The sequence below is a fragment of the Achroia grisella genome, unplaced genomic scaffold, assembly GCF_030625045.1.
Source record: "Achroia grisella isolate CSIRO2021 unplaced genomic scaffold, CSIRO_AGI_Agris_v1 utg1576, whole genome shotgun sequence".
In the NCBI taxonomy this organism is placed as follows: domain Eukaryota; kingdom Metazoa; phylum Arthropoda; class Insecta; order Lepidoptera; family Pyralidae; genus Achroia; species Achroia grisella.
The window spans coordinates 1,264,975-1,841,690 of NW_026712658.1; the positions used below are offsets into that span (position 1 = coordinate 1,264,975).

The following is a 576,716-nucleotide window of genomic DNA, read 5'->3' on the forward strand; positions in this document are numbered from 1 at the left end:
TTGATGGGGCCCATAGTTAGCTACCATGTCTCTGTTCCGTAAGTCATCAATGGCAACACACATTGGTCGTAAACCTTCGTCTTGAGACACTGCGGAAATTTGGACGAAAAGATATATCGGAGCTTCCCGAAAGCTGCCCATCCGAGTTGGATTCGACAATTGACCTCTTTCTCGAAATTGGATCTACCTAGCTGGATAGTTTGCCCTAAGTATACGTAGTGATCGACAATTTCGAGTGTAGAATCTCCGATTTTTACGGGAGCAGGTACGACATGGACGTTTGACATAATTTTCGTCTTGTCCATGTTCATTTTAAGACCCACTCCTTGTGAGACTCTACTGAGGTCTTCGAGCATTTTGCTAAGGTCTTCCAGGGTCTCAGCCATGACCACGATATCGTTGGCAAATCGAAGGTGATTGATGTACTCGCCGTTAATGTTGATGCCCAGCCCGCTCCAGTCCAGAAGCTTGAAGACATCTTCCAACGCAGCGGTAAACAGCTTTGGCGATATGACATCGCCTTGTCTAACACCTCGCTGCAGTTGGATCGATCGATCGAATCGATCAAGATCCTCATACAAATTCCTTTTATGTTTATAATTCTGTGAATAACTAAACTATGATTCATTTCCTATATGTATTAGGAAACATATTCATTTGAGTTTGTTCGTTAGCAACATATAAATTGGCACGATTATTATGAAAATATAAATACCTATACCATTCGAAAATTTCTGGTAAATACTGGCATATACATCAGTTTAGTACTGTAACAATAACGTTGCAGAGCAATAGTAATATAATATATAGTATAGTATAAACAGTAACAAGTAGGTATAAAGCCACAAATCCTCTGTCTGAGGAGCCACATATTCCACAGGAGCAGGGAAATGTTGTTTAATTTATTTATTTTTAGAACTCTCAAGCAAAATCACCTCTGATTAATTTGTCATATCTCTTAGAACAATTCCGCCACAGCATGAATTACACGTCGGTGTGAGTATCCGTCCATTTTATAAGACTTCTGACATACAGTAACGCCCTAACGAGGTGCTAGTAAACCAATTATTAAGGGCAGTAAACGCGAACCGAGAATTTCGGAGAAAAAAAACCATTTAATATGGTCTTTGGAATTTCGTTAAGAGTGGAAGTTTGAGTAACTTCAAGAGGGTTCTCTATTAATCGACAGAAGAATATGGTACTGTGCTTAGATATTAGATATATACTAGTATTAACTTTGAGTTAATCATAAAAGTCATTTCTGTGATAGTAACCCAAGCTTGATTGCTATCAGATATACCTATTTATTAGTATCTTTATATTGTCAAAAATTTAACATATAATAAACTTAGAACCAGTTAGCCAGCAATAAAATTTAATGGATGATGATGATGGTAACGTTGGCATTGTATGTACTAGGGCAAACTTTGTTCAATGTCTGTAAAATATAAGTACATTTCTGTGGTTTGCTTTGTAAGCTGTGTTTCATTTCAAGGATACGATATGATGATAGTGATATTACATGGCATTAAGGCATGATACCATAGTCCTCCGGAGTAATAATGCATGGGCGTGACGTGATGATTGCTGTTCATGTGTATTAGCATCCATTGCCACTTATCATCAGGTGTATCGCCATCCTGTTTGCCATTCCAGTAAAATAAAAATAAGAATAAAATATTTATAGTTTTAGGCAAATGTATTTATTATTCTTATTCTGTAGTGAATTTGCTTCTATATTTTTCCGGATAGACGTTTAAGAGAAACATGTTACTGATCTCTAAATATCCTGACTTTTATTACTTTTGCGGGTTATAATTAAAATTCGTGGTATACCTAAAATTTAAATGCACCGCTAAATGTTATCTGTTAACGACTTACAAATGGTTTAATTGTTCCTTTAACTATTTGGTTAGGGTTATTGTATGGTTTGTAGACATAGTTCTATTTATGGATCTTAGGTTAATAAAGTTAACAGTATCTTGAAATTAAATGGCTATTCTTTGTCTAAGGATGTAATTAGGTATTCCTTACAACACTGCAAAGCCAACTGCTGCATAATAGTTTTATATGATTATTTTTATGGTTCAATGTTTTTTTGGTTTAATTTAGTACCAGTTTTACTTTTAAGGGTATTTATGGTTAAAATGAGTTTGTTTATGAGAATTTATTATTTATTTATTCTATTTATAAATCTACCTTGGTATTACTTATACATACAATTTTGAATATAAAGAAGCAGTAGATTTCTTAGTCTGTTCTTAATTAACCAATCTACTCTATCCGTCAGAGATAATATTTTTAATAATATCAACTATACACAAAATTTATCCAATAATTATACGTACTTATAGTACCTAACATACACAGAACATGAGAGAGTAATATTCAACCCATAGATGCTTATTTTTATCTATTAACAATACGTTCTTACAATCCAGTTCCTATATTATAATTATCTCGTCCAGTGAAACTAGGTGAAGCATATGCTGTTTAAACTTTGACTATTTGCTCAATAAGGAACAATAATGATGGGTAATGCGCTCGGTTTCCGGTGAAAAGTCATATATCTAGTTAACTGCTTGGTTAATACAGTGACATACGGTCGAAGAGATAAAAGACACATATTTATGATGTTATCTTGTATTTTTTTTTAGTTTGATTAATTCTGAGCAGTAAGAAGAAAAGTACGATACCACGATAGCAAGACTGAACCCCAGTTATCTGTACATAGTATATACTATGTAATATTATGTTATCTGTGGTATATACTTACAATATAGTTTTACATTCTACTTTTAAAATACACAGTTCCTGATCTCAATACAATGTAACGTCGTTTAATGGATAGAGAGATTACTCTGAAATATTAGCTAAATAATTAGTCATTCTTAGACTAATTTTATCGAGTAGAAAAAAAGCACATGTATAATAAATTTGCCATTGACATTACAGAATACTTATGGGAGCATGACATCTTAGTCCTAACTAATGACTCTATGTCTGTAGAACTATATCGTATATTGCAATTTTCTATCAGGTGGGCCGTAAACTTGTTTGAGATTTCAGTTATACTTATTCAAGATTCTAAACTATGTTATACGTTTGTCCTTTCCCACCACTATCCATAAATCGCTTTCTGTTCATACCTAAAGGTTAGCTGGTAGAGAATGCCACATACTAAGTGCCTTGCCAAATTGTACTATATTATAAGTGCAATAAAGAATAAATAAATAAATGTTCTCTGAACATCATATCCGTGTGTCCACGAGCCGGGAAGGCTCTCGTTCATTTCATTAGCGATCGTGAGCAGATATCGTTATTGCGTGGCGTTCACTCGCACAAGATGTATTATCAAAACAAGCAGACAAAACAAATTTAGATAATATAAAACCTTAAACTTGATAAAATAAAACGTTTTAAAACACATTCCAATATTTTTAATAAATTACATATTTCAGACATATTTATAACAACAATTTAAATTTCTTTCTTATAAGTACAATTAATTACTTATAACTGAAACATAACAAATATAATACTAATTTATAAAAACTAGATGGTACCCACCCACAACTTCGTCTGCTTTTTAGACAAATGTCCAAATATAACATAAATGAGCCCTTTTGATACAATCTTAATAAGATCCGTACAATTATTAATCGTTAAAAGGTAATAAACTAAATAGCAGAAACTAATATTTACCTACTAGTATTAAATTATAGCATAAGAGGCATGACATCTTGGTCCTCCAGACTGACAACCGTAGTATATACAATAAAAATACACGTTAACTATACGTATATAGTTAACGTGTATTTTTTTATCGAAATTTATAGTTTATGTATATAACGATGTTTAACCACAAACAATCAGGTGGATCGTCAACATCTTTGCCATTTCAATAACATAAAAAACAACAATTCCATCTGCAAAAACATGTAATAATCTACTTATTACGCATATACTGTATACAAAACACACTCGCCTCTAAAACATAAATAAATAATTACATGATTATGTTGAATGAACCTTAATCACCTGCTAATCACAGCTCTTCGTGTACAGCGTTCACTAATAACATAATGATGAGAGAGCAAGACCACGCTATACGATAGAGCCAATCAGATGTATATTCCAACGGTCCCATCTGAATTGAATTAACGGCGATGCGTACGCGCAAATTCGGGTGAAAGTAACTAATTGAGACTGGTATCGACTCATTTATGGGGTCATAATTTTTAATTTGACTACGGTGAAATTCAATATTATTATTCACATCGTATCATATTACATCACATAATATTCTTACGTTAGCAAAAAAACATACAATTATATTTAAAACTATAAAACATATATATGTATATAAACTATATACATACAAACGTGTCGCTACACGTTTCTATGTACTCTGTGTCTGTATTTACTCGCTAGTAATGAACAGGTGTACATGTAAAATTATTCTTATTATTCAGATCGCAATAATTTAGTAAGTAACTAAGTACCTAGTTATCCTTAATATGTTTCAGTGTTGATAAAGGTTTGAAATTTATTACACAAATAACCGAGCTACTTAAAGCAACCTATATCACTTAGTTTTAATGCCCCATGGAATCATTCCAAAGAATTAAATTAATAAATTCCAATTTAACTGGTATAATAGTTACATCATAGCCACGAGTACATTTGATCGATTAAAATATAATTGATCAAGGCGAATGTTCACATTGGATTTTACCACTATACGTACCTACTTGGTTATTACCTATATGTGACACCTTAAAAATGAAAAAAAATTAATTATACAAAGCATGCTGTAGTAATATATTGTAAATATGCACTTATATGCATATAATACCTATTGCATAATTATAATATAAGCACAGGTATAAGTAAATAATTAGAAAGTGTTACCCTACATAAAAATGTATTTATAATTTGCCCATATCGAGGTTTCAATAAATCTAGTTATAATAATTGTACTCAATATTCGAAACATCATATAGTTATATCAAGCTATAAGTAAGACCAATAGATATACCGAATGCCATTAAATTGTTTTCCAGAAACTTTTTGCCACAATCACATTGTACAATCATCTTCCAGCAATGGTATATTCGATATGAAATTGAAAAGAGCTTATATCTTCTTAACTGGCCGGCGACATCTTGCAATTCCCTTAGTGTTGCGGGTGCTCATGGGCGGCGGTAATCACTTATATCATCATCATAAAATTATACGTTCCATAGTAAAATAAATATATAACGTATAACGTATGTTGGTGTAAAAGATAAATAAAAGACATCTTGTGAGCTTGATTTCTAATCTATACATGAATCGAGTCGCGAGTACAGAGAACTATTTTTTTTAATTGCATATTTCAATCCATATTGGCGTTCTCTCTTGATTATTTCTAAATCTGCTAATCATCCAGTACACGTTCCCAGTGACTTACTGATGGGACATTAGAAAGACAGAATGCACGCATTCAGAATCTAAATGAATGGATGACGTGCTATCTATTAAAGGAATTATCGAGACTAGGTCGCTAGTTGATGACTCAATCGTTTCGGTAATTCGCGAACGTACTTACAATGCATAAAATCACGTACATTGCTACTGTGTTGGGAAAATAATTCCACACAGTCTCTTTTATGTACCTAACCATTTTGATAACCGTAGATGCCTTTACAGCTTCACCATACGAAAATTGGGGGCACTTCTGCACAGAAGTTACTCCAAATCGGAATGAGGACTTATAGAGCGGCTGATGTCCAACTCTTGCCTGACGGATACGATTTTAGTTTAACGGCAACATCGTATAAATGAGACATGGGATTAATTTCTTCTGTTAGTCAGGATTTATAGACAGTAATAGGTAGCAGCACTCGCATATTGAAAATCTTCATAGACAATCTTTTTAACGCTATTCATGAACGACATTAATGTGATAGATAGATAAATATTTTATTTGCATCATTAGTACACAATAGAAAAAAAGACATATAACAGAAATAGTAATGCTAACCTTACTGTTATTATTATTAATTATAGAATTAATCATTGGATTAATTCCATTCATTTCCAGAATATTTAAGTTGACGAATTGAAATCAAAAGGTATTAATTAACAACCTATTCCAACTTAAGTTGAATACAATACTTTATAAAAAATAGAACATTAGAAAGTAGTTTCTATACAATATTACTTGATTAACAGTGAAATTAAGTTACATGGTTTAAAAGCAATCACTACAGAAACAGATGCATATAGTATCGTTGTTATACTACATAGATATTAGGGAAGACAATAATTAAAACTCCTATAAGACATGATTTACCACTAGCATTATGCGAGCAAAAGCGAGACGTATTACTAGGATAAAAAATATATTTTTATACAAACAAAGTCGACAAATATTGTCATAGGGATCTTTATTTCATTATAATCTGTAAAATAAAGTCATTTAGCGAATAACTAGCCACAATAAAACTCTACAGCATAAGCAAACTGTCGATGCTTCACACTTCTTTTCATATGTTGATTTAATTTTCATAGCAAAGAAAAAATGGGTAATATCTAGTATATTGTCTATGGTCAGAGCTTGGATAATCTATGGTTAAGCGCCATTACATCATACATTCAACACACACCCACCCACCCTGCTCGCAGGAAGAGGCATCATTGCTCAGACGTGTCATTAATTTATTATGTTTAAACTTGGCGAGAATTATAATTGTCTGATGCAAGTTGATTTAGTAACTAATAATTTAGAAATATACTTGACATTTATATGTTGTCTATAGTGTATTAAATATTTAAATTGCTCTGAATATCAAAAGCACACTACAGAAAAGACAAGATGAAAATTAACAGGCTATAGAGGCATGACATTGTGATTTCTGTAATGTTCATATGCGACGGTTGGCAATTGCCAAAGGTGCAGGCGAGCCATCAACTTGGTTTTTATTATCGTATTTATAGGAATATAAATAAAATTCTGCAGCGGCATTTGCAACTGTTCATCAGTTTCAAAGCATTTGACAACATTTTAAATATATATATAAGCATTTTATAAGTATTGTAATTCAATTACAAATTAAATATGACACACTTCCATATTACTATAGTATATTAAGTCGTCGTATTAATCGATTTTGCAATACTTATGACTTCAGTACCATGGGTCCCAAACTTCATAAATTATATATATCAAAGTAAATAAAAATACAATTTTTAAAAATGTTTAGAATGCTTAAAATACTTAAGTTAAGATAAGTTATAACAGAGGTCCGCTGGAAATGAGTAAACGTGGTTTTTGTATACTCCAACAGATGAAGAACCTTCCCTTATATCCGTATATTTAACCTTGGGTATGATCGTATCATCTATTGAAAATGACCAATAAATATACAATTTCATGTTGGTGATATGTTAAATTGTTCGTAATAGAAAACGATTAGACACATAAATCTTCTGTGGTAAATGTGTGACAAATGATATTTACTTCATACCTGTCTAATTATTGTTATGCCTACTTTAAATTTTAGATATAAGCAGAGATTATAACATATAAGATAATATTAACATAACAACAAACAGAAAATTACTATATCTCTAACATAGATTTTTTATTACATTATGATATTTGCATGCATTGACTCGGGTGAAACAGAAACTTTTGTTATGGTTTACCCGTCTGCGGTCACGGTTTACGCTGGCTGGGTACCAGTAGAGGATGATAGGATGAGCATGAGCTCAGGTCAGTTAGCACATTGTGGTAAATTCACCAGGAATTTATCACGATGGTTTGATTAGCCATGTTGATATAACAATGAATGAATAAGGTAAAAAAACAAATTATTCAAGTACGTCATAAATCAAGTGTCTAATTATTAAAGAAAACGATGTAAATATGTTAATAACATTTACATTTTGATTATAGACTATTGTTTTATTCCGATGACGGAAAGATATTTTTTGATAACCACACCTCATTTCTAATAATAAAACGTTAAAAGTATACTATAGGGATTCAAGTTAAACAATCGCTTATTCTGAACGCACAACAATAATAAACAACGTTGCATTCAATTCAAAACATTACAGGAACACACCGTGTGGTCAAGTAGGGCCTACTTATGCAGTTCATTCCTACCAGATAATATAACTAATTCGATTTATGCTCGTTGAATTTGTAAGTGTTATGTAGTTTTTTTAGTTTAATTTTAGTATAACGAGAAAAGGATATTTTCTACTCAATTATGAATTATATAATTTTTTGACTGTTACGCCGTTGGTATTTTGTATAACATATTATTCACATACATACGAATATAAAGTATATAATTACATTATGTTACCAAACGATAAAAAATAACTAGTAGATATAAGTTTTTTTGTATGGATGATGATGGAACGGTGCACCCGTCTGCTCTACCTCGTGCTATATGCGCTGTCGGAGCACTAGTGACAGACGTCAGATCCTTCGGTTCATAGTGGTGATTCATCAGAAAATGAGATTTTTTCCAAGCAGTTTCACAGGTCATGTGCTACCAGTTATATGGAGACTTTAGGAGCAAACACTATGCCAGTATAATTAATTACATATAAGATAAAACTGCAATATAATCTAGTAATAATACATATTAAGGACAGTATTTTTATTTGGAGATCTATAGAGGTGTATTTGTAATATAAAGTAAAGCAAATAAAAAAATACAAACAACAATACTCACTATACTTAACTATCTAAAATAACGCCTACAATATAATAGTAACAAAAAAATAAATGTTCCAATGCAATTCCAAGGCGATGTGATCTATCGACGTATTAGTTACCATCACAAAAACATTTGCCAACAAAAACTGTTATTTTATCGAATTAAAGAGGGCGTCACTGATACCCTGTCAGAAGCGATCCCGGTAAACTAAATTGCTATTTTAATTGGCCGTTTAAACGTTATTTGGATTCGATTTTCAAAATTCACCATCACGAGTTGACAGCATGCAAAAAATAAAATAAAAAATTAGGAAGAATACACATCTGTCACAAAACGGGTGTCAAATCGATCATTTAAGAATGGTTACACAAGTATCGAATAAGAAGCCCATTATTTTCAAGTTCTTTGAAGATAAACTTTTAACCACACTCACACTACTATCTTTATCAGTTGTTATCTTTTCTTACGCGGGGCTGAGTAACAAATAAATGAAAATTCCTTAAGTAATTATACATTTATGTACAAAAAGAAAATACAATTGATATGTTTTATTTTTGAAGTATTATTATTGTAATTACGTATTTATATTATATTAATTAGATAAGCGTAAATAATTTTAACCGTATATAAATAAACAATTACTTAATATCAAAAATTCTCTCATCTTAACACAAAATCTTCAAATGTTACTTATAGACAATATGATTACCGACGGATTAGGTCAAACTGAAAACATTTTTATCATACTCGTGAACGGGTGCTGCTTGTGGGGTTATATACTGGCCTGTTCGAGTTACGAATACTGATTAGACTATTTGCTTTTGCAATAGCATATGATATAATAGACCTACATGAATAAAAATATTTTGAATTTGAATTTGAATTAATATTTATAATTATTATCTTAAATACTACCTAGTAAATTCTCCATTTTGTTATCAGTTTTATAAGTGTTAAATAGAGACCTGTTAGTAAAAAATCACGCTGGTCAACGAATAGCAATCAAATAGATAAGTAAATTATGACGTTTGAATTAAAATATCAATAAACTATAGTTGTTTGTACCATAGTGTTTGATATTTAAATGAGTCATCAATACCATCCTTAAATCGACCTTTATTTAGGCGCAGGCCTTTAGGATTAAGAGGCGATTACACTTTTGGCCACCAAGGTTTCTCACTTAAAATGTATCTTAGAGACATCTAGACTAAATTGCACATGAATTGATTAACTAGAATTAATGCCGTTTTGAATCTTAGACGTATGAAAATAGGAACGATTGAATTTAAAGGAAAATGAATGGTAGATATCTAATTGAATCAAAATTCATCGACAGTCATACTCAATTTAATGCCGATCAGTAGACGATAAGGGACCATTGTACGGTAGGTCGTAAATAAAGCAATTATAACCTAGTCATGTGTGAAACGCATAAAATATGTCCCCGAATTGGAATGACTTCCGCGAACTTAAGTTTAAACGCATGTCAATTTGACACATCTATGACATAGGGCTCAAGGTGGCGCGAAAGTTTGGCGTCAAACATGCCGATTGTGCGGTTTTTTCATTATGTCCCCAATTCGACTCGTATTCGCAGCGACAGAAATATTAATTTTATATTAGCGTATCCGTGAAAAGGGATTGACACATTGACTGTATCGTTTTCCACTTCATCTAAACGCTATTATGTTATATTACAAAGTTAAATGTAACATTATAAAAACTTCAGAGAGCCCTTATTATCGAGACGTACAGTTTAAAATTTGCAAATACATCTCTGTGAAGAAGAAATAGTTCGTAGACAAAAAGTTTTTATACAAAAGAGGAGAGAAGGACAGCGAAATAAGTATGAAAAGGAGACCATGAGTATTTTCTTTTTTGTTATAACACGCTGTGCGCAACTGCCAGCTTCCAAGAAGGTGTAAAGTGGTCCTTATTTTGTGTTATTTGTTATTTATTTTATTGTATTGTTAATAAGCATGCTAAGGGGACCGTTGCCGCTTCGTAAACTATTATTAAATGGTTATTTGGAACTAAATAGAATATAATGGCCGTGAATAATCGTTGAATGGGAGCGGAGCAATCAGTGGGCATTGTTGTCGCGTTCAGGAGTTTGACTCTTGACGTCTCTATTCTATGTGGCATTGTAACATTGACAAAATTTGTCTATCCATCCTGACTTGTGAAGTACCATAGTTATATTATCGTAAAGTCTATATTCGTAAAGCACAATAGGTATTAAAGTTTATATGAGAACAGATGGACAGCCACTATCAATTTTAATGCAAAAATAATTTAACAAGCATTGGCGCCTTCGAAGAATCTTGTGATAATTTGTTAAATATAAAATTCTTTATTGATACTTTGTATTCGAGGGTTTTGTTATTGAATAGGACAATTATAGTGGAGAGGTTTCAACATATCAACGGAAGATTTATCTAGTGTGTCCACGGGTTTATGGTTGCGTAGTTTTATTGTTAAATTTATTGATATTTTTACAATATCTGAGTATTCTATCGATCTATTATTATTAGGTAAATATTTTTTTTCTTTTTGAAAGATATCGTGGATAATATGTCGTTTAATTAGATGATGGTAGGTATATTAATACTATATTATTAGACGACTATTGTCTATGTAGATAGTATAATGATTATTGACTGAACTGACTGAAACTTTTATTAATAACGTTTACAACAAATCAAATTAATCTAGAAAACTCTCCTAGATTGGTCTCCTGTTACCTAGGTGCTTCTATCCTACCTGCTCAGCGAAAAGTGGGCATGACTTATATTGAGTTCACTACGATGTCAAGAGTTAGGTACCTAACAATATCTACTAACTAAATTTTATTACGAATATGTAAATTTAAATTATTACGAATCTACAAAATAGGTATATTCTCTTATAAAAGACTAATCGTATCCATCGTGTCGTTGCCCGCTTGAATTCGAATAAAAAGTATCTATCCTTATTGATCTAGAACACATTTAATTTAAATCTGCCAAAGCGTTTACGAATAATTGAGACATAAACTTTACCATGTATAATTAATGTGGGATCAGTGCCCTTAATTGCAGAACCCTAAAATTTGATTGTGGGAGTCAACCGTATAACTGTTAGAGCAAAATTAATTGTATTCGTGTCAAATAAATTACACTTCAATTAAGTGTTTGGAGAAAGTATGGTATAGGGGAATTCATCTGACTATAGAATTACTAACGGATGTGGTCTTAATGCTGATATAGTATATAATAAAAGTAACGCAATAATGAGAAGAATATTTCAGGGTTTTATTTATATTGCATATTTTTTTAATTTTTATTATCACAAAATTTTATTATACCAATAAGTTCAGCCAACTGTTATTATTATACATATATTATATTTTTAAAAACAAATTTTAAACATAATATTCACATATCTATTATGTTGAATACTTGAGACGCCTGCGACTTTGTACATTTGTAAACCGAAATATTTTGATGATAATCAGACGAGAACTACAAATAAAGTATGGATACCACGCTATTTATTATTTCATTATGAAATTATTTATTAAAACTGTATCTGGTGTATTCAAGTAGGGATTTAAAAAGAATATACATCCTTTTGGGAGTATATTTTTCAAAATTCCATAATATATTTTTGACCCATAGATATTTTAAATAACAACATATTATCCCAATCCCATCCTGCTTTTACGTGAAATCTTAACACACAAGCAGACTGTTTTGGCCTTTTTAATTATGAATTTATGACTATATATATATATATATATACATATAAAGATATGGGAAGGAAACCGGGATTGCAGGTCGGCAGGCCTAAGGACCTCTTGCTCATCTTAAGCTCTCCATAGTGGTGCCCGGCCAGCGCATACCGTTAGTACACGTGGGTGGTATCATTCCATTACAATCATTTAAAAAAACATATTCAGTATATTGAACACATCTATACTTGCGTTCAAAATTATACCTATATATAATCAAAATAATTACCTAATTATGTTAGTGGCATTATATTAGGGCATTTTTGTAAATTTATGAGAACAAAATGGGCTAGTTATATCAAGATGCAAAGATTACGTTCTAATTCCAATACATCTGTGTACTAAATTGGCGGTAAAATTTTGTTTATCTAATCAATAATCTCAGTGTATCCGAACACAAGTACGGTTTGACATAGAGCTTCACGGTCAGTCGGACCGACCCCCCGTTGACAACGGGCTATTTCGACCAGAGTTGCACTCGCAAAGAAGAAAATAGTATATTCACCCTATATATTGATTTGATTTGATTTCAATGTATAATGATAAGCAAACATTGAAATAACAAGTATCTAATTGAGATTCAAATTGACTAGGTAATATAACTATATAACTTACACCAGTACACAGTACATAGCATATAACTTAGATTGCAAAAGATTTTAGTTCTGGTAATTTTTTAAATGTTTTTAACATAAATTTATCTTCTTAATATCAAGTAGATACACAAAAATTATGTTATTTATTCATATAGTGTATAATTATAGCTTATAACTTGTTACCCCCAAAACATCGATTGGTAACAAAAAGACTCTGAAAGTTAAGTTAATAGAGATGTTACTATTTTTTTAATCTTTAATTTCCGAGTATTTAATTAACGAAATTATACTAACTCATTGAGTAAAACTTATATAAATAAAACGGGATTATATAAAAAAAGTTATTGTTTTAAGAATGTTAAATTTTTATTCGGAAGAAATTCCAAATGCGACCCTGTACAAAGTCGGCCATAGGCAGAACCGATTCCCGGACAAAAACCATCCCTAACACGGCGCTGCTAATTATTTCCAAAATAAATGGACTCCTAATTTATGGTATGGCCTTAGAAATATGGTCTTTTAATGGCTTGTCAATAGCCACAAATGGTTCTCTTTGTTTCGTTACTGAGTCGGTTTTGTGGTAGATAATTTGGCAATAAAATGTGTTTGTTCTTAATTGTTGGCTGTTTGAATTATGAGTATTTGCTTCTACAATGGTTAACTATTATTACTTTATTGTAGACTTCATTGATACTATCATTATTAAACACTCAATGGTATGGTTAATTTTTTTTTAATGCAGGTCAGTTATTACAGCATCACCTAATCTCGAACTTACATTTAATTCGAAGATATGGCTACTAAAAAGTGATGGAAAAATTATTATATATATTTCTAATTCTAGTCATTTCTATATTACTTACCTGGATCGTTTCACGATTGGCGTTTCTTTTAATAGTTATAGCAATATGTATATGTATAATAACACGTAATGAAGGGTCGAAGGGTTTGCGATGATTCCAGGCTTCAAAGGCTTGCTGACAAGAGACGGAAGCGCCACCTAGCCGGCTCAGTACAGACTACTGCCAATAGTTTCCCTTGTCGGGCCTATGGTAGGCCATGCCGCTCTCGTATCGGTTTATACAGCCACGAAAAAAGCTGTTCACGGACCATTACGTCATAAATCGTCTATAAGAGACCCATAGGCCATTATATATATATATGTATAATGAATATAGAGTTGAGAAGAAAAAGGAAGAGTTATTATTATTATTTATATGTATGTCTAAATTGTTTGTATAAAGTAAATATAAAAGTTTTATTTAATTTCACTATTACTTTACCGTATTTAATCCTTCTAATGTATTAATTTAGAATAATAGTTTGCGTATGATATTACTATATTTTATTTATTTATATTCAAAATATATTAGATCGTTGTAGGTACTCATAAATGTTAAAAGAATTATCAATTAAATTCAGTCAAATAGAAAATCCTTTAATTAAATATGACATTTTACACTACGGTTAAAAATAAGTAGTTAAAAATAAGTGGTTCGACGTTATTTATTACTACCGCTCATATCAGTTTGACAATAGACAATACACTAACATTTTTATTAAATAACTGGAACAGAAAAAAGTTGATATCCCATCTTATGGTAAGTAGTAACCGTTGCCTATATATTATATGTGAACTGCACACCTGACATTAACTCAAAATGCAAAGTCTGTGGTAATACTAATGAGTTGCAATTTTGGAGGATTGAGATGTCATGCCTCCATATTCACAAAGATCCATCTGTCCATACATCCATCAATCTATTACTACAGTCTTACAAAGCCAGCTGCTTAGCAGCTAAAATAGACTGAAGTACCTCGTACCTACGCAGACGACATCATATAGAATCTACCTCTGTGTCAATTGGTATATGTAAGTATTATTGCTGCCAAATAGTGACATTTATAAATCCACTTTAACTAACAAAGAAAATATGTTTTTTCTATACAATTAAATATCTAATGTGACGTGTCTAATAAGTTTCCTTTCAGCACATTCCGTGCAACAAGAAGCAAATTTGAACATCAAAATTTTTATTATACAAAGGTATTTTGCAAGTGGTATTCAGGTATATTATATTTGAATACTATGATGTAGTCATTTTAAATATTTTGACGTAGATAGCACCTACACCTACGTAAGAAATAAGAATACAGTACTACGAAACTACAGTCAGCTAGATATATTTTTAAACAATGCAGGGGACTTAAATAAATTAGAAGAAAAATAGATTATTTCAATTACAGTCAAATAAATTCTACTGAATGAGGCATTTCTGAATAGCTTTTGCTTTATTCTAACACCAAAAATAAATACTCAGTCAAGAGTAGTAAGTAAGTATTTTTGTTTGTTGCTCTTGTAAACAAATGTTATACAACTTCATATCTTGAGAGTTAAAGTATTAAATATTAGAATACGTAATGCAAAGTACAAATTAAGTATAAGAGTTTAAGTTTAGGTGTGCATTCAAGCACTTACCTACCTTGTTACTCTGCAACTCAAACATATTCAAGAAGGATAAACACACACAAAACTAAAAACTACACTGAGTACACTTTAAAACGCAGGATTTTAATATTTCTTTAGAGTAATCCGCACAAACGCGCTGAGCAACCGGTTAGGTTTTTAATTGTAACGTCAGGGTAACAGAGGGTACTCAAAATATAAATGAATACTACCTAATATAATAAACAATATAGTTGGTTTAGGTACCTAATAAAATAAATTAGTTGTAGTGATCAGAGCAGATATCCTAGATGCAGCATTGACGTGTACAACGGTTGAACGAACTATAATTGTGCTCAACCATATTTTAAACAGATCAATATTTAGGGATTGATTTAATTAATCTTACTAATATAAATAAATGCGAAAGTTTGTGAGTATGGATGGATGGATGTTAGTTACACTTTCACACCAAAATTACTTTACAGTAATATAACTTATCAGAATAACACATAGGCTATAATTAAAAAAATAATAATTATTGTGCGAAATATAATGATCAATATCAAGTACCTAAGCGTGATGCAGATGAAGGTTCGTGAGTCAGCTAGTGAAAAATATTTGTAGTTTACGCAAGCAGTCACAATAAATTAAGATGGGTGACTGTACTCTCGTCCACACATAGTCACATACGAGACGTGATGATGCAACCTGACACCAGCTGTATCCACCACGTGCTGGTTGAATACCACTAGTTAACATGTGTTCTACCAACTTAATATGAGCCTCCGAGATTTGGGCGCCACTTTGATCTTATTTTTTTCATACCACGTAGATGGCAAACTGCCCATCTGATGGTAAACGGTTACAGTAGCCTAAAGACGGTGTCACGTGCGTGTTGCCGACCCGTAAGAAACTTAATGTACCCTTCTTAAAAACCCCATGCTGTAATCTCGTGAGAAAACCTCGGCAGGAAATTCATTCCACAATCTAAGTCTGAAACCGCGCCGAGACCACTTAGGTTCTAGCGTGTGGGCATGAATTTTCTGTCGATGGCGAGCGGCATCTATTTACCATCATACCACCCTATGTGAGTCCAGAGCAGAGGAGGTTGAGGATAAATGGGTAAGTGGATTGAATGGCATTGTTCCGTGTTCAATCGATATTCTGGAAACCGGATAATTCCTGGTGCACAGATTTGAAAAATTTCTTCACTGTTTAAAAGGTATATTATTCTAGAGTGTTCTATGTTCATATATACAAAACTCAAAACTACCCGGCGAAGCCTATGGTATGTAAAAAATTACATAATTAGAACACACAATTTTTAATGAATGATAATACTCATGTTACTCGCTGATAATAAATAAATAATTAGCTGTCTATAACTAATTTTGAGTCTACAATTAGATACGAATAAAAAATCCAACCTTAGCTATTTGCAATAATTGTTTAGATTTTCACCGTGAGCTTTAAATTCAAAACTTTCAGTTAAAATACAAGATATTTTATAATCATTACCCCTTCAAGTACCCTATGATACCGTGTAGGTCCGCTTTAACTGGACAATACAATAGAGACATCACAAACGAGATACAACGACAATAACTTACGCTACGAGTACGTAACATGATACTCGTCCATGTGTACGTGTCTTTATTGTCTGATCTTTGTCAGTTTTGGGTGTTTTCCTTTGCCTCTTTTATTTTTATATAAAATATATACACTGCTTTATAATAATTATTTACTATAAAAAATACATATTCACTTTATTTCCATTAATTTTATTTAGATTGAAACTTTGGTGAGACCCACACTCTAATGGATGCTAGAATGTATTAAAATTACTGTATAATTCGAAAAGAACCTATATCAGAAATACCCTGTTCAAAATCGTCTGTGTCACAGAATTCCTCCTGAAACAGTAAGATATGATATGAGAATCAAATTGCAGTGTATCAACAACTTGTCTATCACACTAACTATAGAGTGTAAAATCGTCTGCATGGATACCCCAGTCTCTTCTTTCAGCCGTCAAGCCCCTTGCTTTGTAATATGGTTTTTGGTTTACGGCGCGGTTAGGCATTGAAATTACTGAATAGTAAGCATGACATCGTAATCTTCTGAAATGGCAATGCGTGAGTGGAATTAAAGTGATATCCGCAGTGTTGTCCATGTTCATAGACGACGGTTACCATTTACCATCAGATCGGTTGCCGGCTTGTTTGTTATTGCAATTTCATAAATAATAAATATAAAGCTTATGGTGTTGTCCATGCATGTAGGTGACTGTTACCTACCACTTACCATCAAGTGAGAGGTCAGCTTGTTTGGCATTCCTTATTTTATATTTACGATGGCTAAAAAGTTCATCTATTTCTATTAAATTAGGTACGAATAAAATTAATTATATTAGAATAGACTATACTATTCGAGTTTGCTTTAACTTTGCATTTGTATTTCAAAATCTACAACATATACACTAGAACGAGATCCAACTGCGTACCAATAACCTCTTAATCAGTCACAAAAACCGTTTTATTCATAGCACCATGACGTTTGTATAGAAAATTAGAATATATTAGATTATTTAGATACAGTCTGACGTCCCGCGGCGTAATGGTCACCATTCCATTGTATGGTAGCTGGTAGCTACCTCATTTCAATTTTTATAAAGAAGACATTCCCATTTTATATGGTCTCTAACCATAATGATATTGAGCTGCGTTTGTCTATTTTAAGTTATTTATTGCCTTTTTCTGGTTTCCGTTTGGTTACAAAACTGCTTTTTTGTCCGTGAGGTCGGCTATAAATTATTTAATATGTTGAAAATTAAATAAATATACATAAAATTATGGACATTTAAGTTTATTTTAAGGATTGTTGTACGGTAATATTCCAGTACCAGCCATATTAATATTCTATTTGCTTAGTATCGTATACTAGGTTCAGTATGAGGTAGCAAGCGGTTCTTTTTCTTCTTTCTTGCTAGCATGCTAACATCTAGTACATACCGGGCGTAAACTTTCTTTCTTTCGGACAACACCTAAACGATTTAGATGTGCAATCCGGATAGCTCAGTTTAGACATCCTGCGATAGGTAAAACCCTGTACCCTAAACTCTTGTGAATTTTTCTAGTTTCTTATTTTATATTCCAAGTAAGTAGATTTTGTACAAAGTCTGCATGGAATCTTTCGTTTCCTATTTAACCAAGCATCTTACATATCTACTAATATGTGGTTCATGGGAAGACAACGAAACAACAGGTTGCGGAGGCATAACATCTTAGTTTTTCGGAATGACATGAATTGAGTGACACCACACCATCACATGATGACGTGATATTTATGATGTCGCGGTTACATTTACTATCACGTGGGCCGCCATCTTATTTGCCATTCTTATTGTATAAAAGCAAAGCGTGTCGTTAATAATAACAATATTTATTGACACCAATTTAAGTACAGTTAATTGGTATTTTTATAAACTTTTACATTTTGTTAAATATGCCTCATACAGAGAATTTACTAGTAGTATCTATAGTAGGCCGAGCGTGTATCACAGATATCTACTATATATATATAAATATTATCTTCCAGGGACAAATGGGTAAACATTAAAATGTTGCAATTGCGTTATCACATACTTCTCATACAACGTGACCAAAATCTGCTACCTAATACTGCGAAATAAATAATTAGAGATACTTATTGCTTTTGTTTTCAGAGTGCAGATGGAGAGATCAAGCAACTACGACATCTAGTATATAAATAGGTCACGCTAATATTTACCTATCTAGTGTTAAATCTACTCACACATTATTTCAAACTAATAATAATAATATTTAAATAAATAAATAACTTTAATGCACGTCATACACAGGTAAAAAGTACATATGGCGGCATAATATATATATTTATTGACACCAATTTAAGTAGTTACAGTTAGTTATTCTACTACTAATATTTTTTCATTTCGATCATTTCATACATACAATTAAACAATATCAGTTTACAAACTAAGTCTTTACAGAGATTTTTTCAGAACTGTAATAGATATAAATAAAAAAAAACGTGAAATAGCAATGTAAACCACTCCATTAATTTCATATAACAAGCTTATAATTGTAGTCATTGAAGCAACAAAACCATATTGTAATAAATTATTCGGTTGACCGGTTGCCCATTGTACTCTATATTAACCAATGGACTGCACTTCTGCAAGTAACTCTCACTAATTTACGGGTATAATGATACAAAAGTCACTATACAACTGTAAAGTACGAATTCGTTATAATTTATCGGGTTCATTATATAAAAACAAGGAAACGAGGGAAACATACAAATTCAACCGAAAAATAACTCATTACAATATGTTAATTTATAGTCGAAGTTTTGATGGACTTTATCTCAACGATTAGGATAGATTTGTTTCCGATATAAAAGGGTTTTTATGGTTCCGTAGAAAATTATCAGAAACGGCAGGGAATTTTTTTGAGCATGTGTACCTATGGATTTATGGAATATCGCAGCGTCTTAAACTTTACAGCACAAATTAATTATCATTAACAACTCTCATCTTACAAATCTATAACAAAAATTGGACGTTTTCATATATTAAAAATACGGTAGTTATCTTTACTAGATAGGTACTATTAAAAAGAGATTACTATTAAAATTGATATGATATTATATTTTTTTTTAATTTTTTTCTCTGTCAGTCAATCATTCGAATAGTCAATTTAAGAAAAATATAAAAATAGAATTAAATTGTTGACTAGTAGTTGAGAAGTAAAAAAATAATAACTGTTTAATTTCTCTATATAAATTTTTCTTCATTATCGAATCACGACGTGATTAAAAATAAACACTATTTAATAGAACGTAATAGATCCCCTATTCATATTAATAGTAGATAAACATATGAAACTCGTACGGAACTCCAATCCCCACAGTTTGCAACACCTGGCCGCCAAGGTGGACAAACACCATAAATTACATTGACACCAACCGTGCGCCGTGTCCAAGCATTCTTGATAAAGACATTTTTTATTTCACCTCTATGGTCAATAGATTTTCTCGTCCATAAATAGTTTTAGATTAGATTCTAATGTTTCGTCTCGTGTTCTGTTTCCCATGTTCAAATTGGAAGAGATTTGTTGTGCGTAGAGAACATAAACATTTTTACATATTCCTTATTAAAATACACAAGTGGGTGGTTTTTTTTGGCCTATTAATTAGTTAGTGTAATTTTGAACTAAAATAAAAAGTTAGGTAAATATTCTGTAACGCATTTTTTTACTAATCTTATTGACGTGAATTTAATTTATTTTGTTGGTTGGTGTCTTAATACTACAACTAATCATCATACCAGTATAATATTTCTAATGGAGAATTTTAATATAGACTGGGTACTACTAATTATTGCGACACGATTTCCTTACTTAAATTGTTATCTTATGAAAATTGAATCGGTGACCACAATTTAATAAACGATCATCACACCTCGAGCCGACCCGGCCATCCATTCAAAGGGAATAAAAAAATAGTAAATAATTGCATTTGTATCTTTTACAATAAAACCCACCACTTCACAACCATGTCGAATAAAGCATTCCAACAATAAAATAGCTGTAGCATTCTATGGCCCACAATTCCACAATGGTGTTTAATTGAAATCTACACTCCACTTTATTGAATGGCAAAAAGTCAGTGTGTTCAATTTTACGCCGGTATAGAGTTGTGACACAAAAAAATATGCATCTGCTAAATAGGACGTTACAAGCCACACGACGAAATAACGTGCATCTTTTAAAAATTAGATGATAGATTTATTTAAATTCATGTTATGGGCAATAGACATCAAATATGCCAAAACGTACACCACTAAAATAGCTACATAACTCCGCTTAAAATAAATCGTTTCTTAAATGGACTCCACCGAGATTCGAACTGGACATTACAAGAGCGAAGCGATTGATTTACATATATCTAAATTATCTAAACTGATTATTATTGACATATCAATGCGCTAATTATGCGCTTATTTTAAGATTATTCACTAATAGAAGTTTTGAAGATTTATTTATTTTTGGCGGTTAGAGTTTGCGAGGTTTACAGTTGGCGAGCTTAAAGGGCAATAATGGGAAAAGGCATACTATAGTATTTACCTAACTTAGGCAAAGGAGTCAATACTAATAATATAGTTTACTTTGTGTATGTTTGTATAGTATTTTTTTTTTAAATAATAAAAGTTGTATGGTTTTCATTAGGTATAATGTATAGTTTATACATAAATATATAACACCAAAAATTTGGATTTGTTATCAACAACAGACCACCTGGATATAACCTCAACACAGTAAGGTTATAACAACTGATTATAACGACTTGCCATCCATACCGACCTTGTAAAGTTGTAATTAACGATAAGACAAATGTTAACTCGTATAAAATCACACTGAAAGTTTACATTGAACATTTAATTCCCATAAACTTAAATGACGTCCATGTTATTTTTACATTTTCGGCAATTGCTTCAAAATGTTAACGATATTTACCATATACGTAATTATGGTTCATACGTAAAATAATTTGCACTATAAATAACTGCGGGCGGATGTTTAAAATAAAATACGACGTATCCAGCGCGAACAAATGATGATTACAAATATACTTGTTCTCGTTCACTTTTGGAACATTTCGGGGCTTTATTATTTATTCAGATAATTGTACATAAAGTAGAAATATCTTTTTTAAAATACACATCAAAAACTAGTGGTGCTCGTGACTTCGTGTACGTATATATAGGTACGAGTAATTTTTAGGAAAACAATAAAAAAGTATCTATCTATAGGAGGCCATCTATTATTTAATAATTAATTAAATAATACAATTGTAGGTTAATTATTTCTCCCTTTTAGGAAGTGTTTTCTCAGATTTCTGTAGCCTATATCGCATTTAATAACATATTCTTAAAAAATTATCAACAATAACACAGAAACAGAAAAAAAAGTTTATCGGTCTATTTTTACCTCGACAAGATTTATATAGATTTTATATATATTACATATTTATATTTATATAATATATATAGCTATATATTCATATTATATGTCAAGATAACACATCTCTATATATAATTATTTCATTACAATAAATAAACACCAATAACAATTGCTATAACTACAATGCCATTAAGTGCGCACCATAATTCAACGTATGATTATCACACACTAACAGCAATTTGCGAGCAATTGAGCGTGAACTGCCCCTAACATTATAGTGTACCCTTATGATGCGTTACGAATTATGTCCTTGCTTATTGATGGGTCGCTGTAACACCGACTTGTAACCAGAACATTTGATTTTAATGTAAAGTATTAAACATTCGAACAAGTATTAGTAGTAGCAGTAGATCTAGATGTCTATAGTAGGTAGGAAATGATTGGTAGTAGATAATGGTCCCATTCTCAAATATTTTCACAGATTGTATAATAGTTGGTTTTTTGCAAAGATATAAAAATAAAATGTATTTTAACGTCGTTTTTATCAGTTAGATACATAAATTGTCTTTGTCTGTCGATAAGTATATTTCATAATCGAACGCTTTATAATAGGTAATTTTTTTTCTAGGTTTGCAACGTAGGAAAAAAATTGCGCTTTTGAAAAGTATGTAGATAATTCAATTCTGAACTTTGCCCACAATTGTATTATACATTCAATTGTATAATAAAAAATATAAGTTAACAAATTCGATACGCACCTTCTGTACTAATGAGAAATAAAATATTATAATCATATTTATTTTTATGGTCATAAAATTTTAGTCATAAACCAAATATTGAATGAAAAATAACCGTTCATTACACTTCGGTGTAATAGCCAGCCATATTATTATGTTAACGACGTCTGTTTGCATTTAATCACTGTGTGACAGGGGGAGGACAGAGAAGTCATTCTATTTCCCATATATCGCAAAACTTATTTAACGGCTTTTAAGAAAAGCTATCGGCACTTTTTGTTAAATTTGTATATGGACAGAGCGTGACTAATAATGTTGGTATTGTACAAAAAAATTGAAGAAAGAAATTTTAAAACTTTTATATTTCTACAATATTGCTTGGTTGATATAAAATATTGGTTTACTCGCTGTATATATAGTAACGTGTAGTAATGGGGTATAAATTAGATATTTTCTGAACACAGCTACTGCTTACCCTGGCTACTAAATGCTAATATGAAAAACCTTCAGTAATTTTAAACATCGTTAACAAAATTAGAGTTAATTAGTTAGGTCTAGTAATAAATTTGTATATTTAATTTTATTTACATTATGTTATATTATAATTGTTGGTGAATTTGGTTGAATTATTATAGTAATTAAGTCTCTTAAATAATATGTAAGTCAGTAAATTATTAATTTCACTTTCATTACAATACCTATGTTATATTTGTATCAAAAATATAATTTGCTTGACTATTAAACAAAAATTATCTAGTTCAAATAAATGCTAATACAAATCAGATAATTAAAATAATCCAACCATTCACGTCCTCGCTGATATAGCAAGACCAATATTATAAAATCTAGACAGGTTACTAAAATGTCTGGACATAGCTTCAATAAAGCGCTAATCAATTATACGAATTAATAAGATTCTCATGTTACTTTTTAAATACACGGGAGAAGGTACAAGAACAATCTAGTTTATTTGTAAAAATATTCCTTTTAAAAACTTTCTAGTGTACAGTGAAAAAATACTTTTATCTAATCGCATACATATCTCTGTAATGAAAATAAACACTATAATATTATACCTAAGCACTTCTCCATAAGACTTTACGACTCATCATCTCAATCTCTCCATCAGAGCGAACAATAAAATCTCGAAATCACCGTAATACACAACAAAATAGCTACAAAACCGCGTTTTATACAATACTATACGTTTCCATAAAAAAAGCACGGACTTTAGTACGTGTTTACTGACTAGTTCCCTTGTGAATAGTCGATTTTGATGTAAAAATGTATTTTTGTGCCACTAATAGTGGTTATAAAGAATAAATGGTGATGATAAAGCTGTGTAACGTGTTCCTGGCGTTTTGTGTCGATGGAGACCTTTGAACTGTACGCGGCAGGCTTACATGCCGATCATATAATTAGCGAAAGTTTCTTGTATATCTAGAAAGTCTGAGACAGGTAATTACAATAATTTACCCGCATAATAACGTTGAACTTTGACTGATACTTCTGAAGTAAGGTAACTTAACAAGTCAGGCCTAAAGTATAGATAATCCAAGCCTGGAAGCAACAGAGCGTCACTTACTATAATAAGATATTACTATATTGCCTGCATTTCTGCATACTTAAAATTTGGCTTTAAAATCTAATAAATACGAAATGAATAGGTAATAGTAAATCTAGCTAATAAACTGGTCCTATGGGTTATGTATTACTCATAATGTACTATTGTTTAGTTTTAATCTGTAAATTGACAACATCTCAGTCTTTATGCTCTGGTTAGTATACCTACTTATGAAATAGTTCTCACTTTAAATTGGCATTGAGCTTTATAATATTTAGACAATACCGCGTAACACATTTCACTAAATGTTGTGAAAAATTAGATTTAGCACATCGCCATTCCTTGCACAATATTAAAGAGTATGATTGTTTGTGTCAGTCTGGGTACTTTCTACATAAGTATATTATGTGTGTATTTACAAAAAAAATAAGTATTTCTGTCAGTTGTCCAGAACACATAACGTAAGCTCTGATTAGCTTAGAACTAAATGGCCATATATGGGTTATTATTATTATGGTAAAAAAACTGTTAATATTTGATACCAAGATATCTCCATGTAACCCCGCACACACGGAACTAGAGGTTTACCATCAAATGTTGTCACACGCCACACAATCCGAGCGGTGGCTTTCCATTTGTGTCGACACGATAGTGATGACTTTAATACTGCACAATCCTAGTATAGGATAAAGTTTTATTTATGGGATAAAGTCGGGTTATAGAAACCGAAAAAAGATTAACCCAATCCAGTCATTCAAACACCTAATTGGCTTCCTTGATAGAATGACACAGATAAAAATTATAGTATATTAAATATTTTTGGAAACTGTCACGTTTGCAATAATAGTAAAACTAGCTATACTCGGGAGTTTTATCCGCATGAATTTATATAAAAGTACTGTATACATAAATCTAGGACATGGCTTATTTATGGGCCAAATATCAATCGACTCCATTTCGCTGCTTAAATAGAACATGTTCACAAATTTTTAAGACAACATTCGATTTGTGTTAGCCGCGTGTCGACTACAATGGAAATCTACTACTGAAACAAAGCAACGGTGCTTATCTAAATAGTTTCCGAGTACGTACGTGTCATACGAGATTACAGACAAATGAGCCGAGTCTCCGCTCGTGACCTACGTGTGAACCTGCCCGTATATGGGTTTCTCCTGAAAGTCCGGGTTACAGTAGAAATGTGCTTCATTAGACCTATGATATTATATTAACGGTATTGGGTTCAACCACCGTGTTGAGCAATCTGATATGAGTCTTTAAATCTATGCATATAATACAAATATCATAATCATTGTACTTAACTACATATACGTAGGCGACGATCGCCGCTTACCACAAAGTAAATTGCCAGTTTGCCATTCAAATTATTTAAGAAAAATCCAATTCCTATGTAATAATTTTATTGGTTTTTCCTCCAGTATTTGGAAAAGAAAACAAACGTAACCGTGTAATGGGAGATATGTGAGAAAAACTATCATTAGAGGACTATCAACTAATCCACAACATTAATTGATAAATTTTAATTAAAATAAATAATTGTTAAAAGGAAAGTTAAATTAATCCCAGAAAAGGCTTTACAGGTTTTGATTCAGTTTTCAGTTATATATTGTGCTTCACGTAAAATTTTGTGATTATTTTATTGAAATCGGTTTATTGTTGTTATATTATATAATTTATACAAACCACCAGCGTAAACCTCTAGCGTAAGCGGGTGCGTCAGTGGTCAGACTATTATCATTAGTTAAAAAATATAAATGTGTTCTTGAAATCAAACCAGTGCCACCGGCGTTGCAGTATATTAAACCAACCACCACCAAGGATGTTATTGATATAGTTTAGTTACAAAAATTTTAATAGCGTTTCGTGCGAATCGACAATTAATAAACAATATTTTTGCTGTCAATTAGCACGTGTCGTGCGAGTTTTATTAGTGTTAGTTGGCTGTGAATAAATTTCTCTTAAGTAAACTAGATTACACGTGCCTATTAACATATAAGATAATGCTATTAATAAACATGAATATTTGTTTTCCATCAAATTTTAGTGTAAGCAAATATTAAAAAGTTATACATAGACATAAGATTAGCAGGATATGGTATATTTTTAAGTAGTTATCGTTATTTGCATGCATTCAACCCCATTAAACGATTTAAAAATTTTGTTTGTTATTATATATTTATTTCATTTGCTAATTTAATCATGTTCGCGTCCTTTATATATTGTACAGAGTTAAAAGTTTTTAGATAAACAAATTAGATTTTGACCAATTGAAATTCATTTGAAAACTCAATATTATGGACTAAAAAATAATACGTAGGAGTCAGTCACCAAGAACAAGACTTTTTATAATTTTGACTTTGTACCTACAAAATCTTAGTCTCACCTATATTAGCCACCAAACTGCAGTGAAATTACAGGATTCTGAGGCATAACATCTTAGTTCTTCGGAACAGTAAAGCATGACTGGTACCAATGGAGTAACATGATGCTGTAATATCCTAGATACTGTTTATGTATATTGGCCACGGTTATCGGATAAAAACAGGTGGACCATTAACTAATTTGCTGTTCCTGTAACATAAAAAAATGCAGTTGTAAATATTGTATAATAGTAAAACTAACACCTAAATACAATTTTAAGAAAGTATCTATAACTTTTTAATTATCTGTTGCAAGCATGTATGTCGTATAATAAAACTAACCCTTTCCTAAAATAGATTAAACATTAAAATACACGACTTCTGACGAAATCGTCTAAAACAAACACGCGTGAACAGATTTTAAGTGTTTTCTCTCAATATTATAATGATCATATTAATATTCCGAACCAACACAAAAAACAAGTGACAATTGACCATTTACAACACAACCATCATAATAATAAGAAAAGTAACAAATGCTGAATATCAAATTTCTTTGTTTATTATTCTAATACATACTGAGCACAATTTAAATTCCATGAAGTAAATTTTATTAGAACTATTTCCATATAACTATTATAATTTAAATGATAGCACTGTAGACTTTGAACTAAAGATACATTTTATTAATTATTAATACATTGCTTAAATTAGGAACGAAGGTGTGAACAAAATCTAATGACTAGGTATATTATTTATAAGTGTATAAAAAAAGAGTGCTTATATCTTGAAGTATTTATCGTTCTATAATTATGGTCAAATATACAATAATGTATAGTGGGCTTTATCTTCAAGTTTTTATTACCGTTTATAATGTTAGCAGATTTCATTAATTATTTACTTATTTAGTCATTACAAGTTGCTCTTTTGCATTAACTTGAAATCTTAATATCATTTTAACAAATAGCAGTTATTTTAATAAATTTCTTTTTATATCAGAAAAGTTTTTTGAGATGACTAACTGACGCATATATACATATATATACTTCTACTCTGAATACTTCTTATGACTTTTTTAATTTGAAGATTTATAAACAAACATTTTCAAATCTGTAAACTAATATAGGTAATAAGAGGTAATAAGTTTTCAGAAGCACTCTTCTGAAAAGTTTTTACCAGGCTTATATTCAGTGGGAGATGAGGAGGATGATGAGATAAACCTATATTTCTGTATAATTTGAGTTACACTGATTACACGTTCTGTTTCACTTTTGTAGTCAGTCGTTATAAACATTAGTCTTTTATCCAAACTTGTTTGCATTAATATATGTTTTATGTATTCCCTATGATCTTGATCCATATTAAACAATGAGCTATATATATTTCATGTTATTTCTATTCCTTCGCAGTTTATGTAGTAGTAGTATACATTTGAGGAACTAAAATATTCAAATTAACTAAATGCCCGAATTGTGTTCGCTTCTTAGAACGAAAGTTAGAAATCTAATTGCGTTTCTTTGCGTACAGTTTGTTGTCAATCGACAGTGCTTGTCGTCCATAATAAGCGAAGCTGAATAATGTTTTACAATGTTACTCTTTATTTCATTTTCATACTGTCACAATTTTTGATTCAAGTGTTAGATTCTGTATCCATTTTTGTTATGTTACATAATATATGATAATTAACCTCTTATAGACGAATCCACATAGGTATAAATGAATTTTTAGTTCTTACTATTTCAATCTCAAATAAATTTATGTCAACTTCAATACTGTACGTTTATCTGTATAAAGTCAAAGCTAGGTATGATGGCTAATATCTTTTAAATTACGCAACGGATTTTAATGCAGTTTCCAGCAATAGAGAGAGTGATCAAGTTTATATGTACTATATAATACATGCGTGTTATAGTATAGAATAAGCCGAGAGATTCAAATAGTTATAATGTATCCGTGTGAAGCCGAGGCCGGTCGCTAGTGTTCTATAAATGGACAAAAACTTTTCATCCATCTACGGAAGAATTTAAACTTTAAATGTCATGTTATATGTAATATAGTAAATAATAAAAAAATATTTTGACGAAATGATTAGCAGACCAAATCATGTAATATAATTATTTTACACATACAAAACATTTTTAGAACACAATTTTTTTACAAATACTTACATGAGAATAGCATCGTAATATGAGATTCTACTACAGTAGGTGAATAGGTTCCTAGGTATGTAATACGTTGTTACAGTACTTAAAAAATTGCATAACTGCATCTACGCTGCGTTATATCTTGGCTTATTATACACATACCTTAGTGTTTACTATGCGTGACGCTCATTCCCTATTGCCTGCTACTAAATTGTCGCGCGTGCACTGAATGACGTATTGTTTAACGGTCATCAGAGTTGCGCACGGGACAATTAGTCAGAGGTGGTCCCACATTATGTCATATAGCTAACGAACCTTCCCGACTTTGCCCGGGTAAAATTATCAATGTCTTCTCCATTTTTATAATTAAATACGGTCCATTTCGGATGTTTAATTTCTAATGACGGTCTCGGTGGTCTAGTAGTTTAGCACATCGCTAAGTTTCCGATGGTCGCGGGTTCAATTACTCGCACGGTACAAACATTTGCAACCTTTGTACCGTGTACTGTTATTTGACAAAACAGGCGATATCAGGTAGATATAGGTTCTTAAGAGAAGAATATAATATATTATTGCAAAGCAGATCATACAGCTTCTTACTTGATGACGGTAGGTAGGTACAGTTATAAAAAATATGACTCGCACAAGAAGCCGAAAAAATCTGTGTGAATTTGAAATGATCACTGTCAATGTTAAAATGATCTATTATTCATATATAAGGGTTTTTTGTTATTTAATTTTTTAACACTACCATCCAGATCCGCAGCTACTTCACTTATTGGAGAACTGGCAAGAAAATCAATTACAATTTTTTATAACATGTTTTTAACATAATATTTAAGGAGGTGTATTTGTGTGATATATTTATTGTATTGACCCGTGTCTGAATAACTAAACCCATACACGGTGGTTACTTTACGTGCGAAGTTAATTAAAATATTCTTTGTAAAATAATTTGTTTTATGTCCGCTAAATTATTTAATGACATTAATAACTACTTAATTAGAACATCCTTACACTATACGTACTTTTTTAATGTGACCGTTATTTTAGAAAGCTATAAATTTTGTTTCTGTATTGACTTACAATAAATAAGATGAGCTGGTGTTTCAAGTCAATGTACACCAATCTTTATTGACCTGTCAAATTTTATAGGAACCTGTCTAACAATCCGATTGGGTACCGTAGACCCCATAGAAACAAGTATTGAGCGACTATTGTTTGAACAACTTAATACTGGTAACCAATAAAAATACATTTTGGCATCCTGTACGCGTTTCCTTCGTGCGTTTAAATTGGTTAATTTAAAAATGCAAAGACAAATGTTATATTTTCGACTTTAAATGCTTATTCTTAAGTATCAACTATGTATATAAATTTGTTGTTTAAACGTATAAAGAGGTATCATTATATAAATGGATTATATAAATGTATTTATGCAGTTTCATTTGAATTATCTGAAATATATCATATTGCCTTGATATATGGGTGAAAATGGATTGATATGTCAGATATGTAGGACACGAAATGTCTACAAATTTGCTATTTGCAACAAAATGGAGCGATTTGTATTCGTATGACAAATTATAGTATGTCTTCGATTTGGGAGGGTGATGATGTCATAGTCATAGCGGACATCGAAATAAAAAAACAGTCAAAACAATACATTTAATATATTTATAAATGTTAAGTACCTATTTGCGACTTGGAACAAAAACAATAGTTTTCAGTCATATACGAAGTTGCATAACAATAATGTAAATAATATCTAATAACAATATCTCAGAACAATTCACACAACGCCATCTAGTCCCAAGCTCAGCAGAGCTCGTGTTATGGGTAGGTACTAGATAACTGATATAAATGCATTCTTTTATAAACAAATACATATTATACATAGAAAACACTCAGACCAATACAAACAGTCATATATATGAATACAAATGTTTGTACCATGCGAGGAATCGAAGCCGCGACCATCGCATCAATAAAGCGGTATGCTAAACCACTAGACCACCGAAGCTGTCAATGACATGACATTGTAATTGACATGCTCATGAGTTATTTATTTATATATACTCGTATACCGTACATATGTATATTGTTTTGTTTTATATCATACTTTAAAGAAACAGTATACGAATAATAACTTATCTTATTAACTTTTATAACCCTCGAAATGTAACCATCGGCAAGCAAATCGATACCCAAATGACTTCATGTCTACTACTAGTAGATAAGTTACAATAAAATAATAAAATTATTAGATTCAAACACGCCTATAAAGTGGGCACCATAATATAACCGTATATATTGTAAATTAATTCAAAGCTACTGAGGTAAAACAGTAAAGGCGATATAAAGTTGCTTAGAGTTAACACTTGATGCAGACCGGTGACTTTAGGTCGCTGACATAAAATACAGCAGTGTTATTTATTTATGTAACTTTTGCTAACGCATGGCAGTTATATCACTCCAAATATAATAAGAAAGACACAGGTCTTAGAATAAAATAGCGTTCAAATAGTACAATTACATAGGTAGGTATAATATCATAATTTTCCTCTTTGAGAAATATTTAGGTAGAATATAATAATATATAAATTACTAATATTTTTTTAAATCAATGCAAATAATATCTATTAATATCTGCTCCATAACATTAACTAATTACTATCTACCTACTAAATATATAAACCTATTGAACTATTAGACCATGATATTATAATTTATGAATATACAGTAGATAAATTACAAGCTCTTGTAGACTTCCAAACACGACTAGCTTTATAAAAATCATGTACTTAGGTATTTACTGTCCTCATTTATCAAAAAATATATCTACAATAATTACATGTTGGTAGGCTTCTGTATAATTAATATAATATATATAAACATAATATTACATAGTAGAAGTATACTAACTAGTCTAACTTCTCAGCAACTATAAATACCTCGTCTGTATCGATCTCCTTAAAAATAAAGACATTACTTCGCTACAACGGTAGTCAAGGAAACAGCCCCCATACTGGGCATTTTATAATAATAATATAAAAATTCCAATAGCTATAATAAAAATGTAATTTTGTATTTCTGAATGTAAAATGAGACTGTAAAAGGAGATGGTGTGTTATTTATTGAATATACTGAATTATTTTATAATAAACATAAATTGTTAATAATGGCCCTAAACTTGATTGTAATATAAGGATTAAATGTCATTTGATAACACATTAGTTCAGATGTAGATATATTTATAGCCAATAACCACAATATATACTACATATCTACGTACCTGAAAATATTGTACTATTAAATAGAGATTTTCAATTTCAGTGTATTTTATTTGTATAATAAGCGATAACTTCACGAAACTAGAGCAGATTATAATGTTTCTTTTGCAATCAATAGGCTGAATTATCTCTTTTTTGAAGTTACCATGTTCCCCATAAATAAAATAATGTCAAAGATTCATTTTGCAATACTGTCTTATTGGATTATGGAATAATATATAGTCAATAATATAATAAGAAAGTTGTCATAAAATTAAGCAGGAAACATTTGGAAAAGTTACTTACTTATAGTATGTAGTAATTTTTCCCAGTCGCAAAAAGAAAATAGAATGCATATATAAAAAAATGCTATAATTACCTTCTTAGTAGGTATATTGACCACAAGACTTGGGAAGGAAATATATGTCAACGGCAGCTTATTATCCACTTTTCTGTAACTCATACTTCAGTCACTAGCTCGCTAGTATAGCTGAATACAAATATTTTCTACTCAACGTTCTCCGATTGCTTAAATATCCATCCATAAGTAACACAACGTGAAAATCTATGTAATCCTAAAAAGAAACATCGGAAATCATTGCCGATACCAAATACTGCATATATTTATGACATAATACAAAATTATGCGGTGTTTTACTAAAATCCCACATTTTATAGTACATTAACATCCAAATATGCATTTACACGTCGTAATAAATATATTTAGAGTCTACAAACATGGTGATATTATGAAAGCAGATTGTAACAAGATTACCGAGATAACACTGTGGGCTAATCCGTGAGAAAGAAATGAAACCTCATCGGTCTTGTGACGAAGGTTCGAGCGTGGTTTGTGTTATATTTTTTATGAGATCCATATAAAAATGTGACATTTTTTGCAAAATAGAAAACAAGTTTTAAATTATTGTGTTGTACAACTACAATTAATAGTTATCTATTTGCAGAAATGATATTTCACGTATTGCATGTTTATAACCAGCTAATCATATAAACTAGATAAATTACAACGTAGTATCTAAATATTGATTGAAAATTCTAAAATGTACCTGTCTACTTTATAAACTTGCTTTTTTTTTATATAGGTACGCAGGTAAATGTACAGATATCTTCAAACAAACATATAATAAGAGTAGAACAAATCTGGGTAGATACAACCCTATTAGCCGATGATTAACACGCGTCTCTTTTGAAACGACCATAAATGTCTATAATACGCATTAATAAGTCGTAAAACGACATTAATTATACAGAATGGCCGCTAAGCTGACGTGATGGTGCGTCGCATGTTTTTTATTCGCTAACTAGGTCCCACGGGTCACCTCGTGATAGATGTGAAGTGTTTGGTTGAATTTAAGAAAAGATACACATGTTATTTATACTGTGACCATAGCTAGTGCAACCTAGTCGAAACGTTGAGAGAGGTAAATATCTTTATTTACCATTAAATTATTCGTGTTGTTATAAAGACCCGATTCACAATATAAATAATGTATAACTGGAAGGTAAGTGGTAACCGTCACCTACAATATATGAACACCACAATGGATATCGCATTATTATATATCACCCATAACACTGTTCATGTATTGTCATTTCAGAGGAGTAAAATGTGATGTTCTGTAATTTTACTGAATTAACTCATCATTTAATCGAAACATATCTAACAAAGCAGCCTGCTTAAATTAGTTACATAGGGGTTTTACAAAACGACAATTTTCTAAAATTACATCGGTAATGTAGTGAGAAGGAGTGTAAAGATAAATCATTATAAGAGCAATACAAAAGAAAATAATACAATTCAAATATTTTTATTTCTATAGAATCTTAGCTAAATCCTGAATTTGGTCAGCAAATACTCATTTTCTTCAATTTAAATGAAACAATGGTAAAGTTAGAATGTAATTATTTATAATGACAATCTGACAAAATTAGCAGTTATAGGATTGACGATGATTGACCTGGCCACGAAAGTCAGCTGTATTTAGAGCCTTTTTGAACCTCTAAAAGTTGACGAGTTTTCCATTGTATAATGAGGTTATCTTCCTATCTGTGGGGTCTAAATATCTACAAAAGTATCAAAAGATCATGTATTTTCTTGGCTTCTACGTGTCTTTAAAAGTATAGAAAAATCATTCTATACAGATATACCTGTTTACTAATAAAACATATGAAAGATTTATGTTTTTCATCTACAGACCATAACATCAACTCCCGTGATACTGATTTTATTTATCTATAGTTATTTAATAATGTGTATTATAATATCCAATTGATATAAGAAGTCACAAATGACAAAGTAAATAAACACCAGTATGGAAAATACTTTATAGTGTTTCTTACAACAACATCTCTTTGTAACAAAATATCGCTCTAGTCTCCATTTCTGCGAAACACTTTGCTTTATTATTATGTACTAAAAACACACTAAAAACCGCGTAAATGCTATATTCGAAGTATCAGGTGTCAACCTTCAATGATCTACAAATTATAGAGAAGGCAAGTGTATAAACCAAATTAAAAAAGAAAGAAATATTTAACATCCAAAATATAATTTTTGACTTTGAACCCAAAATATAAGTGGTGAAATATATAGCTGGGAAGTAGATGGATCAAGCATTCTTTATTATAGTTAAATTTTCAATAGTCTTAATTGAAAGGTTTTGTTTTTATGAGGTAATTGTTCGCTAGATTTTTAAAGGTAAAACAATACTTAAATTTGAGAACATTGCAAGTCATTAAAACATAAATTTTTCGTATTTTCTTTTACGTTTTCTGATTAAAATGTATTAAAAGTAGTATTTGTTAATTCGTTTGTTTGTTCACAAATAAGAAATTAGTCCTGGGTTATCCACGTCTAAAACATCGATTAAAAATGTCCCTTCAAGCTACGCTGTCAAAACACTACGTGAACAATAGCTAAACCATTTCCTACCCACACGTTAAATCTCTATCATATACACAAATCATATACACCTTTATGGCAATAATGGATAAAGTTCACAATCGTTATCTCGATAACTTTGTATGGTATGAAACATACCATCATTTGAAGTGATAAATGCGATGTCCGAACATAAAACACAATCTGCTCGTTTTGTAAGGACGGTAACACAAGTAATTTAACACGAGAAACGTCATTTGACGTCGGTAATTTATTAATATTGTTGTAACTTTGAACGGCTAAGTTGAGAACGTAAAAAGTGGGTGGGTATGTATTGCAGCATAAAAGCAAACGCAGTGTAAGGCGACCCCAGACTAGATGAATTGCGGATCTTAATTGCGTTGGAGTTAATGGATGCATGTTGGTTAGGGCTGTTCTTTAGGTCAGTATAAGTGAGAGCGGGTCCACATTCATAAATGAACAATAAATGACTACAATTGCAATATTGACGGGAAAAATTATATCCTACTGATCCGGGTTTTGTTTGTGATATTTCATACATTAAAAATATAGTATATCTAAGTAATATAATTATAAAACATAGTATACCATATATTACAAAATTATATATTTATATATATTTAGTAAAAATAGCTAGTTATACAAAACATAGTATAACTAGCTATTTTTACTACTAATAGTATTATTATAATATTTTTTCAAGTAATTTTTAATCTAAGATCTTTGTTGTCATGTATAATAAACCAATAAACCCGTCGTTCTATTCAAAATGTATCCAGTACAAATAAACAAATATATAACTTTCACTATAGATATGCGAGCAAAACCAATGCTTGGCATTAGTGTAAGCGTATAAGCGAGGCCAATTATCATGTAAAACAAACTCGAGTTGATACGTCACTGGACACCACACCTGCTTATTGTATGTCTGTTTGTTGGAATAATGTGGACTTGCATAAATTCATTGTATTATCTTAGTTATTACTGCATGTTTATGACATTTTTAAACCATATGTCTGTTGTAATATATTTCTTTCTATGACAATTGTCACATATATGTACCAGGTATCTATGTGCAAAAGTAATATCCATTAAGCTCAGAAACAAACCAAGACACTTTCACATTGTTTAATAAAATACAGGATGGACGATTTTATAAAATTTAATATTAGACAAATACAATTTTCGTCAATAATTAGAAGTTATTTTTATATACCTAAATATATAAATACAAATTGTAATTAGTACGGAACATTTTCAAATACACATAAACCAATAAATAAGATAATGCATTTTGTGATTCATTTTAAAATATCTTCAACATGACAAACCCGCATTATTTTGGGTATTCTCTGCAATTTTTAATGTTGGCAATAAATATTTAATCAATCAACATACGTATTAATTGATTTACAAATAAATAACTTTTACAAATTTTCGCACTTTAAATATAACTGGGGTTCTTTAAATTTCAATCGATCCATCCATAGATTACATCAATTTTCTCAATACAAATCGATCTATTGTATATAAAGGTGGATCCACACTAATGTAGCCCCGCGCGACTGTCAGACGTTTATATTAACTCGGGAATAAGTTATCACGGTTATCATAATCTAACAAAAGATCACAATAGAGTGTTACAGCATCATCAATATATTACCAGCGTAATACAGAACGAACAGTCTTGGTACTTGAAAAAATATAAAAGATATAATAAATATAATATCTGACAGTACATTTTATTTAATTTAACTTTTAATACTAATTCATGAGGCAAATATCGTAGGTAACAAGTTTATTTATAAACTTTAAATGAAACATAACGGAGGGATGAAATTCTGAATTCAAATATATTACAATAGTTTATATGCCAGATAATAAATTAGCAGGTTTTCTACTTGGTTTATTGAACAGCCTACTTTCAATTTGAAAAAGAGTAATTACGATGCGATAATAAATATTTTGACATTAAAAGTAATTACTTGAAAATTACTTCATATCTAGTTACAAAAAATACAGTGGAATTAAGATCTTGCTGAGGATAACACGCGTCTCCTGGAAACCTGGAGATTTCGCCACGATGGGTTAATTGCCAAACTATAAAAAACTCAACTCTTTACTTAATAAGTATCAAAAGCTATCAAGTGGTGTACACACGCACAATCCCGGCTCGGAGGTGTGAGCCGCGTGAATTACCGGCCCGACGGGGGATCGGATCCCCGCTGCCCCCGCCGGGGGATCACGGGATTCTTAGAACAGATGAGCCGATAGCCCCGGATCGCGCTGGCATGTTGATGATGTGTACCCACCCTTACATGTTTGTGTTACATATTAATCATAGATTTCACGCTTTGATTGTTTGTTAATACGCAAAGTGATTTTTAACCGATTTATAGAAAAAAATACGTATCATTTGCTGAAACATAACAATTATTTAGCCATAACTTCAATAACGGATGAGATGCAGTTATAAAATAATAAGTAGGTAATCATAGGTAAAAATACTTTTCTCGTAATACGGTATGGTTCAATATCTACAATTTAACGACTTCGGTGGTCTAGTAGTGTAGCATACCGTCTTTCTTCCGATGATGGTAGGTTCGATTCTGCGAATCATACAAACATTTGTATTCATGAGTAGATATGATTAAGTGTATTTGTGTAGGAGTTATATGTATTACAAATCTATTTAAGTAGGTATATCTATTTTCTGTACTTGTTTAGTAACGATATAACTCTTTATTATTATTAGCTCTAGATTATTAGTTCTGCTTAATTTGAGACTGGGCAGCAATTTATGAGTTATCCTATTATTAATAATAATAATTCATAAGTTTCACAAGTTTCTTATTTCACTTTCTTATTTTCATATTTCACAAGTTTCTTACTTATTCTTCTCGTGATGAATCTGCATTCCGAATAAGCGGTCGAATAAAAAAACTTGACTATTCAAAAGTGCTTATATTAAGTTTATTTGAATAAAGATTATTTCTATTTCTAATAGGAAAGTGTTCTTCTCGTAATACATGGTTGGGTATCTATATGGTTCAATAGTCCTGTTTTCATCCCACATTTTTACATCATCAACTTAAGTGACGACCATCGCCTACATAATGAACAGTACCCTGGGCACACACACATCACATTATCATGCGATGCCCGTAATGCAGTTTACGTTTTACCAAATCGGCGGACAACTATGTCATGCCTTTGTACCCTTAAATTTCACTGCCATATCAACCGAAACCTTTGCTTATAAAGCAAAGTTGGCCGAAATTGGTAAGACAGAGTTACTCACATAGACGATGTTGAACAAAATCAGTTAACAATACGAGTGATAATAATTTAACAAGTTTAGGGTTTGTTCTAATTAAGGACCTACATTGCGCCATTTGTTGATCTATGTAATGAACAGTAAATGAATTCTTTAAATTTATATCTTTGTTACTAAATTTAAATAAAATTGTGACACTATTTAGCAAAGATCGCATCTAGAGGTAGGTATATTCATTTGTTTAACTGTCTCTCCATGGATATTATACCATAGGCAGACATGAACGCAAAGGCTTAAAAATTGTTAACATTTAGAACACAACTAACATTAAATAAGAAGAAATGGAATTTATGGCACTCGAAGTAAAACAAGAATATTCATAAAAAAACACTAAGTAACTAAGTAATTAAGCCACAATATAATATATATAGTCAGGTACGTAGGTAAGTATAATATTTCTGTTTATCCTTTACACACATAAAGAACTAATAAAACATTACAGTAACTTTATACTTTAACGTCTTCACTGTTAAAATAAATAGGCAACATCATTACTGATAATAAATTAGGGATGTCTTAAACGGTAAAAATACGCATTTATTTACACAATTCCCACAATACATCCATTGGACACAGGAATGCCTGGATAAGTCAATCTAACACTTGGGGACATGGCAGCGATTATAAAATACCAATCTTATAGCCATGTTGCAGGAAAAGTATAAAAGTAGACTGAAATGTCTGCAATAGTTTACTTTGTTTATTATAATTATTACTTTATTTGCTATTTTACTATTTTTTAATTTTCTATTGTTTTATATAATTAGGTACCGAATATTTTATCATTTTTTTGCATGCCAAATTGTGGTGCGTCAAGATTGTCCTTTTTGTGAAATTGTGTATCTAAAAATTTACCGTGTTTGCCATCAAATAAACAATTAATTCATTAATTCATTCATAAAAGTGGATGGTGTTTGCACCAGTAGCACTGCGACCTATATAGGTTTATTATGCTCGTCCTTTTTGGAGTTAACTACTCAGACTCGTCAGACAAAAATTAAAGGATATTCTTAGGAGCGACGGTTTTTATCTCCTCAAAATAGAGTAAAATGTAGAAACCAAAACATAGAAATACTTGATGTTGTTTATAATTTATTTATTTTATATTTAAATGTGGCGAATAAGTACACAGACCTCCTGATCGTCAATAGATTCATTACAATAATTGTTATACAATAAGAAATATTTCTTCTGCTACTAAATTTAAGAGTAAGTCTGTTCTCATTCTTTTTGAAAAATTGGCAGTAGCTTGGTAGTCTATTAGGATAGCTTTTACTCATTAAACAGATTAAATAATTCAAGTAGTAAACTGTTTAAACTCATACTACAAATTCAAGTTGCATGCATTCAGTTTTATTATATGAAAAATCAGTTATAATGAATAACTACTGTTGACCTACGAAAATGTATTTATTCATAATTTAATACAAAAACATAATTTCTTCAGTCAAAAATAAAGTCATATAAAAATTAATTTCATTTTCACTTAGTATTGAAAGTACCGTATAGATTTTAAATAAGCATTTTTCAAAATCTATTCAATTTAGAAACATTACAGAATTCCAAGTTGATATTATTAACTGTAGCCACATAGCTTAGAGTGGGCGTGAACAAATTGTTTTTACGAGCTTGGGTTCCGTGATTCGATCGCGTAAGCAATTAATCTGGCTTCGAGAGATATTATGAGTTCGAACCGAGCTAATCTGATCTTGTTGATTAGTTAAGTAATTTTATTACTTAAATATTTGAGACTTATCTTTGTACTATATCTGAAATAATTTTATTAAAACAATAAATAGAAATATAAAAATACTATTCTATAATAAATATTATACTATGTATATTAATGTTATAAACGCGAAAGTATCTATCTATCTGTCTATTAATTTTTCAGGAAACGGCTGAATAGATCTTAATAAATTTTGACAATTTGATAGACTGTAGGTATCACAACTAACAGACGTAGTCCATATTTTATTTAAAAAATAGTGTGAAATAGGAAATGAAAGTGTATGTAAACAGAGGAAGTCTACTAACAGATGCTAATGTATACATATCGATGTAATTACAACTGCAGTTTAGAATTAAAACGGATGAGACAGTTTTATAAGATAGTCATAGTACAGCTATAACATAAATTCAATCGAGTTTCCGTTTTGAACTCTAATGTGACATTAAATAGAATTAAAAGTTATTGAGTCCAAAAAACAAAGTTTACAATTTAGGTCAGAGACTCATGGTGTAACTACATATAAACTCGAGAATACAGAATTTAGAGTTTAGTAGACTCTATATACCATTCGTATATGTGATATGTACCACTACTATAGCGATTATATTAGTACAATAACCTAGGTAGACTTTGAAAAAACTCGTCTGTTGGCGACTGAATTCTACCTATTTCAGTCGACAAGCAGTTTGCTTAGTAAAGTGTGTCTCGGCTAAGAGGTAAGATAAAATACAAATAAAAATTCTTATCTATCTATCATACATAAGTCAGTGAAATTACAGGATAAAAAACATGAGATGTCAGTCTCAGTAATAGCAGCGCATGAGTGGTTTATAACAGGCGTCATTCTTGGATAAGCCGTTAGCTTCCGTTACTATTCCAATTACAGCCGTTTACTATTCCAATTACATAAAAACGAACAGCTATTGATATAGCTCTTCAGAAAAGGGTCAGTCGTATAGCAATAGAAAAAGTTTATCATAGTAATTTTCATTAGTCCAGAGAAGTAATATACATAGAGAACAGTCACCCCGATACCAACAATCATACTCAAAAAAAAAATTTTTGTACCGTGTGGAGAATTGAATCTGAGACCATTAGAAAGCGGTGTGAACAATGAAAAATAAACGATAGGATATGTTTGAAATTGTGTTTTTCATTTTATCTGTATAATCAATTTAGGGGTTTTAGGAATACTATCAAAGATTGTTTTAACGCAGTAAAGAACATAATACCTTTAATCAGTATAATAACCAAAACAGACGACACTTTATGCCAGAATTCACTCAGCCATATAGTAAATAAATTTGTAAAATGTGACCATTTTTATAATATATCTACCTAATACAAATTTGTAAACATGTAGGTATAGGTAAATCTCTCTCTCAACTGAGTTGTATTTTGCTAAATAAAATTTTGCAAAATACAACTTGTATTATGAAATAGGTATACTAAATATAAAATGGTATACCTACATATTTAAATAAACAATTGAACGTATTTGAATGAAATTTGGCTCACCCTAAGTTTTGAAATATCACCTGATACTTAGTTATGCGGATAATTCCGCGGGATACACTAATATTTAATGATAATATAGCGACGTTTCAGTACCCACAAACGCGTCATTAAGTCCCAAAATCGAATTCAGACCGTAATCACGAGTGAACCCCAATAAACAACAAACGCTAAGCGTCGCACGATGAGCCTCAAAAGAGGCATAGGTATCACATTACTGATATATTAGTCGCCGTGTCCGTAAACTGTGCGATACACATCTCAGACCGGGATGGTAGTTCGGTATAATTAGACGGGGTATAAAGTTATAAAGCTGTAACAACTTTGTTAAGAAAACGTGTAGAAATTACGCTCTCAAGGAAAGTAATAAAGGCTGATCTCATTGTAGATTAGAAAAAGTATTTGAAATAAAGTTGTCTATTTATTTTAAAATGGATAGTATTTAATAAGCATCATGGATAGATGTATACAATGATTAACCAATGTTATATGTAATAAGACATAAATTAGAATTACTATTATAGATTTAAACACATAAAAGATAAAGCTGATTTAATTTTAAAGTTTAATGTTTTTTGTTTCTTATCAAAATTAACTACAACCATTATTTCACAAACTTTATTTATTTATTTAGCTATTTGTCATTTTACAATAAAAAGTATAATCCATCACATTTAAAATTTGGTTTCTTGTGGCTAAGTAACAGTTATGTCTAACGTGCAACTGTGATAAAACCAGATTAAATTATATTTACTGCTGTATACCCACTGAATATCTCCATCATTTGTTGCTGCTATCAAAAACTAAATAACTTAAATAGTAATACACAAATATATATATATAATATCATGTTCGTATCCACATATAATATACTTGAAAAGACCATGGTCATTATCATTTTGCTTTATTGTTAATTTACCTTTCTGACTATATTACGACCGGTAATGAGACTGGACCAGATTGACATTGTGTAAAGTAATTGTTTCGATGTGTGGTGTTAGAGGTTTCTCTAACTGCAATCGTGTGTATACGGCAGCACCTTTTAAACTCAGTCATAACGAATTAGATAGTCAATAAATAAATACGAGACGCTTGACACCGTGGGAAAATCAAAGGTCGATTCTAATTGGTAACCCCTGTGGCGCGGTTAAACACGTTAATTCTTACAGACAAGGTGTCAGATTCGATTTCCGATTGGTTCATTTTACTAGTTACTGTGTAATAATAATTTTAGTATTTTACGGTATCTTCCGATATTATGGTCATGCCAGCGTTATCTATACGGTCAGCGTTATGGATAACTCGAGTCACGACAATATTACTGTATCATCTTATTCTGAGCTAAATTTGAAATCATCTTCATATTTTTAGGGACTGGTCTGCTCTGATAACTATGACTGATTTATTTTGTTATTCAAATAACTATTCATTTATTTATGTGAACCTTTCTATGTGGCAGTACTCGTAGATATATGTATTCACACAAAATTCCTAATATTGTAATATTAAACAACATTTATTTAAAAGATCAACACGCAAGATTCTTTCTCCTTCTTTTGCTGATGAGTCTGCGTTCCGAATGAGTGGTAGGATAAAAAATAGACCTATTCCAAACTGCTTATATTAAGTTTCTTTGAATAGAGGTTATTTCTACTCTTCTATTTCAATTCTCTTCTATTCCTATTAATACAACAATATTAATATTTAAACATTTCAATAGCATCTTTGCATGTTGCTTTTGATTACTAGGGTTAATATTCTGGAGGCAGGATTCAGGATTATATGGACTAGATTTGAGATTCATGATTAATTTTTTTATTAACAAATCCTTTAAACCTATATCTATATCGCCCTGAATATCTACTTTTCAACATCCATATCAGATAATGCTCGTGGAACCCTACGTGCGTTGCCATTCTGGGAGACTAAAAAATCATGGTAGCCATTTTAATGGTAGGAGTAGAAACAACGAGGTAACATATATAGAATTTGGTTTTATATTTTTGAATAGAGAATACAAAAAATAAATTTTAATTATATTAAAAGAGTTTCTCAACCATATTCACTGCCATATCTCACGTTTCTACCAAAATATATCTTACATCAAGCAGCTGGGCAACTGAAATAGGTGAGATAGCCGTAGACGATATTAAACAAAGTCTATCTCAGTCAAAAGTTTCGTACCTATCTTAATCCCCACGAGATAGAGCCATTACCATCACACTTAGCAACATGATACCCCGACAGGGAGATAGTTAATGTGTATATACATTGGTAACTTGACTCTGTAGATATGTTTAACTGTTTGATTAATACCATGTAATGATCAGAGTTCCGTATAGAATAACTAAACTGTACATGTACTTCATGATGCTTTTTTTACTAATGAAAAAATGTGTAGGCAAAGGTGATAACCGCTGATACCCCACCTGATGTAGAATAGTAACTGTTGCCTATATATTTTTTGTTTGCACAAACTTGCAATTCATATCGTACACTGTGATATCATACTACTAAAGATTGTAGTAATTAATGTAAAAGAAATTAAAATATAGAATAGTAGCAGTCACTAGTCATGTTAATAATCTCTAATAAGAAATCTGTTGATTATTTCCATCAATTATTAAATAACACACTCATTATATTCAACAGTAGGTACCTTCCTAATTTTTCTTAATCTCTTCATTTCTCAAGTAAACATAATCACTGAAACAAGTAAAAAATTATTAAAAATAATGAATAAAATACATTCGTTCCCAAATTAAATTTTTACTTACTTTTATTTAGCATTTTTTTTAATTGACATAAAACAAAGAAATACAGTAAAAAAACTGATCCCAAAATTAATTCCCCACATCATTCTTTGAAATTTAAACTGAAGGATCATCACTTATTACATGTTGATTCTATATAAAAAAAATACCACGACAAGTCTATAGCCTAACTCGGACGAAAGCATTAAAATACAATTTCGAAATCATTTAACATTAACAAGTGAAATAATTCAGTTGGCGTACGATCTGTTTAGAAGGCAATAGTTCTGGAGATGCGCGCTCTGCGACAGACGGACAAATTTATAAGCAGGCGCTAACGAGATGTATAGGGACACAGACACGATGGATATAGTCGAAAATGGAATTTTCAATCGACTTTAAAAACAAGGATGCTCTCAATATTAATTTTTGTAAGTTTGTAATGACTATTGGCTTATCATTTGGTAAGAAGTGTTTTTTTAATAGAAGGTGATGGACCGATTCTCTTTTCTTGGAAATGAAAATGGAATAAATAATGCGATAGTGGTATATACAAGTCGAATAGGATGAGAATGAAGAGAGATCAGTTAACCCATGCATCGTAGCGAATTCACTAGAAATTAACCATGATGGGTGCCAGGGAGAACCGCGTGAAAACCTTACCTGAGAATATATTTTTTAATTTAGATAAGTAATTGGAATGGCAAACAATTTATCGGCCCACTGATGGCTGCTAAACGTCACCTAACAACACTCAGCCATCATGTTTTTATGTTGCACCCGCGATACCTAGATATATTTAATGCTTGTAATTCGACTGCCTAACCTACACGCAACTAATCTTTCGTCACAAATGTCGACGCAAAAGTGTTGTTGTTCCGATAATTAGATGCTTGTCTCTGAATACCATTGTAATGAATATATCTTATAAATGGATAAATGCAAGTATTATATATCTAACAATTTTAATATATATCTTAATATTGTTGTTTTTTATTTATACGTCCATAGAAAGTTCCTTTATCAGCAAATAACACGAGTTATACTTCATAGAAAAAAGAAAAATAATGATTCCTACAATTGCAGCTATCCGAAGAATCTATATTATATTATTTTTAAAGGAACAAATAATATAATAAATTAAATAATTCTCGCTGTCCACCATAACTCTGTCGCTGCAATTAACATCTTTTAATATAACAAACAAAAAATCAGTTATGGTCATATACAAAAAACCTATAACTAACAAGTCAGTAAAACAAGATTGTTTCCACTTCAAACAAATAAACAATCGGAATAATGCGCAGGTGTGAATGGACATCGGCTGCTGATGAGCAGGACAAAGATATACAGAACTGCATACGACTGAAAGGAACAGTTATATTGAGCGTTGTCTGTGATCAGTAAGCGTGGGTCAACATTAGAATAAATAGAGTTCTGTATAATAATGTAAAAAAAAATAATGAATGTTTTATTCCAATACGTAGAGGGAAGGTAACAAGTTCAATAGTACCTACATAAAAACCAATGAGAATTTCTATCTGTATGCTGTCTACTCATGTATCACATAGAATATCTTAGAAGCCATATTTATTATTGTTTCATTATTCCCTAAATATAAAGACTCACATTCTATCAGCATAAGGCGTAGTTATAGCTTATAGATAAAAGCAACAAAAGAATTGTTTTCAGTATTTTGTTTTATTTTTGTGGACTTGGAATGGCAACGTAGCCGATGCAGGCAGCAGTGTATCACTACATTGGTTTAGCCAAATAGGACAGAAACCGTCCGTGCCCAGTAGTGGGCATGAATGAGTTCATACAAATCTTTGACACAATAATCGACTCCTACGGAGCCCTAAAATAGCTTTTTAATGCCATAGACAAAGGAATAATGGTATAGTGCGCTAAAACATTAATCATAGAGCGGTAGTCTATAAATCTATCACTAGGAAAATATATTCATTTCACATACTTTTTACCGCCGTATTTCAGTTTCAGTGATTGCTGGATTATTAGGCTTCTTTTATTTTAAAATGTTACATATTCTCTTTGGGTATAATAAATGAGGTACAGATTTAGTTTAAGTTAACATTGTTTTTTCAAATTTACTATTATATTCTAAGCTGTACCTAGTAGATTTTTATTGTCTAATATATGTAAGTACCTCTCCGATAATATGTCGTAGTGCTATAGTGAAGTTTGCAATTTGTGTCAGTAAAAATGAAAATTTCAGTTTTAATGATTGGGCTTTTTATCGAATACTTTGTCGTAACCCATTGGTTATTCTGTATTAGAATATGTTCCACACAACACTTCATCAGAAATAGACGAGTTTGAATGTTGACAATTCTTTTATCAATCACGAGGCATGTATTAATAGTTAGAATGGAATCAGGTCAAAAGCTGGTTGACATTATTTTTAATGGTTCCAAATTTTTATCGAAATCTCATAATTTGGACACTAATATCAAGTACCCATGTATAGTCATACCTAAAGAAAATTGGAATATTATAAATTCCTCATGTTTCAGATATATTGTATCAATATTATCCAAATTAAAACTGTGATTTATAATAATTATAATACACACACACACACTAATAATAATTTATTTATGTTGCAATCTCAGTAGATAATCCTATGTCCCACATTTGGTGTCATTAACAATTAAACCACGCGTATACGTCAAATGGAATGAGCCATTTTGTATTTTAATTGTGATGATAAAGTCATAGAAAAGCGTTTTTATTACGTCTATTTTATTTTATAATGTATAATTAGACATTTTAATTTCAACATTTATTACAATTTGATGACTCATTTGATGATTTTAAATATGTTTTCTGTAATATCTACCTCGAGATGGTTAATATATTGTGCTATTATTATTGTAAAATAACCAACGGTTTTGAAATCTGAATGCTTTTTGTATAGGTAGGTATATTCTATTTGATGTCTAATTACTTATCAATAATTATATATATATAATACCAAGTGTCAGCTCTATCAATTTTAAAAAGAATTAACGAATTGGAGGAAATGCCATGTAATATGGTTATAAAAAATACCTACACTTGAGTTCGTTGAGAATAATAGATTTATCATTTTGTTATGACATGAAAACAAAGATTTCACTTACGCCGTTTCATAGCGGAGCAGCCGTCACACCTCGTTTGAAAAACTATTTTTATCTGATCGAGTTCACGATTTATATGTCATTATTTGTATTGTCTGTCCGTCTGTTGTAGGCGAGAACCGTTTTTTGCTCCTATTAGCTAGAAGTGGGACGCGGTGTTAAGTTTTTATTGTGTTCAATACAAGTCTGTATCTGTTGCTTTACGCGTGAGTTACTATATAATTATTTTTCCTAACGGACTGTTTAAGTGTTTTCACTAATTTGTTGTCAGTAAATTACCTTCTTGGTTTTCATAAATAAAGTTATAAATAGTGCAAACAAGAAGAGGAAGAAGTAGATGTCTGAGATAAAACACTTAAAAAAGAAATGAATATTTTTGCTATCCATACCATACATATATCTATACTAATATTTTAATATTAAGTAATAAAATTTGCCACGACGACTGAAATATGAAAGACATGACATAATAATATGAAGTTTTTTTTAATAATACATACATTGTGCTTATTTGTGCAATACAATGAAATTAAAATTATTTTTAAATGACATGACGATAAATATTATATATGTATGATACCTACTAACAATTTCCCACGATTTCATGCGCGTCAACCCCTTATATCCTAGCGAATTAAATAATGAGGCGTACAGATTCACTGTATGTTAAACTATTATTGTTGATCTATTGTTCAATTTATGTATCTAAATTGTTGTTGTGTACTTAGACTATTTTTATTTATATATTTTATTTATTGAATGGCAAATAAGCTATAATCTAACTAATGTAAAATAAGTAATTATATTTAGGTAATAATATAGATTAGTCTAGCGGTTTAGCACACCGCCTTACTTCCGGTGGTCGTGGAATTCGATTCGATTACTCGCGCGGCACAAGCATTTGTATTCATGAGTATGATGGTTTATATCGATCTGAGTGTTTTCTATGTATAACATCTATTTACATATTTACGAAAATACATATGTATTTGTATTAGTTCTAGTCTAGTACCTTTAACAAAAGCTTTAGCTAGCTTAACTTGAGTCTAGATGGCGCCGTGTGAGTTGTCCTGAGATTGTTATTACTATTAATTATTTCTTATGTGTTTACTTATTACTTATTTCTATTTACCGATTAAATACTTAACTACTTCCCACTCTTGCGAGACGTTTGTCGTGATGCCCGTTGTAGCTTTCATGCCTGCTTTTCCTAATGTATTTGTGAGGTTGTGATTATATTGCCACGTTATAGAAATATTGAAGATTTTCAAAGGACCATACATATAATTCTTAGTCCTGACTGCAATGACATCATTTTCTACAAAAACAATACCCAAGATAAAGATACCGTTTTAATATAATTTCGAAGAAGACATTTGACAACACAATTGCAGTTTTAATAAGTCTTAACAGCCGATATTGTTACACGATAGTGTGCTTTTATTATTTAATTATTAATACAAATAAATGTTAGCATTTAGTTTAATTAATGTAGCCGTATGGTTAAATTAATGTCGTGAACTTACCTGAACAATAAAGTTGTGGTTGATTATTACGTCCTTGATATTTAAAATTTTATTTTGTGTTATAAATAATAATAACAATAATATTTCAGGACAATTCACACAGCGCCATCTAGTCCAAAGCTAAGCAGAGCTTGTGTTATGGGTACTAGAGAACTGATATAAATACATCGATACATTTTTTTTGTAAATAAATACATATTATACATAGAAAACACCCAGACCGATACAAACAATCATACTCATGAATACAAATGTTTGTACCGTGCGAGGAATCGAACCCGCAACCATCGCATAGTAAAGTGGTGTGCGAAACCACTAGACCACCGAGGCTGTCATAATTTAACTAATCATTCCTTCTTGAATGTATATATACTTTTAATATATATCTACTATTTCAGACTTTTATTATGAATATGCAAGTGAATATGAATGTCATTGTTTAGCGTATAATTAGGTAAAACTGACATAATAACAAAACAAAAACTAGACTCAGGAATAAACCTACATAAGTCCCTCAAAATCAATAACCAGTTTATTTTTTAGACTGTATGTGATACTTCATACAAGCAGTCTGAAAATAAAAGTGCTTATAAAATTTGTATCGTATAAAATTGCTAAAAACTATAAACTTCGAAAACCAGGCCCTCACACTGTAAATTCCACGCATTCACACCTACCTAATGGTTTATAATGGGTGTCCTATTTTCGAAGGTCTTGGTTACCAATTTCATCTTACATCGACGAATAATATTAGAAACCCATCAAGAACTGTAAAAAAAACAAGAAATGTATCCGAATATATGCTACTGTCATTTGATTTCCGCTGATAAAGTTCTGATCTATGTATAACCTGATCCATAAATAAAAATCTTTTATATTTCATGCTTGTAGCTTTACTAACCTTAAATCCTGGAAAGACTGTCTTTCTGCGTTTATATCCTACATCCCAAAGGAATATTAAACTTGAATATAAGAAATATTAAACCACTCGTATATTTAAAGTAGGTACCTACCTAGTCTTCACATAGGTACATTAGGTGAGAGTAGTGAGTCTTTTTCAATTAGAACAACTTTAAAATCTAATATCTCACTTATACCTACTACAGTTACAAACTTCTTCACACTGACGTTTAGACTATAGGGCAAATTCCCCTCGTCAATCAATAAGTTACTTAATCATTACCATTACCTGTACGTACCTAGAACATATACAGTGTTAGAGTAACAAATATTTATTCTTATACATATATATTGCACATTTCTTGTCACTTATACATGTCAAAATTATATATCATTGTTTCGACTGTCCTCTTTAGAAAGCCTTGTTTAATTAGAAGCGCTAGATAATCAGGTAGGTGCCTAGAGGACTTAGGCTAGTTACATTTGACACAGTTGTAAATATACTGGATTCATCTTTGAAGATTAAGACTTTTATTTCCACCGTACTAACCAACAAATTAAATAACAACAATATGTCCTAATTCTCAATTAGGCGCCCACGCGAAACCCATCTGTGGCAACCCTAAGCGTTGAATGAAATTCGATACGTGTGCATCTTTTGTGTTACCATTTGATAAATTTATTGAGAATTCTTTATATTAATGGTTATTTCATGGTAATTACAGCCGCACCGACACCTACGTCCCCTGTTTGTGTGGACCATAACATTTATAACTTTGTGGATACAACATAATGTGACACACTAGTATTTGTTCGTGGTTTTTGTCATATTGAATTAAATTTTAATACGAAATTTTCTAAATGTTCTATTCTTTTTTCCTAACTAGTAAGTAGTACTAGTATTATTTTATAGTATAAAATAGTACTAGTACCTACTCTCATACTCATTCAAAACCAAAATATTCGTTTCGTTTAAATTAGTTATTGCCATACACGTTAGGTAGCAATACTATAGAAATTAGCAAAACGCACCTACACCTTGCTCTATGCTTCCTTCTGCTATAGTAGGCGGGCTGTATGCATATTTGAATGTTTTTTCATTGTCATATTTACCTAAATCATGAATTTCACGAGGACGAGGAGAATATTAAAACATATTATAAATACAGGCATCACACAAAAATACGCAACCGCAAAAAAAGGTCTGAGTCACACAGCGCGGAGCAAAAAGATCGCGTCAGGACACTAAATAACACATCCCAATCGTTTAATCTCGATGGAGCGTATAATGCAAAAATTAATTTTCTTAAAGGGTAATGATAAGAACAAAAAACACGCGAGGTAATAAACCGAAGCTCACCTCTCGCTATAAATGTCCGGAGTTGTTTACGAGTCGCGCGATATTTATTTGCGCCGATACGTCACGGCCGCGATTCTGTTTGCTTAATGTATTGATTCTCGCCTCGATCTCAGATAAGGTTCCTTTCAGAGTAACTGCAGGGCAAAGAAATATATCGTAATTATCTATCTACTTAATATTTTAGTTATTATATCTCATGAAGTCATAACAGACCTAAATTAGTAGTTTAATCTAAGTAACAAACTACCACACGACACATTAAGTAACACAAATTATCCATTTATAAACATGAAATTAAATGTTATTTTTTTGTTCTACTACTCTTTTACGTATAAGAGTACTTAGTATAAAAGAATACTAGAGGAACAAGAGAGAGCCTACGTAGGCTCTTTAATGACTAGATGTATGTGAACACAATTTGGTATACACGTAGCATTTTGTATAACTAAGGATATATAAGGTACTAAGCATCTGGATCAATAATACAATCGTAGTGGGGTAAATGCTTGTTGGGTATACTTTATCAATATAACAAAATTTATTATAATCCATTAAGCTCTTCAAAATTTATTTATATCAGTATATCAGAGAGTACTTACATATTTGTAGAAATAGGATGTTTTTTATAAATGCATTCATTAACATGTGAGCAAGTAGTATCATAATAGCTGATTTCTTTTCATACCAACTAATGTTAGATAATTTTCGTCGATCTATTTTTTTCTAGTCTGAGGATACTGTAACAAAAAAGTTCTTTTTTATTGTATGTTTTATTATACCTATTCTATTAAAGGTATAAAATATAATGAATTGTTTTGGTTATAACATATATTATATGAGGTGCGGTCCGGTTAATTTAAATCTGTCCTAAAATAACATAATTGAATAAATTCACCAATCCTTAGGTAAGTACAGGCGAAAATAAAGTTTCAGCACATATTAATGTAATACCTATATGATGGTAGAAAGGGATTGTTAGTTATGTGGCTAGCGATGTTACTCTCGACCTGATGTCACACTACAGGAGCCACGTGATTAATTCCTAGTGAATTTGCCACGATGGACTAACTGACCTGACATCATGCTCATCTTATCATCCTCCACTCATGCCGCACTAGCGTACAACATTAGCGCAGGTATCCTGCGTTAAAGGTTTACACTGGCAGGGCACTATTTTATTATAATCAATTTTAAAAAACCCTATACGATAAATATAGAGTAATCTAACTTAAAAGAAATAAGTAATTATACTATGACTATACGAGTACTTAGTAACTGACAAACTGACGACCCACCAGAAAGAAAATAGTAAATAGTACCATAATAGTAAATATCATGTGACGCCCGTGGTACCTGTGATTTGTTGCCGTTCCTAAAAAATAAGAATATATGTCATGTCTGCGTATTCTTTAATTTAGCAAGTTGCTTGGCAGTAGGAATCGTTCAGCAGAGTCTTTGCCTATTCCATATAGCAACACTGACAACTGTGCATAAAGCCTAGTTTGGTAACCGATTAACCGATACAAAAAGTAGATTTTATTCTATCCCAAATCATACTAAATGATTATGACATAATAATAACTATGACAAAGTCCACGTTAATTGTTTGAATCAAACGCTAAGAGATAATAAATATCTACATATATGCCTTTCTCATTTATTTAAATTACTCAGATTCATAAAAATATTGTATAAAATTTAATTATATCGATAAATAGTCTTGCAATGCAATTCAAAATTAGATATAACCACTGTGGCTGAACATCATAAAATGGCACGGCATCGTATATAGACTATTTCTTGGCGGCTGTATACACTATGTACCAGATGAAGGAGAAGGAAACGATATATCAACCTGAAATCTAGTAAACAACTTCATTCACTTCATACTAAATGAACCCAATGCTCACGCATTTAGTTTGAAAAGTTCAAATATTATTTTCAAATTCATAAGTGTCATCACTGGATTTCAGATCGTAAATAGCAGACCGTCGTACATATGTAGCTACATTTAGAAAAGTATCAGCTAATAGAGAATAAGCTTGTTATATAAAAGCATTGGGTAATATAAATGTTTACAGTAAATTTACATCCGTTCACTAGTATGACGGATACAATCATACGTACTCATAAATTCAAGTGTTTACACGTTGCGAGGAATCGAACTCGCGACCATCGGAACTAAAGCGGTGTGCTAAACCGCTAGACCACCGAGGACATCTAATTTTAATTTACGTATTATATTAGATTACATTTATAAAAACATAACTAGTAAAAATGTAAAGCACAAAACTCTAAAATGAAATGCGTAATTATAGATACACACCTACTAAGTAAATGGAGGATAATTATTCATAATTAACATTTTATTGGTCAATTATAATATATGATTTATATGTTATAACCGTAAAGATAGTGAATATAGGTATATAGGCTTCGCCGTAAGCAAAAGGCCAGTTGGTAACTGTGATCAATGATTTAAATACTTTTATGAACAGTATACGTCGACTGCTTAGCCATTTAAATTCATAATATATTAAAATTTAAAATGTTATCAAATAAATTTACTTTTCGTCGAATGGCAAAACTAGTAATTTTCGAAAAGATTTTTATTATAAATAGATTCTAATGAAAGCTATAATTTATTTCGATTTTAATTTATAATAATACAGGTTAGAGGTATTTAGGTACTCGTAACGAATATACATATAGATATGCCTACAATGTATTCTATTCTAAATTAAATATCATATGATTTATGTATAAGATTTTGCTGTATGGTTGAAATTCCTGTAAAATTTTATTATAATAAACATACATACCTACCAATTTTATACCTAATATTGTTTAACAAAATTAATTCAAAGTAATGTTCCATACCAATCGACCCCTTAAACAAAAATAATCAGTCTTTAAAATAAATATTTCGCGTTCGCCACTGCGTCGCAGGTCGCTACATCGCCATTGTGCCGTCCGTTCTCTTCTGGACTGAACTTCCCATTGCTTTCATCTCTTTTCTACTTACATTCCCACTGGACTATTGCAGACATACCCATCTCTTTCTACCAGCATGGCAATTTGCAGTCATGTTGTTAAGTTGCAATCAATTGCCGAGCGCAAACAGACGCCTATGATAAATCCAATTATGTTGTACACAACAATATGGGCATAACTGAAAACTTTAAAAGTGTTACTTAATTTGATGCATTAAAATTATATATGAGACTATAACGTAAAACTCTTTGATATTAAACGATATATGAATATTTATTAATTTTCTAAGCCATTTCCTACAGGTGAATATCAATTTAAGTTTATAAGAAAATAAGTAATTTATTAATAACTAGCTGTACTCGCGACTTCGTCCGCGTGGAATTTAACAAAAAAAGTTAACTAGAGAATTCTTCTAAAATAAAAGTTGCCTTAGTCACTCCTTATTATATTAGCTACCTGCCAATAAAAGTCCCGTCAAAATAGGTCTAGCCATTACAGAGAGAGACAGACGGACAAAAATTGTAAAAAAAAATTTTTTTGTATACCTAATTACCGTATTTATATTCATATGCATGTAGTAACAAACGGTTATTTCAATATTACAAACAGACACTCCAATTTTATTTATATGTAGGTATAGATGAACTACATCCATCATTTTTCAAAATATTCATTTTTGATTCGAACATAATCTCGATATTTGGTAATGTCTCAAGATCTTTATTCCGCGTCGGAATATTTTCTGCGACAAAATAGAAAAATCTACTTCCAAACGATTTAGTACCTACTTGTAAAGTAGGTATTTCAATATTCTGGCAACAAACAATCAGGTTGTCTACTTAAAAATCGGTTATATACAAAGTGTCTACATAAACAAACAATAAACTTTAACATTCATAATGCAACTAAAAAAAACCATTGGAATTAATTTATAATTACTAAAACTTTTACAACAATACAATATTTCTTTCCAAATTTTCCTACTACATCCACATTCATCAGAGCCGTGGGCTAAGGTAACGTAAGAAATTCACTGTGTATTAAATCTCTGAACAAACAAGTTGTTCGCGCTTACACACACACACACACACACACACACACGGGCGCGTCTTGTTAGTAACATGCAACCACATACAAAATGTAAGGCTTTATCTCCATTATGAATAAAAAAGGGTGTCTTTGCTCGTTATGAGTTAGGACCTGTTTCTGTACTAAGAGTTAGGTACTACGTAAGTACACGTAATTTAATTCTTTCCTTATGGGACATTTTGAAACGAAATTTAAGGTACATACAAAATCATATCCAATATAGCCTGCATTGTTACATTTAGATACTATTTCTTTTTTTTTGTTTAATCCAGACGTGAAAAGAGGTTTGTCATAAATTTAACGTGTCAGTATCTCTCTGTGGTATCGTAGCTCCTAAAAGAGTGTACCGATTATGATGCATTTTTTTCGTTTGACAGCTGTGATCGAGATAATTTAACTACGACATATTTGAGACGATTTTTGAATAGAATGGTATTTAATACTTTTAGTTTTATAATTTTCACAAATTTTACAAATTGGACTCAGTTGTCTATTACTCTAAGCACAAACTTTGTATAGTTTGGGATTAGATGACGCTGTGTGAATCGTACTTTTACTTCACTTATTATTATTATGTCTGTTGTATTGGTCTTGTATTGATTTCCATGTTGGTAATTGAATACTCTCGATATTCAATTACCATACATTGAAATTAATAGACTACTTACACTTCGTAAGAACATTTCTACTAATCAGTAGGTCAAGCCTATATATATATAGGATATATACCGCAACCTTTAGTTGATATTAATATTCAACTCCTTTTATCGTTTAACTCCCGCCAAGTCCGAATAGGCTCATCAATCAACAATCATAAACAAACAATCCGAAAAACTAAGGTGTTATTCTACAAAATTTCCGTTACTGATTAATGACTTTTCCCAGTTTTGTTTTTTAGTGAAAAACTAGTAAAAAATCTCAAATCTGAAGATATTAAAAAAAATTTAAGGTGACATGCATCCGTCGTCTGTTATTCAACAGGACACAAAGTTACAAAGTAAACTGCTTGACTATTGAAATGGGTGAGATGACAGGATATGCCGGCGACTTTATTAAAAGTCTAGCTGAGTACCTACCTAAATAATATCATAATAAACATTACAGTCTTACGTTTTAGATTAGAAAATACTGAACAAATATTAAAATCAACACTTGGTCAACTAAAAAATGAATTTTCAAATTTCTTCATAAATTACAATATTTGAGCTTCGACCACGTCAGGTCTTAAATACAAAAATGTATCAAAATCGGTCCATCCATTTGGGAGTTATTATACCACAGAAATGGATAGATACATTAAACTTATAAAACCCTCTTTTTTATCAAGGGTTAAAAACCGCAAATTGTCTTGTCAAATGCCGACAACAAATAAGTAATAAACCAACCTGCAAAGCCGAAAGCCTATTATACATTTAATGTAATTAAAAGACAATTCCATAAGCGCTTTCCAGCTTAAAGGAACAATACAGAAATTACGACTTAATACACCTATTGTATTACTTACTGTTATTTCATTAGAAAAAAAATAAAAAGGGTTTTCTCGTTAAACACACAGGCAAATCATCATTACGTTTTGCCAAAGATTATTATACTTAATACAAATAACGGTCCTTTAGAATTTACCTAATTGTTTAGTTTTTTGTGGTTGCAATAAAACTTTGAGTTTTAATCTATGTTTTTGGAAAAAGTACGGTATTGTTTGTGATAATTCACGACAATATAGAGTCGGTACGATGAAGAGAATATTGCTGCAATAATAAATCATGCTATTAAATGTGTCTACTGACATTTCATAAAACAACACGAGAAACACGTTTATCTTTTTAACGCTTAAATAATTGGCCTTAATTTTGTAAATAGCGTCAATTAACGGCTTAATTTTACAAATTTTCTCACGACCATCAGCCGATTTCATAATTAAGATGTCGTTCGTAAGAGACTTTTATTTGCACTTGATAATCTTGGGCTTAAAGAAATTTTAAACTCCACCCACGTTTTTAATAGTTTATTTTATCAAACTTATTTTGTCAACATTTTAAGAAACAATTGAAATAGAGAAAGCATCTTGCCATATTACCTATTTAATCAAAATGGTTTTAATAAAAATAAAAAGTAGTTATATCACCAACCTACAATTTCATCTCTACTTTTTACATCAAATACCTTACATCATCCTATTAATTTCATCACAAAAACTACCACAAACTTAAACGATCACCAAATACGAGGTAGAACACAACAAATAAATAGATTCTTTCAAGCAACATCTTATTGGTATAGTTTTAAAGTCGAAATATGGATGTAAACGGTATAACTATTTTTGTTGTTTATTAAACGCACCTCTCACGAAAGCATAAGGGGCGTATTTAAAGAAATTACCCCCGAAATGGGGTTTTAAACACCCACTTAGCCCATCAACGAGTGCTTCTCAGTTAAATGGGATAACGCCATAGGTGCGTTTTCAATATCACACGTCATAAGTAGAATGCGCTACGAAGGTATTACCTCCGCTTTTTTATATTTTTCTATTACGTTTAACTTTACACTTTCTTTTTTAAATGATGCATACCGATATCTACTCATATCATTTTAAAAATTGTAGGTAATATAAGAAGATACTGTTGTAGACAATTTTATTACTGCAGAGATCAAATATTACTTGCCAGTATTTGAATATGGTCCTTTACTATAGTCGAATCATAGTATTAAAGAATATATAGAGTTTACAAGATTTTTATGGACCGGAATGGTCATGAACTCTAAATCTAATAAAAAAAAATTTAAAGTTCTTCAGTTTAATAACTTATACAGTTAAAATAGTCAAATTGAGAACTCCAACTTTCGTTTGAAAACTTTTATCATAAAGAAAAATATATTAAATATTAAAAATTATGTAAAATCAGCACTAGTAATTTCATTCATTCATTTTGAAAAAAAATTAAATTTAAATTACGATTAAGTGTCGTATACGTCAAACTATTTTTTTTTAAACTATAAATAATTATCTCATGAATACCTTTATTAAAGGCATTAATAAACTTACATGCGTACTTTTTTCTAACAAATGTTTATAATATTTGAAGTGATAATGGAAACACGCCCGGCGAATTGTTTAGGCGTGCTCCATTTATATAAATATAATCCAGTTCCTGCCCATTTTATAAAAGATAATTTGTACCATCATTAAATGATAATTTATTACGTAATGGGGCTCGTTTCTTACAATACTCACTTTTGTTTTATACGTTTGACAGATGTTTTGTGGTCGAAATGTGGTTGAAGTAATAAAACAGAATAACGGATATAATAACACAAGTCAAAACTTTCCTTTATATAATAAAATGAAATTAGATAAAGGGCATTTAGTTTTAATTAAAAAAATACAGGTTGAAGGGGATTGATAGTAATGATTGATAGTAATAGGGGCCCAATTAATAACAATAAATACTTACGTAGCTAGATTCGCCACACTAAGCTAACTGATCTTACTTGACCTTCGGCCCATATCATGCAATTCCAGGTTCCACTGGTGCCCCGCCGCTGCAGCGCTATTAGCGCAGGCGGCTGCACCATACTATAGTAGATATTAACTAATAAAAAGAATTTAGAGAAACACAGATACCTATAAGGATACGCTAAATATACGACTATTCAATTTAGATACTATATTGTGAGAAGTGTCATAGTCATAGTAAACATCTGTACAACTGTAAATGCTGAAGCTTTTGTAAAATAAGTCAAGAGAGTAGAATACAGAAGTAAAAGAGACCGCAATTATGAGTAAGTAATATAATAAATATTTATATTTTAGAGATAAATTTATTCTGCGAGTGTAGTGGTTTACTATACCAACTTAGACAAAGTGTAACTGATATTTCTAACTGATTCTCTGATAATAGACTTTTGATAACAAATTAAATTAATCCCATTTAAAATGAAAAGTTCACTTCTTAACAGAATTCAAATATACTTATTCAGATAAATGTGAGCATGTTTGGTTGCATTCACCACGATGTCTACAGTTCAGAAATATCTCTGTCTTCCCCATGGGAGCAGTCGTGATCATATATTTTAAATACAAAAACCATACTGGTGCAAATTTACATATCGTATCGTTAAAAGTAATTAATTATCAAATAACATATAGTTTGTGAAATCAAAACAACTAGTTAATTAATAAAGGTAATCGGCGGACATCACATGTAATTTATGCAAAAATAAAATGAGTGATAAACAAGAGCACTTCTACTTTACGACGTAGAAGATAAGGTTGATAATGTTTTGTATTTGTTGTCGACAAGTTCAAAAGTAAGTTGGTCGTATATGGATGGTGACAAGAATGACATATGTCGGTTCTGTGAGCGAATTAAAATTAATTATGGTCAGGAGCTATCAGTGTAAGCGGGTCGTTAAGGCGCATGCGGGTATAGTTTGAAAAAATAGAATCACATACTAACTAAGCCAAAAGTTTTTGTAAAGTTTTTGAAGCGTTGGTGACAATCATGGTATCTATATAATTAAGTAGTATGTAGTTAGTATCCGTACTAAATATAAATGTCTGATTGTCTGTTTTTCTATTTCACTACTAATCGGATGAATAGATAAATGAGGTAAAAGTTTGGGCAGACGAAGCCATCGGTAACAGCACACCAAATTAGTACTATTGGGAGAGGGAGGCAATTAGTAATGTGGACTAATAACCTCATTGCTAGCAATGTACCATGTCAGGTTGATCTCCATGCGGTTTTCCCTGGAAACCATCTTGATAAATTCCCAGTGAATTTCTCATAACGGGCTAACTGAGCAAACTTCATGCTCATTTTATCATCCTCCACTGGTGCCCCGCCTGCGTAAACCGTTAGCGAAAGCAGGAACTTCATTCCATTATCAACCTCAAAAAATAACTGGATAGGTAGGTACTATTATTACAAATGCGAATGTATGTCTGCTTGTTTTTTACCTTTTATAGAAGTAAACGGAGGGACGGATCTGAAATCTACCTCAAAAAAGTTGATGAAGTCTTGCGTAACAACAAGTTAATTATATACACGTAGGTACCCAAGAATGGTAGACAATGGTACGTGACACATTATGGATTTTCTTCTCAAAAATGGCAACGCTTATACAAAAGTACGAAAACGCATACTTTGCCACACTATAGCTTCTGTAGCTTACTTGCTGGCACCTGGGCTGCAGTATGCTTGTTCAGTTACCAATTCAGTGAGTAACAACAACTGAGGACAAGGATCCATGATCAGCTCATTTACTTATGTAAAAATACCATAATAAATACATAGATAAGATATGATCGACCATAAATTATAGAATAATTTACGATATTAAAATATTACTAGCGCTTATTTTTTTTTAAGTAATTAACAATTAATTGTTTTTGTAATTAAGTACCTATATGATTTTGTTCGAACATAGTTATGGTCTATTCTGTAGTATTTTGGTGTACCTACTTAGGCAATTCCGTGTTGATAATGAGTGTTCAAAGGAAAAAGTAATAAGTATTATAATTACAATAATATAATTATTTCATAATAACCTAGCATATAATTATTATCTATATACGATAAATAACTAATCCTTGACAAATATACCATTCATCATTACTATTTTCAGTCATTTATTACTATTTTTCTATGACATTAATTGAGTACCTAAGTAGAGAGTAGGTAAGTAATGTTTCTTTAATTACAAGAAATAAGTATATTTCTTGCATCAAAAATAAATAATCTCGATTGTCAGAATCACTGAGCAAGTAGCTAAGTTATTAACACTGTTCTATGATAATTTATTTCCATTTTCTTGTCCAAATGTCCTATTAAATACCATAACATACTTACGGTTTATTAAACATTAAACAAACAGAGACGTATTTAATAAATAAAAATAGATACAAAACTAATTTAATCTCACAATTCGCCTTAAGAACTAACAAAGCGCGCAAACCACTGTCAACGGCCCATAGATGAAGTGATAAACATGAAAATGTACAAACATATATTTACATTCTGAGACAACCAATTGAACACTTATGGCATGGTATTAAGGTTAATTTTAATATTAGGTATAGATTAATAAGAGTAAATAAAATTGTAATTATATACTCTCTATTTAAAGTCTATAATTTGATTATGGTTATCGCGATGAAGCTGTCAATCGCCATTAGATGGACGCCATCTTGACAGGCCGTCTGCCAATCGTGGTTCGAGATTTGAATTTCGATCGTTTCGAAATCTAGGTTCATATGAGAGATAAACAGGTTGATAATTTTGAATTTATAGACCTTTGACCCTGGTTAAATATTTATTATACTTACAAAATGTTAATTAGAAAATTTACGTTCAAAAGATTTTTTAAGACTGGTGAAAGAAATATTATTGGTGTGGAATTGACTTACTTAAAGATAATATGGTTCACTATATATAATTATTATGAAATTAAATAAGAAGTAATAGATGGCTAATCACTGTTACATTTTAATAAAAAAAACAATCAGGTAACCTAGGTAATAAAGGATTCCTCATTTTGAGGCATACCTAGAGCTTTTTTTATAAATCTCATTCCGACTTTAAAATTAATTTGAAAATTGTATGTATTTGGTGGATATACCTACCTATTATTCTCATTAGAGATATTTCTGCATATTTATAAGCAGATTACCTATTGCACCTGGGAGTTCCTTGCATGGATTTATGTAGAAAGTATTCTTTAGGTCAAATGTATGTTCCATTTATATTTCGAAAAGTAATGTAATATTCCTAAATATAATACTAGCTGTTCATCGCAACTTTGTCTGCTAGTTTGACTAAAATAAGTCTATCCTCATGTATCTTTACGTCAAATTTCGTTAAAATACGAGATGCAGTTCCAGACTTCGAGTATATTATAACACTATGAGTTAGTTGGATAAGATTAACTATTGTATATCACATAAAAATATTTCTTTGTCTAATCAGTAAAGATGTTAACCAACTTAATGGAATCTAAAACAAATTCAGTTATCTCTCGAATGGTTAAGTTATCTTGTTTAATGGTTTGTCAGTCGATAAGTTTGTCTTAAAAATGTTCCGTGCTTGTTTTTTGTTCTCATTTACAATGTGTTTAAGTCATAAGCGACTACAGTTTAACAAATATAATTTAATCTAACATTACCTACAATGATTTTTTTTATGTAATTAAGTAAGTAGTTGTAGGTATATACCTATTACTAGATAGATAGACACCAAGTATACAAAAATATATGTTTTGATATACCAATAGATTGTCATAAATCGATACATCGGATAATTGTCACCTTAATTCAAAAAGATAAAGCGACGATATCACAAAATAGAAACGTGATAAAGTCAGCAACATATGTTAGGGGAGGATGGGGGAATTACGGACGCGGGGTAAATACGAACTAACATATACCTACTGGCAGTACATATATTTATGTAGTCCCATATTATATTGCGTCACTTTTAAATTGTTCGTAGTTCTGTTTACTTCCCAATATTTGAACCAAATTCTAAATTTAAAATTTTATAAATGTTAAAGTATTCGTAAAAGCTATTCGTATAAAAAAGATGGTTTATTAAACGTTTCGAATAACTCTCTCAGCTTATCTCTTGTCCCTCAAACTAACGGTGTTACAACTAGATCGTGAGATGACCCTACACCGATAGGTACACGTATACAGCGTGAACTTTTTTATCTGTTTTTGTAAACCAACACGAACACGTCTCTGACAGCTTAATAATCATTGACACTGATTTTGCTGATGTTACTAAACTATATTATGATTAGAAACAAAACAAAATGCCATAGATATAATATAATGATCGGGCAATCATTGTTAACTATGACATTATGTAATTGTAAATATGTCAGCGCCTAGTATTAATTTAAATGATTATTTACTGAAAACCTCAAAAAAATTAAACGCGTGATAACGCGTTTATAGTATTAATAGGATTAAGATTAAGATTGATGTAAGTTCACTGAAAAATGCTGAGACCTAAATGAAATAGACTTTGTACAAAGTGTCTCATCTATTTCTACCGTCAATAAGACAGCTTAATAAGATGTGTTTCGATAGATGTCTCAGGGCAGTGAAATTAGTGGAAACAGCTAGAGTTGTAGACACTGCGGGTATTACTTTACACATGATGACCGAGATGCTGTTGATGTATGTATATAATAATAATAATAATAATAAAAGACATTAATTCAGCGTTACATCAGTATTAGTATTTACAATAATGTCTACATAACATAAAAATTAAAACATACTGGTTGCCTCCCACAGCATTTCTTCCCGGATGTCAATTTCCAAGTTTTCTACTTTTTTAGAGACTATACTAATTACACAGATTGACTGACTAACTATACCTACTAATTTACATTTTCGACCTAATTGAATATACATTCTTTTATCTTCTAACTTATTGCTATATTTATTCTTTATATATTCCAGTTATACTAGTAAAATCGATTAATTTACGTAGATAATTCAAAAAAATATATGGACTATGTGAAAGATGGTATGGCGAATAATAGGGTGAATGCCAAGATGGCTGTAAACGCAGATGAATGGGAGAAAAAGCATTTTACATCAACTCTCATGATAAGATGAAGATGATGCGTTTGTACTAACTTGAAACTATATATGATTAATTTTTTTGACATTTTATATATGAAGTAAGTGTGTTTATAAAATGGCAACTCTAAAATACCAATTTCCTCAGATTCCCACCGTCTGTCATAGGAAGTGTGGAATGTAACAACGTGGTACACATCGGGTCAGGGGTCAATTTGACCCGCTTATGTTTAAGTCGAATACTGAGTGTGGTTTGTCGAAAGAGACGTCACTTGACCTTTAGATAATCGTGGAAATTGACACGTATTTGATGCGTTACTGTGTCTGGTACATAGAAAAATAGCAACAATAATATTACATTTATATGAAACACCTAAAGCTGTCCTATTTCTTTGTCTAAGATATAATATATCTAAACTTTTAGACAAGGAATCGTTTCTTTTATTAATAACCAAAACGAGGTAATCAAGAAACAAAGATTACCAATGGTAATTTCTTTACAATTTGGTCTTTTTGAAGTTGTTTAAAAAACGGCATTAATAAATTCTAATATCAACCTACAAAAGCAACCCATAAGCACATATTATAAAACCCTATCCCAGTAGGTTACACAATGAGATTAAAGACAGTATAATACCAATTCATATTTGGCGGTTTTAAGATACCGCAACATAAAAACAGTTATAAAAAGTAACAAATTTAGCAAAAATTAGTTAACACACCGGCTTCATTGATGCGCAAGAAGTCAAAAAGCTAACAGGATTACTCAACTAAGCAGGTAGCGGCTTCGGTTCCCGGAGACGGTAAGTTAATATTCCTAGAAGCGACGCGGGTGGGACTTAACGACATTAAAGATTTTCAAACATAAATAACAGATAAGCAATGAGAAATTGGTTTTATATTTTTTCACAAACTTTTTGTTTAATATAGTCTATATATTATCTTCCTATTCTATTCCAATACTGTAAGGCCCATATTGGTCTGTTCAATTTGTATATGCAGCAAATAATCTTTTCACGAATCAACGACTTTGGTGAGGCTGAAAAAAAATAACAAATAATTGATACTTCGCCACTAAAGGTGTTTTAACAACGTTTGTATTGTTACCTAGTTAAACACCGACATGATCCGGTTCTTATTTAATGGAATTTGCTTTTGGCGGTCTTTTAAAATATATAGCAGTAAAATAGTTGTTGGTAACTATACCTTGGTACTAACCAACAACCCTGATTATACCACTAATTACTACTTCATAAATGTCGTCTCGTAGATTGCACAGTGTATTTTCCAATTGTTTTATTTTTCATATTACAGGAATGGCAATTATCCCAAAATATAGCAAGTGGTCGCCTATATATAATACCTACTTGATGAGTAGCAGTAAAGACATCACGCCACCATGTGACTCTTATAGTAAGTAGTCGTCATACATTGCCTTTCAGGAAGACAAAGATGTTATGCCTTCGTATACTGTAATTTCACTGGCATTTCTCTCCTTCAAGCTGTAACAAATAACAATAAAGCTGCTTTGCGGCTGAATGAAATAGGTGAGAAAGGGGTACCTACCCAAGCAAGCAACTTTATACAGTTTTTCTTTCGCTTGTGAGTAGCGAAATTTTCGCTTGTGTTTTCTTGTATATTTTTATTAATAAAATGGTTTAATTCCGAACTACTAAAAAACAGTACAAGAAGAAACTCTAACATTTTTGTTTATGTAGGTATGTTTCAAATTCTGTACAGGTAGGTACAGGCCTATAAAAATAAAAAGCTTCCTCTTAGTTTCGTAAGGCGGTGTGACACAAATGACACTATAATAATAATCAATACCTATAGTGTCGTCAATAAGGCTTGTGTACACACCTGTACCTTTATGGGCGATAAACGTCGAACCTAGCCGAGAGTTATTGGCGCTGACAGCAATATGTCACGTACAGTTGAATACAGAACTGATGTGGCAATGTTAATTTTATACCCAGGCAACTGATTAATACAACAAAGTTTGCACCGCTGATCAAATAATCATAGTAATAATAGTACTATAGAAATTTCCTTAAAAAGTCGTCAGTATTTTGATGACTTGAATCTGTTGCTGATATTATTCTTTATCTCATCTTTGCCTGTCGCTAAAGTTATTAAAAATAATAATTTGAACATTACACAATTACTTAAAATAAATATTTACCTAATACTTCATGAGCAATTAAGGAAAATCTATTCCCATTACGAAACTCCTGTACTGATTGAAGTCACTCCATAAGACTGTATGACATAAGATACAGTCTTATGGAGTGACTTTGACTAAAAGTATTAAACTAATAAAGTATTAAATATTTATTTTAAGTAATTTTGTAATGTACCAAATATTATTTTTGCCTATACCTGATAATTTTTATCAAAATCAATGGTATCATTACATAGTATAAAACAAAGTCGCTGTCGCTGTCTGTCCCTATGTATGCTTAAATCTTTAAAACTACGCAAAGGATTTTGAAGCATTTTTTTTTATAGATAGAGAGATTCAAGAGAAAGGTTATGCGAATCCGGGGCGAGTAGCTAGCATATAATAAATCAATATTTAATTTTAAAAGGAGCTCTAGTTTTCTTCTTCTAGGTATAATATTTATTTTAAGTACCTATTATTTATATAGCATATAATAATAAATTTATCTATTACCTTCTTCTTTTGTAGAACTTCATTAGAACAGGGGTTTCTATTGAAGATTGATAACTTATTTTTGTTTTACCGCTATTCTGAAAATAGATGTGGTAGTGTACAATTTACTAATTATATATTCATGTATATACGAAATTCATCTTGCTTAAACATAATTATATATGGGCACAAGCGGAGGGTATTATTAGTAATAATGGGGACTAGTGGCCTCTTTACTATTAATAAATCATAACAAGTCAACCTTCACGCGGTCCCTCGTGGAAACTATTGCAATATTAGTGAACTTATTATTCCTGGTGAATTGTAACAACGAACAGTGAGTTGGAACTTGGGCTTCACTTCATACAAATTTTAAAATCCGCTACTAATCTGGTGCTCTGACAGAGAATGACGTTAAGCACATCAGGCTGAAGTACCTACCACAGCATTTATATAGGTAGGTGCTATATCACAATCATATTTTAAACAAATATAGATATTACTCATAAAGAATCAAAAGAAATACATTAAATATCTCTATTCTATCTGTATTTAGAATTTATAACCCTATATTTTTACTGATGAAATCTATGCACGTTCATTCTAAGTAAATTTACTGTAGCCACAATTTCATTGAGGTCAACGTTTGATTCGTTTCCACAAATTAACTAACAGCTCACATTCTTATCGGTAGCACAATCGTGGGCACTTATAATAACTACAGAAAAAAACTAAAGTCTGATAAACAGACAATAAAAGAGCACTTACCAAAATCAATGCTCAAATCTTCCATGCGATACGATCTGTGCTCGATTTGTAATCACGGCACGTCACTATTTGACATTCACTGGTGGTGCGCTAGTGTTGTCATCGCGGTGCATGACGTCATTGGTGATATGTGTGGTCTATGGTGTGGAAGGGCAAATCTTGAAGACATTATTATTATTCGTTTGACTTAATTATTGGAGACATGGCAATGACAAATTCTAATCGTGTTTCATTATTTCCCTTCCTTTACAGTCCACCTCTTTTTACTTATAACTTTCATTTCACCATGTCAGTTGGTTATTTTTCAAATTAGCTGTCACAGACTAGTACAGATTAATACAAGTTTTGTATTAGTATTTGGTTAAAGTTCATTTTTAATTTTCAATTTGGCATTATTGATAAACACAGTTAGCAAATCTTATCTCATATTAGTTTAAATATTTGAAACAATTGTAAGTAGGCACCTTTATTAAGTGACGATAGTCTACTTATATTAATCGATAGAGTGGAATGACTCTTATTTTAGAAATTAGTATAATCCGTTTTAATCTAATATATGGTATATATAGGATGAGTTTATGGTCACTGAACTGTATTCACATTGGAGTTTTAATATCTACTTTAGTATGTATGTATGTATTATAATTAAGTATGTCTACAATTTTTACTGATTATGTTCAATGAAAATAATGAGGAAATATAATTGAAGAAAAATTTACTGGAAAGTCAGGGCATCTTAAATGAAAACTACATTCCGAACTGAACTGGTAAATTTAAATTTGTATGAAATTAGATCTACATCAATGAAAATTTTTCTAATAAAGGTTTGATCTATGTAGATTAACAGACACCCATATATCTATATATTATTAATGGTTGTAAGTTATTTATTATACCTATTATGTAAATAAAACAAGATACCTAGTTATATTTGTGACATGAACACTTAATACTTTTATCTTAAATAAGGTAGTAAATGCAGTGTGAAAGAAATGATTTAGTCCTGTGATATTATAGAATTAAGAACAATTTGTGTCAGGAGCAACAAGCCTGCTATCGTCTCTTGTTATATGTTTTGGTTTCATTATCTGTGTTTCCTATATATTCCTATTGACATAAAGTTTTTTTTTCCTGTAGGCGAGATTTGAAGTCACTATTTTTGAGTTTAAGTCGTAGTAGTATACCACTACCACATAGCCCTCTCTTGTTTCTTATTAATTTAATATCTATAAAGAAACATCGAAGCAATTTTTACTTAGCAGCTAACAGGTATGATAATAAGAAGACCATTATTAAATGAGTAAAAACATATATTTTATATCACTCGTCTTTTAAGTAACTACACTTTCGTACGATGTTAAGGAAACGAGAACTCACTGCGTACAGTCGTGGAGAAAAGTGTAATAGCCGAATATACACACAAATATACTTAATACATAAACTATGTATACTAACACACTCATATTTACACTGTCACTAAACAATTAAACATTGTATTAAAATGTACAATTTATTGCTAAACACTACTTCATAGTATCTATATTTTATCTATATTTATAAAGTAAATATTTACAACCTGTTATCTATGGCATACAAAACCCACGAAGAAGGAACAATATTTTTTAAAAAGATTTACAATACATCGAAAAATGGAAGTTCCTTGCCTTGTTTAAGTACGATTTCAGAAATAAATATGTTTTTATTTACATTACTTTTTATTATAAATATGACTTCCTAAACAAATATTACATAAAATCAAATTGACAAGTGCTGGTTTAATCAGTCTACAATCAAGAATTCTTAATAGATCATACATCAAATTAAATGTTTGCGTTAAAAAAATATTTTATATCCTGCGCGTCCACAATCTATTTATGTATTTTGACTGATAACCAAAATATCTTTTCATAGTATAATTATCAATATTTTGACATTTTCCATGCAATTAATTACATTGAGATTATTCGCAGCTAAATTACATAATATGTATCGTTATATTATATATAATACTGCATAATTATATATCGTTAGGTGATTAACTCACTTTTTTATTCTAAAGGAACTGACTTAATAAAACTACGTTAAATTGAGCGAATCTTTAACATTACTTTATGAAACTTGATATACAGTAATTAGATCAGTTATTATTCTTGTATTTCATAGAAAAACACTTTTGACTAAATATATTGTAGGTAGGTATACCATCTGAAAACACGCATTGTCATTTTCATATACAATTTAATTAGAATGTAGCATATGTTATTATAAAAGGAACTTTAAACAAGAAATTTATGATTTCTTTAGGATTCATCTATAAATGCTCATAATTGTTCGAGGTATACACTCATATTCAGATATTTTCAGATGGTACAAAACTAATTTGAATTTACTAAACAAAATAGACTTATAATAAACAATCAAGAAAGTAACCTTGCAGTACCTAATAGTCTATTAATATTTTATGCCGCGTACTTTATTAACATGTCATATTACAATTTACGCTTTAAGGATACATTGCGAATGTAATAAAAAATAACAAATTGGATTAATAAAGTTAAACTACATTTATTTGGCCATTATTATTAACTAATTAATTCTGGAGTGATATAAATAAAAATGTAGCAGTAAGCATTCGATTGTGATGATTAGTGATTGTGTTGGAACAATTTATAATTTTCCAATACATTCGATATTGCATCTTTAGTTAATGTAGGATTTAAGAAAAAAAATACATAATACAACGGCACAAATTAATTTAAATTTCATTATCAGTAATAATCCAATGACTCCAATAACGAATATTGTCGATTTATCAACGAATTAGAAGCAATCAATGGGCCAGTAATTAAAATCAGACTTCGTCGAAGAATACGTCGTAAAGTATCGACATGCTCGCTAATCGCAAACACTTAATGAAGAAAATCGATAATTAAAAGCGACTGGCAGTTAATTGAGCTGAAAATGGAATCTAGACTTATACTGCCATGATAAAGACAACCGTTTTTCCTTTTTCCAATTACACCATTTAATTAAAATTCTCCTAAATTGTTTATGCTATGGCGTAATCACTTTTTTATTAAAAATAATTTTCAGACATGTACATATAAAGAATATAAAGTCCCTTGAGACAGCTAATATTGTAGAATTTTAGTTATTATTTTATAAATTATTTCTTAATTGTATTAGATGACATTTTATCCAAATGAAATTTTAAGAAATTATATTATGTTCTTGGCACTTTGTACAAAATATAGGAATAATTAGCTGTAGGTAGACTGCGACAAACCTATGTGTCATATAATCTAGAATACGATCTGTCTGAGACATTCAAATACATAATGTATTTTTTAAAAAAGAATAACAGACATCCATACATCCTGGCAAACTTTAAGTTTTAAATATTAAAAAAAAGATTATTACCAACAAAATAAAAATTTAATATGTCTGTACGTGTACCTGCACATCTTTAAAACAAGGCATTTTGCGAAAACAAGTTGTTGCTGAACGGATAATAACTAAATACGTTGTTTTTGAATCGATACTCTCTGTAAATCGACACGACAGGAATTCGATACTCGTAATCGTAAATCAATCGAACAAAAGACGGAAAAGCAAATACAAATTAGCCTTATAATCGCGTTTTAAAGGGTTCAGCTCGATTTCAACCTATCGAATTCACTCAGGTATGTACGTACTTATTAGAAAATATGTAATTATTTACATTCACTAATTGCTAATTGCCTCTTTTTTAGCTCAAAGCATATCAGGTAGGAAGTAAAAATAAAAACAATATGGATCTTTTTATTACTACCAGATATTATGTGATGATGAGTTGATATTTTCTTTTCTAAGTACCTAAATAATTAACATTTAATTTGTATCTCTCATTGAGTAGGTATGACCAAGTATTCAAATGTAACATAAACTACTACATTACTCAAATCATTTTGAACTAGACCTGCTAGTAATAAAAAAAATATGAAAATCACAATATTTGTGAATTTATACGAAATCGTAATGAACGACAAAATCAGACGATTAATAGAATAGCAAACGAGCGTGTCGAACGGAGTTGTAACGGCTAACATTTTGCTTTTTAAAGTTTATTTTACGAATATGTCATTTAAAAACCGATTCTAAAGTTCCTAATTTTGATCTAGAATGTGGTCTAGTCTGTATTCCAATATAATAGGTATCATCTAAAAATAACAATAAAAAATATTACATATGTTCAATAAATATATCTACAAACTGTAATTCATAATATTGTTATGTATTGAGATTTAAAAAGCGTAGTTCGGCACGTATTATATTAAAATACTCTAATTATAAATAATAACATATTATACGATACTATGCTATGTAGGAAATTTTATGATATTATTTTTTTTGTTACAGAACATCGAGGGAATATTAGGAAAACTGAACAAAAGGCAATAACAGCGTTATAATTGTATGGAGCACTGCGAACCGTGACTTTTAGTGTGAAAGCACCAATCAGACCATAGATAGATCTTAATCATAAAGTCAGAAACCATAGACAAATGGCCGTTAAGAACGATCGTCAACAGTTTAAAATAATTTGGAGCCGTCGCCGACAATTATTAACTAAATGCGATCCTGGCCCATGATAATTTTGTAATGCATTTTATTAGAAGTCAACAATGAAGTAGGTATATCTACTCAATATTAATCAAAATTCTGTTAGGTAATTTAAAAATATCATACCTGTAAGATAAGTGCAATAAATTATGTAATTGACATTAAAAACAACCTATAAGCTTTAATTTAAGATATTTCTGGAGTTATATATATATATATATATAATTACAGTCCAAATTCAGTTCGTGGTCTGTAAGTATGTAAAAGCATGCCTAAGTATTTGCATTTGTTTTAAGTGTCAATTAATAATTGTCATTTATATCGAAACGTTTAATTTTTCCTTCTAAATACATCCTTTCTCGCTATCAGGATATAAATCGTTTCTCTTCAAGAATTCTAAGTTGACACTCGAATTGTTCCTTTTTTAACGCAACTTTAACCCCGCCTATCGGAATTTTAAATCTAAATGTCTAATTATACCCACATCATTGGAGGGACGCCCAAAAAAAAGAATTTTTAATTAATTTAGCCCCAAAACTATTATAATACGGCCAATTTCGTTATCTAATAATTCATGAAGCGCTAACAAGATCTCGTAACGCCATTTTGAAATGTGCTCCGTTAATTTAATGACATGGTTGCCACATTTTTAAACTCTTATACATGTTTACAAATTGATCGCTCGACAATGTATTTTAAATTGGTGCCATTGGATTGGTCGCTTCTTACAGCTACAATATAAAAAGAAATAACTTTGTTTGTTGAAGTTCACAGAAAAGTATTAATACTAACAAATTTTATGAAATCTAGTCACGCAGTTTTAAACTGAATTAGAAACGTGGCAAAAGAATAAACCCCTATTCAGACCCACAAATAAATAAAAGATATTGCTATTTACTATTATATTATTTACATTTAAATCACTTTTGTCCAATCTAAGTCACTAAAATTATGTCTCATTTTCACTTTCACTTAATTCATCCATGTCCATATCTATTAATTCTTCATCTTCATCTTCATACGAATTATTAAACTGATTACCGTCATCTGGTTTAGAGTTAGAGGAACCCGACTTCGTACCAGTCTTTGCTTCTTCTTCTTGCTGCATTCTTTTATGTTTCGTTCTTCTATTTTGAAACCATACTTTAACCTGGAGACAAAAACAAATATTTATTTTTATAATATTTCGTGTATCACTAAACACTAAAACAGTACCCAAATAAATAATGTAAGGCTATTCAAAAAAATACCTAACATTTCTACTACGCATTATTCTAAAACTTTGTACGTAAAATTGGGGTAACAATGTCATTTTTATACACGCATCAAATCCTACGCCCAGTTAACCAAACAATAACAAAGGATTAACGGAAAGAGCAATAAAACTATTCACATACCTACGTCCCCTCATCATATTTCACAATCTATTGAAAGAAAAATCGATGTCGAAAAATTTTTCTAGCGTAGTTTCCCGCGCAAAAAGTGGCAGCCATTTTGTGCAACGATTTGTCACATGTTTAATGGCTCGCGAAATCTATTCATATCGCATCCACCGAATGCCTTTGCATTTGAGAAATTACAGTAATAAACAAGAAGATCGTTAGTTCGTCGATGTGCTACAGCAGTATACTACGCTATGCTAAAATTACATTATATTCCAAGTATGTACCTATAAAATAAAGATGTATCTATCATTTGTAAAAAAAACTTGAATTTACTATGTAACTTTTAAGTCGCAAGCAACACACTACGGGCATCAGAATTACTTTTTGGCGTTTGTAGCGATGGCCGTACAGATGACCACTTTCCGTCAGGTCAGATTGTCAACTTATATGGAATACGATAAAAACGGTTGGCCTTCACATAATTATAAAATTAATACAATTCATTCTATTATTCTATATATAATGATTCTATTATGAAAGTATATCTATCTGTCTGCTTTTCTTTTCTTGACTATTGACTAAAAAGTTAAATTGATTTAATGATATTTGATGTGGAGACAGTTAACATCACGAGATCCGCAATAGGCTACATTTTATTTCATAAAGAGCATATTAAGTCGCGGGTAAATGTTTTAAACTTTGTGAATTAGCGTAACTCGGGGTTCAGCAATATAGAGACGTAGTGTTCACGCATGCTTTCGCTACGCTCCATACTTTCTGATTTTATCGGTTTTGTTTAAAAATCAGCAAATTGATTATTATGCCGATTGTATTATCGCTTGGCATTATCGGCAACAAGTAAAATATAATTTATAACCATGTTTGATATGTAAAAGCAATAAATATCGTCTGAACGCATACAATTTCACGGCAATGGAATACGAGTTACATATTGAGAGTGTGTTTTGCGCGATATTGACTTCGTAATGGAAAATTTAAATCTTATTACTGTTTTTAATACTTTAACTTTATTTGTTTTGTACAATCAATTTGAATGAAGATTTTTTATACAGAACTTGTATTATTTTGTTATAAGGGCTCTTCATATGTATCTAGGCCCTAAATTCTTTGTTTTCTTCAGCGGAAAGTCAGTCATATATAGATATATATAAATTGACATACAAACTTTTGTTTGGGGCCAGTCAGATTTGAGTCGCCACCTTCGGGGTTGAAATGAGATAATAAACCACTAGGTTACATCGTTCACTAGGTATATTTTTATAATACCTACCACTAAATTATTTTAAAGTATCTTCTGTATTACATAAACTCCTTTCACAAATCAAAAGAATTTAAAAATTCGTAATGATATAAGATATAAATAGATATCAATAAGTATAAACTCCTTTCACAAATCAAAAGAATTTAAAAATTCGTAATGATATAAGATATAAATAGATATCAATAAGTAGGACCAATCCGCCGAAGATAAATAATTCGTACATAATAGTCAAATTATGTGATACAGAGTAGCGACCCTAACACGACGATCCGTTACTGATCATCACCCTGCTTCACGGTACATTAGTACATCATATATCGACATCAAATATCAATCAGGCAATACCACCCTTTCTGAGGGTAATGGTCCGTGGTAGAGGGAAAGCCTATTGTAGAGTGAGACGGGTGACGTGCGGATTGTCATTGATCGAGGCCTGGGTGCAGATGACTATACCAGTTAGGGTTGTTGTGGCATTCTCGACGTAGTTCCCGAATATTATATTTCAACCCACAAAAAGCAGGAAAAGAACGATATCTTTAATCATCGCAAACTATAAATATATTTTCAAAGAAATCTTCAATCTGCCTGATGAGACTCTACGAGTACACATTTTATTGTTTTTTTTTTATTATTTTAAGCACCGAATTTCCTATACAGGTATAAAAATTAAATAAAAAATAAAAATATACAGGTATACTTATACTTTAAATGTCAGATATTTACTAATTTGTATGTTCAGAACTTGATGATAACTTTTTACATTATAATAAAATTTTGTGTAGATTATAAGTTATGTTTCAGAATAGGAGAAAACTCTTACGATGCTATAAATGAAAGTAGCAAACATCAAAAGGAATTTTAATAGTTAAGCATTATTATGAATGAGATACTTTAAAAATACAAATATTATGATCTTTCAAAATCCATAAATACTTGAGCATGCCTACAATTAGACCTTTTTGCGTCTAGCAATACAAACGGTTGCATACCAATAAGACAGAACATGACAATGTTGCCATTAATGAATGCGTTTCACACATACACACTACAAATGAAACAAATATTCTCAATGACATTGTATGCGTCCGTAAAATGCTAGTATCTAGTATCTTTATAGATAATTCTCTAAAGGTATTGCAATAAAGTTGAAAATACTTTGCATTTTGTGTCTTTTCGAAGAGTAATAAATATAAAGTTATTACTACTAAATACAGGTAAGAGAGTACAAAAGAGTTGGTTATTAAGGTGTAAACTTACAAATATGAGATTAAATGTTTACTAAAACGTGAACAACGAGTGAACAATGTTGCCGTAAATGATATATTTACATGCATTTAGGTACCTGCATTTCAGTATGTCAGTAATTATAATACTTAGATACGTTAAATGTGCAGTATAAAGGATTTAAATATATACCTACTATATCTTAATTATAAATAAATTATATTAAGGACCCTCATTCTTCGTTTTCAAGGTTAAAGCCTTTATAAGTAGGCATATAAATAGATGGCATCTAAAATTAATTTTGCTTCTGTCGTCAAAATACGAGTAGTTCAGAGGATACAACAAAAATATAATAAATATTATCCCTATTAAATATAATCCTATTTTGGAATTGGAAACCTATTTTATATAATACGAGTATTGGAAAAAGTAACCCAACCACAACCCAAATTTTGAGTATGCATTTCCCATAACGGCTATTTACGCCCATACTGTTCACAAAATCATTCGAGCAGAATTACATTTATTTAAAAAATAACCCTACAAATAATTGACCATAAATAACAGTAGGAAATCACGACATTTACAATACGAGCAATCTCTCGTCTCCCACAGGAGCAGTAAGGTTAAGGGTCCGAAATACCCCATATATGACGAATGTTCAACGTCGCTTAACAACATTCGTTCAATTCTGAACTTTATTCTCAACATTATAGGGGTTTAGACGTGAAAGTGTTGTTATTTATTCGGTACAATTCAACCCGTGCGACGCAAATGGGCCTAAGGGACCCGTCGGATCGTTGTCCTTCCATAATAGAGCTTTTGATGGGTTTCCCTTGGTTTATCATGTTACACAATTTGGTAGTTTATTGCTTGCATTATTTAAATGGGTTTCATTACTACTGGGCTGCGAATACCCTTGAGACTATATAATTGTTAAATATGTTATTATTATACGTTATTATCTCTTTTTTTAAGAAAGTACACGTTTTTTTAAAGATTTAAAAACAATTATTAAATTACTTAACAAATATTGCAATATTAAATTTCATTACATCTTAAAACTGATACCTCAGTATCAGTTTTAAGATCCCTAACACGTTAGGTTCCTTATTAATACAAAAAGGTTTCAAAACTAAATAATAATTATTATTATTAACGGTGTGAATTACTAGACTTTGCCGGGATAATTATAATTTACATAGTATGAGCTCTTTTCGAACTCATTATTAAGGTATCCTAGGCTGTTTACTTAGGAAACACACTGGATATGCTTGATGGGATTATCTAAATATCCCATTTTATTACCTACACTACAAAAATATTAATGATTAAGCAGCCTATACACTTACTACCACTATATTACTACTTATTAACCAATGAATGAGTTTTCATAAAAAGAAAGTTCAAACTCAAAAACGTACCTAATGTCAATTAAAATATCTTCAACCCAGCCAACCGAACGATTAAACAATTATCACATTTCGATGCAAATTTAATGTTCAAAAACTACTCCCTCTTAACACAACAATAAACTTTAATTTACATGGAACAAAGGCCCATCTGCCAACACTGTTATCCTACCGTTACAATAGACCCAACAGCCCTCACAAACGGTTAACTACAAAGGACCTAGCACAATTGGTCGTATAAAAGTCATAAGTTCCCGCAAACAATCGCTTTAACAGTGAAAAGGGAACGAAATCTCACTTCATAACGATACCCGCACTAAATAAATAGAGGGTACTATTCAAACATGCCCCGAAATGCGATTAAGTACTTATGTACGCGATTATACTACTCACCCACGGATTAACGACGGAAAGAGACAGATATACGATTAGGGGCATGAGCGAGCGAGATGAAAATAAGAAGGGGAGATACGCAATTAAGGGGTACAGCGTGAATTGGGCCAAAATTTAAGCGGAAAGCTATTTATCTGTATATTACTTTATTGTCGATCCATTAGTGTGCGAGCGAGATGGCCTAACGCGAGTGAGGGGGACGTTATTATGCGACAAATTGGGGTTGTTAGGCATTTGCAATTTTTGCGCGTTACCCCGGTTTCCCTCGAGACTATAGATTAATGTGAAATATAGGTAGAGTTTCTCTCGAGCGAGAGAGAGATGGATAGATAACATTTAACACGGCAGTTACCAAAGATCAATTGGTTGTTAATAATGGAGGCCTTTGTCAGTATAATTGGAACGGGTTGGGTAATCTATCTGTTGATTAATGTTTGGTTAAAAAAATACTGGTAGCAATTATTATGTATGCGCGTTATGTCTAATAATTATAGTTTTAGTAAGCTAATCGTGATTTAAGTTCTTATTATGTTTATATTTATACCGAGATTGTATCTATCTAAGATAATGAAGATACTCTTTACTAAACCAATCTACCTACTTTTCTACAATGTTGGTAAGTACCTACATGGTAAAAAATGTAGAAAGTACACATATTAAAGCGAATAACATGACAAAATTACTACAATGAAATACGAAACCTAGCTTAGCTTAGAATTAGTCTAGCCATTCAAAGGGGGAACGCTGCTAGTATCTTCGGAACCTTGCCTAAAGGTATTCCTTTTAATAATATATTTTAGTTATCATATTCTAAAGTTTTTAATTTTAATTTCTTTGTTGTATAATTATAATAATAGTAATAACCCTGGACAATTAACACAACGCCATCTAGTCCCTACCGTGGGACTTGATGGCAGAACTTGTGTTATACATAGTTCTCTACAACTGAAATAAATACTTAGTATATATATATTTTTAAATAAATACATAATAACCTATAGTATGCATTTATTTAAAAAATCATACTCATGAATAGAAATGGTTGTACAATTTTGATTTAACAATTAAGTTATGTATATATAGTATTACAAAGTAAATATATAATAATTTATATGTAGACAGAGGATCGATTTCCGATTCGATACCGGAAGGCATATCGGTTTACTGTATGAAATTGGTGTAGTAATTATTCAATCGACTATAAAAAGGCTATTGACCCTTTCATTCAGGAAACGTTATAAATGTGACTAATTATTGGGAAGACGACGGGTTCAATGGCTAGATATGGAAGAATCTAAATGTAACGCTAATATTAGCGTCTATTTATGTATTGGGAAATGTTACAACTACAGATTTAAATTTTAGGTTCTAATATTTTAGATACTAACTGTTACCCGCGACTTTGTCTGCTTTTATCGAGATAAAAGATAGTTTATGTCCGTCCTCGTAATATCGTCTATCTTCACGTCAAATTTCATTAAACTCCGTTTAGCCATGTGGTAGTGAAAAAGAAAACAAACAGGCAGTACAGGTTAGTAAGGATATTTAGTTACCTATTGAACTTCTAAATTATGTAATAATCTATTTTTTTTTAATTAAACACTTGTAATTACAGATAGAAAAAGAATAGGCGAGTACTACATTTTTTAAATACTGTAATTATAACAATTTAGGCACTTTTTGGCGTAACCTAACATCTAACATAACACTTTAGAATAATTGCACGTAGGTACTCCCCCTTTAAGTTGCTTATCGCATTATTTTATCACTGAAAACGGCAAAGCATCATTACGGCGCCCGTCGACCGGACGACTGTAATCACAACCGGATACCGGGCGTAAGCGAGTGCCTTTCCATTTCCGAATTCAATTCGATTATCTGAATGCGTCTATACGATTCGATACCCCGATATTGGGTTCCATCAATAATCCAAGTAGGTACTATGAAAATATTTCCGCGCCTATTAGAAAATAAATTATGACTGATGTACGAGTAAGCCAAACAATCTTGAACATTCTTGCTAGAACTAATATGGCTAACGAATAGGTACCTACCTACCTACGTATCTATCTTTAAATTTTACTGTATTTTACAACCTATATGAACATTGTTCAATCTAATCTAAGAGACTAAAAATAGTAATATTCATTCAGTCTCGTGTATTTCAGCCTTGCTTGACAAAAACCCTAAAATAAATTTAGATTAAAAATAAAAAGCATTGCTTGCTTTAATGTGTGTTTCGGTTGGAAGGTGCAGATAAGACTTCATTCGATTAAAATTACGTGTTAAGAGACACGGCATCTTACCTCTCTGGAATGGCAACGAATGATAACGTGATATCCTTAGTGCTATTTTTATATACAGACGATGGTTATCGTTCACTATCAGTTCAGTAGTACGAATATGTTTTATGCACTATACGGTAAGCACATGTCGCTTGTCAATAACGACCCTAAAAAATTGGCCCTGACTTCATTACACATGAAGCTGTCTAGGAGGTGATACAGGGTGCTGCTCCCTACCACTGCTTCGGTAATGACTCTAATTAGTGCCGTCTGTAGCTCATTTTATAATAACTAAACCATTCAGCGATAACACTCCATCCTACTTAATCTATAGTTGGTCTCCCTTTATCCAAAACTTGATTAATTATTACTTTCAACATTTATAGTACAATATAATAACAATAAAATTATATTCGGGCCACAGTAATACAACTCGATAAAATTTAAATCGATAACCGTTTATCATATTGATCTCTCAAGTGTAAACTGTGCTTTTATATCGCGATAAAAATTTGGGAATTTCATTCACATTTATTTTTAGGTCTTTATGTCTCTTAACTGCCAATTAAGAGGTACCGAATACTCGGCGGTGTAAGATTACTACAAGTACAAAATTCTCACATACAATGTAAACGTACTAATTGAACCTGTTCTATATGCAACCGTGTAATACCGGATTCACATAGGAAATTTAAAACCATATATCTGAGTACTTCGATTTTAAATCGTTTTTACATATGTGATATTAATAAGTATAACATTAAATTAAATAGGTAACGGTTAAAGCGGCGCAGGGGGTTAATTTCAATTTAGTGTTTTAAAAAAAGAACTCAAAAGGCCAGACTTTACTAGGTTTAAACTTTGTACTAGTCATTATTATTTTTAATTTATTACTAACTACAGATTATTTGTTTTTAGTATTACAGAAACGGGAGTAAGGCGGGGGGCATAATAGGCAGGGCAGAGTCCGTACTATTTGCTAATATTGCTACTAGGCAAATACGGCACTGGGAGAGAAGATAGAAAATGGCAAGTGACGCACAAATAGAAGAAAAATGTCAGACCTATTTTTAACAATGCATTTTATATTACAACATAACATATATTACAATTATATTCACAACAAGTTATATGCAAAAATCGATATGAATATGCTTCGAAATACCTATAAGATTCAAATTTCATCTTTTACCCCACACTGCGGGTGCTCCCCAGTTGACTAGGTGTTAACACGACGCGCCCCGCGGCTCCGCCTACTGTGAGACAGGGGGGACAAGATTAGGGGAAAGCGCGCCTGCGTTCTAGTATAGCTATGACGGCATATTTGAGAAGAAATATCAAAATATCAATATGTCAGAAAATAGAATCTGCGTAGATCGGTCATTCATTTTACTGCATGATAATATTACAAATGTGAAAAGGAGGCTATTTATATGTGACTATTTATTACTTCCACGGTTAAATGACTGAACGAATCTTAATAAAATTATACAGAAGGTTAACTTTTGTTTTTATGTTATGTATAATAGAAGTGATAAGTAGGCTGACAAACTATGGTAGTTGGTAGTTAAAATAGGAGATAGGAAACTCTTCCTGGAAGATCACTGGAAGGCGAGGCTACGGGTGAAGATCATGAAAAAAGCCCAAGAAGGGTTAACGTCAGGCAGGCGGCCGGTCATCAAAAACTGAAGCCAAAACCATCCCCTCGTAATATGAATTTGAGTAAGAAAATTGATAATAGAAAATGAAACTATATGGTAACTAGTATATTTGAGGAGAAATATCGAAATACACGTTTGCAAAATATGATTATTACATTATTTAAAGGAATATTTATAATATATCGTATGTACAACATATATAGGTTTATCGACACATCTGTCATATTCATACGTATATTTATAACCCACACACATTACCAAACATTACACGTAGGCGGTGCTACCTCAAAATAAACTGATTATGTCCATTAAATATAACTTTACTCTATGATACACCGTGTCTTCATACATCATGCACATCGTTAACGGTCTCTCTTCGAAAATTAAACCGCACAAAAAGTGAGAAAAACGCCCCCAAGCTCAAAATGGCGTTTTCCAATAATCGAATTAAGTACTGTAAACATTTTATCTTAATAGCCCGGTACGAATGCTCGGACACAAGAGTAATTTACTTAATAACGCTAAATTATCAGGATCGTGTATAACCAGTACGGTGGATTCGTCGAGAAATTACAGCAGTGAAGCACTCCACGTCAGTCATTAATATACATAATGTTTTTAATTGACTTTGTAATGTGGTCATTCTAGTTCCGTAAACCTAATAATCATCTAAGTTTAAACATACATACTTACTATTTGTAACCTGTGGTTTTCTAGAATCATTGACAAAACGACGCCAATAAAAAAATAAATGGGTTCTACTCGTGTGTAATTTAAAAATTATTTACACTATCTTGACTATTAATTACGACGACTTCGGTGGTCTAATAGTTTAATACTCTGAATCTCCTTCTGATAGTCACGGGTTCGATTCTCGCACAGTAGGTACCTACAAAGTTTTATATCCCTGAGTAAATATTATATATCTAATTATGTAACACTGTGTAACACTATTCTTATTGTACAATTTTAATTCAATAATAAAATGCCGGAATTGAAAGAATTAGTCTACCTAATAATTAATATTTTAAATATAATGTCATCAAGCAGCTTCTATATAAGCTATCTTGGTTGAATCTAGAGATTAAATAGTAAAATTACAGAATAATTGGTATGACATAAGTCCTATGGAATGGCAACGTATGAGTGGTATCACGGGCGTTACAAGATACCGTGATGTTCGTAATACTGTGCATGCTATATCATATTCGTAAGCGACGGTTACCATTTATTATCGGTGAAAAAACAGCTTGTTTGTGAACCAAATTGCATTAAAAAATATATAAAAAAATAATAAATAAGACTAGCAAAGACATCTCTAAACAATTTTCCACCATTGTGTTAGTAAGGCAATATTCTTGTAACGGTAACATTACAAAGTCGACGGAGCGTCACTAAATTTCTCATTGCCGAGTAAAATCACACACCCGCTTGAGTGATTAGCAAAAACCTGCAATAGTCCATCAAAACGTAATAAATTAACTCAATTGATGCACTATTACACTATAATTTTATATGGTAATAGACTAATTATAAACAATAGCGTTCAGAGTACTTTTCAGTCGATAATTGTGAGCTGGCACGATAAGTTAACTTTGTGTTAGGTTCCGTAGCATTGAACATTGTCTCTACAGAATAAAGTTGAAAACTGTCTTTTTACCTATATAGTAGAAACATCTGAATATTGAATCTCTAGGGGAGGATTTAGAGATTTTCATACAAGTACAACTCTAATATACAATAATTTGTAAAACGTAGCAAATTATTGTTAATACGTTAACATTACAAGCCTAAAGACATGTAAATGGATTAGGTACCTACATATATATACACACTAATAGATACCAAATATACAGTTTCAACGAATACTGTGGCTGAAGCGGTAACACCCATTTTTAAGTTTTTTTTTTGTTTTTTTTAGTTCTTATCTCTTATTGCTGTTTTTTAAAGGTTAAATTTAAACGGAGTAATTGCATTTATTAAGAATATATTTTTATATAAAATAATACACAAATTCCTATCATTAACCTAACATATTACTACATCTAATAATATGCCCTGTACGAGGGAATGCGGATAATCTATTAGCCGCCTATATATCGTCTACGGAACCCTGAAAACTGTAATTCAACTAACAACTGCTTCAATATAGCTCGTTATTAATTATTGTTATTAACACAGTTAATCCTACTCAGTTTATTATTTATAATCTGTTTTTATGATTTTCACTAGCATAATAAAGACGTTACAGACATTTATCAAGTAATTATCAATATAAAAATCAGTATTTCCTTCTTTATACACGTATATAGCCACACCACTAGTTCCACTATGTGGTTTTCTTGAAGCAGTAAATAATAACATAGGTAAATATTACAGAACTATCAATAATAAAATAATAAAAACTCTTTATTTATCAAAGAGTGTACCTATATCCTTATTTTTCTTTTTAACATCAAATATATGCAATAACAATAAGTTTTAATTTTTTTGTTTGTATTACAAAAAATTGTCGTATATATAATACCTACTTAAGTAAAAAAATCATACAAATGGGTTAAACCGTGTCTGAGATTCTGCACATTGCGTGACCTCGGTTACTTTTAAATTTTATTAGGTATATGTATGATTTTAGTTCATCAAACCCGCTTTTTAATGTCAGAAAGTATCGTCACTGACCACAATGCAAACAAGTAGGTACTTAACCTAAGTAACTAATACCTAAGCGTCAAGTTAAGGTTAAGGTATAAGCGTTATCATTTCATTTGACGGGCTCTTATTTCCACATACGATAATGTCATTATCATCTCTTTGCCCAATTCCAAATTAATAGGTATTAACAATTGAGGAACTTAGGGAGAGAATAGAATAGAAAATCGATTATTCGAATTAACTTAATTTAAGTACTTTTGAATAGACACAGTTATCCTTCTTTTAATATACCGATCATTCGGAAAACCGTCATCACAAGAAGAATGTGCAAGAAATTTGCGTGTTGTTCATTAGAAGGGATGGTATGTTTAAAAGAAATATCTAATATATATACAATATCGTATATTTATTAGTTATCAATGATATGATATGATAATATTCGTATTGAGGATACTACTATGTCGAATGTTGATTGTATTCATCCAATTAGCACAATGAATTAATGATACACTTCCTGAATATGCACATTACATTAGTTGTTATTACGAAAAATAAAACGTTTAGAAACTAGGCCAGGCCACACCCGAACATGTACACACCCGAGCTGTACAGTCGGAAAATAAGACTATTTACAAAAAGAATTAGGTGTTAATATGACATCGTCTATAAGTAATATTGTAAAATACAGTCTGTATGGGTACCTCAGACCATTACCGCCGGTTGGCTATCAGCTCGATTGCCACTCCAATTATATAAAAAAATACTTGATTTCATTTGAAATACTACTTTAACTTGTAGATATCATTATCAACAAATAACAATATTAATATTCAACGCAGCCCGCGTTCAAAAGTATATGTGTATAGTATATTTTCATTTTTTCACGTAACGAAAAATACATACCTACATAAATATACTTTCTCCCCCTTTTAAACTAGACTTAAATTTAATTTAGCATTATCAGCATAGAAATATTATACTGTAGGAGGTAGTAGATGCATAATTGTTGTCAAGATCTTATCACTGTTCTTACATAGACTATTAAAAATGAAATTGCGTTACGCATCTATGAGCATAGGGTAGAGAGGATGTCTAAATAGCATAAACTTTATTATTCTGACCTTTAGTAGCTGTAGTAGTGTTGGGTAAAATGTAATAAAGTTATAAAATGAGAATAGGAAATTACAAAATCTGAAAAGCTATATAAGCTATATCTAAAATTATGTACTATAAGTACATAATAAATAGATAAGTACAATATTTCGATATTAAGTAAAATACGACAATATAAGGTAATAAATACAGTTGGCTAATTTGGATAGAAAATAAGAAATAAACCAACAATTAAATAATTTCAGAAAACTCTTAAAAATATAGTTCAATATTTTCTCTTTCAAAAGGTGTTAGTTAAAAGCTATTAACTAGTTAAAGTAGCTATTAAGTAATTACATAAACAAACTACAAAGTGAATTACTTGAGATTCCATTGTAAATAGAGTAAATATTTATGTGTTTGTAAATATTTATAAATAATAATGTATGCTTAAAATATTTTAAAATATATTGAAAAATATATTATGGATATATTACATTTGCATATAACCTAGCCAAGTTTATAGTTAGCAATCCATAGAAGCAAACCTTATCAATTGTAATAAAAATAATTAAAATCTGATCAGAATTGAAAATATGTTGTATTTTTCGCAGTTCATTGATAAATATAAGCAAACAATAACACATACATATACTTATTAAGTACCTTGTAATCAGTAAGTAGTGTTTTAGCTTATTAAAAATATCGTGTTAGTGTTACTATTTTTTGCTGTCGGTACGCACGGCGCAGCGCACGCTATACACACCTAATGATCCAGTAATCAACTTTTTGCTTCCAACTGCAACTAATTAGTGACTGCACTGATACATTTGAAGTTATTTCATTGTTTTAGTTGCTAGGCATGAGTTGGTTTCTTATCGCCTTTTTTTAATAATTGAAAGTTATTATCGTTAAACGGTTTTTAAGTATAGAATTCGCGCAGTTATGCGTACTTTTGCATAGTTACTTGACGCCATGCAATTAACCATAGCTCCTGTCATCTTTAATCTATAATAAAAATCGACTATGTTTATGTTTGGTCGTATTATACGTATACACAATATTACATTTTTTATAGATGTTACATACATTATTACAATTTACATTGGTAGTTCTTACTATGAGAATTTTTGGTGTTAGTCCAAATAGGTATATGAGTACTAACATAATATGCATTGACATTCAATACAGCCTACAAAATAGTATTTCTACTATTTTTTTATAGACTACTTAGGTATTTTAAATGTACCTAAACTAAATATGTAGAAAAACACAAATATTTCGATAATTTAATTAATGATTTACGGAATCATCATCTTTTCATAACATAAGCAGGTATCTACCTATGACTGTCTTATAATTTATTTAGGTACATCTTATAATAATTTCATCCTATGTACTACTGAGTATGTATACTGAGTTGTTAATAAAGTGATTATACTGTTGTATAATAACAATACCCATATTAATAAATCCAAAGACATGTGATCGTTCGAATAATGTTGCGTTTAATCAAAACATTAACGCGTCTGAATCTTGGATATTATAAAGGTATAGGTATTTTTTATTTATGTTATTGAAATATATCAATATTTATTTAAAAGAGCAACACACAAGTTTCTTGCTTATTCTTCTTGTGATGAATCTGCATTCCGAATAAGCGGTAGGATAAAAAAACTTGACTATTCAAAAGTGCTTATATTAAGTTTATTTGAATAAAGATTATTTCTATTTCTAAATAGGACACATGCTACCTGAAGTAAAGTGATAACCGGCGCCTATGTACATGAACAACATCACGTGACACCTGTCATATCACTCATACTTTGTCTATCCAGAACACTAATGTTGACATAAGAGGCCTCTTATATTATTTTAATTTTTGTAATTTATTTTATGTTTTATATTTTTAGATTCAGATTAGAATTAATTCATCTAGTTTTGATACAAGTTGTAAAGTAAACTTGACTAACCTGCGTTTCTGTGAGACTTAATGCCTGTGCTAGCTGTTTTCTCTCCGCCCCGACCACGTAATGATTTTTCTCGAAGGCGTGCTCCAATTTGAGAAGCTGTGATGGAGAGAAGGCGGTTCTAATTCTTTTCGGTTTTCTGAATGGTTGCAGGAGGAACCCAGGTATATCTGGACCTAAGACAAAGAATGCATCAATTAGAACATATTTTTTAATATTTTTATAAATTGTAAAAGTCTCTTACAGAAGTTAACCAGTAACTTATCTAAACGAAGTATAAACCTGTATTTTAGGTACCAACCTAAAATACAGGTTTATACTTCGTTTAGATACCAGGGAACAATGTAAAATATGAAAATTGCAAGAGAAATAAAATTAGAATAATATTATTATTATTATTATTAAGTTTCTCCTAATATACATCATAAACAAATAGACAGTCTGCCTAAAGAAAGTCTTATCTTATAGTGGGATGATACTACCTATCTACTGCGAATGGTAAGCGACTAGACGTACAAGTATAAAATAATAATTTTATACCAAAAAGGTATTTTTAACGATCATACAATTGTATTTAATTAACACAATTTAAGGAAATCTTTAACGACATAAATGATTTGTTTTTTTATTTATTTTCCTCGAGCGATATGTGAGTATCTCATTTAAATGTAGTAATAAATCCAAGTAAGTGAAAAAAACTACAAGGCAACCTTCACTGCGAGAATATATTATCTATGACTATTGCGTTATAAAAAAAATCCTTTTATCACGAATAAATCTATGTCAATCACGACAAAATGAATATGGAACTGTCACTTTAGGAATAGCCTATTTCTTATAAATATTTATTAAATGAAACATAACGCGAATAATATAATATTTCTCACTGACTTTTAGGATATGGCAATACTAATAACAAGCTAAATGAATCCAAGAGACTTCAGCAAAATTGGTCCACTTAATTACCCAGCGAAATGTGGGCATTGTCTCTGACTAATCCCTGCCTGGGATAACAATCTAATATATAATACTACCACTCGGCCCGGCTTCGCACGGGTATACATGTACAATATATATAAACCTTCCTCTTGAATCACTCTATCCATTAAAAAAAGCCGCTTTAAAATCTGTTACCTAGTTTTGAAGATTTAAGCATACATAGGGACAGACAGCGACAGCGACTTTGTTTTATACTATGTAATGATGGTGATGATAATGATAACAAATAAAGGTATATTTTTCTATTAGATGATTTTTAATCTAATTTACTGTGCTATTAGTTTTGTTACTAATACATTTTTAGAAAATATAACTACAATTGACTCGCTAATTAAACTTGGCAAAAACACTATCGTTCTAATTGCCACATTTCAAAGGTACAATTATAATTTGCTTAGAATTTTTGACCTATCTACAATCGGGCACAGATTTATTCGCGTGTCAATCTGATAACCTTTGTATTTCATTTGATTTATTGTTTACAGACAACTTGGCTATTTTTGCTTAAAGATAAATAAGTGCATAATTAGACTGACATTTAAGTTTCTGTATAATAATACCATACCATGACATGCAGTGCTGATAGGGGGATATTAGCCTACTACTAGGTGTACCACACTGGGACTGAGCGGCTTGGCTTATGCTATTGGCTTTTATTTTATACTTAGCCGTATTATATATATATTTTTATTGTATTGCATTTTTAGATGTAGATATTAGAAATAGACAGACAGACATTGATAAAAAACCAATAATTCAATTTATATAACAGGTCTATTGTCTAGTGCTTTTAGTATTTTGATGTTTCTAAAGCACTATTAATAGCACACTCGCAGATAATCACAAGGAACGGTGTAATTATAAATCCTAAATATATATTTTATATATGAATTTTTGGTTACTCAAATCGAAAAGAACGAAAATCCGCACGAACTATCCTTGAACCTACGTGCCGCCTATTAAAATTAAATTAAACAAAGATTATACCACTAAACGATCGTACCGGCCCGAGAGGGTAATCTATCAACCACTTATGTTGTTTCACGTACGTTTACTAAGAATTATGAAGTAATGAAAGACCACAAATTATATACAGCTATTTCGTTTTAAATTGTTGCTTGCCTAGTAGGTTCGAGTTGAGTGACGTTTATGAAATATACTATTATTTTATGGGTCATTAATATTCGTTAAATGTTACTTAGATAATTATACGATTGAAATGTTTCGGCTGTTTCAGAGTATATATTACACTATACAAGCTACCCTGTCCTAAATTAATAAGAAAAAAAAGAACTAGCTTAAATGTGACGAATAGTAGATAAGCATGTATGTATATTATTATCCTATCCTATTTTTTTCTTAGTTTAGTTCACTGAGTAGGTAGTATACCTATTTGTAATTTTAATTACTGCTGTCTGTATGTGGGTATACTAAACTTTTTATTTAATTGCTGCACTAATAAATATTTTTATTTTGCTAAGTCTATTAGCCTTTTTTATTAATAAAAATGATGAATAATTAAATTTTAAATAGTAACCTACCCATTGATATTGAATTTAAAATTCCTCACGTCGTTATTTTAATTAAATTTCACATGTTTTTATAATGAATTATATTCATATAATATTGTAGAAAGTCGATTTAATCCTAAGAACGCTTTATTCAACTGTTTTGATGGTTTACATTTAAATATTATTACAGATAAATTTCATAGCTATACATCCTTATTTAATTTTTTTATTAATAGGTTTGTAGATCACAGAGTGTATTCGGTTAATTAGATAAAACAAATTAGTTCATTTTTCAAACTTCCTAATAAACTGTTACGGAAATTGCAATGTATTAAACGTGGGTGGTAAACGCCAGCATAGTTAACTGTAGACATACTGGTTCTATGCGTAGTGGCCTTGTGCCGTCGCCGCGTCGTCCTGATATATACTAATGACATTATAATTGCACGACGGAGCAATGTATGCCTTTGAGCAATATAAGCGAATGATTATATATAGATTGACAATAACAGAAGTTCTTGTCAATTAAATTATTACATAATATTTAATTATGTTTGCCAAATCGCATTATTAAGAGAATTATAAGTTATTAATTTGATTTACAGATTCGGTAGATTGTTAGTCTGTATATAAAATAAGGCCTGAAAAATAACGACAGTCATGACTTCATGATGGCAGGTGTGAGCGGTAAGAGAATAAGACAAATAGACTGCTGTTTAAGATGGTGACTATTGTAAGATGTATTCTAGGTGACGTAACGAGGAATTGTAAAAATATTTAATTGTAAAAGGCATCATTTGATTGTACCTATAAGGCATCTAAAAGTCTGCACATATCTACTATGAGTAAATCAGGTTCAAATACGGGTAAACATAAAATTGCAATTCGTGTGGAGTGTTCAAACACAAATACGTGCTTTAAGAATTAGCGTGAAGGTATTTTGTTTGGTTTGTCATAATCGTCTATTGATATTTCGTTTTGACGCAATAGATAGAGCTATTAGATTGGGTGAAGCTACGGTAGTGTGCACAAATGCAAGTAATTTCACATAACTATAAAAATACCTATTTAAACAGCATAGAAAACAATTCTGTGAATACTCAAAACATTTTTTTAACTCACCGTCAGCTAAGTAAGTTTGGCATAATAAGTTACAAAAAAAAGAATATTAGAAGTGATGCCCATCACCTATTGTGACCTCATGACAACTTGATGTAAATGATTGAATCACGTCATCATGAGAAGCCTCTTGTGGCCAATGCGTTGTTAAAACTTAGTAGCTCGGTCAACAAATAGAATAATTTTTACTACGTGTAAAATTGTCATATATGTTGTCTCATTTCCTTGGGATAATAAAAAAACCAGCACGAATACGAAGGTGTGGGCACAACTGGTTTTTAATAAACTCGGTACAGCTTTCCACTGACGTATGTAACGTGTAAAGACAAACTTGGAAACTCACAATATACCTATAAAATAAAATACAACAACTACATAATATAAGAGATATATTTAAGAAAAATATTCCTGATAAATTCGTAACGATGTGCTAAATAACCAAATAATACAGCCTACGAGTATCCCACAATCCTATAGATTGGCTGGTACATAATGTTAGCATTAAGCCGATCTATGGTACAAAATTTCAATAACTTTAAATAAATAAATAATAATAATTAACCTGGACAATCGTCACAGGGCCATCTAGACCCAAACTAAGCAGAGCTGATATTATTAGTCTGTCATGTATTCAGTATAGATCTGTTATGTCAGTCATCAGTTAACTGATATAAATGCTTCCATTTTTTAAATAATAATAATATACTTAGTATACAACCAGACCAATACTGTTTGTATCAAGCTTTAACTGCCTGTTGCACCGTACATGCAATCGAATTCGCGACCATCGGAAAGTAAGCCGAGTGCTAAACCACTAGATCACCGATACGATGATAGTATCCACTGGTGCCCCATCAGGCTAACGTCAGAGAGTGCGGGTGAGCCATTCCATCATCATCCATTACAAAAACATAATAAGTATAATATTTATATCGTATGCATTATTTTTATTAAACTGTGTATTGCTACTTAAAATTCCGTAGATGAACAACCGTCCATATAAAATACAAAGACTTTCATTGATAAGGTTACATTTTATACAGAAAGTTTCCAGCTGTCCCTTACAATGTCTTCTTTCTGACAATAATGATGATAATTATGATCACACGGACTCACAAGAGACGACTGACTACTTACTCGTACATAGTTACCATGCAGTTGCAAATTAAACAACTCAATCAGTCCCTAAAGTAACTCTAAAGAAAAGATAGTTATACGTGCATCGGATTTAAATAACGTGGGTTCCGTTTTGTATATTTTTTACAATAAAATAAATTTACAAATTGTCTTTTTAACATTTACAAAATAGTTTTTCATTTAATTGTGTATGATAAAATTTATTTAAATAAATCAGAGATTTTATTACTTCAATTATTATTTTTTAGTAGCTAATCTTAAGAAGATTAGAAAAATTTCTTAATTTGTTTTTATTTTAAGAGTGAATGATGAAAAAGTTAGTGATTTTTTTTTACTTTTAGAAAACTGTCGTAATATGAATCAATAATAATCATTCAGAATTTTATCACTTCCTAATTGTTTTAATACAACTGAACTAATTATTATTTGGTCCTTGACTGATATAATTAGCAAGGGCTAGTTACAATTACTAACAATCTGCTCCTCTACAGTATGTGGTTATTAAAACGTTTAAACAGATTAATAGATGAAAGGATCAGTTAATCTGAAGATTCCATATAACTTGGTATTGATCTCTAAAAGAGTTATTATTTTTCATTTATTACGAGCACTGCATTTAAGCTGCATTATAGTCTTATTTTCAATAAGGATCATTACATTTTGCACATTAAGTTGCAGGTAATCGTCGAGTAACGACAATTTAATTATTACTCTCGCTGCTGTCAACATAAATGGGAGTTTCGCGTGATATTATTACTGGTACGCATTGCAAATCGCACCAATTTACTTCACTAATGAGTTTCACACATTTTTTTACGACGTTCAAAGAAGCTATATGTTGCATTTTATGGCTTCCAAAAAATTAAGCGAGTATTAATATCACTGGGAAGAGATTATAATGTAAATTACCTACACTTCGTATACATTGTATTATACAACAATATACACGCTCTTCTTACTCACACTATGTCAAAAAAGTAGTCGATATAGTGAGAATTAACATCTCTTGCGTTCGAAATAGCATTGACCTTAAAGTATCCTTCAGACCGAAATAAAACGTAGCACGCATTGTTGATTCACTGTTCATAATAGAAATACACTTGATAAGGCTTATAGGATAATTCCAAAGTCTATTACAACGTTGAACTAATAATAGTTTACACGGTGAATGAAGAAATAAACCAACCACTCTTAACTTAACTATACTACAGGTACCTACTTTATTATTTATGCCTATAATATGTAGTTTCATCATGATATCATCATTCATCATAATCCAGATACCTGCATTGGCAAGGAAACTGACCTTACACGGTGTATACATGAACAGCACCGCTCAAGTTCAACCATTCCGAAGGGCCAAAGAGACAAACACCCATGCTCTCACTGCCATATCTCACCCAGCAACCGCAACATATCTTACAAATCAAGCAGCTTGGCGACAGAAATATGTGAGATAGAGGTATCCCTCGAAGACAGTGTACAAAGCTACCTCGATCTAACGTAGCAAAAAACGTAAAATTATCTCAATCGAGAATCGAACTGGGAACTTAATTTATCTGCGGCATAATTCAAACTCATAATTATTAGTTCAGATAACGATATGGCGTAACATTTCATTTTGTTATTGAAATACTTTTATCGCGAAGATAACCCTAACAGTGTCACGAAAACTATAAAACCAGAGTTTTATTACGACTGATAATTTGTTTTTATTGTTAGATCTATAATATTGTTAATTTATTTTAGTGTCTATTGCCTAATAATTACACATATAACAATATTTCTAACAATAATACAATTATTATTTAATGAACGATATACATTCGATTAGCAAATAAAATTGATCAATTAATTTTTAATTTTATCTGTGTGATCTTTACAAAAATATTTATAAATAAAACATACATGAGATACACAAAGATATGCTCCAAGTATTTATTATTAAGTGGATATACGGTGTTGGTATAATTACCTACCTAGACACGTTTATTTTACTTGGAGAAAATCTTCATGGAGACCCTTCTGTGAGACTCCTATTCAATAGAAACTCCAAGATTCCTGTTCCTCATCCAACGCCATGTGCCGGATTGCGGGATTGAATGGCAGTCAACCACCGCGACACCAACCTAAATACTAACTACTACGATTATAAATAAAAATAATTATGTTCTAGTCTAGATGATCGGATTGTTTAATGAACTGATTCTGTAAACACCTGAAACCACGTGAACGTATGTCCTTAAATGTATAACAATCATGTCATGTGCTTTTAATTTCGCGAGATAATCTTTCAAGTAAGACTAAATTATTTTTAGAGTTGAACAAACGTGAATAATAGCGTTTGTTAAAGTATATTTTAATATTAATAAATATAATTATGAAATTAAAATTTTTGAAATTGTAAATTATCCATAAAACTGTAATATTAATGATTTTATAGCAGTATCACTGACTAAAAAACAGCAATAAAATGTAATTTTATCATACAACGAAGAATGAACAATAAAAAAATATAATCAAACGCAATTTATCTACAATTGATTGATATAACGGTTACGTTATGAATAGATATGAACACCATAATTAGTGTGTATCCAAGTATTGACCGTTGATAGGAACTTGGACTATAGTTGAGATTTTAATTATAACAATTTCAATAAAGTAAATGGTTTATTACATTATACATTTAAATTGTTTTCTTTATAAGTAGGTATTAAATAAAAAACTAATTCAAGAAAACGCGTTCAAACAGACAGTTATATAATATTTTATGGGTATATGAAACTCACAATAAAGTAATTTAACGATTATCCGTAACTTTATATTCGTTTTTAACAAAAACTATGAGTCTTTATGGGCTATTAATGCGAACATTTCACACCATAAGATGTCTAATGGTCGTTATTCAATAAAGATTCTATTAATTGGCTATTGCTAGTAGGTAAAGGCCTACTGTGTTAATGTTTTGTCTATGACTACTTCTGTAATTTTGTTAACTTCTTTTTATTAAGTTTATATAGGTATTATAAAGACACTATAATAGGTATATTCTAAAAACAGTTTATATAAACTAACTTGGTCACTTTGGAACTTCAGTATTTCATTAAATAACGAGGGACATAAATTATAAAGTTATCTACAATAAGGTGAATTTGATTATAGTATGTACAAGTTTACCTATCTTAACATCAAAAAAACGGCAACTCGCAACTACTATAATAATATATTCAATAGTCTAGTCTTTATAAACAGTTGACCAACTACTTTTTCCAAACAATAACAACTCCGATTAATTAATCATAATTTCCGACTACCACTCAGACTGTGGAGTCGACATTGTAAATCATTTGTCTAAACTACCGATCACATCACTAACGAAATGGCCGAGCAGTAGTACCAACGTAACAGCCATTATAAATTGTTGCTTTAAAACGCCAGTTAATCGTCCCACACCATCGCTCAACAACAAAGTAGACTCAAATTACATCCAATTATAAGCCATTCAATCCTTTTTAAAGAAATACTATAAAAAACGGAGCCAACAATCGTGGTAATTAAGAAAAAGGCGCGTAACGAAATATGTGACTTTCGGGACTACCATGATTTTTATACAAACGATATCTACAAGAGTAACTGCATACCTAATAGTTAAGTGAAGTGTCGACAGAACGTTCAATACATTCTATAGAACTTGGTTCTTAAAAAATATAGGTATATGTAGGTATTACAATCGCTCGTCTAATTAATTAGGTAGCTACTTACCTATATATTAGGTGGAACTGATTTTAGCATCTACCTCAATAAAGAGTGTTATATATACCTATAGTTCTTATTCATATTAACAATAATATCTAATATCAACCTAGTTTACTTGTTTAATACATTATATAGTTATGTAAAGTTACGGTAAAAGAATTTTTATTCCTTTTTTTTAATTTAGAATATTTTCCTTATACACTCTTATATTATTTTTAAAATTAAGCATGAGCTACGGATATCGATAGTATCACCTCCATCACTGCCCTAAAAAAACAATCAAATTTCAAACAACAATACATCCGTTTATAATCGCTGACGTTGAGTCCCCGTCTCCGTGACATAAAGACTCTTTGTCAAAGTTATTATTTTTTTATTTTTGGCTACTACACCATAACCCCTCCATGTGACTGACACAATAAACTTTCACACAGTTACAACTGTAACTTGCATTAATTTGATGTTTTATTAAAAGAATACCCCACGAATTCTTAATACGCTTTAACGGGTTTTCAACTAGAAATTAACAGTTATGATGCAATATACATACCTATATCGAATAGGTATACATACATACCTACACAAAAAACTACAAGCACTTATAATATTCAAAATAGTTATTGCCAATAAAGAAGCAAATAATAAAACGACAGATGATATATCCAATTTAGTAGATACGTAAATTCCTATGACAGATATAAAAAATATACTTAGTTGTATTTTTTGCACACATCAGAATAAGTGACAACAACACTACTTGTTACGGTAGCCAGCATTCCAATTATTTAATGTTATACCAAAGAGAATTTTTACATTATATTTTGCTGCAAAAAAAGATCACGAAAAGCCGGTTTAATTAAAATTAAATTCTTTGACGCGGGTTCATAATAATATTATTGTTATTACACAAGGGTGGCAGTCAATTGAAGGGGATGCGTTATTTACCAGCAGAGCTTATTTGCTCAATAATATTTTGTTTGAAGCGGCGAGGGATGAAATAGATAGGTTTTTTTGTTGACGTTGATAATGGAGCAGGGGTGAAGCTACTCCCGTTTTTATAGTAAAGAGCATCTAATCATTATAGTATACTATTGGAGTCCGGATCGCCGGAACAATAGGGATCTAATTGGCGTAAGCTCGTTCTGTCAATTTTTTTATTATATTTGACAGGACATTACCACTTAAAATTGGGTGCCGACCGAACTAAATAACGCAAAATGAAGCAGCCATTGTAATTTTAAATCATACTTTAATTATTAATAATACCTATACCTTAACAATTCTCACAATGTTGTCTAGGCCCAAGGAAAACAGAGCTTGGTTTATGGATACTAGACAACTTATAGGTAGGTATAATTACATAGATTTTTTTTGTAAATTCATAACAAATAATAAACATAAAAAACACACAGAACAATTACAAAGAAACATACTCATGAATACAAATGCTTGCGTGGTGCGAGGAATCGAACCCGCGACTATCAAAAGTAAAGCGGTGTGCTAAATCGCTAGACTACCGAGGGTATCATTGATTGAATTGATCGACTTGTTGAATTAAGTATGTTTAAGTACTAATACACCACGATACTTGTCTCTCATAACTATTTTATTTGACAACGGCTAACGTCAGTGTTTTAAAGATATACCTACAACATTCCGACCTAGGGTTCGGTTGATAAAAATTTCTTGAATTAAACTATGTTTTACATATTAAAAAGCAATTGACCTGTAAACTGTACAATCATTTCAGTTTATTGAAATTGTAATCTTCAAAGATAGTCGAGTCCAAGTTCCATTCAGCGGTCAATACTTACTAATTGCGAGAGGTAGAGGGTGGGATTAGTCAGATTGACCTCCTAGTAGACTCTACCCTGGAAACCAACGTAGGTACATATAACCACCTTAATTGAACAAGAATAGAGTCAGTATCAAGACGCATAAAACTTATTTAACAAATCAAACAATAAAACAAGTTAAACCTGTGTAATAATACTATATTATGTAGAATATGATCTATCAGATATGAGATACTTATAAAATCCCGTTTTTTAAACCAACTTCCAATGAACCAGAACCAACCTACTACCTTTATTAGGTATTAGAAATTAGTAAATAATGAAACCAGTGAAAAAATACAGTTCTCATTACCAACATACAATTCCCTACCCCTTTCACTTAATAATAAATTCATTTATCGCTTTAATAATTGAAAGACGAGGGCATACCAAGTAGTTAATAATAAATAAGTATATTAAAATCAAATAAGCATTCAATGTCGTATATTATCTAGCAAAATTTAATAAACATCTACAATGTTGCACTAAGTACCAGTAATAAGTCTCATTGAATTTATCATTGTATAATTAAGATATCGGATTCATAATTACGACTAATGGGCAGCTACATTGTATGAAGTCAGAGGGTATCACAGCAGCCACTGGTAATTATGAAATGTGTCCAAAGAGGTTAGCGGTTAATGAGACATTTTTGATGCTGATGGATGATTGTCTCAGATTTTTTTAAAATAAAATTTAAAGGTACCTAAAATTTAAACATATGTTACACATATGTATGTACATGATTTTTTTATATTTTATAACTACACATTTCAATTACTATAAATATTATAGGTATTATAATGATTTAAATATATGATATTTCAACTATTGTATTTAATGTATACCTATGTATGTATATATAAATATACTAACTACCTATACAGTATACAAAAATCTATTAGTTCATTAGCCTCCTTAATAACTATAAAAACGTGTCTACTGGTTATTTTCTTTATATTTATCTATTAATTAACATTCCATATAATTAGGTATGCCAACTATCATTTTTACTTGTCTATGCGCCAGGACAATGGGAGTCGTGTATCAAAAATTAAAGAGCATGATGGAAGATTGCGGAAAGTGGCAAGAGCTCCTCCGACAAGAGGATAGCTCTTAAATTATGAATGAATGAACATGCCTATAGAATAGATTAGAAAAGTTTTTTTTAAATAAAGCATGTATCTTAGTAGAAAGTTTTAAACGGTAATTACTTCATATTTTCCTGGATTTCTTTTCTATGGCATGTTTTTTATAATAGCAAGTTTCTAACTCGGTATATATACGCACCCATATATATGTCTGCATGTTGTGTTACAAAAAAACACACAGATATGAGCTGAGCTATTATGACGAAATTTAATCAATAAAAATGACTGACTGCTTAAAACACTATCTATCTAATAAAAAATATCATTAGAAGTGTTACAAATACAATACCTACTCATTAGACGCTCCGTTAATTATCTAAAATGATAATTATATTTAATACAAATAAGTACAATGTACTTATCATATAAATAAATTATTGCTCATAAATATATCAACGCAATAATTTAAACATATTATTTACTAAGTATATTTTAATCGCGAATACATTTGCTTAACAAATAGACAGGTACAGAAAGTATCTTATGTCCTTTTCTATCTGAACCGCTAACAAAATACATAAATAATAAACTATGACTAACTAAATTTTAACTAACTTGAAAAATATAAATTAATATTGTACATATATTTCGAGCGGGGAAAGTTATTAGTAATAGAGCCCACCCACTGCTAATAGTGTATCACTTCCCTCCACCTTATATCTATAGAACCGCCGCCATTCTATTTTAACCCATAAAAAACATGTATTACAATATATTTTTGAAATAAGATCATAAGATATTGAATCGGAAGTTGAAGTATTAATAAATATAATCTAGGTATTGAAGCATGCGTGCGTTTTATGTCAATGAACGCTTATTTATAAAACTAACATATCCATCTTTTAGTGGGTACATATACCTAGGTATTTATTTATTTTCTGTAAAAAAAAAACGTAAGCACATATTACAACCAATTTAATGGATAAGCATTTAGTATGCTTTGATTCGACACTATTAGTCAAACACTTGACTTTTTCTGTCATCAAACTCAATAGCAAAATAGTATCAATAGGCACTTTGTTTAGTTCCATTACCACTTGCCAGTACAACAAAAAACGTGTCCAAAGAAAGACAAGTTGTTTAAAGGATTAATATTTTAATTTTTCTTTTGTTTTTTTCAAGTGCCGACAACGATCTCGTTGTGGCGAGAGATAACGGGTCTTTTTATCATAATGTTCTCGTGTTTCAAGATAAGCTACTATGTTTTTTGTTGAAATTATTCTGTCAACGGGACGCTGTTTCTTAATATTCAAACCGTGTTGGACATTTGATATTTATATCCAAGTGAATAGTGACACGCAATTATATTTTGTAGCTTATGTCTGGTAAAGCCTAAGTAGTTATGAATTGTTTTACTAATAATATAATACCTATAGGTAATAAATATTTGTAGAACTATATACAGGGGTGGAGCCGAGGCAACCTAGGCAGAGCCTAGTGCCTATGGCCCGAAAAGATTTAAAACTACCACAAGCAAAGTGTTAGTTAAGACTGAAAAATAGGCCCGGTATTACAATGTTTACGTATTTTACTGCACCACGAAAATAGTTTATTCTTATCGCCATGCTATAACTGATAAATACGAACATCGTAAAATACAATAATTAACATATGTCCAACTTTATTTTATATTAAATCAACTTAGTATAGAATAGTAAAGAAAAACATTGTTAGGTGTAATTAGACTCAGATTTTCTCACGAGACTACTGCACGCGGTTTTTCATGAAGTGTACTTATGGTTATTTAATAATTATTAAGGTTTCTTAAAGGTCTACTCTGCTACACGCACGTGACACCCCTGGTGTCTTAGGCGTTCATAGGCTATGGTAACCATTTACCATCAAATGTGGCGTATGCTTGATTGCCACCATCCTAGTATAAAAAAACCCAGATATGTACGTAATATACCTATTAGGTAATCACGTGTTACAATAGGTTACCTTTATTGAAATATTAAATAGTTATCCAACTTGAAATAATCATATGGACTTATTATAAACAATAGCGATAACGACAATGTTGCATACAAAACAACATAAATATTATACATACATATTTGTATAGCTAATATATTACTTCATTATTAATTGTCTTATGATCATGAAATAAATTATCACATTTTAAAATTCAGTCATTTTTTTATATATGTAATTGTAATTTTCTACCAGCTTAATAAACAAAATTCAGGACGAATTTGACGAGTATTTATTGTATATGTTACACAAGAAACGTGGAGATACACCATATTTTCTACTTATGTTTATAATTGATAAAGTTCAATTTCCTACTTCAAGATTAGACATAAAATTCAAATTTCAATGTAGGTTTATACACAACTTGATATGACCAACATCTCGGTAAAAATCTTTGTTCCCAATTTTATTTCTCCTGTAGTAAACAAAATCAATCACTATCTATGTGTAATTAAAAAACATGTGGCATCACAATTTTTTGAAAAAAAAATGTGATGAATATACGTACATTGCAATAATTTTATCAGATTAACTATTACCTATAGGTATAGGTAGTTACTACATTAAAATTAAGATGTATAAAAATCTTTCTTCTTCAACACCTACATAGGAATTACTCATCTTTTCAGTTATATCCAAACCAAAAATTTTTTCAACATTGCCATATAGTTAGTTATAATGAAAATATTAGTTTTTGTGTATTATGTAAATAGACAAAGCCACTCAAACTCAACAACGCGTAGGTAACCGACCGTTAAAATCTGTTATATGTAAAATATGTCAAAAATAATGTTATGGAGTCGAGGTAGTTTTTCATGATGGTGATTATTCAGTTTAATTACATAATTAAATAAGGAAATAAAGACATCAGAATATATAGTAAGCTCCAAAAATGTAGCTATTTTGGGAACATAAGTAGCATAAAGTCATAACATAATAACCACAAGTATAGCCATATCAACAAATGTAGATAATATATTTGCAAATAAATTTTGAGATCTGTGCTGCTGATTATTACAAATAGGAATATTTTGTTTTATAATTTTATATCTTTGGTACGCTTTTTAATTACACATTTATATTATACCTAATGCTAATATACTCTTAATTTACTACCATCTTTACTGATACATATATCTATCTACAAGTGTTTTAAGATTGGGTCATTATTCGTAGCATACTTAATTGACCTTTCAATCATTATTTTTTGGTAAACATCCATTTAATTAAGCGATAACTTACAGAGTTGTGCAAAATATAGATATTAAATTGGATTATAATTTATTTTAATGACATTTTTATTAGTTTACACTTTTATTACGATATAATGAGTACCTGCACATATATTTCACAGTACAGATTTACCCACAAAATATATACCGCATTACGAACCTACTACTAGTTCTACTACCGGCTTCGCACGGGCGTACATGTATTGTACATATATGTAAATCTTCCTCATGAATAACTATCTATTGCTAAAAACTGCATTAAAATCCGTTGCGCAGTTTAAAAGATCTAAGCGAACAACGGTAGCGGAAGCGACTTCCAAAGATGCCAATTGATAATAATATACGTAGGCAAGTAGGTGCTATCTACCTACTAATAGGAACTGCTATTTGTGCATACCGTTATGACATATTTCTACCATAAAATTTATTTATTAAACTTCTGTTTAAATTGAAACAACATATTTACTCTAGAATGTAAACAATACAAACGAATTTCACAGAAAAAACTTTGTTCTGTGATTTTGATCATGTACCATGCAAATAGATAGGTATACCTACATTAGGTACCCAGCTCTCTCACTTAAGTACTTACATCCCTCACGTATATCTTATAAATACCTACCTTAAGTACATATAGATAGGATACACCACGCACATCTTATCAATGCGAAACTTTGTATGTATGGATGTTTGTTACACTTTTACGCAAAAACTACTGAACGGATTTTGATGAAACTTTACTGGTAATATAGCTTAGATATGCGTCAGAATAACACATAGGTTATATTTTTTATTGAAACCGCGGGCACTTATAGTATTTATACAATACAATAGATCTGCTGTTTTGAAGAGTTCTAGCGGCTTGAAAATTAAAATTTAATTCCTTATGTTCCGTCAACACATGTCGGTACATATATTTAAAATTAATTAATCTTAGGTATAACAAATATAGAATGTAACAAAACACAAAACAAGACACATAATATAAAATAAATAAAAGGAAGTAAAATGATTTCGAAATCTTTTATTGATCCGAGATTAAGTACATCCGAAAATGCCGTACACAAATCATTATGAGTATCTCAGATTGTGATAGGTGAAAATAACGAAATGTCATATAAATTGCAGTATTTCAACAGACCTTTACATTTATCAATCTATTCATATAAGCGCTACAGACAAGAGTTCTTTTTCAACATGCATATGCATATCTCTAATTTAGCCGATGTTGATATAGATATAGGGAGGCCCTTGCCGATAATGTAACACTTTCGCTCGATATCTCTCGAATCAATAAATATTTAACAAAATAGAATTTATACAAAGTCTTCTGAATATGTCTATCTCACCTATTTCAGTCTCCAAGCCCCTTGTGAGCAGTTTTTCGGTTTAAAGGGTAGAATGAACCCTTCGTCTTCCGGAATGGAAAGACTTAAGGGGTACTACCTACCATCACTCTTATGACGAAGTGATGTCCTTGGTAGGTCCATATAGCGACAGTTGATATTTACCATCAAATTGGCCGTCGGCTTGTTTCCTATTCAAATTAAATCTTTCAAGAATTTTTCTTCCACATTCACTCACATATATTTCCTCATTTCATCAGTACTCTAATCCATATTTATTATAGCCTGTAGATATCGACGATGGTGTTAGACAGATACTCCTGGAATAACCTATGCTAAAGCAAAATTTCCACTCTATATTTTTCGTACCTTACGGTACATATCTGAACACCATTCCCTCTTTGTTCTTTTCTCTCATATTAAGGTACTTATCACACTAGCACAGAACTGTAGATATTAATACTTGCATAGGTATTAATGTTGCTGTATTAATACAGCGTCAAAATCATCAAAAGATAATATGCGATGTTACACCTTTAGTGAATTTCATGATAGAAAGCATAAAGCATGTCTACGCATTATCCCCAATAAGTGTAGCTATAATTGGATTATACCCATCGCTTATATAACTAAGGTAAGGCAAACTATATGTCTAGCTTAAAGTAAAATTGTAGTATAAAATTCTTACCTCCAGGAAACCTGTGTGGAAATATTCTCCCGTGCCTGTTGATTAGCCATGGATATAATTGATAAGATTCTCTCGGCACTGGAGCGGCAGGATGAGGTGGAGGGTGTGGTGGAATAGGGCCTCCAAACCCTTGCTGCTGATGAGCAAGTGCAGCGGCTAACGCGGCGCCTTGAAAGTGCGCAAGGAACTGGTGATGGTGACTCTGAGCATCCAAGTATGGTAGCCTCTTCAAGTCAGGAGTCGGAAAAACTGCTGGTAAAGCACTAGGCCGTAATAAAGGGCGCGGTGATGGACTTCGAGGAGAAGCGACCGGAGAGGGCGATCCAGGACTGGCTAGCGGCGGCGACGCATGTTTTGCTCTCTCTGAGCCGCCAACTATACTGTCTATACTAAATCCTATTTTCGGCTTCGATGGCACCGCCACCACAGGGGTCGGTGCGAGAGGCATCATGCTTTTGCACACAACGGGTCCGTCACAAAAATATTCACCAAATCTCAGAAGCACATGTTACACAGAGCACAATCCATTTTCGTGACGCGAGTACGCGATACGAACGCCGTGGTGGCGCGCGACCGAATGAGCCCTCTACACTCAATTTTCGCCCGACCAGCGAGAAAAAAAAATAACGAACATGGACGGCTGTGCGCTGATTGGTCGACTTAATCCAATGGGTGTTGACACATCGTTGAAATGCACTCTTTATTCGGATATCTGCGTCGCTATTGGGCGAAAGGCGTGCAGAGGTGTTATTTGAATTTGGAACGCTTTCCGAGTGGGCGGTTTAAGTTAAGAACTTGTGATTTAACCAGTCAAATGGGGTTTTACATCACATTTGTCCGCGATGATGGGGATGTTCGTGCTTTTGAATTTTGTTGGATGTGATTCAATTAAGGCACCGATTGGGTAGGTTAGTATACCTTGGTTTGCTCGTTTTTGATGTTTCGTACGCGCGATGCCCGTCCGTATCGCTCGAGCTCCGTATTTGGAGTGTAATACTTTTTAATTGACTTTGATGCTTTATTAGCTGAAATGTCGCGACTCGCGATACAGACACTTAGGTATATAAAATCCCGAGAGATTCCGTCGGTGAAAATAATTTATTTTGCACAAACGGACCTCTTATCTTGTATCAATTTCTGTAATTATTTTGTTGATATTAAAATAATTGTTGCCGTATGATTACTTTATGTTGTTGATTTAATTTTTAATGAAAACCGATAAGATTTGAATTTCACGCAAATTTTACGCCATTATAAACTAAACAGTGTTTGGTAAATACTTTGATTTTTTAATTAAAATTGGTATTGCTCACCATTTGAGTGTGAAAATGATTGATTTTTGTTCTTCAAAAAGGTTGTTACTGGATTCGTATTACAGGATAGATATCTTTGTTACCTAAATAAATAAATAATGTAGTATGAAATTATTTATTGAAAAGGTTGAAATTGATATGTACCTACCTACTAGCTCCCGCCAACTCCCGCATTAGTTTTATACTTACCAACTAGGTACCTACTATATACCTACCTATATTTAGATATGTAATCAATTAAACTATTTTAATTTAGCAAAAAGAAGACATACCTACATATAGATAAGTACCTAAATAGGTGTAAAGTAGTTATCTAAGTAGATACTACCTATACCTATATCTACCATTTCGTAAAATATTTAATCAAATATTATTAAGTGTAGTAAATTTCAATAGTAAAGTCTAAGTAAATTTCAAAAGCAATTAACGTATTTTTAGTACAAAACTTACAACAAAAGAAGCATTCTTTTTATAAGTAGGTAGTAGGTAACTCAAATATGGATAACAATTATTGAAGAAATAAAAAAAATCACCTACAGTTACTTGATAAGAGATTAATGAAATAACTTTATCTACTTTTTAATGACATTATAAAACGCCCCACATAGGTACTAACTACAGTAAAATCTGGTAATAGGCAATACCAAAATATTAATAGGCATATCGCGTGTTATGCCTAGACTTTTTTTATGATTAGGTATATTTGAACAGATAACAATTAGGTATTCTCAGCTCTACCTACGATTGACTAGAGAAATACCGCATGGTTAAGAATCTACAGAAATGGGCCCAGATATTTGATATTTATTTACCTAAGATAGGTATAATTTAAATTTTGCGTTAAGTATTTAAGTACCTACCTAATATTCTGCTTTGAAAAGGTATTACCTATTCCTTGACATCATTTAGATCGTCGTGACCTAGTCATTCACTACTCTGACTTACATCCGTCGTGAGTTCAAATCTAGCCGCCATCAAAAACATTTTTGTATCAATTTATATTTCGGATTAACTCTCCGATGAAGGAAACACCGATATCAAACTACAAGAAAAATTCGAGCGACGGCAATGGGGTCACCACCTTCCATGTTTAATTCGAATGAGAGCATGTCAAATGTTATTGTTTTTGTCGTTCATCATAGATAATATTGACAGTTGACAATAACTGTGACTACCCTATCTGAGATAAACGTCGTAATAGTGTATGATATTATTGACATGGTGAGGTGCCTATAATTATTAGGTATAGATAGTCTATTTTTATTTATATCAGAGATTCTAAAATAAGCTATGTTGCCAGCTTTTTGCGATTCTTAAATCAATATTGTGGCACTATTGTAAATTAATAGATAGATATTAATTACCGATTTATATTGGTTTCGTTGTCATATGTAGGTAATAGATACCATGTGAGTTTTCATTTAACACGCATTAACATAAATAAATAAAGTAGATACTACCTACATATTAGGTATAGATTCCAGGTATTTATCAATATCTATAGGATTGTGTTGTTATATCAAATTAGATTTATTTTAAAGACACATCCTATGTATTTCACTAAAACAAAGACTAACTACATTTTTTATGAAACATATGATCATATGATTTCATTTTATAAAACGTAGGTACAGCTAAGTATTTAAAATATTTAGCCGTTTGAAAAAAGTGTTTGACATTTTTTGGCACCAGTTATTGTACCCACTCAGAAGGTACCACCTATGCCAGGTATTAGGTTCACTGGAAGGAAGTAAGTCCACCTTTGCTCACATTAACTCTAAATAATAATATCATTGTATTATCTGTGAAATAAAGATTATTTAAAAAAAAACTTAATTGGTTTGTAGCCTTTAGGTACCTACCTAACTACTATAATATATCTACCATAAAAATTACACTATGTACGGAAACTAGAAAAATGTATTTTTGTGTTGTTTAATACAAGGACAGTAATGAAAACAATAGTAGGTACCTACCTAGAGAAAGAGTGACGCCAAGCTTAGCTTAGCTTATTTTGCATATCTAGTGGTCTGCAGAGAAATTATTGATTTTGGATTAGACTTCATAATTATTAGAATCATTTGTCCAAGCCCCCCTTTTTTTGAAGCCCCCCAAGACACTTTTGGAACACTAAGTATATCTCGGGAAGGCTAAGGTCACCAGGACAGGCACTTGGAAAACGAATCTACTAATTACAAAGCATATCCTAAAACCAATAATTTCACAGTAAACCACTAGGTACCTACCTATGCGAAATACGGGCGAAATTATTGGGAGACTTTGGCGTCACTCTTTTTAAAATAAGTTAATAAACTACGAAGAATGTTTCTAAAATAAAAAAATAAGATGCAATAAATCAGTATCGTCAGCCAGTACTACCCCGCTGGTAACATAAATTTGACATTTACCTACACCTGTCAATTTAGTCTCCGAAATTTAAAAAACTGGGCATAGCTCCATTTATTGAAGTCGATAATTAATGACACGAAAATTGCAAATTCATATTCTACATACCTGGACAATTAGATAACACAGCGCCGTCTAGCCCCACACTAAGCAGAGCTTGTATTCTGGGCATTTAAGTACTAGACATCTGATATAAATACTTAGATTTTTTTTGTAAATACATACATGATACATAGAAAATACCCAGACCGATATAAAAAATCATACTCATTAATACAAACGCTTGTACCGTGCGAGAAATCGAACCCGCGACCATTAGAAGTAAAGCGGTGTGTTAAACAGCTAGACCACCGATGCCGTCATAATGGTTAGCTATCTATTTACCAGCCCGCAACAAATGCTCAGTTACTAAACAATTAGGTATCAAAACACGCCCTCAACCGTCAGTTTGTTCAGCAGACCTCTATTCAGTTATTCAAATGAAGTCACGCCTGTGCCAGATCAGGCGATAATGTGCGAGTCGGTAATCTTGTGAAATGTGTAATTCTTAAGGTCTTGGGCTTTGTTTGCAAAGGCTACCATAGATCACGTTTTCTTAATGTAAAGGTAGGTTTAGGTAGATACTTGTTTATTGTAATATCTATGTATATAGGAAACGGTACCTAATAGTGTGTTTATTAAGATTAAGGTTACCTAATTTAAAAACGGGTAGTGTCCTGTTTTTTATTCCAAAGTCAAAGGTTCATCTACGTAATGGATAGATATAACTCGTGTACCGTTTTTGTTTGCAAATCCTTTGGAATAAAGCAAACACGAAATTTAAAGTAAAACCCACCACATCATCTGCGTTAGTAAAAACCGAACCCAAATCGGTTAAGCACGGACAAATTGAAATTCTAACAATTACCTATTGATTTGGTGTCTTTATCAAAAAGCCTATCCATGCATAGATATCTAACAGTTTTATGTACCTATAGATACCTACCTATTCATATACCTACTTCCATTATCTTCCATATGGAGTAGGACAGTCAGAGTTCAGTTACATTTTTAGTAAGTAGATATACCTTTACAGTTTTATACAATACCTATACCTACCCACTTAAGTTGCTTTATATTCTATGTTGGTTATAGATTCTTCTAAACTACAAGTATAAAATATTGATATCACAATATTGCTATTAGTTTTGTGCCTCTCTTAGTGTCAACCGTACCCAGTCTTCGCTATTAGAGAGAGTTTACTTATCATTCAATCAAAGTACAGTACAGTAAAGTACAGTAGGTAGATATAGATAACTACTCTTGGTATAGAATTTTAGAAATTATATATAAACGTACATAGTATAGGTATCTACTTTAACTGTTATGAAAGATATTTTATTTTATTTATTTATTCATTTATATCAGGCAACTTGGCCCATATTATAAATACCTTATAAACTAACATACATATAATATAATATTTAAAAACGAATACATTGATATTGTCTGTGTGATCACGGCATTGAAGACGGTAATCTGCCACGGTAGCGCCGATATACCACACCTTTCGGCCTGTAGTCCTCTTTCATAAAGGTGGGCAGCAAGTTAATGGGGACCAGGGCCACAAACGCTTTAAAACTCGCGTTGTGACTCGACTTCAGCTGCGTCACCCTCAATGTCAGGTTACTCTTGGTACGGATATATCTAATCGATTCCTTACGTACATTATCGTGGTCGGTGTAGCAGAAGAATGTAATATTACCTAACAGAACTATCCAATACTTAGATGAAAGATTTGAAGAGGTTTTATAATAATATAAATAATAGAAACTAATTACAATACAGAGGGTTGTAACACAAATTAGTTATAGATGCTTACTTAAGTACCTACCTAATAGTCTGTTTTATCTAAACACTAGGTATTGTTTTGGATTTAGATATCAAATGCTACGTTCACAACTATATAAATGCCCACAAAATCCATCTGACCAGACCTGACACCCCAGGTTAGACTTACAATAAGTACCTATTATTGACTAAATTTATTTATTGGAGAATAAAAAAATAAGAGTTACCTATCTACCGAAAAACAATAGACTTAAGCGGCAAAAAATACAATCGTTATTTAATTTATAACACCTGGCGCGGGTCTTTGGGTTTATGTAGATACTTATAGGGAGATTATCAGGCCTAAAGCATCAGTCGAAAAATGGTTGGTTACTTACTTAATATGAAGACGTAAAATTAGAATAATATGTACAAATAGGACTTTATCTATTCTTGTAGAAGTAGGTACATCTATCCTCTTCTTATGAATATATCTAATGTATGTATATATCTAAAAACTATATAAATATTATAATACCTATACAGACATGTTGTCTATTGCATGTCAGAAATTACTAATGTGTCGAACTAATATATGTTAATTGTGTTAATGCATCAATGTAAAACCACATATATCTAAGCAATAAATTTCATTTCATTATGCGGGAAATTCTTGCTGAATTTGTAACCATAGGCTAACTGATCTGACCTCATGCTCATCTTATTATCTACCCTCAACTGGTGCCCCGCCAGCGTAAACCGTTATCGCAGACGGGTGCACCATTTCATTATCATACATAAAAAAATATACACGGGATGGTCAGAGTCATTGTCGACAGACAATGTCGTGGTGAACGCAAACTATTTGAAACCAACGCGACAGTCGGCGAACCTAACGCCATCTTCCGGATTATTTGGTTCTTTATCATATCTAAGCTACTCCGACTTAAATCGAGTTCAAATTTGGACATCACTAAAAATCTTTCTGTATGTTATATTTCTGTTCTTATATTTCTGACGGGTTATAAAATATCTAAGGTAACTGTCATAAACTCATGTTAACTCTTGTTAACCTAGGTACTGTTATTTTATTCTTCAAACTTTAATTTAAACTTGGGTATCTACTTAGGTACCTATTATTCAAATCTTAATGAGAATAACGAAACATGCCAATAGTTAATACGAGTTCGTAAGAAGTTAAGAATAATGGGGGTTAATCAATAATGCCAATTGTGGTGAACAAAACTGATGTTATTTGTCTAACCTACCGCATGTTGTAATGAAGTACAAAACATAACATTACTGCGGTAAAAGTGTCGTGCTGAATTAATGGCTCGTGTCGTGACGGTTCGATTCTTGTCGATTACCTGCGTAGTGATGTACCTTGGAAAGAATGAATGAAATTCATTCATTAATTTACGAAACATCACTATGCAGGAAATCAATAAAAACTGTTAACCGTCCTATCAATTAGAAATTAAAATTACATTTTAAAATATTATTTAAGGATTAAATTTTTTATAGCTTGGTTACCAAAAAAGTTATGTCACTACTGAAAGAGACGATACGGTATCAAAGTAAAAAACATAGGAGGTATGATTTGGTAGCGATATAAGATAAGATCCGGTACAAAAGAGTTGTTGTTCCTACCCAGAAATATTATTAACAACATATTGAAGAAATTTTTAAGACCACTGGTGTTTCAATATTCCTAAAATACAAATTCTATAAGTTTTTGGATTTGATATAATCTAATAGAATTGAAAGGAAATAAATATCATTACATTTTAGATAAAAATTCCGCTTTCTTACATTGTACAAATAAAAATAAAGGTATCAATTTATATAATACTTACCTTATACACCGCAAGTTATCCCTTGCTCTACCTATTCATATGTAAATGACTAAACAAAAGTCTATATACCTAGGCATTAAAATAACCATTAGATTAACTCTATAATTGGTCAAGTACGTATATCGAAATAAGAATCTTGTCGATATAAATCATTTAATGGTTACATCACTAAGAATCAATCATAAAAATGTGGTTGCGGAACAATGGCGGTGTGTGGGCGATGCGGGCGGTCCCACATTAACAGTGTAGGTTCGACTCCTGTTTAGGTCATAATTATCTATCGATATGGGAACTAATGAGTGTATCGCAGCCATAGAGCTATTTAATTGTGCCAAATAACAAATAATACTGTGCCAAAATAGAAGAATCTCTCTACATAATAGTTTCAAATTGATGTATTATGTTTATAATCAACACTTAAACACAAATTGATCAAATAAAATCACCTAACATAATTTTAATACTTTCGACCAGGTGTCTAGAATAACAATGTAGGTAATTTGGTTTTTTTATGTAGGTTTCTAATTAGAATAGCAAATAATCTGATGGCCTACTTGATGGTAGTAACCGTTGCATATAGGTATTAGGTACCTACATGAACAGTAGGTACCACGGACATCACGTTATCATGTGAATCAAACGTTGCCATTACTGAGGACAATATCTATATCATGCATGTGATAACACTGCCTAATCTCACCCTAAAACCTATTTCAAATAGTTACGTGTAGGTACTGGACGATACATTAATAAAGCGATCACTAACTATATATTGTTCCTTTTCAAAAAAATATTTTACCAATTTTTACAGTAAGTAGGTAAATAATTAATTTTCAATATTGCCACCTAAGTAGACCACAGATAATCTGGTTGATGTTGATGGATTATATAGACACTTGTATCTAATATTTTGAATTTTTTTTTCATTGTTATGTGTATTGATTCAATAGTCATCAAACTGAAGTTTTAAATTTATTCACTCTAAGTCTAAGACATCTACCTACCTATTCCCTGCCTATTTAAGCATATTATTTGTAGTAATTGTATATTTTAGTTATAAAATTGAGACAATAAAACAAAATAAACCTATATTCGGATTATATATGTATACCTACCTATTTTATTATTGCACAGATATACATATGTAGGTACCTATAATATCTCAGGACAATTCACACAGCGCCATTTAGTCCTAAGGTAAGCAGAGCTGGTGTTATGGATAGGTACCTACTAGACAAATATTATATATCTATACATTTTTTTATAATTCAAACATATTATACATAGAAAACACCAAGACTGTACAAACAATCACTCATGAATACAAATATTTATCGTGCATGGAATCGAACCTGCGACCATCAGAAGTAAAGCGGTGTGCTAAACTGTTGGACCTATATTGGATTATATATTAGATATAATAATAATAAAGCCTTTCATTCCGAAATTTCAATTAGTTTAACTATTCTATTTCTTTTTTTACAATACATCTCTAATTTCTTTTGGCATAGGCCTCCTGCAGCGACTTTCATTGATTTCTAACTGGTAACTCTTCACCATTAGGTAAATTATATATTAGATAACTCTATTTATATTCAAATACATTATAAATTTGTATTAAGATAAGCGCTTTTTCTGAAGACAAACTGCTGAGCAGTACCTATTGCAGCTTGATATTTATATTTTATATAAATGTGTCTGTAAATAAATTATAAAAAAAGAACATAATGAAGGGTTAAAATTCTTTAAGTACTACCAACAGTAGAATAAATTGATTATGTTAATATCACCGCTCCGAGGTGCCCTTATCTACCATTCAGTAAAAGCTCTCTTTGTCAGTGCAAATGAACACGAGCGCCAAATAGCTTTATCTTAATTGCGTCGAAAAAGGGCGCAGACACCATTAACATTAACCTTTGTAAGAAATAGTAGAACCCAACTAATTATTAACTTATATCGGTACTCTATCTACGAGTATCTATTTTGATTTAAATTGACTCTATCTGCTCTAATTTAAATAAACTTGATATTTTTATGTAAATAGAATGAATATTGTAATGGCAACAACAAGTGCAAGGTACCCACCTACGAAGACTTAGAAGAATGTACCTAGGTATGTATATAGATATGCGTCACCATTCCAGTTACTTAAATAAAAAAAAATACAAACTCACAAGTCACCTGTAATTTCACAGCTGTCTCTCCCTTCAAACTGAAACACGGCTTACAAACCAAGTTACTTGTTAATAGAAATAAGTGTGATATAAACACTACCTACCTTGGGTAGGTAGGCACCTACCTTAGTTACAACAGTCTACCTCAGTTCGTTTACATGTTATATAGTTCCTCCGTAGTAGCTATGTGTATTTATTTAAAAACTTAAGTATAAACCCGTAGGTAATAAAAAAATAAAAATAAGAATAATTGGGTAACTAATATCGACATCGATTAATTTAAAAATCGAATACTGCGCGGCCATTTTGTTAAACATGGCATTTATGAGCGGCTGCACACCGCTCTCGCCGTTTAATGTGTTCGAGATTAATTTAATATTTTGTAATTGCTATTTTTACTTCCGTTGGTGGTTTTATGAGAAATTATTTTCTCTTTGTACAACAGTGTTTAATTATTAGATATATTTCATTTACAAACAAAGTCAGTATCTATATAGCTATGTTTAAAAAGAAATAGGTACCTACCAAGATACTACACCTAGATGCAGGTACTTAGTCACATGTAGAGTTGTAGATAATTCTCCGATCGATTCCCCGTTCAATTGAAATGGGGATAAAAATCACCCCTGTTGGTGCCCTCAGAACAAAATCCCATCCTTCAGGCGGGAGTTGGTCCTCAGACGCTCCATAAGTCCTTCCGGGTGTTTGGTTTGGAGTGCCATGTAGGTATTCTCGCATGTATCGTCCGGTGAAGCTGTAAAGACCAGCTGCCACCAACAACATTAGAGTCGTAGGTACAAAAAACATACCTACAGTCTCTTCGTGTGGTGACTATATTTCTACCACTTCTTGTCATTTCAAGGATATATAGGAACATGCTATTAAGGGAATAAATCAAGTAAAGTAAACAGAGAAGGAAAACTCGAAATAAATCCTTTTCGAAAGACGCCGTGGTAGTTCCTTTAAATAAAAATATTGTTTTAAATTAGCTCACACACGACACTAAAATCGGTATCCAATTCGATACACATGAGGAGATCTAAGTAACAGTCCAGGGAACTCGCCTTTTGGATATTGCCCCTTGATCTGAGTTTGTACCGTTTAACGTAATAACTTGTATGAGGAGAGAACAATACCCATGAGAGGGGGCGTTATGAGCTCGAATACTGAAAGGGATCTGCATGAACTTCATTCTTATGTGCCTACTTCAATATCTACCTATTTATGAAACATGTAGATTACCAAACACAATCAAAAGTTATATTTTTCCTATATAGAAATATCCATAGATAAAAAATACCTACTAAGTATAAGATAGATAGATATGAGGAGGTACCTATAGCTGACTGATTTATAACAAGATTCGATTAGTAACTTATATTCACTTGAAATAAAATAAATAATTACCTATACCTACCTACCATCTAGCACTTACAGAGAAACAACTTTTTATCATCTTGGCATGTTAAACAAGAATGTATTATATTATTTGCAAGTATAATTTTATATTCACTTGTCAACAAGTCATACGAACAGTAATTATGAGCTTTTATTAATCGATATAGCGATAAACGATCAGGTTACTTTATAAATTGTAAAACGAGTTGCAAAACCAACAGTCTATAGGAAATTAAAAAATTAAGTTAATACCAGCATTTATAATCTGTATGTGGTCTATGATAAATTTACGCGAAGAAAATTTACCATACTATTCCGTCGGAGTTTCCTGATCTTGCAATCTTGCTTGCTAGGTAGATGTCTAATAGTATATAACAAAATGAAGAGATTAGGAATTTTTATGGTGTAGATATGCATCTGAGCTCAGAACCAGAGCCAAACTTAGACAAAAATAGTCTTTGTATTCTCTCTTAATACGACAAGACTAGTACAACGAAGCAGTAAGGAGGGTTATGATGACCGGTACATTTGAATTTATATGTGTATGTACTTAAACACACATACACTGTGTTCTGTATTGTATCTAAGTTTCAAATTACTCCCAGTCAACAAACTTTAAAGAGTTAATAGGTAATTTATCAAATATTTAATTCTTACATTCTACCTATCTCCTGATTAACATTACCACAGATGAAATAAAATATTATTTTATTTAGGTAATACTACGGAATAACATAGTATTACCTACAGGTAGATATGGGTAAGAGCATGGACAATAGGTACTCCAATAAAAAAAAACTTCTTTACCTCATAAATATAAAGCAAATAACCCTTCAAAGCTGCTTCCTATTCATTAGTTGTTATTATTACCTCTTCACCTACGGAATTCTAATGGTACATATAATATGACGAGCCACAAAACGCTCATTATAATAAGCCCAGGCCGTGGGCTATATATAAATAACCCAGTCAACATTCCCCTACTTATTCTGTTTGTTAATTCCTTTAATTACTCCCAGCCAACTCGAAACCGTCAATTATTATTTGAAAAATAAACAAAGAAATGCCAAACTACGAGGTCTAACTACTTATTCTTAATTACTTTTAACTGAGACGTAACTCAACGTTGAAAGTCGGTATTTAGTGGACTTATCTTTCCTTATAGACGTTGATGTATTGCTGCATGGAAAGGAACGTATTTTTTAACCCACAATGGCTGTTTGACCAAAGTTACCGGTACGGTCATTTGTCGATTTACAATGTGAACACATATTTTTTTACAAGTATACTAACATAATAGTATTTTTGTAACAAATAATATCAGTGTCTCGTCGCACATATGAAAAACGAAGACGAGACTCCTAAATAACAGTAACACCTATAACTTATAAACCTAACAGGATTCGCAAATAAGCTGACCTGTTAAATAGTGATATCTAAATTAGAAACTTTACCAAACGGCGTCAAATCATTTTACGTCGTAGGTAAGTCGAAAACAAAGTGATAGAATATAAATATCTACAAAAATAAAAATAATAGATATTTGTTTGTGTATAAATTAGTAAATAGATATCTATCTATATTAGCTACCTACCTATAACGAATAGATATGAATGATTTTTAATATTACTTACATATATGTTGTTACGTTTTTACTCCCCAATTATTATAAAACTTTGCATGATGAGAAAATCATGCATAGGTCTATTTTTATTCCGGCAATGATCATGTTAGATATCATGCGAACGAAACCGCAGGCTGTAGTTAAACTCACAGTGCGGTAAAACCGACCAAGCATCAAGCAGTTAACTTTAAACCATCCAAGACTGTATTAATAATGTTGGCTTACACCGCGCTCGTCCGAGCCCGAGCACACCGTGTAATTAGGTGGTTATAAAAAGTTTAGGCGATTAATTTGTGGTACATTGTGTACTGAAAGTGGTGTGTTAGTGTGCGTTAAATTAATATTTATTGTTGACATTCCGTGCCGTGAGCCTGGCCACTATTTAGTATTTATACATTGTTAATTATTATTCATTGTAGCATTTGGGGTTACGCAGGAACGCTGTGATAATTAAGATATTATTTAGGTGTAGGTATGTACTTAGGTACTAGAGAAAGACTTCTTTTCTTAGAATTAATTTGAAACAGATATTTTTTTATTGGAGACTTATATGGGTTTATTTTATTGTAAAGTCATACCTAGTCTAATTTAGAAGTAGGGTTCGGGGAACTATTCCCATAAAAGATACTGACTGTTATAGGTAATGGACATTTTGCGAGATTGAGTGAAGAGGAATATTGCCATTCAACAATTAAATGAATTTGACAGCGGCAGGCGCCTAATGCCATTTTCATTACGGCAACATTGGTATATCTATATATCTCTTGCTGTTTTATCTGATCTAATGGTAAGTGATAACCATAGCATATATGTGTGTATACCTAGTAGGTACATGAACAGCGCTACAGACATTGCGTATGTAATCACGTGACGCCCGCGATATCATTCATTCATTCATTCAGGAGAACTAAGATACCTATCATGCCCCTTATCCTGTAATTTTATGTCTTAAATCACACTTCAACCGAAACATAGTTTACGAAACAAGCTGCTCGGCGACTGGTACCTATAGATAGATATGTACAGAGGTAGGCATCCACGCAGACGATTTAATAAAGTATATCTTGGTAAAAAATATCTCATCGAATTCATCACAACAGTTTCCAGGTTGACCGCGGTGTAGGTACACCTACCTAACCACAATACAACTTCTTGACTTCATTACACGTAATCCTAAATGGAAAGTAATTTAAAAGACACATTTTTTAGGTCTAGATCTTTTATTATTAACAACAACCAAGGAATAGAAACTAGATAGATATCTAGTGGTCATATGAATCGCGAGACCTTGGGCACTTACAACGAAAAGGTACTAGGTACATTACCATGTTCATAGTGTTATGAAATAATTATCCTCATACATAACCCATAATTATCCCTATATCTAACAATAAAACAATAACAAATCACAATAACGTATTACAATAATTAGCCCCTTATATTTCGTGACCCCATATGGCGTGCTTGGCGGCCATTGAGCGACGGCTAATTAGCAATTCAAACAAATTTAGCTTAATAACAACGACTAAACTTGGTACCGATCACGTTTAACAATAATTAATGCCTTCCTAACTATGGTTGCATGTAGTTAGGTCAATCAATCCCTAATATTTTCGATCTCTTTTCGAGGTTCCGTATTAGAAATTACTGAAACCAGGACGTCATGTGGCTATTGTCAAATATAATAGATAATTAAATATATAGGTATATAGGTAGGTATATACACTACACTACCGTACACAGTTTTAAAAAACATCACAAAGAATACTTATTAGAAAAACAAATTTTAGGCATTCCACAGAAATTTCTTGGCTAGCGGTTGTAATCTCACGTAATGGTTTTTTAATATTTTTTTTTTCTATGTTACTCTTATTAATATTTTCTTTTTTTCTTTTTGTTGATCCTTACCACTCAGTTAAAATTATATCAAATTATACTCTGAACTATTTACATTATTTTTATTATAAACACACCGCACAGACAATTACTTATAATATTGCTCCTTTTTATTTTATATTTATTTTAATTATTATTTTCACGTACCCTCAAATGGGTAAAAGCTGAAAATCAGTGTTTTGTTCCCTGAACAATGTTCCACGCTGAGCTTCGACCTTTTTGTATTGCTACAGATCACACATAATAACACAATTTTATAAATCTTATGTTGTATTATGTATTTTATATTCTTATGAACATGTTATGTGTGCGACTAGTAACAAACAAATAAACGATATATCTATCTATCTATCTATCTATATTATCGTATTTATCTACACATACCACTTAAGGTATAAAAAATGGCTCTTAAAACATCCAGGCGAAGTTAAAGGACCGATACTTAATGCTTCTAATTTTCTAAGTAGGTAGGTAAGTACCTACATAGTTTCTAAATTAACTAGGTAGGTACCTACCTACTTGTTCATTTTCAAAAACACAATTTCAGCTTGCTTCACGCATTCATTCAACAATAATATTCATAAAAAAATGTGCTTAGTTAATATGGCCTGCGGGCCAGCAACAGGTCAATGTGACCAATTTCCTCGCTGTTGAAAACTTCTATAGATATCTAAATGATAAGGTAGGTATGAAGTCTAGTGTATGACCTAGTGTACTTTATACTTAGTGATAGAGTTTTGAATAAACTTTAATGTCATGTATTATGGTCTACTGTATCTACAAATTCCAAACCCTTACAAGTCAGGTGTTCCTGTGTTTTGAATTTGTACAACGTAATATCTACAATATTTTCATAATTTAATTTGTGATTCATCCAATTAAAAATAATTACGGTTCTCATTTAAAATAAGGATAGGTATATCTATCAGGCTTTTAAAATATTAAGCGAAATATAGTAACTAACAAGACAATGATAAGACAATTGATGTTATTTTATTTATTTAAGAAATATGTTTGAATACCTACTTAGTAAAGAATTTACTTCTGTCACTATTTAAGCCTTGTTATCAAGATCTAACTAAAGACTAAATTATTAGAAGTTATTGAGATAATATTTAGGCATTACAAAACATTAACAAACTTTACTGTCATTGTTATATATAAAAAATCTAAATAAAAATAATGTTTTTCATATTTTATAATATATCTACTTATTTCTTATAAATTACAATATACCTCTGCACTAATTTACTTAATATACGAACAGATTCCACTGCACGTAACGATGGTACAATATTCTACTGCGCGAAAATCGAATTTCAATTGAATTCATTCTATAATATTCTATTAAATACATACCATAAACCATTACAGCGAGCCAGGGGATTGACAAGTTTTACTTCTATCATTCAAACTGTCAGATGTCAATGTCAGTCATGATCAACATTTTGCCGTGTCTAGTTTTAAGCAATATTTATTATGTTTTTATAACTAGAACATCATATTTCTAAGAAAATAATGAATATACTATATAGTACTGTGATTAAATGACATAACTTTAATATTAAAAAGTTTCAATTCAATGGGTTACCGGCTCACTTGCTCAAAATGTCTCATGATATGTTTAGGAGCAACATTTATCATTGGATGCTATTTAGCATCTTTTCCAATTAATTCCGGTAAGAAACAGAAATTTTCCATATTAATCTAATGTATTATCCCACAAATTTATTCTTTCTACATTCTTTTTAATTTGCAGACTATCCAGCATTGCCTAAACCTATTAAATATCAAGTAGGTTCAAACAATTGGCACAAAAAACGCTTAGCTGTACTAGTGCCATTCAGAGATCGTTTCGAAGAGCTACTGGAGTTTGTGCCACACATGTACAATTTCTTAAACAAGCAGAAGATACCATTTCATATATTCATCATTCAGCAAAAAGATAGTAATCGTTTCAACAGAGCATCACTTATAAATGTAGGATTTCTTTTTACAAAGAATGATTTCGACTACATTGCAATGCATGATGTTGACCTATTGCCAATGAATGATAATTTAAAATATGATTATCCTGAGAATGGACCATGTCACATATCATCTCCAAAAACACACCCAAAATACCATTATGACACATTTATAGGAGGTATTTTATTAATAAAAAATGAACATTATGAATTAGTGAAGGGAATGTCAAATAATTATTGGGGATGGGGATTGGAAGATGATGAATTTTATGTGAGATTAAAAGATGCTGGATTGATTGTGAGGAGACCAGAAAACATTGATACAGGACCTAAGGATACTTTTAAGTGAGTATAGAATATCATCATCATTCCGAACTGATGGTAGATTGACATATCATAAAGAGTCTGTAATAGACCTACATGAATAAAGATATTTTGAATTTGAGTTTTGAAAAATTTGAATTGGTTTTAGTGAAAATTCCATTCATAAGTTCAGTATAAGGCTATGTATAAGTATTATTATAAAATATAATATCTGTGTCTATACCTCATAATGAAGTGTTTGTGTTTCCACCTGTAATCTATATACATAAAATATAATAAATTACAGGTACAATAGATAGATAAGTCTAATTTGTGTCTTTTCAATTACAACTCATTTTCATAGCTATAATACATTAAAAGAGGTTTCACTGCGAAGAGTGTGTAAAAATACTTGTCATGTACAACTTATCATCTTTAATTTTTCAGCAGCGGCAGCCTTCTTAATACCCATGTGACTAAGTTGCATGCATAACATAGTTTGAGATTACCATAGTTTAATCATTATTGTTCTAATTTTAATTTTATCCTTTATATTTTTCAGGCACATACATGATAAAACATATCGCAGACGTGACATGCGTAAATGCTACAATCAGCGTGAGGTAACCCGACGCCGCGACAGAGTCACAGGAGTTCACGACGTCGCCTACAAGCTGTGGGGTAGACACAATGTGACAATAGATAGCCTGCCCATCACAGTATTAAATGTAGAGTTGTTATGTAATAAATCTCTAACACCATGGTGTCAATGCCCGGACCCAGTAAAAGCGAAAACTAATTAAATTGAACTGAAATAAACACCTTACAATACTCTCGATATGATGCACATCCTGTGATAAAACTTAGCAATTGGGTAATCTTTAAATCACCTCAAACAATATTTTTTTCTAAATATACTGAACTGACTTAAAACATAACATTAATGTAGGTAATCATTATTGTAGTTAAGACTGAGATTATATAATTAAATAAAACAGTACTAATGTTTAAATTGATCAAAACGGATAAGGAAACAGTCTAAGGATAGTTATTTTCTTCCTGTTTTGTCAATCACAAATCTGTCTCTTTAACATGTTAAATACATATTTAAAAGGGAATGTGTAGAATGCCTAATGTGCCTATTAACTCTATTTATTACATATTTCCCTAAATACAATAGATACAACAAAACAATAGATTCAGTAATTATAGTCCATTATGAAGTATTCCCGCAAAATGCAATTTTTAAATATACACATCAAAATGTTCGTTCATAGACACTAAGTGGCAGTTTCTATGCAAATTTATAACCAGAATTTATAAATAGTACATGACAGTTGTAAGCAATACTAGTCAATAATTTCATTGTAAGTCTTAACTGTGGATTTCAGTGTTTTTACTTTTAGCTGTACTTTTTGTTTCATGGAGAGTTGTTTCTTATAAACTGCTAGTCGAAGGAGAAGTCGTATTCTGATTTTATAGTTTGATGCGCGACGTTTTGTATAGCAATAACATATTCTGGTATAGCCTTTGGCAATAATAAACACTAAGATATTTTTTTTAAATTTCGAGAATGTATTTCGAATTTACACTATGGCTCTATATATAATAAAATAATATTTAAAAGTTCATTTTAGTTTTTATATGATTTATTTATTTAAGCATCAAATACCTATTGGTATTAATCTATAATTGTTCTGCCAAAAATAACACTGTTATAATCTTTTTTTAATCATAATTCATGCATATTTATTATTTAGTTGTAATGGAGTTATAAAAACGTGTTACGTAACTACTTATTTGGTTTTTGTCTTTTGAGAGAATCGGAAATTTGAGTAATGTCTTGTACACAATTATTATTTGTAGTAAATTTAGGTAAATAAGAAGTTATACGTAACTTAAAAATAAATATTTAATAATATTCTTTTGTACCAATTAGTTACAATTTACGTAAATCACACACTTTCAAATATTAAGTATAAATTTTCAATCCTATTGTTATAAAATTGTTGATAATAAAACAAATTATGAAAATAAAGTTTTAATAAGCATTTCAGAAGCTCATTTATTTATTACATTGTTATATAATATGTAATGAATGAATTCTATTGATAATAAAAATTTTACAAGCAGACACTATTCAATTTTTATAAGCAAACTTGCTGTTTCCATCATATTAAAGAATTAATTCTCCTGTGCAACCAAATAAAGTATAGTATAGGTCGAAATTCATAAATATATGATTATTGTGGATATGTAATAGACATATATTTCGATTAAACGCTACAATAGCGTTTGTCAAATGGATATAGTTGAGTATTATGATGCATCATTAGCTAAAAGGTGGTGAATACTTAGTCTATGACACGAATACTGGCTTTCACGCAATTTTATTTTCTTGAAATAAATAAAACGGCCAAAGTTCATGGTTACATAACACAGCGAATAAGATGCACGCACACAAACCATGCGTACAACATACATTTTTGAAGAAACGCTATTATTGATACATTAAATTTACCTACACAGATTCATAAAAATGTATCCAATTACATTTATCTAAACTTAAAAATAGCATATATATTATTTCTCTATTAAACCCATTTAAATTTAATATGTAATTTGATAAATTATATAAATTAACTACTAATGCTACTTAATAGTCATAAAAATAAAACTATTCATTATACCCCAGAAACCTTAACAGATGTATAAGGAACATTATCCCATTCCAGATTACAAAATGGTTATACTACCCGATAATTTTAACTGGATTAATGAAAACTACAATAATAATGACATTCAAGTTAGGGCTGACAATCTGATATTATTCTTTAAACAGTCAAGTAAAAAACTTTCTTGGTTCACTCAGAATGTTTTTTACTTGACTGTTTAAAGAATAATATAAGATACATAATCTGTAGCAAAAAAAAACTGAACAATCAGACTGGCTAAATCCGACTGGGCTATAAATTCCAACATTTTTACATTAATAAAATTCATAATATATTGCTGAATTTCATCATTATATATCTCAAAACCTTATAACCAGACAGACAATAACATCTAGTTGTTTTATATCTTCTAGGATAGGCCAGTAAGGTCTACACGACAGACTGATTTGCTTTCTAGATTTGCCAAAGAGCTGGAATATTTAACCCATTGGAATATATTCATAGTTTGCGAAAAGGCATTTGTTAAATCTAAGATAAACCAGTCACGTAGGATTTACATGTCAATCTGTTGTCTATTAATCTATAATTATGTTTTGTTTTTCAGAGTTAACTCACCGTAACATGATTAAACCCTGAATTTATTGATTTTATTCCAGTTAAAATATCTGAGATTATAGTTTATGTACCTAACACATATTACGTCAAAACCTTAACCTAAAGTAAGTACATATTAAATATGTATAAATGCTCCAAGATATAAAATCACATAAGTACACGTCTCGCCATAGATATTATGAGGCCAATATATAATACAAGTCTATACGTGTAGGTAATAGGTAGACACATAGACATAAATATTTGTCTACTTCTTTTAATTAGCAGTACCTAAATACTGCATTGACTGATACAAAAGTTTAGTAACAGAAGTAAATAAGTATACCTAAAGTGACCTACTACACAAAAAGCTGTATTTACATATTAGAAATTCTCTGTGGCTATTTCGCTAGTTAAGAACTCCAAAAAGCACATTATTATCTCCAAAATATTTTATCCAATTTGCTTAATTCTTACTTAAAATTATTCAAGATGTAGTTTCAAAAACTAACTGAATTTATGTATACGTAATGGACCTGTGTGCGAATTCGCAAAGTTATTTAGCTAGATACAGTAACATTACACGAATTTTACAAACAATAAAAAATAAATATTTAGGTCAAACAAACTATAATTTTCTGAATGCATTTAAGAAATGCAGCATCAGTATAAGTAGATAATAATAATTAATGATTGAATACTTTAATATTCAAGATACATATTAGAGTTTTGTCTTATTTTACGATCATACAATTCCTTAGATTAAAACCAAGTAGTAGTTTGGTATGGTTAGTTATATTGCAGCAAGTACTTATATTTTATAGGGTCAGCCCTAGGCTGCATGTTTATAATTCCGCAGGTTTTTCATCGACATTTGCAAAGCATCACCATGAAAGAACAGAGATAAAACGCGTTCTAATAAGTACATAGTTACACTATTAGTAGGTATAACAACATCGATAAGCATGCATGCACAAGAAGAATATGCTAAGATCAACGAAGTTTTATAGTAACAATAATATAATAATTAAAAAAATTATCTATCTATCAAATAATAATTCAAGGGTAATTCAATTTTAGAAAGAAATTGATATACTAGCAGCTTTGATAGTTTATAAATATCACAAAAATCATATAAGAATCACATTACTTAGAACAATTACAATAGACAACATAAAATCTAATAGGCATCAAAGATCTATATCTAACAAAAATTTAAATCAGGCAACAGTATACTCCATACATACGTGTCACTAAATGCCACTTTACATTTACAGCAACTAAAATATACTCATGACATAATGGGAGCCACCTCAGTATCTATGTATATTCTATTTTTAAAAGAATATCAGACAACATACATCTTTACACATTAGATATTAAATTAATATGTTTGAAAATAACAACTATATTATTAGTCTAACTAATAGTACGAAAGAGGCCCATAGCTAGTCTAATAAAAGCAGGAATGATTACTGAATCAACAAGACGATTGATTAAATTAAAAATATAAGTAACAAACAATTATTCATGCAATTTTTATTAAGCGGTTTCATACAAATAACAAAGTTTAGAATAGAAAATGATGATCAAGACCTCATATCCACACATAACATTTTAAAGAAAGTATCTATGTCTGTCTGTATTTCAGAAAGATTACCAATATATAAAACTAGTACCTATATAACATAACAAAATATATCTCCACTTATTAGAAAAATATACACGAGTCTTCTCTAAACTAAGAATCTACATTTGTACAGAAGCATAGAAGTAAGGGGGGCGTTAATAGAGAAACAGGCTTCGCTTTATTATACACGCCACCTTAGACTCGCTTAGCACGAAATTAACTTGTTTTGGCATCTGCCTGAAATACTTACAGATACTTAAGGGGCTTATTACACTATTATAATCCTAATTGATACAGAAAAGTGATCTCACTATGTTATTCCTATGCAGGATATTTAAATATTGACAATTAAAATCGATTTATAGATATTCTAGATTACGATTATCTACATTTAGTAGCCCAATATGCCCCTAAATACGTATGCATTGATTAATACATGCCTATAGAGTTTCACAATTATAAATTTATGAAATTAAAAAAATATGGTAAATTATATACATACATGGTTTACTGCAAACAATTTAACAGAATGGCCAATAGAATGTCTGACGGATAATGTCCCAATTTAAGATATTAATATTAAATTAATGATTCAAATACGTGAAATATACCAAATAAATTGTTACATTAGTCTTATATAATCGTTTCAATTGGCGTCGCTGAAAAAGTATTTGCAGACTTTTAACAACATATAAGTCACTACTAAAAACTATTAGATATATTTCAAAACTAAATGCAAACAGTTACCGTATGTCCACATTAAAGTATAAATTTGCACTTGCGTTGTTACGTCGTTTTAAAAATATTGCACATTTACAAATTAAATAAGTATGTACACTAAGTATTTTAAGTACAAAAACGACGTTCCTATTAATATTTGTTAATCTCACTATACGGTGGACATATGGCACACATAGAAAAAGTGTAAATAAATTCTGTAGTATTCAAGAGTATTCAAGAGAAATAAGTAAATCTTTAAATAGATAACGTGACAAAAATAACCACATACTAAACATAATATAGTCTGTTAAATACATGCTAGTCATATCTACCGATGACAGACTCATGCACGGGAACATTTTATATGGAGGACAAAAACTTATTTACATATATGTTCTCCATACGCTTTACTAAGAAAATATTAAGCCCGCGACTTCGTCTCTGTATAAATTTTGTTTCTAACCCTATTGGGATAAAAGAACGACAACTTTTTTATATCATGTAGTGTAGGTGGCAAACAAGCATACGGCCCCTCTGATGGTAAACGGTTACCGCAGAACTTGTCATACATTAATAAGAATGACAATCAAATATGTTAGCTGTTTCTACTATGTACAGACAGCGATTATATACTGTTTTAAATTTGATGCGGTCATTATGTATACGTATAATTAGGAAAAATCACGGGATCTTACCACGTTAGGTTTCTTTTTAATAAGATTTTTTAAAACAATTGTATTTATCGGGAACTCAATAAAAATAAATAAAACTAATTATACGTATAGACAGCGATTAGTTACATGTATAAAATGTATAGATAATAATTTTATTTACACTTCCCCTCGATTCCAGTTAATCGAATTATTAAATACTAAAAATAAAAACGTCAACGTCAAGATGGCAGCGCGTGGGACCCACTATGGCGACTGGCCGTCGGTTCTCGCGCAACACGTCAGCTACAACGGGCAACCGCTTCCCTACGCATACAACCACCACATTAGCAACTAAAAATAAAATAGGAATTAGGGATTGGGTGGAAGGAACTAGTTAGACAATAACAACAATATATTACAAATATCATAAAGGACATATAAAGCTATAAGCCAGGATGAAAAGTATATATTTTTTAATATAAAAATGAACCATTTCCACAAAGGAACATTGAAATCCGAAAACATTATTTTTAAAAATAAATTAAACACATGACAAAGCAGTTCGCGCAATTTCACTTTATTTATTGAGAAAATTTTCAATTTCCTGATTTATAGCTTGGTATACCGTTACGATGAAACCATGTAGATAAGTATTATTAGCTATTATACTTCATTACCGATTAAAAATCTTTTGTGACCGCTTTATACCCAGGTTGGAACATTATCAAATTAGCTATGGGGTGAGGGGACTTAGCTGCTCCTTCTTAAAAATTATATGCGTTATAATATACTATGCACCCTCTCTGAACTAGGAAAAACGGAAAGACGACTTGCTTCTTGTCCAGAATCAAAACTGACTGCCCAACCTGGGTTAGAATCTAGGTACGCCCATGCACAAAATATTTGTAATACATGTATACACATTACACTACTTGTCAAAAATTATTTAATTAACTACACCAGCTAATAAAATATACAAAAATTACTACTACCAAGATGTATATCATAAACAATTACTACTAACAAATGCTCTCCATCTTTAGTCAGTTATAGATGGCTAGCTTGGATGATATAAACTACTTGCTTACTATTTTACACATATAAAGTGGGGGTTTCTTGCATAAATCTATTTTATTCAGTCTTAAGGATATTTTATGACATGCGCGAGATTCGATTATGAAAGCAGTACTATAAAAAAACATGGTCGTGATTTGTAATTTATCTCACGTCAGTATTTATAAATATTAAATACTTGTAAGTCTGATCAATTGCGTTCAAGGCAAAATCTTTCTTATATGTATCTATTTTAGTATTGAATAACGAGTTTAATTATTTTTAAAGGAGGTTGTATATTTTTTTATTTCAATATCAACATTATTTTAATTAAACAAATCACGATCAAGTTGATTAAATCCAGAACACAATCACTACTTATATTTATTTAAATTACTTATATGGAAGACAGAAAACACAGGTTTAATTCAAAGCATTGAATTTACAAATGATAGATAAATATTCGAGGACCTTGTAAGATTTTTTTCAGACTTTTGTTATCTCGTGCAGACTCAAAAATATAACACGAAGAGAAATATTCCAACACTTTGGGATACTAATGTCTGAAAAAATATCGAGGGCAATGCTATAAATAACTACCATTAGCCAATAAGCACAGCACGCAAAATAAAAATTAATAAAACAAATAACGGAAATTCTAATATACGCACAATACTCAAGTAAAAAGTCGACGTCAGTAACAAATTTAAATAATTATTCCGTTTCCTAATATAATTTTATCAATTTTTAATAAACTTTCCAGACTAAAGTAGGGATAAACGGAAATTTCATGAAAATTTTATTAATTAAATCAAACCAGATAAGTATTGCAAAAAAAATGTGTTGATCTACAAGGAATAAACTATGATCATTTATTTTCATAATTTCATTACGTATGTATTAATAATGGCAACACATTCTATCTCATACATACATTTAGTTTATAAATTAATAGTGTTCCATCTATATTTTTTTGTTGGTCTGGTATATTACGCAACACTTAACAAACCAATAACGCAATAAAATTTATTTATCATACTTAAAAGAATTTCTGTACATGCCGAGATACATAAATGTCGAGAAATCGTATTAAATTATTTTATGCGTACGATACAATTATTAAAGACAAGATTTAAAAGTAAGTTGGTATTATTAGAGTATTAATAAAAGTTTCGAAATACTATCACAGAGGGTATAGGTATACATTAGATAACGATTATTAACATTCAAATTGCTCTAAATATTTGCAAAATTCTCTCAATATCACTACTAGAGTACAGTTAAAATTTTAATATGCATGTATTTTTTTTCAGTAGGCCGAGTGTGAAGCTCAGATAGAACTTACAATAAGTAAGAACTAGAGATGTCACGAATAGTAATTTTATTGATTATCGAATATTTGGCTAGGCTCTTCATCTTATTCTCATTCCTTTCTTTTCTTAGTACATTTGTTTAATTAGCAAGTGTTACGCCGTGTCTTGTGAGAAGACATATACGATTTAGTTACTAACTGTGTTATTATTAATAATGTAAAAAATATAACTAGCGACATGAGCATCCACGACATTTCAGCCATAAGCCATGTGAGTATAATAATCAGTTTTTTTTAAGTTTTACTGCGCATAGAATATATCTCCATAATTTATTCTTAAAAATAGTTTTAGAGCCATTATTATTATGCGTTTTTTACATTAGTTTTTCTTTGGTTCTATGTATGGTTTGGTCTAACTTAGGTTTTGTTTTCCGAATAGAAACCAAATATTTGTGACACCCCCAGTAAGAACATTAATGTTTTCACAATTAAGTCAACAAGTTACCATGTATATTTTCGTAAATTAGGAAATTATTAACAACTTTGCAAGGAACCAATGTGGGTTAATGCTAATAAGCTACCTTTTGAGGACGCTGTGTTTTATATAATTTTATTTTATATAAATCTTATAAATACATTTTGCTCATTAATTTTATCAAAATAATTTAAATTGATATTTCACACAGGTTATGACTGCGTATTGGGGTTTATATTTACTTTTAAGTAAGATAAATTAGTCTCCACATGGACTGATTCTCCAGATTAACTTATGGCGCAAATTTATTATAACTAACTAGGCGCTAAACATTAATGTTTTTATAAGCTACGTAAGTTTTAAGTATATTTTTTTTTAATTTTTCATTTTATTTATGAATTTAGTGTTATTCCTCTATAATTTATATAGTTAAGTAAAGGAATCCATTAATATTTAAATTGTATACAGTCACACATAATAATTTAGTCAATAACTTCATATTATATTATCAATAAAAATTTCAATATTTTCAGTTTTAAATAATCCGATAAATGTGAAGTATATAAAAGCATATCTACAATAATATAATTAATTAGTTTATGGATATATCCTATACTAATTGACATATATAGTAATCTTAATATACTCAATATACTTTTACACTATTACATCTTCGCTACTTGTATATTTTGGCAAAATTTGGCAAATATAACTTTTATTATACACTACCAATTTTTTCATATACAACATGTGATTGTATTATTACCAAGCATACCTTACTACCTAGGTCTTGACAAACACCATTATTTGTGTAAATACTATTTATACAGAACATATATTTATGTATGGTACTACAATTTTCATTAGAAGATACAAAATTGCAATGATATTCTTAATTGTTTTCTTTTTAATTGCATTAATATTTTAAACAACGCAATTTGAAGTATAACGGCTAATTTATAATTAGTGATTTGTATCAGTTAAATCCTACAACATGAATACAAAGTTTCATAATTTTAATATTGTTAATGTGTTCGCTGTTTAAACAAGAACAGACAATTACTAATGTAAAATTGTTACACCTGTATTTCTATATTTTCCTTACAAATATGAAAATACTTGTCTTCAAATACAAAAATGAGTAGAAATACAAAAAAAATAACATCAATCTATACTATAGCTTCTGTATCGCTTATAACATGTATTCCATGTTTAGTAAGAATCAGACGTACAATATCATTACAACTCCTAGTTTTATAATTCCTCGAATCTTTATCTTTCAGCTTAATGCTTTTTACTTTATCACACAACTTACTTACTTCAGACTTACTCTTCTTCATTTCATCCGGCTTTAATTTCCTTATAGTTGATGAACAACGTTTTTTTACTACGTTATCAATGTTTAGACTCTGCTCAACATTACTCTCACTTACTCTCCTCTTATAAATATCCCAGTCTCCTTCGTCTTTCTTCAAATAGCTGTCTAAAGAAGAATATGTTGCCTCATCTACACTTACCTTCTCATCCTTCATGACATGTTCATTCACATCGCTGACTATCTTTACTGCTTTCCCAGGTACATACGTTGACGGTACCTTGTCTACATATGCCATTTTAGGTTTTATTGTGTCCATAATGGGGCTTACTGAATCTGTGTGACTGTTTGGCATTAAAAAGTTCGTTTTCTTTGCTCTTTTTACGGTTACTGTCTCATCTACAATTGATGGTTTGTCTCTGATAGATATTAGTATGCTTTTGAAACTAGCTTCTTCCGGGGAAGCCATTATGACGTCTTGAGGTGATTTTTTGTCATAGTTGGCTATAAGGTCATTAAGAATGTTATACTCACTGTTTCCATGTAAGCGTGGAAGAGAAAGTCCTTGTTAGATATTCTCACTGTATAAATTATTTTAATGTTAGTTGTATATAATACAATAGTGAAAACTTTAATTTAATTTCTATAAGTAATATTAAATTATATATAAAACAAGTATTGTCACTTGTTTTAAATATAATTAAAAATTATTTATCGTTTTCTGACTGTGACCTTATAGCTACTGCTACTACCTACTACCTTATACTACGTAAATAGAGTGCAAAGTCTATTCTTAGTTAAGTAGCGATTCAAAGAATATTGTGTACCCCATGTTTACTTGTACTCATACATTACTACCGGTTACTCATACATCACTGTCTACCATCCCCCAACCTGTATAACAAGATACTCACGTGTGTGAGGAGGTGGCACCATAGAGACGGTGACTCCGCAAGTAGGCGAGCACTGCGTCGTCCGTGAGGTACTTAGCGCTTTCACCGCGTCGAACCAGCCGCCGGATGACCGTCGAGCTCACCTCGTTCACGATGTAATTCGTCACTAAAGTCACGTTGTTCTGAAATTATCAAATGAATCTTTAATACATTATAATTTAAATAATATTTTTTTTATTTTATTTAGGCTTTTAAGGAAATTTTGTAATAATATTTCTTTGTAGGATAAATGATAGAGTCAAGCATATTAAAATTCATTGTCATATTTAAGTCATGAGCCTGTAGCCAAAGTTATTTTTCACAACATAGAATATTTTTTAATATCAGTAGCATTTCCTTTAACACTAATCATATTTAAGTCATATGTACTGCAGTACATATATAATAAACCCACTTGATAACACCACCATATAATAGGACGTTCGTACCAAATACCACACATGCGATTTCGGAAGACTGTCATGCATCTTATTCTGTAATTTTCCTGTAACCTCTGTATCTCACCTTTGAATCGAAACACATAATCCAAGCTGCTTGGCTGAAATAGATTAATGACTCATCCGCGAAGGTTAATCATATACTACGTCATTACGCAGTAATGTGAGCATTCTTATATATTGATCTTATATATTGGTCTAGGTAATAAAAGCTATAATCTAAAACAGCACGATGGACCAAAATCTTCGACCCTATAAATGTGCTATATTGTTGTTTATGTCTATAGGTTATCGCTTATTATCACGTGACGATGACGAGCATCGTCACCGTGTTTAGTAATATTAAAAAAGGTGGTAAGATTGTATGACAATGTTATCGATGTACGTTCAGCTTGACGTTATTACTCCCGTCTACAATATATATTCCATATTATATAACGGTGACTTCGACAAAACAAGGGCCTCAATCTGCCGTCACTTAAGTTTACAATACCGAACATCTAGCTTATATTCATCTGGATGTGATCTAATTAATTATTTTGCAAGTTTTTTTCCGACATTACCCTGCTCTTACACACATTGTTTATTTATAACATTAATGTAGATCTACTTACCCTGTGTTTATAAAGCATATCGGATTCGTATATAAATCGGCCAGGGTCGCTACCCGCTCTAGATACCACTACTAATCCATGACGCCCCACTATTGTTTCCAACTGAAAACATATTAAATATCATTAATTGTAAACAAAATACCAAAAAAATCAATGTATAGTATAGTAGATTTAAATCATAGTAGATTTCTGCGACTTCCTACAGAGAGTTCTACAATCTTAGAACGAAAAACAGAAAAGGTAGGTCGGATAGAGAAGATTCATTAGACAACGTAACACAGGACAAACATAACAGCCATTACCACTTAGTCCCCAAGAGCAGGTCATTTAGAGGAATTACAACCGCAGCACATAAAATCTATTACCATAATATCTAGCACATCCTGGATACAATGTATATTTTATTACCAATAAGTAACGCATGACATTTCGCCACTTCTAAGGAAAAATGTGTTATGCCTTATACTGGTATACATCCTCAATACAGATAAATATAATTTGCCGACTGTTATGTATGTCAGATTGGGTAGTCAGAAGTAATGGCAACTACCAACGTCGGTATATTTTAATCCAACGTGGACATTTGATCCTGACGTCGTCTCTTGAGTTTATTAGTTTTGGTTTGCTGTCGGTCTTTCCATCACCGTCTATAAAAAATGTAAATACAAAATAAACAAAATTTTTTTTACGTCGGCCAAATAAAAAATCACGCCTGTTCGATGTGAGCCGGAATGCTAAACCAGCAGACGAGTTCACACCTCTCTCCAAATATAGTATTTTATAAAAACATTTTAGTATGTATACTCACGTCCTCATCCGACCACAGACCAGGAGTGGCAAACGACTCCAACAAATCAGCGCCGCACAGCAATTTCACAGTGACGCGTTCATTGTGGTTGCCATTCAGTCTTTCCATTAAATTGTCGGGCTCGTCAATACTGTTTGCGCAATTGATGTTGTTCACATTGAGTATATCATCTGGCAGCCAGTTAGGGCCGTCAGAATCGTCTATAGTAGCTACATGTCGGTTGATTGTGTCCTAAAAGAACCAGATATATTGTCAGCCGTGTGTTTCTTTGTAATACTCTGATTATGAGTATTACAAAGAAACTCTTGTGCAATAAAACTTAGTATTTATTTGTATATATAAGGTACAATGGCAGATTTATTCCAGAAAAGGAATTTTACGAAAAAAAAATGTAGTACAATATGTTGTAATATTTATGAGGGTATATATCATATATATGTGGGTGCATTAATAATAAATTCAGTCTTGGTCACACTGCATTTTATTTACAACACAATAGCTAAATTGAAATGTTTCCATGGAAAAATAAATTAAACATTGATGTCATTATACCATCTTTAACTCTGTCTCCCTACTAGCCTTTTTGTTAAGTGTTAAGTCCACCTTTTGCCTTTTGTTTTCAAAGATATTATTTTATTAATTATTTAATAGATAATATTGATGTTTTATTTATTGTCGTTGTCCGGTTAATTAACTTAATATATAGCGGCTACAAATGTACAATAAATTGTGGGCACAACTAGTATAACATAAAATTATTAATAGACTGCTTATTGACTTAAATTGGACTAGACGATTAGACCAGATGTGCTGACAACTCAGTTGAATTATCGTGACGACGTCGACGGCATGGGCCGTCCGACGGACTCTTACCTGGTGATATTGTAAAGATACTCGGGTCCTGGTCCAGCCATTCTGCTGTGTCTCCCAATCAGATATCTTAATCCATGATGATGACCGTAGTGCCAGCTTTAACATTGCTATTCTAAATATCAACAATAATCTAATTACTATTTAATTACAAAATAATTACAAAACAAATAATATTATTGACACCAAAATAAATGGAATCATTAATTAAGTAGATAAAATGACCTTAATGGTTTAAAGAAATGATCAAAATGTAGATAAATTTATTTTATTCTTTGTTTCTCTGTCTGTATATTTATTGATTATTATAATGCAAAAATATCAAAAGAACTCAACTGAGAGTCAATTACTGTTTTATTTTTTGCAATAAGCTTATAGAAGATAAATGTGCATGTACTAGTGCCTTATTAAGTGTACACATAATAAGGCACTAGTAATTTGTAAATGCTATAAACTTCAGTGTAATAAGTTTAGGCAAAAATTTAATTTAATATTGAATACAATCATTCAATCATACAAGTATCAAACCAACAATTGTACATCTTGACTGAAACACAATTGTCAACTCCACATGATGCCAATGTTAAAGTTGTTATAAGCAGCATCAAAAAACATAAGTAATTTAAATTATCAATTAATCACCTAAATGTTAGATAACACTTTAGTTAACACAAAATTTAAAGATAAATAAATTATGCCAACTTACCTATGTTGGGCAGCCACTAAATCTTTTTTTCCATAGGCATCATGAACTGGTGATACTATGCCTCCTATGACGGTAGCTAAACCCAATGAGTGTAAGTAATCTTTAGCAATTTCTGTAAAAAAAATAATTGCAATCTATACTAAGTTGTATGCACCTTATCAAACTAATGTTTTGTCCTTTCTGGATACTGTTCAAGCTCTTATTCTCCATTGCTGCCCCACCAAAGTGAATTACAGAATTGTTAGTATTTATTTATACTTATACTCTTTGTCTTCATATAACAAAAAAAGGATGACCGACAGAGAAAAGCCCACCTATCACTGTCCCAAAAAAAAACCAGGAAATATAATATTATTATTATTAAAAAAACAATAAATTCGTAATCACGTCCGCGAATAACTAGATTAGGTATACACTAATCAAGTGTGGTAAATGAAGTGTATTTTTTTATTGAATATACTATAGTGAGGTAACTAAATATCATCCTCGTCCTTTGATCATCATTGTTACCCAGCAATTTTTTTCTAATAACACAGGCGAAATTGACTCGGTCATCAACAAAAAAAAAGCACTTCCAAAATCAATCAACGTAGGAGAATTTATAGGGCCTTTAATATTCACATTATTGCTTGGAATTTTAGAAGCCTTCCTATTAACATACAAATAAAAATGTTGAAAAATAAGCACGTACCAAACATGCGCAAATGCATATAAGTTGGTGGACTAAAACTTCCACAAGCCATCAAAACAACTTTTCCTTGAGACATTTTTATTAATAAATTATCACTTGACACTATTAAATAAATTAATACGCCGTATTTACATACTATCGCAATTTTTGAAATAGTAAAATCACAAAAACATAACTGAATGATAGGTAATGATGATTGATTAGTTAACAGAATACAGAAAAACAAGAAATATTGAGTGTCTGTGCTTCTTATACTCACACATAGAGTTTTAACTCTATGGTAGTGAAATTGTCAAAATTGACAGATAGTAGACATTAACTCACATTTTATTTTCATTTCACAACAATGCCTGACGTTGCTAGTGAAAGACTTGTGTACTTGTGTTATACCAGGCTAAGCGTTTTTTGATGTTCTGTGGAATTATATAGTGAGATAAGTCACCAGTCCATAATTTTGTAAACAAATAAATCTTAAATTGAATATATAATGTGGGTATTAAGAACATAAAGGCACCTTTAAGCAAAGAATATAATATGACATATATATTAATATGACAAGAATAATAAATGATCATCTGTTTGGAACGTGGTATTGATAACACCAATTAATTACGATACGATCCACAAATAAAAATTATTCAATTGGCGCTAAGTGTCGGGTCCGTGATATATATTTCTGAAAATATACTCTTAACGTATTTTTTATAGTTTTGTATAGCACAAAGTTCTTATTATAAAATGAGATTAACTTTAGGTTTATTTTCTTCTGTTGTTCAGAAAAGACCGTTTTATATAACTACGCCTATATTCTATGTCAATGCAGGTAAGTAATTCATTTTATATATTGTTTACAAGACTATAAAAGTATATTTCATTGAGATAATAATATTTTTATCTCATTAGTTCTGTAAAGTTTTATAGCAATATTGCAAGAGTATGTTAATTTGAAATTAAGATTAGGTTATCATTGTATTTACCATACTGTAATCTTCATGTGAATTTGTTATTTGTCTCTAAGATGAAGAAATACTAATGCTGTATTTTTTGTTATCATGCTATTTGAATATTCAATATTCTGGAAAATATACAGTAATAAGACAATTGAATACTTCAGACTTTACATATGTTCAACTTATAAGATACACTAGTATCTTATAAATTGAACATTGATAAGACATGAAAATGCAAGATGTATACAGTATATAAAATAGGGTACTACTGGAGCATAAAAGGATTAGCATAAAGTCAGATCAGTTACCTATTTTGATTAATTTACCAGACATCTATAATAGTTACTAAGGGATAACATAGGGGTTATTGGGAATACATTACTAACAATCCCTCCCTCATGTAAATTGTTACTTATATGTTACATCTTAGAACTAATTACATTCATTATTCACAGCTCCACATCTGGGACACTTGTACACAGCCGTGGTGGCAGATGCAATCCAGAGATTTGAAAAGCTTGTCAACCCAGACTATGATATTATATTCAGCACAGGTAAATAATATTAATGAAATTAAGCAGACAAGGTTCCACAGTTGCATTTAGTATAATTACATATTTTCATGTTATATTTAACAGTAAGTCTGTATGATAGCTATGTTTAGATACATATAATAGTTATGAAACACTGTATATTAAGATTAATATTCATAGCTACAATTGCAGTTAAACTAAAAAGCTATCTTTTATTTCAATATGTTTTTTATTTTAGTGGTTTGTTTCTTGTTATTAGCCTCCTTTAGCAACTTCTACTGGCTTCTACCATTTACAGCTGTTCTGTTGTTGTTATTTTTTGCTAATTTATAGTTACCCATTTATAATATTTTCCACATTCAATTGAAATCTGTACATTTTTGCTTGTTAATCTAAGAAATGGCTTAATAGATTTGGTTGCAGTTTTCACTAATGTATTGTGGTTAGATTCACTGAAAGTATTGTGATTGTTTTACCTCACTTAGTTTACAAATAAGAAAGTTATAGGGGTATGAAGTTGTGAGCCCAACTAGTTATAATTTGTGAAATGTATTTTCACTTGTGACACTACTTAAGCTTAGCTGTCTTTTTTTTTTCTTAGAAGAATATTAGTAAGATTACACATTGCATTACTTTCTTTAGGTACAGATGAACATGGCACCAAAGTACAACAGGCAGCTGCGAAGGTGAACCTCTCTCTATCAGAGTACTGTGGGAACATCTCCAATGAATATCGTTCTCTTTTCAATGAATATGAAGTGGGTTACACAGACTATATAAGGACGACTGAGGAGCGCCACAAGAAGGCGGTTGCACATTTCTGGGTATGTTGTAATCTGAATGATATACAATATACAATGCTTATTAAATAAATAACATTGGACCATTAATACAACGCTATCTAGTTCCACATTAAGCAGAGCTTAATGCTAATATTAGCTTATGGCTAATAGACAACTGATATAAATATTTTTTTTGTAAATACTTAAATAATATACACTCATCAAAAAAGTCTAAGCAATACATACTATTTCAAGTTATTATATAATTTCTTACCTAGTAGGTAATACCTTGTCCTGTACCTATTTTTGATCTAGAGGACATTCTGGCTGGTCGCAAAAAAATCGAGTATCATTTGTTTTTTTTTACAAATTCGAATGCATTTGTTCGAATTTTATACAGTTTTCTTTGCTTATTAAAATTTAGTATTCTGTAATTTTATGATTTAAACAATAATTTGAAAATGTTTTGAACAAATCTGGATTTTGAGACATTTTTTTCGTCATGGAGCGACTTCATTTGATCGCAGATGAAATGCAAAGAGCTGTAGGGATGTTGCAAGTAGGAAGAAGTCAATCTCAGGTATCTCAGTATTTTGGTGTCAACAGAAGCGTTACACTAACACGGGAGATCCTGCTGAACAGCACCCAGGTCGAGGAATGTGTACAACCACACGGCAAAATCGATACATATAACGGACTGCAAGACGCCAGCCGATGTTAACTGCCCAAGAGATAGGTTTAAGGCTACAAAATTCAAGTGGTGTTGTTGTTAGCTGCCTAACTGTGCGAAATGGACTGCATGAGTATGGCCTACCAGCACGACGGCCAATTAGGTGCTCACCAATACGTCACGGGAATCGCGCTCGTCAAACTGAATGGAGTAGGGAACACATTACATGGACCCAGGAAAAATGGGATACAAATTTATTATGCGATGACTCTTGATTTGTGTACAAGCTTGACACTAGAAGGGTAAGAGTGTACCGTCTCGGAAATACTGAAAGACTGAGGTGCGTTCAGGAAGTGCATCCGTACAACGGCTTAACAATTAGGGAATGGGCGGGTATTATGAAGAACAGACGAACTGAGCTCGTTTTTGTAAATGGTAACATGAACGCTGTAAATTACGTTGAGGATGTTCTAAGGCCCTATGTCCGTCCATTCGCACAAACGCTTGGCTCCGGTTTCACGTTGATGCATGACAATGCGCGTTCGCATACAGCTTTGCACACAAGGGAGTGCTTGGCAAGGGGAAACATCCTGGTATTGCCTTGGCCTGCACAATCGCCAGACCTCTCCCCCATCGAGAATGCATGGAACATGCTCCAGAGATGTGTTTAAAGGACTTGGATGGAGTGGCAACAACCCAACAACTGATGGACTTACTAAAATTTCATTGGGAGCAGTTGCCGCAGGATAACATTAACAGTCTCATCGATTCTATGAATAATCGGTGCCAGTAAGTTTTCCATAACAGAGGAGGCCACACTTTGTATTAATTTATGCAATTTGTGTACAACCATTTAATTTTAGTTTAAGTTTAGCTGATTATGCACCTTACTTTGTACTACGTACATACAATATGTGCGTAGTACAAACTTACTCGTAATTATTGTTAATTAAGATTATTAAAACTAAACAAAAAAAATTGTTGTTTAATACCAAAAAAGCATAAAAAAATAATATAAATAAGAAAATACTAAGTATTTAATGCGAAAACATATTGTAAAATTAAAATTTGTATGTGTTGTATAGACTTTTGATGTGTGTATATAGAAAATACTCAGACCGATACAAACAATCATACTTATGAATACAAATATTTGCGCGACCATCGCAAGTAAAGGTGTGCTATACCGCTAGACTACCGAGACGGAGATATATTTATATATTTATCATCAATATGATACCTGTCAACAAGTTGTCGTTTTGTGTTTGGTTAAATTTGACAATATAAAAATTATAATAATGGTTTAACATTTTAGTGATGTAAAAGTATTACATGACTAAAATGTTAAACCATTTTACGAAGTATCAATTCTAAAGTTTTACACAACATACACATATATGTAGGTACCTATGCAGAGGAGTTTTGAATGTGCAGTTCAATGTTATTGTCGTCATATTTTTAGAGCACAGATTATTGAGTATTTACAAAAAACATTGCAATGACAGGAAAATATACTTGATTCGACGAACGGGGTAAATACGTTGTTGTAGTCTATTGTTATTATATTTTCCTTTATTACAAGTTTGCGACTGTTTTATGAGGAAAATCTTTCAATTCTGTAGGTACATATAGATTCAATGATTGCCTGGTATTTCTCTAACAGAAATTTAATTTATTAAACGTCAGTTTCTGGCTAAATCTGACTGGGCAAAATCAGAGTAAAAGATTCTAATATCCATTTCGCTGAGACTTGGAACTCGGTCAGTACTATCTGTTTTGACAAAGATATGTTATTTCATTCTGACAGGATTCACGTTTAAAACAGGGTAATTGCCAATATTTAAGGTTTTTTTTTTAATTTCCCACAGAAAAAATGATAACTAAGATACCAATCCATCTTAGTATTAGAGAGCACTTGTGGCACATACTTAACTAATAGATTGCTCTGGGACACTGAAGAAACAGTAATAAGACGATTACAACTCACATTTCTCTTTGTTGAACACCATACTTCTTTACTTTCAAATACAACCGATCTTCTTTAGAAATAAAAAAAATGGAGCCTGAGCTCATATTGTCTTGCCATGGAGTTATATGATCTTGTTTAAGACGTATTACAGGGCATCTCTTTTTAGATAAGTTATTCTGGTAATTTGTGTTTTACAGAATAAGTTAGTAAAGAAGGATTATATATATAAAGCGAAATACTCTGGCTGGTACAGCGTGAATGATGAGAGCTTTGTGCCTGAATCGCATATTAGAGATGAAATCAAAGATGGGGAACAGGTGAGTTATAATTCGTTAGTACACTTCAAGTAGGTATAATAGACATTGCAAATTGTCAGTATATATAAATAATATTAAATTAATTAAATTAATATTTGTACCTATATTTTGGCAGTACAGGTACAAATATTTTTTATTTGAAGGAACAGAAAATACTTATGGTGTTAAAGTTTACTATAAATTTGCAGTAAAACCATGTGTAGCATTCGCACCAATCCGAAATAGCGGTGGCTTTATGCTACATAGGGACTATTACGTATACGAATAAATCGATGTTCTAAAAAACTCGTTGACAATAGCAAATATAATGCACACACGTACCTTGTTCTGCTAATGCCTTCGATGAACATCCACCTTCGGTAGATCCGGTCTTTGAAGACGTGAGGTGAGGTTGAATGCAGAGATAATTTTCGAAACGATAGACATACACTCGCGCCGTAGTCACAGATACAACTGGGCGTGGTGCATGGCAGCTTGTACGACTGCTATTGCTAAGCGTTGCGAGTAATAAACATCGATATTGAGGGTATATATAAAAAAAAACTAACGATAAAATTAATCTAGAAAGTTCGCGACGAAACATCCCGCCTACCAAAATGCCTATGGTATTTTCTGGTTAATAAAAAAAAAAATGTAACATTGTTAAACAGACATCTTAGAAACGAAATGACGATGAAAGAAACTATAACTATAAATAAAATAAAGATATAAAAAAAGAAATCTAAAAGACAACGATTTTGGTTAATCCTCTATAGGTAAAGGACATAACTTAACTAGTGGTCGTTGCATTGTATGATTGTTCGCGGTTCGGATTATGGCAATCCGAGCGATTCCGTCGGCTCCTGGCAATAGATTAACAACTCGAGCTAGAGGCCAATGCAATGGAGTACGATTATCGTCTTTGATAATCACCATCGAACCGATACTTAACGGTTTAGAATTTTTGGTCCATTTGGCTCGTTGCGTTAAAGAATTAAGATATTCGTGCTTCCATCTGAACCAAAAATGTTGATGAAAAGATTGTAACAATTGCCATCGATGAAGCCGAGTAACTTTAGTATTTGATAGATCTTCATCAGGAACAGCTGTTAGAGGTTCTAAAGTGAGAAAATGTCCAGGTGTTAAAACTGATAAATCGTTAGGGTCAGAGCTAATGGGACATAGTGGCCGTGAATTCAATACTGATTCAATTTGTATAAAAAGAGTAGATAACTCTTCGAACGTTAAAACTTGATTACCGACCACACGATATAAATGAGATTTGGCTGCCCGAATTTGAATCTCCCACACCCCGCCGAAGTGCGGAGCTGATGGTGGATTGAATTTGAATTCAATTTTTTGTGCACTAGACGCTTGCTCCATTAAAGTTGACAATTGGTTTCTAGCACCAACGAAATTAGTACCACAATCCGCATGTATTACATTACATCTACCACGACGTCCTATGAAACGACGCAAAGCAGCTACAAAGCCTTCAGTAGAGAGTGTCGACACCACCTCGAGGTGTACCGCTTTAGTGGCCAGACAGATAAACAAGCAGAGATATGCTTTATCTATCTTAGCACCCCGATGAGAACCAAGCTTTATTCTAAAAGGCCCACCAAAATCCACACCGACGACCGAGAAGGGTTTCACTTGGTTAACACGGTAAGATGGAAGATTGCTCATAAAAGGTTGTAGAGGTCGTGGATTAGTTCGGTAACATTGTATACATTTCGCTAATTGACGACGTATGATACGTTTTGCGGAAACGATCCAAAACTGTTGCAGTAATAAAAAATTTGTAGTATTTATACCTGGATGTAAATAGTTACGATGGATAAAATCTATAATCAATGACGTTAACTGATGATTGGATGGTAGAAAAGCAGGGTGTCTTTGTTCATATTCTAAACCAGATCGCGATATTCTTCCGCCCACCCTGAGGATACCTTGATTATCGATAAACGGATTGAGTTTCCGAAACGGTTTAGGTAACGATTTTTGAGATTTAAGGCATAAAATTTCATTAACAAACGATTCATTTTGTACGTGTTTAACAATACGCATTAATGCATTATGTCTTTCGACGTTATTCAGGTAACAATTACGATTGGCCTGATTAGGATTGCGAGTATTATTGATAAATCGATAAATATAGGTAAAAACGTTAATAAGTTTTGACAATGATGAGAAACGATTTAGCGAGCTATTGATTATATCTTCAGACTTTGTAGGATCAATGATAGTGTTTGACGTTAAAGCAATGGATTTTCGTGTTTCAGTTTCCATAACACTTTTATCTTCATATGTTATTGTAATTGATGAAGGAGGCCAGAATGTGTAATCCTTCGATAACCATGAAGGTCCCGCCCACCATAACTCATTGCCGACAATTTCACTGGGAAACTGTCCACGGGAACATATGTCCGCTGGATTATCTCCAGGACACATGGTGCCAACATTCAGCAGGTGTAATATCTTGAATATGACTGACACGGTTAGCTACAAACGTGGCCCAACGAGAAGAATGAGAGCGCAACCAAGAAAGAACGACTGTCGAGTCAGACCAAAAATACGTAGCATCAATTTTTATATTAATTATGGACGCGTCATGTACGAATTTATATAAGTCCGACAGAAGTACAGCTGCACAGAGTTCCAGTCGAGGTAACGAGGTACGTTTTAAAGGTACTACACGAGCTTTAGAACAGACAAGAAATACATTGATTTTGCCTTTTGAATCAGAAACACGTAGATAAATAACTGCTCCATAAGCCGCCTCTGAACTGTCACAGAAGCCGTGCAGTTCACATGATCTCGCATCAGTACATGTAAATCGCCGTGGAATCTTGTGCACCTAACAATGGTAATTGCTCGCGATAGGTATTAAGTTAACAACTTCAACAGGTGGAGTTTCGTCCCAACTGACGCCGAGAACCCAAAGTTTCTGAATCAAGCATTTAGCTTGGATCGTAACAGGAGAAAGAAAGCCTAAGGGGTCAAAAATACGAGCAAGCTCGCCAAGAATCGAACGTTTGGTACATGGTCGATCTAAAGACTGTATTTCAAAAAGGAAACTGTCAGACGAGGGATCCCATTTGAGACCTAAAACCTTAAAAATGCCACTTTCTGTGTTGTCAAGCGATACGGAACCCATTAAACAATCTTCTTTAGGAATATCCGACAGTAAATATCATTACTTATCCACTTCCTAAGTTGAAAACATCCATGACTAAAAAGAGCAATGAGTTGTGATTTTGCTTCTTGAGCAGCTTCTAGTGATTGAAATCCAGTAGCAACATCGTCAATATAAATATCCGATAAAATGATTTGTTTAGCAAGCGGGTATGAGTTTCCCCAGTCTTTAGCCAACTGTCGTAAAGTACGGCATGCGAGATATGGAGACGAAGCAAGCCCATAAGTGACTGTGTTCAAACGATACTCTTGAAGTGTCTCATTCGGCGTATTTCTCCAAAAAATGCGTTGATAGTGTGTCAGGGGATATAAGAATTTGTCGATACATTTGTCGAGCGTCAGCCATGAAAACTATTTTATGTTCCCGGAGATGCAAAAGAATTGATACAATATTCGGTTGTAGTTTAGGCCCGATGAGTTGAGTGTCATTCAAGGACCGATGATTTAAATCCTTTGCCGAAGCGTCGAAAACAACTCGAAGACGAGTAGTGGTAGAATCAGGACGTAAAACGCAATGATGAGGGATGTAGTATTTCCCTAAACCTACTTCGTTTGCTGGGACAAGTGACATGTGTCCACTATCAATGTAATCGCTCATAAAGTATGTGTATTGAGAACGCAAGTTGGAATCTCGAGAAAGTCTTCGTTCGATTGCATAAAATCTTCGCAAAGCGAGATTTCGAGAACCTTCAAAAATAGGTTCCGTATTTTCCTTGAAAGGGATGCGAACCATGTATCGTCCAGAGATGTCTCGAGTGTGATCATTAATAAACTTCTTTTCGCATAACTCGTCGTCTGGAGTCAATCTTGAAGAAGACGGTAAGGAATCCAGCTCCCAGAAGCGTTGAACGAGAGAATTTAAATCGATATCTATATTTGGAACTGAATGCAAAAGCGTATGAGATGACAATGAAGTTTTACCTAACAGTAACCACCCAAAAATAGAATTAAACGCCGTAGGTTGATTAACACCACCCTTGATGTGTTGATCGAGAAGCGAATCTACAAATACGTTCGCAGCAAACAAGATATCGATTGGTCCTGGAATATCGAAACCAGGATCGGCTAACGGCAGCGATTGAATGTGTGACCAATTTGATGTATTTAAATGAGCGATTGGTTGATCACCGCAAATTTTTCGAATCACGTACATGTCAGTATCAAATACAACACGATCGTTAGTAGCTATGGAACACGTGATACCTCCAGTTATAGAAGTTTCTGCTTCTCCCAGTCCAGAAACGCTCACGTTTGAATGACGTGGTTTTAGCTTTAACTGATTCATGGCCGATTCCGTTATGAAATTGCTTTGACTTCCCGTATCGAATAAGGCTCGAAACGATTGCAGATTACCTGAAGCATCTCTAACCTGAACGATTGCAGTTGCCAGTAATACAGTTGTATTTGATTCAGACCTTGAAACCAAAGATGAGATAGGATTTGATTCGATAGTTTTATCGCGATGGAGTAAGGTGTGGTGTTTACGTTTGCAAGTGCGGCACGAGAAAATAGAAGTACAGTTTTTTAATTGATGAGAGGGCTTCAGACAATTAAAGCACCAATGTTTGTCATTGGCAATTTTCATACGTTCCTCAAGTGATTTTTGAAGGAAGTCGGGACATGATGATATAGAATGTGTCTCATTGCAATATGAACATTTTGCATAGTACAAACCGCTTTTGTTGTCAGCGGGTGTGGCATCAGTTGCGGCGATAAGTGTATGTGACACGTTCATCCGTTTGGGCTGAAACTGCATAGGCGTACCGGTTTTGAGAAAAGATTTATTTGTTTGATGCAAGTCCAAAAAATGAGTATCGCGCAGTAATGCTTCGCATTTAGATTGATCATATGATGGTAATTCGATGTCAGAGTATTTTTCTTCAAAACTTCGGCGTAGGTCTTTATCTAATTTCGACAAAATGTGATAAACTAGAACGAAATCCCAATGTGCAGTTGGCAAGTCAAGTGTTTTTAAAATACTTAAATTCTCCTCAAACTGATCTAATGATTTTTGAAATTCATAGGCGTTAGTATATTTAAAGTGGATACTGAGAATATCTCTCCAACACGTGAAAGCTAAGGTCCGTTTACACTTATAACGGGCAACAAGTGCTTCATACGCATCCCGATAATATTCGTGAGACATAGGAAAAGTCTTCACTACAGCCAATGCATCGCCGCTCAGAGAAGATATCAAATAATGAAACTTTTCGGTATCCGAAAGAGAAGTAGAATTATGTATCAATGCGTTATATGTATCAATATACTCGGGAAATAATTTAATATTGCCCGAGTAATTCTGAGTTTAGGTAAACGAATATTTGATGATGAGCCTTTTGGGATATGGGACGAGTCATTTTTAGTTAAAGAACGATGTATTGACAACACCTGAAAATATATATCATCAAAAGATTCTTGTATTTCGTTATCATCGATTTCCTCGTCATCCAATAAACGAATAATTACAAAATGAGCGTCTTCGAAGTTTAATGCGATTTGTTTAACTTCCTGATGATATGATAAAAACAAATCAAGCTGAGAATTATCACTTAAAGCCAATTTACCGATTTCCAACGCCTTAGACAACCGTTTATAAGCAATAGTCCGTTTTCTGCGCAATGACGCTAAGTCCTGTACAGTATAATCATTATCGATAGATTTCCGATTTTTTCAAAGTACCTACTTTACGAGAAGTGTGCTTCGTTAAAAGTGACATTATTATTTGTATTATATAAAAGAGTTAATTAATAAAAAAAAAAAAAAAAACACGATTTAATTAAACACGATATAAAATTAAAAAAAAAAGATTTTGAAGTCTCTGTCAATAAAAATCTAGGCGTGAATAAAATTGTTATAATATCCCAAATAAAACAGTTAATTAATTTGTCCGCTCCGAAATAAAATAAGCGTGATATTATAATATTAATTATAATTAGTTAGCGCCTCGGTCTATCTCTAGAGTATGAGCGTGAATATAAAACGATAAATAATAATTGTAAGATATACTCATAGGAAATGATAAGTAAAAAAAGAAATTAAATACGATAAATTGTTAGATGAATAATAGAACAAATACCGGTTTTCGAGCTCACACAGCTTTGAAGGTAGGGTGAAGATAGGATAGGTATCGATTAGAAAATAAACACAAATTAATTATCTATTTGTGTAAACACAAAGAACACGGTTTATACCTAACCTGTGCGGTAGTATAAACGAGCGTATAAATTGATCACAGGATATTTATATCGATATATATATTTACTTTTATAGCGATTATATGCCTGTAAGATTAAAACCTACACTTTAACCAGAAAATACCACAACAACCCGAATAGGCGGAATGTCCCGGGTTTCGGCACCAGAAAGATGTAGCATTCGCACCAATCCGAAATAGCGGTGGCTTATATGCTACATAGGGACTATTACGTATACGAATAAATCGATGTTCTAAAAACTCGTTGACAATAGCAAATATAATGCACACACGTACCTTGTTCTGCTAATGCCTTCGATGAACATCCACCTTCGGTAGATCCGGTCTTTGAAGACGTGAGGTGAGGTTGAATGCAGAGATAATTTTCGAAACGATAGACATACACTCGCGCCGTAGTCACAGATACAACTGGGCGTGGTGCATGGCAGCTTGTACGACTGCTATTGCTAAGCGTTGCGAGTAATAAACATCGATATTGAGGGTATATATAAAAAAAAACTAACGATAAAATTAATCTAGAAAGTTCGCGACGAAACACCATGCGTAATCAATTAATTATCATACACAATAATATGCGTATAAAATATTACCTGTTTAATATTTGACTGAATATCACGTCACGTCACTTAATAATATACTTGTTTGTTTATCCCTCAGATAAAAGTATCCGTCGAGTCAAATCACAAAGTAGAATGGACAGAGGAAACAAATTATATGTTTAGGCTGAGTGCCTTCAAGACACACCTACAGGAATGGCTTAAAAATGGTTTGTTAATCAAAAATTATTATATTTAAACTTCATTACGAAATTAGTTTCACTTCATGTAAAAAACTTAAAAAATCACTCACATTATTGAAAATACTTTGGGCCGTCAAAACAGTATTATTGCGTAATTTCAGATGGTGTAATAACTCCGAGTAAATATCAGAAACAACTGCAAGATTTTCTAGAAAATGAACCATATTTTCCAGATATATCAGTCAGCAGACCTTCTTCCAGAGTGCATTGGGCCATACGTGTAAGTTAGTATAAATAGGCGACACAGTGCATTTGCAATCCTAGTACGGAAGTTTCTTACGCGATATACGTCAATATGCATTTTATTATAGTTTATTATAATATATCAATAATCTATTATATGTAATGTTTAGATATTTATTCTAATCTAATCAAACTGGTGATCTCTCTTCTCCTAAATTAAACATGAATCTGTATTTTAGTAATTATGTACAAACTTAGCTGAAAACAATAAGAGTCCAGTTTCTTGTCACTTTTTAGCTCAAAAGCACTAAGCTAGATTTTTATCGTGACTCAGTGAGTGAGTGATAGTAGATCTATATGAAAAAAATAATTTGATTTCACATTCTTGAAAAATATTGCTTAAGAAGACGTAACGAGTAGAAAATGTATCGTTTTTGGTTAAAATTATAGAACAATCATTTATTGACTTAAACAAATTACCGACATTTCTAATTAAGAATACAAAACAATGCACTCGCACGAACTCGTATGATTACTATTTACTATACATTATTCATATTTTTTAAATATATGTATTGTGATCAGGTACCAGGTGATAAGGATCAAAGCATATATGTGTGGCTGGACGCTCTGATCAATTACTTAACTGTAATAGGGTACCCAGACACTGATGACATGATGGCCAGGGGAAGGCCTTGGCCGGCAGATGTACAAGTCGTGGGAAAAGATATTCTTAAGTATGTTCTTCCAATTTAACTTTTTTATTCATGGTTGCAACCATACCGACATGGCTCATTTGATGGCAAACAGTTATCGTAGCCCATGAACGAAAAAATACATGTATTAAGTGTCTATAATGTTAAAACAGATTTTCTTTTTCGAAAAAGAAATAAAAGCAATCTTTATTCAAATAAACTAAATTTAAGCACTTTTGTATATTCTACCATTCATTCGGAACGCAGACTCATCACACAAGGAATGAGCAAGCAACTTGAGCATTGCTCATTTGAATAAATTAAGAAAAAATTTAAATATAATTGTTAGAAAGATAAAAGGCATGTGACAATCAACATAGAAACCGCTACACTCTCAATATTTGTGCAATGAGATAATATTGTTAACGCTATGAATTTTAGTTAAAATTTTCGGATTATTATCAAATATTCTTTGCCAGATTTCACGGTATCTACTGGCCGGCGTTCCTTATGGCCATTAAATGGCATCCACCACGTAAGCTGCTGTGCCATGCTCACTGGACCGTAGAGGGCAGCAAGATGTCTAAGTCGTTGGGGAATGTCGTCTGTCCAAGGTCAACGGGAGTGTCGCCTTCCGCTCTGAGGTACTTGTTGCTAAGGGAGGCGACCATGGCTTCAGACGCTAGTGAGTATTAGAATATATTGCGACACTATTACTATTACTCTATTTAGTTCTAAGGCCAGTTCAGCATAAAGTGTATCCAGATAATTTGTTTAATTAACTAATATCGGTCTTAGACATTTTTATCGAATCAGACATGATTTTTTTTATTAAAAATATATTTTACCAAAAAACATATTGTTGCAATTATCTTTTCCGAACTGTTCGTTATTATTATACTTATCAATTCATGAAGGTTCGATATGACGTAACAACTAATAGAAATATACTAAACTAATCAAATTGAATGTTAATACATTTTTCTAAATTACTATTTAAATATTAATATTGCTATATTTTAGTTCGCTAAAATAAATATGAAATTATACTAATAAAGATTAAATTTATAAAAATATTTTTCTTAACAACTCCACCTTATTGAGTGAGTGTGTCTTTATTCTTCAGACTACAGCGAAAAAAAGCTAATAAACGTGGCAAACTCCGAGCTGGCTGACACCCTAGGTAATCTGGCTAGTCGGTGTTGCGGCGCGACGCTCAACCCTCGCCAAGAGTTTCCCGCCCTACATGCCGCTGAGCTAATGGCCTGCAGCCAGGAAGAGGTTACCTCACAGCTACTACTACAAGTAGAGAAACTACCCGGTCAGTCTTCTAAATTACATTAGAGTTACTACTTAAAATACCTACAGAATATGTAGCCGTATTACCTTATACTAAAGATAGAGAGTTAAAAGGAGATGGTGGACTGTGTGAAAGATGATAGGATGAGACAGCGATGCCGGAATGTCTAATGACAAAAACATATTTATAAATTAAATATAGTATTATTATAGTATGCTTAAGGCAGACTAAAGCAATAACAATACTATAGTTGCAGTGACAAAATTTATAAAACAGCTGTGGATGCATGAAAGTAATCGCGAAAGAGGATAAAATAACAAACGTTATGGAAAAACAGAGTATTCAAACTACTTAAAGTATTTGCTAAAGTACCCAATTACTGTTACTTGGTAACTGTCAGGTATTCAAATTAACACATTAATTTATTTTATATTTCTACAGACATATGCTACGACTACTACAGAAATTACCAGTTCTACAAAGCAGTAGACGCTGTTATACACGTGCTTCATTTAGCCAACCTGTTCTTTGAGACACAACGACCCTGGGAACTTCGTAAGCAGGTGGAAAACCAAAAGAAACTGGATGTTGTTCTCCACATAACAATGGAAACCCTGAGAATATGTAGTATAATCCTACAGCCCATAATTCCAGACATGATGTGCAAGTTGCTAGACAAATTACAAATTCCTAAAAATGCTAGAAATTGGCAACATTGCACGACGCCATCTTGGAGGATCGAGGGAGCTATATATGAGACGAAAAATATACAAAGTGGTAAATTCGTACTTTTCCAAAGAATATATACAGATAAGAAGGATGTGCACAAGAAAAAAGCAAGTGTATAGAATTTAAATCATTTTCCAATAGAATTTTGTCATGCTAACAATTATTTTAACCAGATCGGATACAGCTTTACTTCATTGCTAAATAGGAGTGACTTGAATTAGTTTTTTAGAGCAAGCCAGTAAACATTGTACTTATAATTATAGGTTGCGCCTTTGGTCTGAAACTAACAACTTTATATATGAACCCAAATGAGAATCGAGAATTATAGATGTTACCTCAATTTTTAAACCCGCAACCAAGGAGAATGATGTAATTTTTAAAAATTTGTCGTTAGATTTGTCGTAACTGTGAAAGTGTCATAGGTTAGAAAACATTAATATAATTAAGGTGGTAAATCGTCATTATAAATTATTAAAATCTGTAGAAGATTATAAAATATGCAATCGAATTTTTGTCATTCTTGACTTTATTCATACAAAATGGAGTACATTTTCGTGTCTACTTATTTTTTTGTGTTTGTGTATTACACGAAATCTTCGTCAGTTTGAGTTTTAGAGTTATTTTTATTATTCAATAAATAATCAATTTGATATTATTAAAAAAGTTTTTAAAATCTGTTGTTTTGTTAGTAATAACGTTATTTATTATATTAATAATTTATTTAATATTATTAAGTTATGAACTTCTGTCTACCCTGTAAAGGGCTTTGCGTGAATATAGAGTTTTAAGTTTATGCGTCCTATTATTATAACAATATAAAACAAATTAAATTATCAACCACTACAACACTGCCAAAGGTATCACAGAGAGAGTCAAAAGGATAAAGTTTTGCATAAGCCCCTTACTAAATAAACCTAACTGGGACTAAAAGTAAACACATGTAAGATTATGGCTAAATTTCGTTTTGGGCTATTCAATGACAAGTAACTGTTTTTAAACTGAATTTGGCACAAAAAAATATCAGTTTCAAATATAATTAAGTATTTAATGCCTAATTTGTGTAAGGTGCAAAAGGGTATGAAATTAAAGTCTTCCCCTTACAGCGCCTCACATGGCTGTATGATTATAATCTATAACTATTCGACGGCTTTACTCTTTTATATACAAAGGCAGCCTATATCCCTAGAATTTACGAGGGAAATGTAGCAGAACATTTAAAGTGTTTCCATTTGTAAATTTAGTCAATACAGTAAATTTCTGATGATACATTGTACAAAAAAATGTTTACCTCTGTAGAATATTGGTATATAATTGTCTTATATGTATAATGTCGTATTATATAAAGAAACTATTTATACTGAATTCGATCCAATGGTTCTTTTGGATCTTATTAGCCATTCATTGTACCATCAACATGTTTTAATTTGCGAGACTCACAGAATTGAACCATTTTAATTGTTTCGTCTTTTTTTTAAATAGGTTTTAGCTCGAATGAAAAAGAAAACAATTTAACAGTTAAAGTAAGTTTATTAAACTTTCGGCGTTTTAATTATTTAGTGGTAAGTCTGTTGCATGGAGATTATTGCAATTTTATTAATAAAGACTTCGTTATGGTGCATTTTTAATCGAATGTTATTAGATAATTGATGTTTGACTGATGTTAGGTATATTTACAAATAAATTCTGTTGATTTCTATTGTTGTTTTTTTAAAATACACATATTTTATTTACCTGGTGGTGTTAAGTCCGCCATATGCACCTTTATTTATGTATTTGTACATTATGTTTTAATAAATAAATAAAACAATTTATTGTTATAACTAACACTTGTGATTTGCTTGAAGAATTACAGTAGCAGTAGCTCAGTGTTTGCTATTGTCTAATATTTGACTGATATGTGACCATGATTTAACAGCATAAAACATTATGGATGTTCATTTATAATGTTAATTAGAATTATTCTTTTGTTAATATTCACTTTATGATGTTTCACTGACCGAGAATCAAACCCGGGAGCCTATTAATACGACTTAGGTCTGCCGTTTATAAACCCAGATAGGCTCAGGGGTGATATTTTAGTTCTTCATAAATTGGTAACATGTATGATATAATAATAATAACAAAAATTACGCAAAACAATGACTTCAGGACTTACCGTTTTATAATCTTTTCTATAATTGAAAACATTTATATGTATACTCCTAATACATATCTGATCCTACTACATACAAGAGGTTCTTCAACAATATAAATAGGTAGTATCAATAAAAGTCAGTCTCTATATCGGAGTCAATTTATTTATGAATACGCTTAAATAATATTTGCATCCAAATACTGCATAACGCCTAACGTTCCAAAAAGCTAACAATACACTAAAGCTACGTACAGCCGGACCGGTTACATTGTAAACGGCGACATGTGGTAATAATACGTTACAATATAATGTGTCCTTCACAAGCCATGCGATGGAACTATGCACAAATTGAATATTCAACAATACCGCACTATGTAAAAGATATCACTGAAATGATAAACAAGATAACACGCACACTGATGCTTCCACAATATAAATGAACAGCACCACGGACACCACGTCGTCTCGTGGCACTTTTGATGGCACTCATGCGCATCCATTTTGAAGGACTAAGGTTGGACACCTTAGTTCTCTGCACCTACCTATCTCACTCTTAACACAGCTTACAATGCAAGCTAATTAGCGCCTGAAATAGGAAATAATAAATTCAAAAGACAAAAATAGTCGCAACAATAAATTTAAGACTGTTTTTGTAAGGCACCGATCACCCACTAGACGGGCGTATTGACAGTTATTTTGCATTTCACATTTCGGTGCTTAATAGTTCTTAAGTTGGTAAACAATTTGTTTATATTAGTGTTTAAAAGTAGCTACAATAATCTTGATGCGATTTAATATAGATTTTCCTTAGTCAAAAAATTAAAGATGGATATTTTTTAGTTTAAAGCATCATGAAATAGCACTAAAACTACTAAAATTCTAGTATAGTACAGATAATATCCTTAAACAGCGGGACGGACAGATATCCAAATTATACTCATTACAAGCTGGCTTAACTATGGATCCTTAAAATAATACTGTTCTGTAGTTTAAATAACACGAATGATTATAATTATTTACTAATTACAATTACAATGAAAGTAATGTTCACATATATAACGTGCCTCATATAAATTAATTTATAGCATTACAAATTATGCATTATTCAAATTCATTCATAAGTAAATGTCAGACACACCAATTGCCGAATTAAGAATACCCTGTATTAAAAAAATCAGGCAAGTAACGACTGAGCAATAAAAAGTTAATTTTCTCAATTAGCCCGAGCAGTAATTGTGTATATAGGTACAACAATTACTGCAATAGAAAATTATATTAAATTAAAATACTTAAATAATACTATTAGTTGATAAAAAGCCGTTGCAGTTAGAGAGTGTTCCATCGACACAGCGTATGAACGACACAATATCACCACACACTTAATCGAAATGCATCAGTGAGTATGATACAGGTATATGCCCGTCTATTATAATAATATAATAAACAATGTATATGTAAATTCATACAAAAATTCGGTGACAAGTACTTTCTAAATGCTTAAATGTATTTTCGGCGATCAAAGGCGGATTTTGGAACATCATTTTGTTCAAAAATTTTAAACAGGTTATGGCCCCTTGTCCGCCATGATATTTTACTATAGAAAAAACCACTTCAATATGCTTGTAAAATTATATATTTATGCTCCTAACGAGTGGCAAACGTTAGGTCGCTGAGGTTACAAGCACTTTCACATGTTCGACTGAATACGTACATACTTTTATGGCTTTACGCTTCAACATATCAGATGATACGGATTTAGATCGGCTTCCAAGCCAACGCCCACGTAGTAGCCACGCATCTTCCTACATCAAAATTTATACAATATGTGATATAGACACTAAATTGATAGAATGACAGGACGTCACGATTAACAATGTTCTTAGGCGAAAGGTCACTTAAATAAATTGCCGTAATCTCCAAGTTCGGATAGTCACTGAAGGTAATTATAAAACCATACCTATTTTAATTATTAATATTAATACGGCACCACACTTTAATAACAACTACCGATTCAGTAACATCCGAACATAGATCAGACCTAATTCCACAAAATTTGAAGCTTCAAAAAGGCCCTAAATGACGTTACTATTCAGTCAATACATTAGTTGTATATATTTTCTTTATATTACATGGCAATTTCATTTAGAATGGACGTAAATGATGAAACAACAACATCCATTCAACCATAGACTAAAGTGAATCAAAAAAATATTCTTGTTCAACAGCATTATATCTTACACAAGTTACCCTTTGACTTAAAACACCGCAATGCTCAAAGACAATATAATAGGCGTTTGAAATATTAAAATACAATAAAAGTAAAGATACACATCCAAATGCATTAATACTTACACACTAATATAATATGGAAGTATGTTTTTGATATTGGCAATGTACAAAAATGGCGATTGCGGACATTTTGTGCGGGGTTCACAATAAATAATGACAACTTACTTACACTTACATCAGACGTTTTGGGAGTACATAAATTTATAATATTTTAATAACTCGACATAAACCATATAGATTTTTAAAAATTCATTATACACCATAGACAAAAAGATACATAGACAATTCGTTTCCTTATTATTGCTCAGTTACCTAATGTTTTTATTTTAAACTGTGCAAGTCAATATTTTACAAATACTAGTATTTAATTTTCGTGCCTTCAATTTTAAGTTTATCAAAGAAAATCTTCTGAAATCCTCACATAAATTAATACACCTATTTTTTATATTTTGTATATAAGAACATTTTACTTTATTTAAATTATTAACCGGGTCTTAACACGAATAATAAAAGCTGACTGTCAGCTCGTGACCACGGCTAGTGCAACCTAGTCGAAACGTCGAGAGAGGTAAATACCTTTATTTGCCATAAAATTATTCGTGTTAAGACCCGGTTAATAATTTAAATAATGTATATTAAACACGAAAGTTTAAAATGAACATTTTACTGTTTATAAAATCGTCAAGAAATTAACATTTTTAACATGTAATATGTAGAAAATGAGTAATAAAAACATGCCTTATACTTCCTTCTAATAAACATAAAGTACTTTTATACATTTATATTCTTTAAATAATATCATTCAAAAATTCACAAATATTTATAGGAAAAGGAATAAATAGTACAAAAACAATTTGTTCATTTAATACTCGTTAGGTCGTTGGGCATTCAGCGGCTGTGATTTATAGTCATAACGTCTTCTGCCACTTTAACCGTTCATATGTTACTGTAAAACTCTGAACATCCCTAAGTCCTAAGATGTTACAATTAAAATTCGGATTTACCTATTCTTAATAGTAAAAATCCGAACTGCTCTGGGACCCATGTTCATTTCGAACTTTACCACTAATTTCTTAACAACTGAATAGTAGGACTTACACGTTGGTAAATCCCTGTACAATATTTATAACAGGTATAAGATTTATAAATAAAAACGTTACAAATATACGGACTTTTACAGTAACATATTTACTGCGAAAATTATGGAATTATGTTTTAAATTCCAGAAAACATTCAGGCCATTCCAATACAAATGCATCGTCGATTATTATTACATATTCTGAAGCAGATTGTACGAAAAATATATCAATTTAAAAATGTAGGGTGTTTCAATAAATACACAAAATCCTATTTTTAATGCATTATTTTAAAAGGTAACTAGCCATGTTAAAATTGTGCGCTAAAATAAAGATAAAAATGTATGCTAAATTAGACAAGGAAAAAGCAGTGTAGTATTATAACTTATATGCGTGATATTTGCACATAATGAATTTACACACAGTTATATTGTTACCCAATTCAGACTGAACTTGCAAACTTCATTATTAATTTTCATACATATGATATTGTATGAAAATTAATAATGACTAGAGAGCTTGTGCAGTAACAGAATCTTACTAATAAGACAGACAAACTGGCAAAAGAATTCTAGAATTTGATGTTTTTTCCCAGTAGCTTCACCCCGCCTTGAAAATTTGCAAAGTTTGTAACTAATTAACCACAGACAGATGAAGATGGACGTCTCAAATGACAATCTTTGCGAAAAAAATATCAAGAACTTTGTAAATCTTATATCAAATATACATCTGTTTTTACGTGGTCAAGGTTTATTTAGGTATTCCGTGTAACTTATTAGACTAAATAACTAAATTGAAAATGTAAGCAAATAGCAAATTAAAGTACTTATTTAAATTTGATATAGCGTTGGATAACCAAGGAGTATCTCAAAACGTAACAGGAAATCGCGACGATGCTTTTGTAATGGACGCTTATCGATTTATCTAAATACTAAGTCAAAGCCGCCGAATAAATAACGACCAGATACATACACATAATAATTTGAGCGAAAAATGTAAAATACTCGTAGAAAATATACACTTCAGTCAACTTACTTAACTTATAAAACTTGTTTTCTCGTTAAATACCTACTAATCCCGCGTGGTAAAATTTGATCATTATTAATCAATATGTATATTTCGTATTATAAATTTTGTACAAAATATACATATACAAATATTTTTAAACAAATTGAATGCAATAATTTTTAATGTGACCAACTGACAGGTTTGTATTAAATTATACATATGTAACAAATAAAAAATGCTATTAAAATGCACTGATTGTGATGTGACACAAAAGGCAATAGGGAAGGTTTGACGATACCTCAGATTACCCCATCTCAACCAAAACAACCGGGAACTATATTATTAAGTCTCTGAGTTTATAACAATCCAGAAAGCATTATGGAGCAGCAAAAGCAATAAATGTATAAGTCGAAAACGACCATCTACCAATCGTCAAACACAAAGAAAAATGTATCCTGAGAACAGTACATACTGCTTATAATCGTGCAACCAGGATCCGTAACGTCTAATAGTAAGATGTTGGTGATTATGGAACGTGGTAGCGTTAAAGTCACATAGATTCCTCGCTGCAGATGCGTTCCGGGAGTGATTATGTTATTCACTTGAGGCTTTGCAAAATTGGTAGTTATCGACTTTTTCTTATCGTATTAATTTCAACTTATTATAAATTCAATGCTAACATATGTACAATACAGACGAAATACTGATTTTAGTTGATATTAAAAAAAAACAACGAGTTTTTACATTCACACAATAATATTACATCACTGTTTGAATTCTCTACATTCATCATTGTAAAATGCATATATAAGGGAAAAACATGCACGACAATAATTTGTCATGTTTGTTAATGGTAGTTTATATATAAAACATAAATAGCATGCACTGTATACCAAAGTAAATTCCGCAGTATAAAAAACTAATAGGTATTTTAAATAGGATATACAGCAACAGTCTTATTTGACGTAAGGAAATATTACATCCTTTAAAGAAAATCAACACACAGCATAACAATGAAACCTATTTGAATTTGAATCAACATGATTATATGAACGGTGAGTCGAGATTGTGCGTGACTCTATTTTCAAGTAGAAATATTTCTAATTCTATTTCAATATATCAAGTAGACAACATTTCATAAAAAAAATTATGTATAGCAAAAACATTTCTAAAAATCTAATGTAAAAAATCCTCATAATAAAAATTCATTTAATTTTACCATAGAATGCCATTCTTCCAGAAAAACGAAAAATCATGCATGTTCTCTCTTTTGTTTAGGAACAATAAAAAGTAACGAAAATCTTTTTGAAAACTTTATAAAAAGTAATTTGTAGAATTGAATTGATGCTGCCATCTGAGAGTAATTTTCAGTTTAACAGTCTATTTTAGGGTTCCGTAAAAAATGAAGAAACTTTTCTCCCTAGTCAGTATTAACGTTGGTCAGTTAAAAATTATTGATAATACACAAAAAGTAACTCCATTTCATATTTGACAACCAAAAACAGAAAAATAGTCTAGTGTTTATGAATTATAAGTAATCGGTAGGTGACCAAATTGATAACTAAATTGTATATTTTATGACTATACGTTCATTTTTTTATTAATTTAGTGACATTTAAACATTAAATCACAGACTGAAACAAAAATAGGATTTTATTGTGGACGCCTTTAGGCGATACACCTTACAAATATTTTCCCAGTACATAGAGAATCACTGCTAGCTAAAAGCTGTTTTAATTGCGGACGACTTCCTTCAGACCACTCGTGGCTTCGTTCAAATTCTTTAACGGGTCCGATCTAGAACTCTAAAGCTGGGCCTAGTCAGACTAAAGGTTGTAAAAATCAGTAAGAGCGGTACCTCTAAACGTGTTAGGTTATGGGCCCAGGGCGACGGATCTCGGTGTGGCGCGGGACTCCGAGACCCCCGAGGGCGCGCGGGACTCCAGTGGCGTGTATACATACAAAGACGTTATTGTGCATCTGACGGTCAGCTGTTGAGCATGACGGAGGCGTCCGCGGGCGGGGGCTGCGGTGCGGGGGCGGCGGGGGCGGCGGGGGCGGCCGACGTCGGCTGCAGCAGGTGCTCGGGCACGGGCACGGGCCGCAGCCGCGGTGGCACCTTCTTTTGGGGGCACAACACCTGTAAATGATACAGCAAATTATTCACTAAGCCTTTAAAGATACTAATATAGAGAACGACAAACATACGTAGTTTAATTATGAACTTTAATTAATTACTGTAATGTAATTGTATATAGTTTTTACATTATTATAATGTAATTGCGGTGCCCCTCCGAGTATCATGTCTTATGTTCTTTCATGTACCATGTGAGAAGGAATAAAAAGAAAAATTTCTTTGGGCTAGTACTCAAGTGAGTACTAGCCCAATTTGTAGACTAATAAAACATGAGCAAAAACATCATTTAAATTTCAGTTGTCAAATTATGTAGCCATATCAATCAACAGAGTCACCACACATTTTCATTCACAGATTTCAGCCGTTATATCGATAACGTTGCTCACAATCACCACTCATATACACTACCCTATTTGAAGCTTATAATCTGATTGTGATACGACTGGGAGATCATGAGCGTGACAATACAAAATATGTACTAGAGTATAGATAGATATTACACAAACGCGCGAAAATAAAACCGTTGTGAGGTTCGATTGTAGGTGTGGCACTACTACATACAAATAATAGTCGTAAAAGTAGTAGTAGTACAAATGGTCACTGACCCGACGAGCAAACACGAAGCAGCCGCGCGGTTCGTCTGCAGGAACGGCGTCCGGCGCCAGTTGAAGGTCTCCACTGCGTGTCTCCCGGCCATCCTCGCCTGGCAACAAAAACGTAAATATTAATTTGGCCGTTCCCCCATTTCACAATACAGAATAAGACAAAGTGTAACAATCCACCCATCCATACTCACAAACTTTCGCGTTCATAATATTAGTAAGAATCACTATAGTTTACTACTATAATTACCAATCACACCATTTTATAATCATGTAACCAAATCATGATACACTCATAATAACGTTCTATAAAAAATTGTGAGAGGTACTTTATTTTCATTTAGACATGAACTTGATTCACTAACAAGATTACAATAAAGGTTACTTGTAACACGAATAGAGGGTCTTGCATTCATTAACTATACTAACATTTTAGATGTAAAGTGTAAAACAATTTCTAAAAACCTTCATTCTTAAACATTCTTACAAACTGTAATTACATGTTCATTTTAATTTGAAAATTAGAAATTCCTGATATTGTTTCTTGGTGGAAGTTATTCAGTTTTATAAATATAACTGACTTTCGTCTTCGTATATCAATTAGCGCTGTATATTTAGAGATAAAAAAATACCATAAAATGCATTCACATATTACTGTAATACCAACAAAATCGACGTCCACAATTATAATAGTCTAACAACATTCTACATTAAGGATGAAACTAACAATAAGTGTAAATTTTATTACAACTTAAATTCTGTACTAGTGATGTAGCCACCGCAAACAATAATAGTCTCAGTGTTTGGCCATAATTATAATCCAGTCAGTACGGCTATTAGCACTATAATTTGTTTTAGTATAATTTTTTTAGGTATAATTTTACCTAAAATATATTTAAGAAAATGTGTATATATACTAATGTAACTTTTAAAGTTCGAGGTAAATGGCATTGTTATTAATGTTGAATGTTGTCCACATTGTTAGCAATGTACCATATCCCGTTGACATTCACGCGGTTCCCCTGGAAACCATCATTATAAATTCTTGGAGAATTTGTCAAGATGGTCTAACTGACTTGGCTTCATGCTTATTTTATCATCTTCCACTGGTGAGGCACCAGCGAAACCATTAGCGCAGGCGGGTGCACTATTCCGTTATTAGACAAAAATAAAAGTGTTAAAGATCATGTATTCAAGTAAAGTAAAATATTGGTTTGTAATGCCAATTATTTCGTATTTATATCGGTATGATCTTTGCTTGCTCACCTCTAGAAAACACATTGAGCTCAGTGAAGCAGCCGGTCTCGATCATCTCCGTCTGCCAGGGTATGCTCACGGAGCCCGTGTTAAATTTCCCATAGAACGTATCGTCGCCCGCGTCCAAATTCACGCCTTTCACCGTTGAGAACTGCTCGATGTCTAATACGTCTTTAGCGTACACTGCGTGAGGCTGTAATGTATAAATCCTTGGTTTTAGAGCATATGAGATATGAGTGATTGAATTTTAAAACTTAACACAAATTTGAGAAAGTGTAATTCTAACCAATTTTTAGTTTGTAAGGCACAGCTACATCAAACAAATTAAAGACAAAATGAGAGTCGTATCGTATCAACATTTAAAAAGCATGATGGAAAATCGCGGAAAGTGGCAAGAGCTCAATCGATAAGAGCGTAGCTCTTAAATTATGCATGAATAAAATTATCATTTTGTACTTATACAGAGATTAGTCACTGACATCTTGGTTTTGTTAATGAGACTCTTAGTGGTCCCATTACTATTAATATATACACTAATAGGTTATTCTCTATAGGATCACCCCTTGAAAACGTCGTGCTAAACTTCTAGCGAATTAACAAAAAAAAAATATTATAATATAAACATTATATTTATAACATAACATTTATTTATTAAATATATTTAATATGTATTATTGTTTTCTAATTAGTTCCATATTTTAGTAAGTAGTTAAGTCTATATTAGTTTTTAAAAGTATACATAAGAATATTGTAATTATTATACTAAAACTCGAGCACTATCGTTGTACGCTAACTACCACCTCTGTGACCTCTGTCACAGCGTTAGGTTGGCTGGAATCATCTCTTTCAGAGATAAGCCCGCTCTTGATCACATTTTTGTATAACAACATTTAATTTTTAATGTTACAAGTGTAATAAAGTATTTTTAAAGTAAAATATAAATAAATTTTTATAATAATTCACTACTTACATTGTATTAGCCCGCCTACACATTCTAAATTTAATATACGGCCCTTTGTAAAATCGAGTCTAAGACCTGCGATGTAAACTCACGTCAGGCACGAATGGCGCGTCGACCATGCCGGCCTCGAGGCGCGCCCAGTTGAGCATGGCGAAGAACCGGTGCTGCTTGACTCGCGCCGCCCCGCGTCGTCCCGCGCCGCAGCCGAGCCGCGCCGCCGGGCCCTTGGCCAGCAGTCCCGCGCACAGCGACCGCGCACACTCGCTGAACTTGCTCGAGTACTTCTCCTGCTCGTGCTGCGCCGCCACACAGCAACATAGGGTTAAAGGGGAAAGGAAATTGTTAGTAATGTGGACTGATGACCTCATCGCTAGCAATGTACCGTGTCAGGTTGACTGTCTGATTGATGAGTATTGAAGTGTAATTATTCACAGGTACCGTTCCATCTTTGAACATCTCGAAGGGAATAAGGTGTCTCTATTTTTACGAAAATTTAATTGAAATAAGGAAAAATTAAATCTAAACTTTTAATCCCTTCATAAATAAACATAATATAAATCCCTGTTGTGTCACGTGCAGGGCGTCAGGTAAATAAATTGACTTACGTAATATATTATGTGACTTCATAAAGGCCAAATAATTACCATAAAAAGTAAAATCTTCACATCTTTCAAACATAATTCTTAATTGCAGTGAAGATTCATTTTCAAATTGATTATTTTATTTGTGTACTTATTTTAACACAGATATTAATGAATGAAATAAGTGAATAGACTAATCAGAAGCATAGTTGTCACAAGCTTCGTCAGAGTGTAGCAACTAACCTTCACTCTGCGATCGACTTCTTCCCTCTTGACCTTCTCCTTCCGCGCGCGGAAAGGCGCCCGACCCTCGATCATCTCGTACACTAGACATCCGAACGAAAACCAATCCGGACTAAAAGTATATCTCTCGTTGTCTATCACCTAAGAAAAATAGATCATTTTTGTATTATATATACATGTACACTTACATCATAATAACCTAACTCGCTTACACACATGTTCGGCAGTAAATAATTGAAACAAAAGGGGCATTGTGAATTGTACGTATCTATACAAAAAATATTAATGTAAGTATAGTATACCAGAATACATAATTTTATACAATCCAGATCTACTTTTTGCTTCTGCAATAGCATATGCTGGTGGTCACTCTATTCTCTCAAGTTGGAATTTAAAACTGAATCTGTATTATTATAAACATGTACAACATTTATTTGAAAAGAAGACGAAATAATAAAACATTTTTAAATGGTCGAAGACGAGACTACGTACACTATACTTACATTCCAGTGGTCCGGTGTCACAGGTTCTAAGAAACATGTAGTAGATTAAGTATAGAAATACCTCGGGGGCCATGTAACCGACGGTGCCAACGCGACCTCGAACACTGCCGTCGATGGGCACATCCACCGCCAGCCCCAAATCCGAAATCCGAACGTGGCCCGCGTCATCTAACAGTATATTCTCGGGTTTGCAGTCTCTGCAATGAAATAAAGGGTCACTATATAATAAATATTGTAGTTCAAATATTCTATCCTTGACTTTATGTATGTTCAATAAAGTTTTTTTTAGCCACCAAGCAGTTATTTAAGCAATATTACAATTAGCAAGGTAAGATACGCTAGTAAAATTACAGCGTACAACGATGTGACAAATTTATTCTTATGAATTTCAACGTCATTTTAAGACGACATGATGTCCGTGTGGCTTATTATGTATATATATTCGTCAGTTACCACTTTTCATTAAGCTTACCTACCATTCAGTTACCATTCCAGTTACAAATTGTATAAACGCACCTGTATACGATACCCATCTTGTGCAAATGCTCGAGCCCACAGGCGACCTGCGCCGCATAGAACCTTGACCGCTCTAACCCCAACCCGGTGTCGGCGCCGCACATGTTATAGATGTGAAATTTAAGATCGCCGCCTAGATAGAAGAACAAATATTAATTGTAGAGAGGGAAGGGGGTTGTTATTATATATATATATATATATATATATATATATATATATTACATACGAGAATGTATAAGATAGACCTTAAATTATGTCAAATAAATCAAGTCATAGAATTTTGCAATTTATCGACTATTCTATCGATATGATATCGATTTGATACTGTTAAAGCCGATTTGTAATTACAATTATCCAATACTAGCAGTGGCCGCGGTTTCACCCGCTTTAAATTTCAATAAAGAAGTTTGTTCCATATGTTATTATGCTACATAAGTTACATTACTGTAAAGTTTAACCAAAATCCGTTTCGTAGTTTTTGCATGAAAGAGTAACAAACATCCATACTCACAATTTTCGCGTTTATAATATTATTAAGATTAATATTGTGAGGTTTCAGAACTGAAAATAAACCGACAGCATTATAAACCACTACTCAAAACTGGGTTAAAACGAGAAGCCTAAGAAAACGTAAGCGTAAAATAGAGTTCACCTAAAGGTTAACCGTAGAACAAAGTAATCAACATTGTTACATCCTATCTCAATCATGTTCCTAGCAGGTGTACCGTATATATAAATAATAATTAAACGGATGTGTTATATTGCGCATACACGGCTGTTACAGTTATGATAATATGACTATGAAATGAAATTATTGAGTACATAAGCTTTATACTTTTATCCTTAGGAACAGCGAATGACGTAAATATATTCTGTAATGGCCATAGTGCTATATATTTATAGGTAGATTATGTACAAAAAAACAATGTGACCTAAAAGACTATACTGACAATAAGGAAATATATTTTTTTAACAGAATTTCCCTTAATATAAGTTAGTAATAAACTAAAATTAAATTAAATTCGCCAACAAAGATGGTTGCGGTTTAATTTATTAACCACCATTTTTCTATATAACTAACTGCATAAAATACAACATCCTGACAACCTAACATAGTACATACAATTTATTTTTTACATATAACATATTTTTGTATCAAACTTTTTTTACCTAGTAGGTATCTATATTGTAGTAATTGATACCAACATTATCAAAAGTGTTTCTGTCTGTCTGTCTGTTTTGTTTCTTTTCATGACCAAACATACATGAATTTCTGTTTGCCTAATGCTTGACTGGAAGAAAATGTCTGTGAGAAAAGGTGTTAAGTCCGTCATACGCATCTTTATTTGTGTATTGAAGTTTTAATAAATAAATAAACAGCTGAACGGAACTTAATGAAATTTGGGTTGAAGACAGACGTAGTTCTTTTACAAAAAAGATAAACATAATTTATTTCAGATAAATGATCAAAATCTAATTTTAAACATTCTGAGGTTTGTGCTGATATTCTACATATATTATGAAGTCTGAACCATAGTCAAGCGTTCGACTAATATGTTTGTAATACGACAATGTTACAACTCTATATTTACTTATTTACGTATATTAATTACTACTATTTTTCTCGCCATTAAGTAGGATCATGGTATATTATTATTGATATGAATTGTGTACTGCAAAACACCTTTAAGGAAAATACCAGGTAAATACGTATTTAATACAATTTGCCGTCAGGTAAATTACGGTAATAATAACCAGGAATCGTTACTTTCCAAGATGGCTTTAGAATGTTGGAAACGTGAAAACTTCAACGCCATTATTATATTCAAAGTAGACAGATTTGGAAAGTTAGGCGTGAAAACTTAGGTCATGAAAAATTTAATTGCAGTGTTACCTTTAATGTGAAAATGCAGAATATTCCTATGTTGGTGGAAAGGAAGTCATTTGAAGAGATAAAATACGAGGACCTTAAAAACGAGACTCACAGTGAATAAAAAAGATTTTATTTTGATGTTGCGCATAAAAGGATATTCAGTAGAAATTCAATTTATTTTTAAAGTACGTAAAAATATAATTATCATAAAAATGACACAGACAGTTGTGAAATGTAAAATTATTAATTAAAAATAAGTAGGTATCAGATATAATAAAATATTAAGTGTAAATAACAAACAGATAAAACTGAGATTTTAACTACTAGAAATAATATGCAAGGTGCAGATAGAAGTTATCATGGTGCATATACATTTAATAATGAATCCGAATTTCGAATACATCTTTTATATACTGCCACTTCTGGGGTAAAGTACTCACTTCAAAAATAAAGACTAATTTAGTCACTTTTAAAATATGGGCATTTTTACGAAAATACTAATAATAATACATATACTAAAGATTATGATGATTCAGGAATCTTTTTATGCTCATCCTGATTCACACGACCCATTAATCCTCAGCCAGAATACCATTTTCTTAGAAACACTTCCTAGCAATCGCTTTTGCGCGCGATAAAATTGACCAAAAGGTACAAGTAAGTATAAGCCTATTACAAATGCTACGTGAATGCTAAATTTCATAAACATAATAAAATAAGCCATATCTGACAATATCGCGCACAAACGCTAATATAAATATTCGAATAAAGTACCCCAATAATAATTCTCACATATCATCTTCTATGTACAGACAGGGGACACTTTATTATATGTATGTATAGATTAGGAAGCGAGTTCCAAGACATCACGATACATGATTCTAACGACTGCCGCTGTTCAATTATTGCTGTATATGTATATATGATACGTACCATTCATGATAGTGAGCACTAAACACAGCGCGTCCTTAGTCTCGTACGCATAAGCGAGGTTCACCACGAACCTAGAGTTGATGCGCTGCAGTATCTGTTTCTCTATGAGTACCATCGCTTCGCCCTTGCGTTTTTTTATCCGCTTCTTTTCCAATTTCTTACACGCATACATTTTACCTGTCGCGCGTACCTGGAATGTTAATGTTTTTGTTATAATGGACAGCGATAAGTGCCGGCTAGTCACTTTTTGTTTAAGTCAACAACATTCAGCGATTATTAATGTATTTTATGTGTTTTGGTGGTATATGTAATCGTTTTTACTAATGTATGTAAATGAGGAACGCTAGGAGCATGGACATGCCCATCTTCTTGCCCAGAGGGAAGGGGAAATTAGATAGATACTTTTAGGATGATATTCAGTTCTTTATAATTTTGTCATTTATATTGTAAAACTTTAAGTTGGACTAAAAAGGACTTGTATCCAGAGCCGTAAAATATATTAAATAAAAAATATTATTTTCGAATAATGAATGAAGTTCACCTGACACGCGCAGACCTCGCCGAAGCCACCCTTTCCTAAAACTCTGTACATCCTGAAGGTGTGCTGGGTGACGGGCTGTGCTTCCAACCATTTCCATTGTAGATACCGGTGAAAGTACATGGACCTCTCGAACTCCGCGAAAGGAGTCCCCGCTAAGAAGTTCTTCACGCATCGTATGCATTCTGAGAATATGTCTTTGGAACCACCTGTAACAACAGAATTAGTACAACTTTAATGAAAGTATCAGTATGTGATGGGAAAAATCTAGATATGACTGTTATGTTCATTTGGTGAAATATTGGTATCCGAAGACCAAAAGGAAAATCTTTAATTATATCTGAAATTTTTGAAGTAAAACTCAACTGTGACTGACAGAAATTTAGATTTTGTGTTTAGGAGTGCAGAAGTTAATAAAATAATGTTAATATTACTAATAGAAATATAAACGTTACACACACTACACACAATATATTTACATACAAAATTAATTATAGTCGAATTTCCATCATCCGGTGATCATATACAGAAATAAACACTTAAATATATATACGTTTATAGACCCGTGACTGTAAAAACCAGCAGTCATAGTTTATCCGTGATTTTAATAACATAACAACTACTTCCTTTATAGAAATTGGAGGAAACCACCAATAATTCTAAATATATATATATATATATGTATATAACATATATGAATGTATAATTAATAATCTTTTTTTTATATTTAATTTAAATGAATAATGTTAGCCCTAATGTTTTTGAATGTTCAGGAAAAAGAAAGTTACGATAATGGTTTTTTAATGTATACATATATATATATATATATATATAGCAATAACATCACATCTTTATGTGAAATGGTATATGTGCGATCATATCTTTAATACAAACAAAGTTACATGGCGGGAAAGGATTGTTAATAATGTGGACTGTTGACCCCATTGCTAGCAATATACCATCAGAATGACCTCCACACGTTTCCTCCTGGAAACCATCATGATAAATTCCTAGTGAATTTGTCGCAATAGACTTACTGACCTGACCCTGTGCCTATCATATCAGCCTCCACTGGTGTCCTGCCAGCGTAAACCATAACCGCAGGCGGTTGCACCATAGCATTATCGTCAATTAAAAAAACGAAAGTTTACAAAGGAAGCTGTTGCCGGCTGAAATAGATGAGAAAGAAATACCCAGGTAGACGAATTTACCCAGTCTACCTCAGTTAATAGATTGAGCAATAATGATGGATTTGTTCCGTAGAAAATTGAAAACCAATTGGTCATAACACGTTTAAACTATGAGAAGACATCATCTAATATTATCAATAGATTATCTATAACAGGTAGGATAACTTGTACTATTCTAAATATTTTAATTATATATACAAACATAACGTGAAAAGTCTGTTTTGTCCATCCTAATATTAAATGTGAAAATGTGCCCGTCTACGTGTTTGTTATATTTTCACGACTAAATGGCTGAACGAATGTTAAAGAAAGACGCGAAGATCAGAAAAAGCCGAAAACGGATATAGGTTGTTTTTATCACAAAAAACAGATAGTTAACAGCAATTATTTATAAAGTGGAACTCGTTCTGAGAAACTCACGGATCTGTCAATACACAGATTAAACGGCTAAGAGTACTTTACTATATTTTGTATATTGTGTGCATTGAAGTTAAATAAATAAAAAAAATATATCAAAGGTATTTTCTATAACTTGATTTTATTAAACTTAATCACTCTATAATACATTTAATCAGCAGCTATTTATATGCCGCTTATAACATATGGGATAATCATAAAGTTTTATATCTACCTTATGTTGCTGTTTCTTATCTCATAAATATTGGATGTTGGCGACCCTATAACTTACACATTCTGTTTGGGTACGTGCCCATATATATAACCTCCATAAAATACGTCACATGGGCCTTAAATGGGCTGATAACGTATAATAAGAGGCGAGAGCTCCTTAATTTGGTGACGTCATATTTCATCTAATACATATAATTATCAAAATATATGAACTATTAACGAAAACTAAAATATATTTTCAACTTTATCGGTATAAACATAAAGTTTAAATTGTTTTGTTAACGAGTTTTTACACACAGACACAATTGGAAAATATGTAACGTCATATAAGAGAAGGGTAAGTCTCACTAATGACCAGCTCCGGAATGCAGCTGTAACAAGGACGGGGATAGGAGTAAAAAATCATGAATATCATGTGACACAATATACGGATAGGCCCTTGTATCTGTTTTAGGATTGGCACTCGCGTATTTGTAATCGTGACATATTCATTATTATTATACTAACCAACAGTATAAATAAAAATTTCCTGTCTCCATTGGTCAAACCATTTGTATTACTATATATTAGCCTGGTTCATTATCGTCCAGACAAGATATATGACACCATGACATTGTCATTGCTGTTATCAAGTTCATGGTATTCCAGTCGTCATATCGTAAAGTACACGCATCTACATACAAAATCATAAACAGAACTAAGTAAATCATATGACAAACAACTGTTTCAATAATATAAAACATAAATCGCAAATTATTATTACAAACTGTTATTTTGTGGCTAAATTTATAAATATTAGTATAGGGTAGTATTAATCTTTGTTAATTCCCTTCAGTTCATACGTAAACGTTGATGCAGAAATAGTCTTTTATTTAACACAAACTACCACGGTTGTTAGGTACATTTCTAATAAACTAATATTATAAAAATAATGCGCAATATTTTTTTTCGCAACCATCTTAATTCTAAGTTACTCAAACCCTACAGAGATAATCAGTAAATGTATCTTATTGTGTTCCAGCCTGTATTGACTATTTTACTTAATAGAACTATAACAAAACTGCTTCATGCTTCAAGTACAGTAGAATTTATTAAAAAGGTATTTTTATATATTTTATTTTAAAAATATTAGACGTTAATTAAAATTGCTTATTGAATGTATGAAAAATTATTAACGATGATTATCTGCAAAGATATGTAGAACTGGAAAAAATTTCTATAAAAATATTAATAATAAGTAAAGATAACAAACAGTATAGATATTATTGAATAAAAATTAATATATTATTTATAATACATATATTATACGTATTATATATAAATTATGATTCAATTATATTTTATATCATTTGTCATTATTAAATTAATTATAATTCATTATATAATTTAGCGAAACAAACCAAACGTTTAATACAATAAGTATTATCATTACTTACCTACCTACTTAGAAATTACAGCATCAATCTCAGGGCACATTTGTCATAATCATACTGCTAAATATAGTGCCAATTAACAACTTACAAATATCATAATGAACGATCCTAAGCCACACGCATACTTTGATTCCGTGCAATATTTTTAATTATTGCTTCAGCCAACTAGTAGTACCTTCAAGTAGTGCGCTGGCGTCATCGATGACACGTGTACTGACGACGTCTGTCACTGCTTCGCCGTCTTCAGTCTTTAGGTAGCGTCCAAACACTTCAGCAGCGAGCGCCACTCTGGACTCGTCCACTTCCACCTCGTACCTCTCCGCCTGCGGACAATCGTGTAATCACTTTGTAGTGACTAACATACTGATAAGTTTTATGACTGCTACCACTAGCGATTGACTCCAGTAATGTACCCTGTCAAGTAAACCTCTAGGCAGTCCCTCCTGGAAACCATCGTAGTTTATTCCTGGTGAATTCACTGGGATGGGCTAACTGATCGTTCTATACTTCATGTTCATCCTATCATCTTTCACTGATGCCTTACCAGTATATACCGATACCGTACCATTCCATTATCACCCATTAAGGAAAACAGTTACCATTTTGCTGTTAGGTGGGCTGTCAGCTGGTGTACCGTTCCGTTAGTTATTATATAAAAGTGTCTTTGTCGCAATAATACTGACATCTTCTTTAATGTTATACAAAAAATCAAATTCAATCAATGTTGATAAAGTAAGTAGCCTTTCCCTTACTTAAGTTATGATATAGGTAATTTAATTCTACTAATATACAAATGATATACTGACCACATCTAGGAAATTGTTGTACTTATGGTAGTCAGGCCGAGTCCTCTCACAGAATAGGCGAAAGAGAATCTTGCCTATGGGCTGCTGATCTACTACGTAGTCGTAACCTACATCTGAAACAAACAAAATACAAGATTTATAACATCTATTCTTGTATTACACGGAACTTATGGATGGTCCCATATCTTTATCAGAAGTGAGGCATTGTATGTATTTAAATCAAGATCTCAATGTTAGACCCGAATATACCTACTTTGTTGTTGTGTGTAATAGAATACAATTACGTACTAGTAAATAATTAAGATATCACTGTTTAAAAACTGGAGTAATTCCACACCTGTCAAATTAGAATTATTCCACACTAGATTCCGCAAATAGATTACACAGTAGATTAATCCAAATGTTCCTTAATAAACTTTAATTAAATACAACGAAGGCAAGTCACACTCCAGTGAAAACAAAACGAACTTTCTCTAGCGCAAACAACAGGATGAAAATTTGTAAACAATTCACGTGAACGTCCGGATACTCATAATTAAAAGATATTTGGTAATACAGGTGGTCACAGTCATTCAAACAATCAAATATTTGATGGAATAAAGTAATATGCAAAACAGAATTAGTCTAAAAGCTTACGAGTTCTTTTAAATTTAATACTTCTTAGAATGAAAAACTGCAAAACATAGCGCTTTGTTCATTGGTCTACATGTCCGTACTCGTATATAACACAAAAAAAATCTCTCTCTCTTCTTTTACAAAAGGGCCCGTCATTTACGCGTTTGAACAATTACATACTAGCTTATGTAACAATTACATACTAGCTTATTTAAAGATGCTAAACAATGGCACAGATGGATATAAATTATTTCTTGGACAGTGGTAGCTACAATATAATATATACTTCTTCCTTTCTACAATTGGTTGAAAATAATAATACCAATAAAAACAATATGTGAATATATAGATAGATATAATGATAGATCGATGGAGTATAACAATGTGATAATGCTGATAGTGCCGACGACTCGATATTCAGTTTAATATTATATTCTTGTACACGTAATATACATTTACGTACACGATATAGAATGTCAAAATATTACTTTTGGTATGGGTTAGATTGTCAGTTTCCATTACCACGGAGAGAAAACTAATGCGATTTTCATTGCATGACGCGCATTTCTTGAAGAAGATTTACGAGTAGGTACGTGCTACACTAGTTATAGTTATTTTATTTTTAAGATAATTGATAATTAAATCATTTATACTTTTAAACACATTACGCGTTATTCTATCAAAAATATACAGATCTTTTATGTATTGATTGAACTATATTGTAATCCATTAAGGTATTATGGTGAAATTGATTAGAAATTTAGATTAATTTTAATTTTAAAGATAAATACATAGGTTCTAAGCCATAGACATTGTATTTAAGGGGAGTGAGTCAGTCCACGCAATAAAATTAATACATAGGTATTCTTCAGAATTCATTCTACCTCTATTCAGAGATATTGAGTCTCCCCCCACCAAAGAGCGATAGCAATATTTTCAATAGAAATTTTGGTGTAAATATTTACGATTCACTCCACTCCCCTTATTCTGTTATTACTACTGTAAAACTGTATTATTATTTTTGTTATTCGGAAAATTCATTATAATTACATTTTTATACGCTTGCATTTTTTAAACAAACGTAGATCATTTGTTATTTTTTATGGTCAAAATCGAATAACCAGTTACATGTACTGCTAAAACTAAGTTGTTTAAAGAAAATCTAAATAGTATAAAACGTTGATACTATTTATCGTATCCTATGAACAAAAATGCATGGAGTTCATTTATTTATTGAAGAAAATTTTCATAGTAGCACGCAGAGATGTCGGGAAGGGAAGACTATAAAGTCTCCCTCAATAACTATAAAGTCCATTGGGATAATCATCCCCTAAAATGTTGACATCGGGGGGTCAACCATTGAATGTATGTGAGGTCCAAACCACGAACCTACCGCACCGATAGTTTCAAAGAATAACTAACCATAACTTAATAATCATACATATAATTATATACCTATTAATAATCCTTCATAATTTAAGACATTACTGTTATTCAATATTGAATTCACTATTTATTAATTGTCACACAATTTAAATGAGCATAATTTTATTACATTTAAAATAACAAGTATCTTTTATACAATATATTTCTTTATATACTCAAACATATATGAACATACAGGAAAATTCTATTAAAAACTTTGGAATTACAAAAATAATAACGTTTATGACGACAATATGATATATAAGGACTTATTATTATATTAGTAACAAATAAACATTTGTTGGATTACTTAAATATAATTTTAATTAAAATCAATGTCGTGTGATCATGACAAGATATATACAGCATTATATGTCTGCCTAATTGACATACTAAATGTTTATTGATACTAAATATTATAAATACGAAAGCGTACTTGTATCTGTTTAAGTGCGAAAATCACTAGCATCATATATAATATAATAAATAAAATAAAACGAAATATCTTTCGTATCCAATACAACAGTTACCTAAGCTATAACCGTTAACTCCTTGACTGTCAGCTATAAACACGATCCCATATTTGCCGAAAACACTACATCTTTAACTTTCCCAATAACCAACTATTGGCATTGCGGGAAACATAGAAATATATTCAGGACGATCCTTACTTACTTAATGAATAAGTAACAGTTAATATCTTGTTCTTATACAGTAAGAGTGCCAAGAACCATACGACTGGTATATGTATTAACGATACTGACAGAAATTGTAGCACCTATTCATAAAAGGATTCTCAGTCACGGCATCTTTCTTTTTTTATACCACTCATACACACTAATCTAAGCAATTTCACAGTAGATAAGACCCATACTTACAATACCTACTATGGCAGCTCTTTAAATTAAAGAGAGAGCCCTTTAAATCTAAACAGCTTGTATGCTGTTTCCTGTATAGAAGCCAACGACTTATACAGAACATTGCAAATTAGCCACTGTGAATACAAATTCTGCGCTAAAATGTGAATATAATAATAGAATAACACACCTATTTAACCTATGTAAGGATAATTCACTAGCAGATTATGCTTATGAACGGTGAGCACTATCAGATTATTTACTTTTCCAATCTTATAAAAAAACAATACCATCGAATTTCTAAGATTCCAACATCAAATCATATTCATTTTAGATTTTAGTATAATTTTGAGTTTTTACAAGAATTTTTACCATTATAATAATAAGTACAATCGACCAGGAGCTGATTTTTAATATCAATATCAGTTTTACAATTAATTTTAACCGGTTAGCGATATGTAGTATCACACACATAACTTCGCGACAGATAAGATAATAACGAATAACGCGGATTACATCTAAATTATTGATAACAGAATTAACAATGATTTATTTACTTAGTACCACGCAATTTCGGCAGTGTATGCCGCGACATACTGATATAACATGATCATTAATTGGTGTTGGGGATAAACCGACAAAATTGAGAAATGAAGAAGTATCGTCGTCTGTGCTGAGTTAAGCAGTCTCATATTTCTTATGAAACATTATTTCATATAATACTAGCTGTCCCGGCTAACGTTGTATTGCCATAAAAAATGAGGTACCTACGAATATCGCTTTTAAAAATTTGGTTTTGATAGTAGAAGGGTCGAAACTTACGGTTGTAATTTTTGACCCTTGTTGTGTGTTGTTGTTGCCTTAGACATCAATAGAAGTCAAGAAGTACAGTTCGGAGACCTTCTCTTATTATAATTTTGTGTACATTGACATCTATCCTACACACTAGTCTAATATCACTAGCAGAGATAGCTGTAAATTTTTATATCCATATCCACCAGTAGGGGTAGTTTATTCACCTAACCTATATCGAGGTCGTTATACTAAAACCTTTGTTGTTATCTGCTCACAGTTCCCTCGACTACATCACGTGCTATTTTAACGCAAGCCAAGCTTAGTCGCAGCTCAATAAAAAAGGAAACTACCCCTAACGAATAGCTTAGTGAAACAATGATTGAAGTCGCGGAATAATGGCACAATAAACGTTGATGAAATCATCCGCCCGCCAGCGCCCTAGGGATCAAATGATACGTTAATGAAATACCTAGTTCTAGTTACAATATCGTTGATTAATATTTAATTTAGCGCAATTGTGCCGGGACGACGGTTAATTACAATTATTTACAATGCAAATTTCATTTGACTACACGCTGTACATTAATTACTTATGGTCGAAGTTAATGTTCCCTCGTTTAGTTCAATGAGATTGTTAAATATTAATTGATTTTATGTCACGTTTGACACGTGACAAAGGTCACATAGTAGATCAATTCAGGCATAGGGTATAATGACATATGTATATACTCCAAACCTAGTACTACGCAAAGTAGATATCTTAAATGATTTCACTTTCCATGGACCGATGATTCTTTTACTCCAAAATTTATTCCCACATTGGTACCAAACTAATTGCGTCACGCAATTAGTTTGAATAAGCATTTTTTGTAGAACTCTCTCTACATACTCGAAAACATAAAAAAATTTTAGATACAAGCATTTTTTGCGACACGTGCTCAAGACGTTGAGCTTACCGTGCTGGCATGCCATTGAATCCATTTTATTTATCCTAAATGGTTATTCAACATCGCATAAAACTAAACTTATTTCAATATTCTTTTCTTTTTTACTAAAATGCACAAAAACTCATGAATTTTACCGTAACAGAAAATTTTACATGCATAGTCTGTAATGTTGGCATGATCATAAGTTACAGTCGTTAGGACAGATTTGATAATTTATATTAATGAGAGTAACGGGATTAATTTAGTTTATTTCGCGAAGTTTATATGCGTTACTCGGCAGCCTAAAAGAGATATGATAGCAGTTTCATTGAGAGCAAAGTTACGCCGTTATTGTTTTATTATCCAGAATCCTTATTATTTACTATTATGATAAATGTGAAAGTATGTATGTTTGTTACTACTTGGAGCCTTAGCGGCTTCCATTCATTATAAATAAAAATTTGGCACACACGCAGGTTATATCCTACATAAATATTACAGATTTCATTTTATCCTGTTCAATGAGCATGCCCTTATCACGTTGATGAAATATTTGGGTGAAAATATTTAAGACAATAATTTTTAGGAGATATTAGTATATATATAGTAGTACTTTTGGAGGGGATTATTACTAGTCATCCCATTGCTATAAATGTACTATATCATTACGACATCCTCGGGGTCGCCAGTGACAATGGACTACCCGACCTGACCTGACTTCGTACTTATTCTTTTGTCTTCCACCGGTGCCCGGACAGATATAGTTATAGTCGGCACATATAGTATTTAATATTTATCCATTAATAATAAAACACTATTATCCGTAACTTAGCTCCGATATTTATAAAGGACAACTTTCTATTAAAATAAATTAATCTCATAATTATAATATGTAAGGAGATAAAGAAAGAAGGAAATATTATTCCAATACTTAATTAAATTAAAGACTTATTTTCAGAAAGTATACAATAAAGTAAATATCCATCAAAATGTTCAATATTGCCTCCATCATACCTGAAAGGTGAATGCTACGTCCTTGATTCATACCCTCGTAAATAACAGCACCTTCCCACTTTATTAAAATTGTACGCTAATTTTTCACACATAAACACATACCTACATATTATTGTATAGCTGGTAGTTATATTATTCATCATATTTATTAAATATGGCCAATCCAGAAGATTTTCACCGTCTCAAATTATCTTATTTATAGTCCATTTATTTATAAAATGGTTATGCTAAATGAAGAAGTATAAGAAACAGATATTATATATATATATATATATATATATATATATCATAATTAGGCTCCTGTTACATAGATATTATTAGCAACACATATCTTAACACAGAAAACTCTTCATCCACGCCATAAGGAATTTCATCAAAGAAGAATGATATATTTCAAATATCGTCATAAGAGGCATGGATTTAACCTTGACCCTTCTTTCATAACGGGTAGGTATGATGCTACGTAATTCAACTGGCGTTACAATAGGTTTGCCTTGTGTGAACTTATTACGGTAACCTTTCGTGCGTAACCCTAAATTTGTGTAATATAACCGTCATTTCTTACATACTAAATATAAGTTACGAACATAGATAGATAAAATCTTTAGTCGTAAAAATGCTACAAACAAAATGCTATAAACCATATACCTACGTGAAAGAAAATTGTCATTAAGAAGAAAAAAAACAACAATACACTTACACTACACGTAAAATAAAAACATAAAACAAAATATAGAAACTAAAAGAATTATATATACTTATAATAAATCTGTAGAGAGGTCAATTCTGTACATGAAATATATTTCCAAAATAACTGTCGGGGGTCACCCCCCGATCGATCGATAATGATCGATACTAATGCCAAAAATGCAATCAGTAAAATTTTTTTCTGTCTTTCTGTCTGTATGTTCGTTATAGAAACAAAAACTACCCGACGGATTTTAACGAAACTTGGTGCAATTATTCTTCATACTCCTGGGCAGGTTATAGTATATATTTCATCACGCCACGATCATTAGGAGCAGAGCAGTGAAGGGAAATGTTCGGAAAGCACATCAAAACCACTTAACCGTGAGGAAGGCAATAGGCTACTTATTTTACGAAAAACAAGGGAAATGTAGACGAAGTCGCAGGCAACAGTTAGTTTTAAATAAAACAGGAAAAACGAGAGTATTGGGATTTTTTTGTGAAAAACTTTGCAGTCTTTAACTATGGTTAGTAAATCAACTATTATGTCTGTATACGTCAACAAAATCTTGATGCCTGAATAAAATCTTACTATCATCAAGACAATACACCCCTTTTATCAAAGTTTCAAACGCAAGTAATATGGACAGGCTATTAAACGTATCCCGAACATACCGGGAATAGGTATAATTCGAAAGTTCCAGAACAACCGAATACCCTTAGAGGACGTAAGATCATTAAACTTAAACTGATCTCTTACATAAAGTTTGGACACTTTGAAAATTAGGCAGTAAAGTGAATATTACCGAAAAACGACCATAAAGTGACAAGAGCAATAAAATTTGCAACTGAGAGCTTTGAATTAGTAGGCAGTTGCTACCCTAGTTTTAGCTTAGATATATTTAAAATACATATTAAAATGCAAAAGTAATTTTGCAAAATTTTATTCATCTCTATATATCTCTCTCGGTTCCATAACCGAAACGTTAGTGGCCAGATAAGTGGTTAGAGGTAGGTATTTGAGAGATAATTAGGGGTACCAGGGACTAGTTATGATTGCTAGCAATGCCCCACATTAGGTTGACTCCTACTCCTCTCTGGAAGCCTAAGAATTCACTAGGAATTGGCCCTACAAAAAGGCTGACTAATTTCTAGTGCTAACTGGTTTCCAATGGTTCTCTGCCAGCTTATTGTATAACTCAAGTAATGCAATAAGCTGGCAGATCTTTGACACATTCATGTTACTTCCGTGAAAGTTCTGGTATTATGGTTGTTCGTTGATCGAATAATGGAGGCTGAAGTTGCTCATTAAAACTGTAGAACAAAATTATACATTTTCCTAGATATTGTGCTTATTTGATTTTTCTGAATGTTTACTTGGCTGATTGGGCATTACTTTGTCTTAATAAATGGAGTCATGAAGAAAAATCAGTATAATATAAATAATTGATGATGACATATTAGGCGACGCCACACCGACGCTAAGTGCTAATTACCGTCTATTAACATATATAAATAATAGTATTGACGAGAAGGAATAAGGTGTTTTGGATTAACCTTTTACACCAAGCACTAGCACTATCACATAGCACTAGGTAAACATGAAAAGTAACCACATGTTGATTATTTCACACAGATTCACTGAAAATTTTCCTCTAAGGTTTGTTACAAGACCAGTCATCATCATCATCATCATCGCAGCCCGGAAGACGTCCACTGCTGGACATAGGCCTAGTAAGTATAAAGACAAGTATCTAGGATTAATTAAGTTTCTTCGTGTTGATCAAAAATTAGAAATAACCTACTGAAAACTTTTTTATTCCGTAACGATACTTTGACAATATCATTTTGTAAATAAATAATTATCGATTTATACGCTAAGATTATCATATTCCCACATTTATGTCAACAATCCTTTTGTAGTAACGAGCTTAGTCACTTGCCAAACTGAGACAATACGCCAACAGTTGGAACATAACCAACAAACGAAAACAATTGTCCTGTCAGCATTACAACTGTGTTTATCTCACATAACGAGTTTGATACTTTTGTGAATAAAGTATAGATCTGAATATCAATAAACACTAAAACATTAAGTCAAATATTTATTTTGTTTGCTAAGTCTCCTAGAAGAATCCTTACAGTGAAATTCTGTATAGGTTGTGGTTTAGTTTACTATTACATATTAATTTAATTAATGATAATTAGGTAGCCAGTGGTGGTAATTAAAGAATAATGAAACACATCCTAAGAAATTATCGAATGTAAGAATTAGGTATAGTACTATATGTTTACTACTTCAGAAACCACTCAGTCAGTTTCACCTTTTGAAGAGACTCGAGCAATTACAACAACTAATAACTGTAAACCATTATACATATGCATTTTCAAAGAATTATATTGTAATACGATAACTTTGTATTTTTCAACCTGATAAGGCGTTAATATTTTCTTTTATATTCTGTTCCACGTTCCACATGTAATCGCCATACATGTGTATGGCGATTATTTTCTTTACACAACAACGTAGGTATTACTGCTTCAGAACAGGTATCAGTTTTGACTATTGTGTTCCATCTTGTATCTACACATACAAGTAACATCTTTACTAAAAAATGAGTAAGCTCATAAAATATTTATTACTAGCTGTACAAGCTATATTACTGTAAAGTTTCATCAAAATCTGTTCGGTAATTTTTGCGTGAAAGAGAAACAAAGATCCATCCGTACTCACAAACTTTTGCATTAATAATATTACTAAGATAAGATGGATTGGTCTACCGCTAATATTTATGAGTCTTTTAAAAATCTGTTTAATTAACAAATAAATAAATATAGCAATCTTATACTTCAATTTAATTGAATATTTTGGGCGTGACGGATGACCAATTTAAACAACTTTGGTTATGACTGGGTGACGTGTGTACACAGACGTCAGTTAAGTAATTTACTAACTACTCAAACAATTAACATCGGTACTAGCAACAAGAATTTTCCAGAGACACTTCAAACAAAACAAACAAACACACGCAGTGAATCGATTTATCTACAGCACATAGTTATTCACGTCGCGATTCGGCCAAAGCGAGACAGACATCTACAGTTTGAGTGTAGAGCTGACAGCGGTTTTAGTTGGAGCTTTAAATATGTATAGAAATAATGATTAATTAATTAATGATTCATTACAGTTCCGTCAGTCATAATATTTTTAGAACACACACAAATTTCAACTAATAACATAATGTGTTTTGAGTATAACAAGTACTCAAAACTCAAATAATGCAGTATACCTATCATGAAAAAAAACTACGAGTAGATAACATATACATATTTTTTTCAAGGTACTAAATTAGCTTTGTGTGCCATGAACAGGTTAGAGAAAATTTCGTCACAGTTAAATATTTTTATGGAATGCCTTATAAATAAATAATTCTGCAGTTAATGTGTTATTTCCATCAATATCAAGCAAAAATTATTTGTTACATAATTAAAAAGCGAAGTAGTCTTTTTTGTATATCACATTGGTCTTATTACTTGAACCATAAACAAGTCGTGCCTGATACCTTAAATTTTATTGACTCTATGGTTCGGTAGCTTTAGAATGTACAAGAAGTTCCTTATATTAAAACTCATTGTAAGTTTATATAAAATAGTAACAACGGTGTATACAATTTATATATATTAGTTATTTGGATATGAAATTGTATCCATTTGTTACCCAATATACGGCATTTCAATAGAAGGTTGAATATAATAAATGTCTGCAAATGCTTCACGTAAAGACAGTAATAAAAACGGCGATCATTTAACTAATGCAGAATAAAAACTCGTAAATGTCAAACACATATTATACTGTAGTAACAGTCGTACATACATCATGGTTGTCAGAAAAAAACACTGTGATTGATGCCAGTGGTACATGGTGATCCGTGTTCAAACGTTGATTACCTATAAATTTAGTAATTCCATATCTATGGACGATTAAACAGCTATATACTGTCCATGAGATTATCGTGTCTAGTATCAAAGATTATATTGACTATCTTAAAGTCGAATCATAGCGACAAAATGTATTATAAGGCCTACTTTTACAATTTGCAGGCTATGAACTAATATACTACGTACACATAGCAATTGATGAGATAACAAGAGCCCGCATCGCTGCCTTACAGCAGAAATAGGATGCGATCGATATAAAAGGACGTTGGACTCTTTGATCGTATTCGTACTAGTATATTATTATGTTATCCTGTGCCATTAGTTACCAACCGCACTTCGTTTATTTATATTGGTTGTTTACTTCAGTCCGCCTACACTTGTTGGCTTCAGTCATGCCGGTCAAACTTGTTTCACCAATTATTTGTTTCCACATCTACTAGCATTGGCATTGATGTTAAAGTTTGTCTATTACCAAACACTAAGATTTCTTTTTCTTTACAGGCTAATCTGATTTGGAATATTAACTAGTTTACTGATCGAATCACTAGTTGACTGTTAAATCATGTGAATAAGAAGTAATCCATCAAAAACAATAGACAAGTGTTTCTTTCTGTTTAGTAAATATCACGTATTCTTGTTCTAAATATGAGTGTGATGATATGAATATCATCTGAATTAAAGCTGATTAACTCGCCATATGTCAATACATTGAGATTTAATTTGTGGAGATACCAAAAAAATTATATATAGGGCTACGTCGGAATGTTTGCTGTTAATGAAATATAACAGTGTTGTATATATAACAGTTTGTAATAAAACTCTCATAGATAGTATTAAATAATTTATAGATCTGAAAAACTATATTAAATATCTAATAATAATAACAGAAAACGCGTCTGATACATTTGGTTATGCACCGGCCGCTATAATTAGTTATTAATCTATAATTAGAATTATAAATCTTAATAATAGTTTAGAATCGGTGGTTTTGTGCAAGTCTCATATTTCAATTATAAATTGAAAGTAAACAAATAATATTTATGGTACGCATCTGAAACACTTTGAAAATTGTTTATTTCCAATAATTTATTGTACGATTAAGTTACAATAGATGAGACATAATGAAGAAAACTAGCTGAACTGACAATGGATAATTTTTTTTTCAGCAGACAAGTTACTTTATTTCTGCAATGATTAAATGATCTTTTTTGCAATCGATATTTACTTTCGCGTTAATTTTAATATCTACTAATTTTGTTACAAACGTTTTTGTTGAAGAAAATATACTTATCAAATCTGTAGTATATAATAATTTAGTACTACTGTCTCATAATTTCTACTATTCATCATCATACATAGGTAGTACAAAAAGCATTTTATGTAGAAGTAGTGTTATATATTCAGTTACTGTATAATACCTATACATTGACACATTACTGATAGCTGTGCTGCTGCTGTACCCGTAATATAAAACAACAGTTACGCGAGGGTAGGGTATAGATACTAAAAATAAACCGTAATCACACGCTTCCGTCCCTTGAGTGGGTCCGAGTGAAGTTTAAATGCACTTATCGGATTAGAAGTCACATGTTACAGCTCCAAAAATTAATAGAACAGCAACAGCTGTGATATACAAGTATTGCATACCTCGGTTCTCATATTAAAATAACAATGTTGAAATACTAATTTATTTATAGGAGACAGTTTCAAGATTTATTTCATTAATAGAAACCACAGGCAATAATACTACCTTGCCAAAGACAAACTCGGTTGCCCTCGAATGAAAACAACACTTTCGACTTTCGTCTTGATTTTCAAAATCTTTTACTGATTATTATAATAAATAAACAATCTTATCGTACAAAGTTTATAATTCGTTGTTAGTTGTTAGTAGATAGAAGACTATCGAAGGCCTGTTCAGGTCCTAGCTTTCCCTAATTGTACTCAAATCGGTTCACCTAAATTGCAATAGATAAACCAACTTTCGCATTTATATAGTGTAAGTATAATAAGAATACCATTCTACTGACCTCTGTATTGGCTACAAGAACCTCTATTACCAAGAACTATGTTAATACAGTTATTTTCCTCAACAAATATCTATTTCACATAATGTAATCAGAGAGAAATGTGCCTAAAATAAAGAGATGTAGCGTGAAATGAGCTGTATAATGTAACAATGTAACGTCCCATGTGACACGATTGATCTATCTGGACAGTACTAGATTCTATATAGTAATACAAATACTAATTTTCGAACATTGTCAGTCGACTGCCCAAAGGAATAGAGACTTTTCTTATTTTGTGTGTATTTATTTAGTTATATTTTGGCTAAAATTGAATAGATATCGATATTTCTTTTTACATTCATACATTAATGAAATGAATCTGTAGAAAACTCGTATGAGTTTTCTTCAGATAGTGACTGTATAGTCATCAAGATTGTATATGCCTTATAAACTCCATATTTCACGCTATACTGCCAGGCCAAACTCATCCAATTGATCTCTTAGACCTATCGCTGATCTTTTTCTGTCTTGACTTCCACACTGCACTAGTGCGTATTATGTTATATTTTGGCTAAAATTGAATAAATTTCGATAATTTTTTTTACACCCATACATTAATGAAATGAATCGGTAGAATACTCATTCAGTCGTCAAGATCGCGTACGACTCGTAAATTACATATTTCAAGCTATATGGCCAGGCTAGACTGACTAATGCAATTGATCTCTTAGACCTCTCGCTGATGCTTCATCTTTTTCTGTCTAGAGATCCGCACAGTAATTTGAGAACATTTTATTCTTCGTTATTATATATAGCATTATTCTTAAAAAAATGATTGTGACTTTAATAAATTTATTATAAACTAAACAAAAATATCAAGTTAAAATCATTATCAAGTTTCAGTAGAGATGTATAATGATATTCATCCTACAGTTAAGCACAGTAATTGCTCGAAGACACATTTATTTATATAAGTCTAGCAATATATAATATTATACATCAAATATTTTATATATTTACATATAGAAAATCCCGACGTGTTCGACAGAATATGCCATAAAGCGGAGTAGAGCCGTGTCACTGCCTATATGTAGGTACGTAAAACCTCTTTTTTTTATTTGTTGTTTTTTTAAACGAACTTGACGCTCAAAGTGTGTGCCAAAAATTTTCTGGAAAAACGCACGGTTGAGGTTTTCCATTCATCTCTATAATCAGAATGAAATTCAACTGCTGGTACTAATCATTACAGTTGTAGTAGGTATACTTTGTTTTCGTAAATAATAAAAAGCATGGAATAAATATTTTTTTCTTTCTATATAATATAGTCTCAATCAGTAATAACGTATTTTTTTATAAATTCATAAAACCGGCGAAGCTCTGTATATATCTAATTTCCACTCGGACATGACAGTTTCTTACGAGCTATATAGCATGTCATCGCTATAATTAATTATTCTGGTTAGCTCTCTTGATTTAATGATACGGTAATTTAATTTGACACTGGCTAGGGATGCATGTAAAAGTATATTGTACTGATTTATCGTGTTCATACCAAGTGTATATTATAGTTAGGAGTAGATACAGAAAACTAACAAGTCACATAATTTTTCTATGATTTTAAAAAACATGCTTGTTTTTTATGGATGATAATGGAATGGTGCACGCACACGGTGTAGGATGATAAGATTAATATTGGTCAGTTAGCCCATCGTGGCAAATTCACCATTAATTTATCATGATGGTTTCCAGGGGGAACCGTTGAGGTCAACCTCACATAGTACATTCCTAGCAATAGGATCATTCACTTACTAACAATCCCTACAATTCCCCTAAAGGAAGCCTGGTCCTCGTAACAGCGCGATATTTCCAAGAAAATATGATATAAATATGATACGATTCTAATAACTATTACAACCTACTCGATTTTCGGCGTTCATCATTAAAAACTATATTGTTCGTATTAATATTTACTTCAGGCCATACAAGTGATACCTTCAAGTTTATTGTAATTAGAAACCATTGTCTGGAGATTAAAAGACCTACGTTACACCTAGCTATCAGCCTTTAATGAGAGTAAAGCTTCAGAGGTTTGCAAACATAAAAAGTAAGGAGCAATAAGCTACTAAGGTTTTCTTGGCAATTTTCCTGCTTTCTCTCTCGGTTGGATTAACAGAAACAGTAATAGGTGAGCAATAAAATGTAATGTTATCGACCCAGTTATAATACGAGATATGTATTATATACCAATAATAGTAAAATTATATAACACACCAGCTGTCCAAGAATTTACTTAATTGTTCTCTAGAAAATATATTTAATGAACATTATATTTTCCACTAAGTGCCTGATGCGTAACCTATTAATTTACTGGATTCAAATATATCCAGCGAAATATAGGCACCCAATAACATTAACACTGTTATGTTCACCACGATATCGATCGTTGCCAATGCTTCTGACTGCCCCATCTGGGATAATAAGTTGTGGAGGTATATTTATTTATTTATATATCGAAATTTAATGAGAATACATATAAACAGAAATTGAAGTCTGCTTTATATATTACTGAAATAATTGAATACCGTTGCTTATATACATGATGATAAAAGTAAGAAATAATGATTCTATACCACTCATAGCACCGTTCACGTGTTGCCATTCCTGACATGTTATTAGACAAAATCTTTATAAGTTCCAGGAATCTTTCATTATTCAGCTGCGAATTTGTCCGTTACCATCCGAGCTAGATCAGTATAGGGCTGCCATTTACCAGTTCTCTCCTGATTGCTAAGGGAACTAAGGAATAATAAGGACATTTTCCGCATTTACAGTTATTGTTTGAAATATTTACAAACCATTAAAATAAAAAAAAATAGCCAAGAGCAATGCAATGGTATGTAACAGTCGATTTGATTTTTAACTGGATAAAACGAAATCCGTAGTTTCTACTAAGTAAGTTGTGGACTATATAACCTGTTAAAATAATTATCTGGGTAACAACCCTACGTTTGCCCAATATATTTTCCTGTAATATTGTATTGTTCTGGAATTCGTTGAGCTTCAGATAACAAGTTTTCCGTTCCGTGACCCTCATATAAATATCTACTTAGTTTTATGTGAATCTGGGTTCAGATTGCGATTTGGCTCATAAAGACATCTGCCCACTGAAACACAACATCATATAGATTTTTTGTTACATTGACATACATTACAATTTGTTGTATTGACATTTTATTTTACGTAGAATTTTATATATTTCCAAATATATCAAATAAAATGTGTGAATAAGTGAATTACTTTATACTATAGAAAATAAGTGTTATAAATATTGAAAACACCAAGGAATAGTTTCCTGACATATTTCGATTTTTAGACTATTATCTGATGTCTTATTGAATAGCTCAATAAATTGTTATGAACTTATTTAAAAACATCTTCAGCAATCATCCTAAATGAAAAGGTGCCTCAAGGTGAATCAGGCTTATTTAGATCAAAGATAGTAAACTGGAGTATGTTCTTCTTTACTAAAGAAAGTAAATTATATTATGTATTTTTCATAGTACTGATTACTCGATTTATTGACTCGGATACGTCTAAAATTAATTTAATCCCACTAGTACTTTGTAAATGGAAGGTTATTAACGAGGTTTGAATATATTACATGGAATTTAAACGTCTAGACTGATTATATAGGAAAACGCTACACTACACACTAGTATTTTTCGACATTTCACGCAGAATAAGCCAATACGTCTAAAGCTAATTGCAAACTCTTAAAACATCATAAAGCAATAGGATTAGCAGCAACAGCTAAATCCTCTGTTCATTTCCTTACTCAATACCACTGAAATGAGATGGGTGTATACAAGGATTGAAAGTTTTTCGGTACACCCATGGGAATAGACAGAAAAGGATACTTAGTGCGCAAGGCAAACAGAAAGATTCTTTTGAAAATACCCACATGTACGATAAGTATTTATTGAATACAACAATACTATCATTAGTATTTGATTTGAACCTCTAATATGTCGACCGTTCATTTAACGAATTTTAAAACATGTCGTATCGTAAGAGCACTATAAAACCATGTGTCAAAAGTGAACATGCAATGATAAACAGCGAGGAATATAATTAAATATTACGACAACAGAATTCACCAAATCACCTTTAACCTCATGTCAATAATACGTTCTTACAAGAATGACAATCATAGAAAGAACCATAAGTATGGTATATGAGATAAGTTAACTATAAAATAATAATTAACTGATAAATTTTAATAACAAATATAATGAAAACTGGTGAGATTTATGTATTTTATAAAATACATTTTTTATTTATTATGATAAAGAATATATATTTCGTTTAAACACAGACGACATAGCGATTGCGGAATAGTGAATAATGGTTCGGGGTTTGACTAATGACGTCAATTCAGCATACCAACCAATATCTAGGACACTAACACACAATGGCAGTTACTCTTTTACACTATAGGAAATTTACCATCTAATAAACTTTTCAAAGGTTGATCTTGCAGTATAAAAAAACTTAACTTTGAACGTTAAAAAAACCAATAACTGTCACTGAGTTATGTCTGGTCCTCATACAGAAGTTAATTCATTCCAAACGACCAATGTTATCGGCAAGTTTGGAGATCAAGCTATAAACAAACAGATAAACGTTTCATTCTTTAAGTAAGTAGTAACTGTTTACACTTAGCAACTGTTAGAAGGGTTGGCGTGCAATAAAAAAAGGTTTTTACGGCGACCAGCAGCTGTTATTTCCAATGATAGGAAGAGACTCGGGATAAGACACTGCTTGTAATAGAATCCGTGGATTACCAAAACTAGTTAACATATTAGTTTTTATGTTAGTTGTATTAGAGAATGGGAAATAATTTATATGAAATTGAAAATTGGCAATTGTTGACGAACATGGACTTCAGATACAGATATAGACACAGATATAATGCTTACTATTCCCTTTTATCATACCAATAAAACCGCTAGGTAGAACCACATAAGATTAATTTTACAGTTTTCAGGTATACCAGCAATATTATTCATAAAAATGATTCAAAGAAATTAATTTTGTAACTAAAGCTAAAATATAATTCAACGGATAAACTGATAAAAAGCTAATTTCTATAACGCCAGGGACGTAATAAAATCTTCCCTCTGGAGTTAATTTATAATAAAAAAAGTAAATTAAATTCAGTGAACATGTTGAAAATTCTCAGTAAGTAAGAAACATCTTGTTTTTTTTATTAAGTGCTCACCATACCTAAACAAACTCAGAGTTATACGGCCTACGAATGGGCTACCTCTAAAGTGTTGAAGTCAATTGGTTGCAAATGCTTCACTATTAATTATGATGAATGATCTTTATATAGATCTATATTCCAGTCAGGATTAAGTATAGTACGTAGTAAGTGCAAAAGGACTTAAATAATATAGTACATATTATAAGAGTAAACTCAAAAATATTATAGATGAATCTAAATTTAAAACCAGCAAAAAGATTAAAACTTCATTGCCACTTTATAAAGCAGTCATTGAGTTCGCTACAATCTGAGTATAAAACATGTCAGTCAGTTATTCACCGAACTATTATGACACATGGTGCCGGGAAGGAAGTCATATTCTTGAAAGTATTAGAAATATTTGGATATGAACAACATCAACATAGAAGACACACTGTCTTGTAATTATAATATCCCTGACCTTGTACTATTATATGTACTAAATCCGTTTTTTAAGAAGCTGTCTGTATTTTAAAAAATCTATAATGTAATGTATTAAAACAGTCAAGTGTGCTAACTCTACCTCTAACACCGAGGTTATATATAATTTGTAGACAAGTTTTTGTGTTGTTTAGAGAATATACATACTTCAAAGTACAGGATAATCTATAACTATATTCACAAATATATAGTTATTTTGTATGCTAAATAATCATAGCAATAGACTTTTTTTATTTATAATGATAATAATAATAGTATTAAATATGTAATTACTGGCGTACAACCTGGTATCGCCATTTCTATTATTTTTTACTTTTAATTAATCTTTCGATTCATTCTCCAGTCTGGTACATACCTAAAAAATCGTATTAATATCGTATATATCAACGTTTCGTATAAATAATTCGTACAACAAATCATATTTATACTTGCATTACATTTATTACTTTGTTCTATTACAATAGTAAAAAAAATGTCTTAAACAATCATCTATCTTCAACCATTGGCAAATATACCATCAGTCATGAAACAATATCTACTGAAGAGAACAGAGTTGTGGGCGTTCGTATCAAACATTTGGCATTTAATAAATATTGTAACCTTTACGATAATTCATGATTCAGTAAGTACATGTTTTATTGGTTATGTTTTCGCAATCAAGGACATTTAAAAATTTACGCGCAATCCAATAGAAATAAAGGATTCTATATTCAGTACATTAGCAATAAGAATAATAAATATTCTGGAGTTGTATTGAACTAGCTACTCGCCCCGGCTCCGCCCGGGTGTACACGTATAATAAATGTATGTAAAATAATAAAATAAATAGATAGAGTGATTAAAGAGGAAGGTTTATGTATAACCTTCCTCTTTAATCACTCTATATATTTAAAAAACCGCTTCAAAATCCGTTCCAAAGTTTTAAAGATTTAAACATACATGAGTTGAGTTGAAGGATAGTTTTATACTCTTAAAATTAGCAAATGATATATGGATTAGATAGTTAGACACTTGTAGTCCAATCCAATAGACCATATCCAATCGCTGGTGATTGCTTAATAATCACGAAATTAACAAATATCGACGACACAGTCGGCAAACGAAAATACTTATGACACAATAACATAATAAGATTAAAAATCGAACGAACGATTTACGTATAAATATTGATTCTTTAACTTACAGGCATAGTGTTTACAGAGGATGGATTAACTTCAATAATCTCAAATCCTTAACTTTATATTTTTCAAAATTTATTTACCTATAAACCTTATGGTATATGATCTAATGGTAATATAGTGTATACAATTTAAGACTCTATTAATAAATCTGTTCTTAAACATTTGAATTCAAGAATTTCCAATAATGAATGTTATTAGCAAGTATTTTGTACTAGTTTTCATTATGTTCCCAAGTGGCAAATAAAAGGTTGTATGTAACAAAGTATTCAAAAGAATTCAATTATTTCCTAAATAAGCCTATGACTAATAGTATTACTATCATACATAGTTACATGTTTTTATTTATCTACATGGCCATTATAATTGTTAAATCAAATAAACTATTGTATTTTATCCTGCGCAATCAAAAAACACATTACATTACATTTACAGACAAACATTGTACATGTAGTGTACTCACAAGCTTATCACATAAAAGGAACTATTTTGCAATAGTAAATTGAACCTGTGACCTCCTAGTCATAAAGTTAACATACCAGTAGCAGTTGTTGCAATATTATTTATGGAATATTAAAGAGTGAGAGGCGTGTCCAATCTGCATACTTAACAAACGATCGAAGAGGCTTTTAACCTTTATATTGTTTATACATAGATTTTAATGAAACATGAGAGTTTAACGATATTGAAAAATATTACCTTCATAAAGATATATATAAATCTACTAGTGGTCGAAATTCGAATCAAATTAATTTAAATTATAAAGCGGACATTATTAAGGTTCTAATTGAGATTACTGCTACAGAACTTTCTTTTTATATTATTATATATTGTCCCGGCTTCGGCAATAGATAGAGTGATTCAAGAGGAAGGTTCATTGTATATGCGTGTTATAGTATGCATGTGAAGCATCTGGTGAAGTGTAATTTAAAAGATATTGTAATAAATGAATTTGTTATACTTATATTTGACATGTACGAGTACAGTAAGACTATAGACAAATAATATTAATGACAAAATATTATTCCGTTCTTAATTAGACACACACTTTAACAATAAACAAAATAGTATACATGTGTGTGTGTCGAATACATGGTAGTGTGTGTAATAGTTCCTTTATAGATTTAATGTTTATTTATAAAAATATTAACATTTTGCACACCTTCTTCATATAAACCATAAACGTGTGCGAAATTTCATACTCCGACCGCACAATTTTCGTAAAAAGGTGTATGAAGTTTTTTCTTCACGTATTGATATACAAAGCCGACATCAGAATTATTTCTATATACCATTATATCAAATACGCAAATCTCTACAAAATTGCAATTATATTTTACTGTTTTGTATTTGAGCGTACAAAAGATTATCTGTGCATAACATGTTCGATTTATGCAAAGTTCAGTGCAGAGTGAGGGGTCAGTACTATAGGTGAATATAAGTATTTCCACCATGTTTGCAGCACGTCTAGCAGGTATGTACGATTTTCGTCACTCTAACATGGGTTCAAATAAGTGTGGAAAGCTTTGAAGTTGTTGAAAACCATCACTGAGTATGTCTTAAAAGAACAGATTACCAAACTTCCACAACGTCTGCATCATTAATAACATTCTCATTAATTACCACTAATGAAATCTATTTAAATGGTAAAAAAACTTTAAAGTAAACAATAAATTAGACATTGTATTTCTGTGTATCTAGGTACAATAAGATTAAAGTCAAAATGAAGTAATTGTTACCATAATATTTTCGAAATAATAAAAAGAAAATATATTATGAATATTTTTTTTTAAATATAAATATAAATGAATCCAATTTCTTAAAGCATCGTACATTGTTGACGGGGCATGACGGCGCCGTGCGACGAAGCTGCGGTTTTAGTAGTTTTAATCTATTAATCAGTATGAGAGATGACACAATCACGACTGTCTAGTTAGCGTCGTGCCACCGTCCTGCTCCATTGACAATATGGTGCTGGCAAAACCTTTGCAGTAGAAATGTGTCGTTGCCTCTTGTAACTTTAATAAGGTTTTTATGGATGATATTGGAATGGTGCACCGACCTGCGCACGGTTTACGCAGGGCACCAGTGGAGAATGATAAGATGAGCATGAGGTCAGGGCAATTAGACCATCGTGACAAATTCATCCAGAATTTATTCACAACGGTTTCCCGAGGTAACCGCGTAGAGGTCAACTTGATATTGTACATTGCTAGCAATAAGATCATCAGTCCATATTACGAACAATCCCCTTTTCCCCACTTTAACAGGGTGGCAGGCAAAATTACTACTATAGAGGGATGTCAGAAAATTGTATTCAATCAAGTTATTATTTAGAAAATGTCGTAATAAGACTTTAAATTATTGATCACTAATGTTCAAACGAACTTAGTTTTGGACATAAATGTGTGCGTGATTATGTACATTACATATATTTGATTCAGCATACATCAACATGATTTCACTCTGTTAGTACCTATGTATCGCGTATTGGCTCATTTATTTGCTAAAAACTATTTACAGCTTAGGTAAGAAGTTCAGAATTTTGGTTCTACTTGAACTAAGGAATACTTCATTAAGGAATTGAAGTAGTCATTATTATATAATCTATGCTAGAACTACAAATCAAGAAGCATGTATAGCAAGTTATACGAATTTACATTACATCCCTTTTGCTTAAACGCACCAGGCGGTAAACTAACTGAAAGAAACACATATACTCATTAACAAGTTACGGCTTGATGAATAATTTGATAACTATAAAGTTACTTAAGATTCTTGACATAAATGCAGCTATGGATTCAAATGAATACCCGTGTAATTTACACATAAATGGTAAGGACATTGTATCTTACCTATAAGCTTGTAAGCTTACCTATAGCTTATGCATCAGATTAACACATAGGTTATATTTTTTATTAAAATTTAACGCTAGTGAAACCGCTGTCACATCCATTGTACTATAAATGAACGAGGCCAGTACGTCAGCAACATTTACCATAGACATAAATATAGGCTTCATTTTCCCACATAATTAACAATTATACTACTACTACTTTATTTTCTCTTACTACAACTTTACTGTATTATTTTAGAAAAGATAGATCAGTATTAAAAGAGGGGGGGGAGCAAATGTCAGTAGGTAATTGGGATACTGTCCTCCTCTGGCACTTAAAATATTTTTGACACCATTCCTACCTACCTCCAAATCGGCGAGCTACTTTAGTTGAGAATAACTGGCAAGAAAATAAAGTTCCACATTTTATTATTACAAGGAATTAGACAAATATGTTTTCCATTGTTTTATTTATAAATGGGTGATAATGGAAGATGATAGAATAAGCTTGAAGTAAGTGATGAATGCACCAATAATAAGCGCGTTGTTTTCCAGGGCGGACCACATGGAGGACGCCCTGATATATCGCTAGGAATTGGGTCACTGAAGTTCATATTACTACTAATCCTCTCCATCCTTTTTTCTCTTATTTAACTCTAGTATAAGTTTGTCATATCCATCATTAATAAAAATTATATTACGTCAAGTTCTGCAGTTTTTAAAAAAAGTAAATCTTTATAGATTGAATACTACAACGTAATCGTTTTTCAAAGTAATTTGCTAGAACTTCGATGCAAATCAAGAGTTAATCGAATGAGCTCATTGTTATCAAGACAGCTTCGATTTCAAGTCTGCTTCCCTTCCATTTCAATGCAAATGGAGATTAATCGATTAGCAGACTAGGTCGGGACGTCTGCGCCAATAACAGATATATATCGACTGAAGCTGAAATTAATTAGGACTTAGAGGTATAAACGCCTTGTACCGAATTAACGTATTTTATAAAATGTAGGAAAAGACATGATTAAATATGAAAAAATCCAATATATTTTTGTCATGAAATCTATGCTGATTTTTCGTTTTCGACGGAAATTATATAAGAAAGTATATTATCAACATGATTAAATTGAACCACGTTTACCGATTGGCGATAAGGTATGATGGATATAAAAGCCCTGGTGAAGGCTGGGTTTCATTGAAAAATATTATTATATGTAGAAAATATATTCTGATTATTGGGCTATTTTAATAAACAAATTATTTAATGTACGATTATTATTTAACAAATTATTATTAATTCGCTGAGTCAGAGCGTCTCTGTGGGATTAGTTATATTTTTATATTATAGGACTCCCTCTAATATACAAAATAACTAATAATAACTTATTTTCAATAGATATATTTACTACTATAATAATATTGCCAATGTATCTCTAAGGGCACACGGTGACGATCATGAGAGCATAGATATAACGCTGGAGCCCCAATATTTTTTTATGGCATTTAAAAAGCTGACGGCCCACCTTATGGTAAGGATGACCAACCGTCCTCTTTATACATACATTACGGATGACTAACATGTCATGCCTCTTAACCTATAATTTTATTGACTTATCATCCTTCGTTGAAATAGCCGAGTCTGAGTTACCCGCGCGGACGACTTGGACTAGCCTAGCTTGCAATAATATCCAGCAATTTGTTGTTCAGCTATTATTTCAATGTTCCTGAAAGTCAATTAACAACATTGCATTTCATATCAATCGTAGATTGATAACGTTAATCCCCACTAATTAAAAATACAATTTAGCTATTAGCACTTCAACAATGTGTTTTGTTGAAGTGCTAATAGCTAAATTGTTTCTTAAACAAAAACATATTACCTTCAATTACAGAAACGGGAAAGGCGAAGCAAAGAAAAAGTTTCGATTACTTCAACTTTTGTTACAATATTTAGTATCAGTTTTCCTGTATAACATACAGTGATTTAATTATATCGTCTATATAAATACTGAAACAAATAATCAAGAAGAAATAATCCCTACATATTGATAATTTGATATGAAAGTTAAGCGTATATACATTATACACATACACATATGCTTATTATGATATAGGTATACCTATGGACTTATTCTAAATTTCGAAAACATTTGGCAGGTTCCATAAGAGCTGAAAATATTTATTGAGCATTCCTTAAGTAATTTCTAAAGAAAATAGTGTTTTTGAAACAGCAACAGGAAAAAGCAGGTCAGTCTATGAAACAAACAGAATACCGCTAACAATTAACGGCTAATGGCATGTATTTCTCGCACAAAACTAAACTGTTGTTATTCCAAATCCGAAATAAAAAAGTAGTTGGCCCTAAACTAAATATTAATTCTGACCTTGAAAGGACTATTAAATAATGCTTGTATTCTATGCTTATTGTTTATCAGATTTGAATCTTCGGGAACTTTGAACCATAAGACATTCTTAAAGACAATGTTTTTGACATAGTTTTCTCATGAGTATACAAAACGTCATAATTTTATATGAGTATATAAAACTACTAGTAGTATATAAAAATACTACGTAGTTTTCTGTGAAGAGTTCGGTGATTGTTTTCAGAATGCAATCGCTGTTTGAGTATCCGGTAACAGTGTCAGCTGTCGAAATTCTCAACATCTTAGTTCGAGGGATAAAAGAATAAGTGGCGAGTTATCTTTTTTGTTTTACTAATGGATTTTTTATCAATTCTATTTTTCTTCTATTCTATATGTTTATTCTATGGTAAATAATTAAAGCAGGGATTGACGTCTTCCAACCAACTGCAAGGATTTTTTTAAGTTCACCCAATTCCAAGTTGCATTTAAAAGATACTCAGTGAAACGTGGCCAAGAGAAGTGTTACATTCGCCAATACACCCATTAGTTGTCAGTGCCTCTTATTAACCTATTTGGAATTATATTATACTACAATGCTTTTACTCAAACTCACAGACGTCTATAAGATTATAGAACCAATATTGCACTTAGTCAGAAAATATATTTCATGATTCTATATATAATTTCAAAATCATATAGGCATGACTCAAGCGTTTTTTTTTAATAATATCACCAGGAGAAGTATAGACAACGGAAAATAGAGACATTACTAGACTGGCTAAAGCGCGAGAACAGCTAATATTCCAGAAAAAATTACTAACGAACAGTAACCTTTAAAGTTTGACAGTATCATTAAATTCTAGGCTATAACATTTCACCGTTTCATTCCATTTTCAACGAGAGTAAGCACGCGATGAATGCTACAATATCCCAAGAGGGGGAGACTCATTCCCCTCGTCGAGGAAATACTCTGGGTCCCTAAGGTACAAGGTGACCTAGTATGCTTTTTGGGTCACTCTGTATTTATTATAGGACAGCGTAACGCAAGCGTACATAGCGATACTATTACTTATTGATTCGTTTATAATTACTTGGAGGGTTGAATAGAACTTAACGTGAATATCACGATAAAAATTTCTAACAGGAATATGTGTTACAAATTTCGTAGGAAAATTAAAATTTTATTTAATAGTAGAACTAGCTTTAAACGTATGCTTCGGTATGATATGACAACTGATCAGTGGAAGAATGACATGTTGGACTGATGCCATATAATAGCATAGAGACATGGCGTTGATGACGATGATGGACCGGCTATCCCGGCTGTATTAATGTTTACATGCATATTAGGTGATATCGACATAGTCACCCGGTAACAGTAACGGTATATGATGGCGGGGACCAAGGAAGGATGATAATCAAGTTAAATCACTTAGCCTATCGTGATGAATTCACTTGGAATTTACCACGATGGTTTCCAAGAGGGACCGTGTGGATGTGTTCCCAGTTACTAATAATCTTCTCCCGCCCGCTGTATTAATGTTATACGCTGATGAGCCACCAACGAAGGATCAATTTATATATTTCATACATATCATTTGATTCCTTCGTTGGTGCCTTATCCAGTGTCGTTTCGTGACGAATTCTATAGGGGTTAGCCACGATAGTTTCCAGGGGGCCTGTCTTCAAGGACGGAGAGTATTAGATTTATAAACGAGGCCTTTTAACAAGGCTTTTTAATAAATACCGACACATGTACCAATAAAGATGAAAGAATATACAATGATCGGGCAACAGGAACCCGATGTACCTATGTAAAACAGCGGAACTCGTGATCGAGATAAGCAGGCAGAAGTGCCATTACTCCTACGTTTGTAAGCGATTACCCAGTTAACAATGTGTAGTGCGATAAATACTCACCCGGTTTCGAGTACCTATTTGCATTTTTTGTTCATCTTTAATAGTTATGAATTCAAAATCAAAAGAGAACGCAGTTATTACATATAGCTTGATGAGACCGCGAAATATTATGGAATGGGACAAGTAATGAAATATATTACAAATTGCAGCCTTATCGAAAGTAGTTTATTAAACAACCATAGTTTGCCGAAATGCAATAGATATATTAATGTCAATACTGTACCGATTTGAAATAACTATGTAGATTTTTAACCAAAAATGTTGATAATAGAATTGCACTTTACGATTTTTTATTAATAATTTGCCAATTATATGTTATTACATATATACATTATTTATGTTACATACAAATATATTGTAACAGCACGTATTAGGTAATGCAACAAATTTCTAAGTCGTTTCCAATATAGTATCATGTCCGCAATAGACGGGGCCTTTGCGAATATGATACTATATTGGAAACGACTTAGAAATTTGTTTGGTGGGTCCTAACAGCTGACCTATGCATAGACTAAGCTAGATTCCAAACTTATTTTACAATTATAGATTTCTTAACTTCACCTTTAGTGAAACTTGCTTTACCACTGTAAGTTGCATTCGCGACTTGGTCTGTTCAAATCAATTGTAAATTATATTTTGATTACATTTTATATAAAATATAAGCTAATTATTTTTAAATGGCTGATAATGGAATGGTACACCCGCCTACACTAACGGTATGCGCTGGCTGGACAACAGTGGAGGATGATAAGATAAGCATGAAATCTGATCAGTCATGTATTTTAAAATATTCTACAATCAGTAGCCGCATCTTTTGATATGATCTAACTGTAGACCAACATTCCATGTTATGACGTAGTAACAAGTACAGAATATTGTTTCTTTTATACATAATATTTGTTACACCTACAATGAGAATCACTAGCAGTTTTATTAAAATTATATAGTAGGTATCTACTATATAATTTTTTTATATCACTTTTGTCACTGCACTCTGCTGTAATAAACTATGTTAGTTGTGTAAGGCTGTTTAGATGTGAGCTAATATAAGGTTAGGTACACAAGTAGACAATGTTATAAGATGTCCTAAATAATACAGTATTGAAAATGTGCAAATAGTATATAACATAGTAAAGCAACATGTGAGGAGAACAATGAACTCTCTATTCAAAGTTCAAAGACCAAAAATAGAGCCTTCATTAGATGACAATAGTAAGAAAAACAAAAACAACCAGTTATCTACTTGATTGTATAATAAATAACCGATGTGTACAACGGCACACAATACCAGTTATCTACTATGTAACGACAGCTTAATAGTGTCAAGTTAATTTACGACATAATTACTATTATAAATACTGACCTATTTTTGTTTTTATATCTAAACATTGTGATATGTGTGGGAACTGGAGGATCTTCCGCCACTTTTTGCTTTTGCCCTTGTTGCTATCGGAACCGCCTGGAAAGAAAACAAAACCATATTATTAATCATCGCTAATGAGTAGTAATACGTATCCAAATCTTATATATAAAATTCTCCTATCACAATGTTAGTTAGCATACTCCTCTGAAACGGCTTGACCGATTTTTATGAATTTTTATATGCATATTCACTAGGTCTGAGAATCGGCTACTATATATTTTTCAAACCCCTAAGGGTAGTCCACCCCTAACATTATTTTTTAAATTTTTGGGCAACATTTTTATTTATATTTTTTTATTATGTGTCATTAAAAAATACATACTACCCTAAATTTTCACCCTTCTATCAACAACGCCTATTTTTTTATAGCGTTATTAATTTATATGGCAAAACAACGTCTGTCGGGACAGCTAGTAATAAATATAAGGCTTTATCTCTGGCGGCTAGTATAACAATTACAAATAAAAGGGAGAAAAAGAAGAGAAGGGGAATGTGGCCTGATGACTTCTAGCAATTTACTATTATCATGTTAACCTACACGTGGTTCCCCCTGGAAACCATCATGATAAATTCCTTTTGAATTTGTCATGATGACCTAAGATCATGCTCATCCTATCATCCACCATAACTCGACTTTTCATATCTTACAGATAATAAATACTATAATATTGTAATAGAAAATTGGACCTTGTCAAAATGAAATATCAATAAACATTTATAAGACATCAGGTAATTAACAAAACAGACTAGATATACATTTAAATCTATTACAATTTAATAGCTACTACATCAAAAGGCCATAAATGGCTCGTCTTAATTGGATTTCAATAATAAATTGATGGAATTTATGTGCTGATTATTACCAGATAATTACAGACGGACCAAAACTTTATTAATTATCCGCATTAGAAGACTTTCACATGATCTTATTGGACGGCTAGCTCATTCGTTATTATTAATATTTGTCTAGGAGTTAGTGTGAATACAGTAGACTAACTGTTACCCGCGACTCCGTCCACGTGAAATTTATTTTTTTTAAATAAATACATTTTGTATAAAAAGTAGCCTAAGTTACTCCTTCTAACATTAGCTATATGCGAGTGAAAGTCCGGGAAAATCGAACCAGCCGTTTCAGAGATTAGGGTTAGATTGAAAATACAAACAAAAAATAGGACAATTTTTTTTTAATTTAATTTTATGTAAGTACCTTAGTAATATTTTCATGAACATTAAGCAAAAAATTGTGTTAATATGGAATTACAAACAGACATTTCTTTTATTTATTTGTATAGATAGTCATAGATATTGGTAACAAATCAGTATATAGAAGTATAATAAGGGCGTGTTATCAATGTGTAAGATTGAGATGGGTTATAAAAGTGGATGGAGCAAAATATATATTATAGAATAAAGTCATGTTGCATCCGGTTGTATCTTGCAAAGCCCGTAACGAATATTGCGTATAGTAACCGGTAAAAGTGTAAAATTACTCAGTTTCTGATATTCATTCTGTTTTATCTCAGAACATACAAATATAAACACAAGATACAATAAACAAAAACGATCACAGTAATTATACATGAATACCGTTTCGACATAAAAAGGCTCTCACAGAAACAGCATTTAAATTACCTCCCAAGCTTTTAACTTTCAGGAATTGACAGACATTTTATATAGATAGGTTAGGTAGTCAGCATTAGATACATATGTATAGTGTTAGGGACAGTTGGCTTACAAAGAAGTTTCTAAATGATCAGTGTTTATAACATAGGATAAAAACGCGATATAATGATATTTCAGAATAAATCACACAGCGCCATCTAGACCCTAGTTAACCAGGCTCGAGTTATAGTTACTAACCGACTGATATAAATACATATATTATACTTTTTTTGGAAATACATACACAGAAAATACCCAGACTGTTACAAACAATCATACTAAGAATAATAAATATCTGACCGTGCGAGGAATCGATCCAGCGCCATCGGAAAATAAGGAAGTGCGCTAAACCGCTAGACGACCGGAGCCGTCAAAATTGTGAAAATAGTTTCTACGCTTTTTCATTATATTGCCGTTCATTCTTTCTTCATGAGTGAATTAATAAATGAATATTTTTTATTAGTGCATTATCTACTAAATATTGATTACTAACGTGTATGTTGATTTAATATACAAATATATTTTAATATATAAATAAATATTTTGACAAGTTGTTTGTAGGTGCGGTATAAATTTCCCTAAAACTCACATTATTCTGATCCATAAAATATCGAAGATAAGTTAGCAAACAAGGAGAACACAGTACAGGGAGTATCTTATGTCGAGAGCCGGATACTAAAACTTCCACTCCGATATTATTTTTTGACGAGGTCAATGACAACTGTATAATAGGAAAAGAAATAAAGTTGGTAAGTAAATAAGCATTCAAGTTATTAGATCTGTATTAATTTATTATTGAATCTATAAGAACTAAAAATTCTGAAAGATTAAAAACAATGCAAACTTGAAATTCCAAAATGAGAAACAAAGTTATTCGTGTAACTGTAAATATAAAGAATTTGTGTTTAAGTCTTCTAAATTTCTAGACTTAAATGAAGGAAATACCTTGCTAATTTTAACGATTTAATACTAAATAACCAAGATTTTGATTTTTCTGGCATGTTTTATTTTACCAAGTAACAGGGCATCGTCGACAATATTGGGACCAAAAATATTGACATTGAGGGTGACGCAGATAGAATCGAGTCACAACGCGAACTTCAAAACGTTCGTGGCCCGGGTCCACCAACATGTTGTCCACGTTCATCAAGGAAGACTACTTGCCGGAGGGAGCTGTGTACCGCCGCTACCGTGGCAGATTGCCAAGTTATTATGGTGGCCACAAAGTCTTTATTAATATTTTATTATTTTCGGTATATGTCAGTCCTTAAGGTAATATACTAAGGGCTAACATTGTTATATAATAATATATTATATATTCGTCATTGCACTTTTAGTAGTAAGTAATAAACTAAAAAGTATACAGAGTGAGCAAAGGTGGACTTACTCGTATCTTTAAAGAGATCTCTACCAGTCCATATAATAAAGTACCAGATGTAAATAATATTAAATTGTCTGAAATAAATAAATAAAATACTCATACCATTTACGTGCTCTGGAGTAGGCAGAGACCACAATTATAATGCAACAATCATTAAAATTGTTCCCGAATATTAGAATTTCTTCTATGTTTTCAAACTTTCTTTAAAACTCACGGATGAGATGTTATTTCTAAAGAAGCACATAGTGTTGATGCAATAATAGTCGAAGTAGAAGTCTGAAAGTCTCTATGCTCTTCTATTTCTTAAAACGATAAAAAGTGTGTTTTCTAATGTTTCATGTTAATAAATAGCAAATACAAAAGGTTATTCTTATTTTCTTTACCTACCATATTACCTTTTCATGCTTATATTAAAAATAACAATAGGTAGGCAAGGTAGTATGGGTGTAATAGGCAAGGCGGGCAGGAAAATATACAATAGGAAGCGCAAATATTAATATAGGGGAAAACCTGGACAATGTATTGACATAACCACAGTTTAACCAATAATGGATTTGTGGACTGTACTTTTTATAGAGCTAAATACGACTAATTTGTACATGAATATGTTAAATAGATGACAGATTTAGTTCGTTATAACATGTTGGCTTAGTAATGTTCGACAATTATGAACATAATAAAAAAAATCAAGTTACAATATCAATATTATAAATGTGAAATTGAGTTTTTTTCTTGACGGCTTAATCCAATAGTCAATTAAAAATAATAATATTTGTAATAAAGACAGTCTGCTTTTTGTTCCAGCTAATCCAGGTCCCTCTGATGAAGTTGTGGGCAAATAGTCGTAAGATTAAGTACAACGAAAGAAGCGAATTAATAAATGTTTTAAAGGAGTGTATTTGTTAATAATGATAAATATAATACAACCCACGCAGTTCATCCTGGTAACGATTGGTGTAACGAATAAAATAAAACGAATAAATGAAAGAATGGTTAATTTCTAGTGAATCTGCTACGATGGGCTAAGTGACCTTACTTCATGCACATAGTATTATCCTACACTGGTGCTTCGCCAGTTTAACCAACGGGTTAAGAGTTAGTGCAGGCGAGTGTTCTATTCCATTAGCATTAATAATTCGTTTAGCATTTAGTCAATTGTGTGTTCAACGTAATGGACATTCGTAACATAATTCCATTTTGTTTTACATTTAAGTACGATTATAATATGATTGTCAATTTTGTACAATAGAACACTTTCCTTCCGTATAATTAATTACGCATCACATGGCTATATATATGACATATGACTATAATTCAATCGTTAGCTACTAACGTTTCTAAACACATTTATCGAAAAACAACCCTACGGAGCACCTGGTAATAAAAGCAGTGCAATAGAACTGTAAATGGTCGAGGAACCCTAAGGGGAGTTATTGCTTAGTGGGGATTTTTGTGTCTCAACGTTTATTTTTCTATATATTCACCTCAGATTTATGGTTTCTTAGTTGGTATCATATACCGAGATGCTGATACAGTACCTACCTTTTACCTTTAAACGTCGGATAACTAATTATAAGTTGCAAAGCCTCTAGATTAGTTCAAACGAATATAATACTTTCAACCTTTTTTACAGTACCTAAGTTTTTTTATATTAGAAAGTTTTTTATACGTTTACTAGTATTGCAACAACTACGATGAAGGATGAGGGCGTAATATCACTTTAAAAAATGCTGAAAGCACCGATCACAAAGGTATGATCGACCACATATGTGGTTATAAATACTAGATTGTGCTAATGAATTTGTCTGCACTAGGAGAAAAGTAAGCCACTTTCTTCTTCTTTTTAATATGTATCCCGGTCATTTCTCGAAACGTTCTTTGAGATATAAAAAAATCGTTTCCCATTCTCGTAATATCAAAAACTCATAAGGTAGATAATCGATCTCATATAAAAATATGCTCTACGACTAGATTACTATAATACATAATTAGGTCAGTAACATGAATCACCCTTACGTAGTTTAAACTGATTTGTTTACTGTTTTATACTGAGTGACGTATTAACTTTACAGAAGTTTTGGACGTGTTTCCAAACAAAAGTTATATAATAAACAACAGACCAAGTGTGAATTGGTATGGCTCAAGAGAAAACCAATACTACGGTATGGGGGAGTTAGGGATTTTAAGAGGTTCTAATAATGACTTATCAGGCACATCAGGGCTTTGATTATTTTAATTTCTATGACTAATCCTAATCCGATCATTGAAAGTGTTACTCGGCCTTATGCGAGTGAGAGAAAATAAAGGTCGGTAATTAAATTTATATATATGTGTAGGTATTGTCTATGAAAATAAAACTTTAATAATTGCATAAATACTATAGTGTCAGAAATCACCCCACGCATCGTGTTTAATATCAATAAGCCTGTCATATAATGTACTAGAGGGTACTTAGATATATACAATGCTGATGAAACTACATTATAAGGTTTGAATTTAGTCTTGAAATAAATTAAGTAAAGAAGCATGCTAAACAGGCGAATTTATTAGCATTATTTAGTACAATTCGATTTCTTCACTGATAGAATAAATAAAATTTCACAATCAGAATCAGAGAGATGAAGAAAAAGTTCGTGATTATATTGCTATCTTGAGAAAATTGACAATTCAGTGTTATTTTGATAATGAATCCACCTTGCGTGATCGATTAATCTGTGGAGATAAAGCATTGTAGAAATGCTGTATCGCCATCTAACGCTAAAAATATGAATTAATTCCAAGGATATCGTAAACAATGCAATGATATATATATACAGTAGAATTAATTTATAACAACTTTGCTTATAAGGACTAACCTATTATATATATATAACTTATTATAGCGACGATAATGTTTAATCAAGTTTAGTTTCATAGTCAGCTACCAAGAAAATATAATTAAACCAACTCCAAATTTCCTTTTTCACTGTTCCTATTTCAAGGTGCTCGTGGGCTTCAGTGTTAGTTATGTACCATGGCACTTGTGCAATGGTTCTTAAGATATGGTTTTGTTGGCACTGGAGTATTGGAATCACTTGTGCTGACCCATAGATCATACGTCCAAAAAATAGATTTCAGGATAACTTTATAGATGAGGAGTTTGTTGTCCATAGAGAGTCTAGAGTTCCTACCTAGCGTCTAATATATAGCTCTTGCTTTTTGCTATGTCTATAATCTATATGGAAGCCAAGGACTCTTACATGGTCACTGTGTGGTATAGTAGATTGGCCTAACTTAACAACTGCAGTCTCATCTACAAATGTAGCTGTGATTCTCCAAGATGTAAATGGTAGCTCAGCAGTATACAAAGTATAGGTCATTGGGCCAAGAACAGATCCTTGTGGTATTATGTCAGACCTTATTGAATGGTTATCTGAGCTTATCTAAGGTTATCAGCTGATGAGCTGAAATCTCATTATTGAAGAGTCTTTCTTATGACGTCACATACTCTGTGGGCTTATTCTTCTTTACCATGGCTCTCTCTGAAGCCGAACTATAGGTATTGGTATTACTTTGCGGTCTAAAAGGCTGGCATAATTCTACATAGCAACATTTTCTCTAGTATAAGTAGTATAATCTCATAGAGATTCCTATAACCTGTTTTATTGACATAAATAGGAAAATGACACTTTCGCATTTAATAAGTCTGTTATAGTTACACTAACCAACTTTGTAAAATATAATTTTATTATTCCAATAAATAAATCCTTACTAATATTATAAATGCGAAAGTAACTCTGTCTGTCTGTCTGTCTGTCTGTCTGTCTGTCTCGCTTTCACGCCAAAACTACTGAACCGATTTAAATGAAATTTAGTACGCAGATAGTCTAGACGCCGAGGATGGACATAGGCTACTTTTTAATGCGAAAAAAGGGTTGTAAGGGGTTCAAAATGGAAATACAAGGTTATCTTTATGCGGTTGAATCCTTATTCGTCATATTTTCATTTCACTAGCTAACAACCAATCAACACATCGCGTGCGTTTGCGCCATTCGCCATCTTTTCATTTCACTAGCTAACAACCAATCAACACATCGCGTGCGTTTGCGCCAATAAGGTATCCATCACAGAGAACAAAACCACAGATAACATAATGTAAAACGAAAGATCTTGCCGGAAACATGACGTTGACGTTTAGTGAAAATATTGTTTTTGACACTTTTTTATGATAAAATCGTATATCGTGTGTATGTGTTTTTTCTTTAAACCTGAAATTGGCCGATTGCGAGACAAATTTGGCGATTTTTTTTATCAATTTGTTTTACGGCTCTGGATACAAGCCCAGTTTAGCCCAACTTAAAGTTTTACAATATAAATTACAAAAATTAAAGTCAGTATCCAATGTTAAATAATAATAAATGTCAAATGTTGTTTCCCTGTTCTGAACAACTTAAAAAAAAACTATTAAGTTTTCTTTTTAAGTTGTTCAGTACAATCACAATTTCTTCAAATTTTATTATTTACATTTTTTAAAGAATGTTGTGGTGTGGCACTATCCGAAATTAAATTATTTACCCATTTTTGTAGGTTATACAGAAATAATGTGTGGGTGTTTATTTAAAAAGCATTAACACAAAATTAATAAAGTATAGGTATTAATAAATATATGGTTGTTGTATCAAAATAGAATTTTCTTATTTTTCACTAAAATAAAAACTAACTGTCTTTTTTATAAAATAAATGACCTTTTCATTATGCCATATATTATGGAACTATTTAAATTATTTAGCTGATTGTAAGAAACAAAATGTTGGTTTGTAGATTAATACTGTAAAATTATTATTTGTACGGAAACGAAAAAAATATATTTTTGTTCTGCGACAAAAACTAATATTATAAATGTGAAAGTAACTCTGTCTGTCTGTCTCGCTTTCACGCCAAAACTACTAAACCGATTTGAATGAAATTTGGTATACAGATAGTCTAGACCCTGAGAACGGACATAGGCTACTTTTTAATGCGAAAAAAGGGGCGTAAGAGGTTAAAAGGGTGGATGAAAGATTGTATGGAAGAATCGTCATTTGTTGTCATCGTCGTGAAGCTAGAAGCTTGAAACTTATTTTTGAGACTGTTGATTAAATATAAATAAAAATGACATTCAATGTTTGTAAAAAATTACCCTTAAGGGGGTAAAATAAAATAGGGGATGCAAGTTTTTATGTAAATTCGTCATTTTTGAAGCTAGAAGCTTGAAACTTATTTTTGAGGCTGTTGATTAAATATAAATACATATGACATTCATTGTTTGTAAAAAAATTACCCTCAAGGGGGTAAAATAAAATAGGGGATGCAAGTTTTTATGTAAACACGTCATTTTTGAAGCTAGAAGCTTGAATCTTATTGTTGAGACTGTTGATTAAATATAAATACATTGACATTCATTGTTTGTAAAAAAAATACCCTTAAGGGGGTAAAATAAAATAGGGGATGCAAGTTTTTATGTAAAATCGTCATTTTAGAAGCTAGAAGCTTGAAACTTATTTTTAGGCTGTTGATTAAATATAAATACATATGACATTCATTGTTTGTAAAAAAATTACCCTCAAGGGGGTAAAATAAAATAGGGGATGCAAGTTTTTATGTAAACACGTCATTTTTGAAGCTAGAAACTTGAATCTTATTGTTGAGACTGTTGATTAAATATAAATACTTATGACATTCATTGTTTGTAAAAACAAATACCCTTAAGGGGGTAAAATAAAATAGGAGATGCAAGTTTTTATGTAAAATCGTCATTTTTGAAGCTAGAAGCTTGAAACTTATTTTTGAGGCTGTTGATTAAATATAAATAAATATGACATTCATTGTTTGTAAAAAAATTACCCTTAAGGGGGTAAAATAAAGTAGGGGATGATAGTTATTATGTAAATTCGTAATTTTTGAAACTAGAACGATGAAACTATTGTCATTGGTTCTTTTGGGGTAGATTTTTAAAAACCCCACTAATGTTATAACTGTGAAAGTAACTCTGTTTGTCTTTCTGTCAGTCTTACGCTCCAAAACAAAATAAAAATTTAAATGAAATTTGGTACACAGTTAGTTTACACCCGGACAAAGAATATAGGGTACTTTTGAATGTGAAAAAAGGATTGTATGTTAAGGAAGGTTGCAATGGTAGGCTGTATGGAAGAATCGTCATTTTTTAAAACTAGAAGTTTGAGACTCATTTTTAGGCTGTTGTTTAAATATCAATAAATATGATATTCAATGTTTGTAAAATGTTTACTCTTAGGGGGTGGGGGGGGGGGGTAGTAAAATAAAATAGAGAATGAAAGTTATTGTGGAAATTTGCTGTTTGTGTGGTTGTGGAAGCTAGAATGATTAAACTTTTTTCTTTGTCTTTTTAGGGTTAGTTTATTAAATACCTTACTGATATTATAAATGTGAAAGTAACTTTATCTGTTTGTCTCGCTTACACGCCAAAAATACTGAACCGATTTAAATTGAAATTTGAAACAGACATAGATAGACTAGATCCTGAGAAAGGACATAGGTTACTTTTTAATGTGAAAAAGGGTTGCAAGAGGATTAAAAGGGTAGATCCAAGGTTATATAGATGTATCGTCATATTTAAAGCTAGAAGTTTGAAATTTATTTTTTAGCCTATTGATTAAATATTTATTTTTACTTTTTATCATTTTTGAAGCTAAAACGATGAAACTTATTTATTTGACTTATATTGTGTTAATTGAGTTAAATATTTTTTCATACAGCTAGTATTATATAAAAGAATAATATGTAAGTATATGCATTCATAAGTTAGGTACATATGTATGTATATGTATAATAGTATATGTCATTGGTTAGTAGATATTGTATGTCCATCCCTTGAAGGTCTATCTGAATTCTAACATATATTTAATCAGAAATTTGTCATTTTTATTATAATAATATTTAAAATGCAAAATACCTAATTCTAATCTATATTTAAATACCTATCTTGGAAAACCAATTTGTATTTTATTGCAGAAACATTAGAACTTGTTTTGTATATGAAAATGTAATTTTTTTTTTAAATTTGTTAAAAAAAATTCAATCCAATCATATGCATTTATGCTTCCATAAGGATAGCTAATTTTTAAGGATGTTTTTTTGATAACACTAGATAGAATCTATTATTCTTTCTGCAAAAAAATATAATCTACTAATATTTGTATTTGTAGGTGTATAATCTGTACAAATTTCATCACAATTTAATAAATTAATGTCGAGAACTTACATTTTGGAACAAAATCTTAGTTTTTGTCCTTTGAAGATATTTCTAAAACTAGAACAAGTAAAGCAATATTTCTTAAGTACAAAATCAAATAATGTTTATTTATATTATAAGACCTTTAGCCTCATATGCATATAGTAGATAAATACTTTAATTGAGAAATAGGCTAGCTACTTCAGTTGAGAAGAACTGGTACATTTTCTTATGGTATTTTTACTTTAATCAATTTCAATCTTTGAAAAAAAAACAGTGAGTCTATTTTGTATTAAAATATAAAAAATCCTTTATATAGTAAAGTACTGTCTTTTGACCTTAATATATTATTACAAATATTAAATGATAAATATACAGGTGTATAAAAACATAGGTAACAAAAGAAACTATTACTGTAATTAGTCATTTCAATAATAGTTTCTTTTTCATTTTAACATAATATTGTTTTAATAATGTAATCTAAATTAATGCTTTAATATGTGAAACTATATGTAAAATTATAATTTTATGTTACATGGCTTACAAGCCACCACAGACTCACAGCAGGAAAGCAGGAAAATGTCTGTGTCTGAGAGTTCCATGGAAAGCAATGTTAAACAGCAATTGTCCCAAATCAGCAGCTTGGGAAACAATTGAATGAAGTTGTAGAAGGCCTTTGCCAAATTAGAGCAAATAGCTATAGCTGTCATTGTCCATATACTTATCTATTTTGTAACCTAATTTATCAAAAGGTTATAAAATTTTATATATATCAAATTTAAACTATTTATAATTAAAACTAAATGACTGTAAATCTATATATGTTGACTATAATATTCAATTATTTATTGGTTACTAATTTTTCGTTTTTAATCATCAATTAGTACAGTCTATTATCATTTTAGATGGCTAATCTTTCAGATATACCTATACCCAGAAAGGCCTGAGTGGTTGTGATCTTCATTTTATTATGCCTGCCTGACTCATGTTTAGAAATCAAACCATGTGTTTGCCTAGTAGTATAAACTGTCGTCATTTAATCAATTTGAATATAGTATGTAGGCAGGCGAGTCTTCATGAATAATTCTAATCGCTCGCATAATTTTAATTGTAAATCATGTACGTACCCTCTCTGGCTTTCAAGTAGACAGTGTTGGCAACGATGTTCTCCAATTCCATCAGTTCCAGTGTGGCGGATTTTAACGTAAGCCCTCCAGGAAGTTAGACCCCGCCGGTGCGGCTCCGTTGCCGCCTTCCGTGTGATATTACAGCCCATCAATGTACGTCCGATATCCACAAATTAAGCACTGCACACCATTAGCTGAGCTAACTTTCTCACAACACAGCACAACATTCACAGAAGCACAGATTCAGGCCAGCCACCAGCCTGGAATACGGTCTAACATATAAACACTTAAATGCTCGGGTGTGGTAAAAACGACAATCGCATTATTGATCTAGAAAAAGTAACAAGGTAAACACTTTTAGACCTCACTAACACGTTTGAAAGACCTGTTTCTTTCAATTCACGCGTAAATCAAGTACACGCCCGAATTACGCTAGTTATCGATGACGGAAACTGACGGAGAACAACCAACCAATACGCTATAAAAACTGCTACTATATGGTAGAATTTAGAATCCAATTGCCTACATCCAGTTATATAAACTACTATTTACAAACGAATAATATTTGAGGATTACAGTTTTGTTGAGTTTTATATATATTATGTAGTAATTCTTTTAGAATTTAGAGCATAATTTAATCTCCACATTAACGTTGTCACTTTATTATTAATACCTGTGAGGCAACGTTACGCCGATTACGCCGACCCCAAATAAATAGAATAAGCAAGAAGCATTATAATGATATGAAGAAGATGATAATGATATGTGAGGCCACGTATATAAACAAACGTAAACGTATATAATGAATTAAACTAGGGTCTGATTAGAATATAGTCCTTTTGCAATTAATTATTTTGCCTACATCTGATTAACTACATTTTTTTAAATATCATTGAATGTCAAGTTACATGCAAAGAGAGAAACAAGAAGATGTACTTTCTCTTTAACATATTGGGCCAACGATTATTCTGTCTGCACAGTAGTGGAAAAGATCCTTGACAGACATTTTCCTAGGCAATCTTAGCAAGAGACTAGAAAGCTCGATATCCTGATGAAAGACAGGTCAATCTCTTGTCAATCTAGAACTCTTGAAGGACCTGGAAGGGGAATTATAACAAAGTCGGAAGTCGGTGACAGATGCAGCTCTTGCATCGGGATCGTCTAGCGCTAAGCAAATCCGCCACCTATGGGTGAGATGAAAAAAAGTTCGTAATTGCTAACTTTTTAAAATTTTTCAAAAGCAAACATTTTTAAAAGTCAACAAATACGAAATTTTTTTACGAAGTACCAAATTTTGCGTCTCCTTAAGGAAAAGTAAAACCGGCATCGCTATTTTAGATGGTGATTAATCAATCTTTAGGTGGTGTTAATTAATCTTTAGGTGGTGGGTTTCGGATACTCAGGGCAACCTGAGTGCCGCCACACTTAGGTACTTTACACATTGGTACAGTCTCTCAGGAGTGAATTCTCCAGCAACGTAGTCATTGGTACCACCCTGAGATAAAATATATCTTTTGTATCATGGTAAAGTAAAAAAGGGGTGTGTAGGGAACAAAATAAGGAGAGGTTTAAGGGGGAGGGGAAAGGGCGTCAGACACCTCAACTCACACTAAACACGAAAATGCCTAACGTCGGAATCCTGCAGAGATGTGGATGTGTATTCCCTGGTCCATTCGTGCTGCAACATGTGGTCATAAACAGTGTACTCTACCACTTAAAAAAATAGTTTTATTTCTTTTCTTTTAGCTTCGGCTATATGTGTTGATAAAACTGATTAGTTGTAGGAGTTCAATAACAAATTAATATGAGTCGGGAATGGGGGTTTTAAAGGTGCTAAGACATTGTACAATAACGAATGGCCGTACAAAAGAAAGACAGACAAGAAAAGAAAAATATGGCTCAAGTCTCCGATATCAGTTCTACAGTCACAGATGGCACTATCTACTACATATATGAAATCTAGCAGGATGTACTGGCTGGAATTTCATTTAAAAAAAACATGGTTTATTAGGTATATTGGTTTGAATATAACTATATATTCTACATTTCGATCTATTGTGTAGAGATCATTCCAAGTGTCTTTAAGGATATCTCCAGGCAAAGACAGGAAGAGAATAATTTTTAATAGGAATAAGATCGCCAGAAACGAGTGCTTCATTAGCAGAATGATGTGCTCTTTCATTCTCTCTTATATGTCAGTGGCTCGGGATCTACAATAGATTATATAAAAGTAAAAAAATTCTCAATAATTTTCAAATGATGATTAAACTTTTATATATCTATGGTTACTTTTAAAAGATCAAACACTATTTTGATTGACGGCAACAATATCTAAACCGTTTTATTTAGGGCTACTAAAAATACTTAATTTATGGGAAAACTATTATAAATTTAACTAGTAACACCAAAAAATTCTATGCCGTTATGTAATGTTATCTGTATCATATTTTTAATGCACAAAAAATATACAAGAGAGCTTTCTTGAGTATTTTTTGAATTTGCAAATTTAGCAAGTATTTTCAACTATGGTTGGTTTGGTACTTATCTTATCTGTGGTACCGCTAACATTTTAGAATGTGTTCCTTTGTACCAGCCAGTGGAAAGAACATGAGTGATACAAGTTGTAGCTATGTACATATTTATATTGTACAAGTAGATAGTTTAGATGACAAAAACAATACAATAATGGGAACTAATATCTTATTACTACCAATGTCTGTTAGGTCACATCCATGCGGTTCTCCCTGGAAACCATATATTATATATTGGTTAATTCCTGGGCAATTCGCCATGATAGACCATTGACTTCATACTTATTTTATTATCTACCACTAGTGCCTTGCCAGCGTAAACTATCAATGCAGGCGGAACCACCATACATTAAAATCTGAGGGGAAAGGAATTGTTAGTAATGAATACTAATGACCCCACTACTAGAATTATACTGTGTCAGGTTGACCTCCACGCGGTCCCCCTTAGAAACCTTCGTGATAAAATCCTGGTGAATTTCTTAAAAAATTAAAAAAAATATCCATAAAAAAAAACGCTGCTGAAAAACTTTGTTTCCAGATCAGTGCACGTCAGAGAATAAGTACGTTTATTTATTTTCTAAAAATTTGTTGTTTTGTGCACTGCAACTTTATTTGAAAATTTGATACGTAGAATTGTCAATTTAGAGTCTGTTAAAAAAACTTCATAGTTTGTGTGGAACACGGTACACCTTTTTCTGCATCTTCATCCCCTACGAGAGTGCAGAACACCAAGGTCTCTGTACCTGTTTTCTGTATATTTGAATTTTAAAAATATGTTATGGAAACTTGTTCTTAAACTCTAAAATAAAAAAAATACGATTCAGCAAATGCGATACCGTGCAACTACTCCGCTACATCTGGTAACATTATTTGAAAAATTGACATTCACACATGTAAATTTAAGTGTCCGTTTAAAAAACAATAATATAGTCTGGAACGCAGTACACCTTTTTATGTAAAAATTACAGTTAGTAATTTTTCACTATTGTGTATATATAATAATTTAACATTATTTTATTGTATTCATACCAATATGGATGTTAATCCCTGTACTGTGTGTGGTAGTACAGATTTAAATCTCATCGATGGTTATTATTATTGTGTTGAATGCGGTACTCAAGATTCTAATGTAAGGGAGACTATGTTTGAAGATAGATACTTAGAAGATGGCGGCAATTTATTTGTCCAGAAGAGAACTAAAATTAAGATAATTAAAGAAGACGTCAAAAGTAAGTTTTGGGAATTATCAACTTTGAGGTTATTCTGTGGTGGACACTATAATAAAAAGCAGTAACTAAATATGTTTAGGTTTACATACAATTGATTATTATTATATATATATAATTAATACTATAATTGTTAGATAGATGATGATAGATAGATTTCATGCTTTTAGTGTGCGGAGAATGGCACAAATGGCATGCATATAACTGTATTTTGGCTGGATTAACAGAGGAATTGATCTCAATTGGAGCTAAACCAAGTATCAAAACGAAAGTACTTTGGTTATGGTCTTTGTATATGAAAAAGTATCAGAATAAAAAGGAATTAGGGTATGTATATGTTATTATTATTTATTATACTATTGCACAAATTTTAATTTGTCCCTATATTGTATAAATATGTTTGTGTTTCGTGCATATATACCATACAAGACTCCTTGCATTCAAGTTGGCTGGCACCACATATTTTTTAAGATATATTAATTAGAGTAAGACTACAACTATTTATCACAACTGTAAAATTAAATGAATTTTGCCTACATACTCAGTTTCCATTTTGGTTGAAATTGAAATTTCTAATGATGTATCTCATTGTTATGGAAAAATTAAAATAAATATTGTTGTTGTATCTTCAGTGTTGTATAACAGATGTGACTAAGATTTACAAAATAATTGTTGAAATGAAAATGATTTAGACATTTGGAAAAGTTTAATAAATATGTAAACAATAATAAACATAATATTAGTTTGTCACTCTTATGCAAAGAATCGAACCCATGATGATCGGAAGTGAGGGGTATGTCAATTTGTGAACATATGATAGGAATGCGAATATTGATTCACTGTATTACCATTTAAAATAAAAAATATAATTTCAGGTTAGGAGTAGAAGATATTCAGAATGATACAAGTACTAGTCAAGATATAGACAATGTTGATATTAGAGGAATAAAACGGAAAATCCCTTTAGGAAATGATGTATCTTTTGTATGTACTCGATTGTTACTTACAATCCTATATTTGGCACTTCATTTTGACTGTAGTGATATACAATTAACCCATTTGCTAAGATATGTTCAGGAGGGTAAACTTAGCTTCCATACTTGTACCAAATATCTACCCATAGACATTGATGTGTCTTTATTTAGTGTATACAATCGGTCACTTTGTTTATATTATGTTCCTTCAATGCAATTAATGCGTTTCCATGCTATGTCTTTCATAAAAACATTTTCATTGGAGGCACCTGTACTACAAAATGTAACAAATCTTGTTGATCAATATATAAGAGAATTATGTCTTCCTAATGACTTTAAAAGACTTGTTTATTCTTTAATGCATTATTTCTCTCCAAATAAATTTCTCATAATTGACCATGCTAAAAAAAAAACCAATACACAAATGCCTTTTTACGAATGTACTGTAATGTCATATATTTTATTTGCACTAAAAATGTGCTTTGGTTTAGATGATGTTTATGATGTAAAATTGTCAGAGATAGTTGATAATATCAATCAAGAGAATGCTTATATGAAATCATATAAATTGGGAGGCTCTTCTGAATCATCTGACAGATTATTTTCTTTTCATGAATGGTGTAATTTTCTACAATTCAGAAAAATAATACTATGTAAATATTGTTGTTCCCTTGCTGAGTTATATTACATTGATACAGATGACTATGTTTTTATGGAACAGAGAAAAGTAAAGATACCATGTAGAAAAAAACCATCATTTAGTGATAAAACTACCATGAACATTTTAGATAACATTCCAGTAAAAACAGAATTTGAAGTGATTCCTAAGAGTAAGTTTGTCCCTACTTTAACACCTCTAACAACTTATACCGACATTGTACTACAGTATTATAAAGATCCTGAATTAAGGTTGTTACTGAGTGAAGATTTTACTCAATACTCTATAAAATATGCTTGTTCCGACTTAAAGCTGTATTCACAAGATTCTAATAATGCTGTTGTAGGCATCAATATTATCGATCAAAATATAAAATCAGGAATCCTTGGCCTATTAAAAGGTAAAGTTTATGATACAGAAATGGTTTTTATAAGACACTGTGATAACAAAAATTGGACAAAAACGAATAGGCCAACATTAAAACACATAAAGAAAGTAAACAATTATGAAAGCGATAAAGAAAGTGTTTATACTAATGATTCTACCGAAAATATCGTAGTAACCGATTTTAAGACGGCTAGGAAATCAGGTGATACACAAATTACAGAAGATCATAGAGAAATTGAAGATACTATTATTGAAGAAGATAAAGATGTAAATATTTTTGATGATAATTTTCTAGATTTTGAAAAAGAAATAAAAACAGAATTTCCTGAAGTAGCTCCAGGTGTAGAAAATTCTTTTGAAAACACTGTACAGTATAATGATTCACGCAATGAAGATGAATTAAATATTGAAATAGAAAATATAAGCTCCAAAAGCACGCAAGTTTCTGATGCTGATTATTTTTACAATCCAGATACTTTTGATAGAGAAAAAACTATTGATGATATAATATTATTTACATGCAAAAAATATAAAATACCCATACCCTTAAAAGAATCTAAACCAAAGGAACCTAGAAAAAGAAAACCGAAGTTTATTAATGATGAAGGAGATGTAAGCAAAGCTAAAAGAACAAAGAGATCAACTAACCATAAAGACGTTCAAAAACAAATTAATGATTTACTTTTTGCTTATTATAGTAATTTACAAAAAGATAAATTAAATACAGTATCTGCAAACCTTAAGAATTTAATTCAAACGTATGACGACGATAAAATAGAAGATGACTTAGTAGCCAATGAATTAAATGCAGGTTATAAAGCCAATGAAGTAATTACTGATACCCAATTCATTAATGAACATCAACAAAATTCTGAGGTTCAATCAATCACTGAAGTCACGGACATAAACCAAACTGGAAATTCAGATATATTAGATATTCCTGAGACTAATGATAATAACTCCTTGTCGTCAAATTGTAATGATTTTATAACTGATCCTAAATTTGATGAGGAGGTTTATGATGTTAAACAACTATATGTGAAAGTACCTCATGTAGAAGAAACTGATTTAGAAAATGTATTTAATACCCATGGGGATCCCAATTTAGAAAATATTTTAGACAAAAAAATCAAAGAAGGCTTGAACATTCATACTGAAAAATTAAAATCTGACGTAGATAGCTTTTGTTCGGAAGATGAAATTCCTTTAAGTGTAATTAAGAATCAGAAGAAAATGAGAGCTGAATTAAAATCTAAAACTCTTAATTTTTTAATAAAAAATAGAGAAGAAATAAAAACGTTTAATTATTGGACACGATCCTATCCAAGAGTAGTGTCAAAAACAGGAGACTTAAACAATAGATTTATTGCGGAATTACATGAGAATTTTCCAAAAAGTTTTGCATTTATAATGGAGGAGTGTGCTGGTATTCTGGGATGTTCTTCAGCTAATTTATATAGAAGTTTCAACGCATTAGAGCAGTCTTTATTGCCTAGTAAATATTAAGCACATTGTGGTAACAACTAATTATTGTCTATTTATTGAAATTATGTGAGTGTTATTGTGATTTATTTACCGCTTTATTGACTCTAAAGCACAAATATAGCCAACATTCTTCGTATGTGAATTTATGTACCTGACTATCCAGTGTTGGACACACCAATTACAAACCTATAGTTACCCATTGATATGTAAGTTATACATGTTGTTGTTAAAATTAGAGTATAACTTCGATGATTGTAGATGTTTGTGAGGTTTCTTTTTGTTACTCATAACACGGAGTTTTCACTAAAAATGTTTTGTATCAAGTAAAAGCTAATCCACATTCTTATATATGTACCTACTTATATGAAAATCTAGCGTCACGATATTAGTGCGGGGGTATTATTATTATTAATAAAAAATAGTCCGGTCCTGTAACTCCTAATGTTGACTGAGAACCATATTTTGTATCTTAAGTTTAACCTGCAAATCGTCCTTATCTTATCACTTTTACCTTAGAATAAATTAGTTAAAAAATGTTGAATGATAAAAAAGCATATAAGATTCTAAAGTAAATTTAGATTTTGTAGTGGTCTAAAATGTAATCAAATGAATCGGTAGCTTACCTTTTTAGACACTGACAATTAATTTTTCTTTTGTCGGGTTACGTCGTCAGCCTAAAAATAAAAGCCAATACCTATTTAATCACAACTTCTCAAAGGACGTATCTAATAAACAAAATGTTTGGAGTTGCAAACAAATATAGGGCTGTTATGCAAGCAATTGGTCGTCCTATGTTTATTGCTCCTAACCGAAAGGCGACCCAAGTGGGCATGATAATTTCTACTCCGCCAAGGATTCCTGTATCGAAGGGAGTAAGTTTATTTTTAGATTTTTTTCCAAGACAAAGTAGATGACATAGTATATTGCCAGCTAAAGGTTCTAGCGTATGGCGATAAATTCCCTGTCGACATCGAGTTGTTATTTGTCGGTAAGATCCCATATATTCTAGACACTACGGCGGGAAGTGTCTAGAAAATATGGGATTTTACCCACTAATGGATTATGAATAATGTTGGTGGAGATTTTCCTTACATTAAGAATAAGGCTTCTATAATATAGCAATATAATATGGTCGATGTGGAGAAGTGTGATATTCATAGATCCGTATGTACACGTGGCCTCTGTATTAACCACACATCACCTTTTTGACATTCGTAAGTATATCCACATATATAATTAACCTTGTCGGATTGTAGTAATGCTTGCCATATGCAATTTATGGGTGCATAAGCTATAAAGAACCTATACCTACACTTAAGTTTGCGTAGCAGACGTGTCCAGGCTGTTTTCTGTAACTGATCTTTGCTGACAACTTCATTTCAAACGTTGAAATCTACTATTATGCATTAGTGTGTGAGGGGGGGGGTCTTTTTTTTTTGTGAATGATAATGGAATGGTGCACCCGCCTGCGCTAACGGTTTACGCTGGCGGGGCACCAGTGGAGGATGATAAGATGAGCATGAGGTCAGGTTAGTTAGCCCATCGTGACAAATTCACCAGGAATTTAACACGGTGGTTTCCAGGGGGAACCGCGTGGAGGTCGACCTGACATGGTACATTGCTAGCAATGGGGTTATCAATCTACATTACTAATAATCCCCTTCCCCCCTAGGGTAGGGGGGGGGGTCTATGAGTTTTAGTCTGCACAATTTTGTGACAAATAAATATGCACCTTGGTAATTTTTAATGGTGAAAATCATATGGTTTGTTTTAGTTAATGTGTTTGATATTAACCAAACACTTACTGTATCTAAGCCCTTTTGAGCCATTGCGCAATTGCGAACCGTACAACTTTTGTAACTGTTTTTTTCAAATAGTTTATAAAAATAAACAAATATTTTGCAGGAACAAATGGTACATGTTTTATTCATTTTAATGGTTTGGTTGAGTCCTATGGCTTACTTTTTAAGTCAGTTGAAAGTTTGGCGTCGTGAATACCTTCAAGATTAATTTTTTTATTAAAATAAATATTCTCTAACCGTTTATATTTTTATTCTATTTTATACGACATCCAGTACTGCTATAGATACCTTCAGTTACATGTGTATAATCTTTGCCATATAAAAGGAAAAATGAAAACGGTTATTGTAGGTACGTCGACGTGGAGAATTAGTGGATGTACGTCGGAACCTGATGGATTTTCAAATTTCATAACTAATAATAGTAGGATTTAGGAAAACTAGATTATAAAGTGGAGTATGCTTTCTTTTATCAGGGATTATTACATTACCTAGTGTACCTACACTATTGAACACTATTAAAAAATAGGTACACTATCAGTAGAACTACTTTAATTGAAGTTAATAGGAATATTCGCGAATAGTTATATACCTATTCAACAAATATAGTTCCGAGGATTTTTAGGAAATTAAGATTTGTGATTTCAAACCAAAAGGGCGGTACTGCGGACCGATAGAGATTAGTCGCACAAATATGAATGCGTGAAGTTTTATTTTTTGGTTACTAACAAAATGTGAAAGTTTCAATTTTCATTCACTTGATATCACACGAGAAGTTACCTGTACTTGCAACAACTGCTACTAATACTACAAATTATATAATTAAACGATTAATCAAGTGTACATAATATAAATTAGACTAGTCCTTATGAATATAATTATAGTAAAATTAAATTGCGTTTTAAGCTTTCCCGGCAAAAGTGATCTCTTTCTGATATGTGGTATCGACTCAAAACGGCCATCACACCATCGAACATAATACTTTGTAGCAAAGAATTGCAAAGAATATACTACTCAAGATCTCTAGTCTGTTTTTTAATCCAGGAGACAAATTTGACAGTACTCATGTTACCAGGTTTTTGCAATTTTTAAATAGGGTTGAGGCAATTAATAATAACTACCCATTTTTATTGTTACTTAAAAATAGTGTGCAGGTGTTTGTATAAAACGCAATAACACATTTTTTTATCCTTTTTATGGCTTGGTAACACAAAATTAATAAAGTATAGGTATTGTTAAATATAGGGTTGTTGTATCAAAATAGCTTTATTATTTTTCACTAAAATAAAGTATTTGTATAAAAACTGCCGTTTTTATAAATCAAATGGTTTATAGCTTAATACTGCAAAAAATTACTGTAAGTACGGAAAACCTCAAAAATGTATTTTTGTGTTGTATAATACATCGACAGTAAAGGATACGCTAGGAAAAATGTTGTGGAAATTTAAACCTTTAAAAGTAATATGTTAAAATAAAAAAATTATCATCAAAATAGTTATCGCAGGTCGCAGCACTAACCCGCTATAGGTGGATTTTTTAAATTTGACATATACATCTGTCAATTTAGTCTTCACTTTCTTGTCATTATCACACAGAGTACCGCTGTATCACAGATATACGTATTTTGTTTTGTTTGTGTATGCGGCATTGCGACCATCAACTAAATATTTTGATTACGTTAACTGAACTTCTTGCTCGTCTTATAATCTCGAATTTATATTATTTTCTATGAGTTTATATTAGTTGGTTTGTTCTCACTTACTAGCTTTTGCTTCCTCGCCGCCGAATGCCTGATATGTATTCCACCCTGCTTTTTGTTGTTATAGTCGCGGTTTTAATAAACATATAAAACAACATTGTCAATTTCTAGTATAAATTACTAATCATGAAAGAAGCAAAACAAACGCCTATAGAAGACCTAGCTGATTTAAGAACGTACTTTGCTTCTCATAATGTTATTAGAGAACACATAGCTCACAGTTCGAAGGTTCATTCTGTAGGCTGGTCCTGTGATGGTAAACGCCTTGCTTCAGGGTCATATGATAAAAGTGTTGTTACATTCACACTTGAAAGAAACAGACTGGTAAGTGAATAGTTTCATATTAGAGTTTAGGTTAGGTTAGTCCGCGTGGAATTTAACTTTATCTTTCTAAAATAAAAGTAGCTTAAGTTACTCCTTATTACATCACCTACTTGCTAAAGAAAGTCCCGTCAAAATCGGCCCAGCCATTTCAAAGATTATCCTAAATAAACAGACAGATAGACAAAAATTGTAAAATAAATTCTTTTTGTGTATGTACTGATTTATATTCATATGCATGTAGTAAAAAACGGTTATTTCAATATTACAAACAGACACTCTAAATTTATTTATATGTATAGATTAGTTTGTATTCATATAACTTTTTACTTAAAATTGTAAAGTGTTTAAAAAAAACAGCAGTACTTGCATATTTTTCTTATATGAAATTGTAATCCAAATTAGTAGCAATTAATATTAGTGAAATTGAATATTAATGGAAATTATTTCCATTTTATTCCACTCTTAAGGTTCAGACAATATATAGACATTGTATTTCATGAGTTTATCTTTAATATTAAAGTTATATTTAAATTGGGTTACACACTTAAACACACAGGATCAGTGGACCAATTGTGTTGGCATGCTTCGCACCCTGACTTATTAAGCACAGCTAGTGGCGACAAATCTGTTAGGATATGGGATACAAGGTAAATAATGTATACTATTATTATTACGAAGCATATAAATAATCTATAAAAGTTCTAAAAATCCATGATTATCAAAGAAAATAGAAATATAACAATTTCAGTTTCTTAGACAAACAGAGAATTCCAAAGAAATGGATTGAGACTAGTAACCATTGCTGACGAACATGAATGACTATACAAGATATATATAGATGACATCTTACTCAGATTGGCTTTGCTGTTTCCGTGGATCAGGGTTTTATGCCTTGAAACTCATCTTATTCTGCAATTTCAATACCTGATCTGACCCTACAACTAAAACAGCTTACAAAGCAAGCTGCTTGGCAAGACATAGATACCCATACAGAGGACTTTATGTGATCCATCCTGATGAATGGTGTTAAAGTATCCTATATACAATTTATAGTCTGTATCAATGCATAGAGTATGTTAACACTGTTAGTATCTATGATTATAAGAAAAAGTAAAAACTCAGCAGTTGTCCGCATAAATATGGTGTGTATTGAGTATGCTAGATACAATATAATTATTATTAAATTAGTTAGCAGAGTTTCAGCTTTTATTAAGGGGCTTAATATGGATTTTTGTGTTCACATTGAGTGACTAGTACTTAAATTAACATTATTTATTATAGATCCCACAAATGTGCAGCCACAATAGCAACAAAGGGTGAGAATATCAACATAGCATGGTCACCCAATGGGAGCACTATAGCTGTGGGGAACAAAGAGGACTTGGTCTCTTTCATTGACACAAAGACATATAAAGTGGTTTGTAATGTATATTAATTTTTAGTATCGGTTACATAACAGTATCACTTCTCTTCATCCTAAGGTTGCCTGGAAGAGATAGCTTTTTAGTCATAAGGCCGCTGTTGTTGCCTCTTTGTCTTGTTATTATAGCCCAAAAGCCCACGACGGCCAGACATACGTCATTTTAGTAAACGTGAAAGTTCTTGTATGTGTGACCCCAACACAGGTAAGAACGATCCCCAAACATGAAACCTGGATCGTGGTTCCTTTGGCAGGTAAATGTACGGCCAATATACGGTTTCAATGAGTCTGGTAGGATAAGGAACCAAGAAAACTGTCTGGCAATTTTAATAGTTCTCTCAATAATATATATAAAGTTCAGCTTTATTAAAATGACATAAGTTTATTTATAAAAAACAATGATACAGGAGCACAAAAACTACACATTACAGCGAAAATTAGAGGCACTGACGCCTACTGTTTCTACAGATTACTCATTATGGAAATATACGAAATCATTTAAAAGACCACAACAAACCAAGCCTCCCATAAGAACAGAAAACAATATCTGGGCTAGAACAAGTAGAGAAAAGGCCAATATTTTTGCCAAACACCTATCTGAGGTATTCATCCCGAATCACGTACCTAATGAGGGATTTGAGAACAATGTGAATTCAGTCCTAAACCAAGATCTACAATTAGACCTCCCACCAAAGCCTGTAACAGTACGAGAGCTTTGGAGGACCATAAAGTCTCTTAAAGATAAAAAGGCTCCTGGTTTTGATCTTCTCACCAAAGAAGTGCTATGCCAATTGCCAAGAAAAGCTGTAATTTTCCTAACCATTCTGTTTAATGGTATTATAAGAGTTCAGCACTTTCCAGAGCTATGGAAGGTCTCAACCATCACCATGATACACAAACCTGGAAAACCTTCTCAGGAAGCCGCATCCTATAGACCCATTAGCCTCCTTCCAATCTTGTCCAAGCTTTTTGAGAAGATACTTCTGCGAAGAATCCATTCTCAACTTGCACAAAAAAAAATTATTCCTGATCACCAGTTCGGTTTCCGGCATCAACATTCAACTGTGGAACAGGTTCACAGGGTCTGTGATAGAATTCGAATGACTCTCGAAAACAAAGAATACTGTTCGGCTGCTTTTCTTGACATACAGCAAGCGTTCGATCGGGTATGGCATGAGGGACTACTATATAAAATCAGGAATAACCTGTCACACAGTTATTACCTCCTACTACGATCTTACCTGCTACAAAGACTCTTTCAGGTAAGGGAATCTGGAGAAACATCATCATTCTATGAGATCAAAGCTGGAGTGCCACAGGGGTCAATTCTCGGTCCTATGTTATACCTCATATATACAGCGGACATTCCGGAAGTGAAAGGTGTCACTATAGCCACCTTTGCGGATGATACTGCATTGCTAGCTAGTAATAAAACACCTGACATGGCTTCAACCATTCTCCAGAATGGCCTGGATCACATCTATAGGTGGTTGCAAAGATGGAAAGTCAAGACCAGCATTACAAAATCTGTCCAAGTCACCTTTACTCTAAAACGTGGAAATTGTCCACCAGTAAGATTGGGAGATTATGCTCTACCACATAAGGACAATGTTAAGTATCTTGGAGTACACCTTGAACATATTAAAACCAAGAGAGAATGCTTAATGATTCGCTTTAAAAACCTTTACTGGCTTCGACCCATCGAAATACAAAACTGTCTATTGACAATAAACTACTGATTTATAAGTCCATTCTAAAACCTGTATGGACATACGGCTTACAACTTTGGGGAAGTGCGTCAAAGTCAAATGTTAACATCATTCAAAGGGCCCAAAATATTATACTGAGAACAATATCGGGTGTCCCTTGGTACATCACCAACAACGAAATTCACAAGGAACTTGGCGTACTGACAGTAAAGGAGGAGATCCTCAATTGTAAAGAAAAATATAAAAAGCGACTATGTGACCACCCGAATCAACTGGCTGCTCAATTACTACAAATACTTTACCCCAAGCGACTAAAAAGAAGCGACATTGTGTAATGTTTGCAGCATGCTTAAGGAGTAGATTCGCCCGCTGGGGTGGACACTCCATTCTTAGATCCCACACCCAAAAAATCTGCTCATAGTTCCGGGACTGATTGCAGATAAGAAAAGAAAAAAAAAAATTTTTTTAAAAAAGTATAGTTTAGGGGGGTCCGGCGGGGGGTTGGAACCACACTAAGGGTCTGGCAACGAGCAGAGCAAGTTATAATACTGTTACGAGCAATATGGGAAAAAATGGAGCATCTTAAAATAACGAATTTGATATGAAATTGTGTAGGCCGTTGTTACCCAATATATGGTTTCAATGAGTCTGGTAGTATAAGGAACCAAGAAAACTGTCTGGCAATTTAGGAAACTCAGTTTAATAGTTCTCTCAATAATATATATAAAGTTCAGCTTTATTAAAATGACGTAAGTTTATTTATAAAATAGTATAATTTAGGGGGGTCCGGCGGGGGGTTGGATACCACACTAAGGGTCTGGCAACGAGCAGAGCAAGTTATAATACTGTTTCGAGCAATATGTGAAAAAATGGAGCATCTTAAAATAACGAATTTGATATGAAATTGTGTAGGCCGTTGTTACCCAATATACCGTTTCAATGAGTCTGGTAGGATAAGGAACCAAGAAAACTGTCTGGCAATTTAGGAAACACAGTTTAATAGTTCTCTCAATAATATATATAAAGTTCAGCTTTATTAAAATGACGTAAGTTTATTTATAAAATAGTATAATTTAGGGGGTTCCGGCGGGGGGTTGGAACCACACTAAGGGTCTGGCAATGAGCAGAGCAAATTATAATACTGTTACGAGCAATATGTGAAAAAATGGAGCATCTTAAAATAACGAATTTGATATGAAATTGTATACACCGTTGTTACCCAATATACGGTTTCAATGAGTCTGGTAGGATAAGGAACCAAGAAAACTGTCTGGCAATTTAGGAAACTCAGTTTGAGAGAACTCGCAATAATAAAGTTCAGCTTTATTAAAATGACGTAAGTTTATTTATAAAATAGTATAATTTAGGGGGGTCGGAACCACACTAAGTGTCTGGCAATGAGCAGCGCAAGTTATAATAATGCTACGAACAATATATGAAAATATGGAGCTTTTTAAAATAACGAATTTGATATGAAATTTTTTACACCTTTGTTACCTGTTTCCTGCCAAAGGAACCACGATATCCAGGTTTCATGTTTGGGGATCGTTTTTACCTGTGTTGGGGTCACACATACAAGAACTTTCACGTTTACTAAAATGACGTATGTCTGGCCGTCGTGGGCTCTTGCTCTACTAGTATTTATATCATTTTAAACATAATTGTGTAGTTTCATTCATAATTAAATAACATAATTAAAACAGATTCTCTGTAAAGTATCAGAGAAAAATGTTGTTATGATAAGACAAAGTATTTCAAAAACTGAACATGAGGTGAATGTAATTTTTTAACAGACATACAATTAAAGTGTCACTGTACACTGTCTGTAATGAAATGTATATAAGAAAATAAATATATTTTTTCCTTTATGATCATGAAAACCATAAATGAAAAACTGACATTTCAAATATGTTTTCTATTTATAGGTTGTCGAAGAGCAATTCAACTTTGAAGTAAATGAAATCTCATGGAATAACACATCAGATCTCTTCTATTTGACTAATGGACTTGGCTGTGTTCATATATTGACGTAAGAAATATATTATCATATGTAATGTTTAATTGTATATTAGTAAGCTGTTTTTGTCATCAAAAAGCCTTTATAAACATAAAAATACAAATAAAATCTACAATATATTAAACGTATCAATATCTATTGTTGTAGGTACCTGGTACATAGTAAAATCACAGTAAATTGGATATGCTGCATATTTCCATTTAACTAAATAATTCAATACGATCATAGACTATTCTTTATATATTCCTGTACTCTCTTACTCATGTATTTTGCATAATAATATCCCTATTGGACTATTTTTTTTTTCATTTTATTTCCAATGTTTCAGTTATCCATCGTTGGAACTGCAAACTGTTTTGAAGGCGCATCCAGGCACGTGTATCTGCATCGAGCACGACCCCACTGGTCGGTATTTTGCAACAGGCTCAGCGGACGCGCTTGTCTCTTTATGGGATGTCAACGAGCTTGCATGCTTAAGAGTTTTTTCAAGGTTTGTTATGTGAATTTATCATCAACTTAATTTATTACCTGGAGAGCATTTACTACCTCTATACAAGAATTGTTTATTTTGAAAATCATCATCATATGCTTCTTCGTTATCCCATTTATTTAGGGCTGGTGTAATATTTATGTCTTCCATTTATACCTGTTCTCAGTTATCTCGTTACTTACTTCCCTTCTTATCATCTTTCACACAGTCCATCCATCTCCTCTTCGACCTTTCCTTTTCCAAAATATAATTAAAGAATCTGGTTTAAACTCATAGTGTTCATAAATAGTGAGATCCTGTATTGACATTTATTCAATTTAAAATACAAATATTTAAATGTACAAGCTGTACTGTTAAAAGTAAAGAATACACAAACTGTACTCAAAAACCTAAGTTGTGGACTTAGGTCACACATAATATATAACTAAAATAATCTGGTGATAAATAGGAAAATATTAATATTTATAACCACTGCTTTGAACATAAAAAATAACGTTAAAGGTTAGAATGGCCGGTGCGTACACTATCGTTTAGTTTCGATGGTCGTCTGCTAGCATCAGGAAGCGAAGATCACATAATAGACATTGGAGACACAGAGACGGGTATGTAGAAGAAATTATTTAAAATTTTACTAATATATTTATTTATTTTATTTATTATTCTTTATTGCACCATAATAACAAAAAACAAATATACAAAAGAAAACAATATTTACTATATGGGTACGCTTATGCGATCTCTTCCAGACAACCGTTGGGTAAGTAGGAGAAAAGTAATATATCTAATTTAACCCATATAGATATACTAATAATATCTTGATCTCTCTAGTAATATTATCTAACACACTTGTTTGTCATTTATAATAATATATAATAGAAATAAAATTGGAGTGTCTGTTTGTAATATTGAAATAAGCGTTTTTTACTACATGCATATAGATACGGTACATACACCAAAATAACATTTCTTACTATTTTTGTCTGTCTGTTTGTTCCGGCTAATCTCTGAAATGGCTGAACCGATTTTGACGGGACTTTTTTTACAAGGTAGCTGATGTAATAAAGAGTAACTTAGGTTACTTTTATTTTAGAAAAATAAAGTTAAGTTCCACGCGGACGAAGTCGCGGGTAGTAATAAATATATTGCTAGCGTTTGTTTGTTCATGCAACATTAATTTTAATGTTCGTCCAGTTTTTTTTATTAGTCAATTCATTCATAAATATTGTAAATAGCGGAATTAAGAACTCTCTCTCTAAATTTTAGAAATTTGCGGATTTAAAAGGAAATATAACAACCATATTACATATTTAACATAAACAAATTAGGTTTCGGTTAATTTATTATTGGTATCGTAAGTCATAACCATACCGAACGTCCAAATTTGTGCCAGAGTTAGAACTAATTTTAAATTTTTTATATGACATTAATTTTTAGGAGAGAAAGTAGCCGAGATACCGGTGTTAGCGTCGACATTCACAGTGGCGTGGCATCCGTCCCGTTACCTGGTGGCCTTTGCGTGCGAAGATAAGGAGCTACCAGAGAGGAAGAGGGATGCTGGAAATCTTAAACTGTGGGGATTACCCAATAACAGCTAGACAAAACTTCCTGGGTATTGTTATGGTGAAATCAATCCATGTGGTCTATGTTATTATAAATTTACTACATACTTATAAAAACTGCTACACGGTCTTTACTAGTAAAATTACATGAAACTATTAATTAAAAACTAATTTAAAACATTAAAATTGTTTTCATCTGACTTAGGTTTTGCTTACCTAAATATTCTTTTACTATTAAATTCCCGGTAACATTACTTTTTTATTTAAATTTTGCTTTATTTTCCAATGAAACATCTGTCTATGATATGTCTATTTTTGGAATCTAAAGTATTACATTAATTTCATATTATTAAATAGTTTATTAAATAATATTAATTTAATTTAATTTAACTATATTTATTTCCTAGAAGTTCACTGCATTCATTAATCACCAAGTTTCACATTGAAATCGCCCATCTTGCTCCATATTCTTCAACATTTTCTTGGCATCATCATTATGAAGGCCGCCAGATTCAAAAACTAATAAAAGAGCTTCGCGCACATTGTCAGGCATACTTTTAGCATTACCAGATATATATATACTAGCTTTGTTCGTATCTATAAAGCGCCATAAGTCTTTTTTGTGTTCCATTATTTTGTGTTGCACATATCTGTAAAGATTAAAAGATGTATATGAATAAATGGATTTACCATTTATCCTTCGATCGAATCGGGTACGATTGTCACTAGGCTGTTGTTATATTCTGAATACCACGGAGTAACAAGTCGTGGGTTAAGTTAGTTAACAACTATAATTCTAGGCCTGACTACCCTAAAGGCAATAGCAAACTATTGGCATTGTAATTACTGGCGTGTCTAGCTCTTGATAAGCATATTTAAAGCCAACATGGCACAGGCAGTTACATTTCCACCCAACCATGACCATTTTAAGCAAATAGATCCTGCACTCTAACAAAACAGGACCATATTTTAGGAGGCAGGTTAAAGCATTTGACTCAACCCTTTTTTATATCATGTGGAAAAATGTTCAAATGAACGTCTACCTGGCAGAGGGACGAGTATGTTCTTACTTACCTATTAAAAAACTATATGGTGTACCTACGACCGCTATTCCCGGAGTCGTGAAGTCGCGTTAGCAATCTACCGCGACTCTGGTGGCATTGGCCTGCCTTGTAGATGGTTTAGGGCGGACCTCGTATCGTTGTTAGGAAGACCTATTTCGCCCTACTCAATTATGGAAACGTGGGGGTAGACGCTCACGCCTCCGATGCCATTTAAATGGGGCACAGCCTATTGCCGGCTAGTTAGGTGACAGTTGACACATCCCATCAGAAGTGTTATACGTTTATTTTTAACAGTTGTTTTAAAACTATATTATACTAACATTTTATCGTCATGGTCTCTTGAGAATGCGCAGTACAAACTTAATTTTCCGTCAGCTGCCCACTTTTCTAATTCATTCTTGCAGTGATAATCTTTGTTTTTGTATCGACAGCCAAAGAAAAGGTGTACTGCGTGTTTACTGAGTGTATTTTGTACATCGCGTTCTTGTATCAAACTTCTGAAAGGTGCTAGTCCTGTGCCCGGGCCAATTAATATATTTGGTATATTCTGTAATAAATAAAAATATCTTAATAAAGACGCCCGTTTCATTGCTACCGGCGCCGATATCCATAGACAGCATCACATACATAACGTCATTATGTGAAAGCCTGCTTCCTATTCTTGTCAAGTATTCGGCCTTTATAATTTCATACCCATATCTCAGGTTTCCAACTGAAGAACATTTTATTATAAAACAAGCTACTTGCGGCAGAAAGTAATGAGACAATACCCACAGACAACTTAGTTCTGAGTGTAGCTCGGTTTGGCAGACCGTTTCTATTACTCCTATGCATAAATTCAATGACTCAATAACGCTCGATTAAATAATAATCATCTTTATTTGTATCAAATAATAAACGATTAGGTACAATTGCTGCTTATAATAAAATTAAGGTGTATTAATCGAGACAAAATTGTTTATACCTCAAGAGAGGGCAGTGAATTTATATCCTCTGCTATTCCATAATAAGCTTATACATACCTTGTCATTGGGAAACGTAAAGGTCCCTTTCTTAATCCAAGCATAAACTTTATCTCCTACATTTAATCCGGCCAGCCAGTTGGAACACAAACCATGACGTACCTTTTTCATGTTTGTGTAATATTTAACAACAGCTATTAGTATATCTACATTACGTCCACTGCTAGGGAGGCAGCTGCTGGCAATTGAGAATGAGCGAGGTTTTATTGTGGAGAATAACTCGAATATTGTGTCTATTGTCAATCCAGAGGCTGATCTATGGAAATCGTGTAGAACCTGCCAAAAATAAAAGGACTTTAAAGCGTGTGCAAAAATTTTGAACCTAATAGGCATAAACACATAAACATTTTGATGAAATTAATATTATTTAATTTTTAAAGTGCGGAATCCTCAATTTGTGTTTCTAAAATAAATCTTTGTATATGTGTAAAGATTGTAACACATTCATAAACTGTTTAATTGGAAATCCACTATGTCTATTTATTTATTGGCATACGACTTATTTTGAATTTTATGTACCATATACATATATTGTATAACGGCAACATGACAATGTACTAGTTCGTAAATAAATTGTAGGTACATAGCCTAGCCTATGGCCGGCTTCGTGATAGTCCACACAAAAATTACATTAAAGATCCGTTTATTCTTTTATAGGACATGAAGTGGTAACAAAGACACTTCAAATCATAATATTAATATGTATTTACAAAATAACATTTATCTTAGATTATCAGTTGTTTAGTTCCTATAAGACAAGCTCAGCATTGTTTGGGACTTGATAGTGTTGTGTCATATTCTGGTTATTTATTTATACATTTATAGGGCACCTCAAGTATTGTCCTCTTCGGTCTTCTACTATAGTTAAGCCAATCTTCCTGTCCCTGGGGAGAGCCAAGATCCTTACATTTGTCCTTTTCTAATTTATCATTTGATACTAGTGCTAGAAGAGAGAAGACATACTGCGTAGGAAATGCCCGTAGATCCCAATACTGTTCAGCAATGTCGTACAATGTTAGTGGAATACGAAGGAATTCTGGAACTGGCATGTCTGCAAAAAATGTATCTACATTTAGACTTATATCACCTAAGACTAAAAATGAATATGTACTTAATTATAATTGAGTAGGGCACCTACAAATTTTCTGGTTGTGCAAATACAGTGATTGGTGTTGCCCTCATGGAAATGAAATTTATTCTTAATATAATCAGGAGAATTTGGATCGTATAGAATGGAATAGAGTACAAAGCATACGTATATTCCTACGATAGCTGATAGGTAGCCATTTAAGCTGTGAACGATAAGAAGAGATATGATCGGATTTGTAGAGATTAAAAATAAATAAATAAATTTATGTCCTGCTGTGAGCATCATCATTATTGTGTTGTGATGTGCGATTGTAATAAATATTATTCTATTCTATTTCTTTATGTATAATATATTTGTCGTGACGTAGGGAGAGAAGTCCATTTGTATTAAGGTGTTACGTTAAAAAAAGGCAAAGGAAATGTGGGTCAACTTACAGGCTAAAGAAATCTAAAATAATATATTCTAATTATAAGTTATCAACAATTCATTCTTATATTTATTTATTATTTTTATCCTTCCATTATGGTTTATAGATTACATTACATGCAGATGTTGTCTTGGGTACCAAACAGTTATAGGAATAATATTGGAATGTTAAATAAAATACATTTTAATATGTACAAATATATATTTATTCATCTTCCTGTTGCCAGCCGTCGTCGTCGCTCAAGAAGCGACGTTTCGCGGCTGTGTTCATATAAGGACGCAGCGCCCACTCCGTGTCTGCCGCGTCTAGGGCCTCCAGCGTGCCCAATTTTATCTCGTACAGCTTCATTTGGAAACGGGGACCGATCTCTGATAAGTTGATATCTTTTCCTTTCTAAAAAAAAAATAACTTTTATTCTTTTTAGTGCTCTAATAATAATAGTCATGTCAGTGACAAAGTAGAATAAAGGATAAAACAAATTACAGAAGTAATAAACATAGTAGAGCAATGCAATTGCAAATGATACTGTCTTAGCTCCTATTGTATTTGTTAGGATTGTAATTTATTACACATTTATATAATTATTGATTTATAATGACTTTCGATATTTTCATTTATATACAGACAGAGCAACTTCAATTAGTTGGCAACTTTCTACTTCCCGGCTCTTTCCTTTGGGAGTTATTCCGATCTTATAAAAAAAATATAGATACATAAATAAAAAAATATTATACTTGCCTTCCTGTATGTGTGTTGTCTGAAGCAAACATAGTCATCATGATTTGCGAATGTGATCACACGCTTTGAGTCTGGCTTAGGCACTGGGAATAGGTATTTAAGTATACTCATTGTCCTTAAACCTGAAAAATTAAAGTTTTTATAATATTAAATTTTTAAAACAGTGCCAATGATTTAAAGTCTAAACTACTGTGTCATCGTGATTTAATGGTGTAGCACCCTGACTGACAACCAATAAATTGTGAGTTCAAATCTGTAAACACGATAAATTTTCGTGTTTAGTTATTTCGTTTTTATTGTGTGTTAATCTTGGTTTAAATGTTCCATCTCTGCAGAAATAAAAAATCAAATAAACCAAAAAATAATCCAAGAGATGACGGTAGGCTTATTTCACATTGGACGTGTCAAGTATTGTTATCACCACACCATCTGGAATAACTGTTTAGCGCCTCACGTGAAAAACAAGTAAAACAACTTCTCATGCATGAGGAATTAGGAGACCGCCGCCCATCTCAATTTTTGAGACATTTACAAAGTCTCGCAGGACCCAACGTTCCAGAAGACTGCATCAAGACTATCTGGACAAGCAGACTACCACACAGCGTACAAACGGTGATAGCCGCTCAACCCACAGCGTAGCTGTATCATCCGCTTCAGTTCCATCATATTTACCTAGTTCAGATTTGAAGTTGTGGAATACTAGATGAGGGTATTGTTCGCTCATAGGTCCGATATCTGGAATATCATGCCTCATCACAACACCAGACAGGGTGAATGAAGCTGTTGGACCATGTGGTAAGTGGCATATCACCTGAAACATACCAATATATTTTCACTGGGTAATCCCACAAAGTACCATTTGGCATGGAGATTAGAGGCCTATGACAAATTATAATAAGTGTTAAATCCTGTTACAGAAGTCAAGGATAAATGATGTGAAAGAGATGTCTTGATTTTATAGCAATATATTCAGATTTAATAACTATTTACCAATGTTGAAACATATTTCTCAGTCACAAAACTTACTTAAACAACACAGTGTCTTTATATACTAAACATGAACATACCAAACTATCTGGTACTCCTCTATGTTCATGCACCACAATAAAGTCAGTGACTTCATTAGCTCTACAAGCATGTATCAATTGTGACATCTCATAACCACCTCGATTCATACGCTGACTGTTTGGGAATATTAATCTGAAATAAAGAAACATTGACAGTACTTTGCAGTTAACAAACTGAAACATTTGGAAAGTATATATTGCACTAGTGTGAATAAACATAGTGAATAGTGGAACAAATTTTATCAATCTTCAAACAAAATTCCTTACAGAGTACTTAAAGTACTAAATAATTTAGTTAAATACATTTTATATTATTATTATATTAATTTAAATGTACTTAACTAAATTATTTAGTACTTTACACACTAATTTATTACAACCACAGATTGCCAAACATATGATTTCACATCTATTAATTATCAGATTGTTATTAAGGAAAAATATAAGCTAAGGGGGAGAGGGGAACACCAAGGCACAGTTACATCAAGCAAATTAAGGACGAATTTGAACTGGTGTTGAAACAACACTTAAATGGAATGATGGAAGATTGTGTCAAGTCTCAAAAGCTTTATTGAATGCATATAAAATTAAATTAGATAAGCGTTTGCGCGCAACTTAAATATGTCAAGTCTCAAGCAGACTGTGTCAACTGTGGACCCCTTTAACTTATAAATTGATGAATAAGTGTTTATTTTATTCATTACAAGTAGCTATTCAATGTGTTTATTTTAAGGTTTACATTTTATACATAATTATTTTAAAATATAGAATAAATATATCTGCATGTACCTTAGTTCTTTTACAAACATTTTGAGCCTAGCACTAGGTTCTCTAGATGTAGTGATCATAATTTTTGGATCTTCAACTCCAGCATATCTATATTCATCATCCTGTGAGTTAAGTGTATTGGTGCCACCACTGAAGCCACCAATTACAGCAGCCCGCTCTGGCCCTATAATGAAGATTATTGCAGATAACATATAATGTACTATGGACTCTATAGTGTCCTCCTACCCTCTCATAATGTGAACATATACTATGTAAAAAATTGTTAACTAGTATCTAAAGAAGTACTCCGACCACCTATGGAAAGTGGTAACTGTGGTTTGTATACACAATTGCTATTTGGACAATACAAAATCTATTAAAAAACCTGTGACAGTTCTATATTAGTTGTGATATTACTAAATCCTTGACGATAAACTTGAAGAATGTTTATTGCTCTATTACAGTATGCAACCTTAAGACAGCTGAAATTACTGAGACCATCTTTCTCCATCTATTCAGAAAGAGAAAAATGGATAATATAAATAATAAAAGTATTTGTGTTATTAAGAGACGAATGAAAGTCATCCATAAGGATAAAGTACTAAAACAATATCAAAATTCTAGGTTATGTTGTATGTTACTAACCTTTATCTTCATATTCAATTTTTTTCTGTAAAGCAAGGGCTTCTTTTCTTAAATCACCGTGTATAGGAATGTTTTCTTCTAAACTTCTTTTCAATTGGTCCTTTTTAGCTTGAATACTTTTTTGTTTATCTTCCACTGACTTTCTGTATAAATATTCGCGACGCAAACGCGCCTGTCGTCGTAACATTATTATTTTTGTAAAATGTTTAACATTCAAGGACCTTAATATTCAAGTATTATATCGCAACATGCTTTATTGTACATATTGAAAACATAAACAAAATACATGTGGTCGAAGAAGTGTTCTTCATGTACGTTTTTTTGTTACATTTTATGGCTTTGGATAAATTGCCATAAGCTTATTATCAGTATTGCCAGTAAAAATTAGAATAAAGGACGATAGTTAATAGGAAAGCACAGGACCGCTATAAAACATGATACACATATTTTTATCAAAAAAGTGTATATAAATATTTATTGTTTTTGTCGATTCTTGATAAAAGTCATGTTGTAACTTTTCCACATACAACTTGAAAAGTCAAGGAGATATAAACTTCTGTGATCGTATACAAAGTTATGAACATAAACCATATTGAACGCTTTGTAATTAAAGATGTTTTGTATAAAATCGAAACTTGACAATTTAATCTATCTAAAATTATACAAATTGCAACATAGTTACAAAATAAATATGTACTTTACGAGAAAACCCTGGATTGTCCCATGTTTCTCTTTAGGTATTTAAACAATAAGAAATTACGATGCTTTGAACTCATTGCAATTCTAAAAGCATCAAAATACGCTGCAGTTTTGAATTGGCACAAAGCGTGATCTGTTCTGACAGTAAGAGCGCAACTCAACATTCGGGTCGATGCGCATTTCGGTACAAAGGTGTTTCGATAGCTTTTACTCGCTCAGATTTATAAGTTTTGTTTCCGCAACAACTTTGTAAAATTGCAAGGGATTCCTGCACGTATTGGTATAAAGGAGAACGAAGTTAGCGACAATGTAAAACTAGAGCTTTTTTTATTAAATGTTTTACCTACCTGGAAATTTCTCATCAGGCAAATAATTACCAATACTAGAGCTTGCCAAGTGTTGCCTAAATAATAAAAATATTCCAGCTACAACGGAAAGAAACTTTGATGAGAGTTTAAAAATGAAAGGTAACTAGAAAATGCCTAATGGCATCACAAATTGCCGGAGCCAACAGAACAGAAAAGAAATGAAAAGTATTTGGTACAAAACAATCTAGTGTAATAATAGTAATCTAATTTAATAGATTAAACTGATGTTATTATTTAGAATCTGACCCAGTCAAGAAACCGGATATTTAATGAAAAAAGAAAATTTAACTCATGGTGTTGTATGTAAAAAAATCGAAGATATCCAGTACCTATTAATGGATTGTGATAGGAATTGAGCAGAGAGAGAACTATTAATAAATAATTAATAATATTAATTTTAACACATCTTAATTAAATTGATATCTTAGTGTCCACAGATAAATCTTTACACTAACTATATTTATGGTAAAAACTAGGAACAATGTATCCTTAAGAAAAAACTGGGTTTTTATGTGACATTAATTTTATGAGTGTGTAGTTAATCCAAAAACAGATTTGATAGCCATTTGATAGATAGATACTACTAATTTCCATAAGATTTTTAAATTTACAGAATATCTGCATAAATTTTACAGATAAAGGAATATTTTTTGGCTTACCTTCGTGAAGTTCTTCTAATAACAATCTGTAATTAGGTTGTAAGTCAATTCCATGAGATTTAAAAATATTGAAAAGGTCATCTATGTCCTCCTTGCTATTCCGTGGTCTTATGCAGAAGACATCACCTGGTGCATAGTTCAATGTACTACCAACTGTATTGAAAGTCATTAATCTCACATCCTGAAAAATATTTTTTTGAATAAGGTATTTATTTTTAAAAAAAAATTCTTTCAAGTAACACAACACACAAATTGGTCTGCTATAAAGCTGATACCCCACACTACTAGGTATGTACTCACTACTCAGGGAGTAGAGAGTACAACCCATACCTCCATGCTAACATAATTTAGAAATAAATGATTCGTAAATAAATTGACTGCATATAAAGTTCAGAATACTGTTATATACATAAATAACATTCAGAGTTTGATATAAGTATCAATTAAATTACAAATGTGATGTCTGTGGTGTAATTATATAGTCAATAATTGCCACTACCATCAGGAGCAGCATCTGATTTTTACCATTCCAGTTACATACAAAAAAAAAACTATGCAAGTGACCTAAGAAGACTCATAGTAACAAAGTTTGGAGGAAATTAAAAATTCCAAATAAGTACCTACTTGAAAATGAGATTCATCAGTGGTTCTAACATTACTTTCCAATTCGAAGAGTGTACTGTCCAAAAATTTGTCCCTATTCCCTTTAGCATAGTATATGTCTTCATTCATACTATGTGTTAACAATGTGTGGTCATCCTTTATTAGACTGGCTTTCCATCTTGGTACAAACTTGATATCTAGGTTGTCTGTCTGTATGTTTGGATAGTATTCTTTGAGAATTGAGTAAAAGTTTTCCATCCAAGGTATTATTATAGCATCATGACCCAAGTCATGTTGATAATCACAAAGACCTGAAAAGGTTTATGCCATTAAATATGATTTTATTAAGTTATTTATTATAAATAATAATATATTGTTCAAATGCTTAGAATATGCTGTTGTAGAAAATTTATATATAAAATCACATTTACTCATATTTCATTTGGAATATTTATTTAAAAACTGTGGCCAGTGTTGTGCAATATTATTTAATAACTGGCCAGTATTATTCAAACTACTAGTATGAAAATTGTTGTGTTAATGAATATTGTTGCTGTTATATGAAATTTGTAATTTAATAAATTTTGGTAAATATATTTGAGTGCCTAACCTAAGTTGCACTATGATCAGATAGTTTACAATAAGATTGTTCTAAAATATTCATCATAGGTCCTTTAATGTACATGTAAACAAACCTATATCAAGTAACGGTGTTGCTCCTAATTGCATTAAACGTTTATGGAGCTTTTTACCAACAAAATTGAACTTGGAATATGAGGAATCCCCCAAGCCTAAAACTCCATATTTGAGATTTAATAAAGAATTTGATGGTAAATTTTTCCTTAATAAAAACTTCCAAAACCTTTTCATATTATCAGGCTCTTCGCCTTGACCAGTTGTGGCGCATATAAATATAGCAAATTTCTCATGTATAAGCTTTGAAATAGGGTAATCATCCATGGCTTGGACTGGACCTCGAAAACCTAATACTTTTAGTGACCTCCATATTCTTTCTGCTATTTCTTGAGCAGTGAAAGTCTGAGTTGCGTAAAGAACGAGAATTCTCCCAGTGTCACTCATGTTGATTAAATGTTTTTATTATTAATATCTATATTATGAATTGTTCAAGCAACCATCCGATCAAGAATATACTACTCAAGAGCATCCGATCAAAATAAGAAAAAAGAGTAAGAAACATCTGTCAATGAATGAACTGTCAAAACTGTCAGTATTGACAGTTCACCATAGTGAAAGAGTAAATGACACCAAAGACAATGGCTTTCCTATAAGGATAAATAAAACAAAAAAAAAAGTGAAATAGTGCTGCACAGTGTTGCTAGGTCCTATTAATTTGAGACGTCACAGATATGAGAATATCACAGTTACCAGCCTTAAAACAGTAACTACACTTCTTTCCATCTTCAATGCGGTATAGTTTTATGCATAATAGTTAGCGACACGGATCGATCAATTTAGTAGTCTTGGGTATAATAGTTCGTGACTGGATCGTTAAATTTAGTGTACATCTTTCGTGTGAACTAGTTCTTCTTTAATTTTGTTTGTTCCCAACTAGAGTCCGAAACTAGCAGTAGGGTGGTCCATCTATGCTATGCTTATCAGTATTAGTTTCCGCAAATGTTAGTTACTGTTTATTTTATCAAACGTACTAAAGCGCGAAAGATCTGTTATTAGTACCCGTAGTTCGTCTTCGAAACGTTTTTCCGAACTAGTTCTAATAACTGCCCTGCGGTTTAGTTTGCAGCTGTCTTCCGAATTAGTTTGCTCGCTCACGCCTGAGTCAAAGCCATGAGGTTCTTCATTGTCTAACTCCAAATGTGAGTGTTCTATCCAGCAAAGTGCACCTGGTTTTTTTTTTTTAGAATATTGGCGATATATATTCTAATGTTATGTTGTTTATGTTATGTTACAAAATCGAAATATCTGTAAACTAGCTCACATAGTTCGCCTTTGGGAAGATTCTTCCGAAAGTTCGGTTTGTATATACACAAACAGAACTTGCAGTTGGTAGTTTAGAATTTAGCAGTATCGATAATGCATTAATAATTTATTCGAAATATAAATTTGTCTAATGGTCTCGATTAATATAATGACTATTGACTGTTTTTTATTCTGTAATATGTATATTATATTTTGACGGATTCGGTGGTCACATCGCCTTACTTCCGAAGGTAGCGGGTTCGATTCCTCGCACGGCACAAACAGTTATATTCATGTGTATGAATGTTTATATCGGTCTGGGAGATTTCCATGCATATATTTACAAAAAAATAAACTATGCAATTGTATAATTTATCTAGTACCCATAACACCAGCTTTAGCTAGCTTAACTTGGTTATTATTATTATACATATACAATTTTTATGTTACACTAACTAATTAAGCAATGACCTTCGATTTTTATATCGTCCATTTTATTGAACATTTATTACATTTATTATGGATGAACTGATATCTGTATTTAAAATAAAAAAGGAAAAAGTAACCCTGTTTTCCCACCCCTGGCGTTCAATACATTCATATGTTTTTCTCTTTACACATAAGCAAAGGCGATCTCCCTTCTCATTCAAAATTGGCGCACGGCAGTCTCGTAGCCCGAGTTGGCGGGCTTAGTCGTTCTACCGCAAAAAGGCGGGAAAATATATATCTGTGTAGTGTTTTATAACACAAACATTTAATTAAATATTATATTAGTGATTATAGGAGGTCAATAAATAAATCACAAAATGTAAGTATAATTAATTTGTATATTATTACACGTTTTGTTCTTTATTCTCATGCTTAATGAGAATAATTATATATTTTTGGCGAAATTCGTGCGTATGTATTCTCTAATAAAATGATATATTTAATAAAATATTTTGTATTATAATAAATTCTAACATAATACTGATTTTATTACTATTATTTTTTTTGTGCGAGCGACTACTCTGATTTTTAATAAAAGTAAATATTACAAAGTACCTACCTAATTTAATTTATGTTGGCCTATAATAAAATTAAGTTTTTAATATATTATTTCCATATTTCATTTATTGCCGGAAACTGGTTTTTACATTGCTCAAGCTCTTATAAAATGTTTTAAATGAGATTATTAGAACATGACATTGACATTTTGTCATGCTAAGCAGACTTCCTGTTTTATGATATTATTTTGAAATTTAGTAAATCAATTAACTAATTTAAACAGAAATAAAAAATAATGCTAGTATAGAATACCTACATAAATTTATTTATTCACATCTCGGATTTTCATCTCACAATCACACCTATACTATATATTCTTTACCTACATCGCGAAGTACAGTGTTATTAGGCAATTTTTTTACCCTAGATTGCTTATAAAGGTGTGTACATACGACACTATTTGGTTCTAATACACGTAGTATTCATCCATATTTTTATATTTTACACAGATTGTATACATATAATATATGACTATAAAATGTATGTACAAATCTTCTGAAAAATTAAAATGTATATACCTAAGTGTAAACGATATTATAATAAACTTTAGAAATTCCGCTGCGTGGTTGAAGTAAACGCAGAAACAACGCGAACTGCGTCCATGCTACGAGTATTAACATCTTTTTAAATACTAGAAATTAAAATATCGTGCCGTATCGAGTCATAACGAACTGTGAATCTGTGACCGACCAATCCGCCACGCACCGTTCCGAAACATTAAGTTTTCTGAATATTTATCTATCAATCATCGATGAACCACAAAACAATCAGGTTTCTATCAGACGAAGTGTCTTAGTACGAAGTTTGATTGTGAATTTGTAAATATAATGAAATATATCGCATTTTAAAAATTATCATACTGACGCAAACCTTCACCTTTGAAAAGTAAGGAACTGCAGAGAATACTTGAACTCTAGAGATGACGACTCCATCGTGTGGTAGATTCTGTGGGCACGATATATATTGTGTGGATGGTTAAGGCTCAAGATTAATAATACCATAGCAGATATGCGCTGTTTTTCATATATCGTTACAATAACAAAATTAACTACATACAACTGCAACGAAATAAAACTGTTATTTAAGTATAGAAATATGGAAGAAAAGCATCGTTCAATGTTCTTTTTATTCCTTCTTCTTTGAATATCTATATTATTTAACAACTTTAATATGTACAATGTAATATTGTTTATATTTGTTTTTATAGTATACTGGTACACTGACTTATCGCTAGACTCTCTTTTAACTAACTTTCGTAAATTCAATAAATTTTTAATCCAATTCAAAGATAGATTAGGTACCTATACGTAGGTAATCCTAATTTCTTAATTCTAAACAACACGTAGGGACTGCTGCTGCTGCACTATTAGAGACTGTAGAGGAAGAAGGCAAAATCATGTTAGACATTGGTGAATTTTTTAAATAGGCTATAATCACAACAGTATGGGCAGAAGTAGAATACTTACTAGACAGCGACCTTCATAAATTCAAGAGCGGTGGTCTACAAATACTGCTTTACATGAATCATAATATTGTTTGATATTAATGGACTAGTATACAACAGTAACAAACAAATTCGATTATTACCCATGGTTCTATTTAAGTTACTACGTGGAAGCACGATTTCGCTATATTTCAGTTTAGAAAGACAATACCATTCTCAATATTTTTTCAGGAGCCATATGTGAAGGCATATGTAAAACACAGGCGTTTGTTTAGCAGTGAAACAAATGAATGAAGCAAATAGTTACACACTTAATATAATGAGTTTTACACTTTACCTAAATGTCTATGCAATAATACAGTCGGTTGACGAAAATGTTTAAATTGCTCTCCAGACTGCGATATGAGAAATCAGGAAACGTTTGACGATTGCATTAGCGCAGATACAAATGAGGTCCGAAGTTTACTTTGAAATAAGTGTATGTAGATAAAATATCACAATAACTATTTCAATATGTTAGTAGATGCCGTTTCCTAATGATTTATGCTACTAATAGGTATACTATATAAAAATTGAAAGAATAAAGTCCTTCCAGGATTAATATCTTCGGTGACATTTATTTCTGAATCCACGTTGTATTGCAACTAAATTAATACAAGAGATCCTATTTTAACTAAAATATTCCTACTGAAATGAGAATTCCAGTTCTTTGCATGTGTACCTATCTGACAGCCTCATATGAAATTATTACAAAAATGAGTATTTTATTATAAATGCTCATTATACATTAATTTACATCTAAAAATATTGATCTTTAATTTATTAACTGTAAATCAGCACAGTAACTTTCCAAATAAAAAAATATATATTGACCTTATGTTTATCTTCCAAAATTTTTCAAAATAGTCCAGTTTGCGATCCACGACGGATGTTGCGTCAGACGACCACGTGGTTGCATCGATCGCCCCGTAGGTGCCACGTGGCAACGCCCGCTTGGCTTGTCTCGTCCGTGGTCTGAAATAGGGGTGTTTATCCGGGCATTGGTCCTTTCAGCCGGTTGCGTTCGGTCAATAGATTCGGTCAAAGACATCGTTGAATGAATATACTTATCTATAATATTTTAAATATGAAAAGTAATTATATTTTAATTGCATTCAATGCCTATTACATAGACACTAACCTTGGTTATTTAGTAGTTGCTAATTACTTTCAGTTTTAACTAAAACGTTATAATTATAAATACTTACATTTACTGACATGAAAAGAATAAATGGAAAAATAAATAGAGTTCATTTAATGGTTGTAAGTGATAACGAATGATGCTTTTAATTTTTATAGATCTTTTACATTAGTTCTGTCCTTCATGATATTGTAGATAAAGGTCTGTTTATAACTATAAATTGTTTGGATGTCGTCGTACTATTGTTTTGTTTGGATATATCTAGTAACGGAGATCGAAAAAAAGACCAGTACAGGGTACCATTTCACTATTCTTTTTACAATGTATGTAAGACAAAACACTGATTAAGTATAAGGAACAGTCACAAAAAGAAAATAGGTACATATACATAAAAATAACTTAGAACTATACGGTTTAACTGTATCTACCTATTTATACTATATTTTTAAGATCTATTCTATGTTAATATTGGAATATATATATTTTTGGTATTGTAAAATATAATCTGCATCTAATGCAGTTTTTAACTATTCTCTAAATTCTTTGTCACTAAATATTTCATCTTATATTTTTCGAATGAAGATATCTATGTAGGTATCATATAGGCACAACTTTAATTTCTAATTTAGGGCCCAAAATGAACACGTATTTATATTTTTGTTATATTTTCTACCAGCTATGTCAGACTCTCTACGCTTTAACATACAAATAAGCTATTATACGGCAGAAAATAAGCAGGGTATATGTAGAATATGGGTAAGCGCGCTACATCCTAGGTCTTGCCATCATTTACCATCAGATGAAGTAAGATAAAGCCCAATCCACTAAGCAGAGACGCCGGTATTAACCTTGGAGATGATGAATATATGTATGTATATTCCAGCCTTCAATTGTTCCAGCTTCAAATACTAAAAATATAAGTTATTACTGATTTAACTACACTTTAATTAAAGTGGTGATAATGGAATAAGTGAAAACAGGCGATAATTATCTTATTTAGAAATAAAAGAGATGGCAGGACCAACTAACAATGATGTGGTTAACATAGTACCACTAATCTCTACAAGGTCAACTAATGCAATCTATAAACAGCAACTACTCCTACTGCTGCATACAGAACAAAACTGTAATAAGTAGTCCGTACCCTATTAATTAATCAACAATAAAAGAAAATACCGAAAACACATGTTATGACGTCACGTTTCAGTTTGACGTTAATAATTAATAAATATATTAGCACATTTAAGCGTCAGTTATTTAAATAAAGATTTATCGGAATCCAACCCATTGTGGCCATATTAACAGTTTTACCGGAATTTTTATAAATCCTACTAATATTATAAACGCAAAAGCTTGTGAGTATGGATGGATGTTTGTTACGCTTTCACATAAAATTACGAAACGGATTTTGATGAAATTTTAAAGTAATATAGCTTATAGATCGGAATAACGCATAGGCTACAATTTATAAATATATTATGTAAATTGGGCGAAATATAAATGATAAATATCAAGTAAGTTTGAAACAGATGAAGTTGCGCGGCTAAGCCAATATTAGGCCTATAATTTACAAAATCGCTTCAACTACTTATTTTAACGAGTATAATTCAAAATGGATCATATTTTAAGAAAAGCAAAATAATTGCGTCAAAAACAATGAATAAAGTAATTAATAACGAGCAAAAAGTAAAGTAAGAAATCTGATGCCGGCAGCCGATATTCATCACTCACTACACTTTGTTTGCACACTTAAGCTTAACCGTGCTAAAACCAACAAAAACAACTCGCCACACAGTCAGCCTTCGTTACTATGAGTATATGGGCTGTATAAGGACACTTAGTTCATGGTCAACTCATTATGGGACGGATCGGGGTGGCAAATTATTAGACATGACATGTTCCGTTCGCATAATAATCTTATTTGCAGGAATAATTCAGGGTTTGTTAGTTCATGTCTATCAAACAAAGCATCGCAATATTGAAATAGATTTTAGGGACAACCTTTCTTAGTAATATTGTAAATCTGAAAATCCATTTATAGTAATAATGATGTCTCAGGACAAAGCACAAAACGCCATCTAGCCTCAAGCTGAACAGAGCTTGTTTTATGGGTACTAGACAATGGATATAAATACTTAGACAAAAACTTTTGTAAATGAATACATAATAAATATACAAAAAACCCAGACCGACAGAAACGACTATAGTCATGACTAAACATATTAGTAGCGTGCCAGGAATCGAACAAGCGATCACGGTGAGGCGGTGTGCTTAACTGCTAGGCCACCGAAGCAGTCAAATTCTTTTGTTTCTTGTTTGCTACCTATATTGACTGATTAGAAACTTTGAAAAAAAACATTATAAATTTCGTCCTGCACAACAAGAGCAGATCGATACCGACGATACTTATAAGGTAGTTATAATATGATATATTTAGATCCGCGCTATACACAACATAGCTGAAGGTTCTACCTCATCAAAACTGATCATACCTATCATTTTATATTTTCAATTACAAACAGAATTTATTATATAGTACAATATTTCTAAATTTGGTTTGTAACTGTAATACTAATTAGCCAACAGGTGATTTGATGCTATTCCAGTTATTTGAAAGTAGAAGATCACCTATGTAGTATAACGAAGTCACATCACTCACATCCAAAGATTATCAGTTGGGTCTCGTCATTTATTTACTCTAGTGACCTTATGATATCATTCCCGTTTACGTCGTTTTGTTTTGTTATTGACTTACATAATATCAATTTGTTGATAAAACGTAAAATTTAATAATAGATTTGAACAATGAATGGAAGACCTGCTAATTTTAAATAATTTCACGGAATTTATAAATGTAAGTTATACAAGTTAATAAGGCATGAGATATATAACGGGTATCACATGTTAACGTGATGTCCGTAGTGCTGTTCATTTTAACATCATATAGGCTGTCAGCTTGTATGCCATTCCAATTAGGTACTTGAAGTGTATACATATTTAAAGCTTCTGCATTAATAGTCACATGTATATAAGTCAGTATATTCAATGTTGATTATTTCATGTCAATGCATTTCTAAGGTCCGCATATATACGAGTAGGTACATAAACACTTTTGGCAACACACAAAAAAATTCTACCAAATGCTATAGCATAATCCAAACAATGGTGGTCCAAATACACGTCCTTGAGACACCCCTTGCCAAGACCGGTTACCGATTTCTATACACCCTTGCATTTAGTTTGAATAGGCCTGACATTGCTTTTACTTGTACTATATACCGGAGTCAGAAAATAGCAGCGTTCAGTGAGCATATAAGATTTTAAAATAAAAATAATAAACGAACAGATGCCTATTAGGAAAGTTGTCACCGACTTGCTCATAAAAAAATTATAAACAAGGCGGTGGTTCTATGCCTTGTCCTAAACAAACAAATAAATGTCCTGTAATCCTAAAGAGAGTAGTCAGAGCATTATCAACTATAGACGTAGATATATGTATATATTGTGCATGGTAGTCCTTATTATACATATTAGCTATGCAATAAAGGCTGTAGAACGAATTCCAGCGAATCGTAAAGAATTCATTTGACCCTGTTTCTTATTATTACAAATTCCGTTCGGTTACATAAAAAAAGTATTCATATATTATTCATGGCTTAAAAGATTAGAAAAAAATATATTGAGATTAGTAGATCTACTAAAAAGAAGTATGTAATTTTATAGAAATCTATTGATTTTCTTAGGTATATATATTTTACTCTATTTTGAGTTATGTGTTCTTATGTATCTTTTCCGGTATATCTTATCACAGGAAATCTGTTCTTTAATTTTATTGTATTATTATAATATTAGTAAACAATAATTATAACATACATAGTTATAATATGATAATAGTTATTAGTATGTCGTCACATTAATAAATATTATCAACAAACACATTACCTAAAATTAGAATTTAAAATACTCGTATATTTTTCGTAGTTGCTTAAGAGTTCAATAGGTCTAATATGAATAAATATTATTTGACTTTATTTCAATATAATATGTATAATACCAGAATAATTGAATAGAATTGAATGACTTTACTTTTATACGTTTATAAAATTTTGTATATTTTGTGCCTTTGAGATTTATATTTGTGAACACAAGATTTCTCGTAGACGTCTACGTAGCACTTTCTACGAGATTGTTTCACATTGACATTTGAAATATGTAGAATGTAAATAAATCTTATGTTTGACTACCTGTAAGCGCGACTTCGGCCGCGTGGAATTTAACTTTATTTTTCTAAAATAAAAGTGATAAGATGTTATAAGGAGTAACTTAGCCGAAGTTAATCATTATTACATCAGCTACCTGCCAATAAAAATCCCGTCAAAATTGGTCCAGCCATTTCAGAGATTAGCCGGAACAAACATACAGACAGACAAAAATTGTAAAAAATGTTATTTTGGTGTACGTACCATATTTATATTCATATGCGTATAGTAAAAAACGGTTATTTCAATATTAAATAAATATATAAACAGACACTCAATTTTTATTTATATGTATAGATTCATTACCTTACAATTCAAGCATTGTAACGATTTTAAATGTTACTTTGATCTGTTTAAACTGTCATTCTGAGCTCAGTATGAAGTCGACTTCTATAATTTGTTCTACCAACTATACTTGCTTACGTTTACGTAACGTACGTTATATTTAAGCTATTGTTGTCTAATTAATTTAAGGTTTTTACTAATTAAATCTAATCTTGATTTATTTAATTACCTTACCTTGCCTAAAATTAAGCATGTTGCGTGATATCAGTAATATAACTTAGCTATTACAACAGATATTGATCATGCAACATATCTTGTTAAATTTTATGTCTTGTAAATTGCCTACTTTTTCAAAATTTATAAATACACTTTTATATGAACTGATAATAGTACAGAAAATTAGTTGCTCTTCAGTTGTTATTAAAATCTATTACTAAATACGCTGTTTAAGATCAATGAGGTATGAAAGCCCTTTATGGCGGAGATGTTCTTAACGTTCGATTTACACTTAATGTATATACACTTAAATTACAGTAATTGCGAATATATACATAGAATGCGGAATTATTTTTTAGATTTTTCAGAATATTCTCGGTTTTTTAAGCGAGTAATAACTATGTATATAATAATCTAGTGTAGGTACCAACAGCTATTTTTTAGTATTACGGTTATATGAATACCATTAATAAATATATAGATAGAGACCCCAGTGCATTCGCCTCCATTCTAACAAATGCCGAAAACTTAAAATAAGAAGATATAAATGTTGATGAAGTAGTGTTTTTACATCTTTAACTATTAACGTTTTATTATATATGTATGTGACTTTTAATGTTCATTACTCAATTATGCTTGGAAAGTTGCACTAAATTCCATATTTTAGTTTTTGCCACACATAGCATCTTAATAATAAATTTATAGAGATGAATAAGATGCTCCAAATACTACTGAACCGGGTCCCAGGTAGGTTCGAGAAATCACTGAATTTATTACATGACTATATTAAAAAATTCTAATTTATTCTGATAATTTTTCTAGATGGTAAAAAACATTATCCTCACTTGCAAAACCACGGAATACAGCAATTTATATTTTTATTAGATTATTTTCATTATAAATTTGAAACTGTATTTATTACTAACATATGCGTCATAACGCACTTAGTAACATATTATCAAACATTATCCAATCAATTCCAGACGCACTGCGTCCTGGAGCATCGAACTTGTTTTTGTTTCATTTTTACTGATGGTAGAGTTTTGTGTAATTCGCCTTTATAGGAACTATACCTACTGTACCGTACCTATGGATACATAACAAGTATATACAGGTACAAATTAAGTCTGAACGGATCGACGACCACTCTCCCATGGGCTCACTACGAGTATATCTATGGTAAAGCAGCAGTGAGCGCTTTGCTCCTATAAGATAATCACTTAGTGGCAGCTCATACATACAGAGGCGTGCTGTTAGAAAAAACTATATAAACTTATCCTAAGTTTCCATGGTCTATTATTATTTATATAGGCAACATTTATCATTTATAGGTAACAATTATTATTTGTAGGTATTGTTATAAAGGACACCGTCAAATCTCATCGAATAAAAATTTAAAAATACACTTATTCTTTGTGGTATTTTTTTATCTTTACATATGAAGTGGTATTCTCAATGGTTGACCTCGGGAAGTAACGTAAATATTACTCTTCAACAGGTCCCCAAAAAGAAAAAGTAAAGAAGAAGACTGCGAAAGCGAAGCCCTTAAATCAGACCTTGAAGAGTCGGAGGGTAAAGATGGCGGTGCACTGGAAGCTAAGATGTCGCTCCTCAACGGGATCACGGTCATCGTGGGGTCGATCATCGGTAGTGGCATATTTGTATCACCGACTGGTGTACTCAAGTATACAGGGTCTGTGAACGCTAGTTTGTTGGTGTGGATCGCTTCTGGGGTATTCAGTATGGTGAGTTATTACTCTTTTGATCAAAATAAAAAAAATATTTTATTAAACACAAATGCCAATATTTTACAATTCATAGTAAGATTTTATATTCTAAAGTATTTCTTATTGTCTGTATGTCACCTTTTCACGTCTGAACGGCTGGATGGATCCATATAGATATTGAAAATATACATGAAAATAGATTGTATCACGAGGAGGGATACAGGACTGTTTTTCATCTATTAGAGACCTTGGGCACGTTAGGATAATGGGGCACCTATGACATTTGTAATAAAGTATTATTTTGTTAGAATAGACAAAGTCATTTTTGAACATGACTCTTTAGAGATGTATATGGCGATGACCTACCTTCAAAACAATCCAGGCAAAAATAATTTTAAAACGTCGTTATGTGATGAGGGGTTCTAGTTCTTGCTAGACATTTATAAAAAAATACAAAAACGAATAAATTGACTATGGCCGGTAAGAACAGTCTTAACAAATTAAGACTGGTTTTCAGGCGAGAGTAGAGTAGTTATCAGTTATCGTTTGGTAATAGAGTAGGGCCTAGACTATACTAGGGGGCCCAGTGGGAATGAGGGGCCTGGATGGATATGGACTATCTTATATGTGTCTCAAAAAGTAGACGAAGTTGCGGGTACAGCTAGTACCCACATAATTGAATCCAGTATAAATAATAATCGTATGTAATAATTGCAATAGTTAAAATAAATCAATAATATCATAAATACAGCGAGATAACCTAGCCAGCATCCTTGGAATTGGATTCCTTCTATATTTATAGATACCTACTACCATCAGAAGTAGACACATTATTAGACACACTGTCTATAAAAATATACAAACACACTTTTAAATTTATAATATTGAAATGGATTTTTAATTGTAATATTATCTCTTTTTTTTAATGAATTAAAGGCAGAGTATAATAAACATCCAACGTTTATTATCTTAAAAGTCTTTTAAATTGATCATGTTTAAGATTTTCCCAGAGGGTGTGCTTACTTTTAATACCAAAATAATGAACTCTCCTTGGTAATGTTTCTTCTCATAAATATATATTAATATCTAATAATTCTACTTTATTTTCCGAGCTTCACAGAACCATTAAATCTAATGTTCCTGTGGGTATTTTTAAAAACAAATTTGTTGCGATTCTTGAATGCTTCTTTATTTCCTTGTTATAATTATTTATTTTAGTTTTGAGCTTCTAATATAAATTAGACTCATTCTTTTTTGTTAATTTATTTGACATATTTGTACTGTGTTATATTTTTATTAATATTATAAATATGCAAGTAAATTTATTACTTTTGGGTTTTAACGGCTCGAGCATTCGCCATAACATTTATTATATTTAAGATGACATTAGGCTACCTTTTATTCCAGTCAATCTTTTATTCAGTCTTTTATCAAACCAGTACATATTTCATTAATAAAAAGGGCATTTAGTTAATATTGATGAGAAAATGTTTAAAAGATATATACATTAAAGCACCACGCCGGACAATCGTGACACATGGCTGTTGATAAGCGAACATTGATAGCATTAGCTAAACGTACAGATTAAACAAACAAATTACTATTAATAACATCTATACTATTACTAAATTGACATAATATTTGTATAAGATATTCTTTTGAATACGTAACCCTGCATCTAAACTTAAATTAGAAATATTTGGAAAGATGTTTGAGTGGTATAATCACAAAACTTCTTATTGAGGATGTAGATTATCGTTTTGTAGAAAATTTGGTATAAGATTCTATAATATATTCGCAGATTTTATAAAAGAAGGCTGTTCGATAAATATATCTATATTAATGAAATTGATGAAAAATAGATGAAAGTAGTTTCATCTATTTTTATGTATGTAGATAACAGGTTGCTCAAAAATACCTGTGCTAGATCGAAATTACCTATTAACATAATGTACGTAGTTACTCTATATAATAAGTACCTTTTTTGTTATATAGGTATTTTTACTATGCAATTGCTTTCATTAATTACCATCTTGCAAAATAAAACGAAAGCACGTAACGTTACTTATTATAATATTTATTTATATATAATAATAATATCAATAAATTAAAAAAAAGAAAGATTTATTATTTCTATTGATGACATGTTTTTGGAATCTTAGTTATTAAACAGCTCACTCCCGTATTAGTTTCATAGTAATTTTATTTCTATTACAGTTATTTTCTTTATGTGAAATAAAATGTATTGTTAAATTATATTATAACAAGTATGTTTTTTGCAGATAGGTGCATATTGCTACGCAGAACTGGGCACAATGATCCGACGCAGCGGTGCTGATTACGCGTACATAATGGAGACGTTCGGGCCGTTTGCTGCATTTATACGACTTTGGATTGAGTGCATGATAGTCAGGCCTTGTTCGCAGGTAAATGAAACAAAATTTTTAACAGATGCTAATTCAATTAAGTTATTTTAATGTTGTAGATATAATAACATACAACATTAAAATAATAGTTAAACGTTTTCGAGGTTTACATAAGAGAATGTCGTACATAAATGTTGCAAAAACGACTCTTTTATGTAGTTTGGGAGGATGAATGGATATTGTTTGTTACTGTTTCATGGACAAGTAATGTATGGATTCCAAATAAATTTGGTGGTTACATAGAAAACGTCTTAGATTATCAGTTGAATATTTTTTACCTGTATTCACGCGGGCAGAGCCGTCGCTTGCATTTAGTTTTTTATTGCATTACAACTGACCATAATATCGAGGGTGGCGCCAATTCGTCGCCTTCATTATACATGAAGGCCTCCGATTTGTACGTGGCTTAGTGTTTATCCGATAAATTTAAGCAATGCCGTCAATTTAGCAGACTTTATGTTTGGTAATTCTAAAGGTTTTGATCTGTTAATAGATAATACTTAGTTTACAATGTCCAATATTATGTTAACAACAACAGTCGAGTTCTTTTCTAGTTTTGATTTAATTAAACTATTTGATGAACTGCAGATTGAGATAAGCCTTAAGCTAAGCAGATATCGCATGATATAAATATCAGTTTCAAAATTGGTTGCCACTAGTTTAAAGCAACTAAAACTAAATAACCAACTGAAGGGTTATTTCATACTTAGATATAGTTGTGTAGTCTAAACAACACTATTTTAATCAGAGTTCTATGTTACTTCTGATAGTTGAGTCCTATGTAGATCTCCATAGATAAAGCATTTCGACTTATGTAATTTATCTTTACATGATATGCATTCTTTTTGTTTTTATACTGATTGACTTTCAGTATAAAGTCAGAAATACAAATATAAAAATACGGACGTAAAATAAATAATTTGTTTCATAGCGATATTGATTAAGTAATTACGTAAATCCTCTGAAAGCCTTTGAGCGAGTGTACTGTCTGAAATTGAAGGCATACAACCTACGTTATTTGATGTTACGAGGTCAAAACCTACGCAAATGTAAATCTTGCTAGCGTGGGTTAACGGATTTCAACGCGAGTATTGAGAAAATGTTGCTACTGAAATAAAAAGCATTTATTTTCATTGTAAATGAAATTATTATTGGCGCCCAACGTGGGATTTGTTGACAAGTATGTTTACGAACATATAAAAACTGTACCTACCTTGTCGGCCAGTAGTATTTATTTAAGTTAGTGAAGGATTATATATAGCCTTGTTTTAAATTACTTGATATTATTGACAATTTCCAATTAAGCCAGATTTATTGTATTAAAAAATACTAGCTTTTCGTACTACTGGCCCCGGCTACAGACGGATGCAATAACTTCATGTTGTAGAGATTTCAATAAAAGAAAGTCGATGGAAATATGCTACTCGGTAATATTGAAGTTTTCTATAGGTATCCTTCTCGTATAAAATTGTTTTAATAATTTTTAAGTTCATTCATAACCAAACAAAAAGAAATCCTATTTCTAATATCGGTATATATATAAATATACCTACTATAAATACTGAGGTAAAGGTAGGAATTAGTATATTGTTTCCATTTCCAAGAGACAGAAAATATTATATTCTATGAATGAATGATATTAATTTTCATTCAACAGGCAATTGTGGCGTTGACGTTCAGTGTCTACGTACTAAAGCCACTGTTTCCAGAATGCGATCCGCCTGAAGACGCCACCAGGTTACTGGCTGCTTGCTGTATATGTAAGTTTTATGGTTACTCTTTTTTTTTATAATGTTGTTAGTCATAAAAAGGCATTTAGTTTAATTTTAAAAGACGTTCAGAGTTATTTTACTAGTATAAATGGTATGATATAGTATAGAGTATATTGGAAATAATATAAAGGGGAATATTAAAGAATAAATTGGATTTTGATGGAGGGGAAGGTGGATAGGAGGAAGGCTATATAACGAGCCCTCTTATCATTTGGTACAATAAGGAATGGAATCTATAAAATCGTGTGTCCTATTCATCGCAAATAAGTGCCTATTGAAAACATTGTAGTGTATAGTGCACCAAACATATATGTAGCGCATAATCTAGTAATAATTAGTATATATCCGAACTCAGGAGTAGTCATATAATAAAGAAAAAATAAGTCGGATTTCAACAGGAAATATAAACAGAACACCATGATGGAATCAGACAATATTTAGAGCAAGAGAATTTTAGAGATGGACGCGGTTCACTTTATTCTAGAAAGAAAATGTGATCAATGTTTTTATAGATTAAGTTAGAGAAAAATTGTATGTGTTTATAGTAAGGGCACTTAAGTTGATTACAAATGCATTTTTAACATTATGACGGAATCACTGTAATTACCCTATAGGTATTAATTATTTTAAATACATTGAAACCCCTTTTAACCTTGAGAATATATTTCACTATTCAATATTGAATTAGGTTTTCATGTTATATTCCGATAGTGTTCTTTTAGTGATGTTAAAATGTCTATTTAGCTTTAAACTGTCTTTTTAATACAAATTTTATAGATAGTGGTCTAACGAAATAGTAGATTGTATGTAATAGTAGTGGATGTTAACATTTATAATATTTTAAAATTTTTATGTACGAGTATACTTTTGATTAATTTGAAACAATTTTATTTCGAATATTTTTATAAGTAATTAGAAAAATGTTTTGTCTATGATATGAAAAATATATAATTACCGACGTGGTAGGTAGTAAATATTTCAAAATAAGTTGAAACAATAATATGATTAGTGACCGAAACCAATTCGCAGAAATAGCAACTTGAACTTATCTTAACATGTGAAATGGGTTGTCGAGTTAGATTTTATTAAACTTCTAATCCTATATGCACGTTATATACTGTCGATAAAGTCGATATTACAATATAAATGCAATTTATAAATTGAGTCGGGGTGTCAATTTCTGCGCATTATATGTATAGTAATGTTTACAAATTCCATTCCATATATCTACTGATGGACTCGATAAGATTTAATTTGATGAATTCCAGGTTAAATTTAATAATATTTCTTTACAAATGAAATGTTAAGATCGTGATGTTTTATATTTATTTTATACGAGATTTTAGACTAATTTATACGAGATGAATATTGATGATATATAATATTATCTATGTGAAAAGCACAGTGAACAGTTAAAAGGAAGACAAACTTAAATCAGTCCAATTTTTCGATTTATAATATTAATACTAGTAGTTCAACTTTGGTCATTCAAGAATAGTGATACCTATTGATAAACCAATAAAGTTTTGATGTGTATAATACATAAGTAGGGGCTATTCATCTTACATTCATTAGTTTGATGTATAGGAAGTATTATGTAGTATGTAGAAGTATTATAGAATAACATGAGGTAAAACTAAATTAAGAATGTAAGATACAACATAGCTAAATATATGTATAATTGTTTTATCATTATTTAACTTTTTTTAGTTTATTACTACTTTTAATATGTTATAGACTGCATTTATTACCTACTATAGATTATGCGTTATAGATATATGTACTTATATGGTTGGTACACTGTACACTACAACATAAATACGAGTAGATAACGTTCTCAAATTGAGATGTATCTTCGTGTAATTCAAAAGTTTCTAATAGGTTGATTAATTCTATAGGTAGATTCATTTTATAAACATTTTTTTGTACTTTGCATTGATTTGATTCTTCCTCATCACATGGAGTCAATCGGCCATTGCGATATTGACTTTAGATACTAGTTATTCTTTATTGATATCGTTCGAAACAATTAATAATAGACAACGCAGACATTCCTAGATACACATTAATATTTTATTCGTATTGATCATGTGCTAAATATAATAGCCAAGCCAGTTAGGTAGGGTGCATCTGATTTCGAATAGGTAGATTTACAGGACAGTTTTGGATAACATAATAAGGATTTTACTAAGACTTTAAGCTGCGAAACACATATCACTAATATCCTAGGAATTTCATACCATCTATGAAATTCCGACCAATTACTTTGTCTAAATTTGTAATCAATAATTTCGTCTGTTCCAGTGTTGCTGACGTTTGTGAACTGTTGGTCAGTGCGCGCAGCTACCAGGGTCCAAGACTGGTTCACCTACGCCAAACTCCTAGCCCTGTTCATTATAATCGCCACTGGAATTTACCAACTTTGTAAAGGTATGTTAATTCTATAAGATAGCAGAGACAACCTAATAGCTCTACGGAGGTCATGTCGTCATGTGCTTTCCGAGGAATCCCTATACTTATGCGTTACCATTTCGAAGGACTAAAATGCCTCTGTATATCCGTAATATCATTGTTTTATCTCACACTGTAATCGAAACACGTCTTACGAAGCAAGCTGTTTGATGACTAATGTATTTGAGACAGATGACGAAGACGACTTTGTACAAAGTATATCTCGGGTACTTCCAAGGACCGAGCATACTGATTCCTTTTTATATTAAATGAGTAGTGTAGTCACAGTTTTATATAAAACTCAATAGCCAGGACAATATTACTCCTATTAGGTATTAATTAAATAAATAACCCTAGAGAATTAACACAGGGTTATCTAGTCCCACGATAAGCAGAGCTTGTGTTATGAGTACTAGACAACTGATATAAATGCTTATATTTTTTTTGTACCTACATACATCATATAGACTGAAAATACCTAGACCGATGTAAACAATCACAAACATGAATACAAATGTTTGCACCATAAGAGATTGAATCGAACCGGCGGCCATCCGAAGTAAAGCAGCGTGCTAAACCGCTAAACCACCGAGGCTGTCTTATTAACTACTAATACGAGTATTTCTTTGTATGTCCGTTCTCTTTTAATGATCGTGCATTCTGTGCTACAACGTGCATACAACGGCTATAAATACGAAAATAAAGACACGAACTAATAATAAATTGTCATATCTATATACATAAAAGATAATATGTGGCTTATATTGGTAGAAAAAATAAAGAAAACATTGTATAAACAAACGGTCGTTGAGACAAGAATCGCTGGTTTTCGTAAATTGATCTTGAAGTTCGTTTTGAGAATTCGAATCAACTACAGATGTAGCAGCTACTAGTTCCAAGTATTTGACCTATTATCGTTAAACTATTAGTCAGATGGTGTCACTATTAAAATCCATGATTCTCCATCGTGATGCAGTGATTTCTGATATATCTGTTGATCGTATCAATCTGAATTACTTTGTATTAATATTAATTTCATAGCACACCATTGCGATATAAACACATTTTAAAATTATTAATAAACCTTGAACATTTTATATCGACCTTCGTAAATTTAATTTGAACAAGTGCACTATTATAGGCTGTTATGTATGTTTCATAAACCAATAAAGAAAATGTTATATTTCATTACATAAAAATGTATACTAATGAAATTTATTCATAATAACCCAGGAGAATTAACAACAGCGCCATCTAGACCCAAGCTAAGCAGTGCTTATGTCATGGACACAAGATATCTGATGCAAATAATTAACTATATATATTTTTTTGTAAATGCATACATCAGAAATCAGTTGGTCTGAGAATCGGCTTCTATCTATTTTTCATTGGTGCTATTTTTTTATATTTTTTAATAGCGATTTTAATTTATATGGCAAAATAACGTTTGCTGGGTCAGCTAGTATTATATAGAAAAAGATAAGAGTTCTGTATAGACCCCTGAAAAGGTCGTCTAACCAATTCTTATCGTAAAACATCTGTATCTGACTGAAAAGGAACCTTAATCACCATACGCAGGCGATATAGCCAGTACATGCTACTATATCCATAAAGCTGATTGAGTATGTATAAATATAATAAGTTGTCTACTAGGTGATTATACGAATATATTAGGATGCTCAATGGAAATAGTCGTTACCTCTGATTATGATTGTGGTTTTGTGAATATTTCATAACTGAAATATCAAATCAACTTGATCGTCATCAAATACTTAAAAACAGTATCACATACACACATCATCATTTGGCGCCTAATATACCTACATCTCACTCTCCACCCGAAACATACAAATCGAACTGCTTGGCGGCTGAAATAGGTGGAACAGATATTTGTACAAATTCTATTTATAGCTTGTATTTACATATATATTGTACGGAATGAACTCGCGCTCGACAGACAATGAATAGCATAATATCGCCTACGAAGTCTGTCACTAGCAATAAAGAAAACGACCGTAAAGAGATAAGTCAATTTGTGCTGCAAATTGGATCTTCTGTCCGGGTGTCAATATCATTCGGTAGAAGCAATTGTTTGGAATAATCGAGAAATTTAGAATGCAAAGTAAAACTACTAATAAATACGTAGATAGTACAGGAGCTTTGAATAATGAATTACAACATATCTGTTGCAGATAATTAATTTGTATAATATTAATGATATAACAAATACTTAATTAGTTAAAAAAGTTAGTTAAGAATCTATATAATAAAAATATTAAATACTTCTGAAAATATGTGAAGTATCTTTCAATAATTTAATTGTTTAGCACATTGCCTTGCACTACATTACATTGAGTATGTTTGTTTGTATCGATTGGGTGTTTCTTATGTATGTTATGTATATATGCCAATATGTCAATATGCTTAAGTATTTTATATCAGTTCTTTAGTACTGAGAACACAAACTCTGCATAACTTGAGATCCGATGGCATCGCGGAAATTGTTCTATTTCTCAATTTGACATATGCGTGTGTTTCAAATACAATTTTTTTATTGATTTAATGTACTTTTTTTGCATAATTTAAAAAAAATATTCGCACTGCGCACTTCTTCCTTATATAAGCTACAGGTGTGCGAAATTTCTTTCTCCCCTATCCCCGTAATTTTCGTAAAAAGGGGTTTTCGTAAAAAAATTTTGCTACACGTACACGTATGAATTAAATTTGGTTAAATTTTGCTTAAATTTATTTTTTATCTTAAAGGTATTTAATGCGGTCTGAATTATTAGGAATAATAAGGATATCCTCGTACGTGGTGAAAATAATACTTAATTACCTATACTTAGTCAGTTATGTAACAATACCTATATTCAGTAATATATGTAGGTAACGTAACAATTTAGCATATAGCATATATACTATCATTAACCGGTACTGTTTAAACAAAAAGATGATAACTTTGTGACCACCTGATTAAATAACAAATATTCAAACAGCAGCTTAATATAATAGTATATATACGTGGTTAACAAATGTGACGTGTAAAATAGAGAAATAATATTAACGAGTTTAAAAATTTTGCCTGTTATACATGCAATTTTAGCGTTTCGTATACATTAGATAATAGTATTTTTTTAGCAACTCTCCTACATATGGCGTTAGAAGTCTGCGTACATCACAGCGATGAGTTACTGATTACTTATAGAAATCTTGTACAGAAAATTGAAAAGAACAATTTCTATTAATTATAAAGTTCTTCCACCACTTGTTCATGTCCATATAATTTTGTATGTTCGTAGAATTAGAATAAGTTAGTGCCTATGACTTTCTGAAAATAATAAAACGGTAATGATAGACTGACAAAATAATGTGTTTAACATAGGTATAAGTCCTTAGTAAATTAACAAAGGAACGTTACTGGATGTAACAATGTTATGGTGGTTCGACAAAAAAATACGTAAATTCTGTATCCCAGGATAGCCTACATGCCTTCTGAAAAAAAAATTCATTTTTTTAATAATTAAAATTGGAGATTTATTTTACGAAAACAGCATTTATTTTAAGACCTGACAGTCTATTGTTATTATGTCAGTGACCCATCACTGGTGTTAACCAGTCCCCTTATCAAACTTATCTTGTGAATGAAGTCTGCAATATACAGAACAATAACAAAAAGGCGACAAAATTCTTTAATATTTCTTTTCTATCAGATACACAAAATATTATTTGCTGTCGGCTAGGCTTGAACTCAGGACTTCTTAGGTGTATATCAGGGTAATAAACCAACATGTTTTCTTAATGTATGCATTAAAAAAATGTTCAATCTCTACTTAATAAGGGATTAAACGGAGCCCTGCATAAAGCCCTGGGTTATGATTATGATATACATACATGATATAATATCTACATACCTATCATAGACATCGCATAGATAAAACAAGTCGTATAGTGAACTATTCAGTCTACCAAATCTACATAAATCTGAGATGTAGGTAAGTGTGATGCAGAGGAAGTTGCGCGGGTCAGCTAGTTACCTATATCACAGATAACATAATATTACATACCTATATTATATTCCTAACTACATTCAAATCAGCTTCGTACTAGGATCTCACCACCCTGATGTCTGTCATATCGTAACTCTTTGTATATTAATTGAGTGTACCGCAATAAGCTATTGAGTGTTCTTAATGGAAGGAAGGCGTCGGCGGACAGACGGACAGACCGTATGTTATTAGATGATTGCACCAATCTAGCCGGCTCCGGTTACAATGCTTACCGTGTGAAAGGTTAGTCCGCATCACACGTGTATTTTGTGCATATACACATAAATATTATAGTTGATAGCATGTTTGAATGTTCATTGAAAACATGAAAATAAATATGCCGGTGGTCTAGCAGTTTAGCACACCACCTTACTACGTTCGATTCCTCGCGCGGCATAAACATTTGTATAAGTTATTTAGTACTCATAACCAAATTTTTGCTAGCTTATCTTTGCGTTCGTATCGTTGTGTGATTTGTTCTGAGTTTATTATTATTATTAAAGTAAACTATAAGTTTACCCATAGCAGAAAAGAAATAAAACTTAAAAGGTTATACGAATATTGTACATTTGCGTATGATTTTTGAACTTTGTTTTAATCAAGCTTTGTCTAACGATTACCTATTGGTAATCGTTAGACAAAGCTTATATAAGAAATAATGGTTAAAAGAAGGCAGCTTTTATGAAGTGACATCCAACTTACATAAATATATTTGGCAATTGATTTTTCTTTATATAGATCTGAAATATGTAGGTAAGTTGGTTGGTCATAGTTGACGGGTAGATAACGCCGTAAGATATTAAATCCGCCATATGTACACGTTGTTTTTGTGCATTAAAGTTAAATAAATACTACTTTTTTTCCAGGTAAAGTGGAGCACTTCTCCTTTGAGGGTACAACTAGTGATGTCACATCTATTGCTCTCTCCTTCTATTCTGGACTGTTTGCTTACAATGGATGGTAAATGAATACATTTTCGTTTTAGGGTAGTTCTAAGTATATAGATCCATTCGAATATACCCAGTGGAGTATATTCTACACTATACTACACTAGCCTACACTTCACCTACACTTCAGCAGTGTAGGGTTTTCAAATACTAATGTATTACCGCAACTGAGCAAAACATCTGACTATTCCAACTGTGATAACTGTATTATATGAAATAAGTACTAATGAAATTAATAAGAAATCTAGAATGCGGGTTGCATTCTAGGCAGGCATCACCTCAGTCACACATGGCCAGTATGCGTATAACTTAAAAACTGGGTTAAATAATATTAAACTATTGGATATCGATTAAAAATTGTGAAAATCCGTTTTTTATTACGTTTGTATATATATTGAGTGTGTTGCATGTTCTATCTATGCACAATCTATGCAGAATTGTCTCTGTTGAAATAAAATAGCGACATTAAATTTTAAACTTTTGGACGTTAACATGTATAATTATCACAAATATTTGTCCAGTATATAATATTACTTTTAGTATATTATTATTAGTTGTACAATTAGGTTATAATAATACTAGTAATAAATATTGTTTTATTATTAATATGTACATCATCATTAACTTATAAACTTTAAACATCGTGTTATAATTTCAAAGCGGAAATATGGTACGACATTAAAAAAATATGCATACAATATATTATAAAATTGTTATCAAATACATCATGGTCTATTTTCTCTAATAAATACTCAAAATATCAAATTTATAATAGTACATATTACTTTTTGTCTTGAAAACTTTATTACCTAATATTAAAAAATATCGATTTCTCCACGTAAAAGTTTTTTCTTACCGTTCAAAAAGTCAACATATTTATTACATATGTATCTATATTTACTATATATTACTTTAACAGGAATTATTTGAACTTCATAATAGAGGAATTGAAGGATCCCGTACGAAACTTGCCCCGTGCGATAGCCATCTCCTGTTCACTGGTGACCATCGTGTACACCTTCACCAATGTCGCGTTCTACACTACCTTGTCGCCTACTGAGGTAATTACACGCAATTTTTATGTAATTTGAATGGCAAATCATCTAACGGCCCACATTATAAAAGAGCACTATATTAGATTATCACGTAACTACCGTGATATGGCTAATGCGTTGCCACTCTGGAGGACATATCGTACCTCCGTACCTTACAATTTCTATGCCTATTTAAATTGTAATGTTATATAGTCTATTGTATACCGTCCTTGATAAAAGGGCCATCTAAAAGTAAAAGACTATCAAAATCGAACCAGTAGTACCTACAACATCAGTATTCTAATATTATAGAAGAACTCGTATTTTATAAATATAGACTAAACTCACAAAGTTGTGAGACCCCGCCCGAAATCGAGTCACCCCACTAATCTATGTATACATATAAATAAATTTGGAGTGCCTGTTTGTTATATTGAAATAACCGTTGTTTATTGCACGCATATGAATATAAATACGGCATATACTTACACCAAAATAAAAATTTTTTAAATTATCGTCTGTCTGTCTGTTTGTTTCGGCTAATCTCTGAAATGGCTGAATCGATTTTGATGGGACTTTTATTGGCAGTCATCATCATTGCCTTGCCTTTATCCCATTAATTGGAGGGTAGCTGATGTAATAAGGAGTAACTTAGGCTACTTTTATTTTAGAAAAATAAAGTTAAATTCCACCTGGACGAAGTCGCGGGTATAGCTAGTAAATAACTATAAAGATATGATCAGGTTGGTAATTGATATGTTTATGTTTGTTGCATCAGGTGCTGGGTTCGGCAGCGGTGGCTGTGACATTTGCCGAACGGTTATTCGGCTGGTTCGCCCTCTCTATACCTTTGTTTGTCGCTGCGTCAACTTTTGGCGCTGTCAACGGCGTACTTCTCACTTCATCACGGTAAGTACTCATATCCGTTAGGCGGGAATTACATCAGTCAGGCGAGAGTCGTATCTGTCAGGTGGGTGTTGATCTTCAGCCGTCCCATAAGACCTTCCGCGGGTTTGAAGTTCCATCTGCACTCGCCCCTTATCGTATCGAAGCTATAAAGACCAAATACGGCCAACAACATTAGAGTGGACTGGAAAAAACACGGTAAGGACATAAAATATTCAATAAATTTGTTTGAGGTTTGCATAGCTCTACTTGTGCTAAGGGAGCGTATGGGAGATTTTTTTTATTATCCATAGGTTTACAAACAGAAACAATAGATAAAAAAAGGCGTTCTTGTTGCTAACGCAATCTTTTCTAGACAACTTTAGGAAAGAGATGGTTACTAAAAATACACTTTATTGGTTAAGTGGAAATAAGTTAACCAATAAAAAAGAAAACAATAATGAACTATTTTGTAAATAAATCAGAATTAAGCGTACGGATATACACCGGAATGGGTTCAAAAAGTAATTTAATACTAATACATACTATGAATGCAAAACTAATTACAATATTTTTTTCCATGGTATGTGTGCTGCAGATTATTCTATGCGGGGGCAGCCCAAGGGCAGATGCCGGAGATGCTAACGATGGTGTCATCTCGAGCGACCCCCGCGCCCGCAGTACTTGCGGTCGCTCTACTCTCCCTTCTCTACCTCACCGTCTCTGACATCTACGCGCTCATCAATTACGTCGGCTTCGCTACATGGGTCTGTATACCATTATCGGCATCCTAAACAAGGACATCAATACATTTTATACCACTATATAAAATGTATATATATATATATGTAGTTGTATGTGTATCTGTCAGGCGGGAGTTGGCCTTCAGCCGCTCCATAAGGCCTTGCGCGGGTTTGGAGTGCCATCTGTACTCGCCCCCTATCGTCTAGTGAAACTGAAAAGACCAGTGTCCAGTCCAGCATTAGAATACTCCGAAACAAAAATCTTTCTCTAAGTTGTTTCGGTTTTAAGGGTAATTGACATAGGGCATTAAAACTATTAGGTACACAGACTAGTACCAGTTTTAAGAAATTATAATATCACGAGTGTCTCTTGAGGACATGATAACGGTGTTAGTTGCCACTTTCTACAGGTAAAGCTGAGATTTCTTTACGCTAGCTCTAAATTCTTGATATGTTAAAAATATAAACAAAATCTTAATGTATATATGTAATTCTTGTTCTGTACATGTTACGTAACTCCTAAACGGCTGGACCGATTTCAAAGAAATTATATGTGTATCAGTATAGTTTAAAAACATAATTGGACCAACTTAGTGGCATTCTTTTTGGGGGTCGAACGGTCTGTTAAGTTTTTATAACTGTATAAAGGTTCATAGTTAAACTATCTTATCTGATCTTTGTTTTGGCGACAGCTGAGTATTGGTGCGGCGGTGGTGTGTCTGCCTGTGTTGAGATACACGCAGCCCAACCTCGAGCGACCCATCAAAGTTAACCTGATTTTCCCTGGTAAGATTTTACTATTTAAATACTTATCGTTAACCACTTACTTGAAATCATTATATCAAAATCATCATTCATCATTCGTCCAATTTACTTAATATCTTTTTAAATTATAACCTATGTGATAATCTGACGTATAATCTATATTACTGTAAAGTTTCGACGAAATCCGTTCAGTACTTTTTACGTGAAAGATTAACAAACATCCATCCATACTCACAAACGATTTCGCGATTATAATATTAATAAGATTAGTTATTTTTGGTGCATTGGACGACTAGTAATGTTAAATGCGTGTGCAGCGGTGTACATAGTGTGCACGATCCTGGTGGTGGCGGTGCCGGCGGTGGCGTCTCCGGCCGAGACCGGCATCGGCTGCCTCATGATCCTCACGGCGGTGCCTATATACCTGTTGCTGCTGGAGCCCCGCACCAGGGTTCGAGGCCTCGGCTCCATTACCAGTCAGTACACAGTCACTATATCATTTCTCTTTTTACTTTTGTATACGTACATTATTTATATATTTTTAATATACTTAAGCTATAATAAGCAGCTGTTTGATACAGCTTATAAATATTCATAGTGAAATACTTTAAAATAATTTATGACCATGAATACAAGTCCTTCAGCTGAAAACTATTTTTTACAAATAATATTTTGTTTTACAAATAATTTCTCTGTTTATGCCAACATTACAATATAATAATCTACAAGATCCCATTCCTATACATCTGTAAATACACAACTTAGAAACTTATGTGGTAGTGATAAAATAAAACACTGTCACAACGACGAAAAGTCTTCCTCGATTGACACGCTATAATTTGTAAGCGTAAATGGGAGTAGAAAGAGGTAGAAAAACTCTGTTTATTTATTTGTGTGAATATCCAATTGAGAGAATTGGACGTACTCCATATTAGGGATACTATCTCATATTTGGTCACTTTCCTCTAATAATATAAAACCTATATTTATTTACAGCTGTTGCCACGCATTTAGTACAGAAGTTGACATTAGCTGTACGACCGAAAATAAAGGTACGTTCAATATTGTAACTATGATATAAATCATGTTTGTCTAATAGGGAATTACTGCATCGTTATTTCTGATAAGTAGACTTATTTTAGTTTCTTTAATGTCTATTTGTCATTTTTTCATCATTCATCAATGTATAGCATTCCTAAAAATAATTTCTAGTTAGGCAGTTTGACCAATTGTTTTCAGAAATATTATATTAAGAATTATTGTATTAATATATAACATTTTGTTTTCAGTAATCGACTATTAATGATTGACGGAATCGACAAACATATCCGACCTTTCGGTGTACACACATATATAAGGACTGTTGCTGTTTGTATGTATATTTGGTATAACTATATAATTACTCTCTGGAGTAAAAGAACCTAGTTAATATTCGTCGAATTTATTATGAACTAGCTGTACCCGCGACTTCGTATTTCTTTAGTTAGTTTTTTTTATAGTTAGTTATTTTTCAATATTACAAACAGACACTCCAATTTTATTTATATGTATAGATGATATCACTACATGCACGGCACCATATCTATTTGAGTATAATAAGAATTGTGCATCCATTGTCCATCCTTTTTACATATACGTGTTTAGGTAAATACGTCCTTACCGCCCAATCACATAACAATCGATCGATTAAGGCTGTTGATATACATTCGGTTAGTCGTTAGGTTTATAAGGAAAAGAAAAAGATACATTTGCTTGTTAGGCCCCGCTATTTTTCGAATTGCGTCAATCGGAGTCCATCACAACATATTTGACTATATATTAGCGGTCTTATTGTTTGTAGTAGACTAAATTAACAATTCAGTAACAAACCTGCTATTGAACAATTATGATAATAATGATATATCATAATTCGAAGATACGTTTCGGTTCTTAGCAAATACACTAAAGCAGTTTGTTTGCGTTCTACATTTTATACTGAATCTGTACTTTTCTACTAAATTCTTTGGCAAGCGCTGATATCTATGTATTATATTTTGTGCCCATATAGGTACCTATTTCTTTATGGAAAAAGCATATTGTCAATGAAACCTTAGTAAAAATGCCATTTCACTGAGTAGCTTGCTCTTTGTTACATTAAACTTTTTATAAGCTTCGCCCAAAAGCTCATCGAATTATTGACATAATACAGGAGTGTTATATTGTATGTATATCTTTATTATAATTGAAGCATTTTTTTGTGACCACTACGGATGCTAAAACTATTATGTCGCTAAATTCGGTGATATATCTAAGTATGTGAATCTAAAATAGTCCGTAACACTCCAAGCTAATTTTACTGTGCCTATAGTTTTTGGCAATGTCGAATGAAATTTAAGAAAACCTATCTAATATTCCCTTCATTTAAACGGGATATACCTATGTAGGTATATGCCGTTATGTAGATATTGGTATAGGTATATCTATAGACATTTACGTAGACTTGTTCATATAATTTTTTATAATTGTTCATATAATTATAACACTTCTCTTATAAAAATATGTATCAACGAATGTTTCGAATATTATATGTATGATGTTTTATAAACATATTATGGTGATTTAAAGTTGTTCTACGTAGATATATAGAATAGAATGGTGTACTTTTTAATTTAAAAAATAAATGGCTAACATATATAGACATAAGTCATTGCATTTGAGATGTGATGTTTGATTATGCGAGATGTGTACCTAATTAGGTAGTAATGTAGAAATGTGATAGGTGTCGCCCTCACATATTGTATAATACGTTGGAGAATTTTCTAAAGTTTATACCTAAGATAAGAGAAATTGCGAATAAGACCAAACCATAAAGCACAGCTTTAACGCAGGATGGATGAAGTGACGGCAGGTTACGGCGACGACGTGTTCTCTTTAAACTTAAAGGTAAAAACAAGACCATGATCCGGCCTGCTGTTTTGTATGGATCAGAGTGTTGGCCCGTAAAGGAGACGGATGAAAGACGACTGCATGCAACTGAAATGGGAATGTTGAGATGGATATGTAGTGTGACAAGTATGAATAATATAAAGAATGAATACATTACAGGAAGTATGAAAGTAGTTGAGATGTTGAAGTGTTCGAGAGGATAAGTGTGCGACATGTAATACCTACGTAAGAATGAAGATAATATTTCAAGGAAGGTGTTATATGTGAGTGAGAATGGTTATAAGTGATGAAAAAGTGATGGATGGACTGTGTGAAAGATGATATGATAAAAAAGGAAGTAAATAATGAAATGACTGCGAACAGGGATGAATGGAAGAGAAAATATATTACGCCGACCCCAAATAAATGGAATAAAGATGTAGCAGATAATGATATACCTAAGTTTTATATAAAGATTATAAACGGCTATATATCTATTATTATTTATGTAGGTGTAAACTTTACTTATTTATAATACGCCGAACGGCTTTTTTGCCCTTCGGAGATTCTTAGATAAACTGTTTAAATATCTTTTCGCCAATTAAAAATAAAATATCAATCGCATTATCTTCCTCAATTTTTTCCATTTTTGGACCGTACGGTAGTAAATAGTCCTCCGGTAATTATACTTACCTACCATAAAATAATGCTCTAGATCTGAGTTTTGTAATGTTATAATTATAATTGTGTACCTATACTGGCGCTGTTTTATAAAACTAGTACGTATTTTATATATTTAATAACATTTGATTCTGATTTATCTCAATGCCAGCGCCTAATTGCAGTAACATAACTTTTTAGCCTCTAAAATTAAAAACACATAAAAGATGAATTTACCCAAGAGTATGTAGTATGATTATTAACCGCGATGGGTGCAAGGGTATACTGCGTGGAGGTCAACCTAACCTGACAGATGTTTGCATTACTAACAATCGTCCCCGCTCCCTTCATAACGTTGCAGAAAGCAACAAGTGTTAGTACCATACCCCAAAAGACCTTGTAGAAGAAGATTTAGAAGACTCAAAATACCTATTACTCGAGTTAGTTTAACATATCCACGCTAAGCTAGAGTCATTGTTTGAAAACAAACAGCAATTTCAATACAAGGCGACAATACATTATAGGTAATTCTGTACATTAGATATATAAGCTTTTATATGCGTTAATATTCATCAGATATTATAGGTACTAGTTTTGTATTTAGGAGTTACTTTAATTTATATTAATGACTGTACCTAGTTAATGACCTCGTTGGTCTAATGGCTTAGTACCCAGTTTTAATTTCTATGGTCGCGGGTTCGATTCTGCACACGGTGCAAACGCTCAGAAATAAGGATTTGTATCAGTCTGGGTATTTTCTATGTAAATTAGGCATGTATTTAAAATATATATATAATAATTCCGTATCAATTGTCTAGTACCCATAACACAAGCTCAGCTTTACTTGGGACTAGTCCCGGCGCTGTGTGAATATGGATTATGATTATTATTATTGAAATTGAATATTAGTATATCCCTCTCATATACACATATGTATAAGAAAACTGTATGTGTAGGTAGCGATATATTTGTATTGTATTAATATATAAGTATGAAATAAGTTTTATATTGTTTTAAATATTATTACGAGGCAGTCTATAGTTCTTAAGTAAAAGTAAGCACTAAGCATAATGTACATGTACAATCGCCACAGAGCTATGACATGCTATAAGCATTTTCTGAAATGGCACATATAGGCTAAAATATTCCTTGCAGGATCTCTTCAATGGATTTCAAAGAATAGGTATAACTAGCGTAAAGCTTTTGTAAGTAATTTTTCACTATATATTTGAAGCAAACCGTCGTCTCTCTTAATAATTTGGTTTGTTATCACCGGCAGATATATATAAGTCAGAAATATAAATTACTTATGTCAAAATTAAAATTAAGTAAAGGGCTTTTTGGTGTCGGTGTCGGTCGGTGTCTTACATAGGTATTAGTTTTCGGTCTATGTTGGGGTAGCAACCATTAAGTCACGGCACTAACGCCCAACTGGCCAATCCATGACCATGATACCTATGTGTTTGTATGTTCTATGAACTAATAGAATTGTTGTATTTATATGCGACGAATACCGACTTACGACAGATGCCCACAAGTTGCCTGATAACTGAAAAATCATTCCTTAAAAATATTGAAATAATTTTAAAGTATCATGTATTCATTGTAGTATTTTGTTTATTGCGGCTGTGCTGTAAAAAGTTTCTATGACAATGTTCTTGACAGTTATAGATGTAGCTACATAATTTAGTTTTATTAATATTCATTAGTCAATAATTAGTAAGTAAATGTGTGTTTTTTAATTTTGTAAATATTTTAAATTACCCACAATCATACATTAACATTCCAAAATTGTAACTGCCAGTACCTATGTTAGAAACTTTAGAACTAGAATTATTGTATTATACTGGCGAATAACTTGACCGCTATTTTAATACCACGTGACCTATACAATTGTATAAAATCTACTGTGTAGGCTTCTTTCTCTATGATTTAATTCAAGTTATTTGTCGCGAATTGAATTATAAAAAATATATTGTGTATATTTTTATAAATTTCATTTTTATCTTAGAAATTAGATACATAACACATATATTACCAACCGACTACATTTTCTAACGATAATTTAAAAAGAAAATAAGACATGACGATTATTTCATCATCACTATAATTAGGTACTGCAAATATTCTATAAATTATTAATTGATGTGCTGTATGTAATCATATTATTGTATTGATGTATCTGTTATGCTCTTTGCTATGTCTTTGGACACAAAATGACAATAATAAATTATTGGAGGAATATTATGTTATTTTTCGTCTTCAAATTATCCCATCCTTAACATAACTAAAGTGGCTTACCAAATATTGTAAGCGGTGGAGACGGAAGCAGATACAGGTATTACACACTTGACACTGGAAGGGATCGGGCGAGTTGGTACACGACACGACACGAACACTTTAACCCTATTATTTACAATTTATAGAACACATATATGACACACATTTTTTTAGTTTTTTTGAGAGTGACAATAAACAAGGAGGGTAGCCCTAGTAACCACTCTAGTCATAGACTTTATACTAGCGCTATTCAACCTTAACAATCCTCTCTCACTGGCCCGAGAGTACCTACATACCAATGCAGGCTAATTTACTATATGACAACATCTACTATAAAAAAAGGCGTTTATGCCTTGATAATTTGAGAAAATGGGTAAAGTGACTAAGCGGTTTTGATATTTGACTTAATGTTATACACAGAAAACTTTCTGTCGACATATTTGATCGGTATTTATATGTTAATAATTATCCACTAACTTAAAGTAGCTACTAAAAAAATAATAATATATAATTTTGATATTATGATTTTTTGAAGCAGACGAGTCAGTTTCCCTCACATTCTCATTGTAGCGCAGTGGTTATCACCTCACCACTGTAGCGTTATATATATGACTACCTACCCATCCCGGCTTTGCATGCGTGTACATGTATTATATCTACCTACATATAAACCTTCCTCTTGAATCACTCTCTCTATTTAAAAAATACACCGCTTCAAAATCCGTTCCGTATTTTTAAAGATTTAAGCATACATAGACAGACAGCGACGGCGACTTTGTTTTATACTATGTCATAATAATGCGATGAGGTGTCGCTAATAATTTATTGTAGTATTTATGTAGGTAGTGAGTACCTATAGAGGTGAAATAATTGTACTATTTACTGTACATTAGTACATATATTTGATAGTTTGCTCCATGGCTTATTAATAACGCATAGATACATTTGACGAGGAATCGGGTCTAACACTGCCTGCTATAAGGAGCTCGTAGTTAGCTTCCTGAACTTATGTAAATATATATTATCAGTGGGCTAATTATGTAACACGATATGAAATTGTTTCTGTTGGAATGTAAATATATATTATCTGGAGGTGGCGTGCAGACACTAATTATAGATGGAACACGATATGAAATTGTTTCTGTTGGACGACGATTATGTCGAGAGGAACAGTCGTCAGGTTTTTAGCAGGTAGGAGTTAGTATCCATTCTTGGAAGGGAATGGTTCTCCATGATGGTTGACTAATGGAACTAGACTATATAACAAGTGAGGAGACATCATTTAAAGCCGTTAATTTGATATAGTGAAGTACATCTGGATATATACATTTTAAAAACAAATAAAATTTGTTTATTTCGGTAAAACTCGTCACAGATAGGTTCTTCTAAGAGGTATGGGCTTATTTTTTTATTTTGTATTGGCAACACTATAGATCATCTTATATATAAAATTCTCGTCACAGTTTTCGTTCCCATACTCCTCCGAAACGGCTTGACCGATTATCATGAAATTTTGTGAGCGTATTGAGTAGGTCTGAGAATCGGCCAACATCTATTTTTCATCCCCCTAAATGTTAGGGGTAGTCCACCCCTATTTTTTTTTATTTTAAGGCAAAACAACGTTTGCCGGGAAAGCTAGTATAATATTCCAGATTTTCGAGTTTCCAAATGGGCAATGCGACACTGACGTGTGATGTCACTGTAACGGACTAACATTAGACCGAACATGATCCTATTATTTATAAAGTATTAGCTGAATTTATATATTCAAATAGTATTAAAATTTAATGTAATGTGTTCCGTTTTGTATATATGTTATTTGTAAATATCATATCCTATATAATTTCCTAACCTAATCCTTATCCCTATACTATAAAATTTTCGTTGATAGATTTAAACTAATGACGTTTCCCCGTTTTGTTTTTCGCGAAATACCCTAAAATCGGGGTGAATGCCACAAGAAAAAAAAAACTTAACTGACTGTCACTGTCAGTCAAAGTTACTTAAAAAGTGTTTTTACTATTCGTGGTTTATTTCACTGAACAAGTAAACGTTTATCTATTTAACTAAAATGGTGAAACTTAGAAAAAATAAACTAAAAATTATAAATAAGATAGCTAAAAAGCATAACGCTTCTTCAAGTTCTAATACTCCAAACAAAGTTTTGAAAAAAAAATTAAATGCCGAGAAAAAAGTATCATTCCAGAAAGAAGTCTTAATAAAGGAGGCTGTGTCGGGGTCAACAAATGAAAAATTAGTCAAAAATGTTTCTCTGCAAGAAATGTTACTCAACGAGTTGTCCAAAAAACCAAAAGTTAAAAAATCGAAACCTCAGGGAGAAACATCTACACCCAAATTGAAGCCAGTAAAGAAACTAAAACAACGTCAAAAAATGAAAATTAACGACACTAACCTATTGCTAAGTCTTATGAAAAAAAAAGGTAAAATATAAGAATTAGTGTAAAATGTGTCTTTATTGTATAATACTTTATATCTTCAAAGCCAACAGAATCTCAAACAGAGGTTTTGAAAATGCACTTACCCTTTCTATTTCTAATATCCTTTTGTTTTCTATTTTCATAAAATACTTCTATATTATATGTAGAGTATCAATTTTGATTTGGCAAGAGATGTTGACATTTTAACATAAAGGAGATACTGTAAGTTATTAAGTAAGAATCAAGTGCTTTTATAATTATTATTAATTTATTTAACATACTGTGAGGTATTTAGGAATATTGTAAAGCCAGAAGTTCATTTTCATGAAAAATTTGAATAGATCAATTTGGCTTACTAAAATGATCATTATCAATTCTGGTAATACTAATAAAAATAAGTTTATTAAGTCCTTACATATGATTTTACTTGCAACCTGAATAAAAAACTTTTTATGGATACCTTTTATTACTACATTAGTTATAATATTTTATAATTTAACATCATGTTACTTAAAAATATTTGATATTCTAAAAGTATTATGCATCAAGTAGGATTACAAAATTCAAACCACTTAATTAAGAGTTAAAATCTGTATAGGTATATAATTATTACAATTTATTTCTTATGGCGGCTTGTATAATAGTACTATTACACAAGCCACTTAAGAAATAAATATAACAACCTATACAGATTCACCATTTCTTTTACCACATTGATGTATTTTTTTTATTTATAGATACTGTCTAAAGTACCTGCAACATTATTTTTATAGATAGCAGGTAAACAATATTGACATTTAGTATTTAACATTCACATATTAATATATATATAAGATTTATAGTAATGATGAATCACAAAATATTTATCAATATTTGTGTATATATTCTATTTTGAGTGTACCTACAGTATAACCCTATCGACATTTATAGAATCCACTTGTTTAGTACATATTCGGCAAATTGAGGTTTTTATAAATTTACAAGTTCAGATTATTCTTTATTCAAATAAAATTTAAATAAGCACTTTAGTAATAGACATATACATTTTATTCTACTGAAAAAGCAAAAATAAATCATTGTTTATGACAGCATATTACGGCTGGATAAGGATTTGTATTGCCTTTAAAATATATTTTTTTTATTATTAATATAATTAAAACACAGCATTATTTTTTTTTTTTATTATGATTCAGTATTGAATTTATTACATTTATTTGATTAAACAATTTGTAAATTGAACCAGTTTCAACTGAGAAACTGATACACCACAATGTAATTCACTTTGTTCACACAGAAACTAATATATTCTTATACATTATACCTTCAGTAAAGGTAAAACTTATTATGTAACAAACAATAATGTAGAACAATAAGTACTCTATATATACCTACAAGTATAGGGACTTTAATAGTGCTAACTACATTTGACTCCACTAGCCATACAAATTGAAATGAGAGAAATATATCTATTAAAGTAGATATTAACCTTCTTATGAATGAACATGCTACTTGCGATGAGCCTATTGAAGCTTGAACTAGTAATATGAAAGACAGCTAAAATACTTGCAATAGGTCAAATGGATTGTTATTTAGTAATTTTTATTAATAATACATTTCTTAGCATGGAATTATACTAAGTCAAGCATGGCTGTTTGGGAAATAAGCATTATCCTTTTACCTTTTTAAAGGTCATACAATAAATAGTGACAAAGTGGATTAGAGTGTTTGTGGTTTGTGCAATTAGTAGCGACCACGAGGGCGGCCTCTGCCCCTACCGCGACCACTACGCGGTGAGTTCCTTGTTCCGGTCGTGGGTGCTGGGGTATCGGGCGCGGGAGAAGACTCCTTTGCTACCTCTTCTACCTTTTCCGATTCTGCTTCTTGTTCTCCCTCAGAAACCTTGACTTTGTTTACGTCGTTTTCGGAAGCATCTGAGACAAAAACGCGTAATCAATATATGGCCTTAGATATACAAATAACACTGTATTTTATGTTTACATGACATTAATAAATTATAAAAATTTTGCGTGAAATGTATTGTGGTGCTTACTAAGTATACTTTAATATATACTGTTAAATATAGAAATGCAAGCCTGTTTTTTTTTCAAGTTTGTTGCAACATTCTGGCACATTTTATTATTAGTAACAATAAAGGCAGAAATAGTTAAGGAGGTATAATTTATTGAAAAATATACTTACTTTGCTCATCAGTAAGTATCTCGTCAATAGAGCGCTCCCAGTCTTCCAAATCTTCAGGAGGCGGTACATCGGCCTCGACAGTGCTCTGTGGTTCCGCTGTATAAAATCACACAAGTTATCATATGTAGAAAAATATGTTTCACAAGATTTAGCTTAAAAAAGTAAGGGCTATTTGCTCTTAAAAAATATAGTCTTTTGGACTGAATAGTAATAATAAGAGGAACATGGATATCCCATACGCTGGCTATTGATAAGCAGCACCGTGTCACAGGTATAGTACAGTGGAATAGAATAGAAAATAATTTATTCAAATAAACTTAATTTAAGCACTTTTGAATAGTCATAACAAATATTTCTTATCTACAGCTCATTCGGAAAGCAGTCTCCTCAAAAGAAGAACGAGCAAGAAACTTGTGTATTGCTCTTTTAAATAATCCTTGTAAGTTTACATTTACAAGTCGAAATGTGTGAATATAAACTACCAACCAGCATTAATTTATTAGGGTCAAATATAAATATACAATAAGATTAAATCGGTCCTAGTGAAAAGAAGAATAAAAATAAACAGTAACCTTTTATAGTCACATTCTCATGCCCATTCTCAATATCATCCTCATTCTGCTCATCGTGGTCGGGGGTCGTCTTGCGCCGTTTCCAGTTTCCAGACTCCTCACAGTTCAGCGGTCTCTTGAACCTTTCCTGGGTTTGCTGTAAAAGATTTGTTTGTAACACTTAAAAAAATAACAGGATACAACAATCTTAAGATAAGTTGTACAATGGCAGACTTATCCCAAATGACGGATATTTTCGAGTCATCCTTTAAATGACGAAAAGAATTATGGAGTTGTGGAAATAGCTTTATACATGACGAATTCTAACTTGAATAATTAAGATAAAACTGTTTTGAGTTACTATTAAAACACAGAGATTAATAATTTCATTACGATAGGGAGAATCCATGAAACTGAACCAGTTGGAAAACAAATATAATACATTTAATAATTATTAAGTTGTCAGACGTCATCATTGCGATTCTTTTGAAAAGGTTTTAATTTTATGAATTTTATCATTGGCTTTTAATTGGTCTCTGCTGTTATTTTAGTATATCACACAACAATGGCATACCTGATTACCAGACTTGTCAGTGAGCAGACGCAGGAAGAGCTGGTGGTGTCGCCAGGTACGCAGGTGTACGTCGGCCGTTTCCTGACTGTCGAGCAATTTCCGGCACAGCCGACACTGAACGCATCGGAACTCTGTCAGGAAGGAGCGGCCCACTCCGCGGTCCGTGCTGATAAGTTATATTGGTTTAGTAATTTATCACTCCAGATCATTTGCGATAGGCCAAAATAAATCACATCCGGGAACACACTTACATACATAAAAACAACCTATCCATTACAAAATCAACGGCTATGAGTTGTTTTGAGTGATGTAAACAATACCATAATCCTGACAATATATTGTCAATACATTAAAGACCAGTAATTAAGTAATCATTACCAATCTTGGTACTGAACCCACTCATAAATCAAGTGCATTCAGTTTGACTTGCACAATTCATGATTTTAGCTAATAATAATGCTATCAATTATCATGATCCAAATGATCATTGATGACATATGTAGTCAGGTCATGTCTATAGAAGATGAACACCTAGAATATCCGATTATAGACATTTAGAACTTGTTAGAAGCAGATGTGCTTTATTTTATGATATTTAAGAAATGGCATAAATTAGAAGTGATGACAAACATTTACTTGATAAAGTTGTAAGGTAGATAAGGTTGTATATACCTGTAAGCCGGGAACATGTCTACAGTTGCATTGCTCAGATCATCGCCGTCATTATAATCCAGGATAGTATTCTCAGCATCCAGGTTCTCCTGTTTTGGCACCAATAGGGCGATCTGCTCCCCTTCTGTTGCATCTTTATTGGCTTCGGTGACCTCCTAAAAAGACAATATACAAAAAAAAAATAAACAAACTTCAGTACTTTCGTTTTCCTTTTTTTATGTAATTTTGACAGGGATTACGAAACGAGTATTTAAACGAACATTTGTTGGGACTTTAGCAACGTAAAATAAGGAAGAGTATCTTATATGGCCCCTGTTAATTTTTAGAATAAAATGTGACACATGATAACATAATGTCAATGTATGAGTCGAGTACATGTGTTAATATTCCAGAAGCCTAAGATGTCATGCCGGTATCCTGCAATTGCCCTACCTCATCCTACAAGTGATGAGACAGCTTTCTGAATGAGCGGTAGATTAAATAAAAATTGTTATGACTATTCAAAAATAATTGACTTTCTATTCTATTGACAATTAGCTCACAAAGCAAATTAGTGGCTTGAAATAAGCGAGACTAAAATACCCACGCCGATAACATTTTAGTCTGTCTCTGCTTTCCTATTACCTTATATTGATTCTATTAGCAACTGGAGGATTCCAGTACAGATTTATATAAGCTAGAAAAATCGAATTTCTATGACAGGAGTAATTTTTTGAGTACATTATGTTGATATAATTTAGTAAAGAAATATGATGCACTTTCTATCAACCTTTTAGAAATGATAGTAAGCAATAGCAAATAGAGAGTTTTGGCTATATTTTAGACATTTTTTACTTACGAACTATTAGAATGTCAGAGAAGACAAGTACTTTACATTTTAAGAGGAGCTATTTATTTGACTTATTGTCAATAGAAATTATATTTACATACTTGGTTCTCTCCATTCTTGTTCTCTTCAATTTTCTTAATTTGCTTGTCGTCGGAGGGCCCGTCGCCGCGACGCCAGCGCTGGCGGTCATCACGCAAGTACGATTGCTCCATTGATAGTGTCGATATCACCATTACTATGCCAATCATATATAGTTCTAAATTATAGGATTTAACAGTTTCATTTTTGAAGCACCTTTAGTATAGCTATTTAGTACACTAATAATAATGAGTTAGAAATAAACAAAATTATAATAAATTTGTATATGAATTCTGAAGAATATTTTGTACTATGAAGACAAAATTTCTAAATGTTACAGTGATTCAAAGATATATTAATATTTGATTGTAACCACTTGAAGTAGATGATCATCCTGATACTCATATACTAAAAATCCTAATTTTTTTTTTAATTTGATGATGATGATGGAATTGATTGAAAGAGATGATGACCACATTTCTAAAAATATCTCCACAGACGAGACTTGGTACAGCAGTATACAATTACACAAACATATTAAGACTTCAGTTGTTTAATAGAATTGAAGTAAAATCTAGATACATACCCTCAGGTTTGGGTTTAGACATGATCTCCTGCTTATCTTGCATGTTTTTCAGATGTTCTGCAGTTAGCCGGTGCTCATCAAGTTCCAAACGGGTCGGCATCTCCTTGTGGCAGGATGTGCAGGTTGGGTGAAGGTACTTCTTCAGTTTACGATGTCCAACGGTGGTGCGATGTATAGCACCATCCGCAGCATACATATCGCACATAGCACAGTAGAAGTCACGAGCTTGATGTTGGCCTGACTTGCGTGTACGTTTCATATCACGTATCTGTTGGTAGCGTTATTAATTTAACATATGCTATATTTTCAAAATCTAGACAAATCTCGTTGGTAAATAATATACAGAACTAGCTGCCCCGCTAAATGTCCCTGGACAATTCATACAGTGCCATCTAGTCTCAAGCTAAGCAGAGCTTGCTACTAGACAACTTGTAGAAATGCTTAGATACATTATGTAAATGTATTTAACATGCATTATATACGTAGAAAACACCCACACCAATACAAACAATCATAATCACGAATACAAACAATCATAATCACGAATACAAATGTTTGCACCAGCGACCATTAGATTAGATTTCGTATTTATTTTCCTACTATATAGCAGGTACTTCTATCACCCACAAAATTTCACATATAACATAACAACAACTGGGAAACATGAACAGCTTCAAATTACCTTGAACTCCTGCCTCATAGTGTCTGCAGTCAGCGCATAACTTTCAGCTGTCTTCTGCATCATAATAGCATGAGCCCTTCCACTCAGATGGTTCTCAAATGATCTTCCATCCCACATACTCTTGTTACAAATATGACACTTCAGCAATTGAGGATTAATTTCATCATATCGAGTTTTAGGCACATCCTTCTTGGTGTCTTCTTCCTTAATCTCAGGCTGCTCATTGCTGGTCCCCTCAGCCTGATCTTCTTGTTCACTGCTATGCACTTTGTGTGTTAAACATTTGAAAATACTAATTCTTAAGGTAAGGAAAGTGAATCTAAAAACAAACTACTATATGGCATGCCATATTTTTGTAGCTGAGTTTCATTAGAACATGGTGGCAAGTTAGTTTTTATAAGAATATATATATATATATTTGTCAACACATACTAAGTTGCAAATAAATATATTTAAAAATTAGCTGAGATGTAATATGGTAAAGTTTCTCTTTGAATAAGTCATGAAAGGTTGAGTTGCCGACTTATGTTATTAGTAAAAGTCATACAATTGTGGATAAAGTCTTGAAGTGAATTGGATTTAAAGTAGATTTAAAAAGTAAGTCATTATTAGAAAGACTAGTATGTAGTAGCGAAAAAATATTAATACAAAAAATTTGACGTACAGAAGCAGCTTAATTGTTTTGCATGAAAAAATATTTTTGATTTGATTTGATTCAAATAGAAGTCTAACTGTTAATTGTCGTCATAGTAATAGATATATTATATATAAACATTAAAATTAAAATTAAGAGATAGTTTTAGGACATGGCACTGCAGCATTTATATTCACATTGTATTAATATATATATATTTATATACCAATATAAATATTACAACTTATTAGATATAAAATAACACAAAAATAAATTCTGGCCAAATGAAATGCGGCTGTTCTATGACGGAAAAAAATTAACAACAGTAAGTACTATCCTAGGAGACAACGAAGTATTTTATTTTAGGTGGGAGTGTGAATTGAGTTTAGTTGTTACAATTATACCTGGATAGTAAAATAAAGAACTCTTTGTTCAAGAAAAAGAAAAGACATTGGTATTTAAGCATTTTTTTAATGGGAAAAGGATCAGGTCAGTTGTTGAATATCAATATGATGTAGTATGTGCAAAATATATGTCATTATATATAATTTCGATAACTGACACTACTATTTTTGATAATGTGGTAGATTATACAGTTATTTGATATTTTTTTATAGGAAAGATGTAAACATATTTGTCAATTTAAATATTAATGTTTATCTCTGCAATATTAATAAAATAGTTATATTTATAAAAAATGCATATTTTTTCACTTGTCTATTGATGCATGTATGCATGAGCATTCTCAATAGACTATACAGTATATTGTATGTTAATTTGTAAATATTTCATAAAACAATTTTTTATTGTTTTATACTATAAAAAATATATGAAAGTGAGCAAATAAACTAATCATAGTTTAACTGTTCACTCAATTCGAAGATATCTGAAATATTTAAGGTTTAGACACTAATAGACAGTCCTGTCTATGGTGAAGACACAGTTCAATTAAGTGTGGATCTTATGTGTTGGGCAGATTACGCCAATTTGGCTAAATAAAGGCCGGTGAACGTAAGATAATAATTATAATGTATTCAACAGAAATATATACACTGGGATGTTACCCCAGTAGTGGAATCAGAAAGTCGGCGTAACCACCGGAAGGAAACTGGTCCTTACCTCTCCTTGACAGGTTTAGCCTTAGAATCGGCATCCTTTTTCGGGGAGCTCTTGTTTTGTTGCCTTTGCCCATCATTGGGCCTGAATGGTTTACGATTGGTGTTGATACGCTCACCAGCACGATTGTAATTTCCCGTACGCCGGAAATTACCCTGATTGCCCATCTAAAGGGAATTGATCAGAAAAATGTTAGTATGAGTGCAGCTTCCGTGAGCCACACGAAGAATGCTGAAAATGAAAACTAGCAGTATATAGGCGGCTTCAGTAAAACACTAGCCAGTAAACATTTTGATCCATGTGTTACACACACATACACCAAAAGACAAACAGTTCTATAAATTGTACAACATGCATAAGAAACATGGTAGAATAGGTACTTAAAATATGAGAGTAATTCAAGGCATAGTTATACTACTGAAATGAGTACAAGATTAAAATTAAAATAATATGTGAGTAAATACAGTCACATGAGGTTGCATGAATTAGCCTCCACATGTGATCATTGAAACAACATACTTTATGTTGCTGGTCACAGGGCAATCAGCGAGTACCCGGACATTGGTCGGCTTGTACTCCCACTACCATGGTAATCCTGTGCCCTAGCTATTTATACACCCAAATTCATGGAACAAAATTTTGAGCCGGAAGAACTACAGATTACCATAGATAATACAAGAACTCCACAGGCAAAATTGACAGCTTTGGGGCCGATTCTGGAATATTATTCTACTGGGCTGATTCTCCAATATTAGTCCTAAATAAAGTTAAACTTTCACATGCATGCAATTATTTATAATTCCAGTGAGAATGTAGAGAAATCCTTTCTGAAAAAAGATATTGCAATCTGTTGAAGCATTTGCTGAGATCTACCAGAATAATTTTGTATTTAAATAAAGAATAGGAATCGGCCCCACTGTATGACCAATTATAATAAATAACACTTCATAGATGATTATTATCTATCTATAAAAGTATTGATAATTAGTAGTTTACTTACCCTATTCGGACCATAACCACGATCATACCGACCCATATTGGGGCTAAAGTCACGTCTTATGGGCATATCTAGTAGTGATGGGACAGGGTTTTGACGGGGTTGGAGGAGGTTAATGATGTTGCTGGCCAAAGCGAGGGTGGCTTCTGTGGAGCCCCCGGCGAGAGGCAGTAAGTTTGGAAGACCGCCCCCCGGACCTCCGCCTTGCCAAGGGGAGACGCCGCTGTTTCGGCCAAAGTTCTTGCCACGGTCATTACGCCCGAAGTCCATGCGACGACCGCCATTCTGAGGTCTCCGATTAGCCATTTGTAACTGATCAAAAAATTAACATGGATGACAACTGCCGGCACCGTTAATGATATTTTAGTTTTTTAAGTAAGATTATGTTTTTAGCCATAATATTTAGACTATGAAATAAAATTTGCGATAAACAATGCGTCGTTAAAAATCAAAGTGTAAATTACTACAAAGTAACGCATTATTGATTTTTCACACCGGTGTAGAGGTGGCAAATTAACGTAAATGTATATATAATATAATATTTTTACATACCCAAGTTACAAGAGAAACAGTAGAAATTAAGTTGAAATATAATTAAAAGTGAATGTGATATTCAAATGTAATATATAGTAAAATACTATAGATTTAAAATACTATAGAACAAATACAAAATGGATGAATTGAACTTTTTGAACGCTTTTATAGATCCACAAGCACAGAACACCAATATAGCAGCGGACAAGCCACAAACTAAATAGACTATAGGCCACAGATGAAAAATATGTAGACAGTATTGCCAGATAACCGTCTTTCTTTCCCCCCGTAATGACTATTTCCAAGGAAAAGGTACTTAAAATGTAAACTTATTATAAAGGACAACACAGTATAAATAATTTAACCTAATCCCATCAAAAACATTGATGGGATTCATTTAAATTAAATGTGAAATGATAGCCGAGTTTAATATTATGATATATGCCTTGATTGTTGACTTCTACGACAAAAGAAGTGAGATCTAAAGGGATGCCAAGTTCAATGGTATGTCCTGAAATGTATTTATAACAATATATAATATCATTTCTTCTTATAACTTAGGATAATATACTGTAGCCTAAGGTCTAACTTGGCTAGTTTTCATATACGAAATATACTGTAGCCTTCGCAAATTCTAAACATGTTACTTGTCGGTTCCTATTTTATTATTAGTAGTAACTAGCAATCGAAAGTAATAATTGGTATATGAGAACTGTCCAAGTTAGATCTTAGGCTACAGTTACAATTAGGGGTATCATTACTTTTTGTACATAAATTATACGAGGTACTTATTTATAACTAAATTAATACCAAATTATTTTTGATAAACTACTGTATTTTCGTATGTTTTCGGGGTATATGATATTCGACTATACTCTCAGTTATAAGTACGAGTATATTTTAGACAGAATCTAAATTATAGCAACTTGTGTTTACCGCTCAATGCAATATTTGAAGTTTGCTAGGTATCGACACTGATGTGAAGGGGTTAACGTAAATTGGTAAACATCGACGTTTTCATACAATATTACTTTCCGTCCAGTACAAGATGATCTCTGGTAGCCAGTGATGGATCAAAGTTAATTGGTAGCTATCGACGTTTTCATACAATATTACTTTCCGTCCAGTACAAGATGGACTATTTTTCATTCCAGGGATCAATGTTCATTGGTGGATATCGACGTTTTCATAGAATTTTAGTATTTGTCCAATATAAGTTGAAATAGAATCAATTAAAGTGAAAAATTGTAATAAAATGATAACAATTAACCAGTTTCAGATTTTTTTCCTTTATATTCACCTAATTACCTATCTGCATGCCAAATTTGAACTTCCTAGGTCATCTGGAAGTGGGTTATAATTTTGATCTATAGTTGATCAGTGATAAAAATGACGATATTTGGACGTTAATATCTAAATAACCGTTTGAGATATGTTTATGAAATTTGGAACACATATTTATCTCGCAAGTCTCAATATATGAACCAAATTTGACAGGTTTATGTGAAGGAGTTTTTGAGTTATGAGGGGGTCAAAAGTGGCTCCAAATGGTTCGTGTAAATATACACACGGTGCTGCTCGCCAGTTACTTGAAACTCGGCTTGACACGCTACCGCGTGTCTAGACTTAAGAACTAGTAACTAATATTTGGAGTTTTTTTTTATATATTTATAATTGTTTTTTTTTTGGAGTCCTTTTTTTACAGTTTCATTTATTTTTATAGATTTAGTTTTGTATATTCCACAAATCCTTAACCTGCATGAGTTTCCCGCATGGGTGTGTTTATTATGATTTTATGAATGAAATTATGTTGATTAAAACAAAAGTAATATGGAACCAAAGAGGGCGCCAGTGTATTATAGTATAAATAACCGGCTATCAAATGAATGCACTTGTCATATGTATGCCAAATTTGACAGGCACGTTTTCTGCTAAAAATCAAAAACAGATACGTAACAAAATAAAACATTTAAAATTTTATACACCTCTAATCTATTAAAAATTATTACAAATACCATTTCTTTCCTTTAATTCTATCGACACAGTATTTAAAAATGGACGAAATGGAAAATGAACTGGAAAGAAATAGATCTAAGGTCAGTAATGTACCTATTTTCATATTTTTAAAATAATTATCATATTCCAGTATTAAATATTTTCTTATATTTACTAATACTACTTGTAAAAAATGTTAAACAACCTATTATATAAATCCGAAGTGTGAGGGTGAATCTAGTCTGTTTATTAATTTAGATTAACTATAGTTTTGAACAAATTATATCAAACAAAATATTTTTATGTTAATGATGGGATGCTGAATGATGATGGGAAACCAACTGATTCTGGGAATTTTAGGCGTTTTTATGGGGATTATTCTTCTCACACCCGTGAGGAGGAGGTGCACTTCAATTTTTTATGTTTAAATTTGAAATAGGATATGAATATAACATAGCTATTTATTTAATTTATTCCTATTTCCTTTGATGAACTAGTACTTTCCTCTTTTTCTGATTCATTAAGAAAAATAAAGTAAATCCCAATCTTCTTAGTGTTACTGTTATATCAGGTTAAATTATCAGCAAAACATTTCCAGGGAGCATATGACTTTTTCCATGTTTAAATACTATATAATTTAATAATTCTATGGTACTACTAATATAATAGTAACTGATTATACCTCATTTCATTTATAATATTATGCCTTTATCCATAAAAAACATATATACTTCAAAAAGTGAGTGTATCTGACCTTGTGATGTAAATAAAAATGTCTATCTATCTAAATATCTAATTTATTTATTTATTCATTTGCTTTCCATTATGTGATAATAAGGGTTGACATAATATTATTATAAGAGCACTGAGGACTCAGGGTCCTGAGTTAGGATTGAAGATAGTGTTCTTAAGAGATTTATTTTACATAATAATATTATATATTCTTATTGACATACAGGATTTAATGATTGCAAAGTAAGTTTGGAATCTATTCTATCTATTTTGTTTTTTAATTGTACAGAAGAATTAATTTATATGTTCATTATTCATAATTTTCAATATTCACTTCTTACTGTGACTTCTAGGATCGGAGTCCATCACCTGGGGTAAAGTCTACAGCTGTAGTCAAGTACACAGCATTCCAAAGTCCTGTTGGATATGCTCGATTACAATGTAACACAGATCTAAATCTGCCCCCATCTAATTGGGGTGCAGCTATCGATTCTTATGGTCTAAAACAGATATTAACTGAAAGCACAGGGTTATCCAGGTAAATCTATTATTATTACTTAACCCCTATATCTACCAAAATACATTTCACATAGTTCCAGCATATATTGCAAAGTGAAAATATATATTTTAATACTTTTTCTTATGTAATTAGAATAGCATACAAACTATATATAACTTATGTGTTGCCTTATGAGAGGATAAAATGTCAATATTTACTAGAATTAATATATCCTACAAACCCATTTATATGACAGTTTTTTAATTAAATATTATTGCTTTTGAAGTAAAGTAAAAAATGTATAATATGTTTTTTTTGTTTTAGTTTTCGTATGGCACATATGTTTCCGGACTCTGTTGGAGAGGTGGATGTCATATCAGGTGCTGAGTGTATAAAGAAGCTTCTGAAATTACCATATCATTCAAACGCCACGGTAGTTATTATATTTACATATGGGCTTATATTTATATATGATTAGTATTTTATGGCTCTTATTTCTTCAACAGCGATTTATGTAAAAAAATTTAATGCCACTTATAAAAAAAATTAAAAATGTTAGGGGCGGACAACACTTATCACTTGGGGGTATATAACAATATATAGTAGCTGGTATTAGGAGTTATATTAGGAGTTAGGTTTTATATTACCTAATTTTATATTAGAAGGAATATTTAACTAACATTGTGACATGATAATTCTATATATATAAGATATTCAGTGAAGATCCCCTACTGACTGATTTATATATGATATATGTTTTGTCATTATTATTATGGATTAGGCTAACTGTCCTGACTTCATGCTAATCCTCCACTGGTGAAATGCCAGTGTATAACTTATTAAAAAAAAGGTATCAATTCATACCTGTATGAGCATATATGTCTAACTCATCATTCATATTTCTCTTTTTCATTCATATTTCATCATTCATAGTTCTTCAATTATCTGGGAGGCAAGTAAGACTATATTGAGTCACTGCTCCATTAAGATATCGAAAGCTATGTTAGCCATGAGTAATATAGATTAATACTCCATTCGTTCTGTGGGTTACAGCTGATGTTCTATAATATACAATTATATTATTGTATTAGGTAAGCATGATGGTCCACCGCGTTGAGAACACCCTGTTATTGGACGACTTTGATGTATATGACTATCTGAGGAAGACAGAATGGTCCTGGCTAAAGGACTTTTTCTACGAGAACATATTAAAGACAATGTCTGAACAGGTGAGAATAATCATAAACATATATGCGCGTTTTTAACCTAGTTTTGAAAAAGATTGTAATAATTTATAATAAAATTTATTTTGAACTATCAAGATCAGGAAGATCATCTAATCTCAATATCGATTTCGATCCAATCCAGAATTTTCGATCCAAACTCAAAACTAATAAGTTATTGCAATCAAAATATGTAATTAATATCTTTACATTATTTAATATCCTTGTATTTACAAAAGAAATGAAGCAAGTGATATTATCCTAATCATATTGATATTTTCTATTAGATATTGTACTTTACGGGGAGTCGATTATGTTTGTGTGCAGGAGCGCATGAAGCTGTCACTGGCTCCAGGTCCCAGTTCAGCACTCCAACTGACACACAAGTTCCTGTCGCATAGTGTCACGGAGCCCGTTCCTCCTGCATCTTCCACACCCGCCGCATTGCCCGTGCCCGTGTGTATCGCTGGTAAGTTAGGCTGGTAACATTAGTACTTAGATTGCCAGAATGCTACTAATGTTCCGATGGTCTCCAATTGACCCATTTGATTGTTACCCTCCGCCCTCTTTGGAGGTGGCCGCGCACTTACCTCTATCCACAAGAGTGTCCCGCATTATTTTTTTCTAAAGTTAGCCAAATCCTATAAAAATAGTATTGACATTACCGAGCGTCGTCTTAAATAAGCCATGCTAAGTGAAATGTCTGCTTAAAGTGCGACGTAAATACATGTTTTCATTTTAGGGCCATTTTTACCTGAACCAGAGACTAAGCATGAAGAACCACCGACCGAGCACCTTTATAATAGAAACGTACTTTGGACCTTTGAAGACATTCATATGCTCATTGGGAGCGATCTACCTATCTTTGGAGACAAGGACCGACCCTGCGTCAGTCTACGTTTAAGGGACGCGAGAGAACCAATAAATGTTCTGACTGGTATCGACTATTGGCTCGATAACTTGATGTGCAACGTCCCGGAGGTCCTAATGTGTTACCATCTCGACGGAATAGTTCAGAAATACGAGCCCATGAAGACGGAGGATTTGCCTACTATGGAAAATTCTAGATTCTCACCCAAAGTGATTAGAAATGTTGCACAGAATATACTTTCGTTTTTAAAAGCTAATGTTACGAAAGCAGGACACACATATTGGTTATTTAAAGGCCCACATGATGACATAGTGAAATTGTATGATCTGTCGTCTTTATGTCCTGATAGTTTGGACAATTCGTTTACAACCCCAGTTGCTATGTTGCTGTATAGGGTAGCAAGGAATATGAGGTTAATGAATAGAACTAGACATGTGAAGCAGTTGTTGGAACATGTTATTGAGTTGTTGAAGATGGAAAGACACCCGCAGATCGTGGCATCATCCCATTATATGTTATCTGACCTGTATGTGCCAGCAACAACAAACCCAGCATGTCCAGACTTTAAAGGTGAGAGACATGTCACTTTTCGAGTTTATTTAATTCAACTGTTCCTTACTAGTTGCGGTGATTCTTATTTGTTTATTCAATAGATATATTTTCCGTCTGGTTGGTCTCATATACCTTTTTTAGAAATATGTTATACATTTGTTTTATACTAAAATTTAGTATTTAGAGTAGGTTACTTATATCCAAAAGTGATTAGAAAATCAATTATAGTCAAAATGGATACATTGGAATTATGATAAATATATTGCAAAATAAAAATAAATATAGTTTGGATGTACTCGTAATTTAAAGCTAAGAAGAACTGACGAGAAAATAAGCTTTTACTGTTTTCAATGAGATTGAACAATATGACAATGACTTTTTGTAATATTATATAAATCCTAAAAGTATAATCCCCAGTTTTAAAGTGCACATATATTCTGTAGTAAATAAGTAGTGTAGTGTATAAGTAAATTAAGGTAACAAGCCTGGAATTTAATATCCGGGGCTGGTTAGAATTATAAAAATAATAATAACGATATAACAATATATGTTGCAAGTCAGTTTGAAGGTAAAATATCTCCGTTTATCATCTATTATGGCTCTCATTCCTTATACACTGTAAAAAAGTGATGAGTACACATTGTATATGTTAACAATCTCCTCTAAGTTCTCTTAAAAATTAGATACATATATTTTACAGATGAGAGTTCAGACTCCGATGAAGAATCCGATTACAAATGCGAATTTGCTCAAGAAGTATCAAGTGAGCATGAAGAAACTACCTCAGATCAATATACAACTGAATTTGCCTACAAAAGCGATAATGGAGCATCTGACAAACCATCTGCAAGCAAAGGAACCAGACCTCGTAAAAGATTTTCAGATGGTGGAAGGGAAGCAAAGGAAAGTTCCGAGAAAGATAGCGAGAGTGAGGCTGACAGCAAAATTCTTGCGGTTCAGATTCGTGGACTAGCTCTAAGAGACATCGGGGATCGAGTTAGGCATGACATGGGTGTAAGTATATATATACAACTTAAGGGGGTCTTCCTATGTGACGGCCTGTTTTTTAGGGATATTTTAGGATTTTTTTTCTACGACCAGTAAATATTTAGAGCTTCAAGTTTTTTATCATTTATTAACACATATTTGGACAGTATAAATATAAAATTTCAGCTAAAAATATTCAGTCAAACTAGAGTTACAGTGCTCTGAACACCCCCGCCTCGAAAAAAAGAGCTCCCACTTCCTCCACGATTCCGGCTGATCGGCTTATCTGAAAAAAAAAAAAAAAAAAACGGCGTTTTAATTTGTAGGCTTAAAAGCACGGAATGACCTATAATCAAATGAATATAAAAAAAATTGGATTTTTGATAGACATTTGAAATAAAAGTTGCAAATTAGGCGTTTTTTGTTTTTTGTTTTTTGCTATAAAAAAATCGAAGTTTTGAAAATTTTCGATTGATAATAGTTCATTCCATGCGTTTACATATATTGAGTGTGCCCTGTAAATTTCAAGTAATTCGGTCCAGCCGTTTCTGAGATACAATGGAGGAAAGTTTGAAAAACACAGTTTTGAGAAAAACGCGTTTAAAGTTTCAAGTCCATTAAAAACTATTAAAATATCAACTTACTCTCAATCGGCGATGCCTGGTCCATAGAGTATTCCTTCCTCTTCCTCGTACTCTTTTAAAGCAGATTGTTCAGCTCTTGAGTCAATCCTGGCTTGTTTAACGACATCACTTACGCGCCGCTCAGAGCGTAAGATTCGCTTTTCATCCCGTTTCTCAACATACGCTTGGGCTTCACGACCAACAGGGCATCCCATAATCGACATAACTTTTAAAATACCTTGAAAACCTTCATTAAAGATAATAACTGCTAAGTAGCTAGCAATTTCAACAACTTTGGGACCAGAATGAAGATGTTTAGGAGCGAAAGTCCAAATCACACTCACACGATAAAATAATTTTAAAGCCTAGGCCTCGGAAACTTGATCGCGAAATAGACACGTCACTTTTACAAGTTTTACATATAACTATTTCAGAGATTGCAGCAAATACAGAAACAAACTCCAAAATGCAATATGCGAAATTCGAAGCGATGGGAACATTCATGTTCATGTTATTTTTAAGTTTTTTGGCCGAAGCTGATGTAAATACCGTATCATTTTGGTGGGTAAAACGGTTTCCACTAAACTTTCTTTTTTTTACTACGACCAGGATGAACATTTCCACTCGTACTTCCTTTCCGTCCACTCATTATGAAAAAAAATAATTTGTAGCTGTTGCTCTCTTCGAAGTTCAACCAAGACTAAAATAACTTCGGTAAAATATTATAACAATAGAAATTTCTGTTTAAGTCTGTAGAAACGTGTCTAAACTTGTATAAACAAATATATTAATAAAAGGGAGGCCAGGTATAAAGCCGACGGTACACAATAGGCCCGGTCTCTAACTGCCAACTCACCGCTCCGAACCGCTCTTTCTTTTACCTGCTGTATCTTTAAAACGACTTCGAATTTTCTAAAATCGCTTTACTACCGTATTCTAGACATGTTAAGGGAGCAATTTATGAAAAAAAAAAAAAATCGATTTTTTCAACCCATCACATAGGAAGACCCCCTTAATGAGTATTATTTTTATATAATTTGATTGCAAATAAACTAAAAGTAAACGGTAACCGTCGCTTATATACTCGAGTCCAATACCAAATCTACTATCTTTTCGTCATTCAAATGAAATGTTTAGTATAGTTCCACACATTCCGCTTTATGTGAATACATGCAAATTATATATGCTTCTGTAAATAGTTATATAATTGCAGATAGCATATTATATTATACAATTTAAAAAATGATTCTATATTAACGTTTAGTTATTAGACTAATATAATCCAGTTTTTAACTCATTTTACCATTCATATTCTCAAAATCTTTTATTGTATAAAAATATTTCTGAACTGACTATTTACATATTGTTTCCTGAACTGAATAAAATGTATCCAGGGGAGCAGACGGCGACGAGCGCGGGGGCGCGGGGAGAGGTCCGGCGAGCAGTCCTCCGCAACAGAAGACGTGCCGGCTCGCTGCGGACACGCCCTCGACCACGCGCTGCGGGGGCTACTAGCTCTACACAGTGTCACCATACACAACAACAAGGTCACCTGAAACTCGTATCTAGAAGGCTTCGCTAGCCACATTGCTCCAATCTCCAATGCAAACATTTAGAATGTACAATAATATTGTTTGACAATATGATTTGTCAATTTTTATACAGACCGATATAAATAATCATACTCAAGAATACAAATAATTGTACCGTGCAAGGAATCGAACCTGAATTTGTATTCATGAGTATAATTTGTACTTGTAGGTATATCTTATATATAAAATATAGTTACGAAGCTAGTTACGAATATATTTACAAAAAAAATCTTTTAAACAGTTGAGAAGTACCCATAGCTCTGCTTAGCACCATCCCATGCTGTGTAAATTGTCCTAGATTATTAAAGTACAAATTTCAAATCCGAAAACTGTTCATATACCAATAATTTCTTCTTCTTCTTCTTCGTCTTTTTTTCAATCTTCTAGAGCAAATAATTCAAAACTTGGGTTATATCGCTTCTGTGTTAGGGGCTCAGTAATGATGAGCCAGTCAGTATAATAGTATATTACAATATATATTTATATGTCGAAAACAGGTAACATTATATCAATTTTATGAGCAAGTGCGTTGAAAAGTACAATATTTATAGTATTGTTAATATATATAATTATAATGTTAAAACATAAAATCAATTAATTTAATTAATACTGTACAAATAGGAAGAAGAACGCGAAAGATTGAGACAGCAAATAATAGTTGAAGAACAGCACCCTAAAATGGCGAACCCATACGAGCCTATCAAAATGGAATACGAGACTATAAATAAGGAGAAAGAAACCAAAGAACATACATCTAGAAGCCGGCGAAGAAGGCGAGAAAGGAAAACCACTGACAAATCCGAAAATTGCCTTATAGAGACCACATCGAACATAGACAAGAATGCTATATTGATTCGCAAAGATAAGAATACGTACCCAACATGGCAAGAGCCGAATAGAGATGATAATTTCGCTTGGAAATTGCACTTGAAAACGTTGTTATATGAAAAGATATGTTTGGCTTACGCGACATTAGCTGAATATAGTTATTCTAATGGGCAATATGGTTTCTCTTTAAAATACATAGATATGGCGAGCAAATGTCAGAAATTATTAAGTAATATGATTATAAAAAGTAGAGTAGTTGATCCTGGATGTCTTATAGGACGAATTGGGGATAACTTTTTCCAGATAAGCAAACATTGGCACAGATTGGAACAGTATAAGAAGCAGTTTGAGACTTACCATGATATAGACAGTAAGTTGAGACTGGAGATAGAGAATGATATGGCAGAAGAGGTAGATGGTGTTGCGGGTGACGAATTTGATCTTGGTAAGTTTTATTTATTTAAATTCAAGCACGTAGGTCTATCTACAAATTTGATAGTTTTTTTACTGGCTATAAATTATATTAGTTTATAAATATACTTCTTTTTGCATTTCCTTTCGCCCGAAAACTTTAAAAATGGTTAATACAGTATAAGGACTCTCACAAACAAAAACAAGCCAACTCACCTGTAAAAATTGTTTTTTTATAAAAATATACCTTCCGTATTTTGAAGTTCAATTTAGTTCTTATTTATTTTAATACGTTGTCTACAATTATGTTACAATTAAAACCTTGTCCATAACAGCAAGAATAATATCACTGTATATATATTGATGGCGTTGTCATCTAGTGAGCAGTAGAAAACAAGTTACAATAATTTAATTTTTTTCTTTTTGAAATCCGATTATAATTATAGTTTACAATAATATAGCTTACACATCAGAATGGCTATAAATTTTACACGAGTGAGCCACGGGTACTGCTAGTCAACAATGTATGTATGTATATGGTGCAGACATATCCCTGCCTAGCGGCGAGACGGACTCGATGTTGCGGTCGTGTGCGTACTACCGGCGGGCCGCGGCCGCCGCCTGCGACAAGCGCGGCGAGCTGCTGCGGCGACTCGCCTCCGTCAACAACGAGCTGGCCGTCCGCTACATGAACGACGCGCAACGTGAGTACACACCCAGACACTCCACAGCTCTACATAAAAAACAAAACTAATTTAATTCATGGAAGGCCACGGAGTACACAACCAGCTCCTCCACTGCGTCTACATAAAAACACAAAACGAGTAAATTTCATTGAATGCCTCTGCGTCCACAACCAGCCCTTCCACTGCGTCTACATAAAAACACAAAACTAATTGATTTCATTGAAGTGGAAGGGTGTTTGTGTACTCTGAATACAAACAACCATCCACTGTGTCTACATAAAAAACAAATTAATTTCATTGAACGCCTCTGTGGTCTAGTGGTTTAGCACACCACGTTACTTCCGATTGTCGTTGATTCGATTCCACACACGATGCAAACATTTGTATTCCTGACTGATTGTTTGTATTGATTTAAATGTTTTCTATGTGTATTTTGTGTGCATTTACAAATTAAATGTATTCAAGTATTTCTTATTATCAGTTGTTTAGTACTCATAACACAAGCTATGCCTAGTTAAGGACCATATGGTGTTGTGTAAATTGTCCTGGGTTATTTTTATTATACAAATATGTGCAATTTATGACTAATTTCTTGCCGAACAATTTTTTGTATTTTCTAATATATTTCTAGATAGTCCTGCAAATATAGGAATCTGTGTTCTCTTATAACGTAGTGATTACTAGTTTCTTGTACACAACAACCGTATGTAATAATATACGATTAAAAAAAATACGTATCTGTGCAGAGATCTACCTACAATACACAGAGGAGGATGATCAAAACTCAGATAAGGCAAAAGTTCTAATGAAACAGTTCTCAACACTGTCTCAGCATTCTTGCGAATGCCTGGAGGAGGCGACCGGAATATTCCAACAAGTGAATGATGTACCAAACCTCGCGCTACTCTACTGCAACAAGGGACGGTATATGAGGTTTAAGGCGTATTGTGACCAAGGGGGCTTTGGGTAAGTCACTGAATTTGTTCAAATTATTTGATTATTTTAAAGGAATAAATATGTACTACTAACACATTAAAATTGTTTTGATTTTATTTTTTGGTGTATTTAATGTTTCATTTAAATCCAACACTTCATTATTGTGTTGAAATAATCAAGTAATTTGAATGTTATGCTGATTTTTATGTGACGTGTGTAATGTACTTAAAAAGTACATTAGACACGTCACAGTTACAGTCTAATAAAATGAACTACTTTTCTACTATTCTCTGAACTTTGATATTTGATGCCCCTTTCCAAAGTAGTACTTTATGTTTAGAGAATAGACGATATTACCAACAATACGCATACAAATTGATTACATTTGAAACGTTTAAATAAATAATTTTGTGTAAATTGTGTTTATGTAAAATTAGCAATAGCCGTGACATTGTCTCGTAAATATTTTTTGTTTGTACATTAGTGAATATCGTAGCCATATCAGTTTAAGCCATTTCTGAGATTAGCGCGCACAAACACACAAGACAAAAATTGTTTTGGGATCTATTACATTAACAGTCCCCTAAAAATATTTTTTTTATATATATCTTTGATGTACCCACAGACATAGGTCAGTTACAATTGTATATATGTATATCCATGAACTATAATTTTCAACAGACCAGAAAAACGTAGTCTGTATAATAAAGCTGAGGAATTGTATACAACTGCCATAAAATTGTTGGGACCGCGAGAGACGTGCGGCGCCGCGTCCATCTGGGATCTGGTGGCCTGGGAGCTCTCCTGCCATCTCTACACCAAGGCGGTACTGATGCAGGACTGTACTGTCGGCGTGAGTGCCCACCACTTATATCAGTCATAAGTAGATTTATAACAAACGAGGCAGTCAACGTGAATGACTATTTCAACCTAACTTTCTATTGTTACGCATTTTAATTCGTCCCCAGAATAAAAACCTATAAATGCGCGGCACAGATTTAAGTATGTGTATAAAGTTAGAACACCTTTGTACTTTTGTCCACTGTCCGTCTTATATGTGATTTTGAAAGCATCACAGCCATCATTTTTCATATTTCCACAATGTCCAGTATTGTACAAGGATAGTTACTTATAATACATGTTGTATATACCTATATTTACAAATTCTGAAAGTTACTACTTTTGCAGGTACCCCCCACCCCGTCGGAGGTGGCGGATGCGCTGAAGCAAGCACTGAAGCAGTGCGTAGTGGGCGGCGGACCGCGACAACATCTCTACCAGTTTCGGGCGGCACTTTTGCATCATCGCCTGGCTTCGCTACATCATGCACAATACAGGTAATGTTAATATAATAGATATATTGTAAAATATAGTATGTATTTTTAGTATTAATAAAATAAAGTTTGCCATTATGCCTGGGTACGTTTACCATCTCATCGTTCGCCATCGACAGGGAATTCATCTCCACATGCTGATAATGTACAAGAACATTGCGATTTCCAGAGGAGCTTTCTCCCGCGTACATTTATATTATGAAATGAACTACCGATGTTTTCTGTAAAGATTACAGTATGGGGTATTTCAAGAAGGGTATATTATGGTTCCTTAATAGTTGGCAATACTCCCTGGGTGTTGTAGGCGCCCATAGATTACGGTTACCGTTTGCCAGGCCGTATGCTTGATGCCCACTACAGTCGTATATAAATCTCGAATATATTTCATCGCCATCACTTCAGGTTACTTGACTAACTCTATTATGTTGTGTTTCTAATTACTAATGTTAACGAGATCATATGATTCTGGTTATGGCACCTCGCTGTATTATGTACATAATGGGGATTTAAGTGGATAAAAATTTAACACACTTCACCAGCTGAGATATTGGGGTGGAGTTCTTGGTAAAGATTGTTCACACGTTAAAATATTTATATAAATGCTCATACTAATTGAGAGTCCTGTCTATTCTGAGCGCAACTATTTCGTTTATAGTATCAGTAAGAATGATTCTTAAATTGTACAGGATAACGCAGGAAGACGGTCCCAAGCGACGCACTCTACTGAATGCAACACGCACCAACTACGAACTCGCGGCAAATATGTTCGCAAGTCTGGAGGACGCGAGTATGTTCCTCACAGTACAGATGGAGCATGTCGCCGTGCTAGAGACGCAAGCCGCATGTATGTTAATATTTATTTTAAATTTATCTTCTCCCAAGTTCTTATTTTTATTTTACCCAAGGCATACTTTGTGAAAACTTAGTTGCGTGTTTATTAATATGTTAAACGGATTTTGACACGTATAATTTTATGGTAAATAATCTATATAAAACGTCCTGCTCAGGAGTCGACTCAGCAGTGAAAAGAGTGTTTACTTATTTCTTGCCTACTTAATATTCTCTCAAAACGTTTCAATATTTTATAATTTTATTGTATAAAGTTATTTTCTCTTTTTTCAGTATCACCAAATGTAAAATTGAAGTCTCTTCAAACTGCCATCCAACTACTACGTCAATCCCACTCTATCATGAAGCTGATGAAAGATAGAGATCCAGAAGAACAGAAAGATGCAAAACCAGAAGACGGCGACGAGAAAAACGTCAAAAGCGAAAATGGCCTGCTAACACTGTATGAGGCTAGATTACATTTTATATTAAAAAGTATCATACAATATTGTAGGTCTAAGTCTAATAAAGATTACGAGAAAATGACGGACATGTACAAGAAATTGTATTGTTGTAGTCTTAAAATAAAAAAGGATAAAGATATCCGTTTATATGCAGCTAGTCTATGTGATGTATTGACAGCTATGGATGATATAAGTAAAGAATTCGAGTAAGGATTACTAAATATTAGACCTGTACACAGCATTCTAACAAAACTAAGCAACACATTCACATGTATACCTTGCTTTTGTTTATATTATTCGTATGGTATGATAATGACATGTACAGGCGTATATGAAACAAACTTGTTTCATACATGTCTAAAGTATAATACATTAAAATCTATAGCTTTTCTAATATATATGACCCATTTTATGTTTGTATTTACGTTTGTAATTACAACTCTTAAAAGATTCATAGAAATTATCAAACATATCGATTTTACTGTGTTACAATTAGTAGCAGCTACATTAAGTAATAAAGATTTGCTCAACAGAACTTTTGTTTTTTGATCTGTTTTATTAAAAGCTTTAATACTAATTGGGGGTATGTACCTCCAATAGTGTCTAATTTATATATAGATAGAATATGTGAGACTGATGTGATATGTTATAGTGTTACTAATGTAAGGTGATATTTAAAATATATTGTTATTAACAATGTACATTGTTATAATTTATATTAATGTAATGTTAAATATTATTATTTTTATGCGAATTTTATAGAATATTTGTATATATGACACCCGGGGTATCTTATTTACGGGGTACTTTAAACATTACCATAAATTAACAATTTTTACAATACATATAATACATTTGAATAAGTGTATTAATTATCTTTCACTATGTAATTTTATCTTATCTATGCTTTCACTTATTTACCAAATTCGCCGTTCAATTGTCCGGAAGTCAAAAGTAACAAAAATATATGAGCAAAAATAAGATACAGTGAATTGTTATTGTTGTTGTAAATTAAAGTACCTAATTAAAGACTTATAAGTTAGGGGATTAATGAAATAAAAAAAAAAATCCTTTTTTTAATAACAAAATATATTAAAAATCCATTAACGACATTCACCTACTAATATTATAATTGACTGAAAATTACTTTAAAGAAAGACTTCAACAGTAATAAAACAAATATAGAAATAATAAATGAGGCAGATGTAATATCGTCTATGGGTTAAAAATAATTTAATATTTACAAAATGATAACAAAAAAACTATATCACAATATTTACATAACACGTGCATACCTTCTACTACATATAGCTTCCTGTATCTATATTATTAAGTAGGTTAAATGAAATCTATACTTACACGGTGTTACGAACTACGAGTACAATAATCGCATTGACCTAAGCTACCCTGTTATGAGAATCGGGTAAAAATACAGAACACTATTAAAATTTCATTCATGAACTTCTAGCCTAACTGAGAACGGAATGTATAATTTTTTTTTGAACTTAGAGAATAAATAGATTAATGTACCTTTACTTTACAATAATATGGAATTAGTATTATTACATATTTTATATATTCGTATTATCACAGAATTCCTATAACAATAACAAAATATAAGGTATTGCACTCACAGAAAATTCTGAAATCATATTTTTTTCATGTTTCTCTTTGGTCTGTGTTTTAATCATAATGTTAAATTCGGGTTTCTGTGGTATAAAATATAATTAAGTTAGGTTAAACTAAAGATATGCTATACTTATACACGGAGCTTTTTAGGGTCCAACAGTTGATCTGTTTATGATTGCTCTCCTTTTTTGGTCCTGGAAAAAACGAAAATGCTTTTGTTAATATCATGTTTACCTGAATATCTTTCAAGTTATTTAACATTGGGTATGAAACAGTGGCAGCAGCAACTACCTGAAAACTGTCATTGTAAATTCCTAGCAATATGGCCACGCTGGACTAACTTCCATGACTCCATGTGCCATGTCATGCTATTATTGTGCTGTGACTAGTGACATGTTATTATTATCCTCCACTGGTAATGCGCCAGCGTATACCATTAGCGCAGGCAGGTGCAACAATCCATAAACGTCGATTAATTAACGAAATATGTATACTAGCTGATTTCGTAAACGATGTTTTGCTATGTAAATTAAAATTGCTATTGCCACATTATAAAAATAAAAAAAAATTGAAGATATAGTAGCCGATTCTCAGCATACTGAATAGCATATAAAATTTCATAAAAATCGGTCAAACCCTTTTGGAGCTTTATGGTAATTACTATTGTTACACAAGAATTCTATATATAGGATACCTTTCTTTAATTGAGATTATCAATGTCCAATCTAATTGCCAGTAACAAGGGCCCACCTGCCAGATAACATGTCTTCGATCTCCTGCAAGCTCTTGCCTTTAGTCTCAGGTACTATGAACATCGCGAAGAAGAACGACACTACACAGCACGCGCCGAATAACCAGAAAGCCACGTGCATGCCAACTGCCACTGCTATGCTGTTGAAGTATCTGTAAAAATATGTTACGAAAATATGTACATACTTTCATATTTTTTGTAAACTTACGTTTGTTGATGAAATAGGTACCTTGAAGATGATGACGGATGAAGTAAAAAACATTGTAACGGAGAACGAAAACATAGCAAGTTCATTAAAATCCCGTACTTGCAGTGAAAAGAAATTTGATAATATATGTGTCTCAAAGTGACTTTTATTGCTAATATCGCTATTCAATATAAAATTGCCATATTGGATTTAACTATGCCGATTGTTATATGTACCTACACCACATTTGATAATATTTTATTTTTAGTACCGATTGTATTGGAAATATTGTACTTTTTTTTATTTTCATTCGGATATACCAAATCGGGATTAGAATTTTCAAAACAATCGTATTATTTAAACAAGGGTATGATACCACCTATCGTATCAAACCCCAAATCATGTACTCTTTCTAAGACAGAAACTTTAAGCAGCGGTGTTTTGACTTATGATGTGATATGAAATTTAAACGGCCTTGGTGGTATAGCTATTTAGCACACCGCCTTTTTTTGAATGGTCACGGTGTCAAGCGTTTATGACTGAAATTTGGTGTTTTCTATGTAGGTATCTACAAAAAGTACATCAGTTCTTTATTTAATACTATACATAACGCAACCTCTGCTTAGCTTGTGCTAGATGACCATTTGTGTTATTATTATGACTATTATAAATAGAAAATTATGGGCTCTTACCTTGTAACAAAGAAGGACAAAGTCCAGCAGAAAGCAGTGGCTATTGGAGAAGCGATAGCCTTCACTTCCATGGGCATCAGTTCACCCATAACTGCCCAGGGTAACGGCCCCAGACCCCAGCAGTAGGTTACGATAAACAAAACGAGCGACAGGAGTGGTAGGAAGCCGATGCTTTCGGCAACACTACTGTCATTCTCCGCTAAGATGAAGTACATACCGAGGAGAGCCTGAAAGTGAATAAAAGTTGATAAAATTTTTTGCATATATTTATTATTTTTTTGTTCCCCAAAACCCATCTACAAAGTAATTGTTATTAATATAAGTTATTGTAAACAATAAAAAAAAATGAAATTGTTTAACTTGTCAAGTTATTTATGAATAAGGAAAATAAGGAATCATTTTAATGTACCATATAGAGTTCTGGAGAATACATATTTCTGGAATATACATTTCATATTCAATACATTTAAAGGTTTTGAAATATAACTCACTAGACCAATGGCAGAGCCACACGAAGAGATCAGCAGCAACAGTCGTCGTCCGAGTCTGTCTACGACGAATGGGGTAATGCATGATGCACCCACCTAGGAATTGATAAAGTTTAATAATAATTTTATTTATATAAAATTAAAAAAAAACTCAGAAAATAGCTAAATAATAACTGGCAATTTTATAGTGGAATCACAACGTATGATTACTTTTAATAAATGGAGTTCGAATGTTAACCACGTACATCATTCGAAGGGACGTGTCATTCGTTGAAAATGCCACGGAGAATTTTACCTGAACAGCACCAATAATGATAGTGGCAATAGCCGGGTCCAGATCGGATCCTGCCGCTTTGAAGATGTTTGTCATGTAGAACAGCACAACGTTAATACCACTGAATTGCTGGAAGAATACCAATGCGCACGAAATATAGAACGCCTTGAAATTACCGCCACGGAACACATCTTTTATCTGAAATTAAAAAAATATACAACGATCTTTAAATCAGTTAGAGTTGTTAGAGTCACACACACGTGGTAAGTCGAGCGTTCTGTATGTTACGAATGATTAGATAAATCAACAACAAACTGCCTACTTTGTAGATTGTTATTTTTAAAATATGAAAATCCATTACAAATTTTTATTACCTAGGTATATTATATACTACAATACACTTCATGATTTTCCGGAATATAATCTAGGTACTTCTACGCTTATGCCATTCAAATGCTTTATTTTATATATGCTGTTTTCCCATATATGTACTGTATAGTTTCAATTGTGTAGTAGGTATCTATAGGTTTAACTACGTGTTTTAGCAGTTGAAGTCGTTAAGGCGTAACAGCGTAACAAACAAATAAACTTACTATATATTTATTAATTAGGACAAAAACTGAGAACCGCAAGAAGTTGACTCCTAAAAATACAATAATTCTATATTAGTTACCGTAGCAGTTTTGTCCATAGCCGCTTTCACATCGCTAGCCATTTTATCAAGTTCAGCTTGTACTCCAGCCTCTGATTTTCCTCGAATGGTGGCCAGACTTTTAGATGCAGACTCGCGGTCATCTATGAATAAAAATATAGTCAATAAATTAGGAACTTATATAAAATTGATGTTCGTAGGACACACAAACTTGCAAGTATTCATCAAGACTGGACCTTGGGCCTAACATATTGAAAAAAACTTTAATTATAGAAGTAATATTCAAACATAGGTATTATATATAAACTACACAGATCTAGTTAATAAATAACAGTAAAGTTGATAGACAAGATGGACATTCCATTGCCTATACGGTGGACTTCATTTATCCTTCGACATAGGCTATTATCCTGGTGTACCAAGTATGCGGAATCATGCACTAAAAACACTTATTAAAATAATTCGCTATTATGCTTAGTTAATGGGGATTGCTTTTTAGCGGTTATTTGTTACGAGCGTCTCCTCCTCCACCGAATTCTTTCAACCAGCCATTATTGCCCACACCATTTATTTCAGAAAGATAATGTTGGAAACATGGTGCTGCTGATTCCCAAGCGTGGTGCCCCAAATCAACTTTCTTACCATAGTGACGACAACCGACATTTTAATCCAATAATTAAATAATATTTATAATATACTATATAATACTAACCTTTACTTAATTGATAAATAGGTGATTCTGGCATGAAGAAGAAGGCGATGTCAAAGACAGCCACCACAGCTATACCAACGTAAGCGATCGCTGCGTATGAGATGAACGGCCCAATGCAGTACACTATGAGGAAACCAATGGTAACGAACACTTGCAAGAAGGAACCTAGCGCGCCCCGAACTTCGTCCTAGAATATAACAAAGACATGTATCCATTAAATAAGTATGACTTAAAGGGAGGGACTTATATATTTTAACGAGGTTAACTGCACAAACTCATCTACATATATAGGCTGTTTGCGCTGCAAGATGTTTTTCCGTAGGGTTCGGTTTAAAAAGACTTAGTCTTCAGGAATGTTAACGCTCGAGCAATACCACGAGCTTCACGTGACCATGTTCATGGCACTTTTCAGATGTATAAGTGATGCGGACGGTTGCTACTTTTCATCATGTCGATCGGGTTAGCTTGATTGATGGTCTAACTGACCTGACTTCGATATCACCCTATCACCATCTAAGGTTATACCGCTTAATAATTGGAATATGTATGTACTAATAAAGGATAGCATTGGTGATGTCACAGATATCTTACCGTTGCAATCTCAGCGCAGTACATCGGCGTCAAAGTGAACAGCATACCTACAGATATACCCCAAAATATTCTGCCAGCGTAAAGCATGCCGACATTCTTGGCTATTGCGATTAGGATCCACCCTATGAAAAACGGTATTGAAGAGGAGATCAAACCCCACTTGCGACCTATTTTGGAACCTGCTAAACCACCGATGAACGGACCTGGTAACAAATATTGAATATGAGTTTCGGAATGAGATTTTGACCTTAATTTACGTAACAGATAACCTGATGGAAAGTGGCAATAGTGGTCTATATTTGTATATGTAAAATAGAACAATACAAATATGTGAAGGCCGAGTATCTTTATACTCTATAACTTCATCATCATATATCACCTATCACACTGAAATACAGCTTGTAAAGCTATAATAACTGTTTGGGGACAAAAATATGAGAGACAGAGGAACCACGCAGAATAAAAAAGTTTACGACTCGGTAAACTCGTGATTTTTTAGCACGATGTTGAGGATTACAATCTGGCAGTCGAGTGAGTAATGTCGACGAATTTTCGGTACAATCACAGCTGTTCAGCGGGTGCAATAAAACCATAGATAAGAGTACACGTAGGTACTATTACTCTTTAAGTTTGTTATTTATACTTTGTATATATAGAGATTGTATGAATGTTTTTGAGGGATTAAAAATAAGTAACTATATATATGAGGAAGAAGTACAGATAATACTACTATATCTTTGAGTAATCAGGAAATATGTAATTGTTGTAAGTAATTACAAAAACCAGTGGTCGCCGAATGGTTGACACTCAACCATAATTAATTTAAATTATAAGTTAATACATTATTAATGTTCTATGGTTAAAGATTGTACCTCTATGTATGTATATATATATATATATTAATTCCATGTACTTTTTAAGAATAATAAAAAAATAATAATAGTATGTCATCTTCTTATACATCGGCCATCATAGGTAAAGCCAAGTAGTAAGTAGTAACAGATATATTACAAAATCTCTGATTTCTTGCTTTTGGAAAAAAGCATTGGAAATCAAACATACATACCGATGATGGCGCCAATGTTGAGCAGTGATCCGATCCAGGCTTCCTCATTGCTGGTAATGGGTTTGTCGAGAGGAGAGTCAGTTACATTCTGCAACTTGATATTCACCGGCGACGTCCATCCCATAGAGAAGCCAGTAGCCGCGATAGCAATGTTCGCTGTTGTAACAGAAAACACGTTTAGATATTCGCAAAAATCAAGAATCATGAACTTTGAAATTCACTAATTTAAAAATGAACTTTCTTTACTTAGATATTATGTTATCTGTGCTTAGGGTATGTTACAATTACAGAAATGTAGGTATATCTGTAATAACAAGGTATACAATTTATTCTAAACAACGTGAAACAGAATTAAAGCAAATCAATATTATACATAAAATAAAAATAAAAAATAAGTTTGTAAAATTGTGTCCATGGTTTTTATAGAATAGTAGGTACTTATTATAAACGGATTACTTAAGTAGCGTAGTAGTAATTTGGACTTGTATATCTACCGAAGTTTACAATCAAAATATGCAAACAGAATTGTCATTACGATGTTAAATTATTTATCTAAATATAAACTAATTTATTTAGATATTATAATATACATACATACATAGACTCACTCTCACACCTATTCTGACATTTTCCTTTACATCTTAACATTGGATGATTTTATTTTATTTGGTTTAAATAGAATAAAATAAAATCATCCTGTATCGTATTTTATTCGACCTATATCACATGCATATATGTTAGAGACTTAGCAATCTGTATCTCAGACTCCAGCTTCTCACAACAATTGGGTGTCAACGTAATTCTATGTTAGATTATTTTATTAGACAGATTTGAGGTCGAATTGAAAAAGGGTTTTACCACAGACAGGATAATATTGTTTTAGCATTTAGATTCGGGACCCTAATAATAAAAACAGTTGTATTTAATGCAGTATGCCAACGTAAAACGTTCCACGTCGATATTTGCGAACTTGAGTCAATGTTATGACCATAAAGATAGTTTATCAGTGAATAGGCAACATAATATTCAAATATGTAACAGGCTGCAGTTTAAATATTTAGATGACAAAATTTAAATTATAGTAATATAACTTTACTGGGTATAAGTTTTATCTACATGAACATAACTATCGCCGTGGAGTTTCATCTTTGTAAAAATCTACCGACCTATCGCTGGCACGTGGGCACTACTGTCACCAATCATCATCAATATATGGTATAATATTATTTTCATAAAAGACAATTGTAGCCTACTTTATTTCCAAGTAATGTAGATATGTACCTACGCTTTTTACGTGAAAGAATTAAAAATTCAAATTCAGTATTTTTTAACTCTCTCGAAAACTGCGTCAGTTGGTTTACTATTAATTGACTTATAATTAAAATTTCCAAGGCACGTCGCTTTTTAACTGCAGCATTCATTCTTTCAGATTTGTATACATATATACCTACCTATATATGATACATATAGAACTACCATCTGGTAGTATTTGAGCATGACATGCTCTGAAATTAGTATTGTTCGTAGATAATACGATTACAAAAGTATTTTGTAATTGTTCAAGTGATAAAACGCTTACAAAAATATTGATAACGACCAAAACATATCCAGTTCATTTTGGTATGATTACGTTAGTTAGTGATATTTGTAGAAGTGTGTAGGTATGTAAGTGTGTAGGTACGTTTGATCAATATATATTTACTGAATTATTTTTAAGAACTTTCTTTTTCACATTTATTTAAATTGCAAGAACATTGTTAAACCTCAGTAATTTGATTACTGCTGTAGATTGTATTTTTGCTTAATTTTAGAAGTAATCAAGCAAGTGTTATTTCATTATGAAATGTAAATATTTTTCAGTAGAGGAGGTTAAAGTTGGGCAAAACAACATAATCCAGGGTTATACCTATATTTATTTATTATATCTCTCGTTGCAGGTGTTCTATATGGGATACGTAGGGGACGTATCCCATATAGAACGGTAATAGGTATAATATGTCCCTAATTTTAACGAGTTATTAAATATATTTCTTGTTTTTTTACCCTTGTTTGACCAAAATTGGGATTTGGACTCACTATAATGACAATATAAAATGAAAAATAACTGAATAACTCGATCAACAACAGAACAATTAAAGTACGGAAGTGACAATAGTATGACACTTGTTAGGTACATAATAGGCCTATTGTGAAATTTATTGTAGATCACAATATGTGGAGATGTACGAGTAGGTGTAGTATTCGCACAAATTTTATGCGAGTTTGTTACAACACATATTTTATAAGGGATTGAATATATAAATGTGTCGACTACAAACTTGCATGTAGAGAATTTGTAAATAAGTAAAATAATTTTTCTTTAATATTAAATTATATTTCTCATGGCAATGTTCTTATGCATAGTAATTACTTATTCCTAAGAATCAAACAAGAGATCTTTGCCTTTGCTCGAGAAAAAAAATCAATTATTAATTTTGAGTATATTTCTATGTTGTAGCTCATTATAAATGTATGTAACTTATTAAAAATGTATTTAATTACATAGTAATATTGAAATATTTTCCTATGTAATGAAACAGGTATATAACTACTGAAAACTTTTTTCTGGTAGGTATCTAACAGCACCAATGTCACCCATACTTTTGATGCAATCTAAGACATGCTAAGGATGCCTGAATGAGATCGTTATTTAGTGATAGGGATAGGCCATTGTAACCTCTTTGTCTTGTTCCGTGTTATCGTGTTTTTATCTTTTCTATTCTTTCGTAATAGTTGAAACATACAACTGTATTTTTTAGGTTTACGTTTCATTTCAATCGCCGTTTCAGTATGGATTTCCAAATTTGAGTGTTTGTTTCGAAAATTGTCACAACGCCATGTATTTTCAAGCTAAGCTTTTGTTACCACGCTCAGGTGTGATGGGCGATTACATACCTATTAGTAGGTATTTTATACTGCGCTGTAAATTTATTAATTTTTTCGTTTCCACTATTAGCAAAAATTAAACGATGCAGGTAGGGCAATAAGACGTGTTTACAAATATAAAAGTTATTGTTTTAAATAGGTAGGTACATATAATAGTTTGTTATTTTAATATACCTACGTTAGTTTATAGAGTCACTACAAATAGTCTGGCCATAAATACTATTACAATTAAAAATAAACAAAATATTAGGTACCTACTTACGTTTGAATTCGGAATCTGTCATTGTTTTATGGATGATCATTGTGTTTTCTCATTTTCTCGCCAATCAGTTGTCAAATTTTTTGTGATATTAAAATGGAGTGGGCTGATAAATAGAACCGAATCGCTGTGCCGAATTGCATTACACGAAGTAGATATTGAGCCTACAAATACAATTTTTGAAACTCGCCTGCCGTATTATTTTCCTCGAATGTTTGCCTACAAGGTTATTGATATATACAATGAAACCTTCTCTGTCTATGACAGAAATAAGATTTTTTTTTCAATTGAGCAATAGATATTAGGTATACAAGTAGAATGACCGTGTTTATGGTCAAAGATCTAAAGCGCTTTCCAATTAGTTAATAGAGTACAACGTGGATATTATCCCACACCAGTGATGGTTTGGTAGGGTGTTAGCTATGTTAGAGTGACTAAGCCATATTTTTGTGAACTATGTATCAAAAGGTGTATCAAGATTTTTGAGAATGTGGTTAAGATCCTTAACAACACCACGTTCTATAATCATAAATGGTTCCTTCAGCAAGACAGCGCGATAGTTTATAAAACTTGATCCACCCAAGCTTGGTTGGAAACGAAAGTTCTTTAGGGACACCTTAAGAAAGGACTTTATCACCTGAAGACTGATCGTCATTTAGTCTCGATTTTAAACCGATAATATAATTACTTATTTATAGTAAGTTTTAGATAGTATGGCTTGCTGTAAATGCCATGATAATTTGGAGTCCCTAAAGCAGATAATTCTTCACTGCCAATCTTTAGAAGATTGGCAGTGAAGAATTTTTATGGAAAGAGCACGTGCTTATATTGATAACGTTTAAAAGACTATAGTGGAGATCGTTTCGAATTAACTTTTGTATACTTATAATATTTTATATTAATGTTTAAACTAAATCACATTACAGTAATCAATATTATATGCAATAGAAAATATATAGGTTTTTCCTTGTAACAATATGGTAAGACTAGGTACCTATCGTATTATCCTATTCATCATATCTATCGTTTATTGTGGACGTAATCGGTCATTTCCACTCTTGTCATAACGAGCTGATTCGGCATTGAACTTCAACTGTCATTCATTCAATTGTATATTATTTATATTTATAGTATTTTCGAGACGAACTTTATTGTGGCGATTAGGTGCTCATCCACATATAACATAACATTATAAGTACTACTATGACAGACTGGTAGTAGTAATACCTAGATAGATATTAATATAATATGTAATTATACGAGAGACAAGACAGTATTTTTATGTGCCTTAGCATAGCCTTTATTTAAAGTCCTCATAATAAAAAATAAGTTCAAAAAAGAAAACCCGTATACTGAAAAATAACGCCCTAACAGTATGACACGTAACACAAATATACAGACATACAAACACACACAGGGTTAAAACAAAATCATAACCATACTTTTTGCTTCTTCGTGTGGGTGTTTTTAGTTGGGTGAACACACTAGTATAATATCTCATAATTTAATAGGAGTTGTAAGGGTATAGCTAGGTAGGTAGGTATACATTATTGTATTATTTTCAGCGCAATAGAATAGGTATATAACAATATTATTTTATAACCATGTACGTGAATTTATTAAAATTAGTGCAAAATGTAAGTAAGATTCTAATATTTTACTTATATTCCAAACGCGATGGTTTGTGAGTATGAATGGATAGATAAATGGATGGATTGATGTTCGTTACTCTTTTACGCAAAAATTACTAAAAACGGATTTTGATAAAACTGAAAATTACATAAAGCTGAAAATTACATAGGTTACAAATTTCGTCAGGGTAAAAATGTGGGCATAGCTAGTTAATAACAAAAATCTTGAAATAGATTTAGTACAAAAAGATAATGCGAGTAAAAATGGATACAATTGACAAACAATAATAAAATCAATATCAGTTCAGAGTTGTTGAGATGTTACATAACATACAGCAAAATCCTGCTATCAGAGTAGATAGGAGCACGGAGAATACTACGTTAATATTAAAATTAAATATTATATTAATTTCTAATATTATCACTGTTTGAGTATGATATAATACACTATAATTAGGTAAGTTCTTATTTATCTTTCATTTGTTTGACTTAGATAATATGTTAATTGTAATGATGAATAAAATTATACGCCTAAACTATAAACTTTGAACAAGGATTAAACTGATATAATACATTATAATAAAAGTATGGAATTGTAAAAGACATATTAATGTAATAAACAACTCGACAATTCTATCATTATTTTCTACGTCTAAATATTTCTCTATTCGAATTTGGTACACCTGAACGGATTTTCATATACATTTTTCGAATATACCCATGTTATATGTCCACTAGTGATCAGAGCAATTATCATGTGTTAGGGAGGCAGGAGATTGTTTGTAATGTGGACTGTTGACCCCTTTGCTAGCAATGTACTATATCAGATTGGCCACCGCGCGGTACCCCCTGGAAACCATCAGGATAGATTATTGTTGAATTTGTCACGATGGGCTAACTGCTATCTAACCTGACCTTATATTCATCTGATAAACCCCCCCTGGTGCCCCGTCAGCGTAAATTAGTATCCCAGGCCGGTACCACATTCAATTACTAGCATTAAAAAAATCATCTGTAGACGTGTGGTGAATGCACTACTACAATTCAAAAATATGTTTATATAATACCTAAATGTGTAATAAAAAAATTGTATCTCTTATTTCATTGACGGAAGAAGTATCTCTTTATGAGTTCATATTAAAATCCTAAAATTCAAATTAATTTTATAAAATATATATTTCCAAACCAAATTTAAAAAAATTGAAAAAATCACCTAAAATTTCACTTGACACACTGAAATCAGCAATCAATAACATTCCTTATATAGGACTATCGGTAATAATTCTGATAACAACTGTACAAATATTAAAAAAAATAATATATAAGATCAGAATCTTTTGTTTTGTTACCCTACTGCCATATGTAATTGCGTTAATTAAGTAGATATGTACCGAAGTACATACATTTATGGATCTTTATAATTAATATATATTTTCTCTATTTGTCTATAAAAAGTTAGTCTAAAATAATGATATCTATGAATTGTCTAAACTAGCAAAATTGAACCATGAATTTTTTGTCACTTTGTTATGTCTAATTTTTAAATCAATGATATTTATTCATTTTTCGATTTATATAATATTAATAATAACCATTGCTGCATTAGCTACGCACTACTTACACGTGTATTATAGTACATAAGGCATTCCGATAATTGTGTCAATGTTGTATAGTTTAAGGAATCTATTAATTATCCTTTTTATAATAATATATAAATATAATACCAGTAAATCAAATACATAAATTTAAAATATTCTAATAAATATTTAGACATATTGTGTCATAATAGTCATTCTCTACTATGTCGGCAGATGATCACGTCTCTAACTACTCCAATTACGATTATAATCATAAACGTGTTACATTGTAGCTATATACCTAACTAATCTTATGCAAGTGATTCATGTGCATCTATCTATTCTATTGTTGATCAAGTTTAATGAGAATTGTTAAAATTAAACTGTTGCAGCTACTATAAGGTACGAATAGGTAGGTGCCCATCACCTACGTATGGTAGTTGTAAAAGGTTTATTTACTTTAAGCAATCTAAACAAAACAAACGAACGTAATTTCACACAAATGTGTTGGAACAACCTGCGTATACTAAATAAACACAGCATTTTTTTAAAATTTTATTTAACAAATAATTGTTACGGTTAACGAATCTGCACTCACATGTCTATAGAAAACAGCATGATGCCACGAAAATGGAATATATTGCCCACACTAACAACAACACAACAGGTAAAAAAATATACGCGCACTTAGTTTACAGACTCTGAGTCCTTTCATTTGCTGCGAGTATTTTTTTAAATATAATTTACGCAAAAAATCTCAATTATAAAAACATACCGACGCCGGCGATTATGTATTGCCGCCACAATTGTCCCGCCTCCATCGTATGCGCTTGCTGGTTGACTGGCACACCAGTAGCAACTGGGTTGTAAACATAATTCCTATCAGCCATACGTCACACGTTAGCTGCTTATGATATTGATATTAACGTCTACGGACGTAGTAGGTAGTTTGACAATCCTCGTCTTCGGGTTTTGTTGCTAAATCTGCAAGAAATTTAATTATCTTTGAGTTAATTGGGCAATTAATGATAGATATTTTTTTAAGAAATTGAGGACAGTTATAGAAGTAAGGTTAACTTTGACTATACAGATAGGTGATAGCGTGTTAGATCGGGTTATGGGCTCTCTAAAATATGATTGCTCGCAAAGATGGCTGGCTCATCGCACTCGTCACTATGACTGATTTATTTTGTTTCATTGGGAACCTAATTACTATTTGGTAATATGTATTTAACAAAGTCTTAATACCTAGGTATGTAATGGGCATGGACAACTGTTTCAAATAGCAACAGCCTAGTTTTTTTGCATAGTCTTTATGTCTGAATTTGCATTCAAAATGATGGTGAAAAATACTATGATAAAAAAAATACTATTTTCATAAGTGACTTTGTATATGAGTTTATTTGAAGAAAATGATTTCTATTTCAATTGATTCAGGACAAGATCATATAGAAAATTAATATCAATAAATAAAATAAAATGCAAGTAACTTTACTTGCAATATTAAATATATCAAATATAAATAAAATTAATATCAATAAATAAAATAAAATGCAAGTAAAGTTGATTTAGTGAACTGTCGAAAGTATCAAACCTTAATTTTACGATATCGTAGTTTCGTATAAAATTTTAATTTAAAATAATTTATAGAGACCGAAGACTATAGTTTTTTTTAATTAACAGCAGTAATAGTTAAGGCGTCTGTGGAGTTTTTAAAAAGACTACAACACACTTTTTTTAAATAATTGCAATATATTATATATAGTAAGATGTCATGCCTCTTATTCTGGAATTTCATTGCCTAATCTGCACCATACAATCGAAATACTTGTAAGCTACAAGGAAGCTGCTTGGCGATTGACATATGAGACTGAGGTACCCACACAGACAACTTTTTATAGTCTACCTCCTATATCATTAGTTCTATAGTTATTACATTTTCTATCATGATTAAATATGTGATAATATTTTAGAGTAATAAATACATATTCTAAACAATTGCAAAATTTTATATAATTATATTACAATATAAAGATTGATCTACATATAACGATATATGTATATATATCCATTTATATGTATCGATATATTTCATAATATAATATCTCTATAAAAATAAGTAGAAAATAATATACCTAGTATATAATAAGTATATTGATTTTAACTAAATAATTTTATTTAAGAACCATTTATTTCGACAAATTTGTTTAACAGATTTTTTTATTTGACGTGTTTAGGTAGGTACCTACTGAGATAAATTATCGTGACGTAACTACACACACGTAAACTATTTACATATCTGTTACTATTTAATACATATAGGAATATTTTAAATTAGATAAGTATTATACACTTACATTTATTTAATAATTAAGATAGCAATTTAAAGGTATATACGATAATGATCAATGTTTTTAACATTATAAGTAGATCGATACGTACGAACCGAATCTTATTTTCTTTAATCATTCGATCATAAAGTGTTACATGTTTTACACGAACTGAAAGCATGATATATAAGTGATGAACATGAAATAAATAATACGATAATTAGATCATTATCTGAAAAACTTTTCCCAGCAGCATTATCACAAAATTATAAAGAGGAAATCGTTATCGTTTTTAGATTGTAGATCAACAATTGATGTGAAATAAGCATTTATTGCGTATATTGCACACCTATCTATGTATTGTATTTAGATGACACTAGTTCAATAGGTCCACACATTCAGTGTTGTTGGATTATTATTTTATATGAGGTCATGCAAAACTTTAATTCATATTAATTTTACGAGTTTTCTGATAAAGACAAAGTTTATAAAAAACTATGCTTCAATCTTGAAAAATTTAGTAAGTTGGTGTAAGAAGCCACATGAGAATAAACATCATTGTGCTCACTTTTGATGTTTGGAGTAAACAACCAAGTGGTATTGATTTTCCAAAACTTCTCTATAACAATAATACACAAAACTATTTGATATTGTGTACGCGAATACATTGAACAGCGGTATGCATCGAACAGGTGCATACATTATTCATACATTGAAGAGCGGCATGCGCCCAACGTGCATACCGATCTTCAATGTATAAACAATTTATTCGCGTGCACAATATCAAATAGTTTTGTGTATTATTGTCATTGAGAAATAGGTGATGCCAACAATGTACTGATTAAAATAAATTATTCAATTGAGAAATTACTCGCCAGAGAAATACTGAACTTAATGTTTCGTACTTAAAATTTCACAAAGCTTCCTATCTGGAAGGCAGAAGATTAGAGGAACGATTAGTTATTATTTTTGTTAATTATGCTTAGATTAAGTAGTTTATATAAAAAATTATAATACAATAGACCAGATTGGACAATAAGTAGTACCTAAGTAGATTCTGTAAATATTATAGTAAATTACTATAACAATAGTCTATTAATTCTGTTTGAGTAATGAAGTAATAACAACAAAAATATATTTACCAATAAACTACATATTTTATTATAATATATATATACATATATACAGGGTAGCTATATAGAAAGGAGCTAATAACGAATTGAACTTGAATGTAGACAGATATAATATAGTATACAGTTATAAATACACTTGATCTACTAGGAATGAATTTTGCTTCGTCTGCAGACACATTTATAAAAATTATAATATATGGTAACAAATTAACTATAGTAATTAAAAAGAGAGGAATAAAAATAATGACAGGATAATTTCCACAACGTCATCTAATCACAAACTGAGCAGAGTTGGAGATGGTCAGGCATGCGTTGCTGTTTTTGATAATAGATACCTACTATGGGTACTAAACAGAACAGATAGAAATACTTCAATAATATATAAATATACAGACAAATACTAACATTAATGAATGTTATAATATAAATATGAGAAGTCATTAAATATCCGGACGAGGAACAAGGAAACAACATGTTAGTTATTAGTCATATTTCTCGACATTTTCCTATGCATCGGTGCAATTAAATTGTAAGCCAACACTCTTACCGCCCTTGGTAATGGATGTGAAGTGTGCACATAATGAATACTAATCATAACCATTAGTCGAATTAATTATGTGATTTATGCGATAAAATACATCCTTAAGTAGAGTCGGACGTGTTCGATGTAAATATTTTTAATGTATTATGTATTGTATCTATTTGGGCGGACTTATTACTGCATTTTGACTATAGAAATCAGGAATTTAATTATAAACTAATTGTAAGAGTGCCTTAATACAATTAATATAAAATAAGTTGACATCAGTATTTTCATATTAGAACATAAATCCTGAGAATACGGATGAATATGAGAAAATATGGTCATGGCGGTCTGACGTTTACACTGGCGCTATATAGGTACATACATTATTTATATAATAGAGGTCCTAATACCTACCTTACCGAGGTAGATATAGTACTTAATAGTCGCTTGCGTTTTTTTTGTCTTTACTTCTGTATCATATATTTCAGTCAACAAACCATGTTTTGTAAGCTGTGTTTCAATTTGAAGATTGAGAGATATTGTGAGTGAAATTACACGTTATGAGAGTATGATACATTAGTTTTCCAAAATATCACATCGCATGTGGGATTGCAACAGGAATTTTCAACCTAATAAGAAAAATAACAATGCATATTAGTCTCTACCTGTTTTTGTTTTATGCTTAGGTACGCCAAAACAAGAAAAGAATAGAATAAGACTTATGAAGCGGGCTTGATCCATATGAAGAAAAATCAGTTATTTGGAGTCTAAATCAATGAATAATTAGTGAATAAAATAATATCAGCGAATATCAATATTAATTCTACACAATCGAAGCATCAATGTAATAAACAATCCCTATTACTCTTCGACAAGCTCGTATGTCATAACATTTATATACTAACTATTCTTATAAAAACAGGAATAGGTACCTATTAGTTAACATATAAACGTTGTCATTATCTAAACGACGAACAGATGTGGGAATATCTCTATCCGAACGTATCTCCTACTATTTGTTTTTCTTCCAAAAACTGCCGAATCAGTCAGAAAACTGACATTTAATAAGATGGACACGGTAAAGAGTCTGTACCAATTCAGTACAGAAACGAAAATACGACGATTCGATCAGAAACGCCTAAATTCAAAAAAGTTATTCATAGGGTACATTATGGGGTAGACCTAGAAAATGAACCAGACAGAATCGAGGACTTTAGTCAGGTTTGTCATTCTTTCATTTCATGCATGTTTTTTCCATATTCCTTGTACCCTGGCGAATGTTCACGTGCTTATTCTCACCTATATATTCTCGTAGTTGTTTTGTAGTTGACAATATTGTGTTGCTTTGTAAAATTGCTATAAGACAATTGACAGGTGGACCCATAATGAAAGTAATTTTGTAATTTGTATTTTATACTAACGGATCGTCTACTCTTATCTCAACATAGAGCTCATTCCAATGAAATGGTGTATCGAATAAATCTTACTATCTTACTAATACTAATATAAACGCGAAAGTAAGTTTGTGAGTGTGGATGGATGTTTATTACTCTCTCCTAAACCTAAACTGCGGGCACAGCTAGTCAATTATAATATCCGAACCTAAGCAAAATGAGTATGAAAAGGAGTGAAACGCTACCTACATTTTAAAGGACCGATTAGAAATAATTTATAAGATAGATAGACCCTAACATAGATAGTAGACCCTAATATCTAAGAACCATAGCATTATCTATAGGCAGACCGGATAAACTATGAATAAGAAAACACATACACAGATATTATGTAGTTACAGTTTTTCTGTCTGTAACCAGCTTATAAGATTATTATTAACTAGCTACTCGCCCCGGCTTCGCACGGGTGTACATGTATTATAGATATAAACCTATAAACCTTCCTCTTGAATCATTTTATGTACTAAAATACACTGCTTCGAAATCCATTGCGTATATAGTTTTAAAGATTTAAGCATATATAGGGACGAACAGACAGCGACAGCGACTTTGTTTTATACTATGTAATGAAGAGAATACGAGAAGTAATTAACAACCTTGATTAGTCTTATTAGTCATATTGATACAAGGTAATAAATTATCAATAAAATTCATAATTAACAAAGTATATCAATTACCTAATTACGACAACATATATTGCGGCATTTTTGATAAGAATACCTAATCTTGACAAATACTGTAGTTTGTTATGATATAATTTTTAACGAAGTATTAATCTGTGATTTAAGATAGGTAGACATTATCTAATGTTATTTACTATGAATCAACCACCTTGCTGTGTTGGCAAAAAAACTTAGGTAAATACAACTCATTTTTCAACTCGAACTATATAAGGTAATTTCTGAATTTTCAGATTTCAGAATCAAGTCTATTACGATTTACTGATGGTATTTCTGCCGCAAAGTAGCAACGAATGATGACAGAAATTAAAAATATGATGATTAACACGGTAGGATCGTGTTATGACGTACTAAGTTTGACATTATTAATTTATATACTTATTCATTGTGAATTGTTAGATCAGTCAATAAGGATAGGGAATATCATTTATTGTAAAAAAACAGAATACGCAATTAAGATAATGGAAGAAATAGTTATGTTTAATAGGTAATGTCATTAAACCGATCATCCGACTGCCAAAATATTTTATTTTGTATGTATATTGTATATTAATATAATTTTTTTGCAATAGTTTACTCCAGATTTCATCCGGATATAAATCAATATTGTTTTATGTTTTTCCCCTACCGCTTTAAAACCAAGTGTATACCCAATCACAGTGAATAAATTATTTTAAAATATGTTTGTTTGTAACACTTTATTGTACAGTAAATACATTTAAAATAACAGGATACAACGATCTTAAGAAATAAGTAATAGTTTAATGTGTACTGTATATTAACATCATAGTTAAATAAATATACAGCATATCATATAATACAACACTTCATCAACAGGAAAAAATAACAAAATCGCAATATATGATTATTTTTATATTAAGAAAATTTATTACCACATCAATTGCGCTAAAGTAGATTTTATTTATTATAGAAACTTCGCATATATTGAATAAAGGCTAGTCCCTGGTTAAATATATATATTACTAGCTAATCGCCTCGGCTTCACACGGGTGTACATGTATTATATATATATATATATATATATATATATATTCCTTTAGAATCACTCTGTTTATTAAAAAAAACCGCTTCAAAATCCGTTGCGTAGTTTTAAAGATTTAAGCATACATTAGGACGGACAGACCGCGACAGCTACTTTATTTTATACTACGTAATGATTATAAATGAATAAAATTACATGTCTCTAATATTATTAGCAAACAGGCAGTATAACATTAATACATTTTTCTCTATAAGAAATTAACTAATAATTACCGCAAACTATGAATATAGATCTGTCTGAAATAAATTCATTTGTACAATAATTTATTTAATAAATTACTCGTATTAAACTGTCGCAGTGAAGTCATAATATACACGAAACTACAGTGTAATAAAAATATTTTTTTCTGTGTAATATACTATTTTAATAAATTATACAGACAACGTAATTTTCACGTTGTAATAGGTTATTAAAAGTGTATTTTTTGAAGTTATACAATTATTAATTACTTTCAAATAATAGAAATAAAAACTTACATTTCCACCTCTATTCGCTACTAAGCAACGGCTACACACTAAATGATATCGTATCAGTAAGTTGGTAACACACTGCTCATCGGTTTTGTCATGCTTGATAAATTGTATGAAAAAGTTGATTATACTATAATACAATATTATTGAACAGTAGTGCCCGCAACTGCGTGCTGATACAGTTTCCGGAATAACAGTATGTTACCGTAACATTTCTGTCTGTGGTCAAAAATGAAGATCCGCTCAGAAACCGCAGAAAATTAACAACACTTTCGCCTTTATAATGTTAATAATAAGTATTGGGAATATATATTATATTATTATTATTATTATTATATATAAAAACAAGTACTGAAGTACTGTCTATGTAAATACACATCTTTTAATAGTGAAAATGGAAACATATAAACTCACCGTTTTGAGACCTCCTCACTTGATTCAGTCCTTCAAAGAATAAAGTGATTACTTCACTCGGGTCTCATACCTGCCGCCATTCTGAACGGTGCGTGAACCGTTCATTTAAACAGGGTTCTGTATAGTATATTATAATACCTGCTTCTTTATCGTTCAAACGAATACCTATTATTTATACCAAGCTGGGACCGCGACCGCTATATGAAAAAGCAATAGTTCGTTTATAAACCGATTAGTATAAAACAAACACTAAATTTTAAGGGAAGCTTACTACAATCCATTAGTAAATACTGCACCCAAATTGGTTAAACCGTGTATAATACAATTTACATTACTGATATTACAAACATTTTGTTACGTTGATAAAGTTCCCCCATAATAGATTTCTTATAAATTCCATGTACAGAGAGCGATATTATTTTTTTAAATATATGTATGGAATAGATTTTAAGGTCGTATTGTTAACAGTGCATGTGGTGATTAAATATTTACCTACATTCATAATAAGGATCAATACTTTATAGTTACTTAATAAATGTTTTTCTTCTCTGGCAGATTATTAACGTTAACAAATATATTCATATCCATTCATGAAATTGATCTTTCTCAATAATATATTGAAGCCACAGACTTTGATGGTGGTTTCAATACTAATCGTACAGCGATTAATATTTCTTTAAAATACTTCGTCATGATTATGTTTAATTTATAGCGAACACTATAAATAATGAAACTGCTGTACCTACCTTGGAAATTACTGATATTATGATATCGGTATCATTAAAAATCAAATAATAATGGTTCGGTTTTGAGCACTGGTTACGGATCCCAAAGATATTATTAAAAGTTGCTTCATAATGCAATATTACTGTTTATAAAAATGTAGTGACAATGACAACATTCATTCAGTTGTAACAAAGTATTATTTCCTTAGATTATTTCATTCATTGTTGTTGCTGTCACATAAATGTTGACACGTACCATATACTCGTATATGTCACATATATTAGTCATGTAAGGAATATGAAATATACATACGTTTGACGGCTTGGTGGTAAAATTTCAAATATTGATGTTTTTACGGAACCGAAGTTGGGACTCATGTTTATGCAGAAAATAAGTACTAATTCTTTTTGGTGACAGAATATCTTATGTATAGCAGTTCAATAATTTATTACTACTTAGGTATGTAATGAAAGCTATTATACAATATTGATGCTAATGTAATTGGAATGAAAATTGGTTTAAATAAAAAGTTAGAAACAATGCATTAAAAATTGTAATTTTTTTGATAAATGAACCTAATTAATTTATGAATAATGTAATTAGGTTCATTTATCGGTAACCATCTAATATCCGATTGCGGTACCCTGATATTGATTAACACTTATCTTGCACTAATATTACAATCTGAAGGGCCTTTTCGATATTTTCATTAAGAATAAACCACATAGTTATTGCAAAATTTGAGAAAAATATCGATATACACCATGTAATAACAGTTAGATTGTAACCCAATATTACATTGAGTACTTATCCTACATAAATATATTTACCGTTACTTAACTTCATTGATCGAAGCCTAAGCATGCGGAGATAGAAACAAAAACAATATATTTAAATAGAATTTTAGACAGATTGTTTTTAGGCAAGATATCTCATTTTAAAATTGTTTACACTACAGAATTAAGTTTTGATATGGGTACAATAGTTATATTATAAGTACCATTCCTACGGACTGCCTGATTCTACAATAAATTGTTGGCGAATTTTAAATTTAAATATTATTATCAATATTTGGTATTACTATATTCTTTAAGTCTAATTTATGTCGTTTTGGACAAAGCTTCGTCTCTAATTTTGTCACAATTTTTATAACTCATATTTATTTGCTATCTGTTGAAAATTGTAGATATCGGTGAAGAAATCAGTTTGATGAAGTTAAGTAACTCGTATACCTAATTTTGTTAAATCTAGTAACTACTGGATAAGATTTAAAGATAACTAGAAGTAATTTATATATTACAAATAGTAGGAAATGTTTTGTTTGTTTAAAGAAAATCTTGATAGCTTTACTGTGCAAGTTCATGATTGTGATCTAAATTATGATAACCTCGATGGAGGATAACACAATATGATTCACTAAGACTGTACCTATGTATATATGAGATAGCCAATCTTACATAACAAAATAATTAAAAACACTGGTAACACAAAAATATCTAATAAAAAAAAATTAAGTGCATTCCAAAGAGAATTTAAATAAAAAATGTCATTCAAATTATTTGTGCAACAGCCTTTAATTTGTTTTATGTTATAGATAAATGATACACTGAAAATTTCTAAATTGTTCCAACACATAGCTATACCTAGGCTTTTCTAAAAATGTGCGTAAAATACGAGAGTCTCAAATTATTTCGTTTCTACCGTTTATCCAAATTTTAATATGGCCTGTACCACAAAATATATACCAAAATTGAATCCGGAAGAAGAAAAAACTATAAAAGGAGCTCACCTAGTAGGTCCCAGTTTGGAATCGAAGCTCGATGAATTGAAATATGAAATAGTTCACAAAATTAACAAGGAACTGACTGATTCTAAGAACGCAAGGGACTATATTTCCCAAAAATATGATGAGCTATGCCGCAAGATACAATATTTGACTGAACTGGATACCACAGTGACAGGTATTCTTCGATGAAACTTATTAGTTTTGTTATAGCTCTTTTCTGAGGAGGAATTAGTTTTTAACTACATATACCTAAATACAGACGGTTTAAGGAAAAGAAAATCTGAACAGAAAACATTGTCCGTAACCGTAACACTGAACATAAATAGATACAGAAAAATTGTCCTTCCCTATACAGTATAAATAGGCATTGATTTACAATAGATTAACTGTAAGGGATTTCTCTGGTGTTAATATTATATTTTTAACGTTTTGTTTTTGCTCTTTAGTTCTTAATCACCAACTGTCTCTATTGGACCCAGAGAGATCTCTTACAGTTAATATATTGTAAATACTCGATATCTCAATCTCTTGACTCTCTTACCCCGTGAACGATTGTAACATGCTGTTATAATAACGAGAGTAATTGTAAAAGAGGGTTCTTTTGTCCAATAAAGTTCTAATTCTAACAAAAGAAATATATTTTTTTCAATAACAATTAGGTAGGTCCTAATTTAAGAACAATTTTCAACACGTGATCATTTTTCAGGTTTCAGGAGTGATGTGAAAGCAATAGAGAAACAGATCTGCGACCTTTCCATGAGAGTAGATGACATAGAAAAAAGAACCATATGTAAAGATTGTCCTTCTTTAACGTCTTCAATGTTTTGATAAATTAAATAAATGTTTCCCTGCTGTATACAATCTAATATTTTAATCGTTGGCAGTTAACTGACAGTTTATCTAGCAGTTATCAGTTGATTTCATATGTCAGATTTCACGTTGCGAGTACTGAAATTCACGATAAAACGAAAATTATTACAGACATTGTTGGTTACTATTAGCACAGATATTAGTTAATATATTAAGATTTATAGTAATAGCTAGCTGTCCCGGCAAACGTTGTTTTGTCATATAAATTAATAACGCTCTAAAAAAATAGGGGTTGGTGACAGTAGGGTGAAAATTTAGGGTTGTATGTATTTTTTTATGACACATAATAAAAAATTTTGCCTGAAAAATAAAAAAATAATGTTAGGGGTGGACAACCCTTATCACTTAGGGGTATAGATATTAGCCGATTCTCAGACCTACTGAATATGCATATAAAATTTCATAAAAATCGGTTAAACCATTTGGGAAGAGTATGGTAACTAACATTGTGACACGACAATTTTATATGTATATAAGAAGATAACGTAACTGCATTAGTTAAAACAGCTCAGATATTATGGGTTCGATAGCAAATCAGGTTGAAAGGTAAAAAAGGGCAATAAGTAAGCATGCGTGTAGAATATTTAAGAAAAACGCCACAGATATTAAATAAAAAAATAATTTAATCTAATTAAATAAATAACATCATATTACAATAAAATAATATTTGACACATCCCTCTCATATATCTAAAAATACTCATTTTTACTCTTATATCTACTATACGTCTAATGGGTAAGAATTTTATTTAACTGTTACCATTTATATGAACTTTTCAAAATAAGTTAACATTTCATCGTAAGTTATTATCTAATACTCCATATAACAGCAAAATGTTAATCTTTGATGAATTGTTATTGTAAAAAGGGTAATTTAAGCTACATTTTTTCTAAAGATTGACTGTATAAAAACATATATACATATATTTTGAAAGTAAGGGTTTATTGGTATTTTATACATCATTCGACGACCTCGGTGGTCTAGCGGTCTAGTCTACCGCTTTACGACCGATGGTCGCGGGTTCGATTCCTCGCACGGCACAAACATTTGTATTCATGAGTATGATTGTTTGTATCGGTCTGGGTATTTTATATGTATAATATGTATGTATTTACGAAAAAAAAAAATATATATCTATGTATTTGTATCAGTTGTCTAGGACCCATAACACAAGCTTTAGCTAGCTTAACTTGGGTCTAGATGGCGCTGTGTGAATTGTCCTGAGATTATTATTATTATTATACATCGATCGATTTTGCATATTTCTAAAATGGCTGGGCGTTTCACTGACAGATAGATAATATTATACGAGCAACTAAGGCTACTTATATTTTACAAAAATATTTAAATTTAATAAAAAAGCAATTAATTTCCACACGGACGAAGTTTACCATTAGCTGTTACCCTCGGTAACAGTTAGTAGTAAATAGATAACAATGCCGACCTACAGAAAAGTCTAACATCTAATCAATAGAATATATTGTGTAGGTTACAATTAAATAAAAATCCTTATCACTACAGGGTTTGAACACAAGGTTCTACAGTCTTGAAGCAATATCTTTAATCTATATTTTACAAATAGAAAGAGTAGCGTCCCAGCATTATTTTTATAAGTCCAGGTATGGTCAAATATTTTTATAGGATCAAGTATTTCTCGGCTATTTTCGGATCCTAAAGCACTTTTTAAGTGTTTATATTAATAAGACAGGAGCTAGAGAAAAGCAAGTTGTACCGCACAATTAATAACACAAGCCAGAAGGCGAGCGACACAAAATCCTACCAGTACCTAATTATGTAAAATGTTAAAATGCTGAAATAATTATATACCTAACTCGTTATCATTATGAATTTTTACCGGCGAGAATAGCTTGAATCTGTGATACAGTTTTGCCTTTTGTTTCTGGTATTAAGAAGAATACAAAGAAGACGCATACAACCATGAAACCTGAGAAAAACCAGAAACAACTATATATACCTACGGCGTCTCTCATCAATGGAAAACATAAGGTTACAATGAATACTAAAAACCAATTTACTACAACCGATATACTCGTTGCAGCACTTCTATATTCTACTGTGAACAGTTCCCCCATCATCATCCAGGGTATTGGTCCGAATCCTAAAGAGAAGGATGTTATGAAAAGAATCAAGCAAACCAATGGCAGCCACCCGAATGATGAAACGTTGTGGCCACTATCTTGAAGCTTGAAATATACTCCTAAGATAATAAGAGTGATCCCCATGATAGCAGCGCTTTGCAGCAGAAGTATTCTTCTGCCAGCCTTTTCTATTAGTAAGGAGGAAATGTAAGTGGCTATTGTTTGGACAACGCCAACAATAATGGTGGCGATGACAGGTTGGATGTTGGAACCAGCAGATTGGAAGATGTTGTTGGTGTAAAAGATGACGGCGTTGATACCACTGAACTGTTGGAAGAACATGAGGCCGAGAGAACATATGAAGGCCATGCGTGTGTTTCGATGTGAAAATATACTCAGGATGCCAGCGCGTTGTAATGAAGCGGCGTCGACCTGAAATTAAATTTATTGTTAATTATGTAGAAATTTTTGGACTAATGGCGATCTTTAAGATTCGACTCCTATTGATACTCAATGAAGATATACCGATATGCGATGTAAATCTGTTCAAAACTATGGAATACTTGTTGTTCTAATAATTAAATATACTTAACCCTTTTTCTAGATATACTAACAGTAGAATGTCATACTGTGAATGTTTTTGCCCAAATAACATGATTATCTTTCCTAAATATGCCTCTATCATACATAAAGCTTTTGCATTGTTCTCTGATTCTTCTAAATTCTCTGTTATAAATTATTTCATGCGTATATGCTAATTCCGGAATCTTTTATCGGTCAATGAAATTTAATTCGTTATCTTGTCCTATTAAAACGGAGATCAAAATTACAACAGCCTGAGATGACGTTCGAACCCCTAGCGATGCATTTAAACTATTTATTATAGAATCCATCGCGTCGGCAGGAGTTAGCCTTCTGTCTTTCCATAAGTTCCACAGGTTTGGAGTGCCTACTGCACTAGCCTCTATTTTAGTCTGATAAAACTATAAAGGCCATCTACGGCGGACACTATTAGAATAGATAGAGAAAAAAATGAGTATCTTTTGAAAATCATCTGTATATTTAGTCTATGTAGATACTTGCCTCATTCTGCATATCTTCAAGTTCGTCACTGAGATCAGCATCTGGTCCTCGCAACCAACGGAGTGATTTTTCAGCATCACGTCTCCGATTTTTACCAAGCAAATATTGAGGAGTTTCTGGCATCCACCTGAAATAATAGTAATTAAATATACATATAATTTAATTTTTCCATAAGTTTGTACATATTGTCGTTCACAATACTCCCAGATACCAAATGGCGGTCAAAGATTGGTTATAAAAAGAATACTAACCAGAACACAATGACTAGCAGTGGGGGCAGAGCAGCAGATACAATAGAAAGGGTGCGCCAATGGGTCCAGCCACCAACTATAAAGGTAAACAAAATTCCAATAGTCAGGAACAGTTGAAAGAAGGCCCCCAGTGTTCCTCTTATGGCGGTCTCTGCTATCTCACCGATATACATCGGAGCCGCAACACATATGCCACCTGAAGTAAAAGAGCAAATTAGGAGGCGAAACGATGTAAATAGATTTTAAATATACTGAATAATTGTTTGACCTATAGTGAATAATGGCACTGTAGTGATTATTCGTGATTATTGATAGATTTCAATATGAGAGTTATATATTAAATAAATTACCAGTGCCAAGCCCTGCGATGAATCTGCCAATGATAAGCATTGTGGCACCCTGAGCGAATATGATTAAGAGCCAACTGAGCAAGAACGGAATTGACAAGATGAGTATCGTAGGACGTCTGCCTGCCTTCTGAGCTAGCAAGCCCACTGGCAACGCACTGATTAGAGCGCCAATTGCTGATATTGATGACACAAGGGAACCTGTAAAAAACATAGGGTTTTGAAGTAAAAAGTAATACTATAATAATTGTTATACTGGATAATCATCTTGATAAAACTAGTAAAGAACTCGTAAGTAGACAGATTATGGAAGTTAAATACTGCTAATTGAACAAAATAATTTAACAAAAATATATTCCTATATACTAATATGGTTATACGTGCTATGTGGTCGGCTCATTGCATCTTCAGGTTGATTATCGTTTAGACATATCGGTTAATTTAGTTATTTCAAGGATATCTTCGGAATACTCCGGACACAGATATTGACGGAATTGCATATAGAAATCATTATAGTTATAAATGTTTAATTCCTCGTCCTATGGACTGATCAGTGTATACTGTAGATATATGATATATATAGACTACCATACCCATAATATACCACGCGTTGGTGTGGCTAAGGTTTTTGACTAAAATAATAATTACAACTATAAATTGAGATATAAGGTATCCTATCTTTCAAGAATCAAATTGCATACAATGAGCAAATGAAATTTGTAATCGGTTCAGTAGTTTAGTAGTCCATCGCGGACAAACAACGTGACACGTAATTTATATATATATATATATATTAGATATGCAATATATCTTTATATATGTAAAGATATATTGCAGTGAGCTTAAAAATGTTATTTGAATCGTCTGATTTCTGAGTCAGCAATGATAAACAAATACTTAATTTGTTTATCAGGTCATTGCACGTAATCTGACGGATATCCAAACGGTGATACAAGCATATACCCAGAGTGGGTGTGTCCACATGAAGTTCCCGATAGTTATGTGTATTACTCTGATTAACGAACTTAAAAACAAATATATAATAATTGCATATCTATCAAAATATTTATCATTGTTTGAATTTCCGTCTTGCTAATAATATCTACTGATATTTAGTTATTTGTGTCAATTAATTAAAATTAATTTTTAAATTCTAACTCATATCCCTGCGGAACATTAGTTTAGTACTCTACCTTCGTTAATCTAGCATAGCATAGGAATTAGGAAATAAATGTTCATAGATTAAAACCTATGAACATTTATTTCCTAATTCCTTACCTTCATTGATCTGTGATGCTTTATATGCTATATACTTTTAGCTCTTTCATACTCATACACAATAAATGAAGTCGCCAGAGCTGGCGCTTCATTTAGGACTATAGTTTTGATCTTCGGATGCGCATACTTGTTTCGATCGTAACCTCATGGTTTAAGAACCACGAGGTTTTATTATTATATCTTCATATCGTTAAATAAAAAAAATATATACTTACTTTCTTTAGTGTTTAATAGAAAGTCAGCTTCCTGCCCCACAGAATTGATTAGCGTGTTATTAACGATATTGACATTTGTGCCATTTTGTGCTGTTGTGTTCTGCTTTAGCGGCTCCAACTGTGGAAGAGCCGGTGATGTCCAACCGAGGATTGTTCCAGCTATCACGGCACCAATGGCCGCTGGAAGTACAAAGAATATATATTGAACAGTGTATTAGGTATTTAACATTTGTAAGTGTTATTTGTGTAGCTAAAAGTCGAAATAACATTTATAAATAGAAAAAATTAAGTACCATTCAGTAAATAGTTTCATCCGAGAATAACTGGCAATAAAAACGACTGTTGCTTTTTTATTACATTGCTTATGGATTATGTGATGGATGCCAATTGAGAATAAGCTATTGTAATCTTATCTAATCTATGCTTATTGATTTTTTAAGTTACTGAAGTGGGGAAACAAGCCGCTGGCCCACTTGATGGTAACCGTCGTCTATATTCATAAACAGCGCTAAGGACATCGAGATATTTTAGGTCCAAATCATGTAATTTTACTGTGTTATTTCTACCGTTCAACCAAAACACAGTTGCTTAGCGGCTCTAGATGACTTCTTACAAAGTGTATCTTGGTAATATGCTATAGATAGATGCATTCATACAATCAAATATTAACCAGCTGTGAAAGGAATTTGTAAGATAAATAAATAATTAAAAACTAATAAATATTTGTGCAGGCTATTTTATGAGCAATTATTTAAAACGTAAATTATACAAGACGTGAGTTACCTACATCGTTAGATGCGTGTGCATCTCCTGCAGAGTCTATTATTATATTTTTACATCCAAACATACAGACGCGACGCCGGAGCATATAAATGTTATGAGCTATTTTAGAACTGTATAAAAATATAAACAAGTTCTACAATAACAACAACAACTTCTAATATTTTTTTAGATAATCTAAATAAAGGAATTAAAGGGAACAAAATCTCTACTATGAGTAAACGTCGTTGGTATTTAATTTGTGAGCTATCTAATTTAATTTGTGACTATATATATAGGTAGGTCTTTACCTGCGATTGCTGCGATATATTGGTTTGTCTTATTGGTTTTCCCGCCTTTCTCCTCAACGGTAAGCATGTGCATTGTTGGCTTCTCCATATTGGATATTCCTCCTGCTGTTCACGGCATTCTGCAATAACATGATATTCATCTCGTTAAAATATTTCTCGCTTAAAACTAAAATACTATTTTTATGATTTCGGGATATATACCTAATATTTGTATTGTCGATCGACAAATCGAAATTTAAAAACATTTTTTTTTTAACTCTCACGCTAATGCGCAATTTGTTTTGTGATTAGTACCTACCCATTTTTAATGGTTACATGGACTTGTATTTTCTAATATGATTATTTGTATTAATCGGGGGGCTTTGTATTATATATGTATTTACAAATAAATATTTCTTTTTTTTACCTATAATGCAAATTAAGCTTAGTTTGGGACCAGATGGCGCTGTGTGTATAATCAGCAGCTATTAGGTAGATATATACTTTCCGGTGGTTATAAGTTCAATGTCCACAAAATGCAAACATTCGCCAACCTATCAAGTTGTTGTATCAACAGACACAGTCTGTTACCCTGTTTACTTTTAAATTTCGCAATCGATTTTGATATGAATTGCATTGTCGTTTAGATATTTTTCTGGAAATTTTGTACATATAACATTCTAATATTTTACTATATTTTGTATATTGTTATTCAAATGAGTTGTTATTATATTTCTCTCCCTCCTCGGATGTCTAGCGGTTTAGACGTGTCGTAAATAACCTCCTTGTACAATTTATTCTCAATATTTTTAATTTAATATCGCAAATATAGTTACCAGTAGTACCAGGAACTCAGAAACAACTAAGAAGCTTATTACACTAAGTGTGACAAGAACACCTATACAAGTGAGTGCAACAAATATATTTTTCACCAACTGGTTAAATTCATAAGTTAAATAGATACGCAAATTAATTAGTGTCATTGGTCAACCCATAACTGCTCAAACGCAAGGGGCGGAGCCTATCTATCACCTGTGCATTACATACCTGCAAGTGCATCCCGCGCATCCCACCCCGCGCAACTCTTTGCTACTGAGCCGACGGCATATTTAGGCCTACGCATCAACAAATAGTCATAATTATGTTACGCTCACCGATTAATGATCAAGATAAGCACTACAGTTCCACCCCAAACCTAAATGAGTACACAAATACTGCGATGGCGAACGACAGTAACATCTCTCATCGGTCGAGTAAACGAAGACGATGCGATTGTAGCTCCACAGAAGAATCAAAATTAGACAATTTTATAAGTACCCTCACATCATGGAGACAAGAAACTGACACTAAACTGTCAGATATTAGGGACTCAATGAACGACATAAAGAGACAGAATGCGGAATTAATCGCATCTAACATTGATATTGAAAAATCAATAGAATTTCTATCTTTGAAGTACGATGATGTATGCCAGCGGCTGGATACCTATCACGCTGTATCTCAAACCTGTGCCGAACGGCTGAATAAACTGGAAGCCGCGTGGTTTTTAACTTATTTTTTCTAAAAATAAAAGTACGGAGGATATCGAGCGCAGCCTGCGATCCAGTTCCCTGGAATTACGCAACATACCCCTGAAACAAACCACAACTCAAGAAGAATTAGTCCATATTGCAACAAGTATTTTCAGGACACTTTCTGTCGAGGTCCATATGTCGGACTTTTATGATATTCATCGGCTTCCGTCAAACAAAGATAATAAGACTATCGTGGTTTCTTTAAACTCAGTATTACTGAAAAACAAATTACTGAAGGCATTCAGAGATTACAATAAACGTAATCCGACTAACAGACTCAACACCAAGGCAATTGATTCTTCATTAACCAGTCGTATAATATACATCGCTGAATCCCTAACCACTCATGCCCGCCGACTGTTTTACTTGGCGCGCGAATTCGCCAAGGCAGAGAACTACAAGCATTGCTGGACGACAACGGCAGAATCTTACTTCGCAAGGAAGACAACGGCAAACTCATAGTCGTTATGTCAGAATCTCAGCTGACGGAACTAAAATCAAAAAACTAACTAGTTCCATTACATATTTAGTTATATTGCAGATCTTGTTAATTTTAAACTTATTTTTTGTAACATATAACATTATACTAAATTTACACGTCGACACAAATATACACTTTACACTCTACTCATACATGCCACATCTCCCAAAACACACCAATAACTTTTTAAGGTTTTATTACTGCTTTATATTTTCCCAGAACTATAATTCCGACTTAAAATTACAGTACGATATGACTTTTATTACATATATAGTGCCAATCATGCTAGGACTTGCGTGCTATATATTGTAATCTTAAACTCACACGGACCAACATATTCTATTACTTACTTTGTTGTACTTATATACATAAACGACAGTTATACTCATTACATATCCCAAAGGAGAACGGTCTCAATCTACAACTTATGCACTCGTACATTAGTTACTGAAATCTATAAACATATTGTTCTCATTAAAACATATATTTACGTATTCATAAACTCTTTTATAAATTACCTATACTGTATTACAATATGCAATGGGTTTACATACAATAATCATAGCCAATATACAAATTTAATAGTGATACATATAACTACACACAATTCATGTACTTCGTTTAACAAACATTAACATTCAATTCCAATCAGGATTTAATTAATAATATAGATAGTGTTTCAGTTTCATATGCACGTACCTGTGACCCGGGAAATGTTCGTAGCATACTCTCTCAAACCAAGAAGCCTCTAAAAATCATAACACAAAATATTCGGAGTATATCTCATAATATTTCAACTTTTAGTGTACTATTAAATGATTTAGACACCCAACTTGACATAATTATATTTACAGAATGCTGGCTTCAACATAACCCTTCTATTCCTAATCTAACCGGCTTCTCCTATTATTCAACTACTAACCCCACAAACCAAAATGATGGAGTAATTATTTACATTAATGATACTCTTTCCGGTGTAATCGTTTCAGAACCTAATATGATTGACGCATATGCTTGATGATCAAAATTAATACAGAAACTGCAATACTGGCTATATATAGACCTTGTGCTTTTCGTGACCGTCAAAATTTTATTCAATCCTTACACAATATTCTAGATACGCTCAGCAGTTTCAAAAATGTCATTATCATGGGTGATATAAATATCGACATCGCTCCACTAACCTTAAACCAAGAGGCAGAACAATATCTAAATACGTTGGCACATCACGGACTGCTACCTGCACACACTCTTCCCACTCGTAATTATTCCTGCCTGGACCACGTGATCATGAAAACCTCGTACAATGCTCAAGCTCTTGTCATTAACTCTTCAGTTACTGACCACGATGCTGTATTACTTGTCATTAATTTACAAGCGCATAAATACCCTCCCAAAGAAATTAATAAAGTTAACTACAGCGATATATCAGAGACAATAAAAAATACCGACTTCTCTATAGTACTAAACTCTACTGACCCCAACACTGCAACCAATCGCTTTATTAAAATACTGCAAGCAGTTATTTCATCTCACACTATAATTATCACCCTGACCCGACGTAAAAAAACTCTTAAGCCATGGATATCGCAAGGACTTATATATGCATCAAAAACAGAGACAAAATGAACAAGAAACTTAAAAAAGATCCTAACAATGAAACTCTTCGAATTACATATAAGAGATATCGTAACTTCTGTAACTCTATAATAAAAAAGGCTAAAATAAAATATGAGCGGGAGTTGATCTGTAAAGCTGGTAACAACTCAAAAACATTATGGAACGCCATTAAAGAAGTAACAAATTCAAAAATACATCTTCCTCTTGTATACCTCTCTTACATTGCAAGACCACCCCTAAGGAATCTGTTAATCACGTGAACTCATATTTTGCAAGTATGGGAAAGTCACTGGCTCAAAATATTGTGGCTCAAAACTCGTACTCCCCTCTTCAAACCCACTAACACCATCTGAGACCTACACTCAACCCCCATGTCATTCTTTTGCCCTTTTCCACACTAATGATAAGGAGATAGATAATATCATAAGTTCTCTGCGAGGTGAGTGTGCGGTAGGCTGGGATAACATCTCAACTTCTTTCCTGAAACAGAACAAACAGTCTCTTATCCCGTCAATTACCCACATTTGTAATATAAGTATGTCCACTGGCATATTTCCCTCAGCATTTAAGAGAGCTATAATTCGCCCAATCTACAAAGCTGGAGAGCGGGACCAACCTAGCAATTATCGACCAATTGCAATTTTACCTGCTCTATCTAAGATCCTTGAAAAGATGGTCAATAAGCGACTAACGGACTTCCTTGAAAAAAACAATGTCCTATCACCTGGACAGTACGGTTTTAGAGCTGGTAGGTCGACGGCAGATGCAGTTCATGAGCTTACCGATCACGTGGTGCGGCTCCTGGATAGGGGTAGGAAATGTTTATGCGTCTTCCTCGACCTCGCACGTGCATTTGACACAATTTCGATACCAATCTTATTAAAAAAGCTGGAAATAATTGGAGTACGTGGTACCCCACTATCTCTGTTCACCAGTTACTTCTCGGAGCGTACTCAATGTGTAGGGATAGATGATGTAAAAAGTACTGACGTCTCCATTGAATACGGAACTCCTCAGGGAAGTATCTTAGGACCCACCCTTTTCTTGATTTATATCAATGACCTCTGCTCACTCGAAGTCCCGAAATGTAAAATTATTTCCTATGCAGATGACACAGCCTTACTGTTTTCTGCAGACACATGGCAGGAAACATACAATTATGCCCAATCTGGTTTTGACCGTGTTTCCAACTGGCTGCGCCTAATCTCCTAACACTAAATGCCCAAAAGACCCAATACTTAACTTTCTCCATAAATTCTGCATCCCAAAACATTACATCAACCCTCTCAATTAGAGCCCATTCCCACCCAATAGAATCCACTCCCTCCTACTGTAACTGTCCTCTTCTAGTTCGCACTGATACAATAAAATACCTAGGTGTATATTTGGATTATAGACTTAACTTCCACCACCATCTGAGTATCACTGCCGGGAGGATTCGTAAACTTATGTACGTCTTTAAGACATTGCGTCATGTGGCTGATGCGAATATTGTTAGGATGGTCTACATAGCCCTCGGCCAATCCCTCCTTACATATTGTATCACTACATGGGGAGGCGCCAGCAAAACTTCGCTATTAAAATTAGAAAGAGCACAGAGAGCACTTCTCAAGATATGCACATTTAAGCCCATACTATGCCCCACCCACGACCTTTACCAATATTGCGAGGTACTTACTGTTCGTCAGCTTTTTATGTTATACACTACACTCAAACAACACACCATAACTACTCCCAACCCTCTTCTTATCTCATACCGCCGTAATCGATCTGTCGCTAATACAGCTCTATACAAAACACAGTTTTCCCATCGCTTCTTTTGTTTCTTAGGCCCATTTCTCTATAACGTCCTGCATCGCAGATTGAATATTTTAGAACTAACAAGCTTTCAAACATGTAAACTCAAATTGACAAATTTCTTGCTGGCCTTAAATTACCAAGACACAGAGAAACTATTACTTGCATAAACATACTTACTACATATCATTACAGGTTCACACACAAACCAAACCCGCAAACGTACACGCACACACACACACACACACACAAACACATTCACACGCACACATACACTCATACACTCACAACATTACTACACATATATATATATATATTTACTATACTTACCTAATATGTTAGACACTACAGATAACTAGATATTGCCATAATCTTACTGTGTAAATCTAAGTAGAACCGCACAACCGAGGGGTGTATTATACTGGTCTACTGAGATACAGGCCTCGTGCCTAGTTCAGTTCCCAGGCTCATACAATCACAACATATTGTTTATATAAAAAAAAAAAAAAAAAAAAAAAAAAAAAAAAAAAAAAAAAAAAAAAAATGAATTTATACCTGTACATGATTGTGGCTTAATAAAATTTATTATTATTATTATTATTATTATTGTTGCATTTCTTATATAAGTGTATACCTTATTCGTATATATTTCAATTATATTTTTATATCTTATAGATATATCTACTATGAAAAATATGAACTTTAAAGTGTCTAATTTTAAATATATTAAGTATACATTTGCTAACATCGCCAATCCATAAGAAAATTCTTGGACCGAATATTAAATGTATTCAGTCCAAGAATTTTCTTATGGATTGATTCATGAATCAATTGATCGAATATGCTAATTCAAGATTTCGTACCTAACACGGAAAGCCATAGGTAAGTTAAGCTAGTTAAGCCCATAAGTTTTTTAGTTTATATAGAGCACTATCTACTATAGAGCTCTATATAAACTAAAAAACTTATGGACTCCATTGTTTTTTTACGCTGGCAGTTATCTACTGCACTAAACTATACAATAAAGATTATTCATCAAATTCAAAATGTATTTAAATAAAACATTACCAACAACTATGGTTACAGAAGTGATTTAGCAATGTCATTATCGACTATTCTTAATGCCTACAACAGTCAATTATCCAATAATTACAAATTATTAATTTAATTAATCCCTTTAGTATTTCGATATTTATTTCAAGTGATTAAAAACATGTCTGATTTGTTCTATAGTATAATTGAAGTTCTAAGAATTTATCGGATATTATTATGTAGAGTATTGGTTAGTTTTTCAATTTTGACATAATAATCACTTCTACTTAACTACAAAATAGTGCCTCGTCATTCGTCGAAGCAAATCTTTCGTCCCTATCTCACATAGACACATAAATGGCTCCATTCAACTTTATGACATGTTCAATGTGAACATGCCGCTGGTTTTCAGTGGCACTTGAAAACCAAAAACAGTGGTAGATTAGTCATTTCATTTATCACGAGGATGTACACAGGCTCTAAAAAGCATTGTGGGTAACAGGTAGTATGTTATAATATTAACTTGTGTCAAATTTGTATTCCCTTTTTATCTTTTTACGAGGCACTGTGAATAGACCCCTTCCAAATGTTATCATACGCTGGAAACGAGTAGCGATAGCGGTATTGATAAAAGCTATAATATAATTTTGTATGCCTTTTAAATTATTGTTTTTGTAAATTTTATAGGAATTATATTTTTCATAATACTTACATTGGATTACGGTTTTAATACCGCATTGGAATGTTGAAGATTAAAAGTTGATTTGTCACCTGATGCAAAGTAAGTAGTAAATATAACCGATAAAAGTGTCCACAACATGGATTTTATACATAAAACATAAAGGTTAGTGTGGTTCTCTTGCCTCCCCTAACGGTAGGTACCTTACATAACTTACCGTACTTATATAACACAATTTAGGTACATTTATTTATTGCTTTACAATTGTTAGTATAGTAGGTACATTGTCGTCTTGTGCATAAGGTAGATACCACTAGCATAAAAACCTTATCGATTGAGACTGAATTATCGGTTTACACGACACGAAATTTTGAGGTAGTTAATATCGAGGCAATGGCGGCGAATAGGAGTCTGCCGTGGGCACACTATATGAAATGAAATGTATGTGAGATCTAAAGCGACTCTAAGCAACCTAAGGTGCTCCTGACCACTGCTCCAACATTGACCTAGATTTTAAACTCATGTTAGGTCATTTTAGTATGTAATAGGAACTGACAGATTGACGAGTAATAATCACGTCAACATACTTATGAGATGATATTAAATAAATAAATAAACCTGGACAATTAACACAGCGCAATCTTATCGGTATGTGGGATGTTATGAGTACTAGACAACTGATGGAAATAATTAGATATATTTTGTAAATACATATTGTACAAAATCAATAAAGTTTTAAATAAATATACATAGAACGCACCCAGACCGATACAAATAATGATACTCATAAATGTTTGCACCGTACGAGGAATCGAACCCACGACCATCAAAAGTAAAGCGGTGTGCTAAACCGTCCGACGCCGTTAAGTAACATAAGTACTCATCTCATCATAAACATAAGATCACGAGATAAATGTTACACGATCACGCGACATATACATAGGTATATATGTAATCTTGTTTTCTATTTAGGATTCATTTGTACCAACTAAGATAGGATATATCTAGACTGATGTATCATGAGTATCAGACTTACTTTTGATGTAGGTAGGTACTTGATTAAAATCAAATCGAATAGATAACATATAACTGATTATTTATTTACTAGCTGTGATTTAAAGAAATCAATTTTCCGCTATCGAAACATGTTTCAATTATTCTAGGCTCCTATTCAACCTAATACATATAGATACATCAATCATAATTATAAGTACAAAATATATTAGTTTATATTAGACAACGGCGGCGACTTTGTTTTATACTATGTACCTACCTAAAGATTATGAATTATTAATTTTCACGTACCTAAATACAATTACAAAAATCAGGATATGTCGATGACAGTAATTCTTTTTCTTCAGTCATACACGTCATGTTGACAGGGTGGTGGTTTTTTTATGACGTTAGAAGTGGATAATGTATGTGGTTCTCCTTATTGGGTACGTATGTACGTAGTTATTAATTACTAATCAAATAAGTAGAACAAAATTACTAATCAAGACAAAACAAACATTACGTCAGCAAGTATGTAACTAGCGGTCATTAAATGACAACTAGGTTATTTTTTTTTTTGATCTCGTTCCATTTGTTTTCATTGCCTGCAAATACTACAGCGATGAAGGATCATAAGATTTGAGGAAGAGAGCAATAATAGTATAACCGTATTGTAGCAAATATTCCTATAAATATAAGATGTAAATAAACAAATTAATTATAAAAAATTACAGAGACTTTAGTGGACAAACATACATTATTACGTCGTAAGTAAAGTAGCTAACGAAGCTACTAAATAGTGGTAATTAAAGGACACGAGGTCGGATTAGTGTGACATGTTACGAATTATGACCGGACAGCTATGTTTTTATAATGGAATAGATATGTACATAACTACTGTGTGGGTTATAGTTATGGGAATCCTCGTGGTATGAACCTATAACTCTAAACATTTTCCTGTTTGCACGCAATGTAGAATGAACAAGTACAAAACATTTTCAATTAAGCAGGTAAGTAAAATCATTTTCATATTTTAAAGGAAATACCCGTTAGGTACAGACCTACATATTTACCTCAAATAATTATCAGGTGACATTTATGTATATAAAATGTATTTTTATTAAAATATTAATAAATTATTTATATGTGTAGAGATAGATACGGTTTCTAAATATCCGTTTCTTATCTTGCCTTATAATTTCTTTTTTTTCTTCACTGTCATATTTTCGTACTTGTAATATCCATCGTCCAACATTCATGTACTTATGGACGATAGACTAATGCTACTGACTGATGTATCGTTTGTAACGCAAAATAGTTATTGGAGTATCACGCTTGATCGTTGATCGCTATCAACGATAGCAGATCATGAGTAGAATGGATGATAGGATAAGAATTTCACAATCGGGTGGAGAGATTCAAAGTATTTGCATAAAAATAATGTGATTATAGTAACGGTATTTGGTAAGGGTGGTATCAAAAAAGTCGACCCTCTTTACGAAGCGGAATAAAAGAGGAAAACAAAAAGAAATTAACAGATTACTCTGCATAAATAAGAATATACTCTGTTTACTCATTCCTAAAATAAAGAAGTAAAATTCATTGTTACATTCCAGAGTTCAAAATGAGTCCAGTCATTCATAAATAGTAATTTATATATAGGTATTTTTTTTAAATAGACATTAAAAAAATTACTACCAGCTGTGCCAGTTAATCCATCGTGGCAAATTTATCAGAAATTAATGACTTTGGTGCCGGAAATAAATGACAGGAGCATAGCACCGACTACACGTGCAATATACATAGATATTCGTGATACATATATATTAGAATAGTTTGTGTAAATTCAGAATAATGTTCGAAATTTTATTAGTTTTCACTCTTTTGAGTAATAAAATTACGCATTACTACTCATAATATATTTATAACATTTCTCAAAATGCATGTTGACCAGGTTAGTCTTCTTTAACATATCTACTGAAATGCTTGGGCTCTTTAGGACAATGATGTTTCAATGAGAGCTGATTAATTTAGAAGCATAAGGGTCATATATCACATTATACGGTATAAACAACTTTAATTGAAATAAAATAATTATGTATTTCTAAGATCTTTATAACATACACAATAAATTGGAAAAATAAAGGCACTTTGAGTAAGTTCCTGGGTGTAGTGTGGGTAGAATAATAATGAAGGGACGTTATAATAAAAATATATGTATTACACTGAAGAAATATCATGTAGGAAATCAAGATATGTATGTTGTACCTATAATATGGAATTACATTTATAACTTTCACACACACGACAATACATGAAATAAGACCGTTATTTAGTCATCGATAATATATGTAGCTTTGTAATAACGCTAATGTACATTTATATTAAATTTCTGATTATTGCCAGTTATATGATTACGGTATTTACCTACAGTTTAAATATTGATTAATATTCTATATAAAAATATTGAAATTTTTATGCGACAGAAGATGACCTAACCTAAATGAATAAAATACTTTAACTTGGAAAAAAATCTACTCAAAGGAGCTAAATTAAATTTATTTGAATAAACATTATTTCTATTATATTCTATAAAATGTAGGTACTCACCAAAATTTAAAATAAATTAATATATATTAGCCTCATTACCAACGAACACATAAAAATACGAAATAGAAACGTTCTATTTTCAAATAACTTTGTGTGACGAATGTTTTTGACGAGAATAAAAGAACACTGGTTGACTGTTGGTGACACTCCACCACAAACTAAAAAGATATTACTATGTATCGCACAAATTTACCACACGTGCAGCGAGCGGCCTAGGCCTGCGCGATATAAAGTAAACACTGAACAGTAGGTATACACTGCCCAAAATAATTTACAAATTACCGATAAAGTATTGAATTACGTATATTTATGTACAATGATGAATGGAGATGCAAATTGTATGTTTCTATTTCATTGTAATGTAAATCTATATACTATTTATTAAAAATGGAAACACATAAACAAATTAATTATTAGACATGAGTATTGCCTACTGACGTATTATTGTAATGTTTCTTACATACTTGTATCATGACATCATACAAGTTTGTAAAATCTTGTTTATGTTTTAATCTAGAAGAGTAAAGAGGGACGGAGCAATCTTTAGCACAAAATATAGGTAATTAATTAATATCTTGCCTATAGTGCTGTAAAGAGCCGAGTGTGATATAGAATGGAGTTGGCTGCTTATGATGCTAATGTATTCAAAATTACGCTGTCCAGATGATTAAATAAGAATAGCATTTATGTACGTATTAGTAGATTTGACGTTTAAAAAGCGACTTCGACTTTATGCTATGAGAAAACAATCATTAAAATATGTTCAGTTTGTATAATGTTATACGTTGTTATTAGTGAGCACGACTTCTAATTGTAGGCGTCGCTAACGTTCAAGGAGTGCCATGGATAGCACAGTAGCTAGCCCCGGATACATTTTCTATTTCTGTCAGAAAGCACTAGAAACTCTTGATCTTTGAAACAGTTTTTGTCAGTGTAATCTTAAACGTAAGTCATCATATTGTATTATATATATATTAGTACGCATATATATGAATGAAATGATATGGAATTATGTATGTATACCTAATAGTTATTCTACAAATGGCATTTAACATAAATGTACCGATAACATTTATCTGTGAAAATTCAAGTGACGTGTTCCACTTCTTCTCATTAGCGTTCCCTTGGGAAAGAAATATATTTCCATTAAATAAAATCTATTCTTTTTCCATAGAGCTATCTGAGTCTATGGGTTGTACAACGACAATCGTAGTAAAATAGAATAGAATAGAAAATAATTTATTCAAATAAACTCAATTTTGGCACTTTTTAATAGTCTTTTTTTTAATCTACCATTCATTCGGATTTTCAAGAATAACGACAAAGAAACTTGCGTGTTGCTTTTTTAAATTATTCACATATTTCAACTTGCAACTGTACATTTTCAAGTTGAAAATCAGTCGTAGTGATTAGAGCGGATCTGTCCCTACAAGCAGCACTCGTTCACGTGTATGACGAAAGTAGTTGCTGAGTTAGTTAGTTGATTTGGTAGTATGATACTATCAAATCTAGTAGTCATCTAAAACAATACTTTAATTATTTTTCATATATGAACTATTTATTTTGTCATTCATCAAAACAGTGTCAGGTGGTCAAAATATAGAATATCTACTTACAAACATACCAAACATAGTTGTTTACGGGACTGTCATCACTTCAATTATGATAGGTGATGTTTTTATCTAACTTATGTATTATAGTATTATAGGTAGGTAAGTAGGTACTCTTGTTTATCAGATTACGAAAAGTCCATTCATATAATTAGAGTGCCTCATTTTTATAGTGGTTGAGCTCGTTGCCTTATTTTCGGTGGTCGCGTCTTCGATTATACCACGATACAAATATAGTCAAATATTTGTTATAGGCGTGTATGTACTTTCTTCGTTTTTCTTTTATTTATTTATTTAGTTAAGTCTTCTTGTATTTCCTAGTATACTGTGTGTACATGTATATTTTTTTCGTTGTTTATTTCATTTTTTTGTTAGTTTTAGGCCACATTGTATTAAAATTTACATTAATTAAGAGTTTTGGAATTGTAATCAATGAAAAGTATCATGCTTTTCTTAAGAACTATTAAATAATAGACTCTACATTTTTATATATATATACTCAACCAGCTGACTACTGGTTTTAACGCTGTTTGTCAAAAACCCAATAGACGGCCACTTAAATAGGAGTTTGTTACATGGCTGTGTACTGGTGAAAGTCAAAAATATATCTATATCTGTTATTATGATACTACAAAGAAGAAAAACTATGATTGATCAGGAATTGTAAAATGCACAAAGAAGTGATTCATCAAAATCAAAACAAAATAAAATTAAAGTTCTCAGTAATATACTTCTATCTCCTGAAACTCGTGACACAGAAACCTGTAAGGAAAGAAGAAGAAAGAAGAAGAAGAACTTGAAATCTTTTTAAATACTGATGTTACAAACTTTCGTGATTTTAATAGATAGGTATTTGATTGTTTGATTAAGATTAAGATGTATGTATAATATTATAAAATAAAACAAGTATTAGGTATAATGCGAAGCCAAAAGGAAACAATTATTATTTATTAAGCAAATTAATTATACGTCAGTACAATAGCTAGAAAACAATAAGTAGGTAGATACATTTCATTATCTATACAAAACAATAACTCAACTGAATTATTTGTGTGTTACTTATAACGCTACCGTGAATAAAAAACTGTTTTTTTTTAAATCACTTCTGGTCTTATTTCCAAGAATATATTATTGTACTATATTATAGACAATTCAATTTTTGTATTACATTCATTTTGAATGCAATGAGTTCGAAATAATATCAATGTTTGAAGATTCTTTACTGTATGTGAGAAGACATAGCCAGAATAAATTATTACGGGTATAGTTTCTGCGAGAATGAAGTGGTACAAATAAACTAATAGAACGTGAGATAGGAACCACACAGTAGAATCTTACCCACAAAATTTATACGTGATAACATCGTAGATGACATGATAAAATTGTTTAAATTTTTGTAAAGAAAAAAGGTTAAATTTTGCAGTAATTAATAGTTGAATGAAAATAGGGTTGACGTACCAAAACAGTTTATTTTTATATTTCCCTAAAACAGGGATTAACTGCCTCTTTTTTACAATAATGACCTTGGTAGAAAAATAATTGTTGGTATGTTGTTGAACACTTATAAGTTTACAATATGAACTTTCCTCACAAAAATGTATTAATATGTTGTTTAATTCAGAGACACAAGTGTACGTACGTAATTTTAAAAAATAAAAAGGAAATAAAGTATAAATTATTTCAAGAAACTTTCAAATCATTGAAAGATTCTTCGAATACTTTATGACTTTATATACTTTATACGGACTACTTATATCTGTGATACGGCACTACCCCGCCGCAGCTGGTAACATTAATCGAATATTTGACATTAATTTGACACCTGTCAATTTAGTCCGAGAGAGGTAATGCTTATTGCACGTGTTTATTTTGATTCCCACATAATTTAAAAGATTTATGTAATTAATATAATATATAAGTGTACTTCAAAATGAAACCAAAAAAAGTTGCACAGAAGCCTTCCTTGTCCTATACAAGTAATAAAAATTATTATAAAACTCCTAAAACTGCCAATCCGGTAAGTAGTAATTACAATGTTATTTTCATTAATTTAATAACCTTTACAACCTATAAACAGATAATCTAGTACCGAGGTCTCGAATTTTATTAATTCATCTTTGTTCCTGCAGAGTCTACAATGCCTTGGGACACCACACATAGAATCATTCAACTACTTGGTTGAAGACGGCTTAAAAGCCGCTGTTGCTGATTTAATACCGGCAGAATTTGATACGCCTGGTGGAGATAGAATAAAAATAGCTATAGAAGAAGCCACTTTCTCTAAACCCAGCATTCCACTTGATGTTGTGGGTATTAAATCGCAGCAAATTTATCCAACAGAATGCAGGCAAAGAGGTGTGACTTACAAAGGTGAATTTAAGATACGATTGATATTGAGTATCAATGGTAAAGAAATGATAATGGATAAGACATTGGGCTACCTACCTATAATGGTTAAGGTGAGATTATATATAAATAGGAAATACTACTGAATTATTATTTTAGGATGGTTTAAAGTACTTAGTATCCATAATGCAGTTGGGCATTACAATATACCCTCTTGGAGTTTTAGTTTTAACATAAATTTACAGTAAATGTAACATAAACCATGACCATGATTATTTGTTTGATTGTTTGATTATTTGTTTCTATTAAATTAATAAAACCTCCTATGTAGATGAAAATATTAAATTGTTATCATACAAAATTAAAAGGTAAAAATATCTTCAAAAGAGGTACCTTTAAAGTCTAATTTGTAAACTGTGTTTCTTCTGTAACTATCACATAGTTTAAACCAATGATTCTCATTATTTTTTTTATTGCACACTTTTACCAATAAAAATTGGCAGCAGAAAGAAAAACCTTTTTCTTTCTGTTCTTTTAATCTAAATATTATTATTTACTTATTATACTTATGATGACTGATGATATTATAAGAAAGGGAGTAAATAATGAGATGATTGCGAACAGGGATGAATGGATGAGAAAAATATATTACGCAGACCCCAAATAAATGGGATAAGGAAGAAGCATATGATGATGACTTATAACATACTATGTAAAATGCTGGTTTGTGTTAATAATTTTAAATGAGCGAAATAATATGTGCTGCGAAAATAACTGTATGATTATTAAGGGCACAGTAATTGAGAGAATCACTGGTTTAGACTTTAAAAAGTTTTGATTAGACACTATATATCTACATTTATAATTTACTGCTAATGTGTTAGATAAATCTTTCAAATAAAATATGTATTTAATCATGAACTGTTGAAACATTAAAAAAAAATTATTTTTTTTTTCAATGAATTTCTCTAAGATTACTTGGGACTGTATGCTAATTGTGTATAATAATCTAAAAATTATTATATCCTGTAGGTTGTTAATAAGTAATAGTATTATTATAGTTTCTGTATTTGTACTAAAATCTTTAAACAAATAAGATGAATTCAGTTCTAGATAAGATTAAAATATGCTGTGGAGTCTTAATTTCCTATTATCCATGCATCTTCTCAGTTCACACCTATTTTATTAATCTGGTTGCTTCTTTCATCTTCTGTTCTCTACCCTTTATTTATTATTGGCTTGGCTTTAATCATAAATGAATATTCTTTTTTAGTCCAAACTGTGCCATTTATCTGGGATGTCACCTGAGGATCTTGTTGAACACAATGAACATGCTGAGGAGTGGGGAGGTTATTTTGTTGTAAAGGTATAGAAATATTTTAATTTTTTATATCTCAACATCTAAACTTGCTAAATTTCTATATAACTAAACTGTAATGCTAATAAAGCTCACTGTACCATATACCTAAAGACCATGTAAGAAATACAAATAAATATTAGGACGAATAAATGAATGAATGAGAAATGGCTAAGTACAGAACAGAACATTATATTACTATTAAAATTTATTTTTACAGGGACATGAGCGGCTAATCCGCATGTTGCTAGCAACTAGGAGGAATTATCCAGTTGCAATCAAACGGCCTTCATGGAAAATGAGAGGCAATTTGTTCACTGAATATGGTATATTTGTGCGCAGTGTTAAAGCTGATCAAACAGTTAGGGTAAGTGTTTCACTTGGCTTCGATTATTTTAAGATTTTGATACATCTTATCAAACACACACTTGTAAAGTATTAGCGTTACATTATTAATACATTATCTACAAATACTTGTAAGTTGTTGGTTACACTGTGTAGACAGTAAGTAATAATACTTTTTCTAGGTTGAATCATTTCAATCTTCAAATTAGTTAGTAGAGTGTTCCATTGTTTTAAGGACAAGAATTAAATATGTAACCAATGTCTTTCTAAATTGACTATATTATGTATGCGCTAGTAGGATATATATATATTTTTATTTTAATACTGATAATTGCCAATCTGATTTTTAGACAATAGTAAAGTAAAAATATGTCAATATACATATATGATATATTGAAATATTTTTTTCATGCTAGCTGAAATATTTGCCATTGTAATATATGATAATGTTTTGTAATATATAGTATACTCTGTTAATCTGAGATAATACAATCTATGTACCAAAAGTCAATTAAATGCATGCATTGTTTAGCTGTAATATGACACTAGCTATTTCCGGTCTGTAATGCGTTTAATACGCCCATGATAAATAGTCTAAAGTATCCTAATACTATAATTGAGGATATGTTCAATCGGTGAATCAAAATTAATTTTAAGCAAGAATTATAACAAAAATTTAAGCATCACATCAATTATTTTATTATAATATTATTAATATTGTAAATACATATAGTATAGTAGTTCTGATACATTAATAATGTGACTGTGCATCTATCTTCTTGAATCCTGTAAGATAAAATATTTTTTGCAGACAAATGTATTACATTTCTTACAAAATGGCACTTGCAAACTGATGTTTGTGCACAACAAAAGGATGTACTTTGCTCCTTTGATTTTGATCCTGAAATGTTTAGTGGATTGGCCAGATCATTATATCTACAGATTACTTTTGCATGGAAAGAAAAATGATTTGTATTATGTGAAGTGAGTATAATCAACTTGTTCATAGTTTTCTTATGTTTGAATTGTTATATGGAACTAGATACTTTAAAAAAATATGCGACGTTATTGGTGTGTTAGTAATGAAGATAATAAAGCTGACTTGCTAGAGAAGTACAATTTTATTGTAAAACCAAAATGTAGCAGTAAACCACTAGGTGTTCTTGGCCATCGGAATTTAATGATTAAATATTAACTAATTATATAGCTTAAAAAAACCAAAAATGTATTGAAAATGCTCTTTAAATACATTTTTGTTTTTTCTTTAACAAAAAAGAAGGCTTTTTTACTTTTGATTACATAGTTGCATCCAAAACATGCTCCGAGAGCTGCACGAGGAAGAACTCCACACATCAGAAGAATGTCTTTCATATCTAGGACGCATGTTCAGACCAAAACTATATGAGCTTCCACTTTGGTGTACTGATGAAGAGGCAGCCGTTTACCTGCTAAACCAAAGTCTGATGATTCACCTACCAAATCATAAGGACAAGTTTTACAGTCTTGTTTTTATGGCACAAAAGCTATTTGATTTGGTGCAGAATAAATGCAAAGTAAGTACTTGCTCGAAGTCTTGGACTTTCAAAATATGCCATCTATCCTTACGAGCTGTCTTTACAGTGCATAGTTTTTCATTCGTAATCATGAAATAAGCAGAAAACTAAACTATAAAGGTAGACAAAGATGGCGAGAAGTAATTGTAATGGCAAACAAGCTGACAGCCCACCTCATGGTAAGATGCCTGCCTGTCGCCTGATATCATCAGCAATGAACAGCTCCCCAGATAGCACGTTATCATGTGACACCCGTGCACCACCCATGCTTTGCCTCATAATTTCACTACCATATGTAACGTTATAACCGAAACAGTTTACAAAGCAAACTGTTTGGCTGAAATAGGTAGAATTGAGGTACTCTCGCAAAAATAAAACAGTAGTGCCAAAAGGAAGGATGTATGTTTTTAAAATGTGTTTCACGCATTTGCGTTGCAATAAATATTGAATGGCTTCGATTTTTCCAATCACTGCTATGTAAATAGTTTGTAAATAATATTGGTGTATTGTTAACAGGTGGAAGGTGCTGATTCTGTAATGACACAAGAGTTGGTATTAGGAGGCCACTTGTACCTTCAGATATTGAAGGAACGGCTGCAGTCTATAATCGTTGGGTTAAAGTTTCAGTTTCGTAGAAAAGGTTCGACCAAAAATCTCGAAATTTCTACGGTAATTTCTTTCTCTACTATTTTTCATTCTCTACAAAACATTCTATTATAATATGTAAAGTTTTTTAGTTTAAACTAGGTGTATCTAGAGGAGCTGTATTAGTAGAATGTATTTTTTTTTGTATATTACTGTATAATACACAGTTAAGTTATATATTAGTTTATCAACCTCAAACACAGTACAATATTATGGGACATACTATCATAAATAATGGTCGCTTAAACCGAAGTCACACTAAACAGTTATATATTCTTTGTACCTTACTATGAATCCAAAATTTTTCATAACATTGTCGTCGTTAAAAACGGTTAGTCGTTATAAGCGAAGTCTTTACATTTGAATTCTACTGTATATAAATAAATAGTGACGACATGATCTCGACAGTACTATTCGGGTCTGTTATCGCTGTACCAATATTGCATCACTGAGTTTTCAATATAGTCGGTATTCTAGTTATATAAAAAAGTAGTAAAATGTAGAAAATGGATGTCCGTAGACTCAACTCTCTCAAATGATACGCATGACCGGCAACCTGGAGACTAAGATGGAAATGTTCTTAGCCACGGGAAACGCGCCATCCAGCAATGTAAATCTCACTCAATACAAGGGGCTTACCATCGTCGCTGAGAACATCAACAGATTACGATATATGTCGCATTTCAAGTGAGTATCATTTGAGTAATTTCATTACACATCATCATATTTCCATACAGTTTGCTGATAACTTAATTAACTACATTGCATATTATCAGAATGAAATTGGTATTGAGTAATCTTATAATATTAACTCAAGACAGTTCATACAGCGTCATTTAGTACCAAGCTATGCTTAGTCATGTTCAATAAATTAATATTTATTAACATATATTATTATTATTAATTATATTATAATATATATTAATATTTTATAAATACTTAGTTACTTTTTTTTAATGTATACTTAATCTACTTAGAAAATACCCAGACCATTACAGAAAATCATACTCACGAACATAAATGTTTGCATCGTACGAGAAATCGAACTCTCATCCATCTAAAGTAAAGAGGTGTGCTAAATTGTAAGACCACTGAGGGAGTCAACTTTAATAAAGATATTGGTCACATTCATAAACTAGTAGCGTCCTCGACGAGTCCTCAAAGAGGCGTATGAAACGCCTCTTTGGTGGTAATCAAATGACAACAATAAATGAAGTATTTATACGACGCTATCAAATATTTCGTTAAAGAATTCATTAATAAAATTAAATTAAAAGAATAATTATTTCCCCTCTTTTGGTCATTTGTATGTGTAACTATTAGTACAAAGTTAATTCGTTAAGTGTAATGCCGAGCGCACACGATCCATCAGGCGCAAGAGGGGAGATATTCCCCGCGCAGACTACCTACGTTTGAGCATAATAATTACAATTTTGCGCGATATATTTGTCAATTCATGGCTAATATTTACATTTAAGATCATATATTCAAGATCACATTATACATATGTATGTTTTCTCGATTCTGGAATATAAGTATAATGAAGAATATCCCGCAGGTCTATCCACCGCGGATCATTCTTCATGGAGATGCGTACGACTGAGGCGCGACAGCTGTTGCCCGACGCGTGGGGCTTCGTGTGTCCGGTGCACACGCCTGACGGTGCGCCCTGTGGCCTGCTTAACCATCTCACCATGACTGCACAGGTACGAAGCAACTCTCAACGCCCATACCGACCCAACGATATACAGTTCCATCCTGTGATAGTGAATTTTGTAATAAATCTTTTTTATATCATATTCTTATAATCATAATATCTCAGGATACATACGGCGTCATCTGATATAAATACATTGTTATTTTTTTAAATACATAGGAAACACTCAGACCCATTCAAGCAATCATATTCACGAATACAAATGTCTGCGCCGTGTGAGGAATCAAACCCGCGACGTAAGGCAGTGTGTTATACCGCTAGACCTCCGAGACTGTACAATATATAAACTAATATACGTAGAGTTTACTATTATAAATTAGACCTAAATTACGCACAAGTCTCGTAAGTTACAATTTAGTAAACACAAAAAAAAACATCGTGACAATTTATTTTCTGACTGCCTCTCCTGTGATAATAATCTTCAGAATATACCGACCGAAATGTGCACATAGAAAGTGTTGAGTTCACCACGCCAGAGACAGCTGAATGCAACTGATTATTTTCTATTTAGGTGAAAAAGGTCTATTGCTTTATCTTTCTTACTATATATACTTTTTTAAATTCTGGTTTCGATTTTATGAACTTTATAATAATTTCCATAATTAACAGGTATCGCAGAATCCTGATCCAAAGCAAATAGAGTCACTAATATACGTGTTGGAAAGAAGCGGTAAGTTTCATTTATTATACCATACATTTGTTAGTAATGGAGATTAGTGACCTCATTATACCATGCAGCCAGCAATATACCATGTCGACCTCCATGCGTTCTCCCTGAAAACCATCGTGGTTCATTTTCTCTTATTCTTTTTCAACGTCATTCTTATCTTATCATCGTCCATTTTTAATTAAAAAAAAAAAGAGTGCAGTAATCCTAAATGAGAATAAAAAAAAATCATTGCAGGGATGGAACCAATAAGCGTAATAGCGCAGACGCCAATCGCTTATGATGTTTACAAATACCCTGTGTTCCTCGATGGGCGACTACTCGGGTACCTGGCTGAGGACATAGTTGTCAAGTCGATTACATACCTTCGCAGCCTCAAGGTCAAGGGCGAGCAGATCCCCATCACTACCGAGATCGTCCTTATACCGAAGAAACAAGTGGGTTCTTAACTTGCAAGTAACTTGCAACTTCTTATTTTTATACACAACTTTCAAACTCTGATTCAACCAGACGATTATCACCCTCCATTACAGGTGAGAATTCCAACTACTAATAATTTTAAGCCGTTTCCAACAAAGTCATATGTTAAATATTGTTATGAGAGAGCAAATTATGTGACAATAAGTAATGAAATCTTAAATATTGAATGGAATAACCTCTTATCAAAATTAAATACAGAAGATGCTGTCAGTATGTTTTACGAAAAAATTTACGACATAATTAAGAAACATGTACCCACAAAAACTGTTAAACCCTTTAAATTCCCTGTCTGGTTTACATCTGAACTTATTAGATTATATGAAAAAAAAAATCGTGCTTGGATAACCATGAAAAAATTCAACTCGGAATCTAATCATAATGTTTTTTCAATATACAGGAGACAATTCAAAATGAAGTCAGAACAATGTTATAATAAATATATGAAACATATTGAAGACAATATGAAAGTAAATAGTAAATATCTTTGGACCTATATTCGCAATCGTGATAATAATTCAGACATACCCAATTCGGTCTTATATAATAACTCAGAGGCAAACACACCTGAAGAGGTATGTGCTTCTTTCTCCACATTTTTTCAATCTACATTTGAAAAGTCTGCTGTTTCTGAAAATTTTGATATAGTTGACATCGCCATTGATGAACGTTTAACACCTGATAATGTTATCAACAATCTTGAAATCTTAGAGAAGGTTGTACTTGTAGGTTTAAAGAGTATAGATATTAGTAAAGGTGTTGGAATAGATAGTGTTCATGGATATTTCTTAAAAAATACTGCCGCTGTTATTTGTAAACCTGTGTGCCACATATTTAATAAATGTTTGCGTGATGGAATGTTCCCTAGGATATGGAAAACAGCTAGAATTGTACCTGTACACAAAGGTGGCTCAAAACAGAATGTAGAAAACTATAGGCCGATTTCCATTCTTCCCACCTGTCAAAACTTTACGAAAGACTAGTTCATAAAGCAATATATCCCAGTCTCCATAATGTAATTTTGAACCAACAGCATGGTTTTGTTCAACGTCGATCTACAGTAACAAATTTACTTGTTTATACTAACTATTTATTTGATGGGCTGGACAATAACAAACAAATAGACTGCATATATACTGATTTTCGCAAGGCTGACAGAATCGATCACAGAATGTTACTAGAAAAAATAGCGTTTTGTGGTATAAGAGGAAACCTCTGGTGATGGTTCAAGTCTTATATTTCTAATAGAACTCAAAAGTTGTTATTAAGGGATTTGAATCTCAATGTGTACAAGTTACCTCAGGAGTTCCCCAAGGATCCATTCTTGGCCCCCTTTTATTTATACTATTTATAAATGACATTAATACATGTTTTAAGCATTGCAATTTTCTTTTATATGCTGATGACTTAAAATTATATTATACTATTAACAATATAGAAGACCATGTTAAATTTCAAGAAGATTTAAATCGTTTTACAAATTACTGCAATAATAACAAACTTGAACTTAGTGTGAATAAATGTAAAGCCATCACATTTACAAAGAAAATAAAAATTAGCAACTACCCATATTCACTCTGTAACACAATACTAACTAAAGTTAACGACATCAAGGATCTTGGAATAATTCTTGATTCTAAACTACATCTTGATTTACACATAGAGAGTATAATTAATAAGGCTTATAAAATGTACGGGTTCATAATGAGATCAGGTACTAGGTTTAGAAACTGTTCTACATATATTCATCTGTTTCAGTCATTAGTAAGATCACAGTTAGAATACGCAGTGACCGTATGGAATCCCCATTATGATAAATATAAGAATAAACTAGAAATGGTTCAAAAGAAGTTCCTCAGACGTATACATTTTATGTTTTTTCGTAGAAGACTATCCTATAATGATCTAATAAACATTATAAATTGCTGAGCTTGAGCTTAAGACGCTCTCAATTACAATGTATGCTGCTTTATGATATCTGTAATAACAAATATGATTGTTTAGATATGTCATCAAGTATATATTACAACATACCCCCCAGAGTTGAAATGAGAACATCATGCCCCCATAGACTCTTTTCGATTAAAGCAAGTCGAACTAATGGTTCAAACCTATTACTCGCATTTTGCAGTCGTACAATGATAACTTTAATGAATTGGATATATTCAAATTGTCATATATAGGTTTTAGAAGGTCAGTAATTAATAAAAAAGTCTTACGTATACTATAATCACATTGAATCATAATATAAAAAATCCCTTGTCACACTGATGTACACACATACATACGCGCGCACCAACACACACACACACCCACACTACACTCATATGTACAAACACACATTCGCACATACAAATGATTTTTCCTCGTATCTTTAGTAAAACCTGTAACACACATATCTCATATCTCTTTTCCTCATTCAACCCACTACATATACACCATCATAATTATAAGTAGAAAATATATTAGCTTGTATGCGTTTAGTATGTATGCGACCCACATATCTTAATACTTTAATATAATTTGTGATCATGCATGTTGGGTTTACAATAACATAGTACGTAGAAAATGTAAAATAATTATAAGTTTCCTAATTGTGAACCTGTTTTTGATCCTAAATAAATAAATAAAAAAAAAAAAAAAAAACTTTACTGCACAAATGATAACCTTGTCGCATTTTCTCTTTTCTTTTTCGTTGTCTTAACTAATCGAATGAAACAGAAGACTGCTATTAACGCACTCACGTATATTTATGCACTACAAATGCGTGGTACGGCAGGCACACATATATACATAATATAAACTATAGGGCAAATAGAGATATAGGATGGCGATACATTTTCGAAAAGAAAATGTAGACGTGTCAAGTGTTGCGTTCACGACGTCATTTTATTATGACTCATTTAGAAAACAAATGTAAACATATACGCATCAGATTTTAAAACGGAAACTGTACCTATAATCATCCGTTGTCGTCTACTACTAGGGTTGCGAACTACACTGTTTAAAGAGTATTGTACTGTTTTTCACTAAATTATGCTTTTTACTGTTGAACAAAAATAAAGTATAAAAAATACTGTTTTCAGCATCAAAACCTCAGCACTTACTGAAAGAGTTTTTTTTAGTAATTAATGCTAAGTGGTGAGATGATAGAAATAGAGCATCTATTAATTAATTTAATAAAAATAAGCTCCTAATATATTTTTATTTCAATTACGATTTTGGTGAGACGTATCAAGTTTTTCAAAAAAATTGTAAATTCGTAAGATGTGCGATGAGAATCTCTAAAAATATGTATTTAAAACAAAAAATATATAAGATTCTGTTCATTTTTCTAAAATAATGTTTAATATACTTCACAGACCAGAATATACTTTATTTCTTGTAAAGTAGTTGGCAAGCCTATCTACTACAATACTGTAGCGTCCTGTTTATTAGGAGGTCATGACAAACCATTGATAAACTAATTATATAAAATTTTATAATGAATAGATTTGTTCGCAATACGCGGGCGTGTTCCTGTTCACGACCGAGGCTCGCATGATGCGGCCCGTCATCAACTTGGTAACAGGAAGCTTGGAGCTGATAGGCACGTTGGAGCAGGTGTACTTAGATATTGCAGTCACGAAGGAGGAAATCTATAAAGGTAGGAACCGAAAGTAATACAACATATGTGCGTGAAATCTGAAAGAGTCCTTTTAAAAATATTCTAAATTGTTGTGTGTATAACAGCAGGAAATGTAACCACAAATTATTTATTTAAAATTTATAAGTAAATTTTCTACGTTAATATATTTGTTTTTTTATTTTTTACATTAATTTTAATTAATTAACAACAAAAAACATCTGTTCAAAACAGCAACACACAAGTTTCAAGTGCTCATTCTTCTTGTGATGGATCTGCTTTCCGAATGAGTGGTAGAATCAAAAATATAACTATTCAAACTTAAAACTTGTGTTGAATTTATTTGAATAAAGATTATTTCTATTCTATTCTTAACATTTAGACATCGGATCTCTCGCCATACTCTAAATGGGTAGGCTCTTGAGGATTAATAAAGTAATATATTTTTTTATGTAAATGACCAATCTGATGGTAAAAACTGTCGCCTGTAAAATATATATGTACAGCACCACAGACATCACTTTATTATTTGACGACAGTGATACCACTGTATACATATCATGTAATTTCACTACCTTAAACCACCGCTTACAAAGGAAGCAGCATGAGACAGATGCCAACATCGACGATTTTTTTTTCAAAATTTACTTCAGTCAAAAATTGTTTAGTATGTTGAGGTTTGATTAGTATATTTAATTACTGTAATAATACCGGTTTTCAATTATTTTAGGCCTAACAACTCATTTGGAACTGTCAAAAACAGCTTTCATGAGCAATTTAGCGCAACTGATCCCAATGCCAGACTGCAACCAATCACCGCGGTGAGTATATTTTTAAATTACATAATATTAATATAAATAAATATACATTGTTTTATGGGTAATAATGGAATGGTGCACCCGCATGCGCTAACGGTTTACGCTGGCGGGGCACCAGTGGAGACACCAGTTAGCCTATCTTGACGAATCCACCAAGAATTTATCACGATGGTTTCCAGGGGAACCGCATGGAGGTCAACCTGAGATGGTACAAACAATGGGGTCATCAGTCCACATTACTAACAAGCCCCGGATTAATACCAGCTGCTGAATTTTACCATCGCATTAACAACCAGAAGCCAAAATAGCATTCTGATCATCTGGGTGAATGGCGGTCCTCCACTGTGAGCTTATTTTGCCACGCACAATCACATTTTTTTTTGTGGATTGTGGATTCATTCATCATTCATGGAAGGTGATCCTTCCATGAATGATATTTACGAATCGATACGACATTGAAACCTTCAGGAAAAGAGCTTATTCCTTCAAGACAACGCAGTTGCTATTCCAATTGTATTGCTGGTGCTCACGAGCAGCGGTAATCATTTATCATCAGGTGATCTGCAAGCTCGTTTGTCCCCTAAGCTATAAAATATCCACAAACAGATTATTTTTGCGTGATATTTGCAGTAATATGTACCAGTGTCAAATGGGTAAGCAGACAATGGGTACCCCAGTCCACATATGGGATAAGTTGGGCCCTGGCAAACTGTTTCGGCTGCAGACTCCAGCGACGCCGCTATTTCGGCCCGCGCACTACGACAACATCGGTCTCGACGACTATCCTCTCGGCACCAACGCCATCGTCGCTGTCATCTCTTACTCGGTACGTACTTGAATGACATATTTTATCCTATCTCCCTTGTGCTAAGAGATAAAATGTAATTTTTTTTTGTTTTCTAGTTTGTATGTTTAGATATAGCAGTTTTTTTATGGATAATAATAGAATGGGGCAGGTCCATGCGCTAACAATTTACGCTGACGGAGCAGTGGAGGATAATAAGATGAACATGACGTCAGGTCAAATGGATTGAAGCTGAAATTAGTATTTTATTCTTAGAATAATGTCTGGTACTGAGATTACGACCCTTTTTGTTATGCTGTAGCTCACACATAACGATTACAATAAATCTCAAATTAATCCTAAGTCGAATGTAAAGATAATAATAAACAATATAACCCAAGAAAACTCGCACAGCGCCGTTTAGTACCAATTTAAGCAGAGATTGTACTGTTGGTACCAAACAACTGAAACATTGACATAGGAAACAAAGGTTGTCTGTAACAAAGGTTCTCATTCGACACGTTCTTGACACGATTGTGGTAACATACGATCTATGTGTCTGTTTAACAGATATTGTTATTGTTCTATTTTCTAGGGTTATGACATGGAAGACGCAATGATAATCAACAAATCAGCGTACGAACGGGGCTTCGCGGCTGGTTACATTTACAAGTCAGAATTCGCGTACCTGCCTAACATGACTTCGTTCTTTCAACGCGATCCTAACAAGCCGGAACTCAATGACTACATGGACGTGGATGGATTACCACCAGTCGGTGCCAGGATACAATACAATGATCCGTATTACTGGTAAGATTATATTTATAATACACAAATACTGTTTTTAAATGTAAACAAGCTGACGACTCACCTGATTGAGCATATTACTATTTATATGATATTCCAAGAAAATATTATTTTTGTTCTTATAACAATTGAGTCAATTGCGAAATTGTATACCGATACCATATATATAATTTTATAATTGTTATTGCCATACTTCTAATCAAATGTAAATTTATAAATATAATACAATATTTCATATAGTGGTTATGAAATTAAATGAATTATTTTTAATTAGCCTTCTAGCGTCATCAATAACCAAACCTGAACTCCTAGCTCTAGTAGGCCTAGTTCCCTAGGTATACAATGCAAAATAGGTTAAACCAATGTTTTCTTTTTAGTTACTTTAATACTGAGAAAAGTCAATTCAACGTATGTCGGTATCACGGCAAAGAGGAGGTGTTTGTGGAGAGTGTGAGACTTTGTGGAGACCTTAGTTTCAAGACTGCGACTAAAGCTTGCATCGTGATGAGAACACAGGTCGGTAGACATTTTTTTTATTATCTAATTAGATTTTGTTTTTTTTTTGTTACAAAACATGTCAACCACCTTACATCCAATCTAATTATAACATTAAAATATGCGTCAGGAACAAATTAATTAAAAACTATCTTTGTACTAACTGTTTTCAACAGGAATTGTACATAGTTGAAATAATGCAGTATAATACACTCTTTAGGGGAATCTACGTCTGCTCAAATAAAAATTATAGTTATAGTAGCAATAAACACATTTTCAGCGTAATCCAACTGTAGGCGACAAATTCGCATCTCGCGCTGGCCAAAAGGGTATCTGTTCCCAACGTTGGGCGGCCGAGGACCTCCCGTTCACGGAATCTGGGCTCATACCTGATATACTGTTCAACCCTCACGGCTTCCCGTCGCGCATGACCATCGCTATGATGATCGAGTGTATGGCTGGCAAAGCGGCCAGTGTGCACGGACATGTAAGTATTAATATTTTATTTTCATCCACATTCAAATAAAATTCAAACTCCTGTTCACTTACTTAAATGTTTATAGATTTACTAGCTGTGTCCGCGGTTTCACCCGTGTGGATTTTATAGTCTAAATGTTATTCGGATGCATAAGCTATATTATTGTAAAGTTTTATTAAAATCCATTCAGTACATTTTACGTGAAAGATTTTTTTTATAATTATTATTGGCATTAAAAATACATACAACCCAAAATTTTCACCCTCCTATGACAAACCCTTAATTTTTAATAGCAATTTTAATTTATATGGCAAAACAATGTTTGCGGGTTGCAGCTAGTACTACGTATATTTTCAGGTGCACGATGCGACCCCGTTCCGATTCAACGAGAAGGATACAGCAATAGGATACTTCGGGCGACTGCTGGAGGCAGCCGGGTATGATTACTATGGCACTGAGCGCGTCTACAGCGGCGTGGACGGCCGCGAGATGGAGGCCGACGTGTTCTTCGGCGTCGTACACTATCAGCGGCTGCGGCACATGGTCTCCGACAAGTGGCAGGTAAACAAGGGAATCTAAAAATAGACTCGTTGGTCTAGTGGTTTAGCCCCCTATTCTGATGGTCGCGGGATCCATTCCTTGTACGGTACAATTATTTGTAAACATGAGTATGATTGTTTGTATCGGTCTTTTTTCTATGTATATTTATGTGCGTATTTACAAAAAGTATCTAAGTATTTATATCAGTTGTCTAATACCCATAACATAAGCTCCGCTTTAGAACTTTAGAATGTGCAGTTCGCGATAGTTTTTCGATCGAATTCAAATGATTGCGCGTGAAATTGTGGATCTGCTTGCGCTCGACGCACTGCGTGCGCAACGTATAAAAAACGAGTCGACTTCTTGTTACTACTATACTATTTTTAAATAAGGCTGAAAAAACAGTTATATTTTTTTTCACATATCACAGATATCCACTTGTAAAGCAGAGCTGGTACTAGACAAATGTTAGACGTGTATATAAATGTAACATATATATGTGTACCGAAAAAACAGCATCTATTTAAATAAATAAACAAAGTAAGTTCCCATTACTAACAATTCCCTCTCCTTGCATCGTTTGTGGTACGTTAGGTGCGGACGACGGGTGCAGTGGATGCGCTGACGCGACAACCTGTGAAGGGACGTCGGCGTGGTGGTGGCGTGAGGCTCGGTGAGATGGAGAGAGATGCACTGCTGTCTCACGGCGCCTCATTCCTGCTGCAGGACCGCTTACTGCATTGTTCCGATGAAAGTCAGGTACTAGCACACCCGACTGATTAGAATAGAATAGAATAGAATAGAATAGAAAATCATTTATTCAAATAAACTCACATTGAAGCACTTTTGAATAGTCATTACAATTTTTAATCTACCGCTCGTTCGGAAAGCTGTCTCATCACAAGAAGAACGAGCAAGAAACTTGCGTGTTGCTCTTTTAAATAATTTTATTATTAGTTTACATTTTTAAGTTTAAGTGTGTGAATACAAACCACCAATTAGCACTAATTCTATTAAATACTCAAATAGAAATAATATTGAATATATAACCAACTGGTTAAACAATTAATAAGAGGAAATCAGTCATAGTGATTAGAGCAGACCAGTCCCTACAAGCAGCACCCGTTCAAGTTCAAGTTCAAAAAAACTTAAAGAAAAATTGTCAACAAGTATGGCACTAATTCTTATGTAAAGTTTAGTTACGCAAAGTTATTTCCCGCCCTAAAAGGCTTACAACCCAGCTACCCTCAGAGTTGAAGGAGGATTACGTTATTATACGTGCATTATTATAGGTACATTTGTTTGTGTTTTTAAAACTTTTACAGATTGAACTAGTACTCAAACTTACGCCCTATATATTTGTAGTCTTCTGTACGTATACCTAATATAGTAGGGTAGTTTCTTCCCTTTTTAATTAATTTTAATGTGTTTAATGTCCTCTCTTTGTAGAGTGCATCTTCTATTGAGTGTTGAACTTCAAACACAATACAGGGTGTATTCATGATATATCCGGAGGGGGACAAATGGGGTGTGGAATTTTTTCCACTAACTAATTGCCACATAGTTTATATTAGCTCTGAGCCGCCATTGTCGCAGGCATATGCTCGCGTTAGCATTCTACAGTGAGGGTAGTCCTTGGCCTAGATGTGCCCATTTCAAAACATGTGACATTCGCACATATAAAAATGTATTTATTATACTATTTTGAAGATATACTTGGATGTGAATGTTCTAAATATTTTAACATATTTTATACTTACATAAATATATATTGAATACGATATAACGAAAAATAAATAAGTATATTTCAATTTTTTAAAATAAATTTTATTTCAGGCAATTCTGTGTACAAAGTGCGGTACACTACTGGGTCCAATAGTGGGCAAGATTGAGGGGAGCAAGGACACCTGCCGACTGTGTCAGGAGGGCAACCTGGTTACAGTCTCCATACCTTACATATTCAAATTATTTGTAACACAACTAGCAGCTGTTAATATTAATATTAAGATTAATTGTAATACTAATTTAGCAATAAAAAGTTGTTAATCAAGTACAATCCTATTAAAATACATTAATACTAGTTTTATTTTGTTTCGTTCTCTTGTAAATAGTGTATGTATAAAACAAAGTGCCTGTTTTCGTATCGTGTATATACGTAATGGATGGATTTTGATACTGTTTTCACCACTATTACGAGTTTCTTCTGGAAGGTTTATGTTTGTAATAAATGCATATATAGGTAGACGACCTCCGTCACAGACTGTAGCATACCTAATGCTGAGAAGTGTTTCGCTAGTAGATCTTGAAATGATAATAAAACACATTATTTTCATAGTAATGTTTATTTCTTTTAGTAATGTGCCGGCTTGTGATGGCTTACTATTTTAGACAAAAATTGTTTTAGGTACATTTCTTATTTAATAACCTATAAAAATATTTTTGAAACTGGAACTAGTCCTCGTCCATAGCTTCTTGTTGTTCCTTCTTCTTTTTCTTTTTCTTCTTCTTAGCACTAGCTGTGGCATCGACCACAATTTGTGAAGCTTCCTCCAAAGCTTCTTTCATAACTTCTATGTTCTTTTTGGGAATGTCGCCAGTTTCATAGAACTTCAACCGATCTTCTACTTGTTGACGGAGCTTTTCGCCAAAGATTGTCGTTTGGTTTTCTGCGAAGTTTCATACATATTAATTTAATATTCTAGTAATATTATAATTTCTATTTCTCTCTAATCCTAGTAAAAAAAAATTATAACTTTGAGGCGCAGTTTTAAAGTAGTAACACAGAACCTTGACTAGTTTAAAAACTTAGTATTAAATTTATTTCTCACTGAAATAGCTTGTTTAACAAAACACTAAATATAGAATCATACTTAATATAAATGTTACAATACCTGGACACGACATATTCAGATGTTAGAATGGGCGTGAGTTACATTGCATTTAATTTAGCACAACTGTTATTAACGCAAGTTAATAAATAAACATTTACGATAGATCAAAGTGTGCATATACCTAAGCATAAATTAACTCCTGCAAACCTAATCTTATGGCTAGTTTTTTTAGCTATAACTTTAAGCCCATAGATACTCGATACGACACGACGAACTTCTGAAAATTAATATTGAAGGGAAAGGGAGACCAAAAAACATCTACGTCAAGCAATTTAAAGACAAAATTGGAGTCGTGTCCTATCGATATATAAAAAGGAAGATGGAAGATCGTGGAAAGAGGTAAGAGCTCCACAGACAAGAGTGTGGCTCTTAAATTATGAATGAATAGGATTATCATAAACTATTGAAGCTATCAATTACAGCTCCTGTAAGTTGTGTTAAGCAATTTAATATATTTTTTTACATATCAACATATTCAACTTTATATAATCGTCTTTACATCTATATTTTTGTTGTTAATTTTGACCGAAAACTGATCCAGACTGACCATGACGGTGTAGACGTTCTCAAGATTATAAAAGAATAATTGAGTCTGGTAGAATTAGATTTGACTTTATTATTGCATGAAAGGAAAATATCTGGTGTTAAAGAAATATAGGAAATTTTAGATAACATGTAAAAGAAATAAGGTAGGTTCTCATTGTTCTGTGTTTTTCGCGCTTTTCCTACCGAGGCGCGATCGCGCTTTTGCAACAGGCTTCCACTATTTCGATATGAGAATTTGAGTTGAATTACATTGCAATTTTAACATAAAACCCTGTATATTACATTTTTATTTAATTAGGTACACAAGAAGACTTACTAACAAACTTTCAGTGACTTACCAGAGAAACAGTCAATTCTGGAAGCTATGGAGCATTTATTGGCGAGATACCGGCTGATACGACCCTTGTTCTTGAGACCGGCGCGGCCAATGAAAGTCGAGTGATAAAGTAAACCGTACTTGGGTGTGTTGGACCTGGTCTTCAGGGCCCTGAACAACGCCTTTTCAGCACCTAAAATAATTGGATAATTAGTTTTTCACATGCACAAGTTTGAATGAAAGTATGATTAATCATTTCAATAGAAAAAATTTAATACATAAAAGAAATTATATTATATATCTTTAATTTGAATAAGTGACTTAATGTAAATTTTGAACAACTGTAATTTATTAATTTGTATGTGATGTTATATCACATACAAATTAATAAATTACAGTGGTTCAAAATTTATACATTATTATTATTATCATTATACATTTCTGAGATTATCAGGAATAAGTTCCTTTTGCCAGTCCCTGAATATTTTTTTAATGTGTATATACAGATAGTTATAACAGTAGAAACTAAAACTTACCCAAAATCTGCAATGTGGATGCAGGGTACTTCGCGAGGCTCGTAAGGGATCCAGCTTTAGAGATGAGCCGTGCGCCCACCTGGTCTCCAATCAAGGTAGTCAAGTTTGGTGCCACACTGTTCATCTTGGTGTGTAGATATTCCGATATCTGCTTCCTATACATATATATAACAATAGTTTAGAAAATATACTTTGACCATATGGATTGCTTTTACATAACCATACAAAAAGAATCAACGTGTTCACACAACTAGAAAAATTCTTGGGGCAATCAACAATCAAATTTGAGTTTAGTACAGATTTGGAAGTGATTGCAATCATTAAATGCATCAGAAACTACAAAGCACTGCCAGCCTTACACAGCATTTATTTTATTTTCAGTTCTCAACTGAAACTGGATGATGATAGGTGGATTATAATGATAATATATGGATAAGTAGCTAAAATGTCCTACTTGTTAAATTATTTTTTATTTTATTTTAATATTGGTCTAGCAGAATTTCTGTTAATGTAACAGAAATTCTTTTAAAAACTTTTACATTAACTAATATTTTTTTAAAAGTATGACAGACAAATCATATTAAGCACCCAATGTACACATAAAAAAAATATATTTACCTATAATTACTCAACGCAACAACTCTACCAGCAAACATTTGTATATTAATTAAATCTATTGGCGATATATCCATGCCCATAGACATCTTAGCAGCATCCACTATAGCTTGTGCCTTCTCCGAATCGCCTAGGATCTCAGTCAAAGGCTCGAGAGATTCCTCATTCAATGTTTTACGGTCCTTGATATATTCAGCGCACTTCGTGTATAAATGATTTTCGGGAACGATGCTGACAAGCTCTGGGAAGTGGTAGGAGTACCATTCTCTAGAAAGAAACATTTGATTTAGTAATATATATGTAATGGCATATTATGCACATGAAGATGAAGGAAAAATTATAACTATGAACGTTAAATCAACTTAAAGATTGAAGGAAAGTTAGAAAGAAAATTTACAGCTCTCTTCCGCTCAGCACAGTGCATTACTTCCGATAGTCGCGAACTCGATTCCTCGCACAGTACTGACATTTTATTCATGAGTAGGATTGTTTGTATTGGTTTGTGTTATTTTCTATGTGCATACATTGTATATGTATTTACACAAATAAATGTATCTAAGTATATCCATCTTATAGATCTTTGGGGGAGGCCTATGTCCAGCAGTGGACGTCTTTCGGGCTGCGATGATGATGATGATGATGATGATGATGAAGTATATCCATCAGTTGTCTAAATGGCTGTGTTAATTTTCCAGGTATATTATTATTATTATTATAAAATGGGGAAGAGGGAAACTACAAAGTGTAGTGTATCAGTGTTTGAAGGAAATGACAGAATTTTATTGAACAGGCAAGGGCTACACTCGTCTGCTACTCTTAAATTATGAATGAAATTAATATATAGCAATGTTTAGGCATAAAACATTCACAATAAAATGTTTATCAATTACACTGCATTTAATTTAGCACAACTGTTATTACCGCAAGTTGATATAGAAACACTTACGATAGATCAAAGTGTGCATTTATTAATGAAGTCTTATGTAAATCTATATATACATAAAGTGCAAGGTGAATAGACACTACACGTTAAAATTTAATGTATATATATTTATTTGTAGGATGAGTAGCACCCCAATTGGGACTGAGCAAAATTTATATAAAACCTTAAATATTTATACAACTAAACCTTCTTCCAAATTGACTCGCTAAAAACAGCATTAAAAATTGTTGAGTAGTTTGAGATTATCAGAAACACATAGACAGAAGCACAGGGTAATTATTTTTTATAATATGTATATAAGAAATAGTATACATACACACTAGTCAGTCTTATTGTCAGGATTGAGGATCTCAATATATATTTTAAAATAAGTAAATCTTAGAGTTGAAATTTTATTTGAAGAATGATAATTTACTTGGCTAAAAACAGTTTTAGTAATAAAAGAAATATTAACCTGATCCTCATAGAAAATGTATTGATGTCCTTGTCCAGCTGATCCAGCAAAGCTATGCTCTGTATAATCATGTTGTCTACTCTATGGACATTGAACTTCACCCGCGCCCGGGAGTAGGAGTGGCCAAGGCCGAGTTGTGCTACACTGCATGCCTTGAGGGTGAGCCCTTTGATGAGAGCATGGAAGTGGTGACGAATACCTGTCCAAATATGTAAAATAAAAAACATAAAAACCACATAAACCATTAAGTATTCTGAACACATTTAAAATAAAAAAAAATTATAAGCATTAAAAAAAAAGTAAGCATATTAAATATACACTTGCAAAGTTAGTTGTCCTGTATTGTTATATTTCTTTTACACATCAATATCTGTTTTACTTATTCTATAAAAATATTAAAAATGAGGTAATAATATTATTTAATAATAATATTTACATAAAACTACAAAATGGTAAATAACATGTATGCATATTACGCACCCCTTAAAATCTCTGGCACAGCTCCTGTATGTGAGCAGGGTATCTCCAGAGCCTCGCTGATAGCAGCTCCCAACTTCGGGTCGAGTACTCCCAGGGTGCATTTTCCTCTTTTTTTACGCTTGGGTAAAGCACCCTCCAAAAATAGGTTCAGGTCCTCTGGGACAATACCTGTGAGAACAATGTTTCTTTAGCTGACTTAGAACTTATTGAGACCACAGTAGTTTTCAGGATATAAAACCATTTTTTATTTGTATAAGTATATGTTTAAGATATAGACAAATATTTATTCATTGTTGTAAAAAAATATAGACAATAAAAGTACTACCTACAAAATAATAGTACCATTCATAATCAACAGTAAGAATATCAAAAAGAGGAGATTATTACTGATTAGGAAACTATATGTAAAGCTAACCTTCAGAAACCGCATTTATGTTTTCCAAAGCGACGACTGCAGATTTGAATGGTTGGAAGGCATTCAAGGTAACAACAGAATTAAAACGTTGTAGATCCGTCACAGATTCCTCTACCTGCGGTAGAAATGCAGCCAACTCTTCAAATTCCGCCACACGAAACAGAGCGAAGCCTGCACTGTGCTCATAGAGAACGTGCAGTTTACTCTGGAAATATATATATAGTTTATAAATTAACTTCTTCATTAGGGTGCTAATTATTTTCCCAATTAAAATTTACTCACCATATTGATTGTTTATAACATTACTATTGATATAATATAACTGAGACACATGTGTTTTATTTATGCATGTATGCTCGTTGCGTTTGATACAAACAAGTCAATTAAGATTTTGAGGTTAAGTTGTTCCGTTTCACTTAATAGTTCAGTATCTTTATATAATAAAGTCTTAATTTTTGTAATTCTATAGCTTATTCATCTAATTACATATGTATAATGGAAATAACTTCTTAAAATTAAAGAGTCATACTGATTACTGTAAAATGTTATGAAAGTATTAATTATATTTTAAAAATTGATTTAATTGTATCAAAATGCGGTAACGTGTAATGAAATGACATACACATGAACGTTCAAAAATTTTTCTGTACTTTTAGTCTTAGTTATTACTATTACAATTAGTATTAAAAATACTAATTGCAAAATGTTGTTTATGTAGATTGTTTCTAAACCTTTAATATATGAGATCGAGATGATATCGATAAAAGCTAAGAGCAGTAATTAAAACACAGCTTTTTTGAGGATGAGTTGTTTCTAAACGAAAGTAAGCGCACTGCACATCGGATTCGTTTTCAATTTGTAACGGAAAATATGTCATTTATGTCAATAACATAAAATTATATTTTCTCTTTCCAGAAGTATATATTTTCTATTCTGTGTTTATAAAATATAAAAAAAATCTAATTAATGCATTTCTGTATCGGTACGGGTCTACTTATTCGGAAACATTAAATGTTGTATTTGTGTTATGTTGTTCTTTTGCAAAAATCTTGTGTGAATTAAAACCTCTTCACTGTGACTTTCATTTGAGAATTGAGACCACAATATATATTTAAATGATGTTTGTGCATGTGTAATTGAATATTAAAAATGGCTACAATATTGATGCAAAGAGATCTTGTAGTGGCTCTGAAAAGGGAGACTTGTTTGAATGTGGGCATATTGAGCAAACTGCAGCCCATGCCTACAGATCTGTCGAGGCAAATATTCAAAGAAAATGCGCTGGAGAAACCAACACAGAATGTTTTCAATAATTTAACTTATTATTTAGTGTCCATTGTTGATACCAAAGTTCATGCTGCATTCTCTTGGCCTTTATATGATTCAAAGACTGAAAGAACCTACAGAAATCAACTGTCCATCTTTATAAACGATTATAGCAGTAAAGGCCTTCTTTCCCCAGTGATGTCATCTTATTTGGTGAACCCTGGATGTTTCAAAGTTACTATGTTTATATTTCAATTATCTCAATTAGCTGTGCAGCATGTCTTGATATCAAAAATGAATAAAAACCGCCAAATGCAGGCATATGATGAAATGACGGAAAAGTACAAGCAAGGGAATGAAAAATTCTTAGAAGATATTGAGGAAAAAACAGAGACCATGTTGAGTAAGTTCTCAAATTATTTATACAAAAGAAAGGCAATGGAAAATATTGCTGGAATGTTAAGGCAGAAAATAACTGAAATGGAAAATAAACTTACATCATTGAACACTCAAAAATTTATTGATGAAATAGTAGACAAGTATGTTGAAAATAATGTCATAAATGAGTATTTAAAGACTGAAATATTAAAAATTAAAAATGTTCATGCACAATCTAAATATTTTGATTTATGGTTGGCTGAGGTTGATGAAATAATGAATAAAATAGAAATGGAATGGAGTGATAAAGTTTGTCCATTACTGGAATTATCTGAACGGACTAGAGGTAATACAGAGTCTTTAATAGCTAGGCATACCGGTGAAGCTGATAAAAATTCATATATGATTGAATATAACAGCCAGTGTGAGGACATCAACACCACTGAGCTACAGGATCAGGTGAACAGTCAACAGAAATACATACTCAAAAATATAGTAAAAAATGATAAATTGAATTTTCCTAACTTGATTCGTGGTTTCCTGGTTTCAATATGTTTCATGTTGAAAAATAATGAAATGGGAGATGAGATTTATAAGTTCAATGAGTACTTGGAAGAGGGAAATAGAAACTTCAGTGACATTGTTTCTGCCATGAAAATGCTTTTAGAGAGAGTGATGAATGCTGAAGCTAGATTACAGGTAATTATTGTGTTTCTTTCTATAAATAAATTTATAGAGTTAGGTATCTTTAGGTATTGAGGCTTAGATATTCAAATCACTTTATAATATATTTTATGTAGAACTATATTTTATTTCTTATTGCCTATAGATTTTTTATAATGAGTGATAATATAATAGTGCTCCTGCCTATGCTAATAGGATACTCTGGCAGGAAACCAGTAGAGGATCATAGGATGAGGATGAGATCAGGTCATACATACCATTTATTCATCTATTTTTTATTTAAATATTCATGCCTACATTGGGCTATTGCCATAAAACTAAAGCCAGATATGCCAGAGACTCTTAATAAACATACTAAGTTGAAGTATGGATGGATTAAGAAGAGTTCAAAAACTAAAAAGGAATATCACATTGGGCTTTGGCCCATTGAGACTGTTCATTCTCATGCTTTGAATAAAATTTCCTAAGTAAAAAAAAATTAACTGGGACCCAAATTCCATATGTATACTGTATACTTTATATTTTGTCTATTTATATAGATATTATAAAGCTATATGTGTTTCATTATTGTAATACAAAAGACAGTAAAACTTCTGTGAAATGTTAGTATCTTGAACATCAGCAGGCACTTATTTCAAATGTTATAATAATATGCAGATATTTAATTAGAAATTTCTTTCTTTCCAGTACTCGCCGGTGCCCTTTACTCCATTATTTTCAATTAAGGATGTGTCTGAAATACCACCACTACCTGACTTGTCTGATCTAAAAGCAAATAAAGATGGCCAAATAATGTTTGATACCCTAACACCATTCAGTATATCTAAACATCAATTCAATTTACATCGGAAACACTTTAACTCTTTTGTTAAGCCTCAAATGAAGTCTGCATTGGCAGCACCATTCCATCAAAATTCTAGGGATGACTTCTTGAAAAGTTTAGTATTGGGCCAGGTAAGTTCATACAATCAGATAAACAGTAGCAGTTTCCATAATATGTCTATTGTGTCACAGAATTACAAAGGTAATGAAACAATAGCAGAATGTTCATCTGGTTTTACTAAACAGCAAATTGCAAGATTACTATCAACTAGAAAGTCTAGTAGTACTAAAAAACTCAAGGGCAGTTTACGGAGACCAGACATTAATGTCAAGAAAGGTGGCTTGTTTAATGAATCTATAGTTTCTAATGAAAGCAATGAATTGTATCGTAGTTACTCATCACCAAATCTCTTTGAGAATAGAGAGAAGAATTATTATTCAAAACTTAGTAAACGTAAACTATCTATAATGCAAGAAGATATTCCATCGCTTTTGGAAGTATCTGGTATAGCTGTGTTAGATACAGAAAACAGTTATGGTACACCAGAGTACAATAAAAATGATAAGGAAATCAATGTCGTGAGTATACCTGTTGTATCTAAAATACCTGTGCCAGAGACAAGAAAAGACAATATTTTCATTAAAGACAAGATTATACCAACAATATTGGTAGAAGCACAGAGAAATAGTACTGAAATGAAAGAGGATTCAAAATCTGAAACACCTAAAATTAATACACAACTAATAAGTAAAACTAGTTCTTTAGAGAAGATAATAAACCGGTTTAAAATAGTTCGATCCAATGTAATATCAGATACAAACAAGGATGAAGAATTTAAATCTATAGTGGAGGAGAAAGAAAATTTCAACTCTGTAAATGTAGATGTGTTTACAGCAAATAGGATTTTATTGCCTGACCTCTTGAGTCCGAGTTGCAATATATCAAATGACTCTACAGAATATATGGATACACTATGTTTTAATATTGATGAAAAGGAATGTAGAAAACCCCGAGAAAGTCTTGGTGCAGCACTGGGTGTGGATGAGACATTTTTAGATCAGTTTGATTTGATAGACTAGCATATATGTTCCATCTATTTTATTTTTCAAAATAGTTGAAATGTCCTGGCATTATAACTTGTACTTTACCATCACAAAAAGCTTTAATTAAGTATTTATTGTATAGATGTTAAATACTTAGAATAGTATGTAAATTAAATAATAATTCATAATTTACCACAGTATTTGATAGACTTAGGTATGCTCAACATGTATACTATAATTTTGAAATACAAGATTAGAACCCCTGTCAAAATTTTAGGGCAATTACTGCATATAAATATAATAACATCATAAGCGTCTTTAACAATGAAAATGGGTGTTTTATAATTAACTACAATATGTACAATGTCATACAAATGACAAGTACAACATAGCATATACATACTTGTATTGTGGCTAAACAATATGTATCGGTCATACATTTCTATAAGCGAAAAACTAGAGTATGGTATAAAAATGTTGGAATTGGAATATTGGAATATTATAAACCTATATTCTTTGTTATTATTATCATCATTTAGCTTTTGTTTTAATATTTGCACAAATATTACATAAATACACATACATGTCCATGGGTGTCCAAAAACGCCATTGTATTATAAATATTATTAAAAATGTTTGTATTTAGTTCTACTTTATTCGCTATGTGTAAACTGCAGATGTAAATGTACTGGTCCGCGTAAGAGGCTAATTAAATTTGTGGAAGACATCATAGGCACTATTATGATTCATGTAAAGCTATCTTCCTTTCTTCTTGCATCAGTAGTTTGTAGTGATTTTCTTTTGTATATTATACCATAATCACCCATTGTTAACCAGGTGTGCTTCATAACAGGATATTGGTAATCTATTGCTGGCCTGTGGCTAGGTTTAAGGTTACATTGAGAGCCATCTCTTTTATCTTCTTGTATATTTATTCCCCTGGTCGATTCAACAACTAGGAGATGAAAAGTAGTGTTGACATTATAGATACGTACTTGTACACCGTAATGTGAACAATGTTATAGTTCAGTTTTAGGCATATATAATTTTTTTTATTAATTTTCTAATGAATTTTTATTGTAATATTTTTGTACAAAACACAACCCCAAAACCAGGGGCCATATTAGAATAGAGGTGCTGTACAATCGGTCTGCGGACACACTGATTTGAAACTGGCCCAGATTTCTTTTCACGTGGGGACAATGTTTCTTATACTATTTACCACTAACGCCTATAAGACGATCTACGAAGCGATTCAGGGCACTTTTTACCACTACTCAGATATTACCACTGATTTGAGGGTCCTATATAGATAGTTTAAATAGAATCTCAAAATACACAGTAATTATTTTTATTCTTTAGTCTACTAATATCGTTAGACTGATTTCAGTTATGAGTAATACTTGTTAAGTTGCTGTATAATTATGTTTTATTTCCTACTGGCTTATTAGCTTGTTAATTAAAATATTTTACCTAATTGGATATATGTATTTTATTGTCTTAGACGTTTCTGCAACCTTACCTTTTGTTTTCCACTTTTCCCATTATCCTTGATTTATCACAATTTTTTCTCATAGTTGAAATTAACCGCTATTGTCTAGAAGATAGCGATAAATTTCCCCCGACCCGAATTATCGCCACGCCACAGAGCGCGACTAACTCAACCCGGGCGAAGCAAGGTTGGGTTAATAGTTAATAATAACATAATTATTTATCTTAAAGTTAGATATATCGAGATATTATCACTGTTCTTATAAACTCATTACCTAAGATAGATTTTGACCGGTTCGTAGGTAAACAGTATATATATTGTTCAAAACAAGACCATTAAACAACCACTTTGTTTAAAAATCACTATAGACACAATATTGGAGTAGACTGCAGAATTCATTAGAATTAACTACGTATTTTAATATCATAAATAAATATTTATATCAACGTATACGTAATGATTATTATTATTTCACGCTTTCTGCTCCCATTTACATTCTCGATTCGCTTCGAATCATGGTGAAAGGTAAAAAGAGTGTATCCAAAAGAAACTTATTTAATGTACCTATAAACGTAGTGGTTTTTTGCTTAGTGGTAAGTATCTATACTAGATTACATTAAAGGAACTAGAGTCGGTTCCGAGGGATTCCAGATTTCCTTAATTCAATGAGACTATCAAAGTCTATGATATTATTATGTCCTAGGTATATATGTAGTAGGTAGGCACTTGATAGCAATTGCAATAAATGTATAGTAAAGATTTATGATCTAGTTCAAACTTGTAACTTATAAAATATGTAGGTAGTTAATTATGTCTGATATAAGTATACAATCTTACGCAATTTTGTTATTTCGCTTTGTCAATTACTTTTGTATATCCCATAGGGTGGTGAGGTATGATACATACCTAAGAACAATGTATAATAAGTTGAAGTATCCTTGTTATCTCGGCACCGTATTTTTTGTGTTATTTTAAATGCTCAGATATACAAGTGATAAACATAAATGAAAACTGTTATAATATAAAAGTGTTTATTAAAAATTACATTAAATAAACTTAAGCTAAAATTATATAGCTTTACCACCGATCACTAATCGATTTGATAACAGCAAAAAACGATTTTTATAGAGAAAATGCTGAAAACCTAGCAAATTATATAAATAAGCAATTTTGTAAACAAAAACCTTTCTGATGTTACAACAAAGGAGTACTTATATAGTCTTACAGCTTTGTATCATTTTCCTCCAGCTTAACCAGTTTTTCGGAAATTTCCCATAATTTCCTAGCTTTGGACATATCGCTGACTGCATCCGATAACGAACTTTCTTGACAATCCGAAAAATATTTTCCATTGACCTTCTCAAGTTTCTCATCAACGGCTAACATGACTGATGTTTGGCAACCTTTCTTTGGGGTCTTGAAGAAGCCTTTAATGATTAGACCTAATCCCCAACTGAGAGGTATTGGTACATTCCTCCAGATACCAGTATCTACTAGGCCGGGATGCAAGCAGTTGGCTGTCACACCGGTTCCTTCTAATCTTCTTGCCAGTTCCCTAGTGAATAAAATATTAGCTTCTTTCGACACGTAGTATAAGTAACCTGGTAAAGTGTCCACTGGGTTAGGATTTTCTAAATCAACTGAAGCAAGACGGTACAAAGAAGAAGCGACAACTACAACTCTGGCTGGGGCACTCTTTTTCAGCAGGTCAATCAAAAGGTGCGTCAACAAAAATGGTCCGTAATGGTTAGTTGCCATGGTCATTTCAATGTCGTCTTCTGATCTAGCTTTCTTAAATGTTTCTGCGTAACCTGCGTTGTGGATTAAGACATCTAATCGTTGTTCATTTTTATTGATGTCTTCAGCAAAAGCTCTAATAGATGCAAAAGAACTTAAGTCCAATTTTTTTACTACAATATTCGAGTTTTTTGTTGCATCGATGATTTGTTCTAGAAAGATAAATTGATAGCATTAGATATTATTAATATCTAGGTATTTAGATATTATAAAAAATATATATTAACTAAACAGATTAATATAACACAGTAACTAATGCTAATCTGAAATGCCGGTGTTTAATTAAGTACCTGCTGCACTTCAATTTAATACGCTATTCTTATTTTCTAATTATTTCATAGGGTTCCACTGTAGTGTATAGGTATTGCTTACTACGGATGGTTACATGCTAATATTATTTACAGTTACTGTCTACACTTACACGTCTTGTTTGTAATACGTCACGACTGTCTCGATAAATCATTTAAAATTTTCCACTTACCTTTAATTTTGTCAGCGGCTCCTATATTTCTACAAGCCATAATGACCCTTGCTCCTCTATTGGCCAGGTCTTTAGCAGTTTCTTTTCCTATGCCACTCGTGCTTCCTGTGACTATTACAGTTTTTCCGTCCATTCTGGTATTCGCTCTGTACCTTCCGCAGGTGTATTGAGCGTAGAATCTGACGATGATAAGGAGTCCGATGACTCCAAAAATTAAAGCTATTAGACCGAGAAGCATCAGTGCTGGGAGCAGCCAAAAGAAGTAGCCCGCTTTCCACGCCTCTGCGATCAGCATATCTGTAAAATAAAGTACGTTGTTATTAATATGCTCAGAAATGCAATTCAAGTTGTGGTAATTTAAGGTGTTTCGTTATGTACATTTTTAATTCAAAGTGTAATTACAACTTTTTCTAATTTAAACTGGCACAAAGTTTTTTATAACGGGAGGATTTGAAGTTCTGTATATTCGGATTTTACAAATTAATACAGTGAATGAGATAACACATAATATCAATAATAAGTACCTATCTAAGCAATAAAATGAATATATTTTTTTATATGTAGGTAGGTAGGTACTTTGTTTAATTTTGTGCTCTTGTCATAAAATGACAGAGCTATAATATATTAGTCATCAATATTTTATGAGATCAATATTAGCAAACATTACCGATTATAAAAATATTTATTTTAGGTTTCATTTTGGCGAAGATATCGCATAACATAAAATACCAACACACACAAAGTACCGTCAAAATTTAACTTCGTCCCAACTCACAGTCAATTGGTTGAAAGCAAACCGAATTAAAGATCAACAAATTGTACGTATTGAATTGTATAATATTTACTTACGCCGTAATAAATACTCGGAAAATTTATATTTTTCTTTTACTACTTGCGTACGTCTCGATCGAAAGACGTCTATTAAGACACTACTTCAATATTGCTGTCAGATAATAAACGAAACCTTGAACCTTTATATAAACAAACAAGTCACAAACTGTGTAGGTAAATTGGTAGATGACAAAAGATTACGAAACTACTGTTTCACACAGGGCATCATGTGCGCGGCATATTGATTAGCAAGTCAGCTATCACTGCATTAATAAGTACCCAATTTTTAATCGCGATCATTAAGTCAAGGTATGCAGGTAGGTATTTGATTTTTAATGGCTATGCGTTTTAACTGTACTAATTGGTACAATGTACTATTGTGTTCGAGGTCGCCACGCTAAAACCGTCTGACCTAGGTATTTAATTTCTGATGGACTACAGTGGAGCCCTGTGATTTTTTATGAATGACAATGAAATGGTGCAATCGTTTGCACTAACGGTATATGCTAATGGGGTCGCAATGAAGGCTAAGATGGACATTGGGCACGTGAAGATCGACATGAAGATGACATGGAAAATTGCTAGTAATGGGGTACTAATTTCCATTGCTAGGGCATACACCTAAATTTTTATTTATGTTAAAGGTTTATTTTACTAAAAACCCTACTACCATTTTTGCATTAAAATTATTTGTAAATTGCTAAATTAAAACAGCCGTTTTGAAGAGTACTTAATTGAAATTTCGCTCCGACATTGAGAGAGATTGTAGCTACAATTTCGTATTGTGTGTTCACCATTATATAACTTATTTCTATTGTTGTATAAATAAAATTCGCCCTCAGGAAAGCCAACGAAATAAATTTTGTTCTATCAGTTTGTTACAACTTGTCATCGGGATGATAAGCATGTTTGCTACTTCAGTCAAATAAAAAAAAAGTAGGCATCTAATTAAAACCCCATTTCCAATTTCAAACTCCATATGAAAAGTGAGAGAAAGATACCAGCTGCGCGGAGAAGTACCTACCGACTATTCATGTGATAAAAAACTCAGAATAAAAACATAATTCATCTGTAGTGTAATATCGTTGCATGTGTCTGAACTAAAAGTGGACAATTATTTCGAAAGTGCCAAAAGTGAAACCAACAAAGCGATTTGGTACAAACAGCAAGTTCTGTTCGGCAACTTAGAAAGCATTTCGTTCAAGGTTTCGAGACTTGACTCGGAAGTCCTCTCTTTAGATGAATTGGAAAGTCCAAAACCCACTTGTTGTCTCGATGCGTGTCAATAAAAACCGGTCATATTTGGTACAACAAGAAAGCTATTGAATAATACCCCAAATGCATGCAGCGAATGACAAATTATACGTGGTTAGATCTGTCAAAACCGTCGGAAAATACTTATTAGGTACCATTATAATATGTAGAAATGTATCTATCTAATATTGCGTAATAATTTTTTTGTAAGTGAAATGATTTCTTTATGTTACCTAAATTGTTTTTGGTCGACGCACCTATTGCATTTTTTAAACTTTCTAATTTCTGACCTTATGAATATATTAACGTATTTGGGTACACACCTAATCTACTAATATTAATTATCTATTTAGTGATAAATAGAGGAAATTATGTTAAGAAAATACTTTTACTTATACATGCAGTATTTAATAATACCTACTGATTTTTTATAGCGTTCTTAATTCTTAGTTCACTTTAATTTACATCTATTTTCTGACTGACTCTCCGGTTATCGGAAATATCGATAACAAAGCAAAAATTAATTTGAGAGACGGTTGCAAACTCGGCCACTGCGACGTTGAATACATTTAGCGAAATGAGGGCATGTCAAGTCAAGTGCTGCGCACTGAAACTGAAATGAGCGCGACGCGTGACTTTAACAATGGACAATGCCTGTGTCTACCCCATCTGGGATAAAAGTTGAGAAGGTATGTTATAATTATTCCCCATAAGACGCTGATAGCTTGATTACATTTATTTTTTATTATAATATTACATTTTGGAATGTTCATGTAATGAGAAGTGATGAGGATTATGTATTCAAAAAATACTACCCTAACGTAAAAGACGTAAAGGACGTACTCCAGCGACCTGGTGGCCCATCATGAGTAAACCTGTCACAACAAAAAAGTGGTGGACCCGAAAAATCAGGACAGATGGTTCTGGTGGTTCAAAATTAGGAAAGCCGTGGTGTGAGAAATGGGACAAGCGCTAAGTGCAAGAAGAATATATTATTACATTATTCGTAAGCACGTAAGTAGCACAACGATCATCGGCATGCAACTACATGAGATAAATTGTTGGTCTTGTACTTATAATTTATTAAGTACCTAAGTACATACTTATATGTGTATTTAAATGACATTAGTAATAGACGCGGAAATAGGTGAATAAACACGATAATATACCTACCTTCTTGTAATAAATGTGCAACAACGCGTTCATTAGGTAATTGTGCATACTCATGGAATAAAGAGTAAGTTTTGAAGAGCCTGTTTCGAATATTATAAAATTCAATTTGAATTCAAGACAATTGTTTGACCGTTATCTCTTCCTTCTATATATCACAGAAAAAGACAATGATGATACTAGATGTCCTAGGTTTATGTATGATGACCAAATAGTCGAGATACCTTGGGCATCTCCTATTGCACATATTGTAAAATGGGCTAAATAAATATGTAGAAGAAGCAAAAGAGATGTACGACTCAGGTCACGAGGGAAAAGAGATTGTTGGTAATGTGAACTGATAACCTCATTGTTAGCAATGTACCATGTCTGGTTGACCTCCACGCAGTTCTCTCTGGAAACCATCGTGATAAATTCCTGGTTAATTTGTTACTATGGGCTAATTGACTAGACCTCATGGTCGCCTTACCATACTCCATCATTCGTAATTTATGTCACACCAAAGAGAGACAGGCGTGTCGAAATATTTATCAGTGAAAGGATCATTTATTTATTATAAATGAGGAGTAGTATCCCTACTGATAATAATATTGCTACAATGTACTACCTGTTTACCTATATCCTTAAGGCGATTTTCCATAGACACTATCTAGTTGAATCATGTTGAATTTGGCAAGATGTTTTAACAGACATCCTCCTCGTACTAATCGTCTTTCACTGGTGATCAGCCAGTGTATAGCCGTTACCACAGGCGAGTGCACTATTCGGTCATCATTCATAATGTTCAATTTACCACGAAAGGCTAATTCACGTAACTAAATTCTCTCTTTATTACCTACCTTCTTATATGGAGCTGCTTTACTGGTGATTGTCCAAAACAAAAGTAGAGAACTTACAGAGAATATTTGCAGTTTCTTATTACTTTAGTTATGACTCAGCATTCGAACGTTTCTCTTAGAAACATAATTATTAGATATATCTATTTTCTTTCTTATAAAAATGTAATTCATCGTTGTATATGATTAAAATTATTATGGGGATATCAACGTAATAGAGCCTAAAACAATGACAGTTACATTTGAGCGCTAATCTCAGAAACGACTTATTTGAATACATGTTTTTAATATTGTGTTATTGTAAGCATCGCCTATAATTTATTGTTAGCACAGATAACATAATATTACATAATGTTAGTTTTAGTCTGATTAGTTTATAAACATTAAACTTACCTACATGAGAACGTAATATAGGGAGCTTTAAAATACCTAACTTGTTTACCTATACCTATATTCATAATATGCTCACGTCATTTTGAAAACAAAATATAGGACAAACCAAAATAATGTCAACTCTTAATGAAGTATTTGATGGGCTTTAACCTGATCAAATTTTCATTCATAGGTACGCCTATGTAGTCCTTATTAATTGGATAGATAGTCAAGATGCTTTATTGTGCAATGAAGAATGTATTTTGTGTAGTTAATCACACAATAGTCCAATGACTTGAATTAATGAATTAATGGTTATATATTAAATTAGGTAAACAGTAAAATTTTATATATTAATTATTATTAGGTAAGTAATGTAGATGTTTTGATTTCTATTTACAGTTAGTGTCAATTACCTTCAGACTGACAGACTGGCAGAGAATTTTGTATCTACAAAATTTTATATGGTCAATAAAATATTGAAACAGAGCATATCGATATTCTTTGTCTACCTTCTAACGGGCCTGCCGTGAATATATCTATAATATACACAAAAAAGTTACAAAACTTCCAAATGACAAAAGCCAAATCTTGAATAAATAAAAGTGCATCTATTAGTAATGATAATAAATCTACTTACCGGTAAATTTTATGAACTATTTACTCAATTAAATCACTGCGCAAACACGCGCACCAACTTTCATGAACGTGGGACAACTGATCTGCTGGTTGCAAGATGATGGGATTAGAGAGTTATATGTTCACATCTTCTTGTTGAGCTTTGGCGGTTGTTGCCATACAAAACTATACCACGGGATACTCGACCTTTTGTGTCCAACAATAAAGTTTGAAGAGATCATTAATATTATTTTCTCAACTCTCCAAAGCCTCAGTTATAATTCTGGCCATACCAATACGAACCTTATGATTCGTTATAATAAATCTCAATAACGTTTGTTTATAGAAGATAAACACTTCGACCAAACATTTCTCGTATAACCAACCTAGCATGTCAAAGTAAAATATACCTAAGGGTACATAAATATAGAAATAATAATTAAATAGTATAGGAATGCATCGGGTTTTGACATGTCAGCAGTTTTATTTTGATATACAATAGAGAAAATTGCGCTCTATTGCGCCGGCATTAAAGCTTACCTTTATTGTTACAAAAGATTTAAACGGTACATGCTGTTTATATTATAAAAAGAATGGCTTTCTAACGTTTTAAGTATGTCTCGTGACATCTGAGTAGGAATGTTTACATTATGGACTGTCTGCACTCCTAGTATCTCAAAAGGCTTTAATTTTTATTATAAATATAAACAAGTAATCATATAATGAATTTTACAACATTCTAGATTATCAGCTTCTTGTCCTAGCTCCAATCGCGGTAAAAGTTGTCAAAAAACTGTCTTATGGTAAAATTAACTGTGCCCGTGACTTCATCTGCGTAAAATAGTGATGTTGATCAAATAGTAGATATGTATCTAAAAAGCGATACTTCCATACTACCTTTCATCTCCCCTTTCTACCCCTTACAACCCTTTTTCGCATTAAAAAGTAAACTATGTCTTTTCTCAGAGTCTAGACTATCTGTATACCAAATTTCATTTAAATTGGTTCAGTGGTCTGACGTGCAAGCAAGACAGACAGACAGAGTTACTTTCGCATTTATAATATTAGTAAGGAAGGACATATCCAACATTGGGAATTGACAGAAAATGAAAGTAACACATTTAAACTAATTGGATTGTGGTATTCAACACAATTATCGTCATCTTTTTATACTAACAATAGAAAGTGTTCTTAATTATAAAGTCAGCGATGAATTCGTCTAGGTTATTTAAATTTCACGGATAATGCTTTCAACGGTATTTTTTTATTAAAATACATTCTTTTTATTATTAATCAAGGTTTTAGTAATACTCAATCTGTATAAATATTGACAATTAAAATACATTTTATAATTACTAAATACTATCAAGAAATGATGGTATCTGTAATAATACTTATTGTAAAGAGATAGTTTGTTTGTTCGGGTAATGGCTATAAGCTTTTTTATGGTAATCGAATTTTTATAAACATGATATTAATCCTTATTCAAATAAATACTTTGTGTTAATATTAGTATTGAACAATTTAAATGTTAAACAAATATTGCGCACGCTGGGGCGTAGCAGGGGCGGGTTGCTGGTATGGCGGCTGGCGACTTCATGTTCATCCTATCATCCTCCACTGGTGCCCCGCCCGCGCCAGCGTAAACCGTTAGCGCAGGCGATGCACCATTCCATTATCAACCTCAAAAAAAAATCCTATCGTGGTATTTGCTTTGATGTGTTGCGCCTTCACGTTGTCACAATTTTTAACAAAGTCACATTGTTTATCCAATAATAACAATTACTAACAGTTTTTACAAGAATCTTTTAATTAATAAAATAATAGATTTCAGTGGATAACAGATATCTAATTTAGATGATTATTTTTTATTACATAAAGATGGATACGATAGGTACAAAGAAGCTGACGACGTGTCAATTTAGTATTCATAGTACAAACTCTACTAAGTTTGGAAATACATTTATTTTATATTGATTTAAAAAATCATTGAACTTTACAGAGCAACAAAAAGGAGCTCGAGGTTTATCTGTCGCTAATTTGTTATCTCTTATACTGTTACCATGTAGTCGCTAATACAGTCAAAAAATATTTTTTTTACCTATTATCTGAGTTTTACTATATCCACATATTGTTAAGACATCTGCCGGCAGATAAGGCTGTGTGAGTTGTTCAAGGTAAGACATACCAATGAAGTAAAGTGGACATTTTAAAAATAAATTTAAACCCTTCATATCAACTGCTTGATCATGCAATAAATTTTTTATGAAAAGATCACAATTTATTATCAGATTTCCACTTTCTTTCTTGGTGAAGATAGGTAGTTCAGTTTCTTGAGTGTTTTACCTGGGTTTCGGCCTAGTGTATGACTTTATAATTAACCTGTAAGAATATCTATAAACCAGAAGATTTAAAGATTTTTATATTCCCCTTCCTTTACTACATATTCATATTCCTTCCTTAATCTTCAATAAAAATTAATTATCAAAATAAGATCACTCTAAATGATTATCATGAATCGTTTTAATATAGGTGCATGCTTTACCAGTAAATGATTGTGATATCTACTTATTTTTCTTAAACTTAGGTTTAGTCTCGAAATTAGCAAACAGAAAAGAAATTTTCCAAGAAGCAACTGGTTATCAATGATATACAGTAGTTAAGAGTAATACACGAAAAGTAGCTTTATTATAATAACACATATTACAAATATCAACACGAATTTAAAAAATTAAGTTCTCTTTACATTAAAAGTACATTTGAATCAAGATTTGTTATAGAGAACATAAACAAATGTAAAAAAAAAATTGAATTGATAACATTTTTAGTTTATTTTGTGTTACTATGAAAAAGCAAACAATCTGAAGGCCTCTGCTTCTATAGGTATATACCGTATATACGCATGAACCAGTAACCTGCATGTCATGTGATGTGATGCCAAGAGGTCACAAGGACTAAAGTGTGCAAGCCTCTGTACCTACTCTGTAAATTTAGTGCCATATCTCAAGCAAATAACAGCTTACAAAGTAAGCTACTTGGCAGAAACATGTGAGACGGGCGACTTTGTTCAAAATCTACCTCAGTATATAGGAAATTACAGGATATCTTAGTTTGCTGGAATGGCAACGAATGAGTAAAACAGACATTAAATGACGATGTGCTCTTCATGTAGGTAAATATATATATTGGCGACGATTACCACTTACCATCAGGTACCGTTCAGCTTGTTGTCCATTCCAATTAGGTACATAAAAAATTAAAAGATTTTATTAACATAGGTACTGAAGCCAATTCCTAACTACATACAGATCACGAATAGAGACAGGTCAATAAAAAAGTTGGCAAAGTGGTTAATAATTGACACGATAGAGAAATTGTGAAGCAAAAACGTGACAGTTCATAACTATTCTGTGAAAGTAGCAGAAATATGGTGCGGCAAAATGTTTTTATGCCTAGTGCAGCGTTCGGGACGTTTATCCCACAAACACAAGTAGTACGTGAAAGTATACATATTATTTATGGAGATGTTAGGTACTCGATCTCGCATCAAAATATTTTATGATTTTGTATATTTGATACTTCGAAACATATAATCTGAACAAATAACATTTGATTCGCGTTTTAGTAAAAAACATAGAAATAATAAAGTAGTTAAAAATTATTATATGATTAATAAATTTGGGCAACATTCGGTACAATCCGTTCTGTACATGATTGAGTATCATATAAACATCCAAACATACATATTTTACTTATATAACTTTAGTAAGATGTCTACACATATGAAGTCGAGGGACTAGCTGATGTATGACTAACTTCGGTATGTACTAAACTTTTTTGTTTGTAAACCTATTGGAATAAGTAAATACTATATCTACTAAATTTTATGTGACGCTTACCACAGTAGAGACTGTAGTGAAAACAGAACCAGAGTTAAGGCGTTTCTGATATTAGAGTGTACAAATGCACCGACAAAAATTCTATTATAGGTATCGAAAAAGTCCCGTTTAGATAGATTTTTGTTTTATGTATAGACTAACTGTTACTCGCGACTCATATGCATAGTGAAAAGATGTTAATTTTAAATTATAAACAGTCGGTTCAATTTTATTTATATGTATACATACGCAATACAACAATTTGAAATTATCTATTCAAATCAAAATCGTTCCGATAACGAATATGTTATCGAATTATTAACATCCGACTGGTAGATATTGAAAATTTAAACGAAAAGTTAAAGTTTATTACTTTGTAACTATTATGTAAATAATCACCGTTGAATGTAATATTATGTAGGTATAAAATGTAGACGAAGTATGCACTAATATGCCAACACTAAGAGAAAGCTTGTGTAAGGTGTAAGTAACATTGTGACAGCATACAGACGGCTTGTCGGACCGTTAGTTGAACTATGTAATATTTTCCTATCTGTGTTTAGATATAGCACATTGCAATGTTTATACTATAACAACTCGTACAGGTTAGTGTATGATAATGGTATGAATGTATATGATGGCACCAGTAAAAGAAGATGGGATGAGTATGATGTTAAGTTATTTAGCTCATCTTGTTAAATTCATCGGAAATTAGTATAATATAATGTTTAATAATTGTAGTAATTATAAGAGGGTCTGCGAGGACCCTTCACCTTATAGTGCCATAATATCACTCTGGACAAGCTTTTTTTATTAAATTGCCTAATGTAGTACTGGTGTGATGTATCTACTCTTTGTTCTAGTAATTAGGTACCTATTACAATGTTCGGAATATGATTGATGTCTTAATCTAGTATTGGATACTCGCCCATTACTTAAGCAGCATAAAAATAAGTAAAATTTCTTGGTGGGATACCATTGGCAGTAAGCTACATTATTTTAAAATTGTATTCCACTTTGCTCCACCTTTCTTGAAGAGTAAGAATAAAATTTTCCCCTACCTATCTAAGAGTCGTGGCTTAGATGTTACGTGTGGATATCCGTGGTATCAGGGTTGCACAAAGTGTGTTTTGTGCAAAACTATAATACATAAAATAAGTCAAGTTGGTATGCTACGGGAATACTAAAAATTAACTACATCGGCTTCAAATTTTAATAGACTCATATTTATGTCTTTAGTAGTAGTTGCTTTTAATCTTATATATAAAATTATCGTGTCACAGTTTTCGTTCCCATACTCCTCCGAAACGGCTCTCATGAAATTTTGTGAGCGTATTGAGTATGTCTGAGAATCGGCCAACATCTATTTTTCATCCCCCTAAATGTTAGGGGTAGTCCAACCCTAATTTTTTTTTATTTTAAGGCAAAACAACGTTTGCCGGGACAGCTAGTAATAAATCAATTATTAGATGTCATTGGATTTATCTTAACTATACCTTTTATTAATTTGATTAGGTGTATAATGAGCACAAAAAGTTTACAGACCACTGCCATATTCAAAGTAGTTTAGGTACCTATTTACGATAGATATGCCATAGTAATGTAACCTCGATATAAAGTAAATACCTGGCGGTATATAAATATATTTAAGTCACACAACAATAAGTAGGTATATCATGTGACAAACACAAAATTTATTTTGTCAAAGTGTACTCAATATAAAGTAGAAAAACAAACCATTATATACAAAAGAACAGTAAAAAATGACCACTTTCGAATCGCCGATACCATTGTCCGATATAGAATCCGTGTTAGCGTGGGTCGACACGTTCAAACTGTCCAGAACTAATAAAAAAATTAACAGAGACTTCTCTGACGCTGGTAAGTAATAGTAAGTGCCTACATAGATATATACTGAAATGTATAACTGTGGTACCCACAAGTGGGAAGGACAGTATTAAATTAATGATTGTAAACTATCAATAAGAGCCATATTTCGTCGAGAATCTGTAAACGGCAATGGCGATCATATGAAATTATTAAAAAAAAAGGATACAACTTATTAAGATCTGATTTTAATCAGTGTTCATAAAAATGAGTATAATATATTTATTATACAGTTATGCTGGCGGAAATCTTGAGTGTCCATTATCCAAAATTGGTTGAAATGCACAACTATCCACCCAGGAACAGTCACGCGTTGAAACTGAACAACTGGATGACTCTAAACCGGAAGGTATTGAAAAAATTAAAACTGAACCTTTGCTGCAACACAATGGACCAGTTGGCGAATAGTGTACCAGGTGTTATCGAAAGAGTTCTTGTCATGGGTAAGTGGTTCACATTTATATAAATTGAGCTAGGTCTTATTCTTGTTCTTATTCTCCTCAAATGTTTCTGTATTAATATATGCGAATACATTAATAGCGTAACAAGATTAAAACATGCAATTCGACATAATTCTTATTTTTTTTTTAACTTAGATAAGTTTTTATTTCTTCTCTATTGTTCTTTAAGTCTAACTCTAGTGATCATGATATTAGAATTTTGGCATAGATAATCTAAAATACATGTTACGCTATTCTGTAGATCCTATGCAGGTTGTTATACTATCTGTATGATTTGTATTAAGTTACATATGAAGATAGAAAGTAGTCTGTAGATATGCATTACTCATACCACAATATTATATATATCTATTATTATCAGTGGTTTCCCTTTTTATATAATTATATATATTATACTTACAATTTTAGTATCTAATTGTAATGCCAATTAACCCGTGTAATTATAAAATAGCTCTGTACCAATCTTGTATTTTTCTTAATGTTACAGTCCGTGATAAAATTCGTCGAGACGAAGACGCCAATAAGAGTATTAAGGATGCCGAGCAGAACATGTCAAGTGGTGGCAGTTATTACGAGGCCTGTAGTGATGATGGTAATGATTCCTATGGATTAAATATAGTTTATAATACAGTCTTCCCTTTTTCATGTGTAATAGATTCTAACGGCTATATATATTATTATAGGTATCTGTAAGACGGACAAAAAAATTAATTACATTAATTAAAAAATATATATTTTATATAATAATTTTCAAAACTAGATGTTACCAGCGAAGTATTTTACTTTTTTTTTTAATATAATAAATAGCATATATTTATCCTAGTAAAAGAAGCGATATTCTTGTAAAATTTTATTTATGATCGCTTTTCAGAACACATTCTGATGGTTCCAGTCAAAACTAGAATTAACGGTGTACTGGAAACGGTTCAACAGAAAGTTGTGAGCTATGATTCATATCTGGCTTTGAAAGAAGAGCTCAAGGACGCAAAAGATTCTGTGGACGTACTCAAACAAAAGGTAGGTTGTTTATATTCTAGATCTACACAGGTTTTACTTAGTTATATCAGATAAAAAAGCAACTATAAATTATCTATGACAACTTTAGGAATTTACAGTAATTTACTTATTTACCATTGCCGAATTACTTAAAGGCACCACTTTAAGTAATTCAGCAATGGTAAATAAGTAACGACAAAATAAATCAAATTTCAACGGACTCCAAATAGGAGTGTCTAATTAAATTATCCATTATAATTATTATAGGTTTGATGACGCTAACTTCATACTTATATTTATATTTTTTTTCAGGTCGAACATTTAGATAATTTGATGAAACTAAAAGAAGAAAGAATAGATGAATTACAAAAGCAGCTTGATAGAAAACAAGCAAGACGCAAAGAAGTTGAAGCAATTCAGAACAGTCTTGCTGTACCTTTTGAAACCGTACTTTCTCCTACAATAAATGGAATTTCAGCAAACGGTCCAATTTTGGTAAAAACTATTGAATCAAACCCAAAAATAGCAAAAGAAGAGTCTAAAATACCCATTCTAAGGACAGAATCTCTAAAGTCCTTCTCAAAACCTAGCATTACTGAAGTATCAGTTATTGAAATAAAAAAACAAGACGATGTTTTGGAAAGAATTAAATCAGATGTTTTTAAAGAGGTTGAAATAATACAAGAAACAATATGTGGACTTCAAGATGTCGAAGAGTTTAAAGATACTGAACAAGAAGCTATTGTCACTATAGAGGATACTATCCAAAAGGAAGTCCGGGAAATTAGCAGTCACATGGGTAATGTCCAGGACAACAACTAGGCTATCAAATTATATGATAGTTACGGCTATATTATTTTCTTCCCGTATAGGAAAGGTACGGTACGGTACGGTACCTAGATATAGAATGAATACCATGTTGTGATAAATTTTGATGTTTTATAAATTTTCTAGTTAATTGTCATTGTTAATTAGGATTATAGTCATTATAATTCAAAGTTTTTAATACTTTTTAGTTTGTTATGTGTGATTTAGACAATAAAGTTATATAAAAAATACAACGTTAGCTATTATAATTCAAAGTTTTTAATACTTTTTAGTTTGTTACGTGTGATTTAGACAATAAAGTTATATAAAAATTACCACGTTTAAATTTAGTACTATGTGTTGGCTTGAAATATTTCACATAAACTTGGATGTTTATTCAATATTTCTCTTATTTCTTTAAGTCTGATTTTGTTGAAGTTTTCTGTGACGGTGTCGGTTCTGAAAAACAGTTTAACTTGAATCATAAACAGTTACCATGAATATTTAATCTGTGCCACGCTATTACATAGGATTCAATCGAAAATAATAGATAACTATGAATGGAGGTAAACATCATGATCTATTGAAAATCTCTTATTATTTTATAGAATATTAATAGTTAAAAAAATTTAATAAACCATCATACCGAGTATCACTTTCTTGGCCAATTAGTTGAAATCTATTGAATTCAATTTGGCTATTGTAGAAGCATTCCTTTTGGATATTGTCCAATGCTTGTTTCACAGGAAGCAAGTCGTTTACTAAATAGCACATGGAATAAAGATATAGATAATTATATAGGAAAGCAATGAAAAGTGATACTAAAAATGTTGCGTAATGGGACCAACAGGGCAGGGACAATAAAAATATGTTTATTATCGATGATTTTGTGAAGGATTTTTGGATCGTCAGGATTGAATTCACAATTTGGCCTTAAGTCTGTTTGGCATAACCTGAAATTCTTAAAGTTCTGGAAAAACTGTTATACACTCAAATCAGGACAATGTTTTACTCTTTTATACTAGGGAATGTGACGAGTTGTCTAACTATAAAAAAATTTCAACCGAGGTGTAGAATCTAATTAGTTACTAGACAAAAAAAGTACATCAATAGATAATTAATTTTTTTCCAGAAATGGAATTGCTGTAATCTTACGTCTAAACATTCCAGCTATGCTAGATGCAGGGGAGGGGCCAGGTGCTCTGCAGGTGCAGGGCGGCAAAGGCATGGAAGTATCAGAGGTTTGAATCGCCACACCCTCAATGCTGGATCTCCATTCTGTCAGTAGATTCTCTTCAGTACCAGCCACTTCCTTCTCTCCAGTTTTCTTTACAGCAATTCGTTTCTTTAAAATTTCTAGTTGTTCTGTAAACATCGGTGAAAAAAAGGTTTGATAATTATGTTTTTAATATTGAATTTTAAGGAATCAAAGACCCTTTTGTTTTCCATATATTAGACTGTTTCTAGTTCTTTTGAGAGTCGTACGACATGTACAGTCATCTGCATGACTAGGGGTAAGACACCAGGTTTGAGTTAGGGTTTGCAGTGCGGATAAAAGAAAGTCATATGACAGTATTCGTTTTACCTGGTGTACAAACTTCATAATCTTCGTAGGTCTGCTCGAAATAAGTGAAAGGATTAGCCCTCATGTACTTTGGTAAACTTCTAATAAATGAATCCACTTGCATACGTTGACACTTCTCCATTGGACACACCTTAATATATCAAATATTTATTTATAAATCAGTAGAGTAGTAGGTACCTAACCTTTAAATATGTAAATATTACGAGCTTAACATTTTACCTTTTCGTAATGAATTTTGTGATCGCGATCTGGAACATGTCCTGCTATGACTTGTAAACTGTCGTTATGTAAACTCCTGAAAATTAATAAAAAATATTTAATATTTGTTTATAGTGGAAATTATGTATGTATGATCCACATTCACATCCACATATCATACTCTATGAATGCATGGAACAAGATCATGAGGTATTTTACGGTGCATATCTGCCGTCATGGTACACTTCTATCCTGAAGCAACAGTTTATTAACCTTTGTGAAGAATCAATCTACAATATTCCACTGCACTACTTAAGTTCAAAAATATAGGAAAATTATTTAAACATATTATAATTCTTTAACGATGTATTAAAAAATAGGGTTGGTGATAGAAGGGTGAAAATTTAGGGTTACATACCTATATTTTAAATGCCATAGAATAAAGAAATAGAAATAAAAATATTGTCGAAAAAATGAAAAACATTTTTGGGGTGTGCCACCCTTAACACTTAGGGGTATAAAAATTAGTTATAAATCTATTTTCAGACCTACTGAATAAACATATAAAAATTCATGAAAATCGACTAATCCGTCTCGGAGGAGTATAAACACGAAACCTGTCACATGAGAATTACATATATTAGATAATAGTATAATACCCAAGAGCTGACAGCGACTCGTCCTCTTCTTCTTCTACGTTTGAATTAATCTTTCTGCAATGTTAAGAGTATATTTTTTATGTAACTATAAAGATAATCTATCCGTCGGCCAACCTGTTGTTAAGCGACAATCGTAACTTTTTTTTTTTTTTTTCACACAGCGCCATATAGACCCAAGTTAAGCTAGCTAAAGCTTGTGTTATGAGTACTAGATAGCTGATACATATACATATATATTTTTTTCGTAAACATATTATACATAGAAAACACCCAGACCGATGCAAACAATCATACTCATGAATATAAATGTTTGAGACGTGCGAGGAATCGAACCCGCGACCATCGGTCGTAAAGACCATCGAGGTCGTCACTTATGTTGTTATATATGAAAATAGTGCTATTGTGACGAACGTGACAAATATCATGCATTACGTATCTCAAACATTTGTTGAGGTTGCTGATATACAGTCGGTCAGTCGTCAGTTTCATCAATGTCACTAAAGTTCCAATGGACTCTGAATAGCATATCGACAGATTATTACGAGGCTGATGCTATATAGACTGTTATACATCGTCAACATGATTGACCGGCTGTATATTGCCAGCCTTAGTTGGAAATGATAATTTATCTATAAATGCCCTTGTCATATAATTTCCCAGAAATAATGAATATTATATTCTATTGTAATTGACATGTATTTATTATACATCTGATTCCTTCATGTGTTTATTTCGACATTAATGACGCATATATGTTGTAGGTGTCTCTATGTATTCATATAACGTATATAAATATATCTATAGTATATGCGTTACAAATACACAAACAAACAATATATATTTATCTGTGTATTGGTGATAATTGCTTATTTTTCGTAGAGTAGCGAGTACGAAGCTTCACCCGAAGATAGGGGTTGAGTGCAGATAGCACACTGAACCCGTGGGAGGACTTATGGAGAGCCTGAATTCCAACTCCCGCCTGACGGATACTACTTTAGTCTGAGAGCACTTCTAGATCCCCGTTTGAATTGGATGGGGGATCAATCGGAGGGAGTATTTACTGTAAGACATTGCTTTTAGTGATAAACTTGTCTTTTGTTACGCACATTCTTACAAAATGTTCTATCATTATGTTTTTAGCCCGTGATAAGCGGCTTTTGGCACTAATATTATAATTCTTCTTCTTTTCAAGATTGATATAACAAATATGACTTTACATGGGATCTGGTTCTGTTCTGGACAACTCCTCACGAGACTCATCTTGATATGCTCCGAACATGGACTCCTGTCGACAAAACATCGCTGTCATTGGTGTATCCGGGGGCAATGAGGCCAGGAAGCAAGTTTCTACATATATGTTTAAGTAAATATAGATATGATTAATTTGGTTTGTTATGGGTGTTTCCATTACCGAAAAGTTATTGAGAAATATAAAATTACAGACAAAGTTTTAGGTGGCGATTCAAATCAACGAAATGGTAAATCACAACAACAACTCTACAAATTTACCTACATCACTGAATCGTATATTGAGAGTATGTATTATTGAATATTTTTTTGTTACGAAAATGACTGATAGTTCATTACAATGCGCATTTATCGCTTGTCCATGTTATTAGGTATACTAGGACATATGCCTAAAAACTAAAAATAATTCTGTTCTCATCTGACTTTGTGGTACAGTTCAGGTAACTGGCTAGTGATGTAGCGCAATCTAGGTATGGATGTATCATTTAATCGGACAAGTAATTTTTGATATTATCCATTACAAACTAACATATAAATGTAAAAATAAATTGTTTTTATAAGATTAGTAAAGATAGAATAGTCTTTTTTTACTGACTTTCAATGCACGTGTCTATTTTAGGTAATATTACAAACATTTATTATCTCAATTTTCTAAGACATTGCGTACCACAGATAAGATAATATTGTACTACATACTCGTACATAGCAGGGATGTTAGGGAGCTCCGTAACCGTAATTGAAAGTATGGGATATCCGATATAAAAAAATATTCGTAACCGTAACCGAATCCGAAATGTTTCGGATAATATCGGATAGGGGTGGAGCCTAATTGAGACACGTTATGTAACGTATTATTAGTTATTTGTATTTTACTATAGAAATTCCTTAAAAACAAAATATCCGTAACCGAAATTATCCGAAATTAACGGATAATACGAAATAATTTCATATCCATATCCGTATCCGTATCCGGTATAATAATCATTCCTATATCCGAAACATATCGGTATCCGAAATTTCATATCCATAACACCCCTGAATCCCTGATACCTACATACTGTCGGGCGCAAACTACCCAGTCCTAAACTAAAAAGATAGAAAACTAAATAACGCTTTATAGCGACGTACCTTTCTATGACCAACGTTGATAACTACTGTACTGTGATCAATATTATGATGTTTTTCGCGCTGTCAAAATAAAATATATTGTTATTACGGAAATCTATACTAACTTATATATATTGCGAAAACCGATAATATCAGTAGTGAATGAATGAAAGAAACTCTTTATTGTTCCTATCACAGAAAATACAGTTACATACACAATTATGTATAAAATAAGAAGAAAGACAAAAAGGTAACAACGGGCGGCCTTATCGCTAAAAAGCGATCTCTTCTTGGCTGTTCTTAGGATGGAGGGATGTGATTAGATTTGCTTCTGGTAGAGATGTAACGATGGTAAGAAATGACGGTGTTCATGTTTTACAATTTTTTATAACTAGAATGGCAAAGAATTTCACAGATCGGCTAGAGAAATGTGACAAACGTCGCCTATTGACATGTACTCTCATGCTCAACTCTCATGGATTCCCGTGGAATAATTTTTAACACTATAATTTCACTACCGGATCTTAACACTCAAATCGGAATATAGCTAACAAAGTTATTTTTATCTATATATTTATATTTTTGTCGTTATAACTTAAGAAATAGCTATCACAGATGTAGGTACCTACATAGACTAATTTGTACATTGTTTGCCTTGGTAAATCAATCCTAAAGTACTATTAGAGGATTCCGAATAACAACAATATAGTAGTATTTGACAAGGTGGTATTTCAGGCCGTTGCTGGCCTTCAGCCGCTCAATAAGTTTTACTGCAGGTTTGGATTACCATCTGTACTCGCCGTCTATTGTTGGGTGAAGTTGTAAAGGCCAACTGCGGTCGACAGCATTAGAAAAGTTCGAAAAAAAAAATGATAAGGTGTTACAAATTAGTTTGTTCTGGAAGGTTGTAGTACCTATATTGTCTTTGTACTCTATATTACCTTATATTGTATTGTAGACAATATATATATTAACCAATCTGGTAGTAGAAGCAATCTCCAAAGAGTCTCTGGCACCCAGTAGCGTCGCTTTTGTCACTGGCTCGTTAACGTTCGATGTACTATAATAAACACGCGACATGATTGAAAACCTGTCGTGAACATTCTTAAGTAATATAATATAATGATAATAATAGAATTCTCTGTACAATTCACACAGCGGCATCTAGTCCTAAACTATACAGAGCTTGTGTTACGGATACTAGACAGAAGTACTTAAATTAGTTATGTATACCTAATGTATATGAAAAATATCCAGATATAGGTACACAAACAGTCATACTCATGAATAAAAATGCTTGCAGCGTGTGCAGAATCGAACCCGCGATTATAGGAAGTAAAGCACGGTGCTGAACTGCTAGACAACCGAGGCTGTATTATAAGTAGTAATCAATTGCATTCTAAAGAAATAAACATACATAATTTTAAGTATAGACCCCATATTACCACGGAAATCCACACTGGTCATTCGACGAGTCGCAAGAGACTGAAATCAAATAATTTATAGTTGATAACATATAATAACGTTTAAAAAAAATATTTATTTAATGTAATTTTATAAGACATTCTAAGTCACAAACGTTATCTACGTATGATTATGCAAAGTGTCACAAATATCGAATCATCATGTGATGCCTAATGTTTCCCTAATGTGTCATAAAGACTAAGGTCCAGATTGCAGGACTAAGGTGGCAAGCATCTGTAACCTGTAATTTTGCTGCCCAATCTCACTCTTCACTCGAAAAGCTTACAAAACAAGCTGCAAAAATAAGTGATACAGATTTGTATACAAAGGAGTCTAAAATTTTACAATCGAGTATACTGTACCTGATATTTATAAAGTCAATCACTAACCGTCTTCGAGATTCTGTCCTGAGTTTGTACAGCCTGGCATTCCCATTTGCCCGGCTCTGGGAGTCTATTCAGATACTCGTCTTTTATCACGTCAGCATTAGGACAAGATGACTTGACATACATATTGTTGAACGCTAAATTATAAATAACAATTATTACATTCAGTTATTACATTTGACTAAAGAGTACCTAAGCGCCTTGTCGTAGCCAAAATCAATGAATCGGAATATCAAAAATTCAAAAGACCGTATTGTTACACAGGGTAACGGCTCACCTGGTGGTAAGAAGCAACCGTCGCCTATATACCATGAAGAGCGCCACGAATAAATCCATTTACGCAGTAATTTCACTACATATATCACCCTAACACTTTAAATAAGTAGAATAATGTCAGATATAATTAGAGATGTGGTATAACTTGGTTATAATTATGCTACAGTATAAATGCTGAGTTGGAGTCTCTTTCAGCTTTATCAGTATGTAGTACTGATATAATGCTGAATAATTGTCTATTATTATTGTTGGACTCTGTTTTAGCCTTTAATTTGGGCCGTTATGCCAAGCTCCTCCCAGAAACGCAGAAGCCTCCTGGTGTCTTCATAGACGTCACGGAGCGAGCTCTCCCTTCCGAGGATTTGTGTGTCTATTATTATTATTGTGTAATATATTACAATGTCTATGCAGATTAAATCTACATAATATTTCTAGACGAAAGTTATTACTTTCCATTAGACAAGTAGTTAGTGATAAAAAGTGGATGAAAGAAAATACGTGTGCAAATATCGAAATCTTTGGCACTCGATTGTCTATTCTTACGTCGAAGAGAATTTCGTGTACAGATATCCGTACCTACATGGATAAATAAAGAGATAATCTCACCATATTCCTTCCACTTTTTAGGAGCTGTCTTGGCAGCCTTGACAGTTCTGAGTACATCTCGTCTCTGCGGCGGTTGAAACTCCGCCATGTCTCCAAACATGACAAATGGCCGACATTCCTGATCGGGACGATCCCACCATGTTTTGTGCTCTTTTGATTCTAAAATTTATTACTTTTTATAAATAATCAATCGTTTACTGACAAAGGTGTATGAACAAATGAGTGGCGCAGTGGTGGGTAATCATTTTGGGGAAAAAGGCATATTGCCTTGCCCAATTCGAACCTTTTTCCCCAAAATGATTACCAAGTCATGACACTATTTTGGTTGACTGTTAATGATGAGTAATGCATAGTCTCTAATAAATTTTGTTAAGTAGCAGTACTAGTAATTTTTTGTGTGCAATAAAGAATTTATACGTAATTAATATGCAATAGTTTGTCAACACGGAAAATTGTTGCATGTTATCAACATAATATAAGCACATAACAAAGTTAATATCAAAAAATTTTGTCATACTTACAGTTTTTTTTGTGGATGATAATGGAATGGTGCACTCACTGCGCTAACGCTTTATGCTGGAGGAGCACCAGTGGAGGATGATAAGGTGAGTATGAGGTTAGGTCAGTTAGCCCATCGTGGTAAATTCACCGTGAATTTATGGTTTCAGAGGGAACTACGTGGATGTCAACCAGACATGGTACATTTCTAGTAATGGGCTAACCTTGACTTGACTTGACGGCTTCGGTGGTCTAGCGGTTTAGCACACCGCTTACTTCCAATGATCGCGGGTTCGATTCTTTGGACGGCACAAACATTTGTATTCATGAGTATGATTGTTTATGTCGGTCTGGGTGTTTTATATGTACCTATAAGATATATGTATTTACGAAAAAAAAATATAGCTATGTATATATAGTATTTGTATCAGATCCGAGATTATTATTACTATTAGTCCTCTCCCCTGACTAAGACATTACAATACCTATATCGTTTGCACTAAATAGTTGCTAACAATATGTGACCAATTTAAATTAAAGTTAAAAAAATAACTATAATATCTACTATACCTAATCTTAAAACTAAAAAAATATAGAGAACCTACAGAGTGCTAAAACAAATTACTTACCTAGTAATTTATTCTCCTTATTATCAGATACACTTTCATCATCACATGCACAAAGATCTTCATCTGGATCGTCTGCCACTGGTGTCTTGGTCGCAAGCAGGTCTGGCAAATCTAATAGGTACTGGTTCGACTCAGGATTCCCGCCGCCGTAATGTTCAATGTACAATTGAAACTGGCGAAAAATTCGACTAACAGAATTAAAAAATAAATAAACAACCTTGAACATAGCACAGCTACCCAAATGAAGTGGATCATGCATCAAATGAAGTGGTCGTGTACTGGACCACTAACAGGCATACTTAAGTAGTTTTTTATACATTTAATTTAAATACAATAATATATTTAAGTTCATTAAATTTCGGTAGACTTATAAAATATTAGTGCAAAAAAATATAAGTTTTAAAAATAATATATTTAATACATAGAAAATCTAGGATAGATATATATGAAATAAATCCAGATTTACGTAAAGAATATTAAAAAATAAATATGTCAATATTGTGTGGGTATCAAAAATAAACGATTTTTAAGAAAGGGGAGAGGATATGGGTGACACCCACATATTATATATAATATATTTAGCACTGTCTGTTGTTTCATGTACTTATGGTGTACAAGCTGTCGGTCCACCTGATAGTATTTAGTGTATATACATGGACAATACTACTGACAGCGTTGCCATTGGGAAAGCTGAAGATATTGTGCTTATTCTGAAATTCTAAATCTGCAACGGAAACGCAAGCTTACAAAGCAAGCTTGGTGGCTGAAATAGTTGGGACCTCACCTCTTTGACAATTTTCTTCATCTTCTCTCGCCATTCATGGTCGACCCTCTCGGCAGTCTTATACCCTCTCGATAGATTCAGGATTAAACTCTGGCCCTCTGTCAGTATGTCTTGTAACGCGCGGATGTAGTTCGTGTATTCTGGATATTATAATCATTATTGAAATCATCACACGAACGTTTTATTATTTGCTTAGTATAAATCTATAGTAATGTTTGATACATGTCTGTAGTTGCTGACGTAGACTTTGTACAAAGTAATCTGGGACTCCTTTTTCTCATCTATTTAATTATAGGTAACGCTACGTAGATACTGGTTGAAAGATACGATCTGGCATTGAAATTAAAGAATAGAATAGAAAATCCCTTATTCACATTAACTTAGTTTAAGCATTTTCGAATAGTCAGCCCCGCAGGTAGGCGACGACATACGTACAGTTGCCAGTAATAACTGGAAGAGAAGAGCTGAAGATCGTGCCTTGGGAGAGGCCTATGTCCAGCAGTAGACTGCAGCATTTCGGACATTACAACATCCTGCTTACTTGCAATTTAAGTTACATAAAAAATGCACAAGACAATATATAACCACTAAGAATTCAGATTCTACCATTATTAAATTGAAATCATCATTACATAGTAAAAAATAAAGTCGCAATCGCTGTCTGTCCATCCCTATGTATGCTTAAATCTTTAAAACTACACAACGGATTTTGAAGCGGTTTTTTTAATAGATAGTGATTCAAGAGAAACGTATATATATAATACATATACACCCGTGCGAAGCCGGGGCGAGTAACTAGTTAAATAATTTATTGATATTGAAAATTTTAGTTACTTATGCAGTCAAATTGTCCGTATATTTTTTCTTATCGTCTAGTTCAGGCCTAAAGATAGCTATAAGTGAATAGAAGACATATGTTAGGGTGGATGTTATGTGCATTATTTCTACCCTTTTGGATACTTCTCCCACAGGTTGTCCCTATTAGTACCTAATATTTATTAAATATTTATATCTACAAATACACAAATAGTTAAGAACATTTCCGTTAGGCGCATAGTTCCGGAAATTTTCTAACAGTATCTACTAGATATATAAGTAATAGGTATATCGGGAGCTTATTAATAATATTATCATGGTAGATATCCCATTTATATAATGTGTATACATCACGATTCAATATTTGCCTTATTCAATAATAGATGCGGATAAGGCAAATCAAGTCACAAATGAACGAGACGCGATTTTTGATACGAATTACATTTCGAACTTGCCTTCAGTAAGTCTCATTTTCTCTAGCTTGCCTTTCCTTCGTTCAGAACATAAAACAAACATAAGGCCTGCTAAATTTTTGCATTCCAGTTGAGTCTGTAGCGCTTTTATTTTCTCTTGTCTCTCTCTGTGAGCTTCTCGTAACATGTACGATGAACGAATTTGTTCATTCCTATATAAAAAAAAGAGACATCGATATCTACATAATATATTTAATATGTAATTTTCTCTTTAATACTATTTCATAAATAGAGACAATTGTTTCCCTACTAAATAAATATAGGTTTATATCTACATTGTGATCGCATTTCGAATGGGGCCCCTAACCTCCGATAGATCATTTGCTTGATGATGCCTTGTTGAAGGTAAAATATGTGTCGCCAGTATGGAATACATGTAGTCGGAGTTTAATCATTAGCATTTAGGTGTAATTATAGAACCTCTAATGATGATGGTCAATGCTTAGCGCTAAAATAGAGTCATATATGTCAATTACAATTACATTGGTTATGGTAGGTAATAAACAATAGATACTTCTAACTTCATATTTAGTGAATTAGCCATTCGCAGAATATCACACTAAAAATATTCTTTGTTAACTAAGCAGTGTTGTGTACGTACCAATAAAATTAGTCTAACAATAGACGGTTCGAAACAATGGACATGATCTTTAAGATATTTTTTGAATTCGAAGAAAGGCCGAACACCTAAAGCCTCTTTGTAAATATACCTACTATTTTATGACGTGTGGCTATTTAGTAACAATGCGACTAAAATTTCTTTCTCAAAGTAGTACCTACCTACTCCTTTGGTATCTACTGTTTTGTATTAACCTGACCTTGCAATTATAGGTACAGGTATAAAGGGCGGGACGGACTCGTACGCACCAAGGGTTCTAAACTAGTGAAACAGTATATTTCATATTCTAAGTAATAAAATATGCTATATGATTGTTATAAGTTTTGCTTATTTCTAAAAATCTAATAAACAAATTGAAACACTAATTTTCTGCTGTGCTTTGTGTTCTATCCGCAATACGGCTAGAACACAAAGTTCTAATACGCCATCGGCGTCATTAGGTGTTAGTTTGACATTAAATTTAGTAATTTGCAAGAGAAATGGGATTTCACACACAAAATATAGAATACCACCACGGAACTAAAACAGCATATACAAAGATAGGTACTTACGTACCTATTAGAGTGTGGTGGAGTGTCATATTCTTAAAGAATCTACCTATAAATATAATTAGGACATACTGCAATATAAAATCAAATCTTTCTTTTAGTGAATTCATCTCTTTTTCCAGATGCATTTGATACTTAGCACGCAGCTGTTGTTCTTTTTGATCTATCAACCTCTCCAAGTTCTCTGTATTTATGTCTCCTTTTAGTGTACCTAAAGTCTCTTTGCATGTACAATCGACACAAGGATCTTTGTAATTCTCGTTTGTGGTTTTTGTTTTGGACGTAGCGTGCATTATACATGAAGAAACTGCTAAAGAACATTGTTCTTCTCTTATAACTTCTAAACATTCTGTATTATCAGCCTCAAACAGCTCGTGACTTGAGTGTTGAGACATCTGAAATAAAAAAATATCCCTATAGGCTATAAATAAATCGATATGGACAAAATAAACCATACATACATAGTTGATCAATAACTAACGTGACCATTTATTGTTTGACTCAAAACGGGACATTTATTTATATGAATTAATAGACAGTCAATAAAGGAAACAATTTATTAAAGGTAATTCTTTAAAAAAAAAGTATTACCCCCGTAAAAAGGGAGATGTAACATATATAAAAGAATAATAATAATTAACTCTTTATTGTGTACACAAAATAAACAATAAGAAAATACAGTAAATAGAAAAGTAATTACAATAGGCAGTCTTAACGCTATGCAGTCTCTTACAGATAACCTAGAAGAGATATATCGTCGATTAAATAGAAAAATGACATTTTTCAAAATTATAAGCTAGAATTGCCACCTTTTATATAAGTCAATTAAATTAACCACGCCGTCTTAATCATTATCTAAATACTTTTAAAATGATATATGATACTTCTTTGTGAATTTAAAACTTTAAAGGTAAAAATAATTTAAATTAATTTAAAAACTTTAATTGCTTGTCTACAAGACAATATAAAAATGGCACGTTTTTATATATTCACTTTAATTATCAACAATAATCTACATCACAACCGGCCCGCTCGACTAAACATATTTTCAACGAGTTTCCAAAAATAAGTTAATTTCGGGGACACCGGGACTTGTTGCTATAAACAGGGACAGTCCCGTTTAAAACGGGACGTCTGGTCACGTTATCAATAACCGAATTTGTAATGAAATAGAATCATCAGTACTATTGTTACCGGTTTTAGTTCAGAATTGTTAAAGTAATTAATACGAATAACAATGAATTAGTACTTAACTACAAAAAGTAAATTTTAATACTTATTTCGACTCTTCCTTAAAAAGCATGTTAGTGTACTCACTCTCAAGAAACAAAGTATCAAAATAAAACAAAACTTTTTTTTATAAATACGTTGAAGTGTGAAATCTATTTCGTCCATTGTTATTTTACAGGTAGCGTAGATAGGTAATAATTCTCAAAACAATAGTCTAGTGATAAGTAAATTGTGGTGGGGAAAGGAGCCGTTTCGTCATTCGAACGAAAGGTTTCAGTCACATATGTAACATAAAATTAGAGCTGACAATAACTGGTACAAATATTACTTGTAAACTATAATCATGAAATAAATTTAAGATTTAATTTGCAAGAATAAAGTGAAATATAATAAGCATTGAACCATTTCCTGTGTTCGTATAGCATGAGTATATTTCTATGATGTGTAAATATCTTTAGTTCTCTGCACAGATAGGACTGACATTGACGTTTCAGTTTTTGTACTATGGTAACATTGGTAACAAATGTCGAAAATCAGAATTTGCTATCGTGAAGTTCGTAACATGTGATGTTTCGTGGTAATATTTTTCTAGGGGAAAAACAATTTTATCCAGTTGTGTTGTGTTAAAAGTGAAAAGAAAACTAGTAATTCTGAGTGTATCGTGCAGTGTTAATTGTAAAACAACTATAAGTGTAACACAATAAATATTACATGGATAAAGCCGTCACTTGAGGTTGTAAAGGTTAGTGCTTTTTTCGTCTGTTGTTTGTCTTAAAATAGATTCCTGTGCGGGTCGTAATGATATTTCAGTTTTGTTTGTGTAACGCCTTCATGTGACTATTCAGTTTTTTGATAAGACCTTGAACTAGAAAAATATTTTTTTGCTACCTACCAAGGTTAGGTGGCGCGGGCAATATCGTAAAATATTGTTTGTTTTCATCGTGTGTAATTGAAATAACTATTATTAACAAAAAAATATTGTTTACAACAAAGATTTTAGCTTAGTTATGAAGTATTAGTGCTAAAACATTAATTTTGCGGTGTAAATGTGTGACCACCAAACATAACCTAAAAGTGCACATTATTTGTTGCACTTTTTTCGTAACAGTAGTGAAGTAATTGAAAAACCGTTATTTGTATTGAACTCTTGTCCGATTGTTAGTCCAACGAGATGTCGGTCACTTTTTTGGTGTAATTTGTGTCGAATCACGTGATTTACGTATTGTTTTCACACCATTTTGACAGTTCAAGAACATGTCAAGAAGGTATTTTGGTCCTTATCTAAGGTGGTAACAGAGGTACGGAGTTCGTAACAATTTTCTGATAAAACAGCTCTGAAATGGAATCTGTTATTGTCAATATGATGATTTATCTGTTGTTAGAATATTTCATATGATATCAAATAGAATGTGTTTCTAATACCATTTGAATAAATATTATATATCATATTTAAAATTTTATCTTCATTATTTCTTTAAAATTTCAGTAGGTATAAATTCCATACTCACTGTCATTGTTATAACAAATATATTTGCTTTTCCCAAGCAATTATTCAAAGTCTACACAAATATATTTTTATTATAATTCTTGATGATAATGTTTTTTGGTAATTGAAATAAATATTTTATAAACCTTACAATTTTATATAATAAATCATCTGTACACATCTGCATACTGCCTATGTCAGATCACATACACAGTATCTTTTGTGTTTTATCTAGGATATAATCTTAGTAATAAGTATACCAAAATTAATTAGTCCAATAAAATTTAAACAAATTACTATGAATTTACAATATTAATATGACACAACAAGTTGCCACAGTTCATAACGGGAACTATTTTAGTTTTATTGGCTATTAGAAATTTATACTTGCCGAAGCACTCAATATGAACATTTCATTTTACAAGAAATACAATGTCAAATAAATATTTTAACTGTGACAACACACAGTATTCTTTTAAGATTTATTACAATTTTTAAATTTCTCGAATTCTAGCATTAATGCCTTAAAAAAGTAAGAAACCATCTTTGTACAATGACAATCACAACAATATTTGTTATGTTTGATGTCAATTAATGACATAAAATAAGTGTGTTGTAGATAAGTCTCTTTAGTAAACTTTAACATTGTTAAGATTAGTATCTAATGAATTATGTAAACACTCCTATTAATGTAATTAAGCTTTTATATAACTCTTTATATAATTAATGTATTACAGATATTTGTTAATTATATAACAATTATATAAGTTCAGGTAAACAAACAAGTATCTCAGTATTAATATTAGAAAACATTCCGAAGTTTTTAGATGTTGAGTAAAAGTATAGTAAAGTACTTGTTTTCTATAGATTGACCTTTTCCATTACTATTATGAGTGGAAATTTAATATCATTCTGTTCATAATTGAATTATACCTAATTTAAGATAATTTTATTACTACCTTATCACTTGTAAATAATAATAACACTAATACCTTATGTTGTTGTTGTTGGGTAATAGTGATCTTTAGTCTGGGGGTACTTAATGTCTTTTCTCAATTAATAGGTAAATTACTAAATTTCTATTTTTTTTTGTAAATGTTATGCATATTTTTTTGATGTCATTAAGACATTTCATCAGTTGGTTTTAATATTTGTAAAATGTCAAATGTTTCTTATCATATATATGTTGCCAGTTTTTATATCAGATATGGTTTAAAAAAATTAATGTTTTAATAATAATTTTAATTAAAGATCAATTATTAAATTAATTAAAAATAGTTTTTTATCATTTTACAACTGTATTTAATTTTCTGTTAAACACTGAAACTTATTGGTTTCGTAACTGTCCCATTTTATTTAGGGGTACCTAATTAAGACTGGGAAAAGTATTTTCAATACTTTGGCAATGGGAATTAAAAGATGCTGTTTCATTATAATGAGGCTTTTTTGAGGGTCACTAGTAGGAGAGTATGTATATAATATACACTATAGGAAGGAACTGGTACTTAATATACAGGTTTCCACTTTAAAGTATGTAGACACATGTATGTTAGTTACCAGTGATACCAAGTAGGTACCATATATCAGGGAACAATGTAAACTGTAAATATTGGATGAAAGTTAAAAATTTTATTATAGGAATAAAAAACAATTCATGATACTGATCCTTACATGTATTTAAGTTTTTACTATATTTGACTATTTTGTTTTAATTATAATAACACTTATGTGAGGCATTGTAAGAGGTTACAACATTGTTACATATATGTAAATTATTTATGTGTGTGAATTGAAACCACCATTTGGCACTCTGTACTGTCTGCCTATAAGGTACTTTTGGTTAAAATAGAGAAACTTTCCATCATGTACCTAAATATTCCTAATTGTCTTGTATTTGTTTATTGTCTAAAACTTTTTAAATATAATTTAAAAAGTTTTAGACAATAAAATTTAAAAAATAAAAAATTTTAAATATAATTTAAAAAGTTTTCTTAATAAAAATAAAAATTATTTATTTTACTCAAGTTCTTATCATTAGTCATATATACAGGTAGAAATAGTAGAATCAAAACAGCAAGTGTCCTCTGGAGATTAATATCAATGTTGAATTGAATCCAATCCATTTTTGTACTGTTATTTTAAAAAACAATATAGACTAAATAATCTATATATATATTGGTTACTTCTTTCATTCACCACAAAATATGGCAGAAATTGCATATAATTCAAAAGTAAAAAATATATAATTATATTCAGAATATACTGGCTGATCTTGGTACTGGCTATATTATTTGTATAATATTACATAGAACTATACAAATAATCCTTACAAGTAATACTTTCGTTATTTATTTTACTTATTCCTTATTAATAGTTAAATTTGAATTAATGGAATTAATCTATTGTTTAACAGTTTTCCCTATCTGTTAATAAAATCATAATTTATGTTAATTATTTTTACTTCATTACAGATATGGATTCACACATACTAAATATGTATCATCAGACTTCTTATCGCACAATTGGACATAAGATATTGCGCTCCACTAGCAACTCAATCTCATCAGAAGGCAGTTGCAATCAAAATAGTCCAGAATATACCCAAATCCAGCAATCTGAATTTAGAGAACAGTCTGAAGATGATTCTAATGGGGCTCAGGATTGGTGTGTGAATAATAATCAAGAAGTAAGTGTGTTTTTCTGTCTCTATTATCTCTCGCATATCCCAAGAGTTGATTAAGGGAGTTTTCCCAAACCCTCGGAAGTAAAACATAATTTTCAGGGACCTTAATGACAATCATAATGTCTTAGTGTCATTTATTTTGTTATCAGTGGTTCAGAGATAAGATGGTAATGTGTCCATAAGAGTATTATATATAGTCATATATTACTTATATGGACATGTGAAAAAAATAAAAAGCACTGGTCTAGAGCCTGTGCACAGGGAGTATTAGTGCTAATATTTTACTACCATATATGGGAATTTATTAAACTTACTTTAAAAGAAAGAGGAACAGATAGTTCTATTCATCTTTCTTTTATTTCATCTGGAAGTTTTTGGGTGACATCGGCGCATCCGTTGCAGCGTCTCGCACTGATGAACGGTCAACGGACGCGCCTTACTCACTCCTACAACAAAGAAAGTATTACATATACATTTTTTATAAAATATTAGTGTAAAAATAAACATTAAATCAATATAAAATTCTTTATTGTGGTGCTTGTATATAGTAATAGTTAACATAGGAATAATAGAATCTTATTTGAAGGGTCCCAAGTACAAAATATTTCTGTCCTTGTTTGTTGATAAAATAAGTATTTTTTAGTTTCAGGTAAATACAACAAAGTCAAGTCATGATACCAGTTCTGATGAAGAAGATGAAGTTGGTGAAAATATTGAAATATCTGAAGTACCTTATAGCCATCATGCTTCAGAGTATCACATAAATGCATCTGAGGGGGATAATATTGAGGTCTCCTCACTCGTAGAGGGAGATGATTATGATATCATTCAAGTATATGCTGTAGATCCTAATCTAGATCTAGAAGCTTCATCGGATGAAGAAGATATTTCGTATCAGGGTGTTGATAATACAGATGAAGAAAGCTGTACTACAGACAGTAATAAAATTAATGATCATAATGGTTATGCTCATCAAGAAGACAGCACTCCAGACACAACTCATGATGTCTTAAATATAAGTTTAGATGCACCAGTCGTCTCCAATGTAGATGAATATTTCATTAGTACTAAAAACTTATTGGATATTAAAGATGAACCTATTGTTAAAGATGTAGATGAATATTTTATAAAGAACGCTGGCCCCGAATCTACAACAAATGTGGATGATTTCTTCATTAAACATAATATACCTGAACATATAGAAACATCTACAAAGTTTCACATAGAAAAACAGGTACCGAATGTTGACGAGTTTTTTGTGACTGACACAAAACAAGAAAATCAACAGGATAACAATGAACCAGATCCCAATACTGATAGCACAATTAATGAGTCAGATTTAGATGTTCTTCCCAATATAGAGGATATAAAGAGATATCTATTAGAAGACATACCATGCTCTAAATTTAAAAATGCTCAAAGGTCATGCTCTGTTCCACATTCTCCTATGAATATTTGTATTGATGCTGATGAAGCAAAAACGAGTTTGAGCTTCGAAGATTTAAACTTAGATCTATCTGATTTGTCTTTTGACAATGAAAAAGATAAAAGTGATAATAGTGGAACTAAATTGGATGAAATTCCATGTACACTTACTGATGAGGATGTCAATAGTTTTCTTATTACTAATAAAACAGAATTTACTACTGCTGTAAAAAATGAAGATGACTTTAGTCATCAGGATATGGAGATAGAACATCCAATAGAATCTTCAATACAGGGCTTACCTGAAATTCCAAATAGAAATAGTATAGAGGTACTATTTCTTTCCCCAATTACTAAACCAGCGGTTCTGGATTTTTGTATAGAAAAGTCTATGACTAAAAAGGATATAAATGATGCAAAGACTGAATTGGACGATTTTGTAGATGTTGAATCCTACAATGATGCTGTTATACCAGTTTTAGAGGCAAATAATTTGAACTCCTTATTGGAACAGTTCGAGGCTACTGAACAATTAAATACGAAAAAGAAGTCAACATCAAAATTAGAAGAGCAGAGAATAAAAACTTTAAACAAAAGCAGTTTGACAAATGGTATGCGGCTACAGGATGCGGGAGTTCAATTGAACAAAGCTAAGATGCGGCGAATATTGGTAAGTAACTGGTTTTATTTTAGTATATTTTAAAGTTACAGAAAAAGAACACATTCAATTTAAAGACATTATTACAGATGCCGTCGGCAATAAATTCAAGTGGCAGTAAATCGCCGAGCCCTGTGCGATCAGACCACGACTACTGCTCGTCGAAAAAACGACACAGTATGCCCAATGTGAAGGGAGGACAAAGTCTACTTAAACCTGAAGTGTTGTCTAGTAACAGCAGAATATTAAATTCTAGGCATAGGTCTTGCAAAAATAAAAAAATTGTCTATCACCTAAGTAGTGATGACGAAAGTGAAAAGTGTAATAATAATTCGAAAACTAAGAAAACATTAAAAAGTGACGATAGTGACACTAAAAAGAAATCTAGTGGTAAACAATGTGTTAAACCAGTAATATTGACAATTAATCGTAAAAATCTATCACCAACCCATAATGTCGGTAATGATGGTTGTATTAAAAGTAACAATTCTGTGATGAACAAAAGTGCTTGTAAAGCAAGTGATAATTCTTTTAGTCAAAATTCTAATGGTAGTATTAAGTTAACTATTAAAAATAAATCTGAAGTTATTCTTAACTGTGATGATAAAGACTCTCAGAAAGATTATACTGATAAACCTAAATCTAGTAATGTGAGTGATAAAACTTTAAACTGTATTGTAAATAAGTCTGCAAAGGATATAAAAGAATTAGATTCTAATAAAAATAAAACAATACCTAGTAATATAATTATTAAAGAAGAAGCCCGTCCAAAAGATAAAGAAGAGAATTTTTACACAGCTCTATTTAGTAATAAACAAGATGTACAGATCCCGCAGTCAATGCAACTGAAGGGCGAGAAGAGATTGTTTGAAGAAGAACTGCAGAGGATATCTGAGGTATCAATAAAAAAGGACGTGGACCAGCCTGTGAAGAAAAAGAAACTGAATCTTCAAGAATATAAAATGAGGAGAGTTACCTCAAATAATAGTTCAGCAACAGTGAGCCCAGAAGCTATATTCCCGGATATGCCCAATTTGATATTGGATAAAAGTAAAACAGTTTTAAATCAAACATCATTACTAAATAAAGCAATGCAACCAAAAGAAATTGCACCCAAAGATGTTTTTGATCCTATTAGAGAAGCTTCTAGAAAGATTCTTATGAACACAAAGAAACAGAAAGCTGAAGCTATGAGGAAAAGAGATGAAGATATAGTAATGAGTAAAATTCCCAAGGTGCAAAATTTAGAACTTCAACCATTAATAAGTGATGCTGAGATGATGAAAATTGTAGGTATGAATGCAGCTGAAAAATTGCCAATACCAATTGTTCCCGAGAAGCCACAAATGCTTTCTGATTATGATGAAATCATTATGGTTAGTGTTGGCACAAACACTGATGAAAATGTATTCCAAAAAATTGATAGAAGTTATGAAAATGTGAGCAGAAAATCTGAATCGCCACCCTCTGATACAAAGTCGTTAATTAATTTTAAAATAAAAAAAAGTGATCATATCCTAAAACAAAATGTATTTGATACAGTAAAAAGAAACAGAAGGAGCCCAGATAATATCAGGAAACATACTGATACCAAAATTGACAAAGAAAGATATAAAGATATAACAGCAACATTGAAAAGTGTCGGAAAACATGTTGATACTAAAATATCTAGTAATTCATTATTTGCTAGCATTCAAGATGTGGTTATGAAAAAGGCCCCAGAAGAAAAAGAAACCAAACGCTCTAAGTCATGTTCACCCACGGAAAGGAAATCCAAATTTGATTACTCATACATTAAAACGGTTATAGTTTGTGATTACGATGCTAAAGCCGATCATGGTGAGGATAAAGTTATATTACATCTGGAGAAGAACAGAAATAAACCTGCCGCTAAAAATATTATAGTGCAAACAGATACAGTAGGAGATTTCCCTGAATTACCTACCATGACAACTAACATGTCTATATCTAAAGATAGACACAATACTAGAAAGAGAACTGATAGTGATATGTCAATGTCGAGCGAGGGTAGCCCGGATCGAAGTGAAGAGTTCAAACCGACAAGCCCAAAACATCAACAAGAACCAAAAGTTGAGACCAAAATTGCTATAAAAAAGTCAGAAGTGAGAATAGACAAGGGTTCACATTCAAAAGAGAGGAGATCAAGATCGAAGGATCACTATGATTCAAAATACAGACGTAGATCACGATCGGTATCTCGCGGTCGCAGAAGACGAAGATCTCATAGCAGAAATCGATCACGCTCACGTGGTAGATACCGACGGTATAGACATTCAGATTCTCCATATAAGAGGAGACGTCGTTCTCGGTCATCATACCGTCGCAGAACGCCTTCCAAACGAAAAGACCGTAAAAGACCATCACGTTCGCCCCCTAAACGCGACGAACCTACTCTATCTAGAAGTCCACAATCAAAAAAACCTAAACTAAATCCTGTTTTTGTCACTAATGATGTTGATAAGAAATCTAATGAGGTCAAAAAATCTGTAACTCCTCCTTTAAGAAAACCAACAGTATCAGAAAGCTCTGATTTATCTACTAGGTAAGTGTTTTACTTATGCATGTCTGAGTGTTTTGCTCTATTTACATAAGTAAAATTTATAAAAAGATATTATTATACATATTTATTCTTAATATCACAATGGTTTTGACTTTGTACTCAGAGATAATAACATGAAATCTCATGATTCTGATTTCTGATATGTAGTGTGTATACAGCTATGGGGAAATTGTGGAACCCTTTAATTGTTTATATTAGATTGTATATCTTATTAATAATTTCATCTTTAGCATTTACACTTATTGCTAGTGGCATTAAAATATATTTACGTTTCAGTTCATCATCCTCGTCTTCATCTTCATCTTCATCTACTTCCGATAATTCTCGCAAGTCCAATCGATCTTCGTGCAGTCCTTACAAACGAGACGGACTGTTCCAGAAGAAGGATTATAGGAGTTTCAGCTCTGAGGACAGGTTAAATTCATTCTATTATTCAAGTATCCAAGAGCCAAGTACATTAAATACAGCCGGTGATGTCATGTAGAAATAACGGTAGTCATTCATATAAAAAAATATGGTCTCCAATGCTGAAAAAAGTTATGTTCACTTAGATTTTGCTAGAAAATTGTAACATTAAATAATCCCTTTTTACTGGGATAAGTAACATTACAAAATTAACTGATATTAATTAATTTATATGTCATTATAGAGAAAGCGCCACACCAGTGGAAGAGAGACGAATAGTGTTCGTGGGCAAGTTGGAAAAGGACATCAATAAGATGACACTTAGAGGGTTGTTCTCAAAGTTTGGGAAAGTAATGGAGGTGCGCCTGCACAGCAAGGAAGATGGGTGAGTAATAACTGTCAATCTTGTGAAAGGTGTTTCCTTCATCAGAGAGTCAAGCAGAAACAAATTTGTTTTAAGCGCACAAAATTGTTTCTTTTGCCGGCTAGATTTGAACTCACGACTTTCAAAGTGTCAGTTGGGGTAGTAGACCTCTAGGCCATGACGCTCTCTCTTATTATTAAAGATGTATTACACTTTATTTAGTCCGTGTTGCCTTGCCATTTACTTCTCTAGCTACATAATAGGTTGTGATGATGACAATAATGATGATCTAATTACGCAGATTTAACGCATTTTCGTAATTTACAACTCATGCGTAGTTGTATTACGGGCATCGAATAGTACGAGATGTCACAGAACTATTCATGTATATAGGCGACGGCTACTACCTACCATTAGGCCACCAGCTTGTTTGCCATTCCGTCCATTCCATTCCATAAAAAATATTTTAAAATGTATACAATTATCAATAGTACAAAATATTGATGTTGCATGGGGATAAAAGCTTTGACCATGTGATGGTCGAACTATAAAACAGCTAGTTGCCTGCTCTTATTGGTTGTGGGCAAGAAAGAGTGTGGTCCAGCTGAGGACTGCATAAAATTGCGTAGTTTAAAGAATCTAAGCGTACAGACAGCGGGAGCGACTTTGTTTTTTTTATTATATATATATATATATATATTATATATATTATATATATAAAGATGTAAAGATTATGTTGGGATGGTGCGTACAGGACTCGGTACGGGTTCGTGACGTATTCTCGGCCGAGAGACGCTTGGGCAGCGGTAGAAGCAGCAGCCAGCTTCCCGAACTATGACGTCGGTTTCGGCGGCCGCCGCGCTTTCTGTCGACACACTTATGCTGACCTAGGTCAGTCACCTGACTCACTGTATATTGACCATAGAGTCATAGACTAGCCTTTTGTTCCAATTCTAAATTTAAGTAAAGAACACATAATTATTAATATGGACAAGATGAGTACATATTAACGTAGAATAAAAAGTCACCTGCGTCTCAGTCTCTGTTTCAGGCGCAGCATGATTTGTAAGCTGAAATTCGATTATAGCGAGAATAGGCAGTGAATTTGCATAAGAGACATATTATCTTAGTCCTCCAGAATAGCAACGCATTAGCGGTGTCACGAGCATAATGTGATAACGTAATCCACTGTTCTTGTGTATAGATGATGGTTACCACTTACCATCAGGTGGCCTGTAATCTTGTTTGCCATTCCAATTACATACAAAATACCACATCCTTAATTTAAATATCGGCGCCATTTAAAGTGAGATCACCCTCGATCTAGTGCCAAATCATGTAATTTGTAGGTTCTATTAAAATAGAAATATAATCTAGATTTCGAATTTATCTCAGTCTTATAAGAAATTTGTATATTAGATTAAAAACAAATATATGTCCCAATTTTGTAATTATTTTAACTTTTTTGATTGACTTGTACAAACTTTGTAAAATGGTTCAGTTTCACACAGAATAAATATATTGTGTTAATTTATTCTGTTAATTAGAAATATATATGATATTAAATTACTAATGTGGGCATTTTTGTAATTTCTTCAGACGGCTTAGAAGCCAAATACACGGAGAGCGCATTCCACGGGCAGGCATCTGTACCGGCACGTCGTAATAACGACCAGTCCTTTGAGGAGATGCTGTTAGAAATGAAGAAGACATTAAATCAAAGGAAAAACGAGAAGAAACGCAACGACGACGAGCCCAAGCCTTGACGATTGCTCCACACTAGCCATATTTTAAATAAATTAACGCCGGCCATTTTGACGATACTCAAACTCGTGCAAATGGCCGCCTACGTGGGGTGAGTGCAATGACCCTTACTTTACACGTGTCAGTTGACAAGTGCGTTGTGCAATGGGGAAAAAGACAATTGATTCGAAAGAATTTGCTCACACTGTACCTATTCCTATTGTTTAATTTTAGTATACTTTCGTTCCTTAGTTTAGTTCTTTACCTCACTGTAAATAGTAGTTATAGTTGTGTATTATTAGTGGCGTACATAGTTATTATGTATAATTTTTATTAACTCTGCCTTTTATGACTTGCCGGTTTTGGTTGATAATAAAAGGACAACTTCAAAAAGCATACTTGTTGTTTGTGTAAGTTGCAGGCATGTTTACAAAAATAATGATTCCATTATAAATAGAAACGGGTAGAATTTGCGGTCAAAGAAACAGATTATTTTGCAGCAGTGAATAAGAAATGTTCTGTGAAAAACTGATAATTAGTCGGTGAACTAAATGAACACTGAATAATTTAGTATTGGTGCTGACTTTGTTATTGAATTTAGTTTATAATTTTTTTATACTCATAAAGCATAAGCAGGATTCGTGCTTTTAAATTACGAAATTAATAAAAAAATCGTAAGTATTGTATAACATGAATTGTGACTAATATATATTATTTTTTATCTGAAGTATGTTTGCTCTATTACGTTAGTTTTATAGTTGTTAGGACTTCGATCGATATTGTTTTTATGACCATGTACTTCTTTGACTACGGTTAACCTTGGTTTTAGTAGTGTCTTTAAATAATCCAGATTAAATAATAAAAAAAATATGAAGTATCAAATTAATAGGTAGCGTCTACTATTCTTTTTTAAGTGTCTCTTATTTTACCAAAAGCATACCCATGTCCCAAGAAAAGAAAATAATAAATTCCAGGACGTTGTCACATCCTAATTACATACCTTTTAATGCAGTTTTAGTTACTTTTTACAACAGTTTTACTTTTAAAATATTATAAATAAAATCAGCTACAAAATTTATGAAATAATACAGAATGTATCGAGTCAATAAATGCTATTATGTTACCAATTATTATTTTCATAGTTTTATGTAGCTATACGTTACTGTAAATAGTTCAGTTTATAAGTAAAAGTATAAATGATTCTCTCGTTTTGTTTAAGTTTTTATTTTAATATTTTCAGTTTCATAATTGTGGCAACACTAATGTTTATAGTCTATTGGTATTATATAAGATATCGATTTGTAAAGTACATTTTATATTAACTAATAAGGTGGTCTAAAATATTCAATTGCAGGTCAATTCTATTAATAATACAAATATATAATTCGAAAATAGAACCACTCGGCAAATTATCACTACGTTTTAAATAGAACCATAGAAGTCATATGTAACTAACTTCTTTTATTAGCCCAAGGGTGCCCAAAGATATTTTTTTGTTTCAGTCTACAGCAGAACTGATCAATTATTTTATAATGAAACGTGTGTATAAAGAACAATGCGGTTCACGCAATTTATCTCTTAGGTAACTACTTAATGTTTCTTAGTTTAAACAGATTTCAAGTTCAAAGGTACAATTCGGAATTTTGCCAGTTTATTTAGGGTCAATTATCAAAAAACGTTATATAATATATAAGTACCTAGTCTAAATTAAAAATTAATATACCTACATATTTAACTAAAATTAATTAATAACCACAGATATTTAAAAATAATCCTTGTTTTCATTTTTTGTACTACTTGTAATACTCTTTAGATACGTTTTAGTTAAACAGCATTAATTGTTTGTCTATTAACATGACAAAATGTGACATGCCACCGCTTAAACGGTCATCCACGAAATTGAGGGACGTTCAGCTTTACTGTGTTATAATGTGGTTGAAAAAAGATGCCTTCAGATATTCAATTGCTTACTGTTTGGGGTAAATTGTAACATTTTAGTTTTGTTTAAAAATCTTCCAATGAGATTGTAAGTGCCAAAAACTGTTCCTATAATTATTGTCTAATTTACTCATCACCTAGTTGTACTATTTTATTAGTACACACATACATATAGTTGTCAGATATTAAAAAAATACGATCTAATTGAGATTGTTCTAAGTGCGGAATACTAAATAATTAACATATATGACATTTAAATTCCTTGTCTTATCGCTTTAACTTCTGTTATCATGTAACTTGTAGGTGGTGACTTTATGAGAGACACTTCAACACCTCGGCAATGGTAACTGTATCATCTTGCCTATAATCACCTACATTTGTAATATCTCCTGAAATCGGATCGTGTTAAGTCTGAAAAATAGAACAGAAAAACTTTAATTGGATATTAAATATGACAACTCATGACATTTTTTGATATTGTAATTATCAGAACATGTTTCGTAATTTGTAAATGGTCTATATCCACAAATTGTAAGTAATTATTATATTAAGTGGTATTGTAAGTACATGAATGACTAATTTGTAATTTAATGTTACATATTGTGTCAATCACTTAATCAGTCAAAAAGATTTACTATCACGATTGTTTGTTTTGATTTTAAATAATATTGAGGATATAGGTTAAGGAAGTACCTGTCAATAGTGTGAACAATTATTAAATGTGTTTAAGAAAAATATAAAATATACGGCAACTAAAACAAGGACTATTTGAAACAACAATGAACAGAATGTAATGACAGTGTTGTAACTATAATGTTCATATTTACCAAGTGGCCATTTAAATTTAATATCCATTTTGTATTTTAAAAAAAATATTTATTATTCTTTGCTACAGGTAAACTATGCCAAATGTACTATTATTACCTTTTGTACTACATTACATATTTTTTTGTAACCACCTACATCATTTCATAGTATGAAACTATGTATTGTATGATTGTCACAAATGGATATTATTTGTGGTCTTATATACGTACTAACTAAAATTACTCAACGCAACTGTATACTCGACTGCGTGTCGATCCCTACTTGTTGATATTATACTAATAAATAATATAATTTCACTCATTTCAATGTATGATCGAGCTCCTAGTCAGTGTTACTAGATATATTGTTATATCTTGTGAACGTATTTATTTAACTTAACAATGTTTAGATATGGTTTATAAATAAGTCAATTTTGTTAGTGTCAAAATTAAGTGCGGTCCAGCATATAAAATTGTTATAAAAATCATATCCTATTGACTTGTTATTTTTGCTGGACCTCAATTGAGAGTTCTAGATAAGCTGATCCCAACATCTTCCCCTTTATTCATATGAAAATTGTGCATGCATGCATCTTGTGTCAAGACTGTCTAATTCCGAAAACTAATAATCTTTCGTTGTAGGGCATAGATGGATATCTATGCCTTAAAACACAGTATATATTTATTTTAGCGATATTTTGATCGAATTTTATGTGTAAATGATTTACATGTAAAAAGTAGAGGCATAATTGTTAGAGGCATAATATATATGTATATATTATGTCAAATAAATCAGCAAACAGTCCCAATAATGTGAGTACGATCATTCCAATGTGATTACCATTAATTGTTATTGTAGTATGCAATCAGAAATAGATACACTATTTCTTACTTATGTAATTTAACTTACTTATAGATATTGGGAACAGCAGTAAATGCATGAACTTTTGACATTAGTCTAGTATTTTGATTTAAGATGTGACCGTATTATTATAATCATATGAACAGGCAGCCAAACGTGTTGATTGTTGTTTGTGTACATTACTTTAAAATTCTACATTATTCTTGAAAATACATTTCATTATCTAATTAACTATTTGATTCAGATATCATCTAAAATGGAAATTAGAGCATTAGACAAAATATGTTTTATGATTAATGTTATCAAACGCAAATCACGATCGTTAGATAACTTTTAAGATAAGCAAGGGAGTTACTACTGACAAATTTGTACGGAACTGTTTTATTTTTTGTTCAGAATATAATATATAAGCAATAGCAACTTATATATATATAAGCAATAGCAACTTATATACTTTATAAACATATCGCAATGTAGGTAGTATGTATATACATATAACATTTTTTGTCAATCAGGGTCATATATGCGATATAATTGTTACTGAGAATTAAATTAAAATTACATTTAATCAATTTCAATAAATGAATCAGGATTGTATTGTCTTCCTGTCGAGTATGTATAAAAACGGCTAAAAAGGCAAATGTTTTCATTTCTAAATATGTTCTATTCACAGAAATAAGAGATTATATGTCATATTAGGGGTCTTGTTGACTAAAACTTGGGTAGCAGATCTATTTTGAATTCAGCTGTAAATAAATAAGACTTATTTTACTTGTGTACAAGTATTTAGAGATTGAATTATTTGTTACTGTGTACAGTCACTGGAATTGATACCTTTCACGTTTATATTATTTGATGACGAAATTTTTAGGTAGCTCTATACCACCAAAAATAGTAATAAAAAATAAATATAATGTAAAATCAATATACATTATGGCAAACTAATTATATGTAAGATTTAGTCAAATTATATTATTAGATGTATTTAAGAGAAAATGTATCGTGATTTTTATTTATTATCGTTGAGTCATGCGTCTGCATTGTTTTAGGTGAAACTGTAAAGTAATTATAATTTTGTTTCCTGGTGGTTCCTTTAATTATGACACATCTACTTTAGAAACTTCTAAAGCACTTCGAAAATACAGGTACAATTGTTATCATGTATCTATAGGCTCCAAGGGAATCACTGCAATTCTAACAGTCGATTGTGGTATTCAAATATGCGTTTTGGGAACTTGTGTGTTATGTTTCACCAGCAACCTATAATGAGTTCTCTTATAAAGTAAATGGTTAGCGAATAAGTATAATTCATTCTTATTATAAAAATATAAATAGAAAAAATGTCAAACTAGTATTTTTTTAAATTTATACACTTCATTTCTGATGTGCATGATCAGATACAACACATGACCTGTGTTTTCTACTTAATAAGTAACTTATATAATAAATATGACAAATATGTAATATTAAAAAATAAAACGTAGTATCGTTATGTATTTTTCAGAAATAAATCTAATCGTTTCGTACAAGGAGATAAGAAATTCGAGTCGGGAGTCGCAATGTAGTTGGAAATAATAGTTATTTGCAGCTTTTAGTTATAATAATACATTACGTTGTAGGTACACGTGTATCACTTCGTAATGATTTTTGTAGGATTGCAGTGATGTCCTTAATAAATAAAATTTTAGTTTTGCCATTACTTATATTTTATTAAAGTGTTTTCGAAAAGCTACGAAAGATAATTAGAGTACATTAACAAACGAATTTAACACCTACCGCTTGTAAATTAGCATCGAAATTGAATCTTAAGCGCTTTTAGATAGAGATTGGAATTGTAAAAGGTGCGCAGAGTACATATTGAAGTCCAATTAGTATTGATAGCGTTTAGATTTAGATACGTATACACATAACGTCGAAAATGTTTTATACATAATGTTGTTGAAAATAAAGTATTTTGAACATATCACTTTATTTCATTACGGGTTTCATACTCTGTGATAAACATAGTATTTCCTTGCAACATAGTGGCAACATAATATGTTTAACTTAAACATTTAAACAGTTAAGTGTTTAAACATTTCCGTTTTATTACACTATTTAGTGGGTTTATTATTATTTTCTTACGGAAAGGACTTATGGTAGAGGAATTATATATAATAAGATCGACAGGAGGTTCCTATCTCTTGTCGTGTGATATGGAATAAGGGAAATAGAATTATTAGTAATGTGGATTAATAATTACATTGCTAGCAATGTATCATATAGCATCCAAACCATGTCAGTTTTATGTTCACGCGGTTTCCCTTGGAAACCAGCGTCATAAATTTCAGTTAAATTTTCCACTACGAGCTAACTGACTTGACCTCTTGTTCATGTTATCATCCTTCACTAGTGTCTCACCAACGTAAACCGTTAGCGTTATGGTACATTGCTAGCAATGGGTTTATTAATCAACATTATTAACAAACCTCGTTCCCCGCCAGCATAAAAAAAGACAGGAGACACGGTTTGAGACGGAAAAAAATCTGCAGTCATAAGCCCATTGGCCAGCGATACCCCATTACATCAAGTTGTACCTAGCGCGACCTACCTGGGCTTGTGTAACCTTACATATTCGGAGTATCTTTTCGAAGAATTAACATAGAAATGTACCTGTGAAGTAAGGTCGTAACATTAGTAAGTACCATTGACTATCAATGGTATGGTACTGCCATTGCTAGTCAGGTCGTTCGTGTAGAAAAAATCTTAAAACCGCCATTTAGTAAAAGCGCTACGTACGTAACAGCGCCATCTAGTGATTATAAGTTGGAATTGAACAATGCAATATGGTTTAATATGAAATTGAAGTAAAAGTATACAATTTTAAATAATTAATCTCCTAAATAAGTATTTAATATAAATGTTGTAATATAAAACCTATACTATAGTTACTAGTGACATCTAGTAGATTTATCTCATATTAGGTATAAATCTGCATGAAATATATATGCTGTTCATGTTGGCTGTAGTCAATTCTTATTATATGTATTTTAAGAATATAGATAGAGTGCGCACTGTGAACTTTGTTACTGAAAGTACTGAAAAAGTTGCTAGTATCTCTAAAAAGCTTATAAGCGCAAGAAATATGCAAAAATACCTTTTTTTAATTGACACTACTTCTTCGACCAATTTCTAATTTATAAATACATTCAACGGCATTATACTATAGCTACAAATAAAAAAAATATCGGTATAATAATATATTAATCACTATGACATAGTATAAAACAATGTCGCTGTCGCTGTCTGACCCTATGTATGCTTAAATCTTTAAAGCTACGCAACGGATTTTGAAGCGGTTTATATATATAATACATGTACACCTGGGCGAAGCCGGGCGAGTAGCTAGTAGATATATTAATAAGCAGCAAGTGAATCTTAGGTATTTATCTATATATGTATATACTATAGATATTATAATAATATTTATCTATATAATAATACCTAACAATCTTCCTAGAAATTCTGAATTTATAATTAAACTAAGACATGTCAAACTAATTTATAAAAACAGCTTATGAGTATTTTTCCAAATTAAATATGTAGTAGGTAAATTAATACGATAGGCCTAAATAGCAAAAATCTCGCAAGAAGTATACCAGTATATATGCCATTTTGAATTCTCACCATTTCCGACTTCTTTCAATTTATGTGAATCTGGTATAGTACCACTATGTAGGTACAACAGCTTTAGATCATCTTTTCTTTCGCGCATCTATAGGTGTCGACAAATATACATACACGAGATGAGAAATATACATAGATACAGATGAGATAAAGGATAATAACTATAATAATATATCGTGCTCTCCTCTACAGGTATTTTACCCAAAACACCTAATGTAGTTTGGAAACATTCATTCTACTAAAACATATATATTTGTTACAAAAACCCAAAATAATGAATATTTGGTGCACCACTACAATATTTCTAACTTCCTCATTAATAACATCCTTACATTCCGCAGCCTCTCCCACAATTAGCTGACCTTGGAGGTATAGTAGTAGATACCTTCTTTTATACCAAATAAAAGAATAGAATATAAATAAAGTCTGTACAATTCATACAACGTCATCTAGTTTCAAGCTAAGCAGAGCTTGTGTTATTAGAAATTGGGTATTACCCATTGGGTATTACAAGGGTAATTTTGTATTTGGTATAACAATATATACCTATACCTATATATATTACTTTATTATACTAAAATATTCGTTTATGTTATAAAATACATTGCACAAATTGCTTATTGCGGCCTCTACAAGGGCGATATTATGCTAATACCTACTATAATTTATATAGTTATCAAAAAAAATTAAATTTTTAAATACCTGAAGCAAAATTTTAAACTAATTCACTTTACATAGAAAACACCCAGATCGATACAAACAATTATACTCATGAATTTAAATGTTTGTAATCATGAGTCTTGAAACACAAATTTGGGACATATTAAAATTTACTTGACTAGGTAAATGTACGTAGATACCTGATTATTACCGTCCGGTCCGTTCTCTTAAGGTCCGGAAACTAACTTAAATAATTAATCACATAATCAGTTACATTTATATATTGAATTACTAACATTGAGTCAGGTAAGTTAGCACAACCTGGTAGGTAAATTTAGCAAGAATAATTATAGCGAATTAGCTACGATCGTTGAAATATATCTACCTATATTTTTGAGGCTGAGTTTATTCCCTTCACCATTGAGAGAGAAAATAAAGCGAAACATTAAGTAGCCTTGAGTTACCCTTCTACCCCTAAGGCGCAGACGTAGCTAAATTAGTGTGGTAGAAGCCTCCAGCGTTTCCGTAGCGGGCCCGCTGCGACCACGCCGCCCGCCGCCTCTACACGCAGTTTAATGACTAATTTGCAGCTAATTGGTCTTGTAGGAATTCTAGAGGATTTCATTTATTTTTTTAATGGAACTTAGCCTTATATACTTTGGATGTAGAAGATATACTTTATCTAAAACAAGAAGAATGGCCATTTGTGTTTGAATTGGGATTTAAGACTAGTTTGACTTTGCCAATTTTAAAAATAACCTACATTTTATGGTATTATATAGATAGGTACATAGATACACTACATTATATAGGTTATTTTTAAATACTTGGTTTAGATAGAGGATATCGTCTTTAAGGTGCAAAGTGATTTGCGTGCGTGAATTTAGGTATTTCAACCTAATTCATAAAGGCCACGAGATTCTCCTAATAGTTAATATTCTGAATGAATATCTATAGAACCGCCTTATTGTAATAATTGTACACGTTATGTTTAATATATTGCTTACGATCTTTAATATATATCACAAATACGTACGTATAGAGGTAAATAGATTATTGGGTAGATAGATAGAAGTATAGTCTGTCCTGTCTGTGTAATAATCTATAGACATACCTACTATTAAATTGGTACATTATTATATGGCTACCCATTCTTCAGGAATTTACTACTAAACTCATGTTCTTCATTTAAGATTCAATTTCGTACAGTTAAGAAGTATTTTCATATTTATGAACTAACAATAGGGTATTATCTTATAAGAAAATTGCTTATTGTAGAGAAACATGGCTAATATACTACAATCTATATAATTTTCAGTAATAACTAACCATTGTGAAGTTAGAAATTATTAGAATAAGATAGAATATCATTTGTACAAATAAACTTATATTGAAGCACTTTTGAATCGTCATCACATTTTTTTTAATCTACCGCTCATTTGGAAAGCTGTCTGTCATCACAAGAAGAATGAGAATTTGTGTGTTGCTCTTTTAAATAATGTTGTTGTTGCTTTACATTTTTAAGTTGAAGTATAATACAAACTAAGAAAATATTAAATATACAACCATAAGAGCAGACCAGTCCCTACAAGCAGCACTCGTTCACAAGTATGACGGATGAGCCAGTCGTCACTGCGCTCCACCATATGTTAGGGAGCCCAATGACCCGGCCCAACACGCCGCCACATGTTTGGATATTTCAGCGAGCATGACTACTCAAGACACTTGACCACGTCATAGCTATTTAAATTGCCATGTGATAGTTATAGTATTCACATTTTACATAAGAATGCATGCAGCAATCAATACAAAAACCGCTACGCATATTTATCAAAATCAAAACAAGAAGCAATAAAATAAATAAATTAGAACGTTAGAATAATCTCCCACTTTGTTCTAAGTAACTTTACTGACGTAGGTTTTAGGTACCTATCCTTATTTCTCCTAAAACTACAGCTAACTTGATGAAAACTGTATAGTAAATGTTCATTAAAAATTACTGTACATTAAATGTACTCATAATAATATTAGATTTTCGCGATGTCTACATATTTAATATTTCTGTATAATAAATTGTCTCAAAAACTTATTTAGTGACAAGTACTATATTCACCGTCTACTTACGAGGCACGAGTCTATAAAAGGACATTTTTTTCTGTAGTAATGATCGTAATTGTTCTCATTAGAGATTAAGGCATCATATCAAAAATAGCTAGAATTAGCTGAAGGTAATTAGCCACCGACAAATTTAACATAAAACCACGCGAAAATAGTTGCAACGATTCACTGCCTAAGTACACACTTAATTGCGTTAACCTGCTATCTTCTCCTACCCCTATCGATTATTTACCCTAACCGTAATATGTGCTGCTACGTAGTACCCTAACTTAATGGAGTAAAGTCCAATTTCGATCCTTAGATTTGGAATAAGTTAGTATTTTTGTGTGAACGAGATAGCTACAGGGATGAACGGTTGGCTGGCCGAATAAGGGGTGGTTCTAAAGAATAGTGCCGCCCCAATGTTTAAGGGTAGCTGCCAGTCTGTTCACAAGCTCTGAATAGGCCGAACGCGGGGAAGTCACGCGATTCTTGCGTGGTTGTAACGTATAGACTCACATTTATGGAAGTGTAGTGTTGTGATGACGGATACCTATTATGTACTGTGTATGTGATAGATCATCGGGACAAACTTATATATATATTTTATCAGGTATGTATTCATATGTATAGATATCTTTTAAAAATAACAAACATTACTGTTCGCTCGATGATAATTAATAACCATCTTTTATGTTACGGATATCACATAATATATTGTGCGTATAGGATAACTCCAGTTGATAAGGGATAAATAAATTTGTTTACGTTTTTACGTAATTATAAATTTGCTAGAGGTGTCTATTTCGTTTCCGTGGTCGTTGGTCGCTGATAAAGATATAAGTGGTTCTTGGCTGTTTGTATTGTGCTTCAGCATTTCGGATTCATCATACAATAGTTTGGTCGAATTATTGTTAAAGATGTTTAACATCAACGGAGAGCTAATCTAAACTTGGTACGCGTACAAGTTGCTACACTGAGTACGCTTGAAACAGAAAATAAAAAAAATATATATAAATATATATATTGTCCTTTCATGTTATTGATTTCTTGTATCCATTTTATTCTTTTCCATATTATTCGCTGAGCAACTTAATATTTCCTTGTAGGTCTAACAGTGGTCACTAGTATGTCTAACACGTTGTAGATTGACAATGCACAGTTTTTTATGGATGAATTTGGAATGGTATTTCAATAGAGTACCACTGGAAGACGTTAGAATTAGGATGAAGTTAGTTAGTCTATCGTGGTGAATTCACCAGGACTATACCCGATGGTTTTCAACACTACGTTTAAGATCTGATAGAGCACATTACTAGCAATGGGGAGATAGCCTCTATTACTAAAAATCCCTCGCGTCCCGTTGTTGTAATGAACACTTTGTATATTTAAAAAGTCGGAGTGAAGTACCGAAAAGTTTGGAATATAGTTGAGCTGTGACTGCTAACGGAATTCGTAATAAAACGACCGGAGACACGAAATTGGGGTTGAAAACAAAGGATACTACAAACCCGAAAATACTTATGGAGCGTCTGAAGGCATACTCCTGACGGATCTGACGTAAGTTTGTGGGCGTCGTAATTTTGATACCCATTATAATGTAACAGGGGATCATACTTATGCGTTTTTAGATAAGTCTAAAAACGCATATGTGTGTTGCTCTTTTAAATAATGTTGTTGTTGCTTTACATTTTTAAGTTGAAGTATAATACAAACTAAGAAAATAGACCATAAGAGCAGACCAGTCCCTACAAGCAGCACTCGTTCACAAGTATGACGGAAGTCGTCACTGCGCTCCAATAAAATGACCCGGCCCACCACGCCGCCACATGTCTGGATATTTTAGTCAGCATGGCTACTCCAGACACTTGACCACGTCATAGCTACTTAGAATTGCCATGTGATAGTTATAGTATTCACATTTTACATAAGAATGCATGCAGCAATCAATACAAAAATACGCATATTTATCAAAATCAAAACAAGAAGCAATAAAATAAATAAATTAGAACGTTAGAATAATCTCCCACTTTGTTCTAAGTAACTTTACTGACGTAGGTTTTAGGTACCTATCCTTATTTCTCCTAAAACTACAGCTAACTTGATGAAAACTGTATAGTAAATGTTCATTAAAAATTACTGTACATTAAATGTACTCATAATAATATTAGAATTTCGCGATGTCTACATATTTAATATTTCTGTATAATAAATTGTCTCAAAAACTTATTTAGTGACAAGTACTATATTCACCGTCTACTTACGAGGCACGAGTCTATAAAAGGACATTTTTTTCTGTAGTAATGATCGTAATTGTTCTCATTAGAGATTAAGGCATCATATCAAAAATAGGTAGAATTAGCTGAAGGTAATTAGCCACCGACAAATTTAACATAAAACCACGCGAAAATAGTTGCAACGATTCACTGCCTAAGTACATACTTATGCGTTTTTAGATAAGTCTAACAACGCATATGATCAATAAATATTTATCTTTAGGTGCACCCGAACTATTATACGGACATGCATATAAATTAAAAAGTCCTTAGTTGAACCACAAAAATAAAATATACCACATCTTATAGTAGCTATCAATATCTTCGTATATAGGAATAGTTGACATTTTGCTCTCATTTAGAAATCCGGTGGGACGAAATAAAACTGAAAATATAAACGGATTATTTATTACATTTTTTTTATTAAGCTCTGTACATTTTAGATTGTGTATTAAAAACTATAGTAATCTGCATTATCCTTACATATCTAACGACGTCTGTCACTTGCTCTTAGACATTTATGGCATTAACTTATTCTATCTATTATAGGTTTCTACTTAAAGAGTATACTCGTAACAACTTTAATTTGGATTAGGTACTACTGTAAGGTCTGTAAGGAACTTTAATGTCAAGTAAGGAATTGAAATCTTAGTCGAAGGGGTAAAAAAAAGAGTCACAATATAACTGAAAATTTGGAGACATAAACTATAAATTATGCGTATTAAATTGTCAGAGATATTCATAGTTAAATATTTCCATCAGGCGGTTGAACGAAGCTACGTTAACTTGTTTCTAACTAACGAGACTCTTTACAATACAAATTTTCGTGTTGCTACGCGATATTTTCACAACTTATAAACCGACATTAATATGATTACTTTCAAAACAAAGGCTTTATTGTAACGCCGGTAACATATTACTTTTATCAAGCATGGTGGCTTACGTTGTATTTGTGATACAGAACCTACCAACTTAATTAACATTAATTGTATAGACTACAAGAGAATAAATATGTAAATTGAATTGGAAATTTCCTCCTTTTTCGTATTCGGTTAAATATTTACGTCATAAATGATCCCTTCTTTACTTATACCTACATCTATCAATAGTTAGGTCTATGTCCCATGTATATAAAGTTGAAAGCTCACGGGCAAGTAATTAATTAACCCAGTCGATTTGTCGGCCAGTTTTAATTTCCAAATGACGTTTTATAGCAGTCCTCGTAAACATTACAAAGTCAAATTTTAATAACCCTTTTTGAGTGCAACTAAGATGCGCTTTGACGTTCCTGAGGGACGCTTTTACACCGCGGTGAGCGGGGACCTGAATATTTATTTAAATAGGAATGTATCGTGGTTTGATGTACTTAGAGTTTTGGGTATACTGATATAATAAGTCTTAACTTGTTAATAGAAATATCGTTTTCAAAGGTAAATAATATTTTGACAACAGCTCTTATAAGTTAGTAAAGTAATGGGACCTCTTTAGTTGTGGGCATAGATACTAAAATCTGGGTTTGAATTAAGACAGGTTGCTCAATCCTAATAAAGACACAGACGGCACCAAGATATAATTACAATGTTAAAAAAAATAATATTATTTCACATGTGAATATAAATACATACCAGTGACTAGCCATGTAACCATTACATTAAATAAAAATAAGAAAATATCTGACCTTGCCAATGAAGTAATATATAAAAGAAATAATTATATAAAATTACTAAAAATTGTATTTTTAGTAATTTTATATAACTAGTATTTACAAAAAAATATAAGTACCTATGCGAATGGGTGAATCTCGATTCAATATTTCCTTGTTTTTTAGTTTTTTTTTGTTATCTTATATAGAATGTGATATATAAATGAGAAAGTTTATAATCATCAATAACTACGTCTCGATATAGAGAACAAAGTTACTAGTATTGCTAACTACTATGTACATAATAAAAGAAATATAAATACTATTTAAATTATACTAACAATGGACAAGTCCGATAGATATTCCCAACGCTACGCTACGGTGTAAAAGCAAGCCGTGTTACAGTCAGTGTCGATTAGCATGCAAGGGTTAGCTTGGTTTACGTGGCCGTAAAGTTAACGGTCCGAGATGCTATCGCACTGGCCATCTGCCAGTCCTTGTCTATGGTTAGTTTCGGGTTACATTCACTCACTCCGGATTTCATATAACTAAAGTCTATATAGATTTAAACTCTATGGTTGGTTAGGTATGTAGAGAGACCACAAAAATCAAATGTACATTAAATTTGATTGTTGATCAAAATTCAAACATAATTAAGCTAATATTTTAATTCGTATCGATAACATATTCACTAATCTGTCATTGATATTTGGAAAATTCAAATGTAGAATGACGATTAAATAACGAATTGGCAATATGTGTTTTGTAATGACTAAATGGAGGTAAAATGTACTTTTTTTAAATGATTTTTACGGTTTTAGATTCCTGAGGACTATTAGGAATGTAAAATAATTTAACAGTTTAATTTTTAAGTGATTGTTGAAGAAATAGACATCTTATGTGAACATTATAACAATTACATTATAAAGAGAAATATGAAAGCAACATAAACATAATTTAACTTACATATCTTTTTTTATTAATTTTTGTAAGTGGTTACTTAATTTAATTTCTTGACTGTAACACAATATTATTATCTGTGAGAATCACGGGCGGGTGTGCGCTGGTGACCGAACCGTGGTTAATGCGTAACCGATACTTTTGTATCGATTAACTATACAATCACACCACTACTTACCACTCGAAAGAGCTCCCTTTACAACTTATAAGGGCTGTTGTCAAAATATTATTTACCTTTGAAAAGGATATTTCTATTAACAAGCTAAAACTTATTATATCCGTCTAATATTATATATGTCAAATATTGTGTTCGATGATACTCAATAGACGGACTTTGATGAAATTTTATATACTTATTTATTCAATATGTGACATCTATCTATAGACAATGTCTTCAAACTAACTACCTACTTTCATAAAGCAATAAATATTGTAAGTATGTAAGTATGTAAAGATATTTGCGTGTTAATTACTCAATTCCATTTTCCAAACTATCATTTTCTTCATTTTTGGCTAGGTGAAAAATTACTTACTTACTCATCAATGAAAGCGGCTCTATCTCTTTTCGCAAATCACATGACTCTCTACCATAATTGTTTAAAATATGGTTAGTATTCTGTACAAATATAAATACATACTCATACTGCTATTGACTAAAATGATCTCATATAAAGTATGCGGTCACGCGATTGCCTTATATGTTACTATATATGTTTATAGCGAGGTCATTTGCCCTAAATTTTCAAGGGTGTCATTAGAAATTAATATGAAAATGTGACATTAATTTATCTATGTGACAAGACTTTTAATAAAGTGTTTAATAACATGAGTATGCGCTGATTTATGTAACTATGTCAGGCGGAAAGTTGAATATGAATGCAGAGTTTAACTAGTATCTAGTTTAATGAGTGGCACATTTTTATTTATTTAGCTTATTACACATTTCTTTACAGCGGCAATATTTCGTTGTACTTCGTAATATTATCAGACATGTGTCTATAATGTCAATATAGCCTTCATTATAGCCAACGTAATAGTACGAAGTAAAAGGAAACCATTTTTTTAATGTCCGTGTAAAGAAGAGTGTGATTACTAGAAGTGACTAAGAACTAAATGACACTATGAGATATTTTCATAGATATCACATAGTGATTTCAGAACATTGGAAGCTGCTAATAGATGATAAGGCTCTCTTATTTAACTAAATGGGAAACAAGTTGATGATCTACTTGATGGAAAGTAGCAACCATCCCCTATGTACTCGTATATGTATGTTGAAATAGAAATAACCTTAATTCAAATAAACTTAATACAAGCACTTTAGAATAGTAATATTTTTTTGATACTTACAACATACTTACTCATTCGGAACGCATACTCATCACAAGAAGAATGAGCAAGAAAATTGCATATTGCTCTTTTAAATAAATGTTCCTAAATTACATTTTTAAGAATTTTGCGTGAATAAAAACTGCCAATAGCAATATTGATATAATTAATAGTTACTTGAGGAACAAAATAAATTAATTTATGTGATCAGCACTATTTCTGACAACAAATGTTAAAATATACATTCTTTACTCTGTAGTTTAACTTACATGTCCCATCCGTTAATCCGAAAGGTAAAAGGTAATAGAGGAACCCCTAGGCTATTTTTTTACGAAGTCTACCTCGGTAAGCTTATGGGTTTCTGGTAGTTAATTGGCTAGGCGATCCATTCCCGAATAGATAATTATGCTCAATTTTTAATTTCGCATTATAGTAAATTACTATCATTTAGCATATTCCCTCTTGCATAATTTAAATGGCAACACAGTTTAGTTTTATAAGTTTAGGGCGTGAATACACATGCCGGTCGTAATAAACTTTGTATGTCACGTCAGTTATATAGATAAATGTATTTTCTTGAAAGCCATATTTGACGGCTCTTATAGAAGTTCACATGACTTATGTATACACTATATATATATATATATATAATTTTTGTTAATGTTCCTATAATTCTCCTACAATCTACATAATATTCATTTATTCAATAAAAAGCAACTATGTATAAGAACCTTTAAAAACTTGCAAATAAATTAGTTATGACGCGATACCGTTGGGAGACTAAACGTTATACCTACATTTTTCATCATTTTACACTACCTAGGTATTGTAAAAAATTAAATTTATGTCAGTGAACCACTTAAATGGATATTGGTAGTTACTACGTTAGTACTAGTAGTATAATTACTATCTAGTTCATTTATTATATTATAAATATATATTATGTCTGTATTATAAACAATAGGAAAAATAGGAAAAGGGAGAGTGGACATCTATCCTTTCTAATTTTTTTACTTACGTCCCTTTCACGACCAAATTCCAGATCGGAATTTATGAATTACATGAATGTATGAAATAGTTTAAAATCAATTGAGGTGTTATTTGTAATACTGGAATGTGCTTTACAATTCAGTTGTTTCGCATTAGTAATTTAACATGTTTAAAATTATTTTTATAAATCAAAATGGTTAATTCTACATTTCATTATATTATATCATATAATATAATGAAACGTAGAATTAACCATTTCCGATATAATTCTTAAATCAATGCTTCATATGAATTCACAACATGTCGATTTTAAACTGCTGCAATAAATAATTTTCAGGAACCACATTATATTATAAAGCATTTATCGATATAATGAAATAAATTAATTAATTCTAGCAAAATTTAAATGAACATTTAAATCGTGATCAAACATTCATTTGTCGCCGCGAAAATCCGCCGACGGCCAAAAACAAATTTCGTGGAATACGCGCATTCGAAATCCGCAATATGTAATGCACGAATTTGCAATATTTCCCGTGACCGTCGCTTTTCAATGTGAATTGCTCGTTTGATTGCCACTTACTTTACGATAAATGTGTAGTTCGCCATTTTGTTGTCATTTACGTAATTGACATTGCTATTCAAATACGGTTGACTAATGGCCGGACATTAATTGAACAGAATACTAGATTCGTTTAGGACACAAGTTTATGTTTAAATATACTGCCAATACACCTTCGTTTGTTAGGTATGTATAGAGAATAGAGGGAATGAAAACTGTAATCATATTCACCTCATGGCTCAAATAAAACATAACTAGCAATTTTTTGTGTATTACTTATATTGGTATCATCTCGCCTGCATCTACAAATATCGATACCTATTACTCGTATAATCGTGAAATTCAATCTATTATATATTTACAAATTTAAAACTTAAACTTAAAAACTGCTGGGACTTTACTTAGTTACCTTTAGACAAATACGAAGCATACAGACGATATCAAGAGTCAATAATTTTTTGCTATGGTTTTATGTAATAGTAACGTCCAATGCCGGCTTCACACGGGCATTTAAAAAAAATTAATATTATAATTTTTGAGACTTACACATACCTTTGATATTAATATCCTCTATGAAACTGTAGTACCTACCTACATACTTACATCACTTTGCTCTATTGTTGATGATTTCCTCAGCGTTTTATAATATTTATTTCACACTATGGGTAGATAAAAGGAAAATATTCTATGGCCTATGTTCATAAAGGATAATATTAAAACGGTAAAATAAATTTTCAAATAGGTATGGCCCGTTCTTTCGGAGACTATTTAATGCATTATATATATATATTAATATATATATATATATATATATATATATATATATATATATATATATATATATATATATATATATATATATGCCGTGGCTATGGTATTATTTTAAAGTTTCATCAAAATGAAAGAGAAATAAACATCCATCAAAACAAAACTTTCGTGTTTATAATATTAGTAGTTGGTAGTATTAACATATAGGTATTACTGATGTTTATCTTTTGCTACATATATAACACAAACAGTTTTATTAAAATAATATTCAAGATTTTTTTACCAGTGAAAAACATTCTACTCATTTCACGACATCAATATGATCCCATTTTCTCCGAAAACGCAAAAAGCTTTTGATACCGAAACGAGATTATCGAATGGTAAGATTTTTCTCAAAAGCCGTAGTCTGCATAATTCCTATTACTTATTCAGTAGAGGGGAATGTACGGTACCTCTTAATATTACTCTAATACCTAGGGGACAGCCCTAAATAAGGGCTAAGAACAATAATGCACTTAAAGGTGATGAATTATAAATATCAGTAAATGTCTTAAGGCAGCCCGTTAAGAGTTTAGTTTGAACTGGATACGAGGAATTATACGAGCAATTGATGTATCTTATATTGACTTAGTAAATGTTACACTACCACCCGGTTTTAGGTTAGGATTTATTTTAAACTAAGTAAAGTTTGCATTTTGATACAAACTAACAAATACTTTAAAGGTAAAGGAATGAATGAATGAATATTCTAAAGCACGTTAATTACTTGTTAGAAAAATTATGAAGGAAATATTCATAACAATAATTTGAGGATAATTCACACAGCGCCACCTAGAGACCCAAGTTAAGCTATAGCTAAACCTTGTGTACTAGATAACTGATACAAATATTCTATGTATTATAATTATATTTTTTTTCGTAAGTACATACATATTACACATATAAAACACTTAGACTGATATAAACAATCATAATCATGAATACAAATGTTTGTGCCGTGCGAGGATTCGAACCAGCGACCATTGGAAGAAAGGTGGTGTGCTAAACCGTTAGACCATCGAGACCGTCAACGATATAACGACACTACAGGCACAGCTACAGGTTAATTAAAAAATATATTATGATTTGATTTATTTCAATAACTATTTATTTTTCAGATCGCCATAAAATGAGGAACTGACCACCAAAATGGACTCTCCGGTGTCATCGCAAGATGAACGAGACATCGAAGTGAACGTGGTGTCAGGTGCGAGCAGTCCAGATATCACGTCGTCACCTTCTAGACCAGAACAGAAGAGTCCCTATTATGAACTGAAGAAGGATAAAGAAGAAAAGGCGACAGGCAGTGCGCCCTACACCAGTTTTTCAATTAGCTCTATTCTAAACAGAACCGAACCTAGAAGAGATTCGAATGTTCTGGAAGCGGCTTTGGCGGCAAATCAATTCGGGAACGCAAATGATGCAATGCTATCAAGGTAAGAAAAATTAATAAATATGAATAAAGAATAAATAATCACATTATACTTAAAGAATCAGTCTACAAATATTTGTCAATTTTACTATTTATAACAGGAAAAACATAACATCAGAAACTAAACTAATCGTTCTACTTTCAGTTTCTTTTATTTCAACAGGTGATATTCAGTATCTAAATCCAATTTAATTCGGTTACGTATTCACTAATATGCTTCATTGATCACTTAAGTTCAAACCCACAGGTTAAACCTCTAAGTTTAGGTTACCGTACTACTATTAAGCTAGGTAGGTGCCCATTAGGTTACACTCAATTATTGAACATTCAGTGATCTTCCTACCGGTTTGATATCTGTATCCAGCGACTATGAGTTTAATATTCAAGTTGTATTCCTTACTAACTTGAACGCTATTAGTTCAAAAGTATTACGGGTAATGCCTCGTTTGAACAAAACTAAACCACTGGAATCACATAAATAAATGGCTACATGTAGGCACATACGACGTTGTAATAACAATCTTAAATAATAAAATTAAAAACACTTGACATGATCTATACTTTAGTTTTTATATACCTATTCATTATTGCATTTTGAATATATTATTTAAGTATGTTAATCAGAAATAATGTTATTAAAGGAGGCTATATCTCTAAAAGAGATCTCACCGAGTCAATCCAATACAGCAGCAGCATGAAATATTTGACACACTCAACACTACCTGTCTTGAGTGTGTTAAGTGCAAATGTGTGCAAAGCAAAAAGTGCAAAATAAATTTTAAATAAACGTAATGATTACGAATTATCTTGACTTAACTACGAATTAAACTCTGGTATAAGATCTTACTCTTCAGAATATATCTTAGGAATGGCACCCATTCTTATTCATATCCTATGTATATTATATTAGGTAACTGCAATCATTTTCCATTAGATATGTTACCATCGTCGCCTTTGTCAGTGGCCAGTACAGTTTGGTAACAGCATCAAATTATTCATATATGAGTCTAAATTTATCTATTATTTTTGAACAATGAGCCAGTTGTTGGTCAAGTGACTTGCTTTATCCAAAGCTACCACAACTCTCGGATTAAGTTCCGTAATGACCGCAGCGGCCGCCCCTAATCGATCCTGAGCACTATCCAGCCACTGGTCGGAGTAATTTAAGTGGTCGGAGAAACAACCTTGAGCCATTGACGTAGTTCACCGATAAGCAACTTAATCTATTTACATTTTATTACATACTATAGCTATCTGCTATATTTTGATTTCCAATTCCACTTTTTATACAATTAAAATAAATTTTGCCTGTGCTTAGAGCTAGTAGCTCACTTACACGAAATTAAATCGGTACCAAAGTATTGCATTCGTTCATAAGTGACATAACCTTATTTACCTTACTTACCTAATTTATATTTGCAATCCAAGACTATATTTGTATTTACTTTTTTTAAAAAGGCACTTAAAAACATAAAATAATTCTAATCAATTAATGAAAGGAAATATAGTAATGAACAGTAACATTATGTTTACAAATCACAATTTTCATTAATTTGTTACAACATTATGTTTTATTTTTATGTTATACCTACAAATACAACACTATATGTGAAAGTAATTTATCATGAACAAAAAAATCTGTTCTATTTACACAGACACTAAGAGCCACATAATCCGAACTAACAAATGTAATAAAAACAAAACCCTACACCCTTTATCCGCTTAATCCACGAGGGTACATCATTACCTCCATCTAATCAAGCCGAGACTTACAAGAAGTAGTTTTCCCCTTTTACAGGGTAGAGAACGACCCTTTTATCTGGCAACACAAGGCATAAAGTCCGAGAAATGGGGTAAACGAGCGAGACTATTTGGTAACAAATTAGGGACAGGACGGCTGTCTTGTTTGACATGAGGCCCGTCGTACCGCGGGACGAGCTGCCTGTTCTGGTTTAAGTTTGCAATTTGTTAACGACGATTTTTAGACAATTGTTATGTCATTTCTATGACTTGTGATGTAATATTAGTTCTGCATTTATTAAATCTAAGCCAAAGATATAAATTCTTCGTATAGTAATTAGTCATAAGGATTCGGATATATAAATACTTTATATTAGCTTATACCACAGATAACATAATATTACATACTTATACACATAAGATACGTACCTACCTATACATTAGCTCATAATACAGAGTAGTTGATAATGGCGGAATATTCGTAGGTACAAATATGGGTTCAATTCGCAGATTAAAAAAATGCAAAGTCTCTAATATCTCTGGATAACTTACAATTATTTTAAATGACTAGAGAGATTCAATTTCCTTTTTAAACAATATAGAAATTATAAACAATACAATCTTTACTAAAGACTAGACTTTGGATAAAATCGTCTGCATCAGTCTTATTATTTTTCCGCCATATGCTGTTTTGGAAGCTGTGTTCCGATTTTAATTGATGAGATATACAATGTTTTTTCAACAGGAAGCAAACACTCAAGGATATTAACGCATGAGTGACTCTACGTATTTCACAGAATACTTTGTCATATTCGTGATGTAGATCTATTTACTGATATCAATTTTCTGTCAAATATGTTATTAGTTTGTTTATCATTCCAAATGCTTAAACAAAACGATATCACTTAATAGATTTTTTAATGAAAAGTTAAAAATATAGAGTACTTATGCATAAAAATGTACGAATTAGCACTTCTGTTTCTACCTCTGTCAAAAATCTTAGCAATAAAGTAACGGAATCTGCAACTTCTTCATTTTGTACTTGTCCTTGTCCCCCATCTTAATTATGAAGTGACTGCGGACATATTGTACTCGTGTAAACGATCTGTCATTCTTGCCGGCATTATTTTCTAAAAACTTTTTTTTTACTTTCTTTTTTTATTCAAACCCTCGGGTGTTTATCCTTGTTATTTCAGCCAGCTTTAAATGACTAATTAGACGATTTACAAAAAAAAAGTACACAATAATTCCGAGTCTCTGTAATCAAGAGCCTTTTAAGAAAATTAGGGAAAATAATGCTTTGAAAGCTTTTTCTATTCGTTAATTAGTGAGGTGGGATTTGTAAGACGTTTTAATGATAAAGGCTTACCTATCTGTATTTAGAATTTATTATCAGCTTTAGTAATTTTTCTATCAGAAACAATTATGTTTAAATATGGATTAATTATATATTTTTTAAATAATAATATTGAAATTTAGTTAATGGCAAACACTTTTTTTAACTTATATATTTTTTTATATAATTATTATAATTTCGTTTATGTTTTCTATTTATAATTCTGCAAAATATATAAAATGATAGTGACCACTTTTTATCACAATGTTTAAAATTAATCCGGTAGAAAGGTACAAAAGCATTACATCCGCTATATAAGAATTTCTATCTGTTACAAATTTAGTTCTAGATATACCAAACGGAATATTTTTTACTGCTAGAAATCTTATTGTTTCTATATAGTGCGCATCTATCCCGCACGTGAGGCTCGGCACGGCTCGTGATCCCACCTTATGTGCCATGTGAGTTATTTACGACGTACTAGTAAGCCAGTCGGGACCAACTACTGAGCTAGAGATACCTTTAGATAATAATACGTATATGCTAAAGTATGGGACAGATATTGGCTCTCGATAAAGGTGATTTTATTTAATTTTGGTAAACCCAGTTTTCACATTTGACATACCTTAATTGTATCAAGTATTAATGAGTTATTAATATACATGAGATTTTTCTGTAGTTATATGCTTTAATTGTTACGTAACTGAGGTGTTTAAAACTAAACGGCTAGAACTATGTAGATGAAATTTTCTATATATACACGAGTACAATTGGACTCTGTAGGCGCCGTAGGTGGTGGCAGACAATGCCTGCCAGGTACAATAGGTATACATAAATGCTGAGCATTTATGATTATCGTTTGCATAAAAGCAAATTACTTGAACAGACTTCAAATAAGAGGCTCTCGGTTTAAATATAATTTTATATGTAATTATAATCAGATTAAATACGCAATTTTTTTGTTACATCGAATTTGAATTTATTTTTTAAGCAAATACTTCGTACATAATCCACTATATAGGTACATATATATTTATTATTCAGAAAAATAAATTATTCAATGCTATTTTTGGCTAAAATATTTTTCATATTTTTTACTTTTATTTACGTCTCTATCTATTTAAATTTAAAATAAGTCATCTCACTCGGGAAATAAAGTTAAGTATACTTTATTTCACTTCACCTTAAGTACCCACCCATTTAACGGTCGCTAATAATACTAAATAACTGGAATCCGCCCCAAATCATGGCACAGCCGATGGGGCGCACAATCTAGCTACTTCACCCTACTCGTAAATATAAATAATTTAACGTGTTGTGAAATACCGCAAGTGCATAAGCGAAGCGGTGATGATAGCAGGCCGGATAATTGTTCGATCATCACATTTGACGATCTCGGTGGTCTAGTGGTTTAGCACACCGCTTTACGTCCGATGGTCGCGGGTTCGATTCCTCGCACGGCACAAACATTTGTATTCATGAGTATAATTGTTTGTGTCGGTCTGGGTGTTTTCTATGTATAATATGTATGTTTTAACGAAAAAAAAAATCTATGTATTTGTATCAGTTATCTAGTACCCATAACACAAGCTTTAGCTAGCTTAACTTGGGTCTAGATGGCGCTGTGTAAATTGTCCTGAGATTATTATTATTATTATTATTATTCAACACGTCATAGCCCGATTCTATGATTATTGTTAATTATACTAATAATTATGAACCATATAGATAATTTTATTATACAGAAAATGAAGATACTTAGAAAAGATTGAGAACTAAACATATTTATTATTTTAATTATTAGTACACGACAGTACGTATATACCTATGAAATGTATGTGTATACATTTGCGTAGATATCTAATCAATATTAGTAGATTAAAATTTAAGTTATTCGATTGTAACAGTTAGCAATATATTATATTTTACTAAAGATAACTTAATAACTGGGTGACCTAATGTGTTCTGGTCATGCGGGCGATGTCCCATGGTTAATCAGATATAACTTTATAAAAATTAAACAATATTACTGTACAATCATTGTTGCATATAAAATTTAAGGTGTTTATTTTCCTTCATTATTTTAAAGGGCAAATAAAGACTTCAAAATCCATTATGCTTGAGTAACATGTTGTATAATTATTTAAAAGTTATTCTTATATACTTTTCCTTTATTAATTAGTATTATTTATACAAAATCTCCAAACTAAGACTGCACATTTCGGAGATACTTTATTATTAATTTTAATATATTTCTCGAGTCTCTGGTTACTTGTACCATACGACGTCTATATCTTGCGGAGTCTATGTACGCCTTAAGTAAGGGGAAGTTCGCGTTTACCTACTTATCGGTTTAGACGATTGTAGGGTGTCTGATTTTTCAAGGAATGTTTTTATTTTGATTTTATGTTAGGGCGTTGATATTACGCTGTCGGAATTCATATAGAGGGGGGTCTAGGGATTAGAGGGAAAATATTTATAGCTGTCGACTTATCATTATAAATTTATGTCTTAATTTTAACAGATTTTAAAAATAGGTGGACCTTTTAATTTTTTGGTGCAACTAGGTTCTAGTATTATTAGGTCCTACCTATACTCCTGTGATTAATCAGGATTAGAACTATTTTATAAAAAAAGTCTTACGATTATAGAAATAAATTGAAAACATCGGACATATGAACGATATCATAAATTCCGTTATGTTTTTAAAATATTCATGTATAGCGTGTTTTTAGTATACTTACTAAGTTGACTAAAGCTCTAGCTTCACTAGTGACCGCCAATCAAATAACTCTACAGCTGGGCTGCTTTTCTGCAGCGAAACTTGCTATCTAGATCCCTGGAGAATATAGTTTAAAGTTGTCAACACAAATCTGAAAGTGTTCAGGGTATTATTGGCGACCTGGCCTTTTGTGTTGGTGTACATATTGCCTTTTTAAAATAGAATTTAGTCCACAATTTTTGTGGATAATAAAGTAAATACTTTTCTTTAGATGAAATTAAATTTTCACATAAGTGTTTATTTATTACTGACAAAATTCAAACATATACACACGTAATAAAATATTTGTACGTAATTATTGTAGTTTTTAACTCTACCGTATAGTTTACGATGCAATTTCAGACGAATTAAATGATTCTGTAAGATATTGGTTGACGTTAACTTAGTTGAGGTTGATATTGTAATATATATGTTGCAAAATCTAGACTTAGGAAATAAAAAAAAAAAATACTGTATAAAATAATATTTTTAATGAGTAACTAACAATTTAAGCTTTGGATTTCGGCTAAATTTATGATTAAAATTTCATAAATCGATATTACCAAAGTTCTTAACTTCCTAAGATTTAAAAATAGACTTATAAAGTCATTATATCATTGTTTAATATTTCGAATAATAATACATTTTTCAACTACTTAAAGCATACCGATTGTAAGAAAATATCTATTCATATTTGAAAGTAACAATGTCTTCTTTAAATAAGTGGTGTTCTGAAACTTGCAAGTATTTGTAGCGGAATAGTGTCACCTGTAACCTAGAAAACAACAAAGACATCCCTGAGAAGCTTTTAAATGCATCTCAGAATACCCTATCTGACCTAACAAAAGGCTCCCGCGACGCTTGCACGGACAACGGATACAAGTAAACACTTTAAACCATAAAAGAAAGCACAAACGCCATTATTAGCAACAACTGAAAAGTGTCGAGCGACGCGCCGCGACAAAAAGAGAATAAGGAACCCGCGCATCGATTTTTATACCCCCAGAGGGAGGCGGGGTTAGCGAGTCAGCCAATCAGGGCGCGGTGAGCCAACCAATCAGATTCAAGCTTTCTCTTCGCACTGCTTTATGGTGTAATGGAATTTGAACTTCGAACTTGGAACGTCGCGGATTAAGAATCAATGCAGATTGGTAAATACGGTTTTTTTATTTACGTCTCTATCGATTTTTGTCGGGTATTTTAAGCGATAATTAGGCGTTTTCTTTTCAAAAGGGTTTGTGATGAGTAACTTTTTTTGTTTGCCCTGAGGTTTACTTTACTTTTTTCGTGGGACTAATTTCTTAAAGGGTACTATATAGTAAATTGTGTACTTCTGACTTTTTTAAACTTGCAAGTAAAGCACATAAACAATTTAAGCAACTAAATTAGAATAAATGCATAAAATAAACCTTTAATACAAGTATATATTTTTGACGACACCTTTTGTTTTTAAAATGCTTTCACAATTTACTATTTTACGCGCGGCATTGCTTACAGTAATATATAGTCGATAAAAACCAGCATTGATATTGTTATTTGCGGTACTGCTTAACGGTTAGTCGATAACGGCTTGTTCTAATCAGTATCTATATCGATTTTAGTGCCAATATAATTTTTAAACAGTTTTTTAATTAACATTTGGTACAAAATTATTTCAATCTAGTAGTACCTGCGACTGCGTCCCCTATATGTACATTCTATACGCCATCTATTGACTACCATCAAAAAATAAAAATAAATAAAGTATTTGTTAAATAACACCAAGTATAGTTTATTTTATTAATTAGTGACTTATTAATAGTAGACTTGAAGCTATAATAAAAAATACAAAATTACACCTTTTTTTACACATCTTTATTTGTTTTTGCTATTGACTGTATGTTGACCTTATAGAATTGGTTGAATAAATGCTTTTTCTGTGAAAATGTATCCTTCATTATTGTAACGATGGGTGCGTGCAAAACTTCGCGTAACTCACCCGTAGCAGCGTAGCATATGGCGTAGCACTATCGTAGAACTCTTTCTACGTAGAAGTAGGCCTCTACAGATTCGTAGATACTTAACTTTGAGTGTTAAGATTTAGAAAATATTATTAATATTTATAATATATGAAATAATGCTATCATATTGAGGAGATGTTCATATTAATTTGTAAATTAATTGCATTCGTGTATGCACTTTACTAGCAAGTACTATAAAATATTACAATATAACTGACGTAGAATTACAAGAATGAATGTTATTCTGTTGTTTATTTTATCCCACGCTGCGGCCTGGTTTGTTAATCATTGATTATATATCCTTTTATGGACTGTACGTAACATGAAATATAAAAAATATCTTGCAAAGTGGATATCGTTCCGATAATGATATTTATTTGTGAACTTTTATTTATCGATATATAATTTTAATCGCCATAACGGCAACACTATAGTCAACCGGTGCTCCCAGCGGCGTAGTGCCGCAATCCCCTTTGTTCGACAATCGATACTTATACATCGACGCGATCGCAGTAAGTGAGAAAGCTTGTTCTACCCGCAATACAGTACAAGTAGCTAACATTTCACTATAATACTCTGCAAAGTGATTTATCACTTTCCTTTTCCACTTTGTTGATTGTTTCACATTTTTATTTCACTCGAGTTGTTGAGTGACTTTCTATAGATTGATATCATTTTGTCTGTATTTTATATATAGATATTGATCCTAATACATAGAGAAATAAGTTTTTATTTCTCTATGCATTAGGATCAATATATATCCCCCAATTTTATCATCATAAAAGTTTCATACCCTATATTAACCCTTCCAGATTATTTTTTAAAATAAAAGATAGCCTATGTACGTCCTCGTGATATAGGTAATCTACCTTCACAAAACAAATTTAATTAAGATCCGTCCAGCCGTGTGGAGGCAACAAACAGACAAAAACTTTCGAATTTATAATATTAGTATGGATTACCAACACGACTCTTCTTCAAATAGGTGTAATTTTTGGGATGTTTTTAATAATTTAGTAACGTTCTGTAATCTTTAAAGATTTTTAAAATGGTTAACTATTAATGTACATTTTGAGTTATTTTTTTACAAACAAATTCTTTCCTTATTATAGAAATAGATAAGATACAATAGATTAAGTGATATGAGTTATTTATTGAAATTTTATGGTATACCTACTTAAAAATGACACTAAGACACTGTTCATCCTTACAAATAGTATTCTGTCTATTTCTGTGGTTAAAAATATATTAGAAATGTATTTTTCTTATTCTATAGAAATACGAACGTACAACTAGAGCTATGTATTAATTTAATTTAATTTTATCAATTATCTCCTACTAGTTTTAAAAACTAGACAATCGTAGTTGTAGTAAGAGTTCAATCTTTGTTCGACTGTATTCTGAATTCAATATTAGGATAGAGCAAAGAAATTGCAAGCTACAGAAGCATAATACTAGTGCGCAGGGAATGTCAACTCATGAGATGTATACCATAGGTGTTTTCTGTTGCAGGCTAGGACTGATATCACAATGGAGTGCGCTGGCCGGACGGTACGGGGGTTTGGTGCCCGCGCCGTGGTACTGGCAACGACCACATGAGAGATCCACCCCGCCTAGAGGTAATTTAATTACTAAAAATGAATTATTATACCTACTTTTCTTGTATTTACTTAGATTGCATATGTAGAGGCTAGTTTCGCTGCAAATTAAAAGTCAGTCGTTTATAAGGAATAGAACTGTATAGTCTTCTCTATTTAAAAAGAAAAGACTGTACTTCTCTTTTTTATAATAAATTGAATTAATATGGATACGTATAGCATATGTAATGAATGTTGATGAAGCCTAATGATACGGCAAGAGATAAACATACATCTAATATAATATATAACATCAATCAAACAAACCAACCCACTTTCTTGTTCATATCGCAAGCAGCTGAGATTATAATTAATTGAATTCTTAACAGAGGAAAATGTAACATCAACAATAAATTATTTTGCTAGTTTTTATTTTTTATTTATCTTTTGAATTCCATCGGGTGTATTCCAACATTGTTCATAAATATTTTCAGCAAAGTTGATGGGTTGATGCCATTTAGAATGTTGAAACCGTTGTTACGTAGTTGAAAGTTATCAATTAAATCCATTTAAATTCGGGCTTCCCGTAACCTCGACAAAAGGTGAAGATAGAGAGAGAGAAGGAACATCTTGGGATTTTTAGCCAGTAAGAGTCCGGTAGTACCTGTTTACTCCTGGGGCGGCAGACTTCACCAGAAGTATTACTAGATAAAATTTGCTTATGATTCAAATACAGTAACTAATTGTACTTTTAGACTAACAATCCGTGTAAGTGAAAATAAAAATATAAGTGATAGACTACATCGAATAAATCTTGATTGCGAATCGATTTCTCGGAAGGATATTATGAAATGGAACATAACAAAACAATGCGAATGCTGTCGCCGTAACAAGGGGATTATGCGCACTAGTACGGCCTCGGTGCAGGGCTGTTGTTACTCCATAGTTTGTGTTAAAGTTTATAGAGAACAAGTATAAACATTAACTACTCTTGTATCGCTTGGGTGTTCTAAAATGAAACAATTTACCTAACACTAAATTGAATTACTGAAACTACTAACAAATTTCTGAAGTTTCTAAATATTTACAATTTTTTTTAGAATATTAGATTTTTATACTCTCATATTATTTGTGACTTACGTATTTGATTTTTTATTTGAATAGTCTCATTCCAGAAGTGATCGTTTTGAACTGATTCATTGCTATTATTCAACAATCTAATTTCATGCCAGTACTTCTTGACTATTAATACTTGACTAGGTACATATATTTCGAACTGTTTAAAAATAGGTAAATAAAGTAAAGATATATGACATATGGTAAGTGTCTTGTGTGGCTACGCTCGTGTACTAACGACTATACGTATTCAATTTTAAATTTCAATGAATAGATAATCACTAAAGAAGTCACTAGATTCTAATGGCAACCCTACCACTGTAAATCGATTGGTCACACAGCCGGATCGTATTACCGTCGTGATTTCGTGGTACCGGTGTCAGGTGGTGCCGGATTATACAAGACCCAGTTGTTCAAAGTTGACAGTCGATATCACTATCTCTGAAAACTACGTTCGGAAATTAGTCGCAGATAGATAGTAGTACGTCACACACGTAATTTGTTCAATGCTTAAATAATATTTCTAATTGTAATTAGAATGGCAACAAGGCGATGGCTCACCTAATGGTAAATGTCAACAGTCACCTATATACATAAAAGATACCAATCACCTCATGAAGCCTATGGCACCTTACCGGAGAAATAAGAGGTCATGCCTCAGTATTCTGAATTTCACTGCGTTATCTCACTCTTCAACCGTTTTCTGTTGAACAGTTTTAGAAAGCGAATTGCTTGACGGTTAAAATAATTTAAATTGGTCCACCTCGGTTAACAATAAATATCTTTAATAGAAATATCTGTATATTTATTAGAATTTTCACTTGTTTGTTTTATGTAGAAATCAAAAACAATTTCATAATTTCTAAAAATAAATGTAAACATTTTAAAAAAATATGTATTTCTAAAAGCTTGTTAAAACAATTACCTTTCCACTATTTGTAAATATCATTTATTACTCTGTAAAAATAATCGAAGTATCGCTAGTATAGATTAAGTGTAGATTAAACTGTATAATATCTGCTTTATGTCATGTTTGGTTCAACTGACTGCGACTGCATATCAAACAAAAAGGCATTATTCGTGTCAGTACAAAATCTACATCGGTAAACAAGCAATCGTCATCACTCCACTCAACCCCACTCCGGCTTTAATTTTCCAAAACCCATCTCCTGAGCAAAACAAAGGCAACGCCATTTCACGCGGCCCAAACCGACCGAACAATGCTTTCTGCCATCCACATACAATAACTCATATAGCAACACTGGCGAAATGTCAAATGTGTACCCGTCTCTTTCGCACTCACGTAATTTCACCGTTTACGTTCGAGCTAAAAATAGTATGTTTAGATTTATGTCGTCAGCGATTATTATAATTTTCGAATATGGTATCCTTGATTCTGTGAGATTTTTATGGAAATTATTGTATTTTAAACAAAGGTGACCTATTTAAAAACTGCTTAGCGTAATGTAGAGTCGAATATTACTAAAAACTAAGTCAGTGAAATCAAATAAGTTTTGACCTCCTTGTAACATTGTGAGCGTATTAATTTGAATAAAGTGTTAATTCGTAAGTTAATAATAGTCTTTAATGAATGATTGTAATTTTCTACATATAAATTCTATATCTATCTACATATTAATTTAAAAAAATACAATCTGTGAACAAATATTAACAACAGATAGTTTAAATTAAAATGTTTAAATAAATTGATATTACAAACAATATTAGAATATTAAAAATAAAGGGTTACATCTAACAATCATTTAGTTTAGTATATATAGTAAATAAAGATCGTAATATTATAGATATATATACAGTGTTTGTAAAAATAAAACTTAACTAACCTCCAAGTAGAAAAAAAATCTAATAAATTGTAGCTAAGAACGTTTTCGATCCCGCCAACTTTGAAACAAAAAAAAACGGATCATATACCGTCTACTACTATAGGAGCTACGATGCCACAGAAAAACGACAAGCACACTTCTTTTTGTAATGGTAGTTAAAAAGTAATAATTGTTATTGAGGAATAGTGAAATCACATTGGCGACTCATAAACAGCTTAACTCGTAAGCGTTTGTGTAAACAGAAAGCCAACGGTAACAAACTACCTATTACTTTACGCGGCTTCTAAAATCAATCACAGCGCAGACTACTCGCCGATGTAAAGTCAAGAGCTTTTCGTATTGCCTTCACTCATTACTTCAATAAGTTATTGTAGTTAATACTAGCTGTCCCGGCTTTTGCCATATAATACTAATAATGATAATCTACTAATAATAAATAATATGTACTAATAGCTCTATTAATAAATAGGGGTTTGGATAGAAGGGTGAAAATTTAGGGTTGTATGCATATTTAATGCCATATTATAAAAATAGATACTTGTCCAAAAAAAAAAAATGTTAGCAGTGAACAACCCTTAGGGATATGAAAAATAGATAGTAGCCGATTATCAGACCTACTGAAGATATACATCGTTCATAAAAATCGGTCAAGCCTTTTCGGAGGATTTTGGTAACTAACATTGTGACGCGAGAACATTCTCGTGTCCCAATGTTAGTTACCAAAATCCTTTACATATTAATTTGGGTGATAATGATATGGTTCTGCTGCTTGTACTAACTGTAAACGTTGTATTAGTATAAGACATTAGTCCTTCGTAAAAAATTCAGCAGAATGTAAGTACCTATATTTATTATAGATACATTGCTAGTCTTCAGGAACTAAAATTTACAGGCCGGTTCTAAAATTTACAGGCCGGTTCTAAAATTTTTTTTATGTAAATGAAAGACAAACTAAGTGGTAATTCTCGAATACAGTAATAGAAGCTGAAGCTGAGCTGGCCCACTTGATGGTGAGTGGTAAATGTCGTCTATATTTTCATGTGGCGCCCGTGATACCACTCATGCATTGCCATTCTGGAGAACTAAGACCCTATATCATGGAATTCTATAACATCGAAACACATCTTATAAAGCAAGCTGGTGAGCGGCTGACAAAGATGGCACTGAGGCTGACATCTTTTTACAAAGTCTACATTGGTCATCAAGTAATACCAATATCAATAATATAATCCCTCCCATACTCACGTACTAATAGTACTTGTAACAAAACTTATCATTCGAAAACCAAATAATTATTTCAATGTCATATCTGTGGCGATGGTAACCATCAGACGAGTCGTATTCTCATTTGCCTACCAAGGAACTGTTGGTAGATGTATTCGTTGCTGATATTATAGATATGAAAGTTAATTTCTTTATTAATACTAACCATGCAACCGACTCAGCCAAACGTTGTGAAATAAAATTTACCTCATATTTAATTTTCCAGATTGCTTTCAGATAAATTCTTAAAAACCATCCTTACAACACTTGAAAGAATAAACATATAGAAAGTATTATCAATTTGATACAATCTAATCCCAAATATACAAGGGATTACAGTATTCTGCTTAAATCAATTGCAGTAAATAGAGAATTAAAACAGTTTACAGAAATAACAGACACCGATCAGAAAACCTCAAACGCACAGAAATCCGTGAAATAACCTAATCGTAAGCGTAAAGTACGATTTAAATCGATAGTTGGATATATACGTAATTGGATTTGATAAACCTCCTCATAGCACATATTCATAGGCGTAAAAGAAGCCACATTAAATCGCCTTTTATTTAAAACTAGCTTTTGCCCGCGGCTTCGCTCGCACGTTATTTATCCCCTTAGGGGTGGAATTTATCAAAATCCTTTCTTAGGGGATACCTACGTCATAGTAGCTTTGCGCATGCAAAGTCTCATCTCAATCGGTTTAAAATTGACAAAGTTGCATACAAACTTTCATCCCCTATTTTATTCTCTTGGGGGTGGAATTAATCAAAATCCTTTCTTAGCGGATGCCTACGTCATAACATCTACTTGCATGCCAAATTTCAGCCCGATCCGTCCAGTGGTTTGGGCTGTGCGTTGAAAGATCACTATGTCAGTCACCTTTGAGTTATATATATTTAGATGAACCTTGATATATTATACAACTAGTTTTTCTCAACTTTGTTCAGGGGCATGTGGACGGAACGGGATCAAAAACTTCTAGCGATATATTATTTTAATATATAAGCAAAATTTAATTGATAAACGAATATTTAAGATAGTAACATAACTCAAATCTTTATAGATTAGAATTTTAAAAAACAAACATTGTTACAGAAGACTCTACTACCAATGAAGAAGGTTCAGCTGGAGGCTCGCCGCGGCCCCGCAGTCCACCCAGAGTTCCCACCCCACCGTCACCATCCCGCTCCTCACCACGCTCACCACGACTACATCCCGCACTTTACCCTCAACAACAAGATCCTCAAGATTCAGATCCAGATGTCGACGAAAGCGACGACTTCGACAAAGACGAGAAACGTGACCCCAACGCCAACTTAGGCAAGCGGAAGAAGAAAACGCGAACGGTCTTCTCTAGATCTCAAGTGTTTCAACTTGAGTCCACATTTGACATGAAACGGTACCTTAGCAGCTCGGAACGAGCCGGGTTAGCGGCCAGTCTTCATTTGACGGAAACGCAAGTCAAAATCTGGTTTCAGAACCGACGCAATAAATGGAAGAGACAGCTAGCAGCGGAGTTAGAGGCTGCCAACATGGCACATGCAGCTCAACGGTTAGTCCGAGTACCGATCCTGTACCATGAATCGAGACCGACGTCGATTCCACACACACCGTTACCGCTTCATCCTCAATTTACAAATGAGCCCGGCGTATACTTCCCTCCTCAGGCGCCGCAGCAGCTTCAACCGCTCCCGGCTTCACCGGTTACCTCTAGGGCGCCACTGTCCAGTCTAGTGTAGTGTTCACTTGATTCCGTACGCAAGACTGATAGCGCGGACGGACAAATGTTTTGAATACTAAGTGGTTAATGAATTAAGTTTCTGGTCCAGTGTAATTATAATAATGAATTCATTCAGTTATAATAAATATAGCGCTTATTAGCCTGAAAAGCGCTTGGAGTGAGCTCGAACTGAGGCCAGTAGCAACAGACCGTGATTTATGAACGTTTAATTAAGGACTAGTCATATTATGAATATCAAAGCCAAATCGTTCAAAAGTTATTAGGTAATTTTGTATAGGTAAAAGCCTGGTATAAGTAATTAGTAAATAAACTTACTTAGTAAACTATTTATTTACTTGGCTAGATGATAGTTATGAAGATTCAAATAAATGTAACGTACAAAATTGACATTCAAGTTGTAAATAAAATGTATATAAGAATGTTTTAATAAAGTTTCATTGTATTTATTCTGCAATAAGCGCTAGTTAATATTGTAAATAAAATAGAGATTAAAGAACTGAATATTATGCTTCTCATGAAAATATGTTTTGCTAAATGTGAAAGAATAAATAATCTTCTCATACATAAGCACAATGACAAACTTCAGCTATAACTACAATAACTTTTCCAAGAGATTGTATTAAGCCATGTAGTTTTATAAATTTCCAAAATACTCTCATTTCATTTTGATTACATGACTTCATATATACCTACTTCCATTTTCTAAAAAACACCAGTTTCAGAAAATATAGAATTCAAGGTTTATTTTTGTGTTCAATAGCGGATTTCAAGTAAACTTTTTACTAACTTGGTCTCGATTTGCCTTCTTCCTCTACTTTAATTTCTACAATATAAAAGTGCTTAGATATTAGCTATATACCTTGTCATTCTAACGAAGCATTTAACTTCTGTAAAATGTCGGATGTGTTTAAGAAGAAATCTTGTATATAGATAGTAAACGAAAGGCATCAAATATGTTTGTAAAATAAATGTACTTGTCCATTTAATTGATACTCGAAGATTTATTTGCTGCCGTTTGTTTTTCCTTTTCCGTATTAATTTACTGTTGATTATATTGTGTGTACATTGAATTGAAGTTACATCATAAAGTGTAAGTATATTTTTATGAAATGTCATATTCTAATACTTTGTTACAAAGTAGTGTATCTACCTACAGCCTTAATTTTATTTCACACCTAATCTGCTAATAAAATATTTAAAATGTGTTGCCATGTTGCTTTAATGTAATTCTGTAATATTGCTAGCCTAAATAATTGAATAATGCTTAATTCTAAAATATTAATGTTATTTATTGATAGTACCTAGTTGAAGTTCTCGTCATTGCATTGTACTTAATTATTATATACGCTGACATACGGCGAGGAATAAAACAAAATTCGCAGTACTAAATCTTTTTATTACTCCCTAGTCTTTACAATTTGGATATAATAAAAGGGAATGTACTTTCATTATACCATTTTTATTAGGATTGAAATTGCAAACAAGTTGGTGACCCGCTTGATGGTAATTGATAGTTGTCAATGCATATGCATGTGTGTGTATGTGTTTGTGTGTGTGTGTGTGTATAAATAAATGAATAGCACATTATTGCAACAGTATTAGTTAATTAACTACCAATGACGTGTATTAAAATAAAAAAGGTCATTACATGCGAAATGCTAACAGAACGTTTATGATGTTTATCGTACCAAAAAGAAGGGTAGTTAAACGTTGGCACGCGCTAGGCGCCGACACAAACCTCACACGGATACCGCGTCCGGATATACTCGGTTTCCGGTGAGGGTAGTTTACATGAGCTCATTTCCGGTGATGGCTTTAAGAATTTATACCTTTTAAGTATCGGAAAAATTAACTTTTGTTGTATGTTGTCCACAGTATTTAATAATTTTTCTGTTATAATACTAATAGTACCCGCGGTTTCACCCGCGTTAAATTTTAATACATAAGTTTCAATAAAAAATGTTGCCTATGTGTTACACTGATGCTGATTACTGTAAAGTTTTATCAAAATCCGTTCGGTAGTTTTTGTGTGAAAGATTAACAAACATCCATACTTACAAACTTTCGCATTATGATATTAATAAGATTAAGATTTTATTTTGTAATTAATGATAGATACATAAACAGCTACATCTTAGGTCTTGTCATAAATTTCCACCTGATGGGATAAAATCAAGCGGAACGTCATTTATATTAAAAAAACGAATGGATGGACGATATGGTTAGATAGAATAATTAATGATCTTAATTTTTTTTACTAATGATCTTAATTTTGTAACAGTTAATTAAGAGATATCTCTTAGTTAACTGTTGCAAAATGATTTGTGCAATTATGATCTTTCTTTTAAATGGGTAAAATGTCTGTGTAGTCTTTATTTAATTTCGGGTTTTAGGTAAGGCTTTGTGAGAGACGCGCTTTTCGGGAATACCGTACTGACTTCATGCACTATGGAAGGGTTGATGTATACAGTTTATCCCTTTTAGCCTTATCTTTTCGTGCTGGAGTTCCAGGAATGCTGTATTTACTACGCTAACGGTATAGGCACGTTCATGGAGTACCAGCTCAGGATATATCAGGTCAGTTAGCGTGACCGCATGGAAAATAAACTGATAGGGTGCAATAGGACCCTTACACCGCATTACTAATTATCCCTTCTCCTTTTCTACGACTTGTGGGCCAGTCACCAATATACATATAAGTTATTGCAGAAATCTCTTTTTTCATATTTTCCTCTTCTTTCTTCTTCTTCGCCATCATGGGTTAGTGTTGACAATCACTGACAAGCAAAGCACGTGCGTATCATATCACAGGAGCACAATGATGTAGATACAAAATGAAAAATTTGTCTGTGTTAATTTGGAAATGGCCAGTATTATAGCTTACCTTGATTGAGTTGAAGTGCCGGTGTTAATTTTTGGAGAAGGTCCGCTCCATTTCAACATATTATTATAATAACTTGCACATTGATAATATGCCAGGATACATAATTGCATTCATCCTACAAATACGCCCATACACTGTCATTCCAAAATGTACAAGTCGTAATTAGACTGTTCTCATTGAAAATACTATCGATCATCCATTTAATTTCAATAATCGCCCTAAATGGCCCTCTTATGAAGTTATCTATTTAATTAAGTGATTCGCGATATTAATTCGATTATTACTCGTCGTAAAAAAACTTACAAAACACTACTTTATAGTGCAAACGACGTCGCATCACGAACGTGCGGCTATTACCATAAACCAATTTGGATTTTATCGCTAAGTAATAGAGATTACATTGGTTTATCACGACAATCCTCTAATTACTAGCATGCGTTCACGGAATTGCACGCTATCGAATCAAACAAATTGAAACAGATCTTATTATCAGAAGCTTAAGGCGTACAATGAAAAAGTTTATGTCGTACGCTAATTACGTCATTCGGTTTGCGACAATTTGGGGGATATTGAACTTTGATGCCGAGTATTAAAAGTTAAAATTGATGTGCTGATGAAAATGTTACAGCGACATCTATCGAATTATTAGATTAAGTTAGTGCGGATGAGAATGTTAATTTAATTAAAATTGGAATGTTATTGTGGGGCGGTCGCGGGCCTCCAAGTGTTGCCACGCTCCGACTGTCGCGCGAGTTTGCGCGTGTTGTAGATTTCCGACGTTTTGTCGTTATCAACTGTCGTTTAATTATCGAAATGGAATTTGAACGCCGCACGCGCTTTTTTTATTGAATACAATCTTTTCGTAGTTTAACTGAACTGTTATGTGTGATTGCTGTGTTTATTTTTATACCACTGGGAGTGGCAAATAAGCTGACTGTCTGATAAATGTCATAACCGTTACATATTAGATTGGAGAAACGTGGACAAACAGCGTATACTATGACATTATTTGGAGTCTCTTGTACCTTAGTAATATATGTATTACACTTCAAACCAAAGTAAACATACCTAGGTTTTGAAAAAATGTTGTTACTGAAAACTATCTATAATTAATAAAAAATATACAGTGTTATTAAGTTGCAGACACAATTTTGGAATAGTATTCTAGGTTCGAATTTAATTCAATCTATTAAAATTAATACAAATACAAATAATTGATATTTGATAATACCATAAATATCAAATACATTAAAAAAACCTTTGATTCTATAATATATAGGTAATGTTATAGAATCGAAGGTTTTTTGAATTGGATAAAATAATTTATCCAAAGTAACGCTGCTCTAGGTATCAGTTGCAAGCGGTCAAACATTACGATTATTGAGTATAAACGAATATAATTTTCAATAACAAAGAATTTGATACAACACAAGCATAGTTATTTGCTATAGCATAATTGCTTTAAAACTGAAATAAGTGACACAAAAGTCTACACAAGGTCCATCTTGGATTATTCAGGAACATATCCATGCTAAGATACTTATGTAACATGTTAACACTCATGAAATGGAATATACCTATTAAGCACTTAGCATATGTGTACAATATTATGTAGGTACTATTTTAAGTAAATTGTGAGTCAAACAAGTTGATGGTCCTAAGTGGCAACTAAAAGACTATGTACCTACATGAACAGCACCACGAATATTATGTTGTCATCTGAAACCCGTGCGTTTGCTCTTGCGATGCTATTTCGGAGAACTAAGATGATGACATCTTAGTTAATTACAGAAAACAGAGCTCATGCTCTGCAACTCATGCTCTTCAATGCCATTCAACCCAAACACATGTCACTTGGCGTCTGAAATGGGTGACGGTACCTCCAACTCACTCAATGCAGCCACGCAGATCAGACTTCTGATAAAGTCTACATTGTGGACTGTATATCTATATTGCTAAGACTAATCTTATCTAAATTAGTGTCTAGAAAAAATCGAATGAATCTGAACAATCGAATACATATAATGTTACGTACTGGTACACGAAAAATATTTTTTAACAAGGACCCTAAAAATAATAGAGTAATTATTATTGCCATCTGGTTAAAATAAGCACCAAATTTTAAGTATGAGGTCATTTATAGCCCGTGTAGGTGTAGCATTAATAACATGTTAAGAGGTAATTTACGCGAACTGTCCATTTTTGTAACAGATAACGGGGCATCACGGCACGAGCGAACTTAATGGCTGGCTCGACTCAACCGTGTTTGTTTTGTTTTTTAAAACTTGTAATTATTTAAATTTTCAACGGCAGATGCGTCCGGTGGCAATAATCGATTATGTATGCACGTGACTCTATGAATGCAGTTATTAAATTATTTTTGGCGGGAAAAAGAGCTTTATGATTTATGTCATAGAGAATGTGTTTATATTTTTTTTTTTCACTTGGCTGTTTGACATGGTTTATCAACATGTAAACTCCAAATGAAATTGAACTGTATTTTGTTTAGAACAAACATTTAATTTAAATAATATTTCAAGATGTTCTATGAGTATAGCAATGAAAATCGTCTATTATGTTTCGAGCTATAGGACTGCGACAAAATATTAATGGTGTGTGTAATTGATATACGAATTATCAACAATTATACAGGTTAATGATTCGTACATAACATACCCCCAAATTAGTTTATACAATCTACAGGGTTGCATTGCAGTTAATGAGAAATAAAATGACATATCGTTTTTTTGTTACTGACATATCTAGATGGATTATATCTATACATATTTTAAAAAGATTTCGCAGAATATGAACACCCCTCTTTGTCGTGACAGCTTTTAATAGAGTACTATTCTTCATTACCATTTAATGTCGATGATGGTAAATCAATAAAGTGTGACCAAAATGATAAATTTTGACGTTAGTTTGATATTGTATTTCGAATAACTACAACATATGAAAATAATTTTGACTAATAATAATTTCATAGGAGATTAAAACAGAAATTCGTTCATCGGAGGAGGATTGTGTATGGCAGGCTATATTATACCTACTGGAATATGATAATCAGTTGTTATGATGATGACGATAATGTATGTATAACGCTCAACATGAGCCGTGACGAGGTGCTACGACGCTGATTTTCTGCGGATACCTTCATACTATACGAGTAAATTTAAATATATACATACATATAATAATAATAATATAAATACATACGTCAGGGCGCATAACAGTGAGTAAATATAGCTACAAAATATTTTTTTTACTGTTTTCATAATACGGTAATTTCAGAAGTCCCACCCACAAATTTGTACTTGAATATGACCGGTATCACTCTGTTTGTATAATAGATTAGTATAACGAGCGGATATCGTGTCCGCAACGCGTTTTACAATCGCAATACTTTGTCTATGGATAAGGCGAAGCTACCACAAATAACTCTTCACTAACCACTAAGTTACTTCTTCATTTTTGTACCTATATTTCTTACTTATTTATTTGTTTCAGGCAACTTAATATTATTTATGTAACAATATTGCCTCCTATTATATATACCTTAAGGACTAACATACATATAGTATAGTTGTAACCTGTGACTTAATTTACTTTTGTTTGAAAATCTATTTTTTTATAAGGCTTGTATCCAAATTTACTCTAAATTTGGAAATAAGCATTATAAAAAAATAAAGCTACTGCAGATGCAGTTTAGCCGTTTATTTTATTACCTTCTCTGAGCTTATTCACTGCACAATAAGGGCATCGGTGGTCTAACGGTTTACGCCGCCTTACCTCCAATGGCCACGGATTCGATTCCTCGCACGGTACAAACCTTTGTACCTATTAATTTTCATTCATATGATTATAAATCTTTTATTATCAGGCTATCTTTTATCTCTAACAATAAATGATAAAATCTTTATCACATTATATAGTAAGTACGTGTAAAGAAATCAATAGATGAAAAAATAAATAAAAAAAAATAAAAAATGAGGAGTAAAAATTTAAGTTTATCTTCCCATTAACCATTACCAAGTAATTCTCACCCACTTCTAATAATAGCGAGTGGTTTTAGATACGTTATAGTATCGACTATTACTGCCATATTCCTCTGATGTTATAGCCTATTACTTTTTAATAGTGGCTTTTTAATCTATAGCTTAAGCACCGATAAATATAGAGTCACTATCATTTATTTATTTTTATATTAGCTACTCGCCCCGGCTTCTGCCGGGTGTACTATATATAAATGTATATGTATTATATATAAACCTTCCTCTTGAATCATTCTATCTATTAAAATAACCCGCTTCAAAATCTGTTGCGTAGTTTTGAAGATTTAAGCATACATTGGGACGGACAGACAGCGATAGCGACTTTGTTTTATACTATGTAGTGATATACACTACATAGTATAAATATAGAATTGAGAAAGAATTTATTTCTTATTAATTTTATATCTTATTATGATTAATGCGTCATTAATTCATTTGTTATTTTCAGTTGTAGTTATGAGTTCATAATAGTCAAATATTAATACTTTTATTGATAAAATATTTTATGTTACTGAAATGCTAATAAATCTGTCAGCCCACCTGATGGAAAGTGGCAACCATCGTCTATGTACAGGGCCAGCACTACGGACATCGTACCTACTATTCCAGAAGATAATGACAGCAAACCTCTGTAAAAAGCAAAACTCAACAAAAGGAAATAGATATTACCACTTAGACCACTATAGACTTTACCACTTAGAGAACTTTGTGCAAAGACTATCCCGATAAAAAAAATACAACCGCAGGTTCATTACCCTGTCTGAGACTAGAACCATTATTGTATCTTCCAATTTATTTAAATACCTTTTGTCATTATATATTTTGTTACTTTTAAGCGTTGTTGTAACACTTGTTAGCAATAACAACTACATACCTATATTAGGAAGATTTTTATTAATTAATTCATAACATACAATTGTAGTTCATAGTATCTTAAGACATGTTTAAATATGTTAATAGTTGTACAGTTTATAAATCTATAATCTTTGAGAACAATCGCTAATTTTTTAATGATGCACGCTCATAACATAACCGTCGATAGTTAAAACAAACAAATTATATTAAAAGTTATAATTTTCAACGTATTGGATGAACACGCGAACCCTGGCGGCTCGGCTAGTTAACAATACAAACATACGAGTTCCAAACGACCGTTATTACGACGGCATATCTCGGTTAGATCTAATTCTGCGATCCACCGATATAGGAACGACGACCTCGGGGCGCGCTTTTTAAATTTTAATTTGGCCGAATTTTAATTAATACCCCGATAAAACTACACGGGTCAAATTAAAAATGTTATTATGATAATTTATGGCTTATCCGAACCGACGGGGAACGCACTGTGGCGCGGTTTTGCGATGTTCTTTTTAATAAATTGAAATGCCATAGAGGTGAATTCGAATATATATTTTTAAATTGAAATCTATCTAATCTATACATGAAGTAAAATAGTACCACGTTATCATATATCACGTTCCAATATAGTTTACAAAGCAAGCTGCTTGACGGCTGAAATAGATATTATAGAATAATTCCACTGGCAGTGAATGCCTCTAATTGGACCATGATTCCAGTAAAGTCTAGATTATAGTCTTGAGTCTTAAGAGACTTCAATTAAATATATCGGTATTTAAAATTTTGTACCTACTGTATTAACTCGTATTTTCCTCTCTTACTTTTTTTTGTGTTCGGAATAGCAAGCTTACATTAAGCTTACAGCTCACCTGATGGTAAGCAGTATTTTTTTATTGGGTTGCTTGGAGCTGAGACATGTTGCACTGCCACCTACATAGATCTAGGGTCTAGGTACCCCCGCAGGGACTAGTATTGAAGAATATTCTTAGAAGCGATGGTTTTTATCTCTTCAGGATAGAATGTAAACTTTCCAAAGGAGATATTACATTTACGCATGAGTGGGCTACAACCACATAGGTTGTTTAGTGGCGTTTCCTCTTGAGTTTGGCAATGGTAAGTAGTAACTGTGGCCTATATACATGGACAGAACATTACGTCAACATGCGTTGCCATTACGAAGGACTAACATTTCATGCTGCCTATCCAATAATTTCCTACGGCCTAATCTGACTCTACAACCAATACTGAGGTTACAAAGCAGCTTGCTTTAATAGGTGAGCCTGGTATACGCACGTTATGTTATAGACTACCTCGATAACATTACAATACGATAAATTTACGAAAACGTAACTTGTGGAATATTTTTGCGAAGTCATGTAATAGCAAGCCTGATAAGGAAACCATATACTACAAATATGAAAAATAGCATTATGCCCAAGATACATATATTAGGAACATATATGCAAGTTTGAATTTAACTTATGGCTTAGTCATTCTGCTCGTAATAACATAAATACTTTGAAGTGAGGTATAATATCTATATATTTATAGTATACTATGTATGAGCGTTGGACTTTTTGCCATATTTTCCAGTAAAAGTTCTAATAGCTCAATATTAATAAATAACAGACTCAAAAAATAATACCACTAGCTTGTGTTTATAATAAGTAATTTTACAAAATAAAAATTCTATTCTTCATACGTCATATTATGGTATCAAACTTATGAAATTATAATTTTTAAATTTCGAATTTTTATATAAATAAAAAGTAATTGTTCAACTACAAAAAAGTCACAGGTAGTAATAATATAAACAGAGATTAAATTGGTATATCTAAAACTTTTAATCTGTAGACTACCACGCTATCTAATATGTTATTTTAGTGATATTGTTTTTATACATGTACCGAGTTATAGTCATGCAGGACTGCCTCTAAATAATCACCGCTTTCCCGCCTCATTACCACCAAACAATTAATATTCGTAACACAATTTAATTTGTGTACATCAGTTGTTTTGGTGTAATTTGCATCTTATTATACACACGGACGGACGGACAGACAGATATACATGTAATTAGACAATAAATTAACTTACTTATAAACGACGTTAGAGATAGTCACTCTTAACTATTTGATGTGCGATAAAAAAGGGTGCAGCCTTTTTAGTTTTACAATTTCAGTTTTTTATATTTATCAGTTGTTTATGCTATTGCATAAACAACTTAATTATCATGCTTAATAAAGCATGAATAGATATAGATAATGAAATGCATACATGTAGTGATTATATTGGTAGTATTTGGGTTGAAAATTAAATTAAGATAGTACAGCATTAGGTATTACTGAAAGGAATTATGACCTTTAAGAGTTAAGCAGGTACTAGAGAAGTGTACTTAACCAAGCCTCCAGGAACTGACTGTTCCATGAAACAAAAAATAAGTAGCAGTCACGTGATTGAACACGTTAACAAATTAGATATTACCTATATGTTATTGATATTTAAGAATTATTATTAACGTTTAAATGCAGTAACGTTTAAATTAAAATTAAAATAATAATTGTTACATACCGAAAGATGCACCGTTTATTAGCGTGTTACCAATAAAGTTAGGGTAGTAACGGCTAATGTTTATTTTATGTTAAGCGCGAGCGCGCGCCGAATTACTCAAATCCAATTATACTACGCTGATAAAACTATATGGTGGTGAATCCTCCCCCCTCATTTGTCGTACGGTGATAAAGCCACAAAATTTTTAGTTGTTTTGACTTTTTCACATTAATTAACTACCATACCGTGTATTGTAGTTAGTGTAGGTATATGGTAATAGAACTAGTATCTCGAAAACTCTTAGCTCTAGCTTAAATTTTGTATCTTTACAACATCTTATTTTTCCATTAGTCGACTTAAAAAGGTAAATGACATATTATTGTGTGTTTCTAAAGATGTTGCTATATGTCACAATTGTTTTTATATTATTCAAATTTCTGCAGACTAGTACAAAAGCTTAATAGCACCTATTGAGTATATCTGTATGTGTGTTTTTAATTTGTTTATTATAACATTTTATTGAATCGACAAGAGATTTTTATCAATCTGTTATTATAAAGCAAATACATCAACTCCTTACTACTAGCGATATTTATACATAGATACCTACCTACATATATATTTGAATAGATGACCGATCCAGATAGATCTAAAACTAGATGTGATATAATCCATAGGATATTCCAATGGAATATGAATATGCTCCCTATTCTCGGTAGAATACAATAACATTTATTCTAATATTTTTATTTTTGCTAGTTCTCGCATTCCACTAAGTGGCCCCCATCAGTCCAATCGTCATTTCAACTTATATAAAATATTCAGAAGGCGTTTGTGATTTCTAATCTCTCCTAATATGATTTAATCTTCCAATCAAGAACATTTTAAAATTTTATCACAATAATTTAACAAACATATAATGACCTTTTTTACCTGATGATAAGGTTTAATATGGCAACAACTGTTGTGAATTTAGTTTTGTAACACGAGATGCCAAACAGGCGACAATTCGAATACTATTATAGAATAGCATTTAAAAACATTCTATTCCAATTTCAAAACGTTACGATATATGTGCAGCTACACGAAATTACTGGCTTATATTTTCACAACTAATAAGTGGTTTAAATGTAAGTATATGGACATTTATTTTTATTAATGTAATATAGCTCTTGCTACCTATTAAACATTGTAAGTTTTATTAAATCTACCTTATTTAAAATTCACAAAAGGGTTATATTGATATGAGCAATCGAGAAGAATGCTTCAATAAGTATTCGTTACAATGTCACAACATATAAATATGAGTCAAAAACTACCAATAACAAATTTAGATAAGGAGAACCATCTAAACTAAATTAATATTCTCTTATCAGTGTTGTTAACAGTGATAAGAGAATATTAATTTAGTTTAATAATATGAATATTTAAACTGTAGGTGAAATTTATACATATAGTCATCATATGTTACACTTTCTATGAGCTATACTATGAAGGGAGTGTCCAATGACACCTCGCTGATGTTTTGAAATAAGAACGCCGCATTCGCAACCTGAACCTACGAATTACAATTTAAAAAAGCAGGGCAGGAGAGGATTTTTTCTTTTTTTGCTCTTGACTAATACAATAAAACAAAGTGCTGCCAGTATTTTGTGTTGCAAAAGAATATCAACTTTATGACTTGGGTTTAAGGATACACTGCAAGCTGATCGTTTACTGGATATTTATGTGGACTTATAACAAAGCCGTTTATTTTTCTCTTTGTCCAGTATTAATGCGTCGATTTGGGCGTTAAATTCCTTTTTTGATAAATGAATAGGTAAATAGTACTGGGTCATGTTGCAAAGCTTTGAAATGATAGTTATTTTGTGTCATTAGAGTACAACAAAATTGAACTTTAAAATCTAAGCAATAAAGAATTTGTGAAAGAATAATTTAATACAAAAGTTATTCAAAATAAATCACTTCATAGAATTTATTCACTTCCAATAATAATGGAGCAAAATGATGTAAGTTTAATTAAAATAGAGTAGATTTGTAATGTAAAATAAATAATATACTTATTTTCTCTAACACAAGGTATGAGAAAATAAGAAAATGTAAAAAATAAACAAAGTATTTTTATATTTCATATTTATACATAGGTGTTATTAATTTCATAGAATAAAGGGTACATTTTTAGAGACATAAACAACAGCGGGCACAGTTGTCATAGAGATAATAATAGACAATTCTTACTTCCGCTCTATAATCTATTGTGGCGCATTAATTTGTAGGACTAATGCAAAGGGCAATTAAACACATTAGGGGGATATTGTCACCTTTGAAATGTCATTGTGATACCATATGTTGTAACTTAGTAATGTGTACTCGAACCGTGCACAAGCTAGTAGATTCGATTCCGATATTGCCATAATATAATTGAAATAGATTATTTTTAAGGCCTATCCTATATTATAATTTTAAATGTGTCTAAAACAAAATTCTTTAACATTAACGGCACTATTATGTTTATACACATTAGTTTATACATTTTGAGCCTTTTATAGTTATATATATCTTGGGATCCCCTGTCTGTCTGTCTGTCTGTCTGTCTGTCTGTATACTTGTCTGTACGGGGTTGACACTGGTTTTGTTAATTTCAAATATTTTAGCAAGTCTTACAAAATCATTGTACCTGTTATTTGAAGTATTGCTAATCTACTGTCACTTCACGTTTCTAATACTTCGACAGGTTCAGGTTGATTCATCTGCGACGCATTGACTCGAAATCTATCATGCACAGCTTATTTGTAATTCCAAAATAAGGGAATCGGCGAGTTTTTACTTAATTATTATATAATTAGGTATACATGTCTACTTATATTACATTTTTACTGATTATATTTTAACTCATACCACTATTTAGATCGTTATTAGATCTAAGTGTTAATGTAGTTTACGTTACTACAGCGATTTGCTGTCGGTTTATTTACCATTTTATGACATAAATTCCAAACAATACAATACATATAGGAGTTTCGAATTTCTATAATGTTACAATTGTCACTCGTTTTTTTAACATACAATTTGTTGCGGAATTAATAATTTAAATTAAAACTGTTAAATAAATGACAAGGGGACAGCACTCGTAATTTTGAGTTACTTACTTAAACTGTAGATTTCGGATATTTATATACCTATTTTCTTTATGAACAAAATATATCTGTAACCCATACTTTTATACTAATAATATAAATTCGAAAGTGTGTTTGTATGTTCCTTATTCATGAGAAACAGCGGAAGCAAACATAATGTAAGAATAATTATGTAAAGACAGCAATGATTATAATGAAAGTAATAAGTCGTGACTATTACTGCCGCTAAGCATCTTATTTGCTATTTGTTGTACATAAAATAACTGTACTTTATAACAATATTATATTATAATATATGCTATTAGAACAATATTGTAACAGTTTGTCATACAACATAATACACACTGCTTTTTACTCTTTACCATAGTTGTTTACAATCAGGAGCTTACAAATATTATTATCATGGAAAATATAGTTTAAATGTGCAAATCGGTGGGAACAGGATTGATAGTAATGTGGACTAATTAACCCATTGTTAGCCATTTATCTTGTCAGTTTGATTTCCACCATTCCATTTACATGAAAAAATGTGCACAAATTTATACTAAGTTCACATACTATCCAGTCGTACCGAATGTATAGTTAGATATCAGTTAGAATTAAATTCAAAGCAACACAAGCGAGTGGTCACAACACCTTGGTATTTAATTGCAATTTTATTTAAATGCAACCAGGGATGGGCCGATAAGGAGCGAGCTTTGAATATTAACACGCGCAGAGGGTGGCGCGTTTGCAAGTCATCTTGTTATCAATTATCGTAACAATTTATAATATATATAAAATATTTTGATGCACTAAAGAAGGAAGGTATGATAATTCAGATCTTTTATATTTTCACCCGTGATATTGTAGGGGCTAAGGAAACACAAGAAGAAAACTCGAATTAAAACCCTATACCAGGTTGGATGGACTGCAAGATGATTTAAACAGTCTTGAGGTTTTGTAAAATATATTTAGTACGAATGGAATAGTGCACGCGCTTTCACTAATGATATCGTCAGCGGGACACCAATGGAGAATTATGAAAGCAGGCCAGTAGCCGATAGTGGTAAAATCGCTTGGATCTTCCAGGATCACCCTTCGTTTTCCTTGAGAACCGCGTGGAGGTTGACAGACATGATCTTAGCAATGTGGTCGTAATCCAAATTACTAATATTCCCCTTCCCTCTTTCTATTTATGTTATACATTTATATATAAACAAAGTAGTTCAATATTTCTATTAATTGTGTAGTACCCAAAGTTATGTCAATACTAATACTATATTGTGTGTATTTGTTGTATGTTTGTTACATTTTCACGACTAAAAGGCTTTTAATGATACTTGACATAAAGGCTGATTGTATTCCAAGGTTGTACAAAGGTTAAATCTTTTTCTGAAAATGTTTTATAACGCAGGGGACAAACGAGCCTGCGGCTCACCTGAAGGTTAGTGATTACCGCCGCCCATGAGCACCCGCAACACCAGGGGAAATGCAAGTATGTTGTCGGCCTTTTAAAAAAGAATAAGCTCTTTTCTTGAAGGTTTCAATATCGTATCGGTTCGGAAATACAATTGCTGGAAGGTGATTCCACAATGTGGTTGTGCGAGGCAAAAAGTTTCTAGAAAACCGCACTGTGGAAGACCGCCTTTCATCCAGATGATCAGGATGGTATTTCAGTTTCTGGCGGGTGGTACGGTGGTGAAACTCAGCAGCTGGTATTAATCCGAACAACTCCTCAGAACACTCCCCGTGATATATGCGGTAGAAAATGCACAGAGATGCAGTATCTCGCTGCAAAGCCAATGGGTCGTGTCTGTCATAGATATATATAGGTAGTCAACATAGACGTTGATTACCAATGATTCTGGCTGCTCGGTTCTGAATGTGGTCAAATGGAAGTAGCTGGTATTGTGGTGCTCCAGGGATCCCAGAGATGAGAACAGTATTCCATATGCGACCGGATCTGCACCTTGTATAATTGCAAGCGATGGGCCGCCGTGAAATACCGTCTTACTCTACTGAGCACACCAAGCTTTTTTGAAGCTATTTTAGCCTTGTCCTCCAAATGACCGCAAAACTTAACGTCACTGGATATATCAACGCCAAGGATCTCGAGATTTGGCTTCACATCAACGAGAGTGCCTTGAAACTGAGGAGATACGATAAATGGATTCTTTTTAGCGATAAACGCGCAAACTTGTGTCTTCTTGGGGTTAAATTGAAGACAATTTTCCTGACCCTAACAGAAACTTTTATGTAATGTGTCTGTCATGACTATACTATAGTAGTTGGTAAATATTATCATATATACTCTGTGGCTTTCTTAATACCGTGATATACCTATTTACCTAGATCTTGAGGCATAAAGTCTAGTACACAACATCAGAACGAAATATAATACTATAGATCATTATAAAGCCATATCGTATCCGTCACGTCGACGCGACGTAACGCCGCGTCCACACGTCGTCCGAAGGCCGGCCATAAATAAAATAAAGCCGGCCGCGCACGCCCGGCTAATGACTGTATAACTGATATTTACGCGCCTAGCGCTACGATATTGAATACTCGTGCTACCGTCGGAGAATTTGGTACTAGTTCTATGAGTGATGATGGAATGAAGATGGATGGATTCCGCAAACGCTGCCCGTATGTAATTTTTAAATTTTTTAATATTGTGCATGCTGTATATAGTGATCTTTCGTTGGATAATAATGACGGTATTAGAAAAAACTGGTAACATTTACTGACATTGATATCGCTGTACTTCAGTTAGTTCGTGACCGTTCGAGAAAGATATATAGGTACCTTTATTAATACCATAAAATTATTTGTGTTAAAACCTGATTAACTATGATTAATTATGCAGACGATAATTAATTGTAACGACTGGAACGCCAGTAGAAGATCATAACGCGTTCAGTTGGAGTACATTGCCTTGCCTTTTTCCATTATATGTGGTAAACGCTGCACATATGTCTTTCTCTTCCACTAATTCCCGTCAGTCGTCATTTGTAAGCTTCCTACCCCTTTATGCATATCATCTTTTATATATACTATCAATCTTTCTCGATTGTTCTTTCCTTTTCCATCCTGCAATTAGCAAGATAACCAATCATTGTAATTTTAGTTTTCTTTTTTATATTTGTACATATTTGGCAAATTCAAATGTCATAAATAGGAGTGCACCCATTTACTGAAGCCGTAAGCCCCAGTAGAAAGTAATATTCGAATAAAAAATCTCTCCCGTACCGTAGTTATCATCGCAAAACGAATTAAAAAGAGCTGCATCCTAAAAGTATGGTTTCGGTAAAGGATTGAATAAAATGATAAAAATGAAATATGATGGCTTTGATGCGAGAATACGTATGTGGAAGCTTATAGTGATGCCACAATGCCATTATCGATAAATTTATTTTATATTTTTTCTGTCCAAAAACCAAGGTTTTTCAAGTTATCTTTATCTTTACATATAATCAGTGAATGTGTATTTGTTTTTGTATTTTTAATGGATAATAATGGAATAGCGAGGCGTCAGTAGAAGGATGATAAAATGAACATGAGGTTAGGTCAGTCAGTCCTATTGTGTCAATTTTGCCAGGAATTTATCACTACGGTTTCCACTGGGAACCGCATGGAGATAATCAAGTATATTGGAGGTTACTAATTTCTTATACACATTACTGACAATTCCTTCTCTCCTTTCCTGTTTGTAAATAATGATTTCACGTAAAAACGGCTGGAGAAATTTGGATGAAATTATCACAGTATATGTTGCTAAATATCAAAACACTGTAACATATAGACTAAAGAAACCTTGGAACAAAAAATCTAAAGAGGTTTAATGTTATGAATATCTCAATTACAATACTATATATTTATGGACTAATTGTGCTTCGTTCTATTTATAATATATAAATGTGATGATTACATGAATCTACTCACATCACTAGAATATGAGCTGGGAATGAATAAGGTCTTCTTCACATAAAATGGGTTTAACGATTCAGTTTTTTTAACTGGAGTTAAATGAAATTATTATATTTTAAGTTTTAGATCAAATTATGTGTATAAGTATTATTTGATAATAATAATTAAATACGTGGTTGAGAAATGTAGAATTGTATCGGCATTTTTAGTCTTGGACAGAGAAATTAGTTTTAGAAGACGACACCAAACATATATAATGAAATTCTTAAAACCCTTATGTTAAGAGTTTTGAGAATTTAATTATACAAAATTTAGGTCAAATGTCGTAAAATGAATTTGAGTGCTGATTTCACGATAAATAATAGTAATTTTAATTAATTATTGGTTATCATTGTCAGTACCTACACATCTAATCATTCGCAAATATTAATCAATGTGAATAGGACCTTATGATCTGAATCCTAGTGCCGAGCGTCAAAAGAATTAAAAAGTAAAACTCACAAATGGGCGGCAAAAAATCGCCTTCGGCAAAAAGCTGAGCTAACGTTATTACAGATGCTGTTATGTTACAGTCACTATATTACAGTTGTTGCTACGTACTAGGTTCCAAATGTACTTTCTAACATTACGGTAGGTACCCCAATAATTTGTTCTAAAATGCACGCGGCGTGGGTGGGGTGGGGTTGAAATCAGTTCTTAGATTTCAGTAATCAGTTCTTAAATTTACTTAATTTTTTACATCGTTTAAATTTAAAAGGCAATGTGAACGGCAATTAACGCGTGTCGTCAATATATAATTTAGTAAATAATTTATAATATACTCCACCTTCAATTAAATATGTCACATTTTGTTCACAGTGGTAGATATTTTAATATTCAAACCGCTATAATGTTACTTTAATGTTAGAAATTCTAGCTCATTTTTATACTTACTATATTCTATGACATTCAATATAGAAAAAAGAACTATTAATCTAGGGCACGATCTATTTGTGACCCAAAAATTATACACGGTTGCTTATAAAACATAAACTGTCTTACCAGTGCAGCATCAATACCTGTGTATTTAAAAAATGATAGACGCCATCAAAAAAGAATCTCGACGAACAATGGATTCGCTACTAGCTTTGGCCCCCGACAAAGGAATTACCGATCGGACCATAGATAAATAATATTTTTCATACCCACCGCTTTTTGGTTTTGGTTCAAGTTATAGAAGACAGTTAATTTGGCTTAACACACTCTTTATTTGTTGTTATTATTAAAATTATGATAATAATATTCATATTCTTAATTAAAATATTATATAACCCGTGATTTTTGTTCTTATCTGTTATACGAAAGATCCAAATTATAATTATCAATACTTATAACATTAAAATAAATATATTACTTAACTATAAAACAAATTAAAATTTATTTGCTAAAAATATTTTTAAAATCAATGTTACATTTATTTTAATATTATTTTGTTCAACGTGTTTCGCTACAGAATAACATGCAAATTATTCTATATAATTAATAATTATATTAATATTTAATACCTATATAGGGAACAAAATCAATTTATATTATTACAAAAATAAAATTGATGGGTGTATTATTTTTAAGTAGATGTGACATTTGACTTTTTTTTTGGAATTTAACTTTATTTTTCTAAAATAAAAGTAGCTTAAGTTACATCTTATTACATCAGCTACCTGCCAACAAATTCCCGTCAAAAACGGTCCAGCCATTTCAGAGATTAGCCAGAACACACACACAGACAGATAAAACTTGTAAAAAAATATTATTTTGGCTTATGTACCGTATTTATATTCATATGTATGTAGTAACAAACAGACACTCCAATTTTATTTATATGTATTCGCTGGTCCCTTATTACTTGTAAGTGCAACCTAACTAAGGGTGCGTTAAGGGTGCTTCATACGAGTTATTAGCCGTTTTGTGGAGTACTCTTACATTTCACGCACCGCTGGCGCCGAGCGCCGAGTGCCGCGAGCCGGCAGTGTGGGTGTGCCTTTTGTTATTGTTGTGCTTAGGCAATACATCGTAAATGTTAATGTAAGCGGTGTTTATCTTAATCAATTAATTTATATCATGGGGTTTGATTAAATTTTATTTTATATCAGGCAATAAAGAATTACTGTGTCGCTTCTATGTATCTAACGTCACTTTTAGTTTATTTACATTACTTATGATAATTTTTAGAGGATTGTGATTTATGCTTGTTCTACTACTAATATTAATCGAAGATATTTGTAATCCTAAAAGAAGTAATATCTGCACTATATGCCATTGCAGAAGGCACACCAACACTTTAAATATTATATATATAATATATACAATGATGGATTTTATCATTAGCGAGTTTGAAATTGAATTTCACAGAAACAGATTAAAAACCAGGGATTTTAATGACGTTTCAATTTTAATTATATATATGGTCATTGAAAATGGATACATGAAAATTGTGCAGGATATTATCCTAATTAATTATATAGGATAATCACTTATATTTGAAAATTCCATGAACGTATGCTATGATATGAAAATGAGCAAATATTTTCATATCACGATAATTAACGGACTTTATTAATTATTAATTGACCAACTTAGTTTTATTTCACCAGGTTTCTGTTGTACCTACTTCAAATTCTATACAATTAGATTTGATTCCTCATCATCGTGTATTTCATATTTAGCCTAGTAGATAACCTGTCTACTATTGCCGTAATTACTAACGTCTGTTTCGAATAGATATTGCAAAACCATATTATCACAGAATCTATGCTCTACCTACAGCCAGAGTATTAAAAACATCTGGAATCTGTTAAATAAGCTTCATTTATGGAGTAGGTACAACCGCATATTTCGGTCAAATTTAAGTAATAACAAAGCTAATTATATGGGAGCTGACGACAGACAGAATAGATCTTGTACTTATACACCCTTTATATAAAACTCTATGGAAAGAACAAAATCGTGATAGTTTACAGTAGACTACTCTATACTGGCTTGTCTTAATAGGCAGCAAAACTGCATTGAAATGTAAAAAATGTAAGTAAAGATTATTGATACCATTGATTGATATTTTTGTTTTACTTGCATATAGAAAAAAAATAACTAGCAACCTGCATGCAGACAAAGTCTTTAATTTAACTTTCTTTGTTTTTCAAAAGGGTATGGCTTACCAACAACTGTATTTATTAGTTTAGATTTAAACTTAAACTGTAGATACAGTTAAATTTACAAAAAATAACTTTACCCAATAACTTACGTCTCAGTAAAATAAACGGATTGAATACGCCTAATTTCACAAAACAACAATCAATGGCGCATGAAATTGTAAATTTCGTCTATGGCTCCGCAAAATGGCCGCTTGACAGATGGAAAATATGCGCCAAAACCCTTTGGGAGCTGTCAAATGGCAGATGGCGGTAATTTGCAATTATCAGTTGACAATTACATTGTAATTTATTGTAGTGTAATAATTGTTTCGACAGATGAACGGTAACAGATAACTATGCCAATATTGTCTGCGTAAATAAAAATTGTAGATGGATATAGTCTCTGATAATGTTCTCCAAAAGTAATTAGTACTTCATTAAGTATTTAAATGTTTTCATGAAAGATAACTGTCCATTAGCCAAAATATAAGTATACCTACGAATTTAAGGCTTGTGTTTTCGAGTTCTAGGTCACAATGTAATTTATACAGATTAATATAAAAAGACGAAATTTTTATTTAATTTACTTCCTAGTATAGCTATCTTTCTATCCTTCCAGTTCTAGTTTATTTTTAATCATTTTAATCATATCTAGTCCTACAACACATCCGGCTGTTATGGGCAGCCTAATTTAGAAAGGTCACTTTCCGAAATTGACCCAACTGATACTCAAAACTTGATCCTCTTCATAACAAGCACGCTATACCGAATATTCCGTACTAAGTTATTATAGATCCGCATCGGTATACGTGGCTACAAAGGCTACGTAGGTTTACCTTCCATCGTTAATTATTGTGGTATGTATTACAGCCCTGTTCACATCAGGTTTCACTTGTTACATGTAGTTAATGATTGTTTGTATAATTTATTCTCTGCTTCTATGTATTAATTATGTAGGTATACTTTAAACTATCAGGCTACTTTAATTTCTTTTATATGTTATTGTATTCAGTATATTTCATTATTGCTTTAGATTTTAAATGTGTAGGTATCGTCATTTCCTTATTGGACTAGATGTCGATATCACCTTGATTTGTTTTATTAAAAAAACTAATTAACATTTTGTACTCTTTATTGTTAAGAGTAGTTAGAAATATGTAAAGAGAGGTGAGGAGGGGAATAATATAATAATGAGGACTAATAAGTAGTTGTTAACTAGTAAGTTAATTGCTAAGAATGTACCCACTCAGGTCGACCTCTACGCGGTAACTATCGTAATTAGTTCCTATTGAATTCGCTATGATGAGCCAATTGACCTGATTTCTTGCTTATTTTACAATCTTCCATTGGTGCCTATACAAAATATACAAACGTGATAACATTTTCACTTTTCTATACATTTCAAATACGGTATATAAATAAAATAATAAGTTGAAATTAATAGGTATGACTAAATTTAAGATCTTTTTACAATACCATACTAGTACTATTCTCGTTAGTCAGGTCAAATGTCAATTTATCATACAGTTAAATATTTTTATCAAGTTAAACCCTTTAGAAATACAAACATAACCTCTTCAAGGCAAACACAAATTGACAAACCCTCATAAAGCAATATACTCATATTAACGAGGTATACTGAACCCTCAGAGGGCTCCGGTTACATGATTTAGCAATTACCAACCCCTAAACGCACCCGCAATTTTTAATCTATGCTCACTCTATGGTTCAGATTAGCAGTGATTATCTCTACCCACAGTGTACTAATATTTATAAATTACAATTTATCAGATTTATTTATAAGTTTCATCGTCATACTATACATTCCACTACTGAACACTAGTCGGAAGGTAAAGGGATTGTTAGTACAGGGGACTCTAATTGCTAGCAATTTACAATTTGTGTAGAACTCCATCTGGTCCTCCTTAAAAACTGGTGCTTTTGTTACGATGGTATAACTTCACTTCATGTTCATCACATACCTACATATAATCAGGTTTCCAGTAATATACATATAAAAAAACCGTGCCGGGTCTTTTTTCATTGATAAGATCTTATTTTGATCACACTGATCTGATTCTTATCCTTTTTAGGTAGTATATATATTTTTTAAATTATGGACTACCTATATTTTCATTACATATGAATTTCAGGATATATTGGTAGTGTATAAAATATTTACTGTGTGACGGCCTCCGTGGTTCAATGGTAGCACGCCTTTCGATGGACGCGGATTCGATTCTTCGCACGGTACGAACATTTGTGTTCATGAGTATGATTCTTTCTACCTTTGGTCTACCTGTTTACTATGTCTATTATGTTTGTATATACAAAAAAAAATGTATTTAAGTATTCTATCAGTTTTCTAGTACCCAATACACAATCTCTGTTTAACGTGGGAATAGATGGAGCTGTGTGATTTATCCTGAGTTATTATTATTGTTCTGTGTACTACTATGTATAATATTAATTTGAAAATAATACCAGCTGGGTTTCTTGTCAGTTCTTTTCATCTCGAAATCATTCTGAAGGTAGATTTGACATATTATAAGAATCTGGAATAGACCTACATGAATAAAGATATTTTTAATTTGACTATCTTGTACTACTACTGTACTGTACTGTACTGTACTGATAGAATAAATTTGCGTGACTGTTCATTTTCTAGTCCATAATGACAAGGGTAGCACTATCTTCAGTGCAACTGTATTTAAAATTACCTATAATACACATACCTATCTACGATTGCTATTAGGCACAGATAAGATAATATTACATACTATTAAGATATGTCACATACAGCTTCCAAAGTCACATAAATGTTTTGGTCACAGTCCGAGAAATTACTATTTTGTGCAATAACCATCCCTTATAAGCAAAGACTTTACTCCTCTGATTAAAACCTACAATCAAATTGTTTCATTACTATTTATCACATAATGGTAACAACACAATCATTTTAGCAAGTACACTCGGTACCCTAAAAATGTGTGCATTCAATCATTTAACTAGTGTTTATAATCATTAACTACCCCAACATAGAGATGTACTCCCTTTGTTGGTGTCCCCCGCGTCCTATCCTCGTCCCAGAGGAGTTTCCGTCTGATATGTCCATAAAATTGGAGTGTTTTGCCAGTTGTTTAGACAATCTTTTTATGGGGCTGATATTACTTGTGGTTTTTTATGTTGAGAGGGATTAACAGAGTTAATAAATAGCAAATGTCAATGAGATAAGCCGTGCTCTCCGGTCACACTCGTACTCGCGTTAGTGAAACTCAGACATCACATAGTATTTAGTATGAAATAGAATAAGCTATAATTTACAGTAGATAGTTAATTATTCTAATTATATTTACTGTAGGATATAGGTATAATCCATGATAGGTATTCGAAGATGTATAGTGAAATGTGAAAGTATATATATGCTAGACATACGGCAATATTTTATAGAAATTTGTATAGCCTAATATATATTGTTCTACCTCATACATAGTTCCATTACAATAATAACCCTGGACACTAGACACAGACTATCTATTATAGTTTCAAGGTAAGTAGAGCCTGTATTAGGAGTATTAGACACCTGATATAAATACATAGATACGTTTTTTAAGTACCTACATAATTTACATAGAAAACACCTAGACCGATACAAACAAATATACTCAAGAGTACAAATGTTTGTATCGTGCGTGGAATCGAATCCGCGACCATCGGACGTAAAGGAGTGTGCTAAATCGCTATACCGCCGAGGCCATTAAAATATAATACCAAACAATGGCAATAAAATAGCGGTAGATGCATAAGTGTCTAATAATAATGACATTCTACGTGAAACATTCACTTTAGCAATAGAGTATACGTGTTACTGCTCTACAATAAAAATATAATAGATACTCGGATACAAATCATATAAAATTGTACCACTCAGAAGTTACTTAGTTAACTTTATGTTCAATATTATCTCTGACAACTAAATAAATAACATACGATATAAAATTATATTTATGATGACAATTCTATTATTATTAAGTAATTGTTGTAGGTAATTATTGGTTAGAAAATATTATAAATTTATTGTCCGCGATTTCGTCTGTATTTTAAGATAAAAGATAGCCTATATCCATATTACCATTTATCTTCACGTCCAATTTCATCGACATATAATAGCCGTTTAGTCGTGAAAATATAAGAAGCAGACAGACAGATAGACATTTTCTCATTTTTAATACGAGTATGGATTAATTACCTCAATGTGCATATAAAGTCTTAAATGTAAGAGATCAACTTGCAATGGCTGATTAGGCCTATTCATGCTGATAATAGACTAGGTGCGTTTCAAGTCAAAGTAAGTGGAAGAGTAAACCGTTCGGTAGCCGCTGGCGATAGATTGTCGATAGGTTAACGTGTTTGTAAAAACGATAGCGAAAATCGCTACGATTTTTTATTTAAATTATAATATTAAATTATTTTGGGGATCTATAATAATATTATAAATTTCAAAGTGTGTCCAAATATTTCATTAATGTACGACATGATTAGATTAAATGATTTTTATCCGAAAAAGAACAGACGAAATCGCAGGTAAAGCCTGTATAATATTGATTTAAAATTACATTTATAATTACGGAATGAAATGAGTCCTCATTAGTGAGCTTAAATTTTAAACCGAATATATAAACTTCGTTTTACTTCACACCACTAGGCTAACTTTAAAGGATGAGATCTTTATTTACAATATAGTATTTAATATGCTAAATTAATTATTTAATCATATTAGCCATGTTACACAATGTTATCTAGTCAGCAGCACTTGTACTATAAATATTAAATATCAGGCAAACACGAATATTGGACTTACCTCCCAATTGCACCACAACGATTACATTTTTTATACATTATTTTGTGTTATTTTATTTCTTACTAGTAAGTGATGCTTTAACTATTTTCGCCAAGTATTTTCGCTTTCGCCTTCCGAATAGAACCGCATGACCCCTGTCCTCAGGGCACCACTAGCAGTCCAATTACCCACCCCGTATTGTTCTGAACAAAAACCATCTTAGTATTGGCCAGTAATGGAGTAATTACTACCCCCTCGCACATATCACGTCCTTCTTTGATCTTTTGGGGTGATTGAGTAAGATATAATAGGTATATTGTATATATTTAGGTGTTTTATCTTAATTGTTGTTGCAATACTGACGATTTAAAATATATGTTAAAAATATCTGTAGATTTAATTAGATCTACAGATATTTTGTATATATATTAATACCCTTCTAGTTAGAAGAATCTTGACTGGCTTATTAGGTTCTAACTTACCAGACGAAGACTTAATGTTCCTAACAGCCTATATGTTTGTTAGAAATGTATTATGAACCTGGATGCAGGATAAAATTGATATATTCAGGTTTCTGTTTCTTTGTATCTGTCCTGTAATAAAGATATATATTTATATACTCATGGTATATAAATATACATAATGAATTATTTTTGAGTTTGTGTACTGTTAACAAGAATGTTGTATATTTATAGGTATCTAAGACTAGATTTTTAGGCAAGAGGTACGAAAAAAGCGACCTCGCTTTTACATTTACAATATTAGCAGATAAATGAATTCCCCATCCCTTCGTATCCCATTTAATAGCATAAAGGATATACTTCGCGGTTTATTAGAAGACCATATTTTATGTTATTCAATTTAGTATAAAGACTATAATCATTAATGAGGCCAACAATACGCATGCTAAAAATAAGTTCATAGTGATTAATTGCTTTGTGAGTACAGATTAAACAAAATGTAAAAGCAATTTTCCCGCCGATTATATAGACAAGCACCGCGAGGTCACGTAGCATATTCGATTTTCAGTTCGCTAATATAAAGGTGAATATAACAGCATCGAATCGAATTAACCACCGAATCGTAAACAAACATCTCAATTCAAATTTGAAACGGGCTTATTCTAAATTCAAATAGACAATACTGGCTGAAGAGGAACATTAGGGATTTGTTGGATCGGCGTACAGTGGGTGATTTTATATTTTTATTTCAGTTTAGGTGACTAAGTTATTTTAATATTGCACAATAAACACTACGTTTTAAGAGTGGGCAGTTGTCTTATGAAAACGAAATCTTCATCTGTAGTGTATACCTAGCTACCTATCGCATTGTAAACATAATCTTTTAGACACTGGCGTTAATTAAAAAAATATACATTATTGATGTTGCAAGCTTGAACCGTACCACGATACATGTAGTGGCAGGGAACACAAGAAACCTTAAATCTAATAAATACAAAAATTATGGTGTTTTAATCAGAATAATTTCCATAAAGGGGTTACTTTTTAATGGTACATTCGGAATATGAGTTCTAGCCTACTTAATATTTTATGTTATCTTATTACTAAAATCATAGAGTTTAAAGTTTGTTCTTCATTTCGATTTTGAAACAATATCAATTCTGCTGTCTTTCATTACGGCAATACAATATCGGTAGTGGTCTACATAGGCTCCCATTTAGGAAAAAGTTTGTAGGCATGCAAGACCAATTAATTTTTCTAAGATTATTTTTTTCACATTTTTATATATTACATATTTTAAATAATAAGTACCTAAGTTTTATTTAGTGTACGGCAATCTTAACAGAGCTATTACACGACCGGTTGGCCAAATGGCGCGAAATCCGACCCTCACGGCCGAACCTAAAACAGTGGGGGTGGTGCGGCGCGAAGAGGTCATAGACTAAATAATATCAGTATTTAAACATTTTCCTGTTTATAGTAAACAATGGAGTTTGGATGGAGAAACACTTTCACTTATGTGGACATGGAAACCGAGGTAGATTTTGTCAAACAAAGTCATACGTGGATACATCTGTCTCACCTATTTCACCAGTTAACTAACTTGCTTTGAAAGATGTGTTTCGGAAGCAAATAAGTGCCAATGGTACGGAGGTATGATATCTTAGTACTTAAGTATTTTTATGAGTGGTACCATTTAACAAAAGCTATCACAACCGACAACAAATGCAAAAACAAAATAAGCATATTTCAAGAGATGTAAAAAGGATCACGCCAATCTGAAACAATAAAAAAAATCTAATGTTCTTAGGTACCTACACGTTATATATATTAAACTAATATAAAATGAAATTAATTGTATATTATACAGTCAGATATTCGGTAATATGTTTTAATTTTTTAATTTAATTGCCCTAATTTGCGGGCATGCAAATTTTGGGTATATTAAAATTGAATAATCTATAATAATATAATTTAAAATTAATGTCTTATGTACTATTCTAATTATATATTAATAGTAATATAAAAAAGAAAAAAAAGTATTGTAGTCTGAAGTATTGTGTGCCGGTGTCAATGGCTCGGAAACATACATTTCAAGCTCTACTAGACATTTCGGAAAGCTAGGAATTTACATGTTCACCTGGTTACCGGACACCTGGGCAAATTTCACATTTCTAGTTTCAGTGTGTGCAGTTGGCTGTCACACACTAAGACCATTCATAACAGCGACGATTTAGCAAAATCGTTAAACAAGTTGAAGAATAACACAAATTATAAGAATAGACGCTTCTGTATTATATTTAGTAGATAGTCTATGGTCCGCATTAGGCCGTAACCGGGCATTGCGCCCGCGGGACGGCATAATGGCCGGCCGGCTAATGGCCCGACACATATTTTCAATTCATTTCTCCTTCTATTAACGTTCATTGCGGTTATTATTGGGCTTCAATTTGTTTATTGCTGTTTAATTTTTTAAAGTACAGAATATATTTACAATTGTCATATTGTCTTTTTTAATTTTTTCTGTTGTAAGATTACAAAGTAAAGATTTGTTAACAAAGTTTTAGATGCTAGTCAATATACTTAGTTGAGAGAGCCCAAAACGTATGCTAAACGTATAACAATTAATGATATTTAAAATATGTGAGAGGCGTTTAAATGAATACACACACATTGATGACTAGATACTATTATGTTCCTCTTTGGTTGGTTGCGAATATAAATAGTCCATTTATTATATTATATGAATTTATATCCATATATAATTAATATAAAAAAATATCCGAAGACAAACTTTTCTTACTTATTTATAGTTCTTGCTAATCTATGATAATGATATGATTTTGACGGTACTTTCATTCCCAGATAATTATATTTATAAGGAGTAACTTACGCCAAAAATAAAGTTTAATTCCACGCGGACGAAGTCGCGGTTATATAGTGTAGTGTATGTGGAAACACTAGCAGTTTATTATCTATCGTCTCGAGCCGAGCGTACACGGACCGCCGTGCGCAAGAGGGAGGAGAGTCCCTGCGCAAGCGCCGCGGAGTAAAGACGTGGAGCTATGGCTAACGAGCCGATATTACGTCGATAACAACTTACATACAAGAAGACATAAATAACAAATAAGTGAACACTATATGTGGCGACGAGGCAAAATGGATATAAACAAAGATAAGTACAAAATCATTTAATAAGATATACATATACCTACGGGTACGGAGTAATTACAAATTTAGAAGGATTATGGTGGGGCCGCACGGGGAGCGAATTATATAGACCTATACAGAAAAAACAATAGCTGGGTAACATCGGTTTACGATCGATTTGCGCCAAGTAAGTAGGTACCTAATTATAAATTGTACTTGCTATACCTATAGTGTCTCTAGCTGATAGGAATAGTCGTATTAATAATCATTGTAGTAATATGTTTACGTATATCCGTGATTTATTATTTTTAATGTATGATAATGGTGTACTGCCTGCGCTGGTGTGGCACTGATGGAGTATGGTAGAATGAGCGGGGGGGGATAGGATCGGTTGGCCCGTCGTGGTGGGTTCGTGTTAATTTGTCGCGATTGTTTCTGAGGGGAACCGCGTGGAGGTCCCTCTGGCGTGATACATTGTTAGCAGTGGGATTATTTTAACAATCCCATTCCTCCTTCCGTATTTCCGTGTTGAAATAAAAATCGGTAATGATTGTAGTTGCCGCTGCATGTTCGTTTCATGAGGGGACGGTGACGGTGAGATGTTTAGTGGGAGATATTACGTGATGCAATAGACCTGTGGATATGAAATAAAATAGAGCACTGTGCGGACGACACGTTTGTTTTGCTTTATCTTTTCTAGGTGTCGATGCACTTTAATTACTTTTGGCAATAGGGCCGCCTTATTGTATTTATACAGATGTGGTGACTAGTGTTCAAATGTCACTATTTTCTTTTAGGGTATTGCTGCAAATGAAAGTGGTCTAAAGTTCCTCTTTCTAACTGTAATGATCACATGATAACCAAATATTACATTTTGTACGGCATAATATTACGATGTTGTCGGGTGATACGATATTATTACAAATGATGGTGAGCTGACAATTGTACCTGCATTATAGTACTGATGTTGGTATTATATTTGTATATGTATATTGTTTTGTACAACAATAGTAAAATCTAAGGTGGGGTGACACACGGTTTGAGCAGTGCTTGGTGGACAATATTTATATTTGCCTTAATTGATTGCAAGTGTTGAAGTATCTGGGTAACAGTGTCCCATACATTTCGATGCGGATGAGTTGTTCGGAATACCTGCAGACTATTTTATTCTGGTATTCGAGCAGAGCCGCGAAGTAGTGTGGTTAAAATGTTTTTATTTGGATTGGATTTGGCTTTTGGATTATGTAATTTATAAATAATAATTATTAGTGAGCATTCCAATGGATGCCGGTGGGAATTGCAATTGTTTTACATAGGAAGGTTTTAAATGTAGATTAATTATTAGTTTGATATATTATGTTGGGGTCTACTATACAGGTTGTGTAGTGCAAGGTGCCTATCTACTTGTATGGCATATTTTTAACAATTTGTGCTTTGTGTTAAAATGAAGCGCGCATCTACAACTTGCGACCTAGAAGGCAACCTTTTGGTTTGGTGAATTTAGTGTCTAATGAATTTGTTGAAGAAATACAAAAAACAACGTAGTCAAGAGGTTGAGATGCCGACTATTATATTGCGAGGAAGTGTGTCGCTAGTTATGGCCGGATGTAAGGTACAGGAGTGCTGTTTCTGTATGCGGTGTGTGGTTTCTATAGTCAGTAACACTGGAACGAGAAAAAGGATACCTAATTATGTATATAGAATTATTCTATTATTTTACAGAAAGGACAGTGATTAACTTTTAATAATAAGCTATAGTATAATACAGTGGTGGTGAGTATGTCTTTATGGAATCATATTTAAGATTCTCTCTAATTTAAAAATACCAGTAAATTAGAAATTGCACAATAATGGTTACATGAAATAGAACTACTATTAAGTTCTGAATTATTGTACCTACCCGCCTAATGCATTATGCGGATGAGTAAAGGGGTTATTAGAGTGGAAAAAAAAAATGTTTTTATATTCTTTGAAGTTTCGGGAACATGGAATAGAATATGAATATTCTTTATTTAAAGAAGCTTGAATAAATAATAGGAATAATAGCCATAATTGCATTAATGTACCGCATTTAGTAGCTGTGGAATGGAGTTAGAATTTGTTTTGTGATCACATGCAGACAGCGCTGACAGCTGTTTTATATGAATGTGACAGGGATGTTGGAGCGATGGGGAGTCATTTTTAATTGACAGTTAATCCAGTTGCGGCTGGAATTGTGTAGTGTCGCGATACGCGAAATAAGTGTATTAATGTGGTTTTGAGTTTTGAGATAGCTAATAGGAAATGATACCTGCTTCATTGTAGTAGTTGTAAAATATATACATGTATTTGTTTATCGTCATAGTACTGGTGTTGGTCGCTCTCTAAATACTTTGGCCGCATTGCAGGGTAGCTTAGACAAATTAGCGTGTTTTAACTTTTACATACGTACTACAGTGCAACCTCGATAAAACAAATCGAAAATATATATATATATATAGTATATCAAGTAATTCGTTGAACTGAGATTTACTATGTTGAAGGTACGTTGGTCTAAACTTCGTTATAAAAAGGTAAAAAAAAAACCTGTCTAAGTGATTTCATTTCACTTGAATCTTTAACAATAGTGACGAGCAGCAGTGTTTACAAAACTTTACATTACTTTCCATCGAACAACAATTATTGTTCTACGAACAAAAGTACGTCGAAACATGTCCTGACATGAATCACATTTTATGAGATAAGAGATAAGTAGAGTTAGAGTCATACCATTGGTGGGAACATTAGATAAAGGTTTTGGGTTAAGAAAATTCCTTAGAAAGAGGTGTTTTTCCAAATTTAAAAATAAAAAAAAAAATAATAATGTCGCAATGTAAAGGTATATTTTACATCGATTCTTATGGAAAATCTAAGGGATTACAAAGAATTAGTTAAATCAAGAAAGTCGTTATATACGAGGTATATTATTGTGAATGAGGTGCGTTATATTATGGCTGCACAATTATTATTATTATTACTAGATAATAATGTAAACCATGATGCATGATAGTAACAATTACTAACGATACATTATTGGAAAAAAAAAATAGTTCTGAGGATACTATTAGTATTCCCATACTTTAGATTAGAATTATTTACTGGACATTCTTGTGGAGTACATAAATCTGAAATATGTTTAATATTAGTAGTCATAAATGTATATATTGTGAAAATTAAATGGATAAGAGTGGCGTTTAATTGTGCTATAATTATAAAATTTGGTGTTTTGCAGGAGTTCATGATTTGCTTATAAAGTGACTATTGGCTCAGATGACCTTAAAGAAATTAGCAAAGGAAGAAAAACAATGAGCATAATACTAATAACCAATACTTAAAGAGGATGAATTAAGAAGTTCAATGGATTATAATGACGGTGACAATGGCATTGATATTCTAAAAAAGGAGCTACAGAGGTAAGGTAGACTGGGCCGTCAAGCATTAAATTGCGTATTGACGGACAGGTTGCATTAAATTGCGTTGGCTGGGCCATCAGGCATTAAATTGCGAACTGATGGACAGATTGCATTAAATTGCGTTGGCTGGGCCATCAGGCATTAAATTGCGAACTGATGGACAGATTGCATTAAATTGCGTTGGCTGGGCCATCAGGCATTAAATTGCGAACTGATGGACAGATTGCATTAAATTGCGTTGGACTGGGCCGTCAAGCATTAAATTGCGTATTGGCGGACAGGTTGCATTAAATTGCGTTGGCTGGGTCGTTAAGCATTAAATTGCGTATTAACGTCCAGTTTGTGTTAAATTGTCTTTGGCGGGGTCATCAAGCATTGTATTGTGTATTGATGAATGGTGTCCTATTCATTAAAGGTAAATTGATAGAATGTTGCATTAAATTGCGGGTGAATATAAGTAATAAAAAATTGCCAGTTTTAATGCATATTAATTATCGGAGTGAAATGGAGCGGATTCAGTAAAATATAATAAATCAAAAGTCATAGTACACAAATTAATTTTGGTCGAAAATATAATTTCTATAACTAATATAATTGACGATTGCTGGAGTACGTAGAGTCGCTGTGGTGATATATGTGGTATATGTCGATCGCTCAAAGACTGGTCTGACAACCTTTCCTAATATTTTAGCACTGAATTAATGCAGGTGATAAGAGAGATAATTTTGTACGATGAAGAATGGTTATAGTTATACCCAATTAATACTACATGGACTGATATCAGATGTGTAGACAGAATATAGTGGAAAGTCGTTTGCAATTGTTGATGCAACTCTTGATATAATAATAATATTCTGGTATACCACCACAGGACCCATCAATATTGTATGGAATGATAATAATAAATAGTGGGGAGTTTTGAAGAAATTCCAGATTATGTTTAGATAATCAGTATTCAAATGTACATGATAAAGAAAAATACTACATGTAAATAACACATTGCATGAGACAGATAGAATGGAAAAAAAATATATAAGTATTTACCGTAAACCTACAAAATATAAAGTAGTGACTACTATGATAAAGATATTCTGGTCATAAACATACAACATTTTTTCAGAAGTGCTTTATACTAATCTTACATAATATTACACAATAACAAAGTGGAATAACGATTATATGAAAACAAATATAAAAGAAGAAAGGTGAAGTATGTGAAACACAGAGTAAATTGGAGTTAATATATAAATGTAATTTATATTCAAAAGAGGAGGAAAAATCACGGTGCTGGTTACGCTGGAAAGGCCAATCGCACTAGAGGCATTCGGCTTATGTGTGGCAGTATAGTGTCAAAATGAGTCCACCATCGTTGTAACGTAGCACACATGCCTCCAAGGAACAAATACCTAATAGAGTGGATTGATTCATGCTTGAAAAGAAAATAAACTTAAAAAGGAGAGAGATGTAGTGTATGTGGAAACACTAGCAGTTTATTATCTATCGTCTCGAGCCGAGCGTACACGGACCGCCGTGCGCAAGAGGGAGGAGAGTCCCTGCGCAAGCGCCGCGGAGTAAAGACGTGGAGCTATGGCTAACGAGCCGATATTACGTCGATAACAACTTACATACAAGAAGACATAAATAACAAATAAGTGAACACTATATATAGCCAGTTCAAACCATAGTCGTCATGAAAGTGATTCATAATAATGTTATAACAGTATTTGGGTAGCTACCTACTTAATTATGCGCCTCTAACGCTAGTTAAATTAATGTGGCAAGATGTTAAAAGCACCCACATTTAATGTTGTTACAAAGCTTTATAAAGCTTGTACCTGGTTGACTGAGCTTCGCTGGTTGCCCCGGCTTCGCGCGGGTGTGTACTTACTACTAATGAAGAAAATGAGACCAAATCTTCCTTCTCCAGTTAAATGTAATGTAACAAAACAATAATTAAATAATTTCAACTGTAAGACTAGATATCTGTTAATATTTTATATCACATTTTCATACGGTTATCATACACATCTGGTTCAGATAAATTCTACATTACTTATTATTGTGACTGTTATCCTAGACATGGTAGTAACAGTCTACAAATATTATTTAGATATTTATTAATTTTCAAGATCTTCATCAGGTATAATTTGTTCTAAAAGTAATTTTATTTATATGTAGCCGAAACTTAACTAAACTATATGCATCAGAGTAGAGAATTTATTTCAATAGAAATTGTAAATGAATATAATAATATAGATATAGATATTATCTATCCGACCATATAAACTTTTGAACCCGTAAGTCCGGAACATATATCAAATGCACAAATGATAACATTTAGACTAAAGATCAAAGTTAAACAGCTAAAAGAGAAAATCATACCCATAAATACGGATGGAATCGATGCGAACTCGAGCGGACCATCTGCCACCACAATGGGCACTTACATGGGACTCGTTTCGAATGCTTTTTTTTAAATCGAATACCAAACACCTTATTTTAATACCAACATTATTACAATAAAGTTACGGTTGCTTTTCCTACAATTCAATGGGGAACTTCACCCCCGTTTTCATTCGGATTACGTATAATGAATCGTAAATTCGATCTTTGACACCTTTTTCATTTGGTTTCGGGTGCGTATTTCTATGACTGTAAATGTTAAGACGCGTGTGCTTCTATTCAGTTTTAAATTCTATTGTCAGCCCATAAAGTACAAAATTGTTTAATAAATGTACATTGTATGAGTAAATTAAAATGTTATATCTATTTGACAGCGATTTGGAGGGTCGGGAATGATTTTTAGCTTAGCACTTTATTATTTGCTTTAATGTAATTGTATTTCTTCGGTAATAGAGAACATATTTGTTAAAATGAGAGGGTCTATTTTGAATTTATGATTTGTTGACACTGTTCTATTATGGTATTTTGCCATAGATTAGGTATATTAGGTACAATATTCGATTACAAATCGAATATACTCAACGAGCTAATAATAAGTAGGTAGGTATTACCACAGATAAGATAATCTTACATAATATTACCTACTACTTACTATTAATATTAACAAATTTATTACAATCTGAACTTTAATAACTAAGAAAAAATAATGATTGTTAGAATTTTATATTAGTGGATACCCACTTACTGACATAATTTGAAGTCAATAAATATAAAAGCGTCAGGTTACATTGTCCAAAACTGAAACGGAAACGAATACAGTGAGAAATTAACGATACTACAGTTGATGAACAGTGGACGACACGACTTGCTGGAGGCAAAACCAACTTGGCGCCATGCACTGACATTTAAAAGAACAACGTTATATTTAAAATTTGTATTTCGAACAAGTTAACGACTTTTTAAGATGCCAATCTTTACAATAAAATTAAAATGTATATTTCTTAAAATTAATTTCGGTTGTCTAATTTAATGCCAAATTTATATTTGGAAATGAGCCCTCGATATTGTACTTTTTCTAGTTGTAGATCAATTGAAATATAATAAACCTTACATTCATATAATACATCTGTGAAATTGTACTCAAGTTAGTTAGCCGTTTCTGAGATTACCTCACTCAAATAATCAAAGTGACAAAATTCTAACAACTGTTTGAGATTCTCTTATTTTGATAAGTTGACCAATAAAATATTTTCTCAATGTATCTCATGTACATACCTCCAGAGATTAATTATCTTTTTATTATAGGTATATAAATATAAATTATTGTTAAACTAATTCATAAGTTTTTTGATGATGTCAACGCTGAGGAAATAACGCAGTGAACGTTATAAACGATAATGAAACAACAATAACACTGGTAGTTTCGTTGGCGAGATAGTAGGCAGCGGAGGACAAAAGATGAGGATGAATTCAGTCAAATCGTTATAAGGAATTAATTCCGGCCGGATCGCTAGATAGTGGATCAAATAGTCTTTGAGAATGGTAATACAATATTACAGATTAGAAATATATAATATAACATAATTATAACATAACATTGTTTTGATACATTTGACACTCTGAAAGCGGCGTGCATGTATAGATATGAATGTTATGAAACAAGAATTGTGTGTAAAGAAGTCAATAAATACTATGATACAAAAATCGAAAAACGGAAATGAAAGTAAAACTTAAAACCATCGATTGATAAACGTCATTGCTCTACTCTATGGTGATACAAGCGGATAAATACACGAGGCGACGCGCAACCACCGCTGATTTCCCAGCGGCACGTGACGCGCGACGCTCCAATCACAGCGTCGTCCCCCGCGCACCTCTGCCGACGCGATGCAGGGCTGCGGAAAAATATGGAAAATTTAAAATTCGAATAACTGTTGACATAACCTACATAGACGAATATTATTGTTTTTCCAGGCTCGCATGTCCTAGAACAAAATATCTTTGGTACGAATTTGAGTAACAATTTTATTTTCCAGCCTATTTAAATCGATTATTTGTCTAGATTTATTTTTAAGATTTTGCGCACAATTGCAGGCCTGTCCGAAATAAAGAAAACATTTCTTAATTATAAGTGTATAAAATTAATTTTGGTTTAAATCTCACAAGGGTGGTGCCACCTGTTGTTACTATTTAAGTAATGTTAATTACCCTATGGCTATATCGTAATAGATCAACTGATATGCTTAAATTTTGTGATGTACAAGACAATACATACATATACATAACAAATAAATTATATTTTAGGAAGCAATATTGAAAAGTAGGCTTTCACTTTCCAATGTGTCTAAAATAAATGTGTTAACTTTTCTTTCCTTGTTACTGGGCTCTACTGAAATCGTAAGGTTAATTAGTTATATTAGATAATAGTTAAATGTAATAGTAGCTACAACGAGCTACAACAAGCTTAATGACTGTATCTGTAATACATTTTAATTGTATAATATAGAGATGAAATAAAAAATTGTCTGTAAAACGTATCTACGTAATACTGTAGCATGGTACGGGTGACAGTTAATCTTGCAATTGCTATATTTAAGTTAATACAGTTATTAATGATTTAATATATTACGAATGCGGTACAGCTGAAACACTAAATCATAATTTGTAAATCGCCGCAACTTTTAAGAGTGAAACGAAACATTAATGAAACTGTCACCTGCACCATGCTACAGCGGACATGGTATAATTGAAAAAAAATCTTTCTCGTAAGTTGATTAGTACTTATTTTAGTTAGGTTATTGATATAAATAGACATATTCGAGTAAGGGTAATACATATACAGGCGACCTTTATTGTATTTTGGGTTACATATTTTCAAGATAATATAGTAATATAAATAGTGACAACCTTAGCTCCACCTAATATCTCACCTTTCCCCCTAATCAACACCCTACCTCAGGCATACCTCAAATACAAGCAGTCTTTTACGCCGATTCCACATTTCAAATTTTGAATTTCGAATTATTTTTCAAGTTCTAGGTTTGAATACCTATGTTGAATATAAGCAAATTCTTGGATCTACATATATATAAACATATAACCAAATTTTTGCATATACATATATTGGTATATGCAAAAATTTTGTTAATGATCGTCCCAATAGTTTGTATCTGTACGAGTATTTTCTATGTATATTATGCAAGTATTTAATAAAAAATATCTGTGTTGTGTGTGTTTATATCAGTTGCTTAATACCCGTAACACATGCTTTGCTTTCCGTGGGATTAGATGACTTTGTATTAATTGTCCAGGGTTATTTATTAATTTATTATATTTGTATGGATTGTAATTAATGTTCAGGCACGACTGTGATACCGGATGAGGTAGGCATGGTTAATGTTCAACGCAGCACTTGATACCTACGTCCACATTTCGCTCTGTATGTCTATCTAACGTGGCATGGAAGGAGGAAGGGGATTACTAGTAACACAGATAATATAATATTACATACAGATACCCCATCCCATACAAGAAAATGGTTCCTTCCTAACTCGGGCTATTCTTCGGGCTATTTTATTTCGCCGCCGTAGGCGCTAGATGTCGCTATATCTGAAGCAGTTCGGATTACTAGTGGGTGATTAGTAATAAAGCATGAAAATAGATGGCAGAGAATTCGGTCTACATGACATCTGTTTTGCAAAGATACGTACATAATAGGTATATAACTGTATCGAACTCCTGATTGGGTACAATCGAAAATTCAATGTAGGTATAATATTGTTCGCTGACAGTCTACAGACACGGCTAATGTACCTATGTATCTATGTACTATGTTACAGTTACTTTTTTACATGCCTACTTTTTTCTCCCGACGAAGATATGTCGTAACGCGTCTGCACTAAAATCGGGCTATCGGTTAAGGAGCAATAGCTCCTTAACGAATAGCCCGATTTTAATACGGTTTTTTTTATTTAAATTGTTATGTGATAGTGATAGATTTTAGCTATAATCAATTGATGTGCATATGGATACCTCATATAATTTTCAGTATATAATTATTTCTCAATATGTAGTTAATTATGGTAAACTGGCAATTTGTAAAACTGAAAATAATATCTGCAAACCATCAATCTGTTATATGTATAGGTTTTTTCAGGGATACTACATCGGTGCTAATGACATGTAGGTACTTATTTTGATGTTATACCTATTTGTAGAACCTTCGATATCTACAAACTACGCCTTTACTGCTAGTTTTTTGGTATTTATGTAAGTTGTTATTCAGTTGAAATTAAGCTGCGAAATTACAGGATATTTGGACATAACATCTATGTTCTCCGGAATGATAACGTATGCGGGATATAGCGGGCACGACATGATGACGTAATGCTGTTTAATAATATATACGTAATATTATGTACGTCGGATAGCGTCGTGGTTGGATGGATCGTCAGCTTATTTACCATTTCAGTTCATAATAGTAGGTAGTAACTTTTGACAATATGGATGAAGGAGGGTAACGGTGATGATGATGAGATCAATAATGACTGTTGACGATAGTGACGGTGGTATTTATTTATGACCACCATAAAATTCATCATTGGCAGTATTCTCAACATTATCATCATTGTTCATCATGATGATTGAGATCAAATTAATTAATTGATTAAAAAAGTAGCAAGTATTAGGTAGGTACTAAGTCCTTATATGACTTAAATACAAGGTTCTGGGATGCTGTGATATACTAGTCTCTAGATTTTGTTTCTTATTAGTATTCCACAACCAAAGTCTATAGACAGAGAAATATAGATTTACACAAAGTTTTTTGATGTAAATGGGAATTATTATACACATTGCATTAAAAAATATATATGATTACCATCTAATACAAAATCATTGTGTAGTAAATAATTCCTGACATTTTAAATCAAATGAGGTGAAACTAACATTGCATGAACACAACACTTGAAGATCATAAAATTTTTATTTCAGGTAATAAAACACTTTTAAATAATTTATTAATCACAGAATAAACAATTGTTAATAATTTACAATAATATTTCTTTCACTGCTTGTCTATTATACCACTAAAACTTCAAACACTTCTGTTATTTTTATATTATATTCCAAATAAATCAATATCAAGACATAATATTTCATCAAAATCATTTCATAATTCATTCCTGGTACACAAAATATTCCTGGATTTGTTGATGAAGCAATATAATAATAATCATGAGGTTAAATCATAAACTTATTTGCAGTCGGTTACACAAACATAATATAATTACTTGGAATTTCTTCTCATCACTAGTCCATTGCTTTCTTACTTATTTAATTATATTATTAATTGCATTGTGATTAATAATTTACAGATTTTTCTTCTGCTTTTTTCTCTTATTTTTACTTGCATTATTATTTTATACAGTAAAATGTTCATATATATAAATATATTTCTTATTCTTTTGAACTCCTGTTCTTTATAGTAAAAATGTTATTTATCTTCATCTGAATGACTAGGAGATTTAGAATATCATCTCTTATTTGTTTAAACTTTGTTCAGTATTAAGTTGTTGATGTCAGGAAAATCTGAAAACAATATCATATACCATGTTACATTTTCATGAACTTACATGAAAGTAACTAAACTGTAACCTTATTAGCACAATAAACATATTATTCATACATCATATTCATTCAGTTCTAATAAAATATAAAAATAATACTACTGTTTAGTACTTTATTTTGATTAATAATTTTCAGTATTTTCTCAATCAATCAAAAATTATAAAATCAGTGTTAGTTTTTTGAAGTTACATTCATAACAATAATAAAAACATAATAATACCACATTAAAGCGGTCACCAAGTACCTATGTTTATTATATTTTAATATGAAAGATACACACGCATACATATGCAAGTTTTTAACAACTTATAGTTATACCTGGTATGAGATAATCCTCAAAGACACGATAGTTTACTAAATATTTGTAGTAGTCCTTAGACACATTTAAATTATTGAGTTTGACAAAAAATAAGAAGTTCAATGAACTCTGAACAGGAACAATTCAAAAGTTGAAGTACCTACTTAACTTAAATGATGAAAAAAGAGAAAAAATCCAATGCTAGTGAAAATATGTTTTAAGCATTTGACTTAAAGTCGTTTATCCTATTCTTTTATTCCTATATTTTATATTTTTAACATTTCATTTATGTTGCCAGTACTCGTTGTCATTTCGATATAATAAAAAAATATGGACCAACCTACGATTTTAAATCGATATTTTTATTTGTGATGAAATCTAATAATATAAATTATGAATAACCTACCCTCGAATGGAGATATTAAAAAACTAATTATCATGAATAGTACATAGGTACTAGGATCAGTAATATATCATAGTATTATAAATGATTATCGTTTCAAAACCTTGTACAATTTAGTAAGGTTGAAAATATCTTTCTACAAAAGCAAAATTCGAGTATTTGTAAAGTATCTTATGAGTATTTTTAAAAATTCGAGGATCCTCATATTTAGCTACCAATGTCAGTAATTTAGATACCATATAACACTTGTTTATTGAGGTTTCATAAAGGTATAGCTGACCTTATATACTCTATACCACATTCAATTCTCATTCATTAAATTACAATAAGTAGGTATTTATTTTTTTTAATAGAAGAACTATGTCACTAATGTCATTAATTGCTATAATTACCAGGGTGACCGCGTGGAGGTTGATATAATAGAGTACACTTGTATCAGATCAATCTAATTAATATTTCCCTCTTCAAGTTTCGAAGTTATGAGCGAACAGATAAATATATAGTACTTGCATACCTGTCAAAATCTCTCTATTTTGCCGTCGTCGAGTAAAAATTATGCATTGCAATTCGTTCCAAATAAGAGTATAATACAAAATGATGAAATTTTACTGTTTGCAAAGACTAATTAAAAGCACCATCGAATAATGCGTTGTAATATCTTGTTATCGATTATTCGAAAAAATCGATAAATCTATGCATTTATTTTTAATATGGCAACACTTTCTAAATAAGTATTACTGGAATAATATGGTTTTCTTGTTTAGCTGTTTTATATTTACTTAAACTTTTTTTATGTTTAATTTATCATAATAATATAGTAAGTACTTATTATTTGAAAATATAAAATAAACATTTAAAATACGGTGATACAAATGAAAACAGCGCCATCTATGAAAGTATTTTGGAAACAATAAGCCCCAATTAGCAATGATTAAATTGTAAACAAATACAGGGCAACAACAAAATGAGTAAATATATGAAAATTACTTTTCAAAACGCATTATTTCATTTTAACATCTATATATGACTTTTTAAAAATAGATTAAACCTTTTTAAAAACATAGTTTTGGGTTTTAAACGATTACAAAACAATGTTGAATTCCATTCGATACCAATGACGCCATCTAAATCCGTTTTTCGAACTAAAAATGGCTACTATGCCATTGATCCCCACTGCTAGTAATGTGGACTGATAAATCCATTGCTAGTAATATACCATGTCAGATTAACCTACATGCAGTTCCCCCTGAAAACCATGAAATCAAATCAAATTAAAAATAATTTATACAAGTAGGACATTTTAGCCGCTTGTGAGCGTGATTTTTTTGTATTATACATTTCCTACCGTCGACTTCAGTATACAGATTCAATAGAGAAGAACTGATAAGAAAATCAACTAAATTTATTTATTTTTTAAAGATAGTTTATTTACATTGTGTACTTATGTAGGTGTCTATGTCTACTGTTAAATGAAAATTCCGTGCATAAACAACTATTGAATCATGCAAAATTTGGGCTTACTGACCTGACCATATACTCATATTATTACCCTCCACTGGAGCCTCGTCAACGTAAACTGTTAGTATGTTTATTGTAAATACATAGATAATATACATAGAGAACACTTATACCAATTTATCTGCAAGAATATTACTTATTAATACAAATGCTATGGTCCATCCCGCGACCATCGGCAGCAAAGCAGTCTGCTAAACCGCTAGAATACCGAGACAGTCTCTATTTATTTATCTTTCTCACAGTCCACTGAGTAGACAAAAGTTTTATTTCAGGTTTCAAAGACTATATTTGCCCGGACTATCCTATCCTATTTGTCTGATCCGTATATAGTGAGACTCACAGCTGCCGTTTCCAGAGTAGATATGTATGTAGGTAGCTGACATGCTTTCACATCATCTAGCTACTTATGTGAAAGCATGTCAGCAGCTAGGGATATCACATAATAGACAATATTAGCAATCATACTTATTCTACGCATGATCTAGTTATAAAAGTTTCTGCAGGTGAAGTGGCGAGTAACATTTCATATATAACACAAACTCTGCTTAACTTAGGACCAGATGGCGTTGTGAATTATCCAGGGATGTAAATATTAATACTATTAGCTGATTTGGGTTGCTGCTTAATTAGTATTTTAACAATATTTGATTTATGTGAATACAAATGAAATAATTATTCCATGAGTATTCACATAAATTGAGTATTATTGGGTATATCTATAATAATGACAACAATAATTTAATTAATCTAGCGTAATATTAGTTGTCACCAAGATGCTAATTGCAGTAATTTTGTTACCAAAGTAAACTTTGAACAAACTCATGTATTCTCACCTATTTCAGCCACTAACCAAGCTAATTTGTAAGCTATGTCTTAAAAAATCTATAAAAAATACTTAGATACAATAATTTATTTATTTATACATTAATTTAGTGTCTAAAGTATTGCTAATAAAAACATGTGAAGGTTCCCCAAACACCAGTCGTGATCATTTCATCACTATTCGTTATTTTTAATACTCTTTTATTATCTATACTCTATGATTGCCACTGCGTTCCCTCATAATGTTGTATCTGGCATAATATGATATTCCTCCTTATATACCACATGTCCCACAGTTCCTACTAAACCATTTTTTTAAATGGGTATCTACACATACGTATCTATGTGCCTATGTCGTTACTATAACATAATACAAATAATATAACATAAATTATGTTACCTATTTTAAAATGTTGTAAAAGTGGATTGTATTATTGTAATTTATTCTTTTATTTATGTATGACATTTTTGCCACACATTAACGTATTTATGTCACTCTATCTCATATTAAGCGTTATATATTTATGAATAAGCATCTAAAACCTAAAATATTAAATAAAATTTAATAATGTATTTAGTTTTACGTTACTATGTTGTTATAGTTAACGGACGCAAAGTATTTCTCGGAAAAACCAATGTTATTTTGCACGATGATTTTTCCGTTTCACCACACTCGCGAATGACTGCGTTCTCATTTAAGCAATGGCATTTGACAGCTGTACCTTTGTCACAGTGGAGTGCAAAAAAATAAATGACGTTCCATTTTTGATTGAAGTGAACGCGTCACCGGCGTTTGTTCATTTTCGATATTTTTTTTATTCCTATCTCGTCTCTGTTTAATAGAGATATCTCCCAAAATTCTTTGTAATCATTGTACATAGATGTTTAAAATTTAGATTGATATTACTATCAGACTATGTAATCTTTGCACTGGTAAATAATTATTTTACAAATAATCCATTAAAAATAAGGAAGCGATTCACTACAATATGTAATAATTGAAAATTATATACCACCACATCATTTCAACCACGGACCAACCAACTATAGACCAAGGAAGTACTCACTTTCTATGAAGGGCCATGTTCTATATTAGGCCAATTATTTAAAAAGCAACTAATTTTTTTGTTTTAATAATTAGTCTTACAAGAAGCACGTTCTTTTATGGTTCAACCATTTTATTTTGTTCCAAACTCGACCTATATTTTACCCCTTTTCATAATTTACAAAATCCTTGGAAACATCTTTCATTGTTTCTTTTTGTTGATCTTCAGATTATATCTAACGTCAACTTACCTATATCACAGATAAATCAAAACAAATCATTTGGAAATAACATTCGAACTCGGTACCACACGAACTTTATTAATCAAACTAGAAAAAAAGAAAATCCAATAATACTGGAAACTCATTAATATTTATTGAAAAAAACCACCGCGTGTCGAATGTTAAACAATTTTTATATGGAGATGTCAAATGCGCAGATGATACAATACCTGACAATATTTTATACGCCCCTGTGTTAACATAAACCGCTTTTGTGCTAACGTACCAAGATTGAATCTTGTTTGGCTATCCATAAACGCGAAGATAGAAATTGCGAAAAATATTTCCACAACAATTTTGTTTTTGCGTTACGATATCAAATCCGTTTCATTTGTAATCCTTATTTCTATAGCTATAGGGTTTGAAATAATATGTTAAATTGATATTAGATTTATAAATATATTGGCTAATATGATAATAGCATTTTTCGTATTAAAACTTCTTCGTGGTGTGTTTACGTAGTATTCCCCAGACGGTAAATATTGTTATCGGTAGAAATTATTCAGTTATTTGATATATTTTGTACATATTTTCAGCTTGCAATAATATGCATATGATAATATGGACTGGTTGCAATCAGCAGTTTTAGAATTTATGGTTCAAAAATAAAGATTAATTAATAGCATATTGCATATTTCATAACTACAGTGATGATTGACAACAATAACCAATGAAATCATTATTAAAACATTATTAATCCTTAAGACGGCGGTATCCCTGTATGAATGTATTCTATACACATCCAAATGTGGACAAGTCCAGTGGTCTCCAAAATATCAATAGTTAAAATGCCTTTAACTATCCCATTTGGTATAACAGTTTTGACGGTACCTATCTATAGGTACTTATTATTTAAAAAAATATTCAAGTAGCAGTAATTCATCCTTGCAAGTGATTTACTGACCATACTTAAACATAAAAGTTAATATCGAACTGTAATACATAATTATATTGGTGTACTGTACAATAGTAGCTCCACACTACAAATGGAAGAGATTCAACCGGATCATATGGGATTAGCCTGCGTCCAATCAATGATGGCAACATTAAAAAACCGTACACACGACAAAATTAATCACCAGACAAATCGTACGGGAATCAAGAAACCATTAAATAACCAATCCGTATTTTATGAACGCTTTCCCACCAATTTACTGCTGTCAAACTTTTTTCTTTTTAATTATCAACTCTATGGTCAGAGGCAAAGGGCGTTCTCGAATGGCAGTACGTGCGTTTTCGTCTGTGCTCCGCATTTAATCACCTACAAAGGACCTCGTTGAGTTGTATTGCGCGATTCGGAGTTACATACGAGTCGTATTCAAAACTAACAAAAGAAAAAAAGCAATCTTGCCAGATTGGCATTTGGGGGCCAACATACAAAAAGGGTCTCTCCTTTTAGGGGAATATTGTTAGTACAGATTGAAAAGCGTTTTGTCGTCAACATGTTATTCGGTAATTTAGTGTTACCCGCTTAGATATAGTGAGGGTTGTAATTGGAAAGGAGGTTTTAAGTAAAGCGCATATGTGTCTGATTGATTGCTTTTCGCTGCCGATGCTTTTTGTAGTGTTTTCGAGGTTAACATATATTGGTATTTAAATAACTTATCAAAAATTCAGTATCTATAACACTCGGTTATGGGTGACTGAAAGCTAGTAAGGTGCAATGATAAGTTAAGTAATATCCAAATATATATCTTTCCAAATATAACAACAGAAGATAAGGAAATTTTATAATTGATTTACATTGATTTCCTAAATACTCATACAATAATACATTTTTTTTTTCAAATACAATAAATTTTACTTTATTTATTGTAAACAAAAAAATCGTTCTTTTATGTAAAGTTTTTAGGATCAAATGAAGAAAATTAAAAATTATATGGAACACAAGGCCGGTGCAGTCTATTGCGCCGCCCATTCATTCGAATTACGTTCCGAACGTCAGCTGTACTGATTTTGAATTGAGAATACGGCAAATGGACTGCATTCCGTTCTTTGCAGACCTCCAATTTGGCTGATTGATGCTCCCAGTTTCAATTTTCAAACGGTTCAAAGACTAGTTTGACGGTGCGTTCCTTCACAAGGATACAACATGAAAGCGTTGTGCCAGTCGAAAAAGATAATTAAATAAATTCAATCTTGCCATTGTTTATTTTCTATATAGTATACCACAGTAGGTCTTAGGTCTTTACTATTAGAATTGGTAAGAAAGTTGAGACAACAATATTAGCAAAGCATTATCTATACGAAACGTCAAAACTTTGTTACTTAAAATACTAGATATATGTAAGTATGTTTTTGACAAATAAGCTATAGAGTGACCTGTATACACGACCTACTACGGACATCTTGTGACTAAGATATCATGTTCATTTATATTTATTTACCTTAAACTTTAAATATAGATATAGATTTAATACTACATACTAAGTTGCATATCTATATATGAAACTCTGTAACAATACACTTCTTTAATACATCCAATACTTTAAGAATCCATTACACGGCATATTTATTTGGCGTATTATCTACTGGCTCTGATGGAATTCTCGTGTAAAGAATTTTAGAGATGTCTCAAACACAATCTTTTTCTTCTGTCAATAGTGCTCTGTAGGAAATTGGATAACCGGAATAGATCTATTATAAAATCAATCTTTAAAGACCAAAACTACTTTATTCATTCACACTCTATTTCACTGCTCACCTCACTATGAATTTTGTAAGTAATGAACAAACTCGACTCTTTTATTTCGAAATTTAAAACCAATTCGATGGTACCCGATATAACCACACGGAACTTTAATTAGTAATGCTCAGTACTGTACACTTTAATTATTAATAGTAAAATTCAATTTTTTCAGTATTGTTTCTCAATTCAATTCGTCCCCAATAGCTAGAGCCTAAGTGATGTCGGACAGTGCAGTTTCAGAGGAGCCTCCTTGGAGGAGAAGATTTTGGAACGAACTACCTGCTGAGGTTTTCTCACGAGACTACAGCATGAAGGTTTCTTAAGGGTCGGCGACGCGCACGTGATACCCCTGGTGTCTTAGGCGTCCATAAGCTACGAAAACCATTCGTTGTATCTGACTAATCGGAATTGTATTTATTATTCTAAATTTGTATTTAAATGTATAGTTCTTTTATAGTAATGTACTACTACCATTGTTTATATTTCAAAAAGGTCTTGTCAATTCATTTTCCCAATATATATCTCCGTATATAGTCTTTTTTCTTAGTTTTCTTATTAGCTGTACACATATAAAACAAAACTACAAAACCATTTACTATCAGATGCTTGGTTGCCACCATCATAGTATAAATTAAAATATCAAAATTAATTGAAATCTTCTTAGTTAATTTGTTTACAAATTAAGTAATCTTTGCTTATCGTTTCTAATCTTTTACAAGGCAGAAACGGACATCAATCCAATTTCTTAATTCGCATTTTCAAATCACTCCACCGAGGGGACGAGTTTTAATCTTCGAATAAGTGATCCAAGATTTGACGAAAACATGATGTAGTAAGGCCATAGACAAGACATTCGTGGAGTTTAGGAAACATTATTTTCTTTTCTGTGTCAGCTAGCTAATACTGACTTACTTGCTGCACAGATAAGAAAAAATATTTTAAATCAATCATCCGCAGGACTATTGTTACTATATCTATAGTCCATCTATAAGGAGCAATCTCTGGATCTACGAAACCGATTATCAAAATTCTTTTCGTTCTGCTTGAAAGGCCTTCTGAAACTTTATTGCAGAATTATTTACTTAGGTGTATGTATTATGTTAATATATATAAAAGTCATAAAGTTATGAATACCCGAGCGGAGCCGTGGCGAGCCATGTTACAGTACGTCTACACCTGTAGAAAATTGTTCAAGTTTAAATATTCAACCATATATCAAAAGCATGTAAGTACAGTTAATTTGCACACTTCGTACATATCTAATGAATTGGTATGTATAAATAAAAATTATTGCTGCTCGTATTGTATTGACGATTAAAACCATTAATCGTCTGAACCATTAAAAAAGAATATTAGCTATATAATAATTAATATATTTACAGTATTATAACCTAGTTACAAAATAAAATCACCACAGAACTAATAATGAATTGTTTAATCTGTCCAGTCTATGCTAACCGGGCTCTATAAATTTAAATTCAAATTTTGGAACACGAATAGAACACGAACGATATCCATCTCGAGGGGCCAGCCCGTATTAATCGTAATTAGCGCGCTGCCTGATTAGCCTCTGCTATTATAATTACTTAAAATTACTTGTCTACTTTCTTGAGACGCTTTCAGGACTCGAGATGCTCGTAATCATAATATGGATAAGCTTCTAATTTCAAAATTCATACACGGATGATATTATGTTATCTACGTTCATTTAGCTGGGTGGATACCTGCCTATATTAGCGGTTATGCAGCTTGCTTTATAAGAACTAGCTAGCTGTCAGGGCTTCACACGGGTGTAAGTGTATTATAAATATAAACCTTCCTCTTGAGTTACTGTGTCTGTTGCTAAAACTGCATTAAAATCCATTGCGTAGTTTAAAAGATTTGAGCAAACAGAGCGGAATTTTCGCAGAGCAGTAAAATTATAGGGTAAGGAGGCATGATATCGTACACCGGCGAAATATTGATGATTGTTATGTTATAATATGATATTCGTGGTGCTGTTCATGTATAGATATACAGCGGTAACCAGTACGGTTACCGTTTACTATCAGGGCCATCAGCTTGTTTGCCATTCTGAATTAATAATAATATTACTCAAATTTGAAAGCTTCCGTAGGCAATTTTTATTAATTACAGGCTTATATGACTACATTTTTTATATATTGTAATTTGACCAAAATATTAAAATAAATTAAGATTAAAGGACCGCCCACATATGTAAATGACACAGGCATTGTCTAGAAATTGTTAAAGGAATTAGAAGAATTGGCTGAGGACTCTTTCAAATTTGAGGAATATTATTATTAATCCAGATTTCAATCAACCACGGACTAAAATGTAGGTACATATTTACGCTTCAGGCTGAAATGTGAAAAATAAAATAATTCCTACCTAATGACAGAAACAGGTAAGTAAATAATATTATTATAAGCAGGTTATATAACCTGCTTACAAATTATAGATATTAACGTATTTAATAAATATTAAATATCAAAATCAGTAAGAAAATCCAATTTGATCCGCACTAAGCTCCTCGTGGGCGTTGAGGGTGGAAGGAGGGAGGGGATGAGTATGATTCAACATTTAAATGTTAAGCAACGCCCGCCCAAATTTGCGGGAGACAACATCTTATAGCGAGTAACTCCACTATACTCGTATGCAAAAGTGTTTCAAAATAATGTTTATATATATAAATTGTTTATTGGTAACCTTTGAAAATTGTGACAATAATAATATTTCTGGACAATTCATACAGCGCCATCTAGTCCCAAGTTAATACATACTAATATTTATATTTTTATTTAGTTATTTTATAACTACATAATATTGAAAACACCCAGACTGAAACAAACAATTATAGTCGTGATTAAAAATATTTGTGCTGTGCAAGGAATCGAACCAGAGATCGTTGGAACTAAGCCGCTAGACCATCGAGGCTATCAATTTTATAATGAGCAATTTATTAATGTTACATTTAATGGCACATTTTCGTACGTAATCTTTATATATTATACATAAATTTAGATTTTCTGTGTATTTAACAAGGCGAGGTATACCTAACACATAAATAGCATATATTTTTCTTGTCAAGCTTGTAAACTGCTCTATAGGTCTCTATATCTGTTCAAAAAAAAAAGAAAATCTGTTTTATGTTTGGCATCTCATTAATAAACAATTGGCGTCGAATTGAGAACAAAATACACATGAGTTTGTTAAGGGTGTTTTACAAATACCACGAGTAGTTAGTTGAAAAATGGTTAGACATATATCAAACACAATTACATAGACATTTATTTTATATGAGGAAAAAATAAATATTTATTCTCGTTAAAACAAAATTTAATAATAAATTTTAACTAAACCGTAAATACCTAAGCTGTTGGCGACTGTCTCGCATATTGTAAGTTAGCTACACCTTTGAGATATTCTTCTAAAGAGCATGAATAAACTCTTACACGCTGATTAACAATAATTGATCCTTTTTCATCATACAATATTTATAAATATATAAAAACACTTGTCTTTTGGCATCAAGTAAAATTGCTCATTGGTATGCAAAAATATTTTAAAAAGTATAATGTTAAAAGAATGTAGGTACAAACGAAGTAGAAATAATTTCGAAAGGTCGAGAAGTACCATTATTTGCTATAAAATTAGTTCGTGTTAAGACCCGGTTAATAATATAAATAATGTAGAAATAATTTAATGTTCCACTGAAACTAGGTGAAAACAACACACTTAGGCATATATGATATTACTATGAATTATATTAAACAGGGTAGTTATGTAGTAGAACTTTACTCTGATTTGCTTTACTTTACAGGGTAATTTTTGTGGTAAATGTTGAAATAACTAGTGGATGGACCATGAATTTTTATACTACAACGTTGGCATACAAGCATACGGCCTATCTGACGTCAAACGGCGGCCCATCTGACGGTAGCTTCAAGAAGCCTTAGAAAACAACAAGCAGGGACATTATAAAAACTTCATAGAGCCTACATATATTTTGCCTAATTTTCATAATATCTTTTTAAATTATAGCCTATGTGTTGTTCTCATGTACAAATTTTCGCGAGAAAGATTAACAAACATTCATTCATCCATACTCATGACCTTTCGTGTTTATAACATTAGTCAGATATAAAATATACCTAACACAGATAAAATAATATTACATACCTAAAGTATCAAAATACATAAGTCACGGTGCGGACTCGAGATGAAGGCGAGTACCCGAAATAAATGAAGTTAGCAGAGAGACTGGCTAATTACTTACACACAACTTATACACTTCACAAACCGACTGTATACACCTATATGGTATTTATTAATGAAATAAAACTGTGTACGATGTTTGTTTATAACGAAAACTTGGATATTCTCCCCAGCGTTATATTCCGGGTATTTGGGGTCCTCTACTCATATTACTTGGATAAGTATGGTACGGGTAGGTATTTTGTACTAATTGCTATTAAAACTCTGAAACTCTCTAGATTAGATCTAGAGAATCAAGTAGATACTATCTTTAATCGATAAATTTTAACTGCAACGGAAAGTTTAATTTAAAAACATTATATTCTAATCACTTTAATACCTCTATTGAAGAGATCTATATAAAAAAGTCTAATCAGTCCAAAATGAATTTACAATGATATATTGTCGACTGTTGTTCTTATATGATAATATTCAAAATGCTGGAATGTTATATAGAACTTATAAATAACAATACAAGCGTTTCACAACGTGACAAGGAATAACATATTTTGTTGTGGTACGATGAAACCTATATATTAAGTTACATCTTTAGCAAGCAATACTCTCATAATACTTATTCAGTGGAATTCATTTAATTCCGTGACCTATTTTGTTATCACGTTATGCACATTGAGTACTAGGCAATATAATAATATTTTATTCTAACTAAAAAGGTATTAACAATAAGTTGACGAGATCTATTTCCTTTTAACCAGCGACCCGTCCTGCCTTCGTACTGATTAATTACAAATATTTGAATTTTTCCGCTTGTTCTACCTACACACGTATTATACAAATAAACCTTCCTTCTGAATCACTCAATCTATTTATGAAATCTGCATTAAAGTCCGTAACTTAATTTAAAAAACATAAACAGGTAGCAGCTGCAACTTTGTTTTATAATATGTAAAAATTTAATAAGATCACTGTATAACATATGGGTAGTCGTTAATTCATTGTTATATAAATGTATCAGTCAAGAAATCATCAAACGTATAGGAAGTTTTGTTAATCAGTATATTTCGCGCCGATTTTTATGCCTTAAAAATTCTAAATACTTTTTAATATGTTGTATGATCTCGTTTCTTTTTCAATACCTGTACAGATGCTTATATATTTGTATATTTTTTCGTACTCCTATCTAGTAAACCTCAAGAAGCAGTTGATCGTAAGCCCGGGAGCCGGGAGCCGGGTCGGAAGGCGGGAGGTAATTAGCGTGCCAGCCGGCGGCTAGGGAAACTCTCCATACACCCACCAACTGAACCGGTTGAGCATTCAAACTTTTTGCACCGCATAGCTTTAACGAATTCAATATTATTTTTTCTTTTATTTACCTATTGAAAATAAAATATTTTTTTCTAACTGTGACTAATATAATAACCAATCTTCAATTTATATAGACTTTAAGTAATATAAATATAACATTTAAGTTTAGGTCATAGATTTGTATTTATTTTGTAGTAGCTGTGCCCGCGGTTTCACCCGCGTTAAATTTCAATATAAAATGTAATCTATGTTTTATTCTATTGCAGAAGCTACGTTACTGTAAAGTTTCATCAAAATTCGTTCAGTAGCTGAGTATTACTGATAAACTGTTCGACAGGTATTCATTAATAGTATTGTATAATTTTGTAATAAGAATAAAACTCAAAAGCAAATAAAGAAATCGTTGAAAGTACACCGCGGGTCTGTTACCTATTCTCGGTCTATTGTGACACCGTGCAATAGCGGGAAAATTGGTGAGGTACTCGTAACTTCACGTAACCTACAATGGTTCCGTAGTTATTTAAAAAGAAATGAGTAATTTGTAAAACATATATTGTTACGACTAAGCTTTCTTGTATTTATTTCATTTTATTTCATTGGAGTTATACGTATAGTAGTTACACAAGAATTTTGAAATTTAAATCTAATAATACACTCTTAGGTATTCAATACAATAATATTAATATACCTATTCAATCTGAAATCGTTTGTGGTCAGAGTTGTTTAAATGACTGTAATCAGTTATATCCATAGTAGACTTTATAATAATATGGAAAATGAAGTACATACAAGATTACTATAGAAATCACTTACCTGATATGTTATATTATATTGATAGTTTGCAAAAGTCAATACTGGTTAAAAAAATTCTAGATATTATTTTATCTATATCAAATGTATAAAACAATAAAATAGATTAGGTATACCTAATAGTAGTGATAATCGTTATAAACGTTGTTCCTTTTTTTATTAACTAGTAAGTGTTATGAGCAGGTACTATAAAAATATGTATAATAATATTGCACCATCCTTATTTTAAGTCGTCGCGTCGGGAAAGCAATCGTTCTATTTAAATTATTAGGAGAGTATAACTAGACAAATAAAACGGAATCCTAAAAAGGGAAGCTGTCACAAAATGGCGTGTTATTATCTCTGCTAATAAAAATTCAGCGCGCGAAAATATCAGCTCCGTGATTGGCTAGAGACCCCTCGGGGCCCCACACCATTGGTTGACTGTTTATTCCATTTTCGAATTAACTTTCACTGTCTCCGCGTTTTCCAGTTAGCGCGGAATTTATATCATTGGTTTTATTATGTGCTTGAAAAAGTGAGAAGTGTAGAGGCGGTTTAGTGAAAAGAATCTTTCGACATTAAAACATTATAAAACAAATTCGAAGCCTACATATGCTTTCAATTTTTTTATCTTGAAACAGTTGTCAATATCATAGTCAATAACAGTTATTAATTCAAATAGACCTCTCTCATTCGAATACCTTTACTGCAGTAGAATAATAACCGTAATAATTATACAGGGTCTGTCATAAAGGGTATAACAAAACAAAAAGCTAATGATATTGGATTGATGAATGTGAACAAAATTCTTAAAGAAAGAAAGTAATTTATAACGTACATCTTCTTTTATCTATGTAGACATATCCAAATTGGTTTAATCAAGTTAGCATGAACATTTTATTTTTACGCTTTATTTTATGGTGAAGTTGGGTAAATTTAGATTCACTAGTATTTTATCTGACTTTTAATACTCTACCACTAACCCTGTATAATAAGACCAAAATGAAGCGAATTCTACAGTAAACACAAGAATAGTTTAACCGCGGCTAATACCTAGTATTAGCTGCTGTTATCATCAAAGAACTGGTCAGAAGATCAACCTTACCTTGTCTTACAATTGTCTCATCAGAAAAATCATCATTCCATACAACACCGCATCATCCCGTCCCACAACTGCCATAAAACCTAAGCTTGCCAAAATAGGAAAATAATTCAATCTCCACACTATACTGGCATAGGGATATCCTGCAAATATATCGTTATAATAAAACTAGTTTATTACCGCCGCTTCTCTCGCGGGCGCTTATCCTCTTTATGTAGTTACATATAACGCGAACTTTCCATTTTTGCGCATTAAAATATAAAGAAAGCAATAAGATTATATTCCATTATAGAAAGTTAAGTTATGAATATACTTTCATAACTAAATTTTCTACACTCTAAAAAACTAAAACACTAAAACTCATACAATACATACTCATACCCTAATAGCTTAGTATGGCAAATGTTAGTTTTCTAGGAATGGATGGGGAGTGGCATGGATGATTTGTTATGTCCATAGTCCTGTTTATACACGTCTATAGGTAAAGGTTGGAACCTAGCTGTTTTCCATTGCTTGCCATTCTATTTAAATAAAAAAAAAATTGAGATATTAGTCAGGTCTATAAATTAAACAACCAACTTCAACACCCGTTTGTATTTTATTTCTATGCCCGCTATTTCAATGAAATTTATAGTCTATTTTTTATTCTGTTATATAAGCTATATTACTGTAAAGTTTCATCAAAATCCGTTAAGTAGTTTTTTTCATGAAAGGGTAATAAACATCCATCCATTCATCTATCCATACATATTCGCAAAGTTTCGCGTTTATAATATTATTAAAATTATCTAACTCAAGAATGGTTATACATATATCTTGACATAACCTCCAGTGGATAAAAAGAGTTTGTTCCAAAAGTGCCGGATACTGTACGTGCACAGTCCTACAAAATAACAAGCCTGTTTACCTTAAAGCCTTCACATTACCAACTAAATTGGAACCCAGAGTAATTCCGCAAGGGTTGGCGAATCGCTGACGGCTGCTTGGGAACCGTATCGGATAATTTCACGCGACACGCGCCGCCGACATTTTCACCAAAATGTTTTTTTGAGTTTCGTAAATTTATTACTAATTGCACTGTATGCGGAAAGTTTGCGTGAAAAACTCTCAATTTCCTCAATAAATGGATTACGTTGGCTTCCAAGTACGTACATTGACGTACAATCTAAATACTTGGGATTTCTATTGTCTATCTAAATAGCTATATCCCTAATTTAAAATTATGAAGATATATTTTTTGATATTAAATGAATAAATTAAAAAATAATCAACCTATTTAGAAATACTTTGACATTATCAGTGAATAACATACGTATATTAATATAAAAAAAATTATCAAGTAAGCTGTTGAAATCTGTGTATTATAGTTGTAAAGTAAAATATATGTAGTACTCAATTTACAGGGTAACAGGCATCAGATCTTGGTCCTTGGTCCTCGTTGTTGTTGCTCGTGGTGTGTATTATATACCTATAGGCGACATTACCACTTACCATCCAGTGAGTCGTCAGCTTATATGTCATTCTAATCACACCACCAGAAGATTTTTTTTATTATAAATTATACCCATGAACTGAACTGAATTATGTTAAAAAATATCTTAATAATTGGAAAAAAGGTCTATTTCGAAGTGAAGTATCTACTCTCGCGATATCGAAAATTAAAATCCTTAATTTGTTAACAACATCAATACAATGTATGTACTTGAAACATAAATGATAGGTGGTATAAAAGATCTCTTAATTATAATCTGTCACTGGATTGTGCACCTTATTATTGGGACCATAAAGGCCAAGCTTTTGATACAAAGCTACAAGTATAAAGTGGAGTATCGATACCACACGTGGCGATAGTATAATATTCCCATAGAGAATAAAGCGTTAGGAATAGGAACAGACATGACAAAGTTATTATATATCATATTTATTATTATTATTTGCGTCATGTTCACAGCTTTTGTTGGGTTTTTACGTTTTGTGAAGTATAGCACACCACCCATACCACCATTATTATTCATATGTAATTTGGCATGTAGATAGAGTATACAGCACGAGAACGGACATAGACTATTTTTTCTTACTAAAAAAGCAGACGAAGTCAAGTAATATATAACTGTTATATGTATAAAGAATTTATTTATCCAATCTGGGTGCTAATTATGACTTGAGCTATCGTCTGCATGACTAGGATATATAGATTGATCGAGATCATAAGTAGGTAGATATAGGAATTAGTTGAAAGTTCGCGTAAGTTCATTATTGAATTCTTGAACTACTCATTTTCGTCATTGATCTACAACTAATTGACCCTTGCAATATCGTCTGTGTCTCATTTTATCAGTTTTTTGCAACATTTATCAATTATTATTGCTTGTTGATGTTACCTATAGCCTACATCCAATTATCTATTTAAATCTATTAAATAGATAATTGGATGTAGAACTAAAAGAATTTACAGAATCAAATCAGTAGCATCATCACCGAACCTTACAAGTTAAATAATTATAAAGGTAAAGTTTATGAGTTTCTAATTAAATAAAAATGTTTAGTAATCATTTTTAAAAATTAGTCTACGTTGTGGGCATCTTTAAGGTAAACCTACATAAATGAAAGTAAAAAAAGAGAACAAACAAATTAAAACATGTAAAGAAAATAAATTTAATATAAGTGTATAAAACTTAAATAATCATGATACAAGGCAATACAAAATTCACTTCGAAATTAAACTCTCTTAATATAAATTATATTTTTTTACAAAACTATTTTATTGGATGTCTTATCTATCGTATCATATACCAACTCACGTGCATTAGGGCCGCTCCACACGCGGAGCATATTCGTGCGTTTTATTTAATTAAAGCGTTAATGGGGCGCGCGTGTCGGCCGCGCGGCCCACTCGTCCCGCCCGCACCGCACTACGTTCACCAAAAGTGCTCTTGGAAAAACGTTCTTTGTTGCTTTGTTACACGTTTCGTTTAATTTAGTACTTACAGTGGATCATTTTCTCATGTTACTTGCGTTGATGTGATTTAATGATTTATTGATTAAAATAAAAAAAATGTAGGGTTTAGTGGAAGCAAATAACAGTTTTATTTCTGTCTGCCAAACTTCCATTTATTTTACCGTCTTATTCTGTTGTTTTTGTTTGTTCTGCTTACTCTCTCTCTCACACACACATTCATGTCTCCCTTTCAGGAAACGTTCCACTTCATGCATCAACCTATCTAATCCCACATTTATATATACCTACCATATATATATAAGTTGCATGTTTTAAATCTTATAATAATATATGTAGATACAGTAATTATCAATAGTAGATTAAAATATATTACAATTATTGAAAATGCCCCTGTGGCAGTGTTTTCATTACTTTTTAATATAAATACTGTAAATTATACCTAGATACTACCTATTTAATATGAATTAATACCTATTTATTAATAATTATACTTACATCGACTTTCGATATAAAATTCAATTCAGATATTTACGATGGCACGCATCAATGATTTAAAAATTATATTTATTTACTACGGGATTATTTTTTAATTCAAACTCATCATCATCATTGTTTTGATTTTTTTTCATTATCTGGTGTTAGTATAGAAATTGTTGGTGACCTCATCAGCTATGTTTTAAGCAATATATGCAGTGCAAGTGAACTAGTCACATGATTTCCATTGGTGACCGCGTGGGTGTTCAACAATGCTAACAACGATTTAGTATTTTTTCCCCATAATTAACAATCATGCACCCTATAAGGTCCAGGTGGGTTCCAGGGGATCTTAATCAATTTGCTACAATGGGCTAACTAGCCTAATTTACCTAGGCTACGTGTACCTACTATTAGCATAGAAGAAATCATTTATTCTTTTAAAAAATCCTTTCCACGTTAAACTCTATATGTTATAAATTGAAATTGTGTAGATATTCTAATAAGCTGTAAAAGTAACCATAACAAAATCTGCATCCACATATCATTGCCGACTACTGGAATAAAAAAAAAATAAAGCTTTTACATTGAATACAAAAAACCTTAATCTGAAAAAGCATTCTAAAGTATCTCACGATTGTTCCGATCAAGATGAAATCCTCTTAGCATCAACAAAAACACTCAGCGTCCCACAAACACGCTTCTAATGTTACCAAAATAATGGCACCGAAAGTGTTTCTCTCAACACCGATGCGATCCGATAACGATAAATGACCTAACGACGTCAAAGTAAACTATTCTACTTTACAAAATTGAAAGGAAAAAAGCTGTCAGTTTGAAAGAATTCGCGCCTTTTATAACAAATGTCATTGGGTGCTGTAGTTTAAAAAGGAATGGTATTGCGACATTGGAAGCACAGTGTTTTGTGCAAGTGCGATAGAGCGATACCAATGTTTTCAAGCGTGCTCACTGATGTCGAAGTACTTACTCGTATGAATTAAAAAAATGTTTTAGTACTAATTCGTATTTTGCTTTCCTCCTTCTGAGAATATGTTTACTTAGCAATAATATGGATCAATAGATCTTTTACAATAGATATGCATACTATTTGTTTTTCTGCAAATGGCTACCATTTGTACATAATTAAAGTAATAAGCGGCTGATTGATTGCATAATAAATTAGAGGTAGGACCTCCGACTTTGTAAGAGACTGTAGTGAATTACTTTACCTACGTTCCACGGCGATAAAATAACTCATCAACAACGTTCTATTTCTACCTACACAAATAGCTTATCTATAGTAGAATTAATGTCCTTAATTTTTCATATAAGATCAAATCTTCATCATGAATTATTTGACACTGAAATTTTGTAAGGTTCCAAACAAATAATATTTGTAATATTACTCAATCTTAAGTATAAAGTAGGTAGTTATTTTAAAATCAAGACCCTTAAATTAGTGTACCATTCCTAAATCCAACAATAATATAATCTTTAAGTGGTTTTATCGCATTAAAATCACACCCGAGTGGTCATCATATGGTAAACGACAATGGCGACCAACACAAAGAGATCTAACTTGCGTAATTCGAAGAATTTCTTAAAGCCGTATCACACGAACACAAACATTAAAAAAAATATATAGGTACATTACTTATTTATTTATTAAATTAAATATTGTACATTTCTTAATCATAAATTAGTTACAATGCCATGGAAATTAATGTAATTATGTGTTTAATTTATTTACTTATTTCTAATCAAAATAAGTATTAATTTTGTAAATGATAATAATATTAGCAACATTACATCTGAACCAACATGTAAAGTCACTAGAACACATGTTAAGTGAAGAAAAATAAACACATTAGATAATTACTAATAATAATTCAACCTGTTCTCGTCAATCATTATGTAGATTAGGACTATTATTATTTTGAAGTATATCGGTAGGGTAGGTAAAATATTAGTACCTAAACTAAATAATCCTAAATAATTGTGGCATTAACAACCGTATGAAACGCTCTTACAATATAAAATTCTACTACTCTACTCTACTCTAACAAACGATATAAAAAAACCCATCAATAAGATTATCAACCTATTTATTCCCGTTGAGGATTAGACGGACAGACGTACAAAGTGATTCAACTAACACTTAAGGCTTTTATACTATTGTACCGTTTGCATAATGGTCACCGCCAAAGAGTATTAATTCTTTGTGTCTACATACTTACCTATTCGTTCTGGAATAGGTACTTGAGATTTTATTGAGATTTAAAATACAACAAGCCATTCAGACCTTTATGGTTAGTGTGGCGTTTTGCCTGTTGAAATTATGAGAATCATATTATATAGTGCCTAAGGTTTTCTGAAGTGATATATACGTATGTAAAGTTTTTTTTAAATATACCTCACATACGTACCATTAGGTAGGTTACGAATTTGACGTCAATTATCTAAGTGTCAAGTTTCCCGCCTAAACTAAACACGTTCTCATAAAAAATCTTACGAGATTTTCCGAGAGAAATCAAAATTATTATTTTAAATAAAAGAATTATTTTAAACAAAAAATCTGGCACATTATTTTTTTCTTACCTCACGACATTTTCTTACTATACCTTTCTAAAATCTTAAGTAAAACCCTACCAAAGCGCTTGAACCACTTTTAATATAAAATATATACGAACATATTTTTACAAGGCTAAGCAGATGTACCGTATAAGAATTTGTGGCGAGACGGTGGAAATAAAAGAATGCTAGCAGAAAGGAAAATATGATCAAAGAGAAAGGCATTTTCATACGATAACAGGTAATAATACAGCTATTAGAAAATTGGATTTGCCTGTTATACTCGACTAAGCATTTCCTACGGATTTTTTTACAAAAATGTTCGTTTTTAATTTTAGCATTATTCCAAATATTTATTATAACATGACATGAATATACATTACATATATTTTAGGTTATTTATAGGTATAAATAACACAAAAAATTATAAAGAAGAAAGATCTGTAGGTATTTCGTTATGTTTGTAACGAATAAACTCAAAAACTGCTGGACCGATATGAGAAATACTTTCATTATTACAAAGCTATATTATCCCTGAGTAACATAGGCTATATTTATTATAACTCCAAATCCCTCCATCCCTCAGTAAGGTAAAAAATATCCATAAAAATGTCTCATTCCTGCTAAAATGCCACAAGTGCGAAGCCGAAATGAACCGCCTGTATTACATATGTGCTATAGAATTCAATTGTTTTTTATCTTTTCATAACATAATAAATAGGTCGATCAATTTCCAAGTAATTTATAATACACGTAGTAATTAGGATGGAAAATACAAGTCATTGTTTATAAGGAATGAACTCACGGGCAGTGATTAGTCTAGCACGATGTACGTCTTAACGAGGTAGGCAGTGGGAGTCGTGTTTCTTTAGCATATTATATTATCTACTGTACCTTCTGATAAGTAAAGGTACTTTTCTAATAAAAATAAAAACACGCAACGTACAGACAAACCAGATGTCAAGATATTATTATAAGGAACGCTACTTAGCGGATTTCTTAGGGGTTCAAGTTTTTGAGGGATTGTCAAGGGGCGAGAGGTAGGCATAACCGGGATATATCATTATATCATACAGAGTGATATCGGGGAAGTGGAATGTTATTATGGAGAAGGCTTTTTATAAAAGATGACAATGAAGTATACGGCTCTTGATGATAAGCGCCTACCATCTGTGACTCCAGAAATCATATGCTAATTTATCAATATTGCCTTGCCTTTATTCTATTATCCCGGATCGGCGCAATATGGACACCGGTTAAGAATAGTGGATATACCTACTCGTATATATTTATATACATCTTCTTCACAGGTGACGACCTGTTGAAGAAGATGACAGCCGTCAGAGAGCCGACAGCTAATATCTAATGATATCTAAGCTTAGTGCCCCTATACGTGTTAACTATCACACAGTCCATCTATGTTTTCTTCTGTTTTCCTCTCCCTATACATCTATAGTCTGCTTTTTAATCCCAGAGACAAATTTGACATTACCGATTTGGTAGGTATTTGCATTTTTTAAATATGTTTGGGGCACTATGGGTAATTAATATGAATTACCCATTTTTATAGGATATTAAAAAATAATTTGTGGGTGTTTATTTAAAATGCATTATCACAATATTAATTAAGTATAGGTAGCAACAGTATTTATAACTATTTTAAAATAACAACTGTAACAAACACTGTGAAACGAAATTTTTGTAGGTTTATACCTACCTATATATATAAAATAATTAATGAATACTTTTTAAATCATGATCTCACTCCACGACAAATTAGCATATTCATAGCATTTGCTACAGAGAAAAATATAACTTTCTAACGCTACTTTTTAATATAAGTAGGAAATAATTTATTCACTCACTACAAAGCCATCTCCACAATATAGAGCCGTCATATAAGCCGAGACACGTCACATCATCCCATACATATTTTACACGATCCAGTAAATACAATAAAAGGAGCCTCCCTCCTCCCCCAGTCGGCGGCGACGATGTCTTGCTTCTCTTGCATCCACATATCATAGCTCCACACAGCCTCTACTGCTCACAAAAATATTATCAGTTTTGAAATGTTCTTCCTAAAAGTATAGCTATATACGAGTATATATAAATATGTGTACCTACAACGTATGGCCGCGGAATACTTAGATATACATATATGTATATAATGTTTTTTTATGTAAATCGAAAGTCAAATTAGCTAATCTTATGGCAAGTGTTTACTGTCGCCTATCGTAATATTTATAACAATATTACATTACATGAACAGAACTACTTATTGATTAGATAGAACATCAAAGAACTATTATTGGGATACTTTATTAACGTAATAGAGACCAAATGACGGTTAGAATTAAATAAAAACATGTGCTTTAATCTCAAAACGGCTAAACCAATGTTTGTGCGATTTCAGCTAAAATTAAAAAGTTGAAAACTTTGAACTATTGTTATTCTGACAATAGGTACGAAATTGCAGGCTCAGTTAGTTTCTAATACATAAATGTTTTCACCTGAGAGTTGCATTTAAATTGACAAACAAAAGTTTGGTGCTTTCAGTACAAGTCAGACTCGAACGCCGCTAGTGGGCAGATTTTATTAACAAACTAACTGAACTCGGTAACGCGTATGCGTATAACTTTTTGTTCGTAAACAGATTGGAATAAAACAAACATTCAATTTCAAGTATACCTTACAATTATAGAAAACTGCAAAATTAGCTGATGCAAATTCTGAAACTAACACGCAGAAACATACTGGCAAACAGGCAAATTGGAAGAGTTTCAAACAGTGTTTACATATTTTGTATACTATTAAATTGATAAAATCTACCAATATATCTAATGGAATAAAAATTTCAAGTTGTGTTTATGTAGACATTTAAAAGATTAAAACCATTATTGGGCGATTGTGACTATCAATCACATTTTTATTACAAATAGACATAAATTACAATATTAAGCGGCGGGATATTAAGAGCGGGAACACTACAACTATTTAATAAAAAACTATAATACGTGTACATGTATGTAAGTATATTTTCCAAGAAGACACAAACAAGTACAAAGTGACAAAAAAAGTATCGAAATAATACAATAAATCAAGATGATCCGATTTCGCTACTCCATAATAAGCACTCCACAATACAGTAGGTAGCGTTCGCGGATCATTGACTTTTTATATCTTTTGTCTGGAAACATTTCGAAAAGTCAACTTTATTGCTATGACAATAAAGCTTGCGGCGAATCATCAAACAATTTATTGTTTCGATTAAAAGAATGGTAGCCGTCATATTTATCTAAATTATTTCTCTTAATTAATAATTAAAAGAATGGTGGCCAAGCTGCCAGCAACAATAACTACACATCGGAACACTTTATTTGGCTATCCATAAAAAAATGACAACTATACTGTAGTACATTTTGTTTACGAGTACCTACACTTATTATACCAGGCCATAATATTTGTAAGTAAAGCTGCCGCTAAAGTATCCGCGGCTCCCATCAAACAATTTATTGTACAAATTAGTCTTTCCATACTAAATCAAGATGATCCGATTTCGCTACTCCATAATAAGCACTCCACAATACAGTAGGTAGCGTTCGCGGATCATTGACTTGTTATATCTTTTGTCTGGAAACATTTCGGAAAGTCAACTTTATTGCTATGGCAATAAAGCTTGCGGCGAATCTGTTTGTTCTGTTATAAAATCAGTGTTTAATGCCTCTCGTTCATTGTACTCCGCCACCCGCGGTGTTTGTTTGTCGATGCCCCATTTTTTTATATACGTAAGCTTTGTTGCAGTTTTTTTCATAAATAACAAACTAGTGTACCTAAATACCGAATATAATGAGTGTAAAAATTGGATAATCCATTGTATACTGGTAGCCGTCATATTTGTCTAAATTATTTCTCTTCTGTGTGAATAGGAACACAGTGTTGTATGAAATGGCGATTTACAATGGTAAGACTTTTGATGGGTCGGATTAGATTTTATTATTTTTTGTAATGCATATCCACACTTACCAAAGATTATTTTAAATTCGAAAGTGTATCTGTCTGTCTATTTTTATATAATCGATTCTGAAACTGAAAGTGTCGACGGTTTTTACCGGGACCGTAAAATGACTTGATGATATATTTTTATTTATAATTTATATTTATGCCGTTATTACCTTTTTCAAAACGTCTTAGTAGGTACATAGGTATAGGTATATGACTGAAAGTTAGTCTTAATTTCAACTGAATAACAACTTACATAAATACCAAAAAACTAGCAGTAAAGGCGTAGTTTGTAGATATAGAAGGTTCTACAAATAGTTATAACATCAAAATAAGTACCTACATGTCAGTTTACGAACCCATAATGAAATATCGCTCCGTTCATGAATAAAATATGTTTACCGAATAAATACATTTGTACGTATGTATATTATTATAAATAATATAATAGAGCAGAACTACTAGTTTACGCCTGTAACAATCTGTAAATTTTTGAGACCTGTAGCGCCATCTACTAAACTATAGTGAAAGTTTCGCAGTAAACGTTGGATGCGACGCCATCTAAACGTGGATAAATATTTTAAAACTATTTTTAGGACAAATTGCAGATGGCATTACTAATGTTTTTTTCGTTATAAAAATAGGTAATCGAAATCATTTTAAACAAATAAATATCTTTATTCATGTTGATGTTTTAGCGATACTTACTTTATACCATCAAATATATATATATTTGTATATCATTGCACTTGACCATATTAGAGGAAACACAGGTGCTTGCATTACCATGTCACCATGAATATCTATTATAAATGGGAAAAATAGGAACAAAAACCTCTTGCAGCAGAGAATGTCGCTCTAGAGCCAGTTCTTTTTATCATCCTTGTGTCTAAGGGCTGATGTGCTGTTGTCACTTCCTTTGTGTCAAGCCATTTAATGGCTGTGATTGGCCTCTGCAGTAACCATCAATGGTTTCGGTTGTTTTTTATCATATCAGGTAAGTCCTTTCTGTTGATCTATTAAATTTTTAATTGTATAACAAACAATAAAATAAAATATATATAATCACAGAAGATAGTTAAGTTAGTAATATTTTCTTTAGAAAACTTAATATTATGGTCCTATCGTTTATCACAAGCTATTGTCACACTTATAAGATAAAACTTATATATTTTTTGTTAATAAAATAAATCACCCATAAATCCCTGTTTTTGTTACGTAAATTATAGTAAAACTATTACGTAACTAAAGCCTTTATGTATACCATTTACTAGCTGAATTCGTCTGCGTCACATTTTCCTTGTTTCTATAACATTTTTTCATTACAGCTCCTATTGTTGATAGTGCGATTTTATATAAACTATAATACTCACAAATAACTAGGCTTTCTATTGGTAAAAAGAATGTTCGAATTCGGTCCAGAAGTTATCCCCTACAAACTCACAAACTTTACCTGTTTATAATATTAGTATATGTATATGATAAAACACAGTAAAGTATAATGTCTGGATGAGATTGCTTCTTGCGATAAGACCGCCTTTTGTACTTCCATATCTCTTTTTTGTATAATTCTATTGGTGCAATAAAGAGTTTATAAATAAAAATAAATAAATAAAATATAATTTCTCAAAATTATAAGTTCTTTTCACAACCATTAAAATCTACAGTAATAAGATTATGCGATACATTGGCATAGTTGTCAAATTATGTATAATTCAAGGTGTAGTGAAATAATTAAAGTAGATTGAAATCTCTTGAAGTTTTAGGAATGTATGGAATGTACGTACATTATTATATATAACAAAAATAATCTTTGCTGACATATGATGGAATGAACCATAAGCCCAACAGTATAAAAAAAAATGCTTTGCTATGACTTATAACCCTTAAATGTTGAAATTTGTAGCAATCACATTTTTTCGATCTAAAGTTCTAAAACAATTATAAAAATAAATATTTTTTTATTCTGTAATTATAGAAAAATTAAAAAATAAAAGAACTCTGCAGTTTGTGGTAATTTATGTAAAGTAAACTAAAAATCGCGATCGAGATCGTCTCATTAACTGTAACAGTTAAGGCCATTACGTACATTCATTTGTTAGTGTACAATGGTTTAAAGCTCCGCTTTGGGTTCGGGTTCTTTAAATTTTCTATCAGAAATCTTCATTTTCATACTTTTCGGCTTCCAGTTTTCTTCGACTACCCTCGTTTTAATAAGTCGCTTGTAAACATGGGCTGAGAGCCGCGGTGTTCTCGTTTTGTCGTCAGAATCGAAGTCCACCTCGTATAAACCGAAACGTTCACTGTAACAAATTACCATATTGTTATAATTAATTACGAGAACAAAACCTAAAGTAGTATAAAACTGAGGTGGAATTTAATATGCTCAAAAGATCCCACTGATGCTAAAGTTTAATTAGAAGTTTCAGCCGTACACGTATGTGTACACATTTTAAATCAAGAATTGTTTATAAAATTATTTAAAAACCTTTTATTAATTGTATTACGCTGTCATTCTGCCCCCATTGTTTCAATTTTATCCGCAAAATTAATGAAGGGTAGGTACAGTGCATTTGCCGTAACATATGTACGTGTGGATTCAGTAATAATATAACATTTTCGTCATTGAATGAGAATAAATATAATAAGTAAATAAATAGGAGAGAAGAAGGATAATTCACACAGCGCGACATAGTCCCAAGCTAAGTAAAGCTTGTGTTATGAGTACTATTATAGTAAGAATTACACTCAGGAATACAAAATGTTTGCGCTGTGCGAAGAATCGAACCTGCAACCATTGGAAGTAATGCGGTGTGCTAAACCGCTAAGCCTTCAAATATTCACAATAATGTTTATATTGACAGAATCTGGCAATGTTCAACATATAGGCATATATTAATAAGCATTTTGATACATTTTTTCACAACAACAAACAAATTCTAATTCGGTACAAATTGATTTGTACTGAAGTAGATTTACTCTTGAAAATTTCAGAGTGAATAGAATGTGGCATTCAAATTCAAATTAAAAAAAACCTAATCCTATAAGACCTATCTAGCTCTTCTGCGAGTAATAATTAAGTTAGATTTTTTATCATTATTTGAACTGGCAAGAAACTCGACTAGTATTGAAATAATATAAAGTAATATAATTATAACAATAACCTGGTACCAGCACTCCATTCCACATTATCAATTAAACTCCAGGCGGTATATCCCTTCAGGTTGGTCCCATCTTCTATTGCCAGTAGTATCGCCTTCATGTATTCACGAAGGTTATATGCTCTGTCTTCATCCTGCAGGCCCACGTCTGTGGACCAGCCGTGCTCCGTGATAAAGACCGGAGGGTAGTCGTACTTTAAGTTAATGTGAATACACGCTTTGTAGATACCGTATGGAGCGCTCTGGCGAAAGAAAAAGTGTTTGTAATGAAAGAAACGAACCGTCAGGACTAATATCTCAAATGGCTACTCCATTTTAGAGACATTTTTAATGGATGATAATGAAATGGTGCACCCTGCGCGCCTGTTCTAACGGTTTACGTTGGCGGGGCGCCAGTGGAGCATGATAAGATGAACTTGAGGGTCAGGTTAGTTAGCCCATCGTGACAAATTCACAAGGAATTTATCAGAATGGTCTATAGGTCTCCTCGTGGAGGTCAACTTGACATGGTGTCATTAATCCATTTCCTCCCATGCCTCTAGCATTGGTTTAGATTTGCAGTTAGAGGTTGTGGTAAACATAATACCTTGAACATAGAAAAACGGACGTGGCAGGAGACGTTAAGTAAATCAGTCAGAAATAAAATTGACACGAATAGTTTTTACTATCGGTCAGATTCGTATTCCTTTGTTTACGTGGCCCGCCGGGAACAGATAATTTGGGGACATGTATAATAGAAGGCATCGCGGACGAAAAAAGGGGCAGAGGTAGGACACTGGCTCGACGGGTCGGTCCACGGGGTCTAGTACGGTCAACCCAACGCTATATGACAACCCTCTCCAATTTTAGGACTACTGACCCAAACCAACGAGTTGCTAGTTATTTCTAACCTCTACAAGCATTCACTTACCGCCAACCAAGGTGACTTCGCAATTTTCCATTCAGACCTCTTACTCAGTTGTACACGAACATCATCAGCGATTGACGGTGATGGAAACTCGTCGCTAGATGGACTTACTAGAGACGTTGTATAATGATTTATGCCTAAGAAGTCCGATGAACCTAAAACATCAACATTACTTTTTTATAGCACTTGGATGACAATGTAAGGCTTCTGATATTCAACCATTCAGATTAACAGAATATGGAAAGAATCATGCAATTTGGAAATGTATGCTGTAGTAACAAAACGCGAATTAGAGTTCATTGGGGCGTTGGCAGCGAGGCAACATATCGACTTCTTTTAACCATTAAGTATAATGTTGTAGTCCGTTCATAGTTTACTGAACAAACATCTAAACTTCTTGATTCTCAATTGCTGTAAGATTTCCCCAAGAAAATAAAACTTTTCTTTAATGCATAGGGGCAAATGATCTTGTGGCACCTGCAATACTAGATGAATAGAAAAAGAGTTGCTGGCCATTTTAAAAGAGTATTCCTCTTTTCGCTATTTATCCGAAGTTTTTAATATTGAATCCGTTCGGAAATATCATTGCTGGAAGGTGATTCCACAATATCACAGTGCATAGCAAAGTGTCTATAGTATGTATTGCTTTTTTATTTTATTAGATTAATATATATCACTGAGGTATCCTGCATATACATTTTTTCTATATGAATAAAAATTCTGCATTAATTGTGTATTGATCTATCCGTATGTATTTCAATATTACTTACCTTTTAATAATTTGATTTCTTGTTTACTAAGTATTGGCAATCTTGATTTAGTAAATCCCTGTTCCTTACTCCTTTTGGCAACAATGTCCTTCACCACTTGAGGAAAGTCACCCTCTTTTGACCATATAGGGTTAATAAACAAGCCCAGCTGCAAATATAATTAAGTGTTAAAAAAAAGTGCCTGTTAAGATTCATGTCATCTCAACTGATATAGCTAGCTAAATTAAGTGGTACTAATAGTGGTAAAACGATGTTTAAGATCAATTCACACAGCGCCATTCAGTCCCAAGCTAAGCAGTGATTCGGTTGTGGGTACTAGACAACTTATATAAATACACTTTTTTTGTAAACTTATGCAAACTATACATAGAAAACACATAGACTTGTATAAACAATCATACACATGAATACAAATTTTGTAGTGTGAACTGAGCAAGTAAAACAAACCAACCGTAAATTCTCTATACAGTTCAACAGCTTCTACATTTTCAGTCTTGTTGTTCAAAGGTTCCAACCAGTTCACTGCCAATGATATTCCAACAGATCCTGAAAGAAATAGTAGACAATCATTACTATAATAAAAAAATTATAAGCACTTTAGCAGTTTACAGCCAATTGGTTATGCAAATTTAACCAAGAAAACACACAGTTAGTAGTTGCCTGTTATTCTTTTAAACAGATGTAGTTCAACTTTATACTTCTGAGAATCAAATTGATTTAATTAAAATACTAACTTATTATTTTATAACTACTTATATTGACTAACAAAAGAGTCCGTTATAACAATCGGAGCAGACTCAACCCGAGTTGAAGTCTTTGTGTATCGGAAATTTGTTATATTTAATACATGAGTATATAATATCAATAAATGTGTCTGGATACCTGTTCATTAGCTTTAGTAAATTTAATTGGAATTCAACTTTGTTTTATTAGATAAATATAAATATTCTAAAATAAAAGTAGCCTAAGTTACTCCTAATAACATTAGTTATCTGCAAGATAAAGGCTTGTCAAAACCAGTCAAAATGACAGACTTCTATCTTAGACCGTAACATACTTTCCTATGCATTTTGAAAAAGCTCTTAATTTGTAATTACAAACAGACACTTAAATTTTATTTAGGTGGGCAGCATATATATTATTTAAAAAAAAAAGGAAAACATTTACAATTGCTTTTTTGCATACCTTTATACTTATTCTTGTATTCATTTACATACAATCTGTAAACATTTGCGTGGGCTAACATAACATTCTTTATACACAAATATGGTCCTATCCCTTTTGATTCAGCCGCTGGTGGCCACCTATCACTCTCATAACTTTCAATACATATGTCATTCGGTTGGTTAACTGTGATCCAATATTTTACTTTATCCGCATATTTGTCAAATACAACGCGAGCATACTCTTCAAACCACTCAATACATAAAGGATTGGCCCAACCGCCCAAATCTTGGAGAGTTTGGGGTAAATCAAAATGGAATAAAGTCACCACTGGTTCAATATTGTATTTAAGGAGTTCATTAATAAGATTATCATAGTATTGGATACCCTTTTCATTGATTTTGTTGGGGAAACCTGAAACAGACAGTGTTGTTTCAATATAGGTAAAATATTTAGGTTTAAAAAAATCATATCTTTATAGTTAAAAAATGTGTTACATATTTAGGTATCAATAACATGGAGATACCCATATAGAGTAGACATTAGTTGATAATATATGAATAGCTTCCAACCCTTGAATGAAGTTTTAAAATATAATATTTTTTATATTTATCGTTAATTAAACAATTGAAATACTTAGTTCATTTTAATAATATTAATTGTCATTTTTTGCACACCAAATTCAATATTCAGATAAGTTAAGACCGTAGAAAAAAAAGTATAAGAACAAAAGAATTGGATTATATATACGAACTCTTACTGCTTACATAATGAGCAGCCTTTCTTCAGCCATCCTTCAAATAATATTATCTAACTTGTATGTTGGTTTTGGAAACTATTCTATCACAAAGGACAGGACCTAGGTTCTGAGTTGTCAGCCTCTGGCTGTAACTGTCCATTATTTCAATATAAGCCATACATATTACCTTCAACAATATGTGATCAATTACTTTTTCTCAACCTGTAATAGTTACTGCTAAGTGTTGGAGGCTATACATTTATAGATCATTAATGGGGAAACTTCTGCTCAATATTTATCATTCCAGTCTGTTTAACAAGTTTGATATGTATGAGGTCTTTGAAAAATATACAAAATACAAGACTTTTTATAACTACTAAGATTAGTATAACTATACTGACTATGTAAACTAAATGTAAATGTTTAAGTATAACTATTTTTATAAGAGTTTGAGAAATACCTGTAGGTAATATTCTGTTCCAGGACATGGAGAATCGATAGAAGTCTACACCTAGCTCTCTCAGCAACTCCACATCTCTCTTATATTGGTGGTAAGAGTCGCTGCCTACATCACCATTCCTGCCATCCACTACCACCTCAGGATGTTCATGAAAATATCTATCCCAAATACTCTCACTCTTACCTAAAAACATATTTATGTAACATTCATTAGTACATTTTAAACAATAAATCATAAACCTCGATAAACATTCTAAACAATTCATCAAATATATTTTACTCGATATATGTTCACATTCTTTCTAATTTTAATACCAATATGTATAGTAATATGTGTAATGTATAATAGTAATATGTGACACATCATTTTAAGCTTTCTGTCCAGCTGTCCCCAGCCTGAGTGAAAAAAAACAAGATGAACAACAAAAATATTAATACATAAATAAAATTACATACTCTCTGTTGCACTTGTAATATAATATATATTGTTATAAAAATATATGAACAAGGGTGGGATTATCGCTGACAAAGATCTCTTCCAGTCAACTTAACACAATATAGTTATAGTAAAGGACCAAAATGTCAACTGTAAACTGTATTACACTAAAGCGCTTATATTTCAAGAGTACTAAATATTGAAAAACTTGTATTGAAAACTAAAATAAAATAAGAATACCATCAATGTTCCAAGCTCCTTCCACTTGATAGGCTGAAGTGGCTGCACCAAACAGGAAGTCATCCTTAAACTTGCGCTGTCGGTTATCCGACCACCCATCTGTCCCTAGCAAACTAACCAAAACAAAATTATAATTTGTATTTTTTTATTCCAGACTATATTTTAATAAACTCTGTATTATTTACACAGAATTATTGATAAAAATATTTTTTACTATTTAAAATGTGTTAAAATACCTTGTAAATATAATTAACAGCCAGTACGTCATTTTACAAAAGCAGTCTTGAATATTCCTCATTAAAAAACAAGTTATCTCCAACACTGATACCGGCAATTACAATATAAACGTGTACGAAACAAGTGTGCATAGCCAATCAGTATGTGCCTATATGGCAAATTAGGTAGGTGAATATTAATTTATTTTTGTTATCAACATGAGACTTGTTATCAATACTTAATTATGTTAATAGAATAAACTGTAGTAATATTAATTATGCATATTATGTATATTGTTCGCATTGCTAACTACAAAATTCTCGAACAAAACGAATCAAGAATAGCATTAAAATATAATGTTTGTCACATTTTCAATTAAGTATAAAGTTACTATAATTGCATTTCTATGACAGGAACAAATGAAAATTTGTAGCAATTGCAATATAATATGATAATATCGTCCAACATATGTCATATATTGTCATTTTTTTTTTTGTTTTATATTGTCATTATCAGACTGACAGCAGTAACCTAATATGTCAATCGTCTGACTGTCATTTATCAATTGTCAAAGGACGTTAAAATTTACATCAATATACAGTAGCTACAGAAATACAAAAGATTATTTCTTCAATAAAGTCTTTCGTAATTAATTTAAAAAAATTGTATATTTTGTTTTGGTTTTTAGAGAAGTTAACTGTAAAAAGTGTGACAGTAGCTTGTTTAATGTAATTTGTCATTTACTTATGGAATAAAGCGAAAATGCATAGACGCAGGGGGCCAAATTTTACGTACGTTAGTAGTTGTGTGAAATATATGATTTTTGTCCTGAATTTTATATTTTGGGTGAGTATATTTTTATATTGTAGCTTTCACATTACCATAATGAATACCGCATTGTATCTTGAGCAGGAAAGTTGGTTTTTACTACATAAATTTGAACATATGATAGGTAGGTTTTTTATGTACCTATGAATCATTGTGTACATGTCATGTGTGGGAATTGATATACAAAAGAATATCTTCACGGTTTCACTGTTTCCGTTCGTGATAATAACTATGAACATAAAATAAACATCAGCTGAGTAGTCATTTAAATAATGCAACCCTTGACATAATTATTTATTACTAAATTATGGATCATCTTATCCATAAAAATAAAACTATGTATTAAATATGAAAATATAATAATAATGCTATTTATTTTTATATGGTAAGTAATAGTGTAATGTAACATACCAACATATAGTATATGTATATGTTCAACATACAGTATATGTTGGAGAGGCACCGGTGGTGGTTAGTAGGATGAGTTCATACTAAACCTTCCATTTTATACTGGAGGCCACAGTCAGGGCATTTAGTCTATCATGAACAATCTATTTGATTAGTGTGAGTGATCAGTAATACAATCACACCAGTGTCAGCAATACTTCCATTAGTCTCCATTACTAACAATTCCCTCCTCCCTGGGAAAAATAGTACAATCATTTTCTATACAGGTCTATTAGACATTATTGTTTCTAGGTATATGTTGGTAGAACTATACTAAAATGGTAGTAGACAGTTAATAGTCCTAGTGTGATCATATTGTGTGGTATCTAAGAAGATTGCACATCACAGATTTTTTGAAATGACCAATAAAGAAATGGTACACCTTTACACTGGTGGGACATCAGTGGAGGGTGATAATATGATCATGAGGTCAGAACCGTTAGTATTACATGGTTTCCAGGGGAAACCATGTGGAGGTTTAGTCAACCTGACTTGCTATATTTCTAACAATGGTATTATTAGTTCCCATTACCACATTTGCATAACATTCAACATTGTCATTATGTAATACCAAGTAGACTGTCTGTTGTTATTTCTATTAGGCACTGTCATTCACACTATTTCCACAAAATAATTTCTTCTCTTTGGCTTATTGTGAGTAACAAGGTATATAATTTCGTGAATTAAAATTTCATATAACCTAAGAACTACTAAAAACTGCAATGGATGAATAAATAAAAACCAAAAGAAAAATATACTAATATTATTTATGTAAAACTTTATTGATTTTGTACAATAGGCGTGCTTAATGCTAATAGCATTCTCTACCAGCCAACCTTAGGGAGTGCAGAGATACTCGAAGGTGGTTTGTTTTTAATAAATTAAATATGATTATATTAAATAGATATAAGATTATACATATACGTAATAATATATTATGAGCCTACATACATATATATTTATATATATATTACTATTTTATTTTGCAGTTATTTGGAGGACTGCTGGTTGGTGTAGGTTTATATGCATTTATTGACAAATGGCAGGCCACTGGACTTATCAAGGTAACTTTTTAGATGTTTAATCTATAAATTAATTATATATCACGTCCTGCACATTTATTTTAAACTTTATACTTGAATTGTTATCACGTCCTGCACATTTATTTTAAACTTTATACTTGAATTGTTAATACAATAAAATATGATACATGGATCATTATGCCATAAATGCATAGGCCATTATTATTATTAAGATATGATATACATATGAGCTGCCAGAAAGATGCCCGGGACCCATCTCAGTATAATATTATTTCTGCTTCCTACTTCATTTAGTAGGAGGATACAGTTTTTTTTGTTGAATCTTTTTCGAATAAATGTATATGTTCTGATTGATGTAGTTAAGGCTTAGGATTACTTCCAGACATCTAATTAAGGCGTAAGTCTCTGCCTGAAAGATTGAGGCGTATTTTCCTAAGCCTATATAGTTGCAGATTTTGGGTTTTACACCGCATATTCCACATCCTACATCATCTCCTATTTTGGACCCGTCTGTAAACCAGACTAGGTCATGCTCTGAAGTCGGTGTATGGTTATTTTGCCATTCGTCTCTTCCAGATATTTCGATTTTATAATATTGTACAAAGTTACACTCTGGTGCCATGTTGTCTTCAGGCATTCCCAGAATAGGATCACTCATTGATACATACATACATACATACATTCATACATATGAGCTAAAGATTGGTCTTTTTTTGGTGAAAAACAAACATGTAATTCTAAAACGAACTTGTTTAAAGCAAGTCTGATTAAGTAATGTGAAACATTGATATACATATGTTAGTTATCCTATACACAAAATTTTATAGAGTTATTGTAGAAAATCTTCAAGCAGCATGTTTTGTATGGACAGTGATGTATTGTTTAAAATACATATTCCCCAGTTTAAGACATTGTGGTTATTAGGAGTGAATTCCTGCTGACATACATTATTAGCAATGGTGTTCTACTAATTAGTTTCCATTACTAACAATTGCTTTTCTTTTCTGAATCAAAGTCTTTTAATGCCTTATTACATAATTTTCCAATATTGAATTACGGAAATAATTCAATCATTTTTAAGTTTAATTTAATTCTACCAAATGTCACTTCGATGATGCCATAAAAAAAGTGGTACCACAGTATATGTAAACTAAAATACGAATATTATATTTAGGACTACAAAATAAATCAGAAGGAAATAATTGTGATTACGTCATTGACTTATCTACACTAATATTATAAACTACCACACTAATATTATAATATAAACAGGAAAACTTTGAATGTTTGTTTGTTCGGGGTAATTCCCAGTTCTGCTGATCCGATTTTATAATTTATTTTACTGTTACAAAGGTATATTAGCCCCGAGGTAATGAAAAAAATGTATGACTTATTCTCCTTTAAAGTTCTAAAAAAAGTCTGCGACAACATATGTCTACATTTTAAGGTTAACTCATTATATCCTTTTTTATGGTAATCAAAAGTCTGCTAAAATAATGCACTATTTTCGAAGGTGTTTTTATAAATATGATATTCTTTATTTCAATAAATACGTTATTTAATATTGAACAATATTGTCCTTTACGTCATTTGATTTATGTGTGTACGATAACACTATAGGAGTTAAGTATTTTAGTTTAAATAAAAAAGTATCTTAATTCTTGGGCCCATAGGAAGCCGGAGCGAGTTGCTAGGTTATAATACCTACAGACAACAGTATATTTACGCATTTATTGTTAAAAAACTCATAAAAAAGTACCATAATATATGTATGTTGAATTTCTTAAATCTTTTAAAAAGATACAATTAGGCTTCACCATGTAGTATTTTCGGTAGAAAATTGAATGCTAAGGTATAGGTAGTCCATTATTGACGGTGCAAATATACGAATCTCGGAATATATACCTATAAGGTATGTATATAATAATATATTAAAAATGCATAAATGAATATCTACCAGGATAGCAACATAAAATATACAGGCAATGAAAATAGAGAAATGTAGGCATCAGGGATGTTATGGATATGAAATTTCGGATACGGATAGGTTTCGGATATAGGAGTGATTATTTTACCGGATACGGATTAGGATGCGGATATGAAATTATTTCGGATTAAGTATCCGTTAATTTCGGTTACGGATATATTTTTTTTATTGAATTTCAAAAGTAAAATACACACAGCTAATAAAATGTTTACATAACGTTTATCTATTAGGCTTGGCCCCTATCCGATATTGTCCGAAACATTTATTTCGGATAAAAAAAAAATCTTTTTATTGGATATCCGGATATCCCTGATTTTTGTATATCTTTTTAAACAATATTTGTGTATTGATTTGTTTGACCCGACTGCCCGTGACGGTGGTTCCAGCCTTAAGATGGCACTGTCCTTATGTTTCGTTTACATTCAGCTGATTCCCCTGCCACTCACGCTGTCGGAAATATTGCCGCGTCAGTGTCGACAGGAGTCGACGCGAGTGACTGTCGTTTACACTCAGCCCTCATATTTTCCGTTATTATTTACCGGGCCACTCTTCCTTACCTTTCGCCTAAAATACCGGGCGACAACTGAGCGAGAGGGCTGAATGTAAACAAACGCTGCCACTCGCGCTGCCAGTCCATTGATACGCGCACGAAAAACCGACAATCGAGGGAGCTCCGGGCAGCGCGAGTGGCAGCGTCAATGGCATGTGATGTATCGTGTTTACACTCGCGCTGCTCACTTTTGTGCTAACTTTCCTGCCCACTCGGGCTGAGTGTAAATTGGGCTTTAGAGCCAGAGTGTCGCGCAATACTGCGGCACTGTGCTTCCACGTCGCTTTTTTTGGTCAGAGAACTGTTTAATAAACGTAATGCGAATTACTTTTAAGTACCGTACAGTCGACATCAATTGTTATGGCTTTATATTTCGATAATGGTACTGACTATATATATTTGCTGTTATTTATAGAAATCATATAAATGGACGCTATAACAAGTTGTGGTTTACATTTTAACTACAACTTGTTATAGCGTCCATTGTAATACACCTACATTAAGATAACGACGGAGCTTTGTGTTACAAATTTTATTCATACACAAACTATCCTTAATATCCTATTTTGGGTAAACTGGCGTTTAAAACCAGTTTTTTCCCCGTTTCCCAACCTCAGAACAGGGAAGTCTGTTCTGTATTACCAACAAGTATGCTTAGGTAGATTAGGACCTGGGTACATACCTCTCTATACCTAAGAGATCAATGAGGTTACCTTAGAACTTAGAACTAAATACGAAGCTATTTACAAGAAGTAAATAAAAAAAAAAATATTTCAATTATTGCTACCAAGATATGAATTTTCTGTATGTCTATACCTATCACAATAACTTGTATGCATAATAAAATGCAGATATTTGTAAATATGTTTGTTGTATTCAATAATCAATTAATTAAATTAATATTTCAGTTGGACACAGTGTACGATGTAATGCTGAACATCAGTCTTCTGATTGCTCTTCTCGGTGGCGTAGTTTTTATAGTCAGCTTTGCCGGATGCGTCGGCGCTCTGAGGGAGAATACGTGTCTACTTAAATTTGTGAGTTTCTAAGTTATACTGTTATTATTTACCTAATATTTCTTAAATATTCTTGCTGGAGAGTATTGTGCCCATCTCTTGTTCTACTACCCTGAACTATACATAGATGGAGAACTGAAATAAATAATAATAATAATAAAAAGACTATCTATTCCAACAATAATAATATTACTAATAATATTGCCAGTAGGCAATAGTTACAAAATCTAATCTTATATGCATCCAGCGGTTTACAGGTTGTACTTGCGCGCATACTCTCATATGCTCGACATCCATATCATAATACACTTAAATAAAATTACTACAAATAATATGGTTTGTTTGGCTAGTGTGAATACAAAATAAAGGCTGAATAAATATTTGCGTGCATTTTTGTTATCGCCTTCATAAATCTGCTTAATCATCATCATTCAATCAATTCAATCAATCATAAAAATTAAAACTACTATACACAGTTTACCTGTGGAAATGTTTTGTCCCTTAACTTCAAATGAAAAAAAAAGCGTAAGACTATACAAATTAGGTGAATAGTCATAACAAGGGTTATTAGTCATTTGTACGTTTTATAAATGTGAATCAAGACTTAACATGAATTTTATGATAAATGAGACATTTACCTTTTTCGACGTTAGTCAGCTTATAACCATGAATAGTGCGATCTATGTAGTTCAGTTGTTACGTTCAAAGTTCTTCGAACAAGGTCAAAAATGTAGGTAGGCATTTTTTGCATACCCTCTTTTTTCCTACCAAGACTTTGACAGTTGCAAAGACCACACTCTCACTCAGCCTATTTCATCAAAAAGCCATTGTAAGATATTTTTCGTTAGTAGAGTGAGATTAGACAGTGTAATTACTGGATAGAAAGTAATTACACAGAAGTTAATCTTAGTCCTTCACAGTATCAAAGAATGAGTGGTATTACGGATGCCATATGATAACACGATGTTCGTGTTGTTCATGTATTATTCCAACTACATAAAAAAATGAATGTGAATAAAATTAATTTGTTTTGTGTGTTGCACAGTACTCGCTATGTCTCCTGATATTGTTCCTGGTGGAGATGGCTGGCGCCGTGTGCGGGTTTGTGTTCCCGCGCTCGCTGCACGGTCTACTTGAGCTGAGCTTCACGGAGCGAGTGGTACACGCTTACAGAGACGACCCGGACCTACAGAACTTCATCGACTTCGCACAAAGCGATGTAAGTGTAACACTTTTAGTCATGTAAGAAAATATACATATGTATCGAATGTGCGTAGACATAATAATAATAACTCCAGGACAATTCACACACTGGCTTATATTTTTTTTATTTGGCGGCCTTAGTGTTCTACCACATATCACATAGCCTTACTTCCAATGGTCGCGAGTTCATTTCCCGCACAAAACGTTTGTATTTATGACTATGGTTGTTTGTATTCTTTAAAATGATGATAAAGGAAATGGTGCACCTGCCTGCGCTAACGGTTTATGTTGGCGGGCACCTGTGGAGGATTATAAGATAAGTAGCATTTTATAATTCTCCACTACTGCCCTGGTACTTCAGGTCGGTTAGCCCATCAAGCCAAATTCACCAAGAACTTGTCATGATGGTTTTCAGGGGGGACTGCGTGGAGGTTTACTAGTTATTTCATTAGTATGTATACCATAATATAATAAAAAAATAGGTACTTCAATCACTTATTTAGTAATATACAAATTGTTTAGTTTGGGCTAAGACAGTCACTGTGAATTCCTTGGGTTATAATTATTATTAGGGTTGTTTTATGATCTGGGGTTTATTTGCCATCAGTTCCACTGCTGTGGTCTCACGTCGGATGGTTACATGGACTGGTCGAAAAACGAGTACTTCAACTGTTCCTCGCCGTCAGTGGAGCGGTGCGGTGTACCGTTCTCATGCTGTATCAACGCAACTGACATCTCCTCGGGGCTGGTCAACATCATGTGCGGCTATGGAGTGCAGAACTTCCCCGTAAGTTATTATACCCCGTAAATATATTATCTTATATATAAAATTCTCGTGTTTTCGTTCCCATACTTCTCCGAAACGGCTTGACCGATTCTCATTAAATTTTGTGAGCGTATTGAGTAGGTCTGAGAATCGGCCAACATCTATTTTTCATCCCCCTAAATGTTAGGGGTAGCCCAACCCTAATTTTTTTTTATTTTAAGGCAAAACAACGTTTGCCGGGGCAGCTAGTATTATATATATTTATTTAATACATCAAGGAAATGGGTAGTATGTGAGTACAAGTTATAAAACTTACAATAGCTAGATATTTTCATCAAAAGATATATCATTTGATTACACTTAATTTAATGTAGCTACCAGAGTCATAAGCGTAATTACAAAAGTTTCAAAGATCTTTTGATGTTTGTTACTCTATCTCAACAACAACGGATTGACAACGCACTGTAACTGGTGTCAGTAACTTTCAGCTGTCTCTTACAGTAGCTGGACCAGCTGGTTTACCATTCCTATTTCATAAAAAAAATGTTTGTCTAGGTTGCAGAAGCGAGCAAGCGTGTGTGGACGAGCGGATGTATAGAAATTGTTCGCTCGTGGGCGGAAAGGAACCTGTATACCATTGCATCAGTGGCGCTGGGCGTTGCTCTCTCGCAGCTCTTCGTCATATATCTCGCTAAAACACTCGAAGGGCAGATTGAATTACAGAAAGCTAGGTAAGTCCTTCTTACATTTCAAAGCTTTTTCATTCCTAAAAGTACCTATATCGTTCTATGTTTTTTTTTATTTATTTATTAATAATGACAATAATGATGAAAATAGTTTATATATTAATGAACAAATCTCACCGGAGCCAGTAAATCTACCCACTCTGCTATTATATGCTATCCATAAATTATCGTAAAAATATATCAACGGTGACAGTACTAGCTCGTCGTTTTGATCAAAAGCAAGTGATAAAACGAGCAGTTATATTTTTCTTTTAAATTGAAATTGTTGTATATAATTTTGCTTGAAATGTAAATTTTAGTAGAATACTAAAATTTACTACATTACCAAAACTTTAAAATAATCAAATATTACTAATAAGTAATATTTAATTATTTTAAACTAGAAGTTCTCAATGTTTTATGCTTGTTACACAAGTTATTGGCCTATTATGTTATTGGTTATCATACTTATTTGGCCAAGTATAGTATAAGTTTTTTTTTAATTTAAAATTATACTTAAAATTTAGTCAAAATAACGCCTAGTTATACAACACAAAGTGAAATTATATTTTTGATTTTCTCTCTTTCTAATAGAGACCTACTTATCTTTATAATGTACCATGTTTAGTATTGAAGAAAGTCTGTAAAAATTTTCTATGCTTACTAATTTACAAGCCATATTTTTTTTTGCTTAGTACTTATATATAAAAAATCAACTGTTTGAGTTTGGTTTTCTACGGACTGACGAGCGAGGTTCCCAATGGGAATCCATATTTTTTTTTCCTAGCTTCCCGAAGGTAGCTTCGTCAATTCCATATCAATTTAGAACGACAACGACTGAAGGATGTCGTTTGGATGCTTCAAGGAAAGAATTTACAATATTATTTTTTCTTTTATCTCTTGAATTCTGTATACAAAGATTCTGTTGTGTACAGAAATTGAGAGTTAAGAGATATATGTGTAAATTTGGCTTTTGTGATGTCTATAATTTTGGCTTAGTGATGATGCGGCAGTCAATATTTCTCTTTTAATATCGTAGATATGAACTCGTCTCTAGGTGGCAAACATGAAACAGGGGTACCGCGGGCGCGTACCGCGGAGACTGTCGGCGTGCGCTCCTGTAGCAGCACGCCCCCACTCTCGCCACGCTCGCCACGCCCGCCACGCCGATCACGCCTGCCACGTTCGCCACACCCGCAGCTCATCACATCTGATCGTGCCATCACAGTGGCCACAGGCCAGTATCCATTATCGACTGTGGTAATTATCTGTGGAACTCTGTATAAATGTTTATATTGTAGATTAGTTTAGTATATATATGTGTGTATTAAATGTGTATGGTAAATACGTATACCATTAATAGGCCCATCTTAGCAATCTCGCATGTTTATGATCTCGTTTCTTATATTATATATACATTTTATATGTGTAATATTTCAAAAGAAAATGAAATTACGAATGTTTATTTGCGCCATCACGCACAAAAGAGTAAACACAGAAAATAGTAAATTACAATCTAACATGTTGCGCGCGCTGGCTTTCACGCGCTAAATAGCGCGCACTCCTGATCGCGCGTCAAAGATCGTACGTGTTGATTAAAGTTTGGTTGCAACAAACAATTAGAAGCCTAATCGCTTTAAGGGGTTTCTAAAAGATCTCATTTAGTAAATAAATTACTGCATGGAAGGAAACGCTTAGTGTGATGCGATATCGAGTACAGATTTTGTACCTCTTATAACCGACTATGACTTAGTGATAGGTATGCCATTGAACTAAACCTTTAAAAGATTGATTAATTTTGTCAAAATTTATCATTATATTTACAACTTGCCAGACTTACTAAAGATGGGCGGGCGGATCTGTTTTAAAATCGGGCATTTATGACCCATAATGTATACATTTTCATTGTATTTACGTGTTAGGCTTTTAGGTATTACGCTAGCCTGCTAGCTATATTATCTACCTTTAATCACCATATATTTATATTAGATATTAGTTATTAGTAACACTCAATAAGAAATCATGTATAAATTATATGCCAATTTTATTTGTGATAAGTTGATTATAAATTATGTACTGAATTTAGATATATAATATAATAATATTAAACAGTCATTTATCTCATAATAATTATAAATAAAAAAAGCGTGACTTTTTCACAAAGAACAAAATGTTGCTAGTGAGTGAGAACAACTTGAGAATAAATTTACATGCTTTATCTGTCTAACGGAGTGTTAATACGCTCATATGATAATAGTTCTAATGTTCATAAAATATGGTTGATTTTGCATTGTGACATAATATAAGAATTCTTTTACACTTTGATAAATCACTTTCAATATGTACGCTTTTTTTGAAGCAACAAATTTCTAATATAACAAAAACTAAATGGGTATGGGTATAACAAAAACATTGTGTACCATAGATCAATCATTGCACACAGTAGACCATAATCAATTAGTCTAGGAGAGCTATTGGTTCTTTGTTACGTTAGCTTTTGTCGATGTACATATGGAATTAGAATCTCAATAGTCATGAGTTTATTCGAATTTCTAAATTATTATATTATAGTTATGTATTACAATATGTGATGTGAGTAGAAATAAATGAAGAATTATGTAATGTATTTTTTGAGGTTATATGTAGACTGGTAAGGTGTGGGGTGGTGTTAAGAATGGTCTTTGATAACTAATTTATATAAAACTTCATTTTGGATAAAAATATATATCGGATAGTGAGAAAAAAAATTAGTGCAAAAGGGTACCATTTGATTTTTGCTTTATCTGTATATCTTACGATTCTTTTTTATTGTAATATGAAATGTAAAATTTTATAAATATATAATTACTTCATTATTCTCTGTAAGTGGGATATGAAACTTTGACTATATAAATATTTTTTGCATTTGTGGTATAAATTACTGAAATTGATATGATGTAAGTTATGTATGGCCCCAAAGAAAAAACCATTAATACGTATTTCAATAGTTATTGTTAAAAATTACAAATCGTGGTCCCATCTCATATATTATAGACGTTTAGTCATCATTTCTTATATTAATGTTAATTAACTTACGATGTCGGTAGTCTAGCGTTTTAGCAGACAACCTCACCTTCTAATGATCTTTCTTAAGTTTGGTTCTATTTATCTATTTGTATTATGTATATATTTATAAAGAATGTATATTAAGTACGCGTATAAGTTGTCTAGTGTCCATAATATCTGTAAGCTGCGCTTAGATTGGGACTAGATATTATTCCGTGTTTTGTTTTACAGTTATTTTAATATTTATTAATTTAATTTAATTTAATAATGCACGTCTGCTTATATAGGAACGTTTGAAGGAGGACATTGTTTATTTCGTAAAATGCAAATGTAAGACATTTGCATTTTACGAAATAAACAATGTTTATGGCCAACCAAATTGCCGTGTAGTTAATAAAGAATATTACAGATTACAAAAAATAAAATGCATTTATTATATTAGTACTCGAACCATTAATTTCAAACGAGCTTTTACCAGTATTTTTAAGTTACAATATACCAGAATAATATTTTCAATTTTTCTATAAAGGCTATATAATCTTTATATTTTAGCATCAACTGACTTTCTGTTTGTGACGAGAATGTATGGAGTTAGTATTTTAATATTTTTCTTTATGAAATGATTTCTACAAACGTGTGTCTATTTGTCTAAAAGTCCATTTATTAATTTTATTTCTATATTGCCATCAGTATTGTAAAAATAAGGGAATCTGTCTGTAATAATTTTTATTTATTTATGGGTATGGTTTGAAGACTGAAAACTAGTGAGCTTGAAAATATTTTAAAGCTTAATTGACAAACTACATTCCAGAATAAAATTCAAAATTATGTCATTGGACTAGTTAGACATTTTGTCGATTTAATTACGTCCTTATTTTGTTGGTGGGTGGATATTAAAACACATTTATAGGTTATTGAATATTAAAAACACTTTATATATATAATATGGACATTAATAAACAACAACATTTATGTATGAATTATTTTATTAAATATCCGCAGAAAAAGACTTATGTCTTTAAATTATAAATTAATTTCTTTAATCCCTTTTTTACAGCATTAGAACACAATTGAACTAATTCATTTTAATATTTTTACTAGTACTTGTCTCTTTCTTTATCTTATTTGGACGAGTAGATTTTATTATTTTTGTTTTACCTAACTACTATCTTTTGTGTCCCAGAAAATATACGACTTTCATATCAGTAGAATATTATTAATTTTACTATTTCTTTTGTCTTTCCTTTCATTTTATATACTAATATTATGTTAAGTATTATGACTAAGAATTTTCTTTTCTGACTGTTGCATATTCTCCATAGTTCGTATAAATGTATGTATTAGTAATATAATTATGTGCAATATTTAAAATAGTTGTGCAGTCAGTAAGTTATTGTAATCTTAGAATAAAGCATGCTTTATGTTAATGTTTATTTTAAACAAATTTAGGAGTATGTTGTGTATTTGGTAACTAAGTTGTCTGTTGCATAAAAATTTAGCCATCAAGAATGGCACTGTATGTTGGTTTCCACGGGTATCACAATACATTTGTGATGCCACAGACATTACATGAAAAAAAAATTGCATGAGCCGTCAAACATCTTTCAGTTTTCCATTGATGAATATGCACTTTTCCATATATAGATGCAAAACCAATGTTGCAGATATGACTATATTTTAACTTTCATTTATGAGTATCAAGCATTTCAATATTCATAGAGTAATTAGTCAATTAGGTAATATAATTTTCAATAATTAATACGTAATATAACCAAAAATCATTTTAGCTCGTCTTATGTTTAACAATAAGTTTAGGTTATGTATACATAGATACACACAAAAACACTTTGGTGCCAATTTGATATTATGTAGGTACTTATAATTTTATCAGTTAAATATCGAGTCAAAATTATAAAATATTTTTTATATATGTGTTATATTATCATATTTCTGAGGTTACAAATAAATTTCAAAACTTAATTTTTCTCAGATGCATGCATACATCATTCTAAGATTGAAACATTTAATTATTGACATACTTTCAAAAGCGACAAATCTACAAGGACGTTTATGATAATTGTAGGATGTATAAAAATATTTTATATCTACAGTAAATAACACAATGCGAAAGCATGATATTTGAGTTCTCAGGAATGATAACGCATGAGTTTTTGAGCAAGTGTGGTTGTCACAATCAATTTTGTGTCATTCATATAAGAATATGTATATAGCAGATTACGACTTCCTATCAAGTAGGTCTTCAGCTTGTTAGCCATTCCATTTCATATTAATATTTGAATGGTTTATTGCCTTTAAAAAATTAATCATTATACAGTTGTTTTTGTGATGTTGTCACTATTTCCATGTTTAACAGTAATTAATTGCTCAATATTTCATTCCATAATGGATTCAAAAGTAACATATATTTTTATTTGTTAAATAATTTGTAGTACATGTATTACAATATTATAAATTATAAGTTTTATAAATGTATATATACTATACTATAAAAGCACCTCCTACTGAAACAATTACGATGACATGTTTGAAGCTCAATGTGAACAATAATATACATTACTAGAATATATAATAATTCTAAGTTTAATATATATCTATAAAATGTAAACATTAAAGTATTAATTAATAAAACATCTGATTATATCGCAGAGATGGCAATCCCTGCTGAATTACTATTTCTATTTGATTTTAAAATTAACCATAGTTTAAACAGTTTAAATTATGAAAGTGTAGGTATACTACTGGCGAATATTAATTTTATATTTTTTCTGTAGTTAATTATACATGTAGGTGTATATTCAGGTAGTTACATAGTAAATATCTAGATACAAGTAACTAGCTACAAGATACAAATTAACGACATATGGAGAATACGAGAAAAATAATGGTCGAACAACAAACATAACGACAATGTGTATGGCACTAACCATAATTTCTGTATATATATTAGCTATATATATTTTTTATAATCCGCCTCATAGTGCTTGTTAATAATAAGAACATTAATTAATTATAAATGTAACACTGATAATCTGAAATTGTAGTTTTTTGTTCTGGCTCAACTGTAGTTTTGTGATTGTATTAGATTATTGATGTAATGATTTACAATTTGTGCGTTATAGCGTGGTGTTAGGGACAGACATGTAGTGACAATGTCACGAATATGGATTGATACGATGTATGTATGATTGTACGTAGGCTAAATATATTGTTCAAAGTGATTGGTAGATAGACATCAGATAGATATCTGTCATTAAATTCGCGCTTTATCTAAAAGTCTCATTTATTTTTACGTTTTATGTTTATAAAGCTGTATATGTTTAAAAATACTATTTTAGACACTGTTTATTTTCCAACAAAAAATATAATAGATCTATTTTAGAGAATTTTAATTTATCAAATAATTTTCTAGTCGGACGGCTTTTGCTGTCTGGAATGCTAGTTTTCAATAGTAGTAGTTTTAGTAGTTACAAATGGTTCACATATTAAAAATTACTGAGAAACACTGCCATATAGTAAATAGGTATCGGCTGTCACCCGTACCACGCTATAGCGCGCAAGCATTGTATATTTTAAATAATGGTGTAATAGCGACTGTATAGTGTAATTATGTAGACCTGTGTTGTCTACCACGAGCTTACCAAATCAGTAGATACATATTCCATTCTAACTGACCAAGAGTTATTATATATAGTGGCACATTAACAGTTATGTTTCGAACTAAAAGTTTGACGCTTTGTGTATGGGTACTCTATACTGGGAAACTGGGATGTACTGATATACTACTATTATTGGGAACTCTGTTGACGGCCTCGGTGGTCTAACGGTTTAGCACACTGTTTTACTTACGATGATCGCGGGTTCGATGCCTTGCACGATGGAAACATTCGTATTCATGATAATGATTGTATCGGTCTGGGTGTTTTCTATGTTATATTATATATGAATTTACAAAAAAGTATTTATATCAGTGGCCTGGTACACCCATAACACAAGCTTTTATTATTGTTGTCATTTGAACACCATCAACTCGGGTCTAATGTATACGCATAAGAAGTCGCCCAATAGTTAAAAATTGTGTCATCATCCAAATAAAATTCATAGCCCTTCTATTCTTGTCTTGGTCAGATTAATACGGTTTTATTCAATATTAATTATAGTGATAATAATTTTATTGTAAATTGATAATATTGTATGTATTTATATTGCACAAGTACCGTACTGACGCAAAGATGTTATTCTTGTACGTTTTGTCTTTTGTGGGACTGTACACGAGGGGTTTGATGCTCAAAATACATTCCGGCATTATGGTACTGGTACATGTGGTATGTTAGTGGCTTTGAATGTACAGTCAAACAAAGTTTTATTGATATGAAATATAATTGCAATTATAATCGTAAACAAGATGTTTTATTATACAATTACGATTAAATACTAAAAGTAGATATCTATTAATAAAAAAATTATAAATTGTTATACTTAAAGTGGCCAAATAAATTTACATTTACATTTGCCTAGACGTGATTTGTATGGCATATTTTGAGCAGATTTACTATGTGAATATTAATATTATTAAAGTCGCACATATTATATTCCTTAAAAGTTTCTTACTTTATCCTCAACTGGTGTCCCGCCAACTTAATAACCCATAAATAATTGACGACTAATGTTGTGAATTAATCATAATAGTATCTTGAAATGTCTACAGATGGCCGACTTTCATTTTGAGCGTCTTGTGCATGTGCCGCAAATTTTCAGAAACGCAATCATATAAATATCAATACAACACTATGTAAAAGTACCTATAGTTTATTTAAAAAAATTGCTTCCTATTAGTGGGAAACTACTAGTTATACAATAAATTACATTTTCCAAAATTTGTAAATCCTAAGGTACTTTAGGTACGTAGCGAAGAATTATTAATGTCATGTTACAATTATTTCTTGCCCTTCCCTTTTCCTTTCCCCTTAGGCTCTAGTTCGGGCTCCGGTACCGGCTCCGGCGGTGGTGGCGGCCAGTACTTGTTAAAGAAGGCATCATCGGCTGCCAAGTTCAGTGGTAGTATGTGACTACGATATTGCCACACTTCGCGGTCTCTTTCTTCTTGTTCCTGTAATTCCCGTTCTTGTTTGGCCTTTAGCTGGTAACAACATAGATAATGTTGTAGTAATAAAAATTAAGGTAATAAGTATCCTATCTGCTAATTCAGGATATGTATAATAATATGTAATCTAGGATACAAATAGATTAATTGTTGTGGCATAATCCTTTAGTTTTCCCCCAAAATTCCCTAACATTCAGATTAAAAAAAAAAATTAGTAGGAGCGAAACTTAAAATTTTATCCTTGCAAATGTTTACTTGCACTACATTTTCCAGTAACGCCAGAACATCCCTTTAAATATAGAAAAGCTCCAATCTGTACCTATTATATTTAATTGTAAATCCTAGACGTTTTTACGTGTAGTTGCAGTATCAAACATTTATCTTTACAAACGACCGCGTTTACCTTTTACCATTTCTAATATCTTTTGAGATATCAGAAAAATGGCAAGCAACGTGATTTTATTTTCTGTAAGTGCCTTGCATAAAATTGCCGCAAAGTAACGTTAGGTACCTTAAAATTATCTACTTCTGTAAGGAGTAGCATACTAAAGCAAGGTAGCGAAAGCAACGGAAAGGACATGACTGCAGTATAAACAATAACTGAAAAATCTTACCTCCAACAAAGCCAAATATTCTTCCGTGTCTATATCCTTCTTTTTCCCTTTCGCACCCGGTTTATCACTCTTTGGTGATTTCTCCTTTTTAGGCTTGAATTTCAAAGGCGCGTAAAGGGACTTTGGATTCTGTATCTGGTAGGGGACATCTATCAGCGTGTATTCAGGACTAAATGTGAAGATCGAACGCACCAGATCATATTGATAGTCTGTGCTGAACCTGAGAGATATTCGATAACGCGATGAAAGTTTAAAGGTAAGCTTTAAGGCAGGTATGCAAGTAAATTAAAAGTATATACCTATCTACATATAATATGTAAGTATGACGATTGATATTTATAAAAGAAAAAATACATTAGTGTAGTATCTATGTATTTAAGTAGATAAAGTGCATATCTATAAAAAAAATTTAGTTGAATTTAGTTCTAGGTTCATGTGTATTGGCTATATCAACACTACTTCCTGTCTATCGGGGTTTAAAGATCCAGATCAACTCTTCGAAAGTAGACATTAGGGCAGGATTAACGTTTTTATATGGGTAATATAAAAATGTATGGTGAAACAACCCATAACAAACTGGTTTAAAGTTTACCTACATTTATTATGTACAAATTGGAATTACAGACTAGTGACTGCTCATCATATCGAAAGTGATAAGCGTAGGTACAGTAGTGAATTTGCAGCTATGTACTGATTTGACTTCTCATTATAACATCCTCTACTGGTATTCCGCCGGCGTATACCGTTAGCGCAGGCGGGTGCACCATACCATTATCATCAACTAAAATAAACCGTTAGTTTTAGACAGCAATAGAATCTAATGCGCCGGTATCTCCACTAATAAAAGACTACCAGGGAAAGCATAAGTAGGTATACCTATTAATAAGATATTATGAGTAGGTAAATATTAAAATTTAGTCTACCAATGCAAGGTCATGAGCACGTGGGCAAATAGGTACTATGGTGTCTTAGTATTAGGGTAGGTTAAACTTATCTTACAAGTCAAAAATATAATGTATAATCTTTGTAAGGTCTCTTAGAGAGCATTCAAACGCTGCACCCTCGAACGTGACTGATGCGTGTCGTGTATACTCTGGTGGAACATTCTGGAGGGGCTGACCCTCGGGTATCTCCTCAGGAGCACGATAGTAAATACCCGCATCAGTTGGTGTAGGAATACGCTCTTCTTCGGCTATAAATTTTGCTGCAGAAAGCATATTATCCTGAAAATAAATAGGATATTATTAAATTGTCTCCATGTTCTTTTACTCTCTCTCTCTCTCTTCCTGGCTATATATCCCACATGGTGGTGGGGTCAGCTTTCCCTATCTTTGTCCGCCATTTTATCCTGTCCCGGACATCGTCTTCAGAGACCTCACACTCTATCATGTCCCTAGCAACAACATCTTCCCATCCCTTCCTTGGTCTGCCTCTGCCCCTTCGACCAGGAATAGAAAGTTGCAGTGCCAGGTTTCCGACGTAATCAGGCGGCTTTCTCTTCACGTGTCCATACCATCGCAGCCTACTTTCCTGCATTTTTTCAGCAATGTCGCGAACAGCCAGGCTTCCTCGTACGTACTCGTTGCGGATTTTATCGAGCCTGGTTATACCGCACATCCACCTCAGCATCTTCATTTCAGCAACTTGGATGGTATGCACGTTCTTTTGGGTTACGGGCCATATTTCACTGCCATACATAAGAACGGGTCTTATAATTGTTTTATAAATTAACCCTTTGAGTTTAACAGGCATTCTCTTGTCGCATGTAACACCAGTCACTTCTCGCCATTTAAGCCACGCTGCAGCTATTCGCTGTTGAATATTGCATTCTATATTCCCGGAGTTGTGCATTATACTTCCCAGATACTTATATTGATCGACATGGTGATCATTTGCCCTTCAATGGAAATTGGACTGTTATCGGAGGTATCTGGCACATTCATAGCCATGTACTGGGTTTTCGCAATATTCAACACTAGACCACCCATTTGTAACTGATGCTTCCAATACAGAAGCGACTCCTGCAACTCAATGCGACTTTCTGTACAAATCGCTACATCATCTGCGTATATGAAGGTCCAGCATGCTGATTCCTGCGCAACCTCTGTGAGTGAGTCAAGAACCAGGCAAAACAAGAAGGGGCTTAGTACTGAGCCCTGATGTACACCTTCTGTTACTGCTATCGGTTTTGTTTGACCCACTACCGTTCGTACCATAGATCTGGAGTCTCTATACTCTCTCCATGTTCTTTTACTATATTGTATAAAGTTACATTAACAATGGCATTTTGCATGACAAATGTCATTAATTTTTTAATATAAAAAAAAATATTTTATGAAATATAGGCTCTAAAAATAGCCATAGATGTAATGAGTTTACCTCTGCCCTGGTACATGCATGAATGTTACAATAAAGCATGTTTTATTTTACCTGAAAACGTCTCATCATTCTCTTTCGATCAGCTGCATCAAAGTGTTGTATTTCTTTCATCCATTCGCAAAACCACAGTATGAGTACGGCCTGAGTTGCTGAAAAGTTTAAATCTTAGGGACAACAATATGTATGTTGATACATATTGTTGTCCCTAAGATCTACAGTCTATTTCCTATATTAGTCTTACATATGTATGTAAGTTTCTTCATAAAGGATACCTGCCTACTGCTCCAAAGGTCGAGGGAAAATTCTTTTCTAGCGTTCAAGAGCTCTGGTGACTTTACATTCAGGTAAATTGTAACTGTATTCGATTACTACCTACTATCTTTGTTGTAAAAATGTTAGGTATCTGAATTAATATTTTGATAAGGTCATTACTGCTCAACGTCTTAACGATTAAAATCCAAATCTGTACTAATATTTTAACAGCATAAATATATCTACCTATCTGTTTGTTGCCTTACTACAACTTAACGGCTGAAAGGATCTTGTAATCTTGAAAGGAGTTGTATAATCTTAGTGGATGGACATATAGTCTAACTATTATATTAAAATAAAAGATGAAATTGCGGATAATAGTTTTATAATATATCTACTAAATAGATTTGTTACTGCAAAACTTACGTCTATCTAATTCGTCTTCTTGTGCTCTTCTAAGTAAATTAGCTAAGGTGTCTAGAAACCAAAACTCCGCCAAGCTGCTCTTATATTCAGTACAGCCCACAATTTCTGCTAAACTATCTATGTACTTCTGTTGCGCAGTATGAGCTATCGTAGGTATGGCTGCAGGATCGATATCAGTTTTAAACTCTTCTGGAAGTACATGAATCCTGTACTGCTCTTCTATTTTTCGGATTTTCTCAGGAATGACTCTTCTTAAGGAGGGCGTTGGGAATACCTTGCAGAGAAGTCAAATCAATTAAAATTTTTATCATAATCATACATCTCTAACTACAATACAGCTCTTGCAAAGGACTTTCTTAAATCAGTTGGATGAAATGATTAAGGGAAAACTGAATTTAATTTATTAATTATTTGTCTGAAATATGTCTTGTCCACATTTGCTTTTTTGATATCCTAACCATTCAATGTATCTACCCTTTTTGAAAATAAGCTTAATGATACAATGATACTCATGTGTACAAATGCTGTAAGAAATCTGTATCTTTAACTGACTTCTGGTTCCTCAGCTTGCACCTCTTCAACAACTAGTTGCTTGTCTTCTCCTTCTTGTGTTTCTTCAGAAATCAATTCTTCATGTTGTTCATGTGAGGCTAACGTAAAAACGTATTAGGTATTGAGTTTAATATAATTACAGTTAGGTATTAGTTTTATAATATGTCATTCGCGGGTTTGGAGTTCCATCTGCACTCGCTAAGTATCGTTCGATGAAGCTGTAAATGCCAGTTGCGTCCGCGGTGCATTTAGAATAAATGGAAAAAAATATATGCCCGCCAAGAGCCTTAACCTTATGTCCGATATCCTATTGGTATTGTAGTAGGTATTTTTTTATAAGAGTTAATATTCTATTTCATATTTTGGTTCGGGTTCATCAAGGAACTTTTATATTAGTGTTTTGTACGTTCTTTAAAAACAAGCTCAGATGAAGTGAAGGTTTCTAAACCAAAGGAATATATAGTCGAGACCCGAACGAGTAAACTCATTCTTCTTTCGGCAGAGAGACCATTCCGCATTCATTATTAAAAAATATTAGAAATCGCAGTGGATTAACAGATAGGTACCTTCTTCCTCAGCTTCTTCTAATGAGGAAAATGATTCCAGTGATTCTGGTGCCGATCTGATGCACTCCAATCCAGAATCTGAGAGTAACTTATTTAATAAAGTTAAGTGAATATCTTCTATTTTCCGTGACGACATTATTCAATTGTCTATAGAATAACTAATTAATATCTACGCTTTGTTATGATATATTATTATTGATTTTAATCTGATAAGTAAAATTGACATTGATTGGATAGCATATTTTGTTATGTCTATGGAATAGATCTATTGTTGGTGCATGAGTTTTTAAGTAAAATTTAGTTGCCTATTTATCATCAGTATAAAAACCTGTGTGTACAGTAGGTAATTTAGCAAAAGTCTCTTAAGCAATCTTTATTAATTATTTACTAGAAAAATCTTCTAATAGTAAAGTTATGTAGATAATCGCTTGCAAATTTTATAAACTAAATACTTGATAACACAGGCAACAGTTACCTTTTTGAGTACCTATGATATTACATAGGTACTCAAAAACTTAATTAGATTTTACTGATGTTATTGATGAATCTCAATCAGACTGAACTAAAAAAATTATGAAGTATACTAGAGTAGATGTAACACGGTTTCAAGTATCCAACAACACTGCACCATCACTAAATGTATTTTAATATGTACAGTAGAAAAGAGATCAAAAGTCTAACCTGCGTCTGTCTGAGAGTCTAGTTCTGTAAACGCCTTCCTACTATTAGTGTAATGCAGATCAAACAGTAGAGCGAGTGTGGCGGAATTCATTAAGTTAACGGTACAATAAACGTGCCCTAATTGGAGCACCGAAATGTGGGGACCGACAATACCCAAATGAAGGGTTACGTAGCCAAAATTACAGGTTCAAGTTAATAGAGACAGCGGCAGCAAATTGTCGGTCGATTAAACTGTTTGAAGCACAGAAGCGGATGCAGCTCAAGCATCCAATAATTATTACAGAAAATACGCCCGAAAATGTTGGTACAAAGTATAAACGAGAGCGACTAATTTGTAGGAGTAATTGTAATAGTAGAAAATCCTAACAGTGTAAAATAGCCGAGAGGTTTTAATTTCAATTAAAATTGGTATGTACTTTGTTGATATTAACAAGATTTTTTTCTTTATCTATGCACATACATAATAAATTGATCTGTTTACCTAACAGTTACGGTGGATTTTTGATTTAGTGATTTTGCTATTAGCACAGATAACATAATAGGTATTACTATTAGGTAGGTACTTCATGGACTCAGGACGGGTATTTTTTCTGACAAACTCAAATTGTCTGACAAATTTGCGTTGGCTGCAAATCTTAACCTATAGATATATGAAGTTTCTGCATGTTGTTATATCGTCATAGTAGCATTTTTTTACTATGACATAGATGTGCATAAAATAAACGTTGCGATTCTATACTGTCTTTATATGTAGCTTGCTGAAATACAACTAATATACAAATGATTACAAACTGAGTAAATCACATAAAAACGTTAATTACGTAACAACTGTGGCCGGTACCGCTCGTTACTTGATCCTATGCCAGTATTCGGGTGGCGTGCTTATATGGCTTCCACTTAACACGTCCTAATTACACAGGGGACAGCGATATTTATACCGGTTGTTTTGGTGTACCACTAGTTCTACATCGCTCTGGGATTATATTCCTTACGTAACAAGTCGACAATATCTATTTAATAAGTAGTAGAAATCAAAATACATATTAATCAACGACGGCCTCGGTGGTCTAGTGTTTTAGCATGTCGCTTTACGTCTAATTATTCACGGGTTCGATTCCTTGCACGGTACAAATTATTGTATTCATGAGTATGATTGATTGATTGATCTATATTATATATCTACGTATTTACAAAAAAAGTATCTATGTATTTTTATCAGTAGTATAAATATAGTACCCATAACACAAACTCAGCTTAATTTGAGACTAGATGGCGTAGAGTGAATTGTCCAAGGATATTATTATTATTAATGTCAGGAAATAGTGCTATGGTCGAAGAACGATAATTGATTTATTAAGTAATTGGAATGGCAAACAAGCTGAATACGCGCCTGATGTAAAATGGCAACCGTCGCCTAAGCATAAACAGCACAATGGGCAATACTCGATAATTTGGTAGAATTTGCGGTATAATGCCTGAGGCGAATAGCATAAGAGTCATGTGTTGCTATTCGTAAGGACTAAAATATTCTTAAAGGTCACCCTTAAAATTTAATTGCTTTTAATGAGCCTTCCATTCAAGACAGCTTATTAAGCAAGATGCTTGACTGCAGACATAAAGCGCACGTGCCCAGGCAGGCGGCTTAGACGATTCAACAAGTTATATTGAGTAGGTAAATATCTATCATCTTTCCTTTTTATCGTTTTTATAACCATTTCGTTACAATAACATTGTTGACATAAAGTATTTATAAGAAAATGTATACACAAAATTGTCGACTACAAATATAGAAATGACTATTCTAAAATATAGTTTTCTAGTCTTAATTGTATTTTAATGTCGTATGCGACATTTAGCCAACGTTAGACTTTGTCGGGGACAGCTGTTGCCAAAGGCACGACGGTGGCTCGTTAGTGAAAAAAAAACTAATTATACTTGTGTCGAAGACGCCTGGGGGATACGAAAAATACACAGGGATGATAGTTGTAGAGCCAATAATGTTGAGACTAGAAATTATGATAGCTGTCTTATTTTCAGTGACCGCAAGTGAAGTGGAAAAATAACCTGTAAGTTATTAACATTAAAGCCTGGTTTACTAAAAAATGCGGCTCAAAATTGTACCAAAGGTACGTTTGAGTACATACACGAGCTAAATTGCAAAATTGTAAATATAATATTTTATGCACTGAAACTATCAAGAACTAAGTTGGACTATGTCTGACCAAATTAGTTTGAGATAGTTTACACTAAACTGACAAATTCAAGACTAACCGTAACTGTGTTTCTTGTTGTTAAAATAAAAAATAGACTGTGTGAATAAGATATACTCCTTGTGATATCTTCTATATTCATTTAAAATTTAATTAGTATTCTGTCAATCGTTTAATCGACAGAAGGGGAAAAAAATATAGACAGGTAGAGTTTTAGTTTTCTAATATTGGTACATTAATTGTAATATTGTATAGTAATTGTTTAAATTAAATATATAAATTGTAATCCATACATTAGATACAAGAGAGGCACTCGCATCAGTTTCGCTTGACGTCCCGTTTCTGTTAGAAATATGTTATAAGAAACGATTACACATAACTCATACAATGTCTGCTCTATAAGTTTATTCAGTTATAGTTATGGCATAGTTTATCTAACATAGATTGTCACGGATCATTAAATACATTGTAGGTACCTGCAAAATGTATAAGCAATTGGTGAAGTTTTATAATTGACGACCTCCTCGGTACGTTAGTAGGCAGGTTTATTACATGTGAAATTCTGTATTTTTTCATGTAGATAATATTAAAACGTGAAATCTGTTATTACCCGTAGTACACTTTCTATAATATCGTCTGCTTTTATCTCACCTATTTCAGCCGCCAAGCAACTAGTTTTTTTTTGTTTTGTTTCCGTCAACTCTTTATTATTTATATAACAATAATAGCTGTACCCACGGCTTCGCCTGTTTGATATTTTTAGCCTATGTGTTATTCTGATGTATAGCTTATACACTGTTAAGTATATTACTGTAAAGTATCATCAAAATCCGGTCAGTACTTTTTGCGTGAAAGAGTAACAAACATTCATCCATACTCACACTTTCGCATTTATAATATAGTATTATTGGCCGATATATATCTTAAGAACTAACATATATATGAAATAAAATAATAATATTGTCTTTGGTCACCGCCACTTGCTACGGCAATCTGTCGCAGCTTTTTAAGATGCGTTTTGATTGTAGAGTGAGATCAGTAGAGGTCGGTTCTATACATCTCAGGACGTTCTCTGGACATAATATCTCCACATTAAAAAGAAGGATGAGATACATAGATACACGCGATGAGGATGAAGAGGCATTATATGATGACGATATTAGATGATGTCCTCGGTGCTCTCATATGTCTAGACAATAGGTACACTTACTATGAAGAGCGCGAAGTTACATAAAAAAATAGTATAAAGGATTTTTCATTTCTTTTGGTAACTTGAACGGTTACGAATTTACATGGATTTTACCATGATGGTTTCCAAGGGGGACTGTGTAGAAGTCGACCAAACAGTATATTGCTAGCAAAGGGGCCAATGATAGCTCCATAGCTAACGATTTACTCCCCTGCAACTTCCCGTTTGGTACCCCTTTTTAATAGAAATAGAAAACAATAAAAAGAGCACCCTCTATATTATTATTACGTCTCGAACTAGGGTTCTCATGCTGTACTATTATATATAGTATCGTGTCGCATTTTAAACTAGTCAATTGTACTAGTTACCTATATAATATAGAGAAATACATTGGTTTGCTGATCTGAAACATACGCAATTAACGACGTTAAGCTATTCTGTTTATCACATTTGTCAATTATTGTAGCTTAAATATAATAATAAATATATATATGGAAAATATAATATCTAAAACAAACATGTAGGTAGCCACAATATTTTGTCTAAATTACCTACCCATTAATATATTAATAACACAAAAAACATAAATACTATTATTTCTTTAGAAAAAAGCAGGCAGCTCTATATTAAATTCGTATTTATTAGTTGTCTGAATTGAGAATATTTGTAACTAGTGACACGCTCTGGTTTCGCCCGAGTACCTACTCACGACTTTTGAGTTTCGCATAATTTTTAATTCTTATATTTATACATTGTAAAGTCTATTTATTACTTTTGTGCGGGTAAGGATTGACGTGAAGTTAGGTACATTCTCTTACGAGGACGGATATATATGCTAACTTCTTTCTTAAAACATGCAGATAAAGTCCCAGGACACAGCTATATATATGTTTTATAGATATGTACGAACGTGTGATTGCCTGTCTGGCTATATTATAATATTCTGATTGAATGTTAATGAAATTTGTAACGGATATAGAAGACGAATTACTAAGCAACAATTCTCTTAGCAGGTACTAGAGGATTAGCGTTTTACACTTACTCAAGCACGATAGCAATGCTCTAATCAATTCAATCGAATTATTGCCTTAAATATTTACATTCCGCTAAACTCGGCTTACTGTGTTTATTACAGTAAATAATAATAATATTGTTTATCTATTATTCTAAGAATAATAAACAAAAAATTCATTATACCTAATACCAATACCTTACACATTTTTTCGAATTTATGCGCTGTCTTGGATTTTTCATAGAAATGATTTAAAGATTAAAATATACGATTTAGCACACCGCCTTCGTGGGTTTCGCCGATTCGATTCCTCGCACGGTACAAACATTTGTATCCATGAGTATGATTGCTAGTATTGATGTTTCCTACGTATTATATGTATTTATTTACGAAAAAAATATATCTATGTATTTGTATCAGTTGTCTAGTACCCATAACACAAGCTGTAGCTAGCTTAACTTGGGTCTAGATGGCGCTGTGAAAATTGTTCTGAGATTATTATTATTATAATCTCATTACCCTAAATCAGACTCGTTAAATTGAACGACGTGTGTTACCGCGGTATAACAATATAGATACTTAGGGATCAGAAATAAAATGTAGATACGTACGTATGAGATACACACTCAGACGACATTGTGATCTGTCTCCCTCTGTTTATATAGTTACATAAATCTTCATTATGAACATTTTATTTGATTTTAAAATAAAAATTAACATCAAGTGATCGCGTCTGGAGACGAAATGCGTCGGTTTTGTTGAGCGTGTGTGCTGTTTATAGGTTACGTTACTTAGGTCATAATGTGAATTTTCGAGTTTTTTTCAAAAGAAAAAAAGATACCAATTAATTACGCCATCAAAAGAGATTCATATTAATAGAATCATCATAAATTGTACAAATTGTACAATGGATAATATACTTATCGGATAATTAATTAATTACTTACTTACTCATATAAATGCAGATAACAGACGATATAGTCCAGTTAATGTCGAGCTTTTTTAAATCCGTTGAATGTATCAAATACGAATGAATGAATGAATGAATTAGTAGTGTTTCTTAATTTATGCATAATAAGTAGTAAGTATAGAGTAGTCGATACATTTACGTAATTAATTTACTATAATTTATATTTATTGATAACGTGTGAGTATCAAATCATTATTTTATTTATATGTAGGTACATTTAAGTACGTCTCATTAGAGAACTATTAAGTTCAAATTCATTTCAAAGTAAAATGTCATAGATTAATCCAATAAAGTATAGATATAATTTATTTTTATTTGTGATGAAATTTTAGCATGACCTAAGTACCATAACGCGTACCAATATACACAATTATATGTGATACACGCACACACGAGACACAAGTGCGTGCGCGGCAAAAATGCAACTCGGCGACTTGCTTAAATATCGCACAGGAAAACTGTGGAATAACCTTTATTATTAATTCATAAAATATTTTTTGTGTTTATAATATTTCTTTGACGATCTATTAATTCAGTACTTCAAACCACCATAAAATTCTATTATAATTTTAAATGTAGTTTATGTGTAATCGATACAAAAATCTTCATGTCAGATATTTTAATAGCATTTAAGGTTAGCAGAGAGAACCGTGCGTCATTAGCTTCTATCTTTACAGTTATAAAAAATATTTTTATTGACTTATTTGTGTGCAGTTGTAAGTATAATACAATACAAAGATTTTTACTACTTAATCTTCTGAAGACTGTTATTCCAGAATTAAAATATCTACTATTAGAACTAGCAGGATCACTATTGCAACATATGAACTCAGGAATAAAACGTCGAATTAGGTTTCGTTAGAAGTTTTGTTTAGCAAGGTTAGTTAATTTTGATACATAATCCATGCCTAATATCAAAAATACAAATATTTGTCGGCCTGCCTGGTCTGTATTTTAAAAAAACAGGCTAGCAGATTACTGCTAGCCTGCTAAAATAAGATTCTGTAAACTCTCCACGCCACCCCTATTCCCAACTTCCCCAACTGGCAAGGTGAATGAACCTACGAAATGCACGCACACCACCACGTCCACACGTGCACACAGACACATGTTGTCGTAGGTCAGTGTTATCGTGTAATGAACGGAAAGTAAGATTTAACACATTTGCGTAATTTACATATTGACGTAGCGATTTGGTTTTATTATTTGTTTTGTCTCGTACAATTGAAGCAGACTTTGTACAAAGTCATATGCGTGAGCACCACCTCCAAGCAGTTTCCACAGAAAGATGTGCTTCAGTTGAAGAGAAGACAAATCTAAGAAATTACAGAGTAAAACCTGAGTCCTCCGGATGACGACGCATGTGTGGTATTACTGTCACGTGATAATACAATGGCCATGATGCTGTACAAGTAGGTTACGTTTACCATTTACCCATAGGTGGACCATTAACTTTATTGGTATTTCAATTACTTAAAAAGTAATAAGATCAACACGAGACCTGGGAATTTTAATTAAGATTAAGTGGCAAATAACTTCTATTTGCCACTTTTTATAACAAAAAGTTGTTCGTTATTGTTGAAATAGTCCTTTTATTTTTTTTACCTTTTGTAAATTATAAAAACATAATATGCATTAATAATAATAATAAATCTATTTAGTGCTAATTACACGTATGATACATCATTTGTGTGAAAATTTAAATATATAAGAAAGTTTATAAGAGCAATGTGTAGGTAAGTATTTACGTTTCTATGACGTCTCATTTTTGTTTAAAATAATAATAAGTTGCTACCTCTTACCATACAAACAAAATATACAATACTAGTGGACTAAATAATAGATGACAATGTAAAAATATTGAACATTACGAGATGTAAGTCATTAGACAAAAACAGTCACCGGGCTCCACTGCGTAAGGCCTGCGCGCAAAAGTGGCACAACCGGTATTTTTTTCATTTTACCAACCGGGTTCAATGACCGGCATATAAAGGTACCTATACATGGGGCAATTCATCAAACTGCAATAATGTGTGTAAACGCACGGGATGGGACCTAGATGTTGGACTAGGGGAGTCGTTATTCGCCCCACTAGCCGTACAGCGCTGCATAGATAGACACGCAGCCTTACCTCTAATACTATTATTTACCAAACCAATGTTATAAGTGGAAAATTTATGCTTTATTGTATAATAGCTGCCTGCGCAACTTCGTCTGCATCATACATACAGAATAACATGAGTGATTCTGATGTACAACCAATATTACTGAAAATTTCTGCGTGAAAGAATAACAAACATACATTCATAACTCACAAATTTTCGCATTTATAATATTTATAATATTTGTTAACTCATAATGTAGAAACTTTTTACTGTCCTTTCAACAGTAAATAGTTTCTACATACGGCATCAGCATGAAATAAGCAGTATCAACGCAGGTATCGTCACGGGATGTAGCTAGTCAATTACAGGTGGATCACGATGAATTAATCTCTTTAATATTAGATAACAAAATCTCTGGATATATTGATCATTGGGCGTTCCGCATATTTTGAAATAGAACAGCTTGAGCCTTACTGTGTTAAATAATTTATTTTAATATTAAATAGTCACAGTAATTTGAAAATTTATACAACATGGTTTTAACAAGTTTATATCTACAGAAGAATTGCTAAATCAAAGTAGAACAAAATCAAAACGCAGCTAATTAAATAAATTTCAATAAATAAAATCTATTCTTAATCATAATTTTATGAATAATATAAAAACAATTATGAAGAATTAATACAGCTAATGTGTATAAAATTTTATATATAAGTAAGTGCTTAATCATAAATGTTTATTCATGATATTGAATTTATACTACTAACTACAGACTCTAATAGTTCAACAATTGAATAAATTATGAAACTTGACTTCTAAATGTGTTATGTGCGTTTGAAAATTATTATCCTTATGAACCCATATTCATAAATATATCAAGAAAGTCGCCACTATATCATAGTAAATATTTTCACACTCCTCTTGGCATTTATATTAATATCTAACAGATGTAGTTATGACAAGGTACTAAATTATTAATAAGTACTGAATTTATATTAAAATAGGAATATACTTAGTCATTTCATATATCCTTGGGTTGGTTCGTATATATAAAAAAATAAGTAATAATGATTGTTACCTAGGTAGGTAATTATTATTACTTAATTTTGATGAATATTATTGCTAATAAAAGAGATAGGCATCTATTTTATTAGCAATAATATTCATCTATACTATGACCTATATTATAGCTAACATCTCTCTTATCTAATAACAATAATAATTTATTTAATTAACAAATTGATTTACCTATGCATATTAACATTGATTCTTATACCAACACTGAACCTGCCCTGTCACTGTAACTACAATATGAATCTCCATGTTACTACAATATGAATCTCCATGTTGAAAAGTTTAAAGCCATTTATATTAAATGATAAGATTAACCTAAATGAACATATCAATTAATTTTCTAGCCTTTATTGTGGAAACTAAGCGGAAGTAGAAGTATATTTATATTAAATAAAAAATCTTTTAATTGATATAAAGTACTGACTGGAAATACATATAATTTATTTATAAAATCTTGCAGACCTTCAGCTATATTTATACCAATCACTTTAATTTTTAAATTGTCAAAAAAAAAAATTTCAGCGCTTTATGAGTTCGCACACTTTGTCTATGAAGCGCTTGATGCTTAATTTTTTGAAATCATCCCCTATCTATCGCTGAGTGGGACGGTGGCTATTGGCTGAGCCCCAGCGCCGTTTTCTAACTAAAATCATGGAATACCACCCTTTATGCCAACACTGGTTTTAAACAAAACAATACGCCATTTTTGTTTTTCCGTTGCTAATCTACGAGGGTTCTAGTAGGGCAATGACCTATGATTGCTATGAATGTCTGATTATTTTGACGAAGTAAATAGCCTTTTATTGTTGTGTTGAATCCAGCAACTTAATTTTATTAATTGCTATAATATTCTAATTAAATATAATTTAAAAAATTGGACACTATATATAAGTACCTACATATAATTTAAAATTTATAGGATGCAGGTGTCATTTTAAAGAGTTGCTAAGATAAACTTACACGTAAATAATAATCTATGGTACCTATACAGAATTCAGATATTATAAAGAACGGTCTAATTCTAAAAATCGTAATAATTAAATCAGCGGACCGGTCCGTTATGGGGTAGTCGCCTGAGCTAGGCATTTTGCACTTATAACAGTCTAGCTTTTGCCCGCGGCTTCGTTCGCGTTAATTTATCCCCTTAGGGGTGGAATTTATCAAAATCCTTTCTTAGGGGATGCCTACGTCGTTGTAGATTTATGCATGCAAAGTATCAGCTCGATCGGTTTAAAATTGACAAAGTTTCATACAAATTTTCATCCCCAATTTTATCCCCTTAATGGTAGAATTAATCAAAATCCTTTCTTAGCGGATGCCTACGTCATAACATCTACCTGCATGCTAAATTTCAGCCCGATACGTCCAGTGGTTTGGGCTGTGCGTTGATAGATCACTATGTCAGTCACCTTTGAGTTACCATACCAATAAAGTATATATATATATGTATATACTTTATTGGTATGTATAAATTAAACTATAAAATCTATGCTCTATCTTTGAATAAGAGGCATGGATTAAACTTTCAATAAAAATTAAGTACCACCATAAATTGTTCGAAAAATATTAATTATACGCTATTCATTTAGGGATATACGAAAATCATAATCATTAAATAAACTGACCTGTCCGTTGCGGGGTGGACGGCCGGGCTAGGACTTTTGCATTTATAATATTTTATTAGTTTAGATAAACTAAACTTATAAAATCAATATCGCTATCTCTTTGAATAACAAGCATTAATTAAAATTTCAATCAAAATTGTTCGTTAAATATTAAATACTAATATTAATTAACTAATTAAACACCATTCGTTTAGGGATATCCGTAGGGTCTAATTCTAAAAATCGTAATCATTAAATCAGCGGACCGGTCCGTTGCGGGGTGGACGGCCGGGCTGGGTCCGGCGGCCGCGTTTTTGTACTTCGCGGCGAGCAGGTGACGGGATATGGGATCTTCTTATTGTAACCCCGGTCATCCACCCTGCTCAGGCGCAATAGTTATTACACGCATAGATTTTGTTATAATCTTAACTAAAAAATATATATCTTTCTTAACTATATATATTGTTTGTGGGATGTTTGTTAGCAAACATGTCAATGTCAACCCCATTATGTCGAACATAATTATCACAAATAAAAAAAAAACTAGACAAAAATTAAATTATTACCGACTGAGAGTCTTTATCTGTAATTTATTTATGTAATTTCAAGACACATAATACAAAGTAAAAGTACCTACTAATATTATAACCTTAACACCTTACGGCATTTTCTACAGCAGCCAACTATAGGTAAGTTATTCAGAAAAAATATGTAGGTGGTGCAAATACCTACTTAATGAGATAAAAAAAATTGTGAAATTATACACAATAATTAATAGGTATACGAACAATATACAGTAACCGATTTTAATAAATATTTAAATAGTAGAAAGGTATCAGAAGAAAGTGAGATGGACTGTAAAAAATAAAAATAAAAAGTTTTATCCCTATAATAAATGCACTCGTGCAAAACCCGAGTAGGTCTCATCTTAGTCGTGGTCATTATGTGAAGTAAGTAGAGGCAGATATCTTCCGCCTTCCCATTTAGTATTAGTCTCTACTGGCTACTGGCCATTCTGGTACCCTCGTGAAATGGACCGCTTACCGCTGCTTCGACTTGGTCGGTCTATCGCGCGGGTGATCATCCACGGGGTCTAATACCGTCAACCTTACCCTACTCTACTCTCTACTCTCCCTCATTACCCTGTATGACAAGCCGCTCTATGGATGATGGATGGATCTATCAAATCATAATAATTATACATGATTAGTAACTAAGTATTTAATATTGTACTGAATTATTCTAAAGCACTTTCCTTTAAAATCTGTTATGGATGAAAACTGCAAGAAAATCCAATAAATAGTTTTTGAGATTATCGCGAACATTACAGACGGATGTGGCGGGTGATTGTTTACATAGTACAGATACAATAAGCTGTCGTTCTTTATATTTAAGATTGGAAAACATAACAACTTTTTTCGTCTAAAACATCTAAATATGATTTACACTTACTATCTCAACATCATCTACATTCTTTCCTAGTTCCCATTACTAACAATCCCTCCCCCATTCTTTTACTTTAGTATCCTTCATGCTTGAATAAGATCATAAAATTATTTATGCGTGTAAACTTTCCCTTTCGTAATATGACAAGGAATAACGGTTATTCATTTATTATCCTACGTATCTACTATTATTCTACCTATCTACTCGTATTAACAGTACCTACATACTTAATATGACCTTTAAAATGAATGAAATTAGATTATTTTGCTATATATACAAGCTATAGTTTTCAATATTTAAATGTCAACTTTAAAAGCCCTAGTTCAAAAAATGTATAAGTCTTATTTTTCATTATTTAAACGTAGACATTATTGAATCAGATTTTAATTCTGAAACGAAAACGTTGAAAAAATCGTGTTGTATAAGACTTTTATAACTGCTATTAGCTATTATGGTTCTACACCAATAGTCATGTTCTGTCTTAAGCCAATAAACACATAAAACATCTCTTTTTTAATGGTCTAAGCCAATAAACTATGATAAGTTGTTAATCAATTGCTGAAAGAAATCATCATTTATAATTAGATAATATCTGATTTCAATTTTATTGATACAGTATACAGAACGAAACTGTGTACGTTTAAATAAATTTAAAATAAAATTACATATATTCTATTATAATTCTAAATCACCTTAGTAATACCTAAGTATCTATAGATATGTACCAGAAACCAATGACTAAAACGCCATATGACGTCAGAAGTTTCATAGCCAATAAGAAACTTGCAAAAAGTATTAAAACAATAACCACTTTAAACCGGTTTTAAGCTATACACCAAAAACTGATGCATGCATGCGCTTACGCACACAGACTTCATTATCAACGACCGCAGTCCAGAGCCAGGACCTACGACAATGCAAAAGGCGTTATCAAAAAATATTAATATTTTTCAATACACGCTCAAGAATAATATGAATCATTTGATTATTAAATAGTAGTGTGTGTATAGAAAAAATAATGTAATTTGCACTTTTAAACAAATAAATACATTTTTATTTAGGTCAAAGCATAAGACAGATAATTTTTATATTGAAACACACAGCAAACAAAGCTCAACACATACGAAATTTCAAAAAGCGAACACGCAGAATGAGATAATCGGTATTCATCACGCACACGAAAATGAATGGGGCTAGTTGGGGTGTGAGGAAGACAGCAGTAGTTACTCCGTTTCGTTCGGCCAAAATGCGGCCGATATAAGAATGACGCTTATAAGGCCATTGACCTTCAGGGTGGAGTTAGTTTGGACGACCAACGATGTCTTTTATTTTTTTAAATGTCTTATAAATGGGATACGACACTTCTGCCTTGTGTTGGTAATATATAATTTTTTTAACAATTTTGATAATGTTTTGAATTTTATTTAAATATATTATAATTTTATTAATTTGACGGCGTCGGTGGTCTAGCGGTTTAGCAACGCTTCACTTCAAATGGTCGCGGGTTCCTCCTTCATCCTCACACGGAACAAACAATTATATTTATCAGTATGATTGCTTGTCTAGGTATACAAATATTTATGTATTTACAATGAATGAGTTTCGATTACTTGTCTAATAATAATAACACAAACTTTTGACTAGATGGCACTATGCGGAGTGACCGGGTTTATAATAAATTAATTACTTTTCAAACTGATTACTAGTAGTTAGTAGAACTTATATATATATATATATATATATATATATATATATATAATAATATATCTTTATTGTCTAATATCTAATATTTTTTTTTACAAATACAATTAATACAAATAATTAAGAAGTCCCTGAATTCTGAGGTAGGTATAGAAATTATATATATATATATATTACCAATGTTATCACGTGACAACCGGATTACAATTACAGAAGACTGAGAGGTGAAATTACAGTATAAGACGCATGGTCTTATACTGTAATTTCACTGCCTACACTTTATAACTGAAACACAGCTTACTAAGTAAGCTGCTTGGCGGCTGAAATAGGTGAGGATTTTTTGGAAGTTTGTTCAGTAGTTTTTGAGATTACGTGAAATTTACAGACGGGGGACTTTGTTTTATAATATGTACCTACTAGTGGTAATAGTCAAAATTCGACCATAATTAATTTAACATTCACTAAAACTATATACAAATAATATTAATCAATTCTCAATTTGAACACAGACTTTAACATTAAACAAAAGAGTATGAGAGTATGTACGTATGTATGTATGTATGAGTATACATTATACAAATACATGGTAGTTAAATATTTTTTTATATTAATTTATTGTATTTTTTATGTATAATTTTAAACTATATAACATTCTGCCATCCTTTTCTAAATAAACTATCGGTAAGTGTGCGAAATTTTATACTCCTCCGTTCGCGCAATGTTTGTAAAAAGGGGTACAAAGTTTTTGTTTCATGTATTAATAATATATTATAGATATATCAGTAAAGATTTTTGCGTATGTCTATCTCACTCTATCGTGCGATCGTTTAACTTTCACGAATAAATGCAGTCGACGACCGGCGTCAAGGCCGCGACGAATCCGCGACCACTCGACGCTTATTATACGGCGAAAATATTACTTACTGACTGGCATAAGGATACACAGATAATGTGCAGTTTATCTGTGTATTAAATTTCATACAAACTCATTCAGCCGTATTCAAACTTTCTTATTTCGAATAGCTCTACCTAACAGTTCTTAGGTGACTCTATTACGTTCTCACGAGGCTATAGCATGGGGTTTCTCAAGAAAGGTATATTAATTAATCCTCGTTAATTCATATAACAAATTACTTGCCTCTATCATCTATAGTTGGTTTACTCAAATATCACTATAATTTTTCATTCTCTCAAATTATAATAGGTATTGTAAAAACTACTAAACTATCAAATAATCAATGGCAAAATATAAACCATTTCGAGGTGAAATTGAAAATAGAGGCACTTTTATACTAATAATACGAAGAAGAAAGATTTTATTGTTTATTTATTTACATTGAATAGGTTCCGAAACTACTTGACCGATTTGAAAAGTATTAAAATCCTAACTATCCCTGAAGAATTGTTATGTATCCGTATAAAAATTTCGATTATTATACGGATACATAACGTTACATTCGATATTATATTACGGATGTTTTAACATGTAGAATAATATATCGCGTACTCGACGGTAATTACTGACAATATAGCAAAGTGATCCTTCAGTTTTATAGAGGATATCAACATCAAATCAAATCGAAAGGTATATTATATAATCATATGAATGGATCCATCACTAAAATTAATGGGCATTATCTCATAAGTTAACAAGCAACATTAGAAAATCATAGCTACAGCTTTCCACTGACAAATTAACTATTTACGAAACTCACACTCCAAATATCCGGTAAGAACCGGTTGAAACCGCTTTTCCATTGAACGTTTCCCTCCACTTGTTACGTCAGCTGTATCTATCGTAGTTGCCTAAAAAAGCTTAATAAATACATAGAAATGATGTTAATGTAATTGTTTTCCGATAGGGGGAGCAGTGAAGCGGACAGATGCAGTAAAAACTTAGCATAGTGCTATCACATGTTACGACATGCAATAGACAAGTCATTGACGTTATCATTTTCAAAAGTAGAATTATATTTCCATTAATTGCGAACGACGACTCTGTCGGCCATATTGTATTTTGTATCCTATCCACAATACTCTATGATGTTGTATTCTTTCTTTCTTTTATAAATACAGGTCGGAAAAACAGTAATATGATACAGGTTAAAAAAACCGTGATCTCTATAATAAATGCAACGTGGCGATGCAAATCGAAAAATAAAATAAAAACTAAATAAGGGCGAGCATATCTATAAAAAGAGATATTTTACTGCGAAATCTATAAATTGTATTTTATGTCAATATACAAGAATATAAACGAAAGAACATTGGTGCAAATTGATAAAGTTAGATAATTTTTTTCTCTGTGCACCAAAAATAGCAGAATATGTCATCTACTTACTCTATTTCTTACTTTTCGTAGGTAGATTTTTTACAAAGCTGTCTGCAAGGGTGCCACTGCCTCAACTAAATTAAGTCGCCAAGCAGCTTGTTTTATAAGATGTGCTTTGGTTGAAAGATGAGGGAAGACAGTGAAATTAATGTACGTATGACAACTCGGTCATATGGCAGTGATAATGACGAGTACTCAAGATACCATGATGTCCGTTGTGGTGTTCATGTATATGAGCGACGGTTACCACTTACCAACAGGCGGCCCGTCAGTTTGTTTGGCAATCTTATTTTTAGTTATTTCTTTTCTTTATTTAATCGACGATAATGTTCCTTTCACGCGCTTATGCTGGCGAGGATGGACCATTGCAGACTAATTAGATGGGCATGAAGTCAGCCCATCATGGGAAATTCATAAGAAATTTATCACGGTGGTTTCCAGGGGGAACCGAGTGGATTGCAACCTAACCATACCAGCTGTACCAATGAGTGCTAGCAATGGGTTCATTAGTTCACATTACTAACAATCACCTCCCCACCCCCGCCCGGTTGTTTAAGGGTTTTCAACGCGCATGTGACACTATAGGCTAGGGTAACCGTTTACCATCAGATCGGCCTTAAGCTTGTTGCCACCATTGCGGTATAAGAAAGCTCTAATTACTACATAACTATATATAAGCGTATGAAGAGATTTTAACTTTGATTTAGTGTCAAATATATCGTCTCATACTTAATACTAATTGTATATAAGCATAGGTATTCATGAGATAATAAATAAATGGCTTTCAACGAATTTTTATAATTGTCTTTGATTAGATATTAAGTTCAGCTTAAAAAGTGGTAGTTGTACCTACGGTTTACTAGAACCGGTGGAGCGAATCATGAGATACAAGCTGACTCGTCCACTGTGGTTATGGGGTCGCATAGACCGTACAGTTCGTTAATTAGACATGACTTTATTTAAAGTACTTTAGCTGCGAATGATGATACGGTCTCGGTGGTCTGGTCTGTCGGTAATGATTTTAATAGGAATGATGTTAATAGTAAGTTATGACAATAATGCATAATTTAACAATTCGATTACCTAATTAGTTAGGTGATTCCACAATGTGATTATATAATAATAAATATTTGTTTCAACATATTTATTATTTATATGACATATGACTTAGTAATAATTAGTAGTAGATAAGTCATATTTTTAGTATGGGCACAGTCACAGCCTTCAAATAAAAAATTACTTTACGGCGGTTATCCATTCGTTAATTGTCGAAGTAATTGGTGAATGCAACATTTGATAATAGGCTTAAATTCAATGTGCGCGCTATATTTGAATCAGATATGAATCTTGCAGGTCTCTAACGGATTTATTTATGTACTATCAGTAATTCCATCACTAGACAGTCAATCAGAAATATCAATAATACTCAACGATCAATAATACGAACGAGTGACGGTCAGATTCGATCTGGACCTTAAATTTATTAGAATCCGATATTGAGTATAAATAAGAAGATAAGATTGTCTAGATCCTAGAGGTGATATTCACACATAAAAGAGTTTCAAACATCCCACGGGAAAAACGGGTTTTGCTACGTCGAGTGACATCTAGTAATACAAACAAACATGTTTCACGAATTATACACTTCTAATGCAGTCTGCTGTCTTAGGCTGCTTGGGTCACCTGGAGCAGGTGCGGTAGACAACCAGCTCCTAGTTAGGTTAACCTGTTCCGATAAATGATGTTACAGTGTTTAGATATTTCTGTAATTAATGTAATCGTAGTAGCCAATTTATATGACATAAATTAGGTAATATTTTTGTTAAGATCTTCTAAAGATTATGTTATTTAAATAAATAAAGACGTGATCTTTACACGCCCATGCCTATATTTTAATAAAATCACACTAAATAATATATTAATAATTCTGCTAATACATTAATGCACAATAAAAATACTAGAACTTTGTGAGCACTGATAAATATTTTGTTGACTTATAGAGTTGAAGTAATTATTCGTATCTCTTTAAAATTAAAATTACTTTTCATTTATTTCTTACTATATATAACAGATTTTTCATGTTAAACTACTTATAATTTTCAAGTATTAAATTTTTGTAAGTAATTATTCAATTTCAGAGTAGTGTATTTTATATGACCGACCTGCTTACTACTTATATTACAGTAAATATTTACAAAAACCCACTTGCTAAGTAAAGCCTATTACTCAGTAAACAATTAAACGTGCATTACCTTGGTTGTTGGTGTACGGGTTTGTAATATAATGTTCGACAAATACACCCAAAGAACTAGACATAAATAATGTTAATAGATTGGCTATAAAATTAATAACAATTTAGTCTTTTTAACAGTTAGAGACGGTAGAGTAAAAATATCTCATGTAATTTGATTTATAGTTGATATAAAATAATTTTATTTGGCTGTATTATTTTAAAACCTATGTTAATTTTTGTACTAATATTTTTTAACTATGTAGGGTGAATGATTTTGTCGTACAAAATCATAGTTTCGACTTCACGAGGGCCCTACATAAACACATGGCAAACTTAGGTCTTTGCTTAACGAAGATTTGTAAATTTTGGGAGATGGCACGAGAAAAGAATACTACACATCCTATCCCACTTATGCATAAACGAAATATATCTTTTGGGAAGTACACACTTTATTCTGAGAAGATAAAACCCATCTCTTTTAAAAGAATTCAATAAAATTGACAAGAAAGAATGACCTAGCACCGAACTCTAAAAAGAGCGAGCACAATAGATCTCTGCAGTGCTATAACGAATGTGCTGTATTTACACAGAAGAAAATTTCGGATAAATCGACTGTTGAATTGTTGCGAAAGACGAAAACATAGTAGGTAAGTTCATTAAATTCTCGTAAATAGTAATAAAATATTCACTTTATTGCGCAGTAAAAAGTCATATAATTCTTTAACTTTCTAGTGTTGATGATGATTATAAGATGGTTTAATTACTACGATACGATATTATACTATCATCATTTGAAACTTATGTTTAGTTATGAATGACACAAGACTGACTACCGTTGGCTACGTTCCGGTATCTCTGAGATCGCTTCTCTATATACAGCTATAATAGTGCTGGCTGGCTTCAGTGTAATTTTGTCAAAGTTATTTACAGTTAATTATTCAGTATCTTGGAGCGATTTTATGAAGATTATTATGGTTTACTTACATGGTGGCCTGGCTAATGCTTACACGCGTTTAGGTAGACGTACCGACAGCAGAATGAATAAAATTTAATAATACTTCAGTCATTAGTGGAGAACATAAAATGCTTTTGGAAATAAATTGCTATGTCAAATTTATATTTGTTTGTATCTAGGAATATTGACATCTATTCTGACCGTTTTTTATTTGAGTAGAAGTAAGTAGGTAGGTAGTACCTATCTAAAATCTTTAGTAAAATGAAGTTACCTAGTACTTTATATTTATAAGTTCTAGGTAACTTTATTTTAATTTTACTTGTAAGTTTTAAATTCGTATTTTCTTGATGAATATAATCAAGATAAAATACACGCATGTATCTTATTATACTCATATAAAATATATAGATAGATAGATACAGTAAAATACAATAAAGTGACTAATTTAGAATGTTAATAATTAAGTTCCCATATAACAATGATTGTAGAAATTACGGAACAGTTACTCAAAAATTAGAAGTTAAAAAATTCTTTAATAATTTTCATGTAAAAAACTGTTGTAAACTCACAACAGCAGCGCATTTGCCACGCACATAACATGCTGACGGTACAACATTGATGTTCAATGAAATGATACTTTCGATTGGGCAATAACGTCCGCAGTTTGATCATAGTGTTCACTGGCCACTGCGCACTGTTCAGTGCGCTGTTCAATGTTCAGCATACGGTGTTCAGTCCGTTTGAGGCAACGCGGCCAAATTGAGCGTGGCGAATTCCATGTGCGAGAAAATAACACGTCTGTATTCGGTTTTTAGCCGAAGAAAAAAAGAAGTGCCCCATCCGAGTGTTTCTTTTTGATATTTTGTATTGGCATCAGATCTACTGAGCCGATTTCTCAATTTCTGCTATATTTCTTATAAAATATTCCACATTGATAATAGATATCTCATAGGGTGTTGTACTAGAACATTAAAATTTTATGTCACGGGGGAAGGTGACAAGGGGGAGATCCGTTCCTTCCCGCGACAAAATATTTTTTTTAAATAATCGCCCGACTGTCAGCTAAGTAGTACCCTGACCAGGTTGAGGAGGATGCAAAGCCACGACTCCTCCCCCTTTCCCTTCAGAAAACTATTTTTGTTAATTCCAGATAAATTCGTCTGGATGAGAAACTAATCTGATTTCATCTTACTCTTATCTATCTACCAATTATCCTTCTCTGGTGTCTCGCCAATACAGTTAAGGCAGGTTCTTTACATTAAAAAAAACATTTCAGTCTTCTCTCTGTTTGTATTACTGGAGTCAATCAGAAATATAATTTGAGATAATTTCTTTTGATATTGGCCACAATTAAAAAATATTAAATTACAGTATAAGAGAGGAGGCAAAACTTTTAAGCATGCCTCCATCTCCTTGAAACTTTCAACATAAAAAACCGACTACAATAGGTTTATTAATGTTTGTCTAAATTCTTACTAACGCTATTCGTAAGTATACCTAACTATTATGTTCTGGTAGATCGTAAATGAGACACGTCTAGACAATACAATTACATTGACAAATAATAACACTACAAGAAACGAATGAGCCCTTCCTGTAATAAAGATTCAGTTAATTAATTAAGTGCAGGTGGCACTATTACCAGATTAACTTAATCTTTGAAATAAATGTGCGACTCGAGTTGACATGGTACAATTAGAGACAAAATGGATAGAATTATATTAAAATTATTAGTTTTATTTTATCTATATCATCATCATATAAATAAAGTTGGAGTGTCTGTTTGTAGTATTGAAATAACCGTTTTTCACTACATGCATATGAATATAAATACGGTATATACACCAAAATATTTTTTTTTACAATTTTTGTCTGTTTGTCTGTCGGTCTGTTTGTTCCGGCTAATCTCTGAAATGGTTGGACCGATTTTGACGGGACGCAGGTAGCTGATGTAATAAGGAGTAACTTAGGCTACTTTTATTTTAGAAAAATTAAATTAAATTCTACACAGACGAAGTAGCGGGAAGAGTTAGTCATTAATAAAATCTGATGTAAATAAAAATAATTGTGTTCGTTAATTTTTAATTTATGACACGCTCTTGTCCGTGGACCTCTTGCTATTAAGAGTACCATAAACGATTAAGAATGTAAAAATTTTATTACCTCTTTCCCTAATAAATCTGTAATTAAAGTTAGAGTTTTAATACGAAATATTATTGCAAATTTAGCATTTTATATTTTTTCCAGTTTAACTAATTTATTTATATTTTTTGGGTGGGCAATTCACACACCGACATCTAGTTTCAAGCTAAGCAGACCTTATGGGTAGTGAACAACTGACATAAGAACTTAAATATTTTTTAAATATATGTGTATAATACATCCAGATTAATACAAACATTCATACTCATGAACGGACCATACATATATATATGTATGGTCCGTGCAAGAAGTCAAACCCGCGACCGTCGGAAGTTCGGCGGCGCGGCGCGGCGTGCTAAACCGCTAAAAACCGAAGTCGTCTAAATACATATAATATAGGTGAACTAAATAATTGTAAGTATATTATATTATATATAATAATAGTTGTTGGTGAACCCATTTTGATGTTCATTGTAAAGTATTTTGGCAAAATCTGCGTACACTGTAGGTGTATATATATATTCACTCGTCTTTCTTATGAAGATAACCCTATTTTATATTGTTAATGTGGATGACATTAACATTAAATTGACTATGAAATACATATTTTACACTAAATTTTATATTACGTATATGCCTGACGTTATTTATGGAGAAAATATAAATGTTAGTTTGTAGCTAAAGTCGGTTGATACGTAAGTATGTAAAATGCATAAACACACTACTCACATTGTACGCGAAACGCTTTGCTTTTGCACATGCACTGAAGTTAGGAAATTGATAATTTATATTTCTCAATACATTCAAGTAAATACTATTTACGTTTGTTATGTATACCTACATATTCTCTATTTATTTTTATGTTTATCTACGCAACATTACCAGGTCATCCAGTCAGATATTCCATATAATAATTACCTAAATACAATGAAACCATTATTTTTTTATTAAAGCAATGCATCTTTAGTGACGTTTCTAAAACAGACTACTTAACTTGATTAACACAGAAAATAGGCCAAATTATGCTACTTAGGTAGTTTTATACCTCATTATTGTAACTCACCTCGTTCCGCAGGACCATTTGGGCGATAATAGTACTGAAGATGATAAGTTATAGTACGGAGGGGGAGGGGGTCGCCTTAGGTACGGCTGAGCGTTCCCAGTTTATGGTCCCCATAAATACGGAGTGCTCGTAACTGCAGCATTAGCTCCGGGTGTACTACTGTTTGTTTTCGACCATCATTCCTAGGGAAATCGGGAAAAATATAACATATAGATTATTTTTTTCTTCTATTAAGAGGATGATTATAGAGACTGGTCTAATCACTATAACTCGTTTATTTTGTTACTGAAGTAACTGTGTATTTAACATTGGCTGTTATCCGGTTTCATCTCCTTTTTAAGATAAAAAATAGCTTGTTCGTCGTCATAATACAATCTATACTCACGTCAAATTTCATTACGAATAATTATAAGCTTTTATTAGTATTTATTATCAGCTCTTTATAAGTATTTGTATTTCATATTAGCTGTTACCCAGCCTCGTGTACTTCTTTGAGCTAAAGGCTAGCCTATGTCCGTCCGACAAACTGTCTTCACGTCAAATTTTATTACGACTAATTTAGCCGTTTAGTGTTGAAAAGGTAGACAGATACACATTTTCGAATTTATAATGGATGTTTGTATACATACATATATGTATGGATTTTACTCCTGTGAATTGAATAAATAATATTTCATTTTCTTTCTAAATGACCTCGGTGGTTTAGCGGTAGAACTGTCCTTCTTATTTCAAGCAATATTGGTTCAGATATCTGGTTTAAAAAATATATATATTATTAAATTTTATAATTATTTCAGAGGCTAACGATGGTCTGGTTTTATAAAAGCAACCACAAGGCAGATCAAATTCTATAGTTTTCACTTATCGTAAATCTATAGTAACGCAGTAAAGTCATATATAGAGGGAGCCGCGCCGTATGGTCAGTGCTAAAAATTTTAACGCCCGTTTTAAGGCTTCTACCGAAAGTTCAATTCGAAATTCGATACAGTACTGTACAGCAGTAAAAAGTAAATTTGATAAAACCTAGAAAAGTAAAGACAATTTTTAGTTAATAATTGTGATTAGGTAATGTTTAAATGATTGGTTCATTACTAATGAAGATAATTGACAAAAATAGTTTCTTAAATATAAATAGACAGAAAACTTGGACAATTAACACAGCGCCATTTAGTCCCAAAGTAAGCAGAGCTTATGTTATGGGTACTGATACAAATACTTAGATTTTTTTTATAATTACATACATAGAAACACCCAGACCAATACAAACAATCCTCTTCATGAATACAAATGTTTGCACCATACGAGGATTCAAACCCGCGACCTTCGGAAGTGCAGCGGAAATAATAATAATACGTAAATATACGAAATGGTAATAACAATAATATGCGACTTAATTCTCTAATCATCATCATCATCTCCTTCTTTCTATCACATTAATTTGAGGTCCGCATAATACCGGTTATACCCATAAATGTAATGAATAAATGGCAATGGCATATTTAAAAGGTAAATTTTATTATTATAGTACTTTTGGTAAGTCGATATTAGATATCATTAAAATACCAAAAAATATTAGATTTCTCAAACATTACATACAAGGTAGGAATATAGCAAAGAAGATTCTTTATTTTTTTAGATGAATACGTTACTTCCTAACCGTGGACCAGAAATTAATATTCTTCATAATCGCTGATAAATATTTACTTTGATTTTGACAATCATCAACCATATCGATTTCCAGATCTTTCCAACATTTACTACAAATAGTTGTTCGAAGAATCAAACTCATAGTATTATTAGAGAGTCTAAGATAAACTATGATTGGTTTGTTTTCTTTAGGGGAACAAACAAATTAAAACGATCAGTGAAATTTCAATATATAACAGAAATATTTTTTTCAGAAATCCAATAAATTCAATTGATGATTAATGAATGTAGTAAATAAATGAATGATGAATCTAAATGTAACTTATACACTTACTTGTATATACTATATATAAACATATTACACAACAGTATGTGATATGTGACGACCTATATTCAACTTTCCAGTTGCATATTGCGTCAAAGCGTTAGAATATCAAAAATAATATCCATTTATTAGTATGTTACCATCCCTACCCCCCTATAGTCCGCCACGCACGGAAACATACGAAGTTTGCCGACAACATCCGACAGATGGCGATAATGTCCAACTAAATTGTTGCGGCGAACTGTGGCAATGCATATTATATACGGATTAGCGAGCAGAGTGGATTAAAATAAACATACAGGTGGGTAAAATATAAAAAAAAATCTCTGTAATATAAATTTAATACTACTGGTTGAGTCTGGGTACAATAATGTATTTGGTAAAACGTAGTTTTAATCGACGGACATTCGATATTTCGACCTTACTTCTAATGGTCGCGGGTTCGATTCATCACACGGCAAAAACATTTGTCTTCATGAGTATGATTGTTCGTATTTATAAAATAAATGTATGTAGCTATGTTTTTATATCAGTTGTCTAGTATCCATAACACAAGCTCTGTATAGCTTGGAACTAGATGGCACTGTGTTATTTGTCCAAGGATATTATAATTATTTAATAGTGATTAATACTAGTATACTATACAAATCACGTTGCATCTACTATAGGTACTTGTTTGTAGCTGTGTTAAGTAACTGCAGTATGGGTTCGATGCCGCTAATAAGATTTGTCGCACAAAATACTGATAAACACACCGCTCGCAGTAGTGCAGTAATACTTCGGTATCGAGTCCAGTGGGTATTCGATTTCTAGGAATAAACAATATGTATGTAATTTCTATTTTTAATATAGTTTATTTTATAGATGCTGACAATTATAAATACCAAGCAATGGAGGAAATACTGCGTCTAATTATGTATACGTTTATTTATGAAAAACACAGAATTATATTGGCCCATTGACCATCATATCATATCTAGTTATTAGATTAATTTTTAACATTGTAAAGAAGAAAGGTTGCGTTGGCTCTGATTCCTGAGTAATGAATTCCTCATTCAACACCTAATTATACTCTTCATCATCTTATTTTATGTCTATTTTTATTTGAAAGTACGTAGGTACATATTAAAAATTAAATAATCTCCCCATGTTTCCATTTAGAAATGGAACAAAAAAACTTAATCTGTGCTTTTAATTTGGTCTACTATTCGATTTTTATTCGATCGTATCAGTTATAAATGTTTTTAAAAGTATTTGCTGAAATTAAATTAATTCCAATATGATACACTTATTTCGAAGTTGATAACTAACTATGCATCTTGAAAAACAAATTTACCTTAAAGGAAGATAGAACTATTAAACTGTGTATTTAAATAATAGTAGCATTTACACAGATAGGTACAGATGATGATTTTGTGTAATAAAGATCTTCCTACTTGTAATTGTATTTTTGAATATATTACTTCGTTACATTATTTACATATGTAATGTATATAACATAGAAAGAAAACTTAAAAGTGCTTGTACTACATATATATATATATATAGGTATATATACAAATGTGTATTATATTAAGTATTTATTACATAAATAATATTTATATTTCATTCTCGATGACCTCGGTGGTCTACGGGTTGAACTAGCCGTCTTGCTTCCAACGGTTTCGGTTTGGTTCAAAATAAATCAAATTATTTACAACTTTGTAAATAATTTGATTTATTTTGAACTGTAAACGAGTGAAGCTACCACTAGGTTCGGAAGCTTGCGAAATAAATTGACTTAGCGCTGAAACTGAAGCCTGAAAACTGCTAAAGCCGTCGACAGTGCCTGGGTGCAGGCACCAATATGGATTGCAGTAAACAAAACGTTTGCTTTACCCACAAACATATATTAACGTCTGACGATATTATAATTGAAACACAAGGGAGAATTGCGTATTTAGGTAGGATTAATATATGTTAATTGTAATTAGTTTCTGAAGCAACTACACCAATCTAACAGTTGAACAAAGTCATATTAGTCAATAAAGTGAAGATATTCTACTTGACGAAAAAAAAAGTTTGCTGGTATACGACAAAGAATATAAGGTACTTGTTTATAATTTTTAGGATTTTTTTTTATTGTAGTAGACGGGTGTTAGATGTATTTTTTCGGAAATGACTATAACAGCAGGGACATGACTACGTAAATCCATCGTGCTTTTCATGTTGACGGTTTCTGTGGTCTAGCGGCACACCGTCTTAGTTTCGCAGTGCTTTGATGGTTCGGTTCCTCGTATGGTGCAAACATTTATCTTAAAAAGTATTATTATTTGTAGTGGTTTGAGTGATTGAGACTACCATAATACAAGTTCTGCTTAGCTTGAGACTAGATGGCGTGCGTGGATTGTCCAGGGTTGTTATTATATTTATTATTCTATATAGGCGAAGGTAGCCAATTCTCTCTTAGTATGGCAATGTACATATTAGAGGTGCCTAATCGTAAGCTTCAGTTGATTTATTTTTATGTCATAGTTTCTATTCTATAATTGTTTGCCTGTCCAAATCGTATGGAAATGACGTAGCTTGCATATATTAAAGGAAGCACCTTGACAGTAGATGACTTCAATTTATCATCCTCTTAACTAAAATAGCGGCGTGCAGACAGACAATTCTGTGGAATGTGTCTGGCGCCCACACTGGCCCAATAAGCAAGTGGATATCACCGAGTAGCATTTGTGTAACGTTGAATTTACTTGTTTACTTTGACGATACTACGATTTAAACTGGCCATAGACACAATGTCCTCTGTACAAAGTCATCGTGACTCTATTTGTGTTTTTAAATACATTGCGTCTTTTTATGTAATTGACTTGGCAAATAGGCTTACGCTTCACCTATGGATAGCATCTTACGAACATGCATTCCTATTTTGAAGTGCTAAGGTATCATTACAGTCATGCATTATGTACCCTTGAATTTCGTTCCTGATGTTGCGTCAGTTTGTGTAACGCATTTTATGATAATCCCCATTATAAGATTAAATCTCATAATTATGAATGGTGCATTAACAGTTGCAATTGCAAATACGAATTAAGTAGTTATTGATCACAAAAAACTCCAAAATTAGGACTCAGTTTTAAAAATGGTTTTACATTAAATCAAAGCAACATTGGCTGTATCCCCTGTTTTATGCTTGTATTGCAGTTTATTGTAAAAATGTTAGAGATCTTTACAATAAACATTTAAAAGGACACATATTTTTATTGCATAAGATTTTTTTACGAAATAATATTTTATGAATATAAATAAATAATAATAAGAAATGAAATTAAATCATAAGGGTTCATGTAGCTGTTCTTAGCAAGGAGAGCACCATAACAATGTATTAAACGTCCCGTTGACACGTATGAAAGCATCCTAATGCATGGTTACATGGAATGCGCAGTCGCCGCAACTAATTGGGCGGTTGTCAGGACTTTCACCTGTATTTTGTAGAGACACCATGAGTCTGGATGCTGCCGAGACATTCTGTAGAATTTCGTTGATAGTATTTAAAAGTCTAGACGGAACATTGTGCATCATCGGAATTCTATCTATTCTATTATTAAGCACGGTATTTGAGCTGTTGTCTGTTTTTTGTAACTGAATTTAGAATTGAGTAGCGCGTGTAAAAAGTAGTGTCTTTTGTATACTATCCCCTGTATCTCAGTCCTATTAGGCAAGACATATTTATATTATACTTGTACTTTTGAATGATTTTGTAGCTCTTATTCTATTATTCTTTGTGTACCAGTGTGACTTTGTGTACCTTCCAATTTTCATATAGTATATAGATGACTAATAAGAAATAAAGCAAAATTTAATCATTTTCGAATTATCATGCATATCTTGTTTTAGATTTTAATAATAAGACAGCCTCTATAGTCCTAGAAGTATTTTAAAACTGAATTATTACATAGGTAATACTATAGAACCAAGTTAATAATAAAAGTATTGAAAATAACTATATATTTTTGCGCATAAAAGAAAATAATTTACTATACCTATTCATATACAATTAAATATGATGTCTGTCAACCAAATGATTATATTCTAGTTATAAAGAAGAAAGTAATTTAATTGTAATAACGTTTATTTAGGAACAAAGTTTATCATTTTTATATTAATATCCTAAAACCGCATGAATAATGGCCGCAGTACAATCGAGTGTGACACAGTAAACATGACCCTCGCACTGGGTCCCCGTCATAAGCATTAACTATTTTCACCAACGCACACTTTCCTATCGAATTAATATTTGAAACACGTTGTAAAATTACTTATTTATAATCTGTCTTGACTATGAATTATAGCCCTAACATTGTAAACGCAAAAGTGAGACTATTTGAATGAAAGTCGATAGAGGTGTAGATTTTACGAGCCTTAATCCCAGTTTTTTATATATCTACCTACACAATTATGCATACCTGTATAGCGTACAACTATGTAATGCATATAGGTATATAAATATTCTCTCACCTATTACAAATAGTTGTGAGAAATATACTCAAATAAGGTAATCAGGGAGGATATATCTACCTACACATACATATATCAATACCTATCTATATATCTTACAACTAATCCATTATCTCAAATAAGGTAATCAGAGAATCAATCATCGACGTTGCTGTGAATACATAGATAAATTAACATTTCACTGTGAATATGAGTATTGTAATCGAATCTGGCAAGAGGTGAGTCTACCACCGTTTATTGGATCAATTTGGATTGTTATGCTATTGCTATGCTATCCATTATTCTGGATATCACCAATGTAGAGTTAATTGAAATTTTGGAATTTTAGTAAAGAAGAATCATGATGTAAACATATAATCTCAGTCCATGGCACAAGATGTTAATTTTCTATACAGATATTGTTTAAATTGAATGCATAAATTAATTGTAATCGTTTTTTCCACGCCTTATAATAAGTGGAGTAAACTAAAACCACCACTATGTAGAGCTACATTATTGTGTAATCGACTCGCTCATATCAACACTTTCATCTAGTCTGTTTCGAGTAAAAACTGTCAACTATGTTTACAATACTATGTCCAAAGAGTACAGTCAATTGCATTTAAAAGGTTATAATCGAAACAACGAGAATTCACTTAATTCACTTGCTTACTGTACTATAAAGAAGACAGCATAGTGCTCAATAGTCTATGGGGATTCTATGGAAGTACAGGGAATAGCTTAATTTGCTTAAAAGCATTAGACATGGCGTGAGTCATGGTCTTATAGCGTTCTATGGTAGTATTATTTATATGTAGAATAAATTACAGACATTTTAATGAACATGTTTTTATCTATACAAATATTATATAGGGGAAGAGTTTGTTTGTTTGGATGGATGCTTGAACGCGCCAATCTCGGTAGGTTGGTATTTAAATTTCTGCATGTGTTAGGTAGCCTATTTATCTTGGAAATCTATAACATCTCGCTACATGACCAACAGGAGTAGGGCATCAATGAAAGTGATTCATATATAATGCATTGAGAACTGATATGAATCCGCGCTCCTAATATTCACTAGAACGACAGATAATGAATTGTGGAGTTTTTGCTCAAATTCAAACTCAGGAACTGTAAACAAGAAATATTAACGAAACAAAAATTCTGAAGGTGTATATTCCGATTGAAGAATTACTACACCCCTTGTAGTTTAGTTACCCTTCATTAATTTTAGATACAGGGAAATTATCTACTTATTGGCACATTAGCAAAGCACAAAAAACAATTATTATTATATATACTTATACCTGAAACGATTTAGTACTGCATAATGTAGAGTTTAATCTTTTTTTTCGTTTGATTTTTTTTTATATTACAACTTTACATTAAAATGCACTGAATAAACATAATTTGAATATAATTTGGTTAAATATAATTATTTGTTCATGGAAGAAATGCCACATTTTATAATTTGGACCACGGGTGATGGGACACAGATGTTACGTAATCTTTAAATACAGAAACAGACCGAAATATTTTGTGTTAGAATTTAAAGTCACTTGAAGCCAACTACTCTATACCTACGTTTGTCTATTTTATAGTTATTACATAACTTAGTAATTTCTTGTTGCGTGCTGCAACACCGACCATGGCAAAATACTATTGACAACAGCGATGTCTGACACCCTTAACGATAGGCATTAGACTACATTTGAAATAATAATTTATAATAAATATATCTTACAGAAAAATTTCTGTGATATATATTTATTATATATATTATATTATTTGAAACGTAGTCTAATGCCTTTATAATAATAATATAGCCTCTTTTCCAAAGTTGAGTTACATTTTGTGGTTTATAAAATGCCATGCAACTCGGTGTGCCTTTTGGCATAGGCCTCCTCCAGCTCTCTCCATTGAATTCTCTCTTCCGCAAGCATATTCCATAACGGTCCTAGAGTCATGTTTATGTAATGTATTAGGTATTCATAATATGGGCCATTAGGAACCTGAAAAAAAAAATTCTTTTAATTCTACTATTTTATAGACTTTGAATAAAACCATTTGAAGCCTCTCATATTGAGGTAGAGACAAGTACACTACATGCCCTAATAAGAACTGTAGCGATGGTGGTAATATAATAAGTTTGTTGAGAGTTGACTAGAATTGTCATATAGGTTACCGGTATAACTTTTAGTCTTCTGTAAGAGGTACTTGAACACCTTTATTCTGTAATAATTTACATTGAACCTTGACCTAATGAATTTATGAATCGTCATCATCTCGCATCGTAAGTATCGTTATTAAAGTATGATCATGTTGTTCATAAGACTTGAGAAAAACATCCCACATTATGATTAAATTCGGAAAATAATCAGATTTGTGTTGGGGACTCTATTGTGGTCTACGCAATTTAGGTATATATGTTTTACTTCTGCATTTGACAGATTAAATTAACATTAACAACTCTGTGCTGACCTGTCACGTTAGATTTATATATTATCAGCGAAATGTCAAATAATTCGCCTATAATATCCTAGCCTTTGTAATATCCACATAAATAGATAAATATAAATTTGCTAATGAGATTATTGAATTAGGAATTATTTATTATTGATATATAATTGTAAATTAGTTCGAACATGTGCTTGGTTTAAATAGATCCACTGCAAACTACGACGTGGGGTAATGTCGTTGTGATTTATTACATTCTGTGCCTCCCACAAATACAGAATGCCCTTAATTAATAATTGCTTCAATTCGGCCGAAATGCGACTGTACCGACGTTTATAAACTAGGTGACGGGACAAAAGTAGGCGTCGCATTATTACTTACGAAAGTAACACTGTCTGTCTGTTACGTTTTAACGTCTAAACCACGAAACCAATTTTGATGAAATTTGGGACACATCTAACATTTAAGGTGGAGAAGAACATAAGCTACTTTTTTTTATTAATAATGATACTTAATAATAATAATAATAATCTTAGGACAATTCACACAGCGCCATTAAGACCTAAGTTAAGCTACCTAGAGCTTGTGTTATGAGTTCCTACTAGACGACTGATAGTTTTTATCAGTAGTATCAGTACATAAGTACATTTTATACATAAAAAACACCCATATCGATACAAATAATCATACTCATGACTACAAAACAAATGTTTATGCCGTGGGAGGAATCGAACCCGAGACCATGGGAAGTAAGGCGGTGCCGGTATACTAAACCCCTAGACCACCGAGACCGTCGTTTAATATAAATATTATTAATAACAATAATTTATATATACACAGATATTTATTTATAGATATGTTTATCTGTGCGGAGAAATCCATTTTAAATAGTGGAATTTTGGTGCTTTTGTTTTCTTTTTCTGACATTTGATTAAGTAGGTACTGGCTACTCGCCCAGCCTTCGCACGGGTATATGTTTTTTTTTGCTTTATAGTACAGTATTATATTATATATATAAACCTTCCTCTTGAATCACTATCTATTAAAAAACCGCTTTAAACCGCTTCTTTCCGTTACGTAGTTTTAAAGATTTAAGCATACATAGGAACGGACAAACACAGCTACTTTGTTTTATACTATGTAGTGATAATATGTAATTTACATATATCCATAGAGATAATCGTCATTTCCTTCCATTTCTTGTTTTTAATAATGGAACACTAAAAATAATGTGTAAGTATTTAACGTGATACTTATTATGTGCTGAGTGTACTCTCATACGGCGTGTACAGTCAGCGACAAATGTGCGACGTCACCGCACGACACTGACGGACGGAGATAATTAGTCTTAAAAATTGCGCCCACTGTACTTACACTGCCGGTCTGCATCAATTTTAGTGTATACACTTATTTTATGAGCCAATAATTTTAATCTATACTAATATTATCAAGCTGAAGAGTTTGTTTGTTTGAATGCGCTAATGTCAGGAACTACTAGTTCGAATTGAAAAAATATTTTTGTGTTGTATAGTTCATTTGTTGACGAAGCTATATACAATTTCGCTACGACCAATACAAGCGAAACATAAGTGAGAAAGTAGCAAAAATGGGTGAAAATTGATCATATTTGAAATCCGTTGCATGCGCTGCGTAATGGTTCAAGTTACCCAAAAAATATGTGTATTTCATAACCCCGCGAACGAAGTCGCAGGCACAGCTAGTCTTAGATATACCTATAGGTATTTTCTCTCTATACCTATACGTTATTTTTAATGGATGACCGTAGCGTGGTGATCTCAGAATAATAATAACCCAGGACAATTTACACCACTCCATCTAGTTCCTGACTATGGTACTAAGATTAAATAGTTAAATAGATACATATATATTTTTTTAGTAAGTGAATACGAATGTTAATGTCGGAATTGAACTTGCGGAAGTAAGTGGTGTGCTAAACAGTAAGACCACCAAGGCCGTCAAAAATATGTGACAGAATGTGTCTATATAAATATTTAATTTATTTTTGAGTTTAAGTGTCTCATTTAGTCCGCTACAACGAGTAAGTAGTATTGATATCTAAGTAATAATAAAAGGATGAAGTTTGTCGATTTGTATACAAGAGGAATTAACCGAATTATTAGTTTATTCATTTGAATACATTAGAGGAAGTATGAAAGTGGCGTCGGTGTTGAAGTGGTTGAAGAGTAATTAATTGTCTGTCGTGGTATGTCATGGAATGAAGATAATATTTTAAGGAATGTGTTACTTATGAATGTGGATGGTTATAATTGCAATGGAAGGTTGAAAAAGAGATGGATGGACGGTGAAATATGATATGATATGAAAGGGCGTAAATAACGAGATGACTGCAGGGATGAATGGAAGAGAAAAACATATTACGCCGATCTTAAATAAATGGGATAACGAAGAAGCTGGTTAACAGAACTAACATGGTGTAGGTACTGTCAGTAATGAAACTATCTGGAGGTACTAATACTCCCACCCCTATTTCAATAGATATTAGTAGATATGGTAATGTAATGATGATTAGGTTATTACATATACTTACATATATACGCCATTACTGTTTAAATTGTTGTCGAGATATCTCAATCGGTACCTACACTTGCAAGAAAGTATGTTTCACTCAGTCACGTGACCTTATCTGTATCTAATCTAAAAATAATTGTTGGTACTGGTGTGTAGGTACTTTCTAGTGGCCTGCACTGTTTGTCTCAAAACGTTAGCGGGTTTCATGTATTGTGTTTATGTCTGAGAGGGTTTGTAACTGTAGGTAGGGCTTACACAACGTCGTATCCAGATTTCTGTAGAATGTTGTATTATAATAATTATAATGAGTAATATGTGAAGCAAAAATGTTGTACCCCTTTTTACGAAAATTGCTGCGAAGTATGAAATTTCGCAGTTTTATAGTTTATATAGAGATGTGCAAGGAGTGCAATATACATTTATAATTTTAAAATTACTCATATGTAATACATTCAATCAATAAAAAAACATCATCATCATCTGCTTCATCCTTATCCCATTTATTTGGGGTCGGCGTAATATGTTTTTCGTTTCCATTCATCCCTGTTCGCAGTCATCGCGTTATTTACTTCCTTT

The 576,716-nt window shown here is 31.9% G+C and overlaps 26 protein-coding genes across 36 annotated transcripts; 13 read left to right on the forward strand and 13 right to left on the reverse strand.

The window, feature by feature from the left end:
• Positions 1–71,943: 71,943 nt before the first annotated feature.
• Positions 71,944–105,195, reverse strand: LOC131841235 (homeotic protein empty spiracles-like). The gene is made up of 3 exons (XM_059189515.1): positions 104,632–105,195; positions 87,884–88,056; positions 71,944–73,674 (listed from the first exon to the last, which is right to left on the reverse strand). Exons 1-3 carry the CDS (start codon positions 105,080–105,082, stop codon positions 73,474–73,476), a joined length of 825 nt encoding a protein of 274 aa, XP_059045498.1. The 5' UTR covers positions 105,083–105,195; the 3' UTR covers positions 71,944–73,473.
• A 15,353-nt stretch (positions 105,196–120,548) lies between these two features.
• On the forward strand, positions 120,549–122,965 carry LOC131841273 (beta-1,4-galactosyltransferase 7). Its single transcript, XM_059189560.1, has 3 exons — positions 120,549–120,786; positions 120,867–121,419; positions 121,940–122,965. Exons 1-3 carry the CDS (start codon positions 120,690–120,692, stop codon positions 122,178–122,180), a joined length of 891 nt encoding a protein of 296 aa, XP_059045543.1. The 5' UTR covers positions 120,549–120,689; the 3' UTR covers positions 122,181–122,965.
• Positions 122,966–131,658: 8,693 nt separating this feature from the next.
• On the reverse strand, positions 131,659–137,074 carry LOC131841278 (nicotinamide/nicotinic acid mononucleotide adenylyltransferase 1). The gene is made up of 7 exons (XM_059189572.1): positions 136,884–137,074; positions 136,193–136,304; positions 135,490–135,601; positions 134,617–134,847; positions 133,809–133,910; positions 132,719–132,879; positions 131,659–132,337 (listed from the first exon to the last, which is right to left on the reverse strand). Exons 1-7 carry the CDS (start codon positions 136,957–136,959, stop codon positions 131,659–131,661), a joined length of 1,473 nt encoding a protein of 490 aa, XP_059045555.1. The 5' UTR covers positions 136,960–137,074.
• A 356-nt stretch (positions 137,075–137,430) lies between these two features.
• Positions 137,431–152,449, forward strand: LOC131841238 (methionine--tRNA ligase, mitochondrial). Its single transcript, XM_059189519.1, has 10 exons — positions 137,431–137,706; positions 138,289–138,387; positions 139,009–139,190; positions 141,985–142,104; positions 149,153–149,261; positions 149,396–149,514; positions 150,063–150,214; positions 150,652–150,857; positions 151,299–151,493; positions 151,914–152,449. The coding sequence occupies exons 1-10, from the start codon at positions 137,622–137,624 to the stop codon at positions 152,318–152,320; spliced, it is 1,674 nt and encodes a 557-aa protein (XP_059045502.1). The 5' UTR covers positions 137,431–137,621; the 3' UTR covers positions 152,321–152,449.
• Positions 152,450–159,667: 7,218 nt separating this feature from the next.
• Positions 159,668–212,797, reverse strand: LOC131841281 (G protein-coupled receptor kinase 2). 2 transcript variants are annotated; one of them, XM_059189581.1, is made up of 14 exons: positions 212,716–212,797; positions 212,043–212,302; positions 200,585–200,680; positions 172,912–173,024; positions 172,281–172,428; positions 168,856–169,061; positions 168,315–168,504; positions 165,509–165,641; positions 165,054–165,189; positions 164,490–164,630; positions 163,758–163,961; positions 162,714–162,897; positions 161,451–161,548; positions 159,668–160,848 (listed from the first exon to the last, which is right to left on the reverse strand). In XM_059189581.1, the coding sequence occupies exons 2-14, from the start codon at positions 212,092–212,094 to the stop codon at positions 160,696–160,698; spliced, it is 1,854 nt and encodes a 617-aa protein (XP_059045564.1). In that variant the 5' UTR covers positions 212,095–212,302; positions 212,716–212,797; the 3' UTR covers positions 159,668–160,695. The 2 variants fall into 2 exon arrangements, with proteins under 2 accessions (XP_059045564.1, XP_059045563.1); XM_059189580.1 differs by lacking the exon at positions 212,716–212,797 and having other exon boundaries at positions 212,043–212,483.
• Positions 212,798–215,463: 2,666 nt separating this feature from the next.
• LOC131841292 (uncharacterized) lies at positions 215,464–221,348 on the forward strand. 4 transcript variants are annotated; one of them, XR_009357444.1, is made up of 5 exons: positions 215,464–215,802; positions 215,970–216,126; positions 216,675–219,509; positions 219,977–220,175; positions 221,209–221,348. XR_009357444.1 is itself a non-coding variant. In XM_059189603.1 (3 exons), exons 1-3 carry the CDS (start codon positions 215,607–215,609, stop codon positions 219,322–219,324), a joined length of 3,003 nt encoding a protein of 1,000 aa, XP_059045586.1. In that variant the 5' UTR covers positions 215,464–215,606; the 3' UTR covers positions 219,325–220,176. The 4 variants fall into 4 exon arrangements, 1 of the variants encoding a protein (XP_059045586.1); XR_009357445.1 differs by having other exon boundaries at positions 216,675–219,369; XR_009357443.1 differs by having other exon boundaries at positions 216,675–220,175.
• Positions 221,349–222,705: 1,357 nt separating this feature from the next.
• Positions 222,706–230,558, forward strand: LOC131841302 (THO complex subunit 3). The gene is made up of 7 exons (XM_059189625.1): positions 222,706–223,195; positions 223,706–223,832; positions 224,467–224,602; positions 228,240–228,343; positions 228,660–228,821; positions 229,323–229,423; positions 230,256–230,558. The coding sequence occupies exons 1-7, from the start codon at positions 222,988–222,990 to the stop codon at positions 230,414–230,416; spliced, it is 999 nt and encodes a 332-aa protein (XP_059045608.1). The 5' UTR covers positions 222,706–222,987; the 3' UTR covers positions 230,417–230,558.
• An 89-nt stretch (positions 230,559–230,647) lies between these two features.
• On the reverse strand, positions 230,648–240,723 carry LOC131841300 (NADPH-dependent diflavin oxidoreductase 1). Its single transcript, XM_059189623.1, has 7 exons — positions 240,226–240,723; positions 239,552–239,841; positions 238,928–239,108; positions 233,297–233,517; positions 232,467–232,742; positions 231,765–231,991; positions 230,648–231,030 (listed from the first exon to the last, which is right to left on the reverse strand). The coding sequence occupies exons 1-7, from the start codon at positions 240,608–240,610 to the stop codon at positions 230,808–230,810; spliced, it is 1,803 nt and encodes a 600-aa protein (XP_059045606.1). The 5' UTR covers positions 240,611–240,723; the 3' UTR covers positions 230,648–230,807.
• Positions 233,553–237,621, reverse strand: LOC131841301 (U3 small nucleolar ribonucleoprotein protein IMP4). The gene is made up of 6 exons (XM_059189624.1): positions 237,202–237,621; positions 236,578–236,740; positions 235,789–235,921; positions 235,394–235,532; positions 234,722–234,843; positions 233,553–234,376 (listed from the first exon to the last, which is right to left on the reverse strand). Exons 1-6 carry the CDS (start codon positions 237,386–237,388, stop codon positions 234,188–234,190), a joined length of 933 nt encoding a protein of 310 aa, XP_059045607.1. The 5' UTR covers positions 237,389–237,621; the 3' UTR covers positions 233,553–234,187.
• A 1,425-nt stretch (positions 240,724–242,148) lies between the features above and the next one.
• Positions 242,149–268,263, forward strand: LOC131841287 (large neutral amino acids transporter small subunit 1). The gene is made up of 13 exons (XM_059189596.1): positions 242,149–242,276; positions 251,398–251,644; positions 253,909–254,052; positions 255,710–255,812; positions 258,129–258,254; positions 263,188–263,281; positions 264,188–264,329; positions 265,081–265,211; positions 265,786–265,954; positions 266,623–266,716; positions 267,013–267,171; positions 267,692–267,747; positions 267,985–268,263. Coding segments are annotated over exons 1-13 (1,470 nt in total). The 5' UTR covers positions 242,149–242,274; the 3' UTR covers positions 267,988–268,263.
• A 7,536-nt stretch (positions 268,264–275,799) lies between these two features.
• On the reverse strand, positions 275,800–284,646 carry LOC131841269 (zinc finger protein on ecdysone puffs). Of its 3 annotated transcripts, none has more exons than XM_059189553.1 (11): positions 284,448–284,646; positions 283,899–284,207; positions 282,902–283,065; positions 281,149–281,404; positions 280,467–280,734; positions 279,904–280,037; positions 278,974–279,128; positions 278,302–278,467; positions 277,749–277,884; positions 277,177–277,272; positions 275,800–276,908 (listed from the first exon to the last, which is right to left on the reverse strand). In XM_059189553.1, the coding sequence occupies exons 2-11, from the start codon at positions 284,199–284,201 to the stop codon at positions 276,718–276,720; spliced, it is 1,869 nt and encodes a 622-aa protein (XP_059045536.1). In that variant the 5' UTR covers positions 284,202–284,207; positions 284,448–284,646; the 3' UTR covers positions 275,800–276,717. The 3 variants fall into 3 exon arrangements, with proteins under 3 accessions (XP_059045536.1, XP_059045535.1, XP_059045537.1); XM_059189552.1 differs by having other exon boundaries at positions 281,149–281,407; XM_059189554.1 differs by lacking the exons at positions 282,902–283,065; positions 284,448–284,646 and having other exon boundaries at positions 283,899–284,024.
• A 1,722-nt stretch (positions 284,647–286,368) lies between these two features.
• Positions 286,369–299,363, forward strand: LOC131841244 (erythroid differentiation-related factor 1). The gene is made up of 15 exons (XM_059189523.1): positions 286,369–286,525; positions 287,510–287,694; positions 287,980–288,088; positions 288,747–288,884; positions 289,206–289,347; positions 289,621–290,319; positions 291,002–291,315; positions 293,306–293,458; positions 294,125–294,776; positions 295,288–295,446; positions 296,175–296,394; positions 297,046–297,217; positions 297,553–297,701; positions 298,385–298,542; positions 298,821–299,363. Exons 1-15 carry the CDS (start codon positions 286,484–286,486, stop codon positions 299,198–299,200), a joined length of 3,672 nt encoding a protein of 1,223 aa, XP_059045506.1. The 5' UTR covers positions 286,369–286,483; the 3' UTR covers positions 299,201–299,363.
• Positions 299,364–300,118: 755 nt separating this feature from the next.
• Positions 300,119–313,397, reverse strand: LOC131841236 (facilitated trehalose transporter Tret1). Its single transcript, XM_059189517.1, has 10 exons — positions 313,200–313,397; positions 306,033–306,188; positions 304,967–305,169; positions 304,376–304,562; positions 303,685–303,806; positions 303,033–303,209; positions 302,741–302,833; positions 302,250–302,476; positions 301,370–301,522; positions 300,119–300,813 (listed from the first exon to the last, which is right to left on the reverse strand). The coding sequence occupies exons 1-10, from the start codon at positions 313,312–313,314 to the stop codon at positions 300,789–300,791; spliced, it is 1,458 nt and encodes a 485-aa protein (XP_059045500.1). The 5' UTR covers positions 313,315–313,397; the 3' UTR covers positions 300,119–300,788.
• A 9,468-nt stretch (positions 313,398–322,865) lies between these two features.
• On the forward strand, positions 322,866–323,856 carry LOC131841241 (uncharacterized). The gene is made up of 2 exons (XM_059189520.1): positions 322,866–323,181; positions 323,713–323,856. The coding sequence occupies exons 1-2, from the start codon at positions 322,941–322,943 to the stop codon at positions 323,832–323,834; spliced, it is 363 nt and encodes a 120-aa protein (XP_059045503.1). The 5' UTR covers positions 322,866–322,940; the 3' UTR covers positions 323,835–323,856.
• A 1,857-nt stretch (positions 323,857–325,713) lies between these two features.
• Positions 325,714–330,333, reverse strand: LOC131841242 (facilitated trehalose transporter Tret1-2 homolog). The gene is made up of 6 exons (XM_059189521.1): positions 330,220–330,333; positions 329,150–329,329; positions 327,660–327,857; positions 327,310–327,505; positions 327,059–327,185; positions 325,714–326,407 (listed from the first exon to the last, which is right to left on the reverse strand). The coding sequence occupies exons 1-6, from the start codon at positions 330,305–330,307 to the stop codon at positions 325,718–325,720; spliced, it is 1,479 nt and encodes a 492-aa protein (XP_059045504.1). The 5' UTR covers positions 330,308–330,333; the 3' UTR covers positions 325,714–325,717.
• Positions 330,334–344,439: 14,106 nt separating this feature from the next.
• Positions 344,440–361,304, forward strand: LOC131841279 (DNA-directed RNA polymerase I subunit RPA2). Of its 2 annotated transcripts, none has more exons than XM_059189574.1 (20): positions 344,440–344,611; positions 344,724–345,053; positions 346,214–346,306; positions 346,518–346,664; positions 347,454–347,626; positions 347,946–348,195; positions 348,712–348,864; positions 349,361–349,527; positions 350,399–350,546; positions 351,167–351,227; positions 351,462–351,661; positions 355,194–355,347; positions 356,057–356,147; positions 356,775–356,970; positions 357,524–357,738; positions 358,113–358,251; positions 358,511–358,717; positions 359,066–359,269; positions 359,843–360,007; positions 361,085–361,304. In XM_059189574.1, the coding sequence occupies exons 1-20, from the start codon at positions 344,525–344,527 to the stop codon at positions 361,292–361,294; spliced, it is 3,390 nt and encodes a 1,129-aa protein (XP_059045557.1). In that variant the 5' UTR covers positions 344,440–344,524; the 3' UTR covers positions 361,295–361,304. The 2 variants fall into 2 exon arrangements, with proteins under 2 accessions (XP_059045557.1, XP_059045558.1); XM_059189575.1 differs by having other exon boundaries at positions 344,519–344,611; positions 344,935–345,053.
• Positions 361,305–361,583: 279 nt separating this feature from the next.
• LOC131841257 (nucleolar protein 56) lies at positions 361,584–366,833 on the reverse strand. Its single transcript, XM_059189540.1, has 8 exons — positions 366,727–366,833; positions 366,445–366,649; positions 366,030–366,197; positions 365,550–365,748; positions 364,156–364,419; positions 363,538–363,692; positions 363,024–363,194; positions 361,584–361,914 (listed from the first exon to the last, which is right to left on the reverse strand). Exons 1-8 carry the CDS (start codon positions 366,727–366,729, stop codon positions 361,700–361,702), a joined length of 1,380 nt encoding a protein of 459 aa, XP_059045523.1. The 5' UTR covers positions 366,730–366,833; the 3' UTR covers positions 361,584–361,699.
• A 500-nt stretch (positions 366,834–367,333) lies between these two features.
• Positions 367,334–372,077, forward strand: LOC131841252 (uncharacterized). The gene is made up of 2 exons (XM_059189532.1): positions 367,334–368,787; positions 369,460–372,077. The coding sequence occupies exons 1-2, from the start codon at positions 367,594–367,596 to the stop codon at positions 370,672–370,674; spliced, it is 2,409 nt and encodes an 802-aa protein (XP_059045515.1). The 5' UTR covers positions 367,334–367,593; the 3' UTR covers positions 370,675–372,077.
• Positions 372,078–373,216: 1,139 nt separating this feature from the next.
• On the reverse strand, positions 373,217–379,580 carry LOC131841288 (retinol dehydrogenase 14). 2 transcript variants are annotated; one of them, XM_059189598.1, is made up of 3 exons: positions 379,512–379,580; positions 374,409–374,705; positions 373,217–374,079 (listed from the first exon to the last, which is right to left on the reverse strand). In XM_059189598.1, exons 2-3 carry the CDS (start codon positions 374,701–374,703, stop codon positions 373,352–373,354), a joined length of 1,023 nt encoding a protein of 340 aa, XP_059045581.1. In that variant the 5' UTR covers positions 374,704–374,705; positions 379,512–379,580; the 3' UTR covers positions 373,217–373,351. The 2 variants fall into 2 exon arrangements, with proteins under 2 accessions (XP_059045581.1, XP_059045580.1); XM_059189597.1 differs by lacking the exon at positions 379,512–379,580 and adding an exon at positions 375,258–375,323.
• Positions 379,581–385,048: 5,468 nt separating this feature from the next.
• LOC131841250 (sperm flagellar protein 1-like) lies at positions 385,049–387,701 on the forward strand. Its single transcript, XM_059189530.1, has 5 exons — positions 385,049–385,248; positions 385,488–385,697; positions 386,203–386,307; positions 386,587–386,732; positions 387,024–387,701. The coding sequence occupies exons 1-5, from the start codon at positions 385,131–385,133 to the stop codon at positions 387,531–387,533; spliced, it is 1,089 nt and encodes a 362-aa protein (XP_059045513.1). The 5' UTR covers positions 385,049–385,130; the 3' UTR covers positions 387,534–387,701.
• Positions 387,702–387,776: 75 nt separating this feature from the next.
• Positions 387,777–399,805, reverse strand: LOC131841249 (uncharacterized). 2 transcript variants are annotated; one of them, XM_059189528.1, is made up of 16 exons: positions 399,487–399,805; positions 398,230–398,399; positions 396,959–397,098; positions 396,175–396,346; positions 395,048–395,206; positions 394,169–394,302; positions 393,733–393,800; positions 393,291–393,375; positions 392,337–392,396; positions 391,178–391,245; positions 389,961–390,014; positions 389,323–389,398; positions 389,104–389,233; positions 388,674–388,883; positions 388,165–388,279; positions 387,777–387,977 (listed from the first exon to the last, which is right to left on the reverse strand). In XM_059189528.1, exons 1-16 carry the CDS (start codon positions 399,705–399,707, stop codon positions 387,872–387,874), a joined length of 1,968 nt encoding a protein of 655 aa, XP_059045511.1. In that variant the 5' UTR covers positions 399,708–399,805; the 3' UTR covers positions 387,777–387,871. The 2 variants fall into 2 exon arrangements, with proteins under 2 accessions (XP_059045511.1, XP_059045512.1); XM_059189529.1 differs by lacking the exon at positions 388,165–388,279 and having other exon boundaries at positions 387,838–387,977.
• A 1,469-nt stretch (positions 399,806–401,274) lies between these two features.
• LOC131841248 (uncharacterized) lies at positions 401,275–412,385 on the forward strand. Its single transcript, XM_059189526.1, has 8 exons — positions 401,275–401,386; positions 404,602–404,816; positions 405,463–406,908; positions 406,986–409,459; positions 409,754–409,891; positions 410,127–410,267; positions 411,001–411,137; positions 411,846–412,385. Exons 2-8 carry the CDS (start codon positions 404,604–404,606, stop codon positions 412,010–412,012), a joined length of 4,716 nt encoding a protein of 1,571 aa, XP_059045509.1. The 5' UTR covers positions 401,275–401,386; positions 404,602–404,603; the 3' UTR covers positions 412,013–412,385.
• A 10,095-nt stretch (positions 412,386–422,480) lies between these two features.
• Positions 422,481–448,707, forward strand: LOC131841268 (homeobox protein HMX3-B-like). Its single transcript, XM_059189551.1, has 4 exons — positions 422,481–422,631; positions 431,703–432,020; positions 441,366–441,472; positions 446,749–448,707. Exons 2-4 carry the CDS (start codon positions 431,734–431,736, stop codon positions 447,390–447,392), a joined length of 1,038 nt encoding a protein of 345 aa, XP_059045534.1. The 5' UTR covers positions 422,481–422,631; positions 431,703–431,733; the 3' UTR covers positions 447,393–448,707.
• A 65,432-nt stretch (positions 448,708–514,139) lies between these two features.
• LOC131841253 (myrosinase 1-like) lies at positions 514,140–520,841 on the reverse strand. The gene is made up of 9 exons (XM_059189533.1): positions 520,465–520,841; positions 520,229–520,341; positions 519,554–519,736; positions 518,376–518,768; positions 517,642–517,736; positions 517,191–517,338; positions 516,424–516,575; positions 515,517–515,755; positions 514,140–514,655 (listed from the first exon to the last, which is right to left on the reverse strand). Exons 1-9 carry the CDS (start codon positions 520,524–520,526, stop codon positions 514,466–514,468), a joined length of 1,575 nt encoding a protein of 524 aa, XP_059045516.1. The 5' UTR covers positions 520,527–520,841; the 3' UTR covers positions 514,140–514,465.
• A 184-nt stretch (positions 520,842–521,025) lies between these two features.
• Positions 521,026–531,399, forward strand: LOC131841254 (tetraspanin-33-like). Of its 2 annotated transcripts, none has more exons than XM_059189534.1 (7): positions 521,026–521,290; positions 522,709–522,783; positions 526,208–526,336; positions 527,361–527,534; positions 528,126–528,305; positions 528,840–529,015; positions 530,049–531,399. In XM_059189534.1, the coding sequence occupies exons 1-7, from the start codon at positions 521,207–521,209 to the stop codon at positions 530,077–530,079; spliced, it is 849 nt and encodes a 282-aa protein (XP_059045517.1). In that variant the 5' UTR covers positions 521,026–521,206; the 3' UTR covers positions 530,080–531,399. The 2 variants fall into 2 exon arrangements, with proteins under 2 accessions (XP_059045517.1, XP_059045519.1); XM_059189536.1 differs by having other exon boundaries at positions 530,067–531,399.
• Positions 531,400–536,129: 4,730 nt separating this feature from the next.
• Positions 536,130–542,131, reverse strand: LOC131841291 (uncharacterized). Its single transcript, XM_059189602.1, has 7 exons — positions 541,966–542,131; positions 541,400–541,497; positions 540,848–541,121; positions 540,221–540,318; positions 538,790–539,013; positions 537,791–538,010; positions 536,130–537,212 (listed from the first exon to the last, which is right to left on the reverse strand). Exons 1-7 carry the CDS (start codon positions 542,099–542,101, stop codon positions 537,009–537,011), a joined length of 1,254 nt encoding a protein of 417 aa, XP_059045585.1. The 5' UTR covers positions 542,102–542,131; the 3' UTR covers positions 536,130–537,008.
• Between the last annotated feature and the right edge of the window lie 34,585 nt (positions 542,132–576,716).

What these genes read in the sequence shown, in the direction of transcription:
- LOC131841235 (XM_059189515.1), bottom strand. Translation starts at nt 105,082, where the DNA reads ATGATGCCTCTCGCACCGACCCCTGTGGTGGCGGTGCCATCGAAGCCG. An exon ending in TCCACACAGGTTTCCTGGAG is followed by an intron (nt 88,057 to 104,631) that starts GTAAGAATTTTA and finishes TCTTTGTCTTAG; the next exon opens with GTCCAGATATACCTGGGTTC. An exon ending in TAAGTCTCACAGAAACGCAG is followed by an intron (nt 73,675 to 87,883) that starts GTTAGTCAAGTT and finishes TTTTGTCTCCAG; the next exon opens with GTTAAAGTATGGTTTCAAAA.
- LOC131841273 (XM_059189560.1), top strand. Translation starts at nt 120,690, where the DNA reads ATGGGTTACCGGCTCACTTGCTCAAAATGTCTCATGATATGTTTAGGA. An exon ending in ATCTTTTCCAATTAATTCCG is followed by an intron (nt 120,787 to 120,866) that starts GTAAGAAACAGA and finishes TTTAATTTGCAG; the next exon opens with ACTATCCAGCATTGCCTAAA. An exon ending in GGACCTAAGGATACTTTTAA is followed by an intron (nt 121,420 to 121,939) that starts GTGAGTATAGAA and finishes TATATTTTTCAG; the next exon opens with GCACATACATGATAAAACAT.
- LOC131841278 (XM_059189572.1), bottom strand. Translation starts at nt 136,959, where the DNA reads ATGTCTCAAGGAAAAGTTGTTTTGATGGCTTGTGGAAGTTTTAGTCCA. An exon ending in TATCTTTACAATATCACCAG is followed by an intron (nt 134,848 to 135,489) that starts GTAAGAGTCCGT and finishes TGGTTCTTTTAG; the next exon opens with GACACAATCAACCGACATGT. An exon ending in GGTGCCACCTCCTCACACAC is followed by an intron (nt 132,338 to 132,718) that starts GTGAGTATCTTG and finishes ACATGGAAACAG; the next exon opens with TGAGTATAACATTCTTAATG.
- LOC131841238 (XM_059189519.1), top strand. Translation starts at nt 137,622, where the DNA reads ATGAGATTAACTTTAGGTTTATTTTCTTCTGTTGTTCAGAAAAGACCG. An exon ending in TGATATTATATTCAGCACAG is followed by an intron (nt 138,388 to 139,008) that starts GTAAATAATATT and finishes TACTTTCTTTAG; the next exon opens with GTACAGATGAACATGGCACC. An exon ending in GACCATGGCTTCAGACGCTA is followed by an intron (nt 150,858 to 151,298) that starts GTGAGTATTAGA and finishes TTTATTCTTCAG; the next exon opens with ACTACAGCGAAAAAAAGCTA.
- LOC131841281 (XM_059189581.1), bottom strand. Translation starts at nt 212,094, where the DNA reads ATGGAATTGGAGAACATCGTTGCCAACACTGTCTACTTGAAAGCCAGA. An exon ending in CGCCAGCGCACTACTTGAAG is followed by an intron (nt 169,062 to 172,280) that starts GTACTACTAGTT and finishes CTGTTGTTACAG; the next exon opens with GTGGTTCCAAAGACATATTC. An exon ending in GCGAGGTCTGCGCGTGTCAG is followed by an intron (nt 168,505 to 168,855) that starts GTGAACTTCATT and finishes TTAACATTCCAG; the next exon opens with GTACGCGCGACAGGTAAAAT.
- LOC131841292 (XM_059189603.1), top strand. Translation starts at nt 215,607, where the DNA reads ATGGATGTTAATCCCTGTACTGTGTGTGGTAGTACAGATTTAAATCTC. An exon ending in AATTAAAGAAGACGTCAAAA is followed by an intron (nt 215,803 to 215,969) that starts GTAAGTTTTGGG and finishes TCATGCTTTTAG; the next exon opens with TGTGCGGAGAATGGCACAAA. An exon ending in CAGAATAAAAAGGAATTAGG is followed by an intron (nt 216,127 to 216,674) that starts GTATGTATATGT and finishes ATATAATTTCAG; the next exon opens with GTTAGGAGTAGAAGATATTC.
- LOC131841302 (XM_059189625.1), top strand. Translation starts at nt 222,988, where the DNA reads ATGAAAGAAGCAAAACAAACGCCTATAGAAGACCTAGCTGATTTAAGA. An exon ending in GGCTGTGTTCATATATTGAC is followed by an intron (nt 228,344 to 228,659) that starts GTAAGAAATATA and finishes CCAATGTTTCAG; the next exon opens with TTATCCATCGTTGGAACTGC. An exon ending in TGCTTAAGAGTTTTTTCAAG is followed by an intron (nt 228,822 to 229,322) that starts GTTTGTTATGTG and finishes ATAACGTTAAAG; the next exon opens with GTTAGAATGGCCGGTGCGTA.
- LOC131841301 (XM_059189624.1), bottom strand. Translation starts at nt 237,388, where the DNA reads ATGTTACGACGACAGGCGCGTTTGCGTCGCGAATATTTATACAGAAAG. An exon ending in GAGGAGTACCAGATAGTTTG is followed by an intron (nt 235,533 to 235,788) that starts GTATGTTCATGT and finishes GGTATGTTTCAG; the next exon opens with GTGATATGCCACTTACCACA. An exon ending in CAACTTCAAATCTGAACTAG is followed by an intron (nt 234,844 to 235,393) that starts GTAAATATGATG and finishes TTAATTTTTCAG; the next exon opens with GTTTAAGGACAATGAGTATA.
- LOC131841300 (XM_059189623.1), bottom strand. Translation starts at nt 240,610, where the DNA reads ATGAGTGACACTGGGAGAATTCTCGTTCTTTACGCAACTCAGACTTTC. An exon ending in CTGATGAATCTCATTTTCAA is followed by an intron (nt 239,109 to 239,551) that starts GTAGGTACTTAT and finishes AATATTTTTCAG; the next exon opens with GATGTGAGATTAATGACTTT. An exon ending in CGAAGAGGACAATACTTGAG is followed by an intron (nt 232,743 to 233,296) that starts GTGCCCTATAAA and finishes TATTTTTGGCAG; the next exon opens with GTTCTACACGATTTCCATAG.
- LOC131841287 (XM_059189596.1), top strand. An exon ending in CTGTTTGCTTACAATGGATG is followed by an intron (nt 263,282 to 264,187) that starts GTAAATGAATAC and finishes TTACTTTAACAG; the next exon opens with GAATTATTTGAACTTCATAA. An exon ending in AGTTAACCTGATTTTCCCTG is followed by an intron (nt 266,717 to 267,012) that starts GTAAGATTTTAC and finishes ATGCGTGTGCAG; the next exon opens with CGGTGTACATAGTGTGCACG.
- LOC131841269 (XM_059189552.1), bottom strand. Translation starts at nt 284,201, where the DNA reads ATGGCTAATCGGAGACCTCAGAATGGCGGTCGTCGCATGGACTTCGGG. An exon ending in CTATGAGGCAGGAGTTCAAG is followed by an intron (nt 280,735 to 281,148) that starts GTAATTTGAAGC and finishes CGCTACCAACAG; the next exon opens with ATACGTGATATGAAACGTAC. An exon ending in CTGACAAGTCTGGTAATCAG is followed by an intron (nt 277,885 to 278,301) that starts GTATGCCATTGT and finishes AATCTTTTACAG; the next exon opens with CAAACCCAGGAAAGGTTCAA.
- LOC131841244 (XM_059189523.1), top strand. Translation starts at nt 286,484, where the DNA reads ATGGACGAAATGGAAAATGAACTGGAAAGAAATAGATCTAAG. An exon ending in TGCAGGACTGTACTGTCGGC is followed by an intron (nt 297,218 to 297,552) that starts GTGAGTGCCCAC and finishes CTACTTTTGCAG; the next exon opens with GTACCCCCCACCCCGTCGGA. An exon ending in GCTAGAGACGCAAGCCGCAT is followed by an intron (nt 298,543 to 298,820) that starts GTATGTTAATAT and finishes CTCTTTTTTCAG; the next exon opens with TATCACCAAATGTAAAATTG.
- LOC131841236 (XM_059189517.1), bottom strand. Translation starts at nt 313,314, where the DNA reads ATGGCTGATAGGAATTATGTTTACAACCCAGTTGCTACTGGTGTGCCA. An exon ending in TCATTATTGGTGCTGTTCAG is followed by an intron (nt 302,834 to 303,032) that starts GTAAAATTCTCC and finishes ATCAATTCCTAG; the next exon opens with GTGGGTGCATCATGCATTAC. An exon ending in TTGTCCTTCTTTGTTACAAG is followed by an intron (nt 301,523 to 302,249) that starts GTAAGAGCCCAT and finishes ATATTTTTACAG; the next exon opens with ATACTTCAACAGCATAGCAG.
- LOC131841241 (XM_059189520.1), top strand. Translation starts at nt 322,941, where the DNA reads ATGGCCTGTACCACAAAATATATACCAAAATTGAATCCGGAAGAAGAA. An exon ending in ACTGGATACCACAGTGACAG is followed by an intron (nt 323,182 to 323,712) that starts GTATTCTTCGAT and finishes ATCATTTTTCAG; the next exon opens with GTTTCAGGAGTGATGTGAAA.
- LOC131841242 (XM_059189521.1), bottom strand. Translation starts at nt 330,307, where the DNA reads ATGGAGAAGCCAACAATGCACATGCTTACCGTTGAGGAGAAAGGCGGG. An exon ending in ATATATCGCAGCAATCGCAG is followed by an intron (nt 329,330 to 330,219) that starts GTAAAGACCTAC and finishes TTGTACTTCCAG; the next exon opens with CGGCCATTGGTGCCGTGATA. An exon ending in CTGCTAGTCATTGTGTTCTG is followed by an intron (nt 327,186 to 327,309) that starts GTTAGTATTCTT and finishes CTATTATTTCAG; the next exon opens with GTGGATGCCAGAAACTCCTC.
- LOC131841279 (XM_059189574.1), top strand. Translation starts at nt 344,525, where the DNA reads ATGAAACCAAAAAAAGTTGCACAGAAGCCTTCCTTGTCCTATACAAGT. An exon ending in GACTGCAACCAATCACCGCG is followed by an intron (nt 356,148 to 356,774) that starts GTGAGTATATTT and finishes TGATATTTGCAG; the next exon opens with TAATATGTACCAGTGTCAAA. An exon ending in TGGTCTCCGACAAGTGGCAG is followed by an intron (nt 359,270 to 359,842) that starts GTAAACAAGGGA and finishes GTGGTACGTTAG; the next exon opens with GTGCGGACGACGGGTGCAGT.
- LOC131841257 (XM_059189540.1), bottom strand. An exon ending in CATAAATGCGGTTTCTGAAG is followed by an intron (nt 366,198 to 366,444) that starts GTTAGCTTTACA and finishes TTGTTCTCACAG; the next exon opens with GTATTGTCCCAGAGGACCTG. An exon ending in ATCCACATTGCAGATTTTGG is followed by an intron (nt 363,195 to 363,537) that starts GTAAGTTTTAGT and finishes CAATTATTTTAG; the next exon opens with GTGCTGAAAAGGCGTTGTTC.
- LOC131841252 (XM_059189532.1), top strand. Translation starts at nt 367,594, where the DNA reads ATGGCTACAATATTGATGCAAAGAGATCTTGTAGTGGCTCTGAAAAGG. An exon ending in ATGCTGAAGCTAGATTACAG is followed by an intron (nt 368,788 to 369,459) that starts GTAATTATTGTG and finishes CTTTCTTTCCAG; the next exon opens with TACTCGCCGGTGCCCTTTAC.
- LOC131841288 (XM_059189598.1), bottom strand. Translation starts at nt 374,703, where the DNA reads ATGCTGATCGCAGAGGCGTGGAAAGCGGGCTACTTCTTTTGGCTGCTC. An exon ending in AGCCGCTGACAAAATTAAAG is followed by an intron (nt 374,080 to 374,408) that starts GTAAGTGGAAAA and finishes TTATCTTTCTAG; the next exon opens with AACAAATCATCGATGCAACA.
- LOC131841250 (XM_059189530.1), top strand. Translation starts at nt 385,131, where the DNA reads ATGACCACTTTCGAATCGCCGATACCATTGTCCGATATAGAATCCGTG. An exon ending in CGAGGCCTGTAGTGATGATG is followed by an intron (nt 386,308 to 386,586) that starts GTAATGATTCCT and finishes ATCGCTTTTCAG; the next exon opens with AACACATTCTGATGGTTCCA. An exon ending in TGGACGTACTCAAACAAAAG is followed by an intron (nt 386,733 to 387,023) that starts GTAGGTTGTTTA and finishes ATTTTTTTTCAG; the next exon opens with GTCGAACATTTAGATAATTT.
- LOC131841249 (XM_059189528.1), bottom strand. Translation starts at nt 399,707, where the DNA reads ATGCACGCTACGTCCAAAACAAAAACCACAAACGAGAATTACAAAGAT. An exon ending in GAAAATGAGACTTACTGAAG is followed by an intron (nt 397,099 to 398,229) that starts GCAAGTTCGAAA and finishes TATAATATCCAG; the next exon opens with AATACACGAACTACATCCGC. An exon ending in TGAAGAAAATTGTCAAAGAG is followed by an intron (nt 396,347 to 396,958) that starts GTGAGGTCCCAA and finishes ATTTTTCGCCAG; the next exon opens with TTTCAATTGTACATTGAACA.
- LOC131841248 (XM_059189526.1), top strand. Translation starts at nt 404,604, where the DNA reads ATGGATTCACACATACTAAATATGTATCATCAGACTTCTTATCGCACA. An exon ending in AGTTTCAGCTCTGAGGACAG is followed by an intron (nt 409,892 to 410,126) that starts GTTAAATTCATT and finishes ATGTCATTATAG; the next exon opens with AGAAAGCGCCACACCAGTGG. An exon ending in ACACACTTATGCTGACCTAG is followed by an intron (nt 411,138 to 411,845) that starts GTCAGTCACCTG and finishes TAATTTCTTCAG; the next exon opens with ACGGCTTAGAAGCCAAATAC.
- LOC131841268 (XM_059189551.1), top strand. Translation starts at nt 431,734, where the DNA reads ATGGACTCTCCGGTGTCATCGCAAGATGAACGAGACATCGAAGTGAAC. An exon ending in AATGATGCAATGCTATCAAG is followed by an intron (nt 432,021 to 441,365) that starts GTAAGAAAAATT and finishes TTTCTGTTGCAG; the next exon opens with GCTAGGACTGATATCACAAT. An exon ending in GAGATCCACCCCGCCTAGAG is followed by an intron (nt 441,473 to 446,748) that starts GTAATTTAATTA and finishes ACATTGTTACAG; the next exon opens with AAGACTCTACTACCAATGAA.
- LOC131841253 (XM_059189533.1), bottom strand. Translation starts at nt 520,526, where the DNA reads ATGAGGAATATTCAAGACTGCTTTTGTAAAATGACGTACTGGCTGTTA. An exon ending in CTGTTAATTATATTTACAAG is followed by an intron (nt 520,342 to 520,464) that starts GTATTTTAACAC and finishes TGTTTTGGTTAG; the next exon opens with TTTGCTAGGGACAGATGGGT. An exon ending in GAACAGAATATTACCTACAG is followed by an intron (nt 518,769 to 519,553) that starts GTATTTCTCAAA and finishes TGTCTGTTTCAG; the next exon opens with GTTTCCCCAACAAAATCAAT.
- LOC131841254 (XM_059189534.1), top strand. Translation starts at nt 521,207, where the DNA reads ATGCATAGACGCAGGGGGCCAAATTTTACGTACGTTAGTAGTTGTGTG. An exon ending in AGGCCACTGGACTTATCAAG is followed by an intron (nt 522,784 to 526,207) that starts GTAACTTTTTAG and finishes TTAATATTTCAG; the next exon opens with TTGGACACAGTGTACGATGT. An exon ending in ATACGTGTCTACTTAAATTT is followed by an intron (nt 526,337 to 527,360) that starts GTGAGTTTCTAA and finishes TGTGTTGCACAG; the next exon opens with TACTCGCTATGTCTCCTGAT.
- LOC131841291 (XM_059189602.1), bottom strand. Translation starts at nt 542,101, where the DNA reads ATGTCGTCACGGAAAATAGAAGATATTCACTTAACTTTATTAAATAAG. An exon ending in TGCAAGCTGAGGAACCAGAA is followed by an intron (nt 541,122 to 541,399) that starts GTCAGTTAAAGA and finishes CTTCTCTGCAAG; the next exon opens with GTATTCCCAACGCCCTCCTT. An exon ending in AGAAGACGAATTAGATAGAC is followed by an intron (nt 540,319 to 540,847) that starts GTAAGTTTTGCA and finishes TAAACTTTTCAG; the next exon opens with CAACTCAGGCCGTACTCATA.